Source organism: Bacillus rossius (genome assembly GCF_032445375.1).
Source record: "Bacillus rossius redtenbacheri isolate Brsri chromosome 4 unlocalized genomic scaffold, Brsri_v3 Brsri_v3_scf4_2, whole genome shotgun sequence".
Lineage (NCBI taxonomy): Eukaryota > Metazoa > Arthropoda > Insecta > Phasmatodea > Bacillidae > Bacillus > Bacillus rossius.
In genome coordinates this window covers 39,309,499-39,827,997 of record NW_026962011.1, presented here as the reverse complement: position 1 = coordinate 39,827,997, position 518,499 = coordinate 39,309,499, and the positions used below count along the sequence as shown (strand labels likewise).

Genomic DNA, 518,499 nt, shown 5'->3' with positions numbered 1-518,499 from the left:
AGATCTGCATTGGTGTAGTGTCTTAACAGTTTAACAGTAGGCAACTCAGGTGAATGGACCATTCAGTAGTGATTCAGTTTTAATATTGGTGAAAGTTTGCAGCACTATCACCTTCTGGTTCCTTGACAGGTTATGTGCTTTAAGATACAGCAATCTGAAAATGTTGTTTTCTCCAATTTGTATTAAAAAAAAAAAAAGAAAAAAAAACCATTGTGTGAAACCTCTTTTATTATTTTGTAAATGTATTGGAGGAAATTTTCTTAAATTCTGAACTTGACACGTGTAACATAGTTAAAGTACTAGGCAGATTGGCTCCTGAATTAGGTAGATACAAATTTTTTGGATAATATTCAAATTTAAGTCTTAGAAGAAACCAAAAATATGTTGCAACTAGCACATAAATAAATAAATAAATTTTTAAATAAATCTCTTGTAACATATACATAGGTACTATTAATGAATAGTGTGGGCTTGTGATCCTAAGTTCAAAATTATAAAAGTACAGATACTGCCAGAATTGGCCACTATTAATTCAGTGCTCAGACAGTGAAGTTTTGTAAAGAGCACAGGACTGCAGAGTTGGATGAGGTTATTTGCCACCACAAGTACAATTGAAATCTGTTTAACTGACCGGTTCCTTGGTAGCCGTGATTACTAATGCGTCTCTTTTATGTGGCGAGGGGTATGGGTTTGATCCCAACCCCTGGCATAACCCAAATTTTTGAGCCCTCAGTCGGTACCCAAGTGGTTCAGAGCCGACCATGATCTTGGAGGTCATGTCACCGCAGTCTTCTGTGCGTAGTGGTGGGACGTGAAACCTAACCCTTTTTTTTATACTTTGGTGCTGTTACTAGCTGTCACACCACAATTTCATCCTGGTTATTTTCCGTGCTCTAGCACTACATTGTGGGGTTGTGCCGGCATGCACAAACTTTTGTATTATGCATAAGTATGAGCTCAGTCCTATTTATTCTTGAAAGGCAGTGGTGTATGTATACGTGTGTGTGTGTGTGCATGCGGGCATGTATTTTTTTTTGATGAGGGAAGAAGTTGTCCCTAAAAAACAAAATTTATTCAGTGTAACTTGCAACCCCTTAAACTTCTCCTTCCCCCTACAGTCGTGGATCAGCCACTGCTAAGTAGTAGAGTGTTGGTGCACACCACGGAGTAGCGTTGCCACCACCTCCCTGTGATCACATTAGTATTTTTCTTAATATCTGCACTGTGTGTGTACATGTGTGCCAAATTATTCTAAAACATTAAGTATTAATTCTATCACTCTGTTTACAATTACTTTGGTATACAAATAATGACTTTTACATGTTATGTAAAACTAATGTGCCTGAAACATAAATTTTGTATTAATTTGTATTTTGAATTTTTATAATGTTTTGAGTTATATTATAAATTTAAAAAAAAAAATTTTAAAAAGTGGGTTGATTTGTATTCTACGTAGTTGGCAATTTCTGTTTCATTTACTTGATAGATGCATGATATTTAGAGAATGCTATTATCAGTTGCTTTTACCTTTACGTTATCTTATTGTGACTGTGTGTAGATGATGGTTGGTGTAATTAAATATAAAATTATGAATTAACTTAATTATATACCTACATGATTAAATAATTTTTTTTGTTGGTAATTTATAGGTTTTAAACAAATTAAAGATATACCCATTTGGCTCTGGTATAAATTAACATGAAAACGTGTTTTACGGGTTATTATTGGGACACCTATTTTCTACATTCATAGTTATTGTTTTTAGTTTATTACTTTTAAGGGTTTTAATGTAATGAATAAGGTTGTGGTGATTAACGATAGTGGTCCTAGAATCAAAACACAAGTTTTGAGAGTATAACTTCAGTATTTACTTCCAGCAACTTGTGATTTAGTAGGAAGTATCTGTAGTGTAAACAACTATGTAGTTAAATTTCTACCACTTTGGGGGAAGATTTATATTAAACATTTTTTCTGATGAAAGGATTCCCAAATGATCTGTTAGGTCCTATTGCAATTATTTGGCTCTTGGATCACTATTATTAATCGCCGTCCAGTTTATTCATGTTGTATTACCTAATTCACACTGTGAAAAAAAAAATGTAGAATGGTTGCTTATGTGAAATCAAATTTTATATTTTTCACCAGGCAAGAAGTGGGAATGCAGAGAATTAGAGTAAAATGTGTAGTGCAGCATTTCTTGGGAGTTCAAACCTAAAAAAAAAAAAATGGCAACCATGAGTATTCTTTTGAGCATTTGATTTTAGATTTGAAAGTGATGCATCTTTTTATGTGATGCATGCCCTTGGTAATTAGTTTATTCCATTTTACTTGCTGTGTATTCATATTCCTGCCTAATTTATGTGTGTTGGTTTTTATGAAACATTGACAAAATTGCATATTCAAGCTTTAAAAAAAATATTCTGACAGGAAAAACATTGTGTATTATGCATGCTTGAATACTGATTCATATCCAATGACATTTTTGCGGGGAAACTGGGAAAAACACTGCCAATGGTAATGGGCAACATAATTGAAACACGATTTTTCTTTAGTTGATTATATATTTGTCCTATAGTCTCTGATTTAAAAATCTCCACAGGGGCACAATCTAAAGCCTTGTTCCCAATGTGCGTGGCTTGGTCTGAAGTTTGTCGTGAATTTTTCAGTGGGAACGCAAAGACTCTTTGCTGGGGGTGACGCTACCTTTCCCGTGAAATGTTGGTAACTGCTCAAACATCAAAGGCTTGCGGTTCGACTCAGTGTGACTAGTACAGGATGTTCGCAAATTAATTGTGGGGCATAAATTTAATGGGTGTTAGGAAATGCCAAAACAAGCAACTTTTTTTTTTTCAGTACATATGTCTGGAAACGTAACCCTACAAAGTTATAGGTGCAAGCAATAGTGCGCAAATTTGAATTTGTCCGGCTCGGAGGATGAATGGGCTGGCTGAGAGGACGCACGATCGCTCCGCAGCAACCATACGACGAACCAGGCACAGACATTTAAAGTCAGCCATTCACATTTTGATGTACTTCACCCTTTGTGGTAGGAAACTCCCAGGTTCAAGGAAGTCAACATAAGCCGTACGAAGGTCTTCCTATTCCCTACAAGTCGGTTGTGAAAGCGCCCTTGATAAATGAGGCTGCTTTTGCTGCAATTTTTTTTTCCTGGCCTTACACCATTAACATATTGGCCATCTTAACAAATGTAAACTCTGCTAAACTGTTTCTGTTTTACAGATCTGTAATAGCAGCATCAAACTCACAAACAGTTGACAATGTGCTGATCGTGTGAACATACCACAACCAAACATCCATTGTGCTATACTCTAGATTGCTGTTGCTAGTGCAGTTGACTAGCTGTAAACTTCTTAGTTCAGTTCGTGGTCTGCTTCCAACATCACTGCCCTGCCATCACGCGTCCTCTTAGCCAATGAAGTGGTCTCCTGAAACCCGTCAATTTCAAATTTTGCTTGCTACTGTTCCTTCATGTAACTTTGCAGATAGTATATCCGGACATCTGTTCGTGAAAAAAAAGTTGCTTGTTTTGGCATTTCCTACCACCCATTAAATTTATGGCCTGCAATATGTGAACATTCTGTATAGACTTACCTTGCTAAATTCTTACATTCATTCAAAATTATTTTTATATTATTAGTACATTTATGGTAGACAAATAATTCACAGCAACATGTACTCGGAGCGGTGGCAAGACATTTTCTTTCAGCATGCTCTCTATCTCTTCAAAGATTTTTGACATTACATTCACATAACTGGTGCTTTATGTTTGACACTATCTTAGAGCTGGAGAACATAATTCTACCTATCAAATTGTTTTTTTGGTGTAGTATTAACACATCTTTTGCTGGAATTTTTACAAGCTTGAGTATGACTGATATATTTTTATTATTGTGTTTTCCTTTTGTATTTCTTAGTAACCCTTGGTGTAGTACGTAGTGTATGTGGGAAATATTTTACCATAATATGTTGGACATTAGCCATTGCTGGTTAGACCTGAGGGTTCTTTTTTATGACAACCAGCATAATCCAGGAGAAACATAAGATTCATGCCAGTCCATTCCAAGTTCTGCATTCGTTTTGTTCAGATATTTTTATCTCCTCTTGTTTTTTTTTTCTCTGTTTACATAAAATCAAAGCATAGAAGATTGAATTTTAAAATCCATTCATAGCGCTTGTGCTGTATTTAGTTCACAGTTTTAGGTTGAATAGTTAAAAATCTGTAAATCTGAAGGAGCCACTTTTCTGAAAATAAAAAATTAGAATTCCAAAACGTTAGTAGTTTATCATTAAAATAAATGATTAAGTTAGATGTAAATACTACGAATTTTTAATATAGTGAGAATCTGAGAATGGTAATTTGCTTTGGTTACCTACATTAAAAATATTTTTAATTTTGTGGGTGGTTAGTTAGGTTAGTTTATCTACATTTTAAATATTTGACGTAAATTTATGTTGTGCTTTAATAGTGTAGCCAAGACTGTTTTCAACGAGAGATTGTCCAGATTGTTGTCACCGTCCTACTGTTTTCTTGATACTAGCTGCAGCTTCATCCTGTGTTTCTCCAATGATCATTAGAAATATAGCATAGCCGAGACTGTTTTCTAAAAGACAGGACTTAAATGTCAGTATGTTACAACCGAGGCCAAAACTGTCTTCTGCCCTTATTTGTTTTTTATTTCAAGTGAATATTGAATAATTTTTATCCAAAAATAGATGCTACCGAAGTAGCATGAGTGAGGGGCGAACTTCAGTGAACTTCGGAACTGTTCGGACCATGGAATGAACATGTGTGAACCTTGGGCTTTCCCACAAACCATCTATGCCAATGGTGTATGCCCAACAGAAATGGTTAATTTATCTTCCTCATTGCAAGAATCATTCAAAGAATCTATTATTTGTGTGTGCCTGTTGTATTTATGGTCACAATTTGTTTTGTTTAGATGGTTGAGAAATTCTGTACATTAGAGACTTTTTTTGTTGCATAGTTATCACAGGCAGCAATTTTTTTATTCAGTTTACTTAAGCTTGTGTGTTTTACTACTTCTTTCATTTACACTTACATATTTTACCATTAAATTGTTATCATAACAATGCCTGATGTGACTATGTCTATAAGAATCTTTTTGTATGCACAAGTGACATGTCTGAAAAACATTGATTTGTAACAATATTTAAAAAATATATTTAAATTATACAAACCACACACAAATTTTATTAACTTATATTTATCTTTCCATTTATTTTCCCTGATCTGCTACCAAGATCTACAGATATTATTTGGAAAAATATCTTAATTACATGGAGTAATTACTGTAATTTTCTTTTAATAGATTTTTGCAGCTAATGAAATGTTTTTTTTTTTTCCCCTGGAGAATATTGTAATATTATATAGTGCTTCATTTTTATAACTGCGTTTCTTACTTTTTGAAAAAAATACATAATACAAAGCAAAAATTAAATTAGAGTAGATTGATTGAAATACTGCAATAAAATAAATAAGATCAGAAAAAAGTGCAGTCCTTGAAAATTCATTTTTGCAGCACATCTCCCAGATAATTAAGGGTAGTAATGGCTGGTGACTTTTCTCACAATGTTCACAGGAAAATGCTCAAACATGAGTATACATTTCTAATATTGATTAGTAACTATGTATTAAATAGGTCTCAATCTTAATAAAGATTTTTTTGACCTGATATTGAATACATAATTATAGCTCTCAGCTTTGCATTGCTCTAAAAGATTTTATCTTGTTTGCAGTGATGTAGCAAGAAGTTTGTGAAAAGGAAGGAGCCATGTGTTCAGAAAATATTTTCTTATTTCTTACCTGAAAACAGAAAGGGTGGGGGAGTTTCACCCTCTCAACCCACATACTGCTCCTTAAATCTATCACTTCTTACTCTGTAGAAGAGTTGTGATAAGAACAAATGTTAAGATCTTTTGATTTTCATTTCTTGTACGCTTACATTTAATATTTGTGCCATAACTCTTAGTGGTTCAGATTTAACACGTGTGAAGTTATGCACTTGAACAGGAGCATATAGAATTTCATTTTGGTGGTTTGTGGGGGGGGGGGGGGGGCAAGGGGTTGAGATAAATTACTTTGACAGCTGTTTCTTTCAAATTTTTGGTGGAGATAGAATTTTTTAAGATTTGGGGAGTGGGAAATATCTCCCCGTTCCCTCCCCCTTTTCTCTTTTGCATAAATCCCGGCTATTGGACGAGACAAACTGACACTTTTGCCACCAGATCACTCTGGCTTCCACTGCAACCAATCAATGCTTGCTTCCTGACAGAGGCAGGGTCAGCATGGATGCTGCCTTCCTTGAAAAGTCACGTGTGTCAGTGCTGGCCTAGATACCTCAACCGCACAGGAAAGTAGAGCTTGCCCACGGCCAGAAAACAGGCAACACTGTTGTGAAAGTTTGATTCTGTCTTCTTAGTAAGTTGCCTTACATAAAATGCACGAGGTGGATAATTGCATACATGACACTTTCCTTAATCATCTCTGACTTCGTATTGATAACCTTGTGATGAGACTTGAACTGTGCCAATTCACACTGCAAACTGATAAGTCTTTATCATTTTCTACTCAGTAGTTTTTAGTCCGATCTCATATTTAACAATCATTCCCAAGATAGAAAATGGCTAATTTTGTAATTGAATCTGTTATATTTACTTATTGAGCGTTTATTTCTGCAGATGGCTTTTAATTCCTGGTGGTAATCCGTTTTGTCAGAGTGCATTAATTTTAGTATTTTCTGGTGGCTTTAAATAATTAAATTAAATTTCACGAGTGACTGTGACAGCTGTTTCTTCTGTATGTAATTAATAATACATAGATTTTCGTCACATTCAAAACATAGTGCGCAGATTAAATTAGGTCTTTTGTCATTAAAATTTTGTTAAAATGAAAATAAGCTCTCTGTTAAGGTAATTTTTGATTCAAGAAAAAGCTGAATGACGTCAGTACAGCAGCATATTCATGGAAGAATTTTGCCGGGATGTGCTTGCTTTCATTCCAATGTGTTTAAAGTTGTGAATATTATTGTATGTTTAAAACCAGTGTAAAACAGGTGTGAATATTCCATGGAACCAAAGGAGCCATCGGTTTTCCTACATTCATAATTATTTACATTATGAATCTGTTATTTGAATATATTATTTCAGTAGAACTGCTTTCTTAAAACACACATGCTTAATTTTTGAGACAACATTCTTTCTTCTATTAACTTTTAAATGCTGCTGTCCATTCTCCGCTGTTAGCTTCTTACACGGAAACTCGGAGCTCGGCTACTTTCGCAAGTTCCGATCGTACCTGAAGCCTCGCGGCCGGACTGGGGAACCAGACCAGTTGTTCTGCTTCTCTTGCGCCAAAAATAAACGTGTATGCATAACGAATTAATCTCGTATTAAAGACTAGTAAAACATGTAATCTCGTCCCTGGACAGGTCTAGGCTGTGCGGGGCACTCAGTGTAAGGGAACCAATGGCTGGCTTTGCTTCCTCCAGCCGTCCCAGCAGGGGAAGTCAGGGAGGGAATATTAGGAGGTGGAGGCAGGCAGGAGGGACAGAGATGGACATCTGTAGACAAATGCATGAACATTCGGGTAGTGCGGCAGTGGTGGTGTGTTTGAAAGGTTTATCTCTAAATCTTGTGGTAGTAAGACATTTGAAGATTTAAAATAATTAAAATAAATAAAATAATATTTTACAGCTCTCACGAATGTCTTAGGCCTATGTTACTGGAACAAAAAATTAATTTTATTTTGTGGGTCTTGTTCAATGTGCACTAATGGACATAGATTAATGATGGGATTATTTGATTACTACATTAATTATTTTTGTAGTATTGTGTAAAACTGAAATAATACTTGTGTATGTATACAATTATAAATATACCTATAATTGTTCTATTTTTCGCATATTCATATTAATAACTTTTGAATTATGATAAAAACTTAATAATAAAAAAACAATAAAGTAATGTATCTTAAAAATCAGAGATACATTTACCAGTGTAAAAATTTATATACTTAAAATGTTGGTTCCCCTACCCTGAAAACTACTCTTCGCCACTGGTGTGAAAATTTTAAAAACCAAGGCAGAGTATATTTATAGACTGAAGTGAACTCATGGAGTTGCAAAACTTTTTTTTTTTTTTTTAACAAATATTGTAATAAATACTGAGTTGGTACTAGTTGGTGTAAGTATAACACTTATTACCATGATCTCAACTCAAGTGTTTCCAACGCGAAACAGCTAAATAAATAACAAAACAATTTATTGAAATTAATTTACAAGAAGAAGGAATAGCTAACTGAATCAGAAGTAAGACACCATGTCCTCGTTAACCAAGGCAGGATTGGCGGCGGCCCACTTCTCGGCATCGCGCGCCTGCCGCTTGGTCTTCTCCGTCAGCAGGTTCCTCTTGCCGGCAAAGTGCTCCTCTATCTCCAGCAGGGTCCGGCCCTCCGTCTCGGGCAGGGTGTAGTACAGCACCAGGCAGCCCAGGAAGCTGGTGAGGCCGTACAGGTAGAACAGGCCCTGCAGGGTGAGCGTGTGCAGCATGGAGAAGTACACCTTGTTGGCGGCGAAGCCGAAGATGTAGCCGATGGATCCCGAGGCCCCGCTGGCCACTCCGCGAACTTCGGGGGGGTACACCTCCCCGATGAGGATCCAGGGGAGCAGCCGGATGCCCAGGTGCGACAGGAAGGCGGCCCCCATCAGGAAGGAGAGGGGGATCCAGGAGTAGGGGTTGGTCTCGATCACCGCCGAGGAGTCCCTGTGGAGCAGGTAGGCGTAGGTGGCGACCACGCTGAAGCACAACCCGTTGCCCACGGTGGAGACGAAGGTGAGCGGCCGCTTGCCCGTCCAGTGCACCAGCACCACGCAGACGAGGGTTCCGGCCAGCTCCACCAGTCCCAGGTACACGGCCGCCACGTACTTGTCGACGGGGGCGCCCAGCGCGGAGAAGATGCTGATGGCGTACGTCTGCAGCGTGGTCATGCCCGAGAAGTTGCCGACGAAGAAGCCGAGGGCCACCAGCAGGTAGGGCTTGAGGAACGTGCCCTTGGTGTAGCTCCTCCAGTTGCAGGAGAACCAGGAGGGGGGGCGCCCGCCCGCGTCGGGGGGCTGCTTCCCCCGCAGGGACTCCACCACGGCCTGGAACTCCTCCTTCACCGCGGGGGGCTCCACGCAGCCCCGTAGCCAGCACAGGGACCTCTCCGCGTCCTCCAGCCGGTCCTTGCCTGCAAGCAGCCCGCGTTGCACTCGGGAACACTCCTCAGCTGCGGTTTTACATTGATGTCCCATTTGCTACAAGGCTACAATCAGGAGCGAAGCTAAAACTTTTATTTCGGAGAGGATTAAATAAAATAAATTAACTAAATTAACTTTTTGTATCTAGTTGCTAACAGTTAGTTTTTATTCGTGCAAACTACTAACTGCTCAGTATGTTAGTCATTTTTCCTTCTTAGTTATGCCCCATTTAAGGCAATATATTATTTTCCTGGATGCAGACCATCAAAACCTGGGAACTTGACATAAATCCCGGAGGTTTAGAAACACTAACAAGGCAAGAACATGGGCGTTGCCGGACAGGTGAGTGGGTGTTGTGCCTACACTCTTTAATGTCAGGATCAATGCAACATCTGCTTTTGGCGACTACAGTGGATAAATTTAAGATAGTGTAGAGATATTTTTGACTGTGTTTCTGTGGCTTGGTTATATCTAAGTAGTTTTAAATAATGCTGATATTCTCCAAGTATGTCTGCAAACCCCCCTCCCCTATTGTTACACCTGAGTGTTTCGTTTATACTTCTTGAGGTGCATTATGAAAAAATGATGAGTATGAATTTTTACGATGTGTGCGCAACTTGCAACAAAAATTGACAGGATGAAAAAAGGCTACATATAAATAAAAATTATGTATGTGCTTTTAAATCGTAAGCTTTAGTGATAGCTGTTAATACTGGCCCATATAGTTAAAAACATTTATTTATTGTGAATATTAGTCATAGAAATTGTGTTTATAAACTTTTTCAAGTGTATTTACTTGTATATGAGTGAGGTAATGTTCCTGTATGTAAAATTTATTTGCATTATAAATTATTAAATATATTAATAATAAATAAATAATTTAAGAAAATAGAATAAACATTCAGCATATTTACTGGGTTTTCATTATTCATTTAAATTTAACATTATTAAATAATTAAATTATTAATTTTGTGCAGTATTTATATTAATAAATTAATACTGAGTATTTATTTTAATTTATTTAATTTGAGTGAGATTAAACTTTACCAACCATATTTATATCATTTATGTATTTTTATTATTTTATTTCTATTAATAATATGTGCTCAAAATTGAAGTAATTTGTTTTATTTGTATGTCGCCTTTTTAGGTAGATTTCAAAGAAATGCTACCTATTGTAGCCGTTACCATTTTTGTATAGTTTTTCGTTTCATGGTCCATAGACCCCATAACCATCATCTACTTTTTGTAGACACAAATACTGTCATAATTTTTCACCTATCACTTCAAACTGATGCATAACATCTAGTAGTGGGAAATCTCGGTTGAGTTCAATATCTGATCAAAGGGGTAGAAATGGGAAAGGTTTTTGAAAGAAAAAAAAAGCTATAATTCCCATAACATTGAACATTTTATAATTCGTAGGAGAAATACCAAAATCTTTTGTTTGAAAAAGTTTTTGATCATAACTGCAAGGGGTTGAAAAAATAAGGATTGGAAGGAGAAAAAAAATCATAACTCCTTTCGTAGGCACAACATCAAATTCTAACAAATTATGAATTAATCTTATAATTTTTATCTCAAACTTTTGTCTGTAACAATTTTTTATAAAACAACCCACTGTTGCAGGGGGTTGAAAAACTAAGAGGAGAGTTTTAAAAAAATTTATAATTTATGTACTATGTACACTGTAAATTCATTCTGTTTCATTGTAAAACTTTAAATTATCTACAACTTTCATCTTAAATAATAGCATTGAGTTAAACACATTCAAAATATTATCGCTGCATGGAATATGAGAAAATATTTAATCAATCTGTTTTTAATATTGGCGAACATAAAGGACATAAGTTCTAAAAATTTTCCACGAGTTTATAGAAGTTTCTAAAAATTTCCAGAAGAAATAGGTACTTTGAAAGCTACCTACGCTGGTAGACTGTGCTGAAAGGGATATTTTTTTCATTCTGTAAAAATTCAGTTGCATAGTGCACGTGAATAGTAAACATTCACTCTCATAATTTTTTTTAATAACATGCCTAAAGAAGTATAACTTCAAAAATTAAAGACTGTAAATTTACCATGGCCATAAATGTAGAATGATTTTTTACAAATTGCATAACTTGTAAGGTTTCTGATTAATTTTAGCCTTAGACTTGTAATTTTAGTCCTTGTCAGGGTGAACTCGGACAAAAAAAAAATCTCGTAACTCAACCTCCTGTAATGTGTAGGCCCTGGTTTCAATTTGTATGGTAACATATTTGAATGTTAAAAATCTTGAAGAGAGAAATTCTACGTAAACTTCAGTTTTTTTTTTCAACTAACTTAAAAATGTCTTGATTTTTTGATATTTTCCTCGTGAAGGTGTGAGATTTTAAGTTTTAAATTTCGTCTTTATACCTGTAAATATATTACTACGCTTACACGAGAGAGTGGGTTATATATATAAATATCTATATTCTACAATCTGAGATTCAAGCACTTATGTATAATTTGATGCGTTGTCATACACAATATCAATTAATAATTATCAACGGCCGTGTACACAGCTTGCAGTGATACTCACTGATGAGCCAGTGCGGGCTCTCCGGCACGAAGCACAGGCTCACGAAGGCAATCAAAGGGAACGTGACGTTGACAGCGGCCACTGTCCTCCACGTCATCAGAGTGCCCATTATGAACTGGATGAACACTCCCAAGATCACGCACATCGAGGAAGTTGCAGACAGCATCCCTCGAAGGTGAGGTTGTGTAATTTCTGCTACGTATGTTAGTACCTTCAAAAAAAAAATACATCATACATCTTATTTAAAGGTTTTGTCACTTAGTGTGATGACCACAAAATGAAGATTGGCCATAAATTTTGTATGTACAGGCTGTTTAATGTTCTAACACTGAATTTAGACTGAAAATATGTCATGATCTAGGGGACTTAACTAGACCACCTGGCGCAAGAACTCATTTGGCATGCCTGTCTGCCCCTTTATTTTCCATACCTACATTCCAACCAAACTAAATCAATTCCCAACCCACCTCGTATCACCATCACGCATTAATTCCACTCTTCCAAAAATTTCATTTTTACTATATAAGATAAAATACCAAATTAAATCCAAGATTTTTAATTGACAAAAAATCTGTAGGATGTTTGTTATATTTTTCCACACTTATCGTAAATGAAAAGGTTTATCAAATGATATCTGAACATGTGTATGCTGAATCAGACAGAACAGAATATTTAATCATAATAAAAAGTGCTAATATAAGGAATAGCAGGTTTTACTCAAGTTATCTTGAGTAGGCCCTATTATACTTAGACACTTTACACAAAATCTTAATCTGTTGACAATGCATGAGAACAATGAATTTAAATACAGAAAGCATGAACTAAAAATTGACTTAACAGGCTCAGATTAGTTAGTCGTCCTGTTAAGTTGTCCTGTAAGTTTGCTGGAATTCCTTCAATTTGAGGCAACAGTTCTTTATTAATGGCAGAAGATCCGCTGGTGTAGCTGTTTTCATATTAGGGTTTAAATCCAAGGCATGATACTTAAAACTTTCCACTTATATCACCATCTCATCCCTGTATAAGTCTTCTTTATATATGGTAGCTAAATCAAGTGTCTGGTTCTTCAATTCTTCTCCATTCGTTGTTTCAAACTAAACTCCACTGAGGAAACTAAATAAACTATTTATGTTGTTTTGAAAGTTTTGAAACCTTTGTCTCAATAATTTCGGGTGGGAGTTCCTCCGTGGTTCCCATGGCAGTGTTGCCAGATGTACAATCTAGATGGTATTTGTACCATAATTCAGTGGTATGTACCACCGTACCATCGCAAGTTGGATGGTACGTGGAAGACCATATGCATTTTTCAGTAGAAATAATTCAGTTTATCTGCTCTCGACATTTATTTGTGTCCTAACAGTACAATATTCAAATAAATAAATATAGTAAAAATTACCTCTCCATACACACCGGAGCCTCGAGCAGACCTCCACCCAGGCCTGTAAGCGTGAGCACAAGGCTGGTGTACAGCATGGCGACTGATGAGGCGTAGTGGAACATGAGCCAGGCGATCAGGAACGGGACGTATGGACAGTCAGATTGGCGTCAGGGTTCTCGGGGTTGGGGACCTCCACCAGGTGCAGTCCTACCCACCGGCGCTTCAAGCAGGCCTCCGCCCAGGCCTGTGAGCACAAGGCTGGTGTACAGCATGGCGACCGATGAGGCGTAGTGGAACATGAGCCAGGCGATCAGGAACGGGACGTATGGACAGTCAGATTGGCGTCAGGGTTCTCGGGGTTGGGGACCTCCACCAGGTGCAGTCCTACCCAACAGCGCTTCAAGCAGGCCTCCGCCCAGGCCTGTGAGCACAAGGCTGGTGTACAGCATGGCGACCGATGAGGCGTAGTGGAACATGAGCCAGGCGATCAGGAACGGGACGCATGGACAGTCAGATTGGCGTCAGGGTTCTCGGGGTTGGGGACCTCCACCAGGTGCAGTCCTACCCACCGGCGCTTCAAGCAGGCCTCCGCCCAGGCCCGTGAGCACAAGGCTGGTGTACAGCATGGCGACCGATGAGGCATAGTGGAACATGAGCCAGGCGATCAGGAACGGGACGTATGGACAGTCAGATTGGCGTCAGGGTTCTCGGGGTTAGGAACCTCCACCAGGTGCAGTCCTACCCACCGGCGCTTCGAGCAGGCCTCCGCCCAGGCCCGTGAGCACAAGGCTGGTGTACAGCATGGCGACTGATGAGGCGTAGTGGAACATGAGCCAGGCGATCAGGAACGGGACGTATGGACAGTCAGATTGGCGTCAGGGTTCTCGGGGTTAGGAACCTCCACCAGGTGCAGTCCTACCCACCGGCGCTTCGAGCAGGCCTCCGCCCAGGCCCGTGAGCACAAGGCTGGTGTACAGCATGGCGACCGATGAGGCGTAGTGGAACATGAGCCAGGCGATCAGGAACGGGATGTTCACCAGCATCATGGAGCGCTTCCTGCCGAGCGGCTGCGTCAGCACTCCCGACACCATGCAGCCCACCGGCACGCATATCAGGTTGATGCTGCCTGCACACAAGAGGAACTCAACTTCGAGCTGTGTGCTTGGATACCAGCTTTCAACATGGAGCACATAAGTTTCAGACACGTTTCTGTAACGTCACAAAATATAATGGTGTTTAATAATGTGACATTCAACCAGGGGTTGGCTACTTCTGCATGATTTCAGGTTACCGGATGAATCCAACTGCATCCTGTTTTGGTTAGACAACCAAGATATTGGCTGAAGTTGTTCGTTTTCCCTCCAGAGCGATATAAGGTTTGTTCGGCGCACAAGGATGTGGTTTATATTCACCAGTACAGCACGTAGTAACCTGGTGGTTACAATGTGTGGATGTCGAGGAGGGGAGTCGACCATCATCACTACATGCAAGCCGCGCTTCTAAAAGCGGCAAGATATTGTTGCTTCGCCCTGAGCGCGTATCTAAGGTTAACAATCACATCTGGCGAATCCAGAAACTCGCTGGGAGGAGGGAAGAGGAAGGGCTTATGTTCGGAAACTAATGTTTTTCTTTGTTTTCCTGTGTAAATTGTGATTGTAAAAGGAAGGGGAGGAAAGAGGTGTGACACTTCAGCCTTCAAATAAGCCATCCCGTGGATCCACATCTGATAACATTTATAATTTAATTTAAGAGTTTATAAAACAGGCAAAATATATACTTTGCTCAACTTCTTATTACATAAAGATATGTAACAATGCATATAGTTGGTTAACACATTATTGGGAGCCCTGCTTAAGACCTGGTTTCAATTCTGTCTGAATCCTGCTGTTTATCGAAATTAACTAGATAATCATTCAGAGAGCGTAGTGATTAAGCAGTACTTTTAAGTTTATTTTAAGGTGATCCTTGTTCGATTTCCGGCAGGGTGTCATTTGTAATTTATGTAAGTGGAAAACACTGCAATTTCCTTGGGGTGCAACCTTCAATGCTTCATTCCCTTCTCACCGCCTTCCACCGTATCTAATGACTCCATATAGACGCACTGGAGGGGTGTGAAAAAAATATACATAATTTACTCTTAGGCTGCACCTGATCTTTAAGGAAATAACATTTTTTTTACTATTATCTAATGCTACTCTACATGTGTATTTTTGTTCACTTTAACACTGCAAACCTAGGTATAAAACCATAGTTTAGACAATGACTTTTCAAGACGTCGGAAATGTGTTACAATATACTTTCAAAGGAGCTTTTTTTTTTCCTTTTGAAATTGCGGACTATACATTTAACTGGGAAGTCTTCCATAAAACCCTCCGACATCGTTCTCTCTCTCTCTCTCTCTCTCCCTCCCTCCCTCTCCCTCTCCCTCTCCCTCTCCCTCTCCCTCTCCCTCTCCCTCTCCCTCTCCCTCTCCCTCTCCCTCTCCCTCTCCCCCCCCCATTTCCCGCACACACACAATTTGAGGCCGGGTCCGCAACTGTGTCTACGACGCATGCCATAATTAGAGACCAGAAAAAATCGCGAATTCATTTCGCGACAGGCTAAAATCCAAATATGTATATATTTGTGGTGCCTCTGCTATTGGCTCATAAATTATATGTGTAAGAATCTGCTAAGACCCCCTCGACAAAGGAATTGTGAATCAAGGGCAACCCAGTTGAGACGCTCTACAAGAGTGCGCAGAGGACTGCGCCGTGGTTCACTCTCGCTGCACTCACTGAACCACGAGATCTGCTCCTCGGACAGCAGCAGCGGGTCGTGGGTGTCGTTGAGGGCGGTCATGTTGGCGGCGGGGTCGGCCCTCAGCGCCGGGATCACGATGGTGGGGAAGCCGAGCGTCATGCCGTAGCCCGTGAGCAGCAGGTTCTTGGCCGAGGTGGCCAGCACCTGCGGCAGCCGCGCCGTTCACGTCTCACAGCACACCAGCAGTCCACATCCACAGTTCGGGAAGCCTACAACTCACGTAGTTTCGGTTCCCTGCGAGGATTTCCGAAGATTTCCGAAGTTTTGCGTTTTCGGTACTAACGCCACACTTCAGCCGCTAAATCAGAAGTTTCCAAATGAAATCAAGCATGTTGTGACTGACCTAACCTAACCTAACCCTTCGATTTTTTTTATTTCAATTTTTGAGAGAAATCCGAAGTTTGCACGAACGTGGTAGGGAACCGAAACTGCGTGAGTTGTAGGCTTCCCCCACAGTTCACTGCATCGATGGCACAACACAGGATTAAATTATCATCAGCACTTCATTTGAATTTCGAAGATTTTGTGGCCTCATATCTGTGCTTGATGCGTGAAGAGGGGTTAGGTCAAAAATTGTTCAAAAATGAGTTATTATCACAGGCAAGTTTGCGAAATTGATAAGGGAGATTAGAGACATTATTTTAAAACAATGAGTTTCCAAAGTTCTAAAGCAGTTAATAAAGCTAAAAAGAAACCTGATAATTCTCAATAGTGATTTTCTCTAAAATATGATTTTGGACTTAACCCCTTTTACGCAACAAGCACAGATATAATGACACGATAACATCTGGATTTGATTTTTAGCATTTATAAAACTAACCAGAGTATAATTTATCAGGAAATAGTATAATAATTTATCATGATACATCAGTAAATCCATCGTCGAAGTTTAAGTTACAGGTTTGCTTAAAACCTGTTTAAAAGAGTTTTTTTTTTTTTTTTTTTTTAATATTCCGAGGGAGGGGCCCCGAACCCCAATTCCTCTGCGGGGCTATTCCGTAACTATCCTCCCTCCCCCTCCTCCCAGGCGTACTGGCAAAGCCACTCAAAGTCTAGGACCGCCACACTGCCGACCACCCAGGTTTGAGTTCCGTTACTGCATCCGTGTATCCTGTGTGCAGAGATAGGAATATGTCGATAACGTCAGTTTACGTGATACATCCGGCCTAACCCGTTGGTACTTGATGTATTGCAAATACAACACATAGTGAAGTATTTTGAAACACGCACGGCTTCAGTCTTTTTTTTTAATTAATTAAACGGCCAAATAAGTTTTAAGTCCATATTAATTCCGTTACTATTTTGAAATCAGACACCCAGAGTTGACAGAATAACAATTAACAATTAAAAGATTGTAGGAAGTGAAACGGACTTGTGCAATAACTGCCCAGTCGTAGTCAGCGAGCGTGAGCATGGTAGATCCAAAATAAAAACTGGCATGAGTCTTCTGTGACAAACTAATTGTATTATTGAAAGCTGTGTAGCAAAGCTCATTGCACAAGCCTTAAGTAGCTTTTTTTAAATATTTATTTATTTGAAAGCTACAGCAGTGTGTATTTTAGTATGTATTGTGTAAAAACGTCCAACGGTGTACAGCGCAGCTTCACACCCTCAACTTGAACGTAGCCTACACTTCTAGCCAATCACCACCCTTATAGATGGTGCAGGATGGAGAAGAACCGTCATTGACCAAGGGGGTGTGGCAACTTGCTTCAGAGAATCCCCAAAGGGGTGGTGACCTTGATGAGTATTGATGAGGGGAGTGGAGAGGGAGGGCATAGCCGTGGAGGGAGGAGCCAGAATGGCTCTACGGCGCTTGTAGGACGAAGTATGTGGACCTACGCCTATTCCAACTAACAGAGTATTAAGACGAGTGTGTTCATATTTGCAGGACTAACGGTTGACAGAAAATATCAAGCAAAGATATCAAACGCACAGATTATGAATAATGCACTACAGCTACATCGTGATGTACAGTTAGCCAGGGCTCTGCATCCTGTGGGAACGAATCTCCAATAAAACAATTACTGACATGCCATTAACATACGTAATATTTTAAAGTAGTTTACTTTCATAATGTGCTTTTGCTCATTATTGTTACTTAATTCATGATATTACTAACGTTATTTTTTTATTAAGTATTTTATATAGTTAATAGTGTTTAGTAACTTAAAGACCGATAATTATTATGTCAACCCTAGCATGAACATAGAGCATGTAAGCGTGTTGTATACAGTTTTGAATAAATCATTTTTTGTAGCCTTTTGGCATGTATTTCTTATTTTTTTTATATTTTCATAAATAAATAAAGTTACACATGGCCAAAGCTGCATACAAACTATGAAAATAAAACTTCATACAACACAATTACATGCTATTAGTTCATGCTAGTGTTCACATAAAAATTAGCCTTTTTAAGTTTCTAAAAAAAACATTAAATAAATGCGTATTATGTTTTTAAAAAAAATTGTAAACAATTAATAGTAGTTATATTATGAATTTAATTAAAATAATAAGCACAAACGTAGTATTATAGAAGCAAAATAATTTAGGATTCAACCCTCTTAAAATTTAACAAAATGTTCCAGGGTTGCCGTGTATCGCTCTCCAGATCACTTTTTTTTTGTCATGAACATGTGAATTCAGCCCACCAGTAATTTGCCCTGTCGAGTCGCAAAATAAAATTAGAAATTGGAACTGTAAGGTGAGCTAAATAAAATAAAAGTCCATTTTTTGATGGTTCGACTGAAGAACGCCCAGTAAACATCATTTTCTTCACACAAACACTGGGGTTAGACTATATTTCGTTGTAAGAACTTCTTAAATTATTCAGTGAAAAAGATTTTTATCAGGCTACTGCAGTAAAAGAGAACGTTTCTACTCCTCCGTGTTATTTTATTTGACAACCTTGGCTGAGGTATCATCACTCAGCAGACCGAGCAAAATGTAGTCCATGGCCAACCAGTCAAGTGAAAGAAAAGTAAACGTCAAATAAATAACATCGGGTGAGCATCTCGCAGTGCTAGCCACTTTCTCGCCGCAGCGATTTTCTAGTCCGTCGTGATTACTATCATTTAGACCCCTTTTACGTTCGCGTTTTTGTTCGCTCGGGCGCCGCGTTGTTCAACTATTTTTTATTCGCGGTGGAATGTATTTCCAAACGCTGTGTTTTCTAAACCGAAACGCTGGTAGTCACGATGCCCAGAGTTTAACATTTTTCTAATGACATTGTTAACGTAGTACTCACAAAGCAAAGAAGATAGAGATTGGCAACTCACTGCTATAACTTACACTTGACTTACACTCTTATTTTCTTTGGAAATCCGAGGACTGTGCGGGATTTAGAGGCAACTTAACAACCTGAAAGATGTTAACTTTTCAAAAGTGAATGTTGGCAACCTTTATTTTATTATTTTTTGTGGTCGTTTGTTGCTGGGAATATTCGTCGTATTACGTTTAAGATTGTGTATTTTTCAATACGGAACAACCAAACCACTATGTTAAAATGCGTTATCTTTTGTTTCAAATTTTGAAAACTGTATAGCCGCAAAATTAGAGCGCTGAAAATCATAACTTAGTTAGCAAAGAACACAAAAGATTTCGCTTTGCAGCCATGCTGAATTCATTGCTACCAAAATAATTTAACATGGGAAAAAAATATTCCAAAGTAAATATTACCATTATAATCAATACGCCATTCCGTTAATACACCATTCCATAAATTCTAAACCAAGAAAGTTCGTAAATGTTTTTTATGTTTAAGAAATTTATATGTTTTACTCATATTGAAAACTTAATTTTTGATGTTGGTATTTCTCAACCACATAGTTTTTTAATGGCAATTTTCCGCCTATACAGTTATGCCCCCTGGTGGTTCTTTATGTTCATAGCGCTGCGATCGCCGTGTGCACGCAGGGTTGCCAACTCGGTCACTCCCGCCAAGGTCGCAGTCACAGTTGCATCTGCTCGATGTTTGGCGTGGACTTGTACTAAGAAGGTAAGTCGGTGCAAAATGAGTGATTTTTGATGTTGAACGATTCATTAACGAGATAATTTCGAGGCCGAGTATTTTAAATACGGTCTCAATGCTATAAAAGATACGGAACTTAAGAAGCAATAGTGGTTGGTACAACTGCATTGGTAATAATACCTCAACATGTCAATTAGTTTCGCGAGCGAAACGCGTGAATACAAGATAGCTAGCGAAAACGCAACGTTTGAGCAAACACGAACGTAGAAACTGGTATTTGTGAGTCCAGCATAATTATTTTATTTGTATTACCTGGCATAAACTTGGTGTTGTTCCTACATAACAACTTTTCATATTCATAGATATTACCGAACCAATTACTGTTATATTTCCAAAATTTTACTCAAATATGCCATGAAAGTTGAAAGTGCGCCACGTGTGTTTTTTACGTACTACCTAAAAAGTAGCAATTATGTCTCTAAATAAACGCTGACAGTTTCATGCGCTCGACGCATGGTTCAACAATGGCACAGAAGCGAAGGTGGATCACGTAAACGAGGACGGATCTCACAGAACGTAGTATCTACATTCATAGGCGTGCGCAGGACTTCAGTATTGGTGGTGCCAGATTACACAACAGCCCTGTCATTCACGGACCCCGAGCCTAAAGCGGGCGGTCCGGGGGTCCCCCTTCCCCCCCCCCCCCCGGAAAAAATTTGGATTTGAAAGCGCATAATGGTGCTATTTAAGGTGTTTCCGAACAAAAGCATTAAATACACAGATGTAAAAATTGTAACATTTTGTATGACAAATTATTGCTTTGAACGTTATAATCACCAGGAAAACTACTAAACTATTTACAGTTTTAAGCTTCGTTGAGCCATAAAGTAAATTGCACAAATTGTTTGCAGGAATTAATGCTGGTGGCTTTGAAAAACTGTACTTATATGTTTTCTGAAGACGCCAAATAAATGCTAGATAAAACATTCTCAAATGTTAAGTTTTAAAATCAACAAAAGAAGGTAGTTTTTGTAACATACCTAAAATATGTAAAATATTAAAATAATAAAAATACACAAATAAGAGTGGGCAAAAGTTTTAACTTTTGGAATACAACAAAAATGTTTTGTCGGCGACTGCATATAAGTCATCGAGTAAGCCTATCCTTTTAACTAACTAAACTCTCTCTCTTTTTTAAATAAACCCTGGCGGACGGCGGCTATTATACCGTGCGCCTGCCGAGTGGAGTGAACAGTGGACACCGAGCGCGCATTCTATGTAATTCGAGGAGAACTAGGATAAGTATTTACATTTCAGAAGTTTCGTAGCCGCGTCCCGCGTGTACAACACAAGTAATTGCAACTGGCTTGTTTCCGTGTGTATAGTTGGTTCGATTGATAATTGATATACTGATAGTGTTATGAGCACGTATCTGTAACTCGACACGATTGGAAAACATATTATTTTTTTGGAAATAATACGGATTTTTGTAAGTATGTATTATTTCTGTTTGTAAAAAACAAAATAACGTTAACCCTAATGGTGGTGCCAAGGCACCTGTGGCACCTACCGTGCGCACGCCTATGTCTACATTGGCACTTACGTGGACACAGACCAGTACGGATTAGCTCGGCAACGCTCAGCGCATAGATAAAAGCTGATTTTATTTGACCGTGGTGGTAGACAAGTTGGTTTTCGTTTTAAATGCATTAAAAATTGATTCACGTGCAAGAATATTTAGTGTTATATCATTACTTTGTGGTTTATTTTTATTACCTATGTAAATCCTGATCAAGTTATGTTCTAGTATTTTAAAAATAATTGAATTAATTCTTTATAGCCGTGATATTCAATGTCATTGGTTGACATTTATTACATTTCCTGATAGTGAAACACAAATATCTTGCTGTTCCGAATCGGTTTTCGTTTTTTTCGTTTCCGTGTCATTTGGTACGAGTTTTAAGGCGTATGAACTCTAGCATAGTAACATGCATATTGGGAAAGACTTGATGAACTGATCATTTATCCGTGAACCAACCTCGGCGCTAGTTCGTTGTCGGGTGTAACACTGGGCTAGCTGTAAGAATACGGCTTTGATCAGGCGTATGTGAGTCCCACGACCACAGATGTGAACGCACGGACGCTCCAAGGCCAGTTTAATAAACTACTGCAAGAAACGCAAAAATCGCAAGAAAAATAAGACGCAAAACATTTAATAACCTCGTTTGAGAATATCCGTTTACAACTAACGAAAGACGGAAAAAAAAAGAAAGAAAGAAAAACCCGCTAGCATTTACGAACTTTCAATTTCATTTGTTTCGGGTTTAAAAAATGTGGACTTTATATGTATGAAAATATGCGATTATCCTTTAACAACATGCATTATGCTTACATTTGTCAAACGTTCGCTCAGTGTTAAGTAAATAGCACTTTTAAATCAAAGTATTAAGAATTTCACACTTTCTCGTAATAAACATAAATTACCGAATTAACCCCGAGTTTTAAAATGTTGAATTGTAAAGTGTGTTACATATTGCGTCTTTCGTGCTTTATAAACAACAGTGGTTTTCTCGAGTTTCGTTGCTTGTTGCGTCCGTGCGCTCCCGCGTTTATTGCCAGCTTAAGTATCGGCTACACGTTGAACTGGTGTGGTTTGTGTGTAGCCTACCATGTAGGCGCTTTTAATATTATTCCATTATCAAGTATGAGGACGTAATACATCCTGTTCACCATGTAAGGAGAAGAGTGAACAGAAGGATCTTGAGCGTACGGGCAAATGTAACCGCCAGTTTTCAAAACGACTGCTTTAACAGCCCAACCTGCACAGCTTCAGCCTATTTAGGACATATTGGTCTGTTTAGCTGGCTCTCAAATTAAAAAAGTACATATGTAAGTTATATATCATCGTACCTATCATAATGGCAAGCAGTAGTGGATGCGAGAGACGACTTTAGGGGATGAATAGTCTGAGGGCAGGATTGGTGGGGAGACTTGTACAAGAATAAGTACGTATTCTCGCAGTGACAGTCCTATACTTTGCGGGGCCTTGGGCACTAATATTTTGAAGAGTGGCTTTACCGAGGGGAGGGGACCCTTAGGAGATTAGAATAGCCCTCAAGAGAAAAGAGTCTCCCGGAAAAAAAATTGAATAAAATAAACTCTTTAATTCAACTTTTCCAAACTAACCAGGAACTTAGATTTTGACGATGGTTTTGCCAATTTATTTACATCTCAATAAGTACAAAAATAAACAAAAACAAATATGAATTCAACGTCATTAAAATTCAAATAAATTATGTTTACGTAATATGACGGACACTTTTGTACAATTTAATGACATTCAGTTTACTTCACAGGCGCATCGGTGTAGCATGATAGCAGGCGTGGGACCTGCATTCTCGCACACCCTCGCTTATGGCGAGCTTGTGCAGTGTGAACTGTTACCGAACACCCTGGCGACTAGCCTACAAACACTTGTACAGTTCCGAAGTAAACAAACAGAAAAATTTCATAGAAGCGTTACAGAAAAGAAAATTTGATATTGGTTCAAAATTTGTAAGTATTAATTGTAGACAAGTTCACACGTGTATGAACTAAGTTTTTCGGGTACTCTGTTGTAAATCCCGGTGAGAACATTTTCCACTATCTGTCTCGGACTACTCTATATTGTTGGACTATGTCAGTGGTTCCCAAACTTTCTAGACCCATTAATCTACAGACTGTTTTTAGCGGCACCCCCAGTACGTTCCAATATAAGTTTTGTCCCAAAAATAGTTTTAAAACAATTATAGCACAAATTTGCAAACTATAATACCTAATATAATTTTTGATGTTCCATACAATTTAAACTGGTAATGTAACTAAACTTAGGTCATCTTTGTTCATAAAGATATTTTGTTTTAAATAAATAACATGATATGGCAGAGAGTAATAGGCAAAGACATGAACATACACTGTATGTCTCAAAATTCACAAAAAGTTTGAATTTAACGTAATTTGTGCGGTAAAATGTTGCCAACGGAAGAAGAAGAAAAAATGACAGCGTGGCAGATGACAGTTCAGGGTGAGTAAAAATGGAGCGCTACGTGAAAGAACAACGCGTATTCATTGTTCAGAAATGCTGTACAAAAATAATATGTATATGTAATTGAGATTTGGCAGGTATAATTCGCAATTATTACTTGCTGCTTGTATTTTCGGGACGTCCTTAACGAACAGTCAATCGCAGGTGTGACAGTGCGATAGCAAAATTTAAAAAAATAAAAAGAGGCCGCGGTGAAGTTTGCGAGCCGTACGCGGCGCACACGGAGCTGAGTGGCTGAGTGGTGGGAGGGCCGCCTCACCTGCGGGAGCGCCGTGCTGAAGGTCTTGGTGCTGGCCCGCTGCTCGGCGGGGACTCGCGTCTCTGCTGCCAGGCCGTCCTCCCGGCCGCCGCTGCAACACAGCACACGCCGGCGGCGTCATTCCCTGCCTCGTTCCCTCTCTTCCTCCCTTCCTCCCTTCCTCCCTTCCTAACTTCCCCTGTTCCTCCCTTCCTAACTTCCTCCCTTCCTAACTTCCTCCATTCACCCCTTCCTCCCTTCCTCCCTTCCTCCCTTCCTCCCTTCCTCCCTTCCTCCCTTCCTAACTTCCACCCTTCATCCCTTCCTCCCTTCCCCCCTTCATCCCTTCCTAACTTCCTCCCTTTCTCCCTTCCTCCCTTCCTCCCTTCCTCCCTTCCTCCCTTCCTCCCTTCCTTACTTCCACCCTTCATAACTTCCTCTCTTCCGCTGTTCCTCCCTTCCCCTGTTCCTCCCTTCCTCCCTTCCTCCCTTCCTCCCTTCCTCCCTTCCGCCCTTCCACCCTTCCTAACTTACTAACTACCTCACTTCCTCCCTTCCTCCCTCCCTCCCTCCCTCCCTCCCTCCCTTCCTCCCTCCCTCCCTCCCTCCCTTCCTCCCTTCCTCCTTTCCTCCTTTCCTCACTCTCTGGTGCATTGCCGAGTGCCCCCACAACTTACCTGATTCCTGTTCCTCTCGTGTGCATCTCACATCAGAATTAGAAATAATTTTTTTTTTTTTTAATTGTGATCGAGTCTTTCAGTGATGTGTAACATCCAACCTCGGTAACGAGCAAATTCGTGTGTTCTTCAAGTATGCAGATACAGAAACACGAACACGAAATTAATCATAGAATTCTTTTAAAAAAATAATTACCTAGCGTGACAAATATACGCAAATCGTGTTTACAACTACATTTCTGGACGCGAATCACGTGTAGTTTTTTACGCACCCGCCGCTAGAATTCGCTACCGGAGCAGCTACGTCGACTATACAATCATTCTATTTGCAGAGCGAAAATTTTAAACTGTATAATGAAATGTCTCTGATAAAAGTGGAAAAGACTTGAAAAAAAAAAAACTAAAACCCGGCTTTGGATCTGATTTTCGACAAGGCATTTTATCAAAATACTGACGATCTTGTTAAATTCATTGAACAGTTAATACTGTAAATTTTCCCTTCGTCTTTGTGAACTTTGGTTCGTGCCATCCGCCACAGATGGCAGCACCGTGGTTGTTACACATTTCCGTTCCTTGACTCTCGCATTCACGAAATTACTCCCACCAAACTCCATATACCGAATGCAAAGATGTTACATATTTAATAATTGTTATACTCTTTTCAAGATAATGTAAAACGTTTTTGACATGTGCTGCAAAGAATATCCTAATTATATTTTTTTTAACGGCTTCCGTTAACAAAACTGACTATATCTGTACGTGGTTCTTCTTTATTGTAGTAAGCCCTATATCTTGTATTTATAAACATCTCACTTATTCCTTCGTGAATATTTCTATCACATATACTTGTTCTATAGAACCATGGCTTGGGTAGTGATACACGTAATTATAAAAGCAGATCAGGAGTACCTATCAAGTGTCTTCCTCCTACCATATCTTCTTTGTTCCGACCTACAGTACAGAAAAGACCGTGGCTCAAGATTGTCTAATGATTAATATAACAGGTCACCAAGGATAGGAATCTCCAAGGAAGAACTATGCTCTTAGATGTAATATTTTTGTGTATTAAAAACTTTGATATACTAATTAAAGTATTATTCAAACTTTAACAAACTGAGAATTGTGGTGCAACAAACAAAACAAACACAGAGTAATGTACCACCAGTTTAGTCTATCATACACAAATATTCTGCTGTTAAAGTCTGGAATGACGCTCGCAGTGTCTGGTGAAATAAAGCTCATATTTTTTTTGATCAGAGTGTAAGTAGGCTGTTATTTTTTTAATACAGTTTTCACTATTGATTTCGCATAATTTGCACAAAAAATACTCGGTGATTCGGTAAAGCTGGCTCGGAAAACAAGCTCGTGAAACGTGGAGCGTGGAAACTCCGACGCGACACACGCTCAGCCAGCGGATGAGTGTCGACAAGAGCGTGCGGAGCGTGGTTGCCGGGTTGCTGCGCGGCGGTGTGTCTCGTGTCGGGGTTGCCTTCGTTTCCCTCCCCCCTCCTCGCTGTCTGCCTTGCCCCACCCACGCCTCGCCCTGTCTCGCCACTATAGGTGTAAAAGTAACGAAAAAAACCGTACCCGTATGTATTCGTTACTATACCAATTAGTACTCGTTACTATCGTATCGTTACGTTACTCGTTACTTCTGATACCCTCATAACATGCTATGTTATGTTAGAGCAACGAATCGAGTCGTATTGCGTACGCGTACAGTATGACGTCGCGGCGTCGCAACATTCGTAATTTGTAGAAAACAAACTTATATAATATTACATACCAAATTGCGTAAGGTTGCATTTTTTCACTTTTCCATATTTTCAACCAGACTTGTGTTTAAGTCATTCTAAATTTAATTTGATTTAATAGGTAAAGTGTAGAACTACAAGTGAACTGTTCCATACTACGAAAAATGCGAGTAACGAAATGCATTCGTGTGTAAAGTTTCGTTAATCGGTACTAGATGGCGCACCCGTTAATCAGTGCCGAACACATGCGGTTTGCTACACCTCTACTCGCCACACACTCTGACACGCCTGTCCCTAGTAGTGATGGGTCGTTCGTTAACGATTCGTTCAAAAAGAACGAATCTTTGAGAGAACGAAATCTTGCGATTCGTTCGCGATGTAAAGAACCGGCTCTTTGAGAGCCGGTACCTTGAAAGATTCGGAGGAACGAAAACGCGGAGAGAACGAGAGAACGAGAGAACGAGATGAGAGAACCGGCCACGCGCCCGGTCCGATTCGTTCGTGAAATGATTCATGACGTCAGGAGTCTGAAGAATTAGTAATCACAGCGTGCGCATGTTCACAAGAGCAAACGATAACTGATCAAATAAAATAGGGTAACATAAAAAGTATCTATACCTGAAAATGTCAACTGTTAAGTAGTGGTTTAAAATTGCTTTTTCACATTCACATACACAAATTTGGAAATAAAAAACTAAAAAAAAAAAACCAGTATGAATTAAAAAATAACAGGGAAAGTAACTACAAATGTTCACATTTACCATTTTTGGGTTAATTAATGTACTTCATTTGTTTCTCTTCATACTGAATCGCAGTAGTAGTATTAAATTTTTGTCTTTTTTCTCTAAATGTGTTGGTCTACATGTAAACACTTTACTGTCACTAGAGTGTAAATAGCCTATATATTAATATTTGTAACTTAAAAAGTAATAAAATATAAATAATCTTGTTTCATATACGCAACTGTGATTCACTGGTTACGGAAAGCAATGTTCAAATTCAAATACAAAAACACGTACGTAATACTCTAAAGGATGAACGAGTTACGACACCTGATAAAAGAGCCAGATCCTATACACAGAAAAGAACGAATTGACCGAGATGAACGAATCATTTCACGGCACTGATCCAAAAGAACCGATTCGGTCAAAAGATCCGTTCTGCCCATCACTAGTCCCTAGGCTGGTCTGAACGACAGCCTTCTCTTTTCTCAGCCATAGTATGTACGACTGCTTCAGCCACGGGAGTGTCAGGTTTTCGTATCAGCTCACACTTTACGGCTCTATAAAAACAATACTGATTATTTTAAACGCCACTAGTAAGGTTCTCAGTGTCTGAGATCGCTGACCACCATCAGGTTACTGTAATTTGCGTTCGTTTATCGGTAAGCTATGGCTAGTTTATTTAAGCAGTTTTGTTCTTGTAGGTACTTTATAATTCTTCATTTTTAACTTAATATCGAACGTTTAATCCAAATTAGGGTCCTAAATCGATCAGAAAGTTTAGATTTGGTTCTTAATATTTCCATGTATTAGTGAGGTAAAGTGTTGTTTATTTGTTGTTTTTCCAACCTTTAATTCTAACTGATAAATTAATAGCAATTTTTTTTTAAAAATATATCACTAACATGACCTATTGCTTGTTTATAAAATATTACTTCACATTGGGGAATAGTAGAATGCATTTATTTACTTTATCTGTTGCTAAAATATCAAAGATTATATAGGCAGGTCTGTAGTTATCAACTTTATCGGAAACTGCGCCGATGTGCGAGTACGAATCTACGCATCCTAAACAACTAATACTTAAATGCCACTATAGTTTGTCGGAGTCTAACATGGCTTTAAAGAATGTAACCAACCTTTAGGTCCGTGGGACGGTAGACCTCAGAGGTTGTGAACGTGCGTTTGTCAACCCACGCAAGAGGTAGTGGCGAGAGAGACGTGAAGAACAGACTTAAGCTGGGTTTACGATTGATTTCCTTAAGAATTATAACTTAACATCGAGCACACGATTAAGTGAAAACTACATTTTCCAGTTTATGATTGATATTGAAGTCGTTAATTCTAACCAATCACAGCACAAAACACATGGTCGGCCGTTGTTCGAAACGGAGAAGCAGGTTTGAAATAGGTTATTGACCAATGGGATATCTGTTTTTCGAAATGGATGATTATTACAAATGACAAATATACGATTTCTAACCCAAAATACTGCCTCGCTCGGTCCAATAATAAGACATAAACTTCCGGTTGAAAGGTTCCGGTTTGTTGTGATTGGTCGCTTCCCTTAAGTATTAACGAAAAATATAAAATATAATAATTTCTGTTAAGTCTTAAGTCATCATATGGTTCGCACACGACCCGTCAAAATTCACACACGACAATTATAAACCATTCCACTAGTTTACATAGAGTCATATGGTAAGTACACGACTAAGTCTTAAAGTCTTAATTCTTAATTTTCAATCGTAAACCCACCTTTACTCGGCGGAGACTGGTTGGGGGAGGGGGGGGGATAGACACCGATCACTGCAGCGCCGTGGCGGGGCGGACAAACCAGGGAAGCTGGTCGCTGGCCAGTGAGCGGAACGGCAAACAAACAAAACAAGCGCGAATCAGGTGAAGGTTGCCCGCCCGAGAGCTGACGGCGGAACGCGGAATTGCCCGCACGCGCTCCGCGGCGACTGCGTGCTTGCCCGCAGATCCCGTCGGTCAGAGCAGACTTGAAGCACGCAGGTGTACGGTCTGCTCCGCGCTTGACGACCCTGAGCCAGATACGAACAAGGGAGAAGTGCTGGTCACCGATCGCGTGTGATCCGTCAGAGGATGTGGCCTTGTCACCGACCGGCCAGCATTATAAAATGGCTTGCTCATGTATAGTCAAAAATGAGTCCAGCCTGGATTTTAAATAAATTGTCGAGAGAAAAATATCGCTTCCAGCCCGTGACGTCAGCGGAAAACAGGGCATTCGCCGTCGCACTGGTCTGTGTCACTCTCCGCGCCTGTTCCCGCCACCACTGACATTGTATATAGCATATACAGCCTGGTAAAAGAAAATTAAATTTCCTTTAAAATCAGCACACGTATCAAGCCAACTTTATGGTGGACAGAGATGTATTATGGATTGAGGGTCTCTAAAAGACATTGGTGTGAGTCAAGGCCTTTTCAGATTTGAGTTTACCATACCAAAATAATATTAATTTGAACGTTTCGGAGTTTAAAATTTGTTGCTAAATCAAAGCTAAAAAAAAAAAAAAAAAATGTTTTACTTACTCAACAATGTACCGGAATCCCTCAATCGTTGGTATCATTAAAAATGTTGAGATTTGTTTTATGGAATGCTCAGCTTTGTTGTAGGTGAAACAAAAACTTACATAAAAGGTTGATGTGCTGTGCTGCGATAAGTTTTAAATGTCAAGTATATTACAACAGCAGTAAAAAAATATTTCTAACAATGTATCAATGATAAGAATATTTCGCTTTTTTCTTTCCCTGCACTGCCATGAAGTTTCCGCCGTCAGCGGCGAAGAATAGTGATGATTGGAGTGTGGAATCAGGCTGTCAGTGTGGCTAACCTGCTCGGTGTCTGGCAGGGCGCTGGGGCAGGCTACCCCCCCCCCCCTCCCCACCGCTCGCGGCACGCTCCCAGGTCACGTGGTTTGCGCCCTACCCCGCCGGTACTTCCAATTTTCTCCATCGAATAAATTTTGAACAGATAACCTCTAATAATTTTTAAATCATGTCACACTATCAAAGTTTATTCTTGGTCTGAGCTATCTCATTTTTTTTTTCATTTTTAACTCGTTTTTAAATTAATGCATCAGAATGCTGGATGGAATTTTTGAACTTGTTATGCTATAGCAATTTTTTTTGACGTGATAACGTTTTATAAAACGATGAACGCCGGCTGCACGCACGAAAAATTGTCACGTTCCGCCTGAGCCGAGCGTGCAAGAACCGGCCAACCACCGTGCGAGAAAATCTTCTTTAATTTCAAACAGGTTAAGGCGGGCTTTTTAACTAATTGTTCGTGATTATATTTAAACAAATTATTTAAATTAAATTTGCAAAAACTGTAAATAATATTTGAAAATTAGAAAGTATGCAATTTTTCATCAATGTTTTCTTATGACGTTATCACGTAAAATTATCGCCCGTAAACCGACTTTACAGACAACCCCCTTTTTTTAACATGTGTAAATTTAACTCACAATAACATTAGTTACTTAATAAAAATAATGTTCGGTCATTTTTATTACAGTTATAGAAATATATAATTTCCTTTTAACACATAAAATTATTTCGCATAGGTTACAACATTAATATTAACTTTATTCTAGTTATTTCACTGCTATAACCTCCATAGTAGCGCGATTTTTTAAAGTTTAACATCTTAGCTCTCGGTATACGGCATTTGCAAGGAGTAATTCCGTGGATGTAACGGAAGTCGCATGGAACGGAAATGTGTAACAACCACGTTGCGGTCATTTGTGATGGATGGCGCGAACCAAAGTTCACAAAGCCAAACGGAAACTTGATACCATTAACTGTTTAATGAATTTTTTAACAAGATGGACAGTATTTTAATAACATTCCTTTTTTGAATCTCGGGTGCAAAGCCGGGGTTTAGTGTTTTTTCAAGTTTTTTTTTTTTTTCGCTTTCATCGGAACCGTTTCATTACACAGTTTAAAATTTCGCTTTACAAATCGATTTATTCGATAGTTGACGTAGCTGTTCCGGCAGCGAATTCTAGCGGCGGGTGCGGAAACTACGCGTGATTCGCGTCAAGAAATGTAGTTGAAAACACTATTTGCGTATACTTATCACGCTCGGCATTATTTATAAAAAAATTATAGGTTAAACTTGGTGACCTTGTTTCATAAATTAAGTGTATTTGCAACATGAGAACACATGAATTTGCTCGGTACCGAGGTTAGATGTTACACATCTCCAGCGAATATTGAAAGACTGTTTTTTTTTTGTTTTTTTTTTTTTTTACTTTTGACGTATATTATTACAGAATCTTTCATTTTTGTTGGAGTTACAAATTAATCTGAAAACTTATTGGCAAGAAATAAGGATGTTGGTGTGTGCAATCTTTGACATTTCATCCTACTTGAAATCGACCCCCTTTCCCATTTCCCTAACTGGATAGCAAAATAATTTTGGTTATTAAATATGTAACGCTAATTCCTTGCAGATGTGTTGTTATCGTGTTCGTTTAGCAATACTCAGCACTACAGTAGCTTTTTTTTTTTTTTTTGCGATTCTTCTTAGCTAGTTTCATCCGCGTTATCAAACGAACGTTTAGCATATTAGACTTTCAACAGCCACGATTTGTTTTACTATCCAACTGTCAACCAATTGACTTCAACTTCAGAACAGACATTCACTCCATAGACCAATAACTCCATGGCGGTTACGGCGTTTATTCTCCAGAAGTCGAAGAAAATTGACCTTTGATGTCTTCGTGCGTGCCGCCTACACTCTCAGTACACGATCTTTCACTCGACGTTTTACGGATCTTGTGGCCTTCGGCTAGAAATATGCTTGTCGTAAACGTGACTGTGGAAATAAAATATTGCTGTATGTACAGACGATAATAGTAAATGACGTAATGCGAGGTAATAGCGAATAGTGAGGAATAACCTCGCGTGACAAACATATCAGGTGGCAAGGCAAATGTTGACACAACATATGACTGGAATTGTTTTAAAGAAAAGTGGCAGGGGTTAAAAATAAAGTTTTTTTTTTTTTTGCAATCTTTGAAGTAAACCTCAAACATTAATGCTCATGTTGAATCAGTTTGTATAACATTAAGCTAATTCCAAGTATGAATATCGTCACTATTGGTTTAGCTAGATTTTACTTAGAAAAAAAAACACATTCAATAATTAATTGTACTTGTTACTAACAAAATATACATTCGTTATTAGTACTTTTAACGATGGTGTGAAAGTAAACAATAATTATCATTAACATGGATTTTTGGCACTGCCCTGATATTTTAGGAGAGGTACCTCAAATTTCCCCGCTCACCTATACTTACGCCCAGTTCTCTTGCTTGTGTTGGGTTGCAGGGGTTACAAATAAACACGCATTAATTGGTCATATGTTGCCCATATCTGGAGACTTATTTTCTGTCATGTCATTTACCTCCAATTCCGATTTTTTTTAAAGTTATACTTCTTTAGACGCGTTGTGGAAAGATTATGAGAGTGAAGTTTTACGACACGCGCGCACTTTAAAGATATGGAAAACCTAATTTGTAAAGGTTTTTGGTAAAACAAATTTTTTTTTAGAGATTTATGAATAATATTCTAAAACCAAGGAGTTTTAAAACAGCTACTTGCAACAGGGTAATTCAAAAATGTTTACCTCATATTAAAAGCTCTCAGTTGCTGCTAAGGTTAATATGTGAACTGGCCTTTAAGGTACCCAAAGAGCTGAATTTGAAACAGTGTCGCTTATGGCTTTGGCGAACAAGATATACAAAAAATCTCGGACTCTTCCGTGTTCGTTTCGTTGGTTTTTAGGCTCTTAAAGTCTTAATGCCTACCAGGGCCGCAACTAGAGTCTCTGGCACCCGGGGCATGAATGGATTCATGCGCTTCCCCCCCCCCCCCTCTTTTTTTGCACATACCATACCAATAAAGCTGGGGGTCCGGGGGCCCTCCCACGGAAAAATGGTACTATTTAAGCATCTTCCATACCTACATGTAACAGTTTATGTGCTACTGTACCTTCCTTGCATGAACCCACTATGTCCATAAAGTAGTCCGTATAATCACTAGACTTGTTTATTAAATATATGTTGAGACGTTATATTGTAAATCATATTAGACATTCCTGGCATGCAAGTTAAAAAAACTTTTTACCAGTTACCAGTTGTAGTAGGAATTACAATGCAATCGATTTCGGCGCCCCTACAGCTTTGCGCCCGGGGCGTATGCCCCGCTTGCTCCCCCCTAGTTGCGGCCCTGATGCCTACAATTTGTACTATTTTACTTTGCATCCTAGTTTTACTCCGATCGCGTTAAATTATGCATAGTTACCTTTTAATCACGGGGGAAGTGACTGTCTACGTAAGAATTAGTTAATTACAAAACAGCGTTAAGTGTTTCTCACATAGTTTAGATCGGGGGCCAAGTGTTTTTGCTAGTAGTTACCGGCTCACCCAACAGATAGCGTCACAATGCGCTTGAAACCACTGCAAGAGTCGCACTATATCTCCCTCCTTGCTCTATGGCCTAGGACGAGGCTGGGGCTCGGTCACGAGGCGAGCAGCGGCAGGAAGTTCGCGATCACGCGACCAAGGTGCGTGGTGCGCCGCTCGGCCGACCTTGTGGGCCCATCACCGGCCCCTCCTCCACTAGGAGGGAGGTCAGTACTCAGCGTGTCCCGTTGCACACTTCTTCCCTCCTCACCGACCCGCCTTTCCCAGCTACGCCAGCGGCGCTCTGCCGAAACACGTGCCGTATTTGGTGATCCACGGGACTTGTGAGCCACGGTGAGATTCACTGACGTCAAAGGCAAGAAACCACTGAATACTTCATATATGCGTTAAATAAACTTTTTGATGGACAAACGTCTAATAAATCGATGAACGCCGGCTGCACGCACGAAAAAGTGTCCCGTTACGCTCATTGTACGCTTGCGCCCCATCTATCTCTCTTCCACTCGACTGTTTATAAAGTGAAGTGAAAAGTTTATGTGGTTTTCATTGCTTATTACAACAACAATTTCGACAATAAAGGTTAATTATTGTTGCATTTTAAAAATCTGATTACTAGTATAATTTCAAGTATTTATTCTTTTATTATTAAAATAAAAAATGATTCTATTTTATTCATAAAAGTATGCAATCATTTCATCAATATTTTGTTATGACGTTGTCACGTTAATCTATCGTTCGTAAACCGACTTTACAGACAACCAATTATTTTTATTAGAAAAATAGACAAACAAGAAAAATTAAAATGGGAAAGGTCGGTGCGGGGCCTGCTAGTCGTTGGCCTCCCAGTTTTGGGGAAAAGCGCGGGTAAAAAATACGTGATACTTGACATAACATTACATTTCGAACAGCGGCGCACAGCAGAATAAGGTTCGAAAGGCAAAGAGTTTTGCATCTCGCGGTTTTGCGCAGTCCTCAAAAGACTGCGGCTTGGATGCCAACACGCTGCTCTTGAATTGATTCATGCTCGAAGGCTGGGCTCGAACCAAGTTGAGCGGACGCATCCGAGGACGTGGACCGCAACATGAGTGGCATGTGAGAGGTTATGTCGCGCGCTGTCGCGTCAGGCAGTGTCACTGTCACGTCTGCGTCGCAGCGCTTGACTGCGGCCACACAGAGGGCGCTGTGCTCGCGATGTTCGCTACGCGAGTAGAATACGGCCAGCTGCATCTCAGGTGTCACTGGCATGGCCCCCACAAGGGCGGGGCTGGGTGGACCCTTGTGTGTAATGAATATGCATACTCGCTGTGGGTATTTTAAAGTAAAATCATTTTATAAATAAAGCTTAGTTTTGACTAATAAAATAGTAACCATAATTTTACCCTGTATTTTCAGTTTAAATAACATTCTAAAAAGAGTGTAGGTAAGAAATAACCATGCAATTATAATGTAGCACGTGACTAATTTTTTTTTTGGGGGGGGGGGGGGGCGTCTTCTATCCCGGATCCAGGGCCCGTAATCGAATGTGGATGCCATGGTCACTGGCCATACAAAGCTGTGTTCGCTATGTTGGCAACGTCGCCAGGTGTTAGGTTCTCGGCCATACTTCATGTTTATCATTTTAACGTTTGAAATTTTCAATGAAATTATTATAAAAATTTAATTTAATGATTTAAAAACGGGTTATTCTTTTCCACTGTACGAACACAAGGGAAAACGTCATGTTTATAATTTTAAAAAAACATCGTGGACATCTGACGTGGCTTCTGTCGTGGCCACATAAATGGTTGTCTTTTTGAAAAGTTTTCGGAACACTTCACTTCCGACATGTCCGTCGAAAACGCAAGAAAGTTGGAAGTTCGACGATGCTTGCGGTGCGTTGTTGCTTCTTTTGTGAGATTGTATGAACCGGTACTCTGCTGGACTTTTTTGCGTTGTTGAGTTTTGTCGCGTGGTTTGCAAACCGGGCCCAAGCCGCCCCGGTCAAAACGCGCCCACCTCGCTGGTTGGTTTGGCACACCGCCGCGCCGCGCGCGTGCCTGGAACCGGTCCGGCGCCGAGGTCTCTCTCTCTCTCTCTCTCTCTCTCTCTCTCTCTCGCTCGCTCGCTCGCTCGCTCGCTAACTTGTCGGGGAGGTCCCGGCGCGCGCCTCGAGCGAGCGAGCGAGCGCAATAATTCACTTAACCGAGGTACGGCCTGCGCCGCCCGCTGCTGCGACCTCTCCTCAGGGGCACGACGTTCGTTGATAAGGGGCAAGGAAGGGACGGGAAGCCTTCTTCTCACAGACGAGAGAGACTAAACCCGAAGTTCCCCGAAGTTCATGCTCGCTTTTTTTTTGATGTGACAACGTCTAATAAATCGATTAACGCCGGCTGCACGCACGAAAAAGTGTCCCGTTACGCTCATTGTACGCTTGCGCCGCATCTATCTCTCTTCCACTCGATTGGAACAACCATCGATTTGACTTTTTCGAGGCACGTTAAAACTTGAAACACTCCTATTCGTTTCCTACTTTTCCTATCATCGTCCTATCCTTAACAGAATAACACAGATTGGAAAGAAGTTAAATAGCAAACATGTATAAAAAGTTATAGTTAAAATAATCTCTTCGTTAAAGTAATAAACATATTTGAATTAATGAGTGCAAATAAAAGTAAATTTATCAATTAAATTGTAGATTTCATTTCACTCCTTCTTTGTATCCATAGCCTACTAAATAGTGATAATTCAATAAAAATGATTCATTTTTATTCATAAAAGTATGCAATAATTTCATCAATGTTTTGTTATGACGTTGTCACGTTAAACTGTCGTCCGTAAACCGACTTTACAGACAACCAATTTTTTTCCGTATCTTTAATGTAGCTATCCTAACCAAATCAACCATCCACAATGTTTTAAAGTATTTATAATGTAGCTAACACATTTACAACGAACCAAAAAAAAAAAAACACGAAGATGCACGATCATTCGTTTGGCTCTCTCGTCTGTGAAAATAAGTTTCCCAGGAAGGGACGGCGAATCTTGCTCTAATCTGTCAAGTTGGGTGCGCAAGGTTCGGCCGCCATGTTTTCGAACCTGCCGATTCACAATAGCGCATAGGGCTGGCCTTGTGCTTCACTTGGAAGGAAATGAACATATTTTATTCATGTCACTGCTCAACAGCCAATGAGAGTATATTAGATTACTTTTTGGCGGGACTAAAGAACTGTTTATATTGATCAATTATACTGTGGCAAGAAATTGCCGAGATATTACAATACCCTGGTGCGTGTAGTTCCTACTTTAAAAAAATGAATAATTACTGTTCCTACTTATGAAAAGACACTAGCAATAATTAATGTAAAAAAAAAATGTTTCGTGCTTATAGCAGTAAAATATTTTTTTTTTTTTGCAGAACCCAATGTCGCGTTATGAATTTAATGCAATCCTTTATGATACACGGTAACTGCTAGGTTCAAATATTAATATTGAAATTTATTTTCTTCTTCTGTATAACTGTGTAGTGGTCACTCAAATATATGTCATTTCCTGAGTTTACACAAGGCACACCTGGTAAATGCCCACAAATTAATTTTTGTGTAAATTTTGAAAAACAAAAATTATTCAGAAATATCTGAAATCAGAAAGAAAAAAAACTGTATGTCTATTATAGTGGCTGAAGCCGATCCGTAACAAGTTTCAAGCACAATAGAATACTGCATATTCTTGATAAGACGTATCAGACAGCGCCCGAGGCTGGGTTGCACGGGACGAGATGATAACACCACACGAGACAACAATTCACAGTCGACAACAGCACACACACACACAACAATGTACAGTCACTGTGCAATGCAAGCTTGTTGAGTGGAGACAGGGTGTCCCGATAGAAGTTTTGCGAAACACGACACCCATCTATTGTTCAGTTGTTTTCCTTGACCTGCGAACGGCTGACTGAACACAAATCACAGCGAAGATGGGACGTCTAAGCCGCCAGCGAAGCCGCGGCTGTCGACAACATTGTCGTCGTCGCTCTGCCTCGCGCTGAAGATGCTTACAGTTGCTTACCAGTTAGTTCTATTGCTTGCTGTTCACAGTGGCGTGCCTAGGATTTTGCTCTGGGAGGGGGGGGGGGATCAGGCAGAAGGCTAGGGCCTTTCCGGGGGGCCTGGGGGGTATGGAATACCCCCCAGCTAGGCGGGGGGTCCGGCGGTCCTCCCCCGGGAAAATTTTGAAAAATACGTGTTCAATATTGCTGATTTAGGCTATCTAAAAATACTGTTTAATTAAACATTTATGCTTGTGTCATTGAATTAATTTTAATATCATACTAAATATTTATTTTTTTCATTTTATTAATTTAATATTAAAATATTTTTAGCCCTGGGGGGGGGGGGTCCGGTCCTCTCGTCCCCCCCCCCCTAGGCACGCCCCTGCCTGTTCATCCGTTGAAAGTTAGTTTATTGAAGTACGAGGGCGTATCAGTAAGTTACGCAAATAATGTAAAAAAAGAAAAAAGAAAACAATTAATCAAAATATGAACGAGAAATTACTTTTCCACGTAGTTTAAATGCAGATTGAGGCATTTGTCTCAGAGATGGATCAGTTTGAAAAATCCTAGTCTCACGAACTCCGTCGCCTGCGTCGTCAGAGTAAAATTTCTTACCGTTGAGGAACTTCTTCACGGGTGGAACTTCTTAAAACGGAATTCGGATGGTGCTCTTTGCTCATCCACAGTTGTAAAAAAAACTAACGCCATTTTACCGGTGATTGACGAACGCTATCGGTACGGGGAATCACGACAGTTGCAAAATTATTTTCCTTCTTAAAAAATTGGTATGCGCGTTGCTCATTGATACGCCCTTGTATTACACGCAATAAACGAACTTCGTAGAGGGAGTGTGCCGCACCTCGAGGGTTTATAAACTGCGTAAGAACGCGAGAAGATCAAGAACGCAATAAACGCAAGAAAGCCATAAGCACAAGAAACGCACGATGCAGAAAGTCAAATAACGAGTTTTCCAAATAACCGTTTATATTACGCAAGATACAAAAGCGCAACTGAAGCATCGGTCCACTTTTAACCAAAATACTTAAATAATTAAGGGTAAGAGTTTAAATAAAAATGGTTTTGTCAGCATCGAATATAATTCACGAATCAGGAACGGTAATGTTTGTTGAATGTTTCTATTGTTAGTTTTTAGATTTAACGATATGGTTATTTTGATCACTCTAGACTTTCTTAAAGTGAAACCATGGTTAGAAAAAGTACGATTTAGGTTAGGAAGTAGGTATTTTTTTATTTTATAAGTATTATTGGATACTTGATTTTCACACGCGATGTACTTTCTGACAACCAGTGACACATTCTAACAATGGACGGTGACGTATTCTTGTAACCTTAAAAAAAATTAAACACAAATTACCAAATGCCCCGTTTTGTTGCAAGGCGCGAGCAGGCCTCTGCTTCAGACTGTTGATTTAGCGATGCCGTGCGAAAACATATAAATCGCAGGCACATACAACTGGAAACAAAAGTATGATTTTACTTTTGCCTGAAACTACTTTACGTTTTAGATCACAAAATTGAAAATGCACGGGCTTCTGAAATGGTATAGGCATGTACTTTTTCGATGTTTGAAATTAATTTAATTTGTAATTTTAAATAGGCATATATGTACAAAAAAATCCGCCCCGAAAAGCACGACATTTATGTAGGTACTTATATTTCAATATTATCTATGTTGTCTATTCAATCTTATGGTTTTGTGGTCATATTAAACTAAAAACAAATTTCATTAACATTGCTTTTTATATATTGTCATACCTTAACACATTATGGCAAAGAATTAATTCCAAATTATTTATTTATTATATTCTAATGAGACTAAAGGTGGAAAAGTTCTGTAACATGGGCATGTGAATTTGAAAATGTTCCTATCAGAGCGTGCTTCTGGTACGTAACCACGGAAGCCTTCTATCGGAATGTGACCTTTGTTAACTCAAGGCCAGCGCAGCGCCCAAGGACGGCCGACGTGTTCCGGAGACAACCGCATACGTGAGATGCCAAATGTCGACTCGGAAGCACGAGTCTGGCTCGGCCCGGGGTCCGCGGAAGGCAGTTCGCTCGTGCGTGGACTGTGACGACATGGGCTCGGGTCTGAACGTGACAGGCACTGCAGTCTGTGCGAGCTGGCGAGCAAGCAACCACGTAGGCTGCCAGGTCTCGTAGTCACAGCTGCGTGCACAAAGCAAGGAAGATTAATAACAGTCGCGACTCAATGCTATAACTGACGTTCTTATTATTTATTTTATTTTTATTTATTTATTTTTGAAATCAGAGAACTGTGCGGTATTTGTCGGCAACCTAACAACCTAAAAGTCGTTAACGTTTCGAGAAAAAAAAATGTTGGCTACCTTGATTTTTTTTTTTTTTTTTGTCGTTCGTTACTGGGAATATATTCACCATAAGTGTTTCAGGTTATCTATTTTCCAATACGAGACATCAAAAACACTACTTTAAAGTGATTTATCTTTTGAATCAAAAGTTAAAAACTGCACAGCCGCAAAGTATGAGTGTTGAAAATCATAACTTCAGTTTCAATTGCAAAAAAAAAAAAAATACACACGTGCACATGTCTGCACATGTGCACATGGCAGCCATGTTTATTTCATTGCTACCAAGATAATGCAACATTGTCAAAGAAAAATTCCAAAGTATCATATTTTGCAATTATACTCATACGCCAGTCCATTAATACACCATTCCATTATTTTTTATTTAATTAATTATGGTTAAGTAAAATTTCTATGTTGTCTTTATATTTAAATCTTAATTTTTGATGCTCAATCGCACAGTTTTTTTTATTGGCAATATTCCTCCAGTACGGTTGCGCCCCCTGGCAGAGGTCTCTGTCCATCTGGGCCACAGCAGTAGCTATTGTCTCAACTACCCGGACTGCAGCAGTAGCTCCTGTCCACCCTACCTGGATGGCAGCGTGATTCCCTACTGGCCTACTTGAGCTGTGGCAGTACCGTTGGCTTTCTTTCTGGCTGAATTTGTAAACGGGTTTCGTCAATTTCAGGTTTTGTGGCAAGTTGCAGGATACACGTAGCAATTCACATCAAAACGGAGCTACTTAATAAAAATACTGCATATTCGCGACAGTATTCTAAATATTCTAAATTAGTATTTGCAGCCGTCAGCTCTGTCAGTCCAAAACACGAGTATATATACCCTAAATTTGCCTCCCTCCCGCTCAAACGCCTCTCAATTCTCCAGGAGAATATCGAGTTTTATAGAATGTTACCGAAAGTTCTGGAATGATCTTCACTACAGTCAAAACAATCGGTTCACAGACGAGTATTGGTTAATTCTTCTTCTTCTTCCTCCTCCTAAGAACTAGGTTGGTACCCCTGAGTTTTGAGCTGTTTTCGGAAGGAACCCTGAAGTTTTTGCTTGAAGTGCACAGTATTTACTAGCACACAGCAGTACCTTATCTAGGACTGGTGATGGTCATATGATGTAATACTCTCAGCAATATAAACAGGTAAGGTTAGTGTTTCTCTCGTGTCCTTAAATGTTTTTAAATGCAGAAAATAAAACATCAAACGTCTGGTGACCAAATACACACGGTCACACACTTGTTAGCCCAGACTTTCATCACGAACACGCCAATATTCTTCTAGGATGACCACTGGAGCTGCAAACTTGCTTCCGACGAACTCACTTTAAATACTTAATTTTTTTTTAAATTTAAGTTATGAGTATGTTCGTATCGTGTGTTATCTAAAATATTCGAGTACGGCTCGCGAGAAGTCGATTCCACCGAGCTGAACTCGTACCTGTGCGGCCCGCTCCATCTCAACGTTGTTATGCTCGGGTAAACGGGTACCTACCACGAAGCATTCGTGCCAAGAAACAGAATTGCGTGGTGTTCATACCTGTCGCAACTCACGAGAAGGTTACGTGACTGAAACCGGTAATCAAACGGAGATTGTTGGAACTGATCACAAACATAACGTATTTTAACACGTTTTGCCTACCAAGGAGGTTAATTATTTCATCGCCGATTCGAAAGGTGTAGGCAGAGCTGGCGACGCCAACCAAGAGGAGCTCGTAATTACTGTTATTATTGAAATTTTAGATAGCTACAGATAGCTTATATATAAATAAAACATCAAAATTAGTTTAATATAGCCCCCAGAGGCATCAGTAACAACAGGAACTGAAGAAACGATGGTTATCTCAACTCCAAGCTTCTGAAGAGAAACTAACTTCAATAATTTGGCTGCTAACGGGTTGTGATAATAGCTATTTGAAGCCTATTTTATAACAGTCCAAAGGTGTGTTATAACTAGGGACCGGAAAAATTCGCGTTTTCAATTACCTCTAGGATAGACTCCATGATCCTCTATGTACTTGTGCAGATTACACCTGCTGATTGGCTACTAACTCGTGACACGTGTTAACTGGGAAGCTTGTGATTCGATACTTCTTCTGTCGAACGTTTTTCATTGGTCCAGAGTCCTTCAGATAAACTGTGGCCCAATAACTGAAGCAGCAAGAATTTGGATTCTAGTCTATCGCGAAATGAACCCGCGAATTTTTCAGGTCTCTAGTTATAACTCCTGATGAAACTGTAAAATTGCAGAGCACGCGAGAAAAATAAACCGTGCAGATAATCAGTGCCAAAAAATTAAGCGAAGAGAATCGTGTTACGTCTCGCGGCAATGCAGAAGAAACGGCGAAGCAGATGGTACCTGCGGTAGTCCGGGCGGGTCCCGACCACTTCAGAGTGACGCTCGCTCCAACCAGCTGATGTCAGTCGACAAGTTAGCCTGTACTGCAAACAATTAAACACTAATACACGCGTCTGAATTGTGCTGTTTGAATTGACCGACAAATTTAGGCTGCAGGTTCATCACAAAAAAAAAAAAGTAGAAAACTTATGGTTTCAAAATGCGTTACAAAACTGGTATACGCCTTTGAAATTGGAAACAACCACTTTTTTTTTTAAATTCATTTTATAAATAACGTATAGATAGAACATTGAAGGGCTGTGAAAAGTTTAACTGAACAAAATTAAACAACCACCGCACAACTTGTTGCTCATTTCATCATTTCCATGACTTTCAAGTAAGATTTCTTCAGCACACGAAATTATTGTACAGATAACGATGAACTTTTTTTTTTCCCCATTACCATTTCCTCTCCTTGTCGCGTCAGGTAGCTTTGTAGCTTTATTTTGATGTGTCGGTCCCACACACAGCACGGCATCTGAGAGTAATTATTCAACATGACTCATGGGTTATTACGTCACCCAACCTGATCAATCCCAGATGAAATATTTCTAAGGCACATTTCAGGTGCAAAGAGTTCCCGCGTAAAATGTTCCAGTCATCGCGCTGAATGAGCACGGACTCGCTTCAACTTACGCACCACGAGAATACGAGGTCAACGAACTCAGCGCAGCATCAGTAGGGGCCGGTATTTACAGTGAAGAAAATATCGGTAAATTCACTGGACTGCAATAAGTAGAGCCGAAATTTTGTGTTATTAAAAAAAACTAATTTCATCCTTTCTTTTCTAAACAAAAGGTGGATTTTGTATTTATCGTCATTAAAAAATTTTAAACGCATGTAACAACAATAAGTATGTACTAATCAAATACGATAATTACTTTTGACCAACTGCTTCAACGATTTGTGCTAATAATCTTAAAATGTGTGCAAAAAGCAATACTATACACACCTTACAACGATTATCCAAAAAAAAGGTAAAACAAACTGCAAATACAACATCCAACATTCTCTCCTAAGTTCATGGAAAAAAGCTATAATTATTAAGATAGAAAGTAGAGTTTAACTTTTTTTTAAGTTCGAACTTGATTTTTTAATATATGCTATCTTATGGAAGAATGGTTTTTGTTTGAGTTCCGCTTTCTCATCAATTTAACTGACACATGTGGTAAAATTACAAGTCATTGTCAATGTCATGCATTAAACACCGGAAAATATCCTAAATATATGAACAGATCATTATCTGTAACGACTTTTAAAAAATGTGAAAAAATTGCGAATAATATTCAACTGCAAACGAAACAGCCATTTAATGCAATGTTAATACTGGGTGTATCGACCACTAGCGCCGTTAGTTCAGTCTTCCACTTAAAGCATTTAATACAGGTATATTTATTTTCAATACCAAAAGTTTAAGACTATCAGTAGATATAAGATGATAATGTTGAGCTATAAACTTCTGGTAGAAATGACTTATTAGTTTTAATAACTCTTTAAATTCTCATTTACTCATTATTAAGCAACTAATTAATCGTTTCTATATTTGGTTAGTATTTATTGAACAAAATATAAAGTTTTAGAAAATCTTTAAAAATCTTTACTGCAGTGGAAGTTATTTTTAAGGTTTTAGAAAAAAATAAAGTTTTTAGATATTTGGACTGACATATATATAGTAAAACTAGCTGCCCGACCCGGCTTCGCACGGCTATACTAATGGGAAAAAATTAAGCCACATCTCCCATTTACAGTAATGGTAAATAAAAAAAATTCAGTGAAAATGTATTACAATGTTGTATAATGTACCAGAGAGAAAACGAATAGCACCGATGGTTTCCCGACTCGTGCACGCAACGTACAACTGATGTACCCGTACTTCGCTACGACAGTCTACAGGCAGATCACTCTTGCGCCGTTCATTATACATGCCCCTCCTTGTGGGTACGCCACTGCCGCGCGATGCCCGTTGCCATGGAGACGCAGAAGGCATGAACAATGCAAAATCCTGTTCTCATGCAGACAAAGTACCCACTGTTGCCTGGTTTTAACCACCCATGGGATCTAATTTTCGGAAAATGTCATCCTGCGTAACATAAGGAACATTACTGTGAAGTTTCAAGTCTGTAAAATATATATACTTGAAAAAAAGGGGCAATTTTTGATATTTAAAGTACCCGCAAAATTTCAACGGTGATGAGGACTGCACTAACAATGAAATAATCGTTGCCATAGAGACGAATGAAGCATCAACAAAGCAACAGCCGTTCCCATGGTGATTTCCTACCAAAAACTGGAAATTTTGATATATTACGCCCCCGAAACTCCCCTTGGGATCGGATTTCCGCAGAATCCGTTCTTAGTGAGCGTCTAAATCACAAAATGAGTAACTATGCTAAATTTCAAGTCAATCGGGTGTATAGTTTTAGAGATCTCGTGATGAGTGAGTCAGTGAGTGGTATTTCGCTTAATAAACTTCTAGCGCCTGCGGCATTGTCAACACACACTTCGTACGTGTACTGCATGTTGTATCTAACCCCCTCCAACGCATTTGATTCTAAATTGGACTTTTAGTAAGGATCCCTAATGTTATTGATAAATGTACTCGATAAATGTACTATCCAACACTGAAAGAATTTTTCAAATCGGACCAGTGGTTCCTGAGATTAGCGCGTTCAAACAAACAAACAAACAAACAAACTCTTCAGCTTTATAATATTAGTATAGATTACCTCTTGCTAAAACACGGTGACGTATTAAAAAAAATCGTTATTATTAAAGAATGTTACGAATATTTTATTGCCTCTATTTTGCTTTTTAATTAAATTTGCCAAATAATATTCAAAAGCCAATAAAATTCAGTTTTTAAAAGCTCTATTGGTGTTGAAGCGCGGGCTCTCACGTCATTGTTGAATTTGTCGTCACTTCGTCGTTAATTTTTTTAAAAAGCTATCTCTAAAATTTTAATTCGATACCTGCCCTTATTTGTTGTTCTGCCACAAACATGTTCAACTGATATTACACTAAGAGTTTGTTACACTAAGAGTCTGTTGGAAATATTAGTATGGCACAACTACAAATTCAAGGGAGGTATCGAGTTAAAATTTTGAAATGGCGCTTAAATAAAAGTAACAAAGAAAAAACGAGGGAAAAAAATATCTAAAAACCGTATGATACCGAGCCTTAAGAAGCAATTTTCACCAGAAATTTCGAACCGGATGTTTTTTTTATGAAATTTGCTGGTGGTCTCTACATGACCGTGTTCCTTACACACCCCCAAAGTGTGTGGACGGAGTGGCGTGGTGTCGCCGTCTCGAACGACCCGGATGCTGGAGAACGCCCTGCCGAGTGGCGGCTCGAGAGCCCAGTTCAAGGACGACTGCCTGCCTGGGTTCTGGGCGCCGTCCAAGTGGGCTGGCTCTTCGCTGGCGACACGGCGCGTCGCTGCGACGTGTGTGCTGCTTCCCTCAGGGAGGGGGGGAGGGGCCGCGTAGCCCGTCGCTTCGCACCTACGTGTCAGCCGTCGAGCAAGCTTTCGCGAAGGGCGCCGATACCAGGACGCATGGAGGAACACTTTCTCCCGGAGACGTCGCTCCGTGCAGACGGGTCGGACGGTTTCGACTTCCACCTCAAGTCCTCGTCTCATCCGACAAGTCTTCGTATCATCCGACAAGTCATCTCATTCGATAAGACTTATTCTCATCTGACAAGTCTTCACATAATTCGATAAGTAATCTCATTCGATAAGAATTCATCTCATCCAAAGATCTTCATCTCATCCAAAAAGGCCTTCATTTCATCCAAAAAGTCTTCATCTATTTTGACAAGTCTTCATATTATCCTAAAAGTCTTCATTTTATCTGACAGGTCTTCATCTTATACGACAAGTCTTCATTTCATCCGAAAAGTCTTAATTTCATCCGAAAAGTCTTCATATCATCCGAAAAGTCTTCATATCATACAAGTCTTCATATCATCCGACAAGTCTTTATATCATCCGACAAGTCTTTATATCATCCGACAAGTCTTTATATCATCCGACAAGTCTTCATATCATCCGACAAGTCTTCATCTCATCTGACAAGTCTTCATCTCATCCGACAATTATTCATATCATCCAGAAATTGTAAAGTATCAGACTAATATAAGATATTTTGAAAATATGGTGTTCAAAGCACAAAATTCTGAGGATTTTATATTATTGACACAAGAACGTGGCTAAGATTTTATTAAGAAAAAAAGGAGTGTTTTGGTTAAAAATAACTTTTTAGTGTTTCTATTCACGGAATTATGGTCCCCAAAAAGGGGGAGGGGTGGATACATTCCGATATCATTCTTTCTGGCTACGACCCTATGTTGAGATGTATATAGTCTGTGTTATCTAACTAGACTCAATATTGACAGTTCTCAAAAGTAGTGCCAATGACCTATGTATCATTCCACCATTGTTGTTCTATCAGCAGTGTTTGTAAAAAAAATCCGCGTGATTGTTAGTGTTCGTAAACAAACATCATGTGTTGCTTTACATGTGACCTTTGGGAAAATGTGGGTACCACTGGAACTACTTTTCATAACCGTCAAATTTGAAACGTCACATAAATATTATAGTAAAAAGCCTGTATTTCGACTTCCGAGTTGTATGTTTCGTTCTCTGTGAAGGTGAACACACCCTTGGACAAAAGAAGGTGTTATTGTTGTAAACTTAACCAGTGTTTGAATATTTTGTTAATACACCAAGCATATTCTTTTGGATTCATGTTCAAAAAAAAGTGAACTCCTGTGTTCGTAAATTTACGTAGATAACCGTAATTTTACGAAGATTCCTGGATGATTCGAAACCTGCGTACTTCGTAAAATGAAGGAGAAAAATTTTAACAGCGTGTAAATTAAAATATTCGTCATTAATTTTTTTAAATCCTATTCATTACATTACGTGAACATAGCTTATTCTGATTTTAATAACGCAAAATTCGTGTTTATTGCTCTCGGTATTTGTTTAATAAATTGGCAAAACCATCGTTAAAAAATTTAAGTTCAAGGTTGGCTTGAAAACGTTTATTTAAAGAGTTTATTTTTTTTTTTTTCAAATATTACCGGGATCGCCCCCCCCCCTTTTTTTTAGGGGCTTCTATAACCACCAAATGAAGGCGTAGGGGAACCTTTGGGGAAGCCACTCTCCCTAATGTTAGGGCCCCGCGATAGTAAATGGCCTGGCCAGAGCCCCGCACACACGAACTCTCGGGTACGCACCACAACGCCGAAATATCACAACGCCGAACGTACAATAACGCCGAAAACCATAACGCCGAATGTCAAATTGACTACAACGCCGACAGCTAGAAAAAAACTGCTGTGTGCCACAACGCCGAAATACATTAACGCCGAAAAATGTCATTGCAGGACTGCCACAAAGGTTAGGTTAGGTAAGGTTAGCACACAAATTCATTCAGTTGTTTATCATTTTGCTCCTGTGCCCCCCCCCCCCCCCTTTTCCCCGCAGCAACATTTTTTGGCGTTACTGTATTTCGGCGTTGTGGTACACAGCAGTTTTCTAGCTGTCGGCGTTGCCGTCAATTTGGCATTCGGCGTTATTGTACGTTCGGCGTTGTGGTAACGACCCGAACTCTCGAACAGACTTCACCTGACAGCTGCGCCTGTGGCTCGTGACATTGTTGAGCGCGCTGTAGTCAGGGGGAAGGGAGGGGGGGGGGGGTCGCACGGACCTCGCCTTGCCAGAGGTGAAGTCAGCGTCTTGTGTCTAGCCGCTGACAACTGTGCCGCATCTTCGGCTTCATTCGGGAATTCACGCCGCTGCTCGTGAGTGTGACAGTGCATGAACGACACAACAACCACAACAATTTTTTGTGCGCTCACACTTTCAATTACCGTGTTCAAATAAACTGCCTTTAACTTATAAGATGTCATTCTTAAAATTAGCAAGAAGTAATTTAAAGAATTATTCAGTAGGTTAGCTACATTATAAATACTTTAAAACATTGTGCATGGTTGGTTATATTAGGTAAGTATAGCTACATTAAAAATACTGTAAAATCATTTTATGGTTGCTTAGCAAATAACTTTTTAATATGTAGCTATCCAGCGCTAGGAAACCGTTTACATGATTTCACAGTACCTTTAATGTAGCTATCCTAACCAAATCAACCGTCCAGAATGTTTTAAAGTATATATAATGTAGCTAACCTAACCTAATTGACCATTGCATTGGTTATCATGAGTTGTCCATCCTTCCGCGCCGTCTTTTTTCGTCAGGAGTGTCGGGTGTGCCGAGCATACCCGAGGCTAGCCGAAGATGCGGCACAGTTGTCAGCGGCTAGACCGCTGTGGTGGCACAGGAGGCTTGCGCCTCCAACAATCACACGACCCGGCAGCCATTTCCCTGTACTGGCTAGCCACCCGCGTCATGCGTCCGCGCGGCTGGTTATCTACTGACACCGCGCCTCGCTAAACACAATGAGGTGCGTTACCCGATATCCGGGAAGCACAGCGGAGAACAAAACACCATCATTCACGCTCGCCGACTGTTTCCAGAAGCTGCGTTATAAAACTATAGTTTATATTTCATCTGCTTAGAATCAATCACCCCCGCTTCGAACGAGAGGTTTTTCTGTCTTTCTTTCTTTTTATACATCGTTTACACAATCACACTGAGGTTTTCATGAAATTTAACACTTACACAATCAAAATTTTGTGTAAGCTGCCATGAGTTTCTTTGTATTTAGGACGGTACTTCAACTTTATGCACTTTGAAAAAAAAATGAAAAATACAATATAATAAACAAAATACAAACACTTAAATGTTTTAAGTGATATAAATCTCATGTAACTGAACAATTATACACGTCGTGACCAGAAATAAACACTCCTTCCAGCGGCTGTGCGCTGGGGAGTTTCGACACAAAGGCCTCTCCCAGGATTGTACGCGTCTCCGATCCACTTGGTAAACGACTCGAGTTAACTCGGTGCTTGATAGTTCGTGCACAGAAACGTAACCAGAAGGGGGCAGACGGGACTTGTGTCGCAAGCGCCGCAATGTGAAAAGGAAAAAGGGGGGGGGGGAAGGAGGCGGTTAAACTGACTGAGTAATTTTTACTATAGATAATTACTTGTATCTCGTAATGATGGAACGCAAAAATAAAATTTTTAGGAAGGCAAATGAACTTAATTATTTGTATTGAGAGATACATAAATATGTATACCTATCGTCAAATATTTTTCGCATACTATCTAACTTGAGATGTAATAAAGATGAAATGACGGCAATTCATATATTTATTTACCATCTAAGTTGAATCAAAAATATTAGGAATAGTGGAAAGAATACGTGGTGGCGATATGAAGTGTTGTCGGGAAGGGTTTTGGTTTGGTTGGTTTGGATAAAAAGAGGGGGAGCCAAGATAGGTTCTTGTGCCGGATGGTAACTATAGTCTATTTACGCCCCTGTGCGTGTAGCTTCTGACGAGGAAACTAAGGCTGCTTGGTGAGTGATGGCTCATCTGTAGTCAAAGGGAAGGCAGAGCGTTCACTTTCAATGTACAGTTCTTTTTTAAAAAGCTGAGTGTTTCATAATTGTTTAATAGAAAATATAATCCTGACCTGTAATTTCTGTCCTTGTTAAGAGGTAGAGATAGTAATAAATTACATGTAGTTGAAACAGTTTTTACGCCAAAACAATTTTTTTTAAATTTAAATATGTGAAATTTGTCTGTGTTAAGGCAGAGATCTCGCATAGTGTCTATGGACAGTCGTATTGGAGTTGCACTCATTTCCAAAAAATGAATTAAATACTAAACACCAATGACTTCACAGGGGAAACTATTTGTAACAGTCATTCACGATTGGCATTCCACTAACTTATGTGTGATATGTACTATGCTTCGACGAAGCCAAATTTTGAAAACTGTAGTCAAGATTTTTTGTTTTAAAAAAGTTTGAAACACACACACACATATATATATATATTGGTTCTTATATTTCCCTCTTAAAGAATATACCTACTTGACAGCGCTTGGGGGGAGGGGAGGGGGGTTTCGAAGACGACAGAGGGGCTCTGGTTGAGTTAGGAGGTTTTTTTAATACGTAAATATACCCTGTTAGACGAAAATGACAAGTCTATTGATAAAATAATGCATTGGAAACCTTTACAAGTCATGCAGTTCACACAGTTCTTGTATTCGGCAATTTTAGATCACTTCTGTTTCGAGATATACGTCCTAATTTATTATGTTAACGACTACGAATACATTGAAAGTCTCTGGGTCAAATGTAAAATGTCAATAGTCGTATTTTTTTTTCAGGATTTACTTATGAATTTATGTAATATATACAAACTTTAATACAACTTCATTAATAGAAAGATAATAAATATCTACTAAAGATTTCATTTTATTCACTCCGTTTGAATAGAACAAAATGAAAATTGGCCGAAAGACGACTTGTTACCTGTCACCTTGTCACCCAACCAGCCAAACGATAGCCACCCAATTATAGTGCGCTTGTTGTCGTCTGGTATTAACTAACAGCCCAGTGGTCAGAGGTCGCGACTGGTGGGCCGGCGGTCCTGGGTTCGATTCCCGCCCGGGTCGGAAGCTCCTCACTTCTTCCCGGGTTGCTCCTTCGCCTCCGTGCTGCGGAAGGCAACGGCGAGCCCCCGCGGCGTCATATCCTGCCATAGGGAACACCCCCCCCCCCTGCCACAAGGAGTCGCTGCGCTCGAACACGGCCATCAAGGACAGGGGGGATGGAGGAGTTACCTAGCCCCCCCTCCTTTTCCCGAATCTTAAAAAAAAAGTCTTTAGAAATCTATTATTCTCGCCAACAAAAGGAAATAAATATCGCAGGCTTTCACGGCCATTGCCTGGAGTGGCTTGGATTCTGGGTTGTAGCCGCGTCGAAGGAAGAAGGTAACACCGAAGTTTGGGTCGACGTCGCAGCCGCCATCGTCAGGGAACAATATTACCTACTGATAACTGCTTCCTGATGACGGCTACTGAAACGTCGACCGAAACGTCGGTGTTACCTTCGCCTTCGACGGGGCTATACAACCCAGAAGCCAAGCAACGCCGCTGATTCATCATACTGCCATCCGGGGCAGTAAGCGTGGGCGAGGCCAGAAACAGAAGTTTCTAATAACTCGCCAAGTGCACAGAAATTCAGGTGCACCCCACACTGGTGAAGAATCATTTTGAATCGACGGCGGGGGATAGCGTGTCTTGTGGGGTAGGTTTGGCACACGGGCCTGTGTGTGCGCTGGTAGGTTGTGTATCCAAGCAACTCCAAAAAGGAAAGAATTTGAAAGAAAACAGAAGCCCGAGTGGTTCTATCCTCGCCCTGCTCCGAAGTTAGATCCTGGCTGCTCTGTCGCTCGTCACCATCGGTGCTCAGACTCCATAATGTAGCCGGCGCCGGCGGAAGAACGCCCCTAATGTGTCTCCTGGGCGGTCACACCCGGCCTCGAGGTGTCCGGGGACAGATCGTGTAGACCGTGTGCTTTGTCGAGCGATAAGAGTAAACAATACGCCGCCTGCCGCAGCCTCCTTTACGAGCGTGGTAACAGCCGCTCCGTGAGCGTTATACGTAGCAGGCGAGCCTTTGTTCGTGCGACACTGTTGCACCTTGCATCGGGTCGGACAATCGCTCGTTTACAACTCCCCGTTGCATTCAAAACAAAAAATACTGGTGACGTACTGCGGCTATGCACAGCACGTCCACAAAACGTGCAAGATTCCAGTTGTGCTCGGTTCAACATTCAACTCGAATACCGACTAAAAAAACTGCGATAGTTGCAGAGCACGAAACTTCGTACTGGGTACAAATCATAATTTTTTTTTTGCTTCGACGACTACACCACGCTAAATTTGGTGCGATCTCTATGAGCCATAGCTATAATGATAACTCAGTGAACGAACCACAGACTTAACATTTCTCAGTTAAGTTTAGATATTCGGTGTGATGTAAGAAGCACTCCAACCTGTTTTCAAAAAGAAGAAAAAAAGGAGATATTTGATTAAGAAGGGTCCGTTCTGAGAATACAAAGTTGTGACTGAAATAACTTCGTGCTGCGTCTGAACGAGTCTTCGTCCCGCTGAGAATTACCATAAAGCCGTTAACACACTCTTGGCTGACTGTACACGTGCTACTGCCACGCCCGGGTTAGTACCGGTACTATTAGTTGCTGATCACAGTACCTACTTTACTTGTTATTTCCAATAAAACAGTTCTAATGTGTTCTAGTATGGGAATAAACACTATGTTAAACGGTTCAACCTTTAAGATACGGTTTATTTAACTCTCACTTATTAATTATTAAAGAACCAGCGGGTTTATGGGTATAATCTCCCATGACACTGTACATTTTTGCCTTTATCATGTATAAACATCTATCTACAGAGATATGACATTAAACAAAATTTTTAGATATAATTAATGTGAATTAATGATTTTTTAATGTTTATAAACTAATATAATAATTTTACAATAATTTATTAAAATATAAAATAGTTTATGTAAAAAAACAAGCCAAATAAATAAAAATATGACTAATTGAATCAGGTGAACAGAAAATTTAGTTGAATATTTAATAATTGCATTTTATTGTATAAAAAACACAATTTAGGTATTTCTGAAAGATTTACAATTAGCTAAATTAAAATAGTTTATCTACTAACGAAAAAAAAATTGAATATTTTGAAAGTTCCTGGCCTCTTGCGTGCCACCTTTACGTGTGATAATTTTGCCCCCCTTTTCTCGGCAGCGCTGTTGGGTAATAACTATTGCAAATAATACTTAATTTATGTTACTAGTGAGATTTTTCTTTGAAAAGAAAAAAAAATCTGACAAAATTCCAAAATGTGAAAAACCAGCCTCAACATATTATATTGTTTAGAATGCAGTCACCAATTTTTTGCAAGGGGGGGAAAAAACAGGTTTACGAATTGTTTAATGTTAGTAGATGCGGAATCATAAGTGTGTGGTTTTCATCCAGGTTAAAGAGTAACGTGACCAGCTAGCTCCTCCTCGCCACGTGTGGCCCTGATCAGGGGCGAGCCAGGGGGGGGGGGTTAGGGGTTCAACCCCCCCCCCCCCCGTTAGCACCAAATCTTTAATTAAATTTATAATTAATCACTCAAACAAATTTCATATTAAAAATTAATAAAATTTTTATCATTACAATATTTAAATTGAAGTACCGAAAACTGCTAAAAAAAAAAGCACTATTTTACACCTTAAAATCCAAATTTTCTCGGGGGAGGACCCCCGGGCCCCCCGCTTTAATACGAGGGGGCCCATGCTTCTTAACACCCCCTCATACACAAATCCTGGCTACGCCACTGGCCCCGATACAGCAGTCAAGTAGTGTGCACTCGGGCGAACACAGCGGGACCGCGAGGTGAGACTCACGTCAGGGACGGCTTCATCTCGGCGACAACTGGTCACTCCACTGTCACTCCACTGTCACTCCACTGTCACTCCACTGTCGAGCTGGATGCTGGGACGGCCAGCGCCGCACTGAGCCAGCGGCGACCTCTCTCTCTCCGAGGGTCCGGCCCCCCGTCCCCCGCCCCGGGACCGCCCCCCTCCATGCCGCCCCTCCGTGGTGCCGGGGGAACAGGAGCGGGCGATATGTCTGCGCCGTACACCGTTACACAGTCCGTTCGCGAATTGCGGGGCATACATATCTAGTGGGTGACAGGGAATGCCAACACAAGCAATTTTCTGTCAAGGAACATATGTCCGGAGACGAAACCTTGCAAAGTTACGTAGCGTGACGGGCTTCAGGGGACCACTCCAACTGGCTGAGAGGTCACGTGATGGCAGCCGCCGGAAACAGGCGTCGGGCGGAACCCAGAAGTTCCGTGTACAGCCAGGGGCGTAGGAACCGGGGGGGACAGGGGGGACGTGTCCCCCTGAACTTTTTGGGTGGAGGGGACTGTCCACCCGCCCAACTTCCTAGACCGTGATATTTTTAATTTATAATATTATTCTGCCCAACTTTATTTGTAATTTCTTCACTCATCAAATTTTATCTTAAGGAAACAATAATAATTTTGACATCGACGTATCCAATGGTTAGATACAAAAACTGCTTAAGGGCGCCGTCTGGACGATGGAAGGAAGCCACTGTAGACATTTACCTCTATATCTCTCCTTTGGAAAGAACTTGAGATTTTCAATTTTTGTTTGGGCAGGAAAGAAGTAAAAAGAACATTCGACGTCGGTCTGGTGGATTTAAGTTGTCACATACCCACCTTAACACTTTTGCGACCCCGCCAATATCACGAAAATGGCCCTTTTCAACCTATTTTTTTGTGCAGTAAAAACCGTCAGAATTTAAGGAACTCACCAGTCAGACGCGCCCTGTACCTTCTTGCATTGATTCCTGCATTTAAACAGGCATGTCACCGCGGAAAATTCTAATGGCAATACTAGAGGTAAACGTATGCACGGGCGAAACTGCTAGCCACCTCGTGGCGCCCTCTGTAGCTGTACCGGCAGCCGGCTGCTATCTCTCCCTCCGCGGTGGCGTGACGTGTAGTCGGAAGGAGGATGGGGGGGGGGGGGCGAGGCCTTGACTGCTCAGGGCGATAGTGGCCCTTCTCCTCTTTCCCCTGTCGGAGGAATAACTGAACAAGAACGTGTAAAGGAATTACGGAGTGATATTCACAATGGACCATTTCATGTATTCGGGGACCATTCAAAGTGCAGTGAACGAGAATACTATTGTGATGGTTCTAGAAGCACAGAAGAGAATATAGTTCCAAGTATGAAAAGTATGGGTATGTGGGATGAAATAATGTCAGAAAATAATGTGGTAGTTCATCATGCAGAAAGTTTCTTGAAAAACATGACAACAAATAGATCTGAGTCTTTTAATAATATAGTTGCAAAGTTTGTTAGTGGTAAAAGAGTCAACTTTTCTCTCCGTAGTGGATACCTTACCAGAAGTGAACTTTCCGTTATTTCGTGCAATGCAGATGGTAACGAACAAGCCGAAATTCACAAAAAATTCACAAATCACAGTCCTGGTGAATATTCAAAAAAAAATATTTAAAAGCAAAAAAAAAGTTCTACTGAAAAAAGAAGAAAAGAGGCGCTTGGAAAACCCCACAAAGAATACTAACAAGAAAATTAACTTTTCAGAAGACTCACATTATGGCAATGTTTCTCCGATACCAGACATGAATCCTGAAGAATACGAAAAGAAAAAAGAAGAATTTTTGAGAGGACTGCAGTGTGACAGCAAAAAAAAATTCAGGATATCCAGTCATCAACCACTGGACAAAGGCACTGTATCTTGTGGAAATGTGAAAGAGCAAAGCGTCTGACGGCTTCAAATTTCGGAAAAATATGTCAAATGAGAGAAACAACGCCGCGCTCTAAAACAGTTCAATCTATTTTATATTCAACCTTCTCTGGAAACAAAGCAACTAAATATGGAATTGAGAACGAACCTCATTCAGTCACTCAGCTGGAACAGGAGGTGGGCTTAGTCATAATTCCTTCAGGACGTTTCATTGACGAAAATATACAATTTCTAGCAGCATCGCCTGATGGGCTGATTGGTAGTGATGGCATCATTGAAATCAAATGCAACTGCCAAGACTATGCTTCCTGAAACGGTAATTCTGGAGAAAAAAAAATTCTTTTTTTGTGAATTGAAGGATGAAAAAATGCATCTCAAGATCAGTCATATGTACATGTACCAAATTCAGGGACAACTCCATGTTACAGGTCGATAATTATGCCTTTTTGTCGTTTGGACTCCAAAAGGAATGCTTTTTCAGAAAATCACAAAAGATTACCATTTCTGTAAAAGTTTAATGGAAGAAAAACTTATACAGTTCTACATGAATTCATTACTGCCAGTAACACTAACGTGTCATGATGTAGTCCTTCAATGAAGATATTTAGAAAACACGGCGGTTTTATTTCAACTTAAATATTGGGTTTTACAATGTACTTTTTATAGGACTAGTATTTATACAGGTAATATGCCAAGTGTCATTCTGATTGGGAAATTATGTGCAACAAGAAAACCAGTTTAAATGTGCTCGTGCATATGTGTGTGGTGAGTTTGAGAAAACTGAATGCAGAAGGTGATTTCAAACAGAACATGTAAAATTGGTATCTGCATAAATAAGAAAGTACTTAAAGGTGTGAACATTGTTGGAAAAAATGTTTATTTTGGGATTGTATGTAAATACATTCAAAAATTTAATTAATATTTAACACAGTTCTATATTTAAAAACAATTTTATTTTATGGGTTATCTCTATGCATTATTTTCTTCTTCTATTTTGTTTGGTTTGTGGATTCTTAGGTATATTTCGAAGAAAGACTACCTATTGTTATTGAAGCCGTTTCCAAAGTGCGACTGCAGGAAAATTTTAAGATGATTTTTCGTTTAATGTTCTATAGATACCGAAGCCATCGTGAAATCAAACGTTTGTGTATATATACATATACAATTTATGGACACGATACTGCCTTAATTGTGCACAAATCATTTCCAAACTGCTAAATAAAATATAGTAATAAAATTTTGGTCGAATTCTTTAATGGGAATAATCCCACCATAGTGGTAAAATGGGGAAGGTTTTGATTAACGTAACAATCGCTTTAAATCCCATAGTATGACAAATACTGCATCGTTTGAACGTATTATAATTCGTAGGAGTAATACCAAAAACTTTTGAATACATTTTTTTGATACGACCAACCATAAATGCAAGGGTCGGAAAAAACATGAGTTTGAGGACAGAAAAGTTCGTAACTTCCTTAGTAGACACATCATCAAATCTGTTAGTATTGTTTGTAAATTTTATAATTTTTAACACAATTTTTTGTCTGAAACAATTTTTGATAAGCCAAACGATTGCTCAAGGGGTTGTAAATAGCAAGGGTAGAAATATAAAAAAAACTCAATTCCCATAGGCCTACTATGTACAATATTAAATACGTTATTATTTATGGTAAAACCCTTAAAAAATTAATTATATAACAATTAATGTTAAATGTATATTTTTATTTTTTATCTAAAACTTTGGTCCAAAACAATTATTGATTAGACTGCAAGAAGTTGAAAAAAAACTCATGTGGAGATAAAAAGAACTAAACAAAACTTCCGTACCATGTACCTACACTATCAAAGTCATTCATATTTTTATTTTACTTTCTATATATTGCCAAGAACGTTTATATGAAGTAAAATATTATGTAACCAGCCATTACTCCAAGCCGCGGGAATAAAAACGGTTAAAAGACAAAAAAAAATCATTAACTTTTTAGTTGATATACTATCAAAAATGAAATAATTTATGCAAAACTCCTAAACATTATCCAAAACCTTTGGCTGAAACAATTGTTGCTACGACGAACTATTTACAGTTATAATAGAGGTTGAAAACAGTTTTATAGTTCCTATCAAATATGTTGAAATTTATTTTTTACTATCTTCATATTATCATAAACAATGATCCAGAGCAATTTTTTGTGACCACTTTACGTTCTATGTTATTCAGTCCTGGATGAATTGAACTAAATCTTTTAAAATAGTTTTGGGACATGGAATAAGACAGTGTTCATTCGATCAATTTTGAATATTGTAGAACGTACAGGATGCTTAAAAAGTTTCAGAAGTTTATATAAGTTTTTTGAACATTTCATGAAGTGATAAGTACTTCGAAATCTACCTAAACCTGTAGTCTGTGCCGAGAGGGATGGATTTCGTTTACTCAATTTGTCATACTGGAAAAACTGTGTAGTGCAGTGCTTATGAAGAAAGTTGAATGACAAAAATTTATTTTGCAGCTGCCTTGAAGAAAATGTTTTTTGCTGTAAGGTATATTTTTATTTTGTTACTCGAAGATTTAATATTATTGAATAAATATTTTTCTTTGATGATTTAGATTCGTTTCATTTGTAATCAAACTTTTTTAAAACTTATCTACTTTTTATTTCATACCAAACATTCTTAAACTTAAAAATAATCCATTATTAAAACTCAAAATGTAACAGCCGTTAGTAAAAATGTGTGCCTTTTAAATTATTTGTATTTAAAATATCGCTACTACTGATTTTAGTCTGGAAATTTGCCTGTTTGCCTACGTATTTATGACACCCTTGAGACTGAATAAAACTGCCCGCGCCCTTGGTGCAGAAATGCTGTTAATTTAGTAACCGATCAAAATTCAAAAAAAATATATAGATAAAAATTAAGAAAAAAGTTCAAAAGTTAAACATTTTTGGTATTAAATATATGTCAATTAAAATGGTCATTCACAGCGTGACTGTACTGCTGGCACCATAGAGGTTTTCAAGTAGTTTTGCGAATAACCGGGAAAACATCACATTGTAATCAATCATCAATGTAAAGTAGTGTCCAGACATGTATTTCTAAGTCAGTAATTCAGACAGAATTATTTTTTTACGTATGCAGTCACATTTGTCTGTGTGACATATACACAATAACTTATTGTTAACACGTTAATATCAACCACTAAAATAAGTATTTTGCTATATCGCTACACTCTAAACATATATGCAATTGGCACGCCGGCTACGGTAAACTAAAGGACGCAGAAAGATTCAGACAGGCATTTTATAAGAAAAAGGGGTCGATTTATGGACAAATTGTAAGAAAAGGTTTTATTTTATCAAAATTTGCAGAAAAATTCGTAGAATATCATGTCCAAAATCCACCGAAATCCACTTTATTTTGGTAACGTTTTTTCCGGGATTTGTCCAGGAAAAATGGGGAATAAATTAATAACTGGAAAACGGTGCGTTCTACGAAGAAATGTATAGACACTAAAATTAAAGAGAGCTAAATTTACCATAACATATCAAAAATGTACAAAAATCCACTAATAAATACTATTTTGTTTTCTGGAATTCGTCCCGGAAAAACCTAAAATATTGAAATAAATTGAAAATGGCGCATTTTATAGCAAAATGTTTCATGACAAAGTTAAAGTACACAACGATTTTCATAATACATTACAAATACACAAAAATCAACACAAAATAGGTTTTTGGTTTTCCAGAAAATTTCCTGAAAAAAAAAATACAAAACGAAAACGTTGTATCGTACGTCAAAGAAAGTCGTGACTAAAATTAAAGACTTTTTTGTATTAAATATAATTTCAATTCACCAAAATCTGCTCATATATATACATATGTATATAGTTTTTTTTGTGACTCGTCCTGGAAAATCTTTAAAAATTCAATAAAACGAAAACGGAACATCGTATTGAAAAAGTTTCAGTGGGACAAACAGAAGCACACAAGATTTCCTATACTAAATCCTAAATTCACTGAAATCTGGTAAATAGAATTTATTTTGTGATCGGCCACGGAAAAAGTATTGAATATTTAGGCTAAATAACAGAAAGAATTGTATCCCATGTCAAATTATGTCAGATCCGAACTATATTCATTTTCCATAATATATTTTAAAGTCACTTAAATTATATTCCTTTTTCAGTTAGTGATGTGTTAAAACGTTTTAAAAATCTACCTTAATTATTTTCCAGAAAAAAATCAGACTTATTTCAACTGCTTATCGTTTGAAAGATAAATTCGACACGTCCATTCTCACAAAACATACCATACAATTAAATTTACACAAGATTTCCAGTGACCTGTTTCGAGAAGAAATAGAAAAATATACACACATTGGGATGCACTCTGCAACACACAATACTGAATAAACATGCATGGATATGTAGGAACACCCTACCTTAAAAACCATCACAGTAACTGCAGTCCTCGGGAGGTAATTCACGCCGGTTTTTACAGGTTGATCCATGACAGTTTACAGAAGCAGAAGAACATGAGATGCCGTGTTTCCTACTACTGCAGTTGGATGCACCGCAACCATCTTCCTTGCAAGTGCACCTGATTACCTTCAAAAGGCATTCCGGAGCTGTTGACTTGTCTGTCGAAATTGGCAAGAGAAGGTGGCCACATTTTCTCCATCCCCATTCTTCTGGATTCATCTTAATTCCCTTCCATTCTTGTATCTGATAGAAAACCCTTAAGAAATGGAAACGAGCTGAAGCACTAGTTGGAGGTAACTGTTCTGGTTGTACATATTTGTAACTAGTAGCTGCTTTCTCACTAAACACTTTAAAACGCAAAGGGTCGAGTGTGTCACTTCTCGACCCATTGTACAGGCGTACTGGCAGCTGTTCTCCCGATTTTACAATGTCTTCTTTTGATACACTGGGAATACTATCTGAAAATACTTTCGCAAGTTGCCTGAAGACACTGTCATTCTGGATCAGATTCAATATTTTCCCCTTTCCTATACCATAGATGTGTGATGTTGTGTCACATCCCATGAACGCATGGCAGAAAAGAATATTACTACAAATTTCATCACCGAGCTTCAGCTTTAGCTCCTTAATGTGATATGTTTTCTTCTGCCTTTGTTCACTTTTTAAACACAAACAGTTATGTGATTGTGGATCAAAGTAGTAGAGTAAAAGGACAAGTAAATCTGTGTCTCTTCATATAACTGTTGTCAACTGTTCTTTTGCACATTTTAGAGCTTCTTGGACAATGTAAATATCTGCATCACCTGGTGCTTCGACAACAGGACATTCTGCTAGGCGTAAATGTATTGCTAATAACCTTAAAAATTGTCCTTTATTTCGCTCGTTCAAAAGAAACATATCTTTACGGAGTGATAGTTGCATTTCTCCTGTGAATTCAACTACAGGTGATGCATTACCTCTTTTTCTTCTCATATGTGCTGTGTCTTTAGTACTGTGAGTTTTCCCATATCCATCAAATACAGTAGTTGGTAATCCATAATTTTTCAAGATGAAACGTACAGCTGAGCGATCTCGTTGTAAATTGCAGTATGGGGCCAAGGTAACTGATAAAGTAAATATCCTCCGTCAATGACATATTTAATCGCAGTTGCGTTTTCATTCACTCAGTACAAGGGAATGGGAAATCAATCGTATAAATAGTAACTATACCAGGACAATAGTGCATAAATTTTAAGCAAATTTTGATAAAGTTCAATTATATAATGCAACCTTTTGCCCTTAATTTAATTCACGATTTATTTTGAAGTACGGTGCACGGTTTCCGTTTTTTTTCTTTTTATAACTTTTTTCCGGGACATTTCCTGGAAAACAAAAAAAAAACCAATGAAATGTTGATCTGTGTGAAATTCTAATATATTATGAAAAACATTGTTTACTTTATCTTTTTCCTAAACCATTATGCTGTAAAGTGCACAATTTTTCGATTTATTTCATTTTTAATATTTTTTTCGGGACTAATCCCGGAAACGAAGCAGAAGTTATAAGCGGATTTTCTTGAACTTTGGATATGTTATGGAAAAGTTAATTTCCTTTAATTTTTGTCTCTACAGATTTTGTCGTCAGATGCACCGGTTTTGAGTTTTTTTTTCCCGCGTTTTTCCGGGACAAAACCCGGAAAAAAGTTACCAAAAGAAAGTGGATTTCGGTGGATTTTGGATATGTTATTCTACGAATTTTTCTGCGAATTTTGATGTAAAAAAACTTTTCTTGCAATTTGTCCATGTTTTTTTTTCATATATGTACATATTTCCTGGACTAACATGGCGAGGCGGCAGGGCGGCTCTTATCTGGCCAGCAGTGTCGGCGTGAGGAGGAGGATGGGTATAGTGGGGTGGGGCAGTGAGGAGGAGATAAGAGTAGTTTCGAATGTCACCACTCAGCTTCGAGCAAGAACGACATGCTATGTACGCGATCACGCGTTTACTCTCTAGCCAGACGGCGCCCTTAAAAAGCGCTATTTTGCACATTTAAAATCAAAATTTTCCGGTGGTGGACCCCCGGACCCCCCCTATCTTAGTAAGAGGGGAATGAGTTTACATGACATTAAAATCATTATTTGTCCCCCCCCCCCCCACCCGCTTAACTTTATGAACACAGCTACGCCAATGTGTGCAGCACAAACAGGCGCGTAGTGTATTCCTGTTTGTAGCACCAGACTCAATCTGCTGCAGTGCTGGATATAACCCGCACAGCTGCGTGGAGTGTTTGGTTAGTATTGTCACGAGCGCGGATAGGACCGCGGCGTCGGCTGGCGGCCATTGCGTGTCACGAGGAACCGACCCGGGCGTGAGGGAGACCGCGGTAAGGGATCGTCCATTAATCACGTGAGGCTCGAAAAAGGGGGGGGGGGGTCGGGAATAATCACAAAATATCACAAGGGGGAGGGGGGGGGGGTGTAGAGAGATATCACGTGTATTTATTTTTTTTCGCGCGATTTCTGCTTATAAAGCCTTTACTTTATTATTTTTATGCCAGTGAGAATAAACCTGCAACCTTAATGTTTGTCTGGACATTTTTATCACTGTGCTTAAAATTCCAGAATTAAATTAGATTATACCTTTATATTTAAAGATAATATTCTGAAATTTTTAAAAATATTTTGTACCAAAAAAATACATGTGATTTATGAAGGAAGGGGGGGGGGGGGTTTGTAAGTCTAAAACCTCACCACAAATCACTAGGGGGGAGGGGGGGTTAAAAATTTGCTAAAAAAAACCATCACGTGATTAATGGACGACCCCTCAGAACCGCGGCCAGGACTCGAAGCCGCGGTCCCGCCGCGACGCGAGCGCAGCGTGCTACCACTGCGCCGCCTTCTCTCCGCGGGTCGGCGAGTGGCCGGCCTGGTTCCAGAAGGCGGTCAGTCCGGTGCGCAGGAGGTCGTTCACCCCCGGGGGGAGCTCCGCGGCGAACTCGCCCCTCGGAGACCGCGACTGCAGATGTGTGCCGGTCGACACCCGTCTCGACCTGCCCATGGGCGTCGCAACCGGGGATACATGCTATATTTTCTTCATGGCTGAAACCCAGCATCAGGGACGTCGGAACAGGGGGGGGGGGGGGCGGCAGCAGGGGCGAGTCGCCCCCGTGCTGTTATGCATGGGGGGGGGGGGGGGCGAGAGTAGCATTTCGCCCCCCTCCTTTTCCCAGAATAAATGTTTGGTCCTAGTAGTATTTTTCTCAACCAGTAGTTACAAACGTTGCGTTGGTGATCACATTGATTAGAAAATCATATCTATTGACATTAAGTTCCAAGACCGAAGCTGCCAACGATATTTTAATCCATATTTAATACATACTACGTCATCAAATTCATGGAATGGTATATTTAATATTTTGGTTCGGAAACTCATTAAATAGCACAATTTTGCATCTAAAATTCCAAATTTTTCCGGGGGAGAGCCCCCGGACCCCCCGCTCTAGGACTGAGGTAAGTGTGATACATCTCCCCCCCCCCCCCACTCATGAAAACGTTCCGACGTTCCTGCCCAGCATGATTATACGTATGTATCAACTTCGCCCTGAGACGCTTAGAGTCTTCCCTGACCCGAAACCCTCCCAAACAAACAAGCTTTTCTTTAGTTCGGTTATGAGAACTTAATAAAATTGTTCGCAAGCGTCGAGCCGCTGCCACGCTGACATCTGGCACGTCGTCTGTCCAGGAGTAGCCGTGTGACCAACAAACACCCGGTGTTGCACTGGTAGAAGAACTAACTAGGCTCACATTCGGAAGACATCTGGTTCGACTCGCGGCCCATTGAGCCCCGCTTCGGTTTCCTCGTAGTTTCCCTGAATCGGGCTGAGCGAAGGGTAGAATACCACCTTAGTAAACTCGAAAACTGCTGGACGCAGTGGCGCACCCAGGGGGGGGGGGGGTTGGAGGTTTAAACCCCCTCCGAAAATGTGAAGAAAAAATCTAGATTGGAAAAAGTAAAAACATTCCCAGTTCCAGCAAAATAGGTACGATGGTCTATGGGCAGCGCTCAATCTACCAAACTTTGTGAGATGTTTTCACGCGTCAGTGTACAGTATACATTATGGTGTTAGTATTACATTTGTAGTCTGCTACCGTGAATTACTGAAATTATTCTTACAAATTAGTTTGTGTTATATAAAAACTAAGAATTGTTTGTGCGCTACGTTTATCTCATTTTTTGCATAATTTTGGACTGTATTTCTGCAGTTTTAACTAGACATTCATAAAAAAAACTTCAACCCCCCCCCCCCCCAAAAAAAAAATATCCTGGGTGCGCCTCTCCTGGACCTATCCCAGAAATTCTCCCGCTGTTATAAAGAAAGCTAATTTATTCCAGGCTATATTATTTTATTTTATTCTTTAATTAATGTTTCTGTGAGATATAGCAATATCTGTAACTAAAACTGTAAAAAAAGAGGACCAAATGGACATTTTTGCTCACACTGATTACGTTGTTACAGATATTACTTATTAACCATACCATGACGTTGTGCATGCTATTTAAATAAACCTCGTATATAACATGTAGCAAATTAATAATTTTTGGATATTAATCCAGTTTTTATGTAATTATTTTTGCCGTCATATCGACAAGTGTTGGTTAAATAAATTTCAATTGTAAAAACCAAACACGAAAAAAAAAAAAAAAAAACATTATTTGGAATTTGATATTAATTTCGATATCAGTATTTAATGGTGACTCTTAAAAGAAAACTTGATCTGTTAAAACTCTTTGACCACGCTTTCGCAGACGGGCATCCTAGCTTGTAATCAGTAAAATGGCAATACATTTACATTTCCAGTCGGTGCTCAAGGAAGTAACTATAGACTAGTTCCCATCGGGTCGTTACCACAACGCCGAAATACCACAACGCCAAAATACCACAACGACGAAATACCACAACGCCGAACGTACAATAACGCCGAAATACAGTAACGCCAAAAAATGTTGCTGCGGGGAGGGGGGGGGGGACACAGGAGCAAAATGAAAAACAACATAATGAATTTGTGTGCTAACCTTACCTAACCTAACCTTTGTGGCAGTCCTGCAATGACATTTTTCGGCGTTAATGTATTTCGGCGTTGTGGTATTTCGGCGTTGTGGTGCGTCCCGGTTTCCATCCAGGGTAGGAACTCATCTTGGCGCCCTCCCCCCCCCCTTTTTTTTTATCCAAACCAACCAAACTGAAACCTTTCCCGATAACACCTCATATCGCCACCACGTATTAATCCCACTATTCCAAATATTTTTTTTATTCAACTTTGATGGAAAATAAATATATTAATTTTCCATCATTTCATTTCTAAAACATCGCAAGTTGGATAGTGCGCGAAAAAATATTTGACGATATACATTTCTGTATCTTTCAGTACATATAATTAACTTCATCTGCACTCCACTACGATAGTCAAGTAAACATCTATAGTATAAATTACTCCGCCAGTTTAGCGCTTCCCGTCTCTGATTACGTCCCTGTGGGTACTTGCTGCATGACGAGACTGTACTCTCGGTACTACAGGCTGCTTACCTTCCCTCGCCATAGAAAGCTAACCTCCGAGGCATCTCCTAACTTGCCTGCCGCAAGGGACACTACTTTCACTTCAAGCAGACTCGCTCGCGCCGCGAGTAGTGTGATTTCCCGCTCTCGCTGCAGTTTCCTTTTTTTTCTTTCTTTTTTTTCTTTGTTAGGCCATTTATCTGACCGCCCGTGCTTCTGCCGTTACGTGGGTTGGGGGGGGGGGGGGGGTGACGCACGTGCTGGTCTTCTCCTGCTCTTCATTCGGTACGGCCTCTGTCCCCGAAGCAACTGTTGACACCCGGACCGATGCGTCGTCGGAGGCGTGAGACAGCGACCTACTTCACGAGTCATCCTGGTGACCGTCGACTCCAGTCGCCAGCACCACTCGAATCTTTCACGGCTTTTTCAATTAAACCAAAGATTAAACATTTAATATTATTCACACGATTTGATCCAAAACAAAAGTTATAGGGTTCACCAAAAAAAAAAACGAGCCATACTGGCACACGCTTCATTCTTTCTAAGAAATTATTGAAGTACGACTTAATAAATACGTAATTTCATATTGTGTATTAACATTTCCAAATGGATAATCAAATTCTCTATGGGTATTTCCTTTGGAGTGATGTTATTTATGTAATATAAATGTCCTGGAAAGTACTGGAGTATTTGTACAATCATTGTGGAGATGAACATTTGTGTCCCACGTAATGTCGTAGCGTACCTTATTCCAATGTAATTAATTGTTGAATTAAAAATATTATTTCTTCGTTATGAAGACAATGATTTTTAATTTGTACGTAAATTTAAACGCAGAATATAAATTATAAGGCGTAGCTAAAACGTGGTTAATTTTTTTTGTTTTGTTTTGTGTTCTTGAGAGAAACTTTTTCATCTAAATCAACCATAGATCACATGTTGAACTTTTTACTATAGAATTTTAGCCCAGAATTTAAAATATAGCATAATTATTAACTAGGTACTAGTTAACTCCTTTCATTTTAGTTTACGTTTATATCACCACAACAATTACCTGTGTACATGTTTCGCGTGATATATTTAATGCAACTTCTTAGTTTGTGTAAGAGAGTAGAGGCCTGGCTACAAGTCTGTCGGTAAGTGCAAGTAATGAAAGTTTATCATCGAGTTTTACTTCCAAAGTTGTTGCTTCAAAACATGTTTCCTCATTTAAGACTGATGTCATGAGCTTGTCTTAGAATATGCACGCGCAACCATTTGCAATTTTTTTCTATTCAATACAAAACGAGTTTAAAACCTGTAACATTAATTAGTTTTACCTCATCCTCTGAACACCAATATTATGTGAATCACACATTATGGCAGTGTTTCTTTCATGGTTCCTAAGGCTTCGCTGTCCTAGCATTTTATTTTTAAAGATCTTATACGAGTATTTGGGTGAAAGATTTACAAACCCTTATGAGAGAAGATTTTATGGTGTTATAAAACGCATACTTTGTTATTAAAAATTGTGGATTTCGACTTCATCATAAAAAATTTAAATACTTGTAATAATATGTACACATAAAGACTTGTGTTAGATCAACTTTTTGAATACTCCTGGCATGTAAATATAATGAAATAAATAATTTGAAACTTAAAATACTATGCTCCTTTCCTTCAAGACACAATCAAAGCAAAGATTATATTAATTTAGCACAAGTATGCAGCTAGGCTACATTGTTTTAAATTTAGATGAAACCTAGCAAAGAGAATTTTATCAAAAGGTAAGGGAAGTCAAAATATAATTTAAAAAAAAAAGCACATTTTCATCAGTCTCTATTTATAAGTTTACAGAGCATATTCGCAGCAAAATCAAACTCCAATAATTCTGAGAAATTTCTGTCAATTTATTTTATACATAGGATGTTGATAATTTGCAGCACAAAATTTTCCTTTGTTTTATTTTTCCCAAGCCTGATCACTCAAATATAACAATAAATAAATTATTGATACAAATATACAGATTTTTTCCAGTGGAACCCACCCAGAATTTAACTTTTGTCTCTTTTTATGCCTATTCACGACGTATTATCACACTAGCAGAACTGAAGCAGTTTTTAGTTTAGGAAAAGACAACTTGTTTATTGGTGATGACTTTAATGCGCCTCATACCATCTGAGGTGATCCTGTCCATGACACTGAGAATAGACACTTAGCCGATTTCATATCAAATTTTTTGAACGCCGGCTGCACGCACGAAAAAGTATGTCACGTTCCGTCTGAGCCGAGCGTGCAAGAACCGGCCAACCACCGTGCGAGAAAATCTTCTATAATATTAAAGAGGTTAAGGCGGGCTTTTTAACTAATTGTTCGTGATTATGTTTAAACAAATTATTTAAATTAAATTTGCAAAAACTGTAAATAATATTTGAAAATTAAAAAGTATGCAATTTGTAATCAATGTTTTCTTATGTTGTTATGACGTAAAATTATCGTCCGTAAACCGACTTTTTTTTCCTTTGTTTTAGTGAACACAATAAATGTCACAATCGAGGGATATTAATTAAGTAAGGTCTGTTTAATCTTTAAAAAAATAACTCCTAAAAAGGGTTTTATTGTCAATTTGCGTTTACTACGTATCTGTTTTCCCCCACGTAATTGCCATTCTGTTCTAAGCACTTTTCGTAACGCTGCGCCGGTTAATTTAACCCCTCTGCACAGAAGTTCGCCGCCTGGGAATCAAACCGCCAGGACGCGCGGCTACTCGCAGTGCAGACAAGTAGAGCGGGAAGCCTGCACATAGGCGTATTGCGAAGGGGCATGAGAATACCGTTTTGCACACAAAAATCGGATGCCACCGGCTTGTTCGTCGCGGGGCCCGGGATGCTACGATAGATGCCCCTGTGTGCGGCTTCCCGCCTCACTCGTCTGCACTGCGGGTAGCCGCGCTTCCTGGCGCGAGACTCGCCTGCTCGCTTCGGCGATCAAATCAAATACAACCTATGACTCGGCGATAGGCCTACTTACATAGTATCACGTAACATATTTTTACCTCACATAATATAACGAGGTGAATAAGTTGAATGTAGCCAAAATACAAATCGCAGTTGAACAAAAAACTCTTAAATCTTTACCAATTTTCTATTGGATTTCATTCATTCTGCTAGTGGAATTATTCCGACAGCGTCAAGGATAGGGCCCCTGCATATCACCAATTTAGAAGAATTTAGAGTTACTTATTTTATGGCTAAATGGATTTCCCCAAGGCCAAAAACCAAGAAGTGAAGTAGCACCAGTGTTGCCAAACGTACCCGAATTTGAGTACGCATTCCCAAATTACCAAGGAACAAATTACCTACTGAGTCTGTACCCAGTATCCGAAAAGTTCTGTTTGAGTATGCAAAAGTACCCGAATCTATGAAAAAGTAAAAAAATTAATAGTCAAATAATATTAACCTGAAATGGAAAACCAATTAGGGAGGAAAATAAGTCTTTGACCTGACCGTAATTTAGAGAAGTGACGTTTTAACATCCCTGTGTTCTTGAAAACAGCCTCGGTTATGTTATATTCCTAAGGATCAAGATGCAGCTAGCATCAAGTAAGCAGTAGGGCGGCGACGATAGGATTAGTTATCTCACACAAAAAATAGTCTCGGCTAGATTATTCAAGCATAACACATATTTACGGCACTATATTTATATTGCAGGTAATATGTACGTACAGTAATTTTACACCAACCTTTAATCTGAAAATACAATTTTTCACATATGGCTGGAACAGTAGTATTTAAAGTGTGCATTATTATAATTCAGCCTCCCTTTTTTTATTTAAAAAACGACCCTTTTTAAAAGCTTACGCTCGGTCCTTTGCAGTAGAGCCAATATGGCATTTAAACTATCAAATGTTATGTTTCCATGCAATTATGTGATTTAGTGATGGGTAGAACGATTCTTTTTACCGAATCGATTCTTTTGAATCAGTTTCATGTAATTATTCGTTCTACGGGATGTGACTCTTATCATGTATCGTAACTCGATTACCCTTTGGAATATTAGTTACGTCTTTTGCGCCTGGCTGGTTATCGAAATCTGCTCAGCTCGGTTAGCTGGAATTTTAGATTTCTAGCTGATGAAAATTTTAGTATTATAATTTTGTCTAAAATAAAAAGTAATTTTAAATTCTTTTTTTTCACGTTATTTTTTTAAAATGTTATTTAAAAAAACGTGGTTTTAGTTCCGCTCTGAAAAGCCAGTACAAGTATTGTGAAGTAATTAACTAAAAGTGGTTAAATTTTTTTTTGCTACTTTCTCTGTTATTTTTAGTTCGCATGGTTTTGTTAGTTTTTTTTATTTCCAAAGTTTGTGTACATGAAAAATGTATTTTAAACTACAAATAAACCGTTGACACTGTCAAGTGAAGATACTTTTCATGTTACCCTATTTTATTTTATCAAGTTTAATTACGATTCACTCATCCTTCTGGACATACCCGAATACTCACGTTGGCAAGCCTTCTTTCAACAGACCAGAGAGCCAAACATCCGATCGTGCATCTTCGGATTTTTTTTTGTTCATTGTAAATAAATATAGAACTCATAACTAATGGTCAATTAGGTTAGGTTAACTACATTATAAATACTTAAAAACATTGTGGACGGTTGATTTGGTTAGTATAGCTACATTAAAAATACTGTGAAATCATGTAAACGGTTTCCTAGCGCTGGATAGCTACATATTAAAAAGTTATTTGCTAAGCAACCATAAAATGATTTTACAGTAATTTTTATGTAGCTATACTTACCTAATTTAACCAACCATCCACAATGTTTTAAAGTATTTATAATTACGTCTTGCTAATTTTAAGAATGACATCTTATAAGTTAAACCCGCACATTTGGATAATAAATGCCCGCGAATTTTTTTCCCTCCGAATAAATACACCTGTTGCAGTACGGGGGAAAAAAAAGCGAGCATGAACTTGGTGAACATAGGGTTTGGCTCTCTCGTCTGTGAAAAGAAGGCTTGCCAACGTGAGTATTCGGGTATGTCCAGAAGAATAAGTGAATCGTAGGCTTCTCGTACCCACACTGTGTGTGCTATGGCTGGCAACACTGAGTAGCACTCATAGAGTAAAGGATAAAGGGTAGCACTTAATACAATAGTAAGATGCGACAGGTTACGGTGTGCTGTTGTCCATTGGTAGTAGCGTTTGTGTGAATGTTTATACGTAACTAACCAACGCCTTCGAGTGTCAGCGGTACAGTACTATAGATTCGTCCATTTGTTCTAGTTTTGTTATGGTTGTCAATTCTTATGTAATTCCTCGCGTCAGTTCCTAACGTGCTTTAAGATTAAAAATACACTTTGCAGTTGGACTTTCGTCCGGTGATACGGAGACTGACCTCTACTTCACTCTTCCATTTCTTTTAGCTTTCACCATAGGTCCTGCGCACCTCTCACTTCCAATACCTTTCCCTGCAGCCCTGTCCACACTAGGAATTAGTGGTTCTCTTTTCATGTTCACCTCCATTCCTGCGTATCTTTCACGAATGAAATCATCTCTCTCTGAGCTCACCTGATTGTAAGATATCTCCCAGCTTCTCCTAAACATCCAACCCCCTTGTGCACCTTGAACAGTCTTCATCAGCCTTTTTACCAGCCCCTTTCCCTCGTCCCATCACCATGAATATCACTGATGGTCCATGTGTTTCCCCCTCCTCCCCGTGTCTTTTTTTCAACATACTCGCTGTCCTGTGCTGTACTTTGTCCAGCTCTTGTATTTCCGTCACAGATGCGAGTCCGTAACAGCTGCAGCATACCCCCATCATCTTCCTCTCCAACGTGGAGTACACCTTTTTCCTTTTTCTTCCTTCCTGTTACCAGCCCTAGAACCCTCCCCTTCTCTACCACCCACTGTATCTATTTCCTACATTCCAGGTAATAACATCATCATTCATTTCTCCTACTTTTATTTCACACATAATAAGCTTTCACATTTGCTGAATTTTGATATCAAGACTTGACCCGCAATACTTGATGGCTAATCATAATTTATTTATTGTAGAAGTTCTTTAAATACTGCAATGTCTTGTGCTGATAGTATTGTAATCTCATTTAGAGTATAATTATTTTGCACCGTGTGATTGTCTTCAGTTGAACATAGTTCATATTTTTATATTCATTTGTAGAGCTGTAGTGGAGAAGATACACTGAGATGTGTTTCATTTCAGGGCGTAGGCCTACGAAGACAATGGGCCTGAGCAACAGGAACCTGCTGCTTATCTCCAGTTCGATGGTGCATGGCTACGGCTACCTCGATCACGCAGCGGACGAGCTGAAGGCAATCCTCCACAGGTAATGGTGGCAGCAATGTCTTTGCAGCCTGTTGTGGAATCACGTTCCAGCACCATCCCCCGATCCGTTTCCAAACCAACGAGGTAGTTTTGGGTTCTGCTGTCCTGAATAACCTCGTAAAGTATGTTCTTATAAATTTTGATTCAGTTGTGCATTCAGCGGCTCTTTTGAAAGACGGCGAATTAAACTGTTAAAATAAATTTATTTCGCCATCACCATGGAGTGGTCGGGAGATTGGCTTTCAGATGTTGAACGATTAATGTTTAAGGGGCACGGATCCAGCACTCTCTCTCTCTCTCTGTCTGGGCGTGACATTGTCCGTGTGGGAGCGTGACTTGTATCCCTCTTAGCGCAGGTACCGCCTGCAGCTGGCCTGTTCTGTGTCGGGCTGCTATGGATGTTAGTGAAGTGGGCTCTTATTAGTAGGTAATCCCACACACCGGTGTACAGTAACTCATGCACACGTAGACAAACACAAAAAAAAAAAAAACAAGAGTTGCTGTGTTGAGATTTAATACGTGCCACATGCCTTTTATAAAAATAATTAAGAAAATGTTAGAACGATTAAAAGCCTAACAGCACGGCTGGTTTACATGATGTCTAGATGTCCATAGACCAGGGTGTAAAAAAATATATATTTTTTTTTGTTTAAGTCAGGTTTTTTTTTTACTTTAAACAAGGTTTTTTTTTTATTATATTAGTTATTTTGGTTCTCAGCATGTTCAAATGAAAGCCATACCACATCCCACTTTCTGCCACTTCGAAAAGTTGTAACATCAAATAACTTAAGTCCAGCAAATCTGCACATCTGACTGGGACTTAACCACAGATAGGATATTATCCCCACAGAATAAGGATATACAGTACAGTACAGTACAGTCAGGGATTTTCCACGAAATTGGAATTTTTTTAAATTAATTATTTATTAATTTTATTTATGCATTTCCTCCTTTTTTATACATTTTATTATAATTTACTAATTAATTTAATTTTAGAGTTGTATTTAGCTGGGTGTTAATAAACAACTTATTCCAATAATTTAAACAATATCTTGATTAATAAATGTGTTCAAATTTTTTTTCTTTAAAAATCCCTAGGTATATCCACCATTGACTAAGCCTAGTAGTGGAAAATTGCACCACTGCTCACAGAAATGCAAGTTATTAATACCTATATTCATTAATAATAAATAATTTAAGCTGAAAAATTATGTATTTTTAAAACTAGCTCTATTCATTGTCTACTAAATTGTTTGGCTTTGAAAAAAAAAGTTGAAATGCATAAGTTATGCATCTTCTGCCACCATTATCCTCATTGGAAATCATTCTAGTTTTTTTATATTATTTTTTTTACAATAATTTATACTTTTAATTATATATCCTAATGAATATATAATCATGTGTAAGTAATATTTTTCAAACTTCCTAAAATTTTAATTTTTTTAAATTAAATATAATTGTTTATTGATGGGATATTATTTTAATTGCTGTAAATATTTTTTTGTTGTAATTATCATAGTTCTAATTTTTTTTTAAATTTTGATGCATTTTTTTGCAGTTTCTTTTGATTCATTGATCTGTCTAATTCAATGGTTTTTTCTATGGTGCAATTTGAGTTTGAAAATGTTCTTTGGCTGACAAAACTTTAGGCTGGGTTTCATTTGCCATGATTTTTTCTCTCTCATCATTACTGTTAGTTAATGGTTGGTTATTTATGTAAATTTAACAGATATTCACCTACTATAATATAATGGGTGTAAGAAAAGTTGCATAATCGTTTGTAATTATCAAATCTTGCGTAATTTTGTACGCCCATTACATTTAGTAAATACCAGTTGACAATATTTGTGACAACAAATGCAATAGATGTAAAGTGTTAAAAATATACAGATACATAAATATACAGAAAAATATACAGAAAGGGTAATGATGGTAATGACTTTTAGTAGTACTAAAAAAAATAAGTATTTTCGGGGGAGGGGAGAGTATTTAATGGCTTATCATCCCCCTCTCTTCGACTGAACCATGCTTGTTAAGAAACAGAGTGATGCCCCCCTTCTTGTGCAGTCTCTCTGACACCTGCTGTTCAGAGTAGCTCTACTGCACCACAGCAGAGACGGCTCTTCAACCACGTGTACAGAGTGTAATGGGAGTCTTTTGTTTCAGTGCGGTCGCCAAGAGAGTCCTGTTTGTGCCGTATGCTCTCAGGGATCACGAAGGCTATGCAGAGAAAGTCAGAGCGCCGCTGAAGCAGTTGGGTGAGTTGTGCAATGTTAGCCTGGTCCATAACTTATTAAAAATAATTCAGACTTTCTTTATTTACCATAGTTATCTATTTGTACCGCCACTGTCAGCAGCATGAAAGCTCAGGAACACTTGTGATGATATTAACTTTTAACGCATTCTCTATCTTGTAGTGACGCAGTTCCTAGATGCTAGTTCCTGGTTGTATAAAACCATTGTATTTTTTTGCTTAATGTAACATAGTATGTAATACAATAGATACTGTAGTTTCATTTCTTGTGAAAATCTTAATTCCTGTCATGATGTCGAGAAATATTTTATTGTTGATAAACTTTCAGTGTAGGGGTAGCATGGTCAGTTTTGCAAGTCCTAGTGTGGAAGTTTGCATTTTCAGTTTCTTGATGTTTAGGCTCTGCATTGCGTAATTACAGGTGTGAAGATTCGCCAGGTGACTTTACTTCATCTCCCAGTCATTGCATTGTTGGCCTAGAGACGTAATTTGCACCAGCAAGTGCATCCATTTATCTTGCTCATTAGAAATGAGGATAAATTTAGCTTTTTAATTTAAAAGTTAACTAAATAAAGCTTGTGCTCTGATTTTGTCAGGTTTTGAAGTGGAAAGCATCCACAATGCCAGTGACCCGGTTGCTGCAGTAAAAGATGCCGAGGCAATTTTTATTGGCGGTGGCAACACATTCCGCCTGCTAAAAACTCTGTATGACATGGAACTGATAGAACCCATCCATTGCAGAGCTTTGCAGGTAGATCTCAGTGTCATATATCTTGATTAATGATGTGCCAGGAGATAACAGTATCATTTTCTATAAATTTGTGTTTATCATGAGTGATAGCAGCCAGCTAGATTGCCATAAATAATATGCTATGATTAGTGGCTTATATTTTATCACCTTTTATTTGAAGTATAAACTGTTTTCAACGTTGTCATGTTAAAATTTAATGTACAAAATTAATTTTTTTATTGCATTAATTAATTATGTTTTATTTTTATTCTATAATCATTTCACCGTTCCAGAACTTGGGGCTTATGTCCTACTGCTGAATGATGTTGGGATAAGTCAGCACTTGGTCTCATAACTAATACAGCAAAATCCCTTATTTACACATTCCAGGGGAACAAAGAAAAGAGTTTACATTTGAGGGAAAACTTTAAAACTATCTTCATGTATGTATTCTTTCTTCAACAAATAATTTATCTTTACATTAAAGAAAATTTTAATGTATACTAGCCTATTAATATACCATCAATACTCATGCCATGCTCAAAATACATCACATAAAAAAAAGTTTTAATTTATTACGTATTGAAGAAATTAATTCTTATTTATATAAGATTGAATAAAAATGTACAAAAAAATTAAGGTGTTTAAAAAGTTTACAAAATAGAATTTACAAATCAAATATTCTAATTTTGGAGGATTCAATCTCAATTTTTTTGACTCCATATATCTAGTACATAAAATTACAAAAAAAAAAAAAAAAAAAAAATATTTAATTTTGTATCAACTTAAAATGAACTGACAGCAAATACTGTGACCCAAATGTGAGACGGAACTAACGTAAGCGAAACAATAACTATGCCGTAGTACACACTAACCACAAAAGAGTGCAGGCTATCAAATGTAGACTCTGCTCGAGACAGAGTGAACGCACTGAATGCAATTGGCAAGCTATCAATATTGATACTAGACTACGTGCTTACACTCTATACATGCATCACCCTAACCAAACATGATGCCAACCAGCGCTGGCTACATTTTCATACGCGCAACACAGCGGCGATGGAACAGATAATTGAAAATGCGTCTGAAAGAGAATTTACTCATCGGACAACTTTGTTTTTCTGTTAATTAAATAAGTAAAATGTATTTTCCTAACAAATAATGGATTTCAGCATTAAAAAAATACTGGAAACAAAGTTTTTGGATAATTTCAACACGAGAAGTAATAAGATACATCGTACATCTTATGGAGAAAATAGCAGAACAAAAATTTAATAATATTTGATGGGAGATCATATTGTGCAAGAGAGAACCTCTTAAACCAGTTTTACGTAAATAAAAACTGGTTTTTACGTATTATACGAAACATTAATAGTGGGAAGAAAGTAATTCAGCTATGTAATTTTAGGGAAAGTATTGCATTACATTTAATTACATGAAGAAAATGTAAATTGCGGGGAAATGCGAATACCAAGAAGGCAAGTGTGAGGTATCAATGTATCTGCAACCAGAAAGCAAATGCTGTTCAACAAGCAAGATGTACCATGACTTTCAGCCATTGTGAATAACTTACCTTGAAATTATGTATTTTGATATAAAATGTGATCTTTTACATTTTTGTTTTCACAGACGATTAACTGTCTGTAAATATAGTTGTAGGATAACTACCTTCCAATGACCATCTCATACTTGCCAACTTGTACGATTTGCCCATAAAATGTACGGAAAATCGTGTTATTGTACGATTGTACGGCCATATCTGTTATTTTACTGGTTATGGGACATTTTACACTATTTAAATAAATTTGGAAGTTTTTGGTATCGTATCACCGACGGGATGTCATGGTCAAACAAAAAAAAGTATCCGTTTCTCCATTGGCTGCTACAAGCCGATCATCGCTCAGGTTCATTGGTTTGTTTACCTTTCGGGCTCTGGCTGTTGGGTATCTGTAGGCTGTTTGTTTGCAGACTTTGAATTAGTGTGCAAAATGGCAGTGTTTTTGTTTGGATAAAAATTTTAAAGTTATATAATCCATTGTTTTATTTAGCTCTCATAAAATCTACTGCTTAGTGCTACATGAATAATTATTTAGAGATGCGTGTGTTGTAATTACATTTGTGGCATCAGTACGAACATATTAATGTTTGCTATATGAGTGGGAAAACCAAGCAGTACTTTCAGGCATTCAGAGCCGTGTATGTGCAAGAGTTTCTGTATATTATAAAGGTAGTATGTATGCTTTCTGTATGGTTTGTATAGTAATATAAACATTGTCTACGACGAAAAAAAATTATTAAAAATCATGGCAAAACCACGAAAACACTACAGTAATACGCAAAATGGTGACGAAAACAAGCAGATTCAGAATTTTTTGTAAAACTGAAAGCGTGGATAGTGCCGTCATTATAAGTGAGTGTTCGCGAATTTTATTGTCAAACATAACCTGCTAAGAAAGTAACTGCAGCATCACTCAAGCATTTCCCTTAAGGAAAAAATAGATAGTACAAAAGTGTTGTAAATAAGTTTATATATTTTAGTACACACCTAGATATGAACAGATGAATTGAGTGCAAGTGATGATGGGTGCAATATTGTGTAAAGTACTATTAGAAGATGTGTGTGAACTATGAAATTTAAAAACCAGATTTTTCAGGTCATTTATTATTTTTTCTGAAAATATTTTGACTTTGATAGATAGTATAGAATGTACAAAAATTAGTAATATTCCAGGTTTAATCGTAGAACAAACAAATTGCCATGTTTGATTTACGGTAAAATTAACCATTTAAATTTTTATACTGGATTGGGAATTTCAAAATTTGGCAAGTATGCCATCTGTTTAAGCTGGTAATGTTAGGTTGTATTGGGAGAGTAGTTTCACGTATGGTCTTTCATTGCTGTTTTTGAAAGTTGTTAGATGAAGATCAGATTTTTTTTTATTATGCCATCTGAGAGCAAACAGGAAACACAGGGCAACTGCTTACAACAGCTCCCTCTGATTTGAAACGCCACAGTGGTGTAGAGGTCATATTCCACTCTACTTCACGCTAGGGCTTAAACAGTTTTGAATATTGGCTGGAACAAACCCAGTTTGCCCCTCCCTGACTTAATGGAAGTGATACAAGTATATTCAGGCCTCACCAATTATGATCTCCATTAGATCTGCACTATGAATCATTCTCAGATACTATGTATTTAGTCTGGAAGTTTTCCAAAGGAATTTTACTTAACTTAAGATAAATTCATTAAAATTGTATATAATTTTTTTTTGTTAGCAAATGTAAAGTGGTGGGTGTGCAATTTTTTGGCTGTTTTACTTAATATTTACTTGATGAAGAAAATGATTCACCATTAAGATTTTACATGTGAGCAACATGTTTGTTTCAGGATGGTGTGCCTTACATTGGCAGCAGTGCCGGGACCAATGTTGCCACTGTCAATATTTGCACTACCAATGATATGCCCATCATCTATCCTCCATCTTTTGCTGCCCTCAACTTGGTACCCTTCAACATCAACCCACACTATGTGGATCCTGACGTCAAGTCGACTCACAAAGGGGTGAGTTGTTCTTTTCTTATCGCACAAAGTATGTTCAGTCAAGATAACAAAGAACAGCCACACACATGATAACCCCTGTGGCTGCAGTCATGTACTCCCTTATCTCCACAAACTGCAATAAAATTATGGCTGTAGAGTTCTGTTTATTTCCTCTCACGTTGTTCTGTTCATTGTTGATGGTTTCATGCATTTTCAGAAAGCATTTGTGTGAGTCTAGCATTAAACCTGTCTGTACTATTCTCAATTATCTCTTGTTCTATTAAAATATATTAGTAATTGATGTCCATCTATAACTAATAAGCAAGAAGTTTCACTTCTGTAGCACGTGGACTCCACTCACTATTTTTTTTTAAACTTTGAATGGTTCGGAAATTTTTTTTTTCTTCATCACTACTGATAAGGTTTAAGTTATCCAAACTGGGCAGTATTTGTACAATAATACATTAGGTTTGCATTCTATAAAAGCCATATATGTGTGTGCTGTTTGCACTGCAATTCATTGTTATTGTCATATGAGTATGAAACAAGATTATCTACATGTGCGCTGTCATACAGAAGTGTTTTCTACACAATTGTCTGATGTTTGCCTTTATAAACAAAACAAAAGGGCACAGGAAGCCTTCTTTTCACAGACGAGAGAGCCAAACGCCCGATCGTGCATCTTCGGGTGGTTTTTATTTTGTTCATTGTAAAAGGTTAGGTTAGCTACATTATAAATACTTTAAAACATTGTGGACGGTTGATTTGGTTAGGATAGCTACATTAAAGATACTGTGAAATCATGCAAACGGTTTCCTAGCCCTGGATAGCTACATATTAAAAAGTTATTTGCCAAGCAACCATAAAATGATTTTACAGTATTTTTAATGTAGCTATACTTACCCAATATAACTAACCATCCACAATGTGTTAAAGTATTTATAATGTAGCTAACCTATCCTAATCGACCGCAAAATTTAATAACACAATGTAGAGGTGGGTTGTTACAGCAATTTTCGGTATCTGTTCCAACCTGATACTGATACAGTAATGTACCTAGTTACAAGTATCTGATACTTTTGTATCAGAGCAGTAGCGGTCCCAGGAAGCGACAAGGTATCAGCATTCTCGTTACAGGGTACACATCCTCCGTGCCGTCATCACCAGCGTAAAAAGGTATCGGTGTCTCTGATACATTATTTATCACGCCCGGTAATTCTCTACCTCTGTTACTCTCATGCCCACCTGATACAGCCAGTATCAATCAGTTCAACATTCACTGCAGTTCGTCCTGGCCGTGTATTAATTACCACCATGTACATTGTTGCGGGCTTTCATGCTTTGTAGTTAGTATCTTTATAGTGAAATAAGGAATGGATAAGTGCAGGAAAGACTTCATTTGTGTGGAATTTTTGTACGGAAAATAATGAGTTTGCTAATTGTAATTTGTGTAAACAAAAACTGAGTTATAAGTCATCATCGACTAATCTGAAGAAACATTTGAAACGTAAACATTGATATAGTATGCTCACTAATGTACGTATCTGTTTTTTATTTTTTATTTTTGATAAAATCGTAATCTTTTAATGTATGAAAACACTAGTTACTAATTGTTTTCGGAAAAAAAAAGTCCATAGGTTGATTACATCTGTTATTAGTGTCAACTGAGAATTGATTACATCTGTTATTAGTGTCAACTGAGAATTTATTTGCATTTTCATAGCTGTTAGGTGCACAAATATACATATTATATCTTGTATTAATGTACTTTTTAATATTAAAATTTCATTAGTTTTATTATTGAACAAGACTGTGCACGCACTGCGCACTGAGATTACTTTGATGTGGGACAATAACCAAACGACTCGTAACAATTTCGCTTTGCGCCTCTCCTTCAACGCCTTCCCCTGCGCTTCCTCCCCTACATTATTTCCCTTCTTTATCCCTTATTTGTCGTTCCTGCTCCCTCCCCTTTCACAAGCTCCGCCCAAGTGACCGTCATCTGCGATCGGGTTCTGCGCACATTGGCCGTGGTGTTGTTCCAGGCGAATTCTGAACTGATACTAAAGTACTTGATACTTTTCAAGTGTACTCGTTTGCCGTTCCTGATACAGGCGCGTATTAGTGACAAAGTATCAGGTTGATACTTTTCGACCCACCTCTAACAATGTGAGAGAACTGGAAAAAAAAGCGAGCATGAACTTCGGGTGTGGCTCTCTCGTCTGTGAAATGAAGGCTTCCCAAAGAGCACATTAGAACAGAGCATGTTTATCACAGAGTGGGTTACTGGAGTGTGGTGCTGTAGGAGACGAGAGAGGAGAGACTACGCCAGTACCATGAGGAGCCTGGCACGCCCCCCGTGCTGGGCCTGCGCGAGGGAGCCATGTTGAGGGTGCAGGGCGACAGGGCCGAGATAAGAGGCGTGGCGTCTGCGAGACTCTTCCGGCCGTAAGCTATCTTACTTCGCTCTCTATAGCATTTCTCTGGCTGTATGCTGACATCTTTAAGAGTTTGAGTACCCTAATTATAGTTTAAATTGATATAGGTTAATTTTTAAACATCCATTTTCTTGGCTTAGGATGTGTCAAGTAATTGTCTTGCGACGTTTCGGCAAGACCATTACCTGACACGGCCCACACCCAGAAGCCAAGAAAATGCAGGCAATGGCCGTGTAAGCCTTTCATCTTTTTTAAACATCAATTTTGCAATATTCTGTGTATTTTTAGTTCTTTATAAAAAGTAAGAAATTCACTTACATCTGCTTCCAAATAAAAATTTGTTATTCATATTTAAATTTGTTATCGCAAATGTGATAAATTCATGTCCCAATATATTATAACCTCTGCTTCAGTAGGTAAAGTGTGCTACTAATGTGAATGCTGATTTCATATATTGTGTGGCCTTTTTTTTTTATAGGAATAAAGATGCTGAAGAATATACACCTGGATCAGACGTCAGTTTCCTGCTCAATTAGAATGGGAAAAAAATGTATAAATATTTTGGCCATGCATCATCATTTAAGTATGCGTGCAATTTAATGTTATTAAACTGCCAATTTACTGTTATTGTTTTTTATTAAGGACTGTCATGTATATTATCAGCACTAAACAGATTTCTTGTACATTTCTAATCTCTAACTCTACTTAGCTAATTTATCATGACTTCAGCTAGGTAGAAAAAAAACTAATATAAATCGGGATATATAACACCTTTTATCCAACTCCGAACTGCCATGAAGTATATGCACTTTCTCAGACTGACTTGGATATAACTGTAATGTATACCAGAAACACAATTTTACAGGTTACTTTCATATACGTATTGTTTCTAATCACTTGCAGAATCTTCTTCATTATTTGGCCTAGGTTTCAAGCTGCCAAATACTTCAGCTGGAATAGCTTGTTTCTGCACTGGCAGACCTGAAACATAAGAGAAGCATATTTGAAGATATTTTAGTAGAAAGATTATTGAAATTGGTGATGGGTCAATTCCTGTTTTATTCCCGGTTCTCGGTTCGGTACCGGTTCTCGGTTCTATTTGTTTTGGCTACAAAAAAAGCACTGTTTCAAGCTACAGTAAACACACCAACATATTAAAAATGTAATATGTATTAATAAAAAAATTAATTCGAAATAATGCAGAGAACATTTAATAAAACTAAAATTTACTATATCAATCTAGTAATTACCTCAAGAAATCTACATACACCCTCCTTTAAAACATAGGAATAAAAAGAAACTGTTACAATAATGGAAATAAATACAAGGATGGTGAACTTTCAAAGAATTAAACTATTAAATTGTCCATCAAACTTATTGCCTACATAGAATTCAGTTTGTTTGCACAGTCAACAGTAAATTACTGCCACACTTCTGATGTCATTTCTTACAAAATTTGCTCTATTTGGCCAGAATAATTATACTTTAGAAGTGTCAACAAGCATTTCGTTTGACCAGCCAATAGTAAAATACATCTACACATCCATACACCACTTTACTAAAAAAAAAACTTCCCCCTTCAAAGCAATCCTGTTTACCTGAAAGAGAAATTGACTTGCCATTACGCTAGATGGCTGCAGATGCAGTGAACTTACAGTCCAAAGCACTGCACAATAAAGCATAAAATGTTAGAATGCCGAGAATTATTACGGAAAATTTTAAATCGGTCATTAATTAAATTAGATATTAAACAAATATTTGGTGGAATTTTGCACTTTTAATTGTTCTTTATACACCAGACACCCTTACGTGTCAACGACCCAATTAACTGCCTATTTTTAAAAACAAATTGAAACAAACATGGCGTCTTTCTGTTCTCACATCTCTGCTAAGGCACGTTATAGAGTTGCACACATCCATGAACTACATACATCTAAGGCACCTTCAACTGTTATGTTTTGATTGTATAACGTACTTTGTTTACAGATGTGACGAGAACATTAAATATTTTCACGTGTAATTTATTTTATAGTTAGAGAATAATATTATTCCACAGAAGTCCAAAAAACTAATTCATATGTGAATTGAATGTGAGTTGAGCCATTTCATGCTGCAGTTAAGATGTAGTGAAGGACTATTTTCGTAAAGGGTTATGCTATGGTACCGGTACCTATATTTTAGCTGCGGTTCTCGGTGCCAGTTAAAATGCTGAGAACCGAGAACCGGTACCGACCCATCCCTAATTGAAATAAAAATTAATTGACTAAAAGTAAATCTTGGATCCTAGAAACATTACCCTGATACAAAAAAAAAATTAAAAGCCATTATTTTTGTCACGGGCCCAGGCAACAGTCAAGGGGCAGCAATGTCATCAACTCTCCTCCTCCGCCGCTGCTCGCCCTATACTCCCTCCCGTCCAGCCAGGGTGATATTCCTGGGGCAGCGAGTCCTACTGCACCCCATGTGCTATCGTTGCCCCCACCGTCACCCAGTCGTAAGAGCCAGTGTGAACACTAAGATTATCCTCTAAGGAAAACCAGAGGGAAGCAGGTAAATTGCATATTGTAACAAACCCACGCCACATACTTCACACTTTCTCTGTTCAATACGGATCTTCCTCTTTAACTACCTATCCATTCACTCTCTCACCAGCCCCGTCTAGGCCCTTCGCTGGTACCCTGCCAACTCCGAGCTAAGGGACGGGTAATGCGGCTTGGTGGCCTGGGTTCAACCCTCGTCCCTTGCCGACACGGCTGTGGGGTGGTTTCTCACAACGGGAAGCCTACAACTCACGTAGTTTCGGTTCCCTGCAAGAATTTCCGAAGATTTCCGTAGTTTTGCGTTTTGGTATTAACGGCACTTCAGCCGCTAAATCAGAAGTTTCCAATGAAAACAAGCTTGTTGTGACTGACCTAACATAACTCTTTGATTTTTTTAATTTCAATTTTTGAGAGATCCGAAGTTGCACGAACGTGGTAGGGAACCGAAACTACGTGAGTTGTAGGCTTCCCATCCCACAACACTAGGCTGCCGGGAAAAAACTCACTGCAAACTCATAGCTGTCACATTCTGAACACTTGGGCAGGACTGCTGCTGATGTTCTAAGCCAAGCTACCCAGTTTCCTGGTGGTAACGTACCACCACTCTCAGGCGTAAGGAAGGTGAAAATTTAAATTACCTTCCAACATGTCCAATCATATATAGTGAAAAATTCCTACTATAAAAGCTGACATAGGCAGAAGATAGACCTGTCTGAACATCTTGAAGAATGTGCGACTTGAGATGACCTTGACATCTTGAGTTTAATGCCATATTTCACAGAGTTTTTTTGTTTAAGAAGCATAATTCTCAAAATATTTCACTTCAATGTCACACATAGAATATTTTATGTAAAAAAAAAAAACTTTTTTTTTTCCCACAGAAACAATGTGGAAGAAATACAAAACATGTCTGTAGTTGAACGGTTATCAAGCAGTGGCAATACATCTTCGGAAAGCAAATCTCGTGCGTTGTTATACCAAAGAAAGGAAGACAACAATAAATTGTCCATATCTGATGAGGAAAGTCTTCCAAATTTATTAGTTGAAAACGTTCCTTCGTGTGAATGAACGTTTCGAGCAGGTAGTAATCATTTCAATTAACTAAATTTTTTGCTGAATTTGCAGAAAAAGGTTTTTGTAAGTGTTGGAATCTTAGTTGTTTAGGCACCTATCAACAAACTGCTTACAATGACATACAATTTAAGCTGGAAAGTATTCTAAAGATTATAAATTTTAATGTGATCACACTGAAAAAGATTGTGTTTGTGTGCGTTTCAAAAACGTGTTTAGAATCTAGTTCCTAAGGATTTTTTTTTTGTAATACATAGTGCAAGCTAAACATTTCACATTTGAACACACTTCAATAGAATGCATATAATTCATGTTGCAATGATTCAAAATAAATATGATACTAGAAAAGAACTGTTAAGCAATTTCGCAAAATGGAAAACTCAAAAATAATCTTGAAGTGTACGAAAGTTTGCTTGTCTACAAAAAAATTGTTTTGGCTTCTAGTTCCCAATAAACATATAATGTACTGTGTACCCATTACTTCAAGTTTGTGTGCTCTCGCAAATTGAAAATCTTGCGCATCCTGAAATATTCAAAAACTTAATAATCTTATTTGTACTGAAACACGTATTTTATACTGTTTGCCATAAAATATTTATTTGTGTGAAAACAATATAACATTAGGTTTTTATGTTATTTTTGGCTCACAGTAACATCAAGATATGTTTAATCATCTAAAAAAAAAAAAATAAGGGAGCCTTTTTTGATGTTGTAAATATATCTATCTGAAATTTTTCATGATTAAATGCTTAAATATACACTTTTACAAGCAAGCTTATGTTTTTTTTTTTTTTCTAAATCACCATCGCATTTAATCAGTTTTCTGGGCTGGCAATAAAAATGTGGTATGTTAAAGTTGTTGGTGGACTACGTTAAAAATTATACCTTTTTCCTTTGCATCTCTTTTTTCTCGCGGTCAAACTTTTATTACAAGGGGTGGTTTTTCCTTTTAATGCTTCTCCAAAAACAGTTTTTAAATATATTTTCAGAATAATAAATATATTCTGAAAATACGCTAAGGCAGTTTACCGCAAAACAAAAATTCTTAGTATTTTTTGAATGTCAATTTCTTTATGCTTGTTCATCTTTGCTGCAATACGGTATCCAGGGTGACATTTGATAGTGTTAATTTTTTTGCCTTTTTTTTTTTCTTTTCTTTAGGCCCATGATGGAGTTACGGTGCAAAATATTTATTTCATATCTTAACAAGTTTTTGTGAAAATTTGCAGCGAGTTCGTGAGTGAACAATAATACAGTAGAACTCTTAAGTACATCTTATTTTTGCTGTAATTCTCTTTCTTGTGACCACGATTCGCTTCAGCATAAAGAAGTGCTATTTTACATTTTTTTTAAATTTCATTCAGAATTAGGAAATTAGCAATATTTTTAATGTTGATCATTTGAATTTCGTACAGTGGTAATTTGATAGTCGATATATAAGGTGGCTGCCCTGCGCAATATGGTCATTCAGTTGAAATTTGCAATATATTGTCAATGCAAGGCTAACGACTGTTTAGCAAATATGTGATAACGGTCCTATTTTCTCTGTCTTCGCTTTACAGCTTTCAGCTGTTCCGGGAATCACTTCAGGTAGACTCGGGAAGGGTGTGTGTTGGTATAAGAAGTTGAGGAGGGGGAAGAGGTAAGGCATTAGGGACAGTACAGTCGCGCCTATAACATTGTAGCCGGACATATACTAGACTTTCTGGCAGGTAATACGGCCTTAAGTACTGCTGTGCAGATACTGGGAATTACCAGTAAAACTACCACACTGCCTTGACAGCAACTTGAAAACCAATTGCTTTTGCAGTGTTCGTCCTGAGATCTTTGGCAAGGTCATATTTACTACATACACAAAGTGCTCAGAATATAACAGCAGAAACAAAAACATCATGCAATTTTTATGCGATAAAACACTGTTTTAATATCAATATGGCAACTTTGGGCACCATTTATTGTGTAATGCAAACTAAGAGTGAAACACACTAAAGCACATTTTATTTGTGCCCCGAAGCAAAAGAAAGGGCATATAAAGATATTTGTGAGAAACAACTTACCATCATCTCCTTCCTCCTCCTCCTCCCCTTCCTCCTCGCTGGAACTGTCGTCGTCATCTTCATCGATGTTGATCTCGTCAGGGTTAATAACTCGAGACTTGTCCGTGCCGTCTCTGTCCTGGCCTTGGGTCTCGCCCCGAACAAACAGGATACTTCCTCCTTTGGGCTGTGGCTGGCCTATCGAACAAATCCCCTTCGAATTACCAACTGATCATATGTAGGCATAAAAACATTTGTGCCAATCAAGACCACTATATTAGATTGTATCAATGTTTCAAAATTTTGATCACAACTTAACCCTTACTCATAAAGTATGTCTTGTAGTGATAGATAATCACCTGAAATGCCTGGGTTAAAACGCTACCACAAATTACTGTTTATAACTTACTAGCTAATGCCTGACATGCATTGCAATGCATCTTTAACATTTTTATTTTATTTTTTGTAATTTTATTTTTAAGTTTGTACACACATACGTACAAAGCATCTCTCTCCATCTATCTCTCTATTAATCTCTCAGTGTATATACGTATATATCTTAATACGTATCTCTTTATATTCATCTCTCCATATCACCCCACATCTCTCCATCTCTATATATCTCTACATGTATCTTTATATATCTCTTTCTATTTCTCTTAATATATTCTTCATATATCTTTTTATATTTCTCTTAATCGACACACATATATATACACACACACACACATATCACTATCTCATTCCGTCACACTCTGGTTCACTTTCTCGCGCTTTTTCTATGTCTGTCTCTATCGACTCACACGCCACCATTATTATTATTTGGATCATAGAAAAGAGAAACTGACATAAAGCACTTAATGGTAATTAACACGCACCACCTTAATTTTGCTTTAAGGGTTGGTATTATCAAAATCTCACCTAAACAGTGACCTTCCTCATGTTTTAAACATGGAGGTAAGAAGTAAGGGAGTTGGTGTATACAATCTTTACTTGAAGTCAAAATGAGTACAACCTCTAATACCTTTTTTTGCTTCTGCATAGCAAAATAATTTTTAGTTATAATGGAGTCTAACCCTAATTTCTTGCAGATGTGTTAGTATTATGTTTCTTTAGCAATATTCACTACATGATGGCATATTTACGACTGTTCCTAGTGAGTTCTTTTCAAGCTATTAAACAAATTTATAGCATGTTAGCATTTATACAGCTACTACAACAGGTACTTCAGAACAGACAACCATGGATATATACGTAGTGAGATCGAGAGGGAGGTAGGTTGAGAGGTATGGAGAGATGAATATAAAGAGATATTCAGAGATATATAGAGTTACAGAGACAGAGAGAGATGCATTGTATATGTGTACAAACTTAAAAAAATTACAAATAGGCATTGCAACACATCATGGGTATTAGCTATTGTAATATAAAACAAAAATTTTAAAACTAATAATTATCCTCGAACATTCCTGAAAATGCCAATAACCTTCACGTTTAACCTCAGCAAAACAAATCCGGTCCTCAATCAATTCTAATTAAACGTGATTTACATTGCATCATTTGCAGATATACTACATTTAGGCAACATGGTCCCATTCCGAGTGATCTGACCACTTGTTTGGGAAATCTGTGGTCAAATTCAGAGAGACAGTCATTTAGCCTTGACACGAACTGCGTGCCGGCCTCAGGCATGATAGAAACTCAGGGCCAGGTTCTGTATGGGTAGAGACCCGGAAAATTTGCGGGTGCAATAACCTCCAGGATAGACTCCAATATCCTCTACACACTTGGGCAAATGCCAACTGTTCATTGGCTGCTGACTTGTGAGTCGTCTCGACTGGGTGGCCTGTGATTCGACACTTCTATGAGTGAGGGTCTCTAATTGGCCCTCAGTGCTCCAGATTAACAGTGAACCAATGACAGAAGCAGCACTAAGGTATAATTACCGTATTTACTCGCATATAGGTCGCCATCGCATATAGGTCGCACCCATAATTTGAGGTCTTGAATTTGGTATTTAAGATTCCCCCCATAAAGGTCGCACCGGTAATTTAATGATGCGAACGGCCAGCACACCGTGCACGAAAGAGTTAACGGGTACTGTAAAACTCCGCTACTACGAGAGCTGATAATGGCGTGATAAATTGTTGTAACAACAAGTACCTACTCGTAATAACCGAATATAGAAAATTGAAGTCAAGTTAGATTCCTGACTTCTTAAAATGTCTTAATTGTAGACTATAACTGGGAAACAGTGCTTTGTATTGAAAAAATGCACAGAATAAAAGTTGTAGTAAATGTAATTACGAATAAAAAAGGCCTGTTATGATTTTTTATATCTACAGTGTTTTTCGTTATGGGTTCCGATAAATACTCACTCTAAGTAAATTCACGTCACGCGAGTTCGGCTATGCTAGCCGGCTGGTTGTTATTTTCGTTCAAATGTGGCGAAGGAACTTGTGCGGATCAGGTAGAAAACATTCGGCTATAAAGGAAAGATATAAGAACAATGCTATCCTGAAATGCTGTGACATGTTTTTGGAGTAGTTAATCACAGCGACAGACCGACAGGATGCGCTTCCGCCCTTGCCGTCAGCGATGTTTATTTTGACAGCTCAAGCAATTATCTTTTCCATGACCCTTCACAGCGTAAAAAAAAAAAAAAACACGTTTGAATGCAGATGGCAAAGTAACTATGCAGTAAAATAAATATATTTACGGCCCTGCTAAATTTTTCTATTCAATAATATTCGAGGTATTAGTGATTTTTCAGCAGAAACTGATGTGTGACTAATAAACAAATTGTATCATAATAACTTAAACTTATAAAGTATTTATTAACGGTGAAGGACAGTCGTATAAGCCCATAAAAATATTTATTTTACCGAGAATGGACTATACAACCTGAATTTTGCCGCACGCGGTGTGGGAGGGGAGGAGGATGCTGACAGTTTCTCACGCAGAAGGTTGAAATAAGGGAGGGAATGTGTTGAAATGGTTGTTGGAAAAAGGGGGGAGGGTATTTTTACATGGTTTGTGGCTCTGGGAGGGATGAGCCTTGAAGAATTAGCAGGGGATGGGAGAGGTAAGCGTCACGTCACGTATGACGTATAGCCACTGCTACCGCCAGCCTGGCCGGACGAGTTTCTTATGCTCTCGCAGAAGCTACCACAGTGGCATTTTGTGCGATAGTGGACGCGCCGAGCTCGGCTAGACACTGTCGCGTGGACAGTCTAGAGGGGTGGTATCTATTTTTAGCCGTCTTTTGTATGCCTGCCTGCTTACAGTACAGCTCTCGCCAAGATAAACGTGAACACATAGCGCCCAAAAAAGTGTAAAAGACTTGTTTTTCAGTCGATTTTACTCAAATTTTCAACTTTCTCTGCTCAAATTTTTCACTGTTTCTCAAAACACCATCGTATAAACGGAATGGACGCATCAGAGGGGGGTCGCATCGGCGGGATTCTACTGTATTGCAAAAAAAAAATGCCTCAAAAATTAAAAAAAAAATTTTTTTCACATATAGGTCGCACTTCATTTTTTTCCCATCAAATCTGGTAAAATTGCCGTGACCTACATGCGAGTAAATACGGTACGTATTTGAATTTTAGCATAACACGAAATGAACCCGCGAATTTTCCGGGTCTCTATGTATGGGCAAGAAAGACAGACTGAACAGAGGGGGGCAGCGTCGTCCCGCCGGCAGACTCACTGGGGCGATCCTCCTGTGCCATCTGGGCTGCCTTCGCCTCGAGCATCCTCATGCCGTCCTTGGCTCCCGGCGCCAGGTCGGCCACCGTGCCGGACACGTTCGTGGCGGCCGACAGCATCTGGGCCGACATCATGTTCACCTGCGGGCAGACACCGCCGGCCACTCAGGACGTCAGGTTTCAGGCGCGCCGCCCTTTTTTATCGCTGGAGCTGAGATTGCAGTGTGCTTTTCAATGGGGCATTCACAATCTCTTTCCAACGCACAATATCTGCCGTTACCACTGTCCTTGTTTGTGTGTGCTCTTTTGCCAGATATAATCAGAGCGCACAAAAGTTATGGACATACAGTAGAACCCTGTTACAATGTTCCTGCATATAATGTTTACCTGCTTATAATGTCATATTTTTAAAGTCCTAATATTTCCCCCATAAGGACAATGTAATTATTTCCTGCATATAACATTCATAAATAGTGTAATTTCCTGCTTATAATGTTTGCTTTCTCATTCAATAAATTGAAAAAATGTTTTAAAACCAAATTATTCTAACACTTACGATAAAAAGTTTCCTTTATGTATGTTTATGTTTACAATCACTGCCATACAATACATAAGTTTGTTAAAATACAATTTTATGCAATATACTGAAGGTACACAATGTTCATAGTTACGTGTCAGTTGGCACCCTTAGTCAACTCTTCTCTTCCTTGCCATTCCAGTGGGTATTCAGATGCACGTACATAGTCCTACGATATTTAAGTTGCCAACCATTGAGAGAGGGCATAACTAAAAGGGTTTTCTATTGCTTACAAATAATTTTTTTTTTCATTCATACTAGGAATCCCAAAATTAAACATTTTCAGGTGGCGAAGGAGTAGACATTCTCACTTTTAATGTTGTCATCATGAATCGTGAGACAATTTTACAAAAAATGTGGCAGTGTATGTTTAAAGACAAACAAAATTTAACCAGGGAACAAGATGAAGTTGAAAAATTGTTGGCTTGTTTCAGAAAATGCATATATCAAGTATACTATCTTTGGTTTTAACATTAGGGTTGTTTACATAGCTTTGTGAGTCCATTGGTACAAAGCTCGAACATTGTTAAGTGCTAAATTGAGATTTCCTGCTTATAATGTTTTCCTGCTTATAATGTTTTTTTCTTGTGCTCCCTTGAAAAACATTATAACAGGGTTCTACTGTACCTTATAATGAAATGAAATAAATTTTTTAAATGTTCAACAAAAAGAGTATTTTTAAAAGGAAATTTTGGAATGAGTATATCAGAAAAAAAATTGTTGTATTTCGTCAAGAAAATTATCTTATATTTAATTCTTAATTTTAAGAAAACTGAACCGAAAGATGCCATCTGGGTTTCAACCACTTTTTCCATCACTTTTTTATATAAAATTTTGTCTCTGCTTGACTATAGCACAAAATTTATGTAATGTTTTGTTATTAAGTGACCAACTGCTACAAAAAGTTTCCCCTGTAAAATAATATGGGGTGTTTAGAATTGAAATTTTTTTTCTTTCAGAATTAAGACAACTGTAATTAGTAATACTTTCAAAAGACACTATTAAGGTCTTAAAAAATAAAACACATGGTTAAATTGAAAATATATCAAAACTTATAATCATTGATGATGGCCTTCTAGTAAGAACTTTAATGTTAACAAGCCATGAAGTATCACACCAGTTGCCTCGTACTGAAATGCAAGCAGGAGACAGACTACAGGGCAGCACTGATAGCTGCTGTACCTGTGTGTTGTACGTGGCTTGCACGCTCCTCTTGATTCGCAGCATCTCTCTCATCGTGTCTTCGTTGCCGTGGCGAACTTCAAACTCTTTCCATGTCTGCCAAAACTCGGCAGTCACCTAAGTCGACACCAGTTATAAGCAATAAGAATCATATTTTTTTTTAAACTTGTCATTCAACAGATTTAAAACATGAATATGGTACAATTCAGTCTGTAACTCTTTCATATGTAAGTCATTCAAAACACAAGGAAACATTTTACAAAGAAGGTCTGGTGAGTTTTATATTTCCATTGTTTAGGTACACAAAAATCAAATTAATATACCTATTTCAAGCACATAATGAGTTAAAACATTAGTTTTAAATTTTAAATGTTTTTAAAATCACAAAATCAACAAAAAAAAGTTAACAGAATACAGAGTCACACATCTTAAAAACCTAACACTAAAAAAAGGATGTTTTTCTTTCCTAATATCCGAGAAGATTAAAAGAGTAAAAGAGCATTTGTGTGGATGTTGAAGTAAAATGCTGCAATATAATTTTAAAAAATAAAAGTTGTTGCACTTCTGCACATCACATCTCAACACTACATGTACCTACCCGAGGATCACACATCTGACTGCAGTGAGCGTAAATGGCACGTGCTCTGTCGATTTCTCCAAGTTTCGTCTCCATTTCCGCAAATCTCAGACACATTTCCCTGGAATTCTCTTCGGTAAGAATCTCGATGGCTTTTTCGTAGATCTGCCTTGTTTTGGGAACGCCATAGATCTCGGCTGCCTTCTTTATGTAGATGTTAAACAACTGAAACATTTTAAGACATACCTATTAGGTGTGGCCCTCATTTATATTTCAACTTACACATAGCCCACGAAAGAGTAGAATCGTGAAGTTCAAAATGAGGTATTTGGAGTGCTTTTAATCCTTAACACGTGTATTCATCAGTAAGTTTTAAATAATTTGTGACCGAGTGTGAAACACATCAGTAAAGCTAATGTATAGGTGGAAAGCCTTACTTCTGCCCAGAAGTTACAAATAATGGACAGTCTTGTGGCTGGTAGCAATATGGCCGCAATGCCTTTTTGTTTGGGATGGACTTGGATACTGTATCAATGAAACACTCACACTCATTTCAATTGCGATTACGAGTCTGTACCCTCTACTTCACTACTAAACTTCCTCTCACACTATCCACGACAGGCACACCAGTCGCCAATGGAAGAATCAGGAACGCATGTAGGTCTTTATACTGGCATAATGTAACTTGCCAATCATAGCCTTGGGCTCAAACTTCGAAGTGTCCTCACCTCAAACATCTCCTCTGGAAGAACAGCTTTGGTAGCTCTCTCGTACACTGCCATCGCGTGTCTGGCCATCCCGTGTTCCTCCTCTAGCTTTGCATACAGAAGATACAGAGCTGCCAACAGTACAGACACCATGCACACAATATTACTCAACACATCCCAACAGGACTATTAATTACAAATCAAGAACATACCTGCATTTACTTTTAATTTTATTTAAAGTAAATTATCATCTGAAACATACAGATATAAATCCAAGGATATAAACACACATAGGACATTTGAAACATACGAATTTCTGCTGCAGATGAAGGTCTACTGTCCAACTGTATGATACTGAAGAAATGTGCCTCCCACAGTAGCAACATTTCATTTTGAGCAGTTTGCCCGAATCTGAACAAGATGGTTCTAACATACCAGTGCTATATTTCCAAATAAAACTTTGAACCATAATGCTAAACTCACCTTTAGCAAACTTTGGTGGGCAATGCTCTAAGCACTGTTCAAACAAGTCCCGAGCTCGCTCGAGTTTTGTGCCACCGTAGCGCTTCAAGAACTTCGTCAAGTACGTGTTCCATATGTCGTAAACATTCGGCCACTTGAAGAGCGCAATTCCTTTTTCATATGCCTGGAGGAGAAGAAGGAGTTTTAAAGGTTATGTAAGTCCTTGACCCATTTTTATAACACGATTTTTATAACAAATGTGAAAAACTTATACAAATCAAGATTTCAAAACAAAAAAGGTAGGTACTCACATGAAGACATTTTAGCAATAAGAAACTGTCCCTAAGACATGAAAGCATGTGTGAATGCACACTGCAATAACTTATTATTTTACATGATTATAGAGTTACCAGCTAAAGCAATAACTCATACTCAAACACACATTAAAACTCAATTGATACTCAAATTTGAAATCTCCTTAAAGTCTGGAAAAAAACTTCCATTCGGTCTTTGTGTGAAAGAAGTCTTACCGATCAAAACTAACAAATTTTGCTGTGAACCCATCATGAATAATCCCATTCTACGAACTTCAAATAAATTCACTATTACCAAGTGAATACTAACAAAAGGAAAAAAATACCAAAAATATCAATACCTATTAGTAAGTAATTATCTTCTTAAAACAATTCAATATTATTAACTCACCCTGAATGCCTCTTCAAAGTAGTTATGTTCTTCAAGGAACAAGCCATAATTTATTATTATTTGTGGAGTAGCTATCTTCAAGTCGATGATACGGTCATATACTGATTTGCAAGACTAAAACAAACGAATTTGTAAGAAAACAAGAAAGCAATCAGTGTGAAGCCTAGTACATAATACTAAAAGGTGGTAACAATTAATCTACCCAACAACTTTTCCCATCACTTGCCAATATCCTTATAGCCTTCACAGAAAATATTCATGGTAACAAACTACAAAATAATACAAAATTAATTCCATGATTGAGATAGATGTTTCAATAAATTTCCAGCTAAGAAAATTTGTGCTGAATTTTTTTCTTTAGAAAAAAAATTATGTAGAATTTAAAACATATATTTTTCTTAAAAATACTGTTTTTATCACAATCATAGCACATTTTAAGATAAAATAAAGCTTGAAAAGCAGGGGTGCGATTATTATGAAAGAAAAGCATTTTTTTTAATTTTAATTAAAAAAAAAAACATTGCATGGAAAGTACGTTTAAATAAAAAGCAGAGTATACAAAAGCACACCAAACAATTTTAATTAATTAATGATGCAACATAACAATATTTTGTTCAACTTAAAATAAAAAAAATTAAAATCTCATGACCCGAATATGAACTGGAACTAACATAATGTACCCATAACTATTGCCGTAAAACACATTAACCATGAAAGAGTGCGGACTATCAAATGTAGTTTTCTCGGCACGAGACACTGCACTCGCGTTGCAATCTGCACCAGGATAAGAAGTTTATGGGCAACACAATACATATTAAAAAATTACAGTGGGACACAAAACCTATGCAACTTTTATAACAGTATTATTTTATTTTAAATTTTGATGCCCTAAAATAACAGTGTGACGATTATGCAATAAACCACGTCAAGAAGATGAAAAAAATAAGGGCTGGAAAATTGAAAATAAAGTAACTAATAAATAAATACCCAAGACTGAAAGTCCAAAAAGTTAATGTACCTTGAACGTGCCAAAACTTTCCTCCAGATCTGCGTACATGGACCACACTTTCAGTGACTTGTACAAGCGCATCTGCACAGTTTCAGTCTCGTCGTGGTACGCCACCTTCCTTGCTGGCATTACCGTCGCTTTCTGCATCAGCTTGAGAGCTTCTTCGTAGTTCCTGCAGCACGCAACATTCAAACAGTTACGAATATATTTCTGCAAATCTTCGAAATGAAATTAAGAAAGCAGTTTAAGGGTATTATTGTAAAGCTCGTCTTGGATTTTTTGAGGTAAATAAACAACAAGATAAAACAATAACTAAAGATATTACAACCACTAAACATTTTAAAGACGTGAGTATAAATGATGACCATATCATCATATAGACGAAACATTCTTACTCGTGTCTGATTTCCATCTCGGCCCACTCGCACCACACAGACGCCAAGTCTTCAACCTTCACATACGGCACGAGCGTGGCCTTCTCAAACACCAAGCGAGCATCGTCAATCTGCCCGTTCTCCTCGTAGAACTTGGCAAACGCCACCCACAGAGTGTGCAGCTTCCCGACTGCCAGTTTTGGGTCCACCGTCTGCACAGCTTCCGTGTAAGTGTTGATTATCTGCAACGAAACCCAGCAGGTGCACGTACAGACAATGTCGCCTGCGAAAGTGCACGCAAAGCTTCAAAAGACAGAAAGAAAGTGTATGCTTCAGGAGCGTACATTGTTTTTAAAAGGATTTTACTTTGCCCGGATATGTACAGACACCTTTAAGCAATTGGACCTCCAATGCCCTTGGGTACTGACTAGGTGCTCACTGAGTCATGACAGGGTGCTGGTATCAAACTCACACATCCTCGCCACGAGCATTTCTCATTACAGTCATTACTAAACACAGTCACCGAGGAGTCCCTCAGGGGTGTCTAAACAAATGATCCACTGCATTTTGAACGTCTAAAAATTTGAACCCAAACAGTAGCGCAGGTATGTCACAACTTATGTGAAAATTTGTGAGCAAAAACTTCTTATTTCTGAAGAAAGAGATTCTAAACATTAACATATTACATAATTAAATGTAAGGACAGGCTAGTCATATCGTCAAACACCATTAAATCATAAGTATTATAAATATTTAATATTCTTGGAATAAAATTAAAATAAAAATATTTAATGAATGGAAATTCAAACACTAGTAGACATAACTACAATGTTTATTTCTAACACTATCAACAATGTTAGTGTTTCTTTCTAACAAACTCTATAAACAATGTTAGTATCTGGGCATTTTCAGGGAACAGTTTTGACTAACAAAAAAATTAATACCTGAATATGAAAATATGGTTTTTTTTTTTTTAAATTTAAAAATAAAAATTTAAAGGGTAGCTAGCTCCTTCACAACTTAAATTTTGTGTTTTTGGTCATACATTATTTTATTCCCAGCTCTTGTTCCATATTCAAATTTGAGAATTTTTTTTTACAATTAAATTTACGATTTGGATGTGAGAAAAAGTGCATTTGACCCCACCACTTAATAAATGTTATTTTTTATTACTGTGGTGTTACTTAACTAAGAAATAAATCATGTTTAAGCACAACAGCATAACATAACAAAATTCACTACTGCTTCAGTAAATTTTTTTTTTAATTCACACCAAATTCCAGATTTAAAAGAAAGAAAAAAAAAATAGTTATTTCAAACTATAGATGCCCAGTTTGATTATGACTACAGGTTCTGTAATCACGTGTGTTTGCGTGCGTGACCGGATCAGGCGAGAAGGGGAGACGGCCAGACCTCGTGGGGCTTGCCCTCGTACAGCTTGACGCGCTTGTGCCACTCCTGCACGTTGTGGGGGTTCTGGCGGAGCAGCACCGAGTTGAGCAGCAGCAGGCGGCGCTCCATGAGGTGCTCGAACCTCGCCAGTCGCAGCTCCAGCTCCACCTCGTCTGCACAGGAGAGCACCCAGCACCCTCGCGACCGGCTCCACCAAGGTCTTCAGTAGCAACGCTTTACGGTTCCATTCTTGGCCCAACTTAATTTTTTTTAAGACAGAGGATTTCAGTGTCATTATTTGTACCTTTATAAAAGCTGTTTCGTAACACTTTTTTCACTGTGGTAAAATATGTATACTGCAATTTTAAGATGAAATAACATGTAATAAATTGGTCTAAAACAGATACATTCAGGAAAATAAAAAATAAACTAGCAAGAATTTGTGGTTTGAAAGTGATTCATTAAGAGATGCACGATAAAACAAATTAAATAGATTTTCCCTGAGCCATGCACTCTGGTAAAAAAATTTTGTCAGGAAATAACGACATTCCTTGAATTTCAATCGATAAAAGATTTCTTTTTCATTATTATTTCAATTAAGTTTTGGTTAAATGCTACATAATTACATGTCATAACTTGAATTTTGGTGCTGTAAGGTATAACTTGCATTTTGGTGTTATGCTGTTTTGACATGCTTTTTTGGTGTTATTTCGGTTTTATCGCAATTCACCATAAAATCTTGTCCCCATTAATAAGGCACGTTCGGGACCACAGCCATGCCGGGTCACTGAATGTCAATATAGTTTTAACAGAAATACCAAGTGTGAAAACGTTAAAAGTAACACACTATAAAACAGGACACATTGTAATGAAATGAAAACCATTTGAAACGATAAACTCTGAGCAAACTGACAACGCCAGCAGTGCAGCCATGCCACCTGGTGGCCACAGTCCACAGCTGGAATCCACCTGATAAATCTGAACGCGTGTGGCTCGACTGATGCCGGATTACAGAATAAGCAGAACCAGAGAATTCCGGATTTAAGACCTTTCAATGTACCATGTTGTTGAGTGGGCAGTTACTCACCTCCCACAAAAGCAATCTGGGAATAGAATTTTTCGCAAATGAGTCTCAGGGTGGACATTGCCATGAGCCCACGAGTTCTCTCGTGGCACTCACGTTCCTCCCACCAATTCTTTCCGTAAATGCTCCACTCTTGTCTCATCACCACCGATCCGACGTATAGACAACCTCCGAGACTGTGCACCAGGGCAACAGACTGCAAGAGAAGGTCGGCACAGCGTCCACGCAATGGGCGGCCAAACTAGATCTCAGATTTCCTGCCATACGATAAAGAAAATAAATTTAGAAAACGTGCTTACACACATACTAGTCCTCCAAATTAAACTTTGTTTTTCCCGCCTAACTACTATGTATTTTCATTAACGTCTCGTTGGCAAGGTCACATCATTACGAACTGCAACGGACAAAGACATGGGTCAAGAATTGGAAAGGAATTGGCCGAGGTCTACACCAAGGAACCAACCCAGCATTTGCTGCAGTGATTCAGGAGAACCATGGAATACCACTATCAGGACCTCTAGAACGCAATCAATTTCCTCACCTTATAAATATGATGTAAATATTTCACTAAATGATTGCTGACCTTTTTAACTGGTGATAACTTTGCAGCATCAGTGCAGCGTTAAGGCTCTGTCTCACAGAAAGCTGGTAATTTCATTTTTATGACATTACTTTCTCAAAGGACTATTTCTGTAAATTTTAACACGATACCTCTCTTGCATACGCTTAAATACTCATTATTAATTATGAACACTTGCGCTACATTTTACAACCATTTTATTAAAACATAGTGGATATCTGTTGAAAATATTTGTGATAGAAAAACAAATGCAAGAGAGGTAACGTGTTAAATTTACACAGGAATGGCTTTTAAACAAACGTAATGTAAGAAAACGACAAAAAAAAAAATCATAATTGTGTATGAGACCCAGCCGTAAGTCACAGCCTATCAAAAAACAGGGGTTACGCACTAGAACATGCAGTAAATAAATTCTTTACCTTCTTCAGTAGGGTTGGTATTATTGGCAGCTTCCTCCATCCTTTTGCTGAGGCTCAGCTCCTCAAACTGGGCGTAGGCGTCGAAGACCTGCGTGAAGTCTCGGACCGTGGTGACCGTCTGAATGGCCTCTTCGTAGATGTCGCGGGCCTGCCGAGCAGCACGCACAATAGGCACTCGGTGCGACCATGACGCTACTCCGTCACATCGGCACAGCAATGGGCAACACTCACCCTCTCGAACAGGCCACTCCTCACGTAGTAGTCCGCCAGGGAGTTCCACAGGTGGCCCAGCTGATCTGTGTACCTCCGCAGCCCTCCGCGGATGATGGCGTCAACATTCAGGGACCTGGGCCGTGATTGAAGCACATCACATTGTTTGCCATTAATATCAAACATTTTAACAAAAAATAGAAAAATTTTTTAGTAATTGAAATGATTAATTTTATATCCCTCACAATACAATTTCACGCATGTATTTCTGAACTCCCAATTTATTAATCCATTTTAATAAAATTCTACCATCAACTCTTCGCAGCACAAAACAAACCTTGTTATAACGCACCATTCTGATACATGCTCCTATCGGATATTGAAACTTGAAGTGTAATAGATTAAAGATGTGCATGAATATTACGGTAATGTACCATTCCACTATGTAAATAAATACTCCGTTTTTAAACATACAGAATATAAACTTAAAGTTTTAAATAAGTAGTATTAAAAAAATCTAATTACATAATAATATATGCTAATTTATAAAATCAAAGTTGCTAATTTTTCCAGCCCCTACTGATACGTGACATGCCTAACTAGTTGCCAGGGCCTATGGATGATCAGTTTTCAGACCACGGACTCCTACTGATGGGAATCAGTTAGTGGATAGTGTTGCAGATAACACAGACATTAGGAGGCTTTTCTCATAGTACTCCAGCTTCCTTTCTAATTTTTTTTCTCCATTCATCATAAACATAAAATACTTTCCCGTATAAACACTACTCGCAGCTAAGTAGTAACCAAGATGTGCCTACACGATCCCACTTTTAGTCACAGTGCTAAGAGCATCCAGACAGCCATGAGATGTGTTATAAATTAGCACCAACCTAATTAGCTCCATCAAGCAGAGTAGTGGGGATGGACCTGCCTTGCAATAAAAGGTCTGCCCTTGCACCTAGCATATTTAATGCCACCTTGTGTAGTGAGTGCAGGAGCACTTAACCTTGCATTGCGGTAGTAAATTTAACCGACCTCCATTACTTGCCAGTTGTTGCAGACACATTACCTACAGTGAAACCCTATTAATACAAAACTTTCATTAATACAATATGTTTCCACAGACCCTACAAATTACATGGGAGTCATAGTGCTAAAAGTAATTTGTTTCATACAAAAAAATGGTTATTTGGAATGTACGTTCCAAGGATAAACAATGACATGTAATAAAGGATGGTCAATACGAATATCCCAGACTAATGTAAAGAAACAATGCGAAGTTTCAACTAAAATAATGCTGATGCCATTGATTTGATTTACGGTAGTTTAGGGGGGGGGTGGGGGGGGGGGGGATGGAAATTTTATTCTTTAAAAATTATGGTAGTATGTAGGTCTTTTTGTAGGTGATTTCTCGGTATACCTTTACTTTATTCTTGTGTCTTAAATTCTTTTAAATGTGATACAGTCAAAAATATTTTTTTTGAGTCATGAGTACAGCCATCCTAAAAATGTACTTTCCAATCCCTAAAATAAAGTACATTTGGTGTGATTTAAAATTGTGTACAAGTTTTAACATTATTTGAATTAGAAATTATTTAAAAATTGTGATTAAATTTGGTTAATACATAGTTTGGTTAGTACCGTTATTGCAAAGTGACAAAATTACGGTCCCTTCAGGTTTTTATTATTGAGGTTGGACTGAATTTCACTTTTATAGCCAGTCACAATCACTAAGTAATTCTAACAGCACTTAAAAAAAAAAAAAAAGGGCACATACCTGACTTTGTCAGGGTTCTTTGAGATGAGCTCACAAAGTTCATTCCACAGTTGGTGGTTCGACTTCCCGTGCTTCGATACAAAGTCCTCTTTGTTCACAATGTATGCCAACTTGATAGCTGCTTCGTCCAGTCTGTGTATCTCGCTCAAGTACTCTATGTAGTCTTCCGCATCTTCCGGGCACAGCTGTGAACATCAGCACTGTGAGTGAAATATACATATTTTTTTTAAATGAAAGAAAACAGATTTAATTTATTTAGCAGTAAACTTTTTTGTAAACACTATGCAAAGAAGATCACCCACCACTTAAGTAGTAACATCTTTGAATATATATACTGTATAGAAGTCGCCAGTCCAGGTTATAATTTCTAATACGGTTTTGAGGTAGTTGGTTAATTCACCGCCGCAATCGCCACCATCTCTAGGGCATCGACTTGTGGTGGTCCCTAGCGGACAAGTGTCGAACTCTTCAAACACCCCTTCCCCCTCCCGTTAAACAACCTTGAGCTGCAGTGAATAATAGGTGGGGGGTGCGGGGAATGACAGCGGGCGACAGTGCTGCGCTCTAACGTGTAAATAACAACTAAGACGATACAGAGCGTTACGGCAGCGCCCTGCAGCAGTGAAGTTCCCAAGCTGCTCATCATACGCTTCTGAAAAACGTAGAGTAAATCCTATCCAATCGCGACTTCTATACAGTATATATATTCAAAGGTAACATCAAGGAAACTGATTTGAGCGGCAGTGGCGGAACTACAGGACTACCTTGAGGTACCTCCGGAACACCCGGACTGCAGTCTCCGGGACGTCGTGCTGCCGGATGAAGGTGAGGTAGAGCGGCCACACCCTGTGGTGCTGTGTTATCGGCAGGGCGCGCAGGGCGCGGTCAAACACCTGCCGCGTCCTCGTGATGCGGCATTGGTCCATCAGGAACTGGCAGTAGTCCAGCCAGATGCGCGGCATCTGCGCACAGACACGCACGTCCGGCACTCGTGTCCCTGGGTTACCCACCTTCTTGTGGGATACACTGCTTTACACACTGCAAAATATTTAATATAATAATGAAGACACGGTGTAGGCCTCCCCCGGGAAAATTTGGATTTTAAGGTGTAAAATAGTGCTATTTTAGCAGTTTTTGGTACTTAAATTTAAATATTGTAATGGTAAATTTTTTATTAATTTTAATATAAATTTTTTTTGAGTGATGAATAAGAAATTAATTAAAAATTTGGTGCTAAAGGGGGGGGGGGGGTTGACCCCTAAACCCCCCCCTCCCCAACATGGCTACGCCCCTGAGGACCTGTATGACCAAACTCTCAGTAGTCAGTCAGAACGTGTAAGAGGTGATGAGCGATAAAGAGACAGTTCACTCCACACACCCGCTAAGAGTAAACATACCTTGTGCATGAACACAAGAGACCTCTCGAAAGCGTTGTTCACGTCCTGATAGGAGGGATCAGTGATGCAGCGACCCTTTACTTGCCGTCTCCTCAGCTTCAGGTAGTTGTACCATAGCTTGTAGCTGCAAATACACAAGCAAATCACGTGAGCCCGCTCAATGGACATGTCATAAACTCAATACATACTTTCAAGAAGAATTTTTAAATTTGTAGAATGAGAGGGTTTGTGCTTATTCTTTTATTTTGAGTTGAACTAAGTACTGCCTATATGGCAATGAGATGAAAATTTGGTTAAAAAATTCAATATTTGGTTTTATGTATATTAACAACTGATCTTTATGAGAGAAGGAGATGATATAAAGTAATTCATGTTTCACAATTAAATTGTGCTTTTTTTAATGTATTTGTTTAAGTAACTGAAAATAAATTACCATAACTATTAGCTCAAACAGGCTCAGATAAACACATTACCAAAGCTTCACAAAGCATAAAACATACTTCACCTTCCTGGCAGTTCTTTGAGCGCTCTCTCATATATAATATTCACTCTATGTTTAGGGCTGCCCTTCTTGTGTTCAATGTATCGCAGCCAGTGCTTCACTGAAAACGGGTTTCTCAGAATCTCCTCCTCGTAAGGTAAGTCTTCTTCATTCTAAATTATGAACAAAAAAATAAACAACAAGATTGCATTAATGGGACAGATAAAGATTGTAAAAAATAAAATTTTCAGTACAATAAATTTTTCAAACAGTAAAGATGCATCGTTTACCAATTTCTGCAATGTCAAGACTGCATTGAGTAAGAACTACCACTGAAACAATATGCAAATTATTTTTTATGTTAAAACACAACCAGGTGAATCAACAAAGAAGTGTGATTCCAGTAGTTATTAGTTAATTTTTACAGATTATTCACAACACATTTTTAGGAAATTGTCAATTTGTACACATTCAAGTTGATGAACTGGCACTAGAAGATAGATAAAAGTGTGAACAGAAATCGACTGATTAAAGAAAAATGATTAGTTACCATATTGTACTCAAAAGGAGCACCAAAAGCCACAAGGATGCATGCAAGGACTCATCATTTCACATAAGGCTGCATTAGCGATGCTGTAAAAAATTTGCGAAATATCAGTAAAAATTGTATGTTACTGTGTGAGAAGCCACTTCACCTATGGTTACTACTGTAGGTCCATATGTCAATGTGTTTTTCAGTAAGATTTTTTTTACTACACATGTTCAAATTTGATTGTTTTTCAATATTTTTTCCTTCAAAATTCCTTCTCCTCCATACACCCCCCCTTCCCCCCCCCCCAAAGGTCAAGGGAAATATGTGACTTCCTATAAAGATGCACTTTTCAAGGATCTTTAAAGTTTATTTTGTTGTATTGACGCTTTGTTCAGCTGGTTATTTCAACTATCACCATAAGAGTCCTTATTTTTAAAAATTACTATCTAAGATGGTCCTTTAAAAGGATGCATCCTTTACTGTTGCAGCCATAACCGGAACCTTTAATCTAAAGGCTGTGCTTAGTGAGAAACTAGCAGTGAAAGGAAGATCAAAAACTTTTGATACTAACACAACCTGATGAAACTTCAAAGTACATACGGAACAAAAAGTAATGCTCACGGATCTTCAAACTAGGCACACTCTGATTTGGAGCTCACTATAATGAAAGCCTCTATGCAAAGGAAAATTTACTTTGATCTCTCTTTAACTCTCTGCAAAAAGTAAGGTTATTTAATACTGTACTACATTTATACACAGCAATTGGTTATTTATACTTTATATTTCCAACAAATATAATTTTGTTGGTTTTAAGTCTGGGCAAAAAACAAAATTTGTGCTTTTGTTAGGCTAGTAACGAAACCAATAAACTTGGCCAAAGTTAAAAATATAAAAACGTATTTTGTTTTTCAGCATATACCACAGTCTCTTTTCTACGATCTATTTCATTCACTATGGTAAATACTTACAAATACAATTTCAATATCACGTTCTTCGGTCGCAAACATGTTTTTGGTGTTCAGTATTTGTATTTGTTTACAATATAAGTTCAGTGATTACAAAATTTAATCGATGTCTTTGCATCAACGATATCTCGAAATTTGTCAACGTAGGTAGATATCGTTTGTTCGTTTAAACTGTATTCTTCCCTTTAGGGGGTGCTTCTCATTTCATATCCAGTGGTATTGCAGTTAAACCAAAAAAATTTCAGTTCTGCAATAAATAACATTCTCCTTATTTGTACAACCTTAAACGTTAAAAATGTAACTTGCCGTCACCCGGCCTCTGTAAAAGGCCCGGGAAGTACCTGACGGGTGCTACGGGCGTCGCAGTGCTTCTGTTGTCCAGGGGGCACCAGGCTAGTGGAACACTAGGCCGTTTGTAATGGGTCGTTGGTACTCTGCCCCCACGTGCCCCGCCAGGTACGCGGCTTTAAGTCTAACCTGAAATCCCCTGAGACCGCTCGGCCGTGTGAAGGACGGGGTGGCACGAAATAATCGTAAGCGGCACCGGTTATGTTGATTTACGTTTAATTAATGGACTTCTCCGGGGGTACGCATGGGTACTCGGTACTCTCTATGCATACTCTACGCGGTAGCATAACCGCTACAAACACTATGCGAATGCGCTATGCGGCGTCTGAGCCATTGTACAATTACATGAACATTCGCTGATTACAGAAAAAAACACATCACTAATATAACAATGAATTCGCCGCGTCAGACTCGCGGGGCGCGTTTACGAGTGTTCTGGAGACGGCCAGTACTGAAAGTTAACTGTCTTAGGGTGGCTCAGTGAGCGTGACCTTAAATTATACCTTACACTTACTTATGTTTGCAGCCGGCAGGTGTATGCGCGGCGGTTTATCGAAAGTGTGTTGGCTGGAGTCGGCCAGTGCCGTACGTGGCGTGGTCCGCGACGCGGTGCGGAACCACTAACGAAGAGGGTCGGTCGGGATAAGCCCGGGCCCGCAAAATACACGCCGAGTTGACGTGAGCAGCTATGAACTAAAAGAAAAGGTTTAGATATTAAAATGACTACAGAATGAACGATCGGTGAAACAAAGTGGAAGGCTGCTCACGGGCACACGTCTTGACCCGGCGCGGAGTGGTTGGAGATTGCCGAACATGGCCGCCTCGCAAGGGAGGGAAAGTTTCACCTCCTTTGTGAGTCGGCGCCAAAAACTTATATTAACTTAATTTGCTCTATTATAAGCTAAAAACACGTTCCAGGTGCCCAATTAAAAGGTAATACCTGGTAATTGGGTGCTTACGACTTAAAAATTGTTTTAGAGTATTTAATTATTTGAATTGTGGCAACAAGTTGGCGACTGTAAATTTATTACATATTGTCTCCCTGTGAACTGTATTAGTGGAATTTCTTCTAATCCGACTTGAACATTGTCACGGGCACTTTAATTAAGGCCAGTGACTGCAGTGAATGTTAATGAGGTTGACGTCGTCTGGCCGACGACCACCCCAGAGCCCGACCTGCACCCGCCAGTATACGCTCCCGCTAACGGAACACACCCCTGGCCATGGCCCACCCGAGTCAGGCGACCCGAACAGCAATTAAAGACAAAGCCGCGGAAACCTGAGTAGACAAGAGAAGAACCGTACCCATTCCTCCTAAAACATTAAATTAGGATTTTAGCGACAATAAAATCTCTTCCAGACACACCCGTTTGGAGTCTAGCGTAATGAGGTCACGCCTGGCGCGAGAGAGGCCGAGCCTCCCTCGGACGCCATGCCAGTTCGGCAGTTCAGCGCAGCTCACGGGCCGGGGCGGACCTACGTCCCACGGAGAGGCAACATCCTTTGTCTACATCGAAAGTAACGTCCGGTAAATATAGTCACTAATTAACCAAACCCCTTTTATTGCTTAACCTCTCCGTGAGTACCCGGCCCCTTTTTTCGGTCCAGGACCTAATCCGGCCGCATCAACTTAAGGACACCCCGCACCACACTTGGTCAACGGGGCTGCTCTTCAGCATACGGCACGGGCCGTCCCCCGCAACGTACAGAACTTTATTTAAGGTCACGCGCACGGCGCTGACCACAAACCCGCAAGGGAACTTGGACAAACTTAATTGCGGTGCGTGTTTCACCACAGTGGGCACAACACCCGCGCCGAGACATTTGCATACGGGATTGGCCGTCTCCAATCGCGCACCCCCTTAATTCAGTGTATTTTTGTATCCCGTATTGTGTATTTCTAACTTGCGTTGCCCGAGTAACGAGTGCCACGGAACTTGTGCGCACCCCCTTAATTCAGTGTATTTTTGTATCCCGTATTGTGTATTTCTAACTTACGTTACCCGAGTAACGAGTGCCACGGAACTTGTGCGCACCCCCTTAATTCAGTGTATTTTTGTATCCCGTATTGTGTATTTCTAACTTACGTTACCCGAGTAACGAGTGCCACGTAACCTGCACGCACCCCTTAATTCAGTGTATTTTGTGTCCCGCCTTTGTGTTACGAACTTACGTTACCTGCGTACCCAGTGAGACGTCTGAGACATAACAGCATCCGAGGCCACGTAACGCGGAACACAGACAATACGGCGCCACGAAATAACAAGTAAAAACCCCCCCGGGGACCTCTGTAGAGTGTTGTATTGTGTACGACCCTCTGAATAAAAGGTACGACACCGCCACCTCAACTCCACGTCTCTTATTTAAAATCATCTCACGCAACACCGCCGCCGGCCCTAGTGGGCCACGCAGGGGCACATACATCCACGACCCCAAATTCACGACTAGAAACGAGCTAGTCTGGCGCCCACCCGGACAACACAGATCAAGAACCGCCTTTTCCCACTAGGAGCCACACCGGGACTCGAGCCCGAGACCCCGGACGACGGCAAGGTTCGTTGTCTGCTCTGTGCGTGCGGTACTCGCACGGAGTGGCTACGACGCACTTGTTTAATGCCTGGGAATTATTAATTTTGTCCTAATGTCTTTCCCTTAATTGTTTTATGGGTTCGAGCCCCCGGGGTTCCGTGTCCTTAAGTTTCTTTACGTCTATTGGGGTCACGCCCGAGGCGCTCGATTGTCTCGTTCCCGCTGGGCTAGGGGTGCGCTCCGAAACTGGGATCTGGTACTAGCGGTGCGGAGCACGGGCTTAGAGGCCATGGTCGGTACGATGTCAAACTTTGGCAACTAATTATGCAAAAAGTATACGATGTATATATTTTTCATTTCGTGAAAGTTAAACAATTGAAAAAGTCTAAAAGTTGATCAGTGATTAATGTAAATATAAAATCATGACTTGTAATGGGAGGCACCCCCTTAATATTTAGAATACATGAGTATTATAAAATGAACAGTGGCTTGTACCGTAACATTTAATGTTTTCGCCCAGATTAAGGAATTATTTATGTTAATTGTTTTGTTTACTCTATGTCTAATATTTTATTTATTTGAAAATGTATGTCTATGAAATTATTGTTCTATGGACTGAATTGAACGTTTAAAAAGGAACAATTGCAGAGGCCCCTCTAAGGAGGCAATGACTTGAAACGGTAAACGGTTAAGTAGACACTGTTATTATATAATGTAAATTGATATTTCAATATTTGTTTATTTAAATTTTATGAGAGATTTTGTGTTCCGCGCTATTGTTGCGCGCGGATTTCATAAGTTTGACAGTTATTAATGTAACAGTTTTTGGTTTTCGGCCAATCACGAGCCACTATTTGAAATACGTCACTCATTGTTAACTGACTTAATTTAAGAATGTTGAAAAAGAATGTAATGGCCGGCTTAAGAGGGCACTCCTACGTGACATCGACGTGAAAATATCCAGCGAAATAGCTAGAAATTGGTAGGCATCCTGACATAAGGATGATGATAGTTATGCATTGTTAGGATGTAAACGTGCATTTGTAAGGCTTTATCTAAAAATATAAAGTAATTAGGAGTGATTTATACGTGAGTAAAGAATTGTGAGAGTCTGTTACTCCAATTCAGTGTTAATCACCACGTACCTCCCATACACATCGTCACATCGCGGCCTTGAATGTAAAACAAACATTGAGAACTCGAACTTAAGTAATATTGTCTACGAGAAACTCTATTTTTTTTTATATAATTTATTTTCTTATTACACACAATTAACATAACTCAGAGGTCCGATGATCGAGGGACTCAGAGCTCTACCGACATAATTAACCTTATCTAGCCGAGGTAATAACTATTAAGAACCCTAATTCACGAACTGAAACTGTGTAAAATATCGTCGAACCCGAAACAAAGACTTTTGCTTAGAAATGAAATGTGCGCATCGTCACTCCAGTCAGTTGATAATTTTATGTGTTCTGCGGTGCCAATAAGCAGTTAGGAAATTTGAATCTAATAAATAAGTATTAATATTAAGGGTAAACTTGAGACATTTCTTTTAATAAACAAGTAAAAATTTCAATTGTGTTTGTTATATGTTATTTCTAATTCACCTATTCAAGTGTATATATGTCTATGTCTTTCCAGTCAACCCCTAACTGTGGCATAGTATTCCTAACACATGTCAACTGAATGTTACCTAAGCACAATAATTTTACACAGAGAAAGTAAGCTCTACATATTTAATTGTCTAACCCAAAGTGGGGACATTTGTGAGCAAGTGTGCTCGTACATAATTAATTTGTCTCCATCAACGTGGGGCACCTAAGGAGTGTATAGGTGTTGCCCTACGGGCTAAAAAAAATAAATTATTTTAATCGACTATAAAGCAATTAAGTGTTTAGGGTATCCACCGAAATCCTTTTTTTATTTAGTCCAAGAAAAAATCTCTTTTGTCGATGTTGATGGAAAAAATTAATTGTACATTGTATTGTCTGTATGAAAGATGTGACCATGGTGGTTGCATGCAAAAGCCAATAAAGCTAGGAGGGGAGACCATGAAAGAGGGGTTTAAGGTGGTGGGGAAAGATATGGGAAGAAAAATAAGGGGAGCAAAGGATGCACACATGGAAAATCTATTTTGTGTAGGGGGAAAAGGAACTTGGGTGGACCTTTACAGCTATGTACGATGAGTGAAGGGGGAGGAGGGAATAGTACTCTTCATGAGAGAGAGTGCCGGGATGTGGGGGGAGGAGACTGGAAAAAGTGAAATTTGCTACAGGTGTAGTACCTATCTGGATTTGAAAGTGGAGAGGTATGGGAAGGTGAGAAAGAAGCGAAGATGGTGGAAAGGAGGGGGTTTGAAATACAGATGGGAAATGTGCAAAAATAGTTTAGAAGTTTGAAGGCAGCTGGGCTAGATGATATAGAGAACAGCCACTTCAAGTGTGGGGTAAGAAGGTATGAAGATACTTATCGGTAATGTTCAAGCAGTGGAAGGAAGTGATAGTGGTGCGAATTTACAAGGAAGGTAGGGATAAGACAAAAAAATACTGAGGTAATGGAACTGGAGAAGGTGCAACATTGGGCAGTGTGGTGGGTGATGTGTATGTGGATGAGAAGGGAAATCCAAGAGGGTGAAATGCATAGTCCATATAAAATTATTAAGGAGTTGGGGTGGGAAGTATTACAGGGGAGGAGGATGAAATTGTTGTTCAGGCTGTTTAAGGTGATATAGGGAGAAGGGGGTTGGGGATAGCAGCGAACTAGAGTGCACAGAGGTGGGTATAGAGCGTGGGGAGATCACGGGTGGAAACTCCAGAGCTAATGGAGGTGGACAGAAAGAGGGAGGCATGCCTTCCTAGTGAGGTCAGTGATTGAGTGAAATGGGTTGGAGAAACGAATGCTGAGGGTGAGAGATGCAAGGGACCTGATGAGAAGACTAAAAAACAGGGGGAGGATTGATAAAGGGGGAGGTCTCCTTGCTAATGGCCGAGTGTAACAAATCATTCAATATCATCATCCACACTGAGATAAATCCCAATGTTCGAGATGTAAATTCCAAATTCATTGATTCTATATGAAAGTATATAATTTTTCAGTTGTAATATAAAATAATAGGTACCTACCTACTATATATATTTTTGCCAACATTATTGTATTTGTACCTATCCTTTGTTATTATTAAACTTTTTAAAACTATCTAGTATAGGAAGAAGTTTATATGAATTTGTTTTGTTTTTGTTTATGCTGTGATCATTGGTTAATGTTATCATCTATGGTAATTGGTTAATTTAGCAAATAGTGTTGTATTTGAATTAAATATGTATTTAGTTGTTAAATAAGTGGAATATATTGTATCTGAATCTATGTTCAGAATATTTTATTTTATTTTCGTTCGTTGCTCTTATTAATTGGTATATGTTTTCGAGACAATAATGTTTTGCAGTGCTACACAGAAGGTTACAATTCCACCAAGATTTGTGTCCTATTTAGAAAAACATAGGATTTATGAGCTATTCAGGGTAAGAACAGATCCAAAGAATAAAATTTCCGTGGGGCCTTGTTCATGTTACTTTCAAGTTACCCACTAATACTGACGTCGTCCGACCGAAGGCCACCCTAAAGCCCGACCTGCAACCGCCAGTAGCAACCCCGCTAACGGAACGCGCCCCTAGCCATGGCCCACCCGAGTCAGGCGAGCCACCAACAACTAAGGTAGAACCCGGCCTCCCCCAAATAAACAGACCGTCACTTCAATCAACCACGTATAAAAACAAACACTAATTATTAAACTATATTACGTAGTAATTTAAAGTCGATTGACAGAAGTGCGACGTAGGAGTGCCCGGGCACTCACGTGTGCAACTACATAAATACGCGTGTGAGTGTTCCCCTGGCGGCCTTCTGCCTGAATCAATCAATCAGACCTTATGACATAATTATTCAAACCTTGTGTTGCGTCATTAACCACACCAGAACAATCTGACAAGAAACGAACAGTCGCTGGTGTGACGTAAAAAATTCAAACACAATAATTCTTAAATATAATAACTTTCAATTCATAGAAGGGACAAATGACCTTAATTCAGCCTTTATAATTTATATAAGAATTTAACATCATTAAATTCTCTTATTAACTTATCAGATCAGAAATTAACGTAATGAGGTCAACCCTGGCGCGAGGGCCACCGAGCCTCGGCCGGACGCCATGACATGACGCCAGTACAGCGCGACTCGTGGACCGGGGCGGACGCACGTCCCACGGAGAGACATCATCCTTTGTCCACACCGAGTTCACTTCTGGTAACTATAGTCATTCTTCAAAACCTTTTTAATAATCTCTCCGTGTGTACCCGGTCCAGCTTTTTCGGTCCAGGACCTAATCCGGCCGCATAAATATCACACCCCCCCCCCCTGCACCACACTTGGTCCGCGGGGTAGGTGCACTATCCGGTACGGGCCGACTCCCGAGGACAGAACTTTTGTTAATCTCAGTCGCTCCGGCGCTGACACTCCCCGTAAGGGAACTCTTGAGCGAATTTAGCTGCGGTCCGCGCTCCACTGCCGTGGACGCGAGCACCGCCTCAATACGCAGATTTACGGGATTGGCCGCCTCCAATCACCCTCACCCCTCGTTGAGCAGTCAGGCTCAGAAACGCCTAGGGACACGATAATACGGAACAACTACTGACGTTGTAACATTCTTTTATAAACTTGTGCAACGCAACCTCGTGTAACATTTCTTTTGTAAACTTGTGCAACGCACCCTCGTGTAACATTATTTTGTAAACTTGTGCAACGCAACCTCGTGTAACATTTCTTTTGTAAACTTGTGCGACGCACCTCTCCACGTAACATTCGTGAACTTATATAACGCAACCTCGTGTAACATTCCTTTTGTAAACTTGTGCTACGGTAATTCAGTAACTCTCAGACTCAGTTGAGTGTAATTGTGTAATTTGTATCTTGTAACGTCACCTATTGTGCGACGTGGCGTGTAACCGACAACGTTACACCAGAGCCACTGTCGACTGAATAAATGACACACGTCATTTATTAACTCACTCCAGCGTACGCTTCTTTAAACCTGCTATCCCCAACCACCGCCGAGTAGGGAATCTCTCAGACCCACGTAACACCGCCGACAGTCCTAGTGGGCCACGCAGGGCAATCGACCCCACGACCCAACTACCGACTAGCACCAGAACTAGTCTGGCGCCCACCCGGACTCATTACATTCGCAACAGCCACTCCCGCTAGGAACCGCACCGGGACTCGAGCCCGAGACCCCGGACGACGGCAATACAAATAATACAATAGGTATGGTCACTCAATCAAATTTTTGTTCATATAGGTAAGACACCAATGCTATAAGATTTCATGGCTCGTGGTTATACCAAGTACATTCCACTGTATGTGCCCTTGTTTTGACCACTGATGTCTGGGTATTTGAAGTATTAGTTTCATTCAAAGATTATGAAGAGTAATTACACTGTGTCATAAATCTAAGGAGGTAGTTTTTTTTCTGCAGTTCTCTTATTTTGTCGTGGGTAGCGTTCACTCTATCAGAGCTCCAAAACCATGACTTCAGACTAATGTTTCAAGGACTGGCGAGAAACAACTTGTAGTATATGGTGGCTACTCTGATAAAGTAAAAAAAAAAAAATCCTAATCTCTTTATGTCAACCCTGCTCCATAAAAGAAACAAAATGTGCATTTTTTTTATCATGTTTTTTTCACACAGTATTTAATGCACTGTTTAATCAAGACTACGAAATTCGCTTTAAATAAGCTCACTAAACAAAAATTAATCTCCCTAGTGCGTATGCACAGATGGATTGTTAAGCCTGCGTAGATGGGCGCTGTGAACGAGTCCCATGCTCAACCACATGCGCACTGCCTCTACGTGAGCATCAGGCAGTAACGATTAGTGAGACATTGATGTTTCAAGCGGAAAGTGTACATCAACATAGGTAGATGTAAGGATGTGATGGAGTGGCAAAAAGAGGCAATAGTGTTTGGCCGTGCCCATGGCCATATGGTGCGTGAAGTTGCTGGATTTTGTTGGTGTTTCGCAGCGGACTGTTCAAAATGTTTACAAGCAGTTGTGTACTACACATGGCCACGAAATACGATGTCAGAACTGTGGTCGGAAAAATATCCTAAGAGGGACCAGAGACACGTTTAACGGCTTGTGAATCAAATTCGCTTCCAAACCCGACAGGAATTGCTGCAGTCAGTCAATGAAGGTCCATCCCAGCTTGTTAGCGAGAGATCATTGCTATGGGAACTGCATGTAATATACATTTGGAGTCTGTCACTTTGCAAGTGGCTTTTGCTCACACAGGAACATAAAGCTGCATTCATTCAATGGGCTGGAAATAATTGAACCTGTACAGTAACTGACTGGCGCAATGTAGTGTGGTCTGACGAATCACGTTTTTGCCTGTAATCCAATATAATATAATGCAAAATACTAATGGCTATCTCAGTGGGTATTTTGTCTTTTTGTTGCAAACATTTCAATTTGCATTTTTAAATATTATACCTACAACTGACCACATTTTAGCTGAATGAAATCCAACAAAAGCATGTTAGTGTTTTCAGGAACTTGCAACAGACCTAGTGGTGCAGAGACCCGAAGACCACGTGAAATTCCTCAAAAAAGCACTGGTTCGGTTGCAGCATTACAGGGACAGGCCCAGACTGCTTATACTGGCCCCTCCTCATATAGGTTTGTACAAACATAACTTCTCCAGCTTCATATTGATGTGTTATGTGAAATATTGCAATTCTACGTTGGTTTTTAGTCATGCCATTAAAGAGAATAGCTAAACACTCATGTTTTACGAGCAAAAACTGGTATTGATGAGTTGTAATGAGTCTTTGGCGCGCTTCTAGACATGGAGAACATTGCTGAGTGTGTGTACGAAGTCACCGGAGCACTCCCTGTGACTAGAGCTGATATCATCGCGTTGAGTACAGAGGTAACTTTATCATTTTTAGAAAGTTATAAACATTTTATGTATCTACTATCCTACTTTATTCACTTTTGAAGAGATACAGAGATTGAATACGAATCATTAATACAAAGTTAATTAAAGTTAACTGTAGATTCGTAAATGATACATGTTTTGTTTCATTTGTGGATTTGAATAAATGGGTTAGAGCTTGGCGTTTTTTGACATACGGGCTATTAGAGGAAAATTAAATATGAAACGATGAACTGTGGCAGCGATGGAATGTGTTTTAGGAAAAACAGGAGTGCCCTGAAAAACCTCAACCAGCTCATAGTTATCAAAAATTCTGTTTCTTCCTTTTACGAATTATAGTTAATACACACGGTATTAATGCAAATTATTGTAAACATAAATACTGAAATGCTGCCCAAACCCAACATAAGACAAGACATACCTAGTCGAAACAAACCTGCAACGAGTGCGAGATATTAGGCTTACGTAAAATTAAATTTTAAAGCACAATCTACACCTTATCTTCCAATCCAGTAAGTAGTTACAACATTATAAAGCATACCAACATAGATATACATTTTGCATAATGCAATATCCTTGGTTTCATTCATAAAAATGATCCATATCATTAAGTGAAAAATTAAAAATCTCACAAAATTTTCAATATTTTATTATAGTATTAGATAAGAACATTGTAATGTAGATTTACATTATATAATTATTATGTACATTTAAACAAATTTGTTATGTTGTGAGGATCGCGTAGATCGAAGAGGAGGAAGAAGAAGTGATGCAGAACAATGAGGGAGAACAGATGAAGATAGATGAGGAAGAACAGATGTTGAAAGAACTAATGTTGCAGAATGAGCAAGAAAAGATATTGCAGGAAAAAGAACGTAGGTTGCAGAACAGATTTTGCAGATTTTTATTAGGACGTAGTTTGCAGAACAGTGAAGAACAGCTGTTTGAAAACAAAGATGAAGAAGAGGTATTGCAGAACAAAGAGGGAGAAGAGGCATTGCAGAACAATGAGCAAGAACAGAATTCGCAGAACAATGAACAAGAGCAGATGATACATCAAACTGACGAAGAACAGATGTTGCAGAACAAAGAGGAAGAACCAATGAAAGCAGAAATTTTTGCACGTAGAGCATATGAAGTTTTGAATTCAAATCCTTTCTTAGAAAAAGGGTGGATACTTGTTGGTAAGTTAAGATCATAGTTCCCTAAATTTCAGTTGCATTTAAAAATAATTCGTTAAGATCAGGACGAAAAACTCTTTAAGACAGTAATCCACTTAGTACTGGTTGGATTGCTGAAACTATAGTCAAATTGTTTTAAAGAGACCTGTGACATACAAAAAGATAATTTTAAATGATAAGCATAATTTGCTATCCAATCAGAGCTAATTGTACATATGATATTCCGCCTCACACCCGAGTCAGATGAGGGTGGTTGCAGAATAAAACATTTTCTTAGTAATATCTTGATTAGTTCATCCTCCTTCCATGAAATGACAAATTCAGTTGGAGAATGAATGAATTAATGAATGATGAGTGAATTGATGACGATTGAATGATTAATGAACTATGTATGAATTAATTCAATATGTATCACCATCTCATTAATATCCAGGTCATTTATGATGGATAAGGGTTTTAATGGTAATATTTGTTACAAAACTTCTTGAAACCAAAATTTTGTATTAGTGGCTGTTCCATGTCTAACAGTTTGACTGCCTTATATTAAATTGATCAGACCCAATTTTTTTTTTTTTTCGATTTGTGTCGGACACTTATGCACTTTTAAAATATATTTTAGATTTTCCCGACACATATGAAGAAGCTATTATGCTGCAACGTGCTGGAGTACACCCTACACAAGTTATGCAGCTCATTCCATCAGTTTTGAACAGTAAGTTGTAGCATTTAATGCATGTTATATGTATCGAAATGATAACCGGTATTGCACTTATATGCTAACAAATACAAGAAGGAAGTGCTGAATATAAGTTATTAATGTTTATGTGTCCTACAGAAACAGGAAACTTGACCTCGGAAGCAGCGATGAGGCAGTCCAGATCGAAGATTTATAATGGGATAAAGAATTATCGGCGCCACATCCTACCTCTTCGAGAAGCCTATAAGCATGTGATTAAGGTATGAGTGGGTAACATTAAAAAAAAAAAAAAAGGAGGTGGAATTAACCCTACCTATTTTAGATTTTGTTTTGTTTAATTTCAATTGTGTTATTTATCTTATTTTTTGGCACTATATAATGACATTAAATATATTTTCACAAGATCAAATATCTTATTAAAATATGTCTTTTATTTATATTATCCATTCTGTAATCACCGGGAGTAAATTACTGATTTATTTGCTATGGGTGGGCGATGACAATTACGCGACTACTAGGCTACTATTGAAACATAACCACAGTCCAAGAATTCTTACTTCAACGAGTATACGCAGCATAGTTATGTGCTAAGCACGGTCAGGGGAGGTCTGGACACTCCCCAACCAGGCCAGCATGCAAAAGTGGCACACCTAATGTCTCCGTAGTTCCGCTCCGCTCCACCAGCTGACCTGTAGCGCTAGTTGTTCTGCGGTGGTATTTTAAGCTTTGTTGTTATAAACAACTCAACATAATAATCATTTAAATTTTCATTTAAATATTAAAAATGCTTTAATCCCCAGCTATCGATACAGTATTAAATTGGATGTGTTTATGTTTTATAATTTTGGGAATTATTTCATAAATTAGGTAAATTAGGTTACGAAGTTTCCACATTGGCATTGGCGGGAAGCCGGGAACTTCATTGTGAGCAAGGAGCATTTGATTGTTAGTAAAGAGAATAAGCGTATATTATTTTAATTGTGAAAATGCCTAACCATTGTGTTGCACCTGGGTGCAAAACAAATTATCAGGCAAAGTTGGACGAGAAAATTGCAATATTCCGAGTTCCCAATGATGACAATGTTAGGCAATTGTGGCAAAAAGCAATTCCACGAGACAAGTTTGTACTTAAAAGATCCCATTATGTATGCGAAAAACATTTTGTGGAAGACGACATTCTCACAAAAAAAGGAACACAAAGATCATTTCGGAATCGTAATTGGAATAGTAAGTTAAATTTTATTATTTGTATGAATGTAGTCTAAGATTACTTATTTTTGTATAGGCCCGACTTTTTTAAAAATGGAATGTATGATTTCGAATTTTATTAATGACCAGCACAACCCTGATGATACCTGTTTGTAAGTAGTTTGACATAATACACCATTTTTTTTATTAAAATGCAAAATTTGCAAAACGAGTGTGGTCTCTTCCTTAAAAAAAATAATAAAAATCCCAAAATACTTTTATTCAGTGCTCTAAACTTTCCTTTGTTATTTCAAAAGGCGCAGAAACGGAATTCCAACTCGTTTAGGAGTAATCGCCGTTTGTAATTTACATTACAATACCTGTGCATTCATGCGGTCTTCACAATTATTTTTGCTTGCTGTGTATGTGCGTGTTGTTTATTTTCGACAACTTATAAAAACGTATATATTTTTTATTTGGATATTGTAATGCAATGTAAATAAAAAATTTAAAAAAAATACTTCCCTACTATGTGAAGCGTCAACCCTTGACATGAGACACAAAACATTGACGATGGCACTTATTTGTGTAGCAAATAATGTATTGTAAATGCAGGTTTGGTATTGTTATTCAAATACGTAAATCAGCCAAGTTATGTAATTTGATTCAGCCTTTAATTTTAAATGTTAAAATATAGTGTAATTATATTAAAATTCATTGCAGTGCATCAAATATGTACTCATGTAACGCTCTACGTTTGTAATTATGGAGTAGAGGGCCACCATGGAAATAACAAAAGTAAAAACTTATTTTTACTTCCTTACATGATTCTTGATCATTCTGCAAAACGGCATTGCGATATTTCCAGTAATTTGCATAAAATTGCCTTTTTAAACGAGTGTATTTTTTTTTTTAGTTTTATAGATATTATTAACATATTAGGTTGCGGAAACGTGGCCCTATGGCCGATTATCACGTTACTGTGCGTCCTCCGGCGATGATTTTAAACTATCGTTGTATCGTACTTATATTATTTACCTCTTGTTTGTTTTTCACGAGAATTGACAAATTCATCATAACGCCTAGTGATATATTTCCACCGCAAGACACCTAGCGCTAGAGTTGAATAGCGGACGTCGAACGAACTAAGGAGACAGTAAGTTGTCACTTTTATATGGCGAGTGTCCAGACCTCTCCTTCTTAGGCCGTGGTGCTAAGACAAGCCTTTAAATGATCGTAGTTGTAAAGGGGGTAATTTGCTGGAAGTTTGAAATGAACTCGCCAGGAAGAACCATAAATATGTCATTTTTGAGTATTGTAAAACAAACGTGATATCAACACATCAGCAAGGAATCAGCTTTAAACTTCGATATAACCAAACATTGTGTTACTATCCAGAGGGGCAAGGGAGGTGAGAAGTCATTCTCATTTTGAATTTAAGTTTTAAAATGTCAAAGACTGCAAACAACAACTCTCTTACCGCCAGGAAGTGGACGTGAGCGGCATGGACATGAGACAAGTGTGCGAGCACGTGGCGCTGCAGGTTCGCCTGTCGGCCGCCGCGAGCGCTCCGTTCGTGCCACGGCTTGCCCTGCTCGGCTTCCGCGGCTCGGGCAGGAGGAGTCTGGCCAGGATGCTCGCTCAGCGGTTCGGCGTCGTGCACGGTGAGCACTCCGACCACAGACTTCTTACACACGTCGGTTCTTATCTCGTGCTTACAATTGACAACACAACTGTCCAAACCACCAGCTGTAAGCAATGACTTGTGCATATTCTAAAATGCATGCCACGTACTTCATATTAATTAGGTACTAGATGTAAAGTTGTAAGATCAGTACATATTTTAATGAACTACATAGTAATAATTAACCACTCACTGCACTGAAACTTGAACACACAAATTGATATGAGATTTTATATCCTCAACAATGAATCATCTGTACCTACCATGAATTATCTTTATTTAAGGTCAGGGGCGCAACAACAGGAGGGGGGGGGGGAGGGGGGCAAGGTAGGGCCGCAACTAGAGTCTCTGGCGCCCGGGGCATGAATGGATTCATGCGCCCCCCCCCCCCCTTCTTTTTTTGCACATACCACACCAATAAAGCGGGGGTCCGGGGGCCTCCCACGGAAAAATGGTGCTATTTAAGCATTTTCCATACCTACATGTAACAGTTTCTGTGCTACTGAAACTTCCATGCATGAACCCACTATGTCCATAAAGTAGTCCGTATAATCACTAGACTTGTTCATTAAATTGTCGTCATAAATGTTTTTTAAAGATTCAAATTCAACTTGCGAGACCTTTTTGCAGCAAAGATTTTGATGATATCATCATAGCAAATAGAGGATGCTCTCTTGTGTTCTATGGAAATAATGCTGAAATTCGACAGCCTGTCTTGCCTCATACTATTTCTTAAATATTTTTTTTAAATTTTCAATTTGCTGAAACTTCTTTCGCCTGAAGAAACTGTTACAGGAAGAGTAAGAAATATCTTAAGGGCTGTGGTCAGGTTTGGATATCCTTCTTTAATTCTGTGTTCGTGAATGAGCTTCAAGAGGGTCGCTGCAGATGCTGTTTTCATAGTGTCATCAACTGCCAAGGCGTGATGTTTAAAACTTTCCATTTCTTGAACTATTTCTTCTCCATTGATGTCATCTTTGTAGGTTTCAGACAACCATTTGGCTGCAGTCTTTAAATCTTTAACTTCCATTTTGTAGATGTTATTCCCATTTAAAAAGCTAAACTTGTCATTAATTGCTTGAAGAGCCTGAAACCTGGTTTTTAAGGCATTCACTATTCCATCACCACTGCTTCCTCACAGCCAGTGGTACCAACCTCTCTGACAACATTGTACTGTATTCGTATAGAGGAAAACTTAAAACTTTCTAACTTCTCCCTTTACAATTTTTTATGTTAATGATGAACTTAACATTTTTCTCAGAGTATTTTAAAATAAATATGTTGAGACGGTATATTATAAATCAGATTAGACATTCCTGGCATGCAAGTTAAAAAACATTTTACCAGTTACCAGTTGTAGTAGGAATTACAATGCAAGCGATTTCGGCGCCCCCACAGTTTTGCGCCCGGGGCGTATGCCCCGCTTGCTCCCCCCTAGTTGCGGCCCTGGCGGCAAGGGTATTTAACCCCCCCCCCCCTCTTCTGAAACCTTGAAGTGGGGGCAAACGGGGGCAAAGAAAATGCTGTGTAATCAATTTTTAGATAATAAAACTTCTTAAATAGCACCATTTTCCACCTTGAAATACAAATTTTCCCGGCCCCCACCCCCCGCTTCAATAGGGGGGATCGATGATTCTTTATAAAAAGGTATATTGCCCCCCCTTTGGAAATTTAGTTATGCGCCCCTGTTTAAGGTCACAAGGTTTTGATGTGTGTCATGAATGTGAGGTCTGTCCTTCATTAGTTTAGGGTTCCAACATTTAAATAGCGAAAAATATTTCATGGTGTAACATGTGACACATTGTTGACGTAATAAGACTTCATATAACTTTCGTATGCCCAGGTTTTCATGCAGAAAGTCCGATAGTTCATGACTAATATATTAACATTTTCGTTGTGTCAAGTAAACAGTTTACTTTTAATAACGCTAGCAAAAGCACAGATTTGTTGAAATACCAAATGTTAACGAACACCCGTTTACATCAGATGATTTTCACAGTTTTATTATCAAATCGTATGCATTGTTGGGAACATGCGTGAAGATAAATCATATCACTCAACCTAATCGATAGGCTGTGGTATGTCTCTATCAATTCACTTCTCAAGTTATCCATGTAGACTTAGCGAAGTAGCGCAGTGATGAAACGCTTAACTCGCATAAAAAAGGATTCTGGTTTGAATATCGTTAAATTTACATGTAATTCAAATTACATAATTTTTTTTAGTATGAATTTGCCAGGATCGCATTGTTACTAATGAAAATCCAGATTATTGCATCCCCCATTCTACTGTAATAAATCTTAACTTCATCAATTGAGTTGGGTATTCGTGAATTTTATTTTTCAGTTGACAGTGAAGTAGGAGCAAATATTAGGTAATTGTATTTATTACTAATGATTTAATATATCCTTATTTTTCTGCCAGCCTTAGGGAAGGGACTGTAGTTATTATCGTAACGCCAGGTGGTCGTTTTCAGCTCTGCTTGTTTGTCTGTACCTTGATTGTTTGGCATGATAAATAAGAAAACATTTTAGACCAAATTGAGTATATTTCCGTGTTAAAGAATAAAATGAACTCTTTTAAATGTTGCAGTGGATTTAGATGAAGTAATGCGTCAATTGTTTCAAGCCAAGCCGGAGTTGAAGGACCAGATCAAAGCTGGGAAGAAAACCAACAACAATGTCATCAATGCCATTATTGAGGTAAAGTAAAAGCATATTTATAATCACTGATATGATGTGAAAAATTGTATTGAAAAAACAAACATTATGAAAAATGCTAATTTCCTGATATTAGTAGCTTTGTAGTATGTAAGAGACGCTTAAAAACTAAGAAAATTAAATTTTAAGTTATTACTTATGTTATTATTATTACTTATAGCTCTATAATTAAGTTATAATGCCAACATACCAAAATTAAGATAAATATTGAAAATGTTAATGTGGTGAAATTATATTTTATATAGAAACACTGTGTTGCGGAATGAAAATCCTTTATATGGTTTCAATCAAACACTGGTGTAGCTTTACATAACGTTCTTTTATTTCTGATAGTCACTAATTTTATTATAAATTCATACATTTTATTATACTTGGCAGCATTTTGGTGTGAATCAATTGAGCACTCTCTAAAAGTTTAAATGCTACCAATCTCTCAGATACAGTTTGGAGTTGAAGATAATCATGCCATGACGACTATGTTTTTTGACAGGAGAAACTGCTATCATGGGAGTGCCTGTCACGTGGTTGGGTGTTGACTGGATTCCCAAGAACCCTAGAAGAGTTCAAGATGTTAGATCTAACAGATACTCCTCCGAATAGGTAACTAACATACGGAGTGCAAATCTTTAGATAAAATCACGCCATTTGAAAACTGCTCAATATGTCTTGAGTGGTGTCTGTTTATGAAAAACATTTAATAATGCACTTGGGGGGGGGGGGGGGAGCTGGGGGAATGGGTGGTTCTGTTTCTGAATTGAGTTGTTAATTTGTATTTTTAAGAAAATGAAAAGAGCTAAAACACGTATTTTTAGAATAATTTTCAAACTTTAAAAGCCCAGTCAAGAATTTTTGATAACGCCCAAGGGCCTTGCATTACAATTTAATCTTCATTTCTCCGACATCTGGTGTTATAGTTTCCTTTCAAATTTCATAGTTATCCTATACACAACGAGAAGACTGCGCGCTAGTGCAGAGCTTTGCACTTAGAGGCGATACCGCGCTAGAAGCACCAGCGAGCGTCGCACTTATCACTCCCCCCCCCCCTCCCTCTCCCCCTCCCATACTAACACAGATACACCCCCGAATAAGCGGGCCCCCTTAATGACTATATTAATATGAGGCAGCATTCTCAATCATGATTACCTATCACCCTCTAGTTTATCGTTGTGATTATAAAACAACGAAATCGACTTGTTAGATGAATAATACAAATATCTCAATTTAATTTTAATAATTGGATAATGAGAGGTTAAAATAAGAACTGTTGGTTATAGAATGACCAGTTTGGAACGATTTACTAAATAATGATGATTTATCCTTAAGAATATTAAATTTTACTATATGGACGGCTCTAATAATGAATACATAAAAAAAACTAATAAATTCTTTCCCCAAAATCAGATGTTAATATAAAATATGTCTCAATGATGTTATTATTAGTAAACAACAGTCATCGCCTCTACGCACTGTTTCAGCCGGTAAAATTAGTATACTTAACCTACTAATTCAAACTCCTCTTGAGTCAATATATTTTAACACAAATCTTCGCTCTTAGTCAGATATTCAGTCAGAGTTAACAATTGACATTTTCTTCTCTGCTTTCTTAATGTTCTCACGTTAAGTGATTCGTGCTACCACTCTACGCATTTTAATCGTTACTCTCCCGATGTTTTATAACACGCGTTTTCTTTCCCGGCTGCATTTATCTCGGTTATTCTTAATCCACGTCAGATAGTTTCAAAAAAAAAAATCGATACTGAGTGAAACGACTCTGGACCAGGGTCGCTCTGCTGGACATCTCGCCCGAGGAGGCTCTGAAGTACACGTCCGGCATCCGGTACAACGTGTACACGGGGTCGCGGCACAACCTGCTCTACGACACACCCGAGGTGTACTTGGAGGAAGAGCTCGACATCCACCCCGATGACATGCCCCGCGTGGTGAAGGAGGAGGTGAGTGCCCGACTGCGCCGTGATCCCTCAGAAGGTGTTTCACGGTCCCATCTTTGAATATATATACTGTATAGAAGTCGCGAGTGGATAGGATTTACTCTACGTTTTTTCAGGAGCGTATGATGAGCAGCTTGGGAACTTCACCGCTGCAGTGCGCTGCCGTAACGCCCTGTATCGTCTTAGTTGTTATTTGCACGTTAGAGCGCAGCACTGTCGCCCGCTGTCATTCCCCGCACCCCCCACCCATCATTCACTGCAGCTCAAGGTCGTTCAGCGGGGAGGGGGAAGGGGTGTTTGAAGAGTTCGACACTTGTCCGCTAGGGACCACCACAAGTCGATGCCCTAGAGATGGTGGCGAATGCGGCGGTGAATTAACCAACTACCTCAAACCGTATTATAAATTTTAACCTGGGCTGGCGACTTCTATAAAGTATATATATTCAAAGGTCCCATGCAAGCCATCATGTGCCACGAGATGAAGTCCAGTCATGGCCCCCACATTCGATTACGGGCCCTGGACCCAGGATCGTAGACGGGAAAAGGGGGGTGTAATGTTACAGTTACGTGCTACACTATAATTGCATGGTTATTTCTTACCCACACTCTTTTCAGAATGTTATTTAACCTGAAAACACATGGTATGAGTATGGTTTATATTTTATAAGTTCAAACTAAGCTTTATTTATAAAATTATTTTACTTTAAAATAACCACAGCGAGTTTTTATATTTATTTCACACACTGAGATAAAAATTAAGATAGTTACAGAAAAAATAAAATTAGGCTGGGCCCGTGCCCCCTCCATACTCGGGCCCTGCACCCAGGGGTCCACCCATGCCCCACCCTTGTGGGTACCATGAGTCCAGTTGCTATCTATGGACGCCTCGGCCTTGGGTGGTACTGATCATTGCTCTCTGCTACGAAACAAACCTTTCCATGACAGTCTCGCGGTATGTGTACAGCGTGCAGGCGAATGAAGCCGAGATCCGGCCACCATACTGAATAAGTGGAGAGGGGTAATGGGAATAACTAATAAAATAAGAGTCAGACAACTGCAAGATTGATAGCACGTTTTTGGTTTCCACATTTTTTGTTTTACAATTAATTGTAAACCTCCATTGTTTGATTAATTAATTCAAGAGATTTATTAAATATTTTGTTCCATCGTTGAAACGGATTGTTGAAGTGTGAAGTTTCACTTATAATGCACATGGCAACCACACACCAATTTTTTTTCATATTTAATTTAACGAATCAATGATTATTAGCAGGTGCGCAACAACAATGGGGGGGGGGGCAAGGGTATTTTGCCCCCCCCCCCTTCTGAAACCTTGAAGTGGGGGAAAACGGGGGAAAATAAAGTGCTGTGTAATCAATTTTTAGACTAAAACTGCTTAAATAGCACCATTTTCCACCTTGAAATACAAATTTTCCCGGGGGAGGACCCCCCCCCCCCCGGACCACTCGCTGCAATAAAAAGGTATATTGCCCCCCCCCCCCCGCCCCTTTTGGAAATTTAGTCGTTGCGCCCCTGACTGTAAGCACTTGTAGCGAGAGCGTGTAGCTGGTGTGGGTTCGCGCGGTGTTTCCAGATCGCGACCCTGCACGAGCAGCTGGACGCGCTGGTGGAGTACTGCGGCGCGTCCTTGACCGTCGTGGACGCCTTGCAGCCGGAGCGGAGGCTGTTCGAGACTCTGAGCGCCGTGCTGACGCGGCCGGCGCCCGTCGCCCCGCCGCGCAGGCCGCTCGGCTAGCGCCATCTTGCTCACACCCACCTTCCTTGTTTCTTTCACGATCCCGCACGTCACTTACACGCGCAAATTTTTCGTTCTTGTACCAAGCTTGTGAGGTTTATTTGCAATCTCCTACACAACAAATTAAGTCCAAAAATAAAACTACATATATATTTTGATGTTTTCATTTTAATTGATCCTCTATGTCTATAACATGACAGTATTAACATTGTTTAAAATTTCTTGCATTGTAATGGTTGTAATGCCAACATAAATGTAGAGCATTTTTTTTTAAATATCATTAACTTTCAGAATTGTACACATCTAAAGGAAAAAGAGAGAAACCGAGAGAAAAAGAAGAGAGAAAGAGAAAAAGAGAGAGAGAGAGAAAGAGATGCACTAGTTATTGATAGTTTTATTGTCTTGGACTCTTCGTGAGCGGAGTGGACGATACAGATGCACACCACTGCGTCACCCGGAACTGGAACACACAACCGCTCTCGCCGGTAGTACCTAAGATAAGCCATTCCCGCTCACTGCGCATTCACTGACTGCAGGCATGTAGCATGGAGGTCTGTGAACGGGTTGGAACGTTGCCCGGCCAGCGAAGCAGTACGCCGCGATAAAATAAACTCGTCATTGTGAATAAACTGAAACACCAAACTTTATAAAAATTTTGGATTCTATTCCTCAAAGTACTCTTCCATCACCGATCCCTTCTGAATATTTTTTTATCGCCTGCAGTACTCAGCAAAATATTCTATCACCAAACTTGGAATTATTTTGTGACTGTCATACCAATTTCCGAAGTTGCAGCGACGACGGGCAGCATGACGTCACGTGGCGAGTCGGAGCGTCGGGACAACATCGCATCGTGACGATCTTCCGGCGGGCGACTGCGCCTGCTCTCGGAATCAGGCCCTTACGTACTCGTCTTGAGCAGCAATCGAGACAGCCTAGAGCATTTCTACTACGAACTTCTGGTTGCTCACGACAATGGCGGTCTTCCGATGACGTCATTCCCGCTGTTGATGTGGGAGCCTTTGTTCATCACCGAGACTTTTTTTCTTCTTGGTTGTGTGACGGATTGTCTACACCACAGGCTTCCAGAGCTATGGCGGGTTGCCTACACCAAAGGCTTCGGCATCGCTAAAGCAGCTACTAGCGGCACAGAAAGGGATACATCCAGGCAGGTTAGACGGGGATTCACTTCACACCATAACATCAATGAAAACAAAATTCGTTGAATATTGTTTAGCAATAATTTAATTTGGCCATAATCAGCGATAACGTAAGAAATATGCACGCACAGCATCAAAATGCCATACAAAAATGTATTAGAATTCAAACATTAAAATAAAATAATTCTACATATTTGTTGAAAACTTAACCACTTCGCCCTACTTCGATAAATAATTGGCTTATTTTAACGAAATTTTAGCTAAGTCTAGTCATTTCAAAAATGTTTTCATTAAAAACGAATATTGCGAAATGTTAGTTGACAATAATTGGACATTTGTTTAGGCCATAACCCGCAGTTGACATTCATAGTGTAATTTACTGAGATGGCCACGTCTGTATGAGGGGTTCAGGGTAAGAACTGGATTATCTTGTTTTGGTTCAAAACTTATTGGAACAGCGAGTTACATGGATATTTATATTTTAAATTGTAATTACAAAATGTGCATGATACTCAAGAGTGATATTTATAACATCCTCAGTAAATTAGATGAGCCTATGAGCAAAATTATTATCTTACTTTTTTTAATGTAAGTAAAATACTTTCGCTGTAGTTAGGCACATTTACAAGTTTTAGAATTGCATTTATCATCAGCTATGTAAGAGAGAATTAGTACTTTCAGATCACGATCAAACATAACCATTTTAAAATTTCTCTAAAATAATTTGAAAATAATTTATTCAACGGCAGTAAAACTGTCGGTGTGGGAATTTCAACACGCAGTATATATTTGTTAAATTTCTATACTTAAATAATTGAATCATTAAACCATTGAACTAATAGTGGCTTCAATTCAAAATAATTTATAAATTGTACATCAGTTTACTTTATGTTTATAGATGTATTTTAAAAAGTTTTGTATGTATTTCAACTATGCAACAACCCTTAAATTAAATAATCAAATTTTTAATATTTCATTAACTTGTGTGTATTTCAACAATAATACATTAAAATTATTGAATTTTAAATGTTGCATTGTTGAAATCCAATTGTAGAAATAATCTATAAACTTAACCAACAGTTGTAACGTCAATACTTGCAGCCAAACAGAACTCTTTACACATCAGCAGTAAACAACAAGCAGAAACACGCAGCCATGTAGTTTTTTCATGAATTGGTTGCGCACAACATATCATTGTAATCGTAAAACAATATGCAATACAAACGCAATCCATGTCTTTTCATCCTTTACACTACCATTAATTCTAAGAATGTTTTTAAAATTAATTTATCCTCCAACATAATTCACCAACCAACTGTAAGTAAGTTGAAGTAATTTTAATATTTGACCACGTGTATGAGTACATTAAATACGCTTGCGACATATGGAAAGTAGAAGACTATAAATTAGTTGTTTGTTTAAAAATAGACTGAAACATCTGCCGGAACTCAAAACTTTGTAAATTTTTTGCCACTGGCTTACTTTAATTTTATAACATTTATAAAGTCAAAGTTTTGGAATGTTGCGAATGGAAACCTAAATATTACTTTATATAATTATGTTTTCAATTTATGTATAAACTAAAATTCTGGAGAGCAAAGGCTGTATTTACAACGTTTAAAGCTAAATATTGTATCTAGATTAGATTGCGTTTAAGTTCTATGACTTAGCTGATAAAGTACGAAAAGGCAACAATAAGATAGCAAGGTTTTTAAATCTCCCCTTGTTGTACAAATAGGCAATTCGTTTTACCAAGCTTATTTTACAGAAATTTAAAAAACAATTTTCTCTTTGATCATACAACGTTAGTGACCACATCGCAAATGTTTGTTTACTTAGAAATAATCATTATTTGGCACAGCGACTCATATGAATGCCCGATGATGTTAAAGTATTATCACAATTGAAACAACTAAAGAGTACCTATTTATTGTTATGGTCAGCCATTTGCATCGTGGATGCACGACAGCGCGTGGCAACATACAAAACGATTGTAAGGAAATAGTTATATTTGATATTTAACCCTTGATGCACATTTCGTACAATTATATTACCTACAAAACCATTCGATAACGAAAATTGAAACGAAGCATCTCATAGACCTTAAAAACACTTTGCTGTTTGATTTTCTGCTGTATTTTAGTGATTGAAAGGTTAACAACTGAACCATTGGCGGCTATGACCCATGATAAACAGACCTTTAAAAAAAATTTTTTTGTTGAGTTTTGTTTGTTGCTTGATTGACACTGACGAGTTTATTGGACCGCTGTGTACGGCTCAGAAGGCGAGCAGCTGGGCGTGACGTCAGCCAGACGCAATGTTTGATGGGTTGCCGGGTGGATGGCTTGGGGAGGGGGGGGGGGGGAGAGAGACATGCGCGTCAGCCGGGAAGCGCACCGCTTCCACGGCGCAGCGGGCGGGCGGCAGTCCAGAAATATCTGCACCAGCGCGACCGACTAAGCCCTAGGCGCGACAAGTGTGTCGCGTGGTGCTGCAGGAGGCCGCCGGGCGGCTGATAGCAGACGCGGGATGGCGTAGGTCGCGGTTGGCGTCGTGGGACGTTGCTTCGAGCCGCGGAGGTAATTGGCCGGCGAGCAGCGAGCAATCGGCCGGAGCATCCCGACCACCGCCGAGGTCAGACTTTGGGTTGTAATAACATCTTGCCTTGGACTTTGTTACCGCATTGTTTAGGCTGAAGTTATATGGTGCATTGTGTGTGTGTGTGTGTGTGTGTGTGTGTGTGTGTGTGTACGCTTGCGTGCATGATCAGTCAACAGTCAGTGAAAGCTGTCCAAGGTTGGTTTTGCGTCTAGGACCACTCTTGCTGTCATCTGCCGATCCGTCTGTACTACCTCGCTTAGAGTGAGTGATACTGATCATAACACGTACGTAAAACTGCATCGAAGCTACCAGGGTAGCTGTTTTTCTAGAGTTTTCCAAGCTAATTTTTTATACGTTCTTTGAGATGTTGGATTTTTTCTCCATTTTTATTCTTTATATTGTTTGAATGATTCTTGTAACGAGGATACACACGAATATTACATAAAGAACGCCAAATCGAGCCGATGTTTGATGTTTTCTTTGCGTTTGTGTTTTCATTTATTTGTCCATTCTTGGGGTTTCTCTGACGTACACCGTACACCAGCTGTATATACAAGGTTTTTTTTTTATGGCAAATACGATTGTTTTCAAGATGAATATTATACGTACGAAAATCTTGATAATCTTTAAAGCAGCAGCCAATGCAATACGCCTTTATCTGTAGCTAGCCCTTCTAGTTGCGCAATGACAGGGTTTTCTTATACTGACTCCAAGTAATAACACGGCAAAGATTGCACACACAAAAAATGGTTATTTCGTACAAGACATTGGTCAAAGTCTTTTGCATTAAATTTGCTGAGGGATAATAAATTTGTTAGGTATAAAAATATTTAAAAAACGTTTTTTCGCTACAATAGTCATACAATCTCCCTAGCTCCATCTTTCTATGTAAAACACAAGAATAAACAATGAACATTCATACAAACACTCGTCAAATAAAAAATATATATCTATTACTATTCACAGCCCTTTTTCAATATTGTCTACGGACATAGAGCGATCCAAAATCAGTTGGAAATTAAACGAGCCGTAGCGAGTGCCACTAAGAATAATCGGCTGACAAACAAGTTTATCTAGTTACGACTCGCTCCGTCACTCGGCAAGATAAAACACTTATTTTGTCAACTGACTACACCTTCGGTTTCACTATTAATAGTTGTGATCCCTCGGACTGCACGAGCCACCGAGACTGTGGGCGGACACGCGGGTTGCTACTCGCCTCGCAGCTCGCTCCGCACCGGGTCCTCAGCGGCGACTCGCTGGCGACACTCGCTGCCCCGGTACAGTCGCTTCCATTGCGGGGGCGACTCCTCGTTCACTCGGCCGCGGGAAGCCTAAGATGTACATCAAGTTCTGTCCCTGCCCGAACACGCCCGAATATTCACCTTCGGCCAACCTCGGGTTCATTTATATATATATTTATATTTCTCTGTTTATTTTAATGTAGCTATACTAACCTAACTAACCGTCCGTAGTGTTTTAATGTAGCTAACCCAACCGACCACTTTTAATATTTGAATTCATTTTTCTGCGCAAAAATAAAACAAATCCCGAGGTTGGCCGAAGGTGAATATTCGGGCGTGTTCGGGCAGGGACAGAACTTGATGTACATCTTAGGCTTCTCCTCGGCCGCAGCCACTGCCCTGTGGCGCGGGCGTCACGTGGCTCGCAGCTCGCTCGCGGGGACGATCTCTTCTCTACTGGCGCAGTCCGGGGATTCTGACAACTGCCTCTCTCACACATCCTGTATTCATACCGCCCCGAGTCTCCTGACGTCACCTGCTGCGCAGTAGCTGTCTGCACCGGGCCACCGCCCAAGTTACACTGCGGAGATGTTACACTAGGCGAGTCACGGCACTCTCGCCAGTTCTCATTCTTACATAGCGACCGGAACGTATGGGCCTAAGCCCCGTTACAAACAGATACCATTTGGATGTCTTGAGCAGTTTATAAATAAAGTGACTTTTCTGAAGCTGCGGGACCCTAAAGAAGTGTTCGGCACTGTCAATACAGCCGCTCACAAACACATTAAGTGGTCTACGCTAATATAAAATGTGTGGTAAAGCAGTAATTGTACCGCTGTTATATTTAATAGAGGAACACAAGATCATTATAAAAAAAAGTGGTAGGGTGTAAGTCTCGTGGCTTAAGGAACCTAGACACTTACAAAACAAGGTCAGAACGGTTGGGGCCTAAACAAGTTTGTGCGGGGTTTAAAAAATGTGTATCACAATCTCTAGTGGCAGATGCAGTTAATGAGTGGTGATGGGTACATTGTGGTCGGTTTGATCCGATGGTTTGTAGCGTCTACCTCGACATTCGTGTCGAATAATCCTGTCGTGGGCACACAAAGTTCATTGTAAGAGTGTGCTGCTACACATATGGGCGCATGTGGTCTAGAGTAGTCCTATTCCATAGTGTGGGCCAGTGGCGGATCTAGGATTTTGGTTTGGGAGGGGCTTGACCCAGTTGAGGCTAGGCTTTATCAAGGCAAACACTAAAACAATAGTGGACCCAGATGCTTTTGGAGGGGGCTTGAGCCCCTTAGCCCCCCCCCCCCCCCCCTCTGGATCTGCTACTGGTGTGGGCCCTTCAAATTTATGATTGGCTCGAAGTCTTATAAATCACGAATAATGCTGGAAGTGGGGTGCAAAACTGCCTGAGCACATAAGTCTTAATTTACACACTTCAGCATTGTTTTATTATTTTACTTGAAATTGTCTTGCCAAAAGCGAGGTCACTACGGATATACACTTCCACAGTGTTCCAGGGAACTGGGGAAGGAATCAGCCTTGGCCTATATAGCAAGGAACCATCCAAGCATTTGCTTGGGGTGATTCCGGGAAGCCATGGGAAACAGAAATTAGGATGGCCAGACAGGATTCTTGCCTAGTCAGGGGTGTATCTGTGTTGGTTAGACGGGATGACAAGCGTGACGTTTTCGTTGGTGCTTCTAGCGCGGTATCGCATCTATGCGCAAGGCTCTGAACTGGCGCGCTGTCTTCTTGTCATGCATAGAGCAACTGTGAGATTTGAGCGGTAACCATAACATTAAATGGCGGAAAAACAAAAATAATGATGTATTGCAAGTTCCTTGAGTGTTTGCAAGAATCTGCACTAGATGTTTAATACCTAAAAATAAAATGTGAGCAGAGCATTTCAATACTCACCCAAAATGTGCACATCTAACCTCGGTAACAATCAAATTCTTGTGTTATTGTTGTAAATACACGTATAATACAAAACTCGGACACAAAAATTAAAGCAGAATTCTTTAAAATATACTGAGCATGATGTATACACACAAACTGCATTTTCAACTACATTTCTTGACGCGAATTACACATATTTTCCGTGCCCGCCGCTAGAATTCGCTGCTGGAGCAGCCATGTCGACTATCGAATCATTCCATTTGCAGACAAAAATTTTAAACTATATAATGAAACGGCTTCGATAAAAGCAAAAAAAACTCCGGAAAGTCTTTAATTTATCATGTCGTCGAACATATGTGGGCTAACAATGTCTTGTATTTCTCAGTATGATGAATGCTGCGCTGTCTCTACATTTCAGTGTTAACTGTGGGTTTTGATGCCAGGATTTTTATGTTGTCATTTTTTTATGACTATAAATTATAACATAAGCAGGGGTACCCACAAGGGGGGGTAACGACGCAGACTGCATCATTAAAATTTCAGGTTTAAAGATGAGAAAAATGTATATATAATTTACATAATTATAGCTTCTAATGTGAAAATACGTTTCTGGTGCATTGATAATTGAAAGGGATCTTGTAAATCAAATTGGCAACCCCGCACTTTCCTCAACAAAAGCAGTTTGGCATCTGTCGGTTCAGGATGGAAATATAAATATTACCTGATATGACCAAAATTATTATTAGAAAATCAGTTTTAATTAATGCAAAATGTGATAAAATATAATACTAAAAAAGTATAATATTATAAAATAATTGAATAAATCATTGAGAAAATGGCATAAAAATTTTCGGGGGGGGGGGGGGGGGGCGCATCATTAGGTTAGAGGGGGGGGGGAGTCATAGTGTTTGGGAGGGTGGGCACCTCTGACATAAGGTATTAAAGGTTAGTTATATTATGGTATTATAAAGTTTTATTTTTAATACCTATGCATGGTGCAAATTATATGATGTTCACAAAAGCAATATATGCGGATCTTTTCAAGATTTCTGAGACATTCACAGATGGCAGCACTGTGGTTACATATTTCCATTTATTCGACTTCCGTTCTATTCATGAAATTACTCCTGCCAAATGCAGTAACACATCAAATTTTTATGAAAATACACATTTTAGCGATTTTTACTCTTCTAAAAATACAGTTTAAAAATAAAATACAAAAACCTTCAACAAGCTGCACAGAGGGATCAGATCAGACCCTAGGAATATCATGACATGGAAGGTTTAACATTCACAACATTTTTTTATGTACCTATGTAAGTTGTGTACATAGTTTATTGTATTGGTATTTAAGTATTTATATCACGTTTCTTGCCTTTCCAGGGTTTTGGCTCAATTTCATCTGTACAAGGAGAAACCCTTCAGTGAACATGAGTGAAGATGAAAGGTATGAACAATTTGGCAAAAATATCAATATTAACACATGCCTAGTGAAGAATTATTCACAATGCTTCCTTTATCATATTTACTAATTCTGATTATTTTAAGTTAATTAATAACTTTGGTTGGGTTTATATATGTGGCCATCTGTTAGAAATCCTTATATGAAAAATTAATTTTTGATTGAACAATTTTTTTTAAATAGTTTAATTTTTAATGTTTTATAAGAACTAATGTTTCTTTCAGTCAACCATGTGGAGTAAGTGTGAATAACGAGCTTACCACTCACTGTATCACTGGAGTTGATTATGATGTGTACATAGCTTGGTACATAGGCTACACAATAAAAAATACAATTTGAAGTATTTTTATAGGTTGACATAAATGTGAGCTTTTTACATACAAAAATCACAATTATTTTTCCAACTAGACGTGGTAAATTTTATTTTTTAATTTACAGACTTGTATTAATACCTAAATCATCATAAAAACAACAGAATACAACGTAAAACACTAGAAAACAACAGAATGCCTTACTACAGCAACCAATGAATAACCAACCACTGAAACACACCAGAAACCAACAATTAATGTTTATAAGTAACCAACTCATACCACTGACGTCTACTAACAATCGCAACAGAAATGAGCATAAAGTGGCCACATTCTAACCAGCTGAAATTTTTGTTTCCTATTTTCAATCTGTTGGTTTCTGTTGTATTTTTTGTTGTTTGTATTGTAAATTTTCGTTAGTAATGGATGCCTTGCCATTTTAAATAACGAGATCAAGAACTCCACATGGATACTTCAATCTATTTTCAAAACAAACATGAATTCAAGGTAGCCATTAGAGTATGAAAAAAAATCTAGACATATGTGTTAAAATTTTTTAGGTTTGTAACTCTGAAAGATACAGAAAAAGAAAACCAATATCAGAATGAGGCAAAAGTACATCAGGCACCATCATATAGGAAAGCACTTCCTCAGGTAAGAATTAAGTAGTTCTTAATGTAATAATATGAGCTTTGGGTACTTAGCCTAGGATGTATGTACACAATAAAAGTTAACAGTGTTGACTACTACAACATTTTTATTCTACCCTTCAATGGAATAATTTTGTGAAGATTTATTTTCTAACTAGGTTGCACACTGAAGTGTCATTTTATGTAATAAGCAGGCAGGTTCGGAGTTTAGTACTATCCAAGCTAGTTCAGAGCTAAATAAGAGCCAACTATTGGGATGTAGCACGTCGAAATTAGCACGGAACACTGTGTTGTGATTCAACCTAATAGCAGTGCCTGACGTGGCAGTGTTTCTACTGTTTACAAGGAAATTAGATTGTTTGATGATGAAACTGTAATATTATGAAAATTTAAAAATGTAATAACATAATAACTAGTGAAAACATGATAGCGCAATAGCGTAAGTTGGCCACCTGGTTGGGCGCATGAAACGCTGAGAGTGAGATTGGCTTGTGCCTCTTTGCCTCTAAGCACTAGGCATCGAATTGGCATGCAGTCTTTGCCTCTGTAACGTGCCTCTATGGAACTTTTAAGTGGTAACACTATAATTTTATGGTGGGATATTACACACACATTTACTGCTTACAATATTAAATACCATATTTTCCATATCTAAAAGAAGCTTGTAAAAACAACTGATTTTAGGTTTTTTTTTTAACTGTTCAAAAAGTACATGTTAAAAAAAAATGGAACTACCGTAGGCAAGTGCGATGGCTCTTATATTTGTAATCAAACATCTTTCAGAAATCATTGAGTGGTTTGTAAATGATGCCTTAAAGCTTGGAGCTCTGAATGTCATTTGGCAGCCACATTAAGAAAATGCATCTACAAGACAGTTTTTTGCTCATTTAGTTTGATTTTGGAATGTTAAGGTTTTAACAGATAAGTGTGTTCCTGTTACAATGTTGTCTGAGAGGAGCAATTCAAATATGGATTACCTAAACATACTATAATGTTAAAATCCACCTAAAATTAACAATGCATACTCAACAGGAATTTTTTCGCTGCGAAGGGGGAGGAATATAATGAAAATTTTTTTAATATTAACACGTGTATTCAAAAAAACTTACTTTACTAAAGTCACTAACACACTGTCAAATGGGCCTATAGTAGTGGCCATAGGCGCTCAGCACTCTGGGACATTGTCAAATATATACAGAATATTCCATAGCTCACCCTCAAGCCGAGAACAGTTATGTAAATTATGGTCCTAAATCAAAAAAAATGGAAATTCAAAAATTTTTGTAGTTTTCGAGCTATAGCATTTTTATCTAAACTAAATTTCTAAATTTCCACCTTGCACCAAATTATTAGATATTCTAACTAAACAATTTTGCTATGCAATCATAAATAACCCTTCTATTTACTACAATTCAAAATAAAATCAAACATGATATACTTTTAGAGAAAAAAATTGTTTAGAAGACTTCAGCAGCAAAAATTTACTATCAGGTAGATTTGACTAGTCATACTGTAAAACATTACTTCGCTAACTTAACAAGTTATTTGAAAATATGGCTTATTAATACAAATAACTAGCTAATTTGGCAAAGTGATTTTTTTTTACAGTGAGAATAGTTAAAGATACCAGATTGAAAATTGTTGCCTTATAAGTTATGCAAAGAATTCCCCCCCCCCCCCCCCCCCCAAAAAAAAAAAAGTATTGCATGTTTGATTTGAAATTTGGATTTTTATCAATAAGCAAATTATTTATGATTGCATAGCAAAATGTTTTATTCACAGTATCTAATAATTTGGTTCAGGGCAGGAGCGTAAAAACCTTTGGAAAAATGCCTATAACTCAAACTACGACTCTTTTTGAATATTGGTTTTTGATTCAGAACTGTGATTAATAGACCTATCAACTGTTCTCAGCTTGACGTTGATTAATGGGACAATCTGTATAAATGTGGTGACACATAGACACAGTGTAACTTAATACAATAACTGTGAAGCACAGTTGAAAATTTGTTACTTAATATGAATTTTGCATGACAAGAAGTGTCTCTTTCACTTGAGCTTTCAGTTTGTGTAGTGAAGTTTAATCTGGTTAGCAATGACCAAAAAATTAAAATTGTGTTTACAAAATTAAAAAATTAAAATATTTAAATCATGGGCTTAGTACTGTACTGTAATATGATATGGCATTTGAACGAGAGGGTCATTTTCCCTTCAGATTGTTGCGTGCCTCGCTATGTATATTCAAGTAATACAAGCAGGAATCAACATGGCATACTCCGCTTTGCTGCTGCCACAACTTGCAGCGAATGACTCTCTTATTCCTGTCGACGTGGATGAAACTTCTTGGATTGGTAAGGTAATTTTTTTTTTACCCCACTGACAGTATTCTTTTATATGTGTATAAAGGCCCCCACACACAATCAGTACGAACTGACAGTTCAAACTTATCAGTAGGTACTGCCGTGTCTGAGCGAGTACGGTGGACTGATCAGTCAGAACTGATGCACTGTGGGCTCGAGAGTTCAGTCCTAACTGCCGTGTGTGGGAACAGCATCTCGCCAGTCCAAACAAACAGTCCATCAGCTCAGTGTCGTGGCAGACATCTTTGTTTGTACACTTTGTTTGGTTGCTTTGCTATTATCTCTCTTTTTCTAACTAAAAGTGCAACTGAACTGCAACATCTAAAGTTTCTTCCAAATTCTATGATGAAGCAATACCAGCAGCAAAAGTGACCACAAGACAGATTCTGTGTGCACAGGGCCACAATTCAGTCCAAACTCTCAGTTTGGGAGCTGGACTGATCGTGTGTGGGGGGCCTTTTAGCATTGTAGTTGCATGTGCCAGAGACAATTAACAGAATGTTTACAATGATAGAGTAGAGTCTTGATTAAGAGAGTTAATGTGGACCGCTGCAGTTCTGATAACACAGAATAAGAAAATTGTATTTATTTTCAGTTGACCCATTGTGTGTTTTTCCAACTTTTATTCAGTGTAGAATATTTAATGTCACTCCATGATTTGTCCAACCGGTAAATGGTATCTTTGAGGTTAATTTTCTTTAGGCTTTCGATAACGGTAATATCATTTTATAGGTCTTCAAGCAAAAGTTTCAACAGTCTTTGATGGTAATGGCTCTTTAAGTCAGCTCTGATAATACAAAATGTCAGTTAATTGAAGCTCTGTTAATCTATACTCTACTGAATTACCATTAATGGAATTCATAGCATTTTGGTTTACGTTCATATTATGACATATTAAGTTGGGTAAAAGATGCAATGCTTATTTAAAGATGTAGATACTATTAAAAACAAAATTCAATCCAAACCATTAACAAACTACAATACTGCAAGCCAGTAAACCATTAACGACCTTCAGTCAGCTCAATATGGTGTGCATACAAGTGGCACACTGGTAAGACAAAGGACTCACATTCTGGAGAACTTGGGTTTGAATCCTGGCTTGGCCAACTTAATTTTTTATGGTTTCCCAGAATTACACCATAGAAATTCTAAAAGGCTTCCTACTGTAGGCCGTAGCTAATTCTTTCCCCAGTGTTCTTAATTAATTTGTCATGTCGTCTATAAAGGCCTTGTTGTGTTGTTAAAGCATAATTAAATAAAATAATATTGTCTGTTGAAAAATGATTTTCTGATGTTCATTTTTTTTAATTCATTAGGACTTCACAATTAGAACCGTAATATTGTTATAGACTCCCATTATAAAAAAATTAAGATATTTTCCTTGGTGATATTTTCTTGAAATACTAAGTTTATATAATAACACTTCTTCATCATTGCAATTCAGAAAACTTTTTTTATGAACTAATCTGACTACAATTTGATGTTTAAACAAATGTTACATGAAAAGCATAATAAATGTGCCTTTCTCTGCTCCAAGACTGTTAACAATGTTCCCCATCCCCATATATTTTCGATCATGTTTATTTCTTTTACCTTTACTTGGGAATATTTGGACTGTTTCATTAAGATGCTAAATGTGAACTTTCCCATTTTTTTTTTCTCCCTACAGCGAGCCTCGTGACAATAACCACCCCCATTGGATCCCTTATTTCTGGACCGCTGATGGACAACTGCGGGAGGAAGTTCTCAAGCATATTCTCGTGTGTCTCAATGTTGGTGTCATGGATCCTAGTGGCTTCAGCTACAAATGTGACAATGATTTACATTGCCAGGATTTTTGCAGGTTTGGGTGGAGGTAAATATGACTTTCAATAAAATATGACATTTGACATGTGGCCCACAATCACAGTCCACTTAATTATTCTCCTGTGCAATCTCATTAACATTTCAGCCTTGCTGTCTCACCAACATATGAAAAGTGTTTTTCTCTCACTTCTCGTAGTATCTGTGTAGTTTTATTCTGAATCGCTCGCATCTGGTATCCTGCAGGTCTCACGACCATATCCCTGGTGTACGTGTCGGAGGTGGCTCACGCGCACTTCCGGCCGATGCTGCTGGGCCTGAACAGCGTGGCGGTGGCTCTCGGCATCCTGCTGACCTGCGCGCTGGGCACGTGGCTGAGCTGGCGCGCCGTGGCCGCGTGGTTCGCCGGCCTGTCCCTGCTCGGCTATGCGGCCACCCTGCCCGTGCCCGAGAGCCCGGCCTGGCTCGCCTCCTCCGGCGCCCGCAGGGACCAGGCCAGGCGCGCCGTGGCCTGGCTCCACCGGGACCCACAGGTGAGGAGAGCGCTTCAGGTCCGTCTGCAATTGCCATCGCTCGTCGTGAAAACTGCTTAAATATCTTGGAAAAATTAATTCTAGATTACTTTATAAAACTGCACTGTAAAAAAAAAATAATGAAACCAGCACACATCAAGGAAGAAAATTATTTGATTAACCTTCATAATAGAACAGAGTAAAAAACTCTAATAACACGTGTACATTGTATGATATTAGTTTTCTACATCTTTACACAACATGGTTGTAATAATAGCTTTAGTTTCTATCCTAAGTTTTGGGGATCCTAACCAAATTGACACTTATTATTTACAATGTTATACATGTTAAATATTATTTATGTTTCTAGGACGCCCACATGGAACTTAATCGTATCATGAGCAACGTAACGGCAAAAGAAGATAAGAGAAAATTTTTCGATGCACCCATTTTCCACCCGAGCAGAGCGGAGCTCAAACCTTTGGCCATACTCTCTGCGATATTCCTCTTCCAGCAGCTTTCAGGTTCATACGTCGTGATATTTTATGCCGTCGATGTCTTCATGGACCTGGGCGGGAGCTTCGGTGCGGGAATAGACAAATACGGTGCCGTGGTGATGTTCGGCACCATCAGGTTCATCATCAGCATCGTGTCTGCGTTTCTGTCGAGGGTGGTGGGGCGTCGCACCCTGCTGTTCGTGTCCGGCTGGGGGATGGCCTCGGCTTCGTTCGCCGTCGGGGCGTACATGCACGCGACCGGCTACTCCGCGGGGTCGGGGGCTCCGAGCCAGTCTTGGGGCTGGGTGCCCCTGGCGCTGGTGCTGCTGCACGTGAGCTTCAGCGGCGTGGGCTTCCTGGTGATCCCGTGGACTCTCGTCGGGGAGCTGCTGCCCGGCAGGATCAGGGGCACGGGCAGCTCGGTGATGATCGCAGTGGCCTACGTGCTCATGTTCGCCGTGGTCAAGGCCTTCCCGTACCTGGTCCGGACGGCAGGGACCCCAAACGTGTTTGTGATGTTTGGTTTCGTAACACTCTGTGGCATTCTGTTTGTTTACAAACTGCTCCCTGAAACTTTGGGGAAAACACTGGAAGAAATACAAGAATCTTTCACATGAATATTAAAAAAAAAAAAGTTCCTAAAATAAATTTGCAGATAGTTAAATTAAATTTGTAAATTATGTACTACTTGTATTAATTTAAATATTTAGGATTAAAATTTACAAGTTGTACCATGGTATGCTTCCCATTAAAGGAAATTACCACAAGTTTGATGTTCAGTGGTTTCAGCTATAGATGGTTATCAATTAACTCGGAGAAAGAACAGTGTTTCACAACAGAGGCTAATAAATAGTTGCACAGGAATGAGGAGCGGCTGAATCGGCATGGACGAGTTGAGGGTAGAGCTTGCATGGGGTTACCCCCACAGAAGAGCCAAGCTGTAAAATAGAGGCGGAAACAGGAGCATACAAAATAAACCTATGCCATGGTGCACACTTCCCCACAATAAAATTCTCCATCAGGAAAATCCTCAGCCACAAGGCTCATGGAGTTGACTACGGACTCTGCAGGTGGGAATAGGCTGAAATAATTGTGGTGTGGGTAGTATAAAGCTGGGTGCACAATTGGAAAAAAAAAAAAAAAAAAAAAAAACCAGTAAAAGTAGGTCGGATGCACAAGATTTGACTGCCATGTTTTCGAACCTATGGATTCACAATAGTGCATAGGAAGGTCGTGATCATGGGAGAGGGGGTAATGTGCATTAGGAGGAAAAATGAATATATTTTATTCCTATTTACAGACGCATGGCACAGCAGCCAATGAGAATAGAGTACGATGCAATTTTGGTGGGACTAGAGAACTGTTTTATAATTATCAACAATAATGTAGCAAGAAATTGTCGAGATATACGAAGTTCAGGTACATGTAATTCCTGCTGTAAAAAAGAATTATTGCTATTACTACTTTATAAGTCACTAGCACTTAATGTATAAATATGTTATGTGGGTAGAATGGCAAACTAAAATTTTTACAGAATCCAAATTAATTTATACATTAGAAAAACTGTGTTCAAAAATTGCTGGTCAGATGTTGAGGGATGATCATTTGGCAGTTAATATAGTTACGTATTTACTAACACTACCGACAATGTCGGATACACAGCAAAATTTCATCAGCTAAAATTAACAGTAAGATTTCAATTGTGCTTGACCTGCCGTGCACTCGCTTATGATTTTTAATTGTGAACCCAGCTTAATACCTTGCGAAACCTATGAAATAGGTCACGTGGCTGGCTGGTGATAAACAACAAGGTAAATATGACTTCATTTCATTTTTGCACACTTAATACCCGTAACTTCACGCAGTTGCGTGGCACATTACCCTAAACCCATGCCTGTGTAAGACTGGCATTATTGTAAACATGTCAAGTTTTGTAAAAGTAATCAAAGAGAAAGGAAGAAATCGGTTAAACCCGTAAGCACATTCCATGGAACAGAGGGCATTCATGAATCATGACTAGCTGTGCTGGTCCGAGGTTTTATAGTTTGAAATGGCCTCGGTTGAAGACCAACAGAATATACGATGCACATTAATTGAGAACTTTGTATTGGTATGACATTTTTCAAATATGGTTTTGATGATCATAAGTTAAAATAATATCATCTTACACTAACACATAATTTGGTCCAAGGAAAGCATTTATCTTTATTCAAAGCATCATTCAAAATATCTCCAGACTGAATGAAATAAAAATAATGCCATGCAACATATTAATAAATTAAGTCCTTTAATTAACAAGCTGCCAAGTCATTATTTAACACTGTCCAACACACTTCTCATATAATGGGACAAAATTATATGGTGGATTGCGATAAAACCGAAACAGCAACAAAAAACTGTGTCAGTACATCACAAGATAGGACACCATAAAGCACCGAAATGCAACTAAAACCATGAAATTAATCTGCATTTATAACCAAAAATTAACTTAAATCACAAAATCCTAAACTTTTAATACAGTAAATTCTAAAAATTTATCTAGCAGGAAATTTGTACCAAAATGTATAAATTAAAATATTGGAAAATGTTTACTTCTTTTTAATATTGCAATTCTTATTATTTCATTTTACAAAGACACAAATACTTACCAATTGATTTTACTGTTCCGAATAGTTAAACATTATTATTAAAAATCATTACACAGTAAAAGTGCAATATATATTAGTCTAAAACCATTTAAATACCATATTTGTTTAATATGATGTTATAGTCATGAATAAACAGAATTAATAAAAAATAAAAATGACACTGAAATATCTCATAATTCAAAATGAAATAAGCCTAAAAATAAAACCCTATAATCTTGTCCCTACTCAAATATCTCAACATAATTCTGGTGATGATCAACTAATGGACCAAAGTGGGCTACAGGCTAGGTAATTCATAACTGGATTGTAGCATAAAGGTAATTTACAGAAATTGTAAGCTGCTTATGGTAATTTTTGTTTTATTTTATTTTGTTTTTTACAAAATAGCATAAAAAATTCACAATTTAAAATAAAACTGCCATTTTTTGTATTTACATTTAAATAATATGTGCATGTTTTAATCATTCCCTTTTTGGGAGCCATTTAAGCTTCCAAACATAGTATCTTAAAAATTACAACCAAATATTTTGGATAAAATTCCCTTGATGGAAAACCAAATCACAATGATCCATGGCTTTCCATTTTTTTTTTAATTCAAAAGGATATATATTTTTTAAAAGAACAATACTTAGATATATTTTTAAATATAAGTTAAAGATTTGACACATATACAGTTTAACAAATAATTAAGCTCAAATTGGACAGGCAGACTTCACCTAAATGCACATACAATAGGAAAGCATCTTTTCAGCAGCCAAGAATCATAGCTACAATGAATCAAAGTTACAGCAAACTTTACATCATTATTCCTTTTTAAAAAATTGTGTACTCAAATAGGCACATGCTAGGAGCAACATATTTTTAAATAGAACTATCTGCTGCATATCACCTCTAAAGGGCATATTTACTTAAAAACTAGTTGAGCAAAGATTTACAAGCAATCAAAACAAAATTATCGCACAAACCTCTTCAAATTAACCAATTTGACATACGTTCTCCTGTTTTCTTTTAACTCATCTGCAAAATAAACTATACAGTGAGAACTCAAACAAAGCCACAGCCGTGATCACAGTCATCTTTCAACGCAGAACAAGAGAACACAGCGACACTTTCTCGTTCGCGAAATGACTGCCGACTGAAATAATTACAAATATATTCATTTACAAAGCATGGCTACACCAATGACGCGTGCTCATGCAATGTCACGGGGTGTGGTGATGAAGTACAAGTTGTTGGAAACGTGATCGTTGATGTTGGACATGCTCTCGGTGGACAGAGACGTGACGTCGATCTGTATCCCTCCGAACATGACGAGCTCCCCCTTCCCGGGCACCAGGGAGCAGAGGCTGGTCTCCTCCGGCTCCCCGTTGGACCCGCTCTTGCACTGCAGCCACTCGACGGAGCGCTCCTCCGCCAGGACCCCGGACACATCCAGCACGAACATGGTCATGGCACTGCCGGACCGCCGCGAGCCCCGGGACCTCGCGCGCGAGAGGTTGCGCAGCCTGTCCTCGTACTTCCGCAGCGACTCCAGCTGCCGCAGCCGGTTGCGACTGCTGCCCTTGCCGTCGGGCACGCGGAACGCAGCCATGGTCATCGCGCCGGGCCCGGCCGAGAAGTCGTCCCGCGCCGGGGCCCGCTCGCCGCGATCGTGTTTGGGCCTGGGGGCGGCCACGCTCCCCGTGCTGCCCTCTGATTCGCTCTCCTCGCCGCTGCTCGAACTGGTGGAAGCAACCCCTGGACGGTGCAGGAAGTGTCCTCGACGTCCGTTCACGTTGTGCTCTCGGCTGGTCCCGGGACTGTCTGGCGACCTCTCTGGAAAACTGGACATTTTAGAGTTACGTGACAGCGATACTGAGCTTTCTACAATGGCATATGTAAATGTTTGATATCAAACAGATGACTGCACGTTGTTTTTTTTAAACAGAAGGAAAGCGCTCAAATATAAACAAATGATGGTGCATCACAATACCAATTTTACAAGACTATACAGCAAACTCAAATATTTATCTTGAAATGTTAGAATTTTAAGTTTCCCGAAATAGCATATTTACAACAAAACATTATTTTTCAGCAAGATGTTAACCTTGCCTTCCCCATCGGTCACAAAGATAGTGTATCAGATCGTAAGTCACTGACACTATATCCCAGGGTTACTGAACCAAACTTTCCAATGTGCCACTAATATTATAACTGCGGCGACAGCTTTGTTTGCTTGGTAAGGATTTCACGTCACGCAATTATGAGCAGGGTTTTACAGTGGGCTCCAAACCATTTGAATACTTTTGGTGCCGTGGTGCTGGGACCGACCCCACGGCACGGAGGCCCCTGCTGCTGTGGGGACGAGAGAGCCAGCACCTACCCAGGAGCATCCCTCTGCGGTCTGTGGCTCGGAGGACTCGCAGGCGCCGGCATGCGCGACGGCGGGCTCCCCTTTGCCACCAAGGGCATCACAGGAGAAAGCTGCCGGCTGCGACTGAACACCACTACGTACTTGCCCACCTGCAAATTTTTAACTTTGTAATGGGAATGGGCATATCTTTGGAAGTGATAAATGACCTCAAAATTTGAGATTAATAAACACACAAAACCTAATATTGAAAAATTATGCCAAGAAATAATTGTATAAATAAGCATACCACATATACAGTATTCATATTCAACTTTGGGCACAGTCTAAAAATTAGAGACAAAACTTCTGTTAAAACTGTAGTACAGTAAATTCTAAATTATCTATGCTGATAAATGAATTTGATGCTGTGGATGATTCAAAACTATCAACAAAAAATGATTTCACATAAAAATTTCTAAATGGGAGGATTAACATGTATACAATGTTTTGCTGGCCACGACTATAAAAGCATTTTGACTCTGCAATAAAATAATTTACTGTTATTTTGACCCCAAATTAACTTTGAAAGGAGATTACAAAAGTTTTCAACAAAATCAATTTGAACCAATATCATTAAAAAGTTTAAAAGTTAGAATGAATTATGGCTACATATTTACGTATCGAAAATACCTTTAAAATCCCTTACTTGCTAACAAGATCAAAGAAAGGTCTTTAGTCCAGCATCCTATGGTTCAGCACATTCTGAATTCCGTCACCAATAAGCTCTTGACAGTGGCCGCCCGGCTGCGTTACTGCGCTGCCGACATTTTTATTTCGCTCAGTTTATAGTTACTGTCAGTTTTCATTTCAATATGGTGTTTTAAGGTTTCTAGCTGATTACAGTTCACTTGTTCACATTTGGTATTCCCGTTAAAACTACACTGACATTCGATAATCCAAAATCAGTGATTCAGCATGGCCCAAATGTGTCGGATTAAAGTCCTTTCACCGAGTAGGAAAATTATGATCACAGCTTCACTGCAAAATAAAAATCATCTGCAAAATCAAATATACAGTGACAACTCAATCAAAGCCACAGCCTTGATCACAATATTCTTTCAACGCAGGCCAAGAGAACACAACGATACTTTATCCACTAAATGACTGCTGATTGAAATGATTACTCAATTACCAAATACCTCATTGGAGGTGTTTTGAGTCGTTCCACTTGAAGGAATATTTGCCTGCCGCCCCACGAAACACCCACCTTGCATGTGGGGTGACACCAGATGTGAGGGGCCGCCCACTGCGGGTTGCGAACCTTGACGCTCTGCCAGGTCCACTCGGGGTCACCCAGAGTCAGCAGCCACACATCCTTGAACACCATGTTCGGTCCACCACAGCCACCTGCCGAGCGTCAGACGTCAAGCACAGCTCCGTACAGCAAGCAGTTTCTACTAGTTTCCTTTTAACTGGAGAGAGAGGTACCTATGTCACGATATACTACTACAATCTTGACTTTGTTTAGAAAGAGGATCTAGCTAACGTGGTACGAATTACAAAGTTGTGAATGTATGCTCATATATATATATATATATATATATATATATATATATATATATATATATATATATATATATATATATATATATATATATATATATATATATATATGGTAAGTTTATGTTCACTAATTACATTTAATAAACTAATGGCAACAGGCCACACATACATCAACTATTTATATTAATTTTATATTAATATATTTTATATTAATACCTATGGTATGGATGATTAATTTTTATTCCAGCCAGGGTACCTGTTCAAGTAAAAACAATCTTTTTTGGACATGTACGAAAGTGTCAGGAGCCAATTAAACAAGCCCTAAGTATATGAGTATACAATAGCATAAAAACATAAACAATGCATGAACTGTTTTCTTTAGAAACTAATTTCATGGTATTTAGTATATATCAGCCAAATGGAACATGTTGATATCAACTCAGCTATCATTCAGTGTCAAGATTATTTTTATAAAAGATGGCATCACATGTGTTTTATAATAAAACAAAAATATGCTGTGTTGCTGTGTTTCATTAAATCTACCTCTTTTCAGCTGTAAACTACAGTAGTTAAAATGGGTACTGCAGCCTAAACAAACATATCAATAACTATAGGCATTAATGCTTGTATTCATCTACACTGGTAAAAATATGACACTGCAAGTATCACTTGGCATTATTAATTATACATTAAAATTAATTTATTACTTAAAAAAGGTGTTATGTAGTAGCTGGACAATCAATTTGAGTCCTTGAAATATGCTATTATGATCATCATATTGTGTTTGCCATAAAGTGTTCATCTAGATGGCAAACAAAAAAAAAAAGACTTTTCCAAAAATTTACATTTTCTTAAAAAAAAAAAAAAAAAAAAAAAAACATTACTTTTCCAATAAAGTAATTTAAGATATTGTAACTTAACTTTTTATTTAAATACAATGTAATGCCAAACCTTAAAAAAAATTTAAAAATTAATGAGCACTAAGAAGTTCATGCACATACTTTCATTTAAAAAAAAAACTGATTCCCTCAGATATCTAAATATGTATGTTACACAGACACAAAGACATACTAAATAATAAGCATATCCACACGCCACAAGTAGAGCTTGCACCAGTATAAATACCTATGATTAGAAGATGAGTGTCATCGAGTGCAACTTGAAACTGGCCGTACCGTGGCGGAGGTTTCAGTTGTGACGTTGCTGGCTGACTCCATGTTTGAGTTTCAGTATCAAAGCACCAGATGGCATTGCAGCTGTTCAGAGAATGCACATAATGAAATGAAACCCTCTCATTGTTAATAGTCAAAAGACATAATATAAAACAATAACTTCCAATGCAGATGTTAACTTCATGCTGGTGAAGTGTTTTCTGTGTGTAATTATTTTCACATGAAACACTCTCTCATGAACATGGCAGGACCAAAATCAAAGTGGAGAACAATTTTCTTTATCAACCCTAATTATTCTGTTTAATGACTGTATTATATATTACATATTATTTTATACATACTTGATGTATAATATAATAGTTTATCTTATTTAGCAGTTGGTTTTGTAAAACTGCACACAAAAGTGATCTACAGGCTACGTCAATAAATCAACAAACATAAACAAGCAGTAATTTACTTGCACATTTTGCTGCATTGAATGTATTTGTAAGTTAAAAATGGCAAATGGGTTATCGAAGACATCAGACACAAATGAAATATCACTGATGGCAGACGTTTAAGTCTATAGGCTTCACGTACTAGGTAAGTGGTGACAAACAAGCTGATGGTTGATGGTATTAGGAGTAAACATTTTTACATCAACATGAGAGATATGGAGATACAAATGAAGGTATGATGATGATGAAAACATGCACCACATTGCCACAGACGGTGGTGGTGCATCTACTTTAAGGGGTCCACCTAGTCAGGGGTGTATCTGTGTCAGTAAGGTGGGATGAAAAGTGCAACGCTCGCTGGTGCTTCTAGCGCAATATTGCCTCCAAGCGCAAGGCTGTGGACTGGCATGCAGTCTTCTTGTCATACATAAGGCAACTATGTAATTTGGGTGGAAACCATAACATTATATGGCAGAGAAATTTAGATAAAGTCGTAATACAAGGCCCTTGAGTGCTTTCAAGAACCTTGACCATGCATTTCATGTCTAAAAATTATTCTGAAAACCCATTTCACTCTTCTAAAAAAAAAATATAAAAACCAAATACATCTGCCCTCAGCGTATCTTAAACGCTGATTGTAAACAGATACCACTCGTACAGTTTTCAAATAACGTCGTTTCTTCTGAAACTCTGCACATTTTGTGTGTGTCCAGGGAGGCGGGGCTCTTGAAGGCTGGTAACCATTGAAATAGCACCAATCAACGCCTTCCGTATCCTCCGCTCCGTCACCGTTCACCTCGCACGCGGCCACGTGGAGAGGGGAACCGGCCTGGCTGGGAAGCGACTCACTTGACACGCTCCTGGACACCGTACTTGTCCTGCAGCACGCCCCCGAACACCACCATGAGCGTCCCCTGCATGGAGGCCGAGTGGCCGGCCAGGGCGGGCGGCGACAGCGGGGTGGCGACACTGGACCACCTGCCGCTCGGGACATCGTACACGTGCAGCTCGTTGAACAGCTTCCACGGCTGTGCACAGCGCCGTGTCACAGCCACTCAGTCACGCAGCAAAGGGGGGCGTTCAAGTATTACGTAACGCAATTTGGTGGGACGGGGGTCTTGTAAAATGTTACGATGCATTATAAGGGCGGGAGGGGTGGTTTGAACGTGTTACGTAATATTGTTTTTTTTTATTTAAATAAAAAAACTAGGCAATTAAAATTTCCCAAGTTTGCAACCCTTTTCGTTTATGTTTTACGGGGAATCCCTCGATTATACTGAACGTCATTTTTTTTTTATTAAATTATAATATAAATAAATAAAATAAACAATATACGCACGTATTGCGAGTTAGAAATTGCTTGTTTTATTTATTATTACCGCAAACGCGATTAAAACAATAACAAAGGTATTTTAGCGACTTTCCGGTACTTTGCGCAACATAATTATGACTTTTAGGTAAAAATGGTCACTTGGGTGTTACGTAACGTTTAAGGAGGGGGAGGGGGTACAGAAAAATGTTACTGCGCGTTACATGGGGGGGTAGGGAGGGTCAAAAATCTTCAAACATTGCGTTACGTAATACTTGAACGCTCCCAAACGGCAAGACAGAAACCATCACTTTTCAATCTAACACTGCTGAAATGTCGACCGAGACGTGGACTGCCGGAGCCCACAGCGTACCTGGTGCAGCGGGAACGGCGAGGGGTGGGTCCAGCCCCCGAACAGGATGAGCTGCTGCCTGTGCGACACCAGGGTGGTGTAGGCCTTGGGGGAGGGGTAGCTGCCCACCGTGAGCGGCCTCTCCCACTGCCGCGTGTTCAGGTTGAGACACCACAGGTCGTTGAAGGTGGAGCCGGTGGGTGTGCAGCCCCCGAACACGTACATGCAGTTGTCTGCAACCACAGCCAGGCATCAGTCGTCAGCGCCTTCTCCTACCAAGTTTCACACTCGTCTGAATTTAAAACTCTTGCTCCATTCTACTAGTAAAAACCAAGAGCTGCTCCTGTTCCTGCTCAGTTTCCATAGTATACATAAGTACATAGTAATTACATCATACTTAATTTAAGTTCGTACTATTCACATTCTGTTAATGTTCAAGTGGAAGCATAAATTAACATGTAAAAAATGTTTTGTCATTTGTTATCTCTTAAAGGTATGTACATATTATTTTGTTGCAAATTAATGTGTATGCATTTTATGTAAATATTACAATTATTCATGTACAAATGACTTGTTCCATAGCCTTATGCTACCAACCATGATCAAAGGCTTAGCAGAATAAATAAATAAAACAATAGAAAAAACTCCTGTTTCCTCATCCGATTAACATTAATTAATCAGAAAAAAATTAAGCAATTTACAAATGATGTAAATAGTGGTGCCATGTTTTGAAAAAGTAATATTAATTTCGATGACCAGCAGCACCTTTTTATGCAAAGCATTATCCACAGAAGTGAATTTTTTCTTGCACAGTAAAAAAATTACAACAGGTCCAAATGGCAAGTGTTACAGTCCATAAAAAAAAAGGAAGTAAACTTACCACTAAGACATGCTGAATGGGAGTACCGCCTAGCAATTGTCATCAACGGAGTAGTCACCAAGTCCCATTCTAAGTTGAACTCGGATATCGATTTTTGGAATTTCCTCTTTGTGTGACGAATCACGCCTGCGGGGAGAAAAAACTTTGTAACTACGCTGCTAATAAAATAAAATTTAAATATTTATTTAATCACACCACTGTTCAAAAAATTATTTGAATTATTTTAAACAAAGTTAAAAAAAATTAGTTTCAATATTTACATTAACTTAAAATCTATAAATTATTTCACAATATTTGGTACAATGTTGTTGACCCAGGTGCACACTCATTTTATTTTTTGCAAGTGAAAATCATGGTGAGTTTTTTTTAGTACTCCTACTTTTGCCACCACTGAAATGTTCCACCAGTCTCAAGCGATTCTTGGAGGAGGGAAAGTTGCCTAAGGAGAGGAAGGAAGCAGTGGTGGTAAGGTAGGTAGGGATACGGCAAATCCGGAAGATTACAGGCGTCATCCTGATGCCTTGTGCAGGGAAAGTAATGGAGAGACTGGTGGTAGGTATGTAGTGAGGGAAATGGATGACTTCTGGTGGGTGGATGATAGCATGGTTTCTGGGGGGATTTTCATGTGAAATGCAGATGCAGGGTTACTGGAAGATCTGGCGGAGGAAGCAGTGGACGGGTAGAAGCAGATAGACGCAATATTCATTGATTTTGAACAATCATTTGAATAAAGTGCTGCACAAGAGGCCATTGGAGCAGGTAGAGTTGTTGGTTTAGGACGAAAGGGTGGTGGTAAGTTGGGTAAGAGATTTTTTTAGGGATAGAAGACAGAGGGTAAGGGTTGGAGAGAAAAGGTCTGAAGAAGGGGAAATGACACTGGGAGTGCCACAAGGGAGTGTGTTGGGGCCCCTGTTTTTCCAACAATTATGAACATTAGCGTTTGGATTCTAGTTTACAGTAAAATTCTAGCTCGCTGCTTTTCCATACATAAAATAATAAAGTTCCAAAATGGTGTTTTTCACTACCAAAGATGTTGCCGTGTTTACTCCGAAAACAGTGTTAATAAATTCCTAGTTTTCTGAGAAATTACATTTTTAGTTTACCTCACGTACCCTATGCATTGATGGGGCAGCCACCATTTTGTGCTCCAATTGCATAGACAAACCTGTGGTTCTCCATACACAAAAACTTGCATTAGGCCTATTTAGATTTGGATTTTGTGACGCAGTGTAAGATAAATAAAAATTAAAGAATATAATGTGTGTTTCCTTGACAGGGATGTTTTTTAGCAGTTTGGAGGGCATGAGCTCAAATTATTACGTGCAATAGCATATAACCTGACACTTGGGTTTGGATGCACCATCACAAAATCCAAATACAAAATATTCACATTCTTATTTATATATCGAGAACCACAGGATCAAGTTGCCTCACAAAAGCACAATGGCAGCGGCCGTGTCACTGCACAGGATATCTAATATAATCTATTAACTGTGATTTCTCAGAAACTAGTATGAATTTGGAAACACTGTTTTTAGGGTTAATAGAGGAATGTCTGAAGTGTTCGAAAAATTTCTTTTTTTCAGAATGTGATAATTTTTTTTACAGATAACACTCTATGTTAGAATTTTACCTAGTTTACAATATACCATAAGCAATATATTTTTAGAATGTTATACTAGAATAGGTATGATTCTAGTATACTTTACGATACCAGAAATGTAACTTCTTTAAAAAATGAATTTAGTGAAAAACAAGCAAGTATGTGTACACCACCCAAAACCCCCGTGTTCCTGTGCTCATCCCGTAAGAATGTAGGGATGGTAATGACGTCAGCGCCGCCATGTTGATAACATCATCAACATTTTTATTGAATCACGATGCATGTTAGTCCCAAATAAATTATGTATTTTACATTAAAAACAAATCTGATCACAAGTCAGGTACTTTTTTTTTAAACCCTCTAAAAAACAATAATCTAGGGCCTAGTGTCAAAATTGTGAAATGCCCAATGGCAAGTTTTTATAGAGAATCTGTGGTAACTTTCACAGAGAGTAACCCAACTGTTCACACGATTTTACAGTATTTTAAATGTAGCTATTCATCTAACCAACCATCCACACGATTATGAATTATTTTAAATGTTGGAAACCTAACTAACCATAAAATGGGAAAATACTGGTATATGCTTGATATATCGCAATGCCCTTTTACAGAATTAAAAAATTAAAAATTAAATAAATGTGAAAAATTATGCTTTTTTTTATTTTTATTTTATATTACGGATTCGCCTCTCCTTTACGATTACCCGATTCTCTCAATGTAACATAACTTAAACGAACCAAAATATTACAATATTATCCAAAAAATTAATAAGCCTTGCTGTGGTATTCCAGCATACTTACTTTTCACGATGCCGTAAAATCTTTTAGATACTGCAGCACAACATTGTAAATCATCATAAGGAGCAACATAACTCAAAATATTTTCTAGAATCTCATCTGGCAATGTTTCAATTGGACAAATATCAATGTTATAATATGATTCATTTATTTCATCAGCAATCATTGTAGTATTGTTTTACCCTAGGATACATCACCAATAATTTCCTCAATGTATAAGTCCTCACACTGCAAATAATTATATAAATTTAATATCCATCGCCATGTTTATTTACACTTGTTTTACTGCACTCTACAATCCAAATCGGGAACTAATGCTGGTTTCGTTAGTTGTTTCGGGAGCGTGTAGCGGGATGTTTTGATTCTTTAGGAGGTTATGTTCGAAATTTCAGTAAAAATTATCTTTTAATTAAACTTAATAAAATCGATGACCATATGTATAGTTAAATTTGGCAAGTGTGTTTAGAGCCATTGATGAATGGCCGCATAGCTAAATACCAAACACATAAACAGTTCCAACAACTATACTAGTCATTAATCAGCTGTTTCTAAACGTGTGCTAATGATTGGAATATCAACCAAATAATTTATGCATTGAGGTGTATTGTTTGACGCACCGGCTTTATAATGAATATGCCAGTTGTTAATAAAGTTAATCCAATTTTGGCTCGCCTACCTAGTATAATGATGCTTAGGAACGTTCGCTTATCAACACCACAGAAGGTAAGATTTTTATAAAGAGGCTCTTAAAAAAGTTCTTATTTATTCTTTGGCTGAATATATTTTGTATGTCTATTCTAGGTGACAGTGGTGTCAGTAACACTTGGAGTAGCATTACTGGGATTTTTAGCAAGGTATCTTCGTCGAAAGCGAAGAATTGTCAATCCATCTCGAGACACTACAAGAAAACATGGGACATCAGGAATACGCAGCCCAGCTAGTGGTGAGCAACTCTGTACTTGACTAACATTAGTTTTATAGCAAAAGAATGTTTTCATACACTATTTATTTAAATGTAAATTATCTAAAAATAACAGTAAGTTTAGTATTAAAAAAAATTAAGAATAGCTTGTAATATCACATTTTATTACATAGAAATTATTGTGTTAATTTTGCTCAAGATAGTTACAGTACTTTATTTATAATGGAGGTTGTTAGAAATTCATTTCAAATTTAAATGTCAATAAATTTATCTTGCTGTATAAAATTTTCTTTAACTTTTAGTTCTGAAAAATTTTAAACTAAATTTGTGTAGTATTGCTACCTAACATTAACTAGGATGACTTTCACAAATAATACAAGTATATTTTTGTCGATAAGCTTACATACACACATAATCTGCTTTACTAACTAAGCTACACATTTCACATCATTTGCTAATCAGACAGTCCCTTTTGAATTAAATTCATACTAAGTATTTAGTATCAGTGGTAATGGCTGTAGGTGTATGAACTATATATAACACATTTTATATGATACAGAACACATTATTAGATGATTTTTTTTACACAAAATGTTTACACTACTTGTAATTGTATTTTTACCAGCCATTTCAAAATATGCATTGTTCCTATCTTTATATTCATGATACCATGTTTGAAAAACATGTATTTGACTATATCACTCCTTTGTGTATTCAATTGCATCTACACAACTTAAACAAAGAGCAGTTTACATTATAGACATAAACTGAGACAGAAATGTATCTTATCTTACTAAATTATAAGTTGTAAAACACTGTTGAATGAACTTAATTTATGCATTTATCAAATTGTATAACTAATCACGAATTTTTGTATAAATATGTGTTTGACATGTTTAATTGTGTCAACTAAATTTTTGGCTAAGAATTTTTGATTAAATTTTTAGAAATTTACTTCATGGTTGGTTCACTTCAGTAATAAACAAAAGGATTTTATTTTATTTTTCTGTCGCTTCTTAGTGTGTTTTTTGTGGAATTGTATAGTTTAATTAATTTAAAACTTGCGTTTGCGTGTCAGTTCAAATTTGCCGCCGAAACACATTGTTATTGTGTTTCTTCGTAACGTCAAGAGATGGCGTTAGCATCAACTGTGGAGCGTAAATATGTTAGTTGTTTACATTGGATTGTGGGAATATTTTTGTGCGTTATTTCTGCCGTAAAATTACGCATATATTGTACTATTTGAATCTAGCTGTGTGGAGATAACAGCATAACGCTGAACTAACATGCTTTATTGTATCCTACCACAGTAATAAATTATTCCATAAAACTTTCTGATTCGTGTCTACTCTATTGCATTGTGAATACTGGTTTCCGATCAAGAAACGCGTTTATTTCATGCTCGTACACCTTAATGCCAACTATGTTAACTAAAGAAACGTTAATTTTCCATTCTTGCACAAATTATATTTTACAACGAGCGGGACTTGTGCACTTTACGATTCCATAACAATACTAATGACGTCAACAAGATGGCGTCGCTTACGTCATTACCACCTGTACATTCTTGCGGGACAAGCGCGGGAATATGTGGATTTTGGACGGAAAACTATAAACATGCTATTTCTCACTATTGCATTTTTTTACTATTATGTTTTATCGGTATCGGAAACTACATTATAATCCTGGCTCTAGTCTATTTTGCGATACCGAAATTTCATTATCAAAGACCCTATTTTTGACGTCATTCATTTCCCTTCCGTGATTCCCAACCAGTAGGAATCCGGTATCGAATATTAGAATGTAGCCTAACACGATATACACAATAAACGACTACAAATCACAAAAGCTTCACATCCATTCAACACAACTTACGTTTCTTGTTTTTACTGCAGTGATTCTGTACAACCAATTTTTCTCTTACAGTTGCATCATTCACTCCAAATTCAATTGCCGTTTCTCCGTTTCATTTTCCTGTCTCGCGAAACGCTAACGGTCGTTCGTCCATCCTCAATCCACACATTCTTTCTCTCCACTGCACCTTTATAACTATCTTATTTCATATAGACAACACCTTGCTCTTCACTAGATACAAGCAAAGGCGTAGCCAGGGGGGAGGGGGGGGGGGTTAGGAGTTCAACCCCCCCCCCCCCCCTTAGCACCAAAATTTTAATTAATTTCTTATTCATCACTCAAACAAATTTTATATTAAAATTAATAAAATTATTACCATTACAATATTTAAATTTAAGTACCGAAAACTGCTAAAATAGCACTATTTTACACCTTAAAATCCAAATTTTCCCGGGGGAGGACCCCCGAACCCCCCGCTTTAATACGGGGGGGGGGGGGGGCGCATGCTTCTTAACACCCCCCATACACAAATCCTGGCTACGCCACTGGATACAAGTACCCTTATTTGCACAAATATTCACTACGATTCTTATAAAATTCTTAATACCTATCGGGTAAACCTTATTTATTTACTCAATATAGCTGTTATTCCTTATTAAGTCACTCGTACCTCATCCGCGCCTCCGGTACTACCACCTTCAATTCCAGACTCTGTTCCATTACTATAATCCAATCTCTTTAGACGTCATCATTTTCCCCTCCATTATTTTCAACCAATTTAAATCCTGTGTCGTAATATGTACTTGAACCCTAAAATATTTTCAGTCAAGCAGAAGCTCTGAAAGTCCTACTACGCTGTCATTTCAGAACTTCATTTAATAAATAAGTAAATGGCTATGCTGGTTAGATGGGTAGAATATTATTTTCATTGGTTTATTATGTCCACACGATGGAGTTGCACTATGAACATTGCGATGCATTTTCAGGACAAAAACATTTTTATTAAATCTTCATTAAATTTCGAAATATCTGCGCTACCATAGATTTTATTCTGTCTTTATATATTGTTTTTTTTTTGTTTCATACTACTAAGACTAAAACAACATTATAAACAAAGGAATTTGGTTAAGTTTATGTACGTTGGAGTCATGCTGCTATGCTTGTTTTGTGTTGTGTAAAAGCTTATCGCTATAACTATACATGTGTAAATGCTTAGTTGATATTGTCCGCGCCCTAAGACAGTGATAAGAGATTTTATAACCCTCAACAACGTACCCGCCCGCCATGAAAAAATATTTTGATAGTTATGTTGGCAAATAAGCCGTTCAATGTTGTACACGAAAATGTTCTATTATTCAGCTTGGGCGCGCTTTCTATATCCATATTTAGTCTATGATCGTGACGTCATCTTGTAACTGTCCGAATCCAAATGAAAGGAACGAATGCACCCTAGAATGTCCCCGTTGTAACGAATTCGGACACAGTCCAAAATATTTTATGTGCATGAAACTGACACTTTCATTTCGGGGGAGGAGGGGATAAGAATTTATTTGCATGTTGTTTGCTTTCAAATTATTTCGTTTTGTTGCTTGATATGAATTTTTTTTTTTTTTGGGATTTCAGGGGGGGGGGGGGGGAATATATCACACCCTCTCTACCACACGCCCTGGCTAACGCGGCAGTAAACTAACGTGCCTCTGTGGGAGTCGTCTGGGGTTTGATCGTCCCCCTGCGGAATGTGTCATTTCGTACAGTACTTATCCGTTGTGAACGAGTTCCATAATCACCACAATTTTGGTCTATTTACACACTCATATAATTTTACTAATCAGCTCATATACGTTAACGTAATAATTGATAATAAGTAACCCAATGCAACGAGCGTGGACCGAAGTCGGCAACCAACCTACAACCCTGGCGTACAGAGCTCCGGGCAGGCTGCACGGCTGTAACTGATTCCAACCCATTTGATTGATTGATTGATTGATTGATTGATTGATATACTTGCGATTGGGCTTCCGCCCGGTGGCAAAGAGATCCCCCCCCTTCTCACTCAATCCAATTCCTAAAGCCTCCTCCTCAAGTCCTTCCCTCCTCTCACATCCAGTATCCTTCCCTCAACCCCATTCCACTCCCGCCCCATCCTCACCAGGAATACTTGCCTTCCTCTTTACGTTCTTCTCCACTCTCTCTGGATGTTCCAGAATATCATTCTTTTTTTTTTTTCTTCCACGTGGGTTTTTTTTAATTTTGCAATGTGTCGTATAAATACAATTAAAAGAAGTGTAAAAATGGTTGTGTAAAACACAGGCTACTTACTAATGTTTTATTTTGTATTTTTGGTATATCAGATGTGTTTTAGTTCATATACCTACAGTCATTAACTCTGATACTAGATAGTATGAAATTAACAATTCAAAAGGGACTGTCCTATGAGTCAATGATGTGAAATGTGTAGGTTAGCCGGTAAAGTAGATTATGTATATGTAAGCTCATTAACAAAAAATATACTTATATTATTTGTGAAAGTCTTCTTAGTTAATGTTAGGTAGACGTACGCGTATTTAGTTTTTTAATTGTTCAGAATAAAAAGTTAAATTAAAATCTACGGAGCACAACAAATCAAAATTGGCATGAAAATTTGATATAATATTCTATTAACTTCCATTGTAAATAAAGCACTATTAATGCAGTAATTCCTATGTAAAAAAATGTGAAACGCGAGCTATTCAGCACAGCGCGGGTTCGACCGCCAACCGAAACCCCGTCTATTTATTACCTATCTGCAGAACCACCCAACAACCTTTATTCACGACATATTCAGAACCTGATGACTGTTTTCGTAAACAGAGGCAGTGGGCGGCATGCCGTCGTCTCAATTACGGGCCGGCGCGCGGTCCCGGAGTCTGGCCCAGAGGGGAAGCCTAAGATGCACTTAAAGTTCTGCCATTCCCGATTACATCCGAACAATTCACCCTCGGCCAACCTCGGGTTTATTTATATATATTTCTCTGTTTATTTTAATGTAGCTATACTAACCTTACTAACCGTCCATAGTGTTTTTAAGTGTTTTAATGTAGCTAACCTAACCGACCACTTTTAATATTTGAATTCGTTTTTCCTGCGCAAAAATAAAACAAATCCCGAAGTTGGCCGAAGGTGAATTGTTCTGGTGTAATCGGGAATGGCAGAACTTTATGTGCATCTTAGGTCTCCCGGTCCAGAGACCCGCAGAGGCCGTGTTGCGTGACTGATCAGCAAGTCTGAGCCTCGTGTCGCGTCGGGGTGCCATCGGCCACTCCCCCTCCCCCCTCCCCCTTCAACCTTCACCCTTCTTCCTTCAACCTCCCATCGGCCTACGCTGTTCACATTATTGTTATTGCACGCGCAGTCTGACTCCGGCGCTGCTGGCCTGCATGGGGACCGGCGTTGACTAAGGGCTTTTCCTGATAATTTATTACAACAGCTCTGTTGCATTTTTTTGTTGGTATCACAAATTTCGTCATCAGATATATTAATATTTAATCAATCTGTTTGAGATAGTTTGAGAGAACTGTCATAATAAATTTACAGGAAAAGCGCTCACGTAATATCATTGGGAAGAAATTGAAATAACAATATGGCGTGCGAGATCGCGCGTGCGCTCTAGCGTTCGTTGAAGGCGTGGTCAAACGTCCAGCCAAAATAACCGGTCTTTATGGCAACATTGGTATAAATTATGGATTAAAAAAAAGCGCGGTAATGACATTGATCGGCTCAAGGATCACAACCCCGTGATGATAATTGCTCCTTGCCATAACGGCGTGCCGTGTTGGCAGTGAGGCAACTTGGCAGCTCCAAAACATTCCGGACGGACAAAACTTGTTTCTGTGTGGACGGGGGGGGGGGGGGTGGGGGGAGGGGGGGGATACGTCGAACTGAATGGTCATTGTCTTTGGCCGCTGGTATAGAGCATCCCACTCTTAGATTGCAGTGTGGAAGTATATGGGCGCATTCTCTCTCTCTCTAACACACGCCGATTGCCGTTAGCACTGTCCTTGTTTCTTCGTGCGTTGTTGCCAAATATCAAACGAAATTTAAAATTTTAATTTTTGGTCCAAGCTTTTTTTCATATTGTATAGAATCAAAATACGCATCAGGCAATGCTTATTTTGAATACTTAACAATATTTTAAGTGTCCGAAAAAATTAAAAAACATAACTTATTCGCTGCGAACTGTTTTGAAGTATTCCGATATGTTTCACATCAAAAAAAGAAAACCTACATGTGTATTTCATTCAGATTTTTTTTGTTAGTAAATTAATGCCTTAGGACGCCACCGAACAAATGTTAAGACAAAAACTGTACAGGTTTCACTTAAATAATTCTTTTAATATATTGAAATGCATTTTCTCACAAACTGAAACATCAAAAAGTTGACCCGCGGAAAAAAATTTTTCTATTAAAGATAGATGGGGGACGAAAGCGAGAAAAATGTTCACAATGAATTGAATTAGTTTTTAAAAGCAGCCCCATCTCAATTGCTTCTACAGTTTCCGTGGAAATAGCTGTTAAAGATGTGTCTTATCAGTACAAGAGCGCGCGCTTGCCGTCGTAAGAGGAAACAGGGTCGTGTGTTTAGATAAGTGGGGTTCTGTCCTACAAGCAATTTCAAATACATGGCTTCCTTAGTCAACAAAAAATATTATAATCGATTCTTGAACATAATATGTAAAATGTATGAAATAAATACGAAGGAATTCAATAGCGATCATGGTACAAAATTTTGAATTACTTTTCTATCCTTCTCAACACCAAGCATCTTATCAAACATTGTTTTAGACAAAGTTTTGGAAAATAACTATGATATTATTACAAACAATTTAAACAGATTTGATAAGGTGTCTACTAAGGCAGTTACGTTTTTTTGTCCGGTGAAAATTTTTTTCGAACCCATGCAGTTATGGCTGGTCGTATCAAAAATGTATTTAGAAAACATTTTTCGGCATTAGGTAATCCGAGTTATCATACGTTAAAACGGATTCGATATTATTCATATTATGGGAGTTGTTGCGATTTTCCTGTTTTTCAAAAAATCTTCCCCATTCCGAACCAATTGTTCGGATTTTTCCCATAACTTACTCGACCGAGAATTTCCATTACTGTATTTTATTTATCATTTTGGACATGACTTGTCCAAAAATACGGCATTTATCGGGCCCATGAAAATGTGATATATATATATATATATATGGGATTTTTAGAACAGAAAAGCAAACTATAAGAAATTTTCGTCTACAATAGGTAGTTTTTATTTGAAATTTACATAAAAGTGGTATTATTACAATTTTATATGTGTAATAGTATAAAATATTATAAATTACGATATGATTTTTTAAAATGCTTCTTGTTCGATCCAAATTACAAATACACGCATCTCCTGAAATTCGTAATGTGTTAGAGATTTGGCAACAGCGCGCGCCATAAGCCGTGTACTGCAATCTAAGAGTGGGACGGGCTATAGCGAGTGTCGTACTGGAGTCAACATTGCGACGGCGGCGAAGCCAAGAGATATAACTAGGGGCATTCAGATTTCGCGAAAAGATTTCGAGGCTAGATGAAGGTTAAAACACTAAAGCATCGTCTGTGTTTTGTGATTGGGCGAGTTTCTTCCAGGTACATGTAGATTGTTATATCAACAGTTACAGTGATTCAGTGCGGAAGAAAACGCGTCCTGAGTGGCTCGGTCAAATAAGGCAACGACTTGTCTCGCAGACGGCCGCCAATCACAAGGAAGAAACCACAGGTGCGGGTATACCTTGTTGCAGTCTAATAAGTGTTCAGATCTTTTCGCGAAAAATGCCTGCCCTTAGATATAACCAATCACGTTCGACACGTCTAGGGACGTCAGCGCGACAAAAAATGGCGGAAATGACAGCATCCCCGATTAGAAGTAATTTCTGTTTCCATCGCGTCGCGGACGCGGTGTTACTGAAATTCTCTCAAACACATCTAATTTTAAAAAAAAAAACTGTAAGCATTGATGGATGTCGTATGTTTGGTGCGTACGTAACAGCGAGAAACGTTTTATATACAATCTTGTTACATTATTTTTTTTTCTCGCGCGGGTTAAGACCCGCGTGTTCACAACGCGATATTTTGCTGTCGCATCGCGCCGTCGCGCTGTTGTGGTTTCAGCGTGAGACGTTTACTCTTCCGAAGAACTGTACCGCGCATTAGCCGCGCCAGTAACCTGCCCTGCTTTCCAAGAAGAGGCTGCAAACAGGCCGCCCGCTGTGGTTCCTGGAAGGAACGTGTCAGGACTCCAGTACATGGTATGGAAATACCTTCATGGAAAGGTGTAGTTAGAGTGTGTTCATGCTTACGCTCAACAACACTGTGGTGATTACGAGTTTCGTGGCATAAATTGTGGGATTGTGTGGGGGGTGGGGGGTTATAGCTCGCATGACATAATTAGTGGTGGCAGTAATGACACATCTGATGTTCTCGTCACAGAGTGAGAGTCTGAAATGGTTTACCAGTATCCTCCGCAGTACGGAGGTGAAGGCGTTAACTATATGGAATACGATTTTCCACAAATATAAAGCCACTCACCTGGCTGGGAATCGAGCCAGAGACCCTAGTTCATCAGGTAGGAGTCGTCACCGCGAGACCAAACTGTAGCATGTACCTTTTTGTGAAGGAAAAAAAAAACTGCTGAAGTTAGCTTGTATTAGTAGTTGTGTGGGATGACTTAAGCCGTTGTTATCCCAAGCTCTGTGTGCGATGATGCACCCTGAGGCTAGGGCGGATAGAGCTAACTTCAGCATAATAAAAAAAAATAGCTGATTAACGATAACCCGAAGCTTTTTAAAGTTGAACAGAACCATATAATGATGAAAATACAAAAAAAAAAAACTACGCTGTTGAGCTGTATAAATAATAATTTTGAGCATTTGTCCATTAAATATTCATATACAGAATAAGTCTGAGTTCTACCAACGAACTTCGGTTGCAGGATTGACACATAAAACAAGTGGTATGATTATATGTATATATACATATATATATACATGTACATATAAATATACCCACACCCATATGGTCTAAAGTGCTTCCCAAAACTGGTACACACCTTCCTCGTTGCAACTGAACCGGTAGTTTTTTTTAACAATACAGAAACTTATTATGATAAAACGTCAAGCGTCTGCGTAATGTCTAAGTGAACAAAGTACTACAAACACTGGAAATCGTGTCGCCAAAGCAAAATCATTTAATGTAAATGAGTTAGGGTAACGCCCTTATCTCCCTTAAATGTTGTTGACGCGGAGGAATAAGGGGATGTTTAAAGGCTGATTATTAATCTACGTGTCAAAAGTAACGGAAAAGGTTGCTTTGTTATACTACTCTATAATAATAGCCCACCGTTTTCGCGAGAAACCAAAATTTATAACTACTAACTACTTCGACGCCTGGCATATGTGCAACATTCACAACACTCTGTTTGTAACAGCTGCCTTAAATCAGGGGCGCTGATTGTCAGGTATCGTACACGCAAGTGAAGGTGGTTGTGCTTCCTGGCCTTCCTCCAACCCCCCCCCCCCCCCTTCCCGAAGTCGGTACCGCAAGGTGGTCGTTGGCCAGACGCTAGAGGAAGCGAGCGCGCTACGTCGCACGCACGAAGCCTAGTGAACAGGCCACCAGCTAGACAGCTTAGAAAAAAAAAAGATTCAGACAGGAAAAAAACTACTGTAGAAATAAGTGTTCCTAGTGAGAACAAGCTGTCATGCGATCGGAAGGGCTCTATTTGCGACTCTGTTCTCGAAGGTGAGAGAATGTTCTCACTCGTGTCTTTGAGCGAAGTTGTCTTCAAGCAGAAGCAGCAGCTCACCGACCCGACAAGAAGACCACTGCCTCGCCTCTGCCACACGTCGTTACGCTGCCCGGGACGTTGCTGACGGAGACTGGATGTGGTACGTCATCGTCGCTAGTTAAAAGTTTGTCATCTCGCGAAACCCAGGTGCAGGCGTTGGGATATTTCTCAGACGCTGGGCGATATAAACTTTCACAAGTGTGTTTGGTGTTGGACTTTTGTTTCTGAAGAGTTATCCGACGCATGCTACATATGAGTGACGAGTGACGTAAGGACTTCGCATACCCGAGCTTCAGGGACGGTAACGAGTCTGTTGAACATAATCTGGCGAGTGCCTTTTTTCTGTTAGGAGAGTCTGTTACTGACCTGGTTCGGTATTGGTGTGTATTGTATTTAGCGAGTATACGTAAGAGACATAAGTTTTAATTGTCCCATTCGCGATTAGTCTTTGAAGGTTGGCTGATAACCTCGAGCTGTTGAATATTTTAAGTGTTTGTTAGCTCCAAGCTCTGTTATTAGGTACAGAGATTTTTATTTAATATTTTATTGTAAGTGTCAGACGCTAAGTTTTATAATGTTTGTAGGTTCATTCTTTTTAAGACATTTGTACTTATGCCCCATTTCTTATGTTGCAGCTGATTCCTTTGAAATTAGAAAGAAGCATCTTGGTAGCAGAGCCTGTAGATCATTATGTTGATTGATATCCACGATGTGTCCTATGTTCACATTAGTTATTCTTTATGTTTGAATAAATGTATATTTTGCACCTTTCGCCCAGCTCTTATCATTTGCCCAGTACGATGCGTCCATTACAAAGTATTTAGAAGAAAACATTGAACTAATAATCAAACTAAAGCAATTTCAGGCGTATCTTAAAGCACATAAACGTGAATGATGAACAAAACGTGAGTGTCATCAAACACCACAAGAGAAAAAAAATATGGTCGCACCTTTATTTGTGAGGAAAGATTTTGTCATAAAATATAACCTGTTTGTTAAAGGATGTTTTACCTTAGGTTCTACAATTGACCAAATTTAGCACTTAAATTCAGAAGATTGCGTTTTAATGTGGAAGTCTTTAACAACTGCCCGCACTTAAATGAACATAAACACAACTAATTAGTGCCCGTCTATGCCATGATACATGTTTGCATTCCGGCGGTAAATGGAACATTTTGTTTCCAGCGGCTGGGTTTTGAGGCGCACCTGGCCGGATTAAAAGGGTCGTCGCTAACCCCCCCCCCCCCATACTCCAATCCCCGCGCATCGTCCTGCATCTGCGCCGTTATCCATCGCTGAGTGGCCTTGGGAGTTCCGCGGGCCGCCGCGTGAACAAACGACGGTATTCTCGATGTTTCGGGCGTCGGGTCGGCCCGGGATGACGCGACTCGTGACTGCTGCTCTCGTCAGTTCGAGAAGGGCGCTACAAACTACTTAAGCAGCGACGCCGGCCTCCGCTGCAGTTCCGAGCGGATCCCGAGCGAAGGGAAGTGCGACATCGGCGAAGAGGGTGAGAGACCCCCTCCCTGAGAGTGGCGCGACGCGGAGTTCGACTGGATCGTGAGAGTGCGGCGACTGAGTGGCGCGATACTGAGTGTGTGTGTGTGTGTGTGTGTGTGGACAGGCGCGCGGTAAGGGGCGAACCACTGTTGAGCCTGGCTCCAGTGAGGAGTGCGAACTGCGGAACTTGACTGACATTGAGTGACTTCAGGATAAACATTTCTAAGTGCCAGTGATTTAAGATCGGATAATTTTAAGTACAATTATTTATTATTAATGTAAATATCAGTAATCAATAAAACTGTAATGAAACTTATTTGGGATATCCCTCACGAACCCAGTTCTCCCCACATCATTAAGTCGTAACAATATGCAAGAACGAGAGCGCTGAATTATGATATTGTAAGTGTGAAAGTATATACGTATGCACTGTGCAAGTGTCAAGCATGCAAGTGCGTATGTAGCGTCATTCCTACCTCTTCCCTGCCGTTTCCTCCTCTACCGGTTCCCCCACCACGTCCCGAACTATTCCCCTCATGCGATCGTAATTTTCTAAACGCTCGAAAATCGTAGCCCCGTCAGCAAAGAAGTTTCACTTAAAAAAAAAATAAGTTTTTGTTCATAACACATTCTTGTGAAATTTCAATTTGTAAACTCGTTTCATTAAAATTTCGACAATGTGAGATGTTATAAATACTTGGTCCGTGTCCCGGTGAGAATCTTGGCCACCCCTGGACCGCGGGCTCGGCTCTGTGCCCCGGGCTCCCGCGCTGCGCGCTGATAACGTGTTGTCCGCCCCTTGTGCGACTGACCTCGACCCCCCTCCGGCCAGCTATTCCCGCCGCTGACGTCACTCCCGGTGAGGCCCCCGCCCCCTTTCTCTTTCACATCTACGCACGCGAAAACTACTGCTGTATATCGCGGGAAATGTGGGCGTACCACCCGGCCGTACACCAAGACCTTTTCTGGTTTTCAATTTCCGACGAGGTCACACCAGGGCATTTTTTTTTTTTTTCCCCGCAAGTTGGTTAAACGGGGTGGACGTTGCCGTTGAGCCGGCAAGTTTCCTCGGGGTACTCCCGTTAACCGTCGCTGATTCGTTCCGCCAGTGCGCTGTTCCTCGTCTCTAATGTCGACGAGCAGCTGATCCCCGATACATTCCTTCATGTCGAGCCATTGTCTTGCCTGCTGTGTTGTGTTTGGTAGAATCACTTCTGAAGGGCCCGCCCACCTGGGCAAACATGTGCACAGCTTCAGAGGAAAACTGCTGAAGGTATTTTGAGTGGTGTCTGCTTACGAAAAGCATTTAATGACTGCGTGGATAAGTAGTTCTGTTTTTATAAACCTTATTTTCAGGAGAGTTAAAAGGGGCTAAAAACGTGTGTGTTCGAAGCAGTGCTCACCAAAATTGAATAGCCATGGACGCCTACCACAGTGCCATGTATGTAAATAGTTAAATTTTAGTGCCATTTTTATGTACAGTGAAAGACAATTAGTTACTATGAATGTGTGTATAATATACAGTGTAAATATGTTCTAGGTATAGACTCAAAAACAAAAACATTGAGCCAAAAGAGGCTCCAAAAAACATTGCTAAAGGTTTTTTTTAATTTCCTTTAATTCAAATATTGTTTTACTATAACCATATCAGAAATGTATATATAATCAACTAAATTAGGTAAAAGAGCACTGAGTGCTGGAATGCCATGTTGCAATAACAAGATCTGTAAAGTGAAAAAAGTGTGTTAATCAAAACCTATTGAATTGAATTGAAGCAATAACGCCCGGTAAAGCTACTTGAAAGCACCCAAGGGTCTTAAAGCACACTTTATATCTTAATTTCTCCGACGTCTAATTTGACGGTTGCCGCTCATGTATCATGGTTGCCATACGCACGACGAGAAGACTGCGCGTCAGTTCACAGCCTTGCGCTTGGAGGTGATACCACGCTATAAGCTCCAGCGAGCGTCGCGCCTGACATAGCCCTGAGCGAATCGCAGTAGCACAGTAACAGCATTCCTTTTTTTTTTTTTCCTGCCAGCAGAATGAGCTGCTGTCACCGAAACCTAACCTTTCAAGAAATGAGCTTTGCAAACATTTAACGTAATCTCGCAATGCGTAGACGATTATCAAGCTGTCAAAACCTGTTTCGTGAAATACAATTACATACAACCGCATTTGCTAGGGCTCAGTCTACTCTGTAATAGCACAGCTGGGAGTAGAATAAAGAACCTAACGGAAAGAATTATCAGTGTAGAAATATTTTATCAGTAAGGAAATTTTCTGTTCTATATTTACCAATTTGCAGTAACGTACGCCGAAATTTCATTTGGGGGGGGGGGGGGCGATTTAGACTCTTTTTTTCGCTGTTTGCTTTCAAATTCTTTCCGTTTTCTGGCAGGAATAAAGATTTTTTTTTTTAGGATTTTTGGAGAGGAGAGATATATCCCTTCCCCCCCCCCCCCCCTTTTTTTTTGCCAACTTGACGTACATTCTTCACTTTGAATATGAATACATTTAAAGTACTGAGTATATTTTTGTTACCATGCTTTTTTTCGTAGAGAAAATAAATTTCGCGTTAAATATTTATGTTGGTAGTGACCGTTTTTCTATATTTTCACTGCACTAAGTATTCTGCCGTCTGTTGACAAGAGGTGACAACTCCGCTGGTTTTATCGCTGAAGTATGGCTTTGGTGTATAATTTTGGAAGTAAAACATCTTTACAGCCGGTAAGGTAAGACGAGCGGATGACTCATCACAGCATAACGGAAAATGAAACGCTCTGGAGTGGGGTGGTCGATGGCAGAGCGTGTGAAGGGGGGATTTCGAATTAAATAAGAGAGTCAGACAACTGCAAAGGGAGTATTCCAAGACACTCGGGTAAAGTAGCGAATAAGCACTGCCTTGTTGGGATACAACCGCGGGCCGTATTCCAGTACGTGTCCAAACTCAATCCCAGGTAGGTAACAAAACAGGCAACCGTTTTAATAAAGTGGTTTCAACGAATTCTAGCGGAGGTTTGGCAACCATCGATTCTATTGTTACGGAAAATATCCTAGTGATAGCATCACCGTCGCACGAATTTAATTGTGTAATTCTGATTTTCTTTTCTCGAGTACTTTTAAAGTTGCGATTATTTATTACAACTAGAGACCTGAAAAATTCGTGGATACGTTTCGTTTTTTGCTAAAATTCAAATAATTTTACCTATGTGCTGCTTCTGCCATTTGTTCACTGTTAATCTGGAGGACTGAGGGCCAATTAGAGACCCTCACTCATAGAAGTGTCGAATCACAGGCCTCCCAGTCGAGACGACTCACAAGTCAGCAGCCAATGAACAGTTGGCATTTGCCCGAGTGTGCAGAGGATATTGGAGTCTATCCTGAAGGTCATTGAACCCGCGAATTTTTCCCGTCTCTAATTATAACCATTAAAGTGTACAAAATGTATTCCAGTATAGTTTCGCTATCACACAGTTTCCTTTGACACACCAACATGCTTGGTGGGACGTCCCCCCGATGATCACGAAGATGACTATATACGAGTTAAAAAGCGATATACGCTGTTCCGCCATCTGGACGGAATCAACGAAAAAGTTAGCTCTGCGCATGTGCGGAATTCGGGCAACAGAACGGCAACGGATAGGACACCAAAATCCGTTCCCTAAAAATAAGGGACCTGCCGTGTCCTATCGTGCACCAGGAATACGGTTAGGGTAAAGTTGTAGCATACTCAATACTTAAATCCTTATTTTTTGTGCCTTGGAATACCGGCCTAAGACTTTTGGCAGGTGCTTTCGCGGTGTGAACCTCCGTAGTGCGCGAAGGAGTTACCACTTCTGGTCACGCGGCTGCCGGGCAGCACGGTAGACAGACCGCGGCCTCGATCACAGGGGCGACGTGACATTCGTCTAGGGTGTGAGTGTCGCCCCTAGTGGCCGTTCCCTGCTGTACGTGGCCCTAACACGCAATGTGGCTCCTAGAAAGCGGGCGCCACAAGGGAGCAATCGCCCTTTATAACCCCCCCCCATCTTCTCCCCTCGACCCCTACACCGACATCCTCAGGCCAGGGCAAGCGGAAGAAATGGTTATGTGACATAACCCTTTACTCCGTTTGTTACGATAATGCCACTGCGAAAATCTACAACGCGGTTTAATATGTACATGCTCCCCCCCCCCCCCTCCTACAAAACTTTATCTTAGGATAAAACCCATACCGGAAAGTTTTGGGTGATACTGAAAAACCTCGCGGTTAAATGTGCAGTACGAAATATTGAAATAATAATAATATATAATATTTTAACGTATTTCAAATGTCTTGAAAAGTCATTATCAAAACTATGTTTGTACCTGTTTTTAGAGTATTACATTTTAAAAATATTTGTATGCGCGTAGAGTAGCACTAAAAATGTAAAAATAATAATACTGTTAATAATAATACTGTTAATAATAATACTGTTACGATGGCTGTAGGTTTGCGCTGACCGCGCTTGTCTCTGGGGGGAAACCGCCGCTGCGACCCGGGTGATGCCCTTCTCCCCCTCTTGCCCCCTCTGGTAGTCCCGTGCTGTCTCGCCGGCGCGTTCTGCGCGTCCCGAGAGCACCGTCGCGGGAAGGGGGCGTAACTAGGACGCCATTGTTCTGGCGGCTTCGAGTGTTCAAGCGTGGCATCCTGACGACGCGACACTTCGGAGGGGCTACGAGACCTTTCCAGGTGCGTGAGACGACGCCGACCTCCGACTAGGAGTGACAGAGACCGGTGGTGACCGGCGAGGCAGTGAAGTGACCCTCCATGGCGAACCTCGTGTGCGGGAACCCGCTCGGTGAGAGACGAGCCACTGTCGAGCCGAGCTCCAGTGGAGACAATGAGTAGTGGACCTATATTAAAAGTGTGATTTCTTTGTGTACAGACAGTTAATTTGTTGAAATCTAATTAATAGTGTATTGGGTAATAAATACAATTGTGTTTAATTAATGGGGTTGTCCTTATCGAGCCTGTGTTCCCCACTCGTAACAATACATTTTAACAAAAAAAAAAAAAAGAAAGAACAAACTTCAAAGGGCAGGTTCAGCCTAGAGTAGATTTTTTTTATATTTTATATCCCTCCAGTTTTTTTTTAGGGTTTTGAATTTGGTACCGGATGGGGGGTGTGTTTATCCCCATCGCCCCTCCCATAGGACCGCCATTGGCCCTACAAAAATGATACCATGGTTGATATTTTATAATTCATCACATTTAGCTGCAGTTATTGCTAGCGTGTATAACCATAATCTAAAGTAAACAATTATTTTCTCTCTTTATTTATCTCCCACGAGAAATAGCATTTTTCTCTTATCCGTACAAGTGACTGAAAAACTTGTTAATCCGAACGTTTAGGAATAGTCTATGGACAGACAGTCTTACCTGCCATTCATAGCTCAAAATTCATTTTAACGTCGGGATTTCACTCTCATGTTGTGTCTTTCGTATTTCCACGTTATCTTTGTTTTAGCGCAATTCTTGCGGAGTTAGCTGTATGTGTATAATTAATTCATTTCTTGCGCCGGACGATCACAAAAATGTAAAATCAAGGTAGCCAACATTTTCTTTCGAAAAGTTAGGTTTGTTAGGTTGCCGATAAATACCGCGCCGTTCGCTGATTTTCCAAAGAAACCGTTGAGTCAATTCAATTCAATTCAATAGGTTTTTATTGACACACTTTTTTTACTGTTTACAAATCTTGTTATTGCAACGTGATAGTCTAGCACTCAGTGCTCTTTTACCTAATTTAATTGGTGTGTGTGTGTATATATATATATATATATATATATATATATATATATATATATATATACACACACACACACACACACATTTCTGATATGGTTATAGTAAAACAATATTTAAATTAAAGGAAATTTAAAAAAACCTTTAGCAACGTTTTTTGGAGCCTCTTTTGGCTCAATGTTTTTGTTTCGAGTCTACACTATATTACACTATATATTATACACACATTCATAGTAACTAATTGTCTTTCACTGTACATGTTCATCTCCCTCGCTTCGCGGCTGCGACACCCCGTGTGCAGTTCGCCGGCGGCGGTTGTGGGGGGGGGGGGGGAGTGCGCGGAGTGACGCGTGGACAGGAAGCGCGGGCTGGGCTGTGCGCGCGCAGCCCGCATTCAGCAGCGGCGCCGGCGGAAATTGGCCCCCGGAACAAGCGCAGTTCATCGCGCAAGTCACGGAGGTGCTACAGGTTGTCCAACCCCACGGCACCGAACCTATTACAACAGCGTGTGTAGCCGACTCCAAGCCACAAATGAGCACTATCGCATCTATGCGCTACACAACTAGGCGTATTGATTCGCTGACAGAAATTTTTTGACGTGGCAACGTCTAATAAATCGATGAACGCCGGCTGCACGCACGAAAAAGTTTCCCGTTACGCACATTGTTCCGTTACGCTGTGTCCCGTTACGCTCATTGTACGCTTGCGTCGCATCTATCTCTTCCACTCGACTGTTTATAAAGTGAAGTGAAAAGTTAATGTGGTTTTCATTGCTTATTACAACAACAATTTCGGCAATAAAGGTTAATTATTCTTGCATTTTAAAAATCTGATTACTAGTATAATTTCAAGTATTTATTCTTTTATTATTAAAATAAAAAAATTTAAATTTATTCAGAAAGTATGCAATCATTTCCTCAATGTTTTGTTATGACGTTGTCACGTTAAACTATCGTTCGTAAACCGACTTTACAGACAGCCAATTTTTTTTTGCATCAAGATACTGAGCCAGTCTTGCTTTTAATGAAGGAATGAATTAAAACTTTAACCCCTCGTCGACATGTGGGTCCGTATGTATTTTGAGGGATGGTGCGATTGGAGTGGAATTATTTAACGATATTAATCTGGCGGGGAGAGGGAGGAGGACCCCGAGAAAACCAACACGTCTCCCGCTCGCTAAAGGATTCCCGGTTCGAACCTTATGCCCTTGGCGACAGGCGGGTGGGCTGACCGTTCGACCACAGAAAGTACTGCAGCCGCCAAGATATCTACGTGTTCAGTTTGCAGTCCATCCCAGGAACGAGTGACCTTCGTTCACATATTTACGATTTATTGTTTTTAACGCAGTACTTTATACTATGTTTTTTTTTTCTTCAAATAATTATATTGGGCAACCATGAAATAATGGGAAAATATCCCACTGTCAAACTGAAAAAGTTGATAAAGTAACCTATGATAAAAGTGTAGTTCGTTGAATATACTACGTATAAAAAATAGTGGAGACAATGGATAAAGTTGGTACCTCACAGAATTAGGTAGCCTACAAGTAGGCCTACTTTGACGTCACCAGTGAGACAAAAATTGTACTCGCCAAAAATGTGTGATGCCTGAAAAATCCATAAGAAATAATGTTTTGAACTACCTGACGTCTTGTGGACTCAGAAACCGGTCTCATCGCCGTGGTTATTACAAAACACCGGAGTTCAGAAACTGGCCCTGTAAGCAGCAGTCTCTGCTTGTCCAGGGGTTGTATACGAGGCGGTCCCGCAGATAGCTGTCCTCACAGCGCCGCCTATCTCACCCAACAGATCGCTAACTATAGTCCGTCTCACGCTGAGAGTGCAGCTACCAGTGTTGCCAGATTGATACTACCCGGCTTGTTTACATTAAACATATTATTTTGTAGACCATCTTTAATTATAATTAGTTTTAATAATTTTATAATTTGACTGAGTTTTAGATTTTTTAAGCCCACAAATTAATTTCTTTTGACAGTTCCAGCGGTTTTGACAAAAAAAATTATATGCTAAACACCAAGTATCATTTCGTTGGAGAAACTATTGATAACAAGGCATTCCATAAATGTATGTGCTGTGCTCAAAAGATCAAAACATTTTTAATATTAAATAATATTAAAAGATTGTTCACAATAACAGTTGAGATCAGAATGTCGTCTTTCAATAATTAATATCATCAGTTGATGCTCTTCATGAAATACAAGAAAGTATTTTCAAAATTCTTTTTCCAGATTTTACTTTACAAAATACAATGTCACATATATTTTTGACGTGACGTCTAACAAATCGATGAACGCCGGCTGCACGCACGAAAATGTGTCCCGTTACGCACACTGTTCCGTTACGATGTGTCCCGTTACGCTCATTATTCCGTTACGCTGTGTCCCGTTACGCTCATTGTTTCATTACGCTGTGTTCCGTTACGCTGTCGGCGAGTGCAGTAATAATAGTTTATGTTACAATTGACTAAAAAATTATGGTGATTCATATAATTGATTATAGATATTTGATTACTGTTTATTTATATCAAAACTTGTTCATAATTATATTTAAACTTTATAGCTAAACGCCAGTTTTTAAAATGAATTACAAGTCATCTACACGTGAACTGTTTCGTCGACTGTTTATAAAGTGAAGCGAAAAGTTAATGTGGTTTTCATTGCTTATTACAACAACAATTTCGGCAATAAAGGTTAATTATTCTTGAATTTTAAAAATCTGATTACTAGTATAATTTCAAGTATTTATTTTTTTATTATTAAAATTAAAATGATTCAATTTTATTCATAAAAGTATGCAATCATTTCATCAATGTTTTGTTATGACGTTGTCACGTTAAAATATCGTCCGTAAACGGACTTTACAGACAATCAATTTTTATTTTTAATTTCATTATATTACAAAGTTGTGATTGAAACGTCGGTGCTCGTATGGCGTATTACTGACAACATACAAACACGGTGCACCGGAATGAGAGGGTAAATGACTGCAGGCTGAGGATGAGACCCGCCATAGCTCAGTCCACGCAGCTGTCGGGCCCCTGACAAGAGGGGCCTGGGGGAGGGGGTTTCCCGTCCCGCTGCGCGGGGACTCGGGGCCCGAGCGAGCGCGACTGGTAACGCGATTAACGGAAGCAATATCCTGCGGCCCGCCCGTCTGGGAGCGCGGCAACGCGATTAGCCCCGCTCGACAGTCGACAGTCGACAGTTGACAGTTGACGGCTGTCATGTAACACAGCTTCCCCTCCGCTTCACGTCTCCCGCGAACCTGTTTGTGAAGGAGGGGGAGGACGCCGACGGGGGCGAATCAGCGCCCCGCCCTCTCTCCGCCGCTTACTGCAGTCGGCTTAATGAAGCCAGGGGTTGGCTACCCTGTCGCGATGTCGACGCACGGGAAGCCTTTCTTTTCACAGACGAGAGAGCCAAAAACCGAAGTTCCCCGAAGTTCATGCTTTTTTTTCCCCGTATATTTAATTTAGCTATCATAACCAAATCAACCGTCCACAATGTTTTAAAGTATTTATAATGTAGCTAACCTAACCTAATTGACCATTAGTATTGTTTTATAAACACCGCCATATTTATTTACAATGAACAAAAAAAACCGAAGATGCACGATTGGAGGTTTGTCTCTCTCGTCTGTGAAAATAAGGCTTCCCGTCGACACACCGCCTTCTGTATTCATCCAGCTGTGTTTTTGTATCAGACAAGCCTGGCGCGTGTTGTGAATCGGGTTTTCCGCCAAACTCCTACAACAAACTCTCCTCTTGAGTTGCCCCTGTCGTTATGCATGGCGGCAACCAAAGCTTTATCGAATCACAGGCTGCTCAGCTGGAACGTCTCACAAGACAGCAGCCAATGAGTGGGTGGCATTTTTTGACCGAGTGTACGTAGAACTGTGGAGTTCATCCTGCAGGTCGTTGAACCCGCGAATTTTTCCCGGTCCCTAGCTGATGGCGGCAGTTACTGAGGTGCGTGAATGACGCGGAGAGGGCGGACCAACGGTCGCGCGCCGAAGTCGCTCCCTCGTCAGCCGCCGCGCGCCCAGACACGCTCCGGGAACTGGTTTGTCCAGCGGTGACGCCACTCCGCCGAGAATACGCCACTCCGCCGGGCGCCACTCCTCGCGGGCTTTCGAGGATCTGTGGTCCGGCACGGACGTCCCGGATCATCGAGCCTCGGTGTCGTTTCAACGGTTGAACGCCAAGTGTGAAAATGTGAGTTTTAAACAGCTAAAAAAAAAAAAAAAAAAAAAAAAAAAAAAAAAAAAAAAAGCTCAGCCGGAATCCATGGTATTAACTGTTTGATTAATTTTAATAAGATTCAAAGTATTATAATAAACTTCCTTGTCGAAAATCCGGAGTTTAGGATTTTTTTTTCCAAGTCTTTTTCGCTTTTATCGGAGTCGTTGCTAATAGTTCAAACATTTCATGTTGTTTTGTGCCGCTATCTGCGCTAAATGGTGGCAAGCAACAATTACAATTCATGCAGCGAATTCTAGCGGTGGGCGCAGAAAGTACATGTGTTATTCGCGTCCAGAAATTGTGTTACTTGAAAAACTAATGTTTTATATATCAGTATAGGTACTTATGAAGCTCTGCACTATTTTAAAGAATTCTACGTTGTCTTTCGTGTCCAAGTTTTGGATTACAATGTTTATTTGCAACATGAATAACATGAGAACACATGAATTTGCTCGTTACCGAGGTTAGATGTTTACACAATACTCGTTCACATATATACATATGTTTTAAATTAATTTTTAACTTTCTTTTTGTTACGGCGTACTAATCGTAAAAACCGGCCCATGGCCTTTGATGTTCACTTGGCGATGTATGTCCCTGTGGCATTTATTGCTACAGGAGAAGCGTCAACCCCCCTCCCCCCTGATGGCACTGCAGCGCCTAAAGACCGGCATGCAAATGAGGCGGCCGCAAAGCCACCGCCGAATGTCATTCCTGGAGGCTGACGTAAAGTCCAAGAAACTCGCGGTCGCTACTTCGATGGGCTGCAAGTTCCATTCCCGATGAGAGACCGTTCCCCACTCGCACGGCTGGAGTGTCAGGAGCTCGTTACTTCCATTAGACACGGTCGCTCTGTTGTCCAGAGCTTGCTGTTTTGTTTGTCTCGTTTCAAACATCTCGTTGTTATCAGCCTATTGTGTTCGCCTCTGCCGTTGGCGTTCCTCTCACTGAATTATCTGCGTGTTGTCCCAGCCTGTTAACATATTTTCACCAGCTGATACTGGCTTTTGTTCACCGTGTGTTCGTTCATTCATTCATCCATCTTTGTTGTACATTCCTGGGAGCTTTCCCTCCGAGAACCAGCGTAAACCAACAGTGGCGTATGTCCAAGATTTTACTTTGTGAAATCAGTACTCCCCATTGCAAAGTGCCATTCAGAGAACGTGTGGATGTAAGCGCGTTGTGTTTTTGTAACGATAATGATGCATTCGTGCGCGAACTCAACAAAATTCATTCTAAACATGGAACCGTCAAAACTACTGTGGATTAGCGAAGAACCGCTAATTTAAGTAGTTTTAAAATTTTCATATTCAGCAGCTTCAGAATCGGAATTTTTTCTAAAATAAAAAAATCTTAGGGCTATAGTTATACAAACCGCGCAACCTGATCTGAATAGCCCCACCTACAGCGCGCCTCATCCTTAGATGGCCGTATGCACTTTAAATGGGCATTTACTCTGTTTCCAATGCACGATTTCTGACATTAGCACTGTTATTTTTTTCGGTGTGCTCTGTTGCCAGATCGACGCAATTGAGCAAAAACGTTCCAGACAGAATTTGGTAATGCAATACAAAAATTTAATATGGATTTGAAACATTGTATTCTGTAAAGTAAAATTGTGCAATGAGAATTTCAAAAATACATTTTCCTTTTGTATTTAATCAAGAGCTTCGTTTAGTAATATTCAATATCCATTTATAAAGAGTGGTAATTGAAATATGCCATCTTGTTTTCAAGTTTTTTTTTAAATTTAGATGTTTAAATTAAAAGTTTTGGCTCATTGAGCGTGGTGCAAAATTTTAATGGAATGCTTTGTTATTAATTGTGATATACTGCTATAGATAGTTTCTTCAATGAAATTATTGGCGTTTAGCATTGAAGTGTTTATTTTTGTCTGAATGCTTACAACTGTGTAAATACCCTCAACAGTCACTAATTTACAGTCTTAAAAATCAACTAACAGTAAAATTAAAATAGTATAAAAATTATTATAATTAACGATGGTACACAAAATAATAGTTTTAATGTTAACAAGCCGGATAATATCAATCTGGCAAAAGTGCTCGCCATTTGCTGTGTGCTGTAATCTAAGCGTGAAACAGACTATAGTTACCATTGTGCAGAGGGGCGTATGTGGAGTGTAAGAGGGTAGTTAGCACCTTCTATATTTTTGGCGGCCACGACGAATCAGCATGTGATCCACGTCCACTTTCGAAAGTTTGTGCGGCGGGAAGGAAGGGGGGGGGGGGAGAGAGGTGAGCTCGCTGCGTCCTATGTCACTAACGAGGCTGCTCGGCCGTCAGTTAATTGAATTGTTAATTATCGGAGTGGCGATTCTTGTAGTTTTGTACTGATTGCCAGCCAAACCGACTTGCTTATTTCGCTTTATACATTTTGGTTGCCAGTTTTGACCCTCGTAGACAACTCATAATTTTACATTAGTTTCTTAGCAAGAGACCCGTGCAAACACTTCGTTCGCTGTAGCGTCCATGCGCGCACCGACGCTCGTTGGAACACGCTCTAAAAGCGGCAACGTTAGGAATCAAATTGAAAGATATACACTTCTTCAGTTAACACGCCCGAAAAGTCCGCTTCACTAATTTGGCTTCACTTAAGCTATGATCACCCGGTCTTGCAAAAAGAACAAAAAAAAAATCGGAAATTGCTAAATTAGAGCGAGCATCTGAGAATATGTGAACCTTAGGTTTTCTCACTGTGAATTTGAATGAGATGAATTCCGAGATAAGTTGCCCCCCCCCCCCCCCTCCAAAGCCCAATAATTAATTCATTTATGAGTATGAAGTTATAAGTCTTACTCCTGCTCCTATACCTTATATTTGTTTGTTTTCTTTAAAGAAAATTCATTGATCTTGAAAGGAATTTGAATTATACCGTTTTCCCGCCATTCAAAATTCTTCTTACATCATCCCTGGCCACTGTAGGTCTATAGCTTAATGTAGCCTAACATGCAACTTTTCCAGCGGACAGCCTGGTGAGACAAATAATTTCATATTATAACTTCATTGTCTAAAGAAAAATAAATGAATATAAGTTAGTAAGGACTGTAAGATGTTAAGATTAGCTATTGAGGTATAAGTCAGAATCAAACCGACAAACTTGGGCTGCAAGTTCATCAAGAAAACGTCAGTTGAAAACATTGTTACAAATTATGGTCCAAAGTGTTTCCCAAGTGCCTTTACGACAGCGACAAGTTTTGCGGTGGTTATAGGAATTCGTTTCATTGGTTATTACTAGAGACCTGAAAAATTCGCGGGTTCATTTCGTGTTTTGCTAAAATTCAAATATTTATACCTCAGCGTGCTGCTTCTGCAATTGGTTTACTGTTAATCTGGAGGACTGAGGGCCAATTAGAGACCCTCACTCATAGAAGTGTCGAATCACAGACCACCCAGTCGAGAAGACTCACAAGTCAGCAGCCAATGAACCGTTGGCATTTTCCCGAGTGTCTAGAGGATATTGGTGTCTATCCTGAAGGTCATTGAACCCGCGAATTTTTCCGGTCTCTAGTTATTACCAAGATGCTTGATGTCTAGAGACAGGAAAAATTCGCGTATTCATTTCGCGATAGGCTAAAATACAAATAGTTATACCTCAGTGCTGCCTCTGCTATTGGCTCACAACGCACCTGGACGACTCTGGGCCAGTGAGAAACACTCAACCAACGCTTTATCGAATCACAGGCTGCTATACGTTGGAGCGTCTCACAAGACAGCAGCCAATGGGTGGGTGACATTTGACCGAGAGTGCGTATAACTATGGAGTTCATCCTACAGGTCACTGAACCCGCGAATGTTTCCTGTCCCTAGAAGTTAGTAGTTATAATTCTGACTCAGTCTGGACAGCCGTACGTATAACTCTTTCTCCGAGTGACAGTTTCCTCCTGGCGCGCGTGTTACCAGCTGGCACCCGTGCGTCCAGAGTGACGGGCTGTCGGATCGAGCGCTGGACGAGGAAGCCAGCGACGGCGGGCTGGTGGGGTCGCACTCCCGACTCGCTCGTCGGATTAAGTCCGGCCCGCGCCGCGACGAACGGCCGAGTAAAACCCGTCTGTATCAGTTTCCCCGGAGTTTCCCGTTAAACGCGCTAGCGCCCGTGGTGAGTCCCGCTGTCTTGTCGCGTCCCGTCCTGTTTTTTTTTTTGGAGGGGTGGAAGTGGAAAAGGGGGGGGGGGGAGATTTAACGGTGCTCGGTCGTACATCACTTCCCTCGCTTGCCCCGTCGCGCGCCTGACAAATGGCCCCTCTCTCCCTTTGGGCTCGTAGTCGCGCCGAATACAGAACCAGTGGTAGTTCTGTAGTTCTGTGCGAGGGGTGATGGTGCCTACCACCCACCCCCATCCCTCATAACCCTCATAACCCGCATAAATAATAATGACTGGAGGAACAAAAAAATATACTTATTTTCAAGATGTCAGAATTGCGTTAAAATAGCTTAAAGGGCTATTACTAGGGCCGTGCATATTTCGCGAAAAGATTCCGAGACTAGTTATAAGTTAAAACACTGTAGCGCCGTCTAAGTTTCGTGATTGGTTGAATTTATTTCAGGTACATGTCGATTGGTGCAACACCAATAACAGTAGTTCAGTGCGAAAGCAAACGCGTCCTGAGTGGCTCGGTCAAAAAAAGGCAACGACTTCTCTCGCAGACGGCCGCCAATCGCAAGGAAGAAACCGCTGGTACGGGTATACCTTGTTGCAGTCTAATAGGCGTTCATATTTATTCGCGAAAAATGCCTGCCCCTAGCTATTCCTACTTGTCCACATTTCGGACCCCATTTGACCGTGAGTTATTCCATACCTACCTACCACCCAAAACACTCCAGTCATCCGCATCCATACCACATCCCTCCACACCAATTCCCCTCCCCCATACTCTTCCTCTAAATGGCCCCTCCCAGAATTCTAAGCTGGGTCCGCCTGTGAACAGGACGCAACCTCTCAGATACGAGATGTGATAAAAATAAACAAATAAAAAAACCGATTTAAAAATACACTAAAGTAACATAAATAATTTCACTAAAAAAGCAAAGAATAAATATTTTATGCACCAAACTAATTCTTAATATTTTTTCGTTTATTCTAATTAGGAACCTATTGTTTATTATGTAATAATTATTTATGGTTTTATAATTTCGAAGTCGGTGCCAAGTAAAAAAAAACAATGCGTCTTACTCTGTACACGTGATAAAAAGCAAAACTTCCCTGGCATTTCAAACCTCAACTAATTATGTATACTAGTATACTAGTATACTAGTGATACCTTCATATATCTTTAGCCAAATACCTATTCTCTGCCCTGTTCGCGTTAGAAACGATTCACAAAAATGTGTCACGAAAATGTTGCATTAAATATCGGCATTGAAATCGCAATCTCATTGCGCCCAAAGAAGTTTCAATTCAAAATTACACTATAATTGTTATTTATAGTCATTGAATTTCAACGACTGTTTAAAATCAGCTTTAATGCTGGTTAGGAAACAACTATTGCTAGGAGCGCTATTAATTATATGATATATTATGTTATATAATTTTAAGTATATATCATATTATAGCGATTAAGACTGGGAGTTAAAGGACTTGGTCCAACACGTCATTTTATTAATTTAATTTGTTCTTGTCGATACAGTTATTTAAGGACTATTCCTTATATTTATATCCATAGTTATATTGAATGCTATGTTTAGTCACAGTATGTCGTCACCATTAATTTACTACGTGTTATCTAATAGCGTTAAAAAGTCTGCGTTTACAATCGCAATTAATGTTCTGTAAATAAGTATCTGGTGGCAAAATTCACGACCAAGCAACATATTAAAAAACTGTTACAGATGCCAATCTACATGAAAAGCCCTTGAACCAAAGTGTCACATACATGAAATAACCAGCTACATTCAGTTCATGATAAGGTTTTAATTTTTTTTGACAAGCTTCGACAGCTGAAAATTCTTATTTGATTGACTAATAATTATTGCGACACGATAAAGCCAGTAAGGCTATATGTAAAAACATTTCTTTTTCGCGAAAAGATTGTCAGATCATCTGTGTGTTAAACTTTGTAGCACTGTCTGTTTTAGAGGTGAACTGGGTTAATTTCAGGTGAATGTCTGCTGTCAGCGCACCAATCACAGCCACGCGTGATAAATGTCCCGGTCAAACAGGGCAATGTCTTCTCTCGCAGACTGCCGCAAATTACACAGGAAAAATCGTTAGCGTGGGTATGCATTATTACAGTTTATTGAACGATCGCGGTTTTTTGACGTGATAATTAGAGACCCGGAAAATTCGCGGGTTCATTTCGTGTTATGCTAAAATTCAAATAATTATACCTTAGTGCTGCTTCTGTTATTGGTTCACTGATAATCTGGAGGACTGAGGGCCAATTAGAGACCCTCACTCATAGAAGTGTCGAATCACAGGCCACCCAGTCGAGACGTCTCACAAGTCAGCAGCCAATGAACAATTGGCATATGCCCAAGTGTGTAGAGCATATTGGAGTCCATCCTGGAGGTCATTGAACCCGCGAATTTTCCGGGTCTCTAGTGATAATGTCTTATAAATCGATGAACGCCGGCTGCACGCACGGAAAAGCATGACTCATTGTCACGTTCCGCCTGAGCCGAGCGTGCGAGAAAATCTTCTATAATATCAAACAGGTTAAGGCGGGCTTTATAAATTATTGTTCGTGATTATATTTAAACAAATTATTTAAATTAAATCTGCAAAAAACTGTAAATAATATTTGAAAATTAAAAAAGTATGCAATTTTTCATCAATGTTTTTCTTATGACGTTATCACTAGAGACCTGCAAAATTCGCGGATTCATTTCGTGATATACTACAATTCAAATAATTATACCTTAGCACTGCTTCTGAAATTGGTTCACTGTTAATCTGGAGTAATGAGGGCCAATTAGAGACCCTCACTCATTGAAGTGTCGAATCACAGACACTCAGTCGAGACGACTCACAAGTCAGCAGCCAATGAACAGGTGGCATTTGCCCGAGTGTGTAGAGTGTAGTAGAGTCTATCTTGGAGGTCATTGAATCCGCGAATTTTGCAGGTCTCTAGTTATCACGTGAAATTATCGCCCGTAAACCGACTTTAAAGACAACTCTCATTTTTTTTTTCTCGCGAAGTATACATGCCGTTAACTATTGTCTGTTCGCGGTGTTCACGCATGCGCACGTGTCCAGAGGATGCGCTCGTCACGCGTGCGACGTGACCGTCTGGGGTGACCCTCGCGTGACCTCTGCTATCGCGCGGTGGGGCGCCGGCGGCCACTGCAGCAGGTGCCATTGTGGCGCGTTGTGTGGGCGCCCCTCCCTCCCCCGCTTCCCCTAGGGGAACCGAACACACACACACACACACGTCTGCTGCGCCGCATTCACACGGCGCTCCTGTGCTTCCGACCCGCTGACTCGCCAGTCTGCAGGCGGTCTCGCCGGGGTGGTCGCCTCGCCGACTGACATCCACCACGCAGCTTTACATTGACCATTACTAGAGACATGCAAAATTCGCGGTTTCGATGTCCTTCAGGATAGACTGCACATACATCAGTGTTATGTATACACTCGGGCAAATAACGCAAGTTCATTGGCTGCCGACTTGTAAGTCGTCTCAGCTGGTTTGTCTGTGATTCTATTCTTCTTTGGTTGAGGGTTTATAACTGGTTGATATTCGTCCAGATGAACAGTAAGCCAATAGCAAAATTATCTAAGAGGTATATGTGTTTGAATTCTAGCCTATCACCGAATGAATTTTGCAGGTCTCTAACAATTAGCTAGGGGCAGGCATTTTTCGCGAATAAATCTGAACGCCTATTAGACTGCAACAATGTATACCCGCACCAGCGTTTTCTTCCTTGAGACTGGCGGTCGTTGCCCTATTTGACCTGGCCACTCAGAACGCATTTGCTTCCGCACTCAACCACTGTTATTGGTATTGTAACAATCGGTCAATCGACGTGGAACTGAAATAGACTCACCCAACCACGAAACTGAGATGATGCTACAGTTTTTTAACTTTCAGCTAGTCGCGGAATCTTTTCGCGTAATATGCATGCCCCTAACAATTAATTATATGACAGCCCCTCAACACCACCTGATCGTGCACTGCAAAGGCCATCTTGGATGATACTCACAGCCACTATCTGAGGTTCCCTGTCAGGACTGATGCCCCGACACACCTGGAGACCCTACCATCAGTTAGGAAGCTACTCCTAATCGTCATGTACATTTAAAAATTGCTTGGAGCTCAGCCTGCTGGGTAAAATATACCTCTGAGTGTAGGCTTGCAATACGTCCAGGTTTGACAGGGGCAGTCCCGGTTTGAAGCTGTTGTCCCGGTGTCCAAGCCGGTTTTGTCCGTGTCCCGGTCAGCGATAATTAACAGCCAAAAAATGTATTAAAAAAATGAAAACAGGTTACCAGCCAATATAGCAGCTCTTTAATCACTTCTCTGTTCAAGGTGTCAACTTTCCAAATCTTGGCAGGGTTTTAGAATATATGTTTTGTTTGCCAGGTACATCGGCAATTGTAGAAAGAAAAATTTTCATTAATGAACAACGCTTTGGGGAGACGACAGGGATTATTTTTTTTGACATGAAAAGTAGATTTGCATCTCTATTGCTCAGACTTTTATGAACTTATTAAAAGTAAAAAATACATGTTAAAAGAATTTTATTCAAGCCAATTGTATGAACTGTTTGGAATGGGGAAATAACTTTTTTTTTTGTTTTATTAACTTATTAATACTAATGATAATGTAAATAATTTTAATGTAAAACATGATAGGTCTACAAAAAGGTTTTCCGAAAAATGTGTTTATCTTTATGGGAATTTCAAGGTTTAATTTTTAACATAATGTTTCCCCCAGGGGCTGCCCTCCTCCTCCTCCCCCCCCCCCCCCCCCACCCCAGGTCAATCCGCTGTCCCGGTTTGGCTCGGAGAAGTTATGGCAAGCCTACCTCTAACTATAGTGTACCGGTGGGGTCTCCAACTACTCAAAGTTCATTCATTCGCTATATTGACATTATGTAGAATAATTTTTCTATACTCTAATAATACCTTTACGTATTTTTTTAACACTTAAATTGTTAGCATTTAGGAATTATTTTGATAGCGTGCTTGCGTTCCACTTGGCCAACGCGACTGTCCAGTTTAGAGATGACTTATTGGCTTCAACAGTTTTCAAGCCGTAGCAATTTGTTTTAAGTTTTTATGGTGAAAGTATGCCGTGGTTAAGGAATATTTTCACACGTTAAGAGCTTTTCTAATACATAGTATGGTGACAGTATTATTACAATTGTAGTCCTCAAAAATGAATTCAATACCAAACGTTAGTGACTTCACAGGGTAACCTATTTGTTGCAGCTCGTCACTATTAACTTTACGTGTTACACTAAATTATATACTATGCTTTATGAAGCCAAATTTTGAAAATGAAACGTTAAAAAATTGCTACTGCCTAAAACGGTCAAAAACTCGTTTACTTGTGTCAGGGCCGTAGCTAGAATTTTGTGAAGCAGGGTCCAGTATAACCATTAAAACATTTTTTATGAGCAAGTTATCTTTTTGAGTTTTAAAAGAAAATTGCCACACTAAAAACTCAGGGAACGGTAGACTTTTAGAAGTCAAACTTTTACACATAGAAATTCCAGTTATAATTTTGCTTGAGAAAAGAAACTGGAACATTTTATATGTTGGTTTTTATTTAATTATTTCTAATACTCTTTATTAAGTCAATTGTTATAATTTTTCCGTTAAAACAAGCCATAAGCACAATATGTATTAATGTTATTTAATAATAATAAGTTTGTGTGAAAGACGTGCTTACAACTAACACGTGTGCAAACCGGCATTAAATATGGACTTCTTGCAAACATTTCCTGCCGCCTCTGTGTATGAGGAAATGCATTTATTGTAGCCCAGTGTAAGGATTACAATATTCCTTCCAAATAAAGCTCTATGTAATCTCTGTAATTTTCTTATTTCCTTTCACTAGGTTTTTTGACGTGACAACGTCTAATAAATCGATGAACGCCGGCTGCACGCTCGAAAAAGTGTCCCGTTACGCACATTGTTCCGTTACGCTGTGTCCCGTTACGCTAATTGTACGCTTGCGCCGCATCTATTCTCTCTTCCACTCGACTGTTTATAAAGTGAAGTGAAAAGTTAATGTGGTTTTCATTGCGTATTACAACAATTTCGGCAATAAAGGTTAATTATTCTTGCAGCTAAAAAATCTGATTACTAGTATGATTTCAAGTATTTATTCTTTTATTATTAAAATAAAAATGATTCAATTTTATTCATAAAAGTATGCAATCATTTCATCAATGTTTTGTTATGACGTTGTCACGTTAAACTATCGTCCGTAAACCGACTTTACAAACGACTAATTTTTTAAATTATTATTTAAATCCTTGATGGGAGGGTACACACACAATGGCTGCGGCTCTGCTCGTGTGCGCGACGGCTCTGAAGCCAACCTCGCGGGCACCTGTCGCGTGACTTCCTTGTTTCCCCTGGGGGGAGGGAGGGGGGGGGGTAACGTGCTCGCTGCAGGTTGCACAACTGACCGGCCTTGTCGGCGACAGCAGCTCGTCCAATCAGGCCGCGGGCTCGCGCGGCACCAACTGCAGGAAGTGCCGGTGCTGGCGCCCGCATGGCTGTTGTTGGTCGGACACACGGGACCCTCGACCGCTTTCACCTGCCTGGTTTTACAACTACCGCCACCCCCCTTTTTTTGTTGTTACTAAAAAGGAAGTAGTACCTGCAAACCAGGGGTTTGCCGTGCATTACTGCATGGCGTAGGGACAACTGTATTTCGCGATTTCATTTCATGTCAAGGTATTTCACAAAACACGGTAGCTTTTTCTAAGAGTCATGGCTAGACACCTGCAAAATTCGCGGATTCATTTCGCGATAGGCTAGCATCAAAACAACTATACCTTCGTACCGCTTCTGCGATTGGCCCACATTTTATCCGGGGAACTGTGAGCCAATGGGAAACAACACTAAACCAAGAAAGTGCCGAATTACGGACAGCCTAGTTGAGACGTCTCACGCGTCAGTAGCCAATGAACAGGTGTCATTTCCGCGAGTATTTAAAGGACTGTGGAGTCTATCCTAGAGGTCAATGTATTCGCGAAATACAGGTGTCCCTAGTCATGGCAAATTGTGAGGGTGCAGCAGTACGGTGACCACATTCTCATTGGCCCCGTCAAGAGCGGGACGACACCTCTCACTGACCTCAGCCAATAACCACATGAGAAATGCTACAGTATTTTGTGAAATACCTTGACACGAAATGTATTTGCGAAATACAGGTGTCCCTATGCATGGGTGTCGCCTTTTTTCCAACTGATGGTCTGCTTGCGTGACACTTAACATATTGACTGAAGTGTACAGACTAATATATATATATATATATATGTGTGTGTGTATGTATATACATATATATATATGTGTGTGCGTGCGTATGTATCTGTCTTTCTTTATTTCAGTTCTCGCCAGTGAAGTGTAAACATCTAACCTCGATAACGGTAATGAGCAACTCATGTCTTCTAATGTTGCAAATAAACTTATAATACCAAAACTCCGGACACGAAATCCAGATTATATAATTCTTTAAAAGAATGTCTAGCGTGATGAATATACGGATCAACAAGATATTCGCTTGAAAAGTACATACCATAACATCTAGACGCGAATCACACACTTAATTTCTGCGCTCGCCGCTAGAATTCGCTGTCCGAATCGTAAACGTTGTTTGCCACCATCATGCATAAAAGACTTGAAAAAAAAAATACTAAACCCCGACTTTGGATCTGATGCTGTTAATTCTACAGCACTGACATAGACACAAACCCTGACCAGGCGGGAGTGCGTGTGTATCCTTGGCAGGGATAGTGGCAAAAGGAGGGGGGGAGGGGGGGGGGAGGGGCCGCCTGTACAGCCGAAATATGGCCACTAAAAAAAACTGCGCGGATGAGAAAGGCCAACATCAAAAATTAAGTTTTAAATGTAAATAAAATATAAAAGTACTTAATTTTTTTTTACTTAAGTAAAAAATAATAAATTTACAAACATCTTACAGTATTTATGGAATGGTGTATTAACGGATTGGCGTATTGAGTATAACTGCAAAATATTATACTTTGGAATTTATTTTTTTGGCAATGTTGAATCATCATGGTAGCAATGAATAAAACACGGCTCTCACGTGTACATGTGCAGACGTGTGCTAGTGTGTATTTTTTTTTTTGCAACTGAAACTGAAGTTATGATTTTCAACACTCATACTTTGCGGCTATTCAGTTTTTAAGTTTTTAAATTTTAACATTGTGTTTTCCGTATTCGAAAATAGATAATCTGAAACATTTGTGGTTAATATTCCCAACAACGAACGAGCAAAAAAAAAAAAAAAAAAAAAATCAAATAGCCATTATCATTCTAAAAGTTAACGACTTTCAGGTTGTTAGGTTGGTGATAAAAAGCCGCTCAGTTCGCTGATTTCCAAACAAAGCAAGAGCGTTTTTCGTAGCGCTGAGTTGCAGGTGTTCCCCGCTGCTCGTGGGGGAAGCCTAAGATGTACAAGTTCTGTCCCTGCCCGAACACGCCCGAATATTCACCTTCGGCCAACCTCGGGGTTTATTTATATATATATATATATATATATTTCTCTGTTTATTTTAATGTAGACTATACTAACCTAACTAACCGTCCATAGTGTTTTGAAGTGTTTTAATGTAGCTAACCTAACCGACCACTTTTAATATTCTAATTAATTTTTCCTGCGCAAAAATAAAACGAATCCCGAGGTTGGCCGAAGGTGAATGTTCGGGCGCGTTCGGGCAGGGACAGAACTTGATGTACATCTTGGGCTTCTCGCCTCGCGGCCAGTGTGCTGAGCCTGGGACGGCGCCGGTGAGGCAGTTAGCGCGGCTTGTTGCAGACGCGGCGAGCCAGGCGTCGCGACGCAGCGCCAGCCCCAGCGTGCGCAGCCTGCACCGCCAGGCGTCGCTGCTGTCGGAGCGGCTGGCGTCGCTGGGGGCGGCCCAGGGGGGCGGCGACTTCGTGGTGGCGGACGTGGGAGCCCACCTGACGCCGCAGCAGCTCGGCGTCATGGGTGAGTGGCCGGCGCCGGCCGTAGGTAGAGACCTGTAACATTCGTGATTTCAAATCCCTAAAGGATGGACTCCATGATTAGAGACCCGGAAATTTCGCAGATTCGTCTGGCTTCGGAGTGGAATTGAAGGTAGTAGGGTGTGTTCAACCCATGTTTGCTTTTCCCTTTTGGTTGATTTCTTAGCGAGAGCATGTTTATCCTCGTTAATCCGCACTACCCGATTCGCTTACTTCTCTCCTAGCTGGGCGTCGTTGGCTCACGGTCATAGAGGGGCGTGTCCGAGTAACTGCTGGCCAATCGTGAACACAGTGCGAGAGTGTGGAGGTTTGCATTCTAACTTGCGACTAAATGAATGCGCGAAATTTCCGTCTCTCTATCCATGATCCTCTATGCACTCGTGCAAATTACATCTGCTGATTGGTTACCGACTCGTAACACCTGTTGACTGGAATGATCGTGATTCGCTAATTCTTCTGTTAAAGATTTTTTCATTGGCCCAGAGTCCTTCAGATAAACTGTGGCCCGATCACCGAAGCAAAAATAATGTCGAAAGTATTTGGACTCTATCCTATCGCGAAATGAATCCGCGAATTTTACAGGTCTCTAGCCATAGGGGAAACGGATAAATTTACAGGAAAACAACCTTCATTGATAGTAATGACAAGGAAACATAATTATCAGCTCAGCGTTTTGAGACCAAGACTTAAACTAATCCCCGCGGGATAAATCGCCCCTCTTCTCCTCGCCACGCTTCGCGCCAGTGGACGCGCACCTCAAAAATCGCGATGGCGCCAAGAGCGACACTGGCTGTCGTATCACACGCCTTTTCGCCTTTACGTGCCAGGCACCGAACAGGATTGCATTCTTGGCGCCTCTATGGGACTTCAAGCCGCGACCCTGTAAATTTTATGATGTAATATTAAAGATAAAGGCTCCCTGCGCGTCCCTATACCACTTACAATAATCTGTTTGGAATTTTTTCATACCTAGAAACATCTGCAAGAACATCCGTTTTAACCTTTTTCACTGTACAAAAAAATAAACGTTAAAGACTAAACCATGCGAACGAAACTTGTATGGACAAAAGCAAATTCTTTATCGGGCCCCTTAAAAAAAAAAATCATGAACGGTTTTGTAAATGGCTCGTTAACACCCGGAGCTCTGCCTGCCGCGTGGTTTGACGGGCCAGCCAGGCGGCCATCTTGAGCCCAGGCCATCCCAAGCAGTGGCGCAACAACAGGGGGGGGGCAAGGGTATTTTTCCCCCCCTTCTGAAACCTTGAAGTGGGGGCAAACGGGGGCAAAGAAAGTGCTGTGTAATCAATTTTTACATAATAAAACTGCTTAAATAGCACCATTTTCCACCTTGAAATACAAATTTTCCCGGGGGAGGACCCCCGGACCCCCTGCTTCAATAGGCGGGGATCGATGATTCTTTATAAAAAGGTGTATTGCCCCCCCCCCCCTCCTTTGGAAATTTAGTTGTTGCGCCCCTGATCCCAAGCCTGGGCCCAGGCCGATACCCCGGGAGGGCCCGCTCCGTCCTAACGGGAACTGTCGCCTCGACACGGGAACACGGAGGTATTCCCCGCCACTTGAACACTTATTCCTGGTTGTCGAGTCCAAACAGCGCTGTAGATCAGCCCGAATGACATGTGCGTCTTCCCGGGCGTGTACCTTCCCGATGTGAACACAGCCTTCTGCCTGGCGTGGGTAGAAATATACTCTCCAGCCACGCTGTTTTTTCGGTTTTTGGTGTTCAACTGTTTAAGGAAACTTGGCCGTGGGATGGCTTGTGGAATGGGAAAGGGGGAAAAGGGGTGGAAGGGGGGGGGGAAATTACCGTTCTACAACTTTATGCACCGGCGACCTGCGTTGCTGCGAGGAAAGTTTTTTTAACTAACCTGGCTCCTTTCTTGATGCGGTCCTTACGAGTTTGGGCAGGTCTGGTCCGGGGCCGCTGCATCTCGTGTCTCGAGGAGTGAGACACCTGTACGTATACCTGTACCGCATTGTTGTCTCGTCGGGGGAGGTGATTAGGGAGACATTTGCGTGCTGTGGAGGAGTTGGCTGCGTAGCATTTACCTATTCACCGTTGTGTTTGATGATGATGGTCGTGTACCCTGTGTACTCTGTGCTATTGGACTTTAATTATCATCAATAGTGAAATAGTTATTGTTGTGATAGAATAAATAAATTAGATTATGTGTGTGGTACATATTGAAAAATTGTGGTTTAATTGTTAATATATTGGGCTACCTTCATCGTAGCGAGATAATATATATACCAGTATTTAATTAAAATCATAACCTTTAAACACAAAACGATTCATCAAAATCGGTTAAGTAGTTTTTGCGCGATACTCGAACAAATAAACAGACAAACAGACGAATATTAAAATATTTAATAACAATATAAGAAATTGAATAAAAAAAGCCTAGTAGTAAACTATTTTAATTCAAAGAACTTTTAACTCATCGTCTATATGGATTAACTGCGTTGTTTTTGCTGAAAAAAAAAAGGAGATAAATAATTTTGAGGTTTCATTGTTTAAATATATTTGATGACATGATGGTACTTTGTGTGGTACGACATGAAGCTCGTCTGCTGTCAGGCGGACCACACTGGAAACACTCTGGTAGCCTCCACTGCAGGCTCACATGCCACAGCGCCGCGGGGACTGCGGTGGGTGGTGAAGATGGATGTCGGAAGGGGTGCAAGCAGGGGGTGCAAGAAGGGAAGGGTTGGTAAGCAGGGGAAGTAATGGCCCGTGTAGGAGCCGGCAGGGTAATGAATTTTCAAGAACACGTCAGCACATGTGGTTTATTAGAGCTTCGTGGTCCTTCGGAGGTTAGGATTCTTGTCCCGGGTTGGAGCTTCATGTAGGGCGTGAAAAAAAAAAAAGCAACTGGCATATCAAACATTTTTTTTTTCTTTTTTTTTAAAAATCACTTTTTCACTATAAAACACGATGAAACCCTCGGAGGTTACACGACGGAACCGAGACAATGAACGCTACAGTCTGTTTCACGCTTAGATTGCAGAATTAAATGTCTGAACACCGATTATTATTTCACAGGAGGAACTATTTGTAACAGTCAGCCACTATTAATAACAAGGCATTCCATGAAAGTATGTACAATTCTGAAAAAAGTCAAACTTCTTAAAATCAAATTATATAAACAAAATGTTAGCAAACAAACGGTTGAAACCAAGATGGCGTCTTTAGTTGCATCTCCGTAGAAATAAAAAAAAGGAAATTATCAGATGATGCTCTTGATGAAATAAACCAGCAAAATAAATATCCTTTGTTCTCATTCAAATTTTTATTCTACAAAAGACATTAAATTCTTTTGACACAGTTAATACATTTTATTTACATTACAAAGTTGTGTCTGGAACCTTTGCGCTCTATGGCGTGCGTCTGGCAACAGAGCACGCCGGAACAAGGACGGCGCTAGTGGCAGAAATCTTGCATTGGGAAGAGACAGTAAATGCCCATTTAATTGCACACTGCAATCTAAAGATGACCACGAGGCCTAGTGTTCTGGGCAGCCAGCGAAGACGCCGCGCTCCTGTTGTTCTGTCCAGCCCTCTCGCGTGACCCTGGGCCGGAGTCCCTAACTGTCACGTGTTCGATGGCCCTCGGGATGGACCTGATGCTTCTGGTCATTTGTTCATCGGCTGCTTGCCCATCTAACTCATTCCAGTCTCGAAATACCCGCTTCAGTACATGTCAAGTACGCCTTCCGCCCCATTGAAACGTCGAAAAATTCACTCAGTTTAGAGTTTGACATTCAGTTAATTTGTCAGTTTGTAAGAGATTTATTTTAACCTTTTTTTTTTTTTAATATTGTATGTAATAATAATATTACGCTATAGTTAAAAATAATAAATGTATAAATATTGTATTAAAATATATTTTAGTAAATTGTATTTATTTCATAACTATAGAGTATTATTTCGACTAGAATGTACACCTTGACCCACGCATTCAATATTTGATAAACACCAAGTATAGAGACCGGAAAAATTCGCGAATTCATTTCGCGATAGGCTAAAATTCAAATAGTTGTACCTCAGGGCTGCCTCTGCTATTGGCTCACGACTCGCCTGGATGACTCTGGGCCAATGAGAAACACTCAACCAAAGCTGTATCGAATCACAGGCTGCTACGTTGTGACGTCTCACAAGACAGCAGCCAATGAGTGGGTGGCATTTGACCGTTTGTACGTAGAACAATGGAGTTCATCCTACAGGTCATTGAACCCGCGAATTTTTCCTGTCCCTAACCATGTATCAGTGGACGAATGGACTGAAAAGTTAAGCCTTGAAGTTTGTGGTTCGGAGACCACTGAAATCGGTAAAGGCGACATTGGTATGCGCAGCAAATGACATGTTATCTCTACACGAAATGTAATGTACTGCCGTGCGGTATTTTTGCACAGCTGCTCTGGCTGTGTTGTTTGAAATTGCCTAGAAGTGTTCTAACACAGATCTGTGGAGTAGGTGCATAGATGTTTCGAAGAACCGTTTCTAGATCGATAACAGCAGTGTGAAAATAAATTGCTTGTGTTTTTAAAAGGCTTGGATTTTATTTACACTACATACAAAATGTCTTGAAAGATGGTACCAGAGCTTGTTCAAAAGCCCTCTACCCCCCCATCCTCCCCCTAAAAAAAAATTCGAAACAAAGATATGCATAATCTGAGTTGTTTCCGGTGAGAAGAAGAAATTTAAACACTTTTTCACAGCGCGTGATTCTCGTTTGTTCGTTTGTACAGTGATTTCGCGATCGACGTCGCTGATGGACATTTTGTTGGCAAAGCAGCTGCGCGTGAGCCGATATGCTCGCTACAGGGCCCCGTCGCGTCTCCGCCCCCAGCCCAGGTTCCCGGGGACAATGGCTGCTAACTACCGCCGCGCCGCCGACCTGGTTTGTTTATTCGCGCTGCTGCTGCTGTTGTCGCCGCTCCCGTTCCCTGCCTTTCATTCCCCCGCTATCCTTTGTTTCCTCCGCTGTGACGGCCATCCTCCTCTAGCGCCTGCGAACCGTTTCTTTCATTTGTTCCGAGTCTTTCCTCCTCGCATAAGACGTCCTGTGACGGCCTCCCGGTTCATTAATTTATTTATCGCTAGCTGTGCTGTGGCTCAGTCTGGTTAAACGGAAAAGAAAGAAAAGAGATAGCACACGATTTTTTTTTGTAAGTTGTTTGAAGCAGGTACACATACACAAAGCATCTCTCCATCTCTCCATCTGTCTATATATGTCCCTATAAACCTCACTTTATTTCTCTATATATAAAAATCTCTTATGTCTTTATATCTCTATGTATCTGTTTATACATGTCAATCTATCTCCCTATTTATATCTCTACATATCTATATATCTCTACATATATATTTAATACATCGCTCTATCTCTGTATATCTCAGTTTTTATCTCTCTATACCTCTCTGTATGTGGGGCCTCTTCGAGGACGAATACGGAGACGAAGGGCGGGAGGCATGCGTACACAAAGCATCTCTCTATCTCTCTCTCTATATATATATCACTATAAATCTCACTATATTTCTGTATATATATAAAATTCTCGATCTCTTTACATCTCTATGTATCTGTGTTTCTATTATATATCTCTCTACATCTCGATATATATAATTATTCGCGCTATCTCTCTGTATATCTTCGTTTCTATATCTCTATGACTTCCTATGTATATATATAACATATCTATATTGTATTCATATTTTTACCTGTCACATATGTGACATAGTGTATGAAAATACGCGCGTATACGAATGCAGCGTTGTCTCAAAATTTGAAAGCAATCGGTGAAGAACTTCCGGGGATTAGCTATTTTTTACAAACATAAATTTAAATTTTTATTTGTATAGACTAGCGACCCGCCCCGGCCTCGCATGGGTGATTGCTACCAATGTTGTGTCTTTTGTATTTAATAAGTCTGTACGTAGAACTACCAAGATCTCTTAAGTGTACGGTGTTTTAAAAAATTATGTACATACTAACACGTACTGCCCATAACTAAAGAATTTATTTGTAAACAATGCTATCAGATTTTTTTTTCTCATGAGATAACATAAACATATTTTGTTTAGAAGTCACATATGAATATCTCTCAAAGTTCAAATCGGTCCCTACAATATTGAATGTTTGACCCTGCGATTCATTTACAAAACATCTAGATTTCTCTACTTTCTTTAAATATAATATGAATGCATAAAGAAATTTCTGAAGAAATTATTAAATGATAGGGGAAACAGCATCAAAATCCATTGCGTAGTTTAGAAGTAAGCAAAAAAACACAGCCGCGGATAGCGACCGTTTTTATACTATTTAGAGATGATTGATTACCTCTCGTCGACATCGACGTAGTCATAAATGTATAACGACGACGTCTCAACTCTGATTTGTTGAAGAAGACCATGGCCTGCAGTAAAGAACTATCCCAACATTTGCCTAAATAGATTTCGGGACACCGAAGAATACCGAAGTCAAGATGACTCTACCGCTATCCGAATTTAGAACCTCCTGATGTGGGTTCGGTGTCCTTACTAAGATACTAACTAGTTATTACCAGAGCGTCACTGCGCTACCTTTTAATCTCAACCTGTTTTTTTTTGTACGACATGAAAATGATCTGCAGTTTATTTGTGTATATTGTTGTTTATTAAAATTATTTATTATACTTGTCAGATAACTAAATACAACAAATTTTGTTCTCAGATAAGAAAAGTTAAAAATTTATGAATTAACTGATAAAAGTAGTAGTTAGATACCAGGAAATTTCGGAGATGCTTAATAACGTCAAGATAAACTTTTAGTAAGTTCTCTACTTAGCCGCTTACTTCTTCGTTGTCTTTTTTTGTTTTGTGACGAACTTCGTTTCTTTTGGCCTGGCATGCTCGTTATTTGCTCACTGTGCTGTGGACCAGTCATCAAAGCAACGCGAAAGAAGAACTTGCGCTCGAAATCCACACTTACGGATGAAACGCCTCCGCGAAGCAAGAGGTGAGCTCTGCTTTTGTAGTCCAGGGTGTCCATATTCGGAAATATGGAAAACCAAGGATAAGCCAGGGACTTCACTTTGAATCCAGGAAAAGTCATGGAAATTCCCCAGTGATGGTAATTTGAGGGGGAAAACGTCATGGTCCAGCCTGCCAACGCCCAGACTGTTAAAGCATGGTTTTTTTATTCAGATGGTGTTTCAGTACATAGTCATACACACTATAAAATGGGTATGTGTGGTTATGTTTACATTTTCATTGGTTTAAAAAAAAATTAAAGAAAGTGGAGAGATAACTAGGATAGCGATGTGGATGATCGAGGTTCGATTTTATTTCTTTCTTTCAGAAATTTGCAAGGTAGTTAACTGATTTTTTTTTAAAAAAAAGTTAAGGATATTAGAAATTTTGGTCAGGGAAAGTTAGGAAAATTGTACTACAGGTTTGTGTGGATATCCTGTAGTCGTACTGCAAATAACGTGCATTAGAAGCTTATATATATGTATATATATGTATATATACATATACACACATACATACATACATACATACATACATACATACATACACACACATAACCCCTTCCCGGGATAAAATGCTGGTGACGTCCCTGCCGCGAAACTTCATAGTCTCATATAATTATAAATAGCGTGTGATTTTTTTTTATCCCTGTTGGTACTACTTGTTCCAGCGCCGGTCTAGCGGCGCCTCGTGCGTGCGTGCGAGCTGATCGCTATGCAGCCCCGGCGACCGTCGCCGGCTTGTCCGCGGACACCCCCTTCTCCCCCTCCTGCCGTGTGTGGAGTGAACGACCCCGGAGACACAGCCTCCCTGGACCCCACGTCCCCGCGCGCAGAACAGCCGCGCCTACAGAGGAGCAACTCCCCCCGTTCAGGCTTGTTTCAAACTGCTGATCGGCCTTCGCTGATCGGCTTCTCCGGATGATCCGGGTCAGATTCATACACATTTTATTTAATGTTCACATAAAAAATTTTTAAACTACTTTTAGCAAGAACGTAACTAATAAGTACTACTATTACTACTACTACTGCTGCTGCTACTACTACTACTACTAACCCGAACCAGAGACAATCGTTGCATCTACGCTTGACTCCTAAACAGCATGGTGTGCGATAAGTAACGCGAAGAGCTGTCAAGAGCCAACAACAGCTGAAGCGCAAATGCGCGCACCAGGGGCCAGACTGAAGTAATGTGAGAGCGGTTTCCAGCCCGGCCGCCCTCTGCTCATGGCGTTGGTGTCTTTTAAAGAAGTTTTAACCTCTCTCCTTAAAAAAAACTACTACTACTACTACTACTACTACTACTACTACTACTACTACTACTAATAATAATAATAATAAGTAGGGCCATGCATATTTCGCGAAAAGATTCCGGAGACTAGTTGTAAGTTAAAATACTGTAGCACCGTCTATGTTTCGTGATTGGTTGAATTTTTTTCAGGTAGGTATGTATTGATTGATACAACACCAATCACAGTAGTTCAGTGCGAAATTAAACGCTTCCTGAGTGGCTCAGTCATGAAAAGTCAACGTCTTCTCTCGCAGACGACCGCCAGTCGCAAGGAAGAAACCGCTGGTGCGGGTATACCTTGTTGCAGTCTAGTAGGCGTTCAGATTTATTCGCGACAAATGCCTGCCCCTAATAATAAGTACCACGACAACAGTTTCACTTCGAGGACGTGGGAAGGAACAACGTAGCGACAGTCTTGTAAGTTTGTGCTCCTCCTGCTGCGACGCCACGGCTAGTTGATTCAGGGGACTCTGGGTCAGTGGAAGCAGCCAATCGCGAGGCACCCCGGCTGGGACCCAGCGAACTGGCGACGGGTTTGGCCTCGGGCGTCGCAGAGGAGTAGTGGAGTCTACTACTGTAAGAGGTAATTGAACCCGGATTCCTGACAATGAAGCTTCGATACGCTCGTTACGTCGGGATGTGTTCATTGTCTCCTCTCGATTGGCGGGAATGCAGCTGGCAGCGTGTCCTGTCTCCCAGACGCAGCGCGGGTTGTTCAACAAGGGCGATAGCTAGAGAGACGGAATTTTCGCGCTTTCATTTAGTCGCAAGCTAGAATGCAAACCTTCGCACTGTGTTTCATGATTGGCCCGCAGTTGTTTGGACACGCCCCTCTAACGACCGTGAGCCAACGCTGTCCAGCTAGGAGAAAAGTAAGCGAATCAGGTAGTGCCAAATAACAAGGATTAAAAATGTTCTCGCTAAGAAATCAACCAATGGGAAAGTAAACATGGGCCGAGCACACCTATAACTTTTAATTTTATCCTGAGGCCACAGGAATCCGCGAAAATTTCCGGGTCTCTAGCGATAGCCATCCCCACCCTCCTCCCCCTCGCAAAAAAGGATGACAAAAAACAAATGTACTCCAGGTCGCGTCTGACCTCAGGGTCGGAAGAAAAAAGAAAACTGGTTATTTTGGTTTAAGCCAATTATTATTTTTTATTACGTTAGTTATTTTGGTGCTCACCGTGTTCAAATGAAAACCATACAACATCCCGCTTTCTGCCACTCATGATTGATGATTGAACCAGAAAAGTTATAACGTCAAAGAACTGAAGTCCAACCTATCTGCACATCTGCCTATGACTTGACCACAGAATTTGAATTCACTATTTAATATATATATATATATATATATATATATATTCATTTTAGAGGAGTATTTATCTGGGTATTATTTACAACTTATTCAGATGATTAAAATTATATAAATAATTTAAATTAATTAGTATATGAATTTTTGTTCCTGTAAGTTACAAGCAACATTAATGACCAAACTTTTGTTAATAAAAGAGAGGAATTAGGCATTTCATTAAAAAATTTAAATATTCTAGTTAATTTTTATTTTATTAAAACCAATTGGCGTAAACCATGGTTTATACCGTGTTTTTTTTAACCATTGTTTAAATCAGCCAATCCTGTCTGACCTATGAAGTTGGGTCAGTTTTGTTAATGTATTATTTTAATTTTTTTTTTAGTTTTATTGTATTGTAAATTTTTAAACTCTGTAGTATCAAAAATAATTTAAAACTTAATTGTTGGTAATGACTTTTGAAGACGTCAGAAATTCGTTGAAATGGCTTTTAAATGATTTTTTTTTTTTAACTTTAGTATTCGCCAATTAACTAGGTGTTAGTTCCGTGCCAAACACCCCCCCCCCCCCCTTCCGGGAATCTGTCCTCCCACAGTCCGAAGATGGGATACTCTCGTCGCTCCAGAAGACACTCCACGCACCGACACCCTGTACCGAGGACTGGTCGACTCGCCGTGACCCCGTGCATTGACCTCGATTGGCTGTCGCGCGGACGGCGAAGTGTTTGTGCTGTCCAGACGCCAATGAGCGCTCGCGACGGCTGGCGTGGCAGCGCGGGTCCGTAGCGGCGGCGACTCCCGCCGAGGTTGGCTGTCTGCACCTGCACAAGGGGACCAGGGGACCTTCAGGCTGATAAAGTCTTAGGGCTCAGGACACAGCCGACTGTCTGGTCAGCTGAGTGCGGTAGAGGGGCTGAGGCGGCGACTATGCTGGGTTGGTTTCCCCGGCCCCTGGTCGGCTCCTAAGCTCTAACATCCTCCCGATCAACAACAGGGAGTGATCCCTAACAGTTATGTATATTAAAAACCTCTGGAATGATTTTAAAAGATAACTATGCTCCCACACGACCCTTCAAGGGCGCATATTGGGAGGGGAACGTTGAGAAATGCCGGCCGCCAGGTCGGAATATATCTGTCTGCACCTGCACCAGGCTGTGGGCGGAGTCTACAAGAAGACACTTCATCCATAACTCTGCTCTCTCTGTTCATGGACGTGCCCAAAGAAACTGTGCAAGCCGAGATGAAAGAACTGTTTTTTTCTCGTTTCGTAGTTTTAGTGATAATTTCACGTACCAGTCAATCTCCGAAGGAAAAAAAAATAGTGCGTGGAGTCCCTCCTCGCGGAAGAAGTGAAACTTCGTAATGTGGAAATGAAAATAGGAAGGGGTAGAAATTGATTTTCAGTGAAATAATATTGTATCAAATCAAACTACAAAAACAAGTAAATGAAATAATGAATATTATAAATTAAAATAGAACAATAAAATAGAACAAAAAGTACGTATTTCAGCTAATTTCACGGCGCTCACACTGTTTACTTCGCTGCATAGCAAGAATACCACGCGCATGTGCTTGGAATATTGGACGCTACTCGTTGCTAACTCTCGCGCCGGCCTGTAACAGGCATACTACGCGCATGCGTTCGAGTGCTACGCATTCACTCTCGCTCTGTCTCTTTCTATTCCCCATCCCCAGGAGCGTTGAACGTTTAACGCAACAGTGCTTTCATACCCCCTCCATGGTAGCGTTAAACGTTTAACGCAACCTTGTTGGTAGTCGCATTAGAAGTTTCACTTCAAAAAAAGGACCTCGATGCTCTGGGTTCGAAGCCCGTACAACTAATGGATGCCGTTTTAGAAGTTTAAGTTAGATTTTACTGAGTGTTCCATGGGCGTAGATCCCGGGGAACCTCCCCTCCCCTTCCACCTGCGCTCAACAGGGGCAGCCCGCTTGCGCTTGCATGATCGTAACTGTGAAACGGTTATGTCAAAACTTTTTGAATGTGTAATACAAAGTTGTCCGTCGCTTATTGCATGCTCGAGGTCCTAGACCGCCTAGTTATTTTGAACTTATTGGTTGACCCTACGCGCAAAACCCTTGGGCGCATAAACCCGAGTCGTCGTCCCCCCCCCCCCCCCTTTTTCCCCCACAAAATTTGTTTTCCTTTTTGCTGTTTGAAAATAAAATAGATTATACCCGGTTTCCAACGCTGCGGTGTTACCTTAGCTTTCTTCAAAAATCCTTCGAAAGTTACTCAAAGATTACAGTCTAGAATTTAATTAAGGCTCAAACAACGACTAAAAAGAATGTTTAGAGCTTTAACTCTGCTGCTCAGACCGCTAGGTGGTATGTAATGTAAGATCCAATATTTCATTAAAAAATATTTCATTGATGCTTCCAGTGATGCTTCTAGTGATGCTTCCAGTCGTGGAGTCAACATCGGGATGGGTGCGCATCGCTAGTCAAGGAGAGAGTTTTGAAGCCTGAAGGAGATTAGTTTAAATTTGATGTAAGCTTATTACTTTGTTAGTAATAAAATAATGCACCGTATTTTTTGATAACATCTCGTGTACTCGTTATATGTATATACTTTAAAAAGAGTAAATCAACTACCAATTACCACCAAACAAATTATTGACGTTCCATTAAAATACTATCGGTATGTAAATAAAAATGAGTGGTAGTTAAATGTACATATTTCCGTGATGTCTTAATGACACATTTTTAAACTTTGGTGACTCATCAGTAATGTATTACTTAATTTGCGAATCTTGGTGTTACATATAATGGAAGTTTCCAGTACAACTAACTCGGATTTTAGAATAAAAAAAGAAGCTAAGAATGGTTAACTGATATCAATACAATTTTTTTTCTCTAGTGGAACGGATTAATTTCTTGTAGGTGTATAAAGAAGGCGTGTTTAAAGAATTCTTCCGTGAAGTCGCCATCGCATATAGCTGATACTATCTACTTAATAGGTATTTCAACTTCACCCTTCCTTTTTTTTCACCACCACAACAGATAAATCTTACTATCCAAGTATCGCCAGCTATACGCGAGCTTCGTAGTCTTTATGCATTATTCGATTTTATTGCCAGTGCTCAACGGATATAGCCTGTAAGGATGGAAGTTCACGATATATAATTATATAGCTACATAAGAATAACACAGGCATTCGCCCTTAAGACTCGAACCGAACCCAGGTAGGTCTTCTACCGACCGGCAAATTTAAGATAAATCGATTGTTACGCATAAAGTGCATTATTATTCCCTCTGGGAACTAGCCGAGTCCTTATTTATTGTTGCTTTTTAACGTTTCCTTTGTTGTACTATACTCGTACATTACTGTACACAGTAAACTAATTTCCGTACTTTTACAAAAATTCATTTGGAAACCAATAACCGAGAAATAGATTGTAATACTACAATAAATATATTCTAACGTTGTAAAACACATATATTAAATATGTTATTCGAGATAATACTGAGTATTTCTTACGAAAATTTGCACATAATTTTATATTTGAATTGATGTTTCGTTTAAGCATATTTTTTTTTCAAACCATGTGGAAAACATAATTGAATATTCAATTAATTTACTTTATTTTGTTTTATTACTGGGATAACACAAAGTTTAAATGCCCGGGTAATAATCCGAACCCGGTATTACCACGAACACTATTTTTTAGTGATACAGTTTGTTTTCATGTAAGTGTACAAATATCTGTAATTTTAGACGAATATTTCTGTTACATATTACAAAAAACAAAATTCACAGTGTGGATGTCCCGCGTGTAACTCTGCATTCTAATTTGTTCGGTTGCGAGACCGAACGGGCAACAGTTGACGTCACGTAAAACCAGTCTATTTTTACCGCGCGCGGGAGAGCCGTGTTTACCTGCGGCGAGGCAAAAGAAAGCCCGTGTTGGGCGCGCTTCGTCGCGGTGGTCTCACTCGCTCGTTGCGCCACGTCTGATTGCGGACCCGCGCGCTGTGGCGGCTGGTGTTTACGTGATCTGCATGTTGGGTTAGGTCGTACCCATTGCAGTGGCCGCCAGCTTACTGTTCGACTCGACCCAGGGCCGGATTTATAGGTCTGGAGGCCTCGGGGCAACAGAGGAGCGGAGGCCCCCTGCCCCCAAATTATTTTCCAAATAAAATGAACATTTTTTTTTCAGTCGAGTTTTCCAATAAATAATTTATTTGTGAAATCAAGTAGATTATCTTAGTATTAAAAAAAAGCATAAATATAATCGGAGACAAGAATTATATGAAATTAATTTTTAGTAATAATGAACGGAACCTTCCGAACTTTTTTCGCCGAAAAATCGTTGATGATTTCGCTGAAATCCAATTCCCGGGGTAAATCGCTCTCAATGCTCAGGAGAGAAAGCTTCGTTCGATAAACGGTTTTGTCCCATCGTGGTTAGGAGCCTAGTTTTTTTATAATTTTCATTTTTGAAAATGAGCGCTCTCCAGTGCAATTTGAACCCATAAAAACCAAATACATTCTCAATGCAATTTCAAGGTTTGGAAATGTAGCTCTGAAATTTTGATCTGCGAGAATTTGGTAGTAAAATAGTTCCGGAGATTGGTCTTTTCCATAGTCCTTTTTGTATGAGTCCGTTTGTGGGGGCCCTCCGTTTGTGGAGGCCCCGAGGCTTTCGCCCCGGTTGCCCTCCCCTAAATCCGGCCCTGGTTCGACCATACAAGTGTCATCACTAGAGACCGGAAAAATTCGCGAGTTCATTTCGCGATAGGCAAAAAAAAAATAGTTATACCTCAGTGCTGCCTCTGCTATTGGCTCACAACTCACCTGAATGACTCTGAGCCAATGAGAAACACCCAACCAAAGCTGTATCGAATCACAGGCTGCTACGTTGGGACGTCTCACAAGACAGCAACCAATGAGTGGGTGACATTTGACCGAGTGTACGTAGAACTATGGAGTTCATCCTACAGGTCATTGAACCCGCGAATTTTTCCAGTCTCTAGTCATCACGCAGTGGTGTCGGACACGTCGAAAGATCAGGCACTTGTTACAAATACAAAGGTGAAAGAGTAATACAGATACAAATATATCCTACACAGTAAAAAAAAGACTGTAATATAGGTATTATAGAGATTTTCAAGACACTTGCTATTACTTACCGCTTTAAATATTAAAATAGTAATAATAATGAAAAAATAAAAGTGTCTTTAGTTAACAAATTTTAATGGTAAGAAGCGTATTGATATATTTTTTCTTTGTAGTCTTGTTAGTATTATTTCTAAAGCAAAAAAGTTAAAATCTCCTTGTTAACTTAGAAAAATATATATTTTTTTTTTAATATTTAAGTCTTGCCGTAGTTCATTGCGTAGCTTTCCTTCTAAAACATGTACTGCATTAGAAGTATTGGCGTGTTTCACTACTTTGATGTGAACTCTTTTCTCAAGATTTCGGCGAACAGATTAAAATAAAAGCGAAAATGGGGGAACTGCGCAGGGGTCGCCGCTCAAATTTCGTATTTGGCCTATGCCCTACGAGAAGATTGCGCGATATTCCACAGCCTTGCGCTTAGAGGCGACATCACGCTGGAAGCACCAGCGAGCGTCGCACTTATCACTCCGCCTCACTGACACAGGTACACCCCTGACGGGGCGGGCCCCTTAATGTTAGAGCGGAAAATTATTTAATTATTGTCGGAAGACGAAAGATTTAGTCCCGCAAGTGCACCTTCATATCCGACACCCGTACACTGTGCATTCCTGACTTGAAAATCTACCCACCGTTAAAAATATTCGACGCGGTGAACGCCACAGAGTTGCGAGTGGCGCCTTGTCTTTACGAGGAGTAATAAATACTCTCCAATGGTAATCCACTTGTAAATGACACGTTTGAAGCACTTCAAGGTCGGATTTCTCCTACTCCTTGCCGTCGACTCCCGTATAATTTACGAGCACGGACGTGAGATTACTTTCCGGTCGGAGATATAATGTAGCTCCGAATGTGTGGTTGAACCGGGGGCATTTCAGAACTTCATGCGCTGTAGATCCACTTGTACTCAGCCATTTACACCCTCCCCCCCCCCCCCTCCCCCGAATGGTGGTATCGCCCACTCCTTTTCCTTCCGTAACCAATTCCTCGAACTAGAGAAACTGGAGGAATACATATATTATTGTGAAAAAAAAAATACATTTTTAGTGCTCCTCTACATATGGTGTTTACTTGTAAACTGTAATCTCTAAAATAAGGTTGAAACATACATTTTTGATAATGAATGTCCTAGACGTCGGCAATGCGTTAAAAATAGAGGCTATTATTATTATTATTATTTGTTTTCAATGTTTCGGATATGGTGGGTTTCCCAAATTACCCAAAACTCTCAGGTATGGTTCGCCCTCCCCACAGTTCGTAGCTAAGTCCGCCAATGTTCACCCCATGGAATTATGGATAAGGGATGGGGAGGAAGTACGTCGTCACACACACACACACACTCTCTCTCTCTCTCTCTCTCTCTCTCTCTCTCTCTCTCGTGGTGTGCGTAGCGCTAGGAAGATCACTGCCCTTCAACTTTGGTTACCAAGTTTACGCACACAAAATTCCAAGGTAAACAAGATGTGCCCAGATGGGGCCTAACCTGCATGTTAAGAAATCAAAATCAAATTATATAACCTAATCTGTAGTTCCTTAGCAGGTGGCAGGAAAAAAATCAACAAGAAAATAAGTACGTTAACTATAATTGTTTTATTGTACTCTTCAAAAAGGCAAACATTTATGGCATTAAATAGATAATTATCGTGTTTCTACTGTATCGGTTGTTGGAAAACAACACAATCCAAAATATAGTGAAAATTATTATACGCCAACTAGGCAAAAACATTTATAGCTGTATATCTCAACATAATTATACTTGCCAAAATACATAAATAAATATCATTTAACTTAACACAGGTGATTCGAGAGCTAATGAAAAAAAATCTGTAAATTCAAATAAATATGGACGCCACAAGAGCATTAAACAAACTCTTTAACACTTTGTGACCAGAAAAAACATGGCAAGAAAAACAAACTAAGGTCAAACAATGCCACATCAAACAAAGTTACAGCTACCATTTAAATATTAAGTTCAACAACAACAACATTTAGAATTATACTGCCGGCCATTACAAATACTTAACTCTCCAAACACCCATTCGTACTCGCTCCCTCTCTCCCTCACCCCCCCCCCCTTCTCTCTTTCTCTCTCTCGGCGCGTATTATTCCTCCATGGTCGGCTGATGCTGATGGTCCTGCTGCTCCATAACTAACTGCCCAAAACAGGAGTATACATACCCTAAATTTGCCTCCCTCCCCCTCAATTACCACTCAATTCTCCAGGAGAATATCGAGTTTCAGAAAATGCTACCGATAGTTCTGGAATGATCTTCACTACAGTCAAAACAACCGAATCAAAGACGGGTATTGGTTCTTTCTTCTTCTTATTCCTCCTAAGAACTCCGTTGGTACCCCTGAGTTTTGAGCTGTTTCGGAAGGAACCCTGATGTTTTGCTTGAAGTGCACAGTATTTACTAGCACACAGCAGTACCTTATCTACGACTGGTGATGGTGATATGATGTAATACCCTTAGAAATATAAACAGGTAATGTTAGTGTTTCTCTCGTGTCCATAAATGTTTTTAAATGCAGATAATAGAACATCAAACGTCTTGTGACCAAATATACACGGTCACACTCTTCATTGCGAGCACAGAGAGGCAATGGCCTTACGCATCTTGTGTGTGTGTGGGGGGGGGGGGGACGAACCTCAACGCCGAAATACCACAACGCCAAACGTACAATAACGCCTAAAACCATAACGCCGAATGCCAAATTGACTACAACGCCGACAGCTAGAAAACTGCTGTGTACCACAACGCCGAATTACCACAACGCCGAAATACATTAACGTCCAAAAATGTCATTGCAGGACTGCCACGAAGGTTAGGTTATGTAAGGTTAGATTAGGATAGGCTAGGTTAGGTTAGGCTAGCCTAGGTTAGGTTAGGTTGTGGTACATTTTTCAGCGTTACTGTATTTCGGCGTTGTGGTACACAGCAGTTTTCTAGCTGTCGGCGTTGCGGTCAATTTGGCATTCGGCGTTATTGTACGTTCGGCGTTGTGGTATTTCGGCGTTGTGGTAACGACCCGTGTGTCTGTGTGTGTGTGTGTGTATGTATGTGTGTGAGAGAGAGAGAAACGGAACGCCCGGCTCGTGCGGACGGTGCGCTCGCGCGGCTTCTCGGTACCGCGGGCTGTCCTCGGGAGGCGCTGGTTCCCGGGAGCCGCCCCGCACATCGCAGCAGCGCCAGGGCCGCGACCTCGGCGGTGCTGCGCCGGCTTTCCCGGAACATCCGCGGGCGCACGTGGAATTAATTACACGCCTGCGTTTTACGGGAAAGCGGGCCTCATCGAAAACACGTTTTTTTTTTTTCCGACGGCGTGCTTGCGTCTCAAAACTCATTACTAGAGACCTGTAAAATTCGCGATTTCAAATCCCTAAAGGATAGACTCCATGATCCTATGCGCACTCGTGCAAATTACATCTTCTGATTGGTTACCGACTCGTAACACCTGTTGACTGGAATGATCGTGATTCGCTAATTCTTCTGTTAAAGTTTTTTTCATTGGCCCAGAGTTCTTCAGATAAACTGTGGCCCAATCACTGAAGCAAAATAATGTCGAAAGTATTTGGACTCTATCCTATCGCGAAATGAATCCGCGAATTTTACAGGTCTCTACTCATTACGTCTCCGGACGCTTAACTATAGACGAATTACGTCCCGCATTGTAGTATATAGTCTGTGCCACGTAACCAGTCTCAAAACTGACAGGACTAAAAATTAGTACCAATGGTCTGTGTATCTTATTCTGCCAATTAGTGTTCTCATCGCACAGGGGAAAAAAAATCTCTAAAACCAGTTGCCAAGAAATATGTTGTAACTTTGTACAACACATACCTGTGGTTATTTTTGCATCGGCGCATAATTTTATGTTTTTAATTGATGCTCGTTCAAGCATAATATTTTTTCAACCAATGAGAAAAGATAATTGATTATTAATAATTGGACTTTACTTTGTTGTATCATGCTTATTTATGCGTAGTTATGCGTTAGCTATTCAGGGAAATATTAACAAATAGCTATTGGAGGTACTGGAACCACTCAAAGCATAAATGCCCAGGTAAGATTACAAACCCAGTATTGCTGCGAACACCATCTTGCAGTGATTTTTTTTTAATGTAAATGTACAAATTTACAAATATCTGTAATTTTACATGAATATTTCTGTACAATTGTTTTAACAATTTCATGTGGTTGTCGGTGTTCGTAAATAAACATCGTTTGTTGCTTTGCAAGCGACAGCCACTGGTACTGTTTTTTAAAACTGTCGAAGTAGAGACAATATACATGACATACACTAGCATTTATACAAGCTGAGTCTGAATTCGACCGACAAACTTTGGGTGCAGGTACATTACAACAACATAAGTTGAAAACGAAAATGAGTTCAATATTAAACTCGTAATTTTCTTCAGGCATTCCATTAATTACAAAACAATGCTTTACCGAGGCCAAATTAAAATTTAAAAAAAAATCAAGCTAAGAAAATATTTATAACCTAAAAACTGTTGAAACCAAGATTGTGTATTTCAGTCTCTCTCTCTATCTCTCTCTCTATATATATATATATATATATATATATATCTATATATATATATATATCTTTTCCCTTAACCGTTCAACGAACAACGAGATGGAGTGTGTAGAGAAAACATTGGTTCTTCCTATACTTGCAGTGGTAATACATGACCCGAACTGTAAGGAATTAAGGCTTTTCTCTGGTTTTTACTTTTTTTTTCTGTGTCTGATGACGGTATTCAAAAACATAATACCTAATGATAAAACAATGATTAAGAGATGAAGGAATGTTTTAAAGCGACACATTTCAAAGTCGCTGCGATAGTGTGTTTTCATAGGGAACAAGGTCTCGAGGTAGGATTTCACAAAAAGTGGGCCAAATGAACTCTTACTGACACACACACAGTCTTATTGTCGTTTGCGGCACGGGTACAGACATGTTTACGCAGAATGAAAATGGTCCGTTTCATGTTAAGCTACATATCATTCCACCACGTGTTGAAGCTGGTTGTTAAAACGAAAGCAATTCATTGGTTTAGGCACGTGGATGGTGTTGGGGACACACCACAACGCCGAAATACCACAACGCCGAAATGCTAAATAACCACAACGCCGACAGCTAGAAAACTGCTGTGTACCACAACGCCGAAATACACTAACGCCGAAAAATGTCATTGCAGGACTGCCACAAAGGTTAGACTAGAATAGGTTAGGTTAGACTAGGTTAGGTTAGACTAGGTTAGGTTAGACTAGGTTAGGTTAGACTAGGTTAGGTTAGACTAGGTTAGTTTAGGCTAGGATAGGCTAGGTTAAGTTAGGTTAGGTTATATTACTCTAGGTTAGGTTAGGTTATGTAAGGTTAGGTTTGATTGTGGTATTTCGGCGTTAAGGTACATTTAAGAAACACACACAAATTCATTCAATTGTTATTTCGGCGTTGTGGTCAATTTTGACATTCGGCGTTGTGATAACGATCATATGGTGTTCACAAAAATAGCCATTGCGCAGTCCGCAGTCGACACTCGGTCTATAGCACAGTCACTGTTGGTGCGACTGTGCGTCTGGCGACCACGTTGTGCAGTCGTCGGGCCTTGCAAGGAAGAGTCTCCTCAGAATATGGCCTGAGCGATCACGTGTTTCGGGATACACCCAGGACCAAACCTCTCTCTCTCGCTGATCATCGTTAAGGCCATGCATATTTCGCTAAAAGATTCCGAGACTAGTTATAAGTTAAAACACCGTAGCGCCGTCTGTGTTCCGTGATTGGGGGAATTTCTTTCAGGTACACGTCGATTGATGCAACACCAATCAGAGTAATTCAGTGCGAGAGCAAACGCGGGCTGAGTGGCTCAGTCAAGAAAGGCAACGACTTCTCTTGCAGACGGCCGCCAATTACAACGAAGAAACCGCTGGTGCGGGTATACCTTGTTGCAGTCTAATAGACGTTCAGATTTATTCGCGAAATATGCCTGCCCCTAATCATCGTTCTATTCTCTTGGTTAAAAGGTTGCAAGTGCATTTGCGAAGTCCATGTAGTATACTTCCAACGGCCCGACGAATTTCAACTGCTTGGAAAGAACTGTCGAAAAAAAAAAAAAAGCAGTAACTCTTTCTACCGATGCCACATTTACCTGATTCCTGTACGAGAACGTTTTTTTTTTTTTTTTTTAACAAAAAATGAATATGCGAAAAATAACAGTATCAATGCGTTGTACAAATTTATAATATATTTTTGTTGTTGTAGTGTTACAGACTATTTCTTGGCAGCTGGTTCCCAAAGCGCGTGTCAGCACGCCGCCGCCGTGTAAATAGGCCAAGGGCGCGCTCCCCTCTCCCGCTCGGGAGGTCGATGGCCCCAGCACGGCTCGCCGCGAGGTGTCGCGCCGACAGCGCCCCTGGCGGACCTCGCGGGAGGTGCGCTCTGCTGGCCTCGCAAGCCGGGAATCCTTCTCTTCACAGACGAGAGAGACAAACCACCCGATCGTGCATCTTCGTTTTTTTTTTTGTTCATTTTAAATAAATATGGCAGTGTTGATAAAATGATACTAATGGTCAATTAGGTTAGGTTAGCTACTTTATAAATACTTTAAAACATTGTGGACGGTTGATTTGGTTAGGATAGCTACATAAAATATACTGGAAAAAAAAAAGCATGAACTTCGGGTTTTGGCTCTCTCGTCTGTGAAAAGAAGGCTTCCCTCGCAAGCCGCCCGTTCCCATCACAACAACGCGGTGTTCCAGAGACATTCTCGGGCTTGTCCCGTTTTAACCTTGAACTTTGAAACAACGTATGTTACACATTATTTTTTTGCATATAAAGAAAGACTGTATAACTCTTTTAGTTAGTATTCTTTCCTATGTTGGTTATTTATTTATTTTTCTAATGAGAAAAGTTGATTAAATTTTTAATTTTTACTACTGAATTCGCGTTGAAATTTTATTAACCTATACAAATTTTTAAAAAATCACATATTATATAATTTATATATATATATTTGTATTTCTCTAACAGTTCATAGTGTTTTAAAGTGTTTTAATGTAGCTAACCTAACCGACCACTTTTAATATATGAATTAATTTTTCCCTGCGCAAAAAATAAAACGAATCCCGAATTTGGCCGAAGGTGAATTTATTGTTCGGGTGTAATCGGGAATGGTGGCGAGTGATGGGCGGAGGAGATGCGCCGCGGGGTCACCGACCTCCGGAGGCGGTCAAGGCCGCGGCGCGGGGGTTGCGTCACCGCGCGGGGAGGGAGGCAGGGCAGTTACGCCCGGGCGCCAGGTCTCTCCACCCCTCCATCCTCGTCCACAAGTCCAGCCTTTATTTTATTTTTTTTTTTACGTAATCGCTTCCCGGGCGATTAAAAATGTTTCGGAACACAGCTCTCTTGGAAAAAAAAAAATCCTTGTCGTGACTTCTCGCAGTTCAGGACTAAACGCTAACCCCTTAAGGCCCCTCGCCTACCACGGCACACACACACACACACACACACACACACACACACATAACTGTTAGAAATTTTCACCTGAATTCCACGAAGAACGCTGGTTACGAATTATCCGGTGATCTTCGTTAATATAAGGTTTACTTCTTATATCAACGGGTAATGATTTTTCACTTGCTTTGAGCACGAATCCACGAGAGTGCACCCACAAACACATTCAAAACCTTGTTAAGTCGATCAGCACACACTTGTACAGCGGAGCACGGAACTAGGAAGTTGGAGCAAGCGTAGTTTTTGCGAAGATTCAGCTATCTGAAATTACGAGGAACTCTTCGTTTATTTGAGGTAGTTTCTTCGTTTAAAAAAAGGGTCCGTAAATTTGCTGTGTTTTATGACAGTGTACTGTCCTAGAAATGTATTTTTAATTAATGATGTTCTTATTTTTTTGTTATTGTCCATCCCAAACTTTTTCAGCTGGCGACCCACCTTTCCTTATAGGAATACATCCACGTTCTATCGGTCCATGGTGGAGTAAAAAAAAAAAACCTTATTTGTATCGTATCCCTTCCTTATGTATGTATATATATATATATATATATATATATATATATATGCTTTTTTAAGATACCTATTGATTATTGATAAACAATTTGTCTTCTGATTTGAAAATGGTTGACAAAATATAAGCACTTTGTAGCAAAACAGTGATTTATTTAACAATAGATATGTGTATGCACACAATTCGAATTTTTTCGATTTTTATCATCTTTTCTGGCGGTTTATTCGATGGTCTCTGATAGTTTTTAGGATGGAATCGCGACCCATTCTAGGGGGGGCACTCTAGGATTTCAGAGTAGCCAGAGAAAAAATGTCTTTAAAATTACTAAATTTGTATTTAATCTACTCACACTACACATATGTAACATCCAACCACCAGATTTTATGATTCTACAAGAAATTCATTAATTATATTAAAATATTTTATTGGTTTCAGAAACAATCATTTTTTGTCGGCAATATTAATGTAGCAGACAACTGGTTTTTCGGGGGGGGGGGGCACTGGCCCCTGGTGCCCCCCCCCCCTGGATCCGCCACTGTATACACGTCAGACTGCGGTCCGCCAGGGACACAGCGAAGGACGAGTCAGGAACGAGCTGTGACATCCGGGCTGCAGGACTCTCGTCCCGGGAAGAGAGTCGAGGCTAGTTTACTTTGGTGCGGCCGTGTAAAGTGGCCGTGCATTCGAAATGTTAGCTCGAAGACGGCCGTTCAAACAGACGAGACCAAAAGGAAGGAAGAAATAAAAAAAAAAAGATAAAGTAAGCTGGGGACGGTAAAGAATGCGGCGGGGCGGGCCATCGAGCCAGAGATGGGAAGAATTTTTTTTTTTTTTTCGGGGGAGGGAGTGATGGGAGATGATAAGTGGTGGTGCGGCAGGAATATGCGGAGGCTCTGGTATGTGTGGACCAGGTCGCGGCAGGCCTCGACTATACAACCATGCACGTTCAGAGGTCATGGATATACATCTTCTGACGCACGGCAGTGATGGTGTTCTGTAAGGGTTACAGGTCAGAGAAGTCAGAAGAGTACGAACAGTGCCAAATAATGTCTTAGGCTAGGCCGAGTCACGCGCGAAACTGAACAACTTTTCTGTAATCTGAACTGAAGTCAGTGGTGTGACCACTCCAGTTTTTTTTTTTTTTTCATTGTTTTGTTTAGAAAACAATGGCTAGTATCCTGTAGGTTTTATATATATATATATATATAAATAAAATGTAAATTTATTTATTTATATGTATAAATGAAATTGAAAATTTTTGTTCATTCAAAATCTTAAATCTCCGAAAGTTCACCGATTTCTTTGAAATTTTGACACAACGTTGCATTCGAATACACGCGTGTTTTTATATAAATAAAAATACAATAGATTGGTAGAAATATATATATTATTGCGAACGCAGACACGAACGTGACGCGCGCCAGGTTCGGAGCTGGCTGGCGGCCCTTCACGGCCACTGACGTCACGCGCCGTCCGCGTGCCTGGCCGGATTACAAGGGTCCTCGCTACCCTCCACCCCCTTCCCCTTTTAGCTCCCCTCGCACTGCCCCGCCTCAGGCCATTGGCAATGACCCTTTAAGCGGCCTGGGAATTCTGCTAGTTTCCCGAGGCCGCCGCGCGGAGTGGCGCGAACAAACACCTACTTTCTGGACTTTTCGGGAGTCGGGTAGGCCCGGGATGACGCGACACGTCACAGCCGCTCTCGTCCCTTCGAGAAGGACTACACGGGTATATAAGCGACGACGCCGGCCTCTGCGGGAGTTCCGAGGGTTCGGAGAGTTCTGAGAGTAGAGGAGAGAGTCTCCCCCTCGGGGAGAGATACTGGTGACACCAGTGCGATCAGCTAGAGGTGTAAGGGGCAAGTGGCCCTTGCTGAGCGAACCGGACCTATCGGGAGGCGACACCTGCTAGAAGGCCTGGCGAGCCAGTCGGGTGCGACGAGCGATAGTTGAGGACTGTACTGCGGTGCGGTGTGGGCGAGTGTGCGAAGGAAGCCACTGTCGAGCCAAGCTCCAGTGGAAAATGTTAATGTTTCAATGACCAGTGTAAGACTAATTGTTGTGGACAGAAATCTTGAGTGCATTAATTAAATTTATAGTGTAGACATTAGTAATATATAAAACTGAACCAATTAATTGGGTTATTCCTTACGAACCCGCTGTGAAATGGCGCTTCTAGCGTGGTTTCGCTGTGAACTGGCGCAGTATTCTCGTCGTGCATGGGCAACTATGACATTCGAGTGGTAACCATAGTATCATATACCGGAGAAATGAAGATAAACGTGTAATGCAAGTCCATTAAGTATTTTCAAGTAACTTTATATTTATATTATATTTATATTACCACTAACTATATTAACATATATTACCGGAAGTTGCACCATGGTAACGGCTACAATAGGTAGTATTTCTTTGAAATATACCTAAAAGGAAATACGGAAATAGTACTACTCATCCGCCCTTGGCGTATTTTAAAATTATTTTCGTAAGCAGACGCCACTCGGGTCAAATCGTGTGAAGATCTGCACACCGTTAAGTGTGTTCAGGTAGGCGGGGCCCTTGAGGTCGGTAAGCAATTTTCATAGTTTATTTATTTATTTATTTATTTATTTACTGAGCCCGTGGCTTTAGGAATGTTGTGAAAAATTTGGTACGAATTTCGGGCCGGGATGTCGATGTCGCAAGTTCCCCTATCGGCGCCACTGTTGTAGTCAGCTGTGCACTACCTGTCGCTTGCAACACACACGGGGCATGGTATCTACAGTCTACCAGCATGTGGTCCGTGCGTGTGGCCGCGACGTCACGCATTGCCAAACAGCGTCCAAACAGCCTTGGCACACTCGTGACTGCTCGCGGTGCAGTTAAAAGTTATGGGCCCGTCAGCTTTCGAGTTACGACCGTCCGGTACACGTAAAAAAAATGTATGTATACATATATCAGTTACGTTGCGGGAATTCGAAAGTTGTACACTTGTGTATCTCAGAATTGCCACACATAAAATACATAAAACTAACTCCTCGTTTTATTTACATTTTTATTCCTTGTATGTCAACAGTCCATGGTCTTTGACAAAAAAAAAACTTGATGCGTCACCTTCGCATGACGAGGTTAAGAGTCGAATAGTACGATGCAAGGCTTTAACAGATCACAGTTTCGTTTAACACTGACAGTATTATTTTAGAAACAACATGGTTTCTAGCAGGCAAACAGCCCTGGGAACTTATTTTTATTTTAATTTCAGATTACGCACTGTTAAAAAGTTTAACCTTCAACTTACGAAGAACGCTGGTTACATATTGTCCAAGGATCTTCGTAAAATTTTGTCTATCTTCGTTAATTTACTCTGAGTAGCCTACACTTACTTTGAACTTAAATTCAAAAGAAAATTTTTGGTATATTAGCAAAACATTAAAAAAAAAAAATTGTTAAGTCTACAGCAAGAACCCTCTTTTTTTTTGTCCACGTATGTGTTAACGGTCAAGTCAAAATATGTGTGTAGTTTCTACGAATATTCGTGTGTTTTAAATTATAAAAATCTCTTTGGAAAAAAAAACTGTAAATGTACTTGCGTACGAACGCTGAACGCCCAAGGGCCGGTGTCGCACTATTTGTTTCTGCAGAAGAATGCGCTAAGTAAACCGATTGATAGGGACCGGAAAAACTCGCGGGTTCAATGACCTCTAGGATGAACTCCATAGTTCTACGTACACTCGGTCAAATGCCACCCACTCATTGGCGGCTTTCTTGTGAGACGTCCCAACGTAGCAGCCTGTGATTCGATGAAGCTTTGGTTGGGTGTTTCTCATTGGCCCAGAGTCATCCAGGTGAGTTGTGAGCCAATAGCAGAGGCGGCACTGAGGTATAACTATTTGTATTTTAGCCTATCGCGAAATGAAATCGCGAATTTTTCCGGTCTCTACGGCGATTGAAAATCTAACATGTAAGCAATTGACGTGGAAGAATTCGCCGAGAGGAAACTAGCATCCGCTCCCGTTAGGATGCGGAACGCAGAAGAAACGGCAGGAACCTCACACCTCAACGACCGCCGCCGCAGTTGGCAGTCTGTCGGGCATACGGAGCCGGTGCAGCCCCCCTTCCCCCTTCCCCACCAATCCTTCCCGTTGTTAATGTCGTTTGGCTGCCAAGGATTTCCAGTCACGTGGAGGCAGGCGGGCGGCGACCTTTACGTCGTCGTCAGCGACGTCGTTAGAGGCCGACGCGAGTGAGCGGAACCGGAGGAGGAGTTTCGCCAGCGGTGAACGCATTTCAGTACGGCAAGTCGGTGCCTGATTATCTAACGCCAGTATTGTTCCGTCGGGAAGAACAAAGGCAAATCGTATTAGGCTATACAGTCCAGTTGTATTTAAAACAAGCTTAAATGAGCTGCAATATGACAATAATTATTCGCATGAGCATCGCTTTATTTTTTTTGTCTTACGTTCAAGCTCAAAAGACGCCCAATTGTAACCGGAAAAAAAAAATACGAACGCAATCGGCTCGATCTGTGCCGGATTACAGATTGCGTTGAACCGAAGAGTGCCGGATTAAAGAACGACGATTGAAGTAATCTGAAATCGCCTGGAGTAATTATTGAAAACCGGGGGGAAACATAAATCAGGTCGTTAAAAATTGAATCGTCGACTTGGGGACGGTTCAAAACGACGAGTTTGACGAGGCGAGGATGGCGCATGAACGAAATGGACGGGTAAGAGAGACGGGAGTACCCCGAGAAAACCCCCGTCAGCGCAGGGTGACGCCCGCCGCGATTTCCCGCTTCTGAATACCTCCGCTTCTGCGCGTCACACGGAGAGTCATGTCATGTAGAGCAATACCATGCCTAGGCCGTGTTAGAATTTAGTCACTTAGTATTTACTTTTTGACAGAAGATGGGTTGTACTGAACTATAAGTATACAGGTGGCTACGAAGTCTTTTGAAAGTTTGAGTTATGTGTTATTTCTTACAAAAAATAAAGTTCACTTCGAAGAGTAACTATAGCATGCTAGAAGTATATTATTCATTCACACAACAATTTCACATTGAACTAACTGTAATAATTTTTTTTCCAAGTATCACAGTTACCTGTACTAATTTACAAAATGTATTTTAATATACAGAATGTATAAATGTATACCTACCTATACACTTTTGTTTTTTAACGCTATATGGATGAAAATGGTAATTTTGCGAGTCTCTATTCACAAAATTCGAAGAAAAAAAAAAGAAGAAAAAATACTCTTTCACAGAATACGTAATAATGTATGTATACAAAAATGTTTCGGCTGTAAAATCTTTCATTTCGAACACGGCTCGAAGCGAGTAAATTCAAGCTGTCGTTCATCGACTGGTTTGTGGAACTGTCTCCGCGCGCGAGCTCGCACGCCTGTGACTTCGCCAGTTGGCAGCGAGTCAAGACTGAGGGCACCGGTTCGGCGGCTGGGCTGGGCGGGACGTCGTCTCGGGGGGGGGGGGGGGGGCGCTCGCTCACCGGGTGACCGCGGGCACCTTGGAGACCCCCACTCTTGATCGGCGCACAAAGCAAGTGAGATAAAGAGTCGCATCTCAATATTATAACAATCGATCTTATTTTCTACCTTAAAATGGGAACCATGAGGATTTTGGAAGCAACTTAACAACTTCATAAAGAGTACCTACATTATTTGACCACCATGACAGCATTATCCACATATACATATAAAGTTATAATTATGGAATAATTATAGTTAGAGACCCGGAAAATTCGCGGGTTCATTTCGTGTTATGCTTAAATTCAAATAATTATACCTTAGTGCTGCTTCTGTCATTTGTTCACTGTTAATCTGGAGGACTGAGGGCCAGTCAGGGACCCTCACTCATAGAAGTGTCGAATCACAGGCCACCGGATCGAGACGACTCACAAGTCAGCAGCCAATGAACAGTTGGCATTTGCCCGAGTGTGTAGAGGATATTGGAGTCTATCCTGGAGGTCATTGAACCCGCGAATTTTCCGGGTCTCCAACTATAGTACCGTATATAGTAAATCAGTACTTAAATAGTAATAAAATAAAGTTTCACGTAAGATACAATTTTTTTTTTCTAATTCATGCTCAGTAATTACAGTTACGATTTATTTTCCCTATATTGGCCCTATGTAAGCCGCACAATAATTTAGTGTCATGATTCGGCCTGTAGACTTGCGCCCCCCTGGGTCGGCGAGCCGGGACGGGCGGACTGATCAGTAAACTGCACAAGGGGTTGCTCCCTCTTTTGGTTCGGTAAGCCAGCCCCTCCTAGCATGAGCCCTACCGGCCCGGGGCCCCCACGGGCGTATACGCTAGACGGGAGAGTTGTTAGAGATCCAGCCATGTCCAGAGGCCGAGGCTACCCATCCCAGCTTAGACACCACCTTCACCCCCTGCCTCACTCAGCTGACCAGACAGTTGGCTGCGTCCTGAGCTCTTAGACGTTGTCAGCACTGCTGGCGCCTACCCCGTTCTCCCACATCTCCCTGGGAGCCCTCAGTCACCCAGCGAACCCGTGGTCCGGTGGAGGCCTATCCAACCTCTCCGGAGCTGTGTCGTCGCTCACCACGTCGACTCCGCATTAGGCTAGGGAGCACCACTATCAAGTACGAGTACTACCCAATCAGCATATATTTCGTTCTAGGATTTGTGCAGCGGTCTGCGTTTTATTGGTTGTTGTTTCACAGCTTGAATTCCCATAATAGCTGCTCGCAACTCACTGCTGTGACTCTTCATACACGTGAGGTTGTCACTCTTACGGTTTCCTTGCTTCTCTGTGAGGAAAAAAAAGTTAAAATAATTACTTTAAGTACACGCGGGCCTTTTAGAGCATAACCGTAGGACGCATTTATTTTTGACTGTAACATCTCTTATCTTGATCCAGGTAAAATATCCACTCTTTATTATGTTTTCTTCTGTTTTTTTTTCAAGTAGTTTTGTTGTAATGACTCATCAGGATGTAGCTAGCCAACCCCGCCTCGCTAACCACGACTTCCGGTTGTTAATTAAATTCCTGTTATGGCCAAAGAACTTATAAAATCTTCTTGCGCTCAACGATATGTGGTAAAAGAATACGAGCTTCTTGTAGTCCCCAACTGAATTTTTAAATGATTATACCAACTGTGAGCTTAGCCTTAAAATTTTAAATTAAGTAAACTAATTGTTTTGCATTACTTAACCACATTTGGCTCCTAAATCGCGATATTAATTTACATAAATGCCCGCATGATGCAATACACACAAATTTAATTTTTTAATTAGTAGGTATTTAAATGGGTAAGTTTAAATACGAAAAATACGCATATATTAATGTACAATTAACTAGTGCCTTCAAATAATCAACTATTACAAACACACATGGGCACACAGAAATTAACATAAATTTTGGGTTTTAACCTCCCCCTCCCCCTTTCTAGGGTAACAGTCGACTTCGGGGAAAATTCCCACCATGCTCCGATCTCATGGATACACAAAATGCTTGGTTATTTTCTACAGCTCGCAATTAGTTTTTTTTTATCCTCAGACCCCCCATCTCATCCTTATAGCTAAGGTCTTAAGTTATCAAAATATTGCATTGTCAGATGTTCTTTATATGTATGTAAAATTTCAACACAGTCGGACGTCGAAAAGTGGGTAATAATTTAATGGAAAGATTTTATTACATAGTCCATACATACATTACATACAGGTGAAGCTAATAACAGCGTGGTAAAAAGGAAAATGCGCATTAATTGCTCCCAACAACAATTACAGAGCAAAACCAAACATAACCAAACAAAATTAAACTCACCTCGAAGGCGGTAGAAACGAATATGTTAGATAATTTTAGTTACTAGTTGTAGAGCAGAAAAAAAACTTTAAGCCATGTTGAGTGATTCAGAACACAAAACGGGCCTAAAGAAAGAAAAAAAATTTAAAAAGGCGTACTAAGCAAAATCATAAGCCAATAACAAAAATTCAAACATAACTGATACGGAGCACTAAGTATGTACTAGCAAACGATCGTTTTACAAACAGAGTTAAATGAAAAAAAAACTATAATACCGAGTATTAGTTTCAAAACAAGGTCTTAACATTACAAAGAAATTATTTTGCGGAAAAATTTACTATTGCAAAACATTATAGCAATAACGAAATTTAAAAAAATTATAACATAATAAATATAAAGAATGGTAATCAGAACTTTCGTAAGACAACAAAAAAAATTATTTTAAAATTTACAATTTTCTTTTTACACAAAATAAAATAATAAGTGCCAGAGTTGGTCATGGCACAGACCCAACCCGCCCTTAGCTTGTGTTATAGCCACCTGGACCTGGGAATGGAGGGGAGAGAGAGAGAGAGAGAGAGAGAGAGAGAGAGAGAGAGTGAGAGAGAGAGGGAGAGAAAGAGAGAAAGAAAGAGAGAGAAGTGAGCTAGTCTTTAAGTCCTCGCCAGAGATGTGTAACATCTAACCTAGGTAACGAGCAAATTCATGTTTTCTAATGTTGCGAGAGCACTTACAATACGAAACTCTCTAACATGAAATTTAACGTAGAATTATTTTCAAATAATGCCGAGCGTGATAAATATACCCAAATTATTGTGTTTTTCAACTACGTTTCTTGACGCGAATCGCGCCTAGTTTCCGCACCCGCCGCTAGAATTCGCTGCTGGAGCAGCTACGTCGACTATCGAATCATTCGATTTGCAGAGTGAAATTTTAAACTATGTATGTAATGAAAGAGCTCCGAAATAAGCAAAAAAAAAAAAAAAAACTTGATAAAATATAAATCCCGGCTTTGGACCTGATTTTGACAAGATATTTTATTAAAATACTGCCCAACTTGTTAAAATTCATTAAACTGTTAAAAGTTTCCCTCTGGCTTTGTGAACTTTGGTTCGCGCCGACCGCCACAGATGGCAGCACCGTCTTCCGTTCCGTTCGAGAAAATGGACTGCTACCAAATGCCGTATACCGACAGCCAAGATGGCAGTAACTGAAGAAGTGTTCCCCTGTTCGCTGGCGAGAGCCTGCAGAGTGGTGGCGCGGTATGGCGAGCAGGCGAGGAACCACGCCTGCCCCAACGCCGCGTCGATGCGTCGGGGCTGGTTCCCGTTAGCGCGCCGAGATGGAGCCGCCACGTCGTCGGTAATTAGGTGATTGCAGGTCCTTCGACTCCCCCCTCCCTTTCCCCTTCCCCCTTCCCCCTTTCCACTTCCTCCGACGACCTGCCGGCGCGCGGGTTCATTGACGCGCCCAGACTGCAAAAAAAGAAGTAAATATGTCAGTAAAGTCGGTTTACGGACGATAGTTTAACGTGACAACGTCATAACAAAACATTGATGAAATGATTGTATACTTTTATGAATAAAATTGAACCATTTTTATTGAATTATCACTATTTTGTATGGATTCAAAGAAGGAGTGAAATGAAATCTAGAATTTAATAGATAAATTTACTTTTATTTGCACTCATTAATTCAAATATGTTTGTTACTTTAACGAAAAGATTATTTTAACTATAACTTTTATACATGTTTGCTATTTAACTCCTTCCGATCTATGTTATTCTGTTAAGGATAGGACGATGATGGGAAAAGTAGGAAACGAATGGGAGTGTTTCAAGTTTGATGTGCATCGAAAAAGTCAAATCGATGGTTGTTCCAATCGAGTGGAAGTGAGATAGATGCGGCGCAAGCGTACAATAAGCGTAACGGGACAATGAGTCATCCTTTTTCGTGCGTGCAGCCGGCGTTCATCGATTTATTAGACGCTGTCACGTCAAAAAAAAAGTACGTTAGCAAGCCCAATTACAGACATTTTGGATCGGGACCCCTTACAGGTTGAATTTTGACATATTTCTTTATTAACTAAATTTGGACTCTCTCGTTTAGGAACTGGCTCCATCAGGGTACAATTAACATTTTTTTACTGTTCTTTTAGATTCATATCATATTTCTGCAAAAATTCTTCACATCTCTAACTATCATCGCAGCTAACAATTATATCTATACTTACGTTTTTGCTAGCTTTTCATCAGGGTTTATAACGCGAATATAATGTGACATCACTTGTACGACGAAAGAGCATTTTGCTGGCTCAAACAAACAAGGACGTATCCGCGTAACCACAAGGTACCAGGGGCTGTGGTTAGAGAAAATGTAGCTATAACAAATCCTCACAAAATATTGTTTGAAAAAAAGTTTTATTAATGATCTTTTTCTTTTTGTCATTGTAGGTATGTTAGTATCAGGAGCGTAGGCTACGTATAATTTCATTTGTTGGTGGGAATGATATACATACGTATTTTCTTAGGATTTAGGGGAATACATAAACACACACCAACATCCCCCCCCCCCCCTCCTCACGCCTTGAAGTTTGTCACCATGAAAAGAAAAGACTGAATTCTGAAAAATGTCCCCTCACTTTTTTATTCGCCCTTCTGAACTTGTTAAGTTGCCCTTTAACGTGCGAATAAAACCAACACGCAGATAAAGCGATACCACGGAATGGCGAGTCATAAATGTCAATGGCCGCTATAGCTGCAGCAGAAAGCGAAGCCTGTTCGTGCGGACCCTCGCCCTGATTGGTGCCAAGTGCCGCTGATAGGGCCTTGGCGGCCAACAGAGGCGCGGTTTTCGACAAACCTTGGGGCTGATTCATTCATCCGCACTGCTGGCGTGAACCCGTCTTGCTCGCGGGTAAAAAGGAAATATTTATGTCTATTAACTTCACCTTTCCCCTTAGAAAATTATACATATAATTTATTTCTCGTTTTCTATTGGAATCTCGACACATGAAAGGTTATTTATATTTTTTCGATAGGGGTCTCTGATGATAACCGACACAAATTGTTCTGGTCTCATCGGTTGTTTCATTCGCACCTTACTCTGCAGGTTTTGTCTGAGCCCGCCGACCTAAGATAGGCAATCTTTCCTGTTTGCTTGAAAACCCGCACTTATTTCTCGATATAACAAGGATACCACTATAGTTTGACGTTTTTTAGTGCGTTTAGAAAGGAAAATACATTTTCGCTATGTACTTCGTGACGGTCACTGTAAGGTCTCTGTAAGGTCACTGTTAGGTCTCTGCAAGGTCACTGAAAGGTCTCTGCAAGTTCACTGTAAGGTCTCTGCAAGTTCACTGTAAGGTCTCTGCAAGGTCACTGTAAGGTCTCTGCAAGTTCACTGTAAGGTCTCTGCAAGTTCACTGTAAGGTCTCTGCAAGGTCACTGTAAGGTCTCTGTAAGGTCTCTGTAAGGTCACTGTAAGGTCTCTGCACGGTCACTGTAAGGAGACTGGGCCACTTGGGGCCCGCCACGCATCGCATTCCCAATTGCCAGTAGGTATAACGGATTTGAAGGAAGTAAGTGAATTGTTTGAATTGATGCTACAAGCGAAATAAATGCCGTAAAAAAACTAACATATTTGATTAATCCGATCCTAAACGTCGGATATGCAACAGGGATATTACACGATTTACAGTTACCTATATATAGGGCCTTGCATATTTCGCGAAAAGATTCTGAGACTAGTTAAGTATAAGTTAAAACACAGTAGCACCGTCTGTGTTTCGTGATTGGATGAATTTCTTTCAGGTACATGTCGATTGATACACAACACCAATCAGAGTAATTCAGTGCGAAAGCAAATACGTGCTGAGTAGCTCAGTAAAAAAAAAAAAAAAAGGGGCAACGACTTTTCTCGCAGACGCCCGCCAATCACAAGGAAGAAACCGCTGGTGCGGGTGTACCTAGTTGAAGTCCGATAGGCGTTCAGATTTATTCGCGAAAAATGCCTGCCCCTACCTATATATTATAATATATATTCTATATAAGTAGGGACCGGAAAAATTCGCGGGTTCAATGCCCTGTAGGATGAACTCCATAGTTATACGTACACTCGGTCAAATGTCACCCACCCATTGGCTGCTGTCTTGTGAGACGCCCCAACGTAGCAGCCTGTGATTCGATAAAGCTTTGGTTTGGGCGTTTCTCATTGGCCCAGGGTCGTCCAGGTGAGTCGCGAGCCAATAGCAGAGGCAGCACTGAGGTATAACTATTTGTATATTTTAGCCTGTCGCGAAATGAACTCGCGAATTTTTCCGGTCTCTTATCTATAGCCTATATATAAACACTCTATATATAAGTAAACACTCTGCATGAATATTCCTTCGCAGTCGTGTCTTAAGCCCCTGTAGCCCCAGAAAGAGACTGCAGTTCTGTTCTGCCGCACTTGTGGGACGGGAACTCTCGGTGCGGGAACTCCTCGGGAGCAGCTAGACTCGGCGCGGCTGAGGTGCGTGCCGCGCGCGAGGCGACGCCGGGCGCCGGGACGCCACCCGCAGTGCCTGCGCGGGGCGCCCATATCGATTGGCCGGTCCCTGCCGCAGCGCCGACGGCCCTGGGGCCCCGCCAGCAGGCGGCCCTGCTGGCTGCTGCGACCTCTCTCGTCACCACAAAGCCGAACGTACAACAACGCCGAACGTACAATAACGCCGAATACCATAAAGTCGAATGCCAAATTGACCACCGCAACGCCCCGACAGCTAGAAAACTGCCGTGTGCCACAACGCCGAAATACAGTAACGCTGAAAAATGTTGATGCGGGAAGGGGAGGGGGGGGGGGGGAGGCCACAAGAGCAAAATGAAAAAAAAAACTGAATGAATTTGTGTGTGTTTCTTAAATGTATCTTAACGCCGGAATACCACAACCTAACCTAACCTAGACTAGCCTAACCTAGCCTAGCCTAACCTAATCTTTGTGGCAGTCCTGCAATAACATTTTTTCGGCGTTGTGGTAATTCGGCGTTGTGTGGTACACAGCAGTTTTCTAGCTGTCGGCGTTGTGGTCAATTTGTCATTCGGCGTTATGGTTTTCGGCGTTATTGTACGTTCGGCGTTGTGGTGCTACCCCGGTGCGAATTCTCTCGTGGCCACAGCACCCCGCCGGCCACGCGCGGTCACACACAATTACTTCAGGTCAACAGGTTACACGGCAGTTGGTAAGAAGTGTGTTCAACTCCTGAAGATTGTCCACTTGTCATTGGATGAATGTGTTGCGGATCCTTATTTCTTTGAGCGAGTGTAACCTCTGTTAGAGAGTTACCGTCAACATCGATTTTAAAAACAATAAAATATTTAAATGGTTTTTTTTTGTTGCAGTTGGTAAAATATTAACACGAGCTTGTGCCAGGAATATTCTACGTCTTGCGTTTTTTCGCAAAGGACTGTTTATAGTTTATACTCTCAACACTAAAACAGCCAATCATAGGCTTTTATGTACGAGAGATGTTATGAACTATTACTTTGCCAACCTGTTTAAGGTTGAATGAGAAAGGGCCTCGAACGAAACGCGTCGTCCAGACTGAGTGTAACCGAACGCAAAAAGTTGAACGTGTTTCTTACCTGAAGCAGTTTCTGAGTCCCCTGTAACCACGCCCCTAAAACTCAAACAAAAACAGTTTTACCTTTGGCCGCTTCTGAAACCGGCCCACAGATTGTGATGAAAGGGATTCTGAGCCAGTGAGAAACGAACTCTCAGCAAAATAAGTATCGTATCCACGAGTGAACCCAGTGTAGAGATCCTTCAACAAGCGCGCAGCCAGCCAGTGAGCAGGCAACCTTCCCCAAAAAGGCTGCTCCAGAGATGGCCCACCGTCGCATCTGGAACATCAAAATTTCTTAAATTAATCATCAAAAACCACCGTATAGATTTAAATTCTAAGCTGACTTAGAAAAGTTGTATTAAAGAGTTTATTATTCAAAATTTCGGGATGAGAGACCCGTAACGCCCTTATTTTCCATGACGCTTTTCCTTTCCCCCCCCCCCCCTCCTTTTACAACCTTACTACGCTCCCCAGTAAGGCCTCTGTCCAAAATACTAGGGCCTCGCAAGTGTAAACTGGCCAGAGCCGTGCAGAGTCTAGGCCCACTACTGGCTTGCCCTAGTATGTCTATAACTGTGGAGTCCAGCCTAAAAGATCTTCCAGTCCGCGAAGTTCTCAGGTCCTGACTGATAGTTCCTGGCAACATCCACAGTCGCCGTGTCTTGCAGGGAAAATTTCTCTGCGTGTACAATAGCCGCTCCGTAACTCGATGTGAAGCTATACTCTGAGATTGTAACGGAACTGTTTTCGCGGGTTAGTGCCTTCTCGCAAGTAACGGAACACGGCGCCCGTGCGTTAACTGTTCCCGGGTTTTGGAAGAGCGGTCGCTGCTCCTCCGCCTCAGGAGTTCTATCCTGCCTGTCGTCTCCAAGTGGCGAGTTGGCATTGCGTGTTGTACTTCGTCTCTCCTATCGCTTCCCGGGCGCCTCCTGTGGCGTTGTAGGAGTGGACTCCATTAGAAGATTCTTCCTTGTGATCTTGGGGTACCATCGGTTCGAATTGTGTGTGCTTTCACAAAGTATTCTTTAAATACTAGTCCATATATTTTGGTAAAATTTCAAAGAGATTATTGCTTTATCTCACTTTGGCGCGCGTGTGTGTGTGTGTGTAGGTGTGTGTGTGTGTGTAAATGCTACTTGTCTCCAAATAATAGTTTTGAAGCCACTCAACGTAATGAAAATATTTTTTTTTAATTTTTATTTTTAATATACTATATATATCATATCATTGAAATTTAAACTACGCTTTAATAACTATGAGATATCTTTATTATTTTACAGTACAATTTCATTACATAAATTTTTTTAACAGTGCAAGTGTTTGTGGGTTGGAGCCACTTTGAGGCAGTGCGCCGTTATTTGCAGGTTTGAAGTTGTAGTTAGTTGTTTATATGTGGTTAGATGGGACATTTGGGATGGATCGCAGTGAAGTCCAAAACGTCGGACTTGAAGCTGTGGATCGGCGAGTGTGACCTGAGCGCACGGGGCACTCGCGAAGTGGAGGACTGCCGAGGCGACGGTGACCTCCGAGGCAGGACCTCGCCGAAGCAGGGAGACGAGCGCGCAAGACGGGCGGTGGGCCGGTGGGCCGGTGGGCCGGTGGGCCGGTGGGCCGCCGAGGCAGATGCCGCCCACGGCTTAGCTCGAACCCGGGTCCACGACAAGGAGTAGGGGCAGGCATTTTTCGCGAATAAATCTGAACGCCTATCAGACTGCAACGAGGTATACCCGCACCAGCGGTTTCTTCCTTGCGATTGTCGACCGTCTGCGAGAGAGAAGTCGTTGCCTTTTTTGACTGGTCCACTCATAACGCATTTGCTTCCGCATTCAACCACTGTTACTGGTGTTGTAACAATCGACGTGGAACTGAAATAAAATCACCCAATCACGAAACACAGATGATGCTACGGTGTTTTAACTTGCAGCTAGTCGCAGAATCTTTTCGCGAAATATGCATGTCTCTAACAAGGAGAAATGGAGACCAGGACCGGTCTTCGGCCCGTGAAACTCGCCATTCCCATGGAGCTTGACCGCTCGAATGGTGAAAAAAAAAGGGGGGGTGTTGTCTGTAAAGTCGGTTTACGGACGATAATTTTACGTGATAACGTGAGTGGAAGAGAGGGGTCGTCCATTAATCACGTGATTTTTTTAGCATATTAACCCCCCCTCCCCCCTAGGGATTTGTGGTGAGGTTTTAGACTCCCCCCCCCCCCCAATAAATCACGTGTATTTTTTTTTGGTACAAAATATTTTTAAAATATCAGAATATTATCTTTATATTTAGGTATAATCTAATTTAATTCTGAAAAATTAAGCACAGTGATAAAAAGGTTTATTCTCACTAGCATAAAAATAATAAAGGAGAGGCTTATATGTGATTTACGCATGTATTCGGCGCCAAAATCACAGTCTTACTGGCGACTGGCAAGCCGAGCCGGGTGGTTCATGTTGTGGCGGGCGGGGATATTGTTGCCTGGCTACGGCGAGTCAAGGTCACGCATCGCTTTTCGGTTTAGTAGAAATCGGGAGAAAAAATAAGTACACGTGATATCTCTCTACACCCCTCCTCCCCCCTTGTGATATTTCGTGATTTTTCCCGACCCCCCCCCCCCCCTCTTACAAGCCTCACGTGATTAATGGACGATCCCAGAGATAGATGCGTCACAAGCCGAACGCTTAGGCCGATCGTGCCTGTATATCGCTTGTTCCGCGCTCTCGCTTGCATGCTCGGCTCAGGCGGAACGTGACAATGAGTCATGCTTTTACGCGCGTGCAGCCGGCGTTCATCGATTTATAAGACGTTATCACATCAAAAAAATTCTGTGAACGCAATATATTTACAGCCTTGGAGGTGTTCTAAAAGCTGAGTAAAATGTATTTAATCATCTACGATTTCAGTCAGTGCTGATAGAAGTAATTTCGGGAATGTATATTTTTTTTCTTTAATTGGTGGAGTAATGTAGTTGCGAGGCATTCATTTCAGTCTTGATACTTTGAAATAAATGATTATAAAAAAATACTAAGAAATCTTTCGTTCATCTGTTCTTCGTATTGCATTATAATTATCTTGCAAAAATATTGTTTTAAAATAAGATAGCTCCTTCAAGAGTATCTTTTGTGTGCCTCTCGAAAATTATGTGCTTGTGATGATGTTTCAAAATAATTTTAAAGTTGAATAATAAGATTACTGGACGTACGAGGGATAAGAGACACGTTATCGTATCGTTGTACAAAGACGAAAAGTCATTACTTTTGTAATATATATATATGTACTATCAAACCCATTATAATTTATTTTAAAACTTCTAAACTTTATCTGAATCTTTTGACTTCTAAACTTTATCTTAATCTTTTGGCTCAAACAATTTTTGATGAAACGAACTATTACCCTAAAAACAGGGGTTGTAATAAAAAAATTATTTAACTTCCTTAGTATCTAATTAGTCAGAATTTATTAATAAACAAATATGACCTTACAACCTTGTACAAAAAAAAATATTTATACGACCACGTATTAGTGCAAGTAACGAAAAATAGTGTTTGGAGATCAAAAATAATTGCATAACTATCTTAGTAGACATAATATGAAATTCTTTAAGACATTCAATGCTGGGTGCATTAAGTTACAAACATCCAAAATATTTTTGCTGCATGGAATATGAGAAAATATGTTAAATCGATCTATTTTTGTAATGTTGGCGAACATATAGTTTTTTGACGTGACGTCTAATAAATCGATTAACTCCGGCTGCACGCAATAAAAAGTGTCCCGTTACGCACATTGTTCCGTTACGCTGTGTCCCGTAACGCTCATTGTACGCTTGCGCCGCATTTATCTCTCTTCCACTCGACTGTTTATAAAGTGAAGTGAAAAGTTAATGTGGTTTTCATTGCTTATTACAACAACAATTTCGGCAATAAAGGTTAATTATTCTTGCATTTTAAAAATCTGATCACTAGTATAATTTCAAGTATTTATTCTTTTATTATTAAAATAAAACTGATTCAATTTTATTCATAAAGTACCTATGCAATCATTTCATCAATGTTTTGTTATGACGTCACGTTAAACTATCGTCCGTAAACCGACTTTACGGACAACCAATTTCTATGAACATTAAGTTCTTAAAATGTTCCAGTAGTTTATAGAAGTTTCCGAAATATTTCCAGAAGAAAAACAGGTGCTTTGAAATCTACCTACGCCTGTGGGCAGTGCCGAAAGGAATTATCTTAATATATATAAATCTCGTGTCACAATGTTTGTCCTCAATGGACTCCTAAACCACTTAACCGATTTCGATGAAAATTGGCATTTATGTGTAATTGTTTCCAACTTGAGAGATAGGGTAGTTTTTATTTCGATTAATAGTCTTAATAATTTATAATTAATAATAAACTGATTATCAATGTTGATTGGTGTTTAAGCCCGGGAAACAGTGGGCACTTCGTCTCCATGACAACGTTGCGTGCTTGAGAGTCGGGAAACCATCGGTGCTATTCGTTTTTTCTTCGGTACATTACAAAGCATTGTATTAAGTTTTTGTCAAAATTAATTAATTTTCATTTTATTTCATTTATTATAACTGTAAATAGGAGATTTGGTCTCATTTTCCCCCCCATAAATACAACCGTGCGAAGCCGGGTCGGGCAGCTAGTATTTTTTAAAATCTAATTCTTGGTGGATGGCTTGGCGTTGTTGTTTGCCAGTCGGCGTCTCCGAGATGGTAGATGGTATCGGAGAAGCAGGCCAGGAGCCAGGGACTCCGACAGGACCCGGCGCGAGAGAGAGACACGCCCCTGCGGTCACGTGTCCACTGTCTGAGCAGAGGAGCTGCCAGTGTCCGGTGGTCAGATGGTGGGGGGGAGGGGGGGGGGTGGAAAATAGGCCGCGCGCGAGGGAAAACGCGATTTCCCGGGGGGACGAAGGAACTATTTCATTGGCTGCAGCAGCAGCAGATTCTTAACTTCGAAAAAAAAAGCCTAGAGCGACGATTTTTATCCAGGTTAGTGAGTGGTTGTCCAGGTAGGCGCTCAAACAAAACCAGTTTTCTGAAAATTTTGGTCCTAATTATGTGAAAGCCCGGTGTATCGAAATTATCATCTGAAAGGTAATTTGCAACTCTTAAATACCTCGGCACTTCCTTTGAAAACTTACCTCTCCCCCTTCCTATTCCCTGCCCCTCACTAGTAACCTGCTTTACTGATAAATCCAAATATTCGCTGTGGTTGTCCGGTCATGTCCGGGTTCGATTCCCGGCGGGGGTCAATTTGGAAACGTGGCGGACGTCGCCGCGATCCGGTGAGTTTTCTCGTGGTGAGGGGGGGGGGGGGCTAGTCCCCTTACCCCCCTCCCCTACCAATTCAATCTGACAATGCTCTATTCCCGTCTCATTAGATGGAACAGAAATATTCATGTAAACTTACATAATTATATTCGTATATTTGTAGATACATTTACAAGAAAACATGTGTGTCACTACAAAAATACATATGCCTCGCGATGATTGCACTAGCTCTCTGTTAGCTAAACAGAAAAGTTTGTTTCTCCACTGCAAATTCACGGAGTTTCTTACCTAATCCTTGTTTCTGCAGTTGCGCACCATGCAACGAAATTTTCACAGGAATATGGCGGACCCAAGCGTAGGAACATAAACCCATATGAGGTCACTTTCATAAAAATAAGGGGACATATAAAAATTATTGATGCGCCAAATGAAACTTTATGATAATGAAATCACCCTGGAATACATTTGGTAAACTAAAATAGTCTTAGTAAAGAGTAACTTAAAAGTTTAAAAAAAAAAAAAAAAAATTAACACAATAACATAGTTTCCTTTCAAGTTTCGTAGCGTAGGCGTTATAGTGCGCGGTTATTATGCTAGAGGAACGTGGTTCAAAACGCGGCAGTGGAGATTTTGTTTTTACTTTTTTTTTTTAATTACAGAATACACTTGTTTGTATTAATATTTAATGTTTCGTATTTATTTAATTAATTTTTGCTACAGTAAATTTCAAAATAGATCAGTGACTTGATGTAAGCTTTTGGACATACGCCATTGCTAAGCATATGTATGTCTGTAAAAGAAAACTACAAAAAAACACAAAAGACAAACACACAAATTAAGCAAAAAATTGATGTTAACAGGATATAAACACCAGATAATATTCCATAACAGGAATATGGTCAACAAACAAAGGAAAAAAAAAAAACAAAGAAAAATGGACTAACAGAACGAAAAAAAAAAACAACCACAAATGATGACAGCACAAAAATATTGAACACAAAAAAAATTCAGCACAACAAAACGAAAAGACGAAACAAACACAATAGTTTTCCAAAAACAGAAGAGAACGAAAAAACCAGCAATTTTTTGCTTAATTTTTTTTTTTGTAGTTTTCTATTACAGACATACATGTGCTTAGCAATGACGTATGTCCAAAAGCTTACATCAAGTCATGCACTCCCTTTGCAAAAATCTTTCAAAGATAAAAATAGATCAGTGTCTTAAATCAAAAAGAAGTATAACTTCTGACGCGCTTACGTAAGCGCGCGCACACATATTTTTGTGAGTGTAGCGCGGACTCGTGGCTGGCGAGCCGGAAAATGTCATTGCAGGACTGCCACAAAGGTTAGGTTAGGTCAGACTATGTTAAGTTAGACTAGGTTAGGTTAGACTAGGTTAGGTTAGGCTAGAATAGACTAGGTTAAGTTAGGTTAGGTTATATTACGCTAGGTTAGGTTAGGTTAGGTAAGGTTAGGTTTGATTGTGGTATTTCGGCGTTAATGTACATTTAAGAAACACACACAAATTCACTCAGTTGTTATTTCGGCGTTGTGGTACACAGCAGTTTTCTAGCTGTCGGCGTTGTGGTCAATTTTGACATTCGGCGTTGTGGTATTTCGGCGTTGTGGTGACGACCCTTCCTCCGCGACAGCCCCGTGGGGCTAGGCGTCATCGTCGAGGCGAGATCTCGCGGCCGGCGCTGCGACGCCGCCTGTATCGACCCGCCCACGCGAGGCCCCGCCAGACGGACCGGCGCGCGTGGGTGCCCACCCCTCACCCTCCTCCACCCCTCACCCCTCCCGGACTGCCCATTGAACACTCCCGAAGCAGGAGACGTGCGCCGGTTTCATTGGAAACTCGCGTGTCCAGTCGCGCCGGCAGACCAACTTTGAAACATTTCCCGTCAGTTTAACTGACATTAACAGTCGTTAACATCATAAAATTAATGTCCAGTGATTTTTAAGAGTTATGTACACAAAAATTACTTTTTACACACATTATTTCGCATTCGACATTCATACTAACATTTTTTTGACGTGACGTCTAATAAATCTATGAACGCCGGCTGCACACACGTAAAAGTGTCCCGTTACGCACATTGCCCTGTTACGCTGTGTCCCGTTACGCTCATTGAGCGCTTGTGCCGCAGTTCAATTGGAACAACCATCGATTTGACTTTTTCGAGGCACATTAAACTTGAAACACTCCCATTCGTTTCCTACTTTTTCAGATTGGAAAAAGTTAAATAGCAAATATGTATAAAAGTTATAGTTAAAATAATCTCTTCGTTAAAGTAATAAACATATTTGAATTAATGAGTGCAAATAAAAATAAATTTATAAATTAAATTGTAGATTTCATTTCATTCCTTCTTTGCATCCATACAAAATAGTATTAATTCAATAAAAATGATTCATTTTTATTCATAAAAGTATGCAATCATATCGTCAATGTTTTGTTATGACGTTGTCACGTTAAACTAACGTCCGTAAACCGACTTTACAGACAAAATTTTTTTTTTCTTTTTTTTTTTCACCTTTATAACCACTTTAAATCGCATTGTGTGTTCTACGCCATTTTTAAGGATTCGTCGCGTCGGAAACGGATGCAATTTCGGTTTTCGCGAGGCACGATATTGATCGGCCGAGCGCATCCGACATATTTTTAGAACCCGTCCTACACGCAAAATTATTTATGGAAATTTCGATTCATCCGAACTTGTGGAACAAACATGGCTGACGTCGTGACATTCGAACTTTATTTTTGACACAACATATCGGAAGGTGTTGGAAACGAAAGTTTGGCAGTGTTGCGTGGCTTCTGTAGCTTGTACGAGGCGTCGCCGTGTCTGCGCGTATTAAAGGCGTAAGTCGGTTCGTGCCGCGTGGACCATTGATCCGGACGGCCTGCTGAGTCGGCCTGCGTCCGGGGAGGGCGCCGGTAATTGTCGTCGTCCCGGTTCTCGAGTGTTTCGTCGGCTTTCCACCCCTCTCCTGATTGGTCTGCTCCTCGGGCGATATCGGCCGTGTTAATTAAGCGCGATGCGCCCGCCCCTATCGGCACGCAGCAGGAGCTGTGCTTTTCGAGTGTCGTTCCCCCGTCTGCGTGATTACACGGTAGCTGTGTGGAGCCTTCGGCTAATTGATGCGCCATGTTGGTCGGACGCCCAGAACACTGGCTGAATAGTAGTGTTTTTGCATTGTGTTAACAGTTTTAAATTACTTTTTGAAGTTATACTTCTAATGCGACTTCCAACAAGGTTGCTTTAAACGTTTAACGCTCCTGGGGAGGGGGAATAGAAAGAGACAGAGCGAGAGTGAATGCGTTTTGCTATTGTAAGGAACTATGTAGAGAGTAAGAAAAAAAATAAAGATCCTGACAGTTTGTAGTGTCGCCATATTTGTTTCAATTTTCAATACCCTTTTTGTATATTACAATTTAAATTGCAGAAAAAAATCATGTTTCATTAGACACATAAATAGTGAGTGTGTGTCATTTCTCTATGTCCACGAGGTATCGCCGCGTCAATTTTCTCCTTGGGGCGAACCCGTCCGCTTAATTAAATAAACAGCTTTTATCGTTGAATGATTTCATGATTTATTTTTTTTTAGTTTGATTTGATACAATATGATTTCACTAAGAATCAATTTCTACCCCTTCCTATTTTAATTTCCACATTACGAAATTTCACTTCTTCCGCGCGGAGGGACTCCACATACTATTTTTGCATGCAATTAAAAACTATTTTTTAATGATGCCAAAGAAGTATAACTTCTCACTCGCGTACCTAAGTACACGCACCCATTTTTTTTTACTAAGGTAACCATTTTAACAACGGAGATTCTAATGCATACTTACAAACCATAGTCAGACGTTATAAAGCACCGCGTCCGCAATGTTTCGGGCGGAACAAAATGGCGATGGCGCGGGTTTATACAAAGTGACTTGAAATACGTCACAGCATTCCGTGTTCTGACAATAATTGCCAACTCCGTGGCCGTTCCTCTACTTCTGCATCCAGTCACGGTTCCATGCCCCTGGGCGCAGAAGAAACATTTAAGGGGGGGGGGGGGGGAGAGATAGGAACATAAAGACGCCATCTTGGTCTCAACGGTTTTCAGGCCATTCCAACTTTCTGTCGTTTGATTTTAAATTGGACTTCGGTAAAACACAGTTGTAATTTACTGGAATGCCTGAAGTTGGAAGTAATTATTTGTTACAAATAATTTTTCACGTGAAATAATAATTGCAGTTTAGTATTGAAATCATTTTTGGGAATGACAACAGTTGCAATAATAGTAGGTATCAGAATACACTTATTATAGTCTTAACAATCTCGTGATAAATGATAAGCGCACCTTAGGCCGATATTGCAACACACAAAAATAAAGGTTTGGGTGTTGAATATGCTACACGTGTGGTTAATATCAGAGAGTATTTTTGTCCACTTTATACACTTGTGTGGTATTTTTGCGGACATTTTCATTTCAGAAGAAAATACTGTGGCTCTCAGCTTATACCTTTTATTCTAATAATGCAACATCCCGAACAGGTGTTTTAAAAATTTTTTGACAACTTTTGTCTGTGCCTGATATATATTTTTGTTTATCAAAGATCTTGTTTTTTATCATGGTGAAAAAGAAAAAAAATGTTTATGTTAAATGTATAAGATATTAATGCAATCATTAATATAGTATTATACATTTCCATTGTACTTATTTTTTTGTGGTTTTTTTTTTTCATTTTTTTTTCGGATTGAAGAAGATAAAGCAATAAAACGAACCATAAACCACCATTTAAACAGTGACATAGATTATTTTTATAATTTAATTTCTCTGATGTATATTTTTATAGATAACTTCAACATGCAGGTGACAAGAAAGTTTGACCTATTATGGTAAATACTAGAGACCGGAAAAATTCGCGGGTTCATTTCATGATATGCTAGAATCCAAACAACTGTATTTTTATATTGCTTCTGTGATTGACTCACAATTTCTCTGAAGGACTTTGAGCCAATGAAAAACCTTCAACCAATAAAGTATCGAATCGCAAGCGTCCCAGTCGGCAGGTGTCACGAGTCAATAGCCAATGAGCATGTGGCATTTGCCTGAGAATGTAGGGTTGTGGAGTCTATCCTACAGGTCATCGAAATCGCGAATTTTTTCCAGTCTTTAGTCATTGCATCCTAGCGCTTGCGCAGAGCCACTTCCCGGGAAACACGAGACAACTGACTGACGCCACTTGAACGCGAGTCCGGCATGTGAGTGACCGCGGCGCGGAGCAGCCATTGTCTCGAGGGAAGGAGCCGCTAACGGGCCGCCCCATTAGACCCCGGCTGGTGGTTTTTCCTTTATTTCACGGCGAGACAGACGAGCACGGATCGCAGCGCGGCGCGGGAAACCGGGCGGGCCTCGGTGGTCCGTAATAGCTCCAGCTGATCGGGATCGTTCCCACGAGGAGCGTCGCGCGCGGTAGGTCGCCCGAACCGGCGAGGACAACCGCCGTTTCCTCATGTGCTCGGCCGCAGTGACGCCCCTGGCGCCCCTGGCCAGACTTGAAAATGGCGCCCCCTCTTGGGTTAAAAGAGAGGGGGGAGGGTTCAGTAACCGCGGAACCGTCGCGGTGGCGCCCCCCCCCCCCTCCTGCCCCGGCGCCCCTGGCGGGGCCCATCCCTGCCACCCGCTTGCTACGCCGCTGCTCGGCCGGGAGCGTGTGGCAGCGATACCAGGGACTATTATGTTCCCATAACTCGCTATCTGGGACATCAATCAAGAATGAGACCCCGTCACTTTGTTCGAATTACTGGGAAAGACGGTGGGGCGCGAAGTGTGCGAATTTAAGATTAAGGTGGCTCACGGTCCAGTTTGGAAGTAAAAAAAACCGTCGCGTGAAGCTTGGCTTTAATTTAATTAGTATAGATGCCGGGCGGGGGGAGGTCACCCTTTCCTCTCAGTTAGTTGGCTAACTGATGCATGTTCGCGGGGACAACAGTTTTATACTCCCTCTCACATCGAGTTAATGTTTTGCACGGTTTTTTTATTGCTGGCTGAAGTATAAACTATATAGCACGAATAGTTTTATTTTTTCGCACCTGACTACAAGGAGAGTAAACGTCGAGGCCCGTTCCATTCAACCCAAGCTCTCACTGCAAGCTTCAACTCATTAATGACATGTTTCTGGTGGCCCGGGGGGGGGGGGGTGTTTGTAAGGCGCTTACACTCATTATTACGAAGTGAAAAAAAATATATATAAACAAGTTTCTAAAAAAATTATTAACATGTTTGGAGATTTTCGAAGGAAACTAATTACGATACAGGACACAATGCGTAAACATGTAGGAACCCGAAAAATTCTTCACGGGTTCAGTGACCGTTCATTGAATGACTTGGGATGTGATTCGACCGTTCAGTTGTTGTTGGGTTGTTACAGGGGCATCAGAAAAACGTCTGAAAAATCTAACAATTGTTCGGAGGTCACCTTGGCGTTGATAAGTGCGCGGATTCCCCGGGTGTCTAGACATGTATGGAAAGTGAAAAGAGCTACAACCTTGGGGTTTCTTTATTGTACGGCATCATGGACCGTCACCTCTTAATATCAACCCCCCCCCCCTCTTTTTTTCCCTTGCTGGGATGGTTCCTCCCTTAAATCCCTGGTCTGTGTAGTTGTGTTACCGTCTCTAAAGACCTTGCTGTGGACAAGACCTTAAGCAGTAATTTCAAAAATTATAATAATAAATTACGTCGCATTTACCTACTCGTGCAAAAAATCCGGGTGTAGGCACTGCCTGGTAATCGAACAAGGTTATAACTAGATGTAGGGAAGGAAACAGATGGAGCATTAGCCGTCAGACGCGAAACCGTTATTTGTCTAATTTTCACATACCAATATGGCGGACGTTTGTTTATATTTGTATCAGCTGTTCTAGCGTACTTTTATTAACTACTGTAGTTACGCTATTCGGAAGAAAATTAAATCAAAATATTATTTGTTAATAAAGTACAAAACGAATCTTCATAATACAATTTTAATGATATGAGTTAACTTTTTTTTTTCCAATTTAACCTCAAATACAGGTCCAGCAGACACATTTGTAAACAAATGGTCGCCATATTGATACGTGTAGTTGACTGAAATCCCTCTCCCCCCTCTACTATAATCGGGCCTTGTGCTGCATCTGTATGTTTTCCCGATCGTCGGTTATAACCAGCACAGCAAGTAGAGCGCCGCAGGTGCGAGTTGGACTGCGGTGGAACCAGCGCTCGCGGTGAGCCGGGGCGCCGATTCGAGGCACGTGCGACTGGCGAAGGCGCGTGGCGGCTTATCGCACAGGTGTGCGGGCGAACGGGCCGCAGGGGTGGGCAAAGCGTGATCGCCAGACCCTCTTCCTGCGGGGTCTGCTTGCGAACAGCCTCGTCAGGGGTGTGTGTGCGTGTGTGTGTCAGTGCGCGACGCTCGCTGGTGCTTCTAGCGCGGTGCATAGCCTCTGGACTGGCGCGCAGTCTTCTCGTCGGCACAGAAAACTTGTGGAATTTGAGCGGTGACCGTTAAATTATATGGTGAAGAAATTAAGATAAATGTGTAGAGACCGGAAAAAAATTCGCGGATTCCTTTCGAGACAGACTGGAATCCAAACTCGTTTAGCTTAATGCTGCGTCAGTGATTGGACCGCAATTTACCTGAAGAACTCTGAGCCAATGGCAAACACTCAACAAAAGAACTATCGAATCATAAGAATCGCAGTAAAACAGGTGTCCCGAGTCGGTAGCCAATGACCAGGTGATAGTTGCCCGAGTACATAGAGAATCGTGGAGTCTATCCTAGTGGTCATTGAAACCGCGAATTTTTCCAGTCTCTATAAATGTGTGATGCAAGTCCCTTAAGTGCTTTCAAGAATCGGTACCGGTTGTTTTACGTCTAAAAAATTACTCTGAAAACATGCGTTTTAGCTTTCACTCTTCTAAAACTACAGTTTGAAAACTTAATCCGAAATCAACAGTACTTTTCGGCCCTCAGCGAACTCTTTAAATGCCTTTCGTAAGCGGACCCCACTCGGATATCTTTTGAGTAGTTTTGAAATCGCGTTGTTTTTCCTGAAGCTCTGCGCACCTTGTGTGTGACCAGGTAGGCGGGGGCCTTAAGAATACGCAGTGGGCGCTTTATAAGAGTGAAAATACCTAAAACGGGTGTTCGCAGAATAATTTTTTTTACACAAGAAACAGCTGGTACAGATTACTGAAAGCACTTTAGCAACTCGCATTACACCCTTATCTTCATTTCTTCGCCACGTCATATGGTTACCGCTCAAATTTCGTAGGTGGTTACCCTATGCATGACGAGAATACTGCGCCAGTTCAGAGGATCGCACTTACAGGCAATACCGTACCAGAAACGCCAGCATATATCATCCCGTCAAGAACACCTCTGACTAGGCGAATCCCTTAAAGTTAGGTCATACACGCTTTTTTTCTTGTGCATTTATTGGATAACTCTCTTGCGTTTTGTGTTCCACCTGATATTCTTAATAGATATTTGCTAAATATTATCTGTTAGCGACAAAAGTCACGCAGGTCTTCTAATGATGATCAACAAACATTTAGGTATTAGACAAGAAAAAAAAAAACTAACTTGTAATGATGTACTGAACCTTAAACATTAGCCTGCAATGCCTCTCTGTACAGTTGAGTTGAGATTTCTTTAGCCCAATTCTGCTTAAATTTGTAGGAAATTTTTTAAAGCTAATGGATTTCCCAATTCATTAAGACATTAAAACATAATGAAAAATTTCACTATAAAAATTTGGCTGAAAACATTAGTGCGAATCTTGATATACTATTGGTCACTCTTGCTAGTTACTTATGTAATCTAGTGCTATAATATAACAGATAAAGCCTAATGTAAGTAGAGGTGTTTTGAGAAATAATTCTGTTGTTGCAAGGTAAACTAAAATTTTGTATGGAAAATTTAAGAGTACCAGATATATATCACATACTGTCTGTCCAAAAGGATCTTTGTAAGAGTTATTTATAATTTATTTATTGTACAAAGAATTTGAGAGCCGACTGTTTTATTCACCCCATTTATTTGGACATATTAAAAGTAATTTTTGTATTGTTAATAAGTTCCAAAATTGTGTTGACTGTTGTTGGTTTTCATAAAGTTATTACACTATTTCTTATTTTGCGACTTTTTTTAATACATAAAACAATGTATATTTGAGTTATTGCAGATTGGTTTCAAAAACTGAAAACACGACACCCTCTTGAATGTGAAAAATACATAATGGAACAAAATCATCTTAATAATCAAATGTGTTAACTGAAAGGCAGCTGGGAGTTTAACAGTAATGGCAAATCTATAAAAACACACAATTTTATATAAAAATGTAATAAAAAGTAGAAATATTTGCATTACGTAAATAAATTCCTTTCTTAAATATTACGTGTATACCATTATAACAGTTCAAATTATGTGATCCTGTTTTATGTGTGTTGATTTGATGTAGTGGGGAAAAAAAAGCACAGTTGAACACTTATTGGCAGTCACATTTTTATTATACTTCAACAGGAGTTAGTTTGCATTACATTGGATATTGAATATGGATTTTGTTGGCACTGAATATTCTGCGATACACAAAAATTAAATAACAAGAAATAACATGCTGTGGTCTTTTTGCTGATCATCCACTTCACTCACAACTATTTGACTAAGTCTCCTATTAAAAGAAATAACTTAATGCATTTTTTATGCTGTAATATTAGTAAACAATTTTTATTATTTCAGGAACTGTCAGTGAGAACACTCACCTTTATCGAAAACAACCTATTAACTTTATTAGATGTAAGTTTTAAAACTGCAGAATCAGTAGGAACATCAATAATATGTAACCATAACAAGAAAAGCAAACTGACGAAGTGCTTATTTTTTTATTTGTTTTTAACTTAATTTTCAAATGGTTGCTATACTTCAACCATAATTATCACAATAATAATGCTGTCTTATTTTAATTAAATCTTAAATGAGTGCTACAAATCTACAGATGCTACAGCTAACCTTGATTTATCTTCACACATTTATTATACAAGCTTACCCTTAAACCTTTACAATTTACAAAAAAATATATTTTACCATCATAAAACATTGAACATTATTTATTCACTTGAGTGTATAGCAAGCTAAGTCTTTTTGCTATATGTATTTTTATGAACACTGCTAAGATAAACTTATTATCTGAGTTGCAATTTTTATACACTGTTTCTGAGCAAAACACTATGCAATAAATATATGGTAATAGATTTTTGCTTACTGAAAATATCATACTCTAATTTTCTCTACTCATCATCAAAACCCTTCTCCTTTTTTAGTTATAGGCCTGCATGTATTTAAATCATGCCACATTTAATAATAAAAACACCACTAGATACCAAAACAATCTGAATATGAATTAAATTAATACTTTAATGCATTTTTTTCTATTTAAAAAAAATAATTTTGCACATTTAAACAACTTTTCATTAGCAAAATAAATGCCAACTGCCCACTGGAGCAGAAATTATGGTGAACAAAATTATAAGTGTACTTCATATACGATAGCACAGTTAACATTTCATTTTAAATAACAAATGTGTACATAAAACATATTAAAAAAAATATTAATCCATGTAATAACGGAATGGACAATGTGGACTGTTTATCTTTGTACCTGCATAATATATACACTTTACATATCTTGGAATGAATGAGCACTATGAGCAGAATAAAGAAATGTTTGAAATATACTGACAATTTATATGACACGTACACTGTACGACTTAAATATTTACAACAGATGGACGCACACTCGACACTTCGCCTCATTCCCTCAGAAGACAGGTACAGGACATTAACCGGAATCCCTCTCGGCACATGCAGTCAGTCTCGTGTTGGTGCGACACGGGAAGCAACAACTCTCCCTCACAGTTGGACTTCTGGACGTGGATGAATGCTGTTTGAAAAGAACGGCGACGGCAGGGTGTCGGGGCAAACGGCCGCGCGAAGGTCGGGAGGGGATCAACGTGGTGGGAAGTGTTGCCTCACCTGCCGCGGGCTCCGCCAGGTGGAGGAGCTCGCCGTCTATGTTATCCTGTGGACGATGGCGCAGGCGAGGATGACCACCGCCGCCGCCGGGCCGCACCTCTCGCTCGGGTTGTTGTTGTTGTTGTTGTTGGTGTTGACCGGGACCACCGCCTCCCTCTGGGGCTTCAGCAGGTTCTCCTCCTTGAGGGACTGCGCCTCGTCCGACTGCATGCTGGTGTTCTCCGTCTTGCCATCCCGCTCCACGGGCTTCTTGGGCCTCCGGGTGGTCTCCGGCTCGGCGGCCTCCGTCGTCGTGGTCGAGGTCGTCGTGGTCGTGGTCGTCGTCGTGGTGGTGGTGGTCGTGGTGGGCACCAGCGACATGTTGCGGATGTAGTACACCGGGCCGAACTCCGGCTTCACGTCCAGCGTGGCCACCTCCCTCCGGTTGCCCTCGATGCTGCGCTCCTTCGTGAAGCCGTCCTCGTACACCGCCACCAGCTTGCCGGAGAAGGGCACCTCGCTCTCGGTGTGGTTGCCCCTCAGGGTCACGTTGACCGCGGTGCCCGGCTCCAGGAAGTACTCCACGCTGCGGGAAAAAAAACACCCACCGCTCTTCACGCCGCACCGCACGGTCTCCAATCTCACCCGAAGCCACACTGGCAAATTCGTGCAAGATCAAATATACTGAGTTTCGAGCTACATCTCAGTGTGTTCTTTTATATATACTGTATTTTAGCCAAATATTACCACAAGCATGCCTCAAGCTGAGACAATTTTCAGATTGATCATGAAAGCATATTATGCAACATATATTAGCACAATAAATTTTTACTGTCTACAACAATATGAATGCCGAATTGATTTTAAATAACCCATTAATATATGAATTCTGTTGTATAAAATTTTCCCATAAATACACATTACAACCATTAGAAAGCTGTGTGTGTGCCCACGAGAGTGCACATGAGCACAGATATGATACAACATACACTGAATTGTTCCAGTGTCAAATATGTTAAATCACAAAATATTAACCTAAAAAGTTCAACATATTCTGCATCGGCTAGTTATTTTTTTTTGTGATCAAGATCAGAAAAGACACCCATGAGTGCTGGGTACTTCACTTTTCCAAGAACCTGAAATAACTGGATGTCGCAACTTCAATTCGAAAACCAAGACTGGTGTGATAATGGCCACGAAAGAATGACCGGTTGGTTGTTAATATTTAGCACACATTTCATTATATAATACTGAATTAACTAAACATTATTATTGATTAACTCAAAAGTACTGGTTCTCAGTGAGTTAAAAAAGGCATATCAGCATGTCACAACATCATGGATCTATTCCAGCAGCACTGGACACGACCACTACTCAGTGGTGGACCTAGAGATAACTATGGGGGGGAGGGGGACCAGGGCCATTTACTTTTGAGGGACCATAATATGTGGAGAGGGAAAGGATTGGCCCACCCTGTAAAATTTGAAAATTAAACTCTTTAAAACAAAAATTTTAAGCCAACCCTAGAAATTAAAATTTCGATTGTGGTTTTGCTTATTTAGCTTAAGAAATTTAGATACTCCTTCCTGTTAAATTATACTCGGGTTATTTAAAAAAAAAAAATGCTAATGATCAAACAATGTTATTATCGCAAGAGGCAATAAAATCTTTGAAAGATTTCTTTTTATAACAGGATATCATGAAAATCCTTAATTTAAATCGAAATGTATTGAGAAGACTTCAAAATACATTCGAGTTACACTTTAATTGTTCCTTTTCCCATTAATCTGCTACTCTTCAGAGAAAACTTTACGAACAAGGAAAATTTAAATAAAAGAGGTGCGTGGGATTCTGCAAGACGCTGACAAACTATCGAGAGATACGAGATAGTGGTATTGTAATACAAAAACATAAAAAATTAAAAAAAAATTGCCCCCGTTATGGAATGTCAGGGAAGTTTGTAATTTTGTTTGGTTCGCCACTGTGGAGGTGCAGGCATGGTTACTATTTTTACCTTTTTCCTGTACTCTCGTACCTACCCGATTGGAGTAAGTTAAACCTAGAGGGATTTGCTTGGCTTCTGGGTAGCAACCGCGCCGGAAGGCGAAGATATCACCGACGTTTCGGTTGACTTGATGTAATCTTTTGGACATACGCCATTGCTAAGCACTTTTTCTGTAGAAGAAAACTAAAAAAATACCAAAAATACAAAAAACACAATAGGCGTTATTTAACACATGGCTCAAACAAATACTAATCCCTGAGCTTACAACAATGGCAACGTATGGGAAAAAGTTAAGAAGGCCATAAGCACGACTTATCTGATCTTTAATTTCTGGATTGCCTATTGTGTTTTTTTGTCTTTTTGGTATTTTTTTGTTTTCTTCTACAGGAAAAGCGCTTAGCAATGGCAATATTACATCAAATCATGCACTCCCATTGCACAAATCTTTCAAAGATAATAGTTTCGGTAGACGTTGCAGTCGCCATCGTCAGGCAGCAGCGACTGACCTGTGCGTCTCGTTGAAGCGCGCCGCCTCGGGCATGCCCCACTTGATCTCGCCCAGCGCCGTGCCGTTGGCCAGCGTGATGGAGGTGGGCAGCGCCTTGATGAGCGCCTTGCCCTGCCCCCAGTAGGTGGAGCGGTTGCTCTGGTAGTCCAGCACGGTGGCCACGTTCACGCCGACGGCCGCCGCGCCGTTGCGCAGCGTGGTGTTGGCCAGCTCCAGCGGCGCGCGGCTCACCCGCTTGCGCCACGTGTTGAACTTGACTCCCGTCAGCTCGTAGCGCACCGGCTCCGTCTCCACCAGCACCTCGCCGTTGGACAGCTCCTTCTCCTCCATGGCCTGCCGCAACCCGCCCCCTCGTCAGCCCCCTCGTCAGCCCCCTCGCACCAGCTCAAGTCATACTTAACCTACAGAGACCTGCAAATATTCGCGGGTTCAATGACCTCCGGGATAGACTCTACTACACTCTACGCACTCGGGCAAATGCCACCTGTTCATTGGCTGCTCTGACTTGTGAGTCGTCCCGACCGAGAGTCTGTGATTCGACACTTCTTTGAGCGAGGGTCTCTGATTGGCCCTCATTAATCCTTATCAACAGCGAACCAGTGGTGGAAGCAGCGCTAAGGTATAATTATTTGAATTGCAGCATGTCACGAAATGAATCCGCGAATTTTGCAGGTCTCTATCCATTACTTAATTGAGTAACATAATCAAGATATTTTTTGACGTGACAACGTCTAATAAATCTATGAACGCCGGCTGAACGCACGGAAAAAATGATGACTCATTGTCCCGTTACGCACATTGTCCCGTTACGCTCATTGCACGCTTGCGCCGCATCTATCTCTCTTCCACTCGAATTGTAACAACCATCGATTTGTACTTTTTCGAGGCACGTTAAAACTTTTCCTACTTTTTCCTATCGTCGTCCTATCCTTAACAGAATATAACACAGATCGGAAGAAGTTAAGTAGCAAACATGTGTAAAAGTTATAGTTAAAAATAATCTGTTCGTTAAAGTAATAAACATATTTGAATTAATGAGTGCAAATAAAAGTAAATTTATCAATTAAATTGTAGATTTCATTTCACTCCTTCTTTGTATCCATACAAAATATGTAGTGATAATTCAATAAAAATGATTCGATTTTATTCATAAAAGTATGCAATCATTTCATCAATGTTTTGTTATGACGTTGTCACTTTAAACTATCGTCCATAAACCGACTTTACATATAACCTATTTTTTTTTTAAATAATGAAAAATTAGTGAATACGTATACTGAACACTTGTTCTATTTATTAAATAATAATGTAATAATTTATAAAGCAAATAAATTATATATAAAAGATCATAACCTCACTTATATAAATAACACACGAAAAAGTTTATTACAGCAATTTATATCTTTCGTATTCACAATAAGTAAGTTTTTGATTATACGAACCAGTATTTAACAGTACATATGTATTTTTTTGTATGAAGCCCATTTTTTCATCCTGTAAAAAATTTCTTTGCATGGTGCACGCATCGTAAAAATTCACACGCCATTTTTTTCATAACATGCCTAAAAGAAGAATAACTCAAAAAAAATGTTTTCGTACCATCTGATTATATCTGTCTCGAAAGTATTAATAATTTTTTTCCCAGTGCTTATTACTCTTACATATTATAACCATGTTCCGTTGTTAATCCCAAATTGAGAGCAGTTTTCAAGACTATTCATCCAACTACGTCCTTAAGGAGCCTATAATTGAGGGAGGGGGGGGGGGGGGCACATGCTCTTGCATGCTGTAAAACAGGGTTGATAAAACATAAAAGTCAATAAACTATGTTCTATGGAAAACTTTCTGTACATATTTAAAGTTTTCTGCTTATTGTATGCATATAGGTAGACACAGGAAAAATTCGCGAATTCATTTCGCGATAGGCTAAAAATACAAATAGTTATACCTCAGTGCTGCCTCTGCTAGTGGCTCACAACTCACCTGGATGACTCTGAGCCAATGAGAAACACCCGGCCAAAGCTGTATCGAATCACAGGCTGCTACGTCGGGACGTCTCACAAGATGGGTGGGTGACATTTGACCGAGCGTACGTGGAACTATGGAGTTCATCCTGCAGGTCATTGAACCCGCGAATTTCTCCGGTCCCTACATATAGGTCACCAACTAAGACCCAGAAAATTCGCGGGTTCAATGACCTCCAGGATAGACTCCAATATCCTCTTACACACTCGGGCAAATGCCAACTGTTTGTTCGTTGGCTGCTGACTTGTGAGTCGTCTCGACTGGGAGGCCTGTGATTCGACACTTCTACGAGCGAGGGTCTCTAAGTGGCCCTCCTCAGTCCTCCAGATTAACAGTGAACCAACGACAGAAGCAGCACTAAGGTATAATTATTTGAATTTTCAGCATAAGACGAAATGAACCCGCGAATTTTTTTCGGGTCTCTAGTCATGGCAAATTGTGAGGGTGCAGCAAGCAGTACGGTGACCACATTCTCATCGGCCCCCGTCAAGAGCGGGACGACACCTCTCACCGACCTCAGCCAATGACCACAGTAGAAAAGCTACAGTATTTTGTGAAATACCTTGACACGAAATGTATTCGCGAAATACAGGTGTCCCTACACAGTAGCGGATTCAGAGGGGAGGGGGGGGGGCTAAGGGGCTCAAGCCCCCTCCAAAAGCATCTTGGTCCACCATTGTTTTAGTGTTTGCCTTGATAAAGCCTAGCCTCAGCTGGGTCAAGCCCCTCCCAAACCAAAATCCTGGATCCACCACTGGTTCCGAGAACCGGGAAACAGATTCGCCATTTCCAATCGCGGCATGTTACTGGAGAACGCACGGCTAGGTCCGAGAGGTTGAGGAGACCCATCCCAACTTCGGCCCCATCGACCCGCCCCCAGCTCCGCCGTGAACCCCCAGACCACCTACAGAGCCAGCCCCCTCTGTGGAACCATACCTCTCACATCCCTGGGACCCCTCGGTCACCCAGTTCACGTGATCCAGCTGAGGCCTATCCAACCTCTACTAGCTCAGCAGGCTAGTACCCGAGCTTAAGAGTGGTATATAGAGAAGCGGCTACTCAGAATCCGGCGCGAGCAGCACAAAATACTTCTAGCCTGGGCGGAGTTTAGCCTTGGAGGAGTGGCCTACTAGGAGCGCGTCCTGGCAAAATGATGTCGGTGGAGGGGATGGACTCGGTTTACCCTCCCTCACTCCATGGTCATTCCCTCCTCATGACGGCGCGGTACGGGTCGGGATGTCTCGACAGCATTGCTACCTGCCTGCCTGCCTGCCTTCCCCTTACGAGCGGAGCGCCGCGCGAGCTAGCAGTGGCTACACACGTTTCATTCAACTCAAATGTCAAATAACGCGAAAAGTATGTTTGTCGTAATGGTAGCATTTTTTTACGCGTGTTTAGTAGTTCATAAGTAAAAAAAAAAGATAAAATGGATTACTATGTTTTTGCTAAAAACACAAACTTTTACATGAAGTGGGAAAAGTGATATTACATCGTAATTTTCTAAGTCACGTGGATATTAAACGTTACATATCCTCCAAGGAACATGAAATTACCTTATTCTGCAAACAAATCTTGCCGAAGTTAAATATATTTTCCGAATCGATGTTATGTATTTTTTATAACTCGCATCTGCCAATGATAGTTGTAAAAGCTTTTCGAAATACATACATATTATGTATTATTTTTTTAAAAAAAGTGTTCGTGTTTTTATAACATGGAATAATCTCATTTGTAATTGTTTCACTTGTGTCATGGCAATGAGTAGAGACATGCAAAATTCGCGGATTCATTTCGCGATAGGCTAGCATCAAAACAACTATACCTTCGTACCGCTTCTGCGATTGGCCCTCATTTTATCCGGGGAACTGTGAGCCAATGGGAAACACTAAACCAAGAAAGTGCCGAATTACGGACAGCCTAGTTGAGACGTCTCACGCGTCAGTAGCCAATGAACAGGTGTCATTTTCGCGAGTATTTAAAGAACTGTGGAGTCTATCCTAGAGGTCAATGAATCCGCGAATTTTGCAGGTCTCTAGCAATGAGTTATCATGCAGGTAGCATATATTTTATTTGGACGTGGTATAAAAAGGCACTATACAAAAAATCGTTACATAATTCCACATTATAAAACATGTATTTATTTCACATGTAATTCATACATTTTGTTTCACACCAATATACAATGTTCATTATGTTATAAAAGACAAATAAATTTAAAAAGAGCACTATAAATTAAACCAACGTGGGCACGAGTTACTTCCAAGAAAGACAAATTTAAAAAAAACTGTACGGTATAATAGACATTTTAAACACAAATATTTTTACATCACAAAAAACTTTTTTCAAAACAGTTTGCAGAAAAGTCCAACAATCTTAAAAGTATGTAGATGGCCTTTAGAGAGGTATTTAAGAGAAACAAATGCTTAAATAGAAATAATTTTACAAATCCGATACAGTAAACGACAACAGATTATTTAAACAAGTTTAGTAGAATTACACACAAATTGGTTTTTACCTGTGACGCACAAAAAATGTACATAAGCTTTATATTTTTAACTAGACAGGCATTTATACTATTTGATTTAATGCACACACACTTTTAAAACAACAAAACACAGAATTTAATTCAGCTTACCACTGAAGCAAAATATTTTTATGGTCGCTATTATACATTTATTTCGTTTCTCCTTTTTGTTAGGACTTACCAGAAAAGAAGTTTATGCATACCGAACACTCTTTTTATGAAATTCTCTTGTTTCTCATTTAAAAATTTTACAAAATTTCTCAATTGGCTGCCAAATGAATTAATTTCCTTCAAACTAAGTAACAGTTACGAACACCTCAGTATTTATTCACCTAAACAAGCAATGTCTTCTATAATTTTAAAGCACCATTGCTCACTTGAGCATTTAACCATTCTGGAAAGCTTAACTCAGCTTTAAAATTTACATTATAGGTAAGACATTTTATTTTTTTACATATCCAAAATAATTACGGTAATGATTCTCTAGGTAGCCACTGAACGTGACCACACGGGCTATACTTTCTTATGCACACGTAGGTGCTGGCATACTAAAAATGAAGGTTCATGAAAATGCTTGGCATGGTTAAACGTTCTAGAAACAATGAGCAAGAATAATTTCCAGTATGAAAGGTGATAGTTTATGAAGCAAAGTGAGCAGGCGACTTAGATTGATAAATCAAACAGGTCACTATAAAAATTAGTTTGAATGATTATCCAAGACCAACATTTTCTTGAAAGTTCTGCAAAAGCTTGAAAAATGTTCACGTTTAATGTAATCAGGGTGTAATATTCGGTTTTGTTTTGGACGATCTTCGTTTTCGCATGCATTTTATCTTATGACTTCTGATAGCCTCTGTTATGTGCGGCGGATCCCGAATTTCCATATTTCTTGTGTGTCTAGGATCAACTAATTCCGGAAGAACGCATTGTGTGTAAAATAAAACGAGTTTTGGCTCCATTTTTTTCTTTCCAGAATGTGTCGTCTCTGAAAATTTCCAATAGGTACTTTTAATTTCTTTTGGCTCGAAGTCCAGATGCCAAACAAGCAAATATCCCTTCTGGTTATGTGAAGTTGACCCTTGACTTGGTAGAAATATTCAGGATCTTTTTTTAAATGAAATGACAGTAGGAATTTCTTCAGAATATTTCAAATACTTTATTTTGCCTTCTCGCATGGCTTCATTTATGTCCATTCCATATGCCGAAGCAGGACACTTTATTTCTACGAGACGACCTTCACCAACAAGGCCATCGGGTGTTGCGGCAAGAAATGTGTGTTCTTGGTCAATAAAAAGACCAGCTTTACTTATATTAATTTTTTCCTGGTCTTCTAGCTGTTTGATGACTATTTCTTCGGACTGCCTGCCATGTTGTACTGCTGGAACATTAAGTATGTCATGAGAGTATATTATGGCTCTTACTAGGTTCTAGCAGGTTGTTGTTGGCTTCAAATAGGTTCAAACGTTTTATTACAAAAATTCTAAATCAGCGATAAATTTTTGTTCTAAATACCTTTCTTTCCTGTTGAACACTGCTCATTTCATACGCCATTTTATTAAGTTTTCAACGATGTTGATGTTTTCTATGATGATGGTGTCAGACACATCCATGGACCAATGAAAAACACCGGCTTCCGTTTCCAGCAGTTGGATTGGTGGCTGAAGTTTGGCGTACGATTTGGTGACTGTCCTGCAAAGATTAAAACAAAATATATTTGTGACATGTCGAGTATCAAAATTCCAAAAGTAACGAAATTTCCTATTTTGGCTCTCATATTTGAGTACAATTTTATAGTTGTGTGTTCCGCTCAAAATGTTGATGAATTACTCTTTAAAGGTAGTGAAATATTCAGTTAATTATATAATCCTGCCTATAAACTCTACCACTGTTCGCAAACTAATCAGTAAATGTGGGATATGATGTAAGAGAGTTTTATTGTACACTAATATGACAAGTCTAATTCCAGAATGTAGGTACAGCACGAGATACGGGCATACACATGCATGCACGTACAAACTTGCATACAAACAAGTAACATTCAAAAACAAGAAATGCCTACGTGGAACAATAATAATTTATGTCATCATATATTAACTGAATGTTTTGTTTGCAGGAGAGCCATTTTGTATATCGTCCTTTACTAGAAAGCCTACGAGGCGAAAATTTTTCGCACTCAATATTTTTTATAAGGAAACATGGACAATCACCCAATGACGCACTTGAATATTACAACATACAGCAGTAAGGATTCCTGGCGTTTTTCCAGCCAAGCGGCTACCACAAGTAACACAATAATTTGTTGATAGTCGAACGCATTTGTAAACTGAGACACGCTCAAACAAGGGAAATGAGGTGGGGGATGAAGAAACTGTCTTTTGGAACCGAACACAGTGAGTTATCAATAGCTTGCCTTCCATTCTCGCAATTATTCCCCCACCCTCATAACTTCACCCATACTGATTTATTTAATTATCTTTCGGCTTGTTTTATAATAGCACTAGTATTTTTCACATCACATGGACTTTTCTTGGACTGAATAAATGCCCTATTAGTTCACTTTTTAAAATTACTAATTGAAATTGATAATCGATGACGTATGTATGGTCGTCAAGCCATAATAACTTCCTATGACTTGCATACAACAGTAATACCGAGTATCTAACTTTTCTTTAATCTGTCCGTAACACTAGGCCTATATATATTTTTTTCCAAGAACAAATCCATAGAAGTTCAATTACTGAACTGAAAATTATTTATATGAAAAATTTAAGCCTTTCATTAGACTCTGAACGTAATAAAATGCTAATTCTAAATGTTATCGTTAAATACAGTTCGCAGTTTGTGTAGTATAAAACACTGGCTACTTACTCCTCATCAGGATTCAGAACCATATTTTCATTCCCTGCGTTGCTTGATCCTGGTAAAGAAAAATGAGCCGTCAAGTTAGCTGTTTGGGGATCAGTTATTGTGCTGTTGACTTCCTCTTGAACTGCACCATATTCTTCAACTCTTCGGATTTTTCTTAAAAATTAAATGCATTGTACAAACTAAGTTGTAAAATATGTTTCTTAAAATAGTTTTTAGCCGGTTTTGGAATTCTCCGGTGTTCTTTTACATTGATAAAAGAAAAATTAATATCGGTATCGCTATATCTTACCTTTGTTTCTGGTACTCAATCAGATCCGTTGGTCTTCTTTTCTTGCGTTTCGCACTTAAATAAAGTCGCCCTAACTTACCGATTAATTTGTCTTGCTTTTTTTCCATGCGTACCGACTAACAGATAATTGCGTCTTTTGTATATTATGCGAAAGCTCACAAACAGCATTAACGAACCATTGAACGAATCAGCAGACTTAAAAATCTTTTACAATGTAGTTTGCTACCGAGTGAAGATTCTTTTCAAGCTACTCGCCAAGGAAATCGTCTGTCCCATGATAGTCCAGGAATGATATGAAAAAAACATGGACAAATTGCAAGAAAAGTTTTTTTACATCAAAATTCGCAGAAAAATTCGTAGAATAACATATCCAAAATCCACCGAAATCCACTTTCTTTTGGTAACTTTTTTCCGGGTTTTGTCCCGGAAAAAACACGAAATAAAATAATAACTCAAAAACTGTGCATGTGACGACAAAACCTGTAGAGGCAAAAATTAAAGAAGATTAACTTTTTCATAACATATCCAAAGTTAAAGAAAATCAGCTTATAAATTCTGCTTCGTTTTCCGGGATTAGTCCCGGAAAAAATATTAAAAATGAAATAAATCGCAAATTGTGCACTTTACAGCATAATGGTTTAGGAAAAAGATAAAGTAAACAATGTTTATCATAATATATGAGAATTTAACACATATCAACATTTAATTGTTTTTTTTTGTTTTTCAGGAAATGTCCCGGTAAAAAGTTATCGAAAGCAAAAAAAAAAAAAAAAACGGAAATCGTGCACTGTACTTCAAAATAAATCGTGAATTAAATTATGGGCAAAAAATTGCATTATATAATTGACCTTTATCAAATTGTGCTTAAAATTTGTGTACTATTGTCCTGGCTGGTATATGTAGTTACTATTTATACGATTGAATTCCCATTCCCTTGTACTGAGTGATTTTATGTATCCATGTGTTATAACTCTGCAAACAATAAAATATATTTAAATTAAATTAAATATGTCATTGACGGAGGATATTTACTTCATCAGTTACCTTGGCCCCATACTGCAACATACAACGAGATCGCTCAGCTGTACGTGAGTTTCATCTTGAAAAATTATGGATTAGCAACTACTGTATTTGATGGATATGGGAAAACTCACAGTACTAAAGACACAGCACATATGAGAAGAACAAGAGGTAATGCATTACCCGTAGTTGAATTCACAGGAGAAATGCATCTATCACTCCGTAAAGATATGTTTCTTTTGAACGAGCGAAATAAAGTTATAAAGTGTTTAGTGAGAATGCAGCTACTAGTTCCAAATGTGTACAACCAGAACAATTACCTCCAACTAGTGCTTCAGCTCGTTTCCATTTCTTAAGGGTTTTCTATCAGATACAAGAATGGAAGGGAATTAAGATGAATCCAGAAGAATGGGGATGGAGAAAATGTGGCTACCTTCTCTTGCCAATTTCGACAGACAAGCCAACAGTTCCGGAATGCCTTTTTAAGGTAATCAGGTGCACTTGCAAGGAAGATGGTTGCGGTGCATCCAACTGCAGTTCTAGGAAACACGGCATCTCATGTTCTTCGGCTTGTGGAAACTGTCATGGATCAACCTGTAAAAACCGTGAATTACCTCCCGAAGACTGCAATTACTGTGACGGCTTTTAAGGTAGGGTGTTCCTACATATCCATGCAAATTAGCCAGTTTTCCTAACCAAATACACAGATATTTAATGCTGTGACCTTTTAATATACCATTTTGTTCAGAAAAATATAATCTTTTCCAATATAGATACACATTTTCATTTTTCTCATCGAATAACTAGAAATTCGTCAACGAATTGCTTGTTTTTACCATTTTTTAAAATATATTTTGCGTCACGATTTCCAAAATATAAAACTTTATTGGAAAAACTGCATTACTTTTCTCGTCAGATTAATACTCTGGAAGCTGTAGCTATCATAATTCTCGAGAAAATAGGCTAGTAGTGGACGCATGTATAACTGGTTTTAAAAAGGGGTATGTATATACCACTCTTAAACAGGATGATTCTGTTAAATAACATTTCGAGCTTATATGTAGGTTATTTTCCGAATTGTTGGATCAGTTTGTTAACATTAATAGAAATATAAAATCACGTTAATGTTTGTTTAGGTAACCTGTATTTTAAATTAAAGTACTTATGTATGTTACCTAATGCATGTTTATTCAGTATTGTGTGTTAGAGTGCATCCCAATGTGTGTATATTTTTCTATTTCTTCTCGATACAGGTCACTGGAAATCTTGTGTAAATTTAATTGTATGGTATGTTTTGTGAGAATGGACGTGTCGAATTTTTCTTTCAAACGATAAGCAGTTGAAATGAGTCTGATTTTGTTTTCTGGAATATAATTTTGGTAGATTTCAAAAACGTTTTAACACATCACTAACTGAAAAAAGGAATATAATTTAAGTGACTTTAAATATATATTATGGAAAATGAATATAGTTCGGATCTGACAATTTGACATGGGATACAATGCTTTCTGTTATTTTGCCTACATATTCAATACTTTTTCCGTGGCCGATCACAAAATAAAATCTATTTACCAGATTTCAGTGAATTTAGGATCTGGTATAGGAAATCTTGTGTGCTTCTGTTTGTCCCACCGAAACTTTTTCAATACGATGTTCCGTTTTCGTTTTATTGAATTTTTAAAGATTTTCCAGGACGAGTCACAAAAAAAACTATACATATAAAAATATATACATTTATATATATGAGCAGATTTTGGTGAAATTAAATTATATTTAATACAAAAAAAGTCTTTAATTTTAGTCACGACTTTCTTTGACGTACGATACGTTTTCGATTTGTCCTTTTTTTTCCCAGGAAATTTTCTGGAAAACCAAAAACCTATTTTGTGTTGATTTTTGTTAATTTGTAATATATTATGAAAATCGTTGTGTACTTTAACTTTGTCCTGAAACATTTTGCTGTAAAATGCGCTATTTTCCATTTATTTCAATATTTTAGGTTTTTCCGTGACGAATTCCAGAAAACAAAATAGTAGTTATTAGTGTATTTTTGTAAATTTTTTATATGTTATGGTAAATTTGGCTCTCTTTAATTTTAGTGTTTCTACCTTTCTTCGTAGAACGCACCGTTTTCCAGTTATTAATTTATTCCGCATTTTTCCGGGACAAATCCCGGAAAAACGTTACCAAAATAAAATGGATTTCGGTGGATTTTGGATATGTTATTCTACAAATTTTTCTGCAAATTTTGATATAATAAAACCTTTTCTTGCAATTTGTCCGTAAATCGACCCCTTTTTCTCATAAAATGCCTGGACTATGAATCCTTCAGAGAAACGGTGTTGCTGTGTAGTGGGAGGAGGTTGAAGGGAGGAGGGAGGTTTATCACCGTACAGATCAGCACTTCCCCTACAGCGGGCGACGTTGAGGCGTGTCAGTGTCATCCCCACCCTGCTCGTCTTCCCGGAGCTTGGCGTCAACTTTCACGTCGAGCAGCACAAGGCAGACACTGAAAATGCCAAATTAGCCAGTTTTCCTAACCAAATACACAGATATTTAATGCTGTGACCTTATACTTTTAATATACCATTTTGTTCAGAAAAATATAATCTTTTCCAATATAGATTCAAATTTTCATTTTTCTCATCGAATAACTAGAAATTCGTCAACGAATTGCTTGTTTTTACAATTTTTTTAAATATATTTTGCGTCACGATTTCCAAAATATAAAACTATATTGGAAAAACTGCATTACTTTTCTCGTCAGATTAATAATCTGGAAGCTGTAGCTATCATAATTCTCGAGAAAATAGGCTAGTAGTGGACGCATGTATAACTGGTTTTAAAAAGGGGTATATACCACTCTTAAGTAGCTCAACACTTCCACTCGTCAACAGGGCGGGGACCCCTCGGAGTGTTCTCCAAGCATAGGAGGACCACTACCACCACGTTTTCCTACTCCAATCCTGATCCGGAGCCATTAGAGGAAATCTCAGCAGGGAACAATCACAGTAAAGGATCAGTACCTGAGTGACGACGGACAGCCTGCCCAGGCCGTCCTTGGGGTCCAGCTTGCCGAGGAAGTGCGACAGCTCGTAGTCGCCCGGGTTGCGCGGGCCGCGGGCCACGTACAGCGTCTCGCCGGCGGCCACGGCTCCCGGCGCGAGGCGCAGGAAGTGGTTCCACGGCACCCAGGACAGGCGCGCCCCCTCGTCGGTGTTCTGCAGCACCTGGTAGCGGTCGTACCGCGACACCGCGTCCAGCAGCGAGATGTCGCAGGTCTTCCTGCTGGGGTGCAGCTGGCCCGACACCCAGGTGCCGGCGTGGCGCGCCCGGCACACGTACACGGGCAGCTGCCGCGGCTCGGCGGGTTCGCCGTCGGCCGTCAGCCCGTCCGCGTCTGCGCGTCGGACACACGACTCTTACATTCGTACACGAGTAGCATCCATCCGTCCCTCTTAGTCCCTCCTCCCAGAGGCGCAACAACCAAATTTCCAAAGGGGGAGTGAGCAATATACCTTTTTATAAAGAATCATCGATCCCCCCTATTGAAGCGGGGGGGTCCGGGGGTCCTCCCCCGGGAATATTTGTATTTCAAGGTGGAAAATTGTGCTATTTAAGCAGTTTTACTATCTAAAAATTGATTACACAGCACTTTCTTTGCCCCCGTTTGCCCCCACTTCAAGGTTTCAGAAAAGGGGGGGGGGGGGGCAAAATAACCTTGCCCCCTCCTCCCCTGTTGTTGCGCCCCTGCGTTCCTCCTAAACCAACAACAAAAAAAAATTGATGGTGGGAACACATGCCAGTTCCAGAAACGTCGCTACCGTTTTGTGATATGAAACCTTCCGTGTTCGTCCGTGTTTATTATTTTTTTTCTTTCGTGACTGAATTCATTCCACATAGTTCTTGTACCGTCTGATATTTTAAGTTCGAATGTGAAACCTGTTCTGGTTCATCATTGTATTTATCTGTTTGATATTACCTGATTTAGGTTTTTTTTTTATGGTTCGTGTTTTTTTATTTATTATTTTGTATTTTATTAATTTTTTCCCATGACAAATACTGCAAAATTTGCAATGTCTTGTGACCGAGAAATTGTATGAAATCAGGTTTATTATGCATCAACACATCATTAATTAAATTTTTAAACGTATGCAAAACGTACAATGTAAATATATATTGGCGAGATAAAGACTAGGTATGTTTCTGAGAGGGTTAACTAACTTACATTTAAGGATGGCCAATTCCGAGAAACCCAAATCAGCATCTTTCAAATACAGGAGAGTGTGGTGGAACACGAAAATAGAAATGTTATCGTCATACGCAAGATAATTAGTATAAAAATGTGAGACAAGAGTTGTGTGCTACTGAGTTTTTGTTACCTTGCTGTTGTTTATTTTCGTACGAGCCATTGTTGTTATTAAGCTATTAATTTCCCCCTGCTTCTAAAGTAGTTCCAAAGATGGTATCCGGTCCATGCAGTGATTGTTGGTCTAATTAGAAAACAATGGTCAGCCGGGATATCAGGCAAACACTATCTGTAGGTGGTCATGACACACACCCAGTGACGCAGCAATTATTCATACTCGAAAGCGTCTCCGTGACGATGACAGTACAATATTTCGAGAGAACCGTGTAGCCAGCGGGTCATTTGAAACACACTTAGAAGGCATGCTCTTTCTTCTCTCTCTCTCTCTCTCTCTCTCTCTCTCTCTCTCTCTCTCTCTCTATTCCTTCATATTGGCACACTGTTTAGATTAAGAAAGTATTATCACATCTTCACTCCCGAGTTTTAATAAAATTTTAAAAGATGGATAGATAATTATTACATTATCAAACAGAAACAGTACCTTTCGTCAAGTAATAAAGTTACATTTCACATATTTGAAATGCGGGTCAATTACAACATAAATGTTCGCAACCACGTGAATAGTCGTGTACACACGGCGACCGGGGTGGCGCAAGGCCCGGACACTGGCCTTGCAGCTGCATTCATTATGAAACTTTTTTTTCCTTCAGAAATATTCCTAAACATGAAATTGTTTCGATAAAAATATGATAAATGTAGGGCGAAAGAAAAAGAAAAGAGAAACCATGCATATATATGTGGGGAAATATCTTCAGCATATTATCTTTGAAAGATTTGTGCAATGGGAGTGCATGACTTGATGTAAGCTTTTGGACATACGCCATTGCTAAGCACATGTGTGTCTGAAGAAGAAAACTACAACAAAAAAAAAACCAAAAGACAAAAACACAAATTAAGCAAAAAAAATTGCTGTTTTATCAACAGGTCTGGTGTGGTGTGGTGTTTATATCCTGTTGACAACAGCATTTTTTTTGCTTAAATTTGTGTTTTTTGTCTTTTTTTGTAGTTTTCTTCTACAGACAGACATACATGTGCTTAGCAATGGCGTCAGTGACATAGCCAGTATTTGTGTATGGGGGGGGGGGGGTTAAGAAGCATGGTCCCCCCCCCCCCTATTAAAGCGGGGGTCCTCCCCCGGGAAAATTTGGATTTTAAGGTGTAAAATAGTGCTATTTTAGCAGTTTTCTATACTTAAATTTAAATATTGTAATGGTAATTTTTTATTAATTTTAATAGGAAATTTGTTTGAGTGATTAATAAGAAATTAATTAATGATTTGGTGCTAAGGGGTGGGGATGTTTGAACTCCTAAAAACCCCTCCTGGCTACGCCCCTGAATGGCGTATGTCCAAAAGCTTAGCCTACATCAAGTCTTCAGCACACTTATCACGCGAGTGTGACCAGTGTGGGGGGTCATAAGTCACTAGAAAGGGTTTCCCCTCCTTTTGGTTTGTTAACCCAGCGCTCTTAGCGTTAGCCCTACCGCCCTGGGGCCACCACGGGCGTGGATGCGGATACGCTGCATACGCAACCAGGAAGAGCGTTAGAGCTTTTGGCTATGCAAAGGGACTGAGGCTACCCATCTCAGTTTATGCACCACCTCCGGCCCCCTACTCCACTCAGCTAACCAGCAAGTTGGATGCTCCCTTAGCCCTCTGGAGTTGTCATCACTTCTGGCGCCTACCCCAGTCTCCCGTCTCACACTGGGACTCCTCAATCACCCAGCGAACCCGCGGTCCGGTGGAGGCCTACCCAACCTCTGCCAGCTGTCCAGGCTGGTAACCGGAGCTGTCCTCGTCGCTCACAACGTCGGTACTTCAATGGGCTAGGGAACCGTGATACCTGCCCCTAAAGCACTCGGGGCACCACTCCCAAGTACGAGTCCTACCTCACCAAGAATCCTGGGCCATAAGAAAACCTCAGAGGGAAACCATTCAAACTTGATGGATTCTTCCCGTACTACGACCAACTTTTGGTCTCGTCGGCAGACTGTTCACCGGTAGTTTGACCAGACCACCGCGCTTCAGAGTGCAGCCACGAGGTGTCCTCGTCGCCTCGGAAAACCCTCCGACCCGCCGTACCTCGGCCCGGCGGGTTTACAGCCGATTAAGGCCCGGATGCGACCACACTCGTCAGGCGACGACCGCCGTCAACCCCAGCTGGAAAATGGCAACTACAGTGCCCAGGCAGGAGGCACCTGGGGGGTTTCCTCGGTACCTCCACCGACTACAAGGCTAAAGGGGAAACCTCGCCGTGCAGTTTACAGCCCGTTTTTAGGCCCGGGTACCTGCTCTCCAGCGCCACTACCAGAGAGGCCAAGTCCGCTCCCGCCAGTGTGGGGGGTCAGGGCGGTCGGCCGACGAGGGCCTAGCTTACCTCGGACGACGTCGTGCGCGCCGACGACGGCGTGGTCGGGGAAGCTGCCCCGCTCGCCGGGCGCCCACTGCAGCGTGCTCGACGTCACCAGCTGGTCGTACTTGGAGCGGATGTGCACCATCTCGGCGCGGGCCCGCCCCAGCGCCGCCGCCATCACCAGCAGCGCCGCCGCCAGGACCTGCATCGTCGCCGTCGCCTGCAGGGACACCGAGACCACCATCACCCGCCGCTCTGCGCGCGCGAAGAGTCCCTCCAGTCCGCCGGAGACCGGCTCCAGATCCAGCCACCTGCCGCGACTCGACACTCAAGCGAGGCCACAAGTTGTTTCGGGCCGAAGCCCGGCCTAGCCTCACCACCTCCACCTCCTAGGACTGAACCCGTAAGGGTATTCCAGGAGCACTAACTTTTCTTCTTTTCATGCAGATGTTACCGGAGGCCACAGTTTGACTGACACATACTGAGCTGCGACGGGACGCACCACAACGCCGATATACCACAACGCCGAAATGCTAAATTGACCACAACGCCGAAATACCACAATGCGCGAAATGCCAAATTTACCACAACGCCGACAGCTATAAAACTGCTGTGTACCACAACGCCGAAATACACTAACGCCGAAAAATGTCATTGCACGACTGCCACAAAGGTTAGGTTAGGTTAGGATAGGCTAGGTTAAGTTAGGTTAGGAAAGGTTAGGTTTGATAGTGGTATTTTGGCGTTAAGGTACATTTAAGAAAACACACACAAATTCATTCAGTTGTTATTTCAGGCGTTCTGGTACACAAATAGGTTTCTAGCTGTCGGCGTTGTGGTAACGACCCAACCAAACCACGCTTCAGTCCGGCACGTGCAGACACTGGGCCGACGCGTGTACCACGTGGTCTCGCCCAATGGCCGCGGCGGACGTGCGGACAAGCCTGGCCACAGAGACGCAGTAACACAGCGCAGTGCTCACTCGGCCATATACGGACAGCCGCATGCAAGGACCGTCTGTCTCCCCGCTCGGCAAACAGCGCCGACCTACTCTCGACCATGAGGAACATCTCATGTTGGTGATGCCCAGATCCTCACAAGGGGATTATACCGCCCCAGATTGAATTTCCTCCCTCCATAACATCAACAACATTTTGCTCTACAAATTTAGTATGTAAAGTTTTTGAAGTCACCATTACTTAATCTAGTGTAACCATTGCATAATCTGAAATTGTGCACGTGAAATATATAAGTAATTACATCCAGGCTATGTGTACGGTTATTTGCCCCAAGCGCTGGAATCAGTGTTCGTTGATTTAAAACCAGAGAGGAACCGACACAGCACCGTGGAGGCGTACCTAGACAGACTATAAATACGCCAGTAACTTTATGTATTTATGGTTTATGGCTTCTCGTACTAATAATTTCGATTAACAACTAAATACAAAATGATACAAGAAGGTGATGGATTCAAGATGCCGGCGGCAACGGATATATATAACTTGGGCGCAGGCCTGATCCATGGATAGGGATCGCCAAGAATACCCCCCCCCCTTTTCCCACAGTGTGTCCACTCAAAACCAGTGCCCTCTTCAACACAGCACAGAGCAACATTACTTGTCTCAATTACTTGAAAACAAATTGCCAGTATAAACACGGAATACATAGAACACTCCAAGTTGTGCTTGTACAAAAACTAGAAAAAAATATACGTCTTGGAAACAATTCACTGTTGGTAGCTTTCTAGACTTTGTAAGACACGTCGCCATTTTGGAAAAAAAAAGTTTTTTAAAAGTTATATTTGAGGAAAATTTAATTAGTTTTAAAAAACTCATCAAATCATTTTCACTTTATATGTTACTGGTATTAATAAACAGAGTGACTAAATCCAACATCCAAAATGTTTATGATGGAAGTTTCAACGAATACTTGCACATACATACCGATCGTAACTGAAGCAAATTTGAGTTAGTTCCTTTGGCATCAATTAAGTGTAAAAATGTTACTAATTTCATCTAAACATTTTTTTTTTTTCAAAATAAAACTAATATTTTGAAAAAAAATAAAAGGTATAACCATCCTGGCTAATACCACGTGAAGAAGCCAAAACATTCAACCCGTCCGGATTCGACAAGAGCACACTGAAGTCGCAAGAACTGAGCGGGGATACTGTAATTTTTTTCCGCTGAAATTTTTTGATGTGACAACGTCTAATAAATCGATGAACGCCGGCTGCACGCACTAAAAAGTGTCCCGTTACGCACATTGTTCCGTTACGCGGTGTCCCGTTACGCTCATTGTACGCTTGCGCCGCATCTATCTCTCTTCTACTGGACTGTTTATAAAGTGAAGTGAAAAGTTAATGTGGTTTTCATTGCTTATTGCATCAACAATTAAGGCAATAATGGTTAATTATGCTTGCATTTTAAAAATCTGATTACTAGTATAATTTCCAAGTATTTATTCTTTTATTATTAAAATAAAAATTATTCAATTTTATTCATAAAAGTATGCAATCATTTCATCAATGTTTTTGTTATGACGTTGTCACGTTAAAATATCGTCCGTAAACCGACTTTACGGACAACCAATTTTTTTTATCAGGTTAAACCAATCAGCAAACGGCAATTAATCACTGGAAAACAAACTGAGAAATGATAATCCTCGTCACTGGCTCCTCCGGACACGACAGGCTGTGGTATCGACCTCGGGCGGCTGTCGCACTCGCGAGTCGGGGCACGTACGTCGCGCGCGGCCTGGAAGCTCTCCTCTGCTTCATCAGCTGCCGGGGCCGGGGGCTGTCGTCCCACCAGCCCGCATTCCGCATTCACCCCCCCCCTGACCCCCCCGGGTCACACCACCACCAGGCCGAGGAATGCGACGGGTCAGCACGTCGCCAAACTGTCTGCCGGCGCCCCGCGTCCAACACTGTGCGGGTCCATTCAACTTCAGCGCTTTATTTATTAGCGAAGGCCTGGCATGGGTTTCTATGCTGCCTCTTTCAAAATAATTTTATGACGTGACGTCTAATAAATCGATGAACGCCGGCTGCACGCACGAAAAAGGATGACGCATTGTCCCGTTACGTTCATTGTCCCGTTACGCTCATTTAACGCTTGCGCCGCATCTATCTCTCTTCCACTCGACTGGAACAACTATCGGTTTGACTTTTTCGAGGGACATTAAACTTGAAACACTCCCATTCGTTTCCTACTTTTCCTTATCATCGTCCTATCCCCAACAGAATAACACAGATTGGAAGAAGTTAAAAATAGCAAACATGTATAAAAGTTATAGTTAAGATAATCTGTTCGTTAAAGTAATGAACAAATTTGAATTAATGAGTGCAAATAAAAGTAAATTTATCAATTAAATTGTAGATTTCATTTCACTCCTTTGTATCCATACAAAATAGTGATAATTCAATAAAATGATTCAATTTTATTCATAAAAGTATGCAATCATTTCATCAATTATTTGTTATGACGGCACGTTAAACTATCGTCCGTAAACCAACTTTACAGACAACCAATTTTTAATTTGTTTGAAGTGTGTATACATATAGGTACAAAGCATCTCTCTCTATCTCTTTATATATGTCCCTCAATAATTCTCACTATATATAATCCATATCACTCTATCTATATCTCAATGTATCTATGTTTATATCACTCTACACTTCTCTCATCTATATGTCTGTATCTTCCTATCAATATCTTTACAAAACAGAAGACGAACTCACAACCAACATTAATTTGTGTCTGTATTTATTATCTGTCTTCTTACCTGCCACAGGTGTGACGTAGGTATGTAAAAAACTCGCTCTTATTCGAACGCAACGTTGGGTAAAATATTTCAAATCAATCGGTAAAGAACTTTCTGAGATTTAAGATTTTGAACGAACGAACATTTACATTTTTATTTATACAGTTTTTTTTATTATCGTCTTTATTGGTGGCGAAGGTAAGGCGAAACGCATTTTCTCACACTTAACCACTATTTCTGCTATTGCATCAAACATTGAAATTTTACCAAAGTGTAACATAAACATAATAATAATTACATAAGAATTCTGTCTTTAAAATACTTGTAAGACTTTTCCACGTTCGATATTACAGTGGCTAGATAGAAACAGTTTTTAATCAGGCTGTTACAAATAATTTGCGTAGTTTCCAATTTATTTATGAGAATAACTTTAACTGAAATAATACAGTCAATACACACTCCTTTAAGGTCTTTGAAAATCTCCTGATCTCTCTGCTTTAACGTAAGCTCATTTTCAAAAATAAACTACGGAAAAAAAAAAATGTTATAGCATAAAGAAAGTTGAAACAAATATGGCGTCTTTCGTTCATATTCCTCCCACGTAATAATAAATTTAGATAACATTCAAGATAGGGAAGTTTGCGATGGTTTCAGCACTTAAACGTTGCCTATTAAAGGGCGGAATATATACATTTTTTTCTAATAGACGACGGATTTCTGAAACTCTACTCTCCTTTTAGTGCAACAAAATATTACATTTGTGCTTCAAAAAAGCACAGAGCTGGAAAAAAGGAGGTGGGGAGAAAGAACCTTGCTACGTAACCTAATAAAATTGTTCGCCCACCAATGCCGGGAAGAGTTTGATTCGGTCGCTGGGAAATGAAAGGATTCCCCAACTAACGAAATCAACCAATAGCGGTTCTGTACTGGCATTAATGAAGGGGAGGGGGTTTAGTCTGGCGCCGCGTCAGCGCTGTAGTGGGGGGGGGGGGGCCTTGGCGAGGTAAACTGATTACATTCCACGGCCCTCTCCAGCATTCCAGCGTGCGGATACCGCGCCAGTGGCTAACCGCCGACAGGACTGCCAACCTCCACACCGCGCGAATAATGACAACAGAAGCAACAGAAGCAACAGAAGAAAGGGAAAGCGGAAAGAACGTACGCACGCGATATTCCTTTTAGAATATCAACAATTTTCCTGTTTAAAACAAGGAGAATCTTAACAAAACCTAAACTCACGCTATATTTATATGTACGAGATTATATCCAGGGGGAGGAGGGTTGGCATACAACTCGACTATCGACTTGAGGCGTAAATCGATATTCTGACCACTACACTGCATTATATCTATATAAAAAAAAGAGTGAATTTTAAATAGGTACAATCAAAATATCCTCCCCCCCCCCCCGGGTGTGCGTGACGCGGGGGTATTTACTTTTATGCAGACCCTCCACCTGAAAAATTGAAAATTTTTTAATCATTTTAAACATAATTTGAAGCCGACCTGGAACTTAAAATTTCGACGATGGTTTTGATAATTTATGTTGATAAATTTTAATATTCTTTCCTGATAAATAAATATCTTCACGGGTCTGTTTTATAAATTCTGACGGTCAAATGCTTGTGGGATTGCGTAAATTATACGTGGCAATAAATACTTTCCGAAATACGAAATCACGAATTGAAGTTCGTATTGACCAGCAACTGTTCTCGTGAGCGCCTGGTTGCAACAGCTGGGGAAAGCCGCAGTCTGCTGCTACTTCCACTACGGGATGGGTGCGACAAGGGAAACCTTCTTTTCGCAGACGAGAGAGCCAAACTCCCGATCGTGCATCTTCGGTTTTTTTTCTTTTGTTCATTGTAAATGTGTTGATGAAAGGATACTAATGGCCAATTAGTAGGGACCGGAAAAATTCGCGGGTTCAATGACCTGTAGGATGAACTCCACAGTTCTACGTACACTCGGTCAAATGTCACCCACTCATTGGTTGCTGTCTTGTGAGACGTCCCAACGTAGCAGCCTGTGATTCGATACAGCTTTGATTCAGTGTTTCTCATTGGCTCAAGAGTCATCCAGGTGAGTTGTGAGCCAATAGCAGAGGCAGCACTGAGGTATAACTATTTGTATTTTAGTCTATCGCGAAATTAACTCGCTAATTTTTCCGGTCTCTATCAATTAGGTTAGGTTAGCTACATTACAAATAGTTTAAAACATTTGTGGACGGTTGATTTGGTTAGGATAGCTACATTAAAGATACGGGGGGGGGGGGGAAGGCGAGCATGAACTTCGGGGAACCTCGGGTTCTGGCTCTCTCGTGTGTGAAAAGAAGGCTTCCCGCGCGACGAGCAGGCCCGGCGTCAGGTGCAGTCACCCCGCGGAAGGGCGGAGGGGCGGAGGGGCGGAGGGGAGAGCAGGCGCCCGCGCGAAGACGCCGCTCCGCGCGACGCTCGACCGGCCAAGCGCGACGCCGCGGTGTCTGCCCACTTCCGCCACTTCCGCCCGCCGCCGCCAGGTGCGCTGCACTCGTCTCCCGCGCGACTCTGCTCCGGAGATTATAGAGAAAGTTACAGATGGAGCATAAACACAGTTTGTAGGTATCTCTGCTGAAGACAGGGGACGTAAGGGGGAAGCAGGTCGCCGCCATATTGTTCCATGAAGAAAATCGCATTTTCTCATAAGTGATCTATGTATGGTGGTGGAAAAGTGCGTGAATGTTAAACAAATAAAGACTGTTGACTCGAGAAAAATGATTGTGTACAAGAGTATGTAGTAAACTACATTTCTATACACTATACAAACAAATGGCCGCCATCTTCTTACGTGAACAAACTGGCCACAGTGCTCAGAGCTTATGTTCCATCTGTAACTTTCTGTAATCTCTGCTCTGCTCTGGGACGCATCGACTTGAAAACCATTTCGTATCGAAGTATCATAACGGTAGAACTTATACAATATTGGAAATTATTATTTTTTTAAATATTGATATGTAGTTTTTCTTTTTTTAAAAACCCGCAATAACATTTAAAACGTGTTTCATTTCTCTCTTTTCTTTTGTGTCAAAATCATACATGTCCGTAAAAATTCAAACTTTTGCGAGCTAGAAGCGTGTGATTTGGACAAGCCTAATTGCAACAACATTAAAGATTCGTTTAACCTTAAAGGGCCCTGCCTATCTGGTGGCACACACGATGTGCAGAGCTTCAGAAGAAGAAAAAGAAAAAAACACGCTAATTAAAAACTGCTGAAGATATCCGAGAGGTGTCTTATTTGCGAAAAGCATCTAAGAATACGCGAATGATTAGTTGTTCCCGGTATTTAGTTTTTAAACGACATGTTCGGGAAAGTGAAAAAGTAGGCTAAATCACGTTGTTTTTCAAGAATAATATTTAGTCGTGGAACATCTCATGAAAATCACTCGAGGAACTTGCATCAAGTCTTTTGTTTTCATTTCTTCGCCAAACGTCATGGTTAGCGCTCAAATACAATGGTTTCTCCCGTGCACGACGAGAAGACAGCGCGCCGGTGCAGAGGCGACACCGCGCTAGAAGCACCGGCGAGCGTCGCCTCCGACTATAGGCGGACGCCATGACACTTATCATTGAATAGAAGCGAGCAAGTTATATTTTGCTTGCCTGCGCAGCCTCCGAGAAGTTCCTAAAAAGAAGACAGGTAAATATTGTGTTCAGAAGTATTAAAGCTGATTATAGCCCCTATGATAGAGCCTCAAACCTCTGCAATGTTCAAACCTCACGCCACAAAACAAGAACGATTATCACATAACTGATACGGATACCTCGGAAGATTCTGATGAGGATTAGCTATAGAACTATTTTATAATTTTTTTTTGTTTCAATGTGTAATAATGAGTATTTTATGTGGCATAAATGTGTAATTGGTGGTTTGATTTCTTTTAAAACAGTGGTTTTTAAATTATTTTAGCATTTATTTGTATTTTTACCTCATTAATGGATTCTTGTATGAAATATGATTTTTTTCCTAAATGTTTAATTTTTTATGTAAAACTTCATTATTAACAAAAATGCTTTATATTGCTATAATATTACTAAACCGATCGATATATATATGCAAAAATTGCAGAAAAATTTTTTTTGTCCACCGATATAGTTCATTTGAAACACTGTGCTGCGGCGTGTTGACGGGTGACGTGTGGGGATGCGGTGACGACACTCGGCGTTCCCACGGTCCCTCGTCGCACGGGACGTCCTCCGCCGCCGGGGGGCGGGGATAATGGCCGGGTCGCGCGCCAACGATGACATACGCGACGACCGCCCTTCCCAGCGCCGCGCCTAGGTCGGCGCAGGCGCGGCTCCGGCTCGATTGGCGGGGGGGGGGGGGGACAATATTTTATATAAAAGCTTTCTATCTTTCGGGATTACTGTAAGTGAAACCAAAATATGGGTCATTGCGTATATAGTTAATTACCAAAAAGTTAAAGTATAAAAAAACTTTTCAACCTTTTGTTTTTACCATTAACAAAGAAACTATAATACATATTTTTAAGCGTAAAAAGCGCTAATGCAACTTGCAGTCCGAGCGCATACTAACGAAAGATTGCAACAGCAACAAATGAAATTTTTTAAAGCTTATACAAGCACATACCTACTAGACTTAAAAAAAAAAAAAAAAAAAATTCAACTGTCCCAAAAATAATAACACATTTTCAATATTATACAACAAATTCGAATTGGAAGATTCGCATTCCGATGATTCATAATTTGACTTTTGGTCAAAATGTTTTCTATTGAGGAATTTTCCTTCGGGACTTCAACTATTTTTTAGGCTATTTTTTTCCTGTAAGTAAGAATTAGGTCGAAACTGAATTGCCGTGCCTAAGACGTGGTACAGGAAGACTGGATGCGCGGGTCTTATTAGTACGCAACATCTGTCTCGTGTGACTTGATTCAAACTGACCGTCCTAGGCATCTATCCTTCTGACACTTGTTGTCTGTGAACAAACACGCGCGTATGTTTTTGAAAATGACAAGTTGGGGAAATGGGTAGCCACTATATATCTGAGACTAGCTATTGTACGTGACGGTCGATGGAGTTCTGCGTGCGGCCGACAGGGGGACGCGTGCCTCGCCGACCGCAGCCCGATAAGGCGAGGGCGTCATGGCTTCTCGTATCGCGCCGTGACTCCCGACCGACCGACCGACTGTGTTCACGGACCACTGTCTCTCTGTTCGCAACAACACTCAGGAATGCTGCTCTCTTTCGGGGACGCACCACAAGCCGAAATGCCACAACGCCGAAATGTCACAACGCCGAAATGCCAAATTTACCACAACGCCGACAGCTAGAAAACTGCTGTGTACCACAACGCCGAAATACACTAACGCCGAAAAATGTCATAGCAGGATTGCCACAAAGGTTAGGTTAGACTAGGTTAGGTTAGACTAGGTTAGGCTAGGATAGGCTAGGCTAGGATAGGCTAGGTTAAGTTAGGTAAGGTTAGGTTTGATTGTGGTATTTCGGCGTTAAAGGTACATTTAAGAAACACACACACAAATTCATTCAGTTGTTATTTCGGCGTTGTGGTACACAGCACTTTTCTAGCTGTCGGCGTTGTGGTCAATTTTGACATTCGGCGTTATGGTATTTCTGCGTTGTGGTAACGACCCCTCTCTTTCTACAGAGCATCTCGTCCCTAGACTGAAGTGTATCTACATTTACTCTCTTTCCAAAGCTGGACATCTGCCACTTGCGCGGTCCTTGATTCGGCGTGCTCTGTTGCCAGATGCACGCCATAGAGCACAAAAGATTCAGACACAACTTTGTAATGTAATGAAAATTTGTTTAAAGTATCGGGAAAAAATGTATTTTTTTAAGGTATCATTTGGAATTAGAACTGCGGTAATTAATTTTCCTGGTGTATTTCATCTCATAGTTTGCTTTTTTTTATTTCTAAGGTGACATGATTGGCAGACGCCATCTTGGTTTCAACCGTTTTTCTTAAAACTTTGTTTGTATAATTTAATTTTAAGATGATTGGCTCATTTCAGCTGTACACATAATTTCATGTAATGATTTGTTACTAAAAAAAAAAGCTGATGTCAAATGTTAAAACACATGGACAGCACAGAAGGAATGCCTGTGACTTTCTCAGTGAACAAACACTACATAAAATTAATTTTTTTTACATTTAATTTAAATATAGAATGAACTTGAACAGAAACTGTAGGGTGTCTTTAAAATTATTTTTTTGTTAATGAGTATCCATCAAATACACGAATCGTGCTTTTTTTTTTCCACGTGAATATTTAAGTTTTAGTGTAAACAACTAAAACATGGGTACTTTTGTTATTTCAACAATAATTGAAGTTCACTTGCAGGTTTTGGAGGGAAGCGGCCTCGTATAAAGTAATACTTGTGGGTTGTAAGTTGGATGGAATACTGCAGAGGGGACGAAGAGTGGGCTTGGCAGTCGCGCAAAAAGGAAAAAAAAAAAAAATCAGCAAAGCTCCGACGGCGAACTGCGCGAGGGAGCGGCTACGCTCGAGTGTGTTCGGCGCCGCTCGGGAGGCGTCGGGTACCCAGCGAGAGGAGTCGACGGCGGCCATGCCCCGCTCGTGTTTGCCTTTCACACGAGCGCCCCGCGCGCAGGCGGTGTTTGTCCGCACCGGGCCGGCGTCGTGAGCGGGAAGCTTAAAGATGTGCATCAAGCTCTGTCCCTGCCCGAACATTCACCTTCGGCCAACCTCGGGTTCATTAATATATATTTATATTTCTCTGTTTATTTCAATGTAGCTATGCGAACCTAACTAACCGTCCGTAGTGTTTTAAAGTGTTTTAATGTAACTAACCTAACCGACCACTTTTAATATTTGAATTCATTTTTCCTGCGCAAAAAATTAAACAAATCCCGAGGTTGGCCGAAGGTGAATATTCGGGCGTGTTCGGGCAGGGACAGAACTTGATGGACATCTTAGGCTTCTCGTCGTTGAGCGCCTCGGAGACTCTTACCCCCCCCCCCCCCCTGGGGCTTCGAGCCCGGGTCAGGACGTGCTTCGTCCTTCCCCCGAACTGCCTCGACAAGCTGGTGCTGGCTGGCTGGCTGCCTAACGCGCGTCACCAGTGAAACTTCACACTTCCAACAATCCACTTGAACGATAAAAAATGCTACGTTTGAACGATTAAAACACACAATTTTATGAAGAAAAAAATGTCGAGGTTAAGACCTGCAAAGAGCCCTTACAGTTGTCAGACTCTGTATTTTTTTTTTATGTGTCATTCCCGTTTTCCTACTCTCCAACAATCGCCTCCACGGCATTGCAATTTTCGTTACGCTGATGGGTCATCGCCTTTGGGTTGTAAAGAAGTTTCAACTTCTTCACTGTGAATGAATGAATGGCTGTTCACCTGCACAATCAGTGGCAATCGCTGAAAACAACCCGTGGACGTCTGGGATAACACGCTCAACCGGGCGGGGGGTATCCCAACGAATGCCGCGTCTTTGTTTTGTTACGTCGGCGTCTGGTAGCACAACCGGGCTGCCGGGAGACACCCCCCCCCCCACCCCAACACTGGAGCACAGCCTCCGGCTGGTCGTAAAGGGAGGCGAGGCAGACCCATCAGCGCGATTGGATTCGCGGAGAGAACAGCCTCACGGGGGTCGCTCCCTGGGGAGCGGTGAGCCGCCGGTACACTCTGGGGCGCGCGCAACATCGCACTGACTGCTGCCAGACGGGGACGCACCACAACGCCGAACGTACAATAACGCCGAAAACCATAACGCCGAAAACCGTAACGCCGAAATGCCAAATTGACCACAACGCCGACAGCTAGAAAACTGCTGTGTACCACAACGCCGAAATACATTAACCCCGAAAAATGGCATTGCAGGACTGCCACAAAGGTTAGGTTAGGTAAGGTTAGCACACAAATTCATTCAGTTGTTTTTTTTTTTTTTCATTTTGCTCCTGTGCGCCCCCCCCCCCCTCCCCGCAGCAACATTTTTCGGCGTTACTGTATTTCGGCGTTGTGGTACACAGCAGTTTTCTAGCTGTCGGCGTTGCGGTCAATTTGGCATTCGGCGTTATTGTACGTTCGGCGTTGTGGTATTTCGGCGTTATTGTACGTTCGGCGTTATGGTATTCGGCGTTATTGTACGTTCGGCGTTGTAACGACCCCTGCCAGACACGTTGCTTCCGCCTCACTCTTAATGTACACGTCGTGGAAAGAAATTTATATGTGAGAAGTATGAAACAACATTAAGAAACAAAAACAGGGGTAACAACAAGACTCCATATAGAAAACCAGACTTCAAGGATTACGTGAATGAGTTAATTTGAAGACTATAAAACATCAGCCCTAGTAGGTACACCCAAAAGGTATTAGATCTAGGTGGTGTTATCAGGATGTGAAACTTATTTTCGAATAACCATTTCAAGACGTTCACTGTCTGAGAGCCTATTTTTATATGGTGATAAACAGAACAAACACGGGTTCGTGGAACGCTCGATCGTGTTATCTGTAGTTATTTTGTACATTTTATAATATCCGTCATATTGGGTCGTGACGGACACAGCTTTGAGGTTATAAATACGGCACTTTGTGTCTGACATAATTTAATATGAAAATTAAGTATGCAATGCATATATCAAATTACTACTTAACATTAAGTAAGTAATTTTTAACACTTGTAAAGAAAAACGCACGTGCTCAGAAGACAAGGTCCGGCTTGAATCTTGAGACGTATCTGGTTTCAACTTTTTTTTTTTAATATCTATCATTTGTTACTTGTGTAATATCTGTTTAATTTTGGTTTCTTTTTAAGTACTCATTTTATGCAAGTTTTAGTCTTATCGAGCCCGTTGATTTTTTTTTAAAACTAAATTCAAGTAATACTCGTAGTATCGTGAATATTGTATCAACTTTCCATTTTCAGTACTCATTCAACATCACTTTATTTTCTGTTTCAACGTTCTTTCTGAATTTGTTTGTATAGCACAAATGTTTGACCCGAAATATTTGCATGCCTCAATCTGGTTTTAAAAACTAAATGTGTCAATATTAGAAATGGCAATGTAAATAGTTTACATTATATATTGAATAAGAGTAACTTCTGTGGAGAACGGTTAATGGTATCGCTAGCCGGCACCGCAGTGCGCATTGTGACTGTCTGTGGCTAGTCTGCAGAGACCCCCCCCCCCCCCCAACACCGGACACACACGGACGTTTCCGAGAGTAACCCCTTTAGGAAGGCATCTCTTCAAGTGACGGCGTACTGGAACACCCATCGTTTTAAAATTCCGCAGCTCCTCTGGGGGGGAGGGGGGGGAGGCGCGTTTTGATTTGCATTCTGGGTGCGAGGGGTGAGAAGTAAAATGAATTCCTCCCTTGTAAAACCTTTTTGTGTGAAAGACGCCAAGAAGGAGTGGAAATCCAATTTAAGAGCATACAATTTTTTTCAGTGCGTGCTCTGCCACATGCATACTATTTCGATGCCGCCGAGACAAAGTTGAAATAGGTTTTTAAAATAACGTAGCTCTTGCAATGTAGTTACAGTACATTCGTACATCCAGACCCCGTATATTTTCGAAAATGTTTCTGAAGTGAAACTTGTTTACAACCGGTGGGGTAAGCCAAGTCGATGATTCAAAGTCTCTTTGCAGGTTTTTCTTTTGACATTTGTGTTACAATTGTGAACCATCATTGGGTACTTTATAGCTTTATCTTGTTGATTAATCATTTAATATTTTATTTTTTTATCATTTGGACTATTGAAATAAGGAATTTCACTTCCAACGTGTGTCTTAGTCAGGCACGGTTTTTATTTGAAGTCACGATTGTGCAAGTCTGCAACAGAATCACATAAACCGTAGAAATAGTTTTTTATATCGGACGATCGACTCAACTATTGAGATGATTCGATATTTTATCGGTGGCACGGTTCACTGCAAGTCCAGAGTCATCCACGTATTTCAAGCAAAGCGGCCCGGAACCAGCAAGAACACAGCTAAGTGTTTTCCCGCAGGTTGCCCGAGCGCAGGGCTGCGACTGTCATTGCCAATAACATCGCGCCGATCGCGCGTGGGACAGAACCACCGACTCGAGGGAAGGACTGGGTGCGACGTTTTTGGAACGGTGTGCGAGACACGGGGCCACCTCCCCTCCCCGCCGGGAACAAGATATTGATCTTCGCCTCTCTCCTGGCTGCAAGGGGAACCCAGGGCTCAGGTTCAAGAGCACTGGATAACCGGATGTTAAAAGAAGCACCACGGTGACGTCACTAGCAGCTCTGTGTGACTCAGTGGCGGAAACTACAATTTATTTTGATTTGAGAGGATATTAAAGAAAAATTTGTATAAAAAATGTTTTAACGTGCGGTTTGGGCGGTTTCATTGTCGTTTTCAACATAACATACTGCCTTCACCGAGATTATCTTCTTATAACTTCAGGGGGGGGGGGATATCCCCTTATCCTTCCTTCCATTCAGCGTTCGCCACACGTATGACTTACCATATCGCTTGGAACTTCTCGTATTTCTGTAATCGGATATCGAGTTTGTCCTCGACAACAGAATTTCCGCTACCGTTCTCCTAATGCGAAAAAAAAAAATGTGCTGATAACACAATGAGTTAGGCAGTGTAGTGGTCATAACCAGAGACCCGGAAAAATTCGCGAATAAATTTCGTGTTATACTATAATTCAAATAATTATACCTTAGTGCTGCTTCTGTCATTGGTTCACTGTTAATCTGGAGGATTGAGAGCCAATTAGAGACCCTCACTCATTGAAGTGTCGAATCACAGGCCACCCAGTCGAGACGACTCACAAGTCAGCAGCCAATGAACAGTTGGCATTTGCCCGAGTGTGTAGAGGATATTGGAGTCTATCCTGGAGGTCATTGAACCCGCGAATTTTCCGGGTCTCTAGTCATAACAGTTGCCTCCCGATAAGTCTGATCGGATCGCATTCTCGTGGGTAAGTAGGGAACGTGGCGGACGTTGCCGTGAGCCTGGCCAATGTCTCTAGCCCCAGCCTCGTGTGTATCCACTGTGACCATGTCCCAGATGGAAAACAGTGTTTCCAGGGTAACAACACGTGCCGTAACCCGCCCCAGGGGATGGGTGAGGTCGGTGACGTAGGGGCAGTATATATAGCGTCGACACAGCGGCGGCGCGCACAATAGGAGCGAGGCCAGCAAGGTCGTGCGACCGCCGCGCTGTGTTTACGACGAGGCCGTGTGAATGGCGGTGCGGCGGTTTGTTCGGTCCCTCTCCCTCTCCCTCTCTCCATCCTTCATTCTACTGTCTCGTCTTCCTCCTACCCGTCCCCGACACACGACCTGGCAGGTTTTCTCGCGCTGTGTCTAGCGCAACAACAAAAAAAAAAAGCCAACGACGCGGAATTCCTGCAACAGCTTCACTTCTCACGTTCGCGGAAACGCCTCGCTGACCCACAAAGCGAGTTCGTGATGAGTTTAAAAGAGTCTTCCAGCGAGCCACTGAAACGTATTTCCGCGGCGGGTCAAGTTGATTTTGATTTGATAGGGTTTTATGTCGCGCGGTTCATTCCCAAAGGCTCACACAGAAGAAGGAAGAAAAAAAAAGCACTTTTTACATAATATTTTTACTTGTTCACCGGTCGACCTTCGTAGCGCAGTCAGTTGAAGCACCAACTCCGGTGCCAGGCAGTGGCGGGTCCAAAGGGGGGAAGGGGGGGAGCACCAGGGGCAACTACCCCCCCCCCCCAAAAAAAACAGTGGTCTGCTACATTAATATTGCCGACAAAAATTATTGTTTCTGAAACCAATAAAATATTTTAATATAATTAATGAATTTCTTGTAGAATCATAAAATCTGGTGGTTGGATGTTATGTGTAGTGTGAGTAGATTAAATACAAATTTTGTAATTATAAGTCAATTTTTCTCTGGCTATTCTGAAATCCTAGAGTCGTCCCCCCCCCCGAGGTGAACCTCTGGATCCGCCACTGCTGGTGCCAGGTAAGACTGGAATATTATGACATAAATGCGGAGGCCTTATTAAGCATTTTTGCTTAAATATAAACAAATTGTTAAATACCCCGAATGCTTACAATGCGAGGTATGGAACTGACGTGCATCGGTCAGCGCACCGCCCCGGTCTGGTCGGCACGGGAGACCCACAGCGAGGCCGCTGGGTCGCGAGGCTGTCGGGGCGTGATGTTTCCGACGTGCCGCGCGATTGTGCTGACCGATCCCCTCCCCCCCCTCCCCACCCTACCCGCTACAACTGGAGGTCTCTCTCGTGTTGTTGTTGCCTGCCGCACGTTCTCCGGCCGAGGACAATGCAGACGGAGCCCTCGCCACTTCTGCGCACAGTCTGCAGCTCTGGCTCGCGATGTGCAATTAGCTAGGCTCGCGAGTCGCGACGGCGGACTGCGATCACACACGGAACTTTGTTTGTTTACAAGAGCTTCGCCTCTCAAAAATTGGTTGTCTGTAAAGTCGGTTTACGGACGATAGTTTAACGTGACGTCATAACAAAACATTGATGAAATGATTGCATACTTTTATGAATAAAACTGAATAATTTTAATTGGATTATCACTATTTTGTATGGATACAAAGAAGGAGTGAAATGAAATCTACAATTTATTTGATAAATTTACTTTTATTTGCACTCATTAATTCAAATATGTTTATTACTTTAACGAAGAGATTATTTTAACTGTAACTTTTGTACATGTTTGCTATTTAACTTCTTCAAATCTGTGTTATTCTGTTAAGGAATAGGACGATGATAGGAAAAGTAGGAAACTAATGGGAGTGTTTCAAGTTTAATGTGCCTCGAAAAAGTCAAATTGATGGTTGTTCCAATCGAGTGGAAGAGAGATAGATGCGGCGCAAGAGTACTATGAGCGTAACGGGACAATGTGCGTCACGGGATGATGTGTGTAACGGGACAATTTTTCGTGCGTACAGCCGGCGTTCATCGATTTATTAGACGTTGTCTCGTCCAAAAAATTACCTATCGGCTAAAACGTCAAAAAATATGCATTGAAGACTTGGTTTCTGTGTGGCTGAAAGGTAAGAGGCCCACCTTGTGAGCGGGTTGGTAAGTGCGACGGCTGCCGGTACTTCTAGCGCGGTATCGCCTCTAAAGCGCACGGCCGTGTTACTGGCGCGCGTGAGAAAGAAAACTACGACATTTTGAGTGGTAACCATAACATTATAATGGCGTATTAATGAAAACAAAGGTGTATTCTGAGTCCCTAGGGCCATTTTCGCTCTCCTAACAAATACAGTTGTAAAAAACGAAATACGGGAACGGAACTAATAATCTGCCCTCTGCGCATTCTTCATGCACAACGTTAGTGATATATTTGTGGCACTTTTTATTAAATCGTGTGTTATTTTTCTGAAGCTTTTTCATGCCGTGGTGTTTGCCTAGGTAGGCGGCAATTTATTTGTCGTGCAGAATGCGAAACAGATTCCGTGTGTTATTTTCTGCGGGTACGAGCTCGAGAGTGGGTGATGTTTTTTTTTTTTTTTTTTTCCTCCAAGAGCTCCGTGCGCAGGAAAACAAGCCCAGGGAGTGCAGTGCCGGCCGGGGGGGGGGGGGGGGCGAGAACGAAAACCCGCCCCCGCCCTGCCTGAAGAGGCACTGGAGAGCAGTAGTCCCGGCGAGGCGCGCGCCATGAATTATTCACGCGCTCTTCGACTCCCCGACTCACCGCAGGTTCTGCACTCGACCAAACGGCGCCGACAGCGAGCTCAAGTGTGTGGCTTCACAGACACAGCGACGGCTAACTCTGCCCCTTTTTCACGGCCAGGTATCAGTTCTGAAAACAATCCCAGGGCCAGACTCGCAACAGTCACTACTGACACATACTGACGTACGGGCCTACAGTCGTCGGCGTGAGCATCGTGGCTTCTCGCGCAGATCGTACTGTATTAACTGATATTTTGTAAATATTTTTTTTTATTCATAACTTAGGGATGGGGAAGGGGAGAATATACTTCAACTAACACCACTTCCCCCCCCCCCTCCACCTGCGTCCGCCACTGGGCCCCGCAGATCTCTGCGCTACGCTGGTGCATGAGACGTGGACAAGCACTCGGACAGTCTGCGCTCTCTCTCTCTCTCTCTCTCTCTCTCTCTCTCTCGCAACATGCAGCCTGCGTGGAGCGGCGAGTGTACACCGTCGCGAACAGAGACTGTGTCTTCCGCCCAGGACGGCGACAGTGCGTTTCTGATCCGCCGTTAAGAGATCCTGCACCGACCACGTGATCGCGTATCCCACAGGATTTGAAAACTGCTCAAAGATATCAAGAGTGGCGTCTGTTCACGAAGAAAAAAAAAACATTTTAAGAACTCGCTGAGAGCTGATGAGTAGTTCTGTTCCCGTATTTCGTTTGCAAATTGTATTATTAATAAAAACGCGTGTTTACAATATATATATTTTTTAGACGTGACCATGCAAAGTTGTGGTTACCGCTCGGATCTCACGCATCACGATGAAGACTGCGCGCCAGTTCGGAGGCGACGCCGCGGCAGAATCACCGGCGGGCGTCGCGCTCTTCGTCTCGCCGTGGCGCAGTTCGGCGCCCCACGGGGGAGAGGCTGTAAGCCGCGAGAGAAACACTCCCACTCGCCGGCCCCCCGCCTCGTAGCCATGGCAACCCCGCGCCCCTCCCGGCACTTGAAGGTAACACGGAACACGTGCCCTCGAACACGCTGATCTCTCGCCCCGATAGCGCCGACACAGCCTGGGGCGGGTCAAGTCCTCGCGGCATCCTCGTGTCCCGAGGTGTTGCCGACTGGCTGTTAGTCCCCGGCGCTGACCACACGTCAGGTCAGGTCTGTACGACATGCGCTTCAGAGACGGCAAAAATGTTAATCTTAAACTCCCCCGCAACACCTGCCTTGGTAGCTGATTGACACCTGAAAGTGAGTAGGTAAAGAATTATAAGTCACCAGAAGACACAGAAAGCATTAACAATGCAATATCATTGAAAAATAGGAAAATTTTGATCTGTAACTCCTCAACTGCCATTGGGTTCGTAAAATCTTTTTTTTTTTTGCGGATGTCTATGTAGCAATAGGAACGTACGTGCCAAATTTCCAAGTCTGCAGGTCTTAATAGTTCCTGAGAATTCGTGAATAGTGAGTAAGTGAGTGGTATTTCGCTTCATACAAACTTTACCACCCCGTTCACCGCTTTGGAAATGGAATTTCAAAAAAATCCCTCTATAAATGCAACCCGAAGGTACTCAAGGAACATTTTCTCCAGATTTAAAATCTTTAGGTCCACCGGTTTAGGCTGTGCGTTGCCTGTAAGTCAGTAGAGTTTTATTGAGTAGATATCATGCTGTTATTGGAAACAACTATCATCATCAAAAAAAAATTACACTGTTTTCCAAACAAAATAGGCTATCGAAGCATTAACCAGTATTTAATTAAAGAAACCATTGATAAAGTTTCCTCTCTCTGATATGAGCAATCGTTCGTGCGATAAACAAAACTATATAGGCTATGTGCAGATTCGAAGACGGATTTTTCAAAACATTTCTCGAAATTTCAGAAGCCAACAAGAATTATCTGGAGCCACCCTGCGTCGAGAACCCCTGCAGGCTCCCAGTTCGCAGTCACGTCACGATCGATTATTGTTGTGTGACACCTTAGCCGCCACCGATCCATCACACTGCCATCCGGGGCAGTAAGCGTGGGCGAGGCCAGAAACCGAAGTTTCTATAACTCGCCAAGTGCACAGTAACTCAGGTGCACCCCACACTGGTGAAGAATCATTTTGAATCGACGGCGGGGGTGCGTGTCTTGTGGGATAGGTTTGGCACACGGGCCTGTGTGTGCGCTGGTAGGTTGTGCAATGCTAGAAAAGTTACGTGTACCTAATTCGGCGGGGGGAGTGAAGTTCCCCACCAGCTAGATCGGCTAACTGGCGTGGTGTAGTGTCGTGTTGGTGTGCATTAGAGGCGTGTCGGTGTGCTGTAATTTCAAGTGACCTAGTTGAACTCGGGTGTGACGTGTAGTGTAAAGCTGTGCGAGCCGCTCCTACGAACCCCCTAGGAACACGTAACACACCTTAGCTCTCGGTATACGGAATTTTGTTGGATTAATTTCGTGAATGGAACGAAAGTCGCGTGGAACAAGAATGTGTAACCACGGTGCTGCCATCTGTGAAGGTTGGCGCGAACCAAAGTTCACAAAGACGAAGAGAAACTTTATAGTACTATTAACTGTTCAATGAAATTTAACAAGATGGGCAGTATTTTAATGAAATTCCTTGTCGAAATTCAGGTTCAAACCCGAGGTTTAGTTTTTTTCTTTCTTCTTTTCCTCAGTTCTAACTGCGGGTACAGAAAACAACGTGTGATTCGCGTCCAGAAATTTATTTTAAAAAATACGTTTTTTTTTTACGTTTAGCCATTATTTTATAGAGTTCTACGTTAAATTTCTGACCGAGTTTATGTAATACAGGTGTATTTGCAACATGAAAACACGTGGATTTGCGCGTTACCAAGGTTAGATGTTGCACGTCTTTGGCGAGTATGTACTGAAACACTCGCTCACATCATTTTTCCCCCCTCCAGCTCCTCAGCCAGACATCCCCTCCTGCCACCGCGGCACTGGTGTTTCAGCCGTTGGTTTCATTTACCGCAGCAGCCAGAGGGGTTGGGGGGATGTTATTACTTCTTCTTGCTAGCACGCCCCAGCGAGCACGCTACTACCCCGGCCTCGTTGCGAAGGGGAGGCGGATAGAGGGGAGGGAATTTTTTTTTGTAATAACGCCCCGGCCCAGGGTTGAAATGTCCCCCCCCCCCTCCGGCGTGTTCAAACGGCGCGGCCGGTGGGTTGCTGTCAGCATGGGCACTGTATGTGTGTGTGTGTGTGTGTGTGTGTGTGTGTGTGTGTGTGTGTGTGGATACACATACATACACGCGTATGTATAAGTCGCGAGGGGATACTATTTATTTCAGGGTTGGCAGCCATGTACCCGACCCGCGGTTTTTTCCCCAACAATAATATGAATAAATATTAAATTATTTTATTACATTTTAAACACAAATAACACATACAAAGTACGCACGCAAATTACAGGTGCAAATAAAAGTACAAAAAAAGAAAAAGGCTGATTTCAGCTTATTATAACTAAACCCTTTATTGTAGTAGTAGATAAATAATATTTAATTTAGAAAACCTAAGAACGTAGACAACAGAACGTTTTCAAATGCAGGCTTTTTCTTCTGGAAAAAACAGGTAAAATCGAAAACATGTGTTTTATTGTGGGGAGGGGGGGGGGGGAAGCAGACAAAAACCCACGTGGGTAGGAGTTTGTTTTTCCAACTCACATAGCCCGGTTTTTTTTTTTTTTTCCAAACCTTGAGTTGTTTACCAATTTTGGGATTCAAAACTGAGGTAATGGTCAGCTCGCCCGCAAGACGGCTAGGTTTCGAAAAGAAGATAGTCGTATTCAAGTGGAGGGACAGTTAATTATTATTTTTTTGTATAAATACTGTACACTATTTTCAAGAATTTTTTTTTTACCACATTTCACATATTGTCTTTATTGGTTCATGCACAGATAGTACGACGTAAAATTTTGGCCCTCGAAAATAGTGAAGTTGTCCATCCACTGGCTTATGTCGTGAAATTACCGAGCTTAGAGAAACCTTTTTGTACGGGAGGTCGCAGTTACTGGTTTCCCCCCTCCCCCCCTTCTCCGTGGTTACAAATGAGAAAGGCCGTGGGAGTGAAAGTAGCGAGATGATTCGCCCGCTGCAGAGAGAGAGAGAGAGAGAGAGAGAGAGAGAGAGCTGGCGGTGAGGCACGGCGTCACTGACAGCCCCGGGGTTAATCGGGTCAGAGGACGGACCCCCGACATCCTGCGGGGCGCAGCTGTCGGCGACCCCCGGGGTCCGCGCGTGGGCGCCGACCGCTGGTCCTCGAGCAGCTACGTGTCCACTCTCTTGTCCAAACCCGGGGTTTAATCAAATCTACAAAGTTTCCTTCGGTATTTTTGACGTGACAACGTCTGATAAATCGATGAACGCCGGCTGCACGCACGAAATTGTGTCACGTTACGCGCATTGTCCCGTTACGCTCATTGTCCCGTTACGCTGATTGTACGCTTGCGCCGCATCTATCTCTCTTCCACCCGATTGGAACATCCATCGATTTGACTTTTTCGAGGCACATTAAACTTGAAACACTCCCATTCGTTTCCTACTTTTCCTATCACCGTCCTATCCTTGACAGAATAACACAGATTTGAAGAAGTTAAATAGCAAACATGTACAAATGTTATAGTTTAAATAATCTGTTCGTTAAAGTAATAAACATATTTGAATTAATGAGTGCAAATAAAAGTAAATTTATCAATTAAATTGTGGATTTCATTTCACTCCTTCTTTGTATCTATACAAAATAGTGATAATTCAATAAAAATGATTCAATTTTATTCATAAAAGTATACAATCATTTCATCAATGTTTTGTTATGACGTTGTCACGTTAAACTATCGTCCGTAAACCGACTTTACAGACAACCAATTTTTGAACTTCGGTTCGTGCCATCCGCCACAGATGGCAGTACAAAATTTCCTTTTCCACGCGACTTCCGTCCCATTCACGTAATTAACTCCTACCAAATTACGTATACCGAGAGATAAAGATGTTTACACATGATAAAAATCATAAAAATCTCAGACCTCGGGTTTTGTAAAAAAAAAAAAACAGTCCGAAACGGTTCCAGCTTGGATCGAGACTCCGCCCGGCCGGGACGTCATTGCGTTAAGACCTTGAACCCTACGACGCACTCTTACAACCCATCCCGCGAGGATGCTTGCTTCCTGGGAGACGGGGGCTGGCCGAGGCTGAACTGACGACCGGGTGGACTCCGGGATGACGGGTCATTGGGGCAGGGCGGAGCACGGAAGCGCCGTCGATTTGCCGCCGTTTTTAAACCAATTTGGGCGCGAAGTGGCGGTCCGGGCTCGCTCCTCAGAGTTCCCCGGGCGACCTAAGATGCACATAAAGTTCTGCCATTCCCGCTTACACCCGAACAATTCACCTTCGGCCAACCTCGGGTTTATTTAAATATATTTATATTTTTTTCTTGTTTATTTTAATATAGCTATACTAACCTAACTAACCGTCCATAGTGTTTTAATGTAGCTAACCTAACCGACCACTTTTAATATTTGAATTAATTTTTCCTGCGCAAAAATAAAACGAATCCCGAAGTTGGCCGAAGGTGAATTGTTCGGGTGTAATCGGGAATGGCAGAAATATATGTGATTCTTAGGTCTCCCGAGTTCCCCCGCTGCACGATGCAGCGCTCCGACCAAGGCAGGTAGTGTCAGAGGAGTGTCTCGGGGTGGTGGCATCTCCGGGCGACACACAGTGACCCGACTGGAGCTGGGTGCGAGCCAACTGTGTCAGTCCCGGGTCTAGCGGTCTGCCTCCATGCCTCGTGGGAGGCCACAAGCGCACGTGAAGCGGCGCAGCTAAATATTTGTACTAAAAAAAAAATTGTTAGTCTGTAAAGTCGGTTTACGGACGGTAGTTTAACGTGACAACGTCATAACAAAACATTGATGAATTGATTGCATACTTTTATGAATAAAATTGAATCATTTTTATTGAATTATCACTATTTTGTATGGATACAACAAAGAAGGAGTGAAATGAAATCTACAATTTAATTGATAAATTTACTTTTATTTGCACTCATTAATTCAAATATGTTTATCACTTTAACGAACAGATTATTTTAACTATAACTTTTATACATGTTTGCTATTTAACTTCTTCCAATCTGTGTTATTCTGTTAAGGATAGGACGATGATAGGAAAAGTAGGAAACGAATGGGAGTGTTTCAAGTTTAATGTGCCTCGAAAAAATCAATTCGACGGTTGTTCCAATCGAGTGGAAGAGAGATAGATACGGCGCAAGCGTACAATGATCGTAACGGGACACAGCTTAACGGGACAATGTACGTTACGGGACACTTTTTCGTGCGTGCAGCCGGCGTTCATCGATATTTTAGACGTTGTCACGTCAAAAACAATATTTTATGTTGCATCCATAGTTTCCCAAAACATTGTATGTTTTTTTTTTCCTTGTGTTGTGGTTGGTAGGACAGTTGTTAATATGGCGTGGCTAATTTCGGGCGCATCGCAGACCTTCGATAGTACAGTAACCGCATTCTCGACGTATTGTCAGTGTGGAAAAGCACTTCTTGTCGATTGTAGCCAATAATGTATGAAATATTATACAGCATCAACACAGTTTGTCGAGGTCTAACAAACATGGAATTGTGGAGTTGTGTGGAATGGAATTGTGCTTTTTTGAGTGCTTATCAGAGATCTGAAGCTCAGAAACGTGAACCTTTTATTATTGTAAGGCATTGATTTTCTTTACTTGCACTATTCTATTGTAATTTAACGTGAACCTTTTATTGTTGTAAGGCATTGTTTTTCTTTACGTGCACTATTCTATTGTAATTTGGATAAAAAGCTGTTGTTCTGAAAATGTTTAGGAACTTAAAAATTATGTCATTAGGGCGCTAACCAATTTCAAAGAGGATAAGGGGAAGAGGGTCTTTACCAAGCCACTAAGTGCTAAATGCGCTTACTAATGGCTCAGAGAATTCCACCCGGTGTCGGATAAACCTAAGGTCGCCAAAACCAATTCCAACATACACTTTCCTTACCTTTACGTCAAATAATTATTGGGCAAAAGAACCGTGGAACTGCTTATGAACGTAAATGACGAACTAGTTAATGAATACGTATTGTAGTGAGCCTGCTGCCCCGCGGCTGCACATCCGCCGATGCTCCGAGCCAGGTCGTATGTTTCCAACCTCCTTGGACGTGTTTCTACCTCCTTGGACGTGTGTTTGCAACCTCTTTGAACGTGTGTTTCCAACCTCCTTGGACGCTCCTTGACGTGTTTCCACCTCCTTGGACATGTTTCCAACCTCCTTGGAATTGTTTCCAAACTTATTGGACGTGTGTTTCCAACCTCCTTGGCGTGTTTCGATCTCCTTGGACGGGTGTTTCCTATCTCCTTGGACGTGTGTTTGCAACCTCCTTGGACGCAGCACGCCGCGCAGGAAGTGAGCTGTTAGGCCGGCGAGTGTCGTGGGCCGTACTTGAGGCCGGCAGCCACGCAGTTCGGTCCGCTTCAACTGCGCGGCGCAGGAAGCGTCAAGTCACATCATCCAAGGAACAGATAAGACACCCTCTGTCATTTCGCGGCCTCCTATAGGGTTAGAGGACTAGTTAGAGGCCCTCCTCGTCAGGGGTTTATGTGTGTCAGTGAAACGGAATGATAACCGCGACGCTCGCTGGTGCTTCTAGCGCGGTGTCGCCTCTGAGCCGGCGCGCAGTCTTCTCGTCGTCACAGGATAATTGTGAAATCTGAGCGCTGAACGTAATATTATATGGCGGATAATTGAAGATAAAGGTGTAATGCAAGACCCTTAAGTGCTTTAAAGAATCTGTACCGGTTGTTTTCCGCCAAAACATTACTCTGAAAACACGCGTTTTAGCCAAAAAATACAGTTTAAATACTTAATACAAAATCAAAAGTGTTACGAACGTGAGCAAGGCCGCGACACGTGCAGGTGCAGAGCTGGCTGGCGGCCGTCGCAACATGAGACGCGCCACGCGCGCCTGGAAGATTACAAGTATTGTCGCTTTCTCCCCTCCTTCCCTCCGCTACCCGCGCGGCGCTGATAGCTAAGACACCTAACACCTCACAGCTGTGGAGAGTAGAGTTACGCGAGCCGCCGACACGTGTTTCGAGAGATTTCTGCCGTCGGGTCGGCGCGGAATGACGCGACTGGCCCCAGCCGCGCTCGTGATTTCTGGAAAGCGCCTGGACTGATATTTAAGCCGAGGACGCCGGCCTCAGAGTCAGTCGGAGTTCAGCTGGGAGCTGGGAGTGTTCCCGCAGCGGAGTTTCCAGGGCGATAGTGCCGCGGGTGCGGTAGAGTGGCGAAGTCCTTGGACGAAGGTTCCAGGGCAGGGAGTAAGTGAGTGGAGTCGGGAGTTTTCCCGCGGCGGAGTTTCCGGGCGATAGAGCGGCGAAGTCCCTGGACGAAGGATCCAGGGCAGATAGTTCAGTTCCGGGCGATAGTGTCGCGGGCGCTGCGAAGTTCCGAGCGAGGCGTCGAGCGGATCCTCGGTGAAGGCAAGTGCGTCGGCGGTGGCGGCGGCGGAGTGCGGCGACGGAGTCCCGCGGCGGAGATCCACGAGGGGTGCTGCGGCGAGAGTTGCGCTAGAGGTGCGGCCCAGCGAGGTGTGTGGATTGTAAGAAACGAGTGACTGGGGAAGCAACATTTTTTAAGTGCAATTGATTATTTGCCATTTTAGAAGACTATTTGTAAGTGACATAAGCAGTGGCCATCAATAAAACTGTTTAGTGATAAAATCTTTAATTGGGCTATCCTTTGCAAACCGCCTCGGTAAATCGTAACACTAGAATAGTTTTGAAATCGCGTTGTTTTTCGTGAAGCTCTGCGCATCGTGTGTGCGCCCGTGTAGGCGGAGCCCTTAACTGTTTGTTCATTGGCTACTGCTCGTTACACGGCTTCTCGGTTTCCACTTATCCACGTGGGATTCGCACGACCGATGACTAGAGCCGTAATTATTTCGCGGTTTAGTTTCTAAATATTTTCTGTTAAAATATAGTTATTTGAAATGTATTTTAGTTATATTATTTCGGCCAGTAACATTAAATTAAAATCTTAAAAACACCACATAAGTAAACCACTGATTTGTCCTTACTTTTACAATACAAAACCTTAAATTAAAATTTAGCAGCTTATCATAAAAAAAATTATTATATATATTTGTTTTTCAATTTGTTAAAGTTGAGTTTTTTTTTCCAGTCGATACGTTGAAGATTATGTCATGAAATTATTAAATAATTCAAAAACTTAGCCGGGTTATTTTATTCGCAAACGCTCATGTTGATAGTATTTGTATAATGTATCTACATTTTAGTTTATTTATCGTTTTGCATACATGTAAAGTTTTAGATTTATATTACTTTGGTTTTTATAAGGTGTTTATATTGTCTGGATTTTAATTTTTAATTAACTAGGTTAGATAAGTTACGTTTAGTAATGTCGCAAAGTTAATGTAAAGTGTTTTTTAGTGTATCAGGCAAAATGGTTAAATGCAAGAGAAGGCATAAAGTCGGTGTTATATAATTAGCTGGAAAGTGAGCAGGTTGTATTTCCAGGGAAACGCTACCGCGCCAGGGGTCCCGGGGGGAGGGCGTTACGACCGTTACGAGTTTCCAGGAGGCCGGAAACGACCCCACGCACGCGCGCACGTCCGGTTATTCGGCCACGGCGAAAGGAAGGGCCGCGGAGTTATTGCCGGTCGACGTTAAAAGGCTTGTATCGCTTCGATCAGGCGGCCTCCGGCTTCCCGTGACGTCACGCCGGCTTCCTGTCTGACACCGGCTGTTTGCCGTGACCCGACACCTACCCCCTTCCCCGCCTCTTCTTCCTGAGACATCCGTGAGGCCCGTCTACCCAGGGGCGCAACAACAGGGGGGGGGGAGGGTATTTCCCCCCCCCCCACCAATCTGAAACCTTGAAGTGGGGGCAAACGGGAGCAAAGAAAGTGCTGTGTAATCAATTTTTAAATAATAAAACTGCTTAAATAGCACCATTTTCCACCTTGAAATATACATTTTCCCGGGGGAGGACCCCCGGGCCCCCCACTTCAATAGGGGGGATCGATGATTCTTTATAAGTTGTTGCGCCCCTGGTCTACCAATAGAGGCCGAGTACTTAGCGGCGATGTAGCCATGTTTGTTTACGATTTAAATACGTGAAAAATTATGTCGAGGACTATAATATTTAGTGTTATAATATAACTGTTTGGTTTATTTTTTTATTAAATAATAGCTGCAGGTGGGAAACACACGTCCAAGAAGAAGTTTGATAACAATTCCAAGGAGGTTGCAAACACACGTCCAAGGTGGTAGGAAACACACTTCCAAAGAGATAGAAACACGTCCAAGGAGGTTGGAAACATACGACCTGGCTCGGAGCATCGGCGCATGTGCAGCCGTGGGGCAGCGTTGCCCGGGCTGAAAACGTAGTGATATATTGTCCATAAATTTAAAAGTAATAACAATTTTTTGAGTTCGATAATGTCAAGATGTAAAAAAAAAAAAAACAAAGTGTCTCGTAGAGTTTTATTTATTTTCCTGGGGTTTAATGTAGTGTGTAACGCTTGGCTTCCTTTAACTGTACATGAACTACAGAGCGTCCTTTCCCGTTGGACGGTGCAGTTAGTTGCTGGACAGCCTGTAGCCAATTAGGGGGCGCGTGCGTGGATGAGAAGGGGGGAAGGGGGTCCGCCGCAACACGACACCGCCTCCTCCCTACCGGGGCAGCCGACTGTTTGTCCAAGGAGACAGGTGTCCGGTGTCGCCTGCCCATAGACTGATGACCACGTACACCCGCCCCCCCTCTCTCTCGTTCTCTGTCCACTGCTCACGGCGTCGATGTTGGATCGCGTTTCAGCCAAGTCAAACAATGACAAGTACGTCCATTTTTACCATTTGTACTTGTAACAAAAATGCTGTTTCCCCTCAAATTCGTTCGATGATACCACTTGAACCTCGCCGTAACGCCAGTAAGCGACTCTCAGAACGAGAAATGCGTTTCAGATATATTGAACGCGAAAAACAAAGCTAACAACATTCCCACCTCAATACTTACTCATGGTGGCCACTCAGTCACCAAAAATATTCCCTGATTTTTCCCTGATTTCCCTGATTAAAAATTCAAAATTTCCCTGATATTTACAATTACCAAAAAAAAACATACTTTTGATGAAAAAATATATTATAGAAAGAGATTCCTCATATTTTAGCACCCTGCTGTATTTTCTTCATTATATACATACGGAAGTTCGTTAAATAACAAATACATTTTAAATGTGTCACTTTACATTATAGCGTCCCGTTCAATGACATGCAGTCTGTGTTTTGTTTTATGTAATGGGGTATTTCAGTGGCGAGTGCTCAAACATTTTTTTCACACAACTTTTGATAACTGTTCTTTAATTCATTTTTGAAGTGTAACATTTCTAGTTGTGAAACAACTAATGGATAAATCTTCACTGCATTACAATCAGTACTCCCATCTGTAGCTAAAGCAAATGGTCAACTTACTAAAGATTCAACAGTTTCAATTTAGTTTCACCAGCCATATACTCCACTAAGGCAGATGTTTTTGCTCTCGCACAGCTGTATTTCTGTGCAATTTTTGAGTCCGGAAACATAGCTCTATACAAATTACCCGAATGATCGGCTACTGCTATCGGTAAATTGTGTTCTACCAAAAAACTTGTAAACAATAACTCTGCGTTTGTTACTTTCGTTTCTTCAGATGTAGCGAAAAACGACGATATAGATTTATTGCTCGTCACGGCTTTAAAATGTTCTGCATGTTTCTTTGATTCAATATGCCGTCCTCAGTCATCCCTTCCACCATGCGCAATCGAAAAGTCACACGTGCATACATTACAAAAAGCGTGGCGTTCCACAACATTTATGATGACAAGCATGGCCATTCTTTTATATAGTTTGGTCGAAAGTTCTGAAGAATAACGTTCTTTTTTTGACTCAGATACACATTGTTCTGTCACACGCTTCATTTCTACAACCGGCACTGAAGAACACAACACTATCGAACGACATAAAAAGGTTTCACGTCTGTACACACGACAAAAACACTTTGTAAAAAAAATGGCTTTCAACAAAGTAAATAACACAAGACAGGTTAGCCAAAGTACCGTACAAAAATTATCGTGATGTAAGTAGCTAACAGACGAAAAGTCCGAGAATATGTACTAGTTGTATCGTACAACGGACGTAATACCGTACCATTTCTATTACAAAACACAACAATTAATCTACTTATTTAGACAGTACATGCGCACATTTATCAGTTCCGTTATTTGCGCAACCACGTGATGTATTTGAGAACTGCGTTCACGAAACACGCACACCAGAAACGGAATTTTTTTTTCCGTTACCCAGCAGCACAAAGCCTCGTTTCCGTAATAAACCAGCGATGTTCCGTAATTCCGTAATATTGTGTTAAATCCGTAATAATTACGGAAAATCCGTAATGGTTGGCAGGGAAATATACATGACACAAAAAATTCCCGGTTATTAAAAAAATTCCCTGACATTTCCCTGATAATTCCCGATCAACGTGATTTCCCTGATAAATCCCGGTTTTCCCGGTTTTCCCGGTGAGTGGCCACCCTGTTACTTTCTTTTGATGACGAGGGCAGATGCGCAAATTTAAACGAGAGTTGACCATCAACGGGTGGGTTAAGGGGTATTAGGCCCTGCCATCGTGAATCTTCCATCTTGTTGCTATAATTCTAATTTTGAACTATTTATCCCAATTTTTAGGACATCAAGGCATAAATCATAGCTCCCAGACCTTCTATACCTTGTTGCAAACACGTATTTACCAAGAGGCTCTAGTCTCTGAGTGCCGCGAGGAAATAACTTGTTATTTCATGCGGGCGACTACAACTGTCATGATAATCACACCAGTTCACAAGTGTTGACTTCAACAAGTAGCCAAACCTAAGTCATATGCCATGTCAAACCACAAAAAATAGCACGGAAGTTTTATTGGAACCGGTATCTAAATATTTGAAATTACAAGATGGAGAGGCCTAATCCCCCTTAACTGATTCTTGCATCTGTAACCAAGGGCGTATCCAAGGAGGCAGGCCCCTTATCCGAGGTGTCAAAAAATTAAAACCAGTATCAAAAAGCCGTAGTTAAAGAAAATTTGTAACGTAATCAAAAACTAATATTTAAAAAAATATATTTTTAATAATTGATGTTCTTAATTTTGTTCTTGTAAAGCAACATGAACCCTCCTCCCTCAAGTAAAAGGTTGAGCTGAATGCGGCCCTTGTTTGTAACCATTATTTTTATACGTACTCATTCGAATATACAAATGAACTCGTTATCCGCGAGGATTGAAAGTCGTGTGCCATGTTCGCAGCTTCTATGTAATTTTGGAGATTTATACCTGCAGAGTTTTCCCCTCCCAACTCTCGGCGAGTAATGGTGGCATGAGCGTGTCTCTGGTATGTTTTTTTTAAAACATGTTCCTGTAAATCCTAATCTCGGAGAGCGCCGTATCTCAACTCGACCCTTCCAGGCGCGAGGTATTAATGGCGTTCTTTTTAAACGACGCTCTTTTTCCAGTCGGATTCGTAGCGAACGCAAGAGGGTCGCATTACGCAACGCGGCGCGGCGCGGTGTCACAACCTGCCAGGAAGAGGGTGAGAGTGGGGGATGGAGGAGGGTGGGGATCGATCGGCGCGGTTGCCTAGCGACGAGCACACCGCTCGTGCCACGTCGAGCCGCCCGCTCCTGCGGCGGCGGCGAATCAGCCGAGATGTCCAGCCACACGGACGTGCGGGGTGCCGCTTTCCCGGAACAATGATCATGAAAATTCCAAAACGCTCTTTTTAGGTCGATTGTAGCCGTTACCACGGCGCGACTTCCGGAAAAATGTTATAAGTACAGTTTTTCGTTTCATGGTCCATAGGGGTGGGAGTGCGGGATATCCCCCCTCCCACAAATCCTAAAAAAAAAAAAAAATATATATCATTCCCACCAACAATTGGAAAAGAACTTTAAACAAAGAGCGGCCAAAACGATTCTATCCCCCCTTTTTCTTACAATGAAATTCTGCCTACATTCCTGATTTCTTCTGGGGTGGTTTTTTTTATAGCGACTAGCAGGCATGCAAATCTAGTAGGTATAGCATGACAACAATGCTCAAAGATTTCTAAGATTTGAATTTATTTTAGGAATGCCGAAAACACGTATTTGTGTAATTGATTAAAAGGCCTCTTCATCAAATCACGTGTATGATTACGGGAATGTTGGCCCAACATGAAGACTTACCGCGCCGCGGTGTGGGAATCAATAATTAATTCTCAGATACGTTTATTTCGACGGTTGTTCCCGCGGGCCCGCAGTTGTAGCCATGGCGCCCTCTCACCTTGAAGACTGTCCCCGTGACCCGAGGACGACTACCGCCCCTTGGGGCCTCCCCTCCCGCCTCCTTGTCTTCACGCCGGGGGTCGCGGTAACGACCCAGACGGCCTTGAGATCACAGCCTCCTCCTCCTACCCCCCCCCCCCCCACCCAGTGCTGGAAGTGACGAGGGCCGCTAACGAGTGATGCAGCTGCGGGCGGCCGCGCGCTGGACGCCAGTGTCGTCACTTCCGGGGCGACGATGAAGGTACAGCGCGCCGCGGCGCCGTAGGGACCCGCCCCGCTGCTGCTCGCGTGGGGGGGGGGGGGGGGGAAGGTGACGACGTGGCCCCGTGAGTCACGTGGTTAAACCACTCAAAGAGTTAGGATTCCAGGTACTACCATTGCGGGAGGAACCCTAAACCACAGTCGTTTCTCCTCGCCATTGTCACCAAAGGACACTTCCTATTACCTTTAAGAGTCATTCTCTGCATTGGCGTAGCTGTGTTCATAAAGTTGGGGAGGGGGAGGGGGGGACAAATAATGATTTTTGTGTCATGTAAACCCATTCCCCTCTTACTAAGACGGGGTCCGGGGGTCCTCCACCGGAAAATTTTGATTTTAAAAGTGCAAAATAGCAATTTTTAAGCAGTTTTTGTATCTAACCATTGGATACATCGATGTTAAAATTATTATTGTTTCCTTAAGATAAAATTTGATGAGTGAAGAAATTACAAATAAAGTTGGGCAGAATAATATTATAAAATAAAAATATCACGGTCTAGAAAGTTGGGGGAGGGGGGGGGACAGTCCCCTCCACCCAAAAAGTTCAGGGGGACACGTCCCCCCGGTTCCTACGCCCCTGATCCTCTGGTGAGTTACACGCGCTTTGGTAACGCACTTCTTGTTTCTTACTGTCCAAGGCACCGTAGTCCAATCATCAACGTGAAACCATTGTAGATGTTCTTTTAAATCTGAGAAACAATCTTGGCTCTACCTACACACCTCCACGAGGTTGTCAAGTTCCGCGCCGGTGAGTTTCTCGGTCGGCGAGGCGTGAAGACGTGGCGAACGGTCGGAGGACCTTGGTTTGTGCGTGAGGCCGGGTGCTCTCTCGAGCGGAACAGACGGCAGTCGTGTCGGGCGACACGCACGCGAGCATTGCTGCCGCCTGGCCGCGTGCTCGGTTTTATCGTTCCTCCTCCTCTTTCCCCCCTCCCCGACACCCGGGTCCGCAGAGCACGACGTGACCGCACGACGCGAACGCTCCTGAGCGCCGGTCACGAGCGGACACATTCCTCACTTCTCCCCTCCCCTGCGCGTGGCTCCGTGCGTTCAGGCGCACCAACTGCTGCTCCGACACACTGGAGCGTGTTTCGACTGCGGCGTCTGCGAAGGGTCAGGGCTCCGTTGCAAAGTATTGGGCAACAACGACGCTAACTACTTGTTACCACGCGTGCACCTGGTAGCCGGTAGGGTTCCTCGCCATGAGTAGAGATCGGAAAAATTCGCGGGGGTACAATGACCGCTAGGATGAATTCCATAGCTCTATGTATACTCGGAAAAATGGCACCCACTCATTGGCTGCTGTCGTGTGAGACGTCCCAACGTAGTAGCCTGTGATATGTTACAGATCTGGTTACGTGTTTCTTATTGGCCCAGAGTCCTGAAGATGAGTTGTGAGCCAATGGCAGAAGCAGCATTGGCGTACAACTATTTAAATTTTAGGATATCGCTAATTGAATCCGCGATTTTTTTCGGGTCTCTAGCCATGAGGCATGGAGGATGTAGTTATGGTCTACCCAACCACAGGTTTAACACCACAGTTGGACTGTGTCGAGGCCGCGCCAGTCACTGCGATGTGACTCGCCGCCTGCCGGCCTGAGACCCGCCACTCGGACAGCGCCTGGTCTGGCCGACAGCGAGACATGAAGAGCTGCTGGGGGATCGAACCCGCCATCAACAGACAGGCCGTTGAGAACTATCGCTCCGTGGCGGCGGCGCTCTACCAGTGTTCGCCCTGCTTGTTCATTGCCGCTACACTTAACAATAGACACTAGATCAATACGTGTGTTCTGAAGAGGGGGGAGGGGCAGGAGGGCTTTCACAGCGCGACAGCTGCCGTCTGCGGTCGAGGGGTAGCTTGGCGCGGCAGCTGAAACTGTCGGCGCGGGGGTGTCGGATGATGGAGTGACCACTCACTCTCTCGAGGGTGCATCAGGCAACCATCAGACCTTTGGCTGGAGCTAATGGCAGCACCAGTAGCCACAGCACCAGATGGTGGAATCACAGCCTCTGCCTCCCCTAACTGTGCTTGCGACCACCCACCAGCATTGCTGAATGACCCTGTTTGCGAACCGCGCTGGCTGAATGCACGCATGGAGCTGTTGCCACTGAACAGTCGTAATGAGTTAAAGAAGGAGGGAAATTTTGTAGCATAGAAATATTTTTAAACAAGTGTACAAGTATACGAGCGTACAAGGGAGTGTCACACTATGCGGTTGAACCGGAGTATATATGCGGTGATTCATTCTAGGTCAATTGTTCACATGTCCGATTTTGATAAAATTTACCTGGTGCACTCTTTTGAGAGCCTCCATCGTGCACTCTAAAAGCAATCTAAAAAATATTCAGCAAAAAAAAAATAATAAAAAAAAGCCGTAGAAGTTTTAGTCGCAGCGACAGAAACGCATCGTGTGACGACAGCCTGAGAATGTATGTCTTAACCCTCTGAGAGGTACACTTCTCGTTGTGCTCTAATGACATCATCACCTTGACTCACTCTACCGGTTGTAAAGAAGTTTTTGATTATATATATTACGTCACACAGCTCCTCCAAGAAAAACTTGGTACCCACCCGATGTTTCCGACGCCATGGCAACAGCAAGGTGGGTTCGTGGGAGCGACAAGGTAAGGAAGAAGGGAGGGAGGGAGGGAGGAAGGGAGGGTCCCGCCCTTTTCTTCCGCGAGCCCCAACGGTCTTCCCCCCGACGGGTCTCGGGAGACGACCCCCTCCCCCCACCCAGAGCCGCGCACAAAGGTGAGCCGGTGTGCGCGCCTCCAGATAGCGCAGCCGGCGAGGCAGATGCGAGCCGTGGGTAGTCGCGTCCCAGCGCAGAGGGGAACGCGCGAGTTCATCCGCGATAGCAGTTTCCAAACACTCTAACATATCTGCGGCATTTAAGAGGGGGAAAAAATGTATGTTTTATAATCTATTAGTTACTGAAAGTTAATCTACTTGTAATTTCTTGTCAAAACAGGTAAACAGATTCGCTTGCTCGATTTATTCCAAAATATCAATTTTCAAATAAATAAATTAGCGTTAGTGACGGTAAATTATGTAACTTTTTTTTTCCAAAAAAAATTTAAAGAAGTTTTATTGTGTTGCACGTTCAGTAACTGCAGCAGGCAATGGCGGCTCCAGGAATACCTATCAGGCAGGGCTCTCACACACAGGAGGATGCAGTTAATAATCATGACATTGCCCTCGGGATATTCACAAAATATATGGTCTCAAATACTGAAATGTAGTATTTTCGTACAAATTTTGATTGAAAAAAGGGTTTAGCACATTAACGAGAAAGTATTTAAGTTAACATTAATATTCCTTACAAAGAAATAAGAAGTAAAATTTGGGCTCGGAAGGGGCTGTCACCCCCTGCGCCCTTCCTCTGGAGCCGCGCTTGGCAGCAGGAATCTTGCGTACAGCTGGCTTGGCAAATAAATATACAGATGCGTGGAACAACGCCGGTTCATTCTACGTCACGCTAGACTAGGACACCGGCTCTGCTATTGCAGCGCTTATGAAGCAAGCGAAGCTGGCTGGAATGTATAATAGAGACACGACTATTTCGCGGATTCATTAAAAAAAAACCTGAAGACTCGACTTTCCTTATATGTAATCAAGTCTTTTTTTTAGTGTGTCCAAGGTCACTTTTTTTTATGTGTTATGCGTGATTGGGTAGCCAATTCTCCTCCTTGTTTTAGAACTGAATCAAGGTCGTCAAGGTCGTGTCAAGATCACTGTGGTCCAATCATCAACAGCGTAGCAGACGTGTATGTGCTGCAAGTCTACATTGCTAACCTATGAATAGGGGCATGTATATTTCGCGAAAAGATTCTGAGACGAGCTGAAAGTTAAACCAATGTATCATCGTTTGTGTGTCATGATTGGATGAGTTTCTTTCAGGTAAATGTCGATTGTTAAGGCACCAATCACAGCTATTCAGTGCGGAAGCAAACGCTTCCTGATTGGCTCGGCTAAATGAGGTAACGACTTCTCTCGCCGACGGCCGCCAATCACAAGGAAGAAACCATTAGTGCGGGTAGCTATACTTTGTTGAAGTTTAACAAGCGTTCTGATTTATTCGCGAAAAATGCCTGTCCCTACTATGAATAAATATCAAATCCTCGTGCCTCTACAGAATGAGTCTGAATTAGACGGACAACTGCGCATGCAGGTTAGTCACGTCAAAATAAGTTGAAACCCTCTATACGACTTACGTTATAAAGTGCTTCCCTGTCTGGCATACGGCTTTGATGTTGGGGCTGAACACCATTTTAAATAAAGTATTTAATATGGAACCACCGCGAATTTAATCGCTAGAGCAAAATTATTTCATTGAAATAATTGAGCGCAGTAGTATCACGCCCCAATTATTTCGATGAATAATTTCGCTACAGCCACGAAATTCGCGGCAGTAGTAGAACATCATTCAACTAAAAATGATTCAGACGCTCACTATTTTATCTTAAATACTTTATTATTTACGATTAAAAAAATGTTCAGTCCCAACTTCAAAGGCGTATACCAGCCTCGGGGAAGAACTTTAGACCATAAGTAGGGCCATGCATATTTCGCGAAAAGATTCCGAGACTAGTTATAAGTTAAAACACTGTAGCACCGTCTGTGTTCCGTGATTGGGTGAATTTCTTTCAGGTACATGTTGATTGATACAACACCAATCAGAGTAATTCAGTGCGAAAGCAAACGCATCCTGAGTGGCTCAATCAAGAAAGGCAACGACTTCTCTAGCAGACGGCCGCCATTTGCAAGGAAGAAACCGCTGGTGCGGGCATACCTTGTTGCGGTCTAATATGCGTTCAGATATATTCGCGAAAAATGCCTGCCCCTAACCATAAGTCGTACAGATGTTTTCAACTTTTTTTTGTCGTGATGTACGTACAGCCTAAGTTCGTCGGTCGAATTCAGTCTCAACCTGTGTGTATATATATATAACTGTGAAATCTAGCCTACTGCCGAATGAATCCGCCGAGTTTTCGGGACTCCGACTAATCGCCGCCACGTGGTCAACCCTGTGCGCTTTCAAGAACCAACACTCACGCCGTTCGCCCGCACAAGGAAGTGCTGTCCATGAGCAAAGCGCAGATGTGATTCATCTTCCGTGAAACAAGCACTACGAACCAGTATTGCGCAGTATCGCATACTCACCCAGCGCTAACGAACCGTTCAGTTGGCTCAAGTTAACTCATTACGTGATAAGAGGGTATTTTTAAATGCCACGCGTTTTCTTACTAACCACAGCTAACCACTCAACTGAGGTTCACGTTCAAACCGCCACACATCCTTGATGTACCGGAGATTACAATTCTAAACTTCGTAAAACAAAAAAACAAAACTAAAAAAAAACGTCGTAGCATAGCCTGGATGAAAACTTGTCAAACAATTAGCTCAGAATAGAAGTGAATATTACTGGCATTTCAAATATATATAGGTATATATTAATGATTATACATCAAGTAACACGTGATTCGTCCTTGTTTGGAATTGCATTATCAACACATGTCTCCCTCGTACGTCCGTGAATAAACCCATGCATATTTTTTTCCATCGAGAGATAGAGCACGCATTTCTATTAAGAGATCCGACACTCTTAAAGTATGAAAATGTGTAAACTAGTGCAAATTAGTGCGATTTTACTCACAAAACTGTTTGACAGTTATTAAAGATTTTTCAGTCGAAAGTAACGGTTGAACCATTTTATATCAAACTAACTGAAATACCCGGCGTTGAACGAGATTTACGCGAAAAACTTCACTCAAGAGAGATAGGATAGTTTTTGTTAATCTCAGGAAAACGGTGATATTCCTGTTATTTTTGTCCAAGGTCAATTATGAAAAGTTTATAAATATATAAATATAGTTTCTTTATCAGCTTGAACCCAACTCTTTGCAGCATTTTTTTAAGCACTCGTTTGTTTCTGCCTTATCGTTCCAGTACGGACAATCGCTTCACTTAATCACTGCTGGCGCGTCACCGACAAATTATCTGTTTCTGCCCGGATTGGGCTTGCTACGGGCGCCGTATTTCCCCCCCCCCCCCCCCCCTTTTTCTTTTCTTTTCCCACAACTCACTCGATGGCGGTTATTTGTCATCTCCGCCGCACGCGACGCCCCCCCCCCCCTCCCCCCTAGGTGGGTGGTGGGAGGAAGGCACCCCCGGACCAATCACCCTCCACCTAAGCTCCTCCGATTCCTTTCTGAACAGCTTCGTTCGGCATTTCTTCCCGCTCACAGCGACTGTTATTCTCCTTTCCTTCCCCCTTTCCCAAACCATCCCGCACGTTTTTATACTGCCCGTTAGTCATTGGCTGTTAATTGCCCAAGTCCCGAGGCTTACGTCCGTGAGACTACACTGACCATTCCAGCCCGAGTCCAGTGGCTGTTCTTCAGTGGAGTGGTTTTTCTAGAAGCTTCGGTGTTAATTGTATTGGAAGTAACTTGTCTTGATGCCAACGTTAAAACCCTTCATTCCGGCGAAGCAAAAATAAAAATGATAAGCTTGATTAATTCCCCGTGTCATTCATTGCCAGCAAGCCAATCGTGAGGCGGATTCCCCCCCCCCCCCTCAATTTTTAATTCCCAGTGGCGTCATTCGAGTTGAAGATTTATCTCTTTTCCTAAACCAGTTTGAGCACCGGACTCACGTCATTGTCTGTTTTCGAGGTGATCCGGCCGCACGGGTGGTTGACGTCACAGCGGGAGCAGAACTGTGCGGACTTTTTAATTTATGTTAAGCCATCACTGCAGAAACAAAAAAAATAATACTCCAGGTTACCAAAAATGAATTCTTAACGTGTAGTTAAAATATTTGGATTTAAGTTAAGCGCCTTTGCTTCAGCACTGGAATGGCTGTGATTGGCGTGCTGACAGTAAGACATGCGGCCTGAAATGAAACCCAGCCAACCACGAAACACACAGACAATGCTGGAAATCTTTTTGCGAAAAAAAAAATGCATGGTCCTACCAATAACCAAAAATATATTTTTAAATACTGTCACCAATCCTAGTAAAAATAATGTTAGTTATTGATTACGTTATAAACGTTGCGTGGTAAGGAAATGCGGGTATGATCTCAATTAAAAAATAAAATAAATGAAATATGGTAGCATCAGTCGTTAACTGTTACGAAAACCGAGGAGTAGACAAGCACGTAGCGTCACTACTGCGTCATTTCTACTCTTCCCTGCCGCCTCCCCTTCCGACCGTTACAACTAGCCTATAGCATGCTACGCTATGTACCTATCCCCCCCCCCCCTCCCTGCACCTCTTTGCCGTCTTCCCATTCGACCGCTAGCTCTGCGTTGGAGTGGCGTCGTCGCCGACGCACTCTCCTCTACCTGTTCCCTCACCCCGTACCTAAACATTCCCCTCGTGTGATCGGAATATTCGTAACGCTCGACAATCGTAGCCCCCCCCCCCCCTCCTCACAGCCAAGAAGTTTCACTTCAAAAAATAAAATAAAACGCGTATACCTCAACTCTCCAGGAAAAAAAAATATTGTTTCAAAATTATGGAAAACGATTATTAGTAGGGACAGGCATTTTTCGCGAATATATCTGAACGCCTATTAGACTGCAACAAGGTATACACCCGCACCAGCGGTTTCTTCCTTGTGGTTGGCGGCCGTCTGCGAGAGAAGTCGTTGCCTTTATTGACCGAGCCACTCAGGACGCGTTTGCTTTCGCACTGAACTACTGTGATTGGTGTTGTAACAATCGACATGTACCTGAAAGAAATTCAACCAATCGCGAAACACAGACGGTGCTACAGTGTTTTAACTTATAACTAGTCTCGGAATCTTTTCGCGAAATATGCACGGCCCTAAGTATTAGAAATCCCCTACTTTTGGTGTGAATATTCTACAATCCCTTGATGCTTGCAAAGTCGCCACTCTGAAGGAAGCATCCGTCGAGCTGGCAACACTGGACAGCGCGTTCTCCGCTCGCCTTCTCCCAGCCCGAGGGGAGCAGACGCGTCGCACAGGGTATTGTAAGGGAGGATGAGGAGGAGAGGGAGAAGAGTCTCGATTGATTGCGTCACACGACCTACGGTTTATCGATCACTCGCGCTCACTCGCTGTTGTCCAGTCCGTTACCTGCGTCGCGCCGTCCGTCCGTCCGCCGGACTTGTCCGGGCCGTGTCCGACCCTGCGTGCGTCCCTTGCCCTTCGCGAGCCCTGATGGGCTCGATGTTCGGCCTCTTCAGACCAACAGCTTGCTTGCATTTTTTTTTTTTTTTTTCATCAACAGATACATTTTTTTGGAAAATCATTGTTCAGCTGAAATAAGTAATTTTTAAAAAAAGTCATTGCGGTCACGCGAATTTTCGGCCACTTAACCTTATGAATATCTTTAGTATTTTTTTTTGTAATGAGCATCAAGACGTGTAAATACAAATTAAGACGATCTTTCGTCAAAAAGTGTAACTGCATTAAAGTGCCGTAGATCCTGGACCCGAGTAATTCTGAAACCAAATCTAGATCCAGATATCGCAGGGGACAAAACTAAAATCTCTTTCATTTAGCGGTTGTGTGGTTGGTAATGTCATGATCATTTGTGGCTGCAGAGAAGAAAAAAATTGGGTGCGTGTGCTTAAGTACGCGCGTGAGAAGTTATACTTCTTTGGCATCATTAAAAAATAGTTTTTAATTGCATGCAAAAATAGTGCGTGGGAGTCCCTCCGCGCGAAAGAAGTGAAACTTCGTAATTTGGAAATGAAAATAGGAAGAGTAGAAATTGATTTTTAGTGAAATCATATTGTATCAAATCAAACTAAAAAAATAAATCATGAAATCATTCAACGATAAAAGCTGTTTATTTAACTAAGCGGACGGGTTCGCCCCAATGAGAAAATTAACGCGGCGAGACCTCGTGGACATAGAGAAATGACACACACTCACTATTTATGTGGCTATGAAACATGATTTTTTTCTGCAATTTAAATTGTAATATACAAAAAGGGTATTGAAAATTGAAACAAATATGGCGACACTACAAACTGTCAGGATCTTTATTTTTTTCTTACTCTCTACATAGTTCCTTACAATAGCAAAACGCATTCACTCTCGCTCTGTCTCTTTCTATTCCCCCTCCCCAGGAGCGTTAAACGTTTAAAGCAACCTTGTTGGAAGTCGCATTACAAGTATAACTTCAAAAAGTAATAATATTTGGTCTGGAAGTGAAATCCGTACTGCTTGTATAGTGTTAGCTGTGCCAGTCCCCACGGGGGTCAGCAGTAGTCGCTGGCAGACGAACGCCGCGGAGGTCGAAGGTCGCCTGAAGTGCAGGGGCTTGTCCGGCCCCGACAGCTTCCGGCGTGGCGTTGAAACGACGCACTCGAAGGCAGTTCCGAAGACGCCCTCACAGTGGCGAAGGGAAGGGTGGGGAGGGTTTGGCGTCGCTTTACGTGCGCGCGCGCGGTCGTTTCCCCTCCCGTGTTCCCTCGACAGTTAACTGTCGTACCTCTGTCTCCCCTCGAACGACCCTCTTCAGTCCCTCCTGCCGGCCAAGGGTGGTCGCCCCTGCCGCCAGGCGGCAAGGCAGTGATACAAAAAGGGCTGGGTACAGCGTCGTCAACGAGTTTCGCTCGCCTTGCCCCGACTGCAAGCCGGCAATCCCCGGGTACACACTGTGGCTCGGTCCCGAAGACGTAATTACTGTCTAGTCGTACAACGTATCTCCAGGTATCTTCACGACACCTTCCCAACACGTAGCGTGGGGGGGTCATTGGAAAACGTTGGTTATAGCCCAGTTTCCCAATAACCATGACGAAGAATTTGGGAAATGCAGAGCATATTCCTCATCGTTGTTTAGTAACAACCACACGATATGCGCGATTACAAGTCTCTTTGAGACTGGTGCGTGGTTAGATTGCAGTGTGCATTTCAATGTAAATTTACTCTCTAAATTCAATAAACGATATCTGCTGTTAGTGCTGCCCTTGTTTCAGTGTGCTCTGTTACGAGATATACGCCACAGACACACCTTTGTAATACACACACACATACTTAAGAGGAAAATTTTGAATGAGAATTTCGGAAATACATTTTTTAGTATTTTATCAAGAGCATCATCTGATAATTCAATTCTATATTCTAAGGAAACGTAACAGAAAGACACTATCTTGGTTTCAACCGTTTTTGTCTTCAATTTTATTAATATATTTTAATATTAAAAAGTTTGGCTCTTTTTGATGAAAAGGTTTATTTCATTAGATGAAGACTTAATAATGACCGACTGCTACAAATAGTTTCTCCTGTAAAAATAATAGTGCTTAAAAATTTATATTTGTTTCTTTCACAATGCCCGCATACATGCGTAATAATAATCCAAAGAAACTAGTTTATTGTCTAAGAAAAATCAACTACATAATAGGAAAAAATAAAAATATACTTATAAACTTGTTATAATTACTGATAGTGTACAAAATAATAATGCTAATGTTAACAAGCTGGGCAGTATGGATCCGGCAACAGCTTTGCTTTGTAGTACAATCTAACGTGTGACATTGACTATACAATAACTGAAGCAAATTGTGAGCATTCACCTAATAGACATCCTATGAACAGTCTGCGTGGAGGAGGCGAGATACGTAACGAAATTAAATTGTTTCTACTTGATAATAAAGCAAAAAACGAGAAGCAGTTAATTAATTAAACATGTTTTAAAATTAATTTTTCTCTGTCACAAATATAGTGATAAGATCAACGGCGTCATAGAACGTTTGATGCAGATACAAACGACAGTGAAACCCTGACCCCAAGGCTATCAGCAACCACGTAATAAATAGTTTTTTTTTTCAATGAGACATTTTTAATTTTGAATAACGTGTTTTATTAATAACGCTAGGCTCATTCGTAATATTGTCAACGTCACGAGTCGGGATCGTGTCATAATATCTGGTTCACGAGGCCAAATAAACTGCCATGGACACAAACAATAATTGGCGAGTTTTCGCGCTGCTTTAGTAAATTTAAAATAATTAATTGCAATAATTGTTTATTTCAGTTTTAACGTCAGTTAGTTCATTAGTAATTCGAGGCCAAAATTTTCCAATCATTGCGTGAGGTAATACAACCTACTGCTTATCTTATTTTCTCTTCATTTTGACTTTTGAATTGAGGCCACGACAGGCTGATGCTACGTAATGGTATTGAAAGTTTCTGCATGACATGTATTAGATACAGCAGAAAATAAAAGGTCAAGAAACGTACCACGTCTTTGGTACTGAAGGATTCAATCAAAATTTAAAAATTTTTGCAACTGAGTAGTTTATTTTCCCCCTCGAGAATAAAATGCATCAGCTTTTCCCTCTCGCCGCAAACCAACACCAAGAGTAAAAAAAAATATCACGTGGCAGGAATGCTGGGGGACTTTTGTAACTCGGGTCCGAAAAACCAGTTCCGTCTTCCACTGCCCCATGAAAACCTTTCAACAATTTATTCCCGGGGAAGTTGCCCTAAAGCCCCGCCGCCATCACAAACATCCTGGCAATCGACCTTGCTCCAACCGTCAGCTCCAACTGCCAGTAAAGAACCGGCTAACCGCCAGCTAATCAGAATGTTTTTTTATTGTGTATATATATATATATATATATATATATATATCGTCGACTGGGCGGAATTACAACGACGTGTTGCGAGCCCTGGAAGGGGGATATGTGCTGTGTTTCGGGAAACGGCGGGAGAAATTCTAATTTACGGCAGACACGTTCGGCAGGGAGCGCGAGCGCAGGGGTGTACAAGCACTGGGCCGCCACGAGTGCAGACCCCGCTGCTCTTCGCCGCAAGGTCGAGTATTCCTGAACAGTGAACTGTGCACGGGCATGTTTACTGCTTTAGGAGCGGACCCAGGCCCTCACGTGGGCACTGCACAAAGCACAAACGCCCGGCCGGGTAAGCATCCGAACCCTGTATTACTGCGAACACTATTTTTGTAGTGATACAGTTTGTTTTCGTGTAAATGAAAATTTAAAATTTACTGTGTTTTTTTCATGAATATTTCTGTTCCATTAAAAAAAATTGGTTGTCTGTAAAGTCGGTTTACGGACGATAGTTTAACGTGACAACGTCCTAACAAAACATTGATGAAATGATTGCATACTTTTATGAATAAAATTTAATCATTTTTATTGAATTATCACTATTTTGTGTGGATACAAAGAAGGAGTGAAATGAAATCTACAATTTAATTGATAATTTACTTTTATTTGCACTCATTAATTCAAATATGTTTATTACTTTAACGAACAGATTATTTTAACTATAACTTTTATACATGTTTTCTATTTAACTTCTTCCAATATATGTTATTCTGTTAACGATAGGACGATGATAGGAAAAGTAGGAAACGAATGGGAGTGTCAAGTTTAATGTGCCTCGAAAAAGTCAAATCGATGGTTGTTCCAATCGAGTGGAAGAGATATGTGCGGCGCAAGCGTACAATGAGCATAACGGGACAATGTGCGTAACGGGACAATTAGTCTTTTTTTTTTTCGTGCGTGCAGCCGGCGTTCATCGATTTATTAGACGTTGTCACGATTGAACCACACGAGCGTGACGCGACAACTGAATAACGGCCACCTAGGATCGATGGCCGTGGAGACTTGTATTCAAGAGCGACGCGGGAAACTGACGCATGAAGAGAGCATGGCGCGATGCTGGGGAACTTAAGACTTGCTGACAACGTGAATGGTTGCGTGTCGGGACACAAACACGTTTGCTCAATTAACAGTTTACGGATAGTGGTGACTTTTTTCCAAAATAAGATTTCGAAATTGTTGAGATGGGCTATCTGCGGGTCAAGAAAGTCACAAAAAAAAAACTCAAGTTCTGGTCACGAACGTAACTAAGAAAGGACGCGTGTAAACAATGGCGTTACTGGCAGCGCTTGTGGCTTCTGCGTGGTGTGGTTTAAAATTATATCAGAAAAATTTATTTTATTTTATTTTGGGATTTTAAAATAATTACAATTCTGATGTTTTTAAAAGGCCAAGTAATTTTTTTTTCTGAAAGAAATAAACCATTCAGTAAAATTGTCTTTAAACATAATATCTTACAATTTCATTCTCCTTATCCATACTGCACATAATAGTTAAAATTGCAACTTTGACCGATAAGTATGTAAAAAAAAAGTATGCGATATATGTTTTCATTTAATGAAAGTCCAGTCACTCAAAACGTTGGCACGTTTAACCGTGTGGAACGTAAATATAAAATAATGACCTGGAACTTAGTAGATATAGTTGGAAAAAACTTGAAAAATTAGGAAATTATCTATGAAAAGATTTTCAGTTTCTTACTTAAAGAAAATCGATACTTTCCTGTGATTAGTATCTATCTATTTCGTATTACGTTTGCAAGTTTTAAATTTTGCTCAATTTATATGTAAATGTGGAAATCATCATGTGATATAAAAATAATTGTACGACGGTCTTGAAAAAAGTCCTGAAATTAATTATCCTGGTATTTGTATTTGTAGAGACCGGAAAAATTCGCGGATTCATTTAGTGATAGGCTAAAATTCAAACTTGTGAAAAATTCTGCTGGTTCTGCTATTGGCTCGCAGTTTAACTGGAGATCTCTGGGCCAATGGCAGACTATTTACCAAAGAAGCCTCGAATCACAAGCTACCCAGTGGAGACGCCTCACAAGTTAGCACCCAATGAACACGCGTGTTTGCTTGAGAAATGCAGAGGATAATGGAAGCTATACTAGAGGTCATTGAATCCGCGAATTTTTCAGGTCTGTATGTATTTGTAGGCACCCAGGGCGTGCACGGCGAAGGTGGTCTAGTGTCGCGGGGAAGCGAGTGTACCACGCAAGTACACGCTCTGACCGCAGACCGCTCGTGCGAACAGAGCGTCACAGATGAACTGGAACTTCCCAACGGCCGGTAGGGTAGGTCGAAGACGGATAGAGGAGGAGAGAGGGAATAACGAATAAAGGAGGGAGTCAGACAACTGAAGACTATGAGTTTTTCGTCGATATGTGTGTTACAATTATGAACCCTCCTTTTCTGTACTACCTGTATCATTTACTTTTATCTTCAAAGTAGGTTACTGAAGTATGAAGTTTAATTTATTAAGCACGTAGAGGTCAAAGCACCCTTCTTGTTTATTTAGTTTTTTTGTTTGCTCGGTGGTTTTTTACTGTCCAAAGAATGTGATATTGTTTTACTTGTGTCCAACGCCTCATCGACAAGGTCATAAGACACAAATATATAGAACAAGGTCGTTTGTACAGGATACCGTCATGGCCTATGATATATATATATATATATACACACATATACATACATTCTGGAGTGATCCTGGGAACCGGAATTTGACTTGCAAATCTGCGAATAACAATTCCCTGACCACTGTTGTTATTTAGTTGCTAATAACTATCAAATTTAAATTCAAGACTCATAAGCACACCACACTTCAGTACTGCAACAGGAAACCATAAATTATTTTATCGCTCTACTCCGAAAGCTCTCGAGTCACTGCGCGTGTGGTCGAAGCGCTGATATAGGTACTTGTGAGCAAAACTGAATACGAGGAAAACTTTTGGTAACACTTGGATACGGGTTCGAAAGGGGGACTCAAGGATTCTTTAACTTCGTACCTTAAAAATATTTCCTAACTAAGAAAATCCCTGATTTTTTTTCTTCCCCTGTTGCTGAAAAATTCCCCTGACTTTTCCACAGCTGCATCTGAACACTAGCCTAATGAATATCTTGGCTAAGGGATCCGCTAGAAGTGCATCGTAGTGGGCGTGGCCATCTTTGCGTTGCTTCCAACTCTCACAGGGGATGCATCAGCATCCCTACATGCGTCCACTAAATCGAGGTTTTTAGGGATGCGACGCTCGCATCCACTGATACGTCCCTACATCCATTAGCTTCGGAATCGTGTGTGTGTATATAACTTCAGGTTTTCAGCATACGATTAGTTTAAAACTATTTAAGCGTAAATTAAAAGACGTTAATAAAAAGGTGAATTTTAACTTATAAAGTGGATTTTTGTTTTAAATTTGAGATTCGTGGCAATATTTTTATTCTGGTCGCTAACATTTTAACATTCACGCTAAGTTAAAAATTTTTTTAAATAGTTCGACTCAAAATGGGTGCGTGAACATTAGTACGACCAACTGTCATCAGGTAGGTGCTAGCAGTAAAAATATTCGGATACAATCCATCCAATAGAAATGCAGTCTTTGTCTTTTACATTGTGGCTGCATTTTGCTGTGGGATGCAGGGACGTTGTGTGTATGGACGCAATCCGTGTGTATTCGGATACCCGGGGCTTGGAGAGAGGCGCGTGCGTAGCGCCGCAGCCCGGGGGCGGCGAGGCGTGTGTCTGGTGTCGCGTTGCCCCCGGCGGCGGGATCCTGTGACACCCCCTCCAACCCCTGCCCCCGCAGCCTCCTGCCCGTTCCGCAGTCCCCAAGGGGTGCTGTCACAACTTAAGGCCGGTCCGCACGCAACGTTTTCAGCAACGATTTACCTGCGCAGGTCACATCGTTGTAGACAAGACGTAGCGTGCGGACAGGAAAACTGCGCAGTTTTGTGAACTGCGCGGAGACGGAACACGGAAAAGGAAAACTTGTGGCCAAGAGCATTTATTGTCCGCGCAGTTTAGTCGACCTGCACAGGCTTGTCGCAGAGTGTGGACACTTCCTCCCGTCTTCCTCCCTGCACGGGGCTCGGTTCTCCCTCGGTATTTGTGCCGGAACAGTGTAAATTCTTTCAACGATGAGCCGATTTGCGACAGTGTTCACGTGGATTTATAACAGAGTTCATTGGTCTGTACAAGTCCTTTCCGTGTTTGTGGCGGGTCAAATCAAAAGAATATAGCGACAGGGACAAAAAAAGTCAAGCGTATGAATCACTTGTGCAAAAATACAAAGAGGTTGACATCGCGGCTAACAGAGATAAAATCACAAAAAAAAATTAATACTTTGAGGTCGGTATACCGGAAAGAATTGGCCAAAGTAAGGAATATTCGCAACTGATAGGATAAAACTTGGCTGCAAACTGTGTTGTGTGGACACGGCTAAACTGCAACCTTTTGTTTGCACAGTTTTGCCTGCGCAGTCAAAACTGTGTACAAAACGTTGCGTGTGGACCGACCTTTAGAAACACACAAGATAGAATCTTCTAAGTTGTGTGTTTCTACGTTATGTGGTTCGGCGTTGTGTTTTTCTAAGTTATGACAGTTCTAAGTTGTGATGGTTATAATTTATGACTTTCTACGTTACGAAGTTTCTAAGTTGTGTGTTTCTAAGTTATTGTGTGGTTCTGTGTGTTGCGTGTTTCTAAGTTATGTGTGTGGTTCCCAGTCCTCAACACTCGCTCTCCGCGACCCTAGACTCTAGCATTTGCATTCCTTCACCGCAAGTCATGAATAGTGGAAAACTCTCAAGAGTCAAAGAAAGATGTCGCAATCGAGCTTCACCGATTCACTACCGTTTTTTTAAATTTTCGCATTTTTGTTCATGCGCCAATTATCATCCACCAACTTGTTATTTCGTCACTCATGACTATTAAAAATTCATCAAAGTATCCTAGATTCACAAGTTCTATTTATTTTTATTTTACGTTCTTTCTCAGCAGCTGCCCAACAGCTTGATGTCAATGGAGGAACACGTCTATGAAATGTAGTGAGGATGCGAAACCACTTGGGGAAAAAAAACTTTAAGTTGGAATTACAGTAGCCCGTCGCCTCCGACCGTCCGTTGAAAGCTTGGAAAGTTTTTGGGGACGGACGTATGAATTATATCTATGGTTTGGTTGCACCAGTCCTTTGCCACAAGAATACATCTGACAGTGGAGTTTGTATTTGTTCTTTCATATGTTTTGAATAAAACATTTCGGTTGGTAAAATGCACGTATAAACAATTAATTTACGTCTCTGAATTTTCCGATGATTGTTTTTTTTTCAGATAATGTTCGCAGGCTTTCACGGCCATTGTCTGAAGTAGCTTGGCTTCTGGGTTGTAGCCGCGCCCTTGGTGAATAATTCACCGACGTTTCAGTCGACATTGCAATAGGTAACTGCTCCCTGATGATGGCGACTGCAATATTGACCGAAACGTCAGTGAATTATTCGCCAAGGACGCGGCTAAAACCCAGAAGCCAAGCTACTTCCCCCCCCCCCCCCCAGATGTTTTGAATAATAACATTGCGGTTGTTAAAATTCACAATTAATTTACGTGTCTGAATTTTCCGAAGATTTGCTTATACAATACGTACAATAACACGACATAAAAAGCAAACATTGTCGATATAAACCTCCGAGAGAAAAACATGGATTGTTGGCAGCACTTCATTGGGGAAATATTCTGACGGGCGGATGAAGTCACGTTGTGAATCGCTTGGCTGGATGCGTGGCGGTGACGGACAAAAGAACGAAGGACTGACGGCCTAATGTAATTCCTGCTTTTATTGATTAGTAATAAAAGTAACTGGTCAAAGGTGTTCTTCCGCGCATATCTTGTTTGCTACGTGTGACTGCAGCAATTCATAGAAAGGATGTGTAGACAGGCGGATTTTTTTCCTCATATATACCCTTGCTGAAGTCAACACGTGGAAATCTTACATATTTATAAACTGCACGAAAAAAAATACTTCCTTTTTTTTTGATAAGATAACGGGTGGCATGTAACCTCTCTTTCATTCATATCTGTCGTATAAACAGACTGAACTTGTTAAAAAAAAAAGTAACGGCCAATAATTCCAGCTTGGTACCAACCATTGCATCGATAGGCTTAAGATGTAGCTGAAATTTAAAAAAAAAAAATATGCAAATCCATATCATTTGCCTTGGCGTGACGTTGGATTATAGAACTATAAAAATGTAAGATACACGATCTATAATTAAGGTTTTGGTTAATCCGATTAATTTTTTACAAGTTCTGTATTGCATTATATTCAAAAGACCCAAATCGGAGACCCGAAAATAATTTCAAGTGCCTGTGGGGGAGAAAAATTTCATTCGTACAGTATGAAAAGACACGCTGCAAGCAAAACATTAATAATGCAGTCATATAGAGTAGAGGCCTTTTTATGACTTCTTGATGTTACCTGACACCTGAAGTCAATGTAGATGGTGCGAATTATACTTTGGCTTCGGGTTATTTAAACGTCGCGATTGCTCGTCGAGCATGTCCCATAATACGCGTGTAAGTAGGAGTGCGTTTCACTCCAGTCGGAAATGCAGACTTCCATCCCCTCACTTAACACAGCTATCGATCTGCGACTCTCCTCAGTTCGCGCCCTGTCAGCGAGACATGATTGATGACTGCGAGACGTGGTCGGTTCGGACCTCTAAATTGCTTTTACTCTTCCAGCTCTCTCTTACGCCAGCTTGGTGCTAGTGGCTTAATCGAGACCCCGCTGCAATCTCGAGCCGTTATCGAATCAAAACGCGCGCAGTTAGGGACGCGGGTAAAACGATCTCTGTAATTCGATTTCGTTTCGCTCTTAATCGGGGAAAAAAAAAAAATTCAAGCAGGAAGTCATTCGAGATGGATGGGACAGAAGAGGGTGAAGAGGAGTAGAAAATAAGACGATTAGTAAAGCGAACCTCGAGTGAAGTTTCCCCATCGTGATAATGCCCATCGATCTATCTCGAGTCCGTTATAAATTATTCTATCTGCAAGTTCTCCAGCTTGCTCCAGAGGGATTTTATCTTGTAAGCTGAGACGTGTGGTGCTTGTGAAATGATGTCCCCTTCTTATCAAAAAGGAGTCTGCTTCGGGACAAAAATGGAATGAATATTAGTAATATAAGAATATTTAAGTAATCACGCCAGGTTTAATAAATTCAATCCTGAAACACACGAAACACAAAAATCCGTTCACTAAAACTATAACTTAGTACTGTTTCCGTTGGTCATATTCGTATGTCGTACGTATAGTTAAGTTGGCACTCCTGTTGGTTTATCTAACTGAAATTTTACACGCCGGGAGATCGTTGTACGTACTAACAAATTACAAGCGATTTCAAATGCTGAAAAATCACATAAAAATTTTACTTACTCATGATTCAGTACTTAAAAATCAGACGTATAAAGTGAAACACTTTATTCCCACGCATGCGCAAACGGGTAGCGATTTCAAATATTTGAAACGAGACTTGTACAAGCCCACCTGGATGTTCGGTATCGTAGCAGCGCATGAATGGGATTGGAAATAGAGTGATTGTGTGGAACACCTTCAAAAACATTTTTTTTCCCATGGCGGAACAGGGAAAACGCAGTGAGGACTCAAAAGACTCACCGAACGAACTTCTCCCGCTCCGATATCCGTTAGAGCAAAGACGTGAGGGCGGAGCTCGAAGAAGGCAACCAGAACTCTCTGCCGTTTCCTGTTACGAAGCAGAATACGCGCTCTAGCCTAACAGCACTGCACTAGCTCACTGCTGTCTGTCCGGAGCTCGTGGAGACAACAACGCGAATTGCCGTTCGACGAGAGACTAACTCGAAACAACCGCTGCGCGCTTCGAGCGAGCCGGCCGGGGTTCCCTGCTGCGCGCGCATCTTTCGTCCCGGCGCGGCCGGCCAATCAGGCAGCCCGGCTCTTCGAGCCTCCTCCCCTCCTCCCCACCCTAGCTCCTTACCCCCTCCATCCTAATCCTCGGCAACGGCGCGGCGCCCTGTCCCTACGCCTGCGTGCCCGCACTGCAAATAACTGCGCGGTAGGCCCTTTCGAGCCCGCATTTTATTTTTATCTTGGAGTTTTAACTACTTAATTGTAACCAAATGTTGCACGAAACTATTAAAGTTCAGTATTTTGAGATCAACAATTTGAAAAATATTCCATTTCCCATGTTTTTGCAACTGCATCCTCTCTTCCTGGAGTCAGCCCTGACGGCCAGGCACAATCACGTTACTGATTATTTTTCAACTTGGCTTCGTCAAACAAAAAACAGTTGTAAACGGTGGCAATTGTTTTTTTATGATTATTAGAATTTTTTTATTACTTAAATGTGGGGGGCGTGTATTTTTCGCGAAGTAATCTGATCGCTCATTGGACTGCGATAAGGTATGCCCGCGCTAGCGATAGTTCCCTTGTGATTGGCGGCCGTCTGCAGGAGAAGCCATTGCCCTGTTTGATGGGCCATTCAGGACGCGTTTGCTGCCGCACTGGATGGCTGTGATTGGTGCGCTGACAGTAGACACCCAGCCAACCACGACACAGACAATGCTACAAAGATTTAACACACAGCTGACCTGGGAATGATTTTTTGCGAAAAGTGCATGGCCCTACTTATGTATAGGTTAAATTATTTTTTTATATATTATGTATAGAGATCGGAAAAATTCGCGTTTTCAATGACCTCTAGGATAGACTCCATGATACTCTATCTAATGGGACAAATTGCACCTGCTAATTGGATACTGACTCGTGACACACGTCAACTGGGATGCTTGTGATTTGATACGTCTTTTGTTGTTGAAGGTTTTTCATTGGCTTAGAGTCCTTAGATAAACGATGGTCCAATCGCTGACTCAGCATAAAGGTGTACGAGTTTGGAGTCTAGCCTATCGCGATATGAACCCGCAAATTTTTCCTGTCTCTAATTATGTATATTAGAACTCAATTATACGTCGATATGTTAAATAGTGAATTCGTGGAATATTTGGTTAGCTTCGTCCAAAAAAAATTTTTGTTCATAATAGTTGTTTATAGTAATAACTTTTATGTATCTTTAAACAATATTATTGGTTTGCCCGTACAATAATCTTATTGACAACTCAACCGAATGCTACATCATGTTTTTAAACGCGTGGTTGCGGAATGTAGTCTGACGTCATGGAGGTGTATCGCACGGGTACATTGTATTTGTCTTGACTTTGTCTTGGATAGGCTACTAGGCAAGCGTGACTCCGATAAGTCACCCGAGTCACAGGTTTGTTTTGATTTATTATTAAAAATAAGTAGAAAATTTATCGTTGAGTCAGTTTGAAATTTTGATTTGGCTGTTAATTGACTTTTATTTTTTCTGCAGTTGCTCGCGTACCGAAGTCTGGTAACAAGCATAAACCTGCGCTTATTTTGGTGAGGGGAGGGAGGAAATTGAATTATATTTTCATACCAAAAGCTAATATTAAATCATAAGTAATTGAAATTTTTATAGCATACGTTCATATTTTTATTACGATCATTAAAAATTTCTAATTCCTGCAGCAAAAAAATTCTCGGTAATTTTCCGTAGATAGTCTGACAAGGTGAAAGCTTTGAATATATATACAGTATATATATTCAAAGGTGAAAGTTCGTCGGAGATGGTAAGATGCGAGGAACTGCAGGGCATTGGGACTCGTAACCTGTGAGGTCTGTTAGAACTGTAACGACGATTCCTTCAATAAATGTTGATGCCTCGGACTACAGTGAGCTGATAGATTGGACAAAGTGTAAGCTGACCCTCCTCCAGTACTGGAAAGATCGACAACAGAGACTATTTAGTCAGTTCTGCAAGATAAAACTCTACTTAACATTGACTTTTTTTTATAATTTTCCATGCCACATCCAAACTGTTTAACGATGCGTCAAACTTGTCACAGAGTCTGCAGGAAAAGTGGGCGGACAAGAAAACAGAGATGGCTACATCCGAGCAACTTTATTTTCTAAATCCACAATGCCAAAATTTGGTTTTAAAAAAAATCTGAATTAAAGACACCATTCTTCTATATAAAACAAAAAAAAAAAACATAATTTATCATTAGGGACCGGAAAAATTCGCGGGTTCTATGACCTGCAGGATGAACTCCATAGTTCACTCTAAAAAAAATTTGCACTTTTACAAGGGAAATTCTTGGAAACCCTGTTGCCAAGGATATTTCTTGCAAAACTAAAAGGCAGAGCCTTGCAAAATCACACATGGTACAAAGCTCTGTCTTGTAGTTTTACAAGTAATATCCTTGGCAACAGGGTTTCCAAGGATTTTCCTTGTAAAATATACAAAAATTTATTTCAGTGTTCTACATACAATAGGTCAAATGCCACCCACTCATTGGATGCTGTCTTGTGAGACATCCCAACGTAGCAGCCTGTGATTTGAAAAAGCTTTGGTCGCGTGTTTCTCATTGGCCCAGAGTCATCCAGGTGAGTTGTAAGCCAATAGCAGAGGCAGCACTGAGGTATAATTATTTGTATTTTAGCCTATCGCTAAATGAATTCGCGAATTTTTCCTGTCTCTATTTATCATGTACTAATTGGATGGTTGGTTGGGTACGGCGTTGGTGGAAGTCTAGTTTCAGCCATCTCGTGGTGAGTTCAGGGTCATTTCATAAAACCAAATTGTGAAATGGGTAAAGCGCTGAAAAATGACGTACTCTGATAAAATAGAAGTATACAAAATCATTCAAATTTAAGAATTGTGAATAATGATGGCCTTTTAAAATTTTTAAATACCCTAGTGCATCTGTTTTTACGATGGTAAAATTCCTATTTTTCACGAAATTTCGATAATCTTAGTTCTGTGTGAACTCAAAATGAAGCGCATTGTGTTTATGTATCATTTTTCTGTCGATCAGGCAAACATAATTGAAGTACGTAGTTGCTATTTAAATAATAAAAAATATATATTTACCTGTATATTTTAAGTTTTGAGTTTAAATTTAGTGATTTCAGTCAATTTTTCCCAACTTTAGGCTCTTTGCGCGAACTGAAGATAAAACCTATGATTTTTTTAAATGATTTTTTCGTTGATCAGCATGCAAATACGCAAATACTATAATTCTGGTATACACCGTTGCGGGGTACCGTAGTTCTGGCCCACAGTGTGTTACTGAGTTAGGAATCCACGCAGTTGCTCAGACACACGAGCCCGTCCAAAACCACGACCTTTTGGTCGATGGGGGTTGATTAATTGTTGGTGATTGGCCGGCACGGAGGGCGTAGCACCCATAATCTGGCGCTGTCGGGGAGAGAAGACGTATTCCCCCCGCGAGACTGGCGCCTTGGGGGAGGGGGCGGGGCTCCAGAGACGACGTGTTACGAGCACGCACACGAATTACGACGTGGAAAGTGTTGCCTTTACGACGTTAGTCACCTTCGCGCTAATGGCGTGCACAGGTTTCCATCGAGGTTTAAATCGTTGGTTCACTTCCGTGGCGGCACAGTTTACCACCTTCCTGCAATGGCGGACTCAACATATTCATTTATTTATTTATTTATTTATTTATCGTCTTTATTGGTGGCGAAGTCAAGGCCTTTTCTTGCACTTAACCACTTTTCTGCAATTACATCAAATAGTGGAATATTAAAAATTAAGCATGATATAAGCAGATGTTAACTATATATTAAGAGAACAAATTAAAAATTTAAATTAATGTTCAAATATTAACTATTACAAAAGATTCAACCATAACTAATTTAAAGTAATTAAAAATTAAGCATAGACATACATAAAAAAAACATACAGTCGAATTGATAACCTCCTCTTTTTTTTGAAGTCGGTTAAAAAGGAAAGTGATTAAACATACAGCCAATAGTATCAAAAAAATAGGTGCTACTATTACATTAAAACCAGTCACTCGCACATTCACACACAGATTCAAGCAATAGGGTAGCGGCGAAGTGGTCATGGTAAGCAGTTGTTACAAAGATGTTTTTTTCAGCCTAGACTTAAAGGAAGCTAGATTTTTTGTTTGCCTTGTCGCTTGGTCTAATTTAACATATGATAAATTTATTTGTATGGTTGGATGATTTTGAGCGATATGGAAAACCTCCTTCCTTGTTACATGGGGAGTCAGAAATTTAACGAATTTAAGACGTCTTGAAAAGTAATTATCAAAATTATAATTTTATATAATCTTTTAGACTATAAAATAATGATAAAAGAAGCACTGGAAAATATGGAATCTTTCATATTTTGCTTAAACAAATTATTTCCCCGTGTAACTACGACCTTGAAACGTTTTTTCTTCTAAATTTATTCAGAACAATATGTTTTGGATATATTTTGGATAAAATTACAGATTTTTCGACGTGAACTCCAGGTAAATAGGGCCATTTTTTAATCCCAACTGGCATTCGAACCACAGACTTCAGAACACCGCGCTGGTGTTAGACAGGTGATTATCCAGTTTTAGGAATAGGTTTGCTTACATTTCTTCAAAGTATCAGAGCAGCTAGAAGGACTGCTCTCTCTTTTATTTATTTTATTATTATAGACGCACATCTGCTTGTACGTGTGTTCCATACCAAAACCAAAATAACAAAAAAAAAAAAAAAACAGCGAGAAGAGGAAGTGGGTGTTTGTAGTTTGTTAACTACTGGAGACTGGAAAAATTCGCGCTTTCGATAACCTCTAGGATAGACTCCACAGCCCTCTACATACTCAGGCAGATGCCACTTGCTCATTGGCTATTGACTCGTGACACTCGTCAACTGGGACGCTTGCGATTCAATACTTTTTTTGGTTGAAGGTTTCCCATTGGCTAAAAGTCCTTCAGACAAACTGTAAGCCAATCACAGAAGCAATATAAATGTACAGTTGTTTGGATTCTAGCATATCGTGAAATATATCCGCGAATTTTTCCGGTCTCTATTAACTACTGAAAATAAATTTAAAATACAAATTGACCCACGGAATTTTTAAATTTTAGTTCTGATATGATGAGGGTTGGCTAGCCTTGTTACAAGGCGAAAGACCTCGGAGTCTGTCGCTATCTCCTTTACGCGCGCGCAGGCGTGCCACGTTGGGGCAGGTCGTGTCGCGGTGATGCGACTGCGGCCTGACCTCACGCTCACGTTGGCAGCAGCGTCCTGCGGTGGATACTTGAGTTACGCGCCGCTTTCGTTTTGAAGCCTGCTTCTAGAACAGCCTCACTGGTCATCTCGCCCCCATCGAAAACATTTTAAAGCTGTATTTTTATTACAAGTGTATACGGTTACGTGTGGGAAAACAAGTTCTACAAGGATAGCCCAATTAGTAAAATACAGTTTTATTTGTTAAATACAACACTTAAATTCGTCTGTCCACAAATTTATCGCTCTTTAGTTCAGTCGACTGTTTACTCTCCCAACTAGAGCTGGACTCGACAGGGGCTCGTCACTTACAGCACTCCTCTGTCCCAGCACACTGCCTCGCACCACTCACTCGTCCGTCGCACACAGCACAGTCCCGATGCACCAGTCTCCGCACACGAGGCCCGTCGCTCGTCGCCCACTATCGCTCGCCAAGGGGTCACTCGCCCTCTTCACTACACTCCACTGCATCGAGGCTGGCATCGCCGCATTAACCCCCCCCCCCCCACACACACACAGCCCCCCTCCCTTTCTGTAATGATCTCGCACCCCTTTGAAGTGTGGCGTCATCAGGGTCGACTGGACGCCCGAAGCTCCCAGAACAATGACGTCCTAGTTACGTCTCCGAGAGCCCGCAGAATCCCCCCCAGAGGGACGGTGAATTCGACGACAAAGCGTCGCGGAAGGGTTGAAGCGGGGGAAGGAGGGTTGCCGGTTGCCGGGCGCTGCCACTAGTCCGAGATGGAATGTCGCGCCAAAGGAACACGCCCCGCCTGGGGGAGGGGGGGGGGGGCTACTGGCCCGCCTCATGACCCCGCCTCCAGTATGCTCGTAAAAATATTAAAAAGAAATATTTCTGGATGCAGTAAAATACATCGTAAGTATTCACCCTGCTAAGTATTTTGCGGCAACAATAAAATAAATTAGTAAGTAGTAACTACAAAATATTGTTAGCCCCAACTAATATTTTGTGGTTTCTGTAAAAATAATGTGTGACTACAGAAAAAGATTTATAGCAAAAGTGCATGAACGAATATTAATTTTTGAAGTAATTTTCTTACAACTTACATCTGTGCAGAAAATTGTGTCCTTGCAGGGACTAAGCCGGGGGGGGGGAGGGGGGGTTAGAGGTCAAACCCCATCCTTAGCACCAAATATTTAATTAATTTCTTATTCATCACTCAAACAAACTTCATATTAAAATTAATAATTTTTTTATCATTACAATATTTAAATTTAAGAACCGAAAACTGCTAAAATAGCACTATTTTACACCTTAAAATCCAAATTTTCCCGGGGGAGGACACCCCCGCTTTAATATGGGGGGGGGGGGGGTCGATGCTTCTTAACACCCCCCATACACAAATCCTGGCTACGCCATTGTGTCCTTGTATGTCGTTAAGTTTTTTTTAATACCTCACTACAATTAAAAAAAAAAAAAAACTGGCGAAAACACATAAAGGGACAAATGTAAAGTTTTACGTACATGTACTCTCTTGATAACTGTACAGGGTACAGGGGTTGCCCCCCACGGTTGTGTGCAAACGCCTGCTGCTGGAAGCTATACAGCGCGTCGGGATCACGTTCCACACATGAGTGACGCCAGCGCTACCAAATTTGCGGATGCGAAATTCCTACCGATTAAAAAAAAAATTGGTTGTCTGTAAAGTCGGTTTACAGACGATAGTTTAACGTGACAACGTCATAACAAAACATTGATGAAATGATTGCATACTTTTATGAATAAAATTGAATCATTTTTATTGAATTATCACTATTTTGTATGGATAAAAAGGAGTGAAATGAAATCTACAATTCAATTGATAAATTTACTTTAATTTGCACTCATTAATTCAAATATGTTTATTACTTTAACGAACAGATTATTTTAATTTAACTATAAATTTTATACATGTTTGCTATTTAACTTCTTCCAATCTGTGTTATTCTGTTAAGGATAGGACGATGATAGGAAAAGTAGGAAACGAATGGGAGTGTTTCAAGTTTAATGTGCCTCGAAAAAGTCAAATCGATGGTTGTTCCAATCGAGTGGAAGAGAGATAGATGCGGCGCAAGCGTACAATGAACGTAGCGGGACACAGAGTAACGGGACAATGTGCGTTACGGGACACTTTTTCGTGCGTGCAGCCTGCTTTCATCGATTTATTAGACGTTGTCACGTCAAACATATATATATATATATATATATATATATATATATATATATATATATATATATATATATATCCATCGCGACGCGTGCGCTATGTTACCGAAATGAGTCTCAGTTTTGATTTTTCGAATGGTAGTTAGACTGGTACATTTTTAATACGATTATATGTATCCTGTGTTTGTGGGGTTTTGTTTATTATATTAGGTAGTGAGATGTTTTAAATACTTTCACGTTCAATGATTTTTGGGAATTAATATTAAATTTAGATCAACAAATTTTTTCTCAAATATTAAAAAATATCAAATTGTAAAAATTTATGTTTGTCGCTGTTGACCATAAACACAAAATCTTTAATTTTTGACAAAAAAAAATGCGTATTCAAGTGTTTAGTTACCCTATTCATCCCGGTCCTCGGTTCGATTACCGGCGAGAGTAAACATGTAATTTATGTATTAAAATTTTAATAAAAAAATTGCTAACGTAACACCCGCCATCTTGGATTCTAGAAACGTTCCTTTTTTCGTTACGCCCACCATATTGAAAATCCGTAATTTTTATGCTATAAAATTGGGAAAATATAAATCCATAAAAATATTTATTTAATAAAATTTTAATATAAAAAAAACTTCGCCCTTTTGAATAATTACGTCACGTTGCACTTATCGTTACGGTCGCCATCTTGGGCGTTGATAATATTTTTCTGGCGGGCCGCTGGTCGAGGAGTGGCGCAGCGGAGCACACGGTTTACAAAAAGTCACGTTCCTCCGCTGTTATAACATGACAGGGACATGACCTCATTCATATGTGCGATGTGGTTAACTTACACTTACTGAAGGCTGGTTTGTGTGAAACATATGCTACTTTTTTTGGAATTTGAGCATAATTTATTAAATAAGTATTTTTTTACATAAAATTAAAATATTTGCATCGGTCAAGGTAATCGATCGAATCAATCAGTAAACTAACAAGTGATTATTTGATGATTTTTGGAAGTTTTCTGAATATCTAGCTAAATAGTTACACAATTCCAAGATGGTGTACAAATGCCACAGAGATATTAAATGTAAACTGCACTCTAGTGAACATAAATTTAACTATCATGATGGTAGTGCACTCTAGCGAACGAAAACCAGATGGTGGACATGTCACTGATTGTTCCTCTCCTCCGCGATAAGCCGAAACAATACGCCGAGCTCGCGGGTATGCGGACTGCGGTGTTATCGGCTTTCCCCTGCATGAATAAACATGCGCAACACACACACAAGTCGCGAGGAAGGTTTCGCCGTCGACCGAGCGAACGCCAGGTTCCAGGTTCACAGTGCTGTTGTTGTTGTTGTTGTTGTTGTTGTTGTTGTTGTACATACGCGAGCCACGGTCGACACGGACAATGGCGGCGGTGAATACACAACAACTCCAGATTACCGTCAAGTCGGAAGATATTTGTGGTTCCGCGGGAACGCTGCGACCTCCGCTGGCTGTGACCAAAGGCCCGCCTGGTCAGGGGTGTATCAGGGGTGTATCAGAGGTGTATCAGGGGTGTATCAGAGGTGTATCAGGGGTGTATCAGGGGTGTATCAGGGGTGTATCTGAGGTGTATCAGCGGTGTATCAGGGGTGTATCTGAGGTGTATCAGCGGTGTATCAGCGGTGTATCAGCGGGTTATCAGCGGTGTATCAGGGGTGTATCAGCGGTGTATCAGCGGTGTATCAGGGGTGTATCAGCGGTGTACCAGGGCCGTAGCCAGGTTCTTGTGGAAGCGGGGTTCTGGTACAACCATCATATGAGCAAGTTTTCAATATACATAGTTGGATTATATATATATATATATATATATATACACCGTCACACTTAAAATCTCAGGGAACAAAGAACTCAAATGTTCACGCATAGAAATTCAAGTAATGATTTTGCTTGATGAAAAGAAAACTGAATTATTTTATATTTGGGTTTTTATTTAATTGTCTTTCGTACTTTGTGCTTAAATCAGTTATTTGATGATTTCGCTTAAACAAGTCAAAAGTATAACTGCAAAGCGGCATTAAATATAACAATGTACTTTGTACAATACATGGCTATAGTTATTTTTTTTCACACATGAAGTACGTTTTACGAAATAAATTTTGAGTATTTCTCCGAAAATTGTAACATTGATATTTCATTCAAGCATTAATTCTCCTAAACCATGAAAAAAAAAAAAAAAAGTTAATATTCAATCATGGAACTTTATGTTGTTTTAATATTCTTATTAATGTGCGCAGTCAGTACTGGAAAGCTGTTCAGGGAACGGTTTACAAACAACTTTTAACTGTTGGAGGTACTGGAACAAAAAACAGCAAAAATTTCATGGTTAGAATCAGAAAACACAGTATATTTCTGCGAACAAAATTTTTGCAGTGATTCAGTTTTTTTTTTCACGCAAATGCACGAATGTGCAAACATCTGTAATTATTTTACGTAAATTTTTTCCGTTCCATTAAAAAAAAAAAATCCCAGTGCGGTGAGAGGGGGAGGGAGGTGGCTCGTTCTGTGTCGACGATGCGTCACGACGCAGCGGTCGCGGAGACTAGACCGGCGCCGCTCGCTCTGTGTCACCGGGGCACAGAGGGGGGGGGGGGGGGTCCCGGATCAATCCGGCTGCGGGTCGGCGCGACCTCGGGGCTGCGGGGCTCCGGGCGGAGACCACACCCCTCCGGGGCCCCTCCCCCCTGCCATCTCCCCCGCTGCACCGTCGGAGCGACCGTACAACATGGCCATGGCGGCTTCAGGATGACTCTTCGGGAGGGGCTGTCGCACAAAGAAAAGTCGTAGTTGCAAAAAATTTTGAGTGGTCAGATATTGGCCTTGGAATATTATTTTTTACAAATTACAGGTTTCAAATACAGAACCTTTGTAGCTCCATGCAACTTTTGATGAGATAAAAGTTTAACATACGAAATTAAATATTCAAGTAAATTTAAATATATACTTAATCAATAAAATTGGTCTCGGGAGGGGCTGTCGCCCCATCCGCCCCCCTTCTGGAGCCGCGCTTGGAACATGGTCACCAAGAAACCCGTGCGGTTGAGAAATGCCAACATCAAAAATAAAAATAAAAATAAAGAAAAAGTAGAACTTTCTTGAACATAAATAACTTAAATAAAAAAAAGGTAATTTTAAAAACATTCTTAGTTCAGAATTTATGGAATTTGTGTTAACGTAGTGGCGTATTAATTATAATAGCAAAATATTATACTTTTGAATAATTTTTAATAATGCTGAATTGTCTTGTCAGCAATTAATTAAGCATGGATGCCATGTGCACATGTTTGCACGTGTATATATATTTTTTTTTGCAATTAAAAGTGAAGATATGATTTTCAAATCTTATAATTTGCTGTTTTGCATTTTTTTTTTTACATTTGAAACAAATGATAACGTATTTTAACACATTGTTTTGGTTTTTCCGTAATGCAGAATAGATAATCTTGAACATTTATGGCAATTATTCCCAGTAAGGAACGACCACAAAAAAATTAAGGTTTGCCAACATTTACTTTTGAAAATGTAAAAACCTTTAGGTTGTAAGGTTGATTATAAATACCGTAGAGTTGGCTGATCTCCAAAGAAAATAACTGCGATAGTTATAGCTTTGAGTTGCGATTGTATCTTCCTCGCTTTGTGCTTATCTGCGTCGCTGATACAAGGGGTCGTTTAGTGTAACTACCGATATAATAACAAATGAGAATATTCTTCCTGTTTTTTCTTTTATTTATTTTTCTTCGGAATTTTGAATCTGCAAACATATAGTTTTTTTTAAATAATTATAGCAAGTTAATTTTTATATTTTAGTCTATAAATAGCGACCGGAAAAAATCGCGGATTCAATGACCTGTAGGATAGCCTCCATTATCCTCTGCATTTCTCAAGTAAACACGCGTGTTCATTGGGTGCTAACTTGTGAGGCGTCTCCACTGGGTAGCTTGTGATTCGAGGCTTCTTTGGTCGATTGTCTCTCATTGGCCCAGAGAGCTCCAGTTAAACTGCGAGCCAATAGCAGAACCAGCAGAATTGTACACATGTTTGAATTTCAGCCTATCACGAAATGAATCCGCGAATTTTTCCGGTCTCTATCTATAAATTACGTTTTTGTACATAAATTCACTGTATAATATTTCCAATATTAAAGTACGGTGTTATTATTTATTTTAATCTGTTAAAAAAAACTAAAACACAACAACGAAAAATTGAGAACCCTTCTAGTACTGAGTTTTGTTCGTGTCTAAATAAGTTAATTAAATAATTAAAAATCAAATTATGCATAGCAATTAATGTAAATCAATAACAAATTATGACTTCAGTTTAAAGGTTTTTTTTTTGCTCTGATTAATAATTTATAATATGTCAAGTCGAAAACAATAATTTCGTTTATGCCTTGAGGTTCAAATACTATTTCACAAACCGTTTCTAAAACTCTAGAGATCTGGTCGTCATGTTTAAATGCGTAGCCCCTGTGTCTGCGCCTTGGCACATCGATAGCAATTTGTACTCGCTCCTCACATGGGATGTGTTGGTGAAGCAATAGCAGTGTCCTTGGTCGGAGGTCAACTCGCTCTGCGTCCAGGGGATACCGCGAGGATCCTACAATCATGTGGCGGGCCGGCGGGCGCCAGCGAGTCCACTCAGTGGCCAGTGGGACAGCACACTCGGTGACGCTGCAGAGGTATGCGCGTCTCAGATCTCCCTGCTCAGCGACCACAGACGGTGGCCTGAATCAGGATGAGGAAATGTGCGCTCCGGCTCGGCGAGAAGATCCGCTATACTTTGGAATTTCACACGACGTAGTGCCCAGTTAGTGGTTATTTGTGCGAAGGTATAACAGCATTGATGCTTAATTAATGAATAGAGACCCGGAAAATTCGCGGGTTCATTTCGTGTTATGCTGCTTCTGTCATTGGTTCACTGTTAATCTGGAGGACTGAGGGCCAATTAGAGACCCTCACTCATAGAAGTGTCGAATTACAGCCACCCAGTCGAGACAACTCACAAGTCGGCAGCCAATGAACAGTTGGCATTTGCGCGATTGTGTAGAGGATATTGGAGTCTATACTGGAGGTCATTGAACTCGCGAATTTTCCGGGTCTCTACTAATGAATAGGGGCAGGCATTTTTCGCGAAAATATCTGAACGTCTATTAGACTGCAACAAGATATACCCGCACCTATGGTTTCTTCCTTGTGATTGGCGGCCGTCTGCGAGAGAAGTCGTTGCCTTTTTTGACCGAGCCACTCAGGACGCGTTTACTTCCGCATTGAATCACTGTAATTGGTGTTGGTTACAATCGCTATGTACCTGGGAGGAACTCACCCAATCTCGAAACGCAGACGGTGCTACAGAGTTTTTAACTTTCATCTAGTCTCTAAATTTTTTCGCGAAATCTGCATGCCCCTACTAATGAATAATTAATGTTAAATGTCGGTTGTCGACTTGATGCCATGTTAGACACCACAAAAAAAATCCAAAATCACTGTTAGAACATGAAGTAGCACTCAAAGTTTAGTTATCAAAACTACAGTTTTTTTTATGTTGAAATCAATAACTTAATGTTTCCCAAAGTGAAAAATTAACTCACATCCCGCTCGCTGCAGGACAAACACGATTGAGAACAAAAAAATTCGGGCGCTTAGAGGAGCCGACAACCGTGGACCACTTATTGACAGAAAATAGTGTAATTTTTACGTCCCGTGGTTGTTCAGGCTCCGAACCACAGATAACGCCTAGGGTTGTGACGTAGCATGAAGTCTCAGCGATCACTGCCACAGAGGCTCGATGTATAAAGAGTGACGGAACACTCTGAGGAAACCCATTGTGTCAATGGCACCGTCCGTTTTACGTATGTGTCTCAGTCCCGATTGGTGGGAATATAGGCCAGGGCTTTCTGCCGTGCACGGACACCGCATGCTTCAAGACACGACAGTTTCATTCGAGATCACGTCCTACCCGAAAATTAGCTGCGGTGTTTATCGGTTTCACTATTACAAATAATTGCAGCGGTCAAGTTAATGCTGTTACCGTTTATTTGCGTCCGTCTGCGCCTTTGAATTCGGTTTTAAATATCTCGGTCCTCTCTCTCTCCCTCCCGCTCTCCTTTAACCGTCTCTTCCCTTGAAGCGCTGACGCTGCGATCGATTATTTGATCGACCCGCTAAGGTCGACCTCTCGGCGCCTCTCAAACAAACACAACCGACCTAGACCGAGTCGTCCGACCATCTGCCTGTGCAGATAATGCCAAGTATATTTGCCTCTAGCGATCAGTGCTACAGGACTCAACGCATCGCTTGTATAAATGTCATCTAGTCAAAGCTGGCTGGTGAAATTCTACAGTATGTCCATAAAATAATGTCCCGGTTATAAATTTTAATAGTATTAAGTGTAAGCGTTGTAGAATGTTGATTCAAAGTCACCAAAAGTAACTCGAACAGTTTTAGATAAGCGTATGCGCAAGTGCTGCTTTGTTTTTTTCTCGCTTGCAGCGCCACCTACGCAAAATGGCGACTCCTGAGCGTAACGTAATGTGTTATGACAGTATTATTTCAGTTGTCTAAAAAATGAATTCAGTACTGAACGGTAATGATATCACAGAGGAAACGTTTTAGAGCAACACTCCACAATTAACTTCAAGCATTCCATAAAAATATATACTATGCTTTAACGGAGCTTAATTTGGGAAACTCAGCGATGTAAAATTGCAGTAGCTTGAAAACAGTGCAAACTAAAATGGCGTTCAGTTCCTGTTTCTCTCCCCCCTCCCCCCATAGTGACCGATCCAGAGGCCCGCCTGATCTTTGAAGGTAATATAATTGTTATTTTTTTAGTTATTTATACTGAAACAGCTTTTACCATACTAATGCGACAGCTGTGTTTCAGTATTGAACTGGATGTAGCTGGGTCGTATGTCTTATTTGACTTGCAGTAGTTGTGTTTTCTAAATTGCGGCACTTATGAATCCAAATGGCTTTTGTTTCCGCGCTTTCTCCTAGTGTGCCCTCCCTTGGTTTCCCCCCCCCCCCCTCCCCCCAAATAAGATCAGTATTCGCTGACTGCAGCAAGAGAGTACAGTCGTGACTTTTGTTATGGGTTATATCTATAATTTTCACTCGATGCCTCTCTTGCGTTTGTTCTTCAGCTGCAAATATTTTCAACAGATGTTCACTCAGTGTAAAATAACGGGTGCGAAATGTCACGCAAGTGATGATAATTAAGAAGACTTGCGCGTTTTTTTTTACACTCATATTACACTAAGTGAAAAACTGTTGAAGAAAATATTTGTGGCAAAACAACAAATGCAAGGAAGGTATCGAGTTACAATTTTATAAATAGTGCCTAATAAAAGTAATAATTAGAGGCAGGCATTTTTCGCGAAAAGATCTGAACATCTACTAGACTGCAACAAGGTATACCCGCACCAGCGGTTTCTTCGTTGTAATTGGCGGCAGTCTGCAAGAGAAGTCGTTGCCTTTTTTGACCGAGCCACTCAGGAGGCGTTTGCTTTCGTACTGAACTACTGTGATTGGTGTTGCATCAATCGACATGTACCTGAAAGAAATTCCCCCAATCACGGAACACAGACGGCGCTACGGTGATTTAACTTATAACTAGAGACCTGCAAAATTTGCGGTTTCGATGGCCTTCAGGATAGACTGTACATACCCCTGTACACTCGGGTAAATAACGCAAGTTCATTGGCTGCCGACTTGTAAGTCGTCTCAGCTGGTTTGTCTGTGATTCGATCCTTCTTTGGTTGAGGGTTTATAACTGGTTGAGATTCGTCCAGATGAACAGTAAGCCAATAGCTAGAGTCCCGGAAATTTCGCGTATTCTTCTGGCCTCAGGATATAATTCAAAGTTATAGGTGCGCTCGACCCATGTTTACTTTCCCATTGGTTGATTTCTTAGCGAGAACATTTTTATCCTTGTTATTTGGCACTACCTGATTCGCTTACTTCTCTCCTAGCTGGACATCGTTGGCTCACGGTCGTAGAGGGGCGTGTCCAGATAACTGCGGTCCAATCATGAACACAGTGCGACAGTGTGGAGGTTTGCATTCTAGCTTGCGACTAAATGAATGCGCGGAAATTCCGTGGCTCTACCAATAGCAAAATTATCTAAGAGGTATATGTGTTTGAATTCTAGCCTATCACCGAATGAATCCGCGAATTTTGCAGATCTCTACTTATAACTAGTCTCGGAATCTTTTCGCGAAATATGCATGGCCCTGGTAATAATGTAAAAGTAAAAGGAACGAGAAAAAAAAAACCGACCCTCGTATATCCTAAGTAACTACTTTGAATATATATACTGTATAGAAGTCGCGAGTGGATAGGATTTACTCTACGTTTTTCAAAAGCGTATGATGAGCACCTTGGGAACTTCACCGCTGCAGTGCGCTGCCGTAACGCCCTGTATCGTCTTAGTTGTTATTTACACGTTAGAGCGCAGCTCTGTCGCCCGCTGTCATTCCCCGCACCCCCCACCTATCCGCTGCAGCTCAAGTTAGTTAAACGGGAGGGGGAAGGGGTGTTTGAAGAGTTCGATACTTGTCCGCCAGGGACCACCACGAGTCGGTGCCCTAGAGATGGTGGCGATTGCGGCGGTGAATTAACCAACTACCTCAAAACCGTATTAGAAATTTTAACCTGGGCTGGCGACTTCTATACAGTATATATATTCAAAGGTAACTATGAATTTGCTTGCATACCCACTTCGGTAGTTGTTTCTGAATACGGAAGATAGAACGTGCACCGCTCGAACTGCTTCGCACTGGAATGAAGGCGCGGGCGCGGGTCAGGGCGAGGCGCGGCCGCGCATGCGCGCCGTCGCTCGGAATGCAGCGCCACGCTCCTCGTAACCACGCGCGCGTGCCCGGCGACTCACCCCGCTGTCCCGTTGTCCAGTTGGGCCGCTGCGGCGACCAGCGTTGCCGGACGTGTCCGGATTACTATGTACGTCTGTACCCGGTACCCGAGGCGATCCGCTCGGGTACGCAAATGTGCCAGATTTTAGGGGGGAAATAGTCAGAAAATATTAAATAATATTCTATTTAAATGGAAAACCAATTACGGTGGAAAACAGTCAGTCTTTGCCCGGACCGTAACGACATTAATAATCATGGCCTTTTAGGAAACAGCCTCGGCTCCGCCATATTCCTAAGGATCTCTGGAGAACCAGGGGATCAATTTGCAGCTAGTATCAAGTAAACCGCCATATTTATATTACAGGTAATATTTACAATAATTGTACACCAACCTCATCCTTTAACCTGAAAATGCCAGTTTACATTATCCCTCCCCCCTTCACCCTCCACCTACAACCACCCAAAACGGGCATCAGAAGTAGAGCCAATATTGCATTTAAACAGTAAAATTGTATGATGTCACGTTATTATGAGATTTAACAGTACAGTGTAGATGATATTTGTATTAAAGAATAACCCAAAATTTTGTTTCATACTTTTTTTTGACGTGACGTCTTATAAATCGATTAAACGCCGGCTGCACGCACGAAAAAGCATGACTCATTGTCACGTTCCGCCTGAGCCGAGCGTGCAAGAGAGAGCGATGAATAAGCGATAGAGAGGCACGATCGGCTTGTAACGCATCTATCTCTCTTCCACTCCATCAGCCGATGCGTCCGAGTAGAAGAGAGACAGCGGCAGCACACAACCTACACGTGAACTGTTTTGTCAACTGTTTATAAATTGAAGAATAAAGTTAATGTGGTTTGTATGCAATTTTTCATAAATGTTTTCTTATGACGTCTCGTAAAATTATCGTCCGTAAACCGACTTTACAGACAATCAATATTTTTTTTTTTTTTTTTTTTGCGTTTGTGTCTGAATGACACCCGAACTGTGAACTTATCGTGCACGAAAGTACCAGAATTGTGTGTGCTATGGCTGGCCACACTGAGGTGACTGGATGAGGTCGTCAATAGATAGCAGGACGAATGTCTTGAACGAACTGCCGAACTGCCTCCCAGTCCCAGTACACTCCTGTAGTCTGTCCCACGCTTGGATTGCACTACAGAGTTGCCAGATTGATACCACCCGGCTTGTTAACATTACAAATCTTATTTTGTTTACCATCTTTAATGATAATAAGTTTTTATATCTTTTTAATTGTAATACTTGTTGATTATTGTAAGATCGTAAATTAGTCGTGGTAATCTTGAGGGGAAAAAAAATGCTTTAAAACCAATTATTTCACAGGAGAAATTATTTGTAACAGTCGAATGATGCTCTGTACACAAAAGAGCAAAAACTATTTAACATTAAATGATAAACTGTGCGTTATTTATCGGCCACCTAACAACCTAAAAGTCGTTAACTGTTCGAAAGAAAATGTTGGCTACCTTGATTTTTTTTTTTTTTTGGTCGATCGTTGATGGCAATGTTCACTATTAATATTTAAGATTGGATTGCTGGGAATATTCACCATACATGTTTCAGATTACCTTTTTTTCCCAATACGGAACAACCAAAACACTATGTTAAAGTGCTTTATCTTTTGTTTCAAAACTTTAAAACTGCACAGCCGCGAAGTATGAGTGTTGAAAATCATAACTTCAGTTTCAATGTGCACACGGCAAACATGGTTATTTAATTTCCACCAAGATAATCCGTCATTGTCAAAAAAAAAAAAATCCAAACTATAATATTTTGCAATTATTCTCAATATGACACTTCACTGATAAACCGTTTCATATATTCTGAACTTAAAAATGATTATAAAATTACTTTTTTTTTCTTTTATTTAAGTCATCGTGTTTAAGAAATTTCTGTTTGCCTCGTATTTATAACTTAATTTTTTTTTATGTTGGCACTTCTCAACCGCGCGGGGGTTTTTTTTTTAGTGGCCATAATTCTGCCTGTTCAGTTGCCCCTCCTGGGCTGCTTGTGTCGCCAGCCGAGTCCGGACGGTACGCGCTCAGCCTCCCCTCCCCCCCCCCCCCCTTCCCTGATCCACACCTACACACACACACACACACACCTCCCGCCGCATGACGTCACCGTCTGGAAGAAGAGCGCGGAGCTGCAGCGCCCAGGGAATGGTAAGGGTGAAGGGGGCGGGGGTGAGTCACGCAGGGGCACGCGCAGTGCCGTTGTGCCTGGCTCTCGACGAAGAGCCCGCCGCACATGGCCGCGGTGTTTACTCCTCCCACTCCTGGAGACAGGACGGTCACACACACACACACGCACGGTGTGGAGAGCTTCAGGAGAAACAACACACGCGGTCTGAAAACTGCTCGAGCCATCCCAGTGGTCTCTGTTTCGCGGGAAGCATTTCAGGTCACTCTGGAAAATCGATGAGCAGTTCTGTCAGTTTCCGTATTTCGTTTTTAAACTGAAGAGTAAAAATACCCAAAAACGCTTCAAAATCAATCCTTATGACTCTCATAAGTTTGATTTGTAATGAATTATATTTTATGTTTCATGCTAAATTTCTGATAGGTATATAATATGTTTAATGGTTTGATTTTTACATTGTATAAGTTGGATGTCGTATTATTAGAGACCTGCAAAATTCGCGGATTCCTTTCGTGATATGCTACAATTCAAATAATTATACCTTAGCGCTGCTTCTACCACTGGTTCACTGTTAATCTGGAGTAATGAGGGCCAATTAGAGACCCTCACTCATAGAAGTGTCGAATCACAGACACTCAGTCGAGACGACTCACAAGTCAGCAGCCAATGAACAGGTGGCATTTGCCCGAGTGTGTAGAGTGTAGTAAAGTCTATCCTGGAGGTCACTGAATCCGCGAATTTTGCAGGTCTCTACGTATTATTCTCGTTGAAAGAACAATATTTGTAGCATCTGTGTCCAGTGATAAACCAGAAATGAAAAGAGGAAAAAAAAAAAAAAAAAAAGGTAAATCAACGTGGCGTTTGCCCTGGAGAACGGGAGCCACTGACCCGCGCAATTCCGTCGAACACACGACGACCGCCAACACCGCATTCCGCCGCGCAGCTTCATCCTGGTATTTCATTTCGCGTCACGTTCAGGAATGCGTGCAGCCCGCAGATCCACGGGTGCCAATCCGCCCGCTGCAGACAAAGGTCGAGAACTTTCCGCGAAAAGATGTCGAGTCCAGCTGCGTGGCAAAACACTGTGTGTTGCGTGATTCAGCGCGGAAGCCTAACGTGTCGTGAATGACCCGGCTAATCACAGCAGTGACTAGGAGCAGGCATTTCTCGGGAATAAATCTGAACGTCTATTAGACTTCAACAAGGTATACCCGCACCAGCGGTTTCTTCCTTGTGATTGGCGGCCGTCTGCGAGAGAAGTCGTTACCTTTTTTTGACTGAACCACTCAGCACGCGTTTGCTTTCGCACTGAATTACTCTGATTGGTGTTGTATCAATCGACATTTACCTGAAAGAAATTCCCCCAATCACGAAACACAGACAGTGCTACGGTGTTATAACTTATAACTAGTCTCGGGATCTTTTCGCGAAATATGCATGGCCCTAGCAATGACTTATCGTGCAATCTCTAGGGTTGCAGGCTAATAGTGCTGAGGTAATAGTACTTTGCCCTAGCTATGGACGACGCACTCTCGAGCAAATAGGTCATGGTTTTACCCGGGGAGAGTTTACCTCCCGCGGTTGCCAAGCACTCGTGTTCTGTTGACCGAAGACAGTTTGCGAAGTTAGTCATCGCACTCTGGTCCGAGGAAGGTTGTCGACGACAAGCAAAGGTTTGTATTGGCCAATCAGCTCGTGACCACGTAGTACTTGTGCGCAGCGAGAGAAACACTCCACAGTGTCGTTCTCTTCCGTGTACTGATTGAAAGACGCCTGAAAACTTTCAGGATTTATTAGGTGTCAGGGTGAAATTCACAGTACAATGTAAACTCCACCCTTATATGCTTCCATATTAGCTGGTTTCTTACTGTGTAACCCCCCCCTTCTTGCGAGTGGGTCTGCGTGATTCGGTCCAACTAGAAGTCGACTGACGCACAGTCGCAGAGGGGAGTGGCGGGACAGTTTTGAACCAACCAGCAATGCAATAAAAAATTACAGATGTTTGCAGTCCACCTTGCGACCGAAAGAACCCGCAACATTCCCGGGTGTCTACTGATTGGTGGTCACGCAGACCGCGCTCGCTGGCTGTCCCGACATCGAACAGCTTATTGGCCAATAGAACCATCATAAACAATGTGGCGGACACAGCTGGAACAGTGATGAACAACTTAGTGTGTCTCATTTTCAGCGCGTCGAGTGTTAACGGTTCGCATCAGGGGCATCACTAGCATATTGAAATATGTGCTTCGTTAAGATACAACTATACATTTAATATATATTTTTGACGTAACAACGTCTAATAAATCGATGAACGCCGGCTGCACGCACGAAATAGTGTCCCGTTACGCACATTGTTCCGTTACGCTGTGTCCCGTTACTCTCACTGTACGCTTGCGCCGCATCTATCTCTCTTCCACTGGATTGGCCTATGCGTCCGAGGAGAAGAAAGACAGCGGCAGCACACAACTTACATCTACACGTGAACTGTTTCGTCGACTGTTTATAAAGTGAAGTGAAAAGTTAATGTTGTTTTCATTGCTTATTACAACAACCATTTCGGCAATAAAGTTTAATTATTCTTGCATTTTAAAAATTTGATTACTAGTATAATTTCATGTATTTATTCTTTTATTATTTAAATAAAAATGATTCAAATTTATTCATAAAAGTATGCAATCATTTCATCAATGTTTTGTTATGACGTCACGTTAAACTATCGTCCGTAAATATTGCACAAATGTGTCATGTTTTGATTGGATCATAACTAGAAGGGTAGGCATATTTATGCACATTTTTTTTTTCCATAAATAAAATAAACTTAATCCTGGATTGAAATGCATTTGAAATGAGTCCAGTTATATTTGAATTTCGCTCAATTACAATTTAATCTAAAACTTTGTATTAGAACTTCAATCCCGAATTTTTTTTCTTTTGCTAGTAGTTACGGGCCCACCCAACAGATAAAGCGTCACATGTCGCGCGAAACATGGTTTCAGTTTCCATTACAAGAACGGCACTTGTATATTATTTTCCTTCCTTCTTCTGTGGCGCTCCTGAAGAGGGCAGGAACGTAGCCGTCAGCGCCGTCGTGTGGTGCAGTGCGGTGCACCCCCCCCCCCCCATCCCGCAGTGCAGTGCACACAACCCCCCCCCCCCCCCCCCAATCCCGCACTACCATTTACAAACCGGAACCTTTCAACCGGAAGTTTATGTCTTATTATTGGACCGAGCGAGGCAGTATTTTGGGTTAGAATTCGTACATTTGTCATTTGTAGAGACCGGAAAAATTCGCGGGTTCAATGACCTCCAGGATAGACTCCAATATCCTCTACACACTCGGGCAAATGCCAACTGTTCATTGGCTGCTGACTTGTGAGTTGTCTCGACTGGGTGGCCTGTGATTCGACACTTCTATGAGTGAGGGTCTCTAATTATGGCCCTCAGTCCTCCAGATTAACAGTGAACCAATGGCATAAGCAGCACTAAGGTATAATTATTTGAATTTTAGCATAACACGAAATGAACCCGCGAATTTTCCGGGTCTCTAGGCATGACACATGAAACACCCGGTACAGATTCTTGAAAGCACTTAACAGACATGCATTACCCATGTGTCTTAATTTCTCCGCCATATGATGTAATGGTTACCGCTCAAATCTCACAGTTGCCCCATGCGCGACGAGAAGACTGCGCGCCAGTCCAGAGGCGACACCGCGCTAGAAAAGCACCAGCGAGCGTCGCGCCTATCATCCCGCCTCGCCGACACGGATACACCCCTGGCTGGGCGGACCCCAGGATACAGTTGTTGGTTCACGGCTCACTCCATGCTCGCAAGACGTAGGCTGGTTGGGTTCCTTACACGGGCTGCTGTGAACTAGGCGACAGCTTGCCTCGGCGATTAGCCACGCCGCTGAAAGACTTGTGCGTGCGGAGCAGTGACCTTATTGGGCCTATCGCGACAATCTCTCTCTCTCTCTCTCTCTCTCTCTCTGTCTCTCGTCACCCACGTCAACTGTGTCCGCCTGCGACAAGAGAGCACGGAGTGAAGCGGAGCAGTGGTCGACGCACTCCACTCGCAGTACGAACAGGGTGTCCACAAGGGAAAAAAAATATTTCGTACCAGCTTGGCCAGAAAAAAGTACTAGATTCTAAAAAAAAAAAAAAAAGTACTATATTATATTTTGTTATGGTTTTAATAATTTAGGAAGTTATTATGACACTGCAATGCTCAAACTTAAATATCTTACCACAAATACACATATATTCCATAGTTTTAAAAAATAATTACGCTTAATAATAAAACATATTGGAGTTACTGTAATATTATTATATTAAAGAAAAAAAGTACTAGATCTGAGCGTAAATGTGCTAGACCACTAAAAAACTTATAAAAGTACTAGGTCTAGTACGAAAGTACTAAATGTGGACACCCTGAGTACGAAGGACGGTGGTCCGGCCGTCTCGACGGAGGTTCTCCGTGGACAAGAACCACGTGGGTCGACTCGCCGGCCACTCCTGCGACTCCTGTCCCCGGCGGGGCCAGGGTGCTTATTCTAAGTTTATTGTTTTCGATCAAATTTGTCGTTGCCTATCGATTATCGTTCGTTCTCGACAGTTTCGTATTTTAAGTTTTTTCCGTGACGTCATTCTCGAGGTATGAAATCGTTACGAACTATAGCTTCGTAACGAGAGGGTACAAGCTATCGACAGCCCCAAACGGTGCCTGTTTCTTCGGCAATTTTCGTGCTTATTTTATAATAATAATAATATTATAATTTTTATTCCCCCCCCCCTTTTTTTTACACTTTTGTTAACAATATTCACTTTTAACCAGGAAATTTAGCATTCACGAAAGCAAGCTTGTATGTGAGTATATCTAGTCACTTAAAATTACATTAGTTTTATAGAGATGAAAGTAAGTGTCCTTCCAAGAGGGTGTGGCTCTGAGTTTAAAAGTTCCCATGCCCAAAGACTTTACATAAAACAGTACTAGAACTTGTTCTTTGTAAATTTAAATAGTCATGTCTAGAAATGATCACACTGTAATAATACGCAAGAGAACTGGAACAATTTAACTGTGTAGCCGTAGCTCATCAGGTTAGTGCGCGGTGATGCAAGGATATGCTTTGACTTGGTTTAAAACCCCAGCGCTGCAAAAAAAAAGAAAGAAATAGTTTAACATCCTTGTGGCAATAAACAAGCTGTACTTAACGTAACATTGACAAAATTTTTTTTTGTGTATCTAATTGTTTAATAATTTTAATTCATCGCTCAGTCCATTGGTTTCCTTATTTCATGCTGGGTAGGCCTATAGCCTTAATATTTAACCGAATTAAAAAAAAAAGAGGAGGTTCTCAATTCGACTGTAATTGTTTTTTAATGTATGCTCGGCCATAACTTCTTTTGTGAACTTATTTTAATGATTATTTTTGCGTTGGGTTCAATGCAGCTCCAAGGTGGTCCAATGTTAATTTAATTGTTATTGGACCTTGTACTTCGAAGATACACCAGGTAACACCTCAAAATCAAATATGAAACGTAAAGTGATTCAATTATTGTTAGGGGTACGACAATGTGGTTTGTGGAATCAGTAGTGCATTTAACAACCTCACGTTTTAACTTGGAGAGTTGCGTTACTGCGTCTTGCGTAGCTTATAAACCAGGCCAAAGACATGATTCATCCTACATTTCCAAGGGTTTTTCCAAGGAAGGGCCTCCAGGAACGGTTCCTAACAATAGGGCGCCATAATCCCCTCTCTACCTGATTTGAGTTTACGACTCCTCCGTCGACAGGTACCGAGCATAGCAAACGAAGTTGCACGTTGTATGTGTATACTTATTCTTGATAACTGTCAAGACAATCATTTCCGAAAAAAAAAAAAAAAATCTCATAGGGACACTACCAGTGCATTTCGTTTCATAAATTATTTTTTGTAAATTTAACATGACAATAGGCTTTATTTTTTGGATTAAATTATTGGTCTCTCAAAAATGCTCAAGTGTTACGTAAATCTCTGAATAAATAGGTATGAAAAAAGTTTGCCTAGGCATGGTTGAATTTTTGTTAGTGAGGCGGGATGATAAGTGCGACGCTCGCTGGTGCTTCTAGGTCGGTATCGTCTCTTTAAAATATATTGAAAGTGTAGTTGTATCTTGGTCTAGCACATATTTCTATATACGGGGAGGCGATACCAAACACATGACGCAATGAAAATGAGACATGCAAAGTGATACAACACTGTACCAGCTGTGAGTGATATTCATTGTAGACGTTTCAGATAGACTATTAGAAGCTCTAAATTTTAGTTGTTAAATATTTAGCAAAAAAAAAAATTCTCTTAACTTCCTTGCGACCACCTCGTATCTCGTAATTTTTTCCCTCTTGGAAATCTCCGTGACATAAAAGCATGTAGGTATTCGTTTCCCTTGGACCAGTATGTTCTGGTTTAGAATTCCTAGCAAGCCGTGACGGGTGTCTTAGAGACTGTTGAGACCAGGTTCTGGTTTTAAAAAAAAACCACCCTCCGGCACAAAAACGGGGACGTTAATAAACCTACCTAATGTACAATATCCGAAGACGTACTGCATACCTTACCTTCAGCTATTTTTTAGTTCCTATCGGCCTTTACGCCTGGATGACAGAGACGGAACCTTACAACTCAGGTAGGGGAAGAGTTCGTCCATGGATATTAGTGACTCAAATGATTCAGTTCATCAAAAAGAAAGTAGGTTAGAAAAAATAATTTTTAAAAAAACTTAGCTGCCAACTACAAAACATCGGTGAAGTGCGAGTTAACTCTTCTGATGTGATCTAGGCGTCAGAGTTTGTCAGGTAACTTTTTTTTCTTCTTTCAAATTTGACAGTTCTCGAAAGTAGTTCCGATAGTATAAGCATCCCCTATCTCTCTCCACACATCATGTTGACCACAAATACTGCTGACAGAACATTGGCAGAAGGATGCGTATACCAACGGAACTACTTTTGAGAACTGTAAAATTTGAAAGAAGAAAAAAAACAGTTACCTGACAAACTCTAACGCCTAGATCTTACAGTGTTGCCAGACGTACCCGAATTCGAATACACGTACCCAATTTACTATGTCTGTACCCGGTACCCGAGAAGATCCGCTCGGGTACGCAAATGTACCCGAATTCAATAAAAGACACAAAATTAATGGTCGAAAAATATCGAACAATCTTCAGTTGGAATGGAAAACCAATTAGGATTGAACGCAATCTTTGTCCTGGCAGTAACGTATTCACATCAAACATCCTTGCCTTTTTGAAAAGAGCCCCCCCCCCCCCCCCCGCCCCCGTCTACGCTGTATTCCTAGCGGGCCATATAGCAGTAGAGCCAATATTGCATTTAAACTATGAAATGTTACGTTGTCACGCTATAATGAGATTTAACAGAATAGTTTATATGATATTTGTATTGCAGAAGACAGCAATATTTCGTTTTCATAATGTACCTAAACGGCACCTGAACTGAGAACTGCTCGTACCCGCAAGTACCCTAATGCGGAGGTGAGAGAGGTGTGAGTGTACCCGGGAACCACACATAACTTAGAAACACACAACTTAGAACAGTCATAACTTAGAAACCTCGTAAAATCCACGTAACTTAGAACTTTCATAAGTTAGAGCGATCATAACTTAGAAACACACTACTTAGAACAGGTATAACTTAGAAGATTATATCTTGTGTTTTTCTAAGTTATGTGTTTCTAAGTTGTGTGTTTCTAAGTTGTGACAGCACCCCAGTGTACCCCAACAGAGAGCGCCACGGCGGGCAGACAGCAGGGCCTCGAGCCAGGAACGGGGACACGGGTCTACATACTCAGGCAAATGCCACTTGTCAACTGGGACGCTTGCGATTCGATACTTTTTTGATTGAACGTTTCCCATTGGCTAAAAGTCCTTCAGATAAACTGTAAGCCAATCACAGAAGCAATATAAATGTACAGTTGTTTGGATTCTAGCATATCATGAAATGAATCCGCGAATTTTTCCGGTCCCTAATAATTACTGTCTCTAAGATATAATTTATTATAGTGTGTATTTTATAAAGATTTGCCTAAATCCGTCACTTTTCTAGCCTTCAGGTTTCCGAGAAACTCAAGGGAAGCTTGACTGATGAATTTGTATTTATAATTTGTGCCAAAAGTTAACAGTTATTTCAAGTAAATAATTCTGAAAACTTTTTTTGTGTATAGCATACTGTTTTTTTTAGCCAACCAAGCCAATCTTTCGTTAAAAAAAATTGGTTCAGTAATTTCATGACTTTTTTTTTTGTAGTGAAAAACGTTTATCGCAGTGCAGACTCTTTATTTGTTTTCCGAATTGGGCGATTTCCACTCGCAGATATGCATTTTGGCTGGGATACGCCTATTTCGGTAGCAGTGTATAAGTTGCACAATTTGTTTTTGACGAAGCATTTGCATTTAACATTAAAGTGTTGCTGCACCTTGTTCAAACGACTGTGTGCATGTGGGGGGGGGGGAGGGGGGTAGATCCATCGCGGCGACTACCGCTGTGGCTGCCGGCGGCTCGCAGGGCGCTCAAACGGGCGCATGCGCAGTTGTAATGGGTTCGGGGCGCTGGCTTCGAGGAGGGAAGGCGCGGCGGACACAGATCATCATCTCATCTGGACGGGACCAGGCCGCAGCCTCTCCCTGGCGGCGCCGTTAGGCCCCATCTCGGCCGTCCCGGGAGACCGCCCCATCTGTCCCACTTGGCGGCGACTGTCGTCCTTCTCCTCCTGGTGGGCTGAGTCTCCCCGTCTCCCCGCTGTTGCACCGAAACTCGTACCCCAACATGCGGAGTGTCATACTCGTTGTTCAACAACGAAAGTTTCGCTCGTAATTCGAACTCGTCCCAGGGAAAAGGGAGAGAGGCGAAAACCCTCCCACTCCTCCTCCCTCCCTTCATTTGATATGTCCCTGGGTCCGTCTTCAAACAAAAAAAGTGAGCTCTGCGCATGTGCGGAATTCGGGCAACAGTTCGGCATCGGATATAGAACACCGAAATCCGTTCCCTAAAAAGAAAAGAACTGGCCTTGTCCTATCGTGCACTGTAGGAATACGGTTAGTGTGAAAGTTGCAGCATACTGAACACCTAAACCCTTATTTTTGTGTCTTGGAATACCGGCCTTTGAATTATTTTCACAGCCGGCATGGATTGTGCTTAGTCGAGGCGTGTGTCTTCTCTGGCACAGATGAAGATGCTCCTGCCCTGTTCTTGACACTGTTCGAATAATAGAAATTTGAGAATCCCTATTATTATTGAACCCTATTACAGTATTGAACAATCGCTACCGGAATTGTGTATCGAATTGCGTCACAAACTGTCGGAATTATTCCGCCACCTACTTCGCTGGCGGGATCGCGATTCCGCTAGAGATTTGAGAGTTTGTGGTTTTTTCGGAACTTCTATAATGTATAAAATGGAGGCTCTGTTGTGGTTCTGAAATACTTTAAAATTGTGCGAATATTTGGTTAAGTTGTATTAGGTTAGCTACATTTAAAACCAGCAATTACTTATTCAACTCGTTATGTTGTGTGATGTATTTTCAGATCAAAATGCACAGCATCATACTAGGTAACCCTATCACCGAGTCGTAAGTTATTTTATCGAAGTTTAATTTAACCCTAAATTAAACATAAACATTATTTATATAAACTCATATGCGATCGGTTTAAAAATATTTCCATGCATTTAAACATTGCGACACGAATGCCATTCCAACATTTAAAATTCGCGTGTTCGTGAGAAATAGCTTGTTATTGAACTAAAATTTAAAGTCTAAGTATATTTACATTTGTTTCTGTGATTGGCAAAGTTATACAGTTTCTTAAAGATTAACGAAAATTATAGTTTCAATTTTTCGTTACTTAACATTTTACATACTGTACATGAAAAATATGGACATTTTTGTAGTGTAGAAATTGGATACATAATTATTGTGTTTTGTGATAATTACTATTTCATAGTTTCCATATAACGTAATTCGTTTTTCATACTAAATATTGCACAAATGTGTCATGTTTTGATTGGATCAGAACTAGAGGGGTAGGCATATTATTTATGCAGATTTTTTTTTTCATAAATAAAATAAACTTAATCCGGGATTGAAATACATTTGAAATGAGTCCAGTTATATTTGAATTTCGCTCAATTGCAATTGAACCTAAAACTTTGTATTAGAACTTCAATCCCGAGTTTTTTTTTTTTTTTTTGCTAGTAGTTACGGGGCCCACCCAACAGATAACGTCACAATTCGCGCGAAACATGGTTTCAGTTTCCATTACAGGAATGGCGACTTGTATATTTCCTTTCTTGTTCTGTGGCGCTCCTGAAGAGGGCAGGAACGTAGCCGTCAGCGCCGTCGTGTGGTGCAGTGCAGTGCACACAACCCCCCCCCCATCAGGAATGCACACCGGGGCTATTGCAATGCTGCCCCTTGGAAGGGCAGCCCTTCAGGATTTTTCTGGCAATGGTTTGTTTGTACAGCGACTGGAAGGGCAGCCCATCCAATTTCTGAAAACATGTTTCTTTAAGTGTTTAAATAATCCTGAAAACGTGCCCCTTGGAAGGGCAGCCCTTCAGGATTTTTCTGGCAGTAGTGTTTTTGAAGGGGGAGCTGAGTTGTTGCCCCTTGGAAGGGCAGCCCTTCAGAATTTTTCTGGCAATGGTTTGTTTGTACAGCGACTGGAAGGGCGGCCCATCCAATTTCTGAAAACATTTTTCTTTAAGTGTTTAAATAATCCTGAAAACTTGCCCTTTGGAAGGGCAGCCCTTCAGGATTTTTCTGACAGTAGTGTTTTTAAAGGGGGAGCTGAGTTGTTGCCCATTGGAAGGGCAGCCCATCCAATTTCTGAAAACATGTTTCTTTAAGTGTTTAAATAATCTTGAAAACTTGCCCCTTGGAAGGGCAGCCCTTCAGGATTTTTCTGACAGTAGTGTTTTTTAAAAAGGTTGTCTGAATTGTTGCCCCTTGGATGGGCAGCCCTTTCAAGGGGCAACAATTCAGCTCCCCCTGCACACCGATGGTCGCCTGCAGGAGGGGTGGGAGTTGTTGTTTGGCCCCGAGGCTACCTATCTCGTGCACAAAGACGTCTGCTGTTCCGTCCCTCGCAGCCAGCGATAGCCCAGCGTCTGCGATAGTGCACCGCATATCTTTAGCTTCCCCCCCCCCCCACTTTTTTCCCCTTCTTCTTTCGTAATCGTAACCCCCTTCCCCAACCCCAAAGCTTCCCACTAACCTGGTGGAATTTACATAGCCCCTACACCCGGCCCCGTGGCTGGGTGGAAAGTAGCGTGTGCATCCCATCAGTGGCGGTTCTAGACTTTGCTGGGCTCTGGTATTTACTTTTATGGAGACCCTCCGTAAATTCTGATGAATTAACGAATTAATCTTAAGAAATGTTGATATTCTTATCTGATAAATTATTTTCGGGTCAATCTTAGAAATGCTTACGATCAAATTCTGGTGTAATTTTATACGTGGCAATAACATATTTGAAGTAAAAGCGCCATAAAAAAAATTAGATTCCTTCTGTTTGTAGTTTTGTATGTTCTTTCAGTGGCCATACTTCCGTGAAACCGGGATAGGGGAAAATGCGAACGTTGCACTCCTATGCCAAAAGTCTTTCCAGCTGTGCTCCATAGTTGGATGGAAACGCATTTCTCGGAACGGACTGGCAGAGCCAAATATGGTAGGCGGAGCCATGCGGAACCAAATAGTGCCGACTCGGCACGGCCCGGCTTTTTTTATCAGCTGTTGCAATAACATTGGTTATCGTACAGACGTTGTTGCGTGTATCGACGCATCGCTGTCTGAGCACTGGTAAAAAAAATTGTATGTCCAAGGAGACTTTTCAACCTCCTTAGCCGCGCTCCTTTAGATACGTATTCTTTTTTTCTACTTCCTCTACTTCCCCGCGTGTCTTCCACGCCCCTCAGCTCAATTGTTTTCGCTCGATTATACAGTTTGTTGATACTTGTCATGCTTGTTTCTCATTGACAACTATGGGGACGCACCACAACGCCGAAATACCACAACGTCGAAATGCCAAATTGAGCACAACGCCGAAATACCACAATGCCGACAGCTAGAAAACTGCTGTGTACTATGACGCCGAATTACCACAACGCCAAAATACACTAACGCCGAAAAATGTCATTGCAGGACTGCCACAATGGTTAGGTTAGACTAGGTTAGGTTAGACTAGGTTAGGTTAGACTAGGTTAGGTTAGGCTAGGCTAGGATAGGATAGGCTCGGTTAAGTTAGGTTAGGTTAGGTTATATTACGCTAGGTTAGGTAAGGTTAGGTTTGATTGTGGTATTTCGGCGTTAAGGTACATTTAAGAAACACACTCAAATTCATTCAGTTGTTATTTCGGCGTTGTGGTACACAGCAGTTTTCTAGCTGTCGGCGTTGTGGTAAATTTTGACATTCGGCGTTATGGTATTTCGGCGTTGTGGTAACGACCCGACAACTATGATTCATGGCTTCTGATGACCTGTCTCACCACGGAAGTTCAAGTTCACCAGCTCTGGCTAGACATGCGCACCACGCGTCTGTGCCGTCAGCATTTGACGTCACGGGACAGTGTCATGTCCGCACCTGCTCCGTCAGCTCGGCGCGTCAGCCAGGCGCGACTACGTGTGTGTGGTTTGAACTGCGGCTGTTGGCGGCAGGGTGTCCACAGTTAGTACTTTCGTACTAGATCTAGTACTTTTATAAGTTTTTTAGTGGTTTAGTACTTTTTTTCTTTAATATAATAATATTACAGTAACTCAAATATGTTTTATTATTAAACGTAATTATTAAAAAAAAAACTATGGAATGTATGTGTGTGTGTGTGGTGTGATATTTAAGTTCGAGCGTTGCAATGTCATAATAACTTCCTAAATTGTTCAAACCATAACAAATTATAATTTAGTACTTTTTTTTTCTTCTTCAAATCTAGTACTTTTTTCTCTCCTAAGTTGGTACGAAGTATTTTTTCCTTTGTGGACACCCTGGTTGGCGGGAGTCCGACGGCGAAGGCGAATGCACGGGGGAGAAACTGTAACTGCCGAAACTGAGACCTAGTTTATTAAAGCAGTTTTGGGCCCGTCCGCTAGATGGTGGCACTCATAATATATTGCTAACATAGCTATTATCAGGCAGACAAAACAGTGAAAATTAATTCACTCCATTTTGGTAGCTAAATATTTTGTGGTGTGGCAAACCATAAATGTTTGCATCTCCTACTCATTTATACATTACATGACCTTTTTTATTACAAAACATCATTAAGTGTTCTTCGCACATTTCAGATCACTTTTACTAAGTAATTATCCGTCAAATATATAAATTAACATTACTAACATAAAACTGTGTACTAGAACCTCTATCCCGAGGTTTTTTTTTGTAGTTATGGGCTCATCCAGCAGATAGCGTCACGTGTGGCGCGAAACATGGTTTCAGTTTCCACTGTAAGAGTCGCGCTTGTATATATCTCCCTCCTTGTTCTGTGGCCAGATGGTCGGTGGGAAGCCTAAGATGTACATCAAGTTCTGTCCCTGCCCGAACACGCCCGAATATTCACCTTCGGCCAACCTCGGGTTCATTTATATATATATTTATATTTCTCTGTTTATTTTAATGTAGCTATGCTAACCTAAATAACCGTCCATAGTGTTTTAAAGTGTTTTAATGTAATTAACCTAACCGACCACTTTTAATATTTGAATTCATTTTTCCTGCGCAAAAATAAAACAAATCCCGAGGTTGGCCGAAGGTGAATATTCGGGCGTGTTCGGGCAGGGTTCAGAACTTGATGTACATCTTGGGCTTCTCGATGGTCGATGAGGGGATCTCGCTCTGCGCGGGACTGCGGTGCCTGCTTCGAGCCGAGAGACAGCGAACGAGCTTCTGCTGTTTCCCCTTCAACCCTTCCTCCTCTACACCGTGTTCATCACGTGCGTCGGGAGAGATGAGACGGCGTGACGGCGTGACGTCACGCCGCCCGAAAGCCATGGCAACCGCGACCTTGCATGACGCCCGGCCCCGCTGCTTCCGTCTGGACTTTCGCCGGGAAACTTCGCTTTCTTATTTGCACAATCACTCGAGTGCTGTTGTACATGTGGCGACGACAATTTCCTTTTTTTTTTTTTTTTTTTCAGCACAAGTAAAAACTGTAAACAAAACTGTAGGATTCGCCTGGTGAAAAAGGGGTGGGGGTGGAACTTATGCCTCAAGGGTTTTGTGCGAGGGGGCGAACGACACAAGTATTCTCACTAATAAACTGATAACTTTAGAATATAAAAACAATCCTTAACCATTGTTTGGGCGTGTTTATTACGTTCATAGTGCGTGTTTCACAGTTACCAATGCTTCCACAGTGAGGGGCTGTTTAATTCCAGGAGGAAAAAAAAGAAGGGTTGTGGGAATAGACTTCTCCTGGGGATCTAAGCTTGAACTATCGTTTAAGTGGTTTTATTACAGCGACGTTACAGCTTGTTTTTTTTTTTTTTTTTTTTTTGTGAATGACTAAGATACCTAATATGCGCTTGATTTTCAGCTAAATTGAAGAAAAAAAATTGGAAGTAAAATAAGAACATTGTGACTAGGCCTGTTTTTTTTTTTTTTTTTTTTTTTTTACAAAAACCAAGTCATTAAAGGGTACGATTGAAGGATTGAATTCAGCTCAGCTCACAGAAAACTGCTCGCCAATCAGGCTTGAGACTCACTTCCAGCCGAGGTGTGGTTTGTACGTGCCGCGGTCTTGCGCCTAGTGTGTGGGAATAACAATATATCTTAGGGAAGATAGTTGTATTCAACACTATAGCCCGTCCCACTCTTAGATTGCAGTACACGGCTTATGGCGCGCGCTGTTGCAATATCTCTAACACATTACGAATTTCAGGAGATGCGTGTCTTTGTATCTAATTTGGATCGAACAAGAAGCATTTTAAGAAATCATATCGTAATTTATAATATTTTATACTATTACACATATAAATTTGTAATAATGCCACTTTTATGTAAATTTCAAATAAAAACTACCTATTGTAGACGAAAATTTCTTATAGTTTTCTTTTCTGTTCTAAAAATCCCATATATAATTATATATATATATATATCACATTTTCATGGGCCCGATAAATGCCGTATTTTTGGACAAGTCATGTCCAAAATGACAAATAAAATACGGTAATGGAAATTCTCGGCCGAGTAAGTTATGGGAAAAATCCGAACAATTGGTTCGAAATGGGGAAGATTTTTTGAAAAACAGAAGAATCGCAACAACTCCCATAATATGAATAATATCGAATCCGTTTTAACGTATGATAACTCGGATTACCTAATTCCGAAAAATGTTTTCTAAATACATTTTTGATACGACCAGGCATAACTGCATGGGTTCAAAAAAATTTTTCACCGGACAAAAAAACGTAACTGCCTTAGTAGACACCTTATAAAATCTGTTTAAATTGTTTGTAATAATATCATAATTATTTTCCAAAACTTTGTCTAAAACAATGTTTGATAAGATGCTTAGTGTTGAGGATAGAAAAATAATTCAAAATTTTGTACCATGATCGCTATTGAATTCCTTCGTATTTATTTCATACATTTTACATATTATGTTCAAGAATCGATTATAATATTTTTTGTTGACTAAGGAAGCCATGTATTTGAAATTGCTTGTAGGATAGAACCCCACTTATCTAAACACACGACCCTGTTTCCTCTTACGACGGCAGCGCGCGCTCTTGTACTGATAAGACACATCTTTAACAGCTATTTCCACGGAAACTGTAGAAGCAATTGAGATGGGGCTGCTTTTAAAAACTAATTCAATTCATTGTGAACATTTTTCTCGCTTTCGTCCCCCATCTATCTTTAATAGAAAAAAATTTTTCCGCGGGTCAACTTTTTGATGTGTCAGTTTGTGAGAAAATGCATTTCAATATATTAAAAAAATTATTTAAGTGAAACCTGTACAGTTTTTGTCCTAACATTTGTTCGGTGGCGTCCTAAGGCATTAATTTACTAATAAAAAAAATCTGAATGAAATACACATGTAGGTTTTCTTTTTTTGATGTGAAACATATCGGAATACTTCAAAACAGTTCGCAGCGAATAAGTTATGTTTTTTAATTTTTTCGGACACTTAAAATATTGTTAAGTATTCAAAATAAGCATTACCTGATGCGTATTTTGATTCTATACAATATGAAAAAAAGCTTGGTCCAAAAATTAAAATTTTAAATTTCGTTTGATATTTGGCAACAACGCACGAAGAAACAAGGACAGTGCTAACGGCAATCGGCGTGTGTTAGAGAGAGAGAGAATGCGCCCATTTACTTCCACACTGCAATCTAAGAGTGGGATGCTCTATAGTAGCCGAGGCTCGACCACACTCGCTAGGGGCGACTCCTGCTGTGCCACTGCTACACGAGCACTGCAGATCACATTCTGTTGCTGATATCGTCGTCAGATTATGTACGACACGTTAGTTATTCATAGGGACAGGAAAAATTCGCGGGTTCAATGACCTGTAGGATGAACTCCATAGTTCTACGTACACTCGGTCAAATGTCACCCACACATTGGTTGCTATCTTGTGAGACGTCCCAACGTAGCAGCCTGTGATTCGATACAGCTTTGGTTGGGTGTTTCTCATTGGCCCAGAGTCATCCAGGTGAGTTGTGAGCCAATAGCAGAGGCAGCACTGAGGTAGCCTATAACTATTTGTATTTTAGCCTATCGCGAAATGATTTCGCGAAGTTTTCCGGTCCCTAGTTATTCATAAAAAAGGCAAGAATTCCCTATTAAAAGTTATGATTTAGTTAATAGATTTCTGTTCTTATTCTTCCCATACACGGAATTTTTATTTTATTTTTAATATACTAGGTATATACATATAAATATATATATATCATTGAAATTTAAACTACACTTTAATAACTATGAGATATCTTTCTGTACGTATCTCAATAACCAAAATGCCCGGTAAGGTAAAATATTACTGATCTAACATTACTGTTCAGGCAATATAATCACTTAACTGAAATGAGCGCCATATTAATTTAGTTGTATCTACCGAAATCTTCCAAATGAATAATACGATATTAAAAGTAAAATATTTCAAGAAAAATAATTAAATGTTAAGCAATTTACAACTAATTAATTAATTAATTGTATTCAAAATTAATGGTTGATACTTAAATCACACGAAAATTAAAAAAAAATTAATTTGCCAAACAGTAATTAACCTCAGTAAACAAAACTAACTCATTTAAAATAGCACTAAGACTAATTAAACAAAACTTGTCAGGACTTCTGATGGAAAATACTAAGTTTATCAGGAATAGTTGTGCAGTATACGAAGAAAATCAAAGCTAAATTTAAATTAGGAATTATACAAACTTTAACAGAAATCAATGATAATATGAAGAATTTTGGATACAACTAACCTATTTCTCAATATTTATCTATTACTAACTAAACACACATATACCTGAAGTAACAACACATCATCACCATACATACAATTGTAGAAATATCCAATCAATACAAAATATTCAAAATATTAATTTCTGTAGTCTTTCATAGCAGTCAACAGAAGCTGATGAACTTGAAGAATGATGATTCAGTCCTGTAGTAGATATGTTAGAGTTATTTTAAAAGCAGCGAATCTTCACTTAGCTAATCGTATATTAATGTTTTTTACAAGTGTTAAATTCACATTCTTCAATCTTGATCCGTAGATATTCCTTTGAATTCTGAGTAGGACTTTAATTAATAAACTATATTATCACATTAAAAATGACAGTCCTTTTCAGCTTTCTAAATTCAATATATGTTTCAAAACTCAACGTTCTTAATAATCACTTTCATTTCTTTTTCCCTTATCTTTTTTTTTAAACTAACATTTAATTACAAAGAGTATTTAACATACAAGTTTCCACAGAGATTTTATGCACAAGCATAGAGCAATGCTGTAATTTATAATAAAAGAGTATAACTGGTGTTTTTTTTTTTTAAATTACACTTATTAAATTGTCTATTGACAAAATACAGTACAATTTCATTACAACACTTTGGCCATTCATAATAGATATTTGATAACTTATTCGGATATTTTCTCTGATAACATACATATTTGTATTAAAACGGAAAATGGCTGAATAATATCTTTCAAATACTTATTTATCATGAATCATTGTCTACAATTTCTGTTTATTTAATTTATTTGTCGTGTTTATTCGTGGCGAAAATTAAAAGATTTTATATACATTTACATTTTAAAAAAATCATAGCAAAAAAACTATATGATAAAGCAGATACAATTATAGAAATCTTGAATGCTAACTAAAAGTTCAAATAATAAAAGCTAGACAAAACTAAATCATATTATGTAAACCGATTGTGTCTTCTGAAGCCAGTTTTGGTACTGATTGTTTTACTTATCTGTATATTTGTATATGTCAGTACATTTCCAGTGTCCGTCATATAGTCAGTTCATTTCCAGTGTCTGTCATATAGTCGGTACATCTCCAGTGTCTGTCATATAGTCAGTACATTTCCATTATCTAGCATATAGTGAGTAGAATTCCAGTGTCTGTTATGTAGTCAGTACATCTCCAATTTTCTGTCTTATAGTCAGATCATCTCCAGTGTCTGTCATATAGTCTGTACATCTCCAGTGTTGTCTTGTAGTCCAGTGTGTTTCAAGCAGCCGAGGATTGGAGGCCCCCTACTCTCCGCGCAGTTTCGGAAGCAGGGGTTGCGGAAGGGTGAACACGGGGAGGGGGGGGGGTGGTAAAGGGGGGAGGGCATCATGATGGCGTGGAGGCGCAGGTCGCTAATTAAGAGGCCGTGTCACAAATTTGCGCTCCTATCTATATCAATGTTATTTTAAAAGGCAGTTTTTCTCAAAGTCTATAAGAGGTAGGGGCCAGAAATTTTGCCTACTGAAAGTATACAATACATTTAACATAACCGCTTTTTTCAAATTTAGTTATCATATCATATATTATTTCTGTGATGAAAAAAATATAATCAATATTTTGATTTGTCCAGATACAGTGGAATTTTGCTTATATTTATAATTATTTAGCAAAAACTGAAAAGGCCATTGAAATGTATTGTACATCACCTTCCGATCAGTGTCTTCATGATCATGATGGGTTTAAAAACCTGGTTGTAATCAAGTCTTTAACTATTTCATGACAACATTTATACTTAATAATTTGGAGATAGGCCTTTTCTATCCTAAGCCCCTGAGCTTTCACTATCTGGTCTGGCGACCGACCTGACACTCTTCAACCACCCCAAGGGTCTCCGATTGCACATCCGATAAAAAAAAAGCTGTTCGTTCATTTGTTTTTGTGTCACAGACTTCACACATTTATGCCAAGGGAATATTCCGCTGATGTGACGCCATACGAATGTATTATTCGCGACCATACAACTTTTTTGTTTGTCATCGGGAAGAAATGTTCATTTTGAATTGAGCATTTTTAAATGTCAGCGTAGAATATGCTTATCTGCCCATTTTGTTTCTTTCCATAATAATGAGTAAAGTTAACATTGTCATAGACATTTTATTATATTCGTTTGCCGTCCAAGTAAACCTGTCACTATATCGCACGTAATTATATATTTTACTAATTTGTTAGTTGTCATTTTATTTAAGTTACAAATAACAGTAATCAAAAACTATTACTTAATAGTCCAGAAAAGAGATTGAGTTATTATTCATTTAATAGGGGTTTAAAATATGGTACTACATACATATTATATATATTATATATATTATACATATTATATATATTATACATATATTATCTTGTTGTCTTCTTTGTAACTTTACTGGAAGAATGGCATTTGGTATGTATGTTAACTCACAATGAAAATACTTCAGAAGTACTCAACAGTGAACAACCTAGGCCCTATACTAATTTCATTATGTTCATGGAAATATAATTAAAATTACAAATAATGAACTGTATGTGTTTCACGTAGAGATATCGTACGAACTGTATGTGGTACAGACCAACACTTGCTAAGGCTCTGAAAATACTTAATTTCAGTTAATGTGTGGAGAATATTAAAAGTTAGAAATAATGATATATATAAAACAATGCAAAGTTATCAGCATAAAAATAGAAGTTATTTTTACGTAGCGCCTATTGGAATGAATATTTTGTGTTGAATTATGTGGCATGATTAATATTCTCTTATGGTATGTGTGTTTTGTTAAAATCTTATAAAACATAACTTACTGTTGAAGGATTTTCATTTTTTTTTGTTATGATCTTATTTAAACAAGTTTTAATTATATTACACATGTCTATTTTAAAATCATTTTAATGTATACTTATAGAATTGTAATAGGCTTTATAAGGACTCTCAAAATGCATGTGAGTATCTATAATTATCTGCATCACCATTATGGCCGTTTCACAAGATCAAATATTTATTGAATTCAATCAGTTGCATTCATTGTACATGATTTTCAATTTGTACATTGAATTCAATACAAATTGAAGATGTTATTCAACTAAGCTTATTAACTTATAAGTATTTTGTTTGTCCAGTACATAAAAGTAAAAGATTCTTTATTATTTAAATAATGAGCATCTATAAGCAATAACGTTTTCTAAATATTTACATAAACATAATGAAATCTAATTTTTCAATACTTTATATCTACGATCACATCAACGGCAGTATTATGTAATCAATGAGGTAATGAAATATCTTTAAAAGATATTTTCTCCTCTGTAAAGTAAATTTGTGATACAGCCTTCTTAATGTTAGTCTAGTGAGTTATTTCGTCTTCTAATATGCTACAACAATATATAAAACTAAGTTTTGTTAGTGTTTTAGTCTTTTGTAATGTTAAAGTGTAATGTAATCAATTCATTTTTTTTTGTAAATTCTTATTCATAAAGATACATATCATAATAAGATAAATAGTAATATTTGTAAATTTAGATTCTTTGAAACAACATCGATAAGAGGTTCTCTCTCCTACCTCTGTTAAACTGTATGATGGTGCATTGTAAAAAAATTAGGTAGTCTGACTTAAGTGAGATTGTATTTAGATTGTGTGTAATGCATATGCAATATTAAGCATAAGAATTTATGTTATTATCCTTTTAAAACGTTACACTATGAATTTCGTATACTTTTTAATGTCAACTACCATTATTTTTCACGGAATATTACATCCAGATAAAGAATAATTACCACATGTTTGAAGATTAATTGTATTCCGATACATTTAAAGTATTAAAATTTTTAGATACGACTCATACTACAGTTGTAAATGTGAGGTTTCTTGATTCTGAATTCCTGCACCGCAATTTCCTAGTGAGCCGCCGGTCAGATTGTCATCCTCTCAGATTGTCGAGGAACCAGATACATTTTTCGTCGAGTAATCTGGCGGTATAGTAGTTTTATCACGCGCTGCGGTTACAGTTACTTCGGTTGAATAAGCCACTAAATCTCACTGTTAAAAGAGAGAACTTCTAGACCAGAATATTGGAAATAAAAATTTACTGACACGGCCTCTTAAGGCGGGCCGGAGCACGAGCGCCCAGGGGTCAGGGTCGGGGCCGTGCGAGCCGTGATTACGACCGTGTGGATGCTACAGCGCAGCGCATACCCAGTGCGCAGTGTGCATTCACTCTCCCTGTCCAGTGCGTTAGCGCCGTCCTTGTTCCGGCGTGCTCCGTTGCCAGACGCACGCCACAGAGCGCGAAACTTCCAGACACAACTTTGTAATGTAAAGAAAATTTGTTAGATGTATCGGAAAATTTTGTAGGTATCATGTAAGGTAGAATTCGGAATGAGAATTTTGGAAATACATTTTCCTTATGTATTTCACCAAGAGCATCATCTGATAATTTCCATTTATTTTTATTTCTTTATTTGAAGGAGATGTAAATTGAAAGACGCCATCTTGGTTCCAAACGGTTTTGCTAACACTGTGTTTATATTATCCAATTTGAAGAAGTTGGGCTCTTTTCCAACATTGCACATACTTTCATTTAATGCCTTGTTTTTAACAGTGACTGACTGTCCTGTGAAATAATAATTTATGTTTAGCATTTAATTTTTTTTTCCTGTCAGAATTACTACAACTGAAAGACACTATTTTATGGTCTTAGAAACATCAAGAAATAGTATGGTAAAAATATATGTTAAAACTTATAATGATTAACGATGGAACACAAAATACCAGCCGGGTGGCATCAATCTGGCAACAGTGTTCGCCGTTTACTCTGTACTGCAATCTAAGCATGAGACAGGCTATAGTGTAAGTGATCCTCTCGAGCCGCCCATCCGACCGTCTGGCTCCAACTGGCTGTGGAGGGAACACCCGGTACTCGGAGACACAAGGCTTCTGTCGATTCATCCTGCAGCGCAGTGCGCTTGAAGCATACCTCATTTACGCTCAGATCTAGTACTTTTTCCTTTCATATAATAATATTACAGTAACTTCAATATGTTTTTTTATTAATAGAGACCGGAAAAAATCGCGGATTCATTCGGCGATAGGCTAAACTTCAACTACATATACCTTTAAGCTGCTCTTACTATTGGCTCACTGGCCATCTGGATAACTCTGGGCCAATGAGAAACCATCAACCAAAGACGTATCGAATCACAAGCAAGCCAGTTGAGACGACTCACAAGTCAGCAGCCAATGAACTGGCGTTATTTTCCCGAGTATACAGTGTAGTCAATCCTGAAGGTCATTGAAACCGCGATTTTTTCCAGTCCCTAATTATTAAGCGTAATTATTTTTAAAAACTATGGAACGTATGTGTGTGTGGTGTGATATTTAAGTTCGAGCATTGCAATGTCATAATTACTTCATAAATTGTTAATACCATAACAAATTATAATTTAGTACTTTTTTTTTTTCAAATCTAGTACTTTTTTCTCGCCTTAAGTTGGTACGAAATATTTTTTCCCTTGTGGACACCCTGAACGTGACTGCGCCTCAGTATGGGGCATGCAAAAGATTTAGAAACTACCCGTGCGTTAAAACACTGTGTTTCGTGATTGGTCGAGAGTCACTTTTCATGTGCACGTGTACTGTCAGCAACACAGTTTAACCGGTCAATATGTTTTTTTTTGACTGGCAGACGTGTGTTCTGAGCTGTCGGATGGCATTGTCCTGTCACAGGGTGAATTTGGGTTGGTCAACGCTGACTGATTCCAGCACTTTCTTACATCTGGCAGTTCCGTTATTCTGTGTGAACATAACTCAGATTGAGTTTAGATTTTATTTTCTTTCGTTGGTTTGCATGGCTTCGTGCAGGCAACGGTACGCGGACAGGAAATGAATCGCTGATCTCGGTTCCTCCTTCTTCCAAACAGACATCGCTTTCTTCGCGTTTCGACTTTCACAAACTGTTCGTGCTCGGGACCTCATCACGACCGGCTGTTGTCGCATGGGCCATAAAAAAAAAAAGGAGAGGAAAACAAAACAAAAAATAATCTTCCTCAATCTTCCACTTGTCTTTCCTCCTCTATTTTGCTTTGACGGAATTAATCCGTGACGTTTTCTCAAGGAAAGGTCCACGAACCGCACGCAGATTCTTGTCAAAACTCGAATCATCGTAAGAAAATGTACTGCGAAGTTGTGTCTGGTATTCGCCACTGACTGTTCCAGGCCGCTTCCATGCTGACGTAACAGCTAAAGGTCTTCGGCGACTTCTAGGACAGACTCCACGAGCCTCTGCATGCTTGACCAAGTGCCACGTCTCATTGGTTGCCGATGCAATCTAGGTAGCCTGTTATTGGCTACTACTTCTCAGTCAGGGTCCCAGAGTAATTCGGATACGCAAAAAGCTGTTAAATATGTTGTGATGAGATGTCCCCCTTTACCCCCTCGGGCGTCCGCCACTGTTACCTATTATTACTTATTATTCGCGGGTTCGTTTCGCGGCAGGCTAGAATCCAAATTCGTTCACCGTCATGCTCTTTCAGTGTTTGGGCCACCGTTTATCTGAAGGACTCTCATCCAGTGAAAAACCCTCAACACAAGAAGTATCGAGTCACGAGCATCCCATTTGACTGGTGTGACGAGTCAGGTCACAGGATTCATTAGCCAACAAGCAGGTGTTATTTCCCCGAGAACATGGAGTATCGTGGAGTGGCGGTCATTTAAACCGTGAATTTTTCCAGCCCCTACTTATTATTATGGCCATGCATATTTCGCGAAAAGATTCTGAGACTAGTTATAAGTAGAGACCTGTAAAATTCGCGGATTCTTTCGCGATAGGATAGAGTCCCAATACTTTTGACATTATTGTGCTTCAGTGATTGGGCCACAGTTTATCAGAAGGATTCTGGGGCAATGAAAAATCTTTAACAGAAGAATTAGCGAATCACGATCATTCCAGTCAACAGGTGTTACGAGTCGGTAACCAATCAGCAGAGGTAATTTGCACGAGTGCATAGAGGATCATTGAGTCTATCCTTTAGGGATTTGAAATCGCGAATTTTACAGGTCTCTAGTAATAAGTTAAAAACTGTAGCACCGTCTGTGTTTAGTGACTGGTTGAATTTCTCTCAGGTACATGTCGATTGATACAACACCAATAAGAGTAATTCAGTGCGAAAGCAAACGCGTCCTGAGTGGCTCGGTCAAGAAAAAAGGCAACGTTTCTCTCGCAGACGCCCGCCAGTCATAAGGCAGAAACCGCTGGTGCGGGTATACCTTGTTGCAGACTGATAGGCGTTCAGATTTATTCGCGAAAAATGCTTCCCCTAATTATTAGAGATCGAAAAAATTCGCTGGTTCAATGACCTTCAGGATAAACTCCAATATCCTCTACACACTCGGGCAAATGCTAACTGTTTGTTCATTGGCTGCTGACTTGTGAGTCGTCTCGACTGGGTGGCCTGTGATTCGACACTTCTATGAGTGAGGGTCTCTAATTGGCCCTCAGTCCTCCAGATTAACAGTGAATCAATGGCAGAAGCAGCACTAAGGTATAATTATTTGAAATTTAGCATAACACGAAATGAATCCGCGAATTTTTCAGGTCTCCACTAACTATAAACACTATTTCAAATAGTTTTGAGTAGATCTGATTGAGCGACTGTCCACACTGGGGGTTGTCTTCGGTCGCGAGTGACTCTAGACCTGCTCCTCGCCGGAAGCGATTACCGCCGGCTGAGGCTGGCCTCGCAGGAAGCCACGCGAAAGCTCGGCACGGAGCGCATCCGGCCGCCGTCCAGCCGACTGGAGAGCTGAGTCAGCGAGTAGCCTCCCCCCCGGGGGGTGTGTCTCTCTCTCTCTCTCTCTCTCTCGCCGAGTGACCTCATTCCTCTCGGCCCGAGCGCTGACCCACTTGCCGCGGAAACCCGCCAATTGGGCGCCCTCCCGCGGGACCTCTGCCTGCCCGAGTGACAACCCCCCCCCCCCCTCCCCAGGGCCGCAACTAGGGGGGAGCAAGCGGGGCATACGCCCCGGGCGCAAAGCTGTGGGGGCGCCGAAATCGCTTGCATTGTAATTCCTTCCTACTACAACTGGTAACTGGTAAAAAGTTTTTTTTTTTTTTTAACTTGCATGCCAGGAATGTCTAATCTAATTTACAATATAACGTCTCAACATATATTTAATGAACAAGTCTAGTGATTATACGGACTACTTTATGGACATAGTGGGTTCATGCATGGAAGGTACAGTAGCACAGAAGCTGTTACATGTAGGTATGGCAGATGCTTAAATAGCACCATTTTTACGTGGGAGGGCCCCCGGACCCCCAGCTTTATTGGTGTGGTACGTACAAAAAAAGGGGGGGGGGGCTCATGAATCCATTCATGCCCCAGGTGCCCAGAGAATCTAGTTGTGCCCTGCCCCCCCCCCCCTCCTTTTACACTTAAAGGAAGAGCTGGACAACACTACGATTTTAAAGTAAAATGTAAATTCACCCCACGAAATTAAATTAAATTTAATCGGCCATTTGCCATCACATTCGAAACTTCTTTTAACCAAGAACCAAGCGAGGCGGCGGTGGAACGTGATGATTCTGCGGTGGTGTTTCCTCGCCTTCCGCTGCGTTCACGAAGAAGAAAAAAAACGCAAGCTGAAAGTTGGGGAAACCCTTTCGTTGCGTCTAGCGTAGTTCGTTAAGCCGAAGTGAGTTCAGCTCTTCCGTCCTGTGTTTCTGGATCAGCTTGTAGACCCGGGGCTGCCCTCGCGCTTGGAATTGTCTCCGTTAGGTCCTTCCTGCGCGACAGGGAGGTGATAAGGCGTGCTGCCTGGAGTGGGGAACAAACAAATCCTTTTTACCCTAATGGACGAAGCACCTTTTTTTTTCAGAACTTGACTGTAAGTAATTTGTTTTTCAGTGTTATTTGTTTTCTCTCTCTCTCTTTTTAAATTTTAGTTTACAGCGACAAGACCGTATGTATAGCTGACGGGCCAATACATGTGGAGGTTAGTTATGCTCTCTGCCTTTGAAGATAACACGAGGCTGCGTCGTATCGTTAGCACTTTCCTCATATTTCATCTTCTTGAATTCCTGGCAATGAAGCTGTCCGAATAATAAGACGTCTGGCAGAAGACACGAATGTAAGCGCCAGAGTTGTGGTGGAATAAACTCACAGTTGTTTCGGCTGACATTGCATCCTCCATCTTCAGGGAATTTTTTTTTTTATCTAGTGTGAGAATTCCTCTGCGGCCGAGGTCGCTGGACGCGTCAAGCTCAAGCGATGGGGGTCGTGGGTTCGCATCCCAACTAGAGGTGTAAAAGTAACGAAAAAAAGCGTACCCGTATGTATTCGTCAGGGGCGTAGCCAGGGGGGGAGGTTAGGGGTTCAAACCCCCCCTTAGCAATAATCATTAATTAATATCTTAATCACTCAAACAAATTTCATATTAAAAATTAATAAAAATTTTACCATTACAATATTTAAATTTAAGTACCGAAAACTGCTAAAATAGCACTATTTTACACCTTAAAATCCAAATTTTCCCGTGGGAGGACCCCCGGACCCCCCACTTTGATACGGGGGGGGGGGGGGGGAGGTTGCTTCTTAACATCCCCCATACACAAATCCTGGCTACGCCACTCTATTCGTTACTATAACAATTAGTACTCGTTACTATCGTATCGTTACGTTACTCGTTACTTCTGATACCGCATAACATGCTATGTTATGTTACAGCAACGAATCGAGTCGTGTTGCGTACGCGTAAAGTATGACGTCACGTAAATAATAGTAAATCGAATATAAACAATTAATAATATTTGATAATTAACAGCTTTTGTTAACCAACAAACAATTATATCTCATTAGAGCGGCTTTATTATATTATTATCTCTTTTAAGATAAGAACAAAAAAAGTGAAAATACGCGATAATAAAAAACAAAAACATACATATTTCTAATTTGTAAAAAATAATTTCTTACGTTGTTACAAATCGTTCTTTGTAACGTACGTTTTCATCGAATAAGCGCGCGCATGCGTGAAACATACGAAAAATGCGAGTAACGAAATGCATTCGTGTGTAAAGTTTCGTTACTCGATACTAGACGGCGCACCCGTTACTCAGTACCGAATACATACGGTTTGCTACAGCTCTAATCCCAACACTTAGGAATCTCATACTGATTCATGAGCACTGAGTCGGTGTTAGGAATCAATAAAGAAGCGGAATGTTTATTATAATTATTAAATTTTAATTATTTATTAAATAATTAAGTTATAATTTATAATGCAGATAAATTATGCTTTCGCGAGTATAACCTCACGTATATAAATACACTTGTAAATACACTTTAAAAATTTTATAAATATAATTTGTCACTAATATTCACAATAAATGTTATTAATTAAATGGACCGTTATTCAATATAAATCACCGGAGTAACTACGTCTACTATCGAATCATTCGATTTTCAGAACAAAGGTGTAACATAAAACGTCTTTGTCTAGGATAAAAACCCTTCCGAAGAGAAGAAAGTCGAATCCCGGCCACCATAAAACATAACGCGACCACGGAAAAACTCTAAATCGAAAAGAATATACTTTTAAAATATTCAAAATTTAGAGGCATCATGCCCTCTTTACCCGGGCACATTTTCCACGATAACCCAGCCTATTTGGAACGGAAAAAATTCAAATAAAAAAAACGCATGGAATTTTAAAGTATTTGAAATTTTGGGTGTTTATCCACCACCTCCCCCCCCCCCCACACACACACACACACAATTCCCGGTAACAGTCGACCCCGGGGCAAATTCCCACCATGCCCCGACCTCATGGATACACAAAAAGTCTGGTTATTACCCATAGCTCGAAATAAGTGGTTTTTGACCCTCTGACCCCTCCCCCAACCCACACTTAACACTAATATTGTATTGCCAGAGTTTCTTTAAATGTATGCAACATTTCAACACATTTGGACGTAGAAAAGTGGGAAAAAAAATTGATGGGAAAGATTTTATTACAAAGTACATACATACATACAGGTGAAGCTAATAAAAGCATGGTAAAAAGAGGTTATAGGCAGGGGCGCAACAACTAAATTTCCAAAGGGGGGGCAATATACCTTTTTATAAAGAATCATCGATCCCCCCCTATTGAAGCGGGGGGTCCGGAGGTCCTCCCCCGGGAAAATTTGTACTTCAAGGTGGAAAATGGTGCTATTTAAGCAGTTTTATTATCTAAAAAATTATTACACAGCACTTTCTTTGCCCCAATTCGCCCCCACTTCAAGGTTTCAGAGAGGGGGGGGGGGTGGGCAAAATAGCCTTGCCCCCCTGGTTATAGGCCTACCTAGTATGAAATAATCCAATGGACTGAGCTATGTATTTAATAATGTTATGGCAATACGATAAACAAATAAAATGTATTCATATGTATGTATTGGCTTAAAGCACAAGCTGCATGAAACAAAAATTTCAAGAAGTATTCCATTGCCGTCCCACGCACTCGTCAGCTCGGCTTCCCGCCTGTCGAGGCCTCAATTAGCGACCGCCGCGCTGCCTGGCGGGGGCCGGTGCCACTTCTGCGCATGCGCGGTCGTCCTCGGCCCCGATTGGCGGGCGGCCCACTGGCGCACGCACCCTCTCGCGGCGGGACTGACGTCAGCGCTCATCAGTCGCAATGGGCCCCGTCTGCCTCACTCAAGACGCGTGCGTTCACTTCCGCACAGAGTCTGTGATACAGTAGACAGGCGCCTCGAAGAAACTCTGCCAATCACGAAACACAGAAGAATTTTTTTTTTCAACGACGTACGGTGCAAATGGCGCGTGTCCCAAGAATTGTGCCAAATCGCTAGGGACCTGAAAAATTCGCGGTTTCGATGACCTCCAGGATAGTCTACACAGTCCTCTGTACACTCGGGCAAATAACGCCAATTCGTTGGCTGCTGACTTGTGAGTCGTCTCAACTGGTATTGCCCGTGGTTCGTCACTTCTTTGGTTGAGGGTTTCTCATTGGCCCAGAGTCGCCCAGACGAACAGTGAGCCAATAGCAAAAGCAGCTTAAAAGTATATGTGTATGAATTTCAGACTATCGCGAAATGAATCTGCGAATTTTTCCGGTCTCTACAAATCACGTATGGTGTTGACTAGGATGACTTAGAGATTCAAAGTTTGATAAACTGAAAGGACTGTAGACTTCGAATAAGATTTTTTTTTTTTTCATTCACCAGTCTGCAATGAGACGCCACTGAAGCTATTTGGCGTGCTGTTGAGTGGCGGAGGGACTAGCTCGGCTGACGAGATCAACGACCATATATACAGGGCCACAACTATGGGGGGGGGGGGGGGGCAAGCGGGGCATACGCCCCGGGCGCAAAGCTGTGGGGGCGCCGAATTCGCTTGCATTGTAATTTTCTACTAGTGGGTTCATGCATGGAAGTTACAGTAGCACAGAAACTGTTACATGTAGGTATGGAAAATGCTGAAATAGCACCATTTTTCCGTGGGAGGGCCCCCAGACCCCCCGCTTTATTAGTGTGTTATGTGCCAAAAATAGGGGGGGGGGGGGGCGCATGAATCAATTCATGCCCCGGGTGCCAGAGACTCTAGTTGCTGCCCTGCATATATATATATATATATATATATATATATATATATATGAAAGACTGGAAACTCAACGTTGTTTTCCTGTACGTGCATACAATCACCGACTTCACTGCCATCTGCGAATCTATAAATGAAGTAACGTGATTGTGTGTGACGATGGAATGCATTGAAAAAAATCGATTGTTCAGTGTTTTTTTTTAAAGCTCAACAGAGGCTCTCGCACAGTATAGTATTAATAATACTAAACGCCTCAAGACTTGTTTATTGGTCAGTATGTTCGTTACAATTTTTGAACGCTAAAGGGTTTGTTTTTCTTTTTAAAATCAGCTCTTCTTTACAATATGGAATAAATTATAACTGCTAATTAAATTTTCTTCGGGCATTTTAGAAACGATCAGGTGATAACACATTACCGTAAAAAAAAACAATAATATGAAATAATAATATATGTTGTTACTAATGTTTATTATTTAATTTTTAAATGTTATTCCTAGGGCCAAGCATATTTCACGAAAAGATTTTGAGACTAGTTATAAGTTAAAACACTGTAGCACCGTCTGTGTTCCGTGATTGGGTGAATTTCTTTCAGCTACATGTCGATTGATGCAACACCAATCACAGTAGTTCAGTGCGAAAGCAAACGCGTCCTGAGTGGCTCGGTCAAAAAAGGCAACGACTTCTCTCGCAGACGGCCGCCAACGGGTCGTTACCACAACGCCGAAATACCACAACGCCGAACGTACAATAACGCCGAATACCATAACGCCGAATTCCAAATTGACCACAACGCCGACGACCCGAAAACTGCTGTGTACCACAACGCCGAATGACCACAACGCCGAATGACCACAACGCCGAAAAATGTTGCTTCGGGAGTGCCACATGAGCAAACTGAAAACAACTTAATGAATTTATGTGTGTTTCTTAAAAGTACCTTAACGCCGAAATACCACAACGCCGAATACCATAACGCCGAATTCAAAGTTGACGATAACGCCGAAATCCAAATTGACCATAACGCCGAATCCATACTTGACCACAACGCCGAATCCGTATTTGACCACAGCGCCGAATCCCAAGCGTGTTGCCTACCAGCCAGGAACCTAAACGCAGTATTTGGAAACTTATTTTATTTATAACGAAAGCAGCAAAGTTTGGAATCTTATCTGTAGTTGTACAGTGGCACAAATAATTAAAATAAATTATAATTGTCAGTTATTATATGAATTGTTAGCGAAAATTAGTAGCCCCGGATACTTTGTGATCGCAATAGTGATTTATAAAATCATTCCTCTCGATCTGTCTCCTCAGTTACTGCTTCGTTATCATTTCACTATAGCATTTAAACTCACTTCCATGTATCATTATTATCCCCCATGCCTAAGTTTCATTGTGCACTGTGGAGGTACAAATATAACTGAAGTAGCTATTCAAACGCTTGGAAAACATTTAAGTCTTGCAAGATGACTACATAAAATAATTATGCATTATATTAAGGTGGTTTGGACGCAATAATAGTTGTAGTTTTATATTTGTACCAAACAATGTCAAACTTTTAAACATTGATTCCGGTTTTCAATGGTTTCCCGAAAGGCTAATACTGAAATGGCGCGGTTGAGATATTCGGGCGTTTTAGGGTCTTGAAAATTACATTTCATAAATTCCTTACATATCGCAGGGGTTTCTGAATTTTTTCATGTTAAGAATAAATCTTGTTCTAGCCACAAATGCGTACTTAACTGCGATATAAATGTGTTTAACAAAATAAAAAAATAAGCATATTATACCTAAAAATTTTATCTTGCACCATTCGTATTTATGTTACAGATTTTACTAAAGTATAATTAGCGAACATATTTTGCTGTTTTTTTTTCATTCCCAGGGGCTTTATCTTGAGCCTAGCATAGATATAATTTAGTGTGATTGCAATAAATAATAAATTAAATATTATTTACTTGGCTACTGTAAATTTTATGCACCTAATTATAAATTTATCTTATTAAAGCGTAGCAACGAATTTGTAAAATAGCATGTATGTAAACTGATAAAGCTAGAGTTAGGTCCCGTTCGTACGTTTACTGCGTTCAAGAAAGGTAATTGGCTTGTGCAGGAGCCCAAGAACAAACTATTCTCTATACCGCGAGGGTAAACGTTGCTTCCGAAGAGCCCGCTAGAATGCGTGGAGTGCTCTGCTAGGAGGTGCTTGGCGCGGCCAGTGTGCTAAGGAAGGCACGCTGTTGTCACTTACTCGTCTGTTCTTTTCCAAGTGAACGAAGAGCGCCAGAAAGTCCAGAACACAAAACGTGACAACTTCCTAGTCGACAGTGTGAATATTTATGTAAACTAAATATATGTATGTTCAGTTCGAAAGCGTAGGTCAGATATTCTATTGGGTTTGCCATAAATATACGTTGCCGTGATGCAGTAATTACTGTGCGTATAGTGAAAAATCGTTACGTTTTTCTAGTAAGGCCTGTTCTACAATGCAACGGTAACGGAACAGACGGGACCGAAAACGAAAACGGATCGTTGATCCGTTCCGTCCGTATTTTTCTCTTTCTACAATTACACAGACCCGTAAGAAAAACAGCCAGTAAATAGCAAGCGTGACGTCACATAAAACTAAGAGTATCAAATTAATTACTTTTTAAATCCTTGTATTATATGTACGGTAGTATATCTGGAAATATAGAAATAGCCATTTGGAAAGGAATTCCGATATAATGGAAGGCATAACTCTCCTCGCCTTACGTTTAAACATTTCCTTTTAAAGTTTTTCTCCATATTGTCATATATATAGTAAATATTTTAACCATGAAAATCAGCAGTTCGTTAAAATTCGTCACGACGAAAAACACGCAAAGAATTCAAACACTTGTTTCCATTTTGTTTATGTCAAATAAAAATATAAAAATTTAACAAAAATAAATCACATTTCAGTTGTAGGAATGAAAACACAAACGTAGCTTGAGAAAAGCAGTGAAAAAATAACGTGCTCCTATTGGTCCAACGGAGCAACATAAACGGAAGAGCTCAGCATTGCTGAACTGGTTCATGCGGGTCCGTCTCCGTCTGCGTGCTCTTGTAGAAGCTCTGTTCCGTGGGATTCGTCTCCGTATCTGTGTCATTGTAGAATGGGCCTAAGATGTCTTAATAGTTCTGTTACAACAATGGGGCGAAGGAAACAATCGTACTGTCCCAAGAAGAAAACGTATGCTCAGAAGTCGAAACTTGAGAGTGCAGCTATCGTGCATAGTGATCCTGTAAAAGCCATAACGCTAAAATTTATTTTTATTTTATGGCCGTACTAATATAAATAAAATCCTGCCAGTCAGTCAGAAGTGATAAAGGCAAAGAATGTGTTGCAAAAGCATTACGGTCGTACAATTAGTATATCTAACTATTATTAAACATACGTTAGAAAATAGCGAATATGTTGCGGACATGTAGACATGTTATAGCTTTTTAGAAAATGTTTGATGATAGCATTTTAACAGTGCAATATTTTTCAATGCATGTTATACATATTGTACTTACATTAAATACTATTTCCTTTAGTTTATTGTAAAATTCTTATGATGTTAATTTGATTAGGCTTTTATAAAGTTACTTTAATTGGTGCATTTAATACAGTTATGGTACTAACACCTGAAGAAGATTTGGTGGTTCTGCAATTGACAAGTCAGCCTCCATCCAAGGTAATCTGGGTTCGACTTGCGGTGGGGTGGACATCGGAATTTCCAACAAGAGATAGTGGCGTACATTGCCGGTGGTCGGTAGTTTTAATCGAGATACTCCCACGTCTGCCACCCTTATGATCCACCATTGTTAAATTCCCACCCCGTTTTATCTTTATTGGCGCTGATTATGTCGATTAAGTAGGTACTATAAACCTCACATTTACTAATGTATGCTTAGAAAATAAAGGACTTCATTGTTGTGTACTTCTATGCCATGTTTTTGTTAACATACAGCTCAGAATTATAAGAACAACTACTGAAAACTTCCTAGAATATCAGTGCAATGTGACTTACTTTCCAGTGTTAGAAAAACTGCCTCTGGACTGAATTTTAATTTGATTTATAACAACTAACCTTAAGCTATATTTATCTTATTTGTCTATATTTAATTTTTTTTCAGGCAGTTTTAATAGACCAGGCTATTGGTAAGCTGCTGTTTATTGGTGTCCGAAAACAAATACTGCTGTATAAGTGAGTAAGCAGCCAAGAGCGGATTTAGATTTTTTTGGGCGGGGGGAGGGGGGGGGGGAAACCACGATTTGGACCTAGTATATATATGTATAACTGCATAAGTCTTGTGCATATTTTACCCTTCTAAGAGTGAACTTGCATTCAAAAGGAGTTCGGTTTCCATCCCTGGTTCGGTCATATTAATTTCGGTTTTCCATTATTTCTCTATATCACTCCAGGCGCATAATGGGACGGTTCCTTAACAAATGCCATGCTTGATGATTCCTCCCAACAGTCTCTGTCTGATGTGTAAGGTGTGTGCGCAATCATCTCGTTGTCGCGGAGACGTAAAACTGTAGGAAATATTTAAATGCTATAGGGCAACAACTTTTTAGATTAGAAATAGAGTGCGAAAATTACTCCTAATAAGCACAGCTTTAAATTTGAATTTATTAGAATAAATAAAAGTGATTAGGCCTAAATTACAAAAAGGTATAAGGTTAAAATGATGTGTGCTTTTAAAATTTGCAGTTAAATAGATACCAAACCAAATATTTGTCGGCAAAGGTATGAATGCATTTTGCTGTAATATTTCAAATTTTTATTACCTCTTGGAACAAAAAGTTTTAAAATAGCGTGAGAAAAACAATCAATTGTGCGACATGAAGTCAAGCAAAATCTGAACTTACAATACAGCATGAATCGTAATTTAGTTTCTGTAGGTGTTGTATATTTAACATACTTACATGTAAATCACTTATTTTATAAATATTCCGTGAAAGTTGAAAAAAAAAATTTCCTCGAGGAACTGCCTTAAGTAAAAAAAAAACTTAAAAATTGAATATGACTTGTCCCGAACCAAAATTAAAAATGACCACAACAATTAAGTATGTTGCTAATTGAAGTCAACCAAACACTAAAAAAAATTAGCTCAATTAAATTTATTTAACATAACCAAATACTTAAAACTAATTTACATTATTTTTATGTTGAAAATTAAACATAAAACTTTTGAAATCAATAATTTTGGTAAACTGCTTGAAATACTACAGTGACAACTAAGTCATTCAGCATAATGAGAGGAGTGCAAAAATAAGAATTTGAAGATATTTAAAAATATACAATAAAAATTTAAAAACAAAATTCTATTAAACATAGGTTAAAAAAATATTTCAAAACATTGAATGTTGAAATATGTATCATTGTTTCCAATAAGGCACTATCATTTTTAAACAGTGGAAAAGGAATATTTGATGTAAACCATACACAAGTAAACATGGCTATAGCAAATATTGTAGTTCCTATTAAGATATTTGGCTATAGTTTCAGCCTTCGGAAAACAAAAAAAAAACAACTTCTAACAGCTAGATACATCGTAATTATTGCAACCAAACATAGCACAAACTTTCCCAGTCATTATAAATAACTTAAACAGGAGAAAACAAGGAAAAAACGTCCATTCAAAATTAGCAAAATAACATTGTCTCAAATGCGCTTTCAACGTAGGTCCAAGCTAGGCCGCCAGAATGCGCTGCTGAATGTGTCGCCCGTTCTTTTGACGACTTTCCTATATTGTCCTTCTAAAATATTTGGTTGAACCATCCTCACACTACCATAAACCTGTTTAGGGACCTAAGTGTGGGGGAGGAGGTGGTACACGTCCCACATTGTAAACAAACAACGTCTACCATCAACTACTAAGTACTATAACTACTATTATAAACGTTCATTTAGTAGTGAGTCAACGATGTGAGGGATATTACAGATAATACACACAGATTTACGCAATTACCGAATGCTGGTTGTGATCTGCCATACCACTGGCGCTAAAATACTAAATTCTTCCACCCTTGGTAACGTAAAAAAATTGATTTTCATATTTGAATTATTATCACCTTGTAAACACCGCTCTTAAAGTGACAATAGATGGTTAATACCACTATGCAAGACTAATTTATATTCAAAGTCATCCACTACTGTCGCGTCATAAGCTTGGAACAGTTTACCGACATCAGATTAGTCATCCCATGGCTGAGGGGATGACACTGACATTCCGCAAAATGTTTATTCAGACCTGTATAATTGTGGGTGTGAGTGTACATGAACGTAATAGAATTGTAATTTTTTATATTAGTACTAAGTCTGCCACTTAGGAGTGTTTTTGTGTATTTGTAGCATTTATGTAATTGTATCGTTTGAGCATTGATTTTTAAATAACATATCAACAAAATGAAAGTGTATTTTAAATGTGTCCAGTGTAAGGAACGTTAGCATGCCCTCTGCGCTTTTAAAGACGTTCATAAATGAGATTGAATCACTGGAAAATCAGGTGTTGGAGTAGCGATATATATACACAAAATCATAAAAGTGACTGCCTTAGACTTTCTCATGCCAGGTAGGCATGAATAATTATCAGCAGAAGTACGCCATAAGCACAGGGATATTGCCGTTAGGGTCCTGTACAAGCCAAAAAATATATATGTATATATGTACATACATATATATATATATATATTCCATATACTAATTAAACTGAAGACTGTTCACGGTAAATTTAACACTTCTGAGCACCTGGTTACTTTTTTTCTCTCGATCAATTTGTATCCTTTCACTACTCATTTATGCTAAATATTTAGATTTTTCTATTCAAGATAGTCTGTTTTTTTCAACCCAACAAAAACTATATGTTCGAAACCTCCACGAAATATAATATTGGTTGTTATTCAAATATAAGTTATTTTCAAAGTGTAAACTTTACCGTCAACGGCCTACCTTGAAAATGAACTAACAGTTGTACGCAGGAATCATAAATATTGCGCAACGATTTAAGGTGGCCGCCTGACAGCGGGTATTTTTTTAATGTTCGAGGCGTGGGAAGGGCAGGACAGCTAAGAGCGATACAGTCACGCGCATCAAGGTCCTAACGCCTATATCCGCCAGGCGGTCTTCTGACATGCAGCAACATTGTCGAAGACTCCCCTCTAAGGAAATTTCAGTGGGTATCCTATCATTTTAAGTCTAAATATTAAATATGAAGGTTTGTTGTACGTTCCTAAACCATTTTCAAGTCAGTGAAACTGTATTTTCAAACCTAAAATTGACTGTGAAAATAACCATTTTAGCCATTTTAAGTTTCCAAAAGAGGTTATTTATATAGAGGATTGTATAAGCTGGCAATGGTCTAGGAACATGTGTAACATATGTTAAGTGGTATTGGTAGCAAGTGCCGAGCACACACGCGGTACACTTGTGTGATACGTGAACTGCTGAAGCTCTGCACAGTATTTATAGCGGCCGGTCTAAACGACCACCTTAAATAACTTCACGTAACTGGATATAATAACCCAAAGATAGCTATCACATGAATACCAGAAGAACCTCGTATTTTACAAAAAATTTCGAAAACGCAGAAATTATAAAAAAATAAAGAAATTATATTGTTATGGGTATATTTCAGCATATTGTCTATCGCACGTAATTTCATTCTGAATAATTTAATATTTTTTTTACTGATTGTATGCTCGTGTAACATGCATATTTGGTGTTTAACAAGCTGTTTTGACAAAAAAATGCAAACTATGCTTACAAATAATGTATACAGAATTAACGTTATTTATAATAAACATAAAACTGTGAATTTTTCACACTTGAACGCATTTAAGGGGCCCGCCTATTGCAACGCCCTTAAGTAGTTTCATTTGTATCCAGATAGTAAATTTTCTGAAATAGCACCCTAAACACCCCATTTTTGGCTATTTAGACGCGAAGTAAAGGTTTTTATATTGCGCATGTTTTCTTGAAAGAAGTGTGTGTTTTTTCGTAGATAAACAGCATAAAGACACTTAACTAAATCTGTAAAAAAATTACTCTGACATGCTACAATGCAGTTTAGGCACATTTAGGCGAGCTCCTTAGGGAAATGCCAGGTAGTTTTACAGTAGTTATAATTTTTTTAAAGAAAATATAGTAGGCTTATTGGTATTAAAGAATCTCTTATTATTTCTACACTATTATACAATTATGTATAGCCTATCTACATTATTTTATAGCAATGAATAAAATAGTGTTTAAATTTATGCACCTAAAGTATTGTAAATATTGTTATGAAAATAGCCTAAAATGGTATAATACTTTTTTTGCAGACAAGTGGTGCTCTATTTGCAAAAAGCGTACATTTTAAATAAATACTTTTTGTGTAAATTACGAACTACAAACTACTACACTTATTGAGACAAATGTTTAAGACGCTCGTCCACTCATAGGTTACTTGTGTGAATGAGACACTAAATCGATATACCGCCCTTATCCTCGGTGCCTCCAACTCTGAGTCGCCCTTCACGTACAAGCAATTGAACGAGCATGCAGCGTTTTCATTGTGCAGCGTGTACCTACGGGACTTTAAGCGGTAACCATATCATTTTTGTTATAACTACGTAATTCTGAATCGAATAATATATTAGTAACACATCCGCACTGCAAGAGTGTAGGTTAGCTACAGCATTAGCCTCCCACAAAATCGATCCGGGTCCAATTTACTTCCAGATTTTCAACGAAATTTGGCAATTTTTTTCGGGATCTCGTGTTTTTCCTGCCCATCATTCCCGGCGCTACTTCATATCTAATTTATTTCCTCAAATCAACTCTAAGGAGCTGACATTTCAAAGGCCGCCTACTCTTCTTGAAACCCTTGTAAAAACGTCGCATTTTCGAAATAAAAAACATTAAACCTGACCTTGAATTGTAAAAAAAAAAAATGATTATTTCAAAAATATATTTTATTTCGATCAATGTTCCATTTGTCCTATAAAAAATAAGAAAGTGTATAATTTTTAGCTTCACAGTTGCAAGAGAGTGCGCTTATCTTACGAATACAGCATTTCAATGCCTGGCAGGTAGGCAACACGTTATGGTTTCGGCGTTATGGTCATATTAGAATTTCGGCGCTATGGTCACATTGAGGTTTCGGCGTTATGGTCATATAATGGTTTCGGCCTTATGGTCATATAATGGTTTCGGCGTTATGGTCATATTGTAGATTCGTTGGTGGAATTCGGCGTTATGGTATTTCGGCGTTTTTGTACATTTAAATTCTCTTTCAGTATATTTAGTGACTTTCTTCTGAGTTTGTTTTTGTGGCAGTACTGCAATGAAATTTTTCGGCGTTAATGTATTTCGGCGTTGTGGTCATTCGGCGTTGTGGAACACAGCAGTTTTCGGGTCGTCGGCGTTGTGGTCAATTTGGAATTCGGCGTTATGGTATTCGGCGTTATTGTACGTTCGGCGTTGTGGTATTTCGGCGTTGTGGTGCGTCCCCGCCGCCAACCACAAGGAAGAAACCGCTGGTGCGGGTATACCTTGTTGCCGTCTGATATGCGTTCAGATTTATTCGTGAAAAATGCCTGCCCCTAGTAATTCCTTGCACAAACATTTTAATTATTATTTAATTATGAGTAATAACGCGCTCTTTGAATTCCGGAAAGAACTAGCTAGCTACGGCAGCGCCATCCATCGTGTCGGTTTGAAGCATCGCTTGGGTGCGTGTCGGGCCGGGATGCAGGCGGGGTGTGGTCAGGGTGTCCACAATTGGTACTTTCGTACTATTTCTAGTACTTTTATAACTTTTTTAGTGGTCTAGTACAATTATAGTACATTTTTTTCTTTAATATAATTAAATTATAGTAACTCCAATATGTTTTATTATTAAGCGTAATTATTTTTAAAAACTATGGAATGTATGTGTGTGTGTGTGTGTGGTGTGATATTTAAGTTCGAGCATTGTAATGTCATAATAACTTTCCTAAATTGTTAAAAAACCATAACAAATTATAATTTAGTACTTTTTTTTTCTTTCAAATCTAGTTCTTTTTTCTCGCCTAAGTTGGTACGAAATATTTTGTTCCCTGTGGACACCCTGGGTGTGGTGTGCCCGCAGGCATGGAGGCGCTGGAGACGGCCATCAACTACTGGGACGACGCGCTGGCCGCCTACACGTCGGGCGGAGGCGCGGGGGCGGCGGGGGCGGCGGGGGCGGCGGCCGTGACGACGGCCGAGGAGGCGCAGTTCTGCCGCGACCTGCAGCGCCTCGTGGACGCCGCCTACGAGCTGCAGGACCAGTGCGAGCTGCTGTTCTTGGACCAGGTCGGCGCCTCTCCTGCCCCTTACCCTGCCTCTGCAACCCTGCCCCCTGCCGCTCTCGCCGCACCGCCCGCCTGTCAAACTGTCACAAGCCAGGGGCGCAACAACAGGGGTGGGGGGGGGAAGGGTATTTTGCCCCCGGCCCCTCTGAAACCTTAAAGTGGGCGCAAACGGGGGCAAAGAAAGTGCTGTGTAATAAATTGTTAGATAATAAAACTGCTTAAATAGCACTATTTTCCACCTTGAAATACAAATTTTCCCGGGGGAGGACCCCCCCGGACCAATCGCTTCAATAGGGGGGGAATCGATGATACTTTATAAAAAAAAGTATATTGCCCCCCCTCCCCTTTTTGGAAATTTAGTTGTTGCGCCCCTGGTCACAACCGACTCCTTCGGACACCAGTTGCCAACAAATAGCTCGTTACTCTACGAGAAGAAAATGTTTGAAACAATAAAACTGAATATTTTCTGTCGTGCGTTACAAAATTGTCGCATAATTCTAAATTTTGATCGATACTTTATTCAAGCATAAAAATAAGCATATAAACCATGAAAAGATACCGTAATAGAATATTCAACACTCGGACTTTCTTTTTTTTTTTTTTATTTCCTTTTTAAGCTATCACGTGTAGGTACAGTTTACGAATAACTTAAAAAAAAAAAAAAAAGAAAGTAGGTACTGGAGGAAACACAAAGCATATATGCCCGGGCAAGAATTTAAACACAGTGTAGCTGCGAATATTTTTTTTTGTAGCGATACTGTAGCTTTCATGTAAATGTACAAATGTACATATGTATGTAATTTTACATAATTATTTCAGTTCCAATTACTATTTTTTTAAGAGTACCATGCGTCAAAAATACACCACCGCAGTAAACGTTTAGCTTAATTTTAAGTGTGTGTGTTTTTTTGTGTGAGTGAGAGAGTGAGAAAAAAAAGACAAAAAGATGGAGAAAAATAGAGAAATAACTAAAATGCCATATTGATTTCAACTGCTTCATCGTTTAATATTAAAAATGGCCTTCACATACTACAAGATTTTGAAAGATCACGTCGTAATGCCTATTGGCAGTATTATTACAGTCGTTATCATACCGAAAATGACTTCACAGAGGGATACATTTTGTAGCAACCAGTCATTATTAACTTCAGGTATTCCATTAAATTATTCGCCGTACTTTAACGGAGATAAAATGTGAACTTGCATGTTCAGTTCGAAGTGATTCTACAGTTTAACTGCTAATGTATTTATTTAACATTCTGTTCACTTTTGAGTAGATTTTTCCGTGTTGGGGACTTTTGACTAATTTTCACATCACGTTAATATCACATAAACACGATCTTGTTATCCGCCATGTTTAGCTGCAGGAAACACTCGCTTGTCTACTGATAAGAAAGAAATGGTTGGTATCCTGATGTTACCCGTAGTGCTGTCAAGTTTTTTTGTGTGCAGATTTTACGTAATTATGACTGATTTAGTAGTCCAGTTACTAAATTTCGGAGTGTTATTTATTTATTACGGAAACAGGAAAACTTAGTGACATTTCTGAAATAATAGTGTACACCACCTTTCGTACAGTAAATATAGCTCATGAAACTAGAGAGTGAACGTTTTGAAATACATATATATTCGTAAACCTATTTTAGTTTTTTTTTTTTAATTAATGGGTTGAAAAATAGTACAATTTTTTTTATATTATTTATTGGATGGGATTGGATAGTTACAGAAAAGGAGTGAATGCAATTTTTTTTTTAAGTAGTACCTAGTATTTGGCGTTTTGTTTGACGCGTGCACTGCACGAACGTGACGGGTCGTTACCACAACGCCGAAATACCACAACGCCGAACGTACAATATCGCCGAAAACCATAACGCCGAATGCCAAATTGACAGAAACGCCGACAGCTAGAAAACTGCTGTGTACCACAACGCCGAAATACAGTTACGCCGAAAAATGTTGCTGCGGTGGAGGGAGGGGGGGGGGGGGGCCCTCACAGGAGCAAAATGAAAAACAACTGAATGAATTTGTGTGTGTTTCTTAAATGTATCTTAACGCCAAAATACCACAACCTAACCTAACCTAGGCTAGCCTAACCTAGCCCAACGTAACCTAACCTAACCTGACCTAACCTAACCTAACCTTTGTGGCAGTCCTGCAATGACATTTTTCGGCGTTGTGGTACACAGCAGTTTTCTAGCTGTCGGCGTTGTAGTCAATTAGGCATTCGGCGTTATGGTTTTCGGCGTTGTGGTATTTCGGCGTCGTGGTGCGTCCCCGAACGTGACTCGTGTACCGTGCGCGCGCGGCACGGCTGGCGAGCGACTCACGAAGCGCCGCCTGTCCCGGCGTGTGTTCGCAGCGCTCCGTGCTGTTCCACACAGACACGTCGTCCAGGCACTACGGGGACGCGCTGTCCTCCTTCACGTCGGCCCCCGAGTCGTTCGCGTCTGCGCAGGACGAGGTGAGATCATCTCCTTCATCGTGACTTCTCTCTTTATTCATCACAATGCCCACAGCAGCATATGGGTTCGAGTCCCTACCGCGATCCCGCTATAGAGAAACAAATTTTAACACCGCCTTATAAGTAACCCGGTATCATCCTTTTCACAGACATCCGCACATCAACTCTATTTCACAACAAGAGGTAGTGGGCGGCACTCCGCAGCCTGGAACTCTTCGCGGGCCCTTGGTTCGATGCTGGGTTCTGGCATCCGGACCACGAGGTCCGCAGAAGCTGTGATGACAATACAGTTTGCGGCACACTGTGTCGCAGTGTTGTCTGATCAAGCAAACAGTCTGAGCATCTCCTTCATCGCCAGCCGCCAGCTACCGCTACTGTGCACTCGTGGCCCCCGCGAAGGTCCAGGCCCCGGGCCCCAGCCCTGCTTATTTTTTTTACGTGACAACGTCTAATAAATCGATGAACGCCGGCTGCACGCACGAAAAAAGTGTCCCGTTACGCACATTGCCTCGTTACGCTCATTGTACGCTTGCGCCGCATCTATCTCTCTTCCACTCGATTGGAACAACCATCGATTTGACTTTTTCGTGGCACATTAAACTTGAAACACTCCCATTCGTTTCCTACTTTTCCTATCATCGTCCTATCCTTAACAGGATAACACAGATTGGAAGAAGTTAAATAGCAAACATGTATAAAAGTTATAGTTAAAATAATCTCTTCGTTAAAGTGATAAACATATTTGAATTGATGAGATCAAATAAAAGTAAATTTATCAATTATTAAATTGTAGCTTTCATTTCACTCCTTCTTTGTATCCATACAAAATAGTGGATAATTCAATAAAAATGATTCAATTTTATTCATAAAGTATGCAATCATTTCATCAATGTTTTGTTATGACGTTGTCACGTTAAAATATTGTCCGTAAACCGACTTTACAGACAACCAATTTTTTAAATGTTCTTTACAAACTAGAAAAAAACCTATTAAACATATTATAAATAAAGCTTAATTTGGACTTATAAAATAGTGACCATAATTATACCCCGTGTTTTCAGGTTAAATATCATTCTAAAAAGAGTGTAGGTAAGAAGTAACCATGCAATTATAATTTAGCACGTGACTGTAAAATAAGGGGGGTGGGGGACCGTCTCCGATCCTGGGTTCAGGGCCCGTAATCGAATGTGGGGGCCATGTGTGTACCTGTTTTCATGTCAAACTTGTTCCATGTACGCAGAAAAATAAATTATTTTACAAAAGATTCCCTTGCAAACATGTGGCCAAAAAAAAATATTTTGTAATACTAAAAGAAAAATTTTGTAACTTTGTGCAACACTCAGCTATGGTTATTTTTACATATATGAAATATCTTTTTCGATATAATACTGAGTATTCTTAACGAAAATTGGAGCATAATTTAACATTTTAATTTTATGTTCCATTCAAGCATAATTTTTTTAAACCATGGAAAATATAATTGAATATTATATAATTGGACTTTATTTTTTATTTTTTTTATTAATTTGTGCAGTTAAAAATATTCAGGGAACGGTTTACAAATAACTTAAACTAATGGAGTTAGTGGAACAACACAAAGCATAAAATGTCCGGATATGAATCCGAACCCAGTATAATTGTGAACACTATTTTGTAGTGATACAGTTGTTTTCACGTAAATGTACAAATGTACAAATATCTGTAATTTTTACATGGATATATCGGTTCCATTAAAAAAAAAAGACATTTACAGTTTACACAGCCATCCACCGTGTGTATATCGCTCTGTCTGGGTGCTTAAGTCTCAGCTTCACACACCGTGTTGGTAATTTCATTTTTTGTCATTTATATTTGTTGAAGGATTTTCCTGTAAATAGGTCACGATAACACTTTCATTTTATTGTTCGTCTCAAATTTTCAGAACATAAATTTAATAAATAATATCTAATACCGATAAAAAAAGTCACGCAACTCTAAAATCCTTTTTTTTTTCTTTATTAATAGCTGACGACAATTTTTGACGCAATGATAAACGCAAGAAGAGCTATAGAAATATATTTACGGAAAAATTATGATAGTGACCAGAAAATGGATACCAAAACACAAGCGTGTTTGACTGTGTCTTAAGAATACGAAACTGTCAACATCGTTATTTTTTTATTTAGCTATTATTTCAGATTGAAAAAATATATGTTAGAATATTCAATTAGACGGTTTTTTTTTTTCATTTATTCTACGCACAAAAATAATGCTTGCAGCGAATCACAAAGCCAGGCATAGTTTGGTAGGCCTATCACTAGAGACCGGAAAAATTCGCGTATTCATTAGGCGATAGGCTAAAATTCAAATACTTAGTTGCACCTCAGGGCTGCCTCTGCTATTGGCTCACGACTCGCCTGGATGACTCTGGGCCAATGAGAAACACTCAACCAAAGCTGTATCGAATCACACAGGCTGCTACGTTGTGACGTCTCACAAGACAGCAGCCAATGAGTGGGTGACATCTGACCGTTTGTACGTAGAACAATGGAGTTCATCCTACAGGTCATTTATGGGCGTCGCAAGGATATATTTTTTTTGGGGGGGGGGGGGGGGACTGCAATTTATTTAGTTGTTGAGGAATATCCATCCCCTGGGAAAAAAAAGTGGGGGGTCCGGGGGTCCTCCCCAGGGAAAATTTGGGGTTTGAAAGTGCAAAAAGGTGGTTTTTAGGCATTTTCTTTCCTAAATATTCTAATTATAGTTGGATGCAATATATAATTTATTTTTTATAAAAAATATTTTCAGAGAACAAATTTGTAAAAACACAGTGCTCACATTACCACGACTGGACTAAATGCACCATGCGCAACATATGGGTTATATCACATAAATCATATTTTTAATATAACTACGAAACTAAATATATTATTGGAGGGGACGAAATTGAAGACTTATTATTGGGGGGGGGGATGTGTCCCCCCCGTCCCCCCCGGTTGCGACGTCCATGGGTCATTGAACCCGCGAATTTTTTCGGTCCCTACCTATCACATGTTCCACTAAAAAAAAAAAAATAATCCTGAGCTAGTTGCGACGAATGAACAGGAACACGGGGAGTGTGCAGTAGCGGATCCAGAGGGGGGGCTAAGGGGCTCAAGCCCCCTCCAAAAGCATCTGGGTCCACTATTGTTTTAGTGTTTGCCTTGAAAAAGCCTAGCCTCAGCTGGGTCAAGCCCCTCCCAAACTAAAATCCTGGATCCGCCACTGGGAGTGTGGGTTTGTCGTGTTCAACGTGAGGGAAGTGCTTTCGGGCAACGGGGGGGTCCGCCGCAGATTGCAGACCTCAGGGAGTTCGAGGAGTTCGCGGAATGCTTCCCCGACGCGGAGGAGCTGCCGCTGTACCAGGAGGCCAGGGCGCAGTTCGAGTCGGCCGGCATCCCCTACAGGTAGACCGCCTCTGCAAGTTACACTCAAGTGAACTGCGACGCACTCGCGAGCGAACACCGGGGGGATTGGACACTTGGGACTCTAGGTCCGCTTTGTATTTTTAATCCAGGACTGGTATTATGGGAAGCCTTCTTTTCACAGACGAGAGAGCCAAACGTCCGATCGTGCATCTTCGGTTTTTTTTTTTTTTGTTCATCGTAAAAGGTTAGGTTAGCTATACATTATAAATCCTTTAAAACATTGTGGACGGTTGATTTGGTTAGGATAGCTACATAAAAGATTCTGTGAAATCATGTAAACGGTTTCCTAGCCCTTGGATAGCTACATATTAAAAAAGTTATTTGCCAAGCAACCATAAAATGATTTTACAGTATTTTTTAATGTAGCTATACTTACCTAATATAACCAACCATCCACAATGTTTTAAAGTATTTATAATGTAGCTAACCTATCCTAATCGACCGCAAAATTTAATGCCACACCGGTTTATACAATGAGATAGAACGGGGAAAAAAAAGCGAGCATGAACTTCGGGAAACATCGGGTGTGGCTCTCTCGTCTGTGAAATGAAGGCTTCCCTGGATTTATGCGCAGGGACGCAAGCGCTCCTGGTGTCGAGTGGATACACTAGCCACCCACACTCGGTCCAGGCAAGCACCTGAAACTAAAGAAATGGAAAGATCATACAACTTACATATGTATACGCTCTACATGCCTTAAAATATTCTAGAGATGATATCACTTATGCCTATTATTTTTGTAAGACTATTAGATTTTAATATGATATGCTAAAATCTTAATATCTAACACTTAAAAATGGTTGCAGAACTGCCAGCGTATTAAATTTATAGTCAGATGCAAACTGCATTCGTATTATGTTTCATTTTTATTATTATTATTTTAGCTTTAAATTCAAAATCATATGCCTTTTAGAAACACAACCGGCACTGGTGGTGAGGCCTGCCAGGCGGGACATGCCCTAACACACCAGGCAGAGAACTATTCCAAATATTTTTGATTCAACTTACATGGAAAATAAATTTATTTATTTGCAGTCATTTCATCTTTAATACATTGCAAGTTGGATAGTACGCGAGAAATAGTTGACGATATACATGCATGTACCTTTCAATATAAATAATTCATTTAATCTACCCTAGTGTTCTAACACTACACTATTCAAGTAAACATCAATGGTAGAAATGACTCTGCCAGTTGAGCGCTCCCCGTCTGCCCCTCCCTGGCCACGATGACCGAGGCGCCGCTGCGGACAGGTAGAGTGACGGAGGGGAGTGACGGAGGGGAGTGACGGAGGGAGTGGCAAAGGGGTGTGACGGAGGGGAGTGACGGAGGGGAGTGACGGAGGGGAGTGACAGAGGGGATTATCGGAGGGGGTGGACGGAGGGGAGTGACTGAGGGGTGCTACGGAGGGGAGTGACTGAGGGTAGTGACGGAGGGGAGTGACGGAAGAGAGTGACGGAGGGGAGTCACGGAGTGGAGTGACGGAGGGGAATGACGGAGGGGAGTAACGGAGGGGAGTGACAGTGGGGAGTGCCAGAGGGGAGTGACGGAGGGGAGTGACGGAGGGGAGTGACGGAGGGGAGTGACAGAGGGGAGTGCCAGAGGGGAGTGACGGAGGGGAGTGACGGAGGGGAGTGACGGAGGGGTGTGACGGAGGGGAGTGACGGAGGGGAGTGACGGAGGGGAGTGACGGAGGGGAGTGACAGAGGGGAGTGCCAGAGGGGAGTGACGAAGCGGAGTAACGGAGGGGAGTGTCGGAGGGGAGTGCCAGAGGGGAGTGACGGAGGGGAGTGACGGAAGGGAGTGACAGAGGGGAGTGCCAGAGGGGAGTGACGAAGGGGAGTAACGGAGGGGAGTGTCGGAGGGGAGTGCCAGAGGGGAGTGACGGAGGGGAGTGTCGGAGGGGAGTGCCAGAGGGGAGTGCCAGAGGGGAGTGCCAGAGGGGAGTGACGGAGGGGAGTGACAGAGGGGAGTGCCAGAGGGGAGTGACGAAGGGGAGTAACGGAGGGGAGTGTCGGAGGGGAGTGCCAGAGGGGAGTGACGGAGGGGAGTGACGGAGGGGAGTGACGGAGGGGAGTGACTGAGGGGAGTGACGGAGGGGAGTGACACAGGGGAGTAACGGAGGGGAGTGCCAGAGGGGAGTGTGGAGGGGAGTGACGGAGGGGAGTGACGGAGGGGAGTGACGGAGGGGAGTGACGGAGGGGAGTGACGGAGGGGAGTGACGGAGGGGAGTGCCGGAGGGGAGTGACGGGGGGGAGTGACGGAGGGGAGTGACGGAGGGGAGTGACGGAGGGGAGTGACGGAGGGGAGTGACGGAGGGGAGTGACGGAGGGGAGTGACGGAGGGGAGTGACGGAGGGGAGTGACGGAGGGGAGTGACGGAGGGGAGTGACAGAGGGGAGTGCCAGAGGGGAGTGACGAAGGGGAGTAACGGAGGGGAGTGTCGGAGGGGAGTGCCAGAGGGGAGTGACGGAGGGGAGTGACGGAAGGGAGTGACAGAGGGGAGTGCCAGAGGGGAGTGACGAAGGGGAGTAACGGAGGGGAGTGTCGGAGGGGAGTGCCAGAGGGGAGTGACGGAGGGGAGTGTCGGAGGGGAGTGCCAGATGGGAGTGCCAGAGGGGAGTGCCAGAGGGGAGTGACGGAGGGGAGTGACGGAGGGGAGTGACAGAGGGGAGTGCCAGAGGGGAGTGACGAAGGGGAGTAACGGAGGGGAGTGTCGGAGGGGAGTGCCAGAGGGGAGTGACGGAGGGGAGTGACGGAAGGGAGTGACGGAAGGGAGTGACAGAGGGGAGTGCCAGAGGGGAGTGACAAAGGGGAGTAACGGAGGGGAGTGTCGGAGGGGAGTGCAAGAGGGGAGTGACGGAGGGGAGTGATGGAGGGGAGTGACTGAGGGGAGTGACGGAGGGGAGTGACACAGGGGAGTGACACAGGGTCGTGGTTGGCAGGACGCTGCGCACGGAGACGGTGCACTGCAGCTCGGACCTGGAGTTCCTGTGCAAGCTGCACTGCGTGCGTCTGGCGCTGCAGCTGGTGTTCCGGGACCGCGCCAACTGGCGGTGGCTGGCCGACACGGGCCGCCAGGTGCTCGCCGACATCCTCATCTTCGCCGACAAGGCGAGTCTTTCTCCCCTTCCGCCTGCTGGCTAGCCCCTCCGCCTGCTGGCTAGCCCCTCCGCGTCAACACCCCGTGTTCATGTTGAACAACGTATGAGCACCAGAGTTCTAACATTGGGACGGAACCAACTGTTTTCCCACCTGTATGCCGCCACCCCTGTCTTTCTCTCTCCCTACATCTCTCCGACGCTTACCGCCTGGCAGGCTCGACGGTCGATTCCCCTCCTGCAGGCCAACCCACGAAGCTAGGCATGCAAGAGCATGTATACATGTTGGACAGCTACCCTCTGCCCTGTTGAACCCAGGGACGGCCCCAGTGCGGGCGAACCGAGTAAACACTCGTCAGGTCCCCGCGCAGTCGCTTTTACTACCATAGCTCTTGTAAGGTAAACTATTTATCATTTTTATACAATCCTATTCATCGTGTAGTGTTAACGCAATTCTATTCTAATTTTAATAACAAAATATATAAAAAAACCTGACGATAAATTAGCAAAACCATCGTTAGAATTTAAGTTCGAGGTTAGATTAAAAAACTTTTCAAACAAAAATTTGATGGGGAAGGACGCCTGATCCCCTCCACCCTTCCTTTTCTGAGTAGCTATTCCTCCCCCAAAACTTTCTCCAAGTCTCCTCTCCACGATATCAGGGTCCCGCAGAAGTAAATGGCCCAGGGCGCCCTTCAAAGTCCTGGGCCGCCACTGATTGTACCGGATGCATGCAGGGCCGGTGCAAGGTAAATTGGCGCCCTAGGCGAAAAACCTTAATGCCCCCCCCACCCCCCACCCGCCGGACACCCCAAAAAAATTTTCCTTGCCTCAAAATAAATCACGTAAGCTTAAGATTTTGTTAACAATCAAATGTAAGCAGGCTTGTGTTTTTTTTTTTTACTTTTTTACTTATTACAAATCATAAACAGGTCACCGTGGACTTTAAATAACTACTTATATCAATATAAACATTCCAAACTGTTACAAAAATCCATTTTCATCTAGTTTCAATAATCGTTAAACATATTATATGAGCTGTTATGTGTCGTGCTGCGCCGCCCCCAGCTACTTGGCGCCCTAGGCGGTTGCCTAGTTCGCCTATATGGACGCGCCGGCCCTGGATGCATGTCCCAAGGCGCTGGGTCAGCAGTCGCACAGCTGATCGGCTGGGGCCGTCGATGCGGCAGGGTCCTCACACAACAACTCTTTGTGGTCGCGTGCCGCCAGGACCCGAAGGACCTGCTGATAGCGTACGAGGACATGCTGGAGTTCATCAAGCAGGAGGAGAACTGGACACTCGTGGAGCAGGAGCTGAGCCTGAAGGGCGTCAAGGCCATGACCTTCTACGACATCGTCCTGGACTTCATCCTCATGGACGCCTTCGACGACCTGGACTCCCCTCCGTCCACCCTCACCGCCGTCGTCTACAACCGCTGGCTGTCCAATGGCTTCAAAGAGACGGTAAACATCGAATGATGATGTTATTTCAAGTATGACGTTTGTCTTGTAAGAATAGTATCAAGTGCAGGGGCGCAACAACAGGGGGGGGGGGGGCAAGGGTATTTTGCCCCCCCTTCCTTGTGAATCCTTGAAGTCGGGGCAAATTGGGGCAAAGAAAGTGCTGTGTAATCAATTTTTAGATAATAAAACTGCTTAAATAGCACCATTTTCCACCTTGAACAACAACGCTTCAAAGGGGGGAGCGATGATTCTTTATAAATAGGTATATTGCCCCCCCCTTTAGAAATTTAGTTGTTGCGCCCCTGATCACGTGGTATCTTCATTGCAACTGTGTGGTACTAAAGATGCAATGAAGATACCACTACAGAAAATAGCCCAAACACTATCCTCAAATATGTTCCTTTTTTTATTTATTTTTTTCTAAAATAAAAATATTTTAAAGTACAGACATCAAGTTGCAATATTCATCACGACCGTGCCGTGGTAAGTCGCTTAATTTGAAATAAGGATGTACGTAAAGACCTAGAGGAAATTGAACGGCACATTAATAGACATGCTGCTCTAAAAGTTTATTTTTATTTTATAACTTTTATTTTAAAATGATGGGACATGCGGCATTCTACAAGATGTCAATTCGGAATGAGAGTCCGTTAAAATACTTAGTTGCACAGGGGTGTTAGTGAAAATGAGGGGTCAGCAGTGATCAAGAGTTGTTGTTGGTGCTACACAAAAAGGCACTTTTTACGGTTCATTGAAAACAGAACATTTTTCGGAAGTTATTATAGCAGAATCTCAAAATAAAGAACCATATGTTCCAATAAATTATTTACCCAGCAGTCGTCTAACAGTAAGTTTCCAGGCTGCCCTGGCGTGAGCCATTTAAATTTGAGATTGTGTCACCTGGAATATCAAACTACTTGTGTTTTTATGGTTGAAGCTGAAGTTACATACTTTAACTAATACAATTACTTTTTTAGCTCTTCAAAGTAAATAAAATGAACGTTGAAAGTGCGTAACTTTGTGTCATGATGTTCGGCTTTGCTTGTGGAGTATGAACCCGAGGAATGTTATCTTGCTTGTAGGCTCTCACGACGGCCGTGTGGTCCCTCTTCAAGGGCAAGCGCAGGATGCTCAAGTACCCGGACGGCTTCATCTCCCACTTCTACGCCATCTCCGAGCAGGTCCTGCCCATGATGGCGTGGGGCTTCCTTGGCCCCGACGAGAACCTCAAGGCCGTGTGCCAGTACTTCAGGGTAAACCCTCTTGTCTCGCTGCATGCTGTACCTACTTGATTGAGCCACCAGCACACCTCACTCGTACGGCGAGGGCATGGTGGAACCCGTCCTCGGATTGGGATTAATTTATGACAGTGATAATATTTTTTGGTGCCCACCAGTAGCGGATCCAGGATTTTGGTTTGGGAGGGGCTTGACCCAGCTGAGGCTAGGCTTTATCAAGGCAAACACTAAAACAATAGTGGACCCAGGTGCTTTTGGCGGGGGCTTGAGCCCCTTAGCCCCCCCTCTGGATCCGCTACTGGTGCCCACAATGTAAATACTTATTTTAATTAGTTCAGTAGCTTTGCATCAGTGCTCAAAATCATTCAGGTGGCTTTTTATCACCTTAGAGATAAATACGGCATTATCATCCAATAAGAATTCCTCCTCACAAGGTTACATGTCTTCATGATTAGGGCATACAGCCTAGTGAGAAAGTAGAATTTGCTAGAAGGATATTTGGATAAGATGTTTCTCGGAAAAAAAATGCATTAGCTGCTTTAATTTTGAGAATTATAGTAAGTTTGGACTGTTTTATGTATCTGATGAGAACTTTACTGTTTAAAAAGAAACAAGAGAGATGATAACAGAATGACTAATGGGATGACTCTGGCATGATGAAAGCATGTGATGGAGGATGATATGGGGGTTAAACCAAATAACGGTTTTGAGAATAGCAGAAAATGAGCAAGTGTGAAAGTATTGGAAAGAATGGATATAATGTTCTATAAAATGTTCTGAAGAGTAAATATCAAAAGATGACTGACAATGGATGTTTGATAATGACATTGTTAAGTCTTTGACTCTGTTACATTGCTACTTGATGGTTATGCTCATGTGGTGAGCGAAGCAGATCATTTTTAGTTCGAGCTGAGTCCTTTGCTTCACCAGAAATTTAATGGTGCTGAGTTGGTAGCTAAGTGTTTTGGAGCTCATTGTGGCCTCAGGCCTCCCACCCCCTCAGGGAAGACAGTTGTCACTTCTTCTCCTCCCCAAAGTATGAGATCAAGGTGTCACCCCTTATAATAAGGTCTTCCATCAACTTTGTACTCCAAGTGCAGTGGTCATGTGAATACTTGGTACAGTTGTTTAACTTATAGTTAATTTAATACTTATAATCCAAGATAAATTTTTTTTGTACCTTTTATTTTGCCATCTTTGTCTCATTTTAATTTTTTTTTTCTACAGGAACAAGTTACTGGCTTTCTGATAGACATTTTCAGTTTCCACAAGTGTCGATTCTCAGTCATCAACGAACTGGCAGAAGACATCCTGAACCACTTAAAGACACGGGTTGAAGCCATTGGGCACAAACTCTCGTTACAAGGAGAAGCCACAGTTTAACATTGAAACTATACTTTATGGCAATTTATCCATTCAGTATTCAACTTAACGTTATGAATAATTATGTTCACATTATATGTATATGGAAGAACTGTTTTATTAATTTTATATAATTTTTTTAGTACATACAGAAAAATTTTATTTATATAATACTGTTGTTATAAATTTAGCATAGTTATATTTGTTCCTATCATTCAACTTATATTATGACATCCTTAGAGATACATTGTTTTTATCATTATGTGACTATTTTATCATATTTATCTAAATGACAATGCAAAAAATAGCCATCATTAGAGACCGGTAAAATTCGCAGACTCATTTTGTGATAGGCTGAAATTCAAACATGTGTACAATTCTGCTGGTTCTGCTATTGGCTCGCAGTTTAACTATAGCTCTCTGGGCCAATGAGAGACTATCGACCAAAGAAGTGTTGAATCACAAGCTACCCAGTGGAGACGCCTCACAATTTAGTACCCAATGAACACACGTGTTTACTTGAGAAATATAGAGGATAATGGAGGCTTTCCTAGAGGTCATTGAATCCGCGAATTTTTCAGGTCCCTAGCCATCATGTAAAATTCACTTCAATGAATGTGTAAACACTGAAATGGTTTTTTATGTTTACCCATGTTTTTATTTTGAAATACATTCATACAGTAAATTATATAAAACTTATTTGTGATACAAGAAGTAGGTTAAAATTTACCAAATTCAATACACCAAAATACTGTAATTATTTATTTTATGAATATATTTAAATGTGATAGCTAAAATATTATTTTTGCAGCTAAACAGGAACATTGTTTTATTTCTTTACTTTTTCTGTGTTTTCCATTAATACTGGTCAGACAAACAAGGTGTTTTATGATATTTCCACTAAAAAAGGGAAATATTGAAATATTAAATACTTTTTTTTTCTATCTTTAGCATTGGCATTTGTAGAGTTGATAATTATTGTTTTTACATTTTATTGGAGGAAAACCAAGAATTTGACAGATAAATATATTAAATATGATAATTATAACTTTGATTATAAATATAAAAAACAACATTCACTAGGTTCTGAGTTCAAACTTTATTCAAGAACATTTAAAATCTTTTAAATAATACAATTTATCTTCATTTTAGGTTTTTTCTAAACATATCACACATTATAATGGTCATATATTCAGCTTCAAATGTTATTCATTATTAGCAGGGGCACAACAACAGGGGGGGGGGGGGGGCAAGGGTATTTTGCCCCCTCTGAAACCTTGAAGTGGGGGCAAACGGGGGCAAAGAAAGTGCTGTGTAATCAATTGTTAGATAATAAAACTGCTTAAATAGCACCATTTTCCACCTTGAAATACAAATTTTTCCAGGCCCCCCCCCCCCCCCCCCCGCTTCAATAGGGGGGATCGATGATTCTTTATAAAAAGGTATATTGCCCTTTGGAAATTATGTTGTTGCACCCCTGATTATTAGCATGAAGACAAAGAATTGCATACTGTAAGGAAGTCTTGGAGAAAATGTAATTTGGTTTTTGGAACATTCTGTGAATCACTAAGTAATTTTTCACTCTTAACTTGCACCAATATTAATAAAGCAACAGACTGCATTTCATGTATTTGTCTAATTTTCACAGTTCTTAAAAGTTCCAAAGGTGTATTTGTCGTTCTGTTAAACATGTCAGAACATTATAAACTGTCAGGGACGTAACTATACCCGTGCAAGAACTCATCTTGGCACCTCATTTTTTTTCCCAAGCCAACCAAACCAAAACCTTTCCTGACAACACTTCATAATACCATCACATATTAATTCCACTATTACAAATATTTTTGATTCAACATAGAAGGTAAATTAATAGATTTAGTTGCAGTCATTAATTTGTAATAACATCGCAAGTTGGATAGTACGCGAAAAATACCAGATTTTAAATGTTTGATGATATACATGTATGTGTCTTTCAATATATCTAATTCAGTTCATCTGCCCTCCAACACTTATTTTTTGTATTCTAACACTATGATATTCAAGTGAATATCTATAGTAAAAATTACTCTGCCAGTTAAATGTCCCCCCTCCTTCCAAATGAGGCACCCGGGGCACAAGCCCCATCTGTCCCTGTAATCCCCGGGGTCATCATAATAAACTAAAGGCCGGAGGGCAAATAATGTTTATGGCCTCACACCTGTTATTTAATGCATAATTTTAAAACCACTCACAATTTAAAAAAAAAAAAACACTGTAAGAGATTATATTGCTGTGTAAATGGGTCAACACTAAGTACGTAGTTAATGTTTTAAGGTTTTTTTTCAGGTGTTTCTCTCAAGAACTATTAATCTTTTTAAAATGTAATATTGACCAACTTAATTTCTAACAATATTTTACAATTATTATTATTGCATGTTTCCATCAATTAACATTTTGATAATGGAATTAAAATACAACATCCGTGCAAATCTTGCTTCTACACATAGAGCTCTTAGATCAATGCATAGAGTTCTTAGATCTGTTAAGTCTTTGTTGATCATTATTAATCAAAATATCTTATCCGGCATGGCTGTGGTCATGAACTGCCCGATTATGCACGTAATTTACAATTGCGAGTAGTGAGCTACACAAGGAAAATAACTTACACTTTGCTCCATGGTAATGGTTCATCAACATAAACAGTGTGTAGACCCTACTCATTCCGTTTCACTTCCGTCTGCCCTGCCCTTTGAAGTCATAAATATAAATCATAAAATAGTACATCAGTTTCAATACACGACTAAAACCAAAAATAATGTGGGTATTATCAAAGCATTCTGAGAGAAACTTCTCTGTGGACTAGCATGGCTGGTTACAATAAAATGCCAGTTAATGAAAAATTTAAAAGTTTATGGTAAAAAATTATGCTTACATAATCAAAAATTATGGATTAATAACAGTAAGAAAAACGTATAAAAAATAAATAGGTACTCAAAATAATTTAATGATGATGTAAATACAAGTCATTATTATTATTGTGAAATTTTCTTGAAAATAAACACAAAATATCATAAGCAATTAAATACAGGTTTTTAACATAATACACGAACAGAATGTGTTACAGAATTTGTTAATCATTATTGTTCTAAAAATTACCATATTTTTTATTATTCTTAAAAAAAAAAAACACCAGTTTATTTTTCCAGAATAATTAAAATTTTCTTAAAATTATATTGAAAAATTTCTTGCAACTGCTGATGCCAGCAAGCTGTTTGAACAGCCACATGTATTAATGTGAGCAGTGGCCAGACAGGACACGGCACATCAGGGTCCAGGAAAGAGTCTGGGCCCAGCTGATGACAAAATGCTGAATTCATTGGTAACAGTGTCTGTCAAAATTACGAGCACTTGCATGAAATGCAGTACATACGTATGCATGTATATTTATCTTCAAATGTAGAAAGTAATTTCTTGTAAGTGAATGCTGCATCAACTTAACTGTTAAGGAAGGTAGCATGGGTGGTTCCAGGGGCAAAAAAAAACCCTTACCATCCTATTTTTTTGTAAATGCCACTTACAGTGAATTACATTTTGTTGGAATTCTGGATTCACCACTAGTGAGTATGTAATCTATCTGCAGCATTCAGTGAAATAGTTGAAGTTGATGTGAAAGATGTGATGGTTTAATATACTGGGATCTAGACATAATTAAAGATGTATTTATAGTTGTATGTTTGGAAGTAGTTGTACAAATCGCAATAAAGTACTCAGTTTATTATAGCAGTTTCTTTTTAATTCATTTGGTGTATCAAAACAAAGGTAGTGGATTGTGACTACCTGTGTTAGATACTATCAGGTACCCTCTTCCTAAAAATCCTATTTTTTTCTTCTGTTGCCTGCAGCCAACTTGCATGTACTGCAAGCAGGGTCATCAAGAGATACCAAGGGCCCGGGGGGAAATCATTTTGTGCCTTCCCCCTCCCTATTACGTAATGAACAATGTTTCAAACCCCAAAATAAAAAATATATGTATATATATTTAAACACTAAAAGTTACAATGTCCATAACTGTAAATGTGATCTGAAAAAATTGCATACCTTGGAAGGTTTATTATCAATAGTCTTATTAGGGTAAACACAAGCATAAAAATATATATTTCGGAACTCAACCGGGCCCTAGGGATTTTTTCCGCCCCCACCCCCTCCGCCCTCTTCTAATGATCGTGCTGACTAAATGCAGCAGGTTGGGTTTTTAAATGTTTATAAATGCAAAAACACCATAGAACACTTAGTCATATACTCACAAGTTTTATTTTTGGCCTCATTTTGTGCATAAATATTTTTAATAATTTGGACTCTTCAATGGAAAGTATTGCATGAAAATTTCCCTCTTTACCTATAATGTTTCACGGAAGTAATTATAAAATTAGACTTTCTAGCAATAAAGTATTTTATTTAATACCTTGAATATCCTTTGTAGCACATGTACCACAATACTTTGAAGACTGAAGTGTGACAAGGCCAAGAATATCTATAAAAAAGGATACAAACATTATAAAATAAAAGTGATAAATGATAAAGTTGTGCTTTGTGTAAATGCATATTTTGTTAAAAAAAAAAAAAAAAAAAAAAAAAAAAAAAAAAAAAAAAAAAAGTGGGGGGGGGGGGGTGTCGGTAAAGTCGGTTTACGGACAATAGTTTTATGTGATAACGTCCTTTATAAACAGTTGACAAAACAGTTCATGTTTAGGTTGTGTGCTGCCACTGTCTCTCTTCTACTCGGACGCATCGGCCGATGGAGTGGAAGAGAGATAGAAGATGCGTCACAAGCCGAACGCTCAGGCCGATCGTGCCTCTCTATCGCTTGTTCCGCGTTCTCGCTTGCACGCTCGGCTCAGGCGGAACGTGACAATGAGTCATGCTTTTTTGTGCGTGCAGCCGGTGTTCATCGATTTATAAGACGTTATCACGTCAAAAAATATACTTTAGTAACATACAGTTCCCAAAGTGAATACACCAACATACATAGGCACAAGAACACTGATATACTGAAAATTATTAATAAACTAAGAAATAATAACAATATATTTTTAAATTTGACAGAAGTAAATATATAATACATTTGCTTATTTTATCTCATATGAAATGAAATGAAATTGCTAATCAGTAATAGAGCCTCACATCGTGCTTTGGAGACCCCTGAGGAAATCGCCCCACACAAGCCATTGCAGAAATGTCAAACAATGAAATCTGATAATCAATCAAAAATGAACATATTTTCATGATAATAGTTGGTTGTAGGATAGATGACTTCGGGGAAAGTTCAGAGGATATTGCCAAAATGCATCTGGAACCAGTAGAATACAAATGTCATCTCACAAAGACGATGAAGGTGTACTTATGAAAGCGACCTACACAGCACCAAAAAAACATGTTTACTAACTAACTGATTTTGATTTAGGAACATAAGGATTCCTAGCTCAAGCAGAACTGTAGCAGAAAACAGTTCTGCTAAATGATATTGCATGCCTCTTTAAACAGTTTGCCAATGACAGCAGACCTGCAGTGATCTGCAGTGGCGTAGCCAGGATTTGTGTATGGGGGGGTGTTAAGAAGCATGGTCTCCCCCGGGAAAATTAGGATTTTAAGGTGTAAAATAGTGCTATTTTAGCAGTTTTCGGTACTTAAATTTAAATATTGTAATGTTAAAAATTTTATTAATTTTAATATGAAATTTGTTTGAGTGATGAATAAGAAATTAATTAAAGATTTGGTGCTAAGGGGGGGGGGGGGTGGTTTGAATCCCTAAACCCCCCCCCCCCCTGGCAACGCCCCTGGTGATCTGGCTGTTGTGAAAGTTAACAAACTCCAAAAAATAATGTTTTGCTATTATATACCTTTTCCCAAAAATTTTTAAATTATGATTTTTTTTCTAAAGCTTGTTGCAATGTTATTAAATGATGCTTTTTGTTTTAAGTGTTATGATAAACACATTTTAAGTCACTTTACATACTTTTTGTCACTCTTTGGATGTCAAATGACAGCAGTGGCATACCAAGGGGTGAGGGTGGAATATATATCTCCCCCCCCAAAATCCTAAAAAAATCTATCATTCCCACCAACAAATGGAAAGAATTTGAAAGCAAACAGCAGGCAAAGTAATTCTTTCTCTCCCCCCCCCCCCCCCAAAAAAAAAAAAAAAGAGAGAAAAAAAAGCCAATATTGAATTTGTGTGTTTGGCTGTTGAAAAATGCCAGTTGCAAACGAACAACACTAATGAATATTTTGTCTGTCTTCTTGGTTTACGGTTCCGACCACATTGTCCGTTATTTTTGGTTTGCGTTTTTGATACAGCAAGTGGAAACAGCAAATATCAAGTACTCTTCTTCTATGCTACCAAAGGACGCAGATTGTTACAAAAAGTTTAAATTGACCCAGCAGTGGCCCTAGACTTTGCTGGGGTTGTTTACTTTTATGGAGGCCCTCCCTTGGAAAATTTGAAAAATGTGCTCTTTCAAACTACATTATTAACCCAACCTGTAACTTTAAATTTGAAGATGGTTTTGTTAATTTATTTTAGAATGTTTTGATATACTTTCCAGTTAAGTGTAACATGTTTTTTTTCGTATTCTGTTCTCATAACGAAATGTGCCAAGTCACGTATTTTTGTAAAAGGTTCAACATTCCCATATGTAAGTGCCATATTTAGTGTGTAACATATCATAAAGCAATACACAGCATGTCACTGACTCATGTCCTAAGCAGAACCAGGCCAATGAGCACATGTCAAGTATGATTAAAACTCGCACTACTAAACGCCAGCTTACATTTCATAGCTACAACCTAACCCGATCAATTACTTCCAACGGCCTAGAACCAAGTAAAGCACGCTGGAGCTGACGGCCCACACAACAGTTAGTGGAAAATTAGCTGGCGCCCTACTGAAGAAATACACGTTTCCAACAAGAGTAATACGTCTTTCCAAAACCAATAATTACACTAGGTTCACCCCAGGTCACAAGCACGAGACCGCGGGACATGGCGAATTCAAATTTACAAAGCAAATTTTGGATTCGCTATCAAAAACGAACAAGGACGTAGATATGTTACACAGATAAAACTGCTGCAAACACAACTTCTATAACTCGGAAGACAAGAATAGAAACAATTTGAATAAAATTAAACTAAATAAATTATACATCAAATTTATTTACATAAAAATAATACACGTGGGGGAGAAATACTTCTCAAAAATATTTCATTCTTCGCCAAATAAATAAATGTGGACTTTTGTGTTGGGAGAAAAGGAAAAAATATATTTCTGTTTAGCCTTTATAACTTTTCTCAACGTTGGCTAACATGCATAAATGTGTTTGTTGTTGTTTTGTAACTACATATGGTCGAAGTTTGTTATTGTTACAGGTAGTTGAATATTTGTGAGTTATTTTATTGTCGAAGAAATATTTACGGTTAATCAGGATGTAAAACAAGTCTATTTATATTTTATGACAATCCTAATAAAGTAAGTTATATTATATTTAATTTTGCTAATGGGTGCACAAGATTTATTCAGAATTCAAAGAAGTGTGCACGATTTGATAGTCGGACAGAGTGTATTATTCACATTTTAAAGAAATTATAAAATGATTTTAAAAATCTACCTATATTTAAATTAATGACTGGAGGTGCCCATCCGAAAAAACAAGAAAAAATCCAAAAATTAAGTTGTGTTTCCTGACATTTTTTCTAAACATTCGGTGAAATTTATTTAAATTTCTAACATTGGTTTGAATTTTAACAACATTTTTACAAGCAGTAAGGGTTTTGTGTTGCATGTCTTTACACAGTGGGGTAAATATGTAGAGTCGCGGTATATGCGAAAAAAAAATGCTAAAAATCCAAAAATACTTTTATTCTATGCTCTTTCACTTCCTCTTTTCAAATCAACCGGCGGAGATAAATTCCAAATACTTTAGGAGATATCAAATTTTTTAATTTGGTAAATATTTACAATCGCGGTAGATGCCAAAAAAATGCTAAAAATCTGAAAATACTTTTATTCTGTGCCCTTTCACTTCCTCTTTTCAAAACAACCGGCGGAGGTAAGAAATTCCAAATACTTTAGGAGATATCGAATTTTTTAATTTCATCATATGTAGAGTCGCGGTAGATGCCAAAAAAAATGCTAAAAATCTGAAAATACCTCTTTCACTTCCTCTTTTCAAATCAACCGGCGGAGGTAAGAAATTCCAAATACTTTAGGAGATATCGAATTTTTAAATTTTCATCACAATACCTGTGAATTCAGGCGGCCACCATTGTTTCTTGTTTACGAGACGAGTATGATTTTTTTTTTCCGTGACGTAAGTGAACGACTACATTGTTGCTTGTTTAGGAGTACATATCTATTAAAATCTGAAAATACTTTTATTATAGTTATGTTATGTTAGGTTAGCTACATTAAAACACTTTAAAACACTATGGACGGTTAGTTAGGTTAGTATAGCTACATTAAAATAAACAGAGAAATATAAATATTAATAAATAGAACCGAGGTTGGTTGAAGGTAAATGGTTCGGGTGTAATCGGGAATGGCAGAACTTTATGTGCGTCTTGATTTACCGTTCGTGAATGCCTAATTAATTAAAATGGTCGATTATGTCAGGTCAGTTACATTATTAATACTTTCAAACTAAGCAGACATTAAAAATAATATAAATTAATTTTAATGGTTGTTTAGTTTTAAAGTATTTATAATGTAGCTGACCTGACCTAACAAACCGGGACAAAGGATGAACGGTAGGACTCACGTAATTTTTTTACTTATTACTTGCGCAACAAATAAAACATTAAAATTTGAAACGTTAAAAACTCAGATACGTTAGAGGCGGGTACATTCCTTTGCCATTAGTAGAAAATGATGTAGTCGTTCTACCTACGTCGCGAAAATAAAAAATCATAAACGTAAACAAGCAACAATGGTCGGTTCACCTACGCGGAAAAAAATCATACTCGTCTCGTAAACAAGAAACAATGGTGGCCGCCTGAATTCACAGGTATTGTGATGAAAATCTAAAAATTCGATATCTCCTAAAGTATTTGGAATTTCTTATCTCCGCCGGTTTTAATGTAAAGAGGAAGTGAAAGAGCATATAATAAAAGTAATTTCAGATTTTTAGAATTATTTTTCGCAAATACCGCTACTCTACATGTTCAAAATTTAAAAATTCCATATCTCCTAAAGTATTTGGAATTTCTTATCTCCGCCAGTTGATTTGAAAAGAGGAAGTGAAAGAGCATAGAATAAAAGTATTTTCGGATTTTTACCATTTTTTTTGGCATCTACCGCGATTGTAAATATTTACCTTTAATTTTCATCACAATACCTGCATATTCATGCTGTGATTACCATTGTTTCTTGTTTACGAGTATCTATTATGTTTCTTATTGGACAATTTTGTCACGTGACAGTTCCGTGATTGGCCAGTATTCAAATGAACCAATACGTGATTATTTATTTATTTATTAATGTTCCGTCGGAGGTATCGCGACGTAGGTGAACGACATCATTTCCTTCTAATGGCAAAGGAAATGTACCCACCTCCAACTTAGGTGGGCTTTTAACGTTTCTAATTTTAAAGTCTTATTTTTTATTTGGATATTGTTGTGCAAGTAATAAGTAACAAAAAAATCTTACGTGAGTTGTTAATGTTCATCATTTGTCCGGGTTTGTTAGGTCAGGTCAGTTACATTATAAATACTTTAAAACTAAAGAACCACTGAAATTAAATCATATCATTTTTAATGTACGCTTAGTTTAAAGTATTCATAATGTAACTGACCTGACCTAATCGACCATTTTAGTTCGTACTGTTCATCCTTTGTCCCGGTTTGTTTGGTCAGGTCAGTTACATTATAAATATTTTAAAACTAAACAGCCATTAAAAATAATTCACATTATTTTTTATGTCCGCTTAGTTTGAAAGTATTAACAATGTAACTGACCTGACCTAATCGACCATTTTATTTATTACGCATTCACGAACACACGGCAAAATAACAAAAATTGCGCAGTTCGAATGGTTGTACAGGTGTTGTATTGCTAAATTAAAAAAATCGATATATCCTAAAGTATTTGGAATTTCTTATCTCCGCCGGTTTTAATGAAAAGAGGAAATGAAAGAGCATATAATAAAAGTAATTCCAGATTTTTAGAATTTTTTTTTGCAAATACCGCTACTCTACATGTTCAAAATTAAAAAATTTGATATCTCCTAAAGTATTTGGAATTTCTTATCTCCGCCGGTTGATTTGAAAAGAGGAAGTGAAAGAGCATATAATAAAAGTATTTTCGGATTTTTAGCATTTTTTTCCGCATATATCACTACTCTACATATTTACCTTAAGATATTACCGAGTTAATGGAGCAAGTACTAGGAAAGTGTAAATAATGTAGCCCTGCAATTACCCAACCATTACATAAGAATAAAACAAACTATAGCATCACTTAAGAAACAGGAACCCAAGGAAAAGAAACACAAAAATTACTTATTTAAAAAGCAGTATATGTCTTTAATGCCCTCGTTCAATTGATTTGGGGGTAACTGCAAACAGCCTAGGATGGCGTAAACAGGTCCAGAGTGTGGTCAAGAAGGGGAAGAGGGCGATTTGTTGGTCTGGAGTGCGGAACGTTACAGAGGAGGAGGTGGGTCGAAATACTGGTAAATCTGTTCAAGCGGATTCAAGGGGACTAGGGAGAGCGAGCTAATGAAGGTACGGGCTGGAAACATTGTTAATCCACCATAGCATTGTACTCGAAAGACATTTCATTGTAGTTATTAAGTGGTATATATATTTTTAATTTTCGTTACGCACATTGGTAATTGGTTTGTAGTGTTTGTATTTGGACTGGCGCTCTTGCAACAGGGTCCATGACTGAGGTGGAGAGGTGAGCGCTTGCGATGGTGTGCGAGAAGTGTGAGCGGAAGCTGGGGCGCGTGATAACGCCAGACCCGTGGAAGACGGGCGCGCGCAACACGGTGGAGAGCGGCGGGCGCAAGGTGGGCGAGAACAAGGCTGTGACGGCCAGCAAGTCGCGGTTCAGTCCGTACACGACCAAGTTCGAGACGTGCCGCATCTGCCGGCAGAAGGTGCACCAGGTGGGGTCCCACTACTGCCAGGCATGTGCATACAAGAAGGGTATCTGTGCCATGTGCGGCAAGAAGTTGCTGGAGACCAAGAACTACAAGCAGTCCTCTGCATAGGTGGGTGTACTGCCTCTGTGTCTTAGGAGATGCAACCTGTTTCAGCTAGTGGTTTTATAACTACCTTAAATTTTGTTAAGTATGTATACTTTTTGAGTGGTTGAACATTTACAAAATAAAAAAAATATTTTTTTTTGCATAATTAACTGCCAAAGTTACATTTTGTGAGTTTTTCTGATGTGGTGACAAAGGGAATTGTATGGACTGCAGAACTGAAACCCTTTAGGTTTAAAGTGCAATGCTGCCACACAAAGAAGGAGGAAGACGCATGACCTCACTGCCGAATTACAACACAGCTTTCACAACTCCACCAATCATAAGACATGTCAATACAGGAAATGTTTTTCTTTCCTTCTCTAAGTCAAATGATAAGCACTGGGAAATGTACGAATTTTAACTTCCCCATCATAGGAATACATACAGAAATTGCCAAAAAAAACCTCGGCAGCTGGAAAAAATGTATAAAAAATATTAGTGCCACCGAGTGGCACATCTGTCCTTCACCCTTTCTTTCACTCAAACAATACCCATTGTTCTAGAAATGTAATTAAATACTTTCACATAAATACAAGCTTGAAACAGAGGTATAAAATCACTATTGAAAGTAAATAAAAGCCTGAAAAATGCATTTACACAAACAATAACCTAGCCAGCAAAATGTAACCGGTAAAAAATAGAATAATATCTTGTCTAAATAAAACATCTTTATACAAAAATGAATTACAAGAATATTTACGACAATAAAATACAAATACTAAGCTAGGTCAATATAACCTTGAACTAAATAATCATCTGATCAATCTGAATGACAAAAAATATTTTCTCTCAAAAAATATTCATAAAGCTGGGGAGGGCAGCGGCATGCAAATGTTACAACCTCATGGTCTGGAGCTAGCTAGAGTTCATTGTTTTTTAAAAATTCTGAAACTTTGAATGCAAAAATAATGTTTAAGTCTTGCTATTTGATGTAGGCCCCAAGGACGAAACAAGTTTTCAATGCTTATTAAAATGTTGGATGGAATTTCATCAGTGAAAGAAAAATTGAAGTCCTCGGGAAGCAGTATGCAGCAAGCTTCCCATCCCGGGTGGCGATCAGAAGAGAATGGGTTGGGTGCTACACACATTAGCGGCTAGCAGTTGACCGCGCACCAAACAAAACTCTCTGTGTGCTAACTGCGAATCCGTGCCGAGAGTGAAACAAAGTTAATCCTTTAAAAAATTTCTATTCATGTATTAATTACATTCCCGTTTACATTATTGAATACTTCTTGTCTGGCACTGCTTCATCATTATTTGAATCACTGGGTAGTAATGGAATGCGAGCATCAATGTAATAGCCATTGTCAGGAGATGAAGAAAGCATCAACAATGCAGTACCAAAATTTCATTAAGAAGTGCCAAAAATTCTACTTTAAGAGGTATGGTAATGGTGGACGAGGGTGTTTCTCCGCAATCTCACGTAGACAGCGACTTTCCTCTTGTTTCAAAGCTCAAGTGTGCAAAATTTCAACGAGAACAGGTTGAAACCCAAAATTTGTTTATAAAACAAACATACAAACAAACCATAACGCTTATTTATATATGTGTTAATGTAATAATATATATTAAAGGTGCGTGGCACTGATTTTAAATGACTCAGTTTTCAAGAAGCACACACATTAAAGCTGGTGGGAGATCAAACACTTTGGGGCGTGGCAGATGGCATTAGAAATGTTGTGCAGCCATAGACTTCTTCGGTTGTCCGTCTTAGGAAAACCAAACATCTTAACTCGAGACCCATTATCTTAATTTCTGTTATGTATTATTGTAGGACGACAGCGAACTTAACGCTCTTGTACGTGATTGCTACACAAACTGACATCTGGCTAGCCACTGACTGGAAGAAACACGTACAGGGGCTCTTCACGAGCCTTGGGGCCGGGGGAGAACCACCCACAGGCATAAAGTCCAGGGGGTGAGGGCAAGAGGGTGGAGGGAGGGATACTCTGGGGTATGTGGTAGGCAGTTCGGCCACGAGAGGGGAAACCTTCACGCCCACTAGCGCTAAGAGGTGATTGGTAACCTAAACTATAAACTGCTCCTTGCTGGTGTTCCATGGAATCTTCAACCTAAAACGTTTCAGTTCTGTGATCCATTTAATTATCCTCATTGGCACATCACAACTAACTATGCAAACTATGACAGTCACTAAAAAAATAGTTTACATGCTATATAGTAACAGTAGCAGACAAGATAACGATATGCTTCCCCAATAAAGATGACGAGAGGAGAAGGAAAGAGAAACACATCTTATTTTCACCTTGGATGTGGATGTTGAATGTTCGCATCACACTCCTTCCACCAGGGTAATCTGGGGTTCGATTCCTTGCTGCGTCAAACCTCTGGTATTTTGCAAGGAGATTATGTGGCGGACGTTAGTGTGATGGCCTTTTTCTTACACCCATTCATTGTCATTGCTTCATTCTCATCTCAACACCTCTCACCATCTTGATTGTCTCCAATGTCGACAAAAAATTGTCCTAATTTATTCATTATTATTATTATTTATAGACTTATTTTATGTGGCGAAGTTAATGCGCACCATCTTAACCACTCATTCAATTTAATATTTATATTTTACACAAAAGATTTAACTAAGTTTTTATTTGAAAAAAATAGTATCTTTAAGCATTCATAACATAGCTACTATCGGATTAACTCTTTACATTTAAGTTTTTTTTTATATATTGACAAAAATTAAAATTTAGGTCAATTGCATCTCTACCAAAAGATTCCTTCTTAAAGTAAACAGTTTTGTGACTGTAACAATTTTTTTCCTTTATTATGAAAAAGTTTTTTTTAAATTATGGCAAACAAGAGAGTTAGCATTGTCATTCTTAAAAATGGCTTTACTTAAAAAAAAAAAATGTTTGCTGTCAATATCAGATAATTATGAGCTATACCACAGTGAAAAAAAAAATGCACAGTTAAAAATAAGAAAAACATTATGATCTAAAGACTAATGTTTTAGAGATGGTACCATCCTGTTGGGATCTCTCTTCCTGGACAAACATGTGAAATTTTCATTTACAAAAATTTATTTTTTCACAAAATTTGAACAAGAAGTTATGAATAACACAGTATTGGTTATTTATTTATTTCTGTAATTGACTTGGTAGGTAATTAACTCATCAATATGTAAGTGTAGATGCAAACATGTACATTCTTACTTATTTAAGTTTTATCTAGGTGGCTGTATGCAGTATTTTTGACATAAATTATCCCGTAAAGATTTTTTTAGTTTTTAATTTTTATTTTATTTGGGCCTAACATCTCATCCAAAGAGAGTTAATTACTGACTGTATAAATGTTATGCCCTGTGGTATTCCAAAGAAATGTGTATATATGTATAAATAAATGTAATTACTCTGTTATACCATTTTATTACGAATCTACCACTCTTTCTGTTAACGCAGCATCATCATGTGTTATTTAAACGACTCTACATGTTTTGCTCGCACAGTGATTTAGTTCATTACAGTGCTGTAGTTGCTCTATTCCTCAGAAATTTGTGTATGGCATGCCTACAATTATATGTAGGATTTTAAATGAAAGTTATAGAACCACTGGTCCCCTTGCCTTATCATTGCACTGCCTCGTTCCAGTTGTTACTTTTGACTCATACTTTAATTATTTTTTGATTAAGAGTGTGAAGCATCAATAACAGCTCACATTAAATATAGTACCTGGATGACCGAGCTTTGCTCGGTATTGTTTTTTTTTTTTTGTAAATTGTGTTTTTTAGAAGTTATATTTAAATACGAATTACATACTGATGAAATATGAATAATATTTTTTTTCAGCGGCCACACGTTGTGACGCACGCTCTCGTGAAACATCTAAATCATAAGCCCTTTCTGCTCGTATAATGTTAGTCAAGTTTTGCAAGCATCTTACTTTAGCAGCACTTGTGGGACGAGCGGAAACCAAATTATTTTCATGAAGGTTTTCTTGAAATGAGTTTTCACTTTCTAAAAATGAATCCTAGCTAGATCGATTTATCGCCCCCGAAACCCCCTGCATACTAAATTTCATGAAAAATGTTGAAGCCGTTTCCAAGATTCAGAATATATATAAATAAAAAATTATATATATACAAAAATTGCTTGTTTAAAGATATAATATATATGAAACATGTTTAATCTAACATAATAATATACTTATCACATAATATACTTGTCATGAAACACATTAAACTGGACTTTGTCATATGAATATCTCATTTTTTTATCTAACTGGACTTAGTGGGTTTTCCTTGTACGCCCACGATATATATATAATGAAAACACGGATAAAACAACATTTTCTAAAAATGAATCCTAACTAAATCGATTTATCGCCCCCGAAACCCCCTGCATACTAAATTTCATGAAAATCTTTGGAGCCGTTTCCGAGATTCAGATTATATTTATACATAATTGAAAACACGGATAAAACAACATTTTCTGAAAAATAATCCTAGCTAGATTGATTTATCGCTCCCGAAACTCCCTGCATACTAAATTTCATGAAAATCGTTGGAGCCGTTTCCGAGATTCAGATTATATATACATATATACAAGAATTGCTTATTTAAAGATATAAGATATGTATGTAATTTAAGTTCACAAATATTTGTAAACATGAAACAAAATAAGCTTCATTCTAAATCTGGTTTTTTAATTGCTTCTGGCTGTGAATTTTTATAATCGTAAATAAGCTGTGCTGAAAACACCAGTATCTGCTAGTTAAGAATTTTATTTTTAAAAATGGTGTAGTTGCAGCACGTATTACTATATTTGCAAGGCGGTGATTCTAGCATTACATTTCACTCACATTATTTTTTTATGGTTAAATTAGCTTATGGACAGTGAGAGCTCACGAGTCCAGTGTGTTTAGGAACACGGCTATGCCAGTTTTTCTAACATCAGTCCAGTTTTAATGGGAATATGAAAAGAATTAGGTAAAAAGTACAGTACAAATTCTACTTCAAAAACGTTGTAATGAGCTGCTCTAGGGCAAGAAACAATGGTGCAACCTGGCGGTAAAGTTACAAACGCCTGAATCCACCTTAAAAAAAATCCAAATGCTAGCAGTTCAATTAGTTCCATATTAATATGTCAAAACCAAGGGACATCTGATTAAAGACCACCGCCTGTGTAATCAATACAATAACGTTTGCTGACATACTTAATAACACAGTGGAGTTCCACTAATATGAAAGAGTATAGGATGGAAATAAATCTTTGTAGGATTTTTTTTGTATGTATTTTTTAAAAATTATTTTTATTAACATGTTAAGTGATTTGACAGTTGTGTAAATGTTTATAGGCTCTGCTAAGTGATAATGCTAATAGAAATGTATTCTACTACTTGCTGTTATTATACAGTAATTATTTAGCTAATCTCAAAATATTATAATCTGAACCAGTCTCTGCTCCAATTAATTCAGATTAGCAGGACTCCGCTGTATTTCAAAACATTTTGTGATCATTATTTAAGTTGCGGTTTTTAGTTTGTTTGCACTGTCATCAAAATAAAAAAAACTGTGCTGTTATTTCAGACTGAGCCTTAATCCATCTTGAGAAAGGATGCAAGTAGCAAGAAGGAAATGGCATACATATCTTTCCTACCATGGCTGGAGAACTACAGTGAACCTTTGATTCAATTTGTAGTAGGTTTCAGAAGAGTTGTGTTTTGAACCTGATATATGTAAAATAGTGCCTATATAGTGATTGTGAGCAACTACAATGTTAATTGCAGAGTACTAATAATAAATGTTTTGGTTGGAATACTAGTAGTATTTAAGTGTGGAACAGAACTAAGTGCTGGATGGGCATAATGTAAGCAGGAAACTTCAGATTCTGCGCAGAAAGGTTTTGTGACAGAAACAGAATTTAGTGCTATTTAAGATATTTATTAAGCTTTAAAACAAATTGAATTAATGACTAGTCCAATGAAACTGATATTTGACATAAATTATCTCATGTTAAACATACTGATATTTATACTGCTGAATTATTGTTTATAATTTAAAAATTATATTATGTTATTGACAGTTTTCACAATTTTTAATAACTTATGTTTTTATGCATATACAGTTATTAAAGTATGGTGCATTCTAGCTAATTTGATTACTTTCAAACTCTTGCCAATGTTTCTTTCACTTAAAGTGGGTTTAGGACAAGTTATGTTTAAGTTGTATTTTTTGTTGGCAGTAATTATTATTGTAAGCAGTTAATTACAACTGTTCAATTAGCTGGAATGCACAACATTGTTTTATTGCCTCTGTTGTGTTCATGTACTAAATAAAATAATTGCTATATTTGTGTTATTTTCTTTTACCTAAATATTTGACATTGTTATCTTTGTCTGGTTTCTGCTACCATTTTACCTGACTGCCATTTTGTTTTCAAGCATTTTGTGTGAGCTTGATCGAGTCCTCCATAACCAGAAACCAGTGTTTTTCAGATGAACAGTTCCATTCAAATATATAATATGATGAAATTTTAATTTTATTGTAACAAAATTTTTTTAAAAATATTAGTACAAATATTCTATGCAGCCTGTTGCTAAATGATAAATGCAAATTTTACAAGTCTTAAGTATTAATCACATTGTACATAGTTATGTAGTATATGAAATGTTGAACAGTAACATACAGAAGTAATGCAGTTAGGTGTTTATTATAATAATATGCTTATCATCATGATCCATTTAATTCAATGCTGTTTATTTTGAACTAGGTTGGTCATAACAGTGTGTGCGCTCATGCGGTAAAATGTCCGGCCATGCATTTGGAGGTTGTGAATTCACCCTTAGGCCATCTGCTTTGGGGTCTCCACCCCCTCTGTCTGCGAATACTGTACCAGCTGCCCCCCCTCCCCCCAGTACCCGACCTGCTCTATGCTGGCCAGTCATTGGCCAGCAATTAAACCACAAATAATTTAATTATATAATTGAAAAAAGTATCTTCAGGTTTAACTTAATGTTTTTTTTGAATAGTAAAATGCATCTTAAATAGTCAGATTACTAAACTATAAGAAGTTAAACTTGATTTATGCTAATTGCAAGAAGGTACAGTGTGACAAAGTTTATACACGGAAGAGCAGAAAAAACATGGCCTGTACGAAATAGCTAGACAAGCTGGTTTACTTAAGAGAATGGAAAGGTATAGCTTGTAAAAATGAAGTGTACTAGAAAGAGACAGGAAGTAAGTTCACTGTAGAGGAGTGATAAAGAAGAGGGTAGAGAAAGAAAATGAACTTTGAATGGGACCTGACCACAGACTGAAAACAGACTTCCAAAAAATTTATCAGCTGCTGAAAAAAAAATTAATGTAACTTTGTTTGGATGAAACTAATCAATCAAGCATTTTACTTGCTGGATTATTTTGGAACAATTGAAGTGCACCATTTTAATATATTACTAAAAAACATTTGTCAGCAAACAGGATAGACTGCATGTAAATATTAAAGTGAAAAAGAAAGGAGCATGAGTACTAATGGATAATTATCGATAGGTAATGATTGGCTGTTACATTGCAGGGCAGTGCTCTAAGGTTTTATGACGACAGAACATTCAAGGTAATTGTAGTGGTTAACAAATTTGTTTAGTTCACAACTCGCAGCTCACAAATTGTGTCATTATCTTCACCACGAGCTTGACTGCAGAAACAAAAAGAATTCAATGAAATAATAAGCTACTATCATATTTGGAAACATTTTTGGGGCATTGTTTTTTTTGACGTGATAACGTCTAATAAATCGATGAACGCCGGCTGCACGCACGAAAAAGTGTCCCACTACGGATGTGTCCTATTTTCTCATTGTACGCATGCGTGGCATCTCTCTTCATGCTCATTGTAGGGCCTACGCATGCGTGGCATCTCTTTTCCACTCGATTGGAACGACCATCGATTTGACTTTTCAATCATATTTTCGTCGTTTGAATTATTAATATTATGTAATTTAACGATCGTCCACCGATTTTCAGCAGAATCGGTACAGTTATTTAAAAGTAATGTTGAATATTGAAATACGTTTTGAACCAACAATGGTGTTTTACAGTTACACATAATAATTCAAATTACACCGGGATCTTTTGCACAATGTTTTAAAAAATATTGTAACACATTATAAATAAGTTTGGTGTATTTGGGATGCGTATTTGTTATAAAATCAAGTTATAAAAACAAAATAATATTATTCCCCTACCGTGAACAAAATTTTTATAAATGTATATATAACATCTGAAACTAACGATTATTGAATATGGCCTCGTTGCTGAGCAATCAGCGGCGCTAACTTCAAATAGTAAGGTTGTTGGTTCGAAACCCGTCAGGTACGAAATTTTTTTTTGTACTTGTAAAAATAAATACGCTGCACGTAACATTTCAAAAGTAATAAATATATTTGAATAATGAATGCAGATAAAAGTAAATTTATTAATTAAATTGTACATTTCATTTCACTCCTTTGTATCCATACAAAATAGTGATAATTCAATAAAAATGATTCAATTTTATTCATAAAAGTATGCAGAGGTAGATTTTATCATACAAAAGATAGAAAAATGTAACAAAAAAATTCTTCCTCAAAGAATATAATATTTTTAATGCCTAAATGGTTTGGTTGCAAAAACCTATTACGGCTCAGTCTCAGGACGAATATATTTCCTTTTCTTCTGGATCAATCATTTCATCAATGTTTTGTTATGACGTCACGTTAAACTATCGTCCGTAAACCGACTTTACAGACAACCAATTTTTTTACTACATTGTGAGGTTTAGAGGTGATGTTTATTTGCAGGAGGGGGTAAACCAGGAAGTCTACAGTTTTTGTCTCAAAACTAGGGTGTTGAAAGCACATGAGATTAAATATTAAATACTAATCCTACATTCGGTTGGGCATATTCTGTAATCTGTCACCGATCGAGCCGCCAGTTTTATTTGTTTTTGGGTGGATTCCCATTTTCCTAGCAGTTGCATATTACTTTTGCACAATATTACAACTGTGTACAGCCATAGAACTGCTTATTACAACTCTTTTTGAATGTAATTGGACTCTCTATTAATTTTTCTTTGGTATTACTGTTGAAACCACCATCATCAACTGCTTCCAGCCTGCTGCCAAGTCAGCAAAGTAAAATGCCTTTATCTTCCTCTGTCCCTTCACCATTCCTCCTTCATTTTGCCCTATTCTTCTCCCCTCTCCTACACTCCTTTAACCATCTGCTCTTTCTACCTCCTCCTCCTTTGTCTTCTGCTTCCGGGCTTCTTCCTGTGTACTTCATCTCTATACCTTCCTAGGTAGCTTTTGTTTTCCCATTCTCTGGACACGGCCATATCATCTCATTCTTGCTCGCCTTGTAAAACTATATATTTTAAAACTACATTTATGTTGGATTAGCTTGGCAAAATTGCTACTCTGGCATGGCTGTGGTCCTGAAGCAGGAAGAAGTGATGAGTAAAGCAAGGTAGCTGTAATTTGGGCATGTGCTTAGAAAGCAAGAGGTAGGCAAGAGGCGGAATACCAAAGACAGCATCAGATGCAGACACACACTTAGAAGTAAAAAATTTTTTATGGAAAGATCATGTAAGGAGTGATTAACCTAGTGCAAGGAAACAAAATTAATGTTCAGTGTCTCATTTCTCTGCCATATAATGCCATGCTTACCACTCAAATATCATAGTTGCCCTATGCACGACGAGAAGACAGTTCAGCCCCTGGCACTTAATGGCAATACTGCGCTAGAAGCACTAGCGAGCGTGGCACTTTATCATCCCCTTAGTAACAGAAATGCACACCTGACTAGGCGGGCCCCTTAATGACCTTGGTGTCAACAATTCTTTAAAATAAAAAAAATAAAAATTAATTGGGACAGACAAGAAATGTGTCAACACAAAATCGTTAATTATTCTAATGTAGCAAATGAGCAAAAACTTGTTATTGAGTTTGTGTCCATCTTCTTAAAAGTGCAGTTACACATATATTTTACACTTTAAAGAAGATATGGCATGGTTAAACATTTAATTTCCCCCTTTTTTTTTTTTTTTTTCATGCCATCTGCAAATTATATTCAGATATGGATGCATATGTGTAGTTTATGCATATTTTTAAATGCATCAGTTTCACACCATTGCAATAAACTGATATCAGATTTACAAAGTATTTAAATTCAGCCTGTATGTACTTAATTTTACAATTAGACCACATTTAAAAAAAATAATAATTTCAAGTCTGTGAACTGACACACTAAACCATTTTGTTACAAGACAAAAATGTGACTGCAATGATTTGACTCCAGCTTTTGTCAACTATGTACAATTGATACAATTGAACAATTGATAAAGGAGAGAGAGAGAGGAAAAAAAAAAAAAACAAATTAAAAATACTAATACTGTATTTTACACTCATATTTACATGTTAATATAAACAGAGTAAAAAAAAAAAAATATTGTATTGGCGAAAGTTAAAAATTGAAGTACCAACAAAACAGAATAACAAGAAATATATACATCCACATACATCAAAGATATGCACAAGTGTAACAATATTACCCTCAACCACATCTTTTAGCATGTAATTACTTTTACTGTACATATAGAAATTAAAAATGTTAAAATTGATTAACAAATATTTATTTTTTTTCCTTTAAATTTTTGTTGCACCATTGTATGCATGTGCAGTTAAAGTAGTTTCTACTATAAAGGGATATTTTTGTTGCAGGATGTACAATTACGAATATCATACAAAAAATGTATTGGCACACAAAACAGTGATTTCATTAACTGAACAACCCAATTACATGCAGCACTAACGGGTTGGTTATCTTCTGGCTTGTGGTAGTCCACCGAATGTGACGAAGTGACTTAATGTCTACACTAGTTATCTGCATCTTGCAGTACACAAAAACTCATTGGTTTAGGTCAAGGCACTATCTCGCTGGGGTGCTGATGTTTTTCAAAGCTGTTCGTTGTCTAAAGTGTCAAAGCTAAAAAAATCACTTCAGTTCACTTCATCCCAACATATTTTAAAAGAACAGCATTTGTCTCAACATGACTCAGTGGTTGACAAGCTACTGAGGACAATCAATGTCTCAATAGTAAGATGAATAACCAATGTTATCACACACACAAATATATTCACGTTTTCATATAAAATATATGGTACTTTTTATCACATAAAAATTTATTTGTTACATTTAATCTTTCTTTATCACACTTTAAAAGGAACGGATTTCTCCTCCCAAGTACACATATAGCTAACTCATTCATGTTTTTAACTACTGTGTACATATATTGTTCTAAGCATCACCAACTGTAATATAACACACTGTTACAAATAAAATGTTTATTTAGTTAACTAATATAAAACATTCATAATAGATATTTCATTATTTTATTATCACACAGTTTGATGTCTTGTATTTATCATCTTATGAAAAGAGTACACAATAGCTAAACTATCTCCTATAAAAATTAAATTTTAAAGTGTTTTCATGTAAATATAATATTGACGTACTATTTTAAAGATATCTTTAGCACCTGCTTCAAACGTTAAGATTTTCTTATAATTTATTTTCTACATATTTATTGTCAGAGCTATGTAAACAATACAACCATGTTTCTTGTAAATATGCATGGTGTTGGATCAAATAATAACAATGTTGATACTGCTTTGTTTTTAGAAGTAAGTATAAACTCACACTGCCCATGCTAGGATTAAAACCTTTATCAGGCCTGGTTTGTCTTCAGAATATGAGAACCTACTGTAAAGCGACTGTCATGTCACCACCAATTTCTTTGCAATCGTGGAATGTAAAATTTCCAAAATTATAATTAAGTACTAATAGATTAAGTACTAAGAATACTGCAATGTACATAAATAGTGAACAATTATTACTTGATTAATAATTTTCAAGTGAAGGAAATGTTATCTATCTAACTATCACCCACTAAAAATATTTTCTATGTACACTTTTAGCTTCAGGTAACAAGACTTATTAATACATGGGAAAGGGATGGAATTTACATTTTGCCTGTGTTATTACCAGATTTTGTGTCCAGTACAATGTGCGTTATTGTTTGTGTCCTGTTGGGGGTAGATGTTGGGAATGTAACAACTGTGGAATGTTGCTGAGTGTTTTTAACGTCGTCGTTTGACACACTCTCCAGTCCATTCAGCTTTGTGACGTTGCTGGTGTTGGAGTCGTCGAGAAACACCCACTTTTCGAAACTGCTGTTTCGCCCTGGCACACTGTCTTGGGGATATGATCGAGGTGTCAGCGATGAGAAGCTGATGAACTTTCCTGAGCTGGACGTGTTGGCAGCATGGTTACTGACAGGTCCTTGAACTGTGATGAGAGAGGAAGAAGCCTCCGACTTTCTGGGTGGAACCGGAGGTCGTGCCGGCTTTACCTTGTTCTCTTCAACGTGGTTTAAACTCTTAACATTGTCTGGTTGATGAATCCTAGTGGGTATTCGGGATCGTTCGACGTTGCCCATCGAGCCGGCCGTGTTCCGTATAGCGGTGACGGTCACGTTGCTTTTCTGTGCCGCCAAGGCTTGCCCTGTTTGTTTTGTTTCGTTGTCTGTATGTGGTTCACGTCCCGACACAATAGCTTCCACTTCCTTCTGGTCCCCTTTGCTGCCAATCGAATCAGAAGTTAAATTTGAGTCTGCCTGGTCATGAGCACCACCCAGAACGCTGCTTGCTTCTTGAGAAACAGTTTTTGTGTTGCTGGGTGCTTTTCTATCGAGAGGAATGTCGCGAGTATTGTCCGTCGATGTTACGACTTGTATTTCCGTAATGTAGGTCATGGATGGTGATGCTATGTATGACGACGACGTCGATGCAGGTATCGGGGAAGTAGGCAGCTCGGGTGGTTGCTCCCACGTTGAATCATCCTCAAAATTGTCGCTGTACGTAGTAGAATCCGCCGTGGTCATGGCTGTGACGAATGGATCCGTTGCAGACGTGACCAGCATATTGGGGTCCGTATCTAGGTCGGATGAATCTTGTGTTGAGGTGACGTGTATGTTGCTTATACCCACGTTGCTAGATGATATGAGAGGAGACTGTAATGTAGTCCTCTCAGAATGGAAGTGCTGGTTTCTAGGTGTTGAGCTCACAACTTCCGATGCAATGTTGTGAAGTGGCGTGGAGCTGACAATCCTTGAAGGCAGGTTTTCAGATGAAGAAACTGAGCTGAGCATCGTGGACGTACGATCACCTTCACCAGTGGCATTTCCATACCGTTCGTAGGTCGAGGTTGTCGCTGGTAAAATAGTGACCTGGGTTGTTACGTGAGCATCAGGATTCACATGCAGTACCATCTTACGCTGGTGTTCGCGAGCCTCAATCGAGCCCTCACCATCTTCGCTATCATTCTTTGGATCACTTCTTTTCAAAGCACTACTTTCTATGTTTATTCTTGATGGAGAGTCAATAGGTATGAATTTTAAAGCATCCGAGTGTTTTTTCTCTGCCATTATAAAAGATTCGATTATTGATGATGTGTGAATATTAGGACGATCATGTCTAGAAGATATTGTTTCTACTGAGATTTTTCCCTGGACACCTGTGTCAAATTCGGTTGAAGTACTGTTTGGTTTATCAACACCTGTCTTACCTTGTGTGACTTCAGTTGTATTTGTATTCAGGAGAAAACTCTTTTGGTCTGAAAAATTTTGGTTATTTTGCTGCAATGCATCTTCTAAAGTTCCCCAATCTGATGACTTTTTCAGGCGGCGTCTTTGGAACGTGTCCATTGCTCCGTCCAACCTGGGTTCTTTTTTACATGATGAGCCTTCATCACTGTCTTGTGCGGACACTAAGTAGTCTTCGCCCGGTGGCGGCAAGGGAGCTTTCCGTTTCTTTGTACCATGAGGTGTTCCCCCATCAGCCAGATCCAAGGACACTGCTCTTTCTAATATGCTCATTGGCTGCTCGGAGTCCAACCGTGACAGGTCTCCAAGTGAGGCTGCTTTGCGAGTGCTCTCATTTTCCATATCCACAGCCATGTCAGATGGGTTATGATGTATTGTGATGTGTGACGAATTTAGTTCTATTTTTGTCCCACCTTTGTTTTTCCTACTCCTCTTAGCTTCATAGAATTCTTGAGATTTTTTTTCAACATCGGAGTCAGACTCTGTGTTTACATCACTCATGTTGGCATTAATTAAGTCCTGATTTGTCATATCTACTTCATTGGAAACATCTGTGGTCTCTTCGTGCTCTTTCTCACTATTGCTATGTACATTTTTACTAACTTGGGGTGATTGATTTCTCTCCGTTATATTGCTTGCAGCTTCGGTGTTATTTATCTGTACTCCAATGTTACCAAATGATGTAAGAATTTTATCTGCTGTCTGTGCAGGTTTTGGGTTACTGTTTCCCTTGATGCTTATTATTTCTGTTTTGATTTGCTGTGGATGTGTGTGGGTGTAGTTTACAGCTTTAGGACTGTTGTTTCCAGACTCTACAAGTGAGCATTCCACGTCCTCTTCACCCTCTGGAGGCGGTAATGGTGCCTTTCTCTTGGGTGACTTTTTTGGCAACCTTTCACTGCTGTCCGTGTCGTAATTTGGTGCAGATGTCCTTCTGTCTTCCTCGCTTGAACTGTCCCCACTAATGCTGTCCTGTGAGGTGATGTGACTTCTTTCGTGACTGTGCAATGTATTGGGTTTGTTTTCCTCCTGAGAAACCACTGCCCCGGAAGACCTACGATTATTGACCGCTGCTATGGCTGCTCTACGAACTTCTTCAGGAAGGTTTGTTGGAATATTGCTTGAATACTTCATGCTTTCAGTTTTATTGCTCATTTCTTTATTCAATGTATCTTTGCTGTTCTTTGCGATTTCTGCAGCTCTACTGTCACTTGTGAGATGTTTCTGGTGAAGGGAAGATAAATCTTTCTCATTTTGAGCATAAGACTCATCATCTGTTGTCTCAGAAGTGCTTCCACTTTTCTTTCTATCAATGGAGTGAAACTTTTCTTTCAGGTTCTGGAAGCCTTTTGTGATGAGCTGTTTCACATTTGATTCTTTAGCTCCCTCATTACCCATCTCAGAATGACCCTCGGGATCAGAATATTTACCGCTAGCTCCACTGTCGACTTTCGGAACCCTAAAATGACCAGTTGATGTCTTCTTCTGCAACTCAACTGGACCGACATCAATCCCTCTTTCATCGTAAAATGTTTCTGCGATTGGTCTCCGGCCATCCACGACATCAATGTCCATGCTTGGGTGGATGTTACCTTTTGGTCTGTTTTGCTGTTTCCGTGGTGCTGGAGAAACTTCTTCGCTACTTTTTTCTATCATGGAGTTCTGCTCATTCTGATGCTTCTCAGGTTCTGCCACCCCATTCTTCCTGGGACTTTCCGTTGACCTCATCTTGGGTGTTTCAGCACTGTCACTCGGTCTCATGGTGTTGCCTGCATTTGGATCGGGCAGAACTCTGACTCCAAACTTCTGGAACTTGCTGAGCGTGCCACCATCTTCAGGACTGTGTGCTTCTGGTGATGCTTGCGAGCTCCTCTTCGTCCTCTCAGGTTTCACCACAGCGGGCTCCATGCCTTGCTGAGGCACTGCAGCTTTCTCGAGGCCGGCATTCTCTCGCCGAGCCTCGACAGTGCCCGGGGATGATGAAAGCTTCAGGGTTGGATAATCTCCTGCACCTAAATCATCGAGGCCTTCGGGTTTGATTGTTCGTGGTGACTTTGTGATGCCCTCCATTTGTTGCATTCTCTTCAGACTGTCTTTGCCAATCTACACAAACAGAAAGAAAACATTGAAACAGAGAAATATGTATTTTTTTTATGCCTTAGTGTATATCATATAAAGTGGGAACTTGATAGGTATCTTAACTTCCTTAAAATAAATTTTTTTCCCTTATGAGTTTTACAGCAGTAGTGTACAACTTGTAATATTGTAGTTTTAGTGTGACCACAGTCCTAATGTGTAACATTGATGTAAACTTGTATTAACTAGTGCATTGTAAATAATTAATGATATCTCTGATACATCATTTTTCATCAGTCTACATTCAAGTATTAACTCTATTAATACAACTCTATTTGAATTTACCCTACATTTATGAGTTTAAAGCCATTTAGACCAATAATTAGAATTAATTTTTAAACATTTTATTTTAGTAAGCGATATTACATCAATTTCCTGAAGTTGATTGTGATTGACATCTTTTAAAATTTTTACTAATGGTATATCTAAGGATGGATGGATGGTTGGGGATATATATATATATATATATCTCCAACCATCCATCCATCCTTCCTTAGATATACCATTAGTATATATATATATATATATATATATATATATATATATATATATATATATATATGTATGTATGTATATATGTGTATATATATACACATATACATATATACACACACACATATATATATATACACACACACACACACACACATACATAAACACAGTATAATGGTAGTTAAAACAAGTTGTAAAAAGCTGTCTTATTGAAAGAAAAAATACAGTTGAGAGCTGCTGTCCCAAAAATAATCATTACGGAATTGTACCCATAAAATGTGAAAAATACATAACCCAGTAGGTAACGGGTAACACTGAACTGAGATGAACACTAACAGTAACGATACTCCATGCATAGTAAAAATGTTGGCAGTGCAGTAGTGCAACCTGATAGACAAGGTCATCTGAATGCACGTGATATAATTACTCCTGAATTACAGAGCAGGAAGGCTGGATTGAAGACCTTTTCACTAGACTGGTTACATACGCTAGCAAGGACAGCTTGTTTGCACTTGGTCTCACCTGAGCCAAATCAGCAATGGACTGGCTCCTGTAGAAAGGATGGCAGATTCTGTCGCCGAATGCTGCGTTGGAACCCGACATCCTCTTTGTCCGGATGAGCGTGCTCGGGCGTGACGAGGTAGCATTTTCAACTTCCAACTGCACCTCGTACGGCGACGCGTAGCTCAGGATTGTGAGAGCGTCTTCAAACACCATGTGGCGAAAACTGATGCGCACACTGTCGATCCTGTCCCCTGCGACATGTCACAAGGAAATCAGATTAATATTGTTCATAGTGCACACCCTTGCGAATGATGGAGGAGGGGGTTTATACTCTTTGATTCAGTGGTGGTCCTAAACTTTGCAGGGCTCTGGGCTATTAACTTTTAGGGAGGCCCACCCCTGGAAAATTTGAGAAATAACTCTTTCAATCTAAATTTTAAGATATCTAGGAACTTAATTTTTGATGATAGTTTTGCTAATTTATCTTAAATTTTAATATTCTTCACTTGATAAATTATCCTTTGGTCAATTTTATAAATGCTTATAATCAAATTTAGGTGGAATCGGTAAATATCTGTGGCAATAAAATATTTGAAACGTTTCTAATATGAAATTGTGAATTGCAATTGTTATTGACCAGTACTTTAATTTACACGCTAGTAAAATTTTAATTTTCCTTTGCCCATTAATGTCCACATTTTTAACAGATAATTAGACGAAGAAGTAAAACAAAAATGGAAAGCACCAGCACGGGGCCTGCTAATTGCAGGGCCCTGTGCGATTTTGCCCCATCCTGCCCGGGACCCTACTACCCTTCATTCCTGAACGTGGCAGTGACGGAGTGAAATTAATGATATAATAAAGTGTAACTTGAGGAAACCCTCTTTACCTCTGCAACATCATGTTCTAAATTAGGGTTTCCAAACTCTTACTTAAGCCAATTTGCGTGAGTTTTCAGTATGCCATACAAAACATTTGTTTTCTGCCTCACCAATTTAGTTGGAAAGCTAACAGGTGTATTACAATACACATTACTATAAAAAAAAAACACTTCAAAAATTAATTCATACATACAGTACAGAAAAGACTATAAAATGTGTTCCTGCAAAATAAACAGTTCATTTTTTTACACTATGAAACTAACATTGCCAATCTGAAAAGTTTAATTATTGTTATTAAAAATCAGAAATGGATAATTGACAGTGCACATTCTAGTGGACATCACACTTTATGGCTATGAAATAAGTAAATTTTATATTACTTTTATTAAATATTATAAAATAATTATACATTAATATATAATTATACCATAAGATTATTACCACCCAAAAAAAAAAAAAAAGTAGTTTGGTCACAATAAAAATAAATAAAATTATCTTAGGAATTCAGCCATAGAAACTCAAGGGCCAGCTGAAGATGCACACTTGACAATTTTAGCTAGTGGTTTAAAATATAATTTATTTAAATTATTACTTTGTAAGGAAAAGATGTGCATTCTGGCATTTAATGATGCCACACCACTTAGTAATTTCAATTACATAATCAGATAAAAAAAATGCCATATATAGGAAAACAGAAATGTTTGGTATGTAATGGTTCTGCATCACATAGCCAAGATTATCCCCTGCCGGCATGATCCTGTGGCACATGATGCTCGCTAGTACATCGGAAGATCCTGCCCAAACAAAAACTCGAATATCACAATGCAAACAAATTTTGTCAGGTCCTCGGTAAATTTTTTAAATTTGTATTCAATTTACAATCATAATGCATTCTTATATCACAAGTTCTTGTTATCTGCAGGATCTATTGCCATAAAAAATTAAAACAGCAAGCATCATGTACCACAGGATCAAGGGATAAACTTGGATACGTGATACCGCACTGTCACCAAATTTTCAATACACACACCATATTACAGTCGTAACGGAGTTTAATGAAATACGGTGCAAGGTCTTTCAGCAGACTCGCTCGGGACCTCAACCATGCCGAATCAGCAATTTTGGTGAATTATCTAACAATAGAGCTTTGATGGGAATACCAAGTGTAGAAATGTGAAATGTAACTTGCTAGAAAAAAAGAAAAATCTTTACTTAAATGAAAACTGACAGTAACAATAAACTCGGAATAAACTAAAAACATTGTCAGTGCGGCCAAGTTAAACAGCCTGAATCCACCAATCTATTTATGCCAGGCCTTTACCAAAGAATGCCGGGTTCAAAACCTTTCACTGTACTAAAGGGTTTTTAATTTTGTACGTGGCATATTTACTGTTGCTTAGTGTAATGGCTTGATAAACAACTAAGAGAGTTATTTTAGCCAACAACGTAATCTAAGCGTGATTCAAAATGCATGCATACACTACGTAGTGTGTCTAATTCTAAGATTGCAGTGTGCATTTTAATGGGCATTTACTCTCTCTTTCCAATGCATGATATAAGCTATTAAAACTATCCTCGTTTCAGGGTGCTTTGTTGCCAACATACCCAAATAACACAAATGTTTTTGAGACAGCTTTATAATATGACAAAAAATTTTTTAATAATGTAGAAGAAAATTATTTTCAAAAGGATAATTTGGAACGAGAATTATGAAAATAAATTTTCTTCTTGTATTTCACCAAGAGCATCGTCTAATGATATTCAATTATTACTTTTAAAAATTGTATCTGAAGACACCATCTTGGTTTCAACCACTTTTGCCATCAGAATATTTTGTGTCATTTAATATTAAATATTTTGGCTGTGTTTGACCAGAGTACATATTTAATGAAATGCTTTGGTATTGGCAGTTACCGACTCTTACAAATAGTTTCTCCTGTGAAATAATAATCATCCTCACCAGGCGTGATGCGTCCAGATTCAGATGCTGGCCCGCGATGCAGGACATCCTTGATGTATATGCCATCCCGCATGTTGCCGCATATGTTGAAGCCGAGCCCTGTGAAGTCGTGACTGCGCAGTGCCACAACATTCACTTGTGGCTCCTGAAAACACACAGCGTCACGAAACTTGGGTGCAGTGCAAGCACCACTACGTTCACACTTGACTGCTGGAGTTGTTAAAAAAAATTATACCAATACTTATCATCAGTAAATAATCTTTCCCTTTCTTTTTTGAAAAATACTGAAAAATAATATTCCTCAGGCATGCAAACAATTCAAGTTCAATTATGTCATACATACGACTTTTTTTGATGACTAGAGACAGTAGATTTATTTACCAAAACCGAAACATATTTAATTTGCTATCTCCCAAGTTACACTAGTGTTTGAATCAATGTGTGTCTGATCCTACAAAACTAAGTATGTAGTATACTACAAACACTGTTATGTGTAAATTTTGCCAAAAGAAAAATATCTTTAAAAATAATAAATAAAAGATTTTATGCAAAGGAAAGTATTTTCTCATAACTCATAAGACATCCCATTTTAACACTGACCTTTATTTCAAGAGAGACATATTAAGAGGTTTTATCCTGTCTCCCACCACACTTTGTAGGGAAAAAAGGGACATTTTTAATGTGTGTTTGAGCAGTGTAAATATGTACTTCCAGTTTAAATATATATTTCCAGATCCATCGCAAAATCCTGAACAGGATATTTTTAATTGAATTTCCATATTTGCAGACAGAATCACTGATGGAATCATAAAACAGGTTTAAACAGGTTTTTTTTTACAATAAAAACCAAAAGGCCTGAGCTGGCCCAAGGTCAAGAGATGGTGCATCGTCTTTTTTATTTACATCCTGGAGAAACTCTTAAGAGGCCAAGTTGTCTGCATTTATTTGCTCAGTATCAGCCAGAATTGTTAATGTGCAGCTGCCTGTGTTTTGGAGACTCTATTGCAGATTTGAAATTTTTTGGTGGAGGAGGAAGGGGCAATTCTTCTTAAAAGTCCTTGCACATGGATAATGTGAACATTTTCTTTAAACATAAGGATATATTTATTTATTTTATTTATATTTATGACATGCACACCAACACTTGTTAAGTTAAAGAGATTGCAAGTGTGTGCAGACAGCTGCAAAGAACAGTAATAATACAACGAATATCACAAAGAATAAAAAACAAATAATGGACACGGACACATACATATGTACATTCAAACCCTACCAGAAAAGTTAATTGACAATAACATAAATTTATAATTTTTATAATACATAAATGGGTACATAATATCCATTTAAGAGTACCTACACTAGTTATTGGAAGTATTAAGATATAGTTATTTTGGTAGACAAATAAATAGCTACATATTGGTAATTCTAAATGGGTTACTAAAAACAGAATTAAATTACTATGTAATTAGTTTTATTTACATGTTGGTCATACCTATTGTAGTCCTTAAACATAAAGAGTAAGTTGTTTGAATTTTATATAACTATTTTAGTTTTGAAATGTTTCATAATGATGATGAAGAAGAATTTGTGTGATATTGTTTCCTCAAAATTGCATACAAAAAATAAATTACTAATGGAGTTCTATTCCGGTAAGAAAAATTGTGAACAAACATTATCAGCTGAGGAATATTAAACTTTACTGGCCTATCCTATGTCTGGCAAGTAACTAATGTTTGTTAACATGAATAGGTAGAGTCAAAGGTTGTTAGAATAGCAAATGCTAGTTTTTTTTCTTGTATCATAGGTTTCAGGAATATGATTTCAGGTATCAAATTTGATTTGCACTATTTTAGGTATTTGTTTTGCAGCTGTCCACTGATGGTGAGATATCAATTTTTTGATTTCTCTTTTTCATACTCTTCCAAGCAGCTGATGAGATATGATTTTTTTTTGTGCTATGGCAGCGCAGTGAGTTGTAGAACCATAAGATCCTATGAAAAAAGCAAGCAACAGTCTGCCGACTTCTACTCTGGACTATAATGTCTTACTGTCATGACCACTGTACATTACCAACCTGTAAGTTCTAAAGTTTTCAATATGGATTTTTTTTCAGGGTTTTTGATTGTACAAGTGTTCAATACTGAATCAGAAAATATAGGACCGACCTGTGGGAAATTTATATAGTAATAGTCCACTCCCATTCAGCACACAATGTTTCAGAAACATTTCAGAGATGTAATGCTATATTACTCGAACTTTGTAATGTCCACTCGAATTTTTTGCATGCACGCTACGTAGTGGTTGAGAATCCAAGGTTAAAGTTAAGGTTTTATGTTTCTCAATCCTAGTGAGGTTACTGCCAAGAACCTGAGGTTCTTGTGGCAGGATGTTCTCTACGACGGCTTGCTGTTGCCTTCAGCAGATAATTACAGAGAAAGGCTCCTAATTAAAGTGCACACGTGGCAATGATGACTATGATGTTGAACAGCTCTACGCTATCACCACAGGTAAGCATGCGACACGTAACCTGGTGGCACGGCATGACACTGCTATCAATTTTTGTTAGTTGATAGTTGATTAATGTATTTTATCATCTGGAGACTAACCTGCTTCACTACTATTAGGAAATCTGAAGCCCTAGAGTTATTTACAGTAAATTTGTGTAACAATAAATAAAAGGTAATTATTTCTAAGAGAAAGTATTGTTTGAATTTGCTGAAACGATGTTGGTATTGTAAATATTAAACAAATACAATGTAACATTGGACATATCTTCTGCCATCAATTGGACTGGTGTTTAGTGATGGGTGCAAGATGGGTTTTGTTTTTGGGGGATGGGGGAAAATAGAGGGGATACAATGTCCCCCCTCCCCCCAAAGTATTGAAAATATTTGTAAAATATCAGTGAAGACAGTATGTAGGTACTGGGTGAGAAGCTACCTCGCCTATGGCTTCTACAGTAGGCCCATATGTTAGCGTGTTAGTGTCAGCAGTAATGTATTTTTTTTTTACAATACATGTGTACAATTTTAATATTTTTTTTTTATTTTTTTTTCACCTCTCCCTTTTTTTTTGGTGGGAAAATATTCCTGTGTTTAACACTGCTGGTGTGACAACAATGAAAGAGTTGCGGCGCTGAAATCACCGAAGCTGTCCTGTATTGGTTCGAGGGAGGAGGCTCGCAGTGTCGCATGAGGCGGGCGGGCGAGGGGGGGGGGGGGGCTAGCCCCCCCCCCCTCCTGTCCTTGGGCGAGGCGTGCAAGCAGCTCGGCCTACACTCGCGCGCCTGCAGCTGGGAGGAGCCGGGCTTGCCCCGCGTGCACGGAATAGCCAAACAGACGGCGCAGCCCGTGTTCGGAGGAGAAGGACGACGTGCCGATGGCGAAAGGACACCGCCGGACTCCTAACTGCGCGTCACATTCCAGCGAGAGTCTCGCGCAGGAGGAGAAGGGGTCGGGGGTGTCGCCGTATTGGGGAGGCCATGCCTCCACGTCCGCCCAAGCAGCCACTGCGTCGACACACGCCGTAAGCGGTCCTCGCGTGTGTTCGTGGGTGCGATACCAACACCGGGGTATGACTCTAGTTTATGAGCATCGAGTCCTCCACCAAGCCAGGGCGTAGTCGGTGAGGGGAGACCGAGTTTCGTCACTAACCCGCTCAAAATTACAAAGTGTTGGCTCAACTCATGATCACTGAATATGCCAAATCGGAGTAGCCTTCTCTTTAAACACGATTAGATTGTAATCAGAAGAAATGGTAGTGCAGGGATATACTACCTATCTACATTTCCTGAGTGGCATTTTTTTTATAAAATAATTTCAGGTTAAAATGTCCCCCAGGGTTTCCAAACCCCAGAAATAAAGGCCTATCCAAATATCGTCTCCCACCCCAACCCTATTTCACATATCCCGACTGCGCCCCACGTTACCAAGGAGAAGCCTAATATGTACATGCAGCTCTGTCCCTGCCCGAAAACGCCCGAACAATTCACCTTCGGCCAACCTCGGGATTTGTTTTATTTTTGCGCAGGAAAAAAGAATTCATATATTAAAAGTGGTCGCTTAGGTTAGCCACATTAAAACACTTTAAATACTATGGACGGTTAGTTAGGTTAGTATAGCTACATTAAAATAAACAGAGAAATATAAATATGTATATATAAATGAACCCGAGGTTGGCCGAAGGTGAATATTCGGGCGTGTTCGGGCAGGGACAGAGCTTGATGTACATCTTAGGCTTCCCGTTACCAAGTGGTTGGGAGCCGTCTCCCCCAGTATCTGTGCATGACCGCGCCGGGGACCCGGACTAAGCGCGCAGCTGGGTGGTCGAGTTCTGGGTCGAGTTAATATCGCACTCCTGAGTGGAGCAATTTCACGTCATCATTCGTACTGCCCTAATGTCGTCCCTTCCAAAAATATTTAAAAAAAAATGAAGGTACTTCCAAAAAAAAATTAATAACTGAAACCCACGGAGTGATGATGGTATTTTAACGTAATTATCCGCATAAAAAAATCCCTCTTTCTGAAGACTAAAAAAAATATCTTACATGATTCTCGACTTCCCTGGGGAAAAACTCGTTCCCTTACCAAAGCCTCTGCTCTTCTCTGTGTGCTAGGCCGGAAGAGTTCTTTCATTTGAGGTTCATTTACGTGGCTGTATTTCATTTAAAGTAGCGTCTTACTTATTAACGGAAGAGACTTGTCTATTAGGTTCCAACAATATCTGTACGTCGGTAACTACCCGGAAGATATTTTGAAACAATAGTTTGTGAAGATTAGTTACAAATTTTTTCCAACTACGGAAACTTGCTCCTTGTTTTATTTATTATTTCACTTCGGAAGAGGGGGAACTGCCCCCTCTCCCCCCAATTGCCTCTGGATACTGTCCATGCTACGTCTGTGAAACTACCTACCACTTTCTCACAAGTGGATGCTGAAACTCAGTAGCCAAGTGAATGTTGGCAACAGCATTCAATCTCTCCCGAAACATGGTGGAAATAAGAGCATTCTAGCAGTAGCAAAAAATACTACAGGGAAGTACGAGCGAGATAAAGAGGGTGGAATTCCTGCCGCTTCTACCCGCAACCCCTCCCACAATGCCTTGCACTCTCTCTTGGGGGCTGTATCTGCTCTCGAGTCATCGTACTCGCCCTAGCACTCATGTTGCAAAATTTATTTACTGAAGGAGAGACAGTTCGTTTAATGTTCTGCAGATATTATCACGTCTTGATATACGCATCTCAAAAATGTATTGCCTTTGCTGTACAATCACAAATATTCTCCAACATACACACATATGTTTGAATTGATGTTTTGTTACGATGGGCAGTAGTTTGAGCAATTCGTATTTTAAGCTTTGCAAGCTGCAAGGTTTCTACAATTCGATTCGGACCGAGACACGCCCCCTGTTTGTTGTTGGAGAAAATGGCGCACTCTGAATCCATATTTCTTTTTTTTTTTTTTTTAAATCCACTGAAGCCATTCCTTTAGCGATTCTTGCAACTATTAAACATATTCATAAAAAACATTCGCGGAGTTATGCTTACTTTCACTCTCCAGTCGCCTTAAAGGCGTTCAACGTTTCGAGCTGAACTGGTCTGGCCTCCCCAACGAGGTTGACAGCATCTGCATAGGTCGAACTCCAGATGAGAAATGTCGACTGCTTTCAGCCGTCGTTACGTGCGCCACAGGTGTTTCGATCCTGGACAAGTTTGCCGAAGTTACGAGTGAGTCAGACGTTAGCGAGAAGTCACGAATTTAAGAGCAACCACTTGAAAATTAAAACGCTCCACTCAATCCTTCAAAGAATAAATTAATAATCATAACTATTAAAAGCTTAAAATAAAGTTAAATAAAGAAGGACTGCTCTTGTTCGGCACAGCTCGGTTCGGAAAATCCGGCACTCGTATGAATGCATTCTTTCAAATGACACGCCGGAAAAGTAAGTTAAATAAAATTCTTCTATTGCAAAAATTTAAATCCGCAAAACAAAACTTTATTCACAACAAGCCCTACAAAATCAATATAATTACGTTATCGTTTTCGCTATAATAAGTGAGGAGTTTTCGGGAATAATGGCCTAAGTGCTATAGTTTTTTTTCTTTAAAGAAAATCTAAAATTTATCATTTAAGGATGTCCTAACTGCAAAAAAAAATATTTCAACACTATAGAGAATGACCTAAGTTTTTTTTTATCAGATGTGTATTGCATTGTCATCAAGTTCTGAGCAATGTTCAAAGTTTCAAGTCTCTAGCTTATCGGAAAGTTAGTTTAAAATAGACTGCAAAATTTGTACCGAACAAACAGACAAGGAAGCGAGCTAGTAAAAAAAGTTGTAAAATGCAGAAAGATTTCGCTGCTGTGTTTATTTATTTTTATAGTAACGGCATAATATTTTTAAAATAGTATTATTTAAATATTTCAATGTGTAATACACAACTTATCAAATTTTAAGAATCGTGCGTGGATAGCACTGAACTGTACAATGCCATGAAGACGCGCATATCCTGGCTTGGCGCTCACGTGGCAGCACCCTTGAGGCGAGACTCCGCCTGGCGATGAAGCGAAGAACTCTCAGCGGTGACCGTGGCGTGTGGGGGCAGGGAAGCCTCAGACGTACATCAAGCTCTGTCCCTGCCCGAACACGCCCGAATATTCACCTTCGGCCAACCTCGGGTTCATTTATATTTATATTTCTCTGTTTATTTTAATGTAGCTATACTAACCTAACTAACCGTCCATAGTTTTTTAAAGTGTTTTAATGTAGCTAACCTAACCGACCACTTTTAATATTTGAATTCATTTTTCCTGCGCAAAAATAAAACAAATCCCGAAGTTGGCCGAAGGTGAATATTCGGGCGTGTTCGGGCTGGGGAGAGAGCTTGATGTACATCTCAGGCTTCTCGTGGCGGCACGGCGGGGCGGGGTTTACCCGAGACACAGTCGCCCGCGGCCGCGGAGGGCATGTACATCCCGGCGGGGGTCCGTCGGACCACAAAAAAGTCACCGCTGCTAAGAAACTGGACTGTGACAAAATGCGACCAGGTTTTCCACGGTCGACATCACAATGTCGGTGGGGGGGTCCACTGGCCGCACGGCTTCTCAAGTCGCGGAGGACGTTATTTCACGCCAGCAAGAGTGGACGGGCGGGTTTCGCCGCTAACTCCCTCCAGGGGGCCGTCACTGAGGCGCGGTGCAAGACACCACAGAGGGCTTTTTCTTACCGTAACGCATACATGATAAAAATGACGTTTTATCGTTTTGGGCACTAGTTTGAGACCATTGAGCTACCCCTCCCATCTCTCCCGCAAACACGTATCTCTGCATCCGCCCACGCAAGGGAACTATTTCGTCAACCACGACTCCGGCACGCGGCCTCGCGACGCCCTGTCCTCGCCCAGAAGAGGAAACGACTGTCTAGACAAACATTCGTGAAGGTGGCCGCCCTGGGCGTGGGCCACTCGCCCCGCCTTCAGCAGTCGTCCCGGGTGGACGGGCAGTGTGGCCAACCAAACAGCGCGCGACACGTGAACCCTCTCCCTTTGGGAAGTAAAGATGAGCGGTTGCGAGTTTTGCTGGTTGTTGGTTAACTCGGCCACCACGAGGAGAGAGAGAGAAAGAGAGAGAGAGAGAGAGAGAGAGAGAGAGTGAGAGGAAAAAAAACAGAAACTGAAATCATACGTAATTGCTAAATCATTTATTTTGAAACTAATTAACAGTTTTTTTTTTAATTTATCTAAACATAGTATTTAGTTATAAAGAAACACAGGTGCACATGTACGTTGTTTACATGAAATATTAGTTGTTAAAAGTATCATTTCAAGCTCTTCACCCTTGTACACGGTTAGACATTACAGTAAATTTCTACGCTTATCAGCGAAGAAGGCTGAAGAACAATAAACGAAGACTTCTTTGTAATTTCAGGTAAATTAATATTCGTATAGAAACTGCGGCATATGCCGGACTCCAAGTTGAATGTTTCTTTGCAACGAAGGTAAACTAACACGTGGAAGAAATAAGAGAGTTTTTGCCATGGACTTAAATTAATTTTTTTTTTTTTAATTTTTGTTTAGTTTACCGAGATTATTCTTGTGTATTCATGTATGTTCAAATTAAGCGGACACAGTACCCGTAAATTTACGAATATAGCTGTATCCCTGCTGGATAATTTGAAACCAACGTTTTTCGTAAATTTAAGGTCAAATTTTAGCGTTGTAAGCGGCTAGTTGATCAAGTTTACATTTTATTTTAATCGCACTAGTGACTAGTAACAAAGGCGAGACAGAAAGAAAGACGGACATACTCTCAAACATTTTATGTCCGTATTTAAGGAACGGGGCATTATTTTTGCAATAATTTTATTCAAAATAAACTTGACAGCAGCGGCGGCGAGGAGGTTACACGAACCATTAATCACTAATCTCGAGATCAGTCAGAAAGAAGAAAACTCAAATAACGATTTAGCAACCAAATATTTTAACGGTCCACTTTTTTTTTGTAGGTACAGGCAATGGACGACAGACAGCCTTTTTCTAGTGGTGGGTTTCTTACATACTAAAGCACGCACGGGGGAAAGAGCGTTATATCACTCGCGTAAGCAAGTAAACAAAAAAAAAAGGAGGAATGAGAAATTCGCTCACTGTATCTACGCAGGTGCCGCTTGAGACAAACTTGCAATCTAATCGTTTCTCCATTCCCAAAAAACCATATGCCCGACTGCACCATGGGTATCAGGGGCGTGCCTGGGGGGGGGGGACGAGTGGGACCGGACCCCCCCCCCCTCCCCAGGGCTAAAAATATTTTAATATTAAATTCATAAAACTGACTTTTATGAAGTTACGGCCAGTATTTTTAGATAGCCTAAATCAGCAATATTGAACACATATTTTTCAAAATTTTCCCGGGGGCAGACCCCCGGACCCCCCCAGGCCCCCCGGAAAGGCCCTAACCTTCTGCCTGACCCCCCCCCCCCCCCAAAGAAAAATCCTGGGCACGCCACTGATTGGATATACCTGCTATTTGTTTGAGCCTATTTACACGGATACTTGATCGGTCCTAACCGGATGTATTTTTGTTTCTCCAGGAGCGAATCGCTCTTCGGGGAACCCCTCCGCCGTCAGAGGAACAGCGCTGACGCAAGCGCCGCCCTGGCGGGTCATTAGCGACCTCCCGTCGGCCTTGGTCTCTGGTGGGCTCCCTTCCCCGGCCTTTCGGCGGACCAAGGCCGCTCATTTCCGGAGTATCCCCCCCCCCTGGTGCCCCGGGCCAAGTCCCGCCGCCCGAGGGACCACACCAACAGCGGGCTGAGGCCGGATCCACAACAACAGCAACACGCACCGACCGCAAGAGTCTCCAAACATACTGATTCACACGGGAGAGATCGGCGCGTAGGAATAGAAATTAACATAGGCCTGATTTATTTCTACGGACGCATGGCGCAATAGCAGAGTGGTGTGCCATTTCGGTGGGGGAGCTTAGGAACTTGTTTGTATAAAAATCGCCATGATACAATGACACTATAATGTAAAATACACCTTCCCCCCCCCCCCGGCTCCTGATTCGTCGATCTGCTACCGGCAATTTGCCGGTTAAATTACCAACTTATTAAATTAATTCATCACATGTAGGTACTTACGCAGTACCTTTTCAAGCATGGCGTAACGTACACAACAATTTAAACAAAGCTATATATATATATCGTTGAACAATAATCCCCTTGAAAAACTAAAAACCTGATTAGACTCAGAACTAGTGGCAACCTTCTTTTCACAGAGGAGAGAGCCAAACTCGCGATCGTGCATCTTCGGTTGTTTTTTTTTTTTTTGTTAATTGTAAATAAATATTGCGGTGTTGATAAAAGGATACTAATGAATGGTCAATTAGGTTAGGTTAGCTACATTATAACTACTTTAAAAACAATGTGGACGGTTGATTTGGTTAGGATAGCTACATTAAAAAAATACGGAGGAAAAAAAAAAACACGAACTTCTCGGGGAACTTCGGGTTTTGTCTCTCTCGTGTGTGAAAAGAAGGCTGCCCCAGAACTGGAGGTTGCGGACGTCACTGCCGCCTGGTACACTCGACCGGGCCCCGGGGCTGACTAGCGAGTGCCATGTTGTGGGCCTCGCACAGAGAAAAAGGTTTGTTTGAATCAAACAAAATATTTGTTTATGTATGGCGGAATAAATACTTACTTGGCGGAACAAAAAATATTTTGTTAGTTTAATCAAACTCGGTAAGTAACAAAAAATAATTCGTTACATCTAACCAAATATACATTTCAGTTGACAAAATATTTTTGTTGGGTCAAACAGAATCTTTCCTACTACAAAATATTTGTTAGAATTAACAAAATATATTTATTTCGCCATGTATAAACAAATATTTTGTTTAGGGAAACAATCCTTTCAGTGCGGCCCCTGGGTCCAGCTGGCGGCGATGCCAGCCGCACGGGGTCGCCTCCTCGAGCCGGCGAGAGAGAGAGAGAGAGAGAGAGAGAGAGAGACACACACAACACACACACAGGCGCTCACCGCGAGGAAGGAGTCGTCCAGCGCCTTCCTCTTGTCGCCGCGCGCGACGATGACCCCCAGCGGACTCCACGCCGACCAGCGAGTCTGCGAGCAAGCACGCCGCGCACCCTCTCAACTGAGGACCTCTCGGCAAACACAACCATGGTCCCGAACATTCTCAACACTTGCGTTTTATCGGTCCATTTTTGTGGTGTTCCCTGGTGGGCACGCATGGAACCAACTTTTAAAACGAAAACAACAATGGTCAGTACGACCATTTGCTTTCAGCAAAAAACCACCATTGTCCACAGTATTGAAAGCAAAATTAACCAATGTCATAATTGCATTATTATCACTGTAACCTTATCGTAAGATGTAACCATTTCTTGTGTTGTTTACTTGTTTGTTTGTAACTGCTTTCCTACATCACCAATCAATCAATACAGTATTTGTTTTGAAAAAAAAAAAAAAAACATCATTACAGAACCAAGAAAGTTTAAATCCTGTATAACTATAGGTATTTGAATATTAATGTTGATCAAAACATCAAAGTGTAAAATAGTTTTTATTTTATGTTACAGTATAAGTTTCATATAATTTACCAAAGAGCAAGCAAGAACTTCCTTTTTTGCTTCTCCCGAAAAATTTCAGTTTTGCAAAATTTTAAACTAAGAAAAATCCGCTGTTTGAAATCAGTCGAGCATCGATCTAACACAGGACTCTAATTCGATAGATTCTAATTGAGTTTCGGCTATCCCGATTTGCTTCCCAAAGTTAACAAAAATCACTCCAAGCAAATGGCGTGATGGTTTATCGTAAAAAGGGCATGGCAGATTACTTTAAAATAAAATAATTTGTGTAATGGGTAAACTATATAAATTTAGATAATTATTTTTAATGATATTAATTTGTATTTAACCCAACAAAGTGCGTTGTAAAGTGAAGTTAACAGCAGTTATAGCAGAACGTCCCCACTCGACTGTCGAGTGGGCAGAGGCTTCAATATCAGGCCCACAGCTGGAGACTTTAATGATTGATCGTTACAGGAACACACTTGAATAATTCAACATGATCATTATGGTCAACATAACTTTTGCGTGAAAATGATTTCAAGATGCAGTATATTTGTTAGTGATATTCACCAACTGCACTCTCTTATTACTCACACACTTTGAACATTTATTTAATATGTGGCTAATCAGACACATTAAAAATCACGTTTGGTTACCGTTAGCAGATTAAATCAAAGTTTTTTTCCCCCTTAGAAACTAGCTTGTAAGAGTATTCATGCAGATTCAATACAATATTTGGTGTAATAGTAATTGCTGCAGCTTTGTATCTTTTTTTTTATTCCACAGAAACCTATTCTGTACACAAGGCACAAAGTCCTTCGCAATATTGATTTTTAATGCCGAAGATTAGTCCAGCCATACGTTATTTAAATGATTCATGCAATGGAAAAATTTTGATTTAATGCAGTTTTTTGTACATACGCCATTGCAATTTTGCACTGTTTGTCATAGAAAAATTTCGAATATAAAAAAAATAAAGATAAAAAATTCTCAGAAAACAAAACTGAATCAGCTGATATCGGACAAACGGAACAAACGATGAAACTAAACGAGTACCATGGACAAAACAACGACGATAGCACTGACTAACACAGACGGTATCCAAATGACAAACAGTGCGAAACTGCAATGGCGTATGTCCAAAAAAAACTGCATTAATTAGTCCAGTCATTTTTTTTTGTTTTGATTCGAGTTCACTCAAGATAAATTCAGGAGTAGCGCCCTAATACCGAAAGCTCACGATACATAACACAAACAGTGTGACTGCCAGTGGCCTGAGGGCCAGCACAGTGACGAATTAAATAATTGCTATAAGTCATTTGCGAGGCAAATCCTACTGCGGTCGTGCAGGCAAGGTAAAGAAAAACACGAACACTACAGAGAAAACAAAACCTGCTAGTTACAAAAAAATTTCCTCCACATTTAAATATATTTTATTATGTTTCTAGGAAGTATTTCCTCATTCCCCTGAAGACATCCTTACCTTCTGGTCCAGTTTGCCGACATCCTTCTCTCCAGGAAGTGTCCTTCCCACAGGAGTGCCCTCTGAAACACGCACACCGTCCTCATCACACATTTGAGCTATGAAACTGAAGCTGTTTCGAGTAAAAACTGCCTTAATCTACTGTTGTAAACATAGAATGACCAAACAACCAGACCAGTTTTTTTTTTTCTTTCCCGTCCACGTGAATAAACCGTGGTATCATAATGAAGTAATGGGAGAAGCAATGAAAAAAGGTGGCCATTACAACTTTTTTTTTTAAATCTTATGTAATTGACTGTCATGGTTGTAAAATTATTTGAACAAGGACAAAAAAAATCATGAGTATAAAACAAGCATCCTTATTTGTAATAACCAAGAACATGTTTTTGTCGTCGCTAAAAAAATGTTTGTTACATCATTACGGGAATTGTTCAAAATGACTTCCATCAAAATGTAACCCTCCGGGGCGTATGCGGAGGCCTGTATTCGGGCGGGCGGAAGTCTGGACGATTCCTGCGTAGAGTAGCAATATAGTAGACGTGCTGGTTTTTATTTATATTTGAACATCCTATGCACGATAAAAAAATCTTTTTAATGAAACGATGAAAGTTTCGAATTTTTTTTCTGCGAAGTTACTTAAACCGGTTGGATTATCGTCTATTCCTGTAATTATCATACGACGTGTATATTTTCAGGAATTGATTGAAGAGAGTGGTTTATGATTGTTTTTTTAATAATTCCTAAAAGCTTGTAACGGGAGTCACTAAAACATCCTATTAAAAAAAAAAAATCAGCAATTTTCACAGGCAACTAAAGAGCTGAAATGCAATCAGCTGTAATTTATTTTCTGACGGAATATTCGCTGGTTAAAGATGCTTTGCGTGTCAGTGAGCAGTATCGCAAGATATCTCGCAAGCAGGTTTTCATAAAGTTAGTTTTTCCGATGAAAATAAAGCGATTACAGCGTCTCAAGGCCGGCCACTAACATTTTGAACCATGCCAACCACATACTGTACCCCCGTAGATCCAGCCAATGCTGCAAGGTTGGCACGAAACTCCAAATGCGCGCATACACAGCATGCAGACACACAGAACTTGCGTGCATTTTATACATTCTCCTGTACTAACAAGGGGAGGAACGACTTGGGCAATTGACTTCGGGATGAGTAGAGACCTGCAAAATTCGCGGATTCTTTTCGTGATATACTACAATTAAAATAATTATACCTTAGCGCTGCTTCTGCAATTGGTCCACTGTTAATCTGGAGTAATGAGAGCCAATTAGAGACCCTCGCTCAAAGAAGTGTCGAATCACAGGCCACCCAGTCGAGACGACTCACAAGTCAGTAGCCAATGAACAGGTGGCATTTTACCCGAGTGTGTAGAGTGTAGTAGAGTCTATCCTGGAGGTCATTGAATCCGCGAATTTTGCAGGTCTCTAGGGATGATACTCGGTGTATAAGTAGTATTATTTTTAGGGTGTTCACCCCTAAAATAATAAAGCGCATTGGCCAGCTACTTCCGAGAAAAAAGCATATGAAAATTTAACTACAGTTTATATACTAGTTAAGTTTATCTCCGGCCAATGGTCTGGGTGGTAACTACTACTTGCTTACCAACCAGTCTCTTAGGTTCCAATTCCAGCTGACAACACTTTTGTAAATAAAATAAATAAATAAATCTCTTTACAAATATTATTAATTTAAAGAAAATAATTTATTTATTTAAAAAATATATTATTACATATTAATTGATACTTATTCAAGGATTACGATACATTGCCTACTTATGTAATTAGAGTTATTCCTCCAAAATTTACTACTCTTGTTGAACATTGCGACGTTTATTTTTATCTAGACAGGTAAACAATCAAATAAAGAGTTTACAGAATTAAACTTATTTAATCAAACAAAAACGAGAAATACGTTCCCGTGAAGACTGTATCAAAATACAATCAAATAGGTAGCTCATCAATCGTCATCTCCCATTTTGAATAAAATATTAAGATATGCTTGGTTCGCTTCTAAACTGTAAGAAAATAGGAAATATTTCCTAATGTTAATGAAGTATGTTTTCCAACAGAACTACTTCAGCAACGTTTTTTCATGCAAACAATCTTTTATTAATTGTGGAAGGAGCCAGAAAAGTTTTGTTTCCAATGTTTTTACGATAATTAACATCCAGGTTCTTGTTTGTATAACAAAATATACGATCAAAAATATCATCAATAAAAAATCTAAAATTTTAATTATTGTAAGCACAAATTATAACTATTATTATACCCATTATTATTTTCTATTTAAAATGTTGAATTATTACTGTAATATAAATATCAAGTAATATCTAATAAATATTTTTGAAGTTATACTTCATTAGGCGCTTTATGTAAAAAATAATGAGAGCAAATTCTAAGATGCGCGCGCATCATGCAACGAAATTTTAAAATTATGAGAAAAAGAAGCTACATATAAAAAAGGCTACGTTCAAATAAAATCTATCTATATATTCTTTTAAATCATAGGCTATAACTACTTTAGTGATTAATACTCAATACTGGTACATATCATGAAAAATATTTATTTATTGTGAAAATTAATGATAGAAATTGTGTTTATAAACGTTTTCAAGTGTATTTATATAAGTGAGATTAGGTTATACTTATTTAAGCGCGTTATGACAAAAATTATGGGAATGAATTTTTAACGATACGCGCGCAGCAAGCAACAGACATTGAATGGATTTAAAAAGTCTACATACAAATAAAAATTACATATTTGCTTTTAAATCATATACTTTCGTGATAAATATTGAATAATGGTCCGTATAGTCAAGATATATTTATTGTGAATATTTATTAGTGAAAGAAATTGTGTTCATAAACTTTTTCAAGATTATTTTGTAAGTGAGGTTATGTACCCGTATGTATAATTTATTTGAATTATAAATTTTTAGATTATTATTTGATAAATAATTAAAATTAAAAATTATCTAATTTTTTTAGTAAACTAAATAAAAAATTTAATTTATATTTTACTAACAGTATTTATAGGCCTAATATAACTCCAGTCATTTTATATTTTATTTATTTACATAATTGTATGCATGCAAAGTTAAAATAAATTGGTTTATACTACGCCAAGTAATTATAACGTCTGACGTGTGTACATATTATTATGTAAATATTATATTACGTACACGCACCCCTTTTTTTAATTTTTTTTTTTTATAAAAGTGATCGTCAGAGAGAATCTAAACCCGAGCATCTGCGCGGCAAACAAGTACGTTACCACATAAGCCGGAATAGGCTGGCCAGTGTACTTCATTAATCTAAGGGGTGAACACCCTAAAGTAGAGACATGCAAAATTCGCGGATTCATTTCGCGATGGGCTAGCATCAAAACAACTATACCTTCGTACCGCTTCTGCGATTGGCCCACATTTTATCCGGGGAACTGTGAGCCAATGGGAAACACTAAACCAAGAAAATGCCGAATTACAGACAGCCTAGTTGAGACGTCTCACGCGTCAGTAGCCAATGAACAGGTGTTATTTCCGCGAGTATTTAAAGGACTGTGGAGTCTATCCTAGAGCTCAATGAATCCGCGAATTTTGCAGGTCTCTACCCTAAATGTATACTACTAATACCTAGAGACCGGAAAAATTCGCGGATTCATTTCGTGATAGGCTGAAATTCAAACTTGTGTACAATTCTGCTGGTTCTGCTATTGGCTCGCAGTTTAACTGGAGCTCTCTGGGCCAATGAGAGACTATCGACCGAAGAAGCGTCGAATCACAAGCTACCCAGTGGAGACGCCTCACAATTTAGTACCCAATGAACACGCGTGTTTACTTGAGAAATGCAGAGGTTAATGGAGGCTATCCTAGAGGTCATTGAATCCGCGAATTTTTCCTGTCCCTACTAAATACCCCGAAGTGAATTACCCTTGTCGTGCCGTCCCCTTGTAAGAGAGTGAGAGAGCTTGCGAACGCAAGATGCCAATCCCGTGAAGACGCCACGCGAACCTGGGTCGGACGTGGCGAGATCTGGCGCCATGAATATTTATCCTCCCGTCACACCGGTCCCCGACGCGCAACGGTAAACGACGCCAAAGACGGCCGGGTCACGCATGCGGCCGCCATGTTTCACGCACGAGGGAGATGGTGGCGCCTCGCGGGTCCACACAGCTCGCAGTCACAGCACAGCAGCTGACTTTTCAACCAACAATTCCACTCAAAAAGATCGAACCGGATCTTCGTAGAAAAAATTCCGTATTTTGACTCCCGGGTATGGTTACCAGACACTGATAATAAAAAAGGAGGACATTTCACTAAAAAGGAGGACAATATATATTTTTTTTAAAAAGCCATGAATTAATTACAATGGAGTACGATATTTTACAATGTTTTGGCATTTAATACAGTTTCAGTATAAAGAATCAAACAAACTACGCATATACAGCGTATTAAAAACACGTGCTTCTGCATGTGCTGCTACCTGTCAAGCTGTCATAGAACTACTTACTAGTGGGGTGACTGCGGACAGCGCATTAGCGCGCACCGCGCGCTTTACTCAGAGTGTAACTGCAGGAATTATCTCACTTTATAAAAAAGCCGGACATTTTGGAGCATTAAGGAAAATCCGGCCGGACGCAAAAAAATACATAAAAAGGAGGACATGTCCTCCTTTTGCCGGACGTCTGGTAACCCTACTCCCGGGTACTGTCCATCGGTATGTAAACAGGAGGAAGAAATAATTGTGGTTTTGCAGGTCGAAATCTTTACCGATTTTTGAGCTTATACACCAGGATTATTCTTGTGGATTCAAGTTTAAAGTGAACAGCAGCTGTAAATTAACGAAGATAACGAGAAATTTACGAAGATCTCTGGATAATTTGCAACCAATGTTCTTCGTAAATTTAAGGTGAAATTTTGCAACAGCGCGCGAGGGTTTGTCACGTAGTGGAGGAGCACACATCAGGCTGTAAGAACAAAAACAAACGGGCTTATTCCTTCTTAAACCAACTGCAGCAAATGTTATTGATAGAGACCTGCAAAATTCGCGGATTCATTCAGTGATAGGCTAGAATTAAAACACATATATCTCTTAGATAATTTTGTTATTGGCTTACTGTTCATCTGGACGAATCTCAACCAGTTATAAACCCTCAAACAAAGAAGGATCGAATCACAGACAAACCAGCTGAGACGACTCCCAAGTCAGCAGCCAATGAACTTGCGTTATTTTCCCGAGTGTACAGGGGTATGTGCAGTCTATCCTGAAGGCCATCGAAACCGCGAATTTTGCAGGTTTCTAGTTATTGAGTAGTTTCCGTTTCCAGTTTACCGCATGATTATTTATTTTATTTTGGCCGTTCTTGCGAATTCATTTTGCCGCATAAGAGCCTGTAAGCACTCAGCTACGGCCTTTCTCTGTTAACTTAATCTCACTTACTTCAACGACAGTGTTCCAGTGACGACTATAGAATATGATCTCTCGCTAGGGGCGGGCAGTTTTCGCGAATAAAAATATTGAACGCCCATTAGACCGCAACTTAGTATGCATACGCCCGCGGTTTCTTCCTTGTGATTGGCGGCCGTCTGCAAGAGAAGCCACTGCCCTATATTTGGCCGGGCCATTCAGGACGCGCTAGCTTCAGTATTGGATGGCTGTGATTGGTGGGCTGACAGTAGACATGCGCCTGACACATGCTATGCTACAGTGTTTTAACTCTCAGCTGGTATGGAAAGATTTTCGCAAAAAATAAATGCCTAGAGTTAGAGACCGGAAAAATTCACGGGTTCAATGACCTCCAGGATAGACTCCAATATCCACTACACGCTCGGGCAAATGCCAACTGTTCATTGGCTGTTGACTTGTGAGTCGTCTCGACTGGGTGGCCTGTGATTCGACACTTCAATGAGTCAGGGTCTCTAATTGGCCCTCAGTCCTCCAGATTAACAGCGGACCAATGGCAGAAGCAGCACTAAGGTATAATTATTTGAATTTTAGCATAACACGAAATGAACCCGCGAATTTTTCAGGTCTCTAGCTATGACGATTGGATGGAAAATATTTGGCCACTCCTCTCTGCGACCGTGAGCCAGTTAACCGCCAGCTAGCAGAGCAGTGCCCGAAACACGACGACCGTCTTGCGAGGAGAGGTTTCGCAATTTATGTATCGGCCAATAGGTAGGGACTGGAAAAATTCGCTGTTTCAATGGCCTCTAGTATGAACTTCAAAATCCTATACGTACTCGGGTAAACGCCGCGTGCTAATTGGCTACTAACATGTGATACCTATTATCCGGGTTGCTTGTGATTCGATACTTCTTCTTTTTTGAAGGTACTCCATTATCTCAGAGCTTTTAAGATAAACTGTGGTCCCATCACCGACGCAGCAAAGACGTAGAGTTTAGATTCTAACCTATCACGAAATGAATCAGTGAATGATTCAGTCTCCACCAACAGACAAAAAATTATGGGCAGGGAAAACACATGACTGTGAATTTTAGACTGACACCAAATGAATCCGGGAAATTTCCGGGTCTCTGACTCGCACTGTTGGAAAAGATAATTTTTACATGGCGTAAGTTATTTTATGACTAGGGGCAGGCATTTTTTTATGACTAGGGGCAGGCATTTTTTTATGACTAGGGGCAGGCATTTTTTATGACTAGGGGCAGGCATTTTTTTATGACTAGGGGCAGGCATTTTTTTTATGACTAGGGGCAGGCATTTTTTATGACTAGGGGCAGGCATTTTTTTTATGACTAGGGGCAGGCATTTTTTTATGACTAGGGGCAGGCATTTTTTTTATGACTAGGGGCAGGCATTTTTTTTATGACTAGGGGCAGGCATTTTTTTTATGACTAGGGGCAGGCATTTTTTTTATGACTAGGGGCAGGCATTTTTTTTATGACTAGGGGCAGGCATTTTTTTTTATGACTAGGGGCAGGCATTTTTACATGCTTTATATTAGCTTCACCTGTATGTTTGTCTGTTCGTCTGTAACTCTTTCGACTAAGAGTGAGTGCCTCATCACTGTAAAATGTCCCACCAATTTTATTACGTTCGTTAGCTTAATATACAAAAAATATGGCACAAAGCGCCTCAAGCTTTTTTCTCATTTATACTAGTATTGTTTATATATTATTGTCATAAATTAAATTTTAATTCGCGAATAATTCTGAACGGCTATTAAACTGCAACAAGGTATGCCCGCACCAGCGGTTTCTTCCTTGTGATTGGCGGCCGTCTGCGAGAGAAGTCGTTGCCTTTCTTGACTGAGCCACTCAGGATGCGTTTGCTTTCGCACTGAATTACTCTGATTGGTGTTGTATTAATCAACATGTACCTGAAAGAAATTCACCCAATCACGGAACACAGACGGTGCTACAGTGTTTTAACTTATAACTTTTCTCGGAATCTTTTCGCGAAATATGCATGGCCCTATTTATGACGAATGTCGGACGTTCTGTCTTGCGATACGCGTTTCCCCATTGGTGGTGTTGAGTGCGGAACGGTTTATATCGCCGACCACAGCCAATAATAAAGTCAATGTTGAAAATATCGACACAGTTCATCGACACCTATCGAACAGTCAAATTTTTCCACTGTAAAGCACGATACCGGTAAGCGGTCGTGCAATCGAATTACGTGAGACCAAACAGGAATAACTCAGTATTATTTTTATTTGGTTTATTGAAACCAACACATCACTTTTATGCCAGCATGCTTATTTAGGGATGAAGACTTGAAGGAGGCGAAGGGGGATTGAAACTGCAACACAAACTACATACCTACTTAATAATTAGAGACATGCATATTTCGCGAAAAGATTCTGCGACTAGCTGAAAGTTAAAACACCGTAGTATCATCTGTGTTTTGTGATTGGGTGAGTTTATTTCAGTTCCACGTCGATTGTTACAACACCAATAACAGTAGTTGAATGCGGAAGCAAATGCGTTCTGAGTGGCCCGGTCAAATAGGGCAACGACTTCTCTCGCAGACGGCCGCCAATCACAAGGAAGAAACCGCTGGTGCGGGCATACCTTGTTGCAGTCTAATAGGCGTTCAGATTTATTCGCGAAAAATGCATGCCCCAATAATACTTTTAACAGCAAAAATCCGCGGATTCATTTTGAGATAGGAAACAGTGACAAGCTTACACCGCTGTGCTGTTTCCGCTATTGGCTCGCCAAATAAGTGTCGAGTCACAGGTTGCCCGGTTGAGACGTCTCGCGAATTGGCTGCCAATGAACAGGCGATATTTGCCCGGGTATGAAGGGACTTCGCAGTCCATCCTGGAGTCCATTCGTTTAATAACATAGTTATTTTCACCAATTTTAATATGGAAAGTGTCACAGACAAAGCTTATTAATGGACGATGAGACCGGAAGTGCCCCAAAAGTCACTTCTTTTTCAAAATCACAATCAAAACTGTTTGTTTACCAGGCTCATAAGTACGACACCTAAACTTAGATGTAGAGACCTGAAAAATTCGTGGATTCATTTCGTGTTATGCTAAAATTCAAATAATTATACCTTAGTGCTGCTTCTGCCATTGGTTCACTGTTAATCTGGAGGACTGGGGGCCAATTAATGACCCTCACTCATAGAAGTGCCGAATCACAGGCCACCCAGTCGAGACGTCTTACAAGTCAGCAGCCAATGTACAGCTGGCATTTGCCCGAGTGTGTAGTGGATATTGGAGTCCATCCAAAAGGTCATTGAACCCGCGAATTTTTCCGGTCTCTACTTAGATGAGATAAACCCAATTGAAAAGCGCACTTCCTCTTACATAATTAATATTTGTGTCCTTACTAATATTTCACTTGCAATCGAACACAGAAAAATTCTCGCCGAAGTGAGAGCACGCCTAGGAGGTCGGCCAACAGGAAGGCGCGCTCAGGATCAGATCGAGTAGGTACTGCAGAGTATAGAAGTCACGTCCGTCTTTAATGACCTTCCGAGGAGGAAAAAAAAATGCCGCACAACGTAAAAAAAAAAAAACAGTGCAAATGATTTCTTTGCGAGATACACTTCATAACATCGTTAGCTGCGGTGTTATCCTCCCCACCCCGCACATTTTTTCCCCTCCTTTCCCGAGAACTGAGAACAGGTCATTTAACACGGCCTTTTAATTAGGTTGGCAGACGTGATGTCTTGCATGTCTGCGTACCTTTTTTCGGGAGGTTATCGTTTGGGAATTTTTCCCGCCACCAATTGTTTTTAGGTACAGTAGGGTTTTCCCACGTAATGTTCTCATGCTTGTTACACACTACAGTCCCTTGTATAACGCGCACTATGTAGCGTGAAAGTTGTTACTCCCCCCCCCCCTTCCCCACCTTTTGCGAAGAGCACCCGCGCACGTCCTTGCGGCAACTCTGCGCATGAGCCGCACGAAGGAAGCACTGGGATCGCATTACGGAACACTGGACGAACAACCTGACTTCTGTTTACCCGTGTCCTACCCACATTGCCTTGATCTTAGTTTTGAGTATCTGCGCTGTGCAATAATAATATAATAAATAATATTTCTAACAAAACGTTTTAAAACCGATTAAAAAATGGGGGGGGGGGGGGAAATTATCTATCCCCGTAACGTTTTATAATCCCATACAGAGTTTAGGGAAAATTTGTGACTGTGAATTTTAACTACGTATCTATAAAAATAATTGTAATATTTCACACAAAAATTTGATGCGCTTACAAGAGATAATATTAAAGAGACAAGCCGTGACGGACGCACCAAACGACAGTGCGTGTCACATTCAAAGCAATTCCATCTGTTGATGAAGTTCTGAACTAAACTGTTATCAGCGCCGTTAGTTCGCTAATCGCCACTAGCTTTGCCAAGCGGACAGGTCTCGCCCAGAGGAAGTTGCTTAAACTTTCCTCTGCCATTTAATAACTTGCTCGTTACCTATTTTTTCAGCTTCGCGCGGGCGTATGCAAGTGTCAGAGCTTCTCGCTGTGACCACGCAGGTGTGAGGCGTAGCGCGACCGTAGCCCGGGCACGGCACACCTTTCACCACCTCCCCCGGCGCATTCAGAGGCGAACAGCCAATCCCTGCCACTGGTCGGCAACATGGCGGGTGGAGGACCCGACCAATGCGAGACTTCCACACCGAGGAGTGGCCAATCAGACGCGAGATCGCCTACGCAGTTTCGCCGCAGTCCTTATTTTCTTTTGAGTTTGCAACCTCGGGTGTTGTACCCGTAATTTTATTGGAGCACGCGTACACCTATATTTAATTCAAAGTTATATATAAATAAGGTTTAGGTTGGATTTTGTAATGTTTAACTCTTGTTTTTATTTTTTGAATTCGGCTAGGATTTAAGTTTGTTTTCCGTGCACATAACCTATTTTATCGTCATTTATTTTCTTGTAAAGCTAATGCCCAAAACTGGTTGAGTGTAACAGAAGGCGTGTCGTCTTAACTTCGCCACGTACAAAGATGTGAAATAAAATAGACCGACGAGTAAGAATGCACCCCAGGAAGTAAAAACAACAGAATGAATGAACCAGGGAATTAGGTGGCTGAAATGCTATTTATTCTTAATCGCAATCAGTAGAGACATGCAAAATTCGCGGATTCATTTCGCGATAGGCTAGCATCAAAACAACTATACCTTCGTACCGCTTCTGCGATTGGCCCACATTTTATCCGGGGAACTGTGAGCCAATGGGAAACACTAAACCAAGAAAGTGCCGAATTACAGACAGCCTAGTTGAGACGTCTCACGCGTCAGTAGAGGTCAATGAATCCGCGAATTTTGCAGGTCTCCAGCAATCAGACACTTTGAAGAAAACTTGAGCAGCGGCCATCCAGCCGTCTCGTGTGCATCGGGTTCACTGGAGTCGACGAGGGTGATAAGTTGGTGACGGGGAATTTTAACTGGGAGGAATGGACGGGTTCTCCAAGAACCAAACTCACGGTAACGTCCGCCAAGTTACAACTAAAAAAAAAAATCTGTGTTTGACCCTAGCCGGGATCAGAACGACGAGTAACTCTCTCTCTCTCTCTCTCTCTCTCTCTCTCTCCCCTCCCCCCCCCCCCAAGCCACCTGGGTATCGTCGCTCCTGCGTGATCACTTACTCCATGGCCCAGGCTTTGTTTTCGCGGCTGCTGGCGAACCCGGCTTCGTGGGCGCGCCTGCGGTACGTGCAGGATACAGGGGGGGGGGGGGAGGAGGTGAGAGGGGAGAAGCCACGCCCCCCGCCACCGAGGTGCGAACCGCACCGCCAATCGCGCGGCAAGGTCAGGCGCGGCACGACGTGGCAGCGCCGCCGGCAGTGTTGCCAGCTCGCTGCGTCCCGGGCCTGCCCGCAGGTTGTTACATTATCTCGACACATACGAGTCCCAGGAGCGAAGGAGAGCGAGCGATATGCGACCACCACCTGCCACCTGGTAACTGGTAGCACACAAGGAACTCCAAAATGGCAGATGAACCCAAGTTTTAATGGCGCACCTTCGAAATTGTGAAAACCATTTAAGGTTCTCACCAAGTCAGGGGTGTATTTGTGTTATAGTCAGGCTGAGTGATAAGTGTGATGCTCGCTGGTGTTTCTAGCGCGGTATCGCCTCTAAGCTCAAGGCTTTGGAACTAGCGCGCTCGTCATTTGAGCGGAAACCTTAACATCATGTGGCGGAGAAATAAATGTAACGGTCTAACGCAAGCCTCTTAGGCGCTTTCAAAACCAATAGCGTGGTTTCTTCTGAAGCTATGCACACCGTAAGTGTACCCGGGCAGGCGGGACCTTTCAGGAGAACAGACATATGCATAGCATCTAAAAAAAAAAAGAAGTTTTGATCCGATACATTTTGAATGACGCTAGAACAAGAGAATGATGTCCCGTATTTTATGCGAAATTCCACATGTGTGTTTGTTTCACGCAACTTGAAGATTAATTTCATGGGAGGAATACTCTCTGCATCCCACGGGTTGGGTACACAAATGTTCCGGTCACTGCGTACTTGATATTCCGCCGCCTTCTCAGCGGCGGTGGCCGGAGAGCAGCCTACCCATCAGGCGCTACCTACCAACAGTACCGACACCAGGTATCACTGGAATGGTTTTATCGTACAATCTCTCGAGCGCAACGCGCCTTCTAGCGAGAACGAGTGGTCATTTCTGACATTTCAGTACGAAGTTGTGCAGATAAAATCAATCTTGACGTCCCTGTACCACTTTGAGAAGAACGTGTGCTGGAAATTTTTTTCAAAACAAAACGTGGAAACTAAATTTAGCGGCCTAAGCAGAAAAAAAAACGCTTTCAGTTTGCAAAATACCTGCTGCACTTACGGATGTGCTGTTCTCAGGGGCGCAGCCAGGGGGGGGGGGGGTTTACGGGTCCAAACCCCCCCCCCCCTCCCTTAGCCCCAAATCTTTAATTAAATTTCTTATTCATCACTCAAACAAATTTCATATTAAAAATTGATAAAATTTTTACCATTACAATATTTAAATTTAAGTACCAAAAACTGCTAAAATAGCACTATTTTACACCTTAAAATCCAAATTTTCCCGGGGGAGGACCCCCGGACCACCCCGCTTTAATACGGGGAGGGGGGGGCACATGCTTCTTAACACCCCCCAATACACAAATCCTGGCTACGCCACTGGCTGTTCTACGCTGTAACTTGCGCCTTTTAACAATTCACATTTCCCTACAGCTTAGTAACGCTAAAGCCAGTTGCAACTAACTGGTGATAATATTACGGAAGTAATTTTTTTGGGGGGGGGGGGGGAGGCTGTATCCGGAGACGTCGTCCAGTCGGCGAGTCGCGACTTTCCAAATTTTACTTAACGAAATACAGTATTTTAGATACATGTAAAATAAAATTCATTACTTTACAAAGTTGTGTCTAAAATATTTGTGCACTATGGTGTATATCTGGCAACAGCGCGCACCGAAACAGGGACAGCGCTGATGGCAGAAAACGTGCGCTGGAAAGAGAGAGTGAATGTCCGTTATAAAGCACGCTGCGACCTGAGGAGGAGGCCCGCTGAACATGGTGATGCCCCTCCTTCTGATCAGAGCGACAATGATTCACACGCGACATCATGCATCTCTCCTGCTCCCTCAAGCACACTCACCTCTGAAGCAAGGGTTGTCGAAAGCATAGTCGTCCTTGCCGTTCTCGGGGTCGGTCACCAGCACCAGGTGTCTGGCTGAAAGGAAGCAAACAAACAAAACGTTACGTCATCTCGTTTAAGCCAAAAAAAAAATACAAACTTACACACAGGACGAAGTTTCCAGGGTATGAAATGGCTGGAATACATGCAGAACCCACAAGTGAAACATGGTACACAAATACGGGCTGTGATCAAAAATACGCTGAACAATTTTTATTACGAACAAAGTAATAACCTTCCACTAAAATTTGAACTGATCGCCTTCAAAATACTCTCCTTGGCTGGCGATGCGCACCTGTACTGATGTTGGTCCATTATTTGGAAGCATTCCTGGAAGTGGACAGAAAAGGAACCTTTTGTTCGGCCAAAAACTCGTCGATCAGAAGCGAGTTGTGGTACGGCGCGTTGTCGTGATGAAGTGAGGAAGCCAAAAGACCCATTTTTTTTTCTGGTCTCCGTTTCGCAGACAAAACTGTCAATGCGTTGTTCGAAATCCATGACCATGAAACGCGACAGACACTGTAAACACGACCCTACTCTTCTAGCTCTGGAAGAGGACAAGTCACAACTTGTTCGGATTTGACACGGATGTACCGTCCGCAGTTCCCGCTATAAAAATTCATTTCACCGTATTTTTTTTAAATCACACCTCATATACAGCTTTATTTTTATATCTCAACAATCAAGGCTGTCAAGAGAAACAGAGGACTCGGGAACAACGAAATTGGTGGGGCTCCCTTCCCATTACTTACTGCACAACTTCACAAACCCCTCACAATTTTATTTATATATATATATATATATATTTAAAACTTAAAATGTCACCGTGATGGTAGCTGTAAATGTGTTCTGAGCAAATGCATCATTTGCAAGGTTCTCAATGAATTCTTATTATCAATGGAATTACAGTGTAAAGTCATGGGTTAAAAAAAAAAAACACGAATCTTAGCCGGGCCCCCTGGCGCACGGGCCTAGTGGAATGATTCCCCCCCCTCCCCCCCCCCCCCCAACTTTCACACGTCGGCCCTGTCGATATTACAAACGCTCTATTTGATTTCTGTACGCCGTGCGGGAAAAAAGATGGTGGAATTGTTTGGACTACTTCACTCACTCATTTAAAACCGTTTGACACATACAAATACTGGCGGTAACCAATAACAAAACTGAATTTTCTCAGCGAGAAAAGAAGACAAGATACTTTTGAGATGTGGTCTTTATTGAAATTTTTCATACAAACAAAAACTGTCACGTTTCTTGAGTAGGTTTTAAACTCACTTTTTCAGTAGTATATTCATCTCAAATGAAAAAAAAAAATAATTTGGATGCTATTTATTTTTATAGAATGGCTAAGATTATTTCTGACTGACAAGAGCAAACCGTTTGTGCCTGATGACGGGAATTTGTGTCAGTTCCCGTAACGTCATTTTTTTTCTCTGGAAGCTTACTGTGATCCGTGTTCGTCTGTGCTGTCGTCGTTGTGTTGTCAGATTATATGTTTAAATTAATCGCCGGGTTCACATGTGTGTCTGTATTATCGTTGTTGTCCAAGGTTGTTGTCTGTAGGTATTCAGTGTTTTTCCTTGCAACTGTCTTGTCGCTGTCAGCCACTGTGTTGTTTTGTCTGTGTTGTGAGATTGTTCTCATTCCTTCCACGGAAATATCTGTGCTGTTTATATTTTAACATTTGACATCGTCTGGTATTGGCTTGTTTTCTGTGTGTTCGCGTACTCATCGTTCTTTGTCCGTTATCCATACGTTCTCTCTTCGATATACAGCGTACACTAGCAACGGAGTGTGTCATAAATGATGATTTAAATTGATGGCAAATACGTCACGATTGTGGTATTTGGCTGTGATAGTTAAACATTAAATTAATGATTTTTTTTTAAATATCAAGAGTAAATTAGTCTAGTCAGGCAAGTTTCTGTAATGCAAGGTCCAGCTACCGGGACTGCAACTGTGTCTCTCGCGAGTGGTGTCCGCTGTGGAGGTCGCGGTAGCGTGTAACCAGATGGAGACAGGGACGCACCACAGCGCCGAACGTACAATAACGCCGAAAACCATAACGCCGAATGCCAAATTGACTACAACGCCGACAGCTAGAAAACTGCTGTGTACCACAACACCGAAATACACTAACGCCGAAAAATGTCATTGCAGGACTGCCACAAAGGTTAGGTTAGGTTAGGTAAGGTAAGGTTAGGTTAGGTTAGGCTAGCCTAGGTTAGGTTATGTTGTGGTACATTTTTCGGCGTTACTGTATTTCGGCGTTGTGGTAACGACCCGATGGAGACGCCAACAGGAAAAGCGCGCCGCGGCAGTGATCCAGGCGGCGGGGCTCAGCGAGCAATAACTCTTCGCTCGCGAGAATTGCTCGAGCGGTTGCTCGCCCTGGCAGGGACGAATCACCCCGCGGCGAGCACGGGGCGGAGAACTGCCTCGGCCGTCGTTCTCGTGAATAGCGTCAGCGGCGTTGTTTCCCGGTCATGCCCGCGCATGCGCCGACTCCCACTGCCCCCCACCGCCTCCAGGGAACACGGGCTGGCGGCGGGAAGGTCGCCCGTCGCAACCAATAGCGCGAAGACGCGATGGTGCCACAGCAAACAACACATGCAAGGGCGTCGATAAGGGGGGGGGGGGGGGGGCTAGAGCCCTAGATATTCAAAAAAATGTAGCCAAATGCAAAAAAATTACATACTTTCCCCACAACCCCCCCCCCCCCCCCAAGCCATCGGCTGGCGACGCCCTTGAACACATGCCCACACAAACATGTAACTTCTCCCTGATGTTATCAGAACAGAAATTTCAAAAAGTGGCGTACGAATGCCGATTCTGGCCAATTTACATATTTCTTGTGGGACCAGACCACTGCTTGATGGCTTGTCGGCTTGCCTTTCGTGAGGATTCGCGCATGTTCGGGCGTGTCCGCCTCTAGATGCCTATGATTTGGAGCTCGTCTATCATCTGCGGTAACTCTCGCATTCCAAAGGCGCAATCCTGCACTTGTTTAACAAGCCCAAATAGCACAGATGCTGTCGTAAACTATGGTTTTAAAAATGTGTATATACTCAAGATTATTTTGTTTTATTTATTTATTTAATAAATCTATTTAAAACATTTAAAACGTGTCTATCATCGCTAGTCTGATTCAACCAGAAAATCATTTGGTGTTTTTATCTATCCAGATTAGCTCAAAATTACTTAGAATGTCATTTTCCAAGGGAAAATTACCGTTTTGAGGGAAAATTTTACGGTTTTTGTTTCCCAAAACTATCCATTATTTAATGTACGCAAAGCAGCTTAAAAGTCCAAACGCTAGGCTTTTGTCTTGCACTCAGCTGGTACTTGACATCAGGCGCAACTTGTCACCTCGATCTCGGTTTTGCCTAAAATATCAAAAAATTAACACAATATATTTAAAATTTATAAAAAAAATATTTGATTCAAAATACACTTAAGTCATTTAGTTCGTACTCCACAGCTAGAATTATCGAGGGCAAAAATTAATTATTTAATGAAAATTCTATAATAATTCAGAAAAATTTGATTATATTTTTAATGTAAATAATTGTACAAGTTTTTTTAAAAATAAATTTAATACGTATTTAATAGTTTATAGGAACTAAATGCCAATTTTTATGTCACCCCTAGCATGAACTACAAGCGCTAATCGTGTTCATACAGTTTTAAATTAATCGTTTCCCAAAACCTTGAAAAACTCAGGTGTGTAAGATTGTGGTAAAACCAATTTTTTTAAATAATTTCTAAGTGATATACATATATATAAGTAATAAATGTCAAAGGATACAAACAAAAGATTAATTTAAAACTATAAACAACACGATTACATGTTCTAAGTTCGTGCTAGAGTTGACATAAAGTATTAAAAACAGTCTTAAATTTATAACATCTGAATTTACAAAATAGGATGTTGGTATGTATGTATGTATGTATATATGTATGTATGTATGACGTCGATAAACTCCGACACAGTTTGACCCATCGCCATGAAAGTAGGCACGTCGAAGTGTTTTTTTTGTTTTTTGCAAAGATAAGTTTTGTCCATTTTTTGTAGCTTGCCGCTAGATGGCGCTGCAGCGTTTAAACTTCTAAACCGTTCAACAATTCGCCATGGGTAAACAGAAAATCATAGGTCATAGACATACAAACAGCAATTGCGAGTAATTTCTCTGTGTCTACCACACTGTCATATAGCGCTATTTATTTTGCTTTAACTCGCGAACAATAGGTATATATCACCCTGTGTTCAGCCCGGGCAACGCCGGGTACTGCAGCTACTATTTTATAAAAGATGATAAGTTATATTATGAATTTAGTTAAAAGGAGCAAAAACACGAAATTATGGAAGCAAAATAATTAAGGATACTACCCACTAAATCAGTGGTACGGGCTACCACAAGGAACTCCTTGGCTTGGCAGGTCACAGCCACGCCTTTGTCATCCGTCAGTGTTCTGAGCTGTCACTGGTATTGTCAGTGTCACCGGAGACCTGATTCTGCTAGGACCGATTGCAGTGCCGATTGCGATCCAGTTGGCCTTCGCGCTGTAAGCCACACGCACCAAATCAAGGGTCAAGTTCCAACTGGAATGTTTCTTGACGCCATGGGAATGCCATGGAGATAGTACTTTTTTAGAATGACTCACTTGTCTTTTAAAATAGAAAATTACCACATTGAACTATTTTTTTAGAGATAGCAAAACATGAGTAAACCAAAGAGGTAAGAAGTTCGGGAGCGCTCGCGCGCGCCCGTGTGTGTAATCTTTGCCATGTTAATAATTACTTCAGTCAAAATATGAACAAGCTCCCTCCCGTTACCCATTTCGATAGCAAACCATTTTTTTTCCTGTTATAGTGAAGTTAAACGCTGATTCATTGCCGATGTGTTGTCGATATTACTGGCATTAGTGGTGGGAGGTCAGTCTGCCGGCGGCTTCTGTGGAAGAAGGATCTGACATAATGTTTTTTGCCCTCAGCGGGTTCGAACTGAGGACGTAGTGAGTTTTTTAAAATAATAATTGATTAAAAATTGATTAATTATTTTTTATAAATTTTTTCCCGATTTGCTATGATAAAAGTAAGAATTTTCAAGATGACGAAAATTGTAACGATCTAGAATCCAAGATAACAGTAACTTTACTGCAACGATGACGTCATACACATCCAAGATGGCGGGCGTAATGAAATGTGCGACGTTTCCAGAATCGAAGATGGCGACTGTAACGATATGTGCAACAGTGTTTTTATAATATATTTTTATTAAAATTTTTGTTAGTTATTTTTTATATATTTTAACATTTTCCCGAATTTAGCATAAAAAATTACGGTTTTTCAAGATGGCGGCCGTAACGATAATTGCAACGATTACGTTATTTCAAGATGGCAGGTGTGACGTAAGAAATTTTTATATAATATTTATGTTTTATTAAGAATTTTAATATATTAATAAATTACATGTTTACTCTCGCCGGTAATCGAACCGAGGACTGAAATCGATTAAGTAACTAAACAATTGAAGTAAGCAATTTTGTTTTAAGAATTTTTTATGAATTTACAGGTCAATAATTAAAGAATTTGATTTTTACGGTCAAGGTCAAGGTCATCATAGATGACAGTCAGAGGCTTATGGTGGCTTGTCGTTGGGGAATTTAAGGCTCTTTGGCAAATTTTTGTTATATCGAAGTCTTCTGAGGTTTTTCGAATTCCAAAGCTTTGAATTTTTGAGGAATAAAACGGGAAATTTTCCCTAGAAAAAGACTTTTTTTTTTTAAAGGAATTCCTCCCCCCCCCCCAAACTAGCAATTTTGGCGGTTTTGGCGAATTATTGGGCAAATTTTGAAGGTCGATGTCAAAGGTCAAGGTCATCAAAGATGGCCGCCGTTACGTCACATTGCAATATGGTGGTCGGCACCACTTGCACTACGGCCAGAAGCCAGTCCCAGAGAGAATATTTGTATACTACAAAAATGCCCTCCCTTATCAAAGAAGTCTGTCCTGTACTCGCGCCTGGTTGTCATCGGCGTGAACTTGTAAGAAAAAGAAAGAAGAGATTTTTTTAGGTAGACGTAAGTAAACAACTTTTTTAGTTTTTTTTTTTCAAGTTGTTAATACTCCAATGCGATTCTTGTAGCCTAAGTTCACGTTCAAACTGATTTAACCCAATTATAATAAATTAACGAATAAAATCGTGAATCGACAATAATCACTAGGGACAGGCATTTTTCGCGAATAAATCTGAACGCCTATTAAACTCAAAATTCGCGGTTTCGATGGCCTTCAGGATGGACTGCACATACCCCTGTACACTCGGGCAAATAACGCAAGTTCATTGGCTGCCGACTTGTAAGTCGTCTCTCAGCTGGTTTGTCTGTGATTCGATCCTTCTTTGTTTGAGGGTTTATAACTGGTTGAGATTCGTCCAGATGAACAGTAAGCCAAATAGCAAAATTATCTAAGAGGTATATGTGTTTGAATTCTAGCCTATCACCGAATGAATCCGCGAATTTTGCAGGTCTCTATATGATGGGTGAATACAGACGGATGTGACTCGGGTTCCTGCGGTAGCGGCTTCGGAGGAGCTGTGCAGGTTGACTGTGCTAACTCCTGGTTGGTTGGTGCCGGAGGCCGGGGCCTGCTCGGGTCGACGGCGGGCACGTGACCTTGAGGCGGCCGGGTGGGCGCAGCGCCGAGGCCCGGCGACCTTCACCCCGGGGGCAGCCGCCGCCCGCCGCCGCCGCCCGCCGCCGCCGGCCAGACACGCACACGGCCACGGAACCCGCCCTGATACCCGCAGATCGCTTTCCTCGCTCAAGGGAATGCCATCAGAAAATATTTCGTTTCAAATATTCCGTGTTTTTGCACACGATTACATGTAATTCCACGATATAATTATAATACAACACTCAAGAAAGTCATTGTTTAATGGTTACGAATTAAATGGAAATATTTTACGTCAGCATTAACTGAAAACATTAAATGATTCATTAAATCAATAAAAAAAAATAGGTTTTACCAAAACCCTAGAAACCGGAGTTTTTTCAGGGTTTTTTGAAAACCTAATTTTTATTTTTTTTATTAACGATATACCAAAAAATGAAGTGTTTTAAGACGAAAGCTACACACGCACGGTTAGTACAAAACCTGATTTCATGTTTTTAATGCCGCTAGGACTGACGTAAATATTTGCTTTTAAGTCTATAAAAAACATTAAATAAAAACTTATTTAGTAGGAAAAAACTTTTATAAATAATTTTGTTTAAGAAAAGTGTAAAATTCCTGTTAATAAATGTTTGTAAAACAAAACTCGCATCCATGTAAGATAATCGTCATTTGAAAAGGTCCAATCAGACGCACAAAAAATTGTTCTACTTTTCTTAACAATGCTTCATTGACATATGCTGACTTCAAGGCGAGTACAATATTCTAAAAGTCACGCGCCATGCTGCAGTAATCTTGCAGCCAAACAGCACACAAAAAACATGTTTTACCGAAACAGCACTCACTACCATGGTCCGCTGCTTGTTTAATTTTACAGCGCGTGAAACTATTGCGGACACTATCAAGCAGTGTAGCCATCTTCGTATTAAGAAATTCCTCGGTAAAGATGCACTAGACTATACACAAGGAAAGTACCAAGCAGTGTTGCCAACTTCCTTCTAATTAATTCCTCGGAAAAGGCATACATTTTTCATACAAAACACCTTTCCAGTACATTCTTTGACAAATGTATTTGATTGTATATGAATAAACTGCATTCGATTTTTTCTGTCAAGTTCCCCTTCCCCTCCTCCTTCCAACCCCCCTTGAATCTGCCCCTGGCGGCTCGAGTCAAAGAGCATTTTTAACGTTTTTGTGAAGTATGGATAATAAGAATGAAATGAAATATAAAACTTGAACTTTTTAGGTTTAAAGTCATATATATTATCTTGATTGTTCAATACATAAGAAAAATAAATAAAAGTTGGGATTATCCAGTTGTAGTAATGCGTGAAAATACTTTTGAATACAGCTTCTTGCGGTCCAATTTTTTTCCCCACCACTTCAATTCAGCTATCGATAAGACAACGATTTGGACGCTACAAAATAATCTTTGAACGATTATTTTTTTTTGTGTGCACGATTGTTAACAAACTTATCAAACAACAGAAACACCAGTATTATAGGCTATATATACACATGTAGGGGCTACATACATACGTGTATTTATATAGTGTGTGTGTGTGTGTGTGTAGGTGTGAAGCATGTGCTTCAGAATGCAGATATGTGTAGTATAGTTTATAATGTATGTATTTAGTACAGGTTACATGTAAGTAGTGTGTTGTGTAGTAGATGTGTTGCGCAGGGGGACGCACCACAACGCCGAACGTACAATAACGCCGAAATGCCAAATTGACCACAACGCCGACAGCTAGAAAACTGCTGTGTACCACAACGTCGAAATACATTAACCCCGAAAAATGTCATTGCAGGACTGCCACAAAGGTTTGGTTAGGTAAGGTTAGTACACAAATTCATTCAGTTGTTTTTTTTTTTCATTTTGCTCCTGTGCCCCTCCCCCCCCCCCCCACACACACACACACACGCAGCAACATTTTTCGGCGTTACTGTATTTCGGCGTTGTGGTACACAGCAGTTTTCTAGCTGTCGGCGTTACGGTTAATTTGGCATTCGGCGTTATGGTATTCGGCGTTATTGTACGTTCGGCGTTGTGGTAACGACCCGTTGCGCAGTACACGCAGGCTACGTGTGTCCACGGAAGTACGTCGCACTAACGCACGCAGCACGCAGGCGCGTGCAGGCGCGGAGGACGAGACCTTGGAACCCGTCGTCGCTTCTCGCCAGACCCCCGTGGGCGCTCCGCGCGATGCGAGGTCAACAGCGCCACGAGGACTCTCTGGCGCCGGCTCTGCGGGCAACCCCCTCCAACTGAGATCAACCGGAGGGACGTTTATGAACACGTGCTCCAGGCCTGCTCCCGGTACTTCTGAACTCAGTTCACTTCGCACTGGCCGGCTGTGATTTGGTGCGCTGACGGCAGACATGCACCTGAAAGAAAACTCAGCCAACCACGAAAACACAGACGATGCTACGACGTTTGAACACACGATTGGTAGAGACCTGTAAAATTCGCGATTTCAAATCCCTAAAGGATAGACTCCATGATCCTCTACGCACTCGTGCAAATTACCTCTGCTGATTGGTTACCGACTCGTGACACCTGTTGACTGGAATGATCGTGATTCGCTAATACTTCTGTTAAAGATTTTTCATTGGCCCAGAGTCCTTCAGATAAACTGTGCCCCAATCACTGAAGCAAAATAATGTCAAAAGTGTTTGGACTCTATCCTATCGCGAAATGAATCCGCGAATTTTGCATGTCTCTAGTTATAAGTTAAAACACTGTAGGACCGTCTGTGTTTCGTGATTGGTTGGATTTCTTTCAGGTACATACATGTCGATTGATGCAACACCAATAAAACAGTAGTTCAGTGCGAAAGCAAACGCGTCCTGAGTGGCTCGGTCAAAAAAAGACTACGACTTCTCTCGCAGGCGGCCGCCAACCACAAGGAAGAAACCGCTGGTGCGGGTATACCTTGTTGCAGTCTGATAGGCTTTCAGATTTATTCGCGAAAAATGCCTGTCCCTACTGATGACCTTCAAAAGGTGAAATTATCAAATAAAACTTGTCGCTTGAGAACGGTAGATCCTTATACCATGTCGGTATGACTGCCTCCTTAACACGTGTTCAAAGAGAAGGCTACTAACTGTTCATATTCGATGGCCATGAATAGGGCCATGCATATTTCGCGAAAAGATTCCGAGACTAGTTTATAAGTTAAAACACTGTAGCATCGTATGTGTTTCGTGATTGGTGGAATTTCTTTCAGGTATATGTCGATTGATGGATGCATCACCAATCACAGTAGTTCGTTCAGTGCGAAAGCAAACGCGTCCTGAGTGGCTCGGTCAAAAAAAGGCAACGACTTCTCTCGCTAGACGGCCGCCAATCGCAAGGAAGAAACCGCTGGTGCGGGTATATACCTTGTTGCAGTCCCATAGGCGTTCAGATTTATTCGCAAAAAATGCCTGCCCCTACACATCCGTAGGGACCTGAAAAATTAGCTGGTTCAATGACCTCTAGGATGGACTCGATAGCCCTTTACATACTCGGGAAAATACCACCTGTACATTGGCTGCTGACTTTTCAAAGTTCTCAACTTGCTTGCCTGTGATTCGATACTTAAATGGATGAGGGTTTCTCATCGGCCCAAAGTCCGCGACGCAACCTGTGAACCAATAACAATAGCAACGAAGATGTACAATAGATAGCATTCTAGCCTATCACGAAACGAATATGCGAATTTTTTGGTCTCTACACATCCGTTATTTACAGCACCGTCAAAACATAATAGCTATTTCCACAACCAGAGGCGGCGGGCGGCAACCCGCGGCCTGGACTCCTCGCGGGCCCGCGGTTCGATACCCGGACCTGGCATTGGGACCTCGAGGCCCGCGGCGAAAAATGCCTGCCCCTACTGATGACCTTCAAAAGGTGAAATTATCAAATAAAACTAGTCGCTTGAGAACCGTAGATTCTCACACCATGTCGGTATGACTGCCTCCTAACACGTGTTCAAAGAGAAGGCTACTGACTGTTCATATCGCGGCCAGCTGCGCTGCGCCTCGCCAGGCATTCCACGGAGACCCACAGTCGCGGCACATACCTGGGCGGTGGCGGCGGGCCCCACGGCACTTTCTCCCGGCCGCGCCTGCGACCGAGACCCGAGACAGCAGCGCCTGCAGCGCCGGAAGTGCCGCGCAACTGCGCTTCCGGCCGACCTCGTAGGTGCTGACGATAAGTGCGGCGCCCGCTCAGCCGCGTGCGTGTTCCTGTTGTCGCGTGGTGCTTCTGGTGCGGCACAGCCTCCAAGGGTCGGGCTCGTCTTCTCGTCGTGGCGACTACCAGGCTTGCGAGGTGATTGTGACATTATGTGGCGGAGAAATGAAGATAAAGAGTAATGCATATGGGCAGGCATTTTGCGCGAATACATCCGAACATCCATTAATAGAGACCGGAAAAATTCGCAATTTCAATGACCTGTAGGATATACTCCAGGATCCTCTACGCTCGCGGGAAAATTACATTTGCTCATTGGCTACTGACTCGTGTCGCCTGTTTAACTGGGACGCTAGTGATTCGATACTTCTTTTGTTAAAGGTTTTTCATTGGCCGAGTATCATTCAGATAAACTGTGGCCCAATCACTGATGCAGTAATAAGGCAAACGTTTTTGGATTCTAGACTATCACGAAATGAATCCGCGAATTTTTCAGGTCTCTACCCATTAGACTGCAACAAAGTATACCCTAACCAGCGGTTTTTTCTTTGTGATTGGCGGCCGTCTGCGAGAGAAGTCGTCGCTTTATTTGACCGAGGCACTCAGGACGCGTTTGCTTCCCCGCTGGATTACTCTGATTGGTGTTGTAACACTCGACATGTACGTACCTGAGAGAAACTCACCCAATCACGAAACAGAGACGATGCTAGAGTGTTTTAAACTTTCAGCTAGTCTCGGAATCTTTTCGCGAAATATGCGTGGCCCTAGTAATGCAAGTCCCTTGGGTGCTTTCAAGAATCTGTACCGGGGGGTTCGTGCTTAAAATGTATTCAGAAAACACGATTTTTTTTTTTGTTTTCCACTTTCACTCTTCTAAAAATGAAGTTACGGACGAAATCCGGAAACAGAACTACTCATCTGCCCTCAGAGTATCCTTAACACACTCCACTCACTCATATATCTTGAGCAGTTTTCAAATCACGTGTTTGGTTTTTTTCCTGAAGCTCTGCACGTTGTGTGTGTGTCCAGGTGGCGTGGTCTTTGCTAGACAGTCAAATTCATACCACGAAAGTGCAAAGTGTGAAGATCCGTTGTCCTCCAACCTCCGTTACTTTGCTTTCTTTCCGTCACCCTGCGATGACGTCATCGCTCAAATTACCCTGCATGCTGTGCAGAAGTTTCATTTTTAAAAAAAAAAATCTGATGGTGCACGAGCGCGTATCATTAGGGCGTTTGACTTGGGATCGGTGAATCTTGAAGGTTCTCCCCTGAACCGTGCTCTATGCTTCATTAGCCTGCGTGTGGGCGCGGAGCGGCTGGGCTGAGCGAGAGATGGAGGGGGGGGAAGAGAGAGACAGGGAGAGGGAGAGACAGCGAGAGAGAGAGAGAGAGAGTGCCCCCACGCGCCGAGGAACGCGAGTTGTGCAACGTGACCGGCAGGGCGCAGGTGTGGCGACTGCAGTCGCTTTCCCCGGAGAGGACGCCAGATAAACAACAAAGGAAAACGCAAATTTGTTGTAGGGCTTAACGTTACATGGTTCTGCACAGAGACTTAGGAACTCCACGAACCACAAAATTTCGCAAGAATAAATAAATAAATAAATATTATTAAAAAATACCGTTATTACAAAGCCGTAGCCAGAATTTTTGTTAAGGGAAGGGTCCAGTATAACCATTATATAATTTTTTATGAATAAATTCTCTTCATAACGGAATTTTATAATAAAATTGGCTATCACACTAATATATATGGACATAGCATACTTTTAAAACGCCAACGTTTACACATAGCAATTTAAGTGTTTATTTTGTTTGAGAAGAGAAAGAGATAACTGTACATTTTATGATTTGTTTTAAACTTTAATTATTTAAGGTATTTTGTACTTCAGTCATAAATAGTGTACTTCGGAGGCATAAGACACTATGTCACAAAAACCAAAATTTTCATGAGAAAAGTTTAAATAATTTTAAATATTGCTTCACCTATTTACTCAGACAATTTGAACCCCAAATATCTTATTATTTTACATATCATAGGTATTAGTATTGTATGTCAACAGAAAGAACGTCCAACGATGGTCAAATATATGGTTAAGAGTACAACATGCCCAAAAAAAGACGTAGTGTTTTATACCCACAATAACACATGTGCAAACCAGCATTAGATATAGACTACTTGGAAACACAATTCCAGCTGCTTCTGTGTATGAGGCACGTTGGGTTAAAAGGGGGGGAGGAAATATATTATTGTAGCCCGCTACGGATTGCAATAATTCTTCGAAACTAATACTTCCGTAAACTTGTATCCCTAAGTTTCTGTAGTTCTCTTATTCTGTTTTCGCTTGTTTGATTGTTTTTCCTTAATAATCCTGGAAGAGAGGGGATCGGTCCCCAGGGATCTCCGCTAGCTACGTCCTGCCTTTGAATATATATACTGTATAGAAGTCGCGAGTGGATAGGATTTACTCTACGTTTTTCAGAAGCGTATGATGAGCAGCTTGGGAACTTCACCGCTGCAGTGGGCTGCCGTAACGCCCTGTATCGTCTTAGTTGTTATTTACACGTTAGAGCGCAGCACTGTCGCCCGCTGTCATTCCCCGCACCCCTCAACCATCATTCACTGCAGCTCAACGTCGTTCTAGGGGAGGGGGAAGGGGTGTTTGAAGAGTTCGACACTTGTCCGCTAGGGACCACCACAAGTCGATGCCCTAGAGATGGTGGCGATTGCAGCGGTGAATTAACCAACTACCTCAAAACCGTATTAGAAATTTTAACCTGGGCTGGCGACTTCTATACAGTATATATATTCAAAGGTCCTGCGGTTTATAACCACTCAGGACGCGAAGCAATAAATGAGCCGTGACGCCTGAAGCGGTAAAACCCGGCCACTGAGGACTGGCCTCCAACCACACCCAGCCATCGTTGATAAAGCGCCTTTGCCTGTCAAAACTGCCGAGGAAATGGGGCTGGTTTTAGCGCCCCCCCCCCCCCTTCACACCCGACACTAATTTTAAACCTGCCCAGGTTGTTTAATTCATTTACTTATCATTACCATTATTTTTTGAGGGCTTTCACTGTACATTCACCCAGATAACTATCATGCATTTTATGTTTTGTCTCGAATTTCCTCAACAGATAATGACTAAGATATTACATAACAACGGTAAAAATAAGTCACGCAAATGTTCATGAACATGATGATGACTTACGTGGCTTTGCACAGCTCGAAAATAACGTTTAGTGAATATCCGGTACGAAAATATTTACCACCTCCGCTCGCAGGGGAACTGGGTCGCTGACCAATCAACTGTACGAATTGCAATTGCAGCAGCTTTGCCAAATCTCCATCGAGGAATGTATTCAAATAAACCGACGTTCTTCGTGTAGTTCCATGTAACTGGATCTTAGTAGACTTCATCCAGGGACGTACAGAGTGAGTGGGGTAAGGGAGCGAGGGAGCAAAATACACGGGGTTTCCCATTATATTTTTTCATGCTCGGATTTACTCCGATTAGACGAAAATTAAAAGTCTATTACCAATACAACTCATTGTAGACGTAACAAAACATGCGGTGCGCACAGAATACGTTAACAGTTACGGTCACAGTAACGTTCGCATCCTTTAGATTTGTTTTTAATTGCGTGGTTTTAAAATTTGTATACATAATAATTAGAGACATGCGAAATTCGAGGTTTCGATGGCCTTCAGGATAGACTGCACTTACCCCTGTACACTCAGGCAAATAACGGAAGTTCATTGGCTGCCGACTTGTAAGTCGTCTCAGCTGGTTTGTCTGTGATTCGATCCTTCTTTAGTTGAGGGTTTATAACTGGTTGAGATTCGTCCAGATGAACAGTAAGCCAATAGCAAATTATCTAAGAGGTATATGTGTTTGAATTCTAGCCTATCACCCAATGAATCCGCGAATTTTGCATATGTCTAATAATAATATGCTGGGGCGCGACAATTTTTTTTTCTCCCGGACCTTTAGTTTCTCTCGGTGGCTCTGACTTTGGAGTTATGTGTTGTTAACCACGTCGCTCCCACGGCGTTATGAAAGCCGGTCGGGATTTTGTTTTCGAAAGATTGATAAACTGGTGCATCGGTAATTCTATTATCAGTCTTGTATTTTTAAGGTTTAATTTGATAAATTTATCAGTGAAATCTCTGACACGGTCCACGCACAGCACAGTGATTTTCACAATCGAATTTCTGAATTAGAATTAAACATATTTCTCTCAAACATATCGATTTGAAAAAAAAAAACAGCAAGCACAGATGTCTGTAGTATGTTTGGTGTGTATGTAACAGCAAGAAACATGATAAATAATTATTTTTTTGACGTAACAACATCTAATAAATCGATGAACGCCGGCTGTACGCACGAAAAAGTGTCCCATCACCCACAATGTCCCGTTATGCTGTGCCCCGTTACGCTCATTGTACGCTTGCGCCGCATCTATCTCTCTTCCACTCGATTGGAACAACCATCGATTTGACTTTTTCGAGGCACATTAAACTTGAAACACTTCGATTCGTTTCCTACTTTTCCTATCATAGTCCTATCCTTAACAGAATAACACAGATTGGAAGAAGTTAAATAGCAAACATGTATTTAAGTTACAGTTAAAATAATCTCTTCGTTAAAGTAATAAACATATTTGAATTAATGAGTGCAAATAAAAGTAAATTCATCAATTAAATTGTAGATTTCATTTCACTCCTTCTTTGTATCCATACAAAATAGTGATAATTCAATAAAATGATTCAATTTTATTCATAAAGGTATGCAATCATTTCATCAATGTTTTGTTATGACGTTGTCACGTTAAACTATCGTCCGAAAACCGACTTTACAGACAACCAATTTTTTTTTGTTTGTCGCGCGGGTAAAAATCGTACTATGTTCACATTAACGCGAAAGTTGGCTGTCGCGTTGTGCGTCTGTGAGTACCGCCGCACCGAGTGTCTTCCGCGATGTCGTGTGTCACCGACGCGGTCGCCGTCTCTGCGACCTAGTAGGGTAATCAAGGGAGGGAGAGGCGGAGAGAGAAAGCGCGCATGCGCGGCGGGCGGTCTTACCGCCGATTGGCCGCGCGCCGCCCCCGGAAGTTGACGGATAAGGAGCCGCCCCTTGCAATGGATCCTGGTTTACCCCGGCGGAAATCCACTGCGGATCGTCTTGGTTGAAGTTGAGAGATCAGGCAATTCCTCGCCCACCGCGACCACTTGACGTCAGCGTGCGAATGAATCTACGACATATTCTCTACTACATATAGGTAACATCTACTCGCGTAAACTCTCTTGTTCTTCCAAATACGAACAAATATTTTGCTGAGGAAAAGCTCCCTTTCTCTCGGTGCTGTCTCCCACCGTTCATCGCTAGACCGACTCTTCATTATTGACTACTGTGATGTGTGTGACAATTCAACATAACATCTGACATCAAAGATATTATGTGTAGGTTGGATTTTAACTAAAAGTCTCGTGATCATCGGTCTGAGTATTATGACCAGCTTGGTTGGTTGCGACTTCATGAAAGACAGATTTTAAATCGTTTAACATTTCTTTATAATTTTTTTTTAATAATTCTAGCCCATATTGTTTGTGCAACCGACTAGTCTTGTAAGCGATACCCACAGTTTTCATACACGCTAAAAAACCGGGCCTTAAACTTTACTATTCCCGTCCACAAGACGCAATACTATTCCAACTCCTTCCCTGTTTCTGCGGCGCGCGACTGGAACCGGCTCCCTGCAGAGTGGCGAGGCTCAGAAACACCCTCCAAGTTCAAACGTGAGGTTGAGAAGTACACAGTTCAACGTCGCCAATGATTCCACAACCACAGCAGCTTATTTGCATGTGTAATGTGGGGGTGTGTTTGAATTATTTAATAATATTAATACGTGTATTTACTACTTGTTTTAAACAAAATTATCAAAAATTTAAGGACAAAATATCAAAGATAATTAATTAAAAACCAAAATATAAAAATGTCAGGTTTACTTTTTGCAAACAAAATCATTACTAAAATTTGTATGAGCAAACGTTGGAAGTTCTTCTAAAAGTATACTATTACCTATGATTTTATTACGATAATAAATTTTCTTTTAAAATACAATTACAAATAACTTACTCATGATTAAGGACCGGAAAAATTCGCTGGTTCAATGACCTGTAGGATGAACTCCACAGTTCTACGTACACTCGGTCAAAAGTCACCCACTCATTGGCTGCTGTCTTGTCAGACGTCCCAACGTAGCAGCCTGTGATTCGATAAAGCTTTGGTTTGGTGTTTCTCATTGGCCCAGAGTCATCCAGGTGAGTTGTGAGCCAATAGCAGAGGCAGCACTGAGGTATAACTATTTGTATTTTAGTCTATCGCGAAATGAATTCGCGAATTTTTCCGGTCTCTACTCGTGATATAATGGCAATACTTCACAAAGTACTGGCTAAGGCACTGTCCCCTCCACAGCCCTGGGGCGCCCCTGCAGGCGTCTCTACTAACTACTGTCCACGAAACTGCCTCGGCTTCGCTTTCACGTGATTGAATTTCTAAGAAAAGGTATTTTTTGTTGCAGTAATGCTCACTCGATACATTTTCCACGATGGCTGACTTTGAACTGAAAAATCAAAGATAGATGCAAAGCCAAGAACTTCCACTACCAACTCCACCAGTCAAAATTACTCTAGCGTAGATTTCCAATTTTGAGGTTTTGGCCCCACTGTGCGACGCGACGGCGGGACTGGCATCGACAGCTGTCGGCGCGGGCGGCACCCACAGGGAACCTCCCGGCGGACTGCGAACAGGTTTCCTCTGGGAAATGTGCCATGACGCTCACGAAGACCCGGCGACGTGTGGTTGCCTCGCACCTGGATTCCCCTTCCTCCAGCCGCGGCGAGGGATCTAGGTGCCGGCGCGGGGATCTAGGTACCCTCACGCAGAAACTAGCGTCTCTCACCCTGCTTTACTCTCTTCACAGTGCACATCTGGTATTAGCGCTGTTCTTGTCTCGGTGTGCTCATTTTCCAGATACACCCAAGCAGCAAAACAGTTTTGGACACTGCTGTATAAGGTAATGACAAATTTTAAAAATGTACAAAATAAATTTTTTTTGAAAGAAATAACTGTAATGAGAATTTTCAAAATTAATTTTCTGGTTGTATTTCATCAAAAGAGCATCATCAGATAACGGTCAGTTCTTAATTTTAATAAAATGCAACTCAAAGACGCCATCTTGGTTTCAGCAGTTTTAATAAAACAAAGGTTTTTATAGCATTTAATATTAACGTTTTTGAATTATTTTGACCATAGTATATAATAAATGACCAACTGCAACAAATAGTTTTTCCTAGGTGTTCACGATTTTATGGTTTTAGAAAAAATAGAAAATAATGAAATGAAATATATATAATAATAATTATCGATCATACATAACATAAGAATATTTATGTTGACAAGTCAAATAGTATCAAACTCGCAACAGTAAGCACCCTTTTTCTGTTCTGCAATCCAGGCCTAATACAAACTATAAACCAAGTCCATCAATTTGAGGGCTACATCATTCCAGTTCCTGCCAATCGCACGTAGTCTGAAGACAAGTATTCATGCGAATATTTGGCAGGAAATTTTTGGAAATAAACGGTCAAATGCAGGCCTAAATACTGCGAGAATGTAGCCAAATGATAAGAGAATATCAAGTACACTTTCAATAGTCTCCCGAGATGTCAAAAGAACGTGAAAATAATATTGCAGATACATCTAAAAGAGTGTACGGTGGCTACTTCATTACACTTTCAATACGGAACGACCAATCACGGGGATATGCACGTCTGTGCCTTCTTGTAAGTAACGGAACGGGTCTGGTGTACACAAGAGAGTGCAGAGACTAACTGCCTGTAAGCAATTATTCTGAATGAGAAGGCATTTTTAAAGTACAATCATGCAATCACGAGCCTTCGAAAGAAGGAAGAAACGTCACTTAACTGCGACGACGATGTGCTGCAGATGTGCACGCGTCTACAGCTTACGTCCTCGTTTCACGTGCTCACTTCGACAGCGCTACTTGTCAACCCCGCACCTCCCAGGCCACGACTAGCTGGAGGACGGGAGCAGATAGCAAACGTCGCTTGTTTCTGTTTTAGAAAACTATTGTGTTTGTTTCGTCTTTTTGTTTTTGTCGTGTTTTTGTCTCGTTTCAACTGTTGTGCTGATTTTTTTTGGGTTCAATATTTTTGTGCTGTCATCATTTGTGGGGGTTTTTTCGTTCTCTTAGTCCATTTTTCTTTGTTTTTCTTTGTTTGTTGACCATATTCCTGTTATGGAATATTATGTGGTGTTCATATCCTTTTGACAACAGCAATTTTTTGCTTAATTTGTGTTTTTTGTCTTTTGGGTATTTTTTTTTTAGGTTTCTTCTACAGAAAAAGTGCTTAGCAATGGCGTATGTACAAAAGCTTACATCAAGTAGAGTTGTGTTGGTAGCACGGAGACAGAAGCAACGAGTAGTCAGTCCAATGCACCACGCTTCGTTCGCGCGCATCGGCCAACTAGAAATTCTTTCTCGCCCACCATGCTGGAATATTTTGGTTTCTCCTACTCCCAAACTAAGATTTAAAAAAAAAAATTAAGTTTTTTTAAAATTATATGCATTTACAGTTGTCTAAGTGAACTTCTGCAAGGTGCACATTAAATAAAAACTTGCAAAGTTCTAATAATTGTATTACTCCCTACTAAATTCGTTTTTCACCCTCTCTCATCCCCCTCAACTCCATCGAGCGCCCCACTCCTGAGTGTGTTACACTTATCGTTAAGCTCTGGCGACTCATCGTCACAACTTACGGACCCCGACCTACCAGATCACACACACAGTGTCCTGAGCTTCAGAAAATACCACTCGATTTAAAAACCTGCTTAAAGAGTGGTGTGTTAATGAAAATAATTTTAAAATACGCTTAGGGCGGATGAGTAGTTCAGTTTGCGCTATTTTGTTTTCAAGCTGTAATTTTAACGCGTATTTTCAGATATCTCATGAATATATATAATGAAGCCATGAAAACCCGGTAAAGATTCTTGAAAGCATTCGAGGGACTTTCCATCATACCATTTGTTGGGGGGGGGGGGGGGTTTAAAGATCAAAATTTCAGTGTGTGGTGTCGAAAATCTCCATAGCAATAGCTATTGCATTGTTGATGCATTCTTCGTATCAGTTATTTCTTTGTTTGTGGGGGAGGAGACTTTTAAAGATCAAACTTTCCCGTTTTTTTTTTCAATTATATGTTCATCAGATTTAAAAATCGGCAAGTGATGTTGTTTTCGTTCCTCATACTTAAGCATCGACTGAGAACGTTTTTTTCTTTCTTTCGAAAAGCCGGTTTCTTCAGCTAGTAATGGACAAAGCACGTGGGCTTATCTGGTAATACACGGGCGGGTGTTCTTCAGGAAGTCCTCGGGCCGCGGCCTGGGACTGGCGGGAACCTCACACAAGCTCGCGTCCAGCTCACGTGAGAGAATCGCTCCGACTCGCGAGCTGTTGACCCAGCGTGGCGCGAGGCCAGCGGTGTTTGCCCACGGGGGGGGGAGGGGGGGGGGGTTAGGTAACACTGCTCGCACCACGACGGCTTGCGATCCTTTCCTCGCAACGCCGCCGACTACATTCTCCCCGTAGCGGGACGTGACTACATCTCTCCGCGTCCCTCCCGCTCCAGGGACGTTATTTAACTGGGCCGTCAGCCCAGACGCCCCGGATCCGTCATCCGCCGCGCGCGGTGTTGTTTGCGCTCTCCTGACGTGCGGGAAGAGACGCGAGTCGCGTGCTCACACGCAGAAACAAGTTTTTGACGTGACAAAAGTCCAATAAATCTATGAACGCCGGCTGCACGCACGAAAAAAGTGTCCCGTTACGCTCATTGTACGCTTGCGCCGCATCCATCTCTCTTCCGCTCGATTGGAACCACCAACGATTTGACTTTTTTTCGAGGCAAATTAAACTTGAAACACTCCCTTTCGTTTCCTACTTTTCCTATCATAGTCCTATCCTTAACAGAATAACACAGATTGGAAGAAGTTAAATAGCAAACATGTATTTAAGTTACAGTTAAAATAATCTCTTCGTTAAAGTAATAAACATATTTGAATTAATGAGTGCAAATAAAAGTAAATTCATCAATTAAATTGTAGATTTCATTTCACTCCTTCTTTGTATCCATCCAAAATAGTGATAATTCAATAAAATGATTCAATTTTATTCATAAAGGTATGCAATCATTTCATCAATGTTTTGTTATGACGTTGTCACGTTAAACTATCGTCCGAAAACCGACTTTACAGACAACCAATTTTTTTTTGTTTGTCGCGCGGGTAAAAATCGTACTATGTTCACATTAACGCGAAAGTTGGCTGTCGCGTTGTGCGTCTGTGAGTACCGCCGCACCGAGTGTCTTCCGCGATGTCGTGTGTCACCGACGCGGTCGCCGTCTCTGCGACCTAGTAGGGTAATCAAGGGAGGGAGAGGCGGAGAGAGAAAGCGCGCATGCGCGGCGGGCGGTCTTACCGCCGATTGGCCGCGCGCCGCCCCCGGAAGTTGACGGATAAGGAGCCGCCCCTTGCAATGGATCCTGGTTTACCCCGGCGGAAATCCACTGCGGATCGTCTTGGTTGAAGTTGAGAGATCAGGCAATTCCTCGCCCACCGCGACCACTTGACGTCAGCGTGCGAATGAATCTACGACATATTCTCTACTACATATAGGTAACATCTACTCGCGTAAACTCTCTTGTTCTTCCAAATACGAACAAATATTTTGCTGAGGAAAAGCTCCCTTTCTCTCGGTGCTGTCTCCCACCGTTCATCGCTAGACCGACTCTTCATTATTGACTACTGTGATGTGTGTGACAATTCAACATAACATCTGACATCAAAGATATTATGTGTAGGTTGGATTTTAACTAAAAGTCTCGTGATCATCGGTCTGAGTATTATGACCAGCTTGGTTGGTTGCGACTTCATGAAAGACAGATTTTAAATCGTTTAACATTTCTTTATAATTTTTTTTTAATAATTCTAGCCCATATTGTTTGTGCAACCGACTAGTCTTGTAAGCGATACCCACAGTTTTCATACACGCTAAAAAACCGGGCCTTAAACTTTACTATTCCCGTCCACAAGACGCAATACTATTCCAACTCCTTCCCTGTTTCTGCGGCGCGCGACTGGAACCGGCTCCCTGCAGAGTGGCGAGGCTCAGAAACACCCTCCAAGTTCAAACGTGAGGTTGAGAAGTACACAGTTCAACGTCGCCAATGATTCCACAACCACAGCAGCTTATTTGCATGTGTAATGTGGGGGTGTGTTTGAATTATTTAATAATATTAATACGTGTATTTACTACTTGTTTTAAACAAAATTATCAAAAATTTAAGGACAAAATATCAAAGATAATTAATTAAAAACCAAAATATAAAAATGTCAGGTTTACTTTTTGCAAACAAAATCATTACTAAAATTTGTATGAGCAAACGTTGGAAGTTCTTCTAAAAGTATACTATTACCTATGATTTTATTACGATAATAAATTTTCTTTTAAAATACAATTACAAATAACTTACTCATGATTAAGGACCGGAAAAATTCGCTGGTTCAATGACCTGTAGGATGAACTCCACAGTTCTACGTACACTCGGTCAAAAGTCACCCACTCATTGGCTGCTGTCTTGTCAGACGTCCCAACGTAGCAGCCTGTGATTCGATAAAGCTTTGGTTTGGTGTTTCTCATTGGCCCAGAGTCATCCAGGTGAGTTGTGAGCCAATAGCAGAGGCAGCACTGAGGTATAACTATTTGTATTTTAGTCTATCGCGAAATGAATTCGCGAATTTTTCCGGTCTCTACTCGTGATATAATGGCAATACTTCACAAAGTACTGGCTAAGGCACTGTCCCCTCCACAGCCCTGGGGCGCCCCTGCAGGCGTCTCTACTAACTACTGTCCACGAAACTGCCTCGGCTTCGCTTTCACGTGATTGAATTTCTAAGAAAAGGTATTTTTTGTTGCAGTAATGCTCACTCGATACATTTTCCACGATGGCTGACTTTGAACTGAAAAATCAAAGATAGATGCAAAGCCAAGAACTTCCACTACCAACTCCACCAGTCAAAATTACTCTAGCGTAGATTTCCAATTTTGAGGTTTTGGCCCCACTGTGCGACGCGACGGCGGGACTGGCATCGACAGCTGTCGGCGCGGGCGGCACCCACAGGGAACCTCCCGGCGGACTGCGAACAGGTTTCCTCTGGGAAATGTGCCATGACGCTCACGAAGACCCGGCGACGTGTGGTTGCCTCGCACCTGGATTCCCCTTCCTCCAGCCGCGGCGAGGGATCTAGGTGCCGGCGCGGGGATCTAGGTACCCTCACGCAGAAACTAGCGTCTCTCACCCTGCTTTACTCTCTTCACAGTGCACATCTGGTATTAGCGCTGTTCTTGTCTCGGTGTGCTCATTTTCCAGATACACCCAAGCAGCAAAACAGTTTTGGACACTGCTGTATAAGGTAATGACAAATTTTAAAAATGTACAAAATAAATTTTTTTTGAAAGAAATAACTGTAATGAGAATTTTCAAAATTAATTTTCTGGTTGTATTTCATCAAAAGAGCATCATCAGATAACGGTCAGTTCTTAATTTTAATAAAATGCAACTCAAAGACGCCATCTTGGTTTCAGCAGTTTTAATAAAACAAAGGTTTTTATAGCATTTAATATTAACGTTTTTGAATTATTTTGACCATAGTATATAATAAATGACCAACTGCAACAAATAGTTTTTCCTAGGTGTTCACGATTTTATGGTTTTAGAAAAAATAGAAAATAATGAAATGAAATATATATAATAATAATTATCGATCATACATAACATAAGAATATTTATGTTGACAAGTCAAATAGTATCAAACTCGCAACAGTAAGCACCCTTTTTCTGTTCTGCAATCCAGGCCTAATACAAACTATAAACCAAGTCCATCAATTTGAGGGCTACATCATTCCAGTTCCTGCCAATCGCACGTAGTCTGAAGACAAGTATTCATGCGAATATTTGGCAGGAAATTTTTGGAAATAAACGGTCAAATGCAGGCCTAAATACTGCGAGAATGTAGCCAAATGATAAGAGAATATCAAGTACACTTTCAATAGTCTCCCGAGATGTCAAAAGAACGTGAAAATAATATTGCAGATACATCTAAAAGAGTGTACGGTGGCTACTTCATTACACTTTCAATACGGAACGACCAATCACGGGGATATGCACGTCTGTGCCTTCTTGTAAGTAACGGAACGGGTCTGGTGTACACAAGAGAGTGCAGAGACTAACTGCCTGTAAGCAATTATTCTGAATGAGAAGGCATTTTTAAAGTACAATCATGCAATCACGAGCCTTCGAAAGAAGGAAGAAACGTCACTTAACTGCGACGACGATGTGCTGCAGATGTGCACGCGTCTACAGCTTACGTCCTCGTTTCACGTGCTCACTTCGACAGCGCTACTTGTCAACCCCGCACCTCCCAGGCCACGACTAGCTGGAGGACGGGAGCAGATAGCAAACGTCGCTTGTTTCTGTTTTAGAAAACTATTGTGTTTGTTTCGTCTTTTTGTTTTTGTCGTGTTTTTGTCTCGTTTCAACTGTTGTGCTGATTTTTTTTGGGTTCAATATTTTTGTGCTGTCATCATTTGTGGGGGTTTTTTCGTTCTCTTAGTCCATTTTTCTTTGTTTTTCTTTGTTTGTTGACCATATTCCTGTTATGGAATATTATGTGGTGTTCATATCCTTTTGACAACAGCAATTTTTTGCTTAATTTGTGTTTTTTGTCTTTTGGGTATTTTTTTTTTAGGTTTCTTCTACAGAAAAAGTGCTTAGCAATGGCGTATGTACAAAAGCTTACATCAAGTAGAGTTGTGTTGGTAGCACGGAGACAGAAGCAACGAGTAGTCAGTCCAATGCACCACGCTTCGTTCGCGCGCATCGGCCAACTAGAAATTCTTTCTCGCCCACCATGCTGGAATATTTTGGTTTCTCCTACTCCCAAACTAAGATTTAAAAAAAAAAATTAAGTTTTTTTAAAATTATATGCATTTACAGTTGTCTAAGTGAACTTCTGCAAGGTGCACATTAAATAAAAACTTGCAAAGTTCTAATAATTGTATTACTCCCTACTAAATTCGTTTTTCACCCTCTCTCATCCCCCTCAACTCCATCGAGCGCCCCACTCCTGAGTGTGTTACACTTATCGTTAAGCTCTGGCGACTCATCGTCACAACTTACGGACCCCGACCTACCAGATCACACACACAGTGTCCTGAGCTTCAGAAAATACCACTCGATTTAAAAACCTGCTTAAAGAGTGGTGTGTTAATGAAAATAATTTTAAAATACGCTTAGGGCGGATGAGTAGTTCAGTTTGCGCTATTTTGTTTTCAAGCTGTAATTTTAACGCGTATTTTCAGATATCTCATGAATATATATAATGAAGCCATGAAAACCCGGTAAAGATTCTTGAAAGCATTCGAGGGACTTTCCATCATACCATTTGTTGGGGGGGGGGGGGTTTAAAGATCAAAATTTCAGTGTGTGGTGTCGAAAATCTCCATAGCAATAGCTATTGCATTGTTGATGCATTCTTCGTATCAGTTATTTCTTTGTTTGTGGGGGAGGAGACTTTTAAAGATCAAACTTTCCCGTTTTTTTTTTCAATTATATGTTCATCAGATTTAAAAATCGGCAAGTGATGTTGTTTTCGTTCCTCATACTTAAGCATCGACTGAGAACGTTTTTTTCTTTCTTTCGAAAAGCCGGTTTCTTCAGCTAGTAATGGACAAAGCACGTGGGCTTATCTGGTAATACACGGGCGGGTGTTCTTCAGGAAGTCCTCGGGCCGCGGCCTGGGACTGGCGGGAACCTCACACAAGCTCGCGTCCAGCTCACGTGAGAGAATCGCTCCGACTCGCGAGCTGTTGACCCAGCGTGGCGCGAGGCCAGCGGTGTTTGCCCACGGGGGGGGGAGGGGGGGGGGGTTAGGTAACACTGCTCGCACCACGACGGCTTGCGATCCTTTCCTCGCAACGCCGCCGACTACATTCTCCCCGTAGCGGGACGTGACTACATCTCTCCGCGTCCCTCCCGCTCCAGGGACGTTATTTAACTGGGCCGTCAGCCCAGACGCCCCGGATCCGTCATCCGCCGCGCGCGGTGTTGTTTGCGCTCTCCTGACGTGCGGGAAGAGACGCGAGTCGCGTGCTCACACGCAGAAACAAGTTTTTGACGTGACAAAAGTCCAATAAATCTATGAACGCCGGCTGCACGCACGAAAAAAGTGTCCCGTTACGCTCATTGTACGCTTGCGCCGCATCCATCTCTCTTCCGCTCGATTGGAACCACCAACGATTTGACTTTTTTTCGAGGCAAATTAAACTTGAAACACTCCCTTTCGTTTCCTACTTTTCCTATCATCGTCCTATCTTAAAAAAACTAACACAGATTGGAAGAAGTTAAATAGCAAACATGTATAAAAGTTATAGTTAAAATAATCTCTTCGTTAAAGTAATAAACATATTTGAATTAATGAGTGCAAACAAAAGTAAATTTATCAATTAAATTGTAGATTTCATTTCACTCCTTCGTTGTATCCATACAAAATAGTGATAATTCAATAAAAATAATTCAATTTTATTGATAAAAGTATGCAATCATTTCATCAATGTTTTGTTAAGACGTTGTCACGTTAAACTATCGTCCGTAAACCGACTTTACAGACAACCAATTTTTTTCTGTACTTTTATGAGAGACTCCTTTGGAAACCAGTTGCCAAGAAGGTACTTCGTAATAAATACTGCAAGAAAGATGTTTTAACATTTTGTTCAACACGTGGCTATGGTTATTTTCGCATACATTAAATACGTTTTTAGAGATAATACTGAGTATTTCTTACGATAATTGCCGCATGATTTTATATTTTAATTGATGTTTCATCCAAGCATGATTTTATTTCAGCTATGGAATAGATTATTGAGAGTCCCGGAAATTTCGCGGATTCCTCTGTCCTCAGGATAGAATTCAAAGTTATAGGTGTGCTCGACCCATGTTTACTTTCCCATTGGTTGATTTCTTAGCGAGAACATTTTTATCCTGGTTATTTGGCACTACCTGATTCGCTTACTTCTCTCCTAGCTGGACATAGTTGGCTCAGGGTCGTAGAGGGGCGTGTCCAGATAACTGCGGTCCAATCATGAACACAGTGCGACAGTGTGGAGGTTTGCATTCTAGCTTGTGACTAAATGAATGCGCGAAAATTTCGTGGCTCTAATTATTGAATATTAAATAATTGAACTTTATTTTGTTTTATTATGCTTATTAATGTGCGCAGTTAATACGGGAAAGCTATTCAGGGAACGGTGGAACACATAGCAAAAATGCCCGGGTAAAATTCCGAATCCAGTATTACTGCGATCACTATTTTGTAGTTATACGATTGTTTTCATGTAAATAAACAAATATATAATTTTACATTAATATTACTGAACCACTTACAAAAAAATACACTGTATAGTATTGATTCAAGGGGGACAGATAGGATAATGTAGACGCCATTTGTGACTATTTGATTTAGTTAAATATTGGATTTTTGGCTTCGTTAAGGCATAGTACATACCTTGATGGAACAACGACTACTTGCTACAAATAGTTTCTCCTGTGATGTTATTGGCGCTCAGTACTGAATTTATTCTTAGTAATGACTATAACTGTAATAACGCTATTTTATAACCCTCAGAAAGTATTTTATATGTTATCTCTGTCGAAACGAAGGCCAAATTTAAACAATAATTGTTATGGCCTAAAAATTGTTGAAACCAAGATGGGGTCTTTAGGATTCTATCTCTATCCCGTATGCTAAGGAGAGATCTGCATCCCGTAACGCCTTTAGTGGCCTCTTGAGTTGCACACAGCACACCCTACCGCCGACGAACGGGAACTATAGACTAATTAATGATGGATACACTCAACGAATGCAAATCTTAAACATTTAAAGTAAAAAAAAAAGCTGTTGAAACTACACTGTAAAATGTTTTTTCTACTTTTACGAGGAAAGTCCTTGGAAACTCAGCTGCCAACGATATCACTTGTAAATCTTCCAAGACATAGCTTTGTACCGTGTGTCATTTTACAAAGCTCTGCCTTGTAAGTTTTTTAAGTGAGATCGTTGGCAACTTCCAAGGATTTTCCTTTTAAAAAGTACAAAAATTTTACTGTGTAACATCGAACGTTTTGGGTCTTATCTCTCAAGGTCTGAGGCGTGCTGGTTTTGAATCTTGCGCCAGGCATGCATGCGCAGTTTTGGCAATTGTAATTTTTTAAACATTCTTTAACCATTAAGTCTCTTTCATTTCCGGAATTTATCTTGAAACACGTGCTTCTTTTTAGGGAACTTTAAACTGATAAAATTATAGCTAATGGTTAGTTTTTACGTTGAAATTAAACCTCTGCCAAAAAAACCAATAGTTTCCTGCGCCACTGATTTAATAACTGCTTTGAATAATAAAGTTCACGAGCTTTTCTAATAAACGAATTTACAGATAATGAATACCATCCAGTTACACTTACAGGAAATTAACCTGAAGGACTTTAAAATCAAAATAGATGCATAGTTATTAATGTTTACGCTGTAAGTTTAAAATACTAGTTTGATATAGTGACGTTGCAAACAAATGAAATTTAACTTAACGCGTTCGAGTCACTTTTTTTTTGGTGGGCAGACTGTCAAAGCGGTGCCGCCGCATGTGAAACAGTAGCGAAAATAATATTGATTTATGTGCGGTACGCACGCAAATCTGTAAAATAAGCTGTAACAAAGCCCAATTTTATGTTTGGTGATTAAGGCAAGCAGGTATTACAATAGCTCAGAACACTCTCTCGCTCCCATGCCCGGACCAATGGGAGAGCGTGTTCCTCGCGGGCTGGCCTCCACGCGCCGAGCCAGCGTCCAAAACAAGACAAACAAAAAGGTCCCTTTGAAATCCTCCAGCGTGAATCCAAACAGGTACCCTTCAAGGTCAGCCCGTGAAGAGGAGGGGAATGTAAAGAAGCCCGTAGCGCCTGGATGAGGCCTGAGACGTATTGTGTGCGCGCGCGCGTCGTAAAAGGAGAAGTCCGCAATCATCTCGCGGCGGGTGCGCGCGGATTTGTGCTCGTCGTCCACGCCTCATAAATAATCCCGAAAGCGGAAAGGTTTACGGGTCATTTCCGTGGGATGTAAAAGTCGAGCAGCTGTTGGCGTGCAATCAGCGGACTGATCCGCCGTGTCCGAACACACTTCGAGCCTCGTCGGCTCCGTGGCGACACCTCATGAGCCTCGTCAGCTCCGTGGCGACTCCTCATGAGCCTAGTCAGCACCGTGGCGACACCTCATGAGTCTCGTCAGCTCCGTGGCGACACCTCATGAGCCTCGTCGGCTCCGTTGCGACACCTCATGAGCCTCGTCAGCTCCGTGGCGACTCCTCGTGAGCCTAGTCAGCTCCGTGGCGACACCTCATGAGTCTCGTCAGCTCCGTGGCGACACCTCATGAGCCTCGTCGGCTCCGTGGCGACACCTCATGAGCCTCGTCAGCTCCGTGGCGACTCCTCATGAGCCTAGTCAGCACCGTGGCGACACCTCATGAGTCTCGTCAGCTCCGTGGCGACACCTCATGAGCCTCGTCGGCTCCGTTGCGACACCTCATGAGCCTCGTCAGCTCCGTGGCGACTCCTCATGAGCCTAGTCAGCTCCGTGGCGACACCTCATGAGCCTCGTCGGCTCCGTGGCGACACCTCATGAGCCTCGTCAGCTCCGTGGCGACACATCATGAGCCTCGTCAGCTCCGTGGCGACACATCATGAGCCTCGTCAGCTCCGTGGCGACTCCTCATGAGCCTAGTCAGCACCGTGGCGACACCTCATGAGTCTCGTCAGCTCCGTGGCGACACCTCATGAGCCTCGTTGGCTCCGTGGCGACACCTCATGAGCCTCGTCAGCTCCGTGGCGACACCTCATGAGCCTAGTCAGCTCCGTGGCGACTCCTCATGAGCCTCGTCAGCTCCGTGGCGACACATCATGAGCCTCGTCAGCTCCGTGGCGACACCTCATGAGCCTAGTCAGCTCCGTGGCGACACCTCATGAGCCTCGTCAGCTCCGTGGCGACACCTCATGAGCCTAGTCAGCTCCGTGGCGACACCTCATGAGCCTCGTCAGCTCCGTGGCGACACCTCATGAGCCTAGTCAGCTCCGTGGCGACTCCTCATGAGCCTCGTCAGCTCCGTGGCGACACATCATGAGCCTCGTCAGCTCCGTGGCGACACCTCATGAGCCTAGTCAGCTCCGTGGCGACTCCTCATGAGCCTCGTCAGCTCCGTGGCGACACATCATGAGCCTCGTCAGCTCCGTGGCGACACCTCATGAGCCTCGTCAGCTCCGTGGCGACACCTCATGAGCCTCGTCAGCTCCGTGGCGACTCCTCGTGAGCCTAGTCAGCTCCGTGGCGACACCTCATGAGCCTCGTCGGCTCCGTGGCGACACCTCATGAGCCTCGTCAGCTCCGTGGCGACTCCTCATGAGCCTAGTCAGCACCGTGGCGACACCTCATGAGCCTCGTCGGCTCCGTGGCGACACCTCATGAGCCTCGTCAGCTCCGTGGCGACACATCATGAGCCTCGTCAGCTCCGTGGCGACACCTCATGAGCCTCGTCAACTCCGTGGCGACACCTCATGAGCCTCGTCGGCTCCGTGGCGACTCCTCATGAGCCTCGTCAGCTCCGTGGCGACACCTCATGATCCTCGTCGGCTCCGTGGCGACTCCTCATGAGCCTCGTCAGCTCCGTGGCGACACCTCATGAGCCTCGTCGGCTCCGTGGCGACTCCTCATGAGCCTCGTCGGCTCCGTGGCGACTCCTCATGAGCCTCGTCAGCTCCGTGGCGACACCTCATGAGCCGCATCAGCTCCGTGGCGTCACCTCATGAGCCTCGTCAGCTCCGTGGCGACCTCATGAGCCTCGTCGGCTCCGTGGCGACTCCTCATGAGCCTCGTCAGCTCCGTGGCGACACCTCATGAGCCTCGTCGGCTCCGTGGCGACTCCTCATGAGCCTCGTCGGCTCCGTGGCGACTCCTCATGAGCCTCGTCAGCTCCGTGGCGACACCTCATGAGCCTCGTCGGCTCCGTGGCGACTCCTCATGAGCCTCGTCGGCTCCGTGGCGACTCCTCATGAGCCTCGTCAGCTCCGTGGCGACACCTCATGAGCCTCGTCGGCTCCGTGGCGACTCCTCATGAGCCTCGTCAGCTCCGTGGCGACACCTCATGAGCCTCGTCAGCTCCGTGGCGACACCTCATAAGCCGCATCAGCTCCGTGGCAACACCTCATGAGCCTCGTCAGCTCCGTGGCGACACCTCATGAGCCGCATCAGCTCCGTGGCGACACCTCATGAGCCGCATCAGCTCCGTGGCGACACCTCATGAGACTCGTCAGCTCCGTGGCGACACCTAATGAGCCTCGTCAGCTCCGTGGCGACACCTCATGAGCCGCATCAGCTCCGTGGCGACACCTCATGAGCCTCGTCAGCTCCGTGGCGACACCTCATGAGCCGCATCAGCTCCGTGGCGACACCTCATGAGCCTCGTCAGCTCCGTGGCGACCTCATGAGCCGCGTCAGCTCCGTGGCGACACCTCATGAGCCGCATCAGCTCCGTGGCAACACCTCATGAGCCTCGTCAGCTCCGTGGCGACACCTCATGAGCCGCATCAGCTCCGTGGCGACACCTCATGAGCCTCGGCAGCTCCGTGGCGACACCTCATGAGCCGCATCAGCTCCGTGGCGACACCTCATGAGACTCGTCAGCTCCGTGGCGACACCTAATGAGCCTCGTCAGCTCCGTGGCGACTCCTCATGAGCCTCGTCAGCTCCGTGGCGACACCTCATGAGCCGCATCAGCTCCGTGGCGACACCTCATGAGCCTCGTCAGCTCCGTGGCGACACCTCATGAGACTCGTCAGCTCCGTGGCGACACCTCATGAGCCTCGTCAGCTCCGTGGCGACACCTCATGAGCCTCGTCAGCTCCGTGGCGACACCTCATGAGCCTCGTCAGCTCCGTGGCGACACCACATGGCTCCAGGGACGCGGCTCCGCCAGAGGTCGTTTTGTTCCGTGAACCGTCCGCCGGACTTCTCGACGCGTGACGCAATTAATCGCCCGATCGCAGCACGTATTTCAAGGGAAACCACGCATGCGGACAGGTTCGTCCGTAACAGATAGGTTGCAGCTCTCTCCTCTCTCCTCTCCCCCCCCCCCCTCCAACAATCCATCCAGGGTCAACGATCGGGAGTTCCAATTCCCGGGCTGCCGTAACAGTCTTCGCCTTGATGAGACGCGTGGGCCGTGGGTCGGCTGGCTGCGGCGGCCCCTGCAGACCACGACCGGGCGTGACCTCGACTTCCCGCCTGGTGACTTCAATGCACGATTATCAACAGAACCGCACGTGCATTGTATTAATGTCAACAATTACGATATAAAATCAACGCAGATGGAGTACTATCAGACTCTTACAAATCGAGGTGTTTAACATAATCCAACTTGCGTGGAATTCCAAACTCATTTTTTTTTTTTTTTTTTTTTTTTGCGATTTGTAAAAGTCAGGAAAAAAAAATTTTGTTCGCTTGATTACGTGGTCTCCAATGATTTGTAACTCTTGTTTTTTAGGCGAACAATACATACTGTTCAACTTCTAAAGTACCATTAAGATACCCCCCCCCCCCTCAAAAATATATGGAATTAGTTAACCACCATAAAATAAAAAAGCGGGTAAATTTGAGCTTAAATTCGCAGCCCTGAACCAGCGTGTGAAGTATAATGATGGATTGGCTACGCACTATATATATATAAATTCAACACATGTTTGAGGTTATAAAATATGGTATACTTATGACGCTCTGCGTTATTTTAAATAATTCTACAGAGAATTTCTGGTTCGAGTTTCGTATAAGTTTATTTGCAACATGAACCACATGAGAATATGTGAATTGTCTCCTCACCGAGGTTAGATGTTTACACACCACTGGAGGGTATTGAGAGACTCGCTCACTTTTTTTTTTTATCTTGCTAACCGCCTGCCACACTCTGGAACAATTTGTTTCATGCATTACGTTTAGCTAGCTTTATATTTTAAATTAGACATTTGAGAAAATCATAGGAGAGGTACTTGAACTGTTAAAAGTTACACGGACTATTAATTTAACTACCTTAACAATAGTAAATAAATATACTATTTACACGTTAAATTAAGTAAAAAGTTACAGTAAAATTGAAAATTTAAAATATGAATGCTACATTAATGACACATTAAAAAAAAGTCCTTTCTTTTCCAGTACTGGTTTGATTCAATACGCGAGTCTTTCACGAGCGTTTCTATTTTAGCACTTCACAGATTTATCATGATTAGCACTGCGTCAAAAATACAGCTTTACATTGTTTGAACAAAACCACGTGTCTGTTGGGAGTGCCATTTGCAGACAAACGCACGTGCCATTGTTTATGTCCGCTGATAATGACGAGAAGCCTAAGATGTACATCAAGCTCTGTCCCTGCCCGAACACGCCCGAATATTCACCTTCGGCCAACCTCGGGATTTGTTTTATTTTTTCGCGCAGGAAAAATGAATTCAAACATTAAAAGTGGCCGGTTAGGTTAGCTACATTAAAACACTTTAAAACACTATGGACGGTTAGTTAGGTTAGTATAGCTACATTAAAATAAACAGAGATATATAAACCCGAAGTTGCCCGAAGGTGAATATGCGGGCGTGTTCGGGCAGGGACAGAACTTGATGTACATCTTAGGCTTCCCGATAATGACAACCCGTAATTCGATATTGGAGTAACGCGCAGAAGTCAAGGACAGGATCTCAGTATATCGTCGTCAGCGCGAGGTTGGAACCGGTGTCACGACAGCGCTACAACTTCCTGTTTCGCCACAAGAAGCCGTGTTCAAACGGGCGCCGTAGAAGGACACACATGGAAGCATGAGCCAACGGTCGCTGGCCATTGGGTCATTTAGTTATTTATGTTTGTTTATCGGTACAAGTTGTAAATCACCAAAGACACGGGGAAACGGATGGAAAAAAAAATCGTTGGTGGGCATACTGTTATTTAGTCAAAAAAACAGCCATTAATGTCTTATTCTGTATGTAAATTATAATCTCGTGTTTAGTTCTTAATCACCTCAGTGAAATCAAATGTGAAGGAAATTTTAATCGCATTTGTCTCCCTCAAACTCCATAACATCTGTATGTGGTCTTTATTCAGTTTCTGTCTTTTTTTTTTTTAATTTTGTCGTAAACCTAGTGCAAAAAAAATTGATTGTCTGTAAAGTCGTTTTACGGACGATAAAAAACATCGATGAAATGATTGCATACTTTTATGAATAAAATTGAATCATTATTATTGAATTATCACTATTTTGTATGGATACAAAGAAGGAGTGAAATGAAATCTACAATTTAATTGATAAATTTACTTTTATTTGCACTCATTAATTCAAATATGTTTATTACTTTAACGAACAGATTATTTTAAACTATAACTTTTAATCTGTGTTATTCTGTTAAGGATAGGACGATGATAGGAAAAATAGGAAACGAGTGTTTCAAGTTTAATGTGCCTCGATAAATTCAAATCGATGGTTGTTCCAATCGAGTGGAAGAGAGATAGATGCGGCGCAAGCATACAATGAGCGTAACGGGACACTTTTACTTGCGTGCAGCCGGCGTTCATCGATTTATTAGACTTTGTCACGTCAAAAAACATGTAAACACACACGTTGGCAGTTGCAATTGAAGAATAGAGGTGGAGCGTGATCACCAGCCGAGACGCCTCTCAGTGCCAGGCACGGGACAAAACAACAACAGACTAGACGTGTCTCGCGGGCGCGGCGGGTAACCGGCGGCCCGCGTGGGAGACCGCCTCGCGAGACAATGCGAGACAATGCGAGACAATGCGGGCCGGTGCACTCGCGTCCCACGACGGCAGTCACCCGGCTGGATGTCCGCCGGCCAATCACAGCCCCGCGTCGCCCCGTCTCCGAGCCGCTCCCGCGCTCCACTGCGGGAAGCCTACGATTCACTCGTCCTTCTGGACATACCCGAATAATCACGTTGGCAAGCCTTCTTTCAACAGACGAGAGAGCCAAACGCACGATCGTGCATCTTCGTGTTTTTTTTTTTTGTTCATTGTAAATAAATATACAACCCACGATAACTAATGGTTAGGGCCATGCAGATTTCGCGAAAAGATTTTGAGACCAGCTGAAAGTTAAAACACGGTAGCATCGTCGTCTGTGTTTCGTGATTGGGTGCGAGTTTCTTCCAGGTACATGTCGATTGTAACAACACCAAATCACAGTAATTCAGTGCGGAAGCAAACGCGTCTTGAATGGCTCGGCCAAAGAAGGCAACGACTTCTCTCGCAGACGGACGCCAATCACAAGGAAGAAACCGCTGGTACGGGTATACCTTGTTGCAGTCTAATAAGTGTGCAGATCTTTTCGCGAAAAATGCGTGACCCTACTAACGGTTAGAGACCTGCAAAATTCGCGGATTCATTCGGTGATAGGCTAGAATTCAAACACATAGACAATTTTGCTATTGGCTCTGGACGAATCTCAACCAGTTATAAACCCTCAACCAAAGAAGGATCGAATCGCAGACAAACCTCTTAGACAATTTTGCTATTGGCTTACTGTTCATCTGGACGAATCTCAGCCAGTTATAAACCCTCAACCAAAGAAGGATCGAATCACAGACAAACCAGCTGAGACGACTTACAAGTTGGCAACCAATGAACTTGCGTTATTTGCCCGAGTGTACAGGGGTATGTGCAGTCCATCCTGAAGACCATCGAAACCGCGAATTTTGCAGGTCTCTACTAATGGTCAATTAGGTTAGGTTAGCTACATTATAAATACTTTAAAACATTGTGGACGGTTGATTTGGTTAGGATAGCTACATTAAAGATACTGTGAAATCATGTAAGCGGTTTCCCCCAAATAAATACACCTGTTGTGGTGCGGGAAAAAAAAGTTAGCATGAACTTCGGGGAACTTCGGGTTTGGCTCTCTCATCTGTGAAAAGAAGGCTTGCGAACGTGAGTATACGGGTATGTCCAGAAGGACGAATGAATCGTAGGCTTCCCCTCCACTGCCGCGGTTGTCGCGCGACACAGGTGCCGCTGATACTGCGCGTGCGCACTTGTCATAAAGAATATTCGCGTCCGCACATTTCTTGAAGTTCGCGTTCGCAAAACTCGTGCGAATATTTTGCTAATATGAATATCAGAACAAATTGTTTTTTTTTTTTTTTAATGTGAGAATAATATTTTAAAAATCAATTTCCTGGCATTTTTATTGGAAACGTTTTATCTTGCTCCTTTTCAAAAAAAAATTATTTTTTTTCCCCACTTTATTACCTTGCAACTATATATTTTATCAGCTTTAACTTTAACATTAATTAATAGGTAATGAATCTTTAGACATAGTAGACTTTCCTTTTTCGCTTTTGTTTCCAATTCACAAAATGATTTCTCACATATGTTGCAGTTCTTCCTTTTCGCGAATATTCATTGTTACACTGCTTGCATCTAGCTCGTTCAGAGTCGGAAAGTGTAAAAATAACTCCATATTTCGCTAGAAATTTTAATCACTAATCACACTCTGACCTCAAAATCCACTTGTTCCTGTTTTGGATACGTGGTTAAATAAAACACACAGTCGCCTTTCTTTCCTCAGGTCAGTTCGGCAAATGCCGGAATAAGATGCGAACAATGGTGAATGTGCTGTGTAGAACGGGCGAGCGTCGGTCGCGCCAACAATTCGCACCAACCACAGGATTTGAAAACTGATCATTAGAATTCGCATCCGCGCAGGGCCGGATTTAGGGTAGGGCCGCCACAAACGGAGGGCCCTGACAATAGAGACTTCGGAAAAAAATTCTTTCAAATTCCGACTAGTAAACATCTTTTCCTTTGATATTCTTTTTTCGCTGTTTTACCTTTACCTACAGTACTTTGTACATACATGATTATATTATTGTTAAATATTAACAGAAATATTCATTAACACTAAAATTTAATTTCATATAATTCTTGTCTCCGATTATATTTATGTATGTTTTTTAAAATACTAAGAGAATCTACTTGATTTCACAATACAATATTTATTGGAAAACTCGACTGAAAAAAAAATGGTTCATTTTATTTGGAAAATAATTTGGGGCCAGGGGGCCTCCGCTCCTCTGTTGCCCCGAGGCCTCCAGACCTCTAAATCCGGCCCTGCATCCGCGAATCCTAAAAACTGAGATTCGTTTACGTAGCTAGTAACATTCAGTGCTCTTGAACCGGTTACAACGTCTACGTATGCGCCTGCTTTCCTCGAGGCGTTTCAACTTCACGGGGACAAATTACCGATTTTCTTGGACAAAAACCTCTGTCCTCGGATACAGCCTACCACACAGCACTGGCACTATGGAAACAAACAAAAAAAAATTAGAATCCAGAACGCAGAAATTCCTAATTCAATGATTATCATAATACGTAGGGAGAACTCTGATCATAAAATCATTTAAAAAAAAAAAATTCAGTATTGCGTTTCCCGACATTTGTTCCTTAGAAAACGTTGCTTCTTGTTTTGGCATTTCCTGCCACCCATCCGAAATTTCTGGACAGCCCGTGTATGTGGAGGCAAAAATCTATAGGATTCCCCGGATTGGGGAGGGGGGGGGGGAAGACGTTTATCGTTCCCATTTCACATTCACGATTTTGCAAGCGCAAGTGGGGCCCCGAAAGGGAGGGGGAGGGGGCTTTTAGATTCCAGGGGCTGGGGAGATGGGGCTGCCCCCCCCCTCCCCCGGAATTTACGCAAATGTAAAGTATATATATATATAAAGTGAACATAATTTTCTGATCTTGATCCATTCTTACTGTAATTATCTTAGTCATATCGATACAGTATTGGTTAAATAAATTTGAACTTGAAAGCCACTAGATTATAAAAAAATAGTTGTTGGAATTTGACATTAATGTAGAAATCAGAGATTATAGTGATTCTAAAAAGAAGAAATTTTTTTGTGTTTATCAATCCATACGGGTACCACAGCTAGTACATTAGGTATTTCATAATTCAGTGGTGTTTGCGTTTGTGAACAGCAGTTAAGCACTGATAAATCAGTGAAACTACAGCGACAGCCTGTCTGGAGTCTAGGCCGGATGAGTGCCGATGGCAGGTGAATCACTTCTGTCGTAAACGTCTCTTATCGAGAATGTCGTTAACCAACGCCACGAAGCAAGAGCCCAGACTGGCGTGTTCGAAAGGAATGTCAGGCATCCTTGAGTTACAGATTGCCATCATAACATTTTGTGATTTCAAACCTTAATTTACAAATTATTATTTTTTTTATCAGCACTGCACATGTTCGTAAAACACACACACCTACAGTACTTTCCAAATTGAATGAACATTTTAAAATCTTTTGTTTCAGTAATTTATTTTAATCTAAAAGACGATAAATTATTAAGGGGGGCCACCTAGTTAGGGGTGTGATTGCGTTAGTGAGACGGGATGATAAGTGCGACGCTCGCTGCTACTTCTAGCGCGGTGTCGCCTCTAAGCGCAAGGTTCTGAAACAACTAACGCGCAGTCTTCACGTCGTGCATGGTAACCGTAACAGTATTTGGCGTGGAAACGAAAATAAAGGTGTAATTTATTTTTATTTATTTATTTATCGTCTTTATTGGTGGCGAAGTTACACTTAACCACATTTCTGCAATTACATCAAATAGTGGAATATTAAAAATTAAGCATGATATAAGCAGATGTTGACTAAATATTAAGAGAACAAATTAAAATTTTAACTTAATGTTCAAATATTAGCTATTACAAAAGATTCAACCATAACTAATTTAAAGTAATTAAAAAATTAAGCATAGACATACATAAAAAGGAAAGTGATTAAACATACAGCTAATAGTATAAAAAATATAGGTGCTACTACATTAAAACCGGTCACTCGGACCTCACACACAGGTTCAAGCAATAGGGTAGCGACGAAAAGTAGGATAAAAATTAATATTTAAATATTCGAGACCTTACTTATAAATACTCATATACTTATCTACTACATTAACACCAGAATTTTTTTTAAAAATTAGAAACGAAATTATTCGTAACTTATTATCCTCGAACAATGCCAATAAACATATTCTTTCAGTGTGTGCGCTACGGTCTATTAATTTTTTTTTCCTAAAATAACACTTTTGTTTGTGTTTGTAATGATGTTGCTGCGGACAACATTGTTGCATGCGTGCCAGGAGGCAAGGCCGTGCCAGGTACCTGATACGGGCCTTCCAGGTTCCAGCGGTAGTCTCACTGGAGGCCCCGCACGGGTGCTGACGTCATGCATGCATTCCGTGCATGCATTCCGTCGCCCCCCCCCCTCCCCCTTCCCTTAATGACCTGGGAATTCTGCGGGCCTCCCGAGGCCGCCGCCGAACAGTTTATTTATTTATCGTCTTTATTGGTGGCGAAGTTAAGGCGGTAAGATTTTTCTTACACTTAACCACTTTTCTGCGATTACATCAAAGGGTTGAATAATAAAAAATTAAGCATGATATAAGCAGGTGTTGACTTAATATCAAGAGAACGAAATTAAAATTTTAACTTAATGTTCAAATGTTAACTACATATTACAAAAGACAGGGGTGCCCACAAGGGGGGGGGGGGGGTAACGACGCAGACTGCGTCATTAAAATTTCAGGGGGGGGGGGGTTAAAAGACGAGAAAAATGTATATATTATTTACATTATTATAGCTTCTAATGTGAAAATACGTTTCTGGTGATTTGATAATTGAAAGGGATCTTGTAAATCAAATTGGCAACCCCGCACTTTCCTCAACAAAAGCAGTCTGGCATCTGTCGGTTCAGGACGGAAATATTACCTGATATGACCAAAATTATTATTAGAAAATCAGTTTTAATTAATGCAAAATGTGATAAAATATAATACTAAAAAAGTATAATATTATAAAATAATTGAGTAAATCATTGAGAAAATGGCATGGGGGGGGCGCATCATTAGGTTAGGGGAGGGTGAGCCATAGTGTTTGGGGGGGGGGGGGTGGGCACCTCTGCAAAAGATTCAACCATAACTGATTCATAACTGATTCAAAGTAATTAAAAAATTAAGCATGTACGTACATCAACGCCGCAGTTCTGGACGCTCCGGGATGACGCGACATGACACGACCACTCCCGTCCGTGCGAGGAAGAAGGCCAGAGTGTACGCCGGCCTCCAAACAGGCGTGGAGCGGAGAGTCACGCGACATCGGAGCGACTGTTCGACGGCCACCGAGGAGGAAGAGTCTCTCCGGCAGGAGTCGGGGCGACAGTAGCGGCGCGGCGTGGGTGAGTGGGGAGGTAGATGTCCAGGGCTGCGGTGAGCGCACAGAGACTGGCAGAGGAGCGAGCCACTGTCGTGCCGAGCTAATAGTGGCCAGGTTGTGAGTTTAATTTAACGCGTAGATATTAAAAATAAAACTATATAAAAATTAGGCTATCCTTACGAACTCATTTTTCCCCCCACTCGTAACAATATATTAAGATTAGGGACGAGAAATTGTCGTAGTTTCAATGAATCTGCTATAGAACCCAACAAACGTCGCCTGTTCATTGATTGCTGACTGGTTAGGAAGTTTCTATTTTGATCTGATTCATTTCGGTTGAAGATTTCTCATTGGCTCAAAGTCAGAGTCCAGAAGAAGAAAACTGTGGCACCACCACAGGAGCAGCACGGAGTTTCAGCCTATCTCGGAACGAATCCCCGAAATGTTCCAGTCCACCTGAGCACACATACTGGATGCAGAACTTCCGGAAGAACCACGGAGTTTAAAAACTGCTGGGGATATACGAGTGGAGTCTGCACATGCGAAAAAGCATTCAAGAATAAATACACGCTGAGGGCGGATGATTAGTTATGTTTCCGTATTTGGCTTTTAGACTATTTTTTGGGGGAATGAAAATGGCTAAAACGCGTGTTTCGGAATGATATTTAGGAACAGATTCTTGAAAGCACCCAAGGGCCTTGTATTACATCTTTATCTCCGTTTCTCCGCCGTATAATGTTATGGTTACCACTGAAATCGCATTTGTCCCCCCCCCCCCCTTTTAAGCACTACGAGAAGACCGCGCGCCAGTCCACAGCCTTGCGCTTAGAGGCGACACCGGGCTGGAAGCACCAGCGAGGGTCGCACTTATCGTCCCGCGTCCCACCTTGACGGAGGTGGCGCAGAACGACGAGGCAGCCAGAAGCGAAACGAGGCTGCCCGAACACGATCAGCTGACGGGTGGCAGACCGACCACACACTGCAGTGGCGCGGAGCGACCAGTCGGAGCCCGGGACCCGCGGCGACCCCCGGAGGGAAGCCTTCTTTTAACAGACGAGAGTCAAACGGCCGATCGTTAGAGACATGCAAAATTCGCGGATTCATTTTGCGATAGGCTAGCATCAAAACAACTATATCTTCGTACCGCTTCTGCGATTGGCCCACATTTTATCCGGGGAACTGTGAGCCAATGGGAAACACTAAACCAAGAAAGTGCCGAATTACGGACAGCCTAATTGAGAAGTCTCACGCGTCAGTAGCCAAAGAACAGGTGTCATTTCCGCGAGTATTTAAAGGACTGTGGAGTCTATCCTAGAGGTCAATGAATCCGCGAATTTTGCAGGTCTCTACCGATCATGCATCTTAGGGTATTTTTTTTTGTTCATTGTAAATAAATATGGCGGTGTTGATAAAAGGAAAGACCATAAACAAGGCAACGGTTTTATTTGTACGCCGCACAAATTTTTCGTTTGCCGCGTGTCCGTGAATGTTTATTTTGGACAACTCATGAAAACTAATGGTCAATTAGGTTAGGTTAGCTACATTATAAATACTTCAAAACATTGTGGACGGTTGATTTGGTTATGACAGCTACATTAAAGATACTGTGAAATCATGCAAACGGTTTTCTAGCGCTGGATAGCTACATAATATTAAAAAGTTATTTGCTAGGCAACGATAAAATTTTACAGTATTTTTTAATATATCTATATACTTACCTAATACAACCAACCATTCACAAATGATTTAAAGTATTTATAATGTAGCTAACCTATCCTAATCGACCGCAAAATTTTAATGCCACACCGGTTTATACAATGAGATAGAAAGAACGGCGTATGACGTATGAGTAAGCTACATCCCAAATAAATACACCTGTTGTGGTACCGGGGGGGGGGGGGGGAAGGAAGGAAAGCGAGCATGAACTTCGGGGAACTTCGGATGCGGCTCCCTCGTCTGTGAGATGAAGGCTTCCCCAGGCCACGACGCGGGCCGCGGCTGGAATGTCGCCCGACGGGCGCCCGCCCCGACGAGATGTCGCAACCCCGCGGTCCTCCTCGGCGCTCCGTCTGCAGCGCACCCCCCCCCTCCTAGCTCGTGGGGGGGGGGGACGCCGGGAAACCCCTCACCCCGCGAACAGGTCTCCTCCAGCACCTGCGACCTCCACGCCACACGAGGCGAGCACCGAGCGTCGGGCATGAGCGTCGCTCGGGGACGCACCACAACGCCGAACGTACAATAACGCCGAAAACCATAACGCCGAAATGCCAAATTGACCGCAACGCCGACAGCTAGAAAACTGCTGTGTACCAAAACGCTGAAATACATTAAACCCCGAAAAATGTCATTGCAGGACTGCCCCTCCCCGCAGCAACATTTTTCGGCGTTACTGTATTTCGGCGTTGTGGTACACAGCAGTTTTCTAGCTGTCGGCGTTGCGGTCAATTTGGCATTAGGCGTTATGGTATTCGGCGTTATTGTGCGTTCGGCGTTGTGGTAACGACCCGCGTCGCTCTGGCGCTCATAATCGCATCTCCTCTTTAATTGCGCCATCTTCGTTCTGGAATTTATTTATTACTTACTGACTAAATGACGGAAGTTAAGGTTTTTTAACCTACTCTACCACTTATACAATACTGTGCAAAAATTTTCATGACTAAAAACGTATGAGGAAAATCCGTGTAAACCATTTTCGTAGTCCAAAAACATACATCTTAAAGACAAAACCATAAAACTAAGCTTGTACATTTAATAACAATGGCTTTTAAATGCTACTAGTTATCAGACATAATAAAAAACATTTTTATGTAGTTAATAATGTATCAATAACAAATTAATTATTTTTCATTGTAATCAATTTCAGGTGTCATAAAGGCTGACTGTTCAGGAAACACCTGTCAAAAAATAACACCTTGTTTGAAATTGAGTGTACATTCTTCGACATCAAAAAACTGATAAAATGTAAATCGGGAATCCCACTTTTTTCCATTCGGCCAATAACACGGAATTCCTCCTTTTTACCCTCGGCCAATAATACAAGTTAAAAACAATCATCATAAAAATGTGACCGCCCACAAGACACCGTTCTTTTTATACAAGATCGCAGTCCAACTTACTCGAAATATACATTTTTAATTATTTTATTAATAACATAGAATGCAGGTAAATCAAAGTATTTCCATACAAATAAATTTAATACCATTTCCATGACTTTTCTTGACCAAAGTTTTAAAATTCCCTGATGTTTTAAATAAAGTGTCTAACTTGCAATTTTATGAAATAAATAATGAGAACCAAGCCTCCGCTACTATGCAGACTTTCGTTTCACATGATTACAAACCATCATACTTCATTTGAAAGTAGAATTATACAGAAAAAAAAAAACAGAACCTCGCATAGACCATTTAACTATGTGTATGGCTATAAACTGTAAAACACCATCTGGAAAAAAAATTATTTCACTGGCTGGGTGACGGCAGAATGGAGAATGAAATATTGTCCCCTCAAGTTACTATCGCTGGAGGATTTCCACGACTATCCCAGGATTCCCAATTAAATTCCCCGACTTACCCTGACCAATTCCAACTTCCCTGACATTTCCGTGACTTCCCAGAATGCGGACGACATGTTAGGGAAAGAGAACACAAGACAAACACCGGCGCACACACTGCCCCCCCCCCCCCCTGGGGCCGGGCTGACGGTGACGTCACGAGGAGTTGCGCACATCGGCCGCCTGAGGGCGTGCGGACCGCTCCTCTCGCCGGGCAATCCCCAGTCGCCACCTGCTGGGACCCATGACCCCTGACCCCTGACCTGGTCAGACCCCAACACACCCCAGGTCTACCGCTCGCTGGAAGGTCTTCCAAGACGGCAGGTATGGATGATTCTGTGGAAGAATTAACAGAGCGCTGGCCGTTTATTTTTTTGCATTCGATAGTGTTCAAATTTCTGTGAAAGGTTTCGTAGAAGATGAAAATTTTTCTCCAATCAGGATGAAGTGGTAGTGTGCCTCTAGAGTTAAGAAAACGTTAATCTATTTCGGATTTATTTGAAGTTATCTTTATTATTGATTTGAAACTCGGTGAAAATATTGTCTGTTGAAGTGTGGCTTGGGACTGTCACTGTATTTTATTTCTTTAAATTATTGTACTTATATTTTCATTATTTTAATCATGTCAGTTTTTCGTAATTATATTTTTAACTTAGTTTATTCACTCTATTTGTTAAATTTTTAATTTAATTTACTTTTGGTAAGTTTGGTTCTTAATATATCAGGTTGGCAATGACTTTGAAAGTTTCAGTTTAAGTCGATACTTAGCTCCCCAAATTACGTTGTATCTACGAACGTTTTTAATAATTTTAGTAAATATTTTAAGGTACTTTTAAGTGTCTAAATAATTTGTACCTATTAAAGTTATGGTATTTGTTTTAACTGGCAGAATTTTCTAGTTTGCCTATGTGTGGAAGGGTAAACAAACTTTATAATTGTATTATTTCTTTGTCTCTCGCGCGCAATTAAATGTTAGTTGGTAATATTTGGATAAATACATTTTAAATTTAAACTTGTTGCCATTGGATGGTTTTTTGCCTCATTTTTTAAATATTTTATTTTTTCTATTACATGTTTGGCAACCTTTTTAGCGAGTTTAAATTCTGTTTACTACTACCACGCATCGTAAACGTCTTGCTTTCTTTTGACTTATTTACCAGTCACCTGCTTGTGTGTTTGTTTTGGGACCATACCTTGTTGCGGTCGGAGCCACGGTAAATGGTCTGACTTTGAAGTTAAATGTTAAATGAAGCCACTGACTGAAGCAGTTCCAACCCGTGTATGGGGACGGAGGTTAGTCGCTGCAAGACACAGCACTGACTTTCAGAAGAAGTTACAGCATTACGCAACCATTATGAGAAACATCCATGTTCATACAATACAAAAAGTATTAACTATCATAGTAACACCATTCGTACAAGATTGGCTTACACCAGTCACAGTTCTACGCGTGACATAGTTTCTTCCACAGAAACATCCACACCTGGTGCCATGGAGGCTCGGCTAGCAGTTTTGCTGAAAGCTTCTGGGAAGCCTAAGATGTACATCAAGCTCTGCCCCTGCGGGCCAACAGCGGGTTTATTTATATATATTTATATTTCTCTGTTTATTTTAATGTAGCTATACTAACCTAACTAACCGTCCATAGTGTTTTAAAGTGTTTTAATGTAGTTAACCTAACCGACCACTTTTAATATTTGAATTCATTTTTCCTGCACAAAAATAAAACAAATCCCGAGGCTGGCCGAAGGTGAATATTCGGGCGTGTTCGGGCAGGGACAGAACTTGATGTACATCTTAGGCTTCTCAAAGCTTCTAGCGGAGTCTGTGTGAAACCTTTCCATCGTGTGAAACAGGCTTCAAGACCCGTTCCACAAAGACACGGGAACGGAGGTGGATCTCACGAAACAGGGTTTACACAATAGGACGCAGAATGAGACAGACCCGTACGGATTATCTCGGCAATGCTGAGCTCTTCCGTTTACGTTTCTCCGTGCGACCAGTAAAGCCGAGTATTTGGCCGCGGTGGTAGCCATGTTTGTTTTATGTTGAATGTACGTTAAAAATAGTTTCAAGTATCTGGTGTTCTATTATAACTTTGTCATTTATTTTTATTATAAATAAAAATTCTGCTCGTGAGTAGTATAGGAATGGGGCGCCGAGGACAGGCTTCAGGCTGTGGTGCTGTGTGTCCTTTCCGCCATCTTGGATTTTGACGTCACGGTGGCCATCTTGGACGAGCGTAACGGGACACCGCGTAACGGGACATAACGTAACGGGACAAGTAGATCACGGCGGCCATTTTGGATCCGCCATTTTGGATCCGCCATCTTGGATGACGTCATTTTGTTTTCTCGAACTTTCCGCCATTTTGTTTTCCGCCATTTTGGATGATGACGTCACCGTTGCAATTTCCGTTACGTCCGCCATCTTTAACTTTTTTATTTATCATCCGATTTTAATGAATTTTTTTTTTAAATTTATAAAAAAATTCAATTAATAAAATTTTAATAAAATATTTATAAAAATTGAACTTTTTAGACACGGAGTTCGGAGTCCTCGGTTCGAACCCGACGAGGTCAAAAAAATTAAAAATGGCGACCGATCCTTCCCCCTGTGGTGGCTGCTGGCAGACTGACTGACCCCCACCACTTATGTCAATGCACATATATCGACAGTGAGCATGACGTCATGTCCGCCATCTTGTCTTCGATGTTGGAAACCATCATCATTGTATCGGCGGCGAGAGTGCGCTGACGCCTAGTTAGTTTGATTCTTACCCGCTAGAGTGCAGTAATCATTTATTACTGTGACACCCGCCATCTTGAAAATCCGTAATTTTAATGCTAGAGATTCGGGGAAAAGTTCAAAATCCATGAAATAAATTTGTAATCTATATACTGATTGATTAGATCGACTAAGGTCCTTGGTTTGATCCCTGGCCGATACAAAACAACTTTAATTTAAAAAAATACTAAAAAAGTGACAGGATTGAGAAAATAAAAAACACCGCAAGTACTTTTAAAAACTTTTATTACATAAATTCAATACACTACTACAAGTACAAAAAATAATACACAGACATAGAACTAAAGTCTTGTGGATTTCTCGATTCAAACAGTCTTCTTATTGTATGGACTAAGTCCTTTACATGTTCGTAAATGTCTATTCAGTCTATCAGGTCGACATAATGGTACACCACAATTTTCACACAAAACCGAATTATCGACTTCATTAAAAGGACAGTGATATATTTCGTGTCGTTTTGCAATTTGAATATTTGCTAATGTTTTGTTACAAAATATACAGCTTGATTCTGATGAATGTACAGACAGTCTATCACAATTCCTGAGGTGACATTTTAATCTTCCATAACGTTTAAACTTGCTTAAACACCCGCGTGAGAAGTTATACTTCTTTGGCATCATTAAAAAATAGTTTTAAATTGCATGCAAATAATTAACTATGATAAAATAATAAAAGGGCTGGACCATGTATTGTGACAATTACGAAAAATAAAAAACCTGATTTATTTAATGAATTTTGGATTTTTTCCCGCTTTTCTAGCTACATTATTACATGATTTCAAGATGGCGGTCGAATTTCAAGATGGCGGGGGCACCTCGGTAATAAATGATTACTGCACTGTAGCGGGTTAGAATAAAATTAACCAGATGGAAATGTACTCCATAATACAAGTACACACACAAGATGGAGTACTCTGGCAGGTGGTAGCTCCTGGTAGCATGTACTGAACATAAAATGTCGGATCCATGATGGTCGACAAGGACAAAGTCAAATTTCAAGGACAAAGTCAAATTTCAAGGTCAAGGTCAAATTTCAAGGTCAAGGTCAAATTTCAAGGTCAAGGTCAAATTTCAAGGTCAAGGTCAAATTTCAAGGTCAAGGTCAAATTTAAAGGTCAAGGTCAAAGGCCAAGGTCAATGATCAATGTCGATTTTTTCATGATCTACGTCTTTATATACTCCACTATCTGGATCGTTATCGCGAAAATGTGCATTGGTTAGCTCTAGCAGTTTTTTGTACTCTTGTAAGTCTTTGTGAGAATATCCTTTAGGCTCCCTGCGAAACAGCAATTCGTACAGACCAGGAGTCCCGCGCGTTTTGAACTCTTCTACGCGAACGATATTTCCTGGTAGAATGTCTATTTCTTTAGCACCGAGGAACCACTTATTATGTTTTCTGTACACTCCGTAGGTCGTGTCATTATTCCGACTCGTAAACGATATCAGGTATGGTCGGACCATTGCATTCACTTGATGTCCCTTTTTCGGTATTTTTTTCTTGTGCATGGTCTCTGTACTTGTTAAGTCTTCTTCTTCTCGATCTGGTTCATACTTTCTCTTCTTTACAGTTGGCATTTCATCTTCAACTTCTGTCTTCACAATGATAGCTGGTTCTTCCATGTTTTTAAGTTCGTCGAGACGACTAGTGATTGGTTTAAATATCTCCTCATTTTCCATCTCACGTGCAAGTCTGGTTCGTCTAGCAAGTAAATATTTTTCACGAACAGACTGTATAGCTCGATGAAGGTCACTGGCCAGGTCTGACATTGTACTGGCTGAAAACTTATTGCAAGTCCTCTTTATATACTTTTTTATTCATTCGCAGAAACTTCTTTCTTGTGTGTGGCAAAATCTTAATTAGTTGTCAAGTGAGATAGTGATGCTTTCAGACTACTTTGAAAAGTCCTCAAATCGTCACGTCTTTGAGCATTCGATACTTCGATCATGTCGCGAATGCGAGAATCCGAGGCTTCCACACGCAGGTCGATGGCAACGAGATACTCTATTATTTCGTTTTTCACACTTTCTACTTTTTGAGACAGTAGTATAATGTATTTGCGGATATCAGAGTCGGGGCATACAGTATGTCTGCTGCTACGACCGAATTTCGAAATGCTATGACTCATGTTTGACGATAAACTGATCGAAACCTCGTCTGTACCTGCCCTTATATAGAGGCCAGTCCTTTACGATGACTATGAATCCGTGCTCGTCTTTCCAACACAAGGAACACATGTCTTTGAATTCCTGAAACGACATGTCGGTGTTTACGTGGTCGTCGTAGGCGTGACGTAAATTAAGTTCGTCCATGCGAAAAAGCACTATAACATTCGCATTATCTCGTAGGAGATGTTTGGGTATTCTACTGTACGTCTGACACAGGTATACGCAGTCTACCTTGACGTGCCTGCCCATGGAAAAGTACTCTTGTATAATACCCTGCTTCTCGCACATTACATCGTCGAACACAAACACGGAATTAGGCTTTGCTTCGTCGGTAGACACCACATCGGTATTATCGCTAAACGGAAAATACTCCAGTCCTTCCACCGAGCGTAGAACAGTTGCTAGGCGCTGGTACTTTGGCTGTTGCAACGACTTGGAATACAAGTAAACGTTCTCGAACCGAAGACCGTTTGGCTCCTCCAGTAAACTCAGTATAACGCACGTCTTGCCACAGTTTGACGGTCCCGCCATTATGCATCGTACAGCAGAAGGCAACAGTAAGCCATGTCGCGATTCGCGACCGCTAGTTTCATCGTTTTGCGTAATGCGCACGGGCAAACAAACATCTTGCTTGACGACCTGCATTGTACTAAATAAATTGTATAAAATCAAACACATTTATACTTTCTGGTCAGTTGCGCGTAATGACTCGAAGAGGTAAGAACAAAAAACACAGTGGTGCAGGACTCGTGAACTCGCTGATAAACAATCTGCCATTCGAGCTACACATTCCCGGATACAGATTTTGCGGCCCCGGCACTAAACTAGCGAAAAGGTTAGCTCGCGGTGACGTGGGCATTAATTCTCTCGACGATCAGTGCAAGCAGCACGATATCGCATATTCATTAAGCAAGGATCTGGAATCCAGGCACCGGGCCGACGAGATATTGGCACAGGAAGCTGAAGAAATAAGTAAATCGACGCACGCGGGTCTAGGAGAAAAAATCGCGGCCTGGGGCGTATCTAAAATCATGAAGGCAAAGACGAAATTTGGACTGGGTGCTCGTCAAGCCAGCTCTATCAAGTCAAAGACTAACTCACGCAAGACCAAACGCAAGACTGGAGCAGGCATACAAAAAGCCAAGCAAAAATTACAGACTCTCGACAAGAAGATTATAGGAGGATTTCTTCCTTTGCTTTTGCCTGCATTGGGTGCTCTCGGCGGCCTCATCGGTGCAACGAGCGGTATAGTGCGGGCAGTCAACACTTCGAAGAATGAGCGAAAGCAGTTAAAAGAAGCACAGCGACATAATGCAAGCATGGAAGCCATTGCCATGGGTAAAAAAAACGGCGCAGGACTGTACTTACGTCCTCACAAATCAGGTCGAGGCATGAAAAAGAAACGAAAATCCTAAGTTCTCTGCCGAAACGACCGCTCACCAACGTAGATTTAATAAAGTACGCTCGCAAATTGAAAATACCAAATTTCCGCGACGTGTTTATGCGAGACACTTTACCCAGCAAACCAAAAACCAACGAACGCGCCATAATTAATTTAGACACGACTGCAGGTCGCGGCACGCACTGGGTAGCGTATATAAAGTCTGGAAAAAAAGCTACTTACTACGACAGTTTCGGTAATTTGAGACCTCCGCCTGAACTTAGGCGGTACCTGGGCCGGACCACTACACTGTTCTACAATTACGAAACGGAACAGAGGATCCTATTAATGTTGCAATTATCGTTATGGTCGCCATCTTTAAATTTGGACGCCATCTTGGAAATCCGTAGTTTTTATGTTAGAAAATCGGGAAAAATTCCAAAATTCATCAAAAAATTAATGTATTTAAATTCTGCATGATTATATCGATGTACATCCTTGGTTCGATTCCCGACGAGAGTAAACGGTCGATCCTTCCTCCATGAAAGCTACCTAGACTGATCTACCACCACCAGTACCAAGGTTTATATCATCAACTGGTATGACATCATGTCCACCATCTTGTCTTCATCCGCTGGAGTCCACCATCTTGTTTTCGTCTGCTAGAGTGTGCCGATACCATGTAGTATAATTATCTGGTCACCATACTTTTGTCCTCAACTGTTGACATTGATCATTGACCTTGGCCTTTGACCTTGACCTTTAAATTTGACCTTGACCTTGAAATTTGACCTTGACCTTGAAATTTGACCTTGAAATTTGACCTTGACCTTGAAATTTGACCTTGACCTTGAAATTTGACATTGACCTTGAAATTTGACCTTGACCTTGAAATTTGACCTTGACCTTGAAATTTGACCTTGACCTTGAAATTTGACTTTGTCCTTGAAATTTGACTTTGTCCTTGTCGACCATCATGGATCCGACATTTTATGTTCAGTACATGCTACCAGGAGCTACCACCTGCCAGAGTACTCCATCTTGTGTGTGTACTTGTATTATGGAGTACATTTCCATCTGGTTAATTTTATTCTAACCCGCTACAGTGCAGTAATCATTTATTACCGAGGTGCCCCCGCCATCTTGAAATTCGACCGCCATCTTGAAATCATGTAATAATGTAGCTAGAAAAGCGGGAAAAAATCCAAAATTCATTAAATAAATCAGGTTTTTTATTTTTCGTAATTGTCACAATACATGGTCCAGCCCTTTTATTATTTTATCATAGTTAATTATTTGCATGCAATTTAAAACTATTTTTTAATGATGCCAAAGAAGTATAACTTCTCACGCGGGTGTTTAAGCAAGTTTAAACGTTATGGAAGATTAAAACGTCACCTCAGGAATTGTGATAGACTGTCTGTACATTCATCAGAATCAAGCTGTATATTTTGTAACAAAACATTAGCAAATATTCAAATTGCAAAACGACACGAAATATATCACTGTCCTTTTAATGAAGTCGATAATTCGGTTTTGTGTGAAAATTGTGGTGTACCATTATGTCGACCTGATAGACTGAATAGACATTTACGAACATGTAAAGGACTTAGTCCATACAATAAGAAGACTGTTTGAATCGAGAAATCCACAAGACTTTAGTTCTATGTCTGTGTATTATTTTTTGTACTTGTAGTAGTGTATTGAATTTATGTAATAAAAGTTTTTAAAAGTACTTGCGGTGTTTTTTATTTTCTCAATCCTGTCACTTTTTTAGTATTTTTTTAAATTAAAGTTGTTTTGTATCGGCCAGGGATCAAACCAAGGACCTTAGTCGATCTAATCAATCAGTATATAGATTACAAATTTATTTCATGGATTTTGAACTTTTCCCCGAATCTCTAGCATTAAAATTACGGATTTTCAAGATGGCGGGTGTCACAGTAATAAATGATTACTGCACTCTAGCGGGTAAGAATCAAACTAACTAGGCGTCAGCGCACTCTCGCCGCCGATACAATGATGATGGTTTCCAACATCGAAGACAAGATGGCGGACATGACGTCATGCTCACTGTCGATATATGTGCATTGACATAAGTGGTGGGGGTCAGTCAGTCTGCCAGCAGCCACCACAGGGGGAAGGATCGGTCGCCATTTTTAATTTTTTTGACCTCGTCGGGTTCGAACCGAGGACTCCGAACTCCGTGTCTAAAAAGTTCAATTTTTATAAATATTTTATTAAAATTTTATTAATTGAATTTTTTTATAAATTTAAAAAAAAATTCATTAAAATCGGATGATAAATAAAAAAGTTAAAGATGGCGGACGTAACGGAAATTGCAACGGTGACGTCATCATCCAAAATGGCGGAAAGTTCGAGAAAACAAAATGGCGGATACAAGATGGCGGATCCAAAATGGCCGCCGTGATCTACTTGTCCCGTTACGTTATGTCCCGTTACGCGGTGTCCCGTTACGCTCGTCCAAGATGGCCACCGTGACGTCAAAATCCAAGATGGCGGAAAGGACACACAGCACCACAGCCTGAAGCCTGTCCTCGGCGCCCCATTCCTATACTACTCTCGTGCTTTGATTTTGAAGCATTTGTTTAAAAAAAATAATTAATATTTCCTAACCTTGAAATTCAATCTCACTGGTTGGTACCTTACCATTTGTTACTTTTCCGTGCATTGTGGAAGCAGCAGACGTCCATCTCCGTTTCCGTGATCCATCTCGGGTTTCCGTGTCATTGTTTGTAGAACAGCTGTCGTGACAACCACGCCAGTTTAACGAGTTCTGACTTCAACAAGTAGCCACGGGCTAAGTCCGATGCCACGTCAACAATAGAAAAAACGGCACAGAAGCTTTATTGCAGGCGGCATAAAAAAAATATTTCGAAATGTTCAAGATGGCGAAACTTGACGTATGAAGGGCAAAAAACTGATTGAAGACGTCATTCCTCCGGGTGGCTCGTGAGCGGTGTTGTTCGTGGCAGCGTGTTGTTGTGGTGTTGTGGTGCTGTGGTGTGGTGTCGCGTGCGAGGGGAGAGCCAGGCCCGGGCTCCAGTTACCTTCTGTCCCGTGGGAGCGCGCTGGCTGTTCGCCCCCATGACCCGGGGCGCAGTGGCGTGCGACGAGTCCTGCGTCCTGCCCCGCGCCGCACGCCGGCCGGCTGGGCCAATCGGCGCGCGCAGAGCTCAGGGCGAGGGGAGGGGAACCGGTCTACGCCTGCATGCATGCAATAAGCTGAGACATTCGTAATTACTAGCGACCTGCGAAATTTCGCGGATTCATTCGGTGATAGGCTAGAATTCAAACACACATACACCTCTTAGATAATTTTTGCTATTTGGTTTACTGTTCATCTGGACGAATCTCAACCAGTTGTAAACCCTCGACCAAAAGCAGGATCGAATCACAGACAAACCAGCTGAGAGACGACTTACAAGTCGGCAGCCAATGAACTTGCGTTATTTGCCCGAGTGTACAGGGGTATGTGCAGTCTATCCTGAGGGCCATTGAAACAGCGAATTTTGCAGGTCTCTAATAATTACCTTTATCATCCCGCCCCCACCCCCGTAGTCTGGCCACATTAGATCTCTACTGCAGTTGATTGTTGTTTAAGAAGCACGATTTTCTAAATATTTCACTTCAAAGTTGATAATTTAGGGCTTGTGTAAACCTTTTTTTTATTAACTGTCCATTTTTACCTCTAATAAATTGTATTTGATGTGATAAGTACCATCTGCACAGCAAAATTACTTATTATGAAAGCGATAAATCAATTGCCAAATGTGTGTTGTTGTCCTAAGTGTCGCTTGAATTAGGCATTAACATTTTGGTCAAAAACCACCATTAATGTCTAGAAAGAAAATTTTCAGATATTTGTTTTTTTACTATATAGTTCGGAACGTAATCTCTAAAATAAAACCACCTTAAATTTTTTTTATAGTAGCTTGCAACACTGAATTTCTTATATTTCACTTGTCTACAACACTCTTCTCTGGGACTATTCCTGAAGAAAAAAGGCAAAGGAAATCGATGCAATTAAATCATGCCACTCTGGATATTATGTTACAGCAAAAATGAAAAATAAAAAAAAATTTGACATTTAAAAAATACTAAGAATGTTAGTGTGCACACTAAACTGCCTTACGTGCTACTTTTGAGAAAAGATTTATTTATCTGAAAATTAATGTACTTTTTTTTTTTTTTGGAGAAGCAATAGAAAAAACACTTCGCAATAAAAGATTGACCGCAAGTAAGAGTGATGCAAAAGAACAGTTTTAATTTTTAATGTAATCCAAGTATTACTTTAACATACCGTATATTTAGTTTTTAGGGACGTGAAGATAACCTTGCTGTTTCCAAATATGTTGAGTAGATGTGTCCTCAACCGATGAAGCTTGTTATCAAATGGAGTAGATGTTGTCCTCTACCGATAAGCTTGTTTCCAAATAGAGAAGATGTGTCCTCTACCGATGTAGCCTTGGCCAAAGTATCCTTCATTTTCAAGGCTGCATTCAGCGTAATATCAAACTCACTGCAAAAAATTCCCAACTTTTACTCTATTTTGAGACAAATTTGAGGTAGCCGACGAGTTTGTGATACTTCATGAAAATTATTAATCTGCAGTAAACAGGTGATAATTAGTCTGTTTGAACAATCCAAGAACCGCCATGTCCAAGAAAACCAACCACACAGGTTCTCAGATTCTCATCTGACAACATACTAATGGACGTTCACTTATAGGTTGTATGGTTGTATTACATAAATGCACTCCACAATTTATAAAGTGCAGGTGTCCTATCAGACGCGAGTAATTTTGTAATAATCAGTGCGATTGTGCGTTTTGTTAACTTGCAAAGTAACAAGAACATCAACTCAGGCCAGCACAGCGCTTAGAAACGGACATAACGATAAGTCGCGGTGAACATAACCTTGAAGTTTAATGTGTAAGGTAATTAACCTTAACCACGATGTTCATGTCCTAGTTTGCATCTCACCCGGTAATTTACAACCTACCACAGTTTCCTGCTCTTGCGTCATTATGTACCCACCGCACTTCGTTAGCGACAATCTGGGCGCTCTGGAAATTATCTGAGAAAACGTTAACTACGTGTAATTTTAACTTAAACTATATCTTTTTCGAATTGTCCGTGAAATCAGTTTAATCGTTTTCTAAGTCTTTAACGTTTTATTCGAAGCGTAGGGAGTGATCTAAGTCACACTAACAAGTTTTTTTTTTTTTTTGTTTCATCCATACCTGAGTAGGAGTTGATGTGACCACAATGGCTTCCCGACGTTTCTGCTAGCCCTTTTCCAGTCAGATTAATGGCGGTATGGTTTAGTATACGTACTGCGCATAGCTCTTCCAATGGCTCACGACTTGCTAACAGAACTGTCACAATCAGCCGATGAAGACAACAGCTGGGTTCGCTTACAAATGTGCAACATAATGCGGTTTTGTTAGTATTTAAGATAAATTTGCATTTTGGGGTAATACATAGGCCTGCACACACTCATGCACAAATGAAGAAATTTTAACTCGCGCGTACAAAACGCAATGCGATTTTGTAAACTCAAATGTGTTGCAACTGCCTGCGAACGTGACAATTGTCACCAGAAGTCTTCTTGCGAGCTGTTAGCGTGGGAGCGAGTAGCATAGATGTAAACAGGACGGAAGGTGAAGAAGGGGAAGGGAATGAATGTCAGTCGGGTGCGGCCATGGAGATCGCAAATTCTCCTTGGACGCGGCATTTTCCTTGAGTGCTGTGCCCGTTAAAAATGGGCAGCCTTCTTTTCACAGACGAGAGAGCCAAAACCCGAAGTTCATGTTTTTTTTCCCTATCTTTAATGTAGCTATCCTAACCAAATCAACCGTCCACAATGTATTAAAGTATTTGTAATGTAGCTAACCTAACCTAATTGACCATTAGTATCCTTTTAGCATAGCGCCATATTTATTTACAATGAACAAAAAAAACACGAAGATGCACGATCGGGCGTTTGGCTCTCTCGTCTGTGAAAAGAAGGCTGCCCGTTAACCATGCAGGCGCGCGCATAACAGCAGCGGATGTTTAAACGGGCCTTGCCGAGTCGGCACTGGTGGTTCCGTCGGGCTCATACCTACTCCTGGAGACGGCATGCTGTGACGTAGCACCTCGCCGCCGCCATGTTGTTGCGGACGGAGAATGAAGGTAAGCTGCCAGACCTCTGTCTATATGTGACCGTGTTGTTCCGAAATGTGTGTTCACACTCGAAGGTCACGGTACATGGATTATTCCGACCATACGGCCGGAATTCTCACGTTCCCCTCCCACATATGCGCTCTAATAGGATAGGGTGGGAGTAACATTGCAGTTCGCTTTTCATAACATTCCAGAGCTTAAAAAAAAAAAAAACATAACTGTGAGGGATCGCTCCCTGTTGTTGATCGGGAGGGTATAAGAGCATCGACACCGATCAGCGGCTGGGGCACCAACCCAGCATAGTCGCCGCCTCAGCCCCTCTACCGCACTCAGCTGACCAGACAGTTGGCTGTGTCCTGAGCTCTTAGACGTTATCAGCGTTGCTGGAGCCTACCCCGTTCTCCCACATCTCCCTGGGAGCCCTCAATCACCCAGTGAACCCGTGGTCCGGTGGAGGTCATATCCAAACCTCTCCTAGCTGTCCAGGCTAGTACCGGAGCTGTGTCGTAGCTAACCACGTCGACCCCGCATCAGGCTAGGGAACCCTTGGAGCCTGCTCCAAGCGACGCGGTACACACCGTCGAAACGTCGTCGATGGTCGGAGTTTAACGAGGAATGAGGTGTTTTTGTGATCACGCAGCTTCTTGCTGTGGTAAGGTAACCTCCGCGACCCTGAATGTCGTGTTATGGATCCCGTCGCTGAGGCTTTCATTTTAACTTTCTACTCCGTCCACTTTGAATCACAGGCTAAAATTACTGAAATTCGCTTGTAAATAAAAAATACTCTACGAAATACACACTTCTTCTACAAGATTTTTTTTGCACACAATTAACAGCACTTATGTCATTCATTGATCTCTTTCACTGCAAGCTTTTGAACCATGCTAATACATCCCAACAATGAATTCACGACACGTAAGCCCTAAATGTTTGTAACCCTATAATTGACTCTATACTGGCTGAAATGCAGGAGAGAGCGGTGTCGGCGGGCAGACCTGCACTCCAGGGGTCGTCGCGGCGATCTAAGAGCTCCGTCCCTCGCGCCGAGCTCTTCATCATGTTCTTGCATTCGCGTGCTGACACTCAAATACCTACCTTGAATTTATTGTTTTGTCGCAAATATTTTACAACAGATATCTACTAAGTGAGATACAACTGGCGAGAAAAGTCGCGCAAGGTACGACTTATACGTGCCGTTTTTCATCCATTACATTAAATTTAGTGATTATCTATTGGAAATATCAAGGACCAAACAAATGCAAGGTCAACATAGCAGAAATAGCCCTTAAAAATAGAAATGTCAAGAAAACGAAAAAAAAAAAAAATCAACGTGACGAGTGAAAGAGAGCCTTAAGCCTACCCGGGTACATCTACAGTGCGCGAAGCGCCACCCGATTAAAAAAAAACTGCTCAATATATACCTGAGATGTTTGCTTATGAAAAGCATTTAAGAATACGCTGAGGTCGGATTACGTTTTTAATCTGTATTTATTCTAGAGTGAAAACTGCGAAAACGCGTGTTTAAGGGGCCCGCCTCGTCAGGGGTGTATGTGTGTTAGTGAGGCGGGATGATAAGCGCGACGCTAGCTGGTGCTTCCAGCGCTGTATAGCCTCTAAGCGCAAGTCTCTGAACTGGCGCGCATTCGTCTCGTCGTCACAGGATAACTGTGAAATTTGAGCGGTGACCGTAACATTATATGGCGGAGTAATGAAGATAAAGGTGTTATGCAAGCCCCTTAAGTGCTTTCAAGAATCTGTACTGATTGTTTTATGCCTAAAAATTACTCCGAAAACACGCGTTTTAGCCATTTTAACGCTTCTAAAAATACAGTTTAAAAACTTAATCCGAAATTAAAAGTACTTTTCGGTCCTCAGCGAACTCTTAAATGCTATTCGTAAATAGGCCCCACTCGGATATCTTGAGTAGTTTTGAAATCGCGTTGTTTTTCCTGAAGCTCTGCACACCGTGTGTGTGCCCAGGTAGGCGGGCCCCTTAAGGAATAATTTTAGGCATAAAACTCCCCAGTAGATATTCTTGAAAGCACTCAAGGGACTTTGCATTACCTCCATGTCGAAAAAGTATGTTTTTAAAAGATTTTTACTAAAATTATTTAATTGAATTTTTTTTATAAATTTTAAATTTTTTTTCTTATTAAAATCGGATAATAAATAAAGATTTTCACGATTGCGTCCGTAACGGAAATTGCAACGGTGACGTCATACTCCTAGATGACATCAGAGGCTTATCGGAGGCTGAAAAACATGTATGCTTAAGCCTCTTTTAGGATTTTGTGTTCTTTCTAAGGCAAAAGACTTTGAGTTTTTTTCGAAATCCTAATTTTTTATTTTTTGTGGAAGAAAACGAGAAATTTTCCCTAAAACGGGAATTTTTGAGTCCAAAATGGCCGCCGTGACGTCATCGGAGATGTAGATTCCAAGGCAGCAGAAACCGCCACAAGCCACCGCCTGGCGCCTGTGCCAGTTCCGGCTATTACATACTACTCCCTTTCTTTATATTTCATTTCTCCGCCATGCAATGTTACGGTCGCCGCTCGGAGCCCATAGCTGTCCTGTGCACGACGAGAAGACTGCGCGCCGGGCCGCGGCGTTGTGCTCGAAAGGCTTATGCCGCGCTGGGAAGTACTAGCGAAAGTCGCATTTAGCGTCGTTCGCGTCGGGGTCACCAGAGACGAGAACGGAGCTTCGACGGAGCGAATGGGTGGAAGGGTGGAAGGGTAGCAACACCGACGAGGTCAGGGAAACTCACCCCCCCCCCCCCCCGGCCAGGAATAGAACCTTGATCGTCTTGTTGGAGGACAAATTAGTTCACCCACTCGCTCACCACGCGGTCGAGGGAGAAATGACCGCAGTAAAAAAAAAAAAAGTAGCTTAGGACGTGCTCGTAAAATAAAAAAATAAGGAAATCGTTCCTCGGCAATGAGGTTTTTTCGATCAGACGTTTGCGAGGAAATGATCTGTTACGTTGCTACGAGGTATGTTGGCCGCTCGGACGCACATACATTATTGTTCGCGAAGGGGCTACGCTTCCGTGACCCGTGTTTTTCGAGATGACGCATGAGCCAGTCCCTCCCGGGCACATGCCTGTGGCTTCCCCCCCCCCCCCCCCCCCCCCCACAAATCTTCTCGGCGGCCGCGGCTGCGAACACCTGGCCATGTGACACATCCGGGCTGGAACCTGCACTGCAGTCAAAATTCGAAGTATTTGAAACAGTGGAAATAGAGTACAGCGTCAAAACTCGAAAAATAATGGCAGTATCATTTCGCGGTAGGCTAAAAAAGGGAATCGGGGGTAATATTTTATTGGCTCAACACTATATCGAAAAACCAAGCAGTATCGAACGACTGACAACCTAGTTAATGGGGACAGAAATATAGGAGCGGAAAAAATGGCGTGTGGGTTTGAGCCTTAAACAGGCACATGTTTTCATAACCAAGGACTGAAATATATTTCGCGGCTCCAATGACCTCCAGGATGGACACTCCGCCATTGTCTCTGCATACTTGGGCAAACTCCTGTTCACTTGCGAGTCGTCGCAACTGGGGAACCTGTGATTCCATACTTCTTCGATTGAGGGTAGCTTAATGGCCAACAGTCCTGCTGATTAAGTGGGATTAGACCCCACTATCTTTCATTTTTTTTTGTTATAATTTGAATTTTGAACTATTCGTCCCAATTTTTATCATTTCAAGGCATAAATAGTGTCTCTCAGACCTTCTATATATTTGCAGCCAAATATGTACTAACAGGTTCTAGTATGTAAGCGCCGCCAGGGGAGAACTCACTATTTCTCGCGGGCGACTACAACTTTCATTTTGACCACACCAGTTCGCAAGTGCTTAATTCTATGCCATGCCGAGTCAAATAAAAATTAGCACGGAAGCTTTATTGCAAGCAGTATCAAAATATTTCAAACTGCAAGATGGCGAAGCCTAGTCCTCCTGAACAGTTAACCAAAAGCAGAAGCTGCACAAAGGTCTCTCTTCGCAAAGAGAGGGGTCTCGTGTGTCATGTCCGACTGCGCGGGAAGTTTGAACAGCCGGAGGGGGGCGGAGAGGGTCGGTGTAAGACGGAGTGTTTCCGCTGGGGAAGCCTAAGATGCACATAAAGTTCTGCCATTCCCGATTACACCCGAACAATTCACCTTCGGCCAACCTCGGGTTTATTTATATATATTTATATATCTCTGTTTATTTTAATGTAGCTATACTAACCAAACTAACCGTCCATAGTGTTTTAAAAGTATTTTAATGTTGCTAACCTAACCGACCACTTTTAATATTTGAATTCATTTTTCCTGCGCAAAAATAAAACAAATCCCGAAGTTGGCCTAAGGTGAATTGTTCGGGTGTGATCGGGAATGGCAGAACTCTATGTGCATCTTAGGTCTCCCTTTCCGCTGAGGTCAAGAGCGGCTTCGCGGCCGCGCCGGTTGAGGCCAACAAAAACAGCGCGATGTGACGATAAAAAAAAATAATCAGAATAATAATGGAGCCGGCGACGTGAGGAAACTGGGGCGTTTCTCCGGCTGGTTCGAAGGGGCACGCTCTCGACACAGCGGCCGTTGGCAAACATCTTGGGAGGGGGGGGGGGGGGGGCCATGCGTGGCGACGCGCGACTGTCGCCGTCTGACAACACTTTCCGTTTTTTTCCTTCACTTGTAACACCTTAACTCTCGGCATACGGCATCTGGCGCGAGTAATTTAGCGAATGGAACGGAAAAGTCGCTTGGAACGGGAATTTCTAACCGCGGTGCCGCCACCCGTGGCTGATGGCGCGAACCAAAGTTCACAAAGACAAATGTAAACTTTATAGTATTAACTTTTTAATTAATTTTAACAATATGGTCAGTTTTTTTTTGTTGTAAAATCCTTTGTCGAAAATTAGATCCAAAGGTTATTTGCAAACAGTTGTATGAGCTGCGCATATTAAGCACGGTAAAAAACAAAACAATAAAAGCCAAAAGTGAAATAACAAGGTTAATTTTTCTGTGGCTTTAAAACCCAATAAATAAAATGTTATACAATAACTCCATGCTTGTAAGCACACACTCTTTTAATATCTCGCATTTATTTCAAAATAAACATCGACATATTTTTTTACTGGTCTATAGTTCTATATAATTACTATACAGCGGGACTGTAAATTTGTTTGCAGAAAATCAACTAAAGAATTGCCAGACTAGTTATACAAATTATATTTCACTGTTATGAAATTACATAATTCATGCTGAACGAACAACATAAGAAAACATAAATTTGTTCTTTACCGAGGTTAGGTGTTACTGCACGTGTTCAGGACACACGAAACTACAGTAAACTCGTGGAATAACATCATGTCAGTGTTAAGAAGACTGCAAGTATTCGCTCTACCACTCTGGTTCTGGGGTAGAGCGCCTGCCTTGTGACTTGTAGGACCCGGGTTCGCGCCCCGGCTCCTCCAAGGCGGATTGCCCAGATAAAATGGTGGCATTTTCTCTGGTAGGAATACAATCCCTTGTAACAAGTCAGGCTACCAAAGAAACGGTGGGTGGAACAGAAAAAAACCTTCCAGGTGGCTTCCAAATGGGGAGCCCGTTTCTTTTCTTGGGCTCCCCATGCGGTGGCCATTCCGGGGGTTTCTCCGGGGGAACGGAGTTTTGCAAAAATATTTTTTGTAGTTTTGTAGCGTTTTAGTTTTTAGTAACGGTAGCATTATCATTCCAACAGTTAAAACATAATTATTTTTTTTGCTTTTCTACATAAAATATTTTAATTAATTGTAAACCGATGTTATGTGTTCAACCATTTATCAGTATAAATTTTCTTGAAGTATTATTGACAGTTAAATTTTAATCACAAACTATTGACCAATACCTCTGTTATGTAGTATTTTAGAAGTTTTCGACGAAAACATTTATAGGCACATGAATTTGATTCCTAAAAAATATTATTTCTGATAAACCAAATAGTTTTCAATCAGGAAGATCGTCTTTAACACACACACTTATTATATATATATAAGATCCAGACATAAATAAAATAATATACGTATTTAAACATGAGCAAAGCCTTTGATGCTTGCAAACAAAATCTTATGATTAAAAAATTATCAATTTTAGACCTCGCCAAGCAATACGTGGTATATATACATGTTTTAATTATCTTACAAATAGACGCTTTTCAGTCAAATTTGCAAATGAAATTTCATGGTATTAGGTGTTCCGCAAAGTAGTAGTTTATCTCAAGTACTATTTAATAAATTATATTCCAACTAATCAGAATTGATCAAGAAAAGATGCCAATGAAAAAAATATATAATTGGGAAAAATGTTTGTGAAACTATTCTGCAAGATATATCAGCTTTCAAGATCTGATTTTCAAATTAACAAACGTCTCTGAATTACAATAGCATTTATTGTATAACCTTTGATACAAAAAACTAATTCAATTAATCAGAATTATCACATAGTAAGTAATGACATTAAAAGTGGTGTCCTCTTTTAATACTTTCGAGTTATTTGGCTACCAAGCTTTTTTTCCACTAACATGGTTGGACGAAGGTGAATATTCGTGCGTGTTCGGGCAGGGACAGAACTTGATGTACATCTCAGGCTTCTCGTGCCGAGATTTGGGACGTTACACGTCAAACCAGAAACTTTCCTGATCTGGGGGTCCGTCGCGCAGGCGCGACGTCACAGATCCGCGCAGACCCGGGGCTCGCGACGCACGCGCCACGGCCTCCGAACCACGTGGCGGCATTCTGTCACGCGCCTGCTACGTGCCGGCGCACCACGCCGTTAGCTCGCGTCGCGGAGCAAACATGGCACCCAATGTTTCCACGTTCGTACACAGATAAAAAATTTTTTTTGTACTTTAACAAAAGATACCTCTGCCCAATGTTTCCACGTTCGTACACAGAATTTTTTTTCTGTGCTTAAGAGGCCACTCCAGTGTTTCAGGGGCACTACGCAACCCGCGTTAACCTCGCAAGATTCAATGCTATTTTCATTTTGCTTATAACTAATTAACTAATATAGATTTCGAAATGATGCTTGCTTGATATGTAAGACAACGATGCTCTTATCAAAGCCCCTTTCTTCAAAAAGGTGCATGAATTGTGGTTTTATACTAATCTTTACTAATATGCAAAAGTGTATTGTCTAGGTTTGAACCATAATTTATGCACGTTTTTGAAGAAAGGGGCTTTGATAAGAGCATCGTTGTCTTACATATCAAGCAAGCATCATTTCGAAATCTATATTAGTTAATTAGTTATAAGCAAAATGAAAATAGCATTGAATCTTATGAGGTTAACGCGGGTTGCGTAGTGCCCCTGAAACACTAGAGTGGCCTCTTAAACAAAAGATACCTCTGAAAACCAGTTGCCCAGACCGTTTGCAATACTACAAGAAATAGGCTATATAGTAAGTTTGTACAACACATATCTATGGTTAATATGGCATGGATGAAAAAGTTTTTTTTCGAGAAACCACCGAGTATTTCTTAAGAAAATTGGCGCATAATTATGTGTTTTTAACTGATAATTGGAATGCTATTCATAGAACGGTTTACAAATAACTACATAACTCTTGAATGAAATGGGACAACACAAAGCATAGATGCCCGGGTAAGAATCCGAACCCAATATTACTGCGAACACGTTATTCATGTAATTGTTCAAATTTACAAGTATATGTCATTTTACATGAGTAATCCTGATCCATTTACCAAAACAAATATACACTGCACTACCCGGCTTGTTAACATTAAAAAATATAATTTTATGTATCAAAGTTATGCGCAATAACATAAAAATTTTATACATGATATTTGTTTATTTTTCTAATACTATTATTATCTATTACTAATATTATTACAGTTGTAATTCTGAAGGTTTTGGCGACAGAGTCCCGCGACGGCGGAGTGCCACGTGAGTGCCGAGGTCCGAGCGGATCCCGCGCGAAGGGAAGTGCGACATCGGCGAAGAGGGCGAGAGACCCCCTCCCTGAGAGTGGCGCGACGCGGAGTTCGACTGGATCGTGAGAGTGCGGCGACTGAGTGGCGCGAGACTGTGTGTGGACATGGGGGAAGCCTTCTTTTCACAGACGAGAGAGCCAAACGTCCGATCGTGCGTTGTTCATTGTAACTCATGATAACTAATGGTCAATTAGGTTAGGTCAGCTACATTATAAATACTTTAAAACACCGTGGACTGTTAATTTGGTTAGGATAGCTACATTTAAGATACTGAGATAGAACGGGGGGGGAGGGGGGGGGGGGAACTGCCAGCATGAACCTCGGGGAACTTCGGGTGTGGCTCTCTCGTCTGTGAAACGAAGGCTTCCCGTGGACAGGCGCGTGGCAAGGGGCGAACCACCGTCGAGCCCAGCTCCAGTGAGCAGTGCCAACTGCGGAACTTGACAGACATTGAGTGACTTGAGAATAAACATTTCTAAATGCCAGTGATTTGTGAACGGGCATTTTTTAAGTACAATTATCTATAATGTATGTAAACATTAGTAATCAATAAAACTTAATTGCGCTATCCCTTACGAACCCGCAGTTCTCCCCACATAGGTTGTTACAATATTAAAAATATCGTATGATAAAAACTGTTTAACCCAAGATGGCTACTTTTAAGTTACGTCTCCTTGGAATTATATGTTAATATTATCAGATATGCTATTAGTGAATACAACAATAACTTCATTTATTTACAAATGGCAGAAATCGTGCAACGGAAAGAAAAAGAAAAAGGCCAATGTCGAAAACAAATTGGCGTCTTTCAGTTACGTTTCTTTATAAGAAATTAAATACAAGGAAAGGTATTTCCTAAGTTCTCATTTCAGATTTTCCTTTTGAAATTTATTTTTTAAGTACATCAAAAATCCAATGTTTGGTCTTAAAACTGTTGTGTTCTTTGGATATACATCAACAGAGCACACTAAACCAATGACAATGCTAATAGCAGATATCGTGCATTGGAAAGAGACAGTAAATGCCGACTATAATGCACGGTGCAATCAAGTTTGAGACGCATATTAGTCTTCTAGTTCAAACTGCCGGCGGTAAAACCGGCTCGTAACGGAAATAGTCCTCTCTTTTAAATGTTCTTTATGAACTGGGCCACAAAGAAACTGGATTACTGCACTGGCGCCTTGTTCCTGTATTCGCAAGCCGGCAGCCAAGATTACGCACGTTCTTCATCATCCAGGTCTTTGTCAAGGCGTAATCCTTTCTCTCTATCGTTGTCTATCCGTCGGAGTGCTTTTTTAATTTCACAGCGCAGTTCTTTCCTTTGATGTTGTCCTGCTGTTTGTATCTTCTCCATCTTTGTCCCGTACAGCCAAGGGCCGACGCAAATCTCTTTAATGCTCATATACTTCCTTAGACTAATAACGTATTTGGATCACGCGCAGTGTGCAGCAGAAAATCTTTGTGCTAAACGCTGATAATACGGTTTAAAAAAAGCCAATATTCGCAATATATACCACACAATAACTTTAAAATTTCCTTATAAAATGAAAAACTTATAACCTTAAAAATAGTATAAATAAAAAAAACTATGAACTTAAATCCACAAATAATCAACATTCGCCATGTAAATAAATAAACAAAAGAAAATCGCTAAACGCGGTCAATTTAACTTCACGTAACTGCTACTACAGCGGTGACCGCGAACTCACAAGATTTTATCCATGTACATAGGCCGCTGCGCGTCGCCAGTCTGGCGCAACACGTCACTAGCATATCGGTGAGGCGAACCCATAAGTTTTGCCCCTACCAAATTTCGCTCAACGCGGCTAAAGAAATGTTCACTAAAAAAAAAAACCATTTATACCGTCAGTCAAAAGGTTGTCATGGGGGACGCGATACTCGACCGGGCACAAAAACAATTGAAGAGTCCCAGCCCATAAAAGTACAGTTTGCAAAAAAAAAAATTGACGTAACAAACAGTGAATGACATACCAAAAAAACTTACTTCCAAACTAAATTTTCTTTGAGAGTATACTTCAGTAGTGCAATGTCAATTACATCTAGGTTAATCATGGATTATGTTGGCCTAATTATAGTTAATTAACATTTTATTCTCTTTAAATAATTAATAATTATAAGATATTTTACTATAAGATTGTAAATGTTAAATATAGACGTATGAAACATGTACTATTGAAAACCAGCCCTTGTTCGAACTTTACTAGGGAAAATAAATACAATTTGGTCACGTTTCAACTCAGTAAGCGTTTGGACATTTCTTTACTAGTGAATTTAAGTGTGCTCTGCCTCAAATAACTAATTTAAGCTTAAATATTGAATTTAAAAAAGTGTGTTTGTAAAAGTAACAATTGTAAACATTTTTACATCAGCTGATTTGCTCAGTTCTCGCGGTCAAATCGTACGTCAACGTTTCGTGTGTGTAAGACAGCATCAGTCTGATTCACGATTATGTTTTTTTTTTTTTTCAAAACAGGAACCAACCAAGGGAAAACAATAATAATTCCAGCTATAGCGTAATGTAACAATAATTTTGGTAATGGATTTCCAACGTATTGAGCTGGATAAATGTTCCTGAGCTAACCGCTTCCGGTTACGTAACTAACTACGTTTTCAACCTCGCTTCCTCTCTCTAGCTCTCGTCACCTCTATCGGTATCCACACATTCCTTTAAAACCACCACAACCCTCTCCACCAGACCATTAAGAGCACATTCCTCCACATTTCCTTTTTTTTTTTTTAACTACAGCGAGAGCCTTCTTGCAGGGCGACACTAGAAACACTGATTCCAAGCACAACCAGGTCACCTTAAAACCCCATTGATTCGGCCGCTGTAATAAAATCGCTTATCCGCTACGATATGTAGTGTTAAAACTTATATTACAGCCATCAACTGAGAGGGATCAAAAAAAAATTTTTGTTGTATTTTACAAAGAAAATGTATTGTACCTACTAGCATAGAGTGAGTTTAAAAGTAATCATCTAAGCGGATTCAATAGTCCAAATGGTCACGGCTCAGACTGCCTGAGTGATGAGTCAAAGATCGTGGATTTTATACGTGGCATCTAAATTTGAATAGATGCTGGCTGCAAATAAGTGGACCTGCCAGTGATTTATTTTAAGTATATGTAAGCGAAATACAACTCACTGACTCACTCATCACGACATACAGACTTGCAATTTGGCATGTATATTTGTGCTACATAGGCACGCGCTAAGCGGATTTTACATAAATGGGTGAGGAGGGGGGGGGGGGCGTTAAATATCAAAATTCCGCTCCCGTTTCTCAAGCACCTCCATACGTCCTACGAACTTCAAAATCGCCAGTGATTTCCCTCACATTGCATAGCCGTTACCTGAGATGTTTTCCGGGAATCAGTTCCCAAGGTTCTTTTTAGCCCATGGAACGCCGGGTGCTTGGTAAAAAATATATTTACTTTAAATAGCTTCCTTCAACGTGCCTTATTATTATTGTCAATGCAGTAGCGTGAAAATAAAAATGCCCAAAAATTATTTAGCAGTATGTACATATGAAGGAAAAAAAATTTCTTTTCTGGTAATGTACAGGCTTTTTTTTTGTCCAGTGTCTTGTTACGCGAATCTTGGAGTTGAACTTGGTCTGCCTAATAGAACCCACTGAGTTCTACTTTGAACACGCTCAGTTCCGAGTTAAATAGAACTAGAATGGCCTTCAAATATTGAACTGATTGTAGAATCCGATTTGAAAACTTAACTTTAGACAGCAACTGGTCAGAAATTAAAAACAACAAGAATACGCGGTCTTAATCACAGATAAATAATGACTAATCTTCGTCGTCAATAAAACTGTAACTATCGTGTGATGTAAATAATGACACGTGTGCTTGTTTACATGCCAACACAATCACTTTTTAGTTTGATTTTTAAATTTTAAATGCGTAATTTGGAGCGCGCGCATGTTCGGTATGTTTACTACAAGAAATATCAAAACATGACGCGTTCTGCGCTAGTGACCCTTTTTTTTATTTCTAGTGTTTCGTTCTGTTCTAGCTCTTCTTCTGTTCCCGAGTTTCCAAGCAAATAGGAGTTTACAGTTCAAGAACACTACAATCTTCTCTGACTAATAAGAATCGCAAGCTGCGTCGTAAAAGACTTAATAACACATTTACTTACATTCAAATGTTTGGGTATATCATAATATCAAATGTCAACATTCACGCATGCGTCATTGTGTACATGTTTTTTTTTAAATCTATGTTCTGTGTCCTGTAACTTGTCTCAAATTTGACAGTTCTCGAAAACAGTGCCAATGATTCTTCCGCGGCTGTGGTCCTGTTTTTCAGTGATCGATAACAACTTCGTGTGGTTGGCAGTTGAGACATGGGTACCATGGGTACATGAATACATAGAACTGACAAATTTGAGACAAGTTACATGACACAAGAGTATACGATAAAAGCAAACCAGGAACGAATGTTATTAACATGCACGTAAAATAAAAATGAGTGATTCAATGTTTCGCACTGAGCAACTAAGTACTAAGTGCTGACAACGGCTGAGAAAAAGAAAATCTTTGTTGTGGAAAAAAATTAGAATGGATCCGAACGCACAAAAGTTATTAGTTTAGAATTAACTGACTTAATTATTTCGGTATTTGTCGGGGATCATAATTTTGATGTTACTTTTGTTCATGCTCACACTAATGGACTAGTCAAAGTGCAAATTTTTTTTCCCCTTCAGGAAACAGCTAAACTAAATCTATGTGATTGTACAGTTAAAATTAATAAAATGTCAAGGTAAAAAATGTTTAATAAAAAAGTAGGTATGAGGCAAGTAATAATAATAACTTTAACTTATGATTTTATTTCAGACACTTCTGTTATAGCAACTGACAGCACGGTTATAATGTTTAAATACTTTTGGTTCGGTTTGTTTTAGTATTTTTATTCGACTTTTACTAGGCTTGTAATAGTTTATTGTGTATTACCTTTTGTTACTTCCTTTAAATAGGTTAATTGGATGGTTTAAAAAAAACCGTGACTTGTTCTTGGTCTTTTAAAAAGTAACCAAAACAAAGCCGACTGGACGCAACGTCCGTGCCGAAGGCCAACGGCCGGAGTAGGCCGTTACGGACGAGCCGACCTACACAGAGTCTCTGGTGAAGCTTCTGTAGGCGTGGCCTATTCACTCGCCTACTGTTCCGTAATCCGCGCCGTTGGAAACTGCACAGCTCATCTTATGCAGCTAAAATACCAAATTTAAAAAAAAAGTTGTTAATGCATTTATGCGTTTCAAACCGTTAACCCGTATCACAACTTGAAAAATAAAGCTAACTTTGCCGCTACCAGTTATGTAAATATTTATATTTGCTACCCATGATATAAATAATGCAACTAGATAAATTTACAATAGAACTTGGTTTTTTTTTTTAATGAGGAGAGCTCAGGAGTGCCTCACACTAGTGTATGTTGTGTCCAATCGACTCTAAAGGACCTGTCTACAATTGCAATGTCCTAAATTGTGTCCCGACGGACACTGATCCCCTGACATCATGGGTGTTGTGGGCGATGGTCTGTATCTCCCTTGTCCGAATATATTGGTCAACTTGAACTTTTTGTCCCAATGTGTCCTTTGGTAGCAAAGAAGAAGGAAAAACACTCACGATATTTGCTTTTTCCGGTACCCGTTTCAAAAAGCTGTGCCGTAGGAAGCAAGAACGCCAAGACGAGATTTCGTTTTAGTGCTGTCCGTTGGCGACCGGCGCTTTTCAAAGGCCGAATACACGAATTCATTTTTTTGCAAGTGTGCTTAGAATACACTTATTAGCGTTTACTATTATTACCTTACAGAATAAATAAATATCATGAAATTCCCCAAATCCTTCACAATTTAATTGAATATTCAAAACTTGGCTGCGTTCTAAGTTACGATGCATAAAAACAATCAAAAAGAATATTTCGGCGCTATATATTTCCTGTGCTCTGGTCAGGGGCGTAACCAGGGGGGGGGTTATAACCCCCCCCCCCCCCTAGCACCAAATCTTTAATTATTTCTTATTCATCACTCAAACAAATTTCATATTAAAAAAATAAAATTTTTACCATTACAATATTTAAATTTAAGTACCGAAAACTGTTAGAATAGCACTATTTTACACTTTAAAATCCAAAATTTCCCGGGGGAAGACCCCCGGGACCCCCCGCTTTAATACGTGGGGGAGGGGCCATGCTTCTTAACACACACCCCCCCCCCCCCATACACAAATCCTGGCTACGCCACTGGCTCTGGTGACAAACTTTATAAACCAGTAGTTCCGGACATGGCGCGACGAAGTGACGTGATTCACATCAGGATGAGGACGGCGGAAGCAGCAGAAGCCGGCACTCACCTCTGCGCGGCCGCCAGTAGAACCTCCAGAAGGCGTAGGCCGCCGCCGCGAGGCAGGCGCAGGCCAGAGCCGTCCCCAGCACCGCCCCCGCCACGCTGCCCGCCGAGTAGCAGCCCGCCGCCCCCGCGTCCATGGCGCGCCGAGGACTGCAAGGAGGGGGTGGTGACCACTACCGCGCGCACCTGCCGGCCGACATTGTCGCTGCACCAGGCTGCCTTCACGCCGGCGACGAAGCACCGTCCTCGCGTTCCTGCGCGCCTATCCCCGCCACTCGCATTTCCTACTCTCCCCACCCCGATGACCCGCACGAAGAATAGGTTAGGGAAGGGGGGGATGTAGGGAGGACGAAGAAAATAACCTCCTATCACTTCGACGTCCGCTCGAAGACTGGCGTGGCCGACCGAGCCGCGCTGGGCCGCTGGGGTTTGGCTCGGCCTCAAGGTCGCCTGGCGTGGCGGGAAAAATGTTTCCTTACCTCCCCGCGGGCTTTCTCTCTCTCTCTCTCTCTCTCTCTCTCGCTCTCCGGGGCTCCCACCTTGCGTCCATAGCCCCCGCGCGCTCAACTTGATGACCGGCGGCGCGCGCGTTTGTTTACAAACATGCGCGCGCATCGCCGCTACTCTCTGCCGTTACATTTGCGACGTGAAGATCGCTGCGAAATAGTAGCGACGGGAATACTTCTTGCTACGAGTGTAGACAGGATTTGTGTAAGACATGGGCCGAAGGAAGCTACAAGAATATATATCTTTTGAAGAGAAGGGGAGGGGGGGCGGACGTATGGCTAAAAGGGATGGTATGGAATATCCCCCAGAAAAGCGGGTTGTCCGCCGGAAATTTTTCAAAAAAGTGATGCATTAAAACAATTTTTGAAGCTATCTGAGGAACTGGAATTGTTTTTATTTCTTCTTCAAAACCTTAAAATCTTAAATATAAAGTGTCACTAAATGCTTGTTCAAATAGAAGGCTACTCTTAAATTCTGCACATTTATTTGCCATAAATTGAATCATACATCTGTCATTTTAATCTGGTTAGTGAGTTGCATAATTATTGAAAAAAAAAAGAGTGCTTTAGGGGGGAGGAGCTGTGGCCCTTTTCTGGCTCTTCCTGACTAAGCCCTTGCTTCTTGCATTTCAGTTTGAGTTACATATTTTTTTTATTATTGCAGGATTTCGATAGTTGCGAATGCGATAGCTGCATTTGTTTCCGAATGTACAATAATTTCCTTTTCCGTTTAGTTCTCACGTATTTCCGCATGATGTGAACTGTACTGGGAATGTTGACACTTTTTTATTTTTGAAAAATAAACCCAATTTTGTAAAAAAAAAAAAAAAATATATGGAAATTCATCCTTCCAAAGGAACGCTAGATATCGTGTGGTCACAAAACAGTGGTGGAGCTGCCCCAACACAATCTTCGCTGGATGGATGTGAATGACGAGAGCCCCCGCCGGCCAGAAGCAAAGTCCGTGGGAAGAAACTTGCCGCAGGTTTAACCCGGATGCCCTTGAACTCTGACCACACGCACACTCGTCACGAGCTAGAGAGTTCATTTAATAGGCGAGAGAAAAAAATCATATTTCTCTGTTCGGTAACAAAAAAAACTATACCGGCATTATTTTATCAATGATTTTTATTCAAAATATAATTTATTGGATAATTTTATTCAACATCTTCACTTAAAAAAAAAAAAAAAACTCGTGAATACCCTAGCAATAAAGGCTGAACGTGTGCACTTTAGTGGCGTAAGGCATCGGACTCGCAGTCTAGATTACCTGGACACAGCCAGTGGCGGATCCAAGGGGGGCCTCCAGGGGCATGTGCCCCCTCCCCCACCCCCGAAAAACAAGTTTTCTGCTACATTAATATTGCCGACAAAAATGATTGTTTCTGAAACCAATAAAATATTTTAATATAATTAATGAATTTCTTGTAGAATCATAAAATCTGGTGGTTGGATGGTATGTGTAGTGTGAGTAGATTAAATACAAATTTAGTAATTTTGAGACATTTTTTCTCTGGCTATTCTGAAATCCTAGAGTGCCCCCTCCGAGGTGAACCTCTGGATCCGCCACTGGACACAGCCATCCTGATTTACGTTTTTTTGACGTGAAAACGTCTAGTATTCGCTCGTTAACAGTGAACTTTCTTGTGTGACAAAAAATACCGTCATGTTTGAATCGCTAATAACTACGAGATTAATAACGCGTCAACAGTGGTTTGAGCCCACCGACGGATGGATCATGTCTGTACGTGTTTGTCGCGCAGTATTCGTTCTGTCTGCGTCGTCATCGTACTAGTGCAAGCGCATGAGCGTGATTGTTACGAATTAACTGAAGATGTCGTCTCGTATGACCTGTGAACATGCTCGGAATAATTGAAAACGCATGTTGTATTAAAGAGATTGGTAATTAAATCACATATTAATAACTACTTTATCCCGACGTTTTCACGAAAAAATCTACGGAGCGGACCTCAACTGCGCCTTTCTCTGTTTTTTGTTTACTTCTACGGTTTCCTTAAATCACTCCAGGCAAGTTCCCGCGATCTGGTTTTATAGGCCGGGTTTATAAACTACGCAATAAACTCAAGATGTAAAAAAAAAGAGGACGACGAAAACGCAACGCAATGATCGGCCAACTTGGTTACGTGCTGCAAACTACGCGCTTTATAAACGAACGTGATTTTCTTGCGTTGGCTTTGCGACACTGCGTCCATTGCGCAGTTACGAACCCAGCCATGGACCACGACCTGTTTGCTCCTTGTCTGTGCTGTTTCTCCGTCTTCGACGTCGCTGTCAACGCGACGCAAAGTTTCCCCCGATTGTAGGCCTACTAGTACTAAAATTAAACCCCAGTTCCATATAGCTAACATTTCGTCAACTTCCCTGTGCTTTCCAGGTTATTGAAGACACCTTTTTCATTGCCCAGAGTTTTCCAGATTTTTGATGACACTTTTTCTTCTTCTTTTCATTTTCATGAATTTTCCAGGTTTTTGAAGACATATTCTCTTTTCCCTGACTTTTCCACGTTTTTTGAAAACAATTTTTCATTTCCATAGAATGTTTAATTTCCCTAGTTTTTTTTCCTTAAGGATTTTTTATTTTACCTAAGGGGATTTTTTTTTTTAAATTTGTCCTGTGTTTTCCAGGTTTTTGAAGAGACATTTATTTTCCCTGAGCTTCCCCAGTTCCCTTAACTCCCCCTGTCCGCAGGCGGGGGCCCGCGGGTCCGGTGTGAGTAGCGCTGCGCTGTCTCGGGTAGCGGTGACGAAGGTTTCACTCGGCGGGGGTCCAGATACCGACCCCCACTTGGCTCTGGTCACGTGACTGCTGCTGTCCCGAGCCGCTCTCTTGAGAGTTGCGCCCTCTGCGTCACGTGGGCAAGGGAGACGAGAGTTCACTTGGCTGCAGAGAAAACCTCAGAAACGTATGCTATGTTGTTATTACAGTTATGAACCAATTATAGCCACTCAGCAGTAGAGTACCCAAAGTACGAACGCTACAACCAGGAGAGTACGCAGAATTTTATACCGGGTAACGGGGAGAGATCTTCTTTGCCCGCTGTTTGCTTTCAAAAATCTTTCCTTTTGTTAGAGAGAGGTTTTTTTTTGTGGGGGGGGGTAATTCTTTGGGGGGGGGGGTGTTTATGTTTATGCCCCCCCCCCCCCTTCTCCTGACCCATCACACCACCTGTAGCTTACATACAACCACAGTAGTAAAACAGAAGGTTTTTCATAAAGCAATAATCTAACAAAGAAGAAAAAATAAACTAAAAAATATTTCAGGTTAAATGATTTTCTTTGCTATTTTTGACAGTAAGGATGCTAACTTCGCCATTGAAAAAAAAAAGTTTATTTGGCAAAGAATGGCATTTGATGAACCGGATTTCATTGTTGATAAAATGTGATCTTAAGCCGGTGTCTCACTATGGTTTCTGCAGCCTGTGTCTCAAACTTAAACGGTGTTTTTATGGCTGGGAATTCTTTCGACAGGTTTTTTTTTTTTTTTTAGAGTGGCCAATGCACGTACCTCAAGAATGAACTAACAGTAAGTATGTTTATCAGAAGAAATCACCTAGTAGAAACTGGAATGTGGTTCAACCTCAACAAACGACGCTGATAAAATGCAGTGTTTTAAAAAGAGGGGGGGGGGGAGAGGGTTGCTGACTCGGTACCGGCCAAGAACAGGGGTCGAGGTCGACGACGACAGAACTAGGCTCTGTCCCCGGAGGACTGGCTCAGACTTGTTGCTTAATCAGGCAACACCGCCGCAGGGTAAGCTGCAACTGTACTGTCATCATAGCCATTGCGGGCCTCGAGGTCCGAATGCAAGATCCGGGCATCGAACCGCGGGCCCCGCGTAGAGTTCCAGGCCACGGATTGCCGCCCCACTACCTCTAGTTGTGAGAATAGATATTAGGTTTTAATGGTGATGCAGATAACGGATGTTTGGTCACCCTTAGGTGTGTGTGTGAGTGAGTGGGGTGGTTTTGCGGGGGTTGCAGTCAGGACTCGAACCCACGCTGTGCTGAGGGCGATTTCAGGTGCACGGTGGGAGAATGTGTGTTAGTGTGGTTTGGGTTCGTGGGTTCGGATCCCAGTGGAGAAAGTTTCAGCGGGCTGCGTGCTGTTACGTCACAGCTGAGCCGAAGGGTCTCGTCTCGCCTCGGCCTGAGAGACTGCGCCAAGATGGCGGTGACGCCAGTACTCATGACCAATCACGTTCGACACGTCTTCATTTCAAGATGTGATAAAAAAAAAAGGGGGGGGGGAATAGAACCAATTCTCCCGCTGTTTTGCTTTCGAATTTCTACCATTTGTTGGTGAGAATGATTGATTGTTTAGGATTTCGGGTGGGGGGGGGGGGGGTTGTAGCAGAGAGAGAAAAAACCCATATCCTCATCCCTTCCCTTACGTACGCCCAAGTCTGAGAAGAAAATTTGCGAGCCAACAACAGCAAACGTAAGAAAGAGGAGCTTTCGGAATGAATCCACAGTTAAAATCCCTTGATATATGACAAGAAATATCGGCTTGTGAGTCCGAGTGTCATCTCAGGTTTGATCCAGACTCCCTGACATGACTCTGGTGATGAGTACCAAGTCGGTACCCGAGTGGTTCGGAGACTCCTTGAGGTTTTGGACATGGCTTTGAACACTTTATGAATAAGATATTTGTTTTTGCTAATCACGGTCGTGATCGCCCGCTTGGAATATTAAACTTATTATTTCTCAACGTTTACGAGCCATATAAAAATATATATCGTAAGAATTTTCAGCATTGATAACTTTTCAAGCATACAGTGTCAAAAAATTAACGGTACAACTCAAATTTACTATACTGCTCAAATTTTAGCTTCTAATATAAATTAAAACCTCAAATTTTGAGGTTCTATACCACAAGAAATGATGGTATTTCTGGAAACGCTTCTGTTTTTATATGAAAAACATTACGGTGTACATTTATTCCTTGGTTTCTTTCATCTAGAAAACAGCTCTAACGCTTAGACGAACTGATATCTGCGCACGTACGTGTCACCGGCTTGGATACAAATAAAACTGTTTTATTGCCATGTTAGCCTCTGCACTGCACTGAACTCGAGCAAAGGAAGCGAGGCTAACGCTGCCTGTGCTACGCAACACCACTCGGAAGTAGAAGGCTAGCGTTTATCTGGCAGCGAGTTCACGTTATCGTTTTACGGCTGTCAAGGAATGACACAGTAGCGACAGTACTCGCAACCTGAAAACATCCGCCGTCCAGTTCAAATAGCAACCCATCCACTTATAGGGACACGTTTGGGAAATGCAAGTTTTTCCAGGGACAACTTAAAAAAAAAAAATTGGTTGCCTGTAAAGTCGGTTTACGGACGATAGTTTCACGTGACGTCACAACAAAACATTTATGAAATGATTGCATACTTTTATGAATAAAATTGAATCATTTTTATTGAATTATCACTATTTTGTATGGATACAAAGAAGGAGTGAAATTAAATGTACAATTTAATTGATAAATTTACTTTTATTTGCACTCATTAATTCAAATATGTTTATTACTTCAACGAAGAGATTATTTTAACTATAACTTTTGTACATGTTTGATATTTAACTTCTTCCAATCTGTGTTATTCTGTTAAGAATAGGACGATGATAGGAAAAGTAGGAAACGAATGGGAGTGTTTCAAGTTTAATGTGCCTCGAAAAAGTCAAATCGATGGTTGTTCCAATCGAGTGGAAGAGAGATAGATGCGGCGCAAGCGTACAATGAGCGTAACGGGACAATGTGTGTTACGGGACACTTTTTCGTGCGTGCAGCCGGCGTTCATCGATTTGTTAGACGTTGTCACGTCAAAAACTATGTTTAAGATTCGGTCACACTCACCATCTTACTTCTTCACGTCATCACTGTTATTGAAAAGCTGTTTCTGTAGAAACGTCGCGTCCCTTGTTTGGTTGTTCTGTAACAGATATTTTCAACAGATAATCACAAAGTGTAACTCAATGTGCGTAAAAAACCACGCATGTAAAGATAATTACAAACACTTGTGTAACTTTTAACATCCATTACATTACACATGTACGTCCACGTGTCTGGCTGGTGGGCCGAGGGGCCCGGGTTCGATTCCCGGCAGGGGAGGGGATTTTACAACCCTTCTCCCTGGGCTCAGGACCTTGTGTTTCCCCCTTTCATCCAGCGGAAGGCAATGGTAAACCACTGCAGTATCATCCTGCCTCGGCAAGCATAGGTTTGTCAAGGCTGTCATCACCTCGCTGTTGACGTTGCTGTTATGTCAGTAATGGGGTAATACCGACTCATCACCTTCATCATATTACATTTAGTGAATACCTGTTTAAAAAAAAAAATTAGTGACAGAACGACAAATGCAAGGGAGGCATCGTGTTGACTTTATGGAAATAGTACTTAACTAACACTTATTTTTGACGATAAATATAACATATTAAGGCATTATAACACAGATTTATTTTCTACGTAGAAGAATTGTACATGTTTGTGGTTAAGGAAGCATAGTTTTCAAAATATTACCCTTGAAATTTGATAGTTTTTTTGTTTTTGTGTGACATGATTTTAATTAACACTTCATTTTTCCCCTAATAACTTGTATTTGATGTGATATATACCATCTGCACAACAACAAAAAAACATATCAAAACGATAAATCAATTGCTGAATGTGTGTTTTAGTCCTGGGTGTCGCTTGAATTAGGCACTGATATTTTGGTAAAATCACCATAAATATCTCAGTGGAAATGTTTCAGATTTTGATAGTTGATAGTTTTAAACTGAATCTGTAAAATAACCTGCAACAACACCCAAAACATATCCAGATTTTCTGCACTGAGTTAATAATTATATTCCACTTGTGTTGCACGCACCCAATGCCGTTCGGCCGCGCGGAATTGTGTTTTTACCTCGGCCAACCGACCTTGAAGATAAGTCACAAACAAACACTTGTCAAGTTCAAGGGACAGAGTGAGCTTCAGTAGGAAGAAGTAAAGTGAAGTGAAATTTTTTCGTAATAATGAATATTATTTTTTCTGTTATTAAGATTGCTCATCGATTTTTTTTAAAAATATTAAATGAGTTTAAAGGGAACAGCATATCATTTAATTTTACGTGAAACAATGCAGTTTAATATTTGAAGTAATACATTTATTTTATGTTTATTTTTTAGTTAGTGCGAAACGGATTTTGTAGATATTACGCTAATTGTTTGAATGACAGTGTCTTACAGAAAGTCAGTATTATATACGTTTCACAATTTTTTAAAAAACAAAATATATCTTTGTAGGTATATGCTGATTTTGTTTTCCGTTGTAACTTGTTTTAACACACAATGGTGTCGGCCCGGCGTCGCTAACATCCTGTATACGGCGAAACGTTGATGTAACGTGTCTCACCCTTAGTCTCAATGTGCATTTTAACGGGCATTTACCCTCTCTTTCCAATGTACGATTCCGACCAGTAGTGCCAT

At 40.5% G+C, this 518,499-nt stretch overlaps 10 protein-coding genes across 18 annotated transcripts; 5 read left to right on the top strand and 5 right to left on the bottom strand.

Moving 5' to 3' along the window:
- Positions 1–8,284: 8,284 nt before the first annotated feature.
- On the bottom strand, positions 8,285–54,250 carry LOC134542254 (facilitated trehalose transporter Tret1-like). Its single transcript, XM_063386363.1, has 6 exons — positions 54,118–54,250; positions 24,335–24,425; positions 15,997–16,165; positions 14,143–14,345; positions 11,842–12,052; positions 8,285–9,268 (listed from the first exon to the last, which is right to left on the bottom strand). Exons 1-6 carry the CDS (start codon positions 54,132–54,134, stop codon positions 8,343–8,345), a joined length of 1,617 nt encoding a protein of 538 aa, XP_063242433.1. The 5' UTR covers positions 54,135–54,250; the 3' UTR covers positions 8,285–8,342.
- Positions 54,251–71,082: 16,832 nt separating this feature from the next.
- LOC134542253 (alpha-aspartyl dipeptidase) lies at positions 71,083–81,954 on the top strand. 2 transcript variants are annotated; one of them, XM_063386361.1, is made up of 7 exons: positions 71,083–71,268; positions 72,242–72,365; positions 74,531–74,622; positions 75,215–75,369; positions 78,737–78,910; positions 81,195–81,337; positions 81,806–81,954. In XM_063386361.1, the coding sequence occupies exons 2-7, from the start codon at positions 72,262–72,264 to the stop codon at positions 81,861–81,863; spliced, it is 726 nt and encodes a 241-aa protein (XP_063242431.1). In that variant the 5' UTR covers positions 71,083–71,268; positions 72,242–72,261; the 3' UTR covers positions 81,864–81,954. The 2 variants fall into 2 exon arrangements, with proteins under 2 accessions (XP_063242431.1, XP_063242432.1); XM_063386362.1 differs by having other exon boundaries at positions 71,253–71,948.
- Positions 81,945–105,233, bottom strand: LOC134542252 (pre-mRNA-splicing factor syf1 homolog). 2 transcript variants are annotated; one of them, XM_063386359.1, is made up of 18 exons: positions 105,118–105,233; positions 103,642–103,790; positions 103,137–103,260; positions 102,504–102,701; positions 101,740–101,924; positions 99,984–100,098; positions 99,753–99,900; positions 97,691–97,842; positions 96,299–96,519; positions 95,913–96,075; positions 94,895–95,008; positions 94,211–94,373; positions 93,749–93,858; positions 93,042–93,245; positions 92,444–92,560; positions 90,687–90,825; positions 86,996–87,172; positions 81,945–82,308 (listed from the first exon to the last, which is right to left on the bottom strand). In XM_063386359.1, exons 1-18 carry the CDS (start codon positions 105,154–105,156, stop codon positions 82,217–82,219), a joined length of 2,610 nt encoding a protein of 869 aa, XP_063242429.1. In that variant the 5' UTR covers positions 105,157–105,233; the 3' UTR covers positions 81,945–82,216. The 2 variants fall into 2 exon arrangements, with proteins under 2 accessions (XP_063242429.1, XP_063242430.1); XM_063386360.1 differs by lacking the exon at positions 105,118–105,233 and having other exon boundaries at positions 103,637–103,700.
- A 5,997-nt stretch (positions 105,234–111,230) lies between these two features.
- LOC134541986 (adenylate kinase 8-like) lies at positions 111,231–126,316 on the top strand. Its single transcript, XM_063385762.1, has 11 exons — positions 111,231–111,268; positions 114,598–114,724; positions 114,892–114,977; positions 115,729–116,167; positions 116,784–116,876; positions 117,000–117,121; positions 119,536–119,713; positions 122,326–122,435; positions 122,944–123,053; positions 124,234–124,405; positions 125,997–126,316. Exons 1-11 carry the CDS (start codon positions 111,254–111,256, stop codon positions 126,156–126,158), a joined length of 1,614 nt encoding a protein of 537 aa, XP_063241832.1. The 5' UTR covers positions 111,231–111,253; the 3' UTR covers positions 126,159–126,316.
- A 3,392-nt stretch (positions 126,317–129,708) lies between these two features.
- Positions 129,709–142,475, top strand: LOC134542251 (facilitated trehalose transporter Tret1-like). Of its 6 annotated transcripts, none has more exons than XM_063386353.1 (7): positions 129,709–129,897; positions 134,455–134,518; positions 135,405–135,498; positions 137,710–137,845; positions 139,524–139,709; positions 139,904–140,190; positions 140,540–142,475. In XM_063386353.1, the coding sequence occupies exons 2-7, from the start codon at positions 134,502–134,504 to the stop codon at positions 141,281–141,283; spliced, it is 1,464 nt and encodes a 487-aa protein (XP_063242423.1). In that variant the 5' UTR covers positions 129,709–129,897; positions 134,455–134,501; the 3' UTR covers positions 141,284–142,475. The 6 variants fall into 6 exon arrangements, with proteins under 6 accessions (XP_063242423.1, XP_063242428.1, XP_063242427.1 ...); XM_063386352.1 differs by having other exon boundaries at positions 129,718–129,952; positions 140,540–141,670; XM_063386355.1 differs by lacking the exon at positions 129,709–129,897 and adding an exon at positions 130,095–130,180 and having other exon boundaries at positions 140,540–141,670.
- Positions 142,476–143,656: 1,181 nt separating this feature from the next.
- On the bottom strand, positions 143,657–154,045 carry LOC134541926 (F-box only protein 42). 2 transcript variants are annotated; one of them, XM_063385677.1, is made up of 8 exons: positions 153,765–154,045; positions 151,360–151,485; positions 150,501–150,712; positions 149,668–149,846; positions 148,335–148,465; positions 146,914–147,053; positions 145,677–145,816; positions 143,657–145,137 (listed from the first exon to the last, which is right to left on the bottom strand). In XM_063385677.1, exons 1-8 carry the CDS (start codon positions 153,925–153,927, stop codon positions 144,507–144,509), a joined length of 1,722 nt encoding a protein of 573 aa, XP_063241747.1. In that variant the 5' UTR covers positions 153,928–154,045; the 3' UTR covers positions 143,657–144,506. The 2 variants fall into 2 exon arrangements, with proteins under 2 accessions (XP_063241747.1, XP_063241748.1); XM_063385678.1 differs by lacking the exon at positions 151,360–151,485 and having other exon boundaries at positions 153,765–154,030.
- A 44-nt stretch (positions 154,046–154,089) lies between these two features.
- Positions 154,090–386,846, top strand: LOC134541927 (mitoguardin). Its single transcript, XM_063385679.1, has 10 exons — positions 154,090–154,484; positions 154,563–154,704; positions 188,893–189,066; positions 369,815–370,020; positions 372,379–372,480; positions 375,793–375,905; positions 378,872–379,040; positions 380,258–380,491; positions 381,574–381,744; positions 382,957–386,846. The coding sequence occupies exons 1-10, from the start codon at positions 154,389–154,391 to the stop codon at positions 383,110–383,112; spliced, it is 1,563 nt and encodes a 520-aa protein (XP_063241749.1). The 5' UTR covers positions 154,090–154,388; the 3' UTR covers positions 383,113–386,846.
- Positions 240,064–311,193, bottom strand: LOC134542473 (protein unzipped-like). The gene is made up of 5 exons (XM_063386780.1): positions 310,903–311,193; positions 259,567–259,762; positions 255,849–256,222; positions 244,095–244,429; positions 240,064–242,169 (listed from the first exon to the last, which is right to left on the bottom strand). Exons 2-5 carry the CDS (start codon positions 259,748–259,750, stop codon positions 241,641–241,643), a joined length of 1,422 nt encoding a protein of 473 aa, XP_063242850.1. The 5' UTR covers positions 259,751–259,762; positions 310,903–311,193; the 3' UTR covers positions 240,064–241,640.
- Positions 386,847–390,431: 3,585 nt separating the features above from the next.
- LOC134542013 (cysteine-rich PDZ-binding protein) lies at positions 390,432–400,680 on the top strand. Its single transcript, XM_063385809.1, has 3 exons — positions 390,432–390,592; positions 393,997–394,334; positions 399,916–400,680. The coding sequence occupies exon 2, from the start codon at positions 394,032–394,034 to the stop codon at positions 394,332–394,334; it is 303 nt and encodes a 100-aa protein (XP_063241879.1). The 5' UTR covers positions 390,432–390,592; positions 393,997–394,031; the 3' UTR covers positions 399,916–400,680.
- Positions 400,681–404,738: 4,058 nt separating this feature from the next.
- LOC134541775 (uncharacterized) lies at positions 404,739–510,902 on the bottom strand. Its single transcript, XM_063385439.1, has 7 exons — positions 510,514–510,902; positions 439,669–439,743; positions 426,564–426,625; positions 424,530–424,613; positions 413,998–414,142; positions 411,175–411,407; positions 404,739–410,127 (listed from the first exon to the last, which is right to left on the bottom strand). The coding sequence occupies exons 1-7, from the start codon at positions 510,644–510,646 to the stop codon at positions 406,384–406,386; spliced, it is 4,476 nt and encodes a 1,491-aa protein (XP_063241509.1). The 5' UTR covers positions 510,647–510,902; the 3' UTR covers positions 404,739–406,383.
- Positions 510,903–518,499: the final 7,597 nt, after the last annotated feature.

What these genes read in the sequence shown, in the direction of transcription:
- LOC134542254 (XM_063386363.1), bottom strand. An exon ending in TCAGCACGGCGCTCCCGCAG is followed by an intron (nt 16,166 to 24,334) that starts GTGAGGCGGCCC and finishes CGGCTGCCGCAG; the next exon opens with GTGCTGGCCACCTCGGCCAA. An exon ending in GGAGCAGATCTCGTGGTTCA is followed by an intron (nt 14,346 to 15,996) that starts GTGAGTGCAGCG and finishes TCTTGTGTGCAG; the next exon opens with GCAGCATCAACCTGATATGC.
- LOC134542253 (XM_063386362.1), top strand. Translation starts at nt 71,714, where the DNA reads ATGTGTTTCCCCCTCCTCCCCGTGTCTTTTTTTCAACATACTCGCTGT. An exon ending in CTGAAGGCAATCCTCCACAG is followed by an intron (nt 72,366 to 74,530) that starts GTAATGGTGGCA and finishes CTTTTGTTTCAG; the next exon opens with TGCGGTCGCCAAGAGAGTCC. An exon ending in TCAAGTCGACTCACAAAGGG is followed by an intron (nt 78,911 to 81,194) that starts GTGAGTTGTTCT and finishes GTGGTGCTGTAG; the next exon opens with GAGACGAGAGAGGAGAGACT.
- LOC134542252 (XM_063386359.1), bottom strand. Translation starts at nt 105,156, where the DNA reads ATGTTTGCGACCGAAGAACGTGATATTGAAATTGTATTT. An exon ending in TACCAACCCTACTGAAGAAG is followed by an intron (nt 97,843 to 99,752) that starts GTAAAGAATTTA and finishes TCTCCTGTGCAG; the next exon opens with ACGAGGTGGAGCTGGAGCTG. An exon ending in AAGCCACGTACAACACACAG is followed by an intron (nt 90,826 to 92,443) that starts GTACAGCAGCTA and finishes GTCTGCCCGCAG; the next exon opens with GTGAACATGATGTCGGCCCA.
- LOC134541986 (XM_063385762.1), top strand. An exon ending in CATTCCATCAGTTTTGAACA is followed by an intron (nt 116,877 to 116,999) that starts GTAAGTTGTAGC and finishes TGTGTCCTACAG; the next exon opens with AAACAGGAAACTTGACCTCG. An exon ending in CCCGCGTGGTGAAGGAGGAG is followed by an intron (nt 124,406 to 125,996) that starts GTGAGTGCCCGA and finishes CGGTGTTTCCAG; the next exon opens with ATCGCGACCCTGCACGAGCA.
- LOC134542251 (XM_063386353.1), top strand. An exon ending in ATAGGAAAGCACTTCCTCAG is followed by an intron (nt 135,499 to 137,709) that starts GTAAGAATTAAG and finishes TTTTCCCTTCAG; the next exon opens with ATTGTTGCGTGCCTCGCTAT. An exon ending in TTTTGCAGGTTTGGGTGGAG is followed by an intron (nt 139,710 to 139,903) that starts GTAAATATGACT and finishes GGTATCCTGCAG; the next exon opens with GTCTCACGACCATATCCCTG.
- LOC134541926 (XM_063385677.1), bottom strand. Translation starts at nt 153,927, where the DNA reads ATGATTGCTGATGAAATAAATGAATCATATTATAACATTGATATTTGT. An exon ending in ATTTTACGGCATCGTGAAAA is followed by an intron (nt 151,486 to 153,764) that starts GTAAGTATGCTG and finishes TTCTCCCCGCAG; the next exon opens with GCGTGATTCGTCACACAAAG. An exon ending in GGTGTCCAGGAGCGTGTCAA is followed by an intron (nt 148,466 to 149,667) that starts GTGAGTCGCTTC and finishes TTCTCTGAACAG; the next exon opens with CTGCAATGCCATCTGGTGCT.
- LOC134541927 (XM_063385679.1), top strand. Translation starts at nt 154,389, where the DNA reads ATGAATATGCCAGTTGTTAATAAAGTTAATCCAATTTTGGCTCGCCTA. An exon ending in TCGGCCGGCATCCCCTACAG is followed by an intron (nt 375,906 to 378,871) that starts GTAGACCGCCTC and finishes CGTGGTTGGCAG; the next exon opens with GACGCTGCGCACGGAGACGG. An exon ending in TCCTCATCTTCGCCGACAAG is followed by an intron (nt 379,041 to 380,257) that starts GCGAGTCTTTCT and finishes GCGTGCCGCCAG; the next exon opens with GACCCGAAGGACCTGCTGAT.
- LOC134542473 (XM_063386780.1), bottom strand. Translation starts at nt 259,750, where the DNA reads ATGCAGGTCCTGGCGGCGGCGCTGCTGGTGATGGCGGCGGCGCTGGGG. An exon ending in CGCGCACGACGTCGTCCGAG is followed by an intron (nt 256,223 to 259,566) that starts GTAAGCTAGGCC and finishes TCCGACGCGCAG; the next exon opens with ACGCGGACGGGCTGACGGCC. An exon ending in CGCTTCAACGAGACGCACAG is followed by an intron (nt 242,170 to 244,094) that starts GTCAGTCGCTGC and finishes TTTTTCCCGCAG; the next exon opens with CGTGGAGTACTTCCTGGAGC.
- LOC134542013 (XM_063385809.1), top strand. Translation starts at nt 394,032, where the DNA reads ATGGTGTGCGAGAAGTGTGAGCGGAAGCTGGGGCGCGTGATAACGCCA.
- LOC134541775 (XM_063385439.1), bottom strand. Translation starts at nt 510,646, where the DNA reads ATGGACGCGGGGGCGGCGGGCTGCTACTCGGCGGGCAGCGTGGCGGGG. An exon ending in CTACTGGCGGCCGCGCAGAG is followed by an intron (nt 439,744 to 510,513) that starts GTGAGTGCCGGC and finishes GCTTCCTTTCAG; the next exon opens with CCAGACACCTGGTGCTGGTG. An exon ending in CGACAACCCTTGCTTCAGAG is followed by an intron (nt 426,626 to 439,668) that starts GTGAGTGTGCTT and finishes TGCGTGTTTCAG; the next exon opens with AGGGCACTCCTGTGGGAAGG.